Here is a 512762-nt window from a genome sequence, read left to right as displayed (position 1 = left end):
TCTGGGCCCCAAGCTCTTCAACTGTAAAATGAAGAGACCAAATGGAATGTGCCCTGAGGTCCCATGCACGTCATTAATATCCTGTGACTTACATACTGGGGTGGAAAGAGACATAATCCTAGCTCACCTTGGTTGCCATTTCAGTTTCTTTGCTCTGCACCAAATGTGCTCAGTTGTGGTCCTGGGCAGTGGTTTGTGGGTGTCTGGGAACTTCTGCTACAGTACTTGGGAATGGGCTGTAATTTACCTTTTAGCTCTCATGTTTAATGGCACGTCTCATGTGTCAGCTCCTGTTCTTAGTCCTTTCCATACATTGACTCACTTAATCCTCATAATCGCACTAGGGACCATTGTTATTTTCATTTTACAGATGAGGTGTAGGAAGCCTAAGTAACTCTCCCAGTTTTTCACAGCTGGGAAATGGCAGAGCTGGGATTTGTACCCAGGCAAACGAGTTTTCAAACACTTATTTTTAACCTTAGGCAACACTGCCCATACGATAATATTTTACTTGTTTAGACTTTGTTTATTTCCAGAAAGTATTTAAGGCAGTACACAAGGATATGTATGTAAAGTCTGGTAAAGTAACAGGAAACTGAAAGAGGAAAAAAAAAAAAAAAAAAAACCCAAAAATCTTAAGGCTGCTGTTCTTCATATTGGCCACAAGAGAGCAGTATAACATCATAGAGAGCCTAGGCTGATAAAAATGGCTAACTTGTTATATATTTGGGTACCAAGTTTTAGAAGTTACAAAGTGGCGTTAGATTTAGAATTACTTGCAAATGCAGCCTATTTTTTAAGTATATTTTATTAATTATGTTGTTACAGTAGTTCCAATTTTTTCACCCTTTGTTTCCCTCCACCCAGTACTCTCCTTCCCTCCAGCAATCCCATCCTCCTTAGTTCAATGTCCATGGGTCGTGCATATAAGTTCTTTGGCTTCAACCTTTCCTATATTATTCTTAACTTCCCCCTGTCTATTTTGTACCAACCGATTATACTTCTTAATCCCTGTACCATTTTCACATTTCTCCCCCTCACCGTCCCAGCTGATAACCCTCCAAATGATCCCCATACCTATGATTCTCTTGCTGTTCTGGTTTGCTTAATTGGATTTTGTTTTTATTTTTTAGATTTAGTTGTTGATAGTTGTGAGTTTGTTGTCATTTTACTGTTCATAGTTTTGATCTTTTTCTTAAATAAGTCCTCTTAACATTTCATATAATAATGGCTTGGTGATGGTGAACTCTTAGCTTTACCTTGTCTGGGAAGCACTTCATCTGCCCTTCCATTCTAAATGATAGCTTTGCTGGATAGAGTAATCTTGGTTGTAGGTCCTTGCTTATCATCACATTGAATACTGTTTGCCAGTCCATTCTTGTCTGCAAAGTTTCTTTTGAGAAATCAGCTTATAGTCTTATAGGCATCCCTTTGTAGGTAACTCCCCACTTTTCTCTTGCTGCTTTTAAGATTCTCTCTCTATTTTTCACCTTTGGCATTTTAACGATGATGTGTCTTGGTGTGGTCCTCTTTGGGTCTAGCTTGTTTGGGACTTTGTGCTTCCTGGATTTGTATGTCTATTTCCTTCGCCAAATTGGGAAGTTTTCCTCCATTATTTTTTCACATAAGTTTTCAATTTCTTGCTCTTCCTCTTCCCCTTCTGGCACCCCTATGATTCGAATGTTGGCACATTTAAAGTTGTCCCTGAGGTTCCGAAGCCTCTTCTCATTTTTTTTAATTCTTGTTTTCTCATTCTATACTGGTTGACTGTTTTTTTCTTCCTTATGTTCCAAACCATTGATTTGAACCCCAGTTTTCTCCCTTCACCATTGGTTTTGTGTGGATTTTCCTTTGCTTCATTTAGCATAGCCTTCACTTCTTCTCTTATGTGTTTGCCATACTTAAGCATATCTGTCAAGCCTGTGAGCATCTTTATCACCAGTGTTTTAAATTCTGCATCTGTTAGGTTGGCTATCTCCTCGTCCCTTAGTTCTCCCACTGGAACCTTGATCTTTTCCCTCTTTTGGGCCATACTTCTCTGTCTCCTCATCTTGACAGGCTCTTGTGTTTGTTTACCTCTGTGTCTTAGGTAGAGCTGTTACTCCTGTTACGTTGTAAGGGGTGGAGCCTTAGGTATTCATCAGTACAGGGCGACCTGTTCCACCACATTGTGGCGCTGTATGTGGGGGAGGGGTCTGAGAGAGAACAATGCCACTTGCCCAGCACTCGCCCCTTTTCCAGGCACTTCTCCCAGTTCTGTATAGGACTGGCATCTCTTTAGCTGTTGCCCTGGCTGTTGTTCCCAGAGTGGGTGGGTCTGCGGACATTCTAGGACTGTGAGGGCCCTTTAAACAAGCAGACTCTGCTGAGAGACCGGCAGTTTCTTCCTCTGCCACAACCCCCACTGGTTTGCACAGTCAGAAGCAATGAGGCTTGATTTTCCCCGGTGCTGGGACCGTGATCTGTGAGGTTTGGTGAGGAGCTGGGAATGTTCCCCAGGTGTTCCTCCCAACTTTTTAAAATGTGTAACTGAGCTTTCTGCTGTCCTGCTGCTGCTGCTGCAAAAGCAGCCTGTTTTTAATGACATTCATGGATTATAAATGGCCGTGTCCTTGACTGATCTCAGATTACTCATGTCAGACCAGTTCAACTCTTTTCCCAACAAATACTAAATATTTTATACAATTCAATGGTAAAAGCAAAGGATAGTGTTGCTTAATTGTTAAACTTAAAGATTGCAGTGAGGTTCTCATAAGTTCTCCAGTTTGAATACAGTTCTTTATTTCACTTTTCCTGGGGAAAAACACTGGCTTATTATGAATAATAGGACTACAGTTTTTCCTTCTATCCCAGTAAAGGCTGGTGTATTAAAGTGGGGGATTTTAAAAATTAGTTATACCATAACATATACATGAAAATATCTGTTTTCAAAGATGTTGCAATTGTTTAAAAGATCGCTGTCCCATCATTTCTTCTTTTCATGTTAGCCCAACAGCTTTCTGCAGCTGAGATAAGCCATGCTGAAAGTTAATTAGGAGAGGGATAGTAGCACTTTCAGACCCATTTGCTGGGGCATGGAATTTTGGTGCAGCTCAGGAGGGTGCTCTGAGTGGGACAGCACTTTCTGTCCTGTGATGTTTGAAGCTTTGACTAAACCTTTGCCTGGTTACCATCACTAAGGACCCTTGAGTTCACCCCACAAGTTTGGGTTTTTAGCCTTGAGCTCAACAGCTGGTAGCGAGGAGGCCTGTGCTCTCACCAACACTCCTCCCTGGAAAGCAGACCATGTGTTCTTCATGGTCCTGCTGCCTGCCACCAATAATGATGAGAAGCAATCAATCATAATAGCTAAATCCATTGAGTGTTTAACTTGTGCTAGCCACTGCACTAGGCACTGTACAAACATTAGTTTGTTCAGTCATACTCCTTTTTTTACAGGTGAGGAAACTGAGGGAGAGCGGTTAAGTACCTAAGCCAGGACTCAGACTCTGGGTTCCAGAGTCCGAGTTCTTGACTTGTAAGCCAACGCTTCCCAAAGGATGCCACTCGCACCTCATCGGACTGCCAAAGGCAGCATGCAGCTTCTTCTCCCCAACGTGCCACGGGGCCCAGCTCTGTGCCTTGACACGTGCTGTTTCCACCATGTGGCAATCCTACTCATCCCGCAAGGCACAGTTAAAAGATGTTTTTTCTCAGAAGCCCTTTCTGCTTTTCCCTCCCTGCCCAACCCCTCCAGTAGGTATGACCATTTCCCACTTTGCTTCGCGTGAAAGAGTGCATTTCTCTGCTGCTGCATTTATTGCAGTTGTAATTGCTTTCCAGTCTGTCTCTCCCTAATCTATTGGGCTGTTTTGAACAATTAAGCTGGGTGTTATTTATCTCATTTTCAAACAAAAATCCAAACAAACAACAATCACAGACCTCGTGAGCACTTGGCTGTGTTAAGAATGATGCTAAGTACATTAGCCCCCTCTTATCTGCATCTTCAAGGACAAGACCCTCAGTGGATGCCTGAAACCACAGAGAGTGCCAAACCCTGTATATACTATGTATTTTCCTATGCACGCACACCTATGATACAATTTAACTTAGAAATTAGGTAGGAGATTAAGCAATAATTAATAACAAATACTGTAATGAAGTTATGTGACTGTGGTCTCTTTCTCAAAATATCTTACTCTGTTGTACTCATCCTTCTTGTGGTGGTGGGAGGTGATAAAATGCCTTAACTCAAGGACTTTCACCTTTTCACTTGAAGCAGTTCATAGCTTCTTTCGCATATTGGAACGCACAACGATTTAGAACTTAAGCATTGTTTATTTCTGGAATTTTCTGTTTAATATTTTTGGACTGTGGTTGACTGAAGGTAACTGAAACGACAGCAGAGTATTCCTACACATCCTTGGCATGTGACAATTAAATTTTTGCTTTTAAGAACTTCCTGGGATTTGTTTTGTCTGCATTTTTTTGATCTGCCATTGGTTGACTCTGAAATCTACAAATATGGAGGGTCGACTTTTTGGATTATCTCATTTAATCACAACTATTCAAGGAAGATATTTTTATCCTAATTTTACAGATGGAGAAAATGGAACTCACAGAACTCCACTAGCTTGTCTAAGGTCAATTGCTACTAAGGGAAAGAGCTGGGGTCGAACCCACAAATGTCTGACTTTAAAGCATGCACATGTGACTATTATCTTCTACGTCATTTGTGGACAAATGTGATAGAAGATAGACTTGATATAAACTTATGTAGTTAAAACTACAGTTATTATTATTATAACAGACTTTATCCAAAAGCATAAAAAATAATGCAAGTTAATTGCTCAAATTTATATAGCTAGAAGGTTTCAGAGCTGGGATTAAAACCAGGGCTGTTGAGGCCTATGTTTGGAGAGAAAGAGCTCCCAAGGCCAGGCCAACTTGGCTAGATCCTTTAGGTTGGAACCATCACTGCCTGCCTAAACCATCCACGGAATGGTGAGGCCTTTGGCCTAGTTCACACTCCTGACCACATTGTGGACCCCAGTTGAGCAGGTCTCTGCCTGGCCCGGATTTTACCTCCCTTCTGCTAGCTCTGGGTCCCAGCAGATGAAAAATGACTTCAAGAGTAACTATTTCTCATTTGAAGATAAACTTATTTCCAGAAATAGCCAAATAAATGCCAAGTCTGACGAATGAGCGGATGATCAATCTGGATGATATCACGATCGGTCACAAATGAAGTGTGACTTGAAAGTAGCTCACGTGGTTTCCTTGCAAAGATTATAATATGGCTCTGAAGGTCTTTCTGGTTCCAAAAATATTTTGAGCAATGGCTACATCAGGTGCATTGCCCAGGATGACTTTTAGAAGGACAATATTCATTTTAAATGTAGAATTTCTGGAAAAGTGTCAGTAAATCAGTCATAAAACCTTAAATCATCAATATGTTTTATGATTTATATTACCTGGTTAGGTGTTTGGAGCCAAGATTTAAAAAGTTTTAATAGATGATAGAGTAAAATTTTGGTTGCAGATCAAAATATTCTTGTCTAAGTCAAAAGCAGGTTAGCTTTGACCAAAATTACTGAACTCTTGTGTCATAAATACATGCTTTCCTATATTTTTAAAAGATATATGGGATTATTATACCTATTTGCTATTCTCTACTTGAACTATTATGACCAAATTTAGTCATTAAAAAAGTAGGTGAAAGGTAAAATATCACAGGTGTTAATTTCTTTTCTTTTCATGGTGTATATGTCTGCTGCTAGGAATCCCTGACTCATAAATTGTTGACAGTGGGAACAATCAGTTTGAAGTGAATGAAAACACTATTTTGTTGCGTTCTACCACTCTTTGAGCATTTCACCTAGTCTATGCTGTGTTGAGCATTTGTTTCATAGTTTTGAGTTTTATTTTGTAAGAATTCGAGCATTAGCTTCTTTCAACCCAATTTCAGATCTAGACTTTTAGAAAAGCATATGAAAATGGGCTCCTGTGTGTTCTGTTAAATTGTTCATCTCTTTTACCTCCGTCCAGAGTGACAGTGAGAAGCTGTGACAAATAGGAAGAGCAGAGATGGGGCACTGGGAGACTGGAGAACTAGTCACTGCTGTGATCCTAATTTTTTAAAAAAAGTTTTTTCTTTTTATTATTTTTTATTTTACTTATTTGTTTTTAGAGAGAGGGGAAAGAAGAAAGGGAGAGAAACATCAGTGTGTGGTTGTCTCTCATATTCCCCCAACTGGGGACCTGGCCCGTAATCCAGGCATGTGCCCTGACTGGGAATTGAACTGGCGACCCTTTGGTTCACAGGCTGGCACTCAGTCCACTGAGCCACACCAGCCAGGGCTAAGATGTATGTTTTTAAAGGCCTATCACTCAACCTATTATAGCAGAAAAAACAACTAAGTATATTGACCCTATTTTGTTGTATAGACAAGTCCAAGATGACATTTTCATTCTTTGATTTATTTTATTTGGAGGCCCGAAACATTTTCTCTTACTCAAGCAATCCATTGCACATCAATGATCCCTTAAGAGCGAGGAGCCATGAAACATTTCTACCTCACAGTCACGCCTGTAAGGTTGTAGTCACACTGGTTTGTTCTGGGTGGAAAGTGGCAGGTGCGGGAGGTGGACATGAAGTTCTGTATTTTTGCTTTTATTAATTCAGTTGTGGGTTTGATCCAAGCTCTTTCACTTGGTGACAACTGATCTTAGACAAGCTACTAGTGTGTAGGCAGAGGGGACTCTTCAGCAAGCATTAGAAGGGCTGTCCAACATTGTCAGGATCTAGAGCCAGCTGGCCTGCTTTCACTGACCCTGGGCCATGATTTAACTTGTTGGTCCTCATTTTTCTCACAGGGCAACAAACAAATCACAGGTCTCACTTCCCAGAGTTGTTATGAGTTAATTCATACAAAGCTCTTAAAACCATGCATGGATAACTGCTTCATACATGTGAGCTGTTCTCACCATCAACATCATCAACATCATTGTCACCATCACCATCATCTCATATTACAGGACTGCAGGGTAGGCTCTGCAGCCTGGGTAGGTCCTTTGTGTTCAGGTAGCATCTCAGGTCACTGGATTTCAGTTAGGATTGACATTTGTAAGGAGTACTCACTCTGTTGCCCTGTATAAGCTGCCACTGATTAGCTGTCAAAATTTGAGACTTCCTTGGGCTTATGCTGTTTCCTCTCTCTGGGCTGGAGTTCTCCTCTGCCTCTTAGTAAGATCCCAGCTGTATGGATAGTTCCAGATGTGCGTGCATGCATGTGTGGTCAGGCCTGGATTGATTGCAGTTGTCTGCCTAGTTCTCTGCACTGTCCATTCTTAGTTCCAGTTGCAGAGACTTTGCCAGTGAACTGCCACCTGCAAACAAGTGGAGGGAAGGGAGGAGCAGGTGTCCCCACTAACTGACTAATTGGCCTGGCTCTAGACCTCATTTTCCATGTTCTGAAAGGGTTTTGGCAGCGGTAATAACTCCCAAAGTTGGTTGAATGCTGCCTGTGTGTAACACTGTTTGTTGCTGTCAGGACTTAAGCAAAATGTCTTCTCCTAAAGGGGATAACAATTTTCAGCCTTACAAAGGAAACAAAAGCATTATTTGCAAAAGAATTTCTTTTCCTAAAGAGAACAACCATTTTTAGCATTACAAAGGAGCAAAAGCCTTATTTGCAAATTAACACACAGTCCCGGGTCCTATAAATAAAACTGAAGTAGCAAGTGCTGACCAGGAGAGCACGGTCAGTCCTCTTTCCACTGGAGACTGGGGCTGAGTTCACTGTGTTCTCGTTATGGTGTCATCGGCAACACTGCTCTCTCAGAACCCTGGGCTTCAGTTGGTAGTTTCTGTTTATGTCCTTTTTGCAAAGTCAGTGCGGGCGTTTGAAGCAGTCAGATGTTCTAGAAGCTGTGTACTTGTTACAGATATCCTGCCGAGTGTTCTGTGAAGTCCAGACAGTTCAGAGGGCTGCCTTTAGCCAAAGGGGCCTTTTCCATAGCTCTCAATCACTCTCCCTGCCTGAGCTCACGTCTGCTCCAGGAGACTCCAGGAGACGGAGTGGGCCCGCTCTGTAGAGCTTTCCCTTCTCACACCTTCCTTTCCTTTTTCTTTTAAGGACTGGAGCTCAGTCTCCTTTGTCTGTGCTCATCTCTGACATGTGTACGAGATGGAAGCAGTACGTTTCCAACTGAATGAGTTACACAGGTATTTCTGGGTGGCACAAAGCTGATATGGGCTCCGTTTCATCTATTTCCCAACGATCTAAGTAGGATTGTTTTCGCGGTTTGCTTCTGGTTTCATGAGTCTTCATGAATGCGTTTATTTATTCCCATTGTAATACATATCTAAAATGCAATTTCAGAAATGTGTGCTAGTTTTAAGAGCAAACTAGTTGTCAGAACCCTTTGACTTTGTTGGTTTGCTCTTTGATTATTTGGTAAACATCAGAATGACCATTAATCTTGGGCAGGAAAAAAAGTTTACATGAGAAAATTTAAAAGACTACTAATTTTCTTAGAAGTTTTAAAAGTATTATAGAACAAGGGGTTCCTCACCGAGTGAGGACCTTTGTCACTCCAGGCCTGTGTCCCCTTTGCTATTGACAATAAAGGCTCATTTCATACTACTATTACGACTACTACAACTAATTTATATCAGTAAGCGCTCTACGGTTTGGGAAGCATTCTCATAGCAATGTCTCGTTTGTCTTACTAATTGTACTATGAAGTATTAGGTGGAACCATAATAATATATGGCCTTTTTATTTAAAAAAAAAATTAAAAAAAGGTACTTTCAAAAGGCTCAACTAAACAGAAAAGACGGGTACTAAAGACTAACTCCATTTCCGTCCTGCAACTCAGAAAGTTAAATGACGCACCAAAGCCAGGCAGGCAGTTAAGTGACAGAGCCCAGTCTGAACCCCAGGCCTTCTTCTGATGCCAGAGTCTCTGCTCCTCCAAGGGCTGCCAACCATCTAGGTCCTAGGAGGCTCCCAGGGCCAGGGACTTTAAATGTAACACGAGGACAGATCTGGGCCAACCAGGATGAGTCGGTGACCTTTCCATTCCTTGTCACCCAAGGGACACCGGGTGACTGAGGTTACCGGTCTTCTTGCAGGCTCTCTGTTGAGCACAATGCCTTCCTGACCCCATCTTCTCATGAACACAGGGCACTGAGTTCTAGTTTTGCAAGTCCTCCCATCCCTCCAGCAGTTCCTGTTTTCTCCTTTCCCAGAATCAGGCTCGAGCCAGAGAGGCACCTGTTATAGGAGAAAGAGCCTGAACTTGAAATTGGAAGTCTAGAGCCAGCTCCATATTTTACTCTCTGTGGGACTTTGGGCAAGTAATTTATTAATGTTGAGTCCCACTGTTATTGGTCATAAAATAGGGACAATAAGTCTTACCCCATCTACATGACAAGGTGATTTTGAGACTCCAGTGAAATAACATATGTGAAAGCAAACATATGAAGAAATACGAACTTACTCATTCACACTTGAAAATGAACTTTCTGCATGATTGGACTTCGGGCACCTGCCTGAGCTTTCTAGTCTCGCCTCTGTCTCTGTGGCTTTGCCTCCATACCTCTCAGGCCTTACCGATTTGCCAGATGCCTTGTGAGCTAGTCCTGCCGCAGGGATTAGCCACCTACTAGTCCCCCGCCATGACAGTGAAGCAGACATTTGTTCTATCCAGAGAACTCAGCTCAGTATTCGTCTTGGTACAGTATCTGAAATCTCATTACTAACTATGTCTAGTTTTCTTGATTATATGGTAATACATTACTTCTTTTACAACAATGTATTCATTAATATAAACTTTCTTCACAGAGAATTTGGATTTTCTCTGCTTGGCTCTTTCCTCTGCCCTCCTATCCCCTCCCCTAGTTTTCTGATCTCTATTCTAGACTCTGATTGGTGACCTGGCTATGTCATATCTGTGTCTAAGACTTCCCAGGCAACAAGGACTCCTAGAAGGCCATTGTTCCAGCTTCCCTACAATAACAAAAATAATCTTGATGTCTACCTTTTAGTAAGGCTGGCCACCAGTTACTTAACATTATTTCCCTCATTGCCCAAACACTCCAGTGGGACTTTGTCCTTTGACCATTGCTAAACATTCAAGGTGCAGCATAATTGAGACTGCTATGGCTTTTTGGCTGGCCCTATAGTCCTGCTCATTCTTATTTTTAGCTTCATCTGGCTGATGGCCTCGTCAGCTGAACAGGATGGCAAATTCGGCCTTTACTTATGGTAAGGCCATTTCCCACATTTTTGTGTATATTTCTAATTCTTTCTCCCTGTCAGTTTCATTTAGATTCTCCCTCAAAGTCAATACCAAGACTTTCATCCTCTGTGAAATCTTTTCTGCCCCAGACCAAGGCAAGAAATCTCTTTTCTGTGGAGTCCAGATTAAATGCCATCTTGCATGTCTGGTCTCCCAACCAGATGGTGAGCTCCTGGAAGCCAAGGATTATGTCTTATTTTTCATTGTCTATAGAACATTTCTTGAGGGTAGAGGTGGCAGGAGGGAGGGCAAGATAGTGAATGAGAGAAGGTTATAGATGTTGGAAGGGTTCAGATATATGAGAATCTTAGTGTTCCGAGTGAAGTAGTTGAATTTTCCACTGAAAGTACACAGGGGGAAGCATTAAATGATGCAAAAAGGTTAATTAGGTTAACATTTTAGAAAGACTACTAGGCCGACAGAGTGACTTGTAATATTTCAGATGTGGAATTAGAAAGCCTGAACAAAAGCTGTATATGAGAAATGGAGATAGGGGGATAAATATCTAGAAGGTAGAATCAATAGGGATGAGAGAGAAGGGGGAATTAGGGACAGTTTTCAGATTTATTTTGGTTTGGTTGACTAGGTGGATGGATGTCGTTGGTTATTTACTGTGATGGAAAACCAGAAGCTGATTTTGTGGAGAAAATGTGTTCTGTTTTGATATATTAAGCTATATCAGCAGTTTGGGTTTAGAGAAGACATGGTATTGATAACCATCATATAAATATATTGATAGTTTTTAAAGTCTTGCATTGGATGAGGTCACCAGGGACACTGTAGGGTAAAAGGGTCAGATGGCCAAGGATGGAGCCCCTGGGACACTGACATTTAGCAGGGGGTGGAAGACACAAAACCTTCAAGGGAGACTTAAGACTTGGGTGACCATCATCCCAGTTTGCCCTGGAGTGAGGGGCTTCTCAGTTCCAGAGAAGACCATGGCTTGGGAGCATTGACTGCAAAGTTATAACAGTAATCTTGCAATGCCTACCAGGGAAGCAAAAACATTTCTGAGGACACATGGGCCCATACTGAAATATGATCGAAAATATGCATCTGGTGACCCTCCTCCCTTGTACTCCGAGCAAGGTGAGAAGTCCAGGAGAGCATGTTTTCATGCTTTCTGTTCATAGGACCATTTAAACATTTAAAAACTTACCAAGCTCTTAGTATGTGACTGGTATTGTTCCAATTCATTTGATCCTCATAACAACCCTATGAGAGGTACTATTACTACTCCATTGATGTAACAGAGGCATAAAGAGATTAAGAAACCAGCCAAGGGATAAACAGCTAGTAAGTGGCCGAGCCAGAATTCCAGTTCAGGTGTCTGCCTGTAACCACTTCTCTATGCTGCCTCTCCATGAGTCCCAGTGGAGATTGCTGGCTTGATAGACAGCTCCTGGTTAATCATATTAGAGTTCGGGGTAGAGGAGGGGAAGAGTAACATCTCAAATGTTGAATTATTTTGGTTAAAAGTCTTCGAGAAGTTTTAGTAACCACCTAAACCAAATCAAGATCTATTTTTTTTTCTAAAGCTTTCTTGAACTAATCAGCATAACTTTCAGTGTACTGTGTTTCCATATAATGACTGCTGACTCAGGTCTCAATTCGCAAATTGTGCTCTGGTTGAAACAGGGGCTTGTCGTCTGGTAGGAGAATTACCGTATAACCCTCTTATTTCAAGAGAATATTGGATTACGTAGCTTGTGATTCTAGAAGTAGAAAGCCCTCTGTATATAATGTTAAAGAAGGTGTGGTTGCTTTTGAAAACCTTTACTGAACTCTCCGGAATTCTAAATTCAGATTCCAGGAGGGTTGGAGGCTTCTGGACAGCAAAGTCACTTACAGGGAGAAAGACATTTTTCTAGCAAGTTCTCAAATTCTAAGAATGCTCTCTTTCTTAGATTAAGTGTTAATAAGAAATAACTGTGCAGTGGGGATGCTGTTCTAGGTGAACTCTTTTTCTTCTTGTTCTCTGGCTTTTTGAGAGCCAACTCTGATCTAACGTAGAGGGCTTGAGGGCAGCCTCTTTTTCTAGCAGTTTTCTTGGTCTCATTTTCTCCTTGAACTGAGTGTAACCAGGCACAGGACTCTGAATTTAAGAGTAAAATCTTGATGTTCCTTAATTTGTACCTTACAAAGGAATTACATTCATCTCCAATGTTAATTGGAAGTAAGTATCAAAATAACTTATTTTTTAGTGCCCATTTTTGGTCTTTGCTGCTACATGATTTCTCCATCTTTAAAGAGTGGCCCATTTGGCTGGTCAAGGGTAGTTTCCTTTCCATTTTTCAAATTTATTATGCTTTTTCATTTTATCTAGAAAACTTGCGGTTCTGATGACTCTCCTTGCCACAGCAAGCTCTTGGGCTCTTCAGCTGACCCCTGGGGCACAATACAAAGGAAATTTGAGAAGTGTTAGCTGTAGACCTATTACTGCCTCTAGCCTGCACGCAGAGCCTATAACAGTGTTATTGCTGGGCTGAGAGTCCCAAAGAAAAAAGCAGAGCCAGTTATATGCCAAGATCTCCTAGTCATTACTGCTCCCTTAAAGAGCTTGTTCCCAGTACCACCTCCCAGAGCAAGCTCTTCGGGTTCAGTGCTGTAACCATTCTCTGGGTATCTGTGTGCAAGTTGTGATACAGAGATGTCAGATCAGATCACTGGGGAGGAGTCTGAAGGAGCTGTAGGAAGAAGTTGCCTGAAGCAAAGGTAAGCAGCCTAGGTTGAGCAGCTATCCACCTGGGGTGTGCATGGGATTATGGGCCAGAAGATTTAAAATAAAAAAAGCCAGAGACTGGCTCTGGGGCTCCCTTCCTCAAGGATGTCTGGATGATTGTGTTGCAGCTGCCTGCATTTCCCAAAGAACAGTATTTTGGTTGGGATAAGAAATTTCAGGCATAGCCTAGGATCGGGCTGGCCTGGCAGAGGGTGGCAGGGTTATTTTTTGGGTGTTCTAAAGGAGACAAGCTCTGAGGCAGAAGCCTGCCATTCTTTGAAAGTTGTGTATCTTTTGTATCTTATATTGTTTTAGTTCGTAAACTCACCCTATAGAAATAAGATAATTAAAGACTAACAGGGGGAATAATAGGGGATCTCAGGAATTAAAGAATTTAGCAAGGCTTAGAGGTGAATCTAAGAGGATTCTGTAAATTCCTGTCTCTTTCCAGCCACAGGTGGAATGTTGGGACTAATTCTCTGGGTAATCCAATGGCCGGCTTTATCAACCCTCTCTCACCCAGTTCAACACCTAAGACTAATGCTTCATTCACTTATCTTCTCCCAGAATATTCTGATCCAACCTTCTTTTGCCACAGTCGTCTTTTCTGACCCTTCTACTACGTTCTCTGAAGCTCCCAGACCAGGAGAAACACACTCTTACATCTCTTCTTTCTACATCAAACATTCTTTTATCTTTGATGTTTCAATCAAAAACTGTCCCTTAAGGACACTGCTTTCTGGAGGCTACTTGTTACCAACTGTGCTTGAGGTCTGTGTCAGGAAATGGGGTCAGTATCACCTGAAATCTTACTGTCACTTCGTCATTAGTTCTCCTCCCTTACTGAAGGATCAGAAACCTTAAAACTCTTCTTCTTGTGTTCTTGCCATGAGCACTACCACCTCCTTGTCTCTGTCGTCATTTGACCGTCCATGTTTTCTACTTCAGTTATTGGAGGGGCTCCAGGCTTCTTGCCCCAAGTTCTGCCATCATCCTGCAGGATGTGACTTTGTTAGGGATAAAGAAGCAAGCAAGTGACTCTCAAAGAAGTAGGAGATAATTAACAGATGAATCATGGAAAGCAGGTAAGGAAATAACATTCCGTAGCTCCTCACACATATCTCTGGGATCAAAAGGAGGAAGAAATTGTTGTCACCAAGCAGAGATAAATGGGAAGATGTAGCTAGATAACTTTGCAAATAAGTTGGAGCTAGACCTATAACTAGATTAGCTTTAGTAAATCACACCCTGAGTTAAGTAGTTAATTACATTAGATTGTGAACCCAGATTAACCAGTAATAGAGAAACTGGGAAGAAGGAGAGGGGAGGGGGAGTTAATCACATTAATATAAAACTAGTTTTCTTTGTCTGCTTCCCATGTACATGCCCCTGGCTGGTGGTGTGTCCGACTCTGCAGATTCTGAATAAATGCCTCACTTTGCAGCTGAAGTCCTGTGTCCCAGTGATTTATTATGAGTGTTTCTCACAACTTAGGCATGGAAGTAGATAGCTCATCTGCTATCAGGTCCTTTTTGTTCCTTATCTACAATAACTTTGTCCTTCACACGTCTGAAGCTACCAAATGCCATGGCCAAACTTCCTGGACCTGCTTGCACATCAAACTGCTTTGCTTCTGAAATAATGAATGAATGGATTGGGACATCTGGAACAATAATAACAATGAGATAGAGAGGAGGTTGAAATGTGGAACAAGATTCACGTCATCTCCAGATGGCTGAGGCCAATGGAATTTTGAAAATTTTTTCCTCCTGAGGCAGATCTGAATCAGTAAGGAAAGAATATAGAAGAAAGAAACAATGAAGTGCTCTTAACCCACCTTCCTTCTCCAGGCTTTACTTCCAAATATGCAAAATTATCCATATCTCAAACCTGAAGCAATCTGTCCCAATAGCCCCATCAGGGAGACCTGGAAGATGTGAAGGTTGTGGGTATGGATGCAAAACAAGATGGCGGAGGAGTAAGTGGAAGCTACATTAACCTCCTCCCAGGACCAATCGGGAATTACAACTTAATTGTGGAGAAATCACCTGGAATAACCAACTGAACACTAGCTGGAGAGAAGGCTTATAACCATGGAGAGACAGAAAAGGCCACTTCATCACAACGTGACTGGTAGGAAGTGAGGAGACATGAAAGAGCTGGCTGGGCTCCCATGGGTGGCAGCGGAAGGGACTGAGAAACAGCTCAGCAGCTGGTGGTTCTCCCTGAGAATGGCAGGGTCTAAACCCCAGCTGGGTTTCCCAGTCTATAGCAACAGAGTGGAAAGTAAAGTGCATCCAGCTGTGAAAGGTGAAAAGCCACAGGGTTTTTTGCTGGCCTGAAAGAAACAGCTGGAGACAAAGAGCTCTTAAACGGATCACGTACAAAAATATTTTGGCACCCACTTACCCTGGGCTCAAGCAGAGAGAGGGCAGAGAGGACTGGAGACACTTGGGGAGAATTTGGGGCAGTGGCTTTGAGGAGAGAACTGAGGGAGCAGTTGAATGGGTCCCAGTGCTGACTCATTCCCCATACTGTGGGCAGACCATTCCCCTCCAAGTGGTGTCAGTCTGAGGGGAAGCAAAAGCCCCGCCCATAAGGAATTAATCTGTCCCACCCTCGGAGCTTAAGCCTGATGGCTGATCACTGATTGAATAGATTAACAACTAAAGGAGACAGACAAAGGCAGTAGATCTCTGTTAGTCTCCAACAGGTTGCCTAGGCCCAGACTGGTAGATGATCTGATGCTACCAGAGGCAGATCCAGGAAGTGGAAATCAATCTAAAAAGCAGAAACAAACAAGAAGAGATACAAAAATGGGGATATGGAGAAACAACCCTCCATCAAAAGGAAAGGAGGAATCTCCAGAAAGAGTGCTAAATGATATAGAGGAAAGCAAACTATCAGACATGGAATTCAAAACATGGATTATAGGGAAGCTCAATGAACTCAGCAAGCTCAAAGAAAACTATAAAGAACTCCAGGGAAACTACAAGAAACTTACTGAGAATTACACCAACATGAAAAAGGACATTGAAGCTATCATAAGAGCCAGGAGTAAATGAAGAATACAGTTTCTGAATTGAAGAACACAGTAGAAGGAATTAAAAGCAGACTAGAGGAAGCAGAAGATTGGAGGACAATGTAGAAAAAAATTCCCAAACAGTGCAACAAAATGAAAAAAGACTGAAAAAGAATGAAGTGGTTTTAAGAGAGCTGCAGGACAACATGAAACATAATAATATCTGTATCATAGGAATACCAGAAGGAGAAGAGAAGCAAGGGTTAGAAAACCTGTTTGAAATAATGACAGAAATCTTTCCTAACTTGCTGAGAGAAAAAGTCATGCAACTCCAGGAAGCACAGAGGGCCCCAATGAAGATGAACCCCAACAGGCCCACTTCATAATTAAAATGGCAACACTGAAAGACAAAGAGAGAATCCTAAAAGCAGCAAGAGAGAAACAACTAATAACATACAAGGGAGCTCCAATAAGGCTATCATCAGATTTCTCTGCAGAAACACTACAAGCCAGAAGGGAATGGCAAAAAATATTCCAAGCAATGAAAAATAAAGGCCTACAACCAAGAATACTCTACCCAGCAAGGCTCTCATTCAAAATGGAAGGTGAAATAAGGAGCTTTCCAGACAAAAGAAGGCTAAAGAATACATCTCCACTAACCAGCATTGCAAGAGATGCTAAAGGGTCTGCTTTAAGAAGATGAAGAAACAGAGAGAGAGACAGAGAGGAACACAAGTACAAAGGGGAAAAATGACAATGAATAAGTACCTTTCAATGATAACCTTAAATGTAAAGAAAAGGGGGGGAGGAAAGGGGGTAAGAAGGGGAAGGTTCTAGAAAAGAACATGTATAAATGACCCATGGACATGGACAACAGGGTGGAAATTAACTGTGGGAGAAGGGGTGGGCAGGGTTGGGGGAAGCAATGGGGAAAAAAGTGGGACAACTGTAATAGAAAAACAAACAAAGATTTTCAGTGGGGGTGGGGAAGCAAATAAATAAATGAGCCAGCAAACGCACACCCCCCACCAAAGAAAAAAACAACAACAACAACAACAACAAAAAAAACAAGAAAAACAAAAAACTTCATATGTAGAAAAGTGAAGAAAAGAAAGTGTAAAATGTGTAAATGCAATTTTAGTGAATAGTAGAAGGACAAGGATTTTCCTTCACACTGTATATTTTTCTCCCTACCTGATCTCTCCAGAATTTGGCATTCTGAAGAAGTAAGTAATGACATAGGGTTCTTTGCATAAAACTAATAAGATGGGTTGTTAATAGAGGTTTTGTTAACCAAGACTTTGACTGGAATGTCATGCCTCAAGGAGACATGCCTGGGCTCTGGTTGTTACCAAAAAGCCCTGAAGAGCTGGGACTGACTTTTGAAGGTAATAAAAGCCCACGAGAAAAAAGGCCCGGTACCTTGGTTGGTTGTGCGGTTCTTTCCAGGGAAGCAAAGAAGGTTGCTTTCCTGAAAGATGGCTAGAAGGGACCTTAAGGCACAATAGAAAACCTGAAAGACTTGGAAAAAGCATGGGTTTTATAGGCAAGGCCAGATGGCACGTGTGTGGCTCAACTTCTGTGCTCTGGAGGGCAGACTGAAGGTCACCCTAAAAGTTCCTTGTGTAAGTTCCAGCAAAGCAGAACTAAAGATCATATATGATCATTTGCTGCTCTTGTTGTGTTTATGCAAATGAACAGGATAAATTAAAACTGGACTTAATGCACTCCCTTTAATGACAAGAAAGGTAATCTTAAGGAGAAAAATCGTGATTCAAGAAAAATCACAATGCTTGGTGGTAAACTACAAACTAGTTCAGCTGTCTTTAAAGTTTCTTTTCATTTAAAGTTTGTTTTCATTTGAAAGTTAAACTAGGTCTATGACAACATCAAAGATGCTTAATTTACAGGCAAGAAGAATGTCAGATGCCTTGCAACTGCATGTCTTCCCAATAAGACGGTCTTGCAGATATAGAGACTGGTTTTTGGGTTATGTTAGGAAAATTAGCATGTGTGTTCTGTTTTCATAGGGCATAAGCCTATGACCACATTACCCGAGTGATTGTCTGTACGTTTAGGCCTCACTTACTCCTGTCTGGATCGCTGCCTCCTGAGACTCAATGGTTTGGCTGAACTAAGTGGCTGGGTTGGTGAAATATGGGGCGGTCTGTGGGCTTTACTTTAAAACTGGTGTCTCTTTTCTGTCTTAATAGCTTGGACAGAAAGGGCCAGAGGTCTGAGAGGTGGCAAACCTAAAATATTCTCCTCAGCCCAAACTGAGTTTAGTGGGTAAAAGGGCTTTGGACAGGTGTGACATGACTTACACACCTTCCTCCCAAGAAGCCTTTCTTTCTCCTAATGTGGGACATTAAAAAATTAATCCCTGCCTTTTGTCATCTAGTGGTTATTGGCCTTTTAACACTGTTGCCAAATCTGTTGCCCCCAGAATACAACAAGGATACCAACTTGTTAAACCAAGCATGCTATTGCCTGGGGACAGCCAACTGACCTGGAGTCTGGAAGATCCTTCCCCATGTGGGAAAGCCACCCTCCCCTCCACACCCCCACTCTTATTAGGGAATTATGGACCCAACGGTAGGTAGGACGACGACCATGTCCAGCTTGAAGCAGCTAGAGGAGCTTGAGACCTTTGCCCATTGTCCTTTATGAGATTATAAATGGTCTTAAGTCTGAGAAAGAGGAATTGTTACAGAGCGGGGTCCCCCACAAAATAAAATAAAATTAAATTCAATTAAAAAAAAATAACCCATGGACATGGACAACGGGGTGGGGACTGACTATGAGAGAAGGGGTAGGTTGGGTGGGGGGGAGCGATGGGGGAAAAAGTGGGACAACTGTAATAGAAAAATAATAAAAATAAATTTAAAAAAAGATAAAAAATAAAAGGTCATGGGTATGGCTGTGTGTGTGGTGGGGACAATGGGAGGTGAAGCATGAGGTGGATAAGTTAAGAGTGTAAAGGTGTTCAGGGATGAATAGTGCTCCCTTCCCAATATTCACATCTACCCAGAACTTCAGAAATAAGGCCTTTGTAGATGTATTTAGTTAAAGTGAGATCAAACTGGATTAGGGTGGGCCCTAATCCCATGGCTAATTCCTTTATAAGAAGAGAAAACAGAAACACAGATACGCAGGGAAGAAGGCCATGTGAAGACACAGGTAGGTAGAGATGGGAGTTACGCTGTCACAACACAAGGAGCATCAGAGATTACTGGCAACCACCAGAAGCTAGAAGTGGCAAGAAAGGATTTTCCCCTAGAGCCTTGAGAGGGAGCTTGGTCCTGCTGATGCTTTAGTGTCTGACTCTTGACCTCCAGAACTGTGAGAGAATAGAATAAATTTTTGTTGTTTAAGCCACCCAGTTTGTGGTAATTTGTTATAGTAGCCTTAGGAAACTATGGGGAATAGTGATTTTGTATTATCTTGGTTGCTTTCCCTTAAATGTTTACTTTCCCTGTATGTTAATGAAAATCATTACTTCCCCTGTCATTTCTCCTCTTTGCCTCCTATCTCCATGGACAGTCTCATTTGAGTTAGAGGAAGAATTGAATAATCTCTTGCAGCAAATGGAACATAGGCAGCATTGCCATTGCTCTTGGCCAATAAAACCAACTGTTCACTAAGTGTCAGTAATATGCAAAACACTGCAAAGCGCTCTGCATACATTATTAGCTCTAGTCCTCACTACAAATTTTCAAGATAGGCTGTAGTATTACTGCTTCTGAAATAAAATTAAGCCTCATAGATCACTTCCTACAAGTTATTTGATATATTTGGTCAGTTTACTGACATCATTGACAACTGGTCAGAGCCTTTACCAACTACACATAAAATAAAATCTGAGAGACTTCTGGTCAAGATGGAGGCATAGACAGACACGCTGCATCTCCTCCACAACTAAGAAGGAATACAACTATGTCAAAACTAGAAACAACCAGAAGTTCCAGAAAATCAAAGTGCATAAGAGTCCAGCAAACAAAGATATTAAGAAGAAATACTCATCCAGCCAGGTAGGAGGGGTGGAGCCGGGTGGAGAGGACATGGTGTGGTGATGGCAGCAGCAGGCCAGCAGGAAGCGTAATCATGCATTTTAAAGTCAGGAGGGACACCTGGGGAGCATTCCCAGCTCTGCACTGGACCTAGCAGCTCATGATCCCAGCACCAGGGAAAATCAAGCCTCATTGCTTCTGACTGTGTAGACCACTGGGGGTTGGGGTGGAGGCAGAAACTGCCGGTCTCAGCAGAGTCTGCTTCTTTAAAGGGCATCCATGGTCCTAGAATGTCCGAAGACCCACCCACTCTAGGAACGACAGCCAGGGCAGCAGCGAGAGGGGCACCAGTACGGTGTGGAAGTGGAAGAGGTGCCTGGAAAAGGGGCGAGTGCTGGGCAGGTGTCATTGTTCCCTCTCAGACCTCTCCTCCACATATAGCGCCACAATGTGATGAAACCAGTCGCCCTGTAATGATGAATCCCTAAGGCTCTGCCCCTTACAATGTAACAGGAGCAACAGCTCTACCTGGGACGCAGAGGCAAACAAACACAGGAGCCTGTCAGAAGACAGAGAAGTATGGCCCAAAAGGGGAAACGGATCAAGGTTCCAGTGGGAGAACTAAGTGACAAGGAGATAGCCAACTTAACACATGAGGAGATAGACAACCTAACAGACGCAGAATTTAAAACACTGGTGATAAAGATGCTCACAGGCTTGACAGATATGCTTGAGTACAGCAAATGCATATGAGAAGAAGTGAAGGCTATGCTAAGTGAAACGAAGGAAAAGTCACACAAAACCAATGGTGAAGGGAAGGAAACTGGGGTTCAAATCAATGATTTGGAACATAAAGAAGAAAAAACAAACAAACAAACAAAAAAACAGTCAACCAGTGCAGAATGAGGAAACAAGAATTGAAAAGAATGAGGAAAACTTCCCAAATTTTGTGAAGGAGATGAACATACAGGTCCGGGAAGCACGGAGGGTCCTGGGCAAGCTGGACCCAGAGGGGACCACACCAGGACGCATCATGACTGAGATGCCAAAGGTGAAAGATAAAGAGAGAGTACTGGGGGCAGCAAGAGAGAGGCAGAGTTGCCTACAGGGGGGTGCCTGTAGGACTATCAGCTTCTTTCTCTAAGGATACTTTGCAGGCAGGAAGGGACTGGCAAGTAGTATTCAATGTGATGAAAAGCAACCGACAACCAAAATTACTCTATCCAGCAAAGCTATCATTTGGAATGGAAGGGCAGATGAAGTGCTTTCCAGAGAACATGAAGCTAAAGGAGTTCATCATCACCAAGACATTATTATATGAAATGTCAAAGGGACTTACCTAAGAAAAAGAAGATCAAAACTATGAACACTAAAATGACAACAAACTCACAACTATCAACAACTAAATCTAAAAAATAAAAACAAAACCCAATTAAGCAAACCAGAATAGGAACAGAATCATAGGTATGGGGATCATTTGGAGGGTTATCAGCTGGGAGGATGGAGGGGGAGAAATGGGGAAATGGTGCTAGGACTAAGAAGCATAATTGGTTGGTACGAAATAGACAGGAGGAAGTTAAAAATAATATAGGAAAGGGTGAAACCAAAGAACTTATATGCACGACCCATGGACATGAACTAAGGGGGATGGATTGCTGGGGGGAAAAGGGATACTGGGCAGAGGGGAGCAAAGGGGAAAAAAATTGGAACTACTGTAACAACATAATCAATAAAATATACTTAAAAAAAAATCTGAGTCCCTAGCACATTTAGCTTTGAATATGACAAAGTAGAATCATGCTCAGTAATTGCTTGCTCCATGACTTGTGTGCTAGCCCCAATAAAACTTTATTTACATGCAGTAGACATTTTAGCTATTCAATTCAGGTTTTTCTCCTCTCCACCCCAATCCTACAGCACTTTTCCATGACAGTTGTATGTACCCAAACTCTCAGAAAATGAGGCTTGGGCGCAGGGGCATTGTGCGGTGGTCCACCTGCCTCAGTGAAGTTTCTGCTCAGAGGTTGGCAGTGATGCCCCCAGACTTCAGTGTCTGTGCAATGATTGAACAAGTCAGTCAGGTTAACACTTAAAAATTTGTCTGCAATTGTAGAATATACTTTCCACTCTTGCTTGTATATGACACTATCGATATTCTGTTTTCATTTATAAGTTATTTTTCTTCAAATGAGGTGAAAGTCTATTGACATGTAAAGTCTGACTCCCCTGCTAGAAAGGGCCAAACAAAAATATAACACTGGGAAATAAGAAGTAAATACCTCCCTGCCCCACTGTCAACTGACCCTGCAGTTTGGTCCTTTGGGCCTTACTTTGCTGACAACTTTAAAAATACACATGCAATTGCTTCCTGGGAACCGAAGAGCAGGAGTCGGTGATATGTAATCTCAAGTTCTTGTAAACAAAATGAAACAGGAGGGTCATCTGCTGTGACCATATTTCTTTTTAAAGATGAGGATTGGAATTTGTTTCTCTCTTTTCTTGGATTGTGTATTAAATCGGGACTTTTATTGGTCCTTTAAAAGAAAGCAGTTAATGGTCCTTCTGTAGGCTTCTTCTCCAGTTGGATGGAAAAAAACTTAGATGTCTTTGGACATTAAATCCTTTGGGAGAATTATCTTTGTCCTCACCACTCAGAAGAGTAGGCTAATAAACTAGGAGGGGAAAACGTATTGTCTTCCTAAACCATGTTCCTAGAAACAATATAAGGCTACCAGAGAGAGATCAGCAAACTTGAAAAAAAACATCTGCATTCAAATTCTTGGAACTTTTATTGTTATAATTGGAACTTGTTTGGATTTAAATGCTAACATATTATTCTGATATGATTTTCAATTTATCAATCAAAAATACATTCTTTCATTTAAGTATTTATTTAGTAGCTTCTGTGCTACACTATGGAGACTATATTTTAAAAGGTTGTTATTTTTGGTAACAAGGAGCTCACAGATCAGGTTGGGAGTGGCTCTGCACAGGGAGGGAGAAGATGGCTTTTGCCAGCACTTATTGATCGACTTCTAAGTGTCAGACACCCTCCCAAGTTCTTTACATGCACAAACTTTTACTCTTCAGCAACTCTTTGAAATAGGTGATATTTTTATCATCATTTTACTAATGAAGACATGGAGGCACAAAATGGAAACTTGCCCAAGGTCAGGCACCTAGTAAGCGGTAAACTCAAGCCACAAATTCAGGCAAATTAACCACAATCATTAGAATGCCTCTCACCTTGGGTAGATCACACTAACCATCACTAACAACACTAACGCAAATGATAAATGGGAAGATAATACGATAAATAAAAAAATGGGGAAATCATTCTGGGTTGGTGTGGTCAAGGAAGCCTTGGTGGCACAAAACCACAATTAGGTCCCAGTCAACGACATCAGCCACATCACCTTGTTGGCACGGTCCCTGAGCACAAACAGGCTCTGAGAAGCCTCGGCTTCGATCTGTTGTTTCACAGACTCTTTGGGTACGACGCCCTCCCTTTTTTTTTTTTTTTCTAGGGAATACTTAAATATATTTTGGCGCAAACATTTTTAAGCCATTTTGAAAATGTTAGAAGACTGAAATAGATTTTAAGGTCATCTATTCACAGAGACTACACTGCATTTCTCTGCCTCTGCTGTCAGCGGACAGAAAGGATCTGAAGTTAGGAGAGGAAGGGCCACTGCTAACTGCTATGGATAGGATTTGTAAGATATGAGAGGAATTCATGATCATGAAGTTTTATTTATTAAGTAAACCTTCTCTCTAGCCAGGGTTGTATTATCCTGAATTCTAGGAAAGGCGTAGATTAAACAGGTTGGTTTGCTCTGGCTGACTATTTGCTTAAAAAAAAAGAAAAAAAGACAGTTCTTTATTTTCTCTGGTCTTATTTATGTATCTTTAGTTCCTCAAGAACATTGTCTTCTTCTATAATAAATTTTATAATATTTTGTTTATGTTCTAAGGGTTATTTTATGGTCAAGTTGGTCACCTGTAGGTATAATCATGCTTCATGTCTACTAATGGGTCTTGTGTTTCCTTTTGCCCCCAAATTATACAATTTAGAGGTAGTGAAAGACGAATCCCAACTCCCAGTTTGTAGATTTTTTCTTTAAAATATATTGGCATTTACATTTATTGAGTACCCCCTTTCTGCTAGAAACTTGCATGTTTTATGTATGTCCTATATGTTTTAGGCATGTGCTCGAATGTTGACCTTGCAACCACTCTGGGAAGCAAGTGTCATTCTCATTTTATACATGAGGAAGTGGAGGCTCGGAAAGATGAAATTAACCACGTAGGGTTAAACAGCAAGTGATAACAGTGATTTGAATTCTGCTCAGTCTGATTCCAAAGCCCACACTTTTAAAACTCTGCCACATGACTTCCTTAAAAGGGAAAGAATTACTGAAGAATAAATCAAGCCCTTGAAATACTAGAATTTAAAGCATTTCAGGCAATTGAATCAAAGATACATCGTTGCTTAGATGATTAAGACAAGGCAATCCTGTATTTTCAAATTATATCAGCTAAAACAAAAATTTTCCAATAAATTTTCTGACTTAATTGAACAACAACAATAACAAAAAGAAAAAGAAAAAGAAAAGAAAAGGCAAGCCCATCACGGACTGTTTCATAGCTCCTTGTTTAGTCATTATTCAGATGTTTGCTCATTACATTCCCGTGGAGGCAGGACTGAGTTTTCTCTCTTCTCCAACAGGATGTTGAGAAGTGCCTCTGCTTTTGGTCTTGGCCTAGGACGGACAGGAAGCAGTGGCTGAGAACATGTTGAAAACTAGGGTGTGAGCCATGTGCATCCTGGAGGCACCAGTCCAGCCTGCTTGCGCAGAGCCTGTGGAAGCCCAGACGAGTTTCCAGGCCTGACACAGAGGACCGGAGTCATCATCACCAGCCAGACTAGGGCTTTGGTGGCATAGATACAAGGGAGAGAAATGGTTCTCTTTTTTTAAGGCACCGTTTCCTTCCCAGAAATTTCTAACAGAACTGCAAGCAACAGGCACACTTTTTAACTAGAATATGGAGGATGAAACAGAAAAGTAGGCTATAGCAGAGGAAGAGCTTTCATTGGAGCAACAATATGAAAGGCTAATTCTTTTACCCTATCTTGCAAATAAATATGTAAATTACCCAATCTTTTTAAAAAATGTAAAAATGAGTTTGGTTTCCTAATGTAAAATTGCCAGGGTTTCTTTATGACATTTCTCCCCATATATTCTCCACATTCTTAGCCATGTGCAGACAGCTATTTGCTAAGCTTCTTGCAACTTAAGAGAACTTGCTTGTCTTGAAAGCCTACCATGTACCAAAGTGCTTGGTGCTTTTTGTACACACTCTTTTATTTGTCACAACAATATGATAAAGATATTATTGTCTGGAAATAATTTTATAATTTTAACTTTTGGGAAGTCACAGAATAAGTGACAGAATCAAGATGGAGACCAATTTCAGTCTCCAAAGCTTACCTGTGTTCTATTATGTTGTATTCCAGGGGGAGCTTTAGATGCAGCTGGGCCCTGAGAGAAGTTTTACGAATCCTATAAGAAGCATTTACTGGTCATGCCAGCCTCTGAACAAGTCTGAATGCTCCTGGAGCGGCTGAGTCTTTTTAGATCCCAAGTATCTAGCACAATTTCTGGCACATCATCGATCTTCAATCAATATTTATTGCATATTCTTACTGCTCACATAGATGTGGCTTGTTTGACAATGTTTCAGCTAAGTTCCCAGGTTCATTTGAAAGTCATGTCTGACCTTTACTTGGATAGCACTGGAATCTTAATTTTTAAAAAAGATTTTATTTATTTATTTTTAAAGAGATGGGAAGGGAAGGAGAAAGAGAGGGAAAGAAACATCAGCATGTGGTTGCTTCTCATATGACCCCAGCTGGGGACCTGGCCTACAATCGAGGCATGTGCCCTGACTGGGAATCAAACTAGTAACCTTTTGGTTTACAGGCCAGCATTCAATCCACTGAGCCACACCAATCAGGACTGGGATCTTACTTTTGATTTGGCTTTTGTGATGTAGAATGTACAAAAAAGGAAAAGGGGTGTTGCCTTCAGACATGAGAGTCAATAAGAAATCAGTGAGATTCTGAATACCAATCTTAATACAATGAATATGGGGTTATGAAAAGACAAGGGTGTTTCTGGGAAACAAGGTGGTGTTTTATTTTCCTCCTCTATTTCTAAATAAAGTTAGGATTCTCATTTGTCTTGCCTGTACTGTCCTGTTGCTCTTGGTGGCTTCCAATCTTGATATGCAAGACCATATTTTGAACACGTAATTCTTAAATTGAATCTGTATGTTTTCACAACCTAAAACATTGTACCTCATTCTTTTTCATATATGAGTTTTACAAATGTGAATTAGAAGAATATCAGGACTCAGGGGAAAGGTAGAACTGAACAGTGGCCCCTTTTCCCTAACTTGTGATGAACTGGCAAGCGATGCCTTTATGGACGTGGCTATTTCTGCAGCCCCCAGTGGAAGGAGTCACGTGGACCATGCCTACATCTGTGCTCTTTTTCTAGAAAGTTTCTCCTCCTTTTTGTTGAATCCAACTGGATAACTGATAACATGTTAAGTGGTGCAAATCAAGACATTTTCATATTGTTATATTTTAAAGAAATTGCCTTTATTTTAATTATCTATATAGACATGCCAATGGATATTTAGGCCACATTTTGAGCAAAAACTCACACGGTGTTTTTTTTTTCCCCCCAAACCTCACACGTGTACACAAAACAACACAATTTTAAGGGTTTTCTTAAAAGAACAAAGCATAAGAAGCAAAGTGAGATACAAGCTCATAACCAATTTTCAAATCAAGGAGCAGATCTGGTTCTACATGAGAAAAGGTTACAAAACAAATCTGTGTTTTGTAGGAAGCGCTATATGGCGACAGTGTTGTCGGATGCACTCCCTTTGTGGGAAGTCTTAAGCAGATGGCAACAGAGGGGGCTTTTACTTAGCCTTGCAGGGGGTTATGGGTAGGTTCTGACTACTCACAGATGCTTTTAAAAGGAAAAGCAGACTTTGCCTATCACATCTGGCAGTGTTATATATTTTCTTTCTCTAAATTAGATTTTAACTTTACCTTGCCTACTAAAAATAGCCCTTTGATTCTTTTCTTCTCAAGCTATGAAAGAATTAAACTCAATAAGTCAGCTATTGATGGTCCAAGGACTGGGGAAAGAAGAACACGAAGACAAAGTCCGTGGATGATCCACCAGCTGTGTCTCAACTAGTCACTGAACCCCTTCTATTGAAATATTGCAAGAGAGCCACTACTAGGCAAGAAAAAAACATGTTCACATTTTCTTTCTCTCTTCCTCTCTCTCTCTCTCTATTTTGCCTAAAAATAGGGAACTCAAGAAATCTCTAGATGGTTGAACAGAGGCCACAGTGCATCTAAATTATGCATCATGCCTCATTTTACTTCATATTTTTATGTACTAGTAGTTGCTTCATAGGCCTAACCATTGGATAAAATATTTGATAGTTTTCTTTGTGAGTTCTTCTTTAAAACCTAACTGTAACATAAACACTTTGCCCCATAAACTTGAAACTACTAAAAATGCCCCCAATATTATTTATTTAAGTTATAATATAAATATAAACAAAGTCCATTTTCTAAAGTCAAGGTAGAGCTAAAATAGCATTTTCTTCATTATTTCTATGGTATCGTCTCCAGTATTTGCTTTCCTTGATTTGATCTCATGTACATTAGAAACAGACGACTCCAAAGCCCTTTTGTGTCACCACACCAAAATGAGTGAGGTTTGGAAGCAGGAATACATTCAACATATTCTCTTTTGGGACCTTACCAAGCTGAGAGCTTCAGAGTATTAAAGCAATAAATAGTCATCTGATAGTTCTTAGCTATTACAGAAAAAAAATAAAGTTAGTGTTAAATTTTCACAACTTCCCTTCTTACCCCTACCAACAATTTCAACTTATCCATCCACTTCATGAAGTTGCACACTTTCTTTAGCACCATCTGACAATCTCTCATGTTTAATGAACCTATAACCAATGTTCCAAACTATCCCTTAATCCTCAACTCTGCAAGTCTCAGTCTCTCTGTGGGAACTTATTACAATCCAGTCAAGTTTCTAACATTTCATTTGTATGTTAGGAGAAAAAAAAAGCTGCACTTAGGAAATGAATTAGCTGTCATTCCAACAGCTCATGAAACAGCTTGACAGTGGCAGGAATGAGCACACCATCACCTTCACCACCACACGGTTTAAGGTTAAAAGAAAGCGACATTGCCAATTTTCATATAACATTAGCTATGCTAGAATTTCTAAAGAAAAGGTTCAATGCACAGATTAAGAATGCTGTTAACAAACTGATTTTACAGCCAGGTGTCTGCAGAAAAAGATGGAAACAGAATTCCCAGGCAATTCTGCTAGCTACAGCCATGAGTAAGCATAATGACCTGCCAGGAAGGTAAATTTCATCAGAAAACTAAAATATTTTCTTTAGTTAAATAATATTAATTTTAGCTAAACAGGTAGGTGGGTAGCTGTTCACATGAAATTAAAGAAAAAGAAAAATCCAGTTACTATTAACACCAAAGAAGTGCACGCCAACCATAAACCAAAAGTGCTTTGGTACTGTAGTCATAACAGATGGAAGTGTGGAAGGGGAGCAGGGAATTCCCTGATGGTTAGATGACAGGGTCACAGAAGGCTTGTGACACTTGCTATGTCTCCTGCAAGGCTGACACACTGCCATGTTCAATGACAAGGGTCACATAAACACAAGCTTATCAGCTGGCTTGATGAAACAGAATGTGCAACATCGCTGCAGTGAAAAGTGACTTCAGGCTTGCTGAAGGGCCTTGCTAATCTGAGGAAACAATGCTTAGTGCCATAGATGAAACACTATGGTCTCGGGTGGAATGCACGTGAAGTTTCCAAAATATTTCCTCAAAGACTTTATTCAGTTTTGGTTTGTGACCTTAGCTGGGAATGAAGTTCAGAAGGTCATCTCTGAGGATTTAAGTTGGGCAGCTTTCAGAAGATGAAAGATGTTTAAAGTTAAGGCCTTTATCTGCAAACAATAGTATATTAATAAACTCTATACTGTATTTACAAATGCATTCTCTTGTATTAAAACTAACAGGATTCTGTTCACAGTGCCATTGTTTATACAGGTAGCAATCCCATAATACTCATGTATTTTGGCATGGGAATCAGTAGCGCTTGGTATTTACAGAAAATGTATATGTGTGAATACAAATGTCATTGAAACTGAATTATTGATAAAAGACATATTGGTTAATGGTGCAAAGGAATGAACTGTACAGCCCCTTCCCCTCGGGTTGGATATGAAATGTGGTTTCTTAAATTTAGAAGATGCCAAATCTTTGACCCAGAGTGGCGTAAAGTCAGTAACAAAACAATGACCCCCCCTGTTCAAGTTTGGGTACACTGAGTAATCGTAGTCCCAAGTTTTAGATCCATTGTCTAGTGCATAAAATATAAATGTTAAAAATATTTATTATTATTTTGTAATAATAGTAATTATTAAAATAGAAGGTCCTTTCTCTCATGTCCTCTTTTGTGCTCTTGCACTTAAGACCAATATCCTTGGAGTTCCAAATATGCTGGTGTTTTCGTCATGCAGATCAGCAGTCAGATGGCAAATGCTAAAATGCTCTGGACTGAGGATCTGCTGCCTGTCACAGTGTGACCCAGGGCCCATGGGGGACATGGCAGAAGCACCTTTCTTTCTCTTCAGTGTTCTCCTCGAGGGGTAGGTCTGTCCCTGGATTCAGTTTCTGTATTACTGAATGGAGTTGCTCATTTTGGCAGCTGATGCTGAGGTGACAATGGCTTCTGTACACTTGGAAAAAAGAGGGGAGGCAGGTAAGTAGAAGGAAGGTAGCATTCCGAAGAACCCCAGGATGAAACCCAGAGAGTGGCTGGGTCTATGGGCAAGAGCCCGTGAGGGCTTCTACCCTCTCAGGAGGCCTCTGCTCAAGGCTGATCTCGGTGCGCAGAGCAGGGGACAGGCCTGGCTGGCATTACGGGGCGATGCCTTCGGTCACAGTCTGCTCCTTGTTCTCAGCCCCACGGTCGGTGTGGTCCGGGCTGTCTCTGCCACTGCCACCACCACCGCTTCTGTGTTGCTTGAGCAACAGGCTCTTCCACTGGGCTTTGTTGTGTGCAAGATGGCTCAGCATGTTCTCAGACAGGGTGCTGTTTCCGGTGAAATGGGCCCATTCCCGGAAGAGTGGCTCCACAATGTAGGTCATGAAACCTAAAACAAACAAGGCCAAACTCATCACCACAAGGGCAGGGAAACCGACTTCTTCCTTTCTCACAGACACGAGGGGGGCCCACCATGTACTTGGCCCAGGGATATGAAGGCAAACAAAGTGTGGTCCCTACCCTCAGCCAAGGAGCACAAGATGTCACCTTGGGCTCGACACTTGACTTCTCTGTGCCTCAGTTTCCTCATTTGTAAAAATGAACCAAGAAGGGTACTCAGCCCATAGGGTTGTTACGACAATGAAATGACTTAATGCATGTAAAATGCTTAGAAAGCTCCTGGCACTTAGTCAACACTCAGTAAATATTGGTTATTTCTTGAGGGGTGGGGGGAGAAAGACATATAAACAAACAAGTAAAGAAGGTCTAAGCTAGAATTCAGGAGGAAGGGTGAGGAAGGGCAGGAAAGGGAAAATCATATCAGGAAGGGGCACACCATTGATTTAGACCGTCTGAGGAATGCATACATTTAGCCTATTGAATATTTTTTTTAGGATTATAATTTCATAGTTTTGTCTTTCAATTATGTTAAATTAAGTGTAGGTAAATAAAACTTCATTCATCTTCAATGCAGATTTTTATCTGCATAAAAGTCTTGCCTTAACAACTAGATAAAATGGTTTGATATTAAACTTCTGTGTTTGCATGTCTGTTCTCAATTATTTTAGACTTTTGCTTTCTAATCTTATTTCACTTAAAAAAAGATTTTATTTATTTATTTTTAGAGAGAGGGGAAAGGAGGGAGAAAAAGAGAAAGGGATACATCAAGGTGAGAGAGAAGCATCAATCAGTTGCCTCTCTCATGCTCCCAACCCAGGACCTGGCCTGCAACCCAGGCATGTGTCCTGACCGGGAACTGAACCAACAACCTTCCCGTCTGCAGGCCCGTGCTCACTCCACTGAGCCACACCATTCAGGGCCGTATTTCACTCTTAATGTGCATTTCATATTAAATATGATTTTAAAAGCAAAGACGACTTTCCATCTAGGCTGGAATTATTAGAATCATCATAGACTTAGACATATTTAGGCTTTGTTGTAGTTCCTTGAAATGTAGGTGTAGAGAGAAAAGGCAAGTGTTTTCAGTATTACAACCTTCCACCAACTCACTCAATGTGTGTACAGCATGTGAATTATAAGGCTTAATTTCCTTGTCTCTTCATTGGACAAACAGTAGACATGTGAGATAATCCACATCTGAGGAGGAAAGTTAAGCCAGCAATTTTAGGTCTATAATTTGATAAGGTTATATAGGGAATCATATACATATCATATACATATTTTTCAGAGCATATTCCCTCAAAGTTGCCCTGGCTGGTTTAGCTCAGTGGATTGAGCGTCGGTCTGCGGGCGAAGTGTCGCTGGTTCGATCTTCCAGTCAGGGTACATCAGAGAAGGAAAACTCTGACTCCAAAAAACCTCCGCTGCCTTGCGGCATACCTCTTCAGGGGAAAGGCTAGGGGAGTAAACCCCGACAGAAAATCCGGAGCCGGAGTCCCTAAGGCGGTTTGACGTTGTAGTCAACACCGGCAACTCCTGCGGCGCACCTGAAGCCAAGCTGTATTGACTCCGTCTTTCCCTTGGACCCTTCAGCTGCGAAGAGAGGGGGGGTCTGCTGCATGGGCAACAGCGGACCCTCCATATTACCCTGCCCAGGCTCTGTAGCTTCAGCGTCATCGCAAGATGTCGATTCAACACGGGAGGAGACAGATACCGTGTCACTCCCGAGTCGGACTGCACAACCATTCTCGGCGGTGCAGATAGACTGTTAAGAAGCTACACCATCGTCTCTCGAGACGGACGGCTGCCGACGACGACGATAGGGAATCAGCAAATAAGGATTTCATTCTTGAATTTTTTTGTTTAATATTCTTTACCTCCTTCAAAACTTTCCATATCTAACATCTTTCAATTTAAGAGAGATTAGATATTAAATATCTAAAAAGATAGTTTGAAAACTATGAAGTTTAAGACGGATTATCTAATTTCTAATATCTTTCATCTTAAGAGAGGTTAGATATTAGATATATAAAAAGATAGTTTGAAAACTATACAGTTTAAGATGTAAATATTTATCAAATTTACCTTAAATATAAAAAAGTTACATATGCAGCATTTAAAAATCCAATATTTAAAAATCAACTCATTTTCTTTCTGAAGTTACTCTGGAATTACACCTCTGCATTTCTAATTGTCATATATGAAGACCACTTATAGGAGATAGAAAAGCCATTTCAAAGTCTGAGCAGACACTATGAGGCAGTTGTTCAAATGATGGAAGGCTTTCATTTCAAATCTGCCTGGTCAGGTTTGGGAACCTCCTTCTGCTACTCAAAGGCTGTAGTGACTCTGCTGGGATATTGTCCTCCTGAAGGGTGGGGGTGAGGGAAGGGAGAGATGGTAGCCTCCAAGTAAATAAGGTTTGAAGAAAAGCCTTTCTCCATCTTTCTATAGACTTCACCAATTAGACATTCATTCAATTTAATATCTTTTCAAAATGCAGACTTTGATGGAAAGAGGGGAGCAGTGGAGGTCGGGTAGGGTGTGGAGCTATGAAGTCCCAGTTCCCCTTGGGGGAATATGAATTACTTAATGAGAAAATCATGTCTAAACCTGAAACGGCACTCAGGAAATGCCCAGTGTGGACTGGGACAGGGAAGAGAGAGAGAGGGGACATTTTCAGTCCCAGGGGCACCAAGACAGAAGAAATTGCTAGTACCCACAGGAAAAATCTTTGTCTGGTGGCTGAATGCTGCAGCTCCCATTACACTCTTGTTTATCTGTTTGCATTTCTTCAGTTTGGCCTGATCTAGCCCTGCCCAACACACCTGTCAACCCAAGGCCTACACAGGGGCAGATGAGGAACAGAGACCAAGATTTACGTACTAAAAGTTGTTTTCTAATCACTTGCTTTTTCTCTGTGTAATTGGTGTGCTGGTGTAGCAACCAGGAAATTTTTCCTTGTCACTCAGTCCCTATCCCATTTTAAAAACAGGTATCTATGGTAACCGCATTTTCCTGAGCTGAAAATCAGGACATATGATCTGACAAAAAAGTGTGTTCTCATGACAACAGGATAGAATCTCTGAAATCAGGTTCGTTGTGAAAATCCAGGTTGTGTGCTTAACAATTGACTGTTTTTCTTTGGTGGTTTAGAATATCTTTAACAGGTGCCTGGCAAATTTCTTTCCAGCCAGAACTTAATCAAGTGGGCCCCAGGATTAAGATTTTTGTCAGGGTCTATTCCATTTATTTATTCCATTTATTTATTTATTTAGAAAAAATATTTTATTTATTTACTTTTAGAAAGGGAAGGGAGGGAGAAAGAGAGGGAGAGAAACATCAATGTGCAAGAAAAACATCGATCAGTTGCCTCTCTCATGCCCCCAACAAGGGACCTGGCCTGTAAACCAGGCATGTGCCCTGACTGGGAATTGAACCAACGACTTCTCAGTTCTCAGGCTGGCGCTCAATCCACTGAGCTACACCAGTCAGGGCTATTCCTTTTTTATCTATCACATTTGCAGAACCTCCACAACTAACGTAGCCCAACAGGAGGGAGCTGGATCCAGGGAGGCCAAGGTTGCATTTTGTTAATGTTGCCCCTCTCCCAACAATGCTATAGCTTCACCTGCCTGAGATTCTTCCTGGATTTAATTTTTTAAATAATACCTCCTTTCCTTTTTTCAGGTAGAGGAAAACTTCAAGTGTAAAAACAACAGAACAATATTAAGGGCAACTTTGAAAAAAAAAAAAAGGACAACCAATAATCTCATAATCCCAACATACCTATTTTCAAATTTGTAGATTACATTTGAATCTCTGTAACTAGATTAATTTTGTCCCTATTTCCTCAGGATGATGTCATCACACTTTGCGGGACTGTGGATCTGAGTTTACCCTCAGTGCTGGTAAGCATATCATTTTAACTTGCTCTGGTTTTCTTAATGTTAAGCTTATCTTTTCGGTGCCCCCTTCCCTCCAAGACATTTAACTTTGAACCTTGTAGAGGTCTGCTGTGCCACGAGTGCATTAAGCTGTTTGAGGTCTGTGGAAACTGGTGAAAAACATAAACTGGTACATGTCAGGGCCATAGCTTATAAGTAAAAGAGTAGAGTTCTGAGTGGTCTTAATTGGAGGGAGCTGTAAGGAGAAGAAAGACTTGCTTTATACATACATGGAATTGGTAGAGTGTTTAAGGAGTGATAGACATTCTTACTGGGTCAAAAATGTTTCCCCCACTAAAGTGCCTAAAATTTCCAATTTGATTTGCTTAATGGTTTTATAAATAACCTATTAAATTAATAATTATTTTAGACTTATTAACATCACAGTTTAAAAGTTTAGTGCAATTGACACTTTAGCATGTGGTCCTAAGAAAATGAGGCTGAAGGTAAGTTTTGAAGGAGAGCACAGAGACATGGGACCCCAGGCCACAAGGGATAGCATAGCTGGCAGTGCATGCGTCTGGGTCTGGGCTCTTGAGATTGAGTATTGGGGATGAAGCGTAGTTTTCCAAATTGGAAGGGTCCTAAAGGCCGATTCTGCTGACATCCCACTCCCTCAGTCCTAAAGAGAATGGGAGCTGGTCTGCTCTTTAGCAGTGAATAGTTGATTCTTACTACTTTCCTTCTACTCTTTTTGATTTTGATTTAATTCTTAAAGACAAAGTTCATAAATGTTAGTTAAGAGTCTATAACAAAACCTTACCCCATTTTTACCTAACTTCTCAATTGGTAATTACCTAGTAGATTAGTCATGATTAGGGTGCTTCTTTGTACTCCACCAGATAAGGGGCATTGAATAAATGTCCAGTTTGGGTTTTTCAGAAGCTGTGTGTAGAGCTTTTCTTTCTGATTCTTGACAGAGGTGCCAAAACATTCCTTTAAAATTAAAATTGAATTCAACTCACCAATTTGTATGCTAGGGATTGAATCTTTCTGTTGATTACAAAGAGGACTGATTTCCAGTTCAAATTTCTGTTCAAGGTCACCTAAGAAGAAAGAAGAAGAAACACATTGATAACCTAGAACTTATGAAAATGGGTGTTGATAGTTTTAACAACCTAGATGAAAGAAGTTATTCTGGAAATTACTGTTCTCTGCCTTGTTATCCTTAGGAAGCCTTTAGCTTCGATTTGCTCTGCCTTGCTCTGGTAACTTCTGTGAAAATTTAAAATATCAGAGTGTCAATGACCATTTGTAATAGGCTCGTGGTAAATAACTGTGCTCTGGGACTAAAATAAACTTTTGAACAAGCTCTATAAAAACAAGGACACAACTAATGGGCAATTTCCTAACATGAAATGCAAGTTCTGGCTTTAAGTTATAGGTTAATAAAACAGATTTTATGCTTCTTCCCTTCCTTCCACTCTTCCTGACCCTCGTCTGGTTTCACCTGAACAACCAGAAATAATAACAGGGCAGGAAATGGAGGCAAAGGACCAGATCTCATCTGAAGAGCATCCCAGTTGACAGCTGCAAAATTAATAAAAAATAAGGGTCTGATATCTTTCATTCTGACTCCTTAGAATTTTATCTAATGTAACTGAAGATTTAAAAAAGGATAAAGGTCAGAATGATATATTTTTTAATACCTAGGTCAGCGAGAAAACCAAAGGAGAAATGCATGATGCAAAGCTTTATCAAAATACTTTTATAAATCCTTCCTGAAGGTGAAAAATTGTGGGTAATTACGGCATTGGGAAAAACAATCTGGTTAATTAGTAGATAAGATGGTCCTCAGAGACATTAGCAGGGTTTACAGTTGTGAATGTCCTTCTGTAAACCAGGGGAGATAAAAACATAACATTTACATAGTGCTCACTTGTATGCCAGGCACTGTTCTAAGCATTTTACCTACGCAATTAATTATTTTTACCTATGTAATTAATTTTTTACATCCTCATACCAACCTCATTATAATCTCCATTTTACAGAGAAGAATATTGAGGTGAACAGAAAGGAAGTATGTTGACTCAGGGTCACACTGTTAGTAAAGCGGGGATCCTGCATTCCAACCTGGGAAGTCTGCACTTAACTACTGATGCAGAACCTAGAGAGGCCACATTTCCACCATATTCTCTGACTGTAGTCATGCCTCCCATGGCATCGTGTGCTCTGGTGATCTTCTGGAATGATGAGAGGAAATCCCTCTGGTTTAACCTGAGGAGTGGGTCAGGGAAGCCAGATGATCATAGCCTTCTGAGGGCAGGGCCTGACATTGTTTGATACTAAAATGAATACCCCAAAAGCCAGTTCTACTCCTCACCTTCATGTTTTTTGTTAATTGTGGTTTTTCAATCGATCTTGATACTTCAGAGGAATTGTCTTTGATTTTTCCCTTTCCTTCACCCTCCACACTGAAGCATCAAATCCTGTTTATTCCTCTCCTGGAATAGCTTTTCTTCCTTACTTACACTCTGCCTAACTCTAATTTGGTTTCTTGATAATCTGTTCTTAGTTTTTGCCCCTTAGTTAGTTTTTTTCCTTCAGTATTTCTTCTACTTCAATTACATATGTTGCCCTAAATGCGCTTGCTATGAGAAAGTGCCACACTCTGTTGCCCGGTGTATACTCCACACACTGGTGTATACTCCACCCATCCTCTCATATCCCACCCTCTATGAGACAAGCTGGTCTGCGAGGCAGGGATACGGCCCCACCTCAGTGCCTTCGTCTGTTTACAGTCCTCTCTGTGGAGACGAGTGCTGTCCAATTGGATTTTCTGCAATGATGGAAATGTTTGCACTGGCCACTACGGTAGCCTTTTGAAGTATAATTAAAAATACTGAGGAGCCGAATTTTTTACTTTATGTACTTCTAATTAATTTCAGTTTAACTAGTGACATGTGCCTTGTGACTATACTTTTGGAAAGTACAGTGTATGAGTTATCCTTCAATACCCAGCTCAGATTCTAGCTTCCTCTGCATTAGATCTCCTGAACTCAACCATTGGAGGTCTTCCAATTAGATCATTTATTCATTTACTTATTTGACATATATTTGTAAAGTACTATATATTTTAGACACTTTGTTAACCAATATAGAGAATCAAAAGAGGAAAATTGCATAGTTTCTTTCCTCCAAGAACTTTACTGCTTTTGGTATTTTGAAGTTATGAAACATGAACTACACTTCTTTGTATCATTCATGACATCATCCCCAGTGGGGCTTGGTATATAGGGAAAATCACAGTTTTACTGAGGATTAGACAAGGCTGGAAGCAGATGTTCAATAAAACTTTTGGGATCTTGGTTGATTGAGAAGATACCAATCTGTAGTTATAACAGGACAGAGATTCTACTTCCTTAAGGCATCAAAAGGAGGGATAGAATCCTAATCCGCATTTTCAGAATATCACACTGTTTTCCTTATTTATAGGATCTCATTTTCTTTCTCTCTCTGTCTTCAATCATTTTTCTAGGGGGTTTCCTTTGCTCAACATCGCAAATCATTAAAGATACTTTGTCTGGGACTGTTAGCAGTCTGTGGAAGCCCAAATCCTGAACTGAAAGCCAGAATAAGATTAATCAGAATGATAGCAGTCATGCATATAGAATTTTTAAAATATGAATTCAATATGGAGGACATGCAGTTTGGATGACCAGAGTCTGGTCTTCTCCTCTTAAAACAGGCTGAACTTTTACTAAACCATAATGCAATTAAATAACAAGGGCCTAACACTAGTCTTCTTTCTCTGTCAGGAGACATGCCAGAGCAAAGGGCATGGAAGCTCACCTTTCGTGATCAGAGTTACAAATGTTCCAGGTTGTTCCACCTTATGATGCTGCACATGCATATATTCTTAGAACCACAACCCGTTTTTTTACACAGAGATCTTACAGATTTTGTTTCCTGATTGACCCCATTTGTTCCACTTAGTTAGCAACTTTGATTTACCAACTGTGTGGCCATTATAACCTGCCCAAGTGACATGATTCCCAAGTTGCTCATAGTCCAAATAAGGGTGCAAGATAAGCAAATACAAGGGTTAAACTGTAATCAGTGCCAAGAGGAATGCATGACTGGATCAAAACCAAGAGGGAGAGAGTAGAATTCTTCCTCTGTCCTGCTGTTTGATATGCAAGGATGAAGAGCCTAACCTTTTTCACTGTGCTTTTAAAATATTTTCTATATCACACAGCAAAGAAAGTATTTATCTAATCTGAAACCTCTCTGCTCCAATTTCATCCCGTTTTCCTTTGGTTTTCCGTCAGTGGAGATTTTATATCATGGGCAACTAGAAACTGATCTTTTGATTTGTAACCACTTACACCCAATGGAGGTGAAATGACACAGAGTTGTGGGAGCTACGCGAGCACTTTTCCTCTGAGCGGAAGAGGTGGTGAGCAAGCCTTTTGTCCCCACATGAACCCAATCCGTTCTGCTTTGTCTTCTGTCTTTGGGACCATTACAATGTCACTGACACATCTTTCGATGGAGGCTTCTCCAAAAGGCTCACTGTTGCTACTTGACCTCCCCACAGAGCTGGTATGTGGGACACTTCAGGCTTTATTTGTTCTCAGCCTCTCAAACCTGATCCCGTCACTAACATCAGGGCGCTGTTGTGCCTGAACAAACATCCGGAGCCCTGAAACCCGGCCTGAGGAAACAAGGCTGCGTTTGAAGGCGGATATCCCACCCAACGTCAGGATCCTGCTCAAATTCATTGCCTTATTTCCAAATGAGGTTAATCTCTTAAAAATTATACCCTAACTTGGGGCCATTTGACTCTTCATGTGATGAACTCAATGCTTGGTCAGCTGTGCTCTATTTCATGATTAGCTTTATTTGAGAAAGTGAGGGGAAGAAACACAAAAGGAGTTAAGTCCTTCTGTCAGAGTGGAAAACTGACCACAAACGGCGTTTAGCCTTTAGGCTGCGCTCAGCTCATTAAAATGAAGGTCCGGGTAAAAATCAAACTGTCCCTCACATTTTTATGGAAAACCATTAAACCGAGGTACATATATCCCATTTTCACTCACTTTTATTGCACCTCATTATTACCTTTTTCCATAATAACTCAATGTTATTTATTTTAAAATTATTTCCAAAAAAGGGATGGATGGTTTGCAAGAGAGTGAAAGAGAAAGGTTAGGATAATAAGAGTCGATGAAAGAACAAATGCCGTAACAGAGTGGCTGTTTCCTGTTTTATTAGGACAAATGCCTGAGAGGGGGAGGGGCAGCACAAACGCAGCTGCGGGGCACAACTAACCTTGCCTGTAGAACTCTTCACAGACCTTCTCACTCCACCGCTTGCTCATCTCCCAGATTCTGCAAGGATTGCAAATGTCAGCACACTTCAAGGCAATCTGAGAAGTGACAGGGCAGGGAGAGACAGTCAGAGTGTGATTCTTCAGCAGCAAACGCACCCCAAGCCCAAGGGACGTCCCGCCCCCCAGCGTGCCTCATGGTACCAGGCCCATATCCACACAGGGCCCCTCTGACGTGTCTCTTCAGGAAATAGCACTTCTTCAGCACCACACAGACCCTTCATTCAGAACTCCCACTTTATAGCAGTGAGAAGGAGAGAAGAGCTACCGTCCAAGGACACGGAGCTTTCTGGAGGAGACTAGGGGTGGGCCGGCCAAGGAAAGCCATGGCTTGGTTCCTTCTGCTGCCCCACCTCTCACAGGTAGGGAGGCCGCAGGGGCCCCAGCCAGGCTCAAGTGAGATCATTTGGATCTCACTCTCATACAGGCCAAAATGGCCAACTAGATACATCATTTAAATTATGTGTGTCTGCATTTATGTGCCTCTGTGTGTGTGTGTGTGTATAAGCAGGCTCAGACTGCCAGCCAGGAGGCTAGGTCCTATCAAATTGAGGAGTGTTTTGTTTGCAGAACTAAATCAAGGACTCTTGGCTTGCCTCACACTTGCCTAGATCTGGGATGCCTGCTTTCTCTCAACTCTAGGAGGGTTACCTTGAATTCCAAGAGAAATGGATTCTGCCCCTTACTACCCACTGCAGAGACTGCTACCCAGGTGGGCTCTGGGGCTGTGCCTTGCCCACCAGCAAGGCCTATCTGCTTTGACCAGGTTCCCTGGATTGCAGAATTGCTAACAGTGCTGGGGTCTGGGAGATCCCGAGTCACGTTAAGTTGCAAATTTGGTTGTTTCTTTATTTCCTGGTTAATGGGGGCACCAGTCCATGCTGGAGTTGGTAAGGGGAAGAAGTCTTCTCCAAATTCTGCCCTTTGGGGATTCATTTGTGTCAGCAAGCTCTCCTTTTGAAATGCAAGTGTTTAGGGCAAATCTTTAAGCTACTCACTACTTGGCCGGAGTCTCTTAAATCAGACAGCAGGCTGATCTTGGTGGCAGTTAGGAAAGAGAAGACTAGTTTGGGAAGAAAGGAGGGAGCTACAGGGCTGCAGTGGGGAGGAGAGCATTTCCTGGGCAGGAGGCGGCACTTTGGACAACTAGAGGGCAGCATGGAGGCATGGAATGAAACAGACCGCCCAGTTCAGTGGGCCATGCCGCTCTGTCTCCCTGGTTAAAGCTGCTCTATTTAGCTGAGACCAGGGTCCATCCATGCAGTTGTTTGTGCCAAAAGGAAGACAAGAGAGAATGGAAGATCAAGAAAAAGGCTATGGTTTGTATACCACATTTGAGAAGGAGTATCTCCCAAGGTATGAGTTAGAGCAGTGACCTACTTTATTAAAAGCTTTGAAACACATGAAATTTTTCAGTGGTTTCCAAGCAAATGTGCTAAAATTATTGATCATGACCCTACGCATTTTTACCCAGCACGGATAATGGTTTTGTTGTTGTTATTTACCTGAAGTAGAAAGTGCCTGTCCTGTACATCTTCCAGCCTTAAGTCTTTATTTTGAAGGTGAGTTTTCAATCGAGTCAAAAATTCATTCTGCCTGTTGATGTCTGTTGCCAGGATCAAGGATCCCAACTGCTGTTCAATATCCTCTCTGTATCCACAAGAATGAAAGAGAAAACACACACATAGAGCAAATCCCTTTGAGGAGAGTGAGTGATTCTGTGATCATCAAGTGACTTGTAATCCCATTTGCACCTTTGATACTGCTGATTTTACAGAGTCCCAGTCCCTCACTGCATGAGTCATTCTCTGCCCCACCATCACTTCTGCCCTCAGACAGAAGGTACACCAAGAACTGCAGAGAATGACTGAAACCACAGATGAGCAAATCTGTGGTCATTCATACATTCCCCTGGTTCCTATGGGCGGAAAAACAGAAAGCCAACTAGAAATGTATGCTTTAAGGAGGACAAAAATATGTGCACAGGAGTTTGTGCTTTCATAGCATTCAAACCAGCTCAAACATTAAGACTTGTATGGGGAAAGAAAAGAGCATACTAACAGTAATAATAATGAAGACCATAGTAGTGACTGATACTGTGGGATGGAAAGATCGATCAACGGAAAAAGAAACAGGTAGTCTGGAAAGAGAGACTGGAACTTAAAAAGAATAGTGGTTGATTAAAGCACCATTACACACCAGTAAACAAGCAATATGTTAGTCAAAAATGGTATAGAGAAAATGGGATATTTTGGGAAAATAATACAAATTAGAACTTTACTTCACATATAAAAATAATCAATGGGAGGAAAGATGCATAACTATGTCTGAAAGTCATGTTTAAAAAGGACAAATATTTAAGTAGAGTGCATAGAGCATATATAGACAGTTTAATGAATCATTATAAACATCTTGTATTCATCACCCAGGTCAAGGACATTGTCTACCTGTGCCCCAGAAGGTCCCCATTGTGTCTCCTGTCACATCCTTCTGTCACATCCAACCCCTGAATCAACCACTCTCTTGATCTTTGTTTTAATAATTTCCTTGCTACTTTTAATACATTTACCACCTATACATACATGTCTAAATAATTTGGTTTAATTTTAACTGCTTTTGAATTTTAAGTTACACAATAAATAATAGTTTGTGACTTGTTTCTTTAGCTTAACATTATGTTTTTGAAAATCATCCATTTTCGTTGTCATATTTTATTCGAATGTAGTAATAGTCCACAATGTTTTTATCCATTCTACTTTTGATGGTCACTTGAGTTGTTTTTAATTTTTGACTACTAAGAAAAAATGTCACAATAAACACCCTTATATACCTCCAGTTGTATATGTGCAAAAAATGTTTCTCTAAAACAATTGTAATAGAATAAGATTCTCATTGCTTTATATTATTACTCTTTACATCTTTTTGTCAATTTGAAGAGTCTGTTATGCAATTGCTTTTCATTTTAATATAAATTTCCTTGATTATTAATGAGGTTGGACATATTTCATGCATTTATTGGCCATTGATATTTCCTCATCGGTGAAGTTTCTGTTCTAGTCTTTACCTATTATTCTCTTGAGTTGTCTCTCTTTTGCTTACTGATTCTATGTGTTGCAAATATCTTTTTCTATAATGTGGCTTATTTTTCTGCTTTCTTAATAATGTCTTTTGATAAAGGGAAGTCTTAATATTTAGTATAGCTTAATCTATAGTTTTAAAAATTTATGGGGAAGCTAATTCTTTTCTGAATTTTCCTTAGTTTGTGTACTTAACCTTTTTAATTTATTGATGAGGGAGAGAGAGAGAGATTGAGAGAGAGAGAGAGAGAGAGAGAGAGAGAGAGAGAGAGGGAGGGACAACAGTTCCACTTACTTATGCAGTCATTGGTTGCTTCTCGTATGTGCCCCGACCAGAGATTGAAATCGCAACCTCGTCGTGTCAGGGTGATGCTCTAACCAAATGAGCTACCTGGCCAGGGCTTAATCTTTACTTTTAAAATCAGAAAAATTATTTTCAGCATTTACATGAGGATAGAAGAAATAATTATGATGACTATGATAATGAAACTTCCATTACAAAGTTCTTTCACATATATTATTGCATAACACTTCTTTTAGCAAAAGCCATTTATAACATTATATCCCACAAAGACATGAAAAATATGGTACTTTTGTTTGGAATCCATAGGGATGAGCAGGAGTATCTTAGGAAATGAATACTAATTGAGCAACAAGCAGAATTAATGCAGGTATTATAGGGACAAGCCCGCTGTTTTCCCTTTTGCTATTTTTTCTTTCCTCATTTTCCTTCCCTTCTCCTTTCTTTCTTCAGCTGACTCTTCCACCAACCTCCTCTTTTCTTCTCCTTCTTACTTGATTTCTTGTTCTGGTTTTTAGTTCTTTTTACATTTCTTTTGATCTTTGCAATTTATTGTTTTAGTAAAAAGCACAAGTTTTCATTCTATGCATGAGGATTGGCTTTTAGTTCCTGGAAGTAAAAAGTTATCAGAACTGAATGAACTTCTTCCTGCAAATTCAACATTCCTCTGGCTGCTGGGAAACAGCATGGGATAGTATCAGGAGGCCAGGGATAAATGAATGAGCCCAAGGCATGGTGCCTGTTCTATGGAGGAACATAACTTGGCCACTGACCTTAAGCTACGTGCCCTTCAGAAAGAAGGGTACAGAGATCTATTTATTTACTTCTCTCCTAGCTACTTCAGGGTCTGTGCATTTTAATTAAACAGATCAGAATTTGTGTTGGCCTTGGTAGACAGTACAGCAGCTAATTTGGGGCTCTGTGGACAATGAGACAATGGCCTTGGATTTAGTAGGATTCGGCCTAAATCCCTGGGCTAACAAACAGCAGATCAGGAAACTAGTATTTCCCATTCTGTTTAAAACACAAGAGACATAGGTAAATTAACAGTAAAAAAATTGCTGGGGCCAATTCAGTTACTTAACAAAAGCATTTTAGAAAAAACTTCCTGACTTCTATTTCCACTGAGACTGGCAATTATTATACAGACTTCATGGAACTAGTCTTACGGCTAGCTTGAGAACTCCTGTGTTCTTTTCTGATGAATATTTATTATTTGGGCCTACACAGGAGGACAATTTTGTTAACATAAAAGACAGGAATTTGGCAAAGCAGAGTGTTGATGCTGAAGAGTGTGAAAGCAGAGAACTGTTTATGCTCCTTTTCCTGACGTTAGGTCATAGACGATCCAAGGCCCTTTCAAAGCTCACAGAGTCTGGTTTCTGGGTTGCAGTAATTGACACTGAATCTCTTCTGATAGACAATACGGAGTGTAGGCAGGAAGCACAGCAAGCTGGCTCCCTACCATCAACCCGGGGGGTCTCAAGCATACCTTAGAGAAAGTTGCTTATCTCTAATGTGTGGACATCAGTATATTTCATCTCTACACTACTTACGTCATTTCCTTTGGCAAGTGAGCAAGCAGCCTTGATTCTCGAAGCATGCCAATTGTAGATCGCCAGTGGTGATTCTCCAGCACTGACATGTTCTAGAAAGAAAATGAAAGTTGCAAATGAGAGAGAAGCTAGATACTGATCTTTTCATGCTGAACACAGTTTCACTGGGGCCAGTTTTTTCCCTCTTTGATGACAAAGAGGTAGACTGAAAAAGAAACACGAAATGAAACAACCACAGGGTCTATTCTGAAGGCTATACTGATGAAGGGATAGTGGCCCTTGCTGACCCTACAGTGGAGGACTGAATGGGGGTCTATTTCTAGTGTCTTTCACTCCTTGGCCCCTGTTTTTTTACTTTTTACATTTTATTTATCTATCTATCTATTTATTTATTTATTTTCAGAGAATGGGGAACGGAAGGAGAAAAAGAGGGAGAGAAACATCAATGTGAGAGAGAAACATTGATAGATTGCCTTCTGTACATGCCCTGACCAGGGAACAAACCCACAATTTAGGCATGTTCCCTGACTGGGAATGGAACCAGTGACCCTTCGCTTTGTGGGATGCTGCCCAATGAACTGAGGCACACCGGTCAGCGCTTGTCCCCTGTTTTTGATAGCTTGGTCAGGCAACAATCAATGTAGAAGAAAGAAAGGGAAGCAGATAGAAATAGGTAGTAATGGATACCATGGGGCTATGTGCATAAGATAAGCCAAGATTATACCAGTCAACAAAGCACAGGCAGGCCTCACAGCCCCTAGTCTGACCTACTGCACTGACCATTGTTTCTCAACACTCATAAGAAACCTCGGTAAACCACCTGGGCAGCTGATGATGCAGATTTCTGAGTCCCACTCAATAAATACAGTTTTGATTTGGTAGGTTTATGCTGATTAATTTTTATGGACACTAAAGTTTGAGAACCACAGAAGCAGCTCTGTCAATAACCTTGCTGACCTAGTATATTGGCATTTAGCCCAGTAGGTCTCAATTTGAATCTACAATTGCTTCCTTGTTCAATTATCTTGATATTTCTTTCCTTGTAGGAACCTCTACTATGTTCAGTCTCTCCTTTAACCTTACTGTTATCTTAAATATGCTATTTGTCTGAACATTAGCTATTTAGATAATGATTATTTCTTATAATCCAGTGTTTTTTCTAATTAGCAAACATGGCCTTACCACTGACTTGATACATATAGAATGAAATGCTTCTAGCTCCCTGGAAATTGTTTTACTCTATTTTCTTATTTGTTTATTGATCTTCCATTTTATTTCAAGAGTGGTTATAAACTTAGAAGAAAATACAGGAAGATAGCATTCATTAAAAGTGAGGAGAAAATACATGATTCTGCTTATATGAGGTACCCAGAGTAGTCAAATTCATGGAGATAGAAAGAATGGTGACTGCCAGGGGTTGGAGAGTTATTATTTAATGGTCACAGAGCTTCAGTTCTGCAAGACAAAAAGAATTCTAGAGAGGGATGGTGGTGGTAATTGCATAACAATGTAAATGTACACTTAAAATGATTAAGATGATAAATTTTATATTGTGTTATTGCACCACAATGAAATGAAAAGGCAAGGGGAAAGGAGCAAAGAAAACAATATGGAGACTACATGGAGCCTGGAGAGAGACTGAAAAATATTCCCTCAATATGCCCCACGTCTGTAACCGAGCCACCCATGCAATGCTTCGCTTTTTCAGGAAACGAGAAAAGAGAACCTCTGTGAGTAACACAATCAAGGATCTATTAGGAAAAAGCAAGGTTCAAGAATATTGCCGCTATTTTTGGTTCTAAATCCAGACAGCAATTTCTGTCCAGAACTTTGTAGAATTGAATTTCATGAGGCAAGAGTCTTATACTGACCCTCTGTATAGGCTGTTTTACTGCTATTCATTTCTCTCCTTGCCAAGGAGTCATTATTTGTTATTTATCACCTGACCATGTTGGAATTGGTGATGAGATTTTGCTACTTTTATCAACTGGTCTATTATCTCCTTTTGGGCATGAGCCACACACAATCAAAGAGAATGTTTATTAGGAATAACATCCTAGACTAATTTGTTTTGACCATAAAGAGTTATGAGCGCAGAGAGTGATAGGTTAGTGTGATGTAACAGATGTTCTGTCTTGTGATGACATTTAATTCAGTAACTCATGAGCGTTCGCTTGCAAGGCCAATTCAAGTAGATATGGAAATGAGTGTCTTCATGTGGGTTTTTCAAGGGGCTGAAAAACTGTAACAAGACCTAATGATAAATGACACCATCTCTCTGATGAGTGAAACAAAAGTGTCTGGAGGATTGCTTTAAGCATTGTTATTTATGTCAGCCTGATTTAAGATCTTCATTAATCATCTTCCCAAAGACAGAATAAAAGGGTACTTGGGAAATTTGCTGGTGGAACCATATTTGGAGATGAACACCAGGGAAATGGAAAGAAGCTGAGTGGGCCTGGAAGCTGGCACAGAATGAAAGACAATAGAGTACATGATTATAAACACAACCTTTCTGGGAGCAGTCTCTATAAATAAAAGTATGTTTTGGCTGGAACTCTGTTGGAAGTAGGGGTACTTCACTGGATTCCAGAGATTAAGAAGGAAGGGCTGCTTGGGGAGAAGGAACTAACATTTATTAAGCACCCAGTTTACATGGTCTCATTTGATCTTTACATAACTCTCCACTATTTTTATTATTAACTCATAGGTAATAAAGTTTCAGGTTTCTCTGAGAGGCCACATGGCTAGTGAGCGGCTGAGGAAGGCCTTAAACCCAGGTCTGCCAGTTGTCAAGGCTGACGCTTTGCATACGGCCCTTGCTGCCTCCCAAGAATTTCTTCTGTGCAGCCACATCCAAGCATTCAGATGCCTGACATTTATACACTGATGAATGTCTGTAGTGATGCTCACTTTTCTGAAGATTATGTATAGTTGCTGCTTTAAAAGTCTATGGTTGGTGGAACTTTCCAGAACACTTGGTGAGAAGTGGAAGAGCAGCGGCTTTTGAAGCTGCGTACAGTAACGCACTCTTTCCTGCTCCTCCACACCTGCCTCGGCCTGCTCAACGGCTGTCAAAAATGGTGAAAGAAACACTTACTGTGATATTTTGGGGGTTAGACCCAATACCACTCAGGAAGAATTGAAAAAGGCTTATAAGGAAGCTGGCCTTGAAGTATCACCTTGATAAGAATCCAAACAGATAGAAGTTTAAACAGATTTCTCAAGCTTACAAAGTACTCTCTGATGCAAAGAAAGGGGAATTATATGATAAAGGAGAAGAACAGGCAATTAAAGAAGGTGGAGCAGGTGGTGGTTTTGGCTCCTGCATGGACATCTTTGATATGTTTTTTGGAGGAGGAGGAAGGATGCAGAGGGAAAGGAGAGGTAAAAATGTTGTGCATCAGTTCTTGGTAACCTTCGAAGATTTATATAATGGTGCAACAAGAAAACTAGCTCTGAAAAAGAATGTGATTTGTGACAAATGTGAAAGCTGAGGTGGTAAGAAAGGAGCAGTAGAGTGCTGTCCCAACTACCAAGGTTCTGGGATGCAAGTAAGAATTCCTCAGATAGGACCTGGAGTGGTTTAGCAAATTCAGTCTGTGTGCGTGGAGTACCAGGGCCACAGGGAATGGATCGGTTCTAAAGATAGATGCAAAGGCTGCAGTGGAAGGAAGATAGTTTGAGAGAAGAAGATTCTAGAAGTTCATATTGACAAAGGCATGAAAGATGGCCAGGGGATAACATTCTGTGGTGAAGGAGACTAAGAACCAGGACTGGAGCCAGAAGATAGTATCATTGTTTTAGATCAGAAAGACCACACTGTTTTCACTCGGTGAGTGAAGACCTTTTCATGTGTATGGACTCACAGCTGGTTAAAGCATGTGTGGCTTTCAAAAACCAATAGCTGCTCTTGACAACTGAACCATAGTCATCACCTCTCATCCAGGTCAGATTGTCAGGCATGAAGATCTCAAGTGTGTGCTAAATGAAGGCATGCCAATTTATCATAGACCATATGAAAAGGGTCACCTAATCATTGAATTTAAGGTAAACTTTCCTGAAAATGGCTTTCTCTCTCCTGATAAACTCTCTTTGCTGGAAAAACTCCTACTTGAAGGGAAGAAAGGAGGATGAAATGGACCAGTTAGAATTGGTGGACTTTGATCCAAATCAAGAAAGATGGCACCATTATAATGGAGAAGCATATGAGGATGATGACCATCATCCTGAGGTGGTGTTCAGGGCCAGACCTCTTAATGGGCCAGTGAATAACGCTCACTGCTCACATTTTATATACAGTAGTGAATGTAGGCTCACTACTTACTATTGTTTTTGTTTTAATAGTCAACTACAATAGTGTTTCAAACACTAAATGAAGAATAAATTCAAAATATAAAAGCTCAAAAAAAGTCTATGGTTGATTGTTTTATTTAGATATTAGTTTCTACGCCCACTGTGGACCCCTTCCCTCCAAATTTGGTTTCATTGATATAAAATCACAAATTTCAATGGTAATAAAAGATGTAATATCTTGCATATTTATGAATATCATATTATAATATAAAGTCATTATAACATTTTTATGTATTACATGTATCTAATGACATTTAATGCCAATTTATCAGCTATTGGAAAAAAACATGAATATTCTCTAAGTTGGAAATTGTAAATTGATTCTTTTTCCTTTAGAACTTATATTTCCATTCTTTTTTCCTATAGAATATATAATGTAATATGTTTTATGTGTGAAATTCACACCCTATCACATTTCTCTGCAAGAAAAATAAGTACATACATTAAAATTTTAACTTAAATTTTCCTAACATTAGTCTCTAAGTAGTAAATGTTTTTCAAGCTTGAGTTTACAATGCAATGGTTATTAGCAACTAATTGATTAAAATACATGTATATTACAAATTTGAAAAAAATAATATGCTTAAGAATAAAAATTTATTGGAGATGCATCTATTTGTGAGATGTCTGGGAGAGACTGCCTTTAGTATTTCCTGTTGTTCCTTTGGTATTTTTTCACACTGAGGTCGCACATGATATTGGCACAACTGGTGCAATATGCAACATGCATAATGGGTGAGAGCTATGTCTTTCTTTTGTAAAGTGGGAACTGGGTGATTGTGAAAGAGGAGTGGAAAAGTCGAACTGGGTTGACTTCCCTGCAAGCACTTCCCAGGTCGGTCAGTTTAAGGGCCTGAAAACAGATTTGTTGGCACTATTCATGCCCATATTCCCTTTGGAAAGTCTTGGTGTGCCTCGTCTGAAAACTGCTGCCATGCATGACTGCCACTGAGAACAGGGAGTGTATCTTATTCATCTTTGTGCCCCAGCATGTGGCACAGAGCCACTTAAAAAGTAAATATTTGTTGAGTGGATACTGAATAATTAATTTCCGAAACCTAAACGTTCAGTAGCTGCAAAAGTTTAAGTAACTGCTAACAGAAAAAGACTCCTGTTGAGTTTTTGGTTAATAGCTGATAGAAGCCAAACTTGTGATCTTTTGGTATGAAATAATTGAAGTAATAAGCTCTCTTCTACTACTCATTCACAGATAACTTGGATCAGGTAAATGACTCGAGAAATAACATATATCAGATAGAACTTATCAATTACAAGATAAAAGGTAAGAAAATCATTATAATGAATTTTTAAATTAAGGCAATGTAGAGAGAATATATTCCATTAAAATAGGCAGAAGAAAGAGCATGTGGTTAAGGCCTGTTAGCAGGAGGGACACTATATCTTCTTTCCCAGTTTTCAGTCACTGAAAACGACCACTTTCTAATATATTACACATTTTACTTAGTGATTTTCTGTTTCCCCTAGTAGAAAGCAGGGTTTTTTTTTTACTTGTTTTGTTCATCTCCTACATTCCCAGCACCTGGCATGTATTAGGCACTCAGTGAATATTTGTTGAATGAATAAAGGAATGAGTGATAGGTTTGGGACTTGGAAAGTAGTTCGGACTGGATGATGCATATATGACATGTTGAGTAATGATGGGAAATGAAGCTGGAAAGTGTAGCAGGGTCAGATCATAACAGGATTTGTACAGTGTTAAGACATTTGGACTTAATCCTGAAGGCAGTGAGATTTTGAGCAGGCATCTACGGGACAGAGTTGAGCTTCAGCAGAAGAAGTGTTAGAGCTGGGCCAGCCTGAATGTAGACAAGACAAGGAAGATGTAGGTGCCCTGCACCAGGGGAGAGGCTGCGGCCAGTCAGCTGGAACCTACTGGTGTCTCATAGGGGACAGCCAGAGTTAACGGAGTGCCACTCCCAGGGAGGCAGCTCTGCTCCTACAGGCTCATCTGGCTTTCACAGTGGCTCAAAGGACAATATCAGTAAAAGGTAGATTTATAAAAAAGAAAAAAATCATCATGAATGCTCATGTATATCTGAACACAGTTGAGATGATACCATTTTACTATCTGTTGAAATCCCGGCATTGTTTTGGGACCCCACTTAGGCTACCACATCCATCTACCTTTAAGAGCATCAGCTCAGCAATTTCCCATTATCCTAATGACAATTTGTTCTAGTGTTGCAACCTCTTCAGGCTTGTAGTTTGAAGAATAATCTTTATCTTGAAGTTGAAAGAGTAAATATCCACTTTTGTGTCAAAAAACCTACTAGAATTTTAATTTGGAAAAAATAAAACCCTTAAACCCCTACTGCAAAATCTTTATTTTTCATTGTATCTGAATTATCAAGTACTATCCATGCTAAGAACAAAACAACCCGTTTGTTCCTGAATAACAACACATCTGGCATTCAATAGACCACCAACACAGGTTTTCAAATTAAATCAAGAGTCTATTTGTCAAAGAAAATCTGGCAGAGAAGATTTGCTATCATACAAGGCAGCTTTGAAAAGTTGGTTCCCCTCTCCCCCATTTAATGGACACTTTCTTTGATTAAAATATTCAGGATGATGTTGATCATCTAAGTCTGCTGTACAACAGGAGTCAGAGTTAATTAGTCTTTTAAACCAGAGGTTACAGGAAGAAAAACAACAGAAATAGAGTCTGTGTTCTCATTTTTAATTGCTCATGAAACAGAGGCAAGACTCTAGGAGATAGTGAAGTGGCTGAGTTCTTCCCTAACAAGCCAGGAGGTCTTCCTGGAAATGCTGCAAGAGTCCCAGCCCAGGAGGTCTCAGGGAAACTGAAGCTCCTTGAGTCCTAAACAAGACCTTGGCCTTTGAAGAAATTATAGCACTGCTATGTCTACCGCCTGTCTGAAGATCTCTCTTGTTGCATCTACACCTGCCCGTGTCACTGCTCTGAGAGCAAGGAGCCTGGGCATCAGTGGCTGTCCAAGGGGCAGGCCTGTGTTCAGATCAGGGTCACAGACATGCCACATACCAGCTACCTCACTGTCAACAGCAGAAACTTGATAAAGCAGAAAATCAAATTTGAGCCTTCTTTTTACAATTTTCACACTACTTGCCCAACACACCTTTCCTATAGCAGATATCATGAGGTTATATATAATCTTTGCAGTTGCTTGCTTGGGTAGAAGTCATAGGACCATGTGGAAGGAACATTTCTCCTGGCGCTGTCAACTTCATATTAATGATTCAGAGTCATTAGAAAAAAAAGTGGTTAAAAATGCTGACCTCCTCTAAGTGCTTGTGACAAGTGACTAAAAAAAAAAAAATTATAAACTACAAGACAGTATAAAATGTAATAAATATAATGTCTTACAGAGCAATTAATTATTAATTATTTTATTCATTAGGTTGCTCTGCTACTGGTTAAATATAGTTGGGCTTTGTCAAAATGAATTAAAATTTAAATTGAACTGAAAATTATTTCTTTTGCAACTGTTATAATGAATATTGTATCTGATTTAATGCTTAGTTTTCCCAATTGCTGATCCCATGTGGGAGGGGAGGCATTGCATGGTAGAGGGACAGAAGGTAAATTTGGGGTGCTATCTTTCACATGCTCTTGTCCCTCTCAGTCCACCATGGACACCTGGACTGTTTCTGGTCTGATGAGAGAGGAGCCAGGTGGAAGTGCCTTGATCGCCTTCATGTATATAGAACTTGGGTTGGCAGTTCAGCTAATGAGTCCAGCTCAGCCAATGATGGGAGAGAACCCCCTGACCCAGCCTTTACTCCAGCTGCCCTGGCTTTCCCTTTATCTCAGGGCAGAAGCACAGGCTGGGCATTACGCAATGATCTTATTTATCCAAACTGAAAGAACATAGCAAAGAAAAGGAGGGAGAGGAAGCCCTCTTCCATTTTATCTCATTTATAGTAAGTCAGGATTGTCACAGTAACGCACAGCGTATTCTCAAAGCCACATAATTCTCAGCACATCCCCTCTATTGTATTCTCGTTAACTAAATGTGTGCACATGTGCCTGTATAATTTTTTTTGTGTTTCTATATATATATTCATAATATATAGTGTAATATGTACAGTGTGTATATCGTAGGCAGCCGTCCGTCTGGAGAGACGATGGTGTGGCTTCTTAAGAGTCTATCTGCACTGCCGAGAATGGCTGTGCAGTCCAACTCGGGAGTGACACAGCATCTGTCTCCTCCCGTGTTGAATCGACATCTTGCGATGACGCTGGAGTGTCCTCTCCAGTGAAGCTGAAGCTACAGAGCCTGGGCAGGGTGATATGGAGGGTCTGCTGTTGCCCATGCAGCAGACCCCCCTTCTCTTCGCAGCTGAAGGGTCCAAGGGAAAGACGGAGTCAATACAGCTTGGCTTCAGGTGCGCCGCAGGAGTTGCCGGTGTTGACTACAACGTCAAACCGCCTTAGGGACTCCGGCTCCGGATTTTCTGTCGGGGTTTACTCCCTTAGCCTTTCCCCTGAAGAGGTATGCCGCAAGGCAGCGGAGGTTTTTTGGAGTCAGAGTTTTCCTTCTCTGATGTGCCCTGACTGGAAGATCGAACCAGCGACACTTAGCTCGCAGGCCGATGCTCAATCCACTGAGCCAAACCAGCCAGGGTGTACAGTGTGTATATATATATATATATATATATATATATATTTTCACTCATTACCATGGTTCTTAATATTTTATGAATGTATAACTCATTTTAAATTATGAGTCTAAGTGATGGATCCTTCCCCTAGGAAAATGTGCATAGGTCCATACTCAAAATCAGCACTTAACTTACTGAAAGTTCATTTATGTCTCAACCAACAGGTGTTTGGGAGGCTAAAGGGCTACATTTCCAAAAAATGTAAAATATATCACATGTTGTTAATGATCTTGCTCAGCTTATAGACTGTGCACCATGATTTTTCCCCTTGAAACTGAAAACCTGAGAAGTCATGCCAGTTCCTCATCTACAGCTTGATGCAGAGTGGGGATTTTCTGACCCAGGTCTCATAGCTAATCTGCAGTTTCTACAAAAGACAGAATATACACTAAATCATAATAGTCATTGTGTCGCAGCCACCGACCTGAGAGCAAGGTTTGCCCATGGCAGAACTATGCTCAGCTAGAGGTCATAGGGACAGTCCATTTTCAGTTCCTATGGACGCCAGCTTATGCTGCCTCTAGTGCTCTCCAAAGTGCTACTCATGCTTCAAGGCCTAGTTTACTCTGTTCTTCCTCCATGAGTTCTTTTTTCCTCTCAGAAACTTGTTTGCAGAAGCACTTCCTGTCTTCCCACCGTATTTTGTTTGTACAATAGTTATCTACTGCAGAGTACTCAGCTCATTCTCTCCCGCTTTAAGCAACTTGTCTCTAATCCTCTTGCCTTCCTCAAGGCAATAGGATGACCAGGGGGATAGTTCTTAGCTTCCCGCATACAGTAGGTGACTAATGTAAATTTTAGAGGCACTATGTATAGTGCTTAGGCAGTTCTGCTCTGGAGACAAGAGACTTGAGTTCCAGTCCCAGCTTTGCCACTAATTAGCTATTTATTTAAAAAAAAAAGAAAACACCAAAACTTCAACTTCCTAAGTATCAATTTTCATCTTCCTGTAAAATAGTCATAATAGTACCCACCTAACTGGGCTATTGCGAAGATTAAATAGTATAGTACATTAAAAGCATTTAGCACAGCATTAGAATCATAGTGAGTGCTGAATAGAGGTTAGTTACATAATTTGTTAAACTAAATTTTACAGGGAATTTATCTTTTTGGAGTTCCTTCAGAAGGTCAATAATGGTATGGCGCCAAATATTAAAGGCAGCATAAATTGTTGGGCAGAACTGAAATCTCATTTGGCTGATAAAAGCTTCGTTATTTTATCCTACCCAGCTCTAGGATATTGGAAGTAACTTTATGAGACTGCATGATACTGCTTTGCTTTCAACACTGTTCCCATAACAGAGAGACATGGATCTCTAGCCTCCAAGAGATCTAAGACCAGTTGAGCAGGGCACTGATGAAGACAGTATTTTGAATGTGGTTTTTGAGTCCTATGTCCTAGCTCCTCTCTAGTTATTATCAAAAGGGTCGTTTTCTTTCCTATCAGAGATTAGGCCATATAGATCAGATGTTGATAAATTCACTGCTAGAAAAGTTAATGGCTCACTGTATTGTAGTAATATTTTTGGATACAAAGAAGGGGCAAATGGTGGGGGGAAAGGGGACATCTGTAATAGTGTCAACAATTAAAAAACAAGAAGGTGAAGGGATTAGCCGAAGAACATATATGCATGACCAATGGACACAGGCAACAGTGTGGTGATGACCAGAGGGAAGGAGGTACAGGTGCTGGGTGGAGGTGGGCAAAGGGGGTAGGGGAATGGGGACATCTGTAATGGTATCAATAATAAAAATAAAGAAAAAACACAAAAGCTTTTTTAAGAGTTGTATCTATATGCATATCTTTAGCTGACTCCTCAAACCTTTTTCAAACTGGGATTAAGTTTTCTTGGCTTTTGGACATATGAGTGTGAACAAATGTTTGAGGGTAGAGATTATATTTTATTCATGCTTGTACTTCTAAATCCTAGTATATCATCCAAGAGATGAAATAAATAGTTTCTGATTAAAAATATACAAAACTATATGTTGCATTGAAAAAGCTATAGAATTTAGTTGTATTGGAATGTTTACTTTAAATAAAGACATTCAAACAAAAATTGTTAAAATATTTGTACTTCAAAAATTTGAGTAGGAATCCATTATTGAGAACATTTTTAGTATCTAAAGAAGATAGATTGGCGTGTCATACTTCTGAGAATCAATTTTTGTTAATTAGCAGTGAGTACTTAATTCTTCATTATTTATGTCTTTAACATCCGACATATTTCTTTCTGACTTCTGTCTAAATGTGAATTCGTTACGTGTTTTATATATACTACATGTTAAAGTACAGTTTTATGACCCTCATTTTTATGTGCACATCACCCAGTAGCAGTAGATACTTTCAAACTCCATTGACATGATTTATTTGATGATGAGAAATCAGGATTATGTAAGCATTTACATTATCTGGGAATAAATTAAGAAGCCGATTGTGTTGATTGATTTCCTTTGTACAATAAAAGGCTTTTGAAACAGTCAGAACTGACAGGAATAGAAAATTTACTTGGGGGTTTTGGGTGCAGCTGCTTAATTTGTTTTCCCCTCGTCACATACCTATGTTTTCCCCAAACAATACGTTTAGCTTCTGAGATGGCTTAGAAAGTTTACTTTTAGTTTTTCTTTTTTAGCCCATCACCAAAGACTTCCTTAGTTTTGTCATTCTGCCCCCACTATATGGCCATATCTATCCCAGCTCCAGGTGCTGGGCTGACAGCCAGGGGAGCCTAGTGCTGAAATACATACCAGGTTGAGCCATAAGCCTAGGAACAGCAGTTTTTACCTATGCCAAAAGGTAATCAACTGGATGAAGAAAGGCTTTTGAAAATGTTCCAGTTGTGCTTTATTGGAAAGAAATGCATTCTTAGTCTGCTGCATTTTGTGTAAGGCAGCTGTTCTATGGGGATCTGTCAGAATTCTTTCAGCACTAAATTTTTTCAAAATCTCTACTAAAATTGAGGTAAATAATTTTCTTGTATGTAAAGATTTTGTGCATGACAACCAAAGGTCTCTAAAGAATCCTGTTGAAAATTCTGGAAGTAACTCATTTATGACATAAGGTTTAATATCTGAAACAATATCCTGGGTGAAAGTTCTCCTGACCAATCTACTCATGCTGCTGAACTTTTTTTTTTTTTTTTTTTTTTTTAACAACAATGTCTATTGTCTTTGGTGATATACCTCTGACACACAGGCCCATAAAGTTCAGGAATGACCCAAGAGACATAAGTCTAAATTAGGTTTATACCTGAGTACTATCATTTATATATAATGGCCTCAGCAGGCCATTATATATGAGATTATTTCCAGGGAAACAGATATTCTCAGACCACCAGAAAGTAGTCTCAGAGATTCCACTTGACTTCAAATAGTTTCAAACCTTCTCTGGAGCAAATTAAGTTCCTTGGATATCCTTGTAAACCAATGTAATATTTCTTAGGGGATATCCAGGACCTATTTCAAATCCACGCTCTTTGGAGGTGGTCATCATTGAGGCTGACCCTGACTGAAACCATCTCTGAGACTGAGATTCAGGCTCCAGGACTAGGCCTAAGCAGTTGACCGTCTTGTGTCTGGCTTGATGTTTCACTCCCTTACCTGATATAGGTTGGCAAGGTGGTGGTTAGTTTTGATCAGAAATGGCTGGTTCACTCCTGGGTGGTCAACATCATGTGCTGCTGCAGCCAGCAGTCCAAGCATTATGTCCAGAGGTGTGAGGAAGCTGGCGAGCTGTTAAAAAAAGTCAAATTGGGAGGTCAGTGTTTGTGGCCTCACAAATAGGTTAGCATTTGTTTTGGCAAAATCAAATCGAATGAAGCATCACAATATTGTTCAGGCCTTTCATCTTCCAGACCTTTACCCTCTGAAGCAGTCAGTGAGGTGAAAGTCACATGGAATCGCAAGAAAAAAGAAAGGACTGTGTGGAGAGTAACTGAGCAAATCAAACTGTGTAGACCATTCAGCCACCCTCCCTTTCCTACTGCCGCTGTTTCCTTTTCTTGTTGTCGTGCTGATGCCTGTCGGTGGGTAGGGAGAAGGCAGAGCCTGAAAGCAGTCTTGTTCCTAGACAAAGCTGTAAATGAAGTAAAAAGTTAAAACCAAAGTCATGGACACATAACAAAAATCATTTGTATATTCCAACCATCCACTTTATCGCTGTCACTTCTTTGACTATGAAATCAAGAGTGGGCTGGATTGCAGAATGTGCATGTTTCTTCAATGTGTAGTAAATGAGGGATGTGAGAATCTTTTTTTGGGGGGGTGGTGTTAACTATGAAAACAGACAGGGCAATGAGAATCCAGTACTAATTTTAGATATATAACTTTCAGGCTCCCTAGAGATTTAAAAACAAAACCTTTAATGTCTCTGGGCTATTTTATATGGATCAGGCATATACTCAGTTTTATCTTGGGAATGCTTGTCTGGTGTCTGGATAGTCAGGGGTTGATGTTAAACTAATTGAACTAAACAGAGTCTTGGACTGGAATATTATTTTCAAAAACCTTAAGAAAAATTCACCTTACATGTTATACCAACTGTTATATAGCTAAGAAATGCCCTGGTTTTGAGTAACGAGCACTATTATCATGTTTTAAATATTGGATTGGTTTAGCACATTAGAGCAGGCTTGCTAAGAAGTCTTTGATGTTCACAAGTTTTCTTGGGCCTGAGTCCACTTGCCTTAAAAGAAAATGGAGCTGGAGGCTTAAGGAGTTTTGAATCTATTTGTCAATCAAAAGCCATGAAGGTAGGAGAATTTTCCCAGAAAGTTTCAGTGCTGGTTCCATTTGTAGCAAAGATTCAAGACAAAACAGCTAGTTCCTGAGACTGCTGAAGATATCTAAGACACAGATTGTCATGGGAAGGGTTATTTTTGTCCTAATGCAGACTTTCATACAAATTATGGAAGGAAACCTCAGAAAATCTGCATCTTCTTTCATGAGTTTTGCAGTTTTCAGGGCCGATGCTGGAACTTTAATAGAAACAATTGCATTCAGGTTGTGAATGACCCGTAACAGCTATTCTGATATGTGGGGTGATTTGGGACTCAACAGGTAGTTTACTTGGCATTTCCAGGTGGCTGAGGAGGCAGCTGGGTCTGGACTTACCTTTGGCTCCTTCAGGTAGCAGTGCATGGCCTGGGTGACATCGGCAGCATGGACAGCATTGTGATATGGGTTTTGGCTGTGGTAATCTTCTTGAACCATGACTAGGAAGCAAACAGATAACTTAATCAGCTAAAACCAAAACAGAAAGGGCATATGATCTCCGATTTACTGAGGGTTCCTTTTGCTTGAAATGTGCTCCCTGGGGATTCTTTAGAAATGAATGATTCTCAGAAGCTTGGCAGTTCTACTGAGTTGTTTTGAAGAGGAGGGGGGCGCAGATGGGAAAAAGGTTAAAAGGATTTGCGAGACCCTTGGGAATTCTCACCACCTTCATAAATCACCCCTTTCTGGCATTAATGAAGGCTTTCATTCACAGGTAAAATAAATATTTAGGAAAAGGACAACTTTATTTCACACTATAGTTTAATTATTTAAGTTTACTGCCATTTATGAATACTATGCCATAAAAGAGGTTTCTTTTTAAATAGCTCTAGTAGGTAGCATCAGACTCTTGATATCCAAAGATGGGTCTACCACTTGAGTAACAAATGCCAAAGCTAATCTAGGGCTTCTTCAGGCAGATTTTCAATTTACTATGTTGATCCAGCTGAGGATTCCGTGACTTTCTTTCTGTCTTATTAAGTAAGGTTAAGCTACCATCTTTCATGACCTTCTAATCTAAGGACCAGAGTGCTCTTGGAACCAAGTAGAGACATAAGCAAGGCAATTTTGGTTTGCTATTTACAGAAGCCACTAGCCTGCTTCAGCTAATAACCGAGGCAATGCTTAGAATGCAATATAATCAGTGTGTATAGGATGTCCAGATTTGCAAGTGTGGCCATATGTTGTCAGCCCCTGCTGTGAGTTTGGCTCTGGATTCTGGTGTTATTTTTGTCATCAAATTTTTGCATTCCTCACATGTACTCTGGGTGCATACACATGTCCAAAGTATCTACTCTCTCCCTCTTTGGGCAAATCAAAACTGTTGGCCTTAGTTATGGCCATTACTTTGCTCAAGCAATCTAAATTCAATTAACTTGAGGTTATTTGTGTTTCTGAAACTGAGTCATGTTGTGGCTGATTTCAAAAATTTCTGTTGTGCCATGTATACCTTTTACTCAGCAGGTTTATTTTACAATTACATTTGAATTCTGGCTCTATTATTTATAGTTTGTGTCGAGCAAGTTACCTAACCACGAGGATCCTCAGTTTCCTTCTCTATAAAATGAGGATAACAATACCTCCAGTCTCAAAGGGCTCTGGTAAGGATTTAATGTATTAATACGTGCAAGTACTTAGAATAGTTCCCAGCACCAAAAATGCCTGTTGTTGCTACTGTTGTTGCTGCCATTGTCACTGTAATTCTACTCCTGATGGCGTCAGCCAGCTTCCGAATTCAAGGCACAGCCATGGGGTAAGTCAAAGACGCCAGAAAAATGCTAAGTGACAGCAGAAAGTTATGTGATGAAAAATCGTCGTCGTCGTCGGCAGCCGTCCGTCTCGAGAGACGATGGTGTAGCTTCTTAAGAGTCTATCTGCACCGCCGAGAATGGTTGTGCAGTCCGACTCGGGAGTGACACGGTATCTGTCTCCTCCCGTGTTGAATCGACATCTTGCGATGACGCTGGAGTGTCCTCTCCAGTGAAGCTGAAGCTACAGAGCCTGGGCAGGGTGATATGGAGGGTCTGCTGTTGCCCATGCAGCAGACCCCCCCTCTCTTCGCAGCTGAAGGGTCCAAGGGAAAGACGGAGTCAATACAGCTTGGCTTCAGGTGCGCCGCAGGAGTTGCCGGTGTTGACTACAACATCAAACCGCCTTAGGGACTCCGGCTCCGGATTTTCTGTCGGGGTTTACTCCCTTAGCCTTTCCCCTGAAGAGGTATGCCGCAAGGCAGCGGAGGTTTTTTGGAATCAGAGTTTTCCTTCTCTGATGTGCCCTGACTGGAAGATCGAACCAGCGACACTTAGCTCGCAGGCCGACGCTCAATCCACTGAGCCAAATGGCTCAGTGATGAAAAATATGCCCTGGATAATTCATTCACTGGCAGATAAATAAAAATGTACATAAAGTCAGGTAAGAACTGGGGCTACTTTTGATAGCATGATGGTGGGGATAAGTGAAATGATGGTGGTCTTTCAAGTCAGAGACACCTGAGTTTGGATTGAAGGCTCTGCCAATTGTAAGCTGTTGACCTTGAGCAAGTTACAAAACCTCTTTGTGCCTCTCTTTAACTGTGGGCCAAATGGTGGTGGCAATGCCCAATCTGCAGGATTATTGAAATGATTAGAAATAACATACTGACAGCATTCAGCATATAGTGGGCACTACGTAAATGGTAGTTCTTCTTATTAAAAAAATCTGTTGAAGATATTCAACAACTCATGTCCAGATTGGGATTACTGGAGTTTTGTTGATATTTGAACAGATCAGTAACTTCTTTGACAGATACATGCTCTTATTGGTTTTCTTTGTAAAACTTTTATATACTGTAAACATAACTAATTAAATAAATGATATGTCCGTGATTTAGATGTGTAAACCATAGTTTAAAATTAAGATGAGACAATTTAAGGTTAATATGAAATCTTCATCCACCAAACTATGATCCCTGCCAGTTTATATTAAAGAATACTATGGACTGCCATTACTTATGGGAAAGGAGGTACAAATAGGAATGACAACCACAAAGACTTACCTAAAAACTTGTGTAAGGTCATCATATCTAACTTGAAATGGTGAATCAGTCCATGGATGTTGAAGAGATGGCACAACAGTGTTACCAGGCTGTTTCCTGAGGAAGAACAGTCACCAGTTTTAACTCATTTTTATTACCAATAAATTATCAAGATTGACAATAGGATCAAAAGTTTTTGTAATGGAAGACCTCTGATATTTTATTTTCTCCTTCAAATTTGAAATTATTCAAGTATAAAAGTTATTATTACCATGATCCAATCCTAGATTTTCTTTTATTGTACAAGTAAGATTAGTTCAGATCTTCTCTGTACACCAAAGGCAATGAGTTATTAGTAATATTAAAAGTTACAAGGAATTATAAGGAATCTGCCTATTTTGGTATCAACCACGATGAGACTTGACCATGAGATATTTTATAACTCAAGCTGGCTGGGATGCAAAATCGAAGCTACAATAACATGTAAACACTGAAGGAATATTGTTTATGAAATAATAATGATTCTGACTTTTAAAAGTATTTTAGAGTTTGTGGAAGACTGAAATGGACCAAGAACATGACTGTATGTCTTAAATGAAAAACAAGGTGTTGCCTAAGCATACTCTTCCAGGATGCCTGATTGTGTGTGTTGCTGTAACTTTCATTGTCTTTAAGCTATTTTACAACAATCGAAGTTGTAGATAACTGATAGTATTTCAAGTGACTCTTGTCCATATACATGCAACTAAAATTATGCAGATGGAAATACAAGTGATTTCCTTCTCCCAGTTTGACTCACTTAATAAAAGTGCACAAGTCAGAACAGATCAGATGAGCTTTTATGTTTCTAGTTTTCATTGACTAACAATGAACTTCCTCCTTTTGGATGTGGCCAAAGTACTCTGCAAGGACAGAATCTAATCTGTGATTCTCAAATTCCTTTGGGATCATCAAGGCCAGAAGGAAACTGTCTTAAGATTCTAAGGCCGAATTCTGTTCTTATTTTTCATTTCAATCAATTTTCCTTTGCCCTGGTCCTTCTTGAGTGGCTGTAGATGCATAAAAGTGGGAAAAGAAGGAAAGAGGAACGACAATGTTTAAAAAAATATATTGTTTTCATTAAATTAATCCCATTGTATGGTGCATATTTTAGCGTAAATTCTTTTGGGTGACTTACCATTTGTCAAGCGATCAAACAAGAAAATGTCAAAATCCCACGTTCCCACTTTGGAGAGCATATGCTGAAAGGCAAACAAAAAACCACTTAAATGAATCATATCGAAGACTCAAATATTCACTTTGAGACACGGTGAATTAAACAACTAAAAAGTTGAAAATACATTAGCATTCTACTATCTACGTACAACTCGTCTATAGCAAAATAAATTTTACTCTACTGACTAATAACAACAGAGTTAAAGGGATAGGCTCAGGGATCAGACTGCCTGATCCAATGTCACCCACATCTCTTACTGGCTGTGGTACTTTGGACAAGTTCCTTAACCTCTCTGTACCTCAGTTTCCTAATTTGAAAAATGTGGTTGATATTAATACTTCAGAGCGTTGTTGTGAGGATTAAATAAGGTAATACAAATTTAAGTAAACATAAATATAGGTAATATAAGTGCTTAGAACAGTGCTTGTACATAACAAGAACACACATGTTAGATATCTGTTAAAATTATGGTTCAGTGAAGTCTCTCCATTATAAACTGCTATTCACTTAAGGTAGTTTTACAACATATTTTAATTAAGTGAAGTCAAAATGATTGCTGAGTACATTACTCTGCTCAGTGTGGGGCTAAATATGAAATTAACTACTGGAACAGGAAACTGAAGAGTGAGCAATTGAAAATATTGGGTAATCTAAAGACCTACTTCTTCTTCTTAAAAATACTCCATACTTAAGATTAGATGGTGTTATCTCTCAGACACAAAGTTCCAGGTGCTGGTTCTATCCTTGCTATAGCTCCTGTGACTGGGACAGGGCCTTCCTCTCCTCTTACAGCCACTGCTCCAAAAGGACTTGCTCACTCTCCTTTACCTGCCCCAGAATGACATGTTTGTATTTTATGAAAAATCCAGAGGCCTCATCATGGCACACAAAGACTTTCATAACAGCATTAGAGAAATGAAGGATTAAGAGGTTATTTGTGAGCCTTTTACTCAAGTCATACAAATCTAAGGGCAGAGCCAGGACACTTTTACCTCATATAATCTTTGCATCAGCCCTATGAGGTGTGTATTTCTAAAAACGTCATTTGGTACTTGTGGAAAAAGTCCAGACATGTCGAGTTACTAGCTAGAGTCACAGAGCATCTCATGGTCAGAAGTAGGACTCAACCCTACTCCCAGAGGAGGCACATGTCTGGGTCACTGGCCTCTGTGAGGTGCAGAGGGTTGGCTAGCTCACTCACCCTTGCTTGTCCAAGGTAGTCTTCATCCAGCAGGTAGAGAGGGGCTTGTGGTATAATTCCACGAAGCAGCCTCGATGCATGGAAGTATCTCTGAAAGCTTAACAGTCTTTTCACCTTTTTCTTGGAGCCAATTTCCCCTGAGTTTGTTGTATCTGTGGAAAGTAATCAAATTCAGAAATTATGTATGTAAAAAACCCTACTTTCTCCACTACATAAAATGCAATATATTATAAGGGAGAGAAATTTAAAAGATGCTCTCAATGCTTTTTTTAAAGAATGTTTTATTGATTATGCTGTTAGAGTTGTCCCAATTTTTCTCCCTTTGCCCTGCTCCACCCAGCATCCCCTTTTCCTTCAGCAATCCCCCCTTTTAGTTCATGTTCATGGATTGTGCCTGTAAGTTCTTTGGCTTCACCCTTTCCTGTACTATTCTTAACATCCCCTTGTCTATTTTGTTTCTACCAATTATGCTGCTTAATCCCTGTGCCATTTCAAATCCCATTCTTCCCTTTCCTGCTCCAAGCTGATAGCCCTCTAAACAATCTCCATACCTATGATTCTGTTCCTGCTTTGGTTGTCTGCTTAGTTTGCTTTTGTTTTTTTAGATTCAGTTGTTGATAGTTGTTTGTTGTCATTTTAATGTTCATAGTTTTGATCTTCTTTTTCTTACAGAAGTCCTTTTAACATTTCATGTAATAATGGCTTGGTGATGATGAATTCCTTTAGCTTTACCTTGTCTGGGGAGCACTTTATCTGCCCTTCCATTCTAAATGATATTTCTGCTGGATAGAGCAATCTAGGTTGTAGGTCCTTGCTTTTCTTCACTTTGAATACTTCTTGCCAGCCCCTTCTAGCCTGGAAATTTTATTTTGAGAAATCAGCTGATAGTTTTATGGGAACTCCTTTGTAGGTAACTCTTCCTTTCTTTTGTTGCTTTTAAGATTCTCTCTTTATCTTTAACCTTTGGCATTTTAATTATGATGTGTGTTGGTGTGTTCCTCTTTGGGTCAAACTTGTTTCAGACTCTCTGTGCTTCCTGGACTAGAGTGTCTATTTACTTAGCCAAATTAGGAAAAGTTTTCTTTGATTATTTTTTCAAATAACATTTTAATTTCTTGCTCTTCCTTTTCTTCTGGCATCCCCATGATTTGGATGTTGGTATGTTTAAAGTTGTCCCAGAGGTTCCTAAGCCTCTCTTCATTTTTTTGCATTCTTGTTTCTTCTTTCTGTTCAGGTAGGATGTTTATTTCTTCCTGTTGTTCCAAATCATTGATTTGAATCCTGACTTCCTTCCCTGTTGGTTCCCTGTATATTTTTCTTTATTTCATGTTGTGTAACCTTCATTCATTTCTTCCTTTATCATTTTGCCATACTCGATGAGTTCTCTGAGCAACCTTATCACCAGTGTTTTGAACTCTTCATCTGATAGGTTGGCTATCTCCATTTCATTTATTTTTTTTTCTGGGGTTTTGTTCTGTTCTTTCATTTGGGCCATATTTCTTTATCTCCTCAATTTGGCAGCCTTCCTGTGTTTGTTCTGTGTATTAGGTAGAGCTGCTTTCACTCCCTGTCTTAGTAGCATGGCCTATGTAGCTAAGGCACCTGTAAATTTTGTGGGATGGAGCCTCAGGTAATTGCCAGGGTGGGGCCACCTGCTTCACCATTTTGTGGCTCTGTGGTGGGGGGCTCAGAGAGGGGACAATGCTGCTGCCTGGCTTCTGGTGATTTGCCCAGCACTCGCCCCATTTCCAGTCACTTTATCCACTTCCCATATGCTATTGGTACCCTTCCAGTTGCTGCCCTGGGGTTTGTGTATGTTCTAGACCATGCAGATTCTTTAGGCAGTAAAAATCTAACAGTTTCTTCTGCCACCCCAACTCCACTGGTTTTTACAGCTAGAGGTAATGGGGGTTTATCTTCCTGGTGCTGGAACTCCGGGCTGCGTGGCTGGTCTGGGGATGGGATTGCTTGCTCCAAGGGTATTCCTCCTGATTTTTATCCACCACTTGTGAATGTGGGACTGTCCATTCTTGCCTGAGCCATGCTGCCTCTCCTCCCCATCTCTGCAACTCTGCTCCTCCTACCCATCTGGATAAATGTGACTTCTTTAAAGCCTTGGTTGTTGGACTTCCATATAGCTCGATTTTTGATGGTTTTGGTTGTTATTTGTTTTTGAGATCTGGTTTTAAGTCTTTCTATGGTTGCACGAGGAGGTAAAGCATGTCTACTTATACCTCCATCTTGACCGGAAGTCTTTTTTCTTAATTATAGTCTATTTAATTCTATATCTGAAATTCTTTTAGAATAAATATAGTATTTCTTCTATATTACATTTGTTAAAATATTGAGATATTTTAAAATGTGATTTGGAAGATGAAGTATATGAATTAAAAACTACATTTTCTTATTAGGGGTGCTGATATGATTAGTAAGTGAAATCCACATGCTTCTGCATGTATTTAAAGGAACAATTAAGCTTTTTTCTGCTCCATTGGAACCAATGTTCCAAAATTTAGATCAGCTTCTCATCTTACACTCACTCTAGTCTGATCAAATTCTTCACCTGCATTAGAAGGGTTGAGCATACACTAGCTTAGACATGAGGAAATATTACCAAATATTCCAAGAACATCAGTGGCAAAGGAACCCATAATCTCAGCCTATAAGTGACCTACATTCCTCTGAGATGAAGCAGATAGGGTGTTTACTTTCTAATGGAGTATATTCTTGTCTGCTGGTGGCCACAAAAGTTTCACCCTGTCAGTAGAGATATTTTGATAATCATGTCATGTGTACCTTTCAAAACTCGACTGTTGACACCATGACAATTGTCCTAAAATACCCCACGTACATTATTTGAATGCTTGTCAAGGTATGTTTTGTCTTATCTGAAATTCCATGAATCACTGTAAGGCCACATAAGTGACATCTACTGCCAATTTTGGATCTGGAGTCAATTGAATAGTCTAGTAGGAAAGTATACTATTTATATATAAAGAAATGTTGGTGTCTCTTATGCCTCCTCCCATCTCCCCTTTTCTTCTGAATTCAAAATCTGAGTGGCTTCCAGAAGCAGAGGAAACAGTGGTCAGGGACCTCCTTAGCAATGTGGCACTCCCCAATGACAATGAGTGCGTGACTAACATCAGTTTGTTACTTAGGTTGTAGTATGCATGCAAAGGCATAATTCAGGGCAGACAAAAGCTGCTGTTCTCTGGAAATGCTGCCAGCTTTATATTAAAAAAAAAAAAAGAATTTAGATTTCATGTGTGGAAAGGGGCAAACAAGTATGTGTGGAGATAAGAGGAGTACAACAAAAGCTGGGTGTTTAGGTACATATCAGTATTAAGAATAAATATATGGACTCAATTCTACTAGGGGTTCTCACTCATTTGCATCAGTTTATCAAGTCAAAGTACAGGATAAAGTGGTTGATTCATTTATTTACAAAATATTTTGAGTGTTACTAAGGTACAGGCATTGTTCTGGATACTTGGTGAGATCCTTCAGTTCTAGATCCCCCAGTGAGCAAAACAGAGATCCCTGTCCTCATGTAACTAACATTCTAGCATAGAGAGACAGACAATAAAAGATAAACATAAAGAAGAAGTAATTTATAAAAATGTATTAGAATGTGCTAAGTGTAATGGGTAAAAAAAAAGGAAAGCAGGGAAAGAAGGATCAGAAATTCTGTGTTGGGGTACTTATGCTTGGTCTCATTAAACGGTATAATTCAATCAAAACTTGAAGTAGATGAGCTAGCCGGGCAGATATCTGGGAAGATGGTTTCCATACAAAGGGACCAGCACCATTAACCCTAGAGTGGGAAGCATCCTTAGCATTCTGGCATGCAGGAGGGAGGAGCAGCAGGGTCCCATGGGGACGGGGATGGGAGAGAAATGGGGGAGTAAGCGTTGAGGTCTTAGAGCAAAGGTGGGGGGCATGACAATTACGCAGGGCCCTGTAGGCCACTGCAACAGCTTGGGGTCTACTCTGAGTGAGACGTGGAACCACTTCAGAGTTTTGAGCAAAAGGGCGGTATGATCATACTTACATTTAAAATGGGTTATCCTGACTTCTGTGTTGAAAGCATGTTTTGATGTAATGAGACCTGTTATGAGGCCATTGAAATAATCCAGGCAAGAGAGCGTGGCTGGTCACACCATGGGGGAGCAGTGGAGAGGGCAGCAAAGGGATCCTGAATACATTTTGGGTACCTCCAAGTTTTTGGCTTGAATGACCAGAGATGGGAAAGGCTGCCAGTGGAGCAGGTATGAAATAAATTTCAGTGTTGTGTATGTTGAAACAAGCCTATCGGAAAATGTAGTAAAGATGACCAGTAGAAATAAGTGGCTATAAAATCCAGTGCTTGGGGAAGAAGGCTGGGTCAGAAACACAAATTTGGGAGTTGTCAGATGAGATTACCTAGGGAATGAGTGTAGATACAGATGAGAAAAGTATCCAAGTATGAATTCTGCAGTACTTCAACTTTAAAAGTTATGGAAAAGATCAAAAGAGATGGAGGAGTACCCAGGGGAATGGAGAAAAACCAAGAGAGTATCATTGCTTGGAAGCATAGTGAAGGCAATGTTGCAAGGAGGAAGAGGTGACCCTCAGTCTCCAATGCTGCTAACAGATTAAGTGCAACGAAGACTGAGCATTGACCATGGACATATAAATCTGTCAAAATTCATTGAACCATGCACTAAAAAGAGTACATTTTATTGTATGCTTAGAAGAAACAACATCCTCATAGACAAGCATATCTAGCACTCAGGTTTTGTTTTTTAAAATACAATTATCCACTAAATGAAACCAGACCATCTTGGAGAAATGGCTGAATCTGGGACTGGGGCAGGCAAAGAGCAAGATGAACTATAACTTCTTGTTATGGAGAACTCAAACAATGATGGGATCTCATTTAAAAATGACAGATAGGACAAGATGAAGGGCTCCCCCTGAGGAAATATGGGAAAATTGGAGAATCAAAATGAATAATGGAAGAATGGGTCATAAACCATTGACTATAAGAAGAGTCCATGAGTCCATACTGGTAGTAAGCAAGTAAATAAGTAAATAAAAGAGAAAGAAAAGTTCTTTCTTGCAGAGTGCCAATCAATTATGTAGATGAAATTCATAGATTTAGAAAATTATCATTTTGCAACCTTTGTGGTAATAATTGATTCAAACCAGAATTATCAATGGATACTGAAATTATTAAGTGAGAGTTTAAAAAGCAACAAGATAATTCCATTGTATCTAAGTATCTCCCCTACAGATGACATAGTCATTAGAAAGAAAAAAATGAGTAGCATTTTAGTGAACAGATGTATAGGGGCACCATTTTTACATCACCAATGATGGGAGAAACTGACATCACCTGCTTCCTGAGGGAATATAAACCTTTCCTCTGTAGTGATCCTGCACCAAATTAAAATCCAACCCCAATATAAAGGAAACTTTAGAAGGACCTTAGTTGAAAGATGCTCCATAAAACAATTGGCCTGTATTCTTAAAAAATGTCAGTGGCATGAAAGACAAAGACTCGGGTATTGTTTCATAATATTAGATACCAGATATATAGTGCATTAAATGCATAGCATAACCCTGAATTGGATCCTGGATCAAGATTAGTGTCCATAAATGACATTATTAGGACAATTTGTGAAACGTGGACATGGACTTAAATATGAGTTACATATTACATACCCACACACGTTACATACAGTAAATGTAAATGATCAGAAATTAGCAGTTTCTGTTCACTAAAATTATCATTTTGACTAAAATATTATGAACCTAATGATGCTATGAGCTAGAAGTTTAGATCCATTTTGTCCTTAAATCAAAGATGAAAACAGCAAGATTCCTTCTTTCTCTACATATTTTTTTCACTCTGTAACTAAACAGATAATAATCCACAAGCATGACAGAACATCAATCTCTTGATCTTGATTTAAATTTCTGATATTTCTTGGTCTTAATTTTTATTTTAAAACTATTGATATGATAAAATATTATATATGCTGATTACTGAGGCATTTGCCACCCTCTTAAATTTTGAGCCTGAGGCAAATGCTTAACCCCCTCACCCTAGTTCCAGCCCTATCACATCTTTGGAGTATAAGCTCAGATACAGTAAAATTAATTCAATAATAAAATACTGGTAAATCTAGACAATAAAACCACCTCCTAGTTAATTTTTAATGGTAGTCTGTATGTTAAAAAACATAACATATATTTACTATTTATACCAATATTTCCTAAACTACTTCTCTCTGGGTATTCCTTAATTGACAAAAAAGTAATTCATAAGTGATGCTAGATAGCCATTTATGAAATAAAGACTGCTTAATTTTCTTATTTGAGAACATACATAAAAAAATGAAAAAAATTTCCTCACGGTAGCTCTCTAAAGGGAAAGAACATTCAACAATGCAAATAAATTCATTTAAAACGATATTAATAACTTATTTATCAACTGTCACTTAGGGAGTACTTTATACCATATGAAATAATGAAAAACTAGCACATAAGAAGCTGAAGGTACAGTTGGGAGAAAAACATCCATATAGGAAACAACCTATGAATAATAGTCATAAGTACTGTCTTTTGAAGTGTTGAAATCTGTTATAAAATTACTGAATAAGATCTGATGCATTTGTTTCCAAAGAACTTTCAGTGAATAGTTAATATATTTACTTTTATTATTAGATATATCATAATATGTATTTCTGAATAAAATTTAAACGATTAGCTAAGCTAGATTTTATAGATAGATAGCTCAACTAAATTCAACTTGTAAAAATTCAGTCTTAACAATGTGTCTAATAACAAAATACTGAGTTTACTTAATGCCTTTATATAATTAAAAAATCATATTTAAAGGCATTCAAAATTATCCTAATGGTGCTTTTTATTTGTATTTTATTGTTTTATGGGCTATGGCTCCCCATATTCTCATTTGAAATATTTCTAAAGTGGTGTTTCAGAATGTTTCATTCCCTAACCTACGTGTGCATTGACCCTAAGTGTAACATTCATTTTCTGCTTACTTGTTCTTTTATGTATTTCACAAATATGTGCATATTAACACATTTCTGTACTAGTTAGACACTAATTTTAGGGTTATAAAGTTTTTGTTGGCATGGCCAGTATGTTAATTTAAAAATTCACAAGTTGGGGTTGGCTTAAATGCAAAAAATGCTAATAAAATTATTTTGAGTACCTTCTTTATGACATATTCTCTTTATAAGGGCTAATAAATTTCAACACTGGGAGAAACCTTAAACATAGAATAAATACCTGGGATAAAAAAAGCTGTAAGAACACCTATATGATGAGGCTATTTCTGTCGACTGTATACCTGGTTCCTTCAGCAAGGTCTGTGGTCTGTATCCATTGTTTCCAGAATTTGAATTATTAGTAATTGGTGCAGGAGTAGCTCAGGTGATACCGAGAACAAAGAAAACCTTTATATGTAAGTGTGCAGAACTAACCTCAAACAAACATGAAGACCCAACTCCATAAATGTAATATAAATACTTTCTGAGCCTTAATCCAACTGAATCTTTAAAATAATATGTTATTGATAAGTGCCCTACTCCAATAATTATTGCACTAGTAATTATTATAATACTTACATTATTATGTGTTATAATAATTATATGATAATTATAATAAAATTCCTTGCTTGGATTAGTGGTTATTCATATGCTTTATTTTCATAAAAATTTTTATATGTCTTGTACTATAGCTATTGGTATAAATAACTTATAAGTTCAAAAACCATCTTATCTGACTTTGTGACCCCTTATATCTAGTGCATAATTTTACACGTAATAAAATCTTCATATAAAATTTGTTAATTTAATTTGAATAAATTCTCTCAGTTTATAGAAATATCATAATCAAATATCATTTTAAAACAATATGCCAATTTATAAAGTACAAGATGGTAAAACTTATATGTTAGTTTTGAAATCATTTTCAAACTCCCAAATGGAGTTCCAGGGTGCAGGTCCTCCTGCCACCACCGTTTGCTTTGACTGACCCCCATTATAACACTCAGCTGTGCCTGTGTGATTGCAAACTCACTCTTATTTACACATTTGACTTTCCTATTAGGCTGTAAGTTCTTGGAGGCTAGATTCCTGCTAGTTTTCTTTGAATTTCCACAATATCCTGCAAGTTATAGGTGTTAAATGCATGATGACAGAATTAAATAACTTTTGTACATGTGTGCTCCAGTTCTAAGCTCAAGAATGATGAATCTTGGAGAAATCAGGATGAAATTCTAGTTTTAAAGATGAAGTTTTTACAAATATGTGAAAAATTAATTAGTTTGATTTTAGATGTAATGATTTAAGTGCTCAAATCTCCCCTTTCACGTGGTTTAACCTCTCTAGACATTCAAGTCTCCATTTATTCATAAAAATAGCCAGCTGCTAAAAAGCTCTTTAAAATATAGAAATGGTATTATGATATTGATACATGATGTTACTTACTTTTTTATGGCTTGACCAAGATTTTTTCTTTAAAAGTTATTTATTTATTTATTTATTTTTAGAGAGAGGGGAAGAGAGGGAGAGAGAGAGAGATATCAATCAATTGCTTCTCACATGTGCCTCAACCAGGAATTGAACCCCCAACCCAGGCATGTGCCCTGACCGGGAACCAAACCAGTGACCTTTTGCTTTGTGGGACTATGCTCAACTAACTGAGCCACACTGGTTAAGGCAATACATGATGTTATATATAGAAAGCCCTTTCCACTCTATTGAAAAACTGTTAGAACTAATAAGTTAGGTAAACAAGACACAAAATCAATACACAAGAATCTGTTGCATTTATACACACTAATAATGAACTATCAGAGGGAGAAATTAAGAAAACAATTTCATTTACAATTGCATCAAAAGAAAGACCTAGGAATACATTTAATCAAGGAGGTTAAAAACCTGTTTACTGAGAACTGTAAGACAGTAATGAAAGAAATTAAAGAACACACAGATAAATGTAAAGATAGTCTGTGCTCATGGATCGGAAAAAATAATATTGTTAAAATGTCCATGTCTATACTACCTAAAGCAATCTACAGAGTCAATGCAATCCCAATCAAAATTCTGATGGCATTTTTCATAGAAATAGAACAAACAATCCTAAAATTTGTATGGAACCACAAAAGATCCCAAATAGCCAAAGTGACCTGGAGAAACAGGAATAAAATGGGGACACATAAAATAAAGAGCCCAGAAATAAACCCACACATATATACTCAATTAAATTATGAAAAAGGAACTAAGAATATACAATGGAGAAAGGACAGTCTCTTCAATAAATGGTGTTGAGAACACTGGACACATAGAAAAGAATAAAATTGGACCGTTGTCTTACACTGTACATAGAATTTAATTCAAAATGGATTAAAGACTTAAACATAAGACCTGAAACCATAAACTCTTAGAAAAAAACACAGGTGGTAAGTTCCTTTAGGTCTTAGTGATGATTTTCTGAATCTGACACCAAATGCAAAGGTAAGAGAGACCAATATAAACAAGTAAGACTACGTCAAATTAAAAAGCTTCTCCACTGTAAAGGAAACTATCAGTAAAATGAAAAGGCCACCTATTGAATAGGAGAAAATATAAATCATTGATCTGATGAACTAAACGTATCTAAGAAGTTACGTTCTCTAAATTCAGGTATTAAATAAAGATGTATTAAATCCCCATGTCATTGGCTCTTCTATGTACAACACTCATGACTTCTTGATGGCTGTCACTGGAAGAAGAGTTTTACTTCAACACTGCCAAGGAGTGGGAGGAGGAGGAGGAAAAGGAAAGTCTTCTTTAAGGCACAGTACATTGTTTCTCTAGTTCTACTTTTTAACGTGTTTACTTTTTCAATTGACATTTCTCTTTTATGTTCTTGACAGTGAAGAGAAAACCAACATGGCTGATATGAGTCACAGAACAGAATGAACTCCTTCCTCAGTTCACTGTACCCACACCTGCTACATCAGCACTAAGAAATGTGCTCTGAAAAAAGTGTTCAAAAGGGTCAAGATCCTTGTCCTCTTCAACTACCCAATGCACTGCTTTTGGCAAAATGTGCTGTTTTAGCCTGTTGTTTTGCTTAACATAAAACCCATTCCAACTCATGGATTATGAATCTCTAAATTCTGGGGTTCAGGGAGGGTTGAAAAACTATTTCCTTTTTGTAAGGAGGGAAAAGGGCTTTAAAAAAATAAGCTCTTAAGACTTTTCTGGGCAATAGAGAGGTTTTTCAAAATCCCAGTTTGAATGAAATTTAAATGAATTAGTGAGAAGCAGATCAAATTTCCTCAGTCCTAAAGAAGAAATATATGCCAGGCATAGTGTGGTTTTATTGAACCCTTCGCTTTTCAGAGTTTGAAATGTTTAGCAAATCCTGAGTTTTGAGGGCAATGGTTTGCGGTGAGCAAATTGAGATGACCAAACTTTCAGTTGATTCTAAGTCTCCAGAGGTTAAAAACTGCTGCATTAACTCCCTAGTTCTCAGCATATATTTAAAAGAAGTGTGGTCTTTTATCTGGAGATATGTGTTTAGATTGTTATAGTTCACTACAAAAATTCCAGATGTGTGTTGTAATGTACAGGATCCCCTTTCACTCTGCTCATTCTCCACTCCCTCACCCCAGAATAATGGACTAACCCTTTGATTGCCTCCAGTTGTCCCCTCCAATCTATCTCATCTACCACTGACAGATTTATTCCTCTGCTCCAAATTCCTCAATGGCTCCCCAATGTCTACTTAGTTACATTTATATTATTAATTCTGGTATTCACAGCCCTCCACAATATGACGCCAACTTATTTTTCCATTTTTATCTCCCACCAGTTCCTTTGCAGATAAATAGGTCTCTGTTCTTGCAGGTTTTTCTCCTCACTTCCCCCGTGTTTTTCTTCTTCTGTACTGATTCCCATATTCCTTTTCAATTGGATACTGTCCTTACCTGTTGAAATGCCATCCATCCTTGAATAACCTACCTCAAGTATTTCCTCCTCACCTTCTAATCAGATCCTTCTGTGAGTCCTCTAACACTTTGTGATTGGTATCATAGTAACTGGTTTTCTCAGCTCTCCTACTATGCAGTGCACTTTTATATACCATGTTGGGGTAGGACCATTTTTACATAGTATAGTGCCTGCTTTAAAAGATACTTATTGTATTCAGGAATGAAGGTATGAGGTGATTACTGAATGAGATATAAGCTTTTTATTTTCCCTACCTACTGCAGCACATTACCTTTCTCCTGGTAGGTACTACCAGGGAATTATTGAATTGAATGAATTGTCCAGGACATGGAAGCTTCATTCATTTAACACAGTAGATAAGAAGAGCATCATTCCTTAGGGAGAAGAATTTGACTTTCTATTCATTTTCTAAATCTGATGGATTTTCTGAAATGATTATAAGTGCATCTTTAGCATGGGGTAGATTGGTACAAAGTTTATCCATTGGAAGAGGTATGGATAAAAACATGTATTTCCAAAAACATTCAGAAAGAATCCTTTATGTTTTATTTTTTGGAAAGGAAGTACATTGTAAGTGAATTCCTTTTTCTTTGTAGGTTACAAAGGCTACTTGAATTATATTTCACCTGAGCGAATCCTGTGATTTGATGGATTGGAATAAGCGGTTTGAGTATAATACATTAAATGCACTCCTTTAGCTTTACCTTGTCTGGGAAACACTTTATCTGCCCTTCCACAACATTACCAAGCCATTATCACATGAAATGTTAAAGGAACTTATTTAAGAAAAAGAAGATAAAAACTATGAACATTAAAATGACAACAAACTCACAACTATCAACAACTGAATCTAAACAACAAAAATAAACTAAGCAAACAATCAAAACAGGAACAGAATCATAGATATGGAGATCATTTGGAGGTGTATCAGCTGGGAAGGGGAAGAGGGAGAATGGGGGAAAAGGTATAGGGATTAAGAAGCATAATTGGTAGAAACAAAACAGACAGGGGGATGTTAAGAATAGTATAGGAAATGGAGAAGCCAAAGAATTTACACACACAACCCATGAACATGAACTAAGGGGCAGGGGATTCCTGGAGGGAAGAGGGGTACCAGGTGAAGGGAGGGGGGCAAAAGGAAAAAATTGGGACTACTGTAATAGCATAATCAGTAAAATATACTTAAAAATACTTAAAATGTAAATATCCATTCAAGTTCATCAGAGAACTTGAGATGTTTAATTGTACATTGAGGTTTGTCTCTATGGCCTATGTATCTGTATGGGTTATAGTGTCACCTTAGGTGTAATTACATCTACAGCTCTTGGAATAGGGCACTCTTGAGGAACAAGCTCCCATTAAGACTCATACAGTTAACAGGTCATGGAAAGCTATATATTTTCATGTTGAGTTAGATCATAGAGAGGAAAGAATTGTTTTAATGACTACAGCAGTGCCCACTTGAATGGGTACTTGAACTGCCACTGAAGATATAACTGATATACTTAATTTGGTACAAAAATAAGTGGCTTTCACGTCCACTTATTCCATCCATAGCAAGAATAGGGCTTGGAACTAAGGTAATAGAACTAAAAAATATTGAGGACCTGCTATGTATGTTTACATTTGTCATCCCGTTTAATTTTCATAAAAGTGGGTATTAGGAAGTTGGTACTAATAGGTACATTTTATAGATGAAGCAATGAATTTGAAAGGTTTAGTAAGTTATCCAAAATTACACAACTGATAAGTAGCAGAGCAGGGACTGGAACCCAGGTCTATGTGATGTTGAGATGATGCTCTGTTCATTATATCCTGTTCTTTACAGGAAAGGACAAAGAATAGGGGACATGTGAGAGTCCAAACAGAACCCTCTCTCCCTGGGGTACCATGATATATCAATACTCAAGTAATTTCAGATTCCCTTCCTTTAAAAAAGTATGGTAAAACTAAAACAATAAAAAGAAATTTTAATATAATTCATAAAGTGTTTTAAAATCAATAAAGTAAGCTTTAATTAGAAAAAAACCCAGAGAAATAAATTTTTAATAAAATTTGGAAGTGATTCTATGTATGTAACTCTCCTTTTACTCTCACTGAATGTACAAATGGAATATTAGGAGGTGAATAATAAATTGCTTGTGGGTTTTAAAATTGAAAACACATGTATTATTGACACTGACTTAATGTGATTTGATTATTATGTTATACAAAGACATTCGCAGACATTGGTTAGTACCTCAAGCTTTGGAAAAGACAACATTTTTGTTGTGTACATAGAGCAGAGCAGCAGTTTCTGAGGAAGGGAAAGAGTGGGAGGTACTTGGGCAAACAGGCTGCTCAAAATAAAACTGTGACAGGATGCACACAGGCCTTGTGTTTAACCATTTTGGAGCCAAGATTTCAAGTCACATAAAATTTTACCTGAAGGGCAACTGCCTGATGGAGATGTAGTCTGAGAGTAAAATCTTACCTAACGTAGGCATTCTTTTCTTTCTTTTTTCTCCCTCTTCCTTAAAGATAATCTCTCATTATCTTCATAATATTAAATAAGAGTCTCATTAGGAATGGTTATTTAATAAATATAAAATATTATTTGGTAGCTGTAAATGAATAAAACTGAAGTCCTTTTAGCATGACTTGGCTATTTGTTCTTTCTGAATCTCTCTTGGTACTTAGATCTAAGCAGTGTGGTAAATACCAGGCAGGTTCCACCTGCAAATATTCCTTGAGCACCTACTCTGTGCAAGGTCTGTGATACTTGAATACACAGAAGTTTTAAGACAGTGTTTCTGCCCTCAGCTATCTAGAGGAATGTAGTGAAAGGGACTCTATTGTATTTACTACTTTTGGTTCTACTTGGCCATGACAGGCATGGAATACTTTAGTACAAAAATGCCTAGAAATTATCATACAAAGTGGAAAAAGTGAGCAAGAGGAAGATTATTTGTCTAGTGGGCTCTACTCTCAAGAATGTGGTGAATCACTTTGTCTTGCCCTGATAGTGCCTGGCATGTCTGTGGAGGATGTGTCAGGGCGGAGAGGGTGAGAGGTAGGAGAAAGGAATGAAGAAGGGAAATCAAAGAGAAGGGACATGTAAGTGCCCATCAGAGATGATCTCTGTACCAATGAAAACCAATCTGAAAAAAAAAGTAAGACATTTTTTTGTACCACCCTCTGAATCACACATGGGTTTGAGATTTGCTATCAGCGAAGTTGTGTTCTTTCTGGTAATGGACCAGGTTCTACATGTCCTTCCAGATGAGGTGAAGCCTTGCTATGACAGCGGTAGAGTGGTCAGTTGGATATTTGTTCCTATTCTTAGGACTATGGAGACCATAGAGCACTAAAAACAAGCTTATAGAAGCCCATATTGGAAAATAACATGAATATACTCAAAATCTCCTAATGCCATGGAGAGACTTGCTCAAGTAGGAGCTGTGGAGATGCAAATGGAAGAGAGGGAAAGCAGGTAGCATAGAAATGCACAAAGAGTGTGTAAAGTATTTGTGTTAGCTTTCTCTTGCCTTCTTCATTCTAGATCACTAGCACTGGATTTCTCAGGATGAAGAGTTTACTTGCTGTGTCTGAAGCAGGTGGTAGAGTAGAAGGAAGGCAGAGATTTGGTAGCTATAGAATCAATTCAGCTAAGGACTTGTGGAACAACCAGAGGGTATTGCCCTCTATTATTTCAATAGCTCTTCTTTAGTTTCCCTTCTCCTCTCTTTCCTTTCCTTCTTCTTTCATTCTTTTCCTTCTCAAAATATTAACTAAGACCTTACTTTGATCCAGATGCTGGGCAGTGCTTGGAGGGCAAAGATGAGGAAGACTCGGCCCTCTTCCCTCAGAGAGTTCTCTGTCAAGATGGGAGCTCACTCCTGTTCCTCCAAGGCAGTAATAGCTGAAAACCGTGGTTCTGGATTGGGGGGTAGGATGTCTGAACTTCCTTGGGACTTCCAGCTTCCCTTCCAGCAGGCGGCTAATGTGGCTGGGTAACTGAGCAGTTCCCTCATTGGGTCTGGCTCTTCCGGAGCAGCTATGGCGCCATGATAGTGCTGCCATTCTCACAATCTTTCATACATCTCCACTTCAGGTGCACCATGGTTAGCATTATCCTATTCTTCCGCTTGGAGTCTCAGCCAATGGGGCCGTCTAACAGGCAGAGCCTACAGATGATGTGGTGTGATGGAGTAAAAAGTGTAATTCCAAGGAATGAGCCTTTAGTGTAGAACGAGATGACTAGGTTCATGTCTCGATTTTTCTATTCATCAGTTTTTTGGGTAAAAGAATTGAAATGAACCTACACAATACATGCTTAATAAAAATTGAGTGGAATATATAGAGACAGACCTAGTCAGAATATAACTATAATCTGGAAAAAACTGCTTGACAAATCAATGAATATCTTAGCTTGCAATTAGGTAGGCAATATGTGATAGATTCTGGTAGAAGGAAGCAGAAAGAATGGTCTAAAGCTTGGTGTTCTATCTCAGAATGGGGGAGGCTCTGCTTTGAGGAGAGCTGGAAGTTGGGGTGGAGAGGCAGAGAGAGAGAGAGAGAGAGAAAAAAAAAAAGGTGGTTGTCTGGAAGGTCTTCCGTGCCCTTCCCAGTGGTTACTGGTGCTGGGGCTCCAATAATAACCCTACCCCAACTTATATTCAACAAAGCAGTTATTCATGCAGATCAGAACTGTCATATTTACTTGTCTTTCTTACTCACTAAACCGTTAGTTTGCCTTATTTACCTTTTAACCCCTGGTGCTGATATTGTTTGCTGCACACAATAGAATTACTAATTAAAAAAACTAAGTTCTGTCTTGAGCTGAGACAAGTGTCTTCAACTTTTCATTTTTTGAAAATAAAGCTCTGTTAGTTATTTTCAATAATCAGCTTTGTAATAAGAATTAAAGAGACAGATGTCAAATCATCACTTGGTAATTTGTATAGGGCATATTTGATTCAAGCATACATGCTAAGCCAGCTTTCCAAAAGAATGGAAATTAGACTCTCAAAATGCCAAGCCCTAGCTTTTGGTAAAAAGCAAAATCTGTCCAGCTTCTTCAGTGTCCTAGAGAATATGCTTCTCAGTAATGACAAATCATGGTCTGCCCCCTTGATGACCTGATTGGGTTGACAGATTTCACACTGTTTAAGAATGAACAGTGAAGAGTGTTCTATTTGGAGAGTCTCCAGAACTATTCTTCAAAGTGTCAGAAAGATTACAACAGGGCATAAAGTTCAGAAGTTCAGTTAACTTTAAGGTCTTTTACCCTGGAAAGTTTCATTAATTTTTAAAAAAATTTTTCTTGTATACCCCAATAAATGCTGCAGTTGCAAATTTCTCAGCACAACTTGGTCAAAACCCACTCAAATTTAGGCCAAGAATATGCTTTTAAAGCTGTCAAAATTTGCAGCCCTGGGAGGCTTAGATAATTCAAAAAATATCTGATTTTTGGTAACCAGATTTCTAGTTATATTGAATTTCATATTCTTTCAGGAACCCCAACTCTGAAATATTTTTCTTAAAAGCAATAAAATTTTCTTAAATTTACTTTAAGGAATTATTATTATTATTATTATTATTACTACTACCACTACTATTTTTAAGCCAACAGAGGAACTTTACAGTTAATAAGCCGCAAACAATAAACTTCTATAATAATAATAAAATATAATATTATTAACATAGCTTTAGGGGCCATAGAGCTAATAATATTTTTTGTTTAAGATACTTTAGAACCCAAAGTTGTCACTGATAAGTGAAAAAGCCCACCGGGGATTAATAACTACACATTAGTAATGAGGGCCTTGAGAAACAAACAAGGCTAGAGTGTTATTGGATTTAGGAGATCAAATGTTGCGGGGCATTTTTGGTTGTCACAATGATGGAAAGGGTCTGAATGGAACTTAGTGGAAGAAATTCAGAGACGCTCTGTGTCTCTGAGTGTTTGGAATAATTCTACATATTAAACAGTTGTCTATAACTCATTCAACTTTTCAGTGATTGTTCAGGTATTCATGTAGGTGAAAACTCTGTTTACATAAACCTGCAACCTAAACATGTTTCCTGATTTTACATATAAACACAAAGTATTCTTTTGCACTGTTTTAATACTCTTTTTTTCAGGAATGTAACTACTGGGCAAATTAAGGGAGGAATACAATTTGGCAGGGAGGGGCAGTGGACCTGACTTTATCAGGAGTTGTTCTCCACTTTAGGAAATCACCGGTGGCAAGACTGCTTATGACATCAGGTTGTGTTACTGTCATTGCAGCCCTGTGCCAGTCTGCATTGCTTGCTGTAACTTTCACAGTGATTCTGCATGTAGCCGCAATAGACGACTTCATCATTATGCCTTCCAGGGTGGTTATGCCCAAGCATTTACATATTTAAGTCACAAATAGTTTTTCTTGTATTTCTGCTTTATAATATAGTTAGAAACTTATAATAATTTTTTGAGCTTATGTGAAAAAATAGGCTATGGATTTCCTTTCAAGATAGTAAAAGGAGAACATTAAAATTATGAGCTGTAAAAAGGAGGCATTGAGCCTGAGAGGATTAAAAGCCACTCTACTAGGTAAAAACTCAGCTGGTAAAGATGGTGAAGTAACCCACTCCAGTCTGCAGCATTGGAAGATCCTTACAAGGACACAGCATTTGAAAGTTGGGACTACTGTAACAACCTAACAATAAAATATACTTAAAAAAAAAAAAAAAAAGAACACAACATTTGCCTCATGGCTCTAAGCCGGGAACGAGCTCAGAGTTTCCCCAATTTCAATCATTCACATGCGATTATTACGGTGTTTAGCATATCTGCCCACACCACTATTTACTTAGTGTCTTTTTGAAAATAAAGTAAATCAATTTTTACTTAAATACATTTTATATAAATAAAAAACAGATTTGACCTGTTAGTTACATTTTCCCCAGTGTACACTAAAATGAATATGCAGCACAAAGTAAAAGCAAAAAGATTGTTCCTGTAACAATAAGGTCATCTTGTGGACCCGTCGGTGTGTGTACCCCATTTGGGGAAATGATGTTATATACTAACCAAAATTTCAGGCTTGGACAACACAATTTAAGGGCAAAGGCTGATAAAATCTCATGCTTTGATTTCCTTATAACACACACTCCTTTTCCTAAAATAGGTCCTAAATATTGATTTCAATTATTAATTCCTTATCATAAATGTAAATAATTTAAAAGTAGGATGGAATATATGTAATAAAGTATCTATTCCACATAGTTGATAATCTTCATGAAGACACTGTTTACTGAGCTCTGATGTGAAAAACTTTTAGTAACAGGGCAAACTCTCCAGCCACCATTGTCAGCATGTTATGTACAGTTTAACTTTAGAAAATGTAAAATATGCCATCCACAGCAATAAGTCTTTTTGAACAAACACCTTAAATAATTTATTTAACAAGTATTGTCAAGCCCCTACTATGTGAAAATTATTGTTCTGGGCACTAGGATATAGCAATGAATAAAACAAAGTTCCTCTTCTTGGGGAGCTTGTATTTCATTAACATAAGATGAGAATAAAAGCAAAATTTATTTATATTAGACCCAAGAAGGAAATAGATGGGGACATAGCAGACTCCATACCAATCCGACGACCTGAGGTTGGCATCAGGGTATGTTCACATGATACTGTCACTTAGCAACGTGATTTTAACATTCCTTTCTTTGTATAGCTTTTCTAACAGCATAATGTTTTGTTGATGCTTTGCACATATTTATCAGCCTCATTTAAAATTCTACTCTACAATTTGAGTGGAATTTAAAAATTTTCTAATACTTTAGCCCAAGTTTTCATTTTTATATGTAATTTAAATTGTCCTTAAATCACCTTGAGTCACCTTTTATGTTATTCATGCAATTGATGTCACTGGGTAAATGGTTACCAGAGCTTCTTAATGATCATTTAAAGGCATGCAAGTGTTTCTTCTCTTAATCTGCTTTATTAAAGTCAGTTAAAAATAATACCAAAGGGTGAGAGCTGTTAAATAGTGAGTTCAAAAATACTCTGAGAACATCCTGTCACAAGACTAAGGTGACATGACTTATTATTAATTTCCATATAGTGGGTGTTTCTTACTTATGTAGTTATTAATGTTAGATGAAATTAATCAATTATATTACACTATTAGTCATTTTCAAGCAACTGAAAGAAAAACCCATTATTTTAGATTAATTTCAAAGTATCAGGTGGCATCACTGGCCTTTATAGGTTCAGCAAATGGAAATTTTAAAAATAAAAGAGCTAAAGTCTTCTTTGGAAGTTGCAGTAAATAACTACTATTTAAAATGAGTGATTCTGAAGCATTTTAAGATTCTGAGACATCATGAGTCACTGATGAAAAACTAAGTTATGTCCCCAAAACTTCTGTTAGGAGTTTTTGGTTATATTATAATTTTTTCAAAACAAGTTATCCATATAGGGCAATTTCTAACTAAGAATGTTCATATGACTAGAACATGTTTATCTATCAATATATTACCTTTTGAGATAGTTCTCTCTGAGGTATTATAGCCTATTTTCCTATGAAAATTTTTACATGAATATTAAGATACTTTGGCAGGGGTCTCAAGAATAATGTTGACATTTTATAGACAAAATATTACCCCTTAAAGAATAATTATTGTTATAATCAAAGGAATAAATGTGCTGAAGAACACACTCTAAGAGAAGAGATCTTCCAGAAGAAGGAAGTTTACTTGTTTGTTTCCTTTCCACTGCTGGAACTAAGCAATTAGGACAGTGTCTTGCACATAGTAGGTGCTCAATAAATATCTATTGAGTAAATAAATGAATGAAAAAGAGTATCCAAGCAGCCTTAGTGTGTCTGGAGGCCTTCCTGAAAAGAATGCATCATCAGCAGGAGGGTGGCAGGAGGTCTTCCAGCAGAAGGGCATAGAGGATGAGCTGTGTGTGAACCACCATGTGGCTTTGCAATCTGGTCATGTCCCATGTGGCCTTCTCCATTCTCTCAGTGCCTGCAACATCTCTTGTGTCAATACAGGATAATAATAATTAACAGAACCTACCACATTGTTGAGAGGAATAAATAGGTTATAAGTATAAAGTGTTTAGCACATAGAACATTTTCAATAAATATCAGCTAATTTTAGAGTTACAGTTATAGATTGTATACTAATTTTAAATTGAAATCCTCAACTTTCTGTGTAACAAATTTGGACAAGAATTGAACACTGAGACTAGCATATGTTGTTTTTATAAATATATTGATCAAGAAGTCTTGATCATAGGTATAAAAGATTGGACTAAAGGTGTTGAAGTGACACAGAATGTATTTTCATCATACATCCAGGAATAACTGGCCATTTTTTTATAATTTTGTTTTAATATTTAGTAAAAACCACTTGGTATGCAAGATAGAAGGGAGAAAAATGTGTTTTTCTTTACTTATTAGCTTTCAGCAATTCTCCATTTTATGTTTTACAGACTAAATGACACTGGCAAGCACGATGGTCCCTGGCCTGATTCCAACCAATCCTCATAGTTTAGTAAAATTTCAGCCTAGTTTTACATCAATTCTGGTTACCTTCCCTCCAACCATGCAAACTGCACCTCTCAACACTACACATTCCCTCTAGGATCCCAACACACTCACCCTTTGAACAAACTCAGCATTTCTTCATGCCTGGTCTTTATTTTGAGTGCACTTAAAAAAAAAAAAAATCGCCACTTACAGAAAACCAGTTATGGTTCAAGTTCAATGCCAACTGCTGCAGGAGGTTCTTTGATAGACTGTCCCATGCTCTCACCCTTGGAGTCTCCCTGGTGCTTATCAATTTATCTGGTGTTGTCAAATCACCAGGTGTTTATCTAAATTGTGTACCAGGCTTTCTTGAAATGTTTTGTTTATCCTTTATCTTCCATAGCTGCTGGCACACAGTAGTTGATCAATAACTATAAATAGTTTAATCTAGGTTACTTTTTCTTCTTTAAAAAAGGAGTATTTAGCTCGGACTTCCAGTCAAGATAGAGGTGTAAATACACATGCTGCATCTCCTCACAACTAAGAAGGAATTTACAACCACTTCAAAACTAAAAAAAAACAAAAGAAACAAAAAGCCCAGAAAATTGAAACTACAGGGAAGTTCAGCAAAGAAATAATCAGCTAGAAAGGTGGGAGGGGCAGAGCCAGGACAGAGAAAAAGAGGAATGGAGTGGTGGCTGTGAGGGCGGTGCTTGGGGGCAGCATGGCTGGCAGGTGCGGCTAGCAGCACAGAGACCGTAGCTGTGGTGAAAAACACAGTCATACAGTTGAAACCCAAGAAGCGATCTCAGCCCCAAACCAGATGGATCCCAGTCCGAGCCCAGACTGCATAGCTTGCGGTACAGTGCTGGGGAAAACAAAGCCGCATTGCTTCTGACAGTGAAAGCCAGTGGGGGTTAGGGTGGAGGAAGAAGCTACCAGTCTCAAAAAGGAGGCAGCTTGCTTAGTACAGGAAGGGCAAGAAGTGTTTGGAAAAGTGGCAGCAGCCAGCACTGTTTCCTCTCAGACCCCTCCCCCACATACCACGCCAAAATGCGGTGAAAGGGTCGCTAGCACTAACAAATACCTAAGGCTCTGCCCCCTATAATGTAATAGGTGTGACAGCCCTACCAAAATCACAGTGGTAAACACAGAAAGCTGTCAATATGAGGAGACAGGGAAGTACAGCCCAGAAGGAGGAACAGATCAAGGTCCCAGTGACACAACTAAGCAACGAGCACATAGTGCACTGAACAGATGAGGAGATAGAGAACTTAACAGATGCACAATTTAAGGCATTGTTGATAAAGATGCTCACAGACTTGACAGAAAAGGTTAAACAAGATGGGGAAAGAATGAAGGCTATCCCGGCTGAAATGAAGAAAAATCCACATGAAACAAGTGGTGAAAGAAAGGAAACCAGGGTTCAAATCAACAAATTGGAACACAAGGAAGAAATAAATAGTCAATCAGTACAGAAGGAGGAAACAAGAATTGAAAAAAAAAATGGGGAGAGGCTTAGAAACCTCTGGGATAGCTTTAAACATGCCAACATCCAAATCATAGAGTTGCCAGAAGGTGAAGAGGGAGAACAAGAAATTGAAAAATTATGCAAAAAAATAATGAAGGAAAACTTCCTTAATTTGGGGAAGGAAATGGACATACGGGTCTAGGAGGCACAGAGAGTCCCAAACAAACTAGACCCAGGGAGGACCACACTGAGACATATCATAATCAAAATGCCAACGGTTAAGAATAAAGAGAGAACCTTAAAAGGAGCAAGAGAAGAGGAGAGTTACCTACAAAGGGGTACCTATAAGACTGTCAGCTGATTTCTCAAAAGAAACTTTGCAGGCAAGAAGGGACTGGCAGGAAATATTCAAAGTGATGAAAAGCAAGGACCTACAACCAAGATTACTCTATCCAGCAAAGCTATCATTCAGAATGGAAGGGCAGAGAAAGTTCTTCCCAGACAAGGTGAAGTTGAAGGAGTTCATCATCACCAAGCCATTATTATGTGAAATGTTAAAGGGACTCATTTAAGAAAAAGAAGATCAAAACTATGAACATTAAAGTGAAAACAGTATCAAAACTATCAACAACAGAAGCTAGGGAATGGAACAAAGGCAAACTAAGCAGACAACTGGAACTGGAATAGAATCATAGGTATGAGAAGCATGTGAAGGGGTGTCAGCTGGGAGGGGGAAGAGGGTAGAGGGAAGGAAATGGTGCAGGAATAAAGCATAGTAGGAGGGTGCAGAGTGGCCAGGGGGATGTTGAGAAGAGCTTCATGCACAACCCATGGACATGGACTAAGTGGGAGGGGACTGCTAGAGGGAGGGGGGCTGCTGGGTGGAGGGGAGCAAAGGGAAAAGAAATTGGGATAACTGTTAAAGCATAATCAATAAAACATACAAAAAAATGGGGGGATTTATTCCAGGTGTTCCAGGGAAATTTTTTTGGGGGGCGGGGAGAGGCATATTTTTAGCTTTCTGGTCTTCACTAAGAATTGTCTCCAAAATAGAAAATAAATGGACTGTGGTAAGGTACAAAATAAAAGACTGAGAAAAGAAGAGAGGAAATAGGGAATTTTCCTTCTTCACATGGCAAGGCTCATCCAAAATGGTGGATGGGAGAGGGGGGGATACCGGGACTTGTAGTATATGCTAAACTGAGCCGCACATTGTATATAACTAAATTCTGGCAACTTTTGGGAGGAAAGCTACTAGAAATCTTCGCATTGCCATAGCATCTGGAGCCACTGGGGTCAGGAGAGCAAGTAGGGAGCATCCCCCAGCCTCCGCCTAGAAATAAACTAGCAGCAGCCACAGCTGTCTTCATGGGATGGTAGCAGGGTGAGTGTGCAGAGCAGAGGCCCCAGAGACAGCAGTGAAATGTGTGTTTATGGCTGGACATTCCTCAGAGATTACATTACCCACAGAGCACAAATAAGCACGAGTGAGGAGATTTTGACATGAGGTTATCACTGTCTCTGTTTTTTCAGCTTGGTAATACTAGGGAGATGAGGGACTGTGGGGGAAGGGCTGGCATAGTGACAGGCTTATCTATAATGGACCACACTGTGGGAAAAAGAGAAAGCAATGGCATAGCCTTAGCTGACAAAGGGGGGGCCAGGTCACCATGTCACTGTCACACCTTTTAGTGGTGCCACACCTGTGACATGTCTGGTGCTGAGAACTGGTGGCAGGTGGAGCACAGAACTGTCTCTCTGGGTCACAAATACATGAGCAGCAAGCTCAGAAGGTGCTCCAGAGCCTGCCTTCATTACTCCCCACCTCACTTCCTGCTTCATGGAGAAAATGGAAGTCACTAGTGGGAACTTCCCTACTCTTCTCTCACAACACCTACAAAACTTCCTACTCTGTAGCCAGCCTTTCCTTCTTTCTATCTGCTCTATCAGAAGAGCGGCCTCCATTGCTAAGGCCAGTCTCCTTTCCACCTGTTCAGGGCACTTCATTATCAGTTATACCTTTTCTCTGCGGTGCAGTTCACTGCTCTTTCTCACTTAGATCGCTCTCACCATAATGTCAGCGTGCTTACATGTCTTGCAGAAACACTTTCCCTAATCCCACCTTCCCAGCTATCGTTTTTCTCTCCCATTTTATTTACAACTGTACTTTGGAAAGAGATGTATCTGAGGCAGAGCTCAATAAATATTTATTGAAAGAATGACTAAGTGAAAGAATAAGAGACTGAAAAAGGATAATGAAACACTCTCTTCAATAATTTAGTCAAGTGTGCTGTACTGCTATGTATTATACACTCTTCTCGTGGCACGTCCATGTACGGTCGTAGGGAAATGGGAATACAAATGACAGTAATAATGGAAACCCACATCTTTGGGAACTTATACTGTGATAGGTACTATGCTAACACCTTACCCACATTTATTCACTGCCTCTCACAATTACCCTGTGAGAATCATCCTTGTTCTCATCAATCCTTTTCCAGCCCAGAAACCTGAAGCGCAGGTCTGGGAAGCCTCTGCTGCTAGAATCAGGTCCAGGCAGCAGTGCTGCTGCCCCAGCCAGAGAAATCCTTGTCTTAGCTTTTCTCTCATTGCAAGTGCTAAATTTGTTTTATACCATTAAGGTAAAGTTTAAATAAGGAAGGCCATGCCGTTAAGGGGAAAAACAAAATGTCAAAAGATCTGAATCCTGGATCTTAATTCTTTCATTACCTTGCAGTGAGTCACTTGACTTCTCTGGTTTTATGTTTGCTTGTTTTTTTTTTTTTTTTTTTTTGTTTGTTTTTTGCTTGTTTCTTTCTTTCTTTTTTCTTGTAAGATTGAGAAATAGGGCTGAAGGAGGGACTTCATTTTAAAGCTTTGTCATGTAAAGTGTTGTTTTAATGTGAACTGCAATTTTGATTTCATGCTCTTTGGAATGAATTTCATCTTCAAGTGACAAGCCATCATTGTGAAGTCCCATAGAGAGCTTTGAAAAGTACTCAGCTTCACAATTTTCCAAACACTTTCCCAGGTTGGCCTAGTCAGTAAAATTTTTTTGTCCATGACTGCAACTTCATTTTCTGCATCTTTATACTACTTCCTTTAGAAAAAAAAATTCTATTTTTATTCAACACTGAATTTTTTAAAAATAAAATCTTATCTTTTGTGATTATAAGAGGAAAATATGCTTATGGTAAAAAAAAAGGAAGAGGGAAATAATAATCATCTAGAAAAAAATTCTTGTTGAAATGTTGGTATATTTTTAAAAGTGTAGCTGAGATCTTCTTTTAAGATATACAATTTTGTTTCCTGTTTCTTTTTACTTCATATACAGGGTGGGGCAAAAGTTGTTTGTATGGAAAAGAATACAATAATTGATAAATAATATAACAAGAAAAAATTGGTGTTTTGCGTACCGACAACTGTAAACCTGCTTTTGTCTCACCCTATATTATAAACACTTTGAGAAACTGTCTTTCAACAAAGCACAGTTTGCATGACAGGAAATAAGCAACTCCCGTTGAGAAAAATTAAAGCAACCGGTGGCAGCCCCGAATCTGATTTTAATTTGTCACCACAGTGATTCCATTTCCTCCTTTTGGGGAGATAGCTGACAAGTGTCCTGGGTTGTCACCACCACCTTTTTCTCTTTCTTGTCAAAAAACAACGTCAGTGATGAAGTGAGCAATTTGTCAATTGGCACATTGTTCCAGAGTAGGAGGAATAATAAATGTTTGAAAAGTTGCAAAATCTAGTATTTACATAGATGTATAATTACATATTTTCTAAATTAATTATAGACCTATTTGTTCAATGATAATGAACCATTTTTATGCTAAAGAGGAAATAGTCTAAGTATACTATAAAAGGAAAGTGACCATTATAATGTAAGAAAAATATTTAATGTATGTAATTGTCATATATGTCACATAAAAGGAATATATTGGTTACAGGTATTGATTTTGAACATTAAAATTCATATAGGAAGAAGAATGAAAATTTATTATAGGTAAGAGCTTATGCTCTGGCATTGTATTTTTGGGGTTTGAATTCTGGTTAACAAGTTTATTTTGGTATTTCTCCTCTTTGGGCTTCAGTTTACATAGTAGCGTCTACTTCATAGGGATCTTGTGGGGATTAAATGAGTCAATCTGTGCAAAGCACATAAAGCAGAGTCTAGAACCCAAGAGCTCCACACATATTAGCTATTATCATTGTTGTCTGATATGATATATATATGGCATAACTGATCTATATCAGTGATTTCCAGGTACTCATGGTCCCAAATACTCATGGAAGATCCAAGACCATGCTTGCTGCACCCGATCACCTCAGGGCACTTTGAAAAATAAACTATCCAGAGGTTCAAGTTCAGTGAGTTTGCAGTTACGATGTGATGGATGGTTTTTTTGGAGATGGGGTGGGAGCACAGAGCAGAGAATGACTACAAAAGGGTTGGAGAAGGCTTCACAAAGGTCTAATGCAGGCCAAGGCTTCCTAAGAGAAGAGGTAGGTGGTTGGGGAGGATGTACTCAGCATAGGAAGAAGGTATATCTAAAGTTCACTCCATTTATTGAAGTCCTGTCAGGAGCAAGACAAGTTGCTGGCTGCATTGATCTCATTTACATCTCACTCAACCCAGTGAGGTTGGTGTCACTTTCTCCTTCCACATCTGTGGACATTAAATATTTTGCCTGTCTTTTCCAAGCTCACGCAAACCCAGGTCTGACTTTAAAGCTCATCATCTTTCTGTCAGTTCCCTCTGCTGACCATGTTCTAGAGAGAGCACTGGGTGGCAGGAGATCAGTGTGCATGGAGCTCCCGGTGGGGTCACCACAGTAGACAAGGCAGAGAAGTAACATGTGCTTGGCTGTTAATGGCCTGTTATTTCCAATGTTCACAGCAGCTCTTCTGCGCTTCTAGACCTTCAGGAAATGACAGCCTTGGGGAGCCTTGCCTAGGAGGGATCCACAGCTGGGCTCCTGCGTCTTAAGCCTGGGATTAAGCACCTCTCATCTTAATACTGTTGTGGTGGCTGTTGTCAGGTGCAGTGACATGGGCCACCTTCCCCTTGGGACCTTCTGCCCTAATTGCTGCCACTTTCTTCAGGCATCTGTTCTACTCCTAAGGTTACTTAGAAATAATCAACCACCCAGGAGCCCCAAGGCAATTTGGCTTACTAGTTAGAGAGAAAACAAGATCTTAATCTTATGTATTCACCCTGAGATCTCAATTTGGAAACACACAAAAGATTCTAAGGATGGAAAACTCTTCCTCTATTTTTTTTCATGGCAAGTCATTCAAATCCGAAACTTTGAAAGTAAGATGGCAACAAAAGGACATAACTCCTCGTTTTGTTTATTAATGAAGTCATAAGAGAAATGCTGTGCCTGCTTCTGGTAGGTTGTCACTTTAATTTTATTTAACAAACAAGTCATTTTAACTCAGTGACTCATAGGGTAACTTTAGTCAAAAGAAAATTTACTCCTGCTTCTCTCTGTTTTATGGTCTCCAGAAATCCAAAGAAGTCACTATGAAAAGAAGCCACTAGAAATGCCTTTGAATTAGGGTTTTACTCAAGGAAGTGTTGCAATGGGAAATTGCCACTCATCTGTGCTGTATTCAGGTGAGTTAGCAAACCCACTGGGCCATGACATCAGCAGCCACGTTTGTGCCTAATAGAATCCACTATGGTGGTGATGGTGGGGAGGAAGGGTGTATCTAAATAGTTTCTCACAGAGGAAAATAAGTTTCTGGGGAAACTAACTTCTTTGTGGGTTTATCATCAACAGTTTTGTGTTTTGCTAAATCAAGCTTATTATAAACCAAAATTATAGGGACCCTTGAATAAAGTAGTTGATTTAGTGATACCTGTTCTGGCCATGGCTCATGGGTGATCGTCATTCCCAAGTAAAACTTCCAAATCAGGCCTCTCGTGCTTGCACAGCAGTCCCTTATTGCCAGCTGTCCCTTGGATATTTTCACTTGACTACTGCAAACAAATTGTCTCAACTGAGCTCACCAACTTTCCTCCAATTTCCCTTTCTACTTTCCTCATCATTGGCCTCATCTCCAATTTTTCAGGTGGTCAGACCAGTCCTTGGAACTTGCAGTATCATTGAGTTTTATTTCCTCTTATCATCTCTGGATTTATACTTTTATTTCTATTGCCACCATAGTCTTACATTTCTCTTGATTCATTGAGTCTGTCCTTCCTTCATATGGGTATTAGTTAATATTCTTAAACACTGATTTATTCTGACCATCTTTTTCTCAGTATTCTATAGTGATCCTTTTCATTTAATGAATCAAGCTTGAATGCTTTATCTTGGCATTCCAAGACTTTCATTTTCTCTCAAGTCAACATACTCTGTCACCCATATGTCAGCTCAGTCTCACTTCCAGGCCATTTGTTAACCAGTCAACACTCTATCTTATCTTTCAGAGTTCAACACAAGATCATAAGGCCCTCTTCTGCTCAGTGACCTCAGTAATCTCTGCCTTCTCTGGCCTCTGATTTACTGTTGGTGTCAATTATTTTAGAACTAGACAATTTATGCTCTTGTGTGGCTCCTAGTTTAGTGTGTTTTTGTCTTATCCATGTAATGAGGTTGTTAGGTCTTTGAGGCTAGAGGAATATCTGAAAGTTTCCTTTTGAGCACTCAGAATCTTCAGCCTAGGATAGGATGGAGTAGATACCACCTTGCTACTTCTAATCCTTGTTGATTAAAAAAAAAAAAGTGTTCAGATATTTGCATTTGTTGTCTCTGGAAAACTGCAGTCACACTGCTGCTTGAGACAGGAGCTAGCAGCCATCACATACAAAGTTATCTCAGTTCAGTGGTTATTAATGTAGCTCAGAGTACTTTGGCCTCCTCATGGCCTGTTGGTAACAGAGTGGGTGTTCTATTTATTGAATGAGTGAATGACAACCCAGAGGAAGTATTGGATTCTGATTCAATTTTCTATTTTTCATCATTCAGGTAAAAAAACATCTGTTAAATGATGTCAGCCAGGCTAACAGAAGGCAATGGTTATTTTCAGTTCTAGCTTTAGGTTAAAAATTGTGTTTGTGTGTGTGAATATGGTCTTTCCCAGACAGTTAGGTATATTGAATGCACTGAATGACTTCTTCTGACTTCTCTGGTCCCTACTTGAAAATTGCATCTTCCAACAGAATTTATATCCAATTGAATGAATTATTGACAACTCTTTCCTGGTTCCTTAGGTCTTGAAGCATATTTGAGAATGACCCTAAAAGTTGGCTTTAGCATGCAGCTGTCTTTCACTTTGTTGTAGCTTCAGGAACTACTTATATTTTATGCCTCCAGAAGGTCTTCCCCAATTTTTCAAGACAAAATTAATTATTTCCTTCCTCAAAATTCCCAAAGTTAATGATGCTCTCCTCTGAATCCTGCATACACATACATGTTTCTTATTTCTATGTACTCTTATTTTACATGCATGTGTTATTAGATGATCACATCATGTTAAAATACAATTGCTTACATCTCTGCAAATTTCTCAAAGACAGTGGCTAAGTCTCATTCATTTTTGTGTCTCCTGGAACACTGTCTACCCCAGGGAGTACTCTGTCAATGGTCACTGATGAGTAGTATGACATGGAATAAGTGAAGTGGTGAAGACCCATTAACTCTGTTTTCTGTGGTGGCATTTTGGTGGCTAACCATCCTACTGGTCTGGCATTTCCGCATCTGAAGTGCTGGGGAGGTTGCAGCCAGGAACCCTGAGTGCACATCATGAAATATGGTCCAGGTGAGTCAGGAGGTACCACAACCACAACCAGTGCCTGGTCCTTCCTTTAGAGGAAGGCAAATATTGAACTTTGAAGTTGTGGGGTATTACCCTGGCACTCATGAGGAGTCTCAGTCCCAACTGGCACCTACCTTGTCTGCTTGGGGAGCACAGGGCGGGAGGGGGAGGGTCAGGGCTTTGAGGAAGGTGGGATATGATCCCCTCAGGACAACTTCTTTCAAATCACCCTGTAATATGTTTTTAAAGAATGTTTTTATTTTATTTTTTCTTTCTCTTTTTACCTTTTTTATTGAGATATAGCTGACATACAACATTGTGTAAGTTTAAGGTGCAGGACATGTTGATTTGATACATTGATATATTGAACTATGATTACTACTGTAGCATTAGCTAACACCTCTCTCAGGTCATATAATTATCTTTTCATTTTTGTGGTGAAAACAAGTAAGATCTCTTAGCACCTTTGACGTTTATAATATGGCATTGTGGACTATAATCACTATGCAGTGTATTAGAGCTCCAGAGCTTATTTTTCTACGAGCTGCAAGTTTGTATCCTTAAACAACATCTCCTCCCATCACACTTTAGTTTAGGTGCTTCATATTTTGTGTGGTTCCCATAGGTAAAATGGAAAGTTATCTTTAAGAAGATTACTGAAAGGCCGTCATCATCTGCATAGAAGTCTCTCTTAGAAAACAAAGTTTATAACCAAATGCCTTTCCATCTTTAAGATGGGGCTCTCACTTTATCCCAGTAGATGGTAACCTACTGGGTGGTTTTTGGGTGACAGTCTTTTTGCAAATGTATTTTATATTTCTACAGAGTGTAATATGTTTTAAATGGCAGCTTTTTAAAAAGCATTTGAATCTCTGGGTCACTTATACCTTTCCTGAAGGAGAAGTAACCCAGTGACTTAAATGTGTGTGTGTGTGTGTGTGTGTGTGTGTGTGTGTGTTTGTAAATATTAGTTCTGTTTCAGAAATAATAAGCAAAGAAAAATATTTTTGTAGGTATACTAAAATTACCTCATGTTCACGTAGCTCAAGTGGCCCTGCCTAGACAGGCAGCTCTGGAGGACTGGAACTTTAAAAATCAAGATTAGGAAATTAACCCACAGGAAAAGCCAAATAGCCAATTAACCTATGATGTACTGCAAAGCCCAGGCCAGTCTGGAGCTTCGGGTTCTCTGTGGCAGCGGACTCTGGTGCCCTAAAACCTCTAGCTGAAGCTGCTTCCTTCCCTCCGGCTCTGCAGTCACTGGGGATATCGGCTTTGCATGTCACTTCCTTTGCTGAGCGAGTGTGGAAATCACATTGTGTTGGTCTGAGATGGTTGCCAAGGGAACATCTACACCTAGTCATTATCTACTCAGGCGACTGATTATATTAAACCAGGAGACAAAGATGTAGAAGGGGCCGCTGTAACCACCTCTTCTGCAGAGAACTGAAATTGCTTTTTGCCACATTCACCTCTGTGACCATGTCTCTCTCTGAACACTCTTCTCTACAGGTTCTCTTCTTTTGTCACCACACCCCCCTCAACAGAGCTAGTGAATAAAATAGATCTATAAGAAGTTGGCATTGGTTTAATGGAGTCATTATGTTTCCAGTTCTCCTGCCTTTCTCCAGTTCTCTCATATGGAATAAAAATAATTGTCACCCTTTTCTCTCACTCGTTCTTCCCTTCCATGCTTAGGTATAGTGGTACCTGTCCTTTTTAAAGGTCTATGGTTCCTATATCCCACACAATGGTGTTGAAACCACAATCTCCTGTTACTTATCTACAGATGCCCTTTTCTAAATGGTTTGAAATATACACAGGAAATGCAACTGGCTGTTAACAAATGACTTTATCTTACATGTTTATCAATAGACAAATGGATGGATCTGAATAGATTTCTTATTAGGAAGACTTTTTTCATCTTCATTTCTAGAATGCAGGTGACAGTTGAGATGTGTTGCCTCAAAGTACTTTTTTGAGGAAAAAAGCTATATTTTCCATTGGCCTTCTAATTTATTATTCAAACCAGGATATTTTGGGAGTGAAAGGTGGCATTATTAATAAGTAAGCTTGGACAACAGGTGCAAACTAGGACTATGTCAGGCAAACCAGGTATATATTGTCACCTGTTACATAGACAATAAGTACATGGGCATGGTAGTACTGTGCTTCAAAAATATGGGTAAAAGGACACTTCTTCCAGAAAATTTTTTTTTGAAATTAGAGATCATAATTGTGGAATCTAATATCTGGATCAGCAAGAGAAATGCCCTTTCTGTTTATACTTCTGTCTCATTTAAGACTCATTTCAAGAGTCCATTCTTGAAAGTAAAGAGATGGCACTAGAACTGAAAAGAAAAAAATGATATTAAAGAAGGAAAATAGATTGGACTGAATGTGCCTGTGGAGATGTCATAAAACATTTTAGTTCTGTTTAAAAATCTAAGTTAGGGATTGGTAACGTTTTTTCTGTACAGGGCCACACCATAAGTAATTTTGGCTTTGTGGGCTGTTTTGGTCTTTATTGTAATTACTCTGCCATTGTAGGGTGAAAGTAGCTATAGATCCTATGTAAACAAATGGGCATGGCTATGTTTCAATACAATCTTTTTTTCCCCCAGGTTTAAAATTTTTTAAATTGAATTTATTGGGGTGACATTGGTTAATAAAATCATACATGTTTCAAATCATCTGCATATTATTGTGCATTCACCATGCAAAGTCAAGTCTCCTTCTGTTATCATTTATCTCTCCTTTATCCTCTTCTACCTCCCTTTACCCTTTTTCCCTCTAATAATCATCATATTGTTGTCTGTGTCTGTTTGTTTTGTTCAATCCCTTCACCTTTTCCACCCAGCCCTCCAGCCCCTCCCCTCTGACAGCTGTCAGTCTGTTCTCTGTATCTATGAGTGTTTCTATTATGTGTATTAGTTTATGTTGTTCATTAGATTCCACATATGAGTGAAATCATATGGCATTTGTCTTTCTCTGTCTGGCTTATTTCGCTTAGCGTAATGTTCCCCAGGTCCATCCATGCTGTCACAAAAGGTAAGAATTCCTTCTTTTTTTATGGCTGAGTAGCATTCCACTGTCTAAATGTAACACAGCCTTTTTTATCCTCTCATCTACTGATGGGCACTTGGGCTGCTTCCATACCTTGGCTATTGTAAATAACGCTGCAATGAGAACTCTTTTTTTTCCTTTTTCTTTCTTCTTCATTTTTTTAAAAAACAATTTTATTTATTTATTTATTTATTTATTTATTTATTTATTTATTTATTTTTAGGAAGAGGGGAAAGGAGAAAGAGAGAGAGAGAAACATCACTGTGTGGTTGCCTCTCACACGCCCCCAACTGGGGACCTGACGTGCAACCTAGTCACGTGCCCTGACTGGGAATCGAACCAGCAACACTTGGTTCGCAGGCTGACGCTCAATCCCCTGAGCCACAGCAGCCAGGGCTACAATGAGAAATCTTATTTATTACACAGGTACAGATGGGGGCACAGATTTGGTGCGTTAACTGTTGTTTGCCCGTCTCTGACCTAGTTGTCTATTTTGAAGGAAAGTTATTTTAGATACTCATTCTTAGGTCTCCTGACCTTCTGTGACAAGTTGGGGCCATGGCTGTTGAGACCAATGAAATGTTCACTAGGCCTTACTATTTAATGCACATTTTTGTTGTGTGTATTCCAACTGTTCAAGGGATGTGTTGAGGTGTGTTATAGAGGGTAAACACCAGTAATACTTTGGGCAGGGAATGGAAGCCATGTGGGTTTCAGGGAGTATTTTAGAAGAAAGGCTGCAGAGAGAGAGACATAGGGAGTAGAGGCCATGGTGATTCAGTTTTGCTTATAAATAGTTTAGAAAATAAGTCCAACAAATGCTAGCAAAACTGAAAGCACTTGAGGAAAATGAAGTCTTGGGCCTCTACCTATACTTTAGAAGATGATGCACAATTATGGTAAATTATATTTTAAAACTTGCTCTAACTAGTTTGGTACTTACTGTGTAGAGTTGGAATCATGTTTTGTTAATAAAAATATAGTTTTAAGAGAAATTTTTCCTTAGGGATTTATTTTAAAATTTTTATAAAGTTAAGTTTAAAATGCCTTCCAATAGGCAGAAAGCACACATGAACAATTCAGGCAAATCACAAGAAGAACATGAATGGAGTGTACATTAAGTAGTAGGAGATATGACATTATCTCACTATGTGACTGTATATAACACAGATATCCACATAGCTTCTGCTACCTGGTGACAAGCTGTTTAATTGCAGATCAAGTTTAGGAAATTGTGGAGAGTGACCATAGTAATGTTATTGGTTCTAGTCTCACTTAAACCATATTTAGGGTGTTAGATAATAAAATGGATAATATCACAAAAAGGAAAAACCTCCGAGAGCTTCAGTCTTATCTGAATTGTTCAGCTACATGTAAGGAAAGATTGAATAATTTGTAATTGTTTAATATAATATTTTTGAGGGGATCCTCTAATTGATAAGTTAACAATAGTCATTGGGAACCCCATAACTGTAAAGAGAAGGTCTTTAAGGATTTTTCAAGTCTCTTTAGGGATGTGTTTTATACACTGAGGGAGAAAAAATTGAGACCATGTATAAAGCAAAATACAATAAAGGCAAATTAATTTTTCTTTGCATGTGTCACTGGTGAAGAGACATGAGTGAAAGAGTTCTTCAGAGTGGAGTGCTGAGCAGAGGAGAAAGGAGTTTCAGGATGGATAGAAAGCACTGTCACTTGGCAGGTAGAGGAGCATGAGCAATAGGTGGGATGGATGACGTTGGAGACAGAGAGCCTGCTGGGCTGGGGAAGGGGGCTGGGGTTGAGTCTAGGTTCTAACTAGGCAGTTCCTGAAGGATCTACAGTGGAGAGGTGACCGGATGGCACCTGCTTGTACATGATGCCTTAGATGGAGAATAACAGTGAAATATTATCTGCATTGAATTTGTGTTTATATTTTCCCATAGTTTTCCAGGTTTTTCAGCTTACACAAGTAAAACAAGCTAAATTGTAAAACATAAAGTCCAAGGTTCCAGAAACCTATGATGTAGAAGTAAAATATTCCATAATCCCATCAATAAACATAGCCACCATTAGCAATTGCTTATTAACACTAGGATAAAGAATTAAAAAAAGATTTTTGTCATTTGGAACCTTGGAATCACAAAAAGAAATATCTTCTATTTTTCTAATTTGTTTATATCTTACATTACAAAACATGATACAATATCTCATTTATTGAAAGAAGCTTTTTGGTTATTTTCTCTCTCTTACACTCAGTACGTGATGCCGTTGAGAATTCTGGTCTCTATAAGACAGTGAACAGGACCCCTTGCTCATTCATACCCTGCTTGGTGGAACTATATGCTTGGGACCTGCAAATTCATACAGTCTAGAGACTATCAAAGGAGTACCTTCAATATGTAGCTGGGACAGTCTATTCACGGTCATAGAAGTAAGGAGGAGCTGTCAGAACTCCCTGTGGGCTCTATTCAATATTGCATTGGTCAGTGACTCAGTTCTTCCAAAACGTGGGGTCTGGGTTGGGGAGGTTGTCTCTAGTATGGAAGGAATTACTCCAAGTCCTGTGTCCCCCAAAGGATGGAGAAACCAGATATTGCACATTGATATGGGAGGTTAACAAGCCAGAAATACAAACATGTCCATCTTCTGTTGGCCTTTCAAGTATCTAAGGATCAGAAACAGCCAGTTCTAATTTCTCCTAGTAATTTCAGGGGTCGAGGTAAATCAAATTACCTCTTTAGCTTGAACTTGTTTATGCCTAAGGAAAGTAATACTCTGTGGGTACAGCCCAGCACTTTGAAATCTATAGATTGGAAGTGATATGAGAACCAAACACTGAAAACCTTGGAGCAAATTGTGAGATTTATCCACTTTCTACCCCCACCCTCAAGGCCAAAGTGAAGGACGATTATAACAGGAGATACAAAATCTGCAGGGATGACTGGTCACTGGTTTGAATTTCCAAAGGAATTTGAGATTAATAGAATTATGAACCAGAAGTTGAGCAAAACTCCAAATGAGGAATGATAAATGAAGGGGAAAGGTAGAAATAAATGAACTTTAGAGGCAGTGATAGTGGAGGAAGCAGCAAGCTCAGACTAAAAGGACATTTTGTGGTGAAGAGTTTGTACCAGGAATGCAAGAACGGACCTCAGGGATTTAGGTTAGACAAGGAAGGGAGAAATCAATAATGGGTAGGTTACTAAGGGCAGCTCTTAAATAGGTTTCCCTGTGGGATTTTAAAAATAAAATAGAAATTTTCTAGTCTAATGGCTGAAGGTGAAGAGAATGTGCTGGATAATGAAAACAAGGGTTTCCTTATATAGGGCTTCAGTTTTAAGATTTATATTTTTAAAGTTGACATGATCTCATCTGATCCCCCTCTTCCCCAAATCTCTGAGGTCAGGGCCAGAATTACCTCACTAGTGAGGAAATCTGAAGACAAAGGGTTAAGTTGCACTTGAGGGGGAGAGATGGAGGAAGGAAGGCAGACCTCGGAGGGTTTTGAAATTCAGTGGGAAGTGAGATTTTCTTTTAAGAAAACATCTGTTCCTTTCCAGGTACTCTTGATTACTCACTGTTAAGTAGGCGGAAGTCGATGAATGGGTAGGAGCCGCGGCGTTCACCAGGAGCCCCCGTCTGACCCCTCAGTCGTGCATCTCCTAGAAAACAGAAGGTCCAAGTATTTGAAAATGTTGCCAAGTGTATTCACTTTTCCTCTGTGAGTCCTGTTTCCCACTTATGTCACTGGAACCAACACTAAATATCAGGAGAAAAATGATTTCCATTCACCTTTCACCTTCCTTCAGAAAGTGCCATGTAGCAGCATAGTGAACTTGGCAAAACTTGAAGAATGGAGCAGCATTCTCTTTTATATTTGCCTGGATGATGGGTCTGCAAAAATTTTAGTAATTACAAAGTTTCCATAGCCCTTTTATACTTTCGAGGGCCGTAAAGATGAAGCATCTAAATCTGGAAGGACGGATGGAGTGCTGGGATTATAGCTTTTATTTTCATTAGAAGTTTAATCACCCACAGGGACCTAGCATGGTTGTTCTCTGACTGAAGTCCACTTTCCCTGTTCCCCAGGCTGTATCATTGACCTGCTTCAGAATCCATGCAGAAGAAGGCCAGCCTAGCTCCAGGTACTGCAGACACTTAGCCTCCCTTGGACACAGTCTGTAGAGCTTCTACTATTTATTTGCAGGTTTGTTTTAATGTCTGTGTTCACTTTCTTTTTTGGTGTGTGACCTGCCTTCCAGATCAAGGGAAGTCATGAAATACAGTTGAGGGAGCCTGGACTTTCGAATAATGTAGGCCTTGAATAGCAGGTTCTGAGCCTCAGTTGCCTTACTTCAAGGTGTCATTGGTTGGAGAATGTAAAATAACATTTGATGCCTGGCAGTAAATGCTGCATTTACTTCCTTCTTCACTCCTGCAAAGCAGGGAACGTGCATATTACATGTTCTGCATTCCCCCAGAGTGCTTTGTGTGTTGTCTGGTACTTTGCTGATTCTAAGCGAATGTCCTCTGTGAACAAAAATAAATAGGAAGACCAAGTTCCCAATTAGTACATACAACATGAAATCAGAAGAGAGGTAAAAATGCGTAAGACCTAATGTATTTTTGGAACAGCTGAATCAGGAAAGGTTTCTTCCACAAGTAACGAGTCCACTCCAGACATGAGGTGTTACTGGGGCCTGAGCCTGGGTTAACTAGGGCCTGGGAGAGAGCCTCATCAGTGGTAACCCTTGCAATAGACTGTGTTTAAAATATACCTCGTAGATGGGTCTTGTGTGTATTTGGGCTTATAAACCACAAGCTCTGAGCCCTTGGGCTATTCTCAACTTTGGTTTTTATATTGGTGCCTTATTTAGTACTTGGTATAATCTGATATTGTAGTGACTTACTGATATTAAAGACTGTTACAATTTATGGAGTGTTATGAAGTGGGAGGAGGAGGGAAGAGATGGAAAAGTATATTTAAAATTTGAATATAAGCCCTAGCTGCTGTGGCTCAGTGACTGAGCGTTGGCCTGCGAGCCAAGTGTCACTGGTTCGATTCCCAGTCAGGGCACATGGCTAGGTTGCACATCAGGTCTCCAGTTGGGGGCGTGAGTGAGAGGCAACCACACAGTGATGTTTCTCTCCCTCTCTTTCTCCTTTCCCCTCACTCTAAAAACAAACAAATAAATAAATAATTTAAAAAATGATCTAAGTCTTTGTTTAAAAAAAAAAAAAGGAATATAATCTGACATCAGAGAAGGAAATGCTGTTAGCGTTTGATAAGTTTCTGGGGGGTGGATGGCCAATAGAGGAAAGCCCACTGGGAAGAACTGAAGGGAGTACCTCTCCTCAACAAGTTGTTTTGAGTACTGTCTGTATATAAATCTCTTAAGAATTTACAAAGCACATTCACAAACCTTACAATATACTTATTTTCTTGTTTATCTCATTAGATCCTTGCAATAGTCTTGTAAAGTCATTATTATTCTCCTTACTTTATAGGTGATAAAATAGAGGCTCAGAGAAGAAAGAGAAAGACCGCTATTCATCCTCCTAGCCCCAGCTCAGGGCTCTCAGGTCCCTTAAAGGCACCCAGTAGATGTCTACTGACTTTAATTGACTGCCTGAGTTTATGGTGCTTTAAACTTATGATTAGCAGAGCTAGTCCTTAAATCTAGGTTGTTAAACTTCATAGGCAGAGCTCTCTCCTCAATACCATTGGTTTCTAAACTTATAAAGTGTGCACAGATGGTTTTTAAAGTGAAAACAAAAATCACAGACCGCACATGATAGAAGATGTACTTTTAATAGCCAATGAGATAGTACATCATGTTAAAATGATATAACAAATTCAGTACTTCCATTAAGTCAATTTATATTTTATAAATGACAGTAAGTTAGACTTATACTTGAAAAGCTGTGTATAGATGAGACTATGCTAATTTGGTTTACAAAGCCTGCTGGGCTTGTGGATTTGCTGACGTATTGTGTAATCATTTGGGAGCTTCTCCTATGGGTTTTAGGCTCACCGACTGGGAATGATTTCCTCACTAGTATTGTTTTCTCAGCATTACCCAGGTGTTCCTCCTGGTTTTGTAGTCCTGAGGGCACTAGGATCCCAGTAAACTTCTGTGTAATATCAATGTAAGGTTTAAAGCCTCTGCCAGAATTTATTCCATTTGTCCATCTGAGAGTTTAAGGCAGAGGAAAGTCATCATCATGTAAGACTTTCGATTTAGAGAAACTGAGAGGAGACAGCACCCCATGGCAGAATGGATACAAAGAGAGTGATATGCTAGGAGTTGGGGAACTCCTGTTACTGAGAGGATCAGTATTTCACCATCTTGGGTGACCTTGAGAAAATTAATAACCAGTTTTCTAATATTTAAATTAGCATAATCACAGCAGTTTTGTTGACTCTGAGGGGTTGTTGTGAGGAAATTACCAGATGCATGAAAATAATAGGCTAGTTAACTTTTATTGAATATTTATTTACACTGTGCTCAGCATTTCACATGCATTTTCTTCTATCATCTACCTAACAACCCAATGAAGTAGGTATTATTACTAGACTGTTTTACAGGTGAGGAAACTCAAACCAATAGAAATTTGATCATTTGTCTGAGATCACAGAGCTAATAAGTAGAGGGCCTGAGTTCAAATTCAGTGTAGGTTCTAAACTCCCATGTTCTTACCCATTCTCCTGTATTATCAGGAAAAAAAAAATACAACCAGTTAAGTGTTAACTTTTTATTACCTAAATGTATCCTTTGGTTGTTATTTGCCAATAAACCAAATATATATTCATCATGATTCCTGAAAACTGAATATTGGGAGACTCTACCTTACTGATGAATACAAGACTCAGATAGACGTTTATTTGAATAGCAGTCCAGTGGAAATGGGGTTTAGAACAAGAAAACCAAGTCCTGTTCTGAATCAACAAGGCATCTATTACTTACAAATAAGAAATGGAAGGCAATTGTTAAACTACTATTCGGCAAATCTGAAACTACCTGGCAACTAATTTACTTAAGCTCTTAATTAAGTAGAATTTTCATGATGCAACATCAGTTTTGGGGAAAAAAAGACAAATAACAACAAAGCAAGATGATAGCAAAGATACTTATATAAACAAAGCAAAACAAATAAACAGCAGCAACAACTACAGAACCCATCCCTGAAAGTTTTCTTTCAGTGCTTATTCTGTCTATAACTACAATTACAGTCTTGAAGCAAATTACTCATAAACCTAATAATGGCCTTAGATGTAGTAAATAGTAGTTTTAGAAAAGGAGTAAATCAAGTTAAAAAATAGTAGAGGAGGAGGCATGACAGTTTTAAGTGGGCTAACAATGCATTTTAGAAATTTTCCAAGAAACCAAACATTCCATATCTTGAGCATTATGCTTAATTGAAGCTGTATTGTGGTAATTTATGTTTTAAGTATATATTTATAATATAGAATGATCATGCTCCTTCTCCTTGCTTCTGATACTAAATTGCTTCAATATGCTTGTGGGAAGAGAGAAATAATTCAGTAACAACAGTCCCCGGAGGAGCAGAGGCCACTGGCTGATGTCCGAAGAACAGAACAAGTGGCGTCCTGCTGAACTGCTTTTACTGGCCGTGGTCTCAGGCAATCATCTATTTACCTAAGTTCTTATATCCAAGCTAAACAATTATCTTGACTATTCATTAGGCCCTTGTTTAACTTCAGCAACGTTCTTTCTGGCAAATGAAAGGTGCCGTGAAAGCAGGGTAGGAAGCGTTGACAGCTCAGTCGTGTCCTTAGTCTGTTCTTATTGTGTTCCAAAATGAAACAAACAGCAGGGGAATTCTTATTTTGAAAGGGCTGCTTCTCGTTTGCCCCTTCAGGCTGAAAACATAACATGTCGTCCTTGAGTATTTAAGGCTGCAAACACAGTCAGAGAACTGAGCATCTTGGCTCCAGGAGTCAAGACCTGGAGACTGCCACTCACCCTCCCAGGGGACGTGGTTCCGGGATGGACCTCTTGCCCACTTGGCCTCTTGGTCTGTCTCTGTTTAATAAAAGCTTGTGCTAGGGGGCAGACGTTATGTGGCCTCTTATGTAACTGGCAAAGAGTGTGGAGACTCTGAAGGTGTTGACAACTTACAGTGGCTGAAACATGGGCCACATGACAAGAACCAGACTTTGGTCCCAATTGTGGTGCCAAGGTCACTTCAGGGTGGGGAAGAGGGAGAGGAAAGGGACAGAGCGGTAGCTTCTATGCACCTATTGCATCCGAGACAAATGAAGAGGGTGATGCTAATGGCCGCAGAGAACACGGCACAGACACTGATAGAGGGGGTGTCACGAGGAAGAAGAGCTGGTGGTAGTGTGAGAAAGATGCAGTCCTGGAGCAGCCCAAATATTGTAGGAGAGAAGAAACTCTCACAAAAGGTATCCCTTTGAACTTCTTAGACATTACTAATTCACGTCACTGCTGCGAACTCGCAAAACGAAGGCAGAGAGAACCCAGATCCCCAAATCTCAGACAAGAACTTTCACCATGCTGCACGGCCTCAGCCGGCAGCTTTGAACATTTCAGATGACTACGCGCAATTAGAAAAGTGAATTATTTCTCCTCAGATGTTTATCTAGTCTAACAGAGAGGAGGAAGTTTGTACAATTTAATCACTCCCTAGATTTATGGGATAGTACAGGCAGCCGGTAGAGATAACTCAGGCAGAGATGACTGTTCCCGGTGCCATGAGCTCACATGGGATCCAGGATGGCTGATTAGAACCAAATTTCTCATCTGGAGGTTCAAATCTGCTGTACCTTCTTGAGTGAGTCTGGGCCTGTCCGGTCACTAAGGGCTACGTGCTGACTTGGCTGAGTAGGAGGCTTCCTGTCTATTGATCTTTTGCACTAATTGTGTATTCCTGGGCTGTCCCAGAGAGAGCTTTGCCTGTCGGAAGAGAGACCAGGAGTTAGTTGTCCAGAAACCACAGTTTTGGCAAAGGAGACAAAATAAACTTTTCCGTGCATGTGAAATAAAGTTATTTCTTTCGTTTCTTTACAAAAACCTTGATCCTTGTATTAAAGTCAGAGAAATAGGAAATTTCATCAAGTCAGAGTCTCTAAACAATACTCTACTGCATTGCAACTTTAGCTTTTAATTATTAAATATTTGTAACAAATGTGCATTTTGGGACTTGAATGTTGTAAAAGTGAATATTAGATAGCAGTGCCTTTATTTTTAAAAGCAGGTAAGGAAGGTTTTACCTCAGACTAGACATTCTTTAGCTTGATGGTTTTACAGAGGAAAAATGAGAAAAAATGTTTCAACCACCTCAGACAGGAGTCTAATAAAAAAAGATATTGAACAAGAAGCAGCAGGAATGCCTAAAGAGAATTCTATGAAGCTGTCAAAGAACTTAACACAAAGAACATGTCTTCTTACAAAGACTGAGAAGAGGGGGAATAATCTGGGGAGCCATTTTAGAGAATATGTGATCTGGGTCTGCCTTAAGTAATGAAAATAGCCCTGTAAGCTTGTACATGACTCACTTATTTCTGGGATAGTGCTTTTTATTGCCAGGATTTTACCAAAGCAAAGTTTGTTGTTTTTTTATAAATGCATCACAGACACACACACACATATTGGTACACACACAATGCCTGGTACATTGTAGGCACTCAAAAAACCAGTAACTATTATTCATATTTTATTACTGTTCTTCTGAGATTCTTGCCTCTCCTCAACCTCCCCCACCCATGATAGTTGGTATTATTTAGGAGTATTTCTAAGTCAGGAACTGGTTTAAAGACTGTATATGTATAAGCTGGTTTAGTCTTCACAAAAATCTACCTGAGGCAGGTGCATGGATCAGCCCCATTGCACTGAGGAGTGCACAGAGCTTATAAGTGACTGAATTGGGGTCAGAAGCCAGGTGGCCTCAGGAGCCCTTGCTCTCAAAACCATTGCTGTACTGGGCCACTGTCTCCAGGCTCCACAATGGTGACGGAAAGATTGCTCATGATGTGATTCATTATTTCCTCAATCATCCCACACTGTGTTTCTCCTCTCTCTGCTGGGAAGCCCTGGGTTAACAGAAGTGATTACCAAATTTATGTCCCAAGGAAAGCTGAATGTGTATCCAAGGGCTTCTTCACAGCAGCATCATGAGCCCAATGGACAGGGGTGCAATGGACCATGGCTCAGGAATGAATGAGATCCCAATGGTGCAGGTTAGACCACAGGGAGTCTAGACTCTACTAGAGACATAGGTATCTTGCAGGTTGGTAGAACTTTTGGGTAAGTGGGTCAGCAAAGGAGCCAATTCTAGGGCAGGCTCAGAGTAGAGCCTAGATTAATTCAGTTCATTTAAATAATGCTCATGCAAAACATTATACAAAGTGTTGGAAAGTAGATGGGGAAAAGGGAAACATAAAATCCGTAAGATGTCTTGACACTTAGATAGTTAATGATCTAGAAGAAAATTGTAGAAATGAGTAAATATGATATAAGCTGGAAGGAGTCTAAGTTTTAATGATACTGAGATATTTGAGTTTGGGTCTCTCTCTCAGAAGCATTGTGAGGCTTTATCATTTTATTTGGATAAGTAACTTGGAGATTTCTGGATCTCAAATGGCTTCCTGGCAATTCTTTAAAATGTTTCTCTTAATATTGTGCACCTGAAACCTATATAATTTTAGTAACCAATGTCACTCTAATTAAATAGATTTAAAAATAAAATGTTCCACTTAGTGAAATTTCAAAAGAATCACTTAATGTTCAATTTTAAAATTTAATATAATTTAATATTTTAGAACTATGGTTGGTGTGAGCTTTAGACCCCCACATCAGGTCTCCAGTAAGCAAATTTCTGTAGATTTAGGCAAATGATTTAAATTAACAAGATTCTTTTTGGAAATCACTTTCTGTTAGGAAGAGATGTCCTTTGTATCTGATGAGTGTGTTAGCTTTCTGGAAAAATAACATATACAGCAGCAATTTGCCCTGAAAAGCCTTGATTTATGCCTGTTGTCTTGCCTGGTGTAATTAGCAATAGTGTCCCTTTCACACTCAAAAGTATTCTCGTTGTATCATACATTACATGATCACCCTGAGTACAGAAATTCAGGCAACAGGGGGCAAGGCCAAAGGTCCTGTGGTAAGAAGATGGCATCTATAAGGCACCACAACAAGACCAAGTGCATCATAGCCGAGATAACAAAGTGGATGTGCTGGACCATGGAGTAAAATTAAGTTGGAGAGGTAACAGGGTTTTGTAGGACAGGCCAAAGAATTTGACTTTATTCCAAGAGACGTTGGAAGCCACTGGGTGATTTTAAGGGGAAGATAACACTATCAGATTTGCATATTGAAAAACCAACTTTGGGTGTAGTATGGAGAATGGATTGGAGTGGGGGGCAAGGATGACTAGCTAGGAGATCACTCTAATAGTCTAGGTGAGAAAAGGTGGTAGCTTGGGATGGGTGATGGTACTGGTAGAGAAGGGAACAAATTTTAGAGACATTTAGTAGGTAGAAGTAACCTGTGGTTGGGAATTACCTATGAGGGCTGAGGGAGAAGGAAGGATCAAGGATAATTTCTAGATTTCTGGCTTGCATAACTGGATAATTGATTATCCTAATTACAGAAAAGGAAAATCTAGAAGAACCAGATTTTGAGGGGAAATGTGTGCACTCAACTTTGGCCACAACGAGTTTCAGTGTTATTGAGATTTCAAAGCAAAAATGTCAAGTAGGCAGTTGAGCAAATGGAACTGGGACCCTGAGGGAATGTCTGAGATGGAGATATAAATTTGTAAATCAAATAAAACTGTGAGCATGTATGAAGTTGCTGAGGAAATGAAGAAGTGAATAGGGCCTAGCCTCCTGCCCTGAGCAACTGAACCATTCAATGTCTTGCTGGAGGAGGAATCTATAAGGGAGAAAGGGCAGCCATGGAAGTAGGAGGAAACCCAGAAACTCTTTATGTCGTGGAAGAGAGTAATTTAAGAGGGAGGGAATGGTTTTCACACAGAGCTTGCTGAAAGGGTAAGTGAAATAATTGAAAAAAGTCCTTTGGATTTAGTTGAGCAACTGTAGTGGGGAATAGAAGCAGAGCCCTTCGGACATCATGCAGAGCTGGGGAATTGGGAAGGTTTTATTAAGGAGCTGATATTTAGATGGATCTTAAGTGATAGGTACATTTTTGAAAAGTAGTACTTTATAGTGCTGTTGGCTTCCAATCAATCCAACTATGGTCACTGAAATGAAGAAAAGGGATTTTTAGGAAAAAATTATGCTGATCTTCTGATCAATCATAATCCCTAAGAATGATATTACTAATAAAATATAATTTAAATATTGCACAGAGCATAAAGCAGTCCAGGTCATATAAATATCCATACATTTTTGCAAAATATAGTGATGCCTTGTCTAATCACTTCCTATACTTAAATATGTTAACACTTTAAGAAAAAAAGTCTAGTGGAAATCACTGCCCAAAGAAAGTTTTTCTTTGGGAAAAATATGGATGGTCATATCAATGAGAATAAATATAATTAACAAGATAAAATACCAACCAAGTCCCAATATCACTGAATAATTTTTGTGTGTTTTGAACTTTGAATAATTTGAGAGAAGCGTTTTAATGTATTGTTTGTTTTCATGTGCTTCTGAACTTCCTGATTCTGGCTGGGAACAAGGACAAACCTGCCAAAATACTGCAAGAAAATATGTTGCTGATCACGGGCAGGAAATACTCAAAGTCCCACGAGATAGCCTGTTCTTAGGAGACTTCCACACCAAGTCTGCTGACCTCAGAAGGAGCATCAGGCCACCTCACTCACTGCTGGAGCCTGCTCAGAGCCAGGAGTATTTGGGAGTTCTTTATTCCAGGAGTTTGTGCCAACATGGCACTTGGGGTTCCTTTAAGCTCTTAGTGTTGTGCATTTTTTATTTGTTTTTCAGGAGGGAAACAGATGGCAAAAACTGGGCTCAGTAGGGAAATGGTTGAATTGATTATATTATATCCATATACTCATATTTCTACAGTAATGACTAAGATTTATTGAATACTTAGTATGTGTTTGGTATTGTTGGAAGTACTTTTCATGAATTAACTCATGTAGTCCTCTCAATAACTCCCTTAGACCTAAGTACTGCTGTCTATATATACCTGAAAGATAAGAGGTGTTGAATTAACTTTTTCAAGATCACATGGCAGGTGAGCATGAAGGCACATTTGAAACCAGGGTGATTGGCTCCACAGCTTGTGCTCTTAACTAATATGGTACAGTCTCTGTTACAATATGTCTGGACTTGAAGTGAGAGCCATGGTATATTGTTAAGGGAGGGTAGATGTTACATATGTGGGTGGAAGGTAGGGAGTGGAGGGATTGAGCAAAAAGGAAAATAGACTCATGGACATGGACCACAGTGTGCTGATGATGGGTGGGGGTATAAGGGCACTAAATGGTAACGAAAAAAAATATAAAACACAACAAAGCACAACTGCTTCATCAAGTAAAGAAATCAATAGCCTGAGAAGCCATTTACTACCTCCATTCTGGGCTTCATTCCTTCTTCTGTTTTATTAAGTAGGGATAATGATATCTGCCTTGTCTACCTCAAAGAAAGGAGGAATCAAATGAAATCACATGGGTAAAAGTGCTTTGTCAATCACTTTTTAATAAAGCTTTATTATCAAGAATATTTTTACTGATATTGCTATATAAACATTAACATATATAATGTACTACTATGATATAAATTCTACATTGTATTATCCTTTATATATTATATAAATAGTATTGATATTGCTATATAAACTTAGGTTAATGTTAACGTGTATTCAAAGTGAGGAACATTATTGATATGTTGTTAGATATGTGAATTAAGGGTGTAGCCAAATGTTCTTGGGGAATAAGAGGTTTAAAAAGTTAAACTTAAAAAAAATTGCAAATTGTTAGCTAAACTGTATTTTCCCAATTCCCATCCCCTGCCCAAATTCATATGTTGAAGCCCTAACCTTCAGTACTTCAGAATGTAACTCTCTTTAGAGATAGGTCCTCTAAAGAGGGATTAAGCTAAAATGAAGCTGCTAGGGTGGGTCCTAATTGTGTCTGGATGGTGTTTTTATAAGAAGAAAAGATCTGGACACATGAATTGATGCCAGGGATGCACAAGCAGACAGGAAGACCATGTGAAGAAACAGCAAGAAAGTGGCCATCTGCAAGCCAAGGAGAGAGGCCTCAAAAGAAACCAAATATGTTGATATCTTGATCTTGGGTTTCTAACCTCTAGAACTGTGAGAAAACAAATTTCTGATGTTTAAGACACACCCAGTCTGCGGTATTTTCTAATGATAGGTGAAGAGTGTGCTTCTACTGGTGAGGAAGGCTCAACAGAATTTCGGGTCTCAGTATTCTCAGCTTCATCAGGGACTTCCTACGTGCTCTCATTCCAGTTTTCAGGATCCCATTTCTTCCAGTTAGTGTGCTCACTTTAACAGTAGACACCTTGCCATGTTGGGAATTCAATTTGTATTGTAATTCAGCCAGTAGCAGGATGAGATTCTGGGCCTGGTTTTCAAAAATTTTAGCTCTGCAGCTCTAGAAAATGAATCTCTTTCATGGCAGACATAGAAGCTTTGAGGGTATTTGTGCAGCACTTGAAATAGAAATGAGAATCCCTCAGTTCATACTTTTCTTTCCCTAATTTCTTCCACAACATTAGGAACCATCAGCCAATCTCATTATACTTGTTAGTTTGGCTAAAATGTTCAAAGGAAACACATGCAGGGTTCTTACACGTTTTTGATTAGGAATACCCAATGTTGATACTTTGTGTATCTCTATTGCCACATCACACCATAGACTGTCAGCTCTCTCTTTACTGTGGGGAATAGGGTAATTAGCATTTTAAAATCTAACCAGATTAAAGAGTCAATTATAGAAAACCTGAAACCTATTCAGAAAACTCATCTTTAAGATTCTGTTCCTCTAGAACCAGTCTTGGTACCAAAATCCCTGTATTAGTCAGCTGTTTATTTGGAGGACCCTGACTAATACATGTGGGATTTTTCAGATTCTTCAATATATTAATGTTCACTGTGAATATCAAAGAAGGTGAGATCATCTAGCCTTTTGCAAACACAGTTGTCCACAGAACATGTTTCTCAAGTATTTTCTAAGGTGACTGTTCTGGGAAAATAATTAAGCATATACTTCTCTACACGGAGAACTTGTGTAAGTGGGTGAGTATGAGTGTGTGTGTGTGTGTGTGTGTAATACATAGGTTGAAATCTTAGCACTGGAGGGAGCAAAGAGGTCCTCTACCTTCTCTTCTCTGGTACCATCACTCCTTGCATTCTTGTCTTATTTTACTAAGTTTACAGTTCCAGTTTGATTTCATTTTGGGGCTACAGACCAACTGGATATTTATCCATTTATTACTCAGATATGTGTCTGAATATCGACTATGCTCCAGGCCCTGTTCCTGGTTCTGGGAATACAGCAGTGAACAAAACAGACAAGAAGTGACTGCTCCGTGAGGCTCTGATTCTAGTGGGGAGAGAGACCGGAAACCAAATCAACATGTAAGTTGCCTATAGGAACATGATGTGGGTACTATAGGGTGAAATAAAGTGGGGAAGGTGTCAAGAAGGGCTGGGTGGGCCTGGTTGGGGATGGGACTGCAGTTTAAATAAAACAGGGTCTTTTACTTAAAGACCGCGCTAAGGTGACATGCAACAGATGGGAGTGAAATGTGGGAGGTGCCAAGAGACCATCTGGGAGGAGCATTTGAGGCTCAGGGAACAACAAGCACAGGACCACAAGAACAGGTGGGTACATTCTAGAAACAGCAGGGAGGCCATCATGCTGGAACAGAGAGAGTGTGGAGCAAGTGGGAGAGATAAGGACAGAGAGATGACAAATGGTGGCAATGGAGGGAAGTAGTGGATAGTTTAAGGATTTAGAGGGAAACAGGGAGTCATAGAAAGTTTTCAATGAGAGAGTGACATGATCTGACCAAAGGTTTTAAAGGGTCTCGCTCACTTCTTTGTTGAGAATAGAGTGTTGGGAAACTTCATATATTTACTAGATCCCAAAATGAACGTGGCATCTTTCCTATAACCCAGGTCCTGCCTTGCGTACTAGTTATGGTAAGTCTAGTCAGTCACCAAGGCCTGTTACTGTGCGACCCCCTGCCCCCACTTCCCTACAGGTGGTTTTATCACTCAGCAGGGTATGCACTCTCTTAGTGCCTGAGTGTGCAGGCCCCTCTCTAGGAAGGGTGCTAAGCCACAGTAAGTATTCTCCTGGCTTCACAGAGAAGACAGAAAATGGATCATGGCACATGGCCATATGGTTACTTTATTCTCCAAGTTAACATCAATTTTATGAGTACAGAAGATACAAAGACATGTATTTTGGGGAGAGGTGCATTTTGGAGTATTTAATTTTATCTGTAAAATCAATAAACTGGTTTTTGCAGGATACATACTTGGAGGAAAGACTTTGCAGGATATTGATGTGGAATAGGACTATTTAGGAAGCAGATAAAATATAAAACTGAAGATGCATTGGTAATAATAGAAACAGTCCCTGAAACCTGCACTTCTGTGACTGGCCCTCACTCATGATAGGGTCCCCTGGACCATTCAGAACTCCACTGTGTTCTGAATACCCACCTCCCATGTTTGTCTGCACAACCATCATAAATCAACTGAAGAGGAACTACTTTATAAACAGAGGTCATTTGATGTTTTTTTAACCAAATAAAATCCAGACAACTTTTGCCTTTTTCTAGTTTTCTGACACTCTTGTCCTCCACAATTATACCAGAGTTATTGACAGGAGTTTAGCAAACATATCTGCAAATAGTTGGGATTATAACTCACTAGACCCAGAAACTTGAATTTTTGCAAAATTGCCCTTATTTTTATTTTGTTTGTTTTTTTACTTTCTTTGGCTTTCATTCTAATCCTCCACACTGAACCTTTTTAAAAACAAAGCTGTAGCTCTTCTTTTAAATTCTTTTTTTTTCTTTTTGACAAGAAAAAAAGACAAAAAAATGGATACTGAGCATTTACTGCCTTCTCTTAATCTTCTGCTGCTTGTAATGTTTAGACCATGGGATCGTCCTTTCCCATCCTTGTTCTTTAAAGAGCATTTTAATAAATCCTTTAAAAATACTCTTTATTACTGGTTCACATCATGAACCCTCCTCTGTCTTTAGTCATGTATTAATATTTTTAAAATATTTGAACCTATCAGAGAACTTTTTGTGTACTTTCATTGGCTTCTCTAGGTGAACCTCTCTATTTTTGACTACTGAGATGTTTTGTGATCTTAATATAATATAATGTAATTTCTGTGTTTCTTATCTACAAACCCTGAAGTCCAAAAATGTGTCTTAACCATCATTGAAAAAATAAGGCCTGAATTAATACATCCTATAATAAATTTGTCCTTTTGAGTTTTGTCCTTATCAAGGCCTATCGCCTTTAAGAATCTATTTTGATGTCAACATAAATATCTCACTTTCTGAAATTAAAGTTTCCCCAGTCCAGAATTCCCTTTTTAGTAAATTGTACTATACCATTTGCCTCTTGTAATAATTAAACCCAAGGACGTAGTTCTTCATGTCCAAACCCAATTACATGACTTCAGTCTGAGAACTGGAACTTAAAAATTGATCCAAATGTATTGCAATAATTATTTTGGACATGGTAAATAAATAATAATCTTCCTTCTCAATGTTCACTGAGTACAAATTATAAGTCCATTACACATTATTATTATATTAAGTATTACTATCACTGTGAGCAATATAACATAATGACAATAATTTTTATGCTACCAGGTGATATCAGGACAAATTCTTTTAGTACAATTTGCTTAGTTTTTCACGCCTAGTATGCTGCTTATTGCTTTACTCCTCTAAGTATTATTGTAACTGATTGATTTATGTGTACTCTATAATTTCTCCTATACTGAGCACAAACTTATGCTTTGTATTGCTTATCATTTCAAACACTCAAGATTCTATCATCTTCATTTTTCCAGGACTTTCCCACTTTTTCACTTCATAACACACATTGAAAATAACATTTGTTTCCTGTTGGGCTAAATATATCTGGTTACTCCAGGCCAGAGTATTTTGAACTGGAATCTTGGTTGTCCCAGGCCTGCCTGGCTACCCCGGGGGTTGAAGGGAACCAATGTCTCAACACACTGAAAACCCATTCATGGGACATTGGTTGGGAAACTCTGATCAATAGAATGAAGATGACCTTACCTGAAAACAATCCTCAAACATAGCTAATCATATGTTTGAGGCCATAGAATCAATAGACTCATTAGAAGGGGCTGGGTAGGGTGGAATGTGGGCCATGGAAACTTAAGAGTACAGGAAGGGGACCATCATTTAGAGGAAATGTTTTAATTTCTCTGGACTGACATGATAATGTCCTGGAAAAAGATAAACTCTTGCTCACATTTAATCTTCTAGTTGTGATTCAGAATGACATGATCTCTTATTTTTTCCACTATATTTCCAGACGGGTCTGGATTTTCCCTCTTCATCCAAGGATTGAAAGGAAAATGAAATTAGATTAACATTCTACTCTGCTTTACAACTATCTAAGATCAGTTGTTTTCAATCTGATATTCTTGATTTAATAGGTCTGGAATGAGTCTGGGCTTGGGTATTTTTACAAAGATTCGCAGTGATTTCATTGGGGAGGATTGTTGAGAACCACTGATGGGTATCAGTAGGATAATGGGAACTTTATTACTGAGCATACATGTGAAAGGATACACCCCAAACCACAATTGTTCAGCAAAGTAGAGAGGAGAGAGGAGGTAAAAGTAAATAGTACAGAAAGCAAATATTTATAACATGCATCACCTTTGGCCATTTCTGAGTATGTCTCATTGGGATTTGGACACTTCAGTTAGGGGAGTGGATTAGTACTGCTTTGGTGAGTTAGAAGAAGCTTTTTGGAACAAATCAACTTGGATATACATTTTGAAAAGGAAAAAGTAGTAAAAATTGTGGAGTGTGAATTCAGCAAAAAAGAAAGACCAGAGCAGCAAGTGGAGAAATACATGGAGGCGTACTTTGTTTGGGGAAAGAGAAGTGTGTGTGTGTGTGTGTGTGTGTGTGTGTGTGTGTGTGTGTGTGTGTGTGTGTGTAGGAGGTGGGAACCAGAGAAGGGGAGATAAAGACTCTGGGCCCAATAAGAAACTTGGTCATTGAGAAAAAGTCAGGGCACTCTGCTTAAGGCCTGGCTCAAACTTAGAAGGGTAATTGGCACATTTTTTTCTTGGATTGGGCAATCAGAGCTGAGGTAGGTCTTTGTCAGCAACACCCTGTACTTGCATATCAAAGCAAATTATAACAAAAATAATACAATGTAGTGCCATTGAAAACTCTTTACTGACAAGACTAAGAGCACAATAAGATACAGGTACATTTTGTATTATTTAGAATATAGAATTCACAATTCAAATTCTGAAAAAAATACAAAGCCTGTTTTATGATGTGGCATCTGTGAAGCCATCTCTTATCCCTATGATCCCATAAACTAGAAGCACAATTCTCCTAATTTCTAAACAAGAAACTTTAGGTTTATTGCATACTTTTAGCAATAACGTATCACCAAGTTTACTGAGGACTTATTTCTGGGTCTTTTCTATAACTGTCATCACAGCTTTGTTCTCCAAACCGTGATGTTCCACACATGTTCTGACTTTATCTTAGCTACATGAAGAGACCCATATTACCTTGTGGATGGAAATATATTATCTCTGATGATACAAAATGAACAGTCATTTCTGGGTTGTTCAAGATTAACGTTATTATAGGACTCTTTGGGTTAGTTTAAAATTCTCATTTGGTGTCTTAGAGTATCTCAGACAACCTGCGCAATTGCTAATTATCACTGTATATATCACTAAGATAAGAGAGTTTGGACTGATGAATTGTTGCAGTGGGGATTATATGCTGGTGGTTGGGCAGAATACCTGTTAACTCTTAATAGCTAAAAGAGACTTTGGAGCACCAGAGGCAGAAAATAAGGAAGAGAGAAAAAGACACATGCAAATAAGTAAATGTTTAGAATGCAAGTCTTTGAGGGTAAGAGTTCTACATAAATGTGACAAATATGTCATAAATTTAAAATGTTCAATAACTATTTTGTTATTTTATTTTACCCAAGTACATTTTTTTTTCTACTTGGGAATATGCCCTATATAAAGATGCATAAAATGTTCACTTTGGTAAACTCATTTCCATTCATTTCTTGTTTTTCGGCATTCGGAAAATCTACAACGGTGTCAATATAACATTCTGATTATGTTTTTCAACTTCCCCATTCATTTACTTGGCTTTATACAAAAATAATATTCAAAAAATGGTCCCAAAGAAAATATGCTAGGTACCAGGGTCATCAAGTGAACAATTGCATCTTTCTCTGAGACGGGAGCTGAGGAAATGGACCAAATTGCAGGAGGTAGAAGCACATGTTTGTAGTCTTCTCTTTTCTCCATTTTTAATAGCATGGAACCATTTATTTATTGACTGCTTGAAATAAATTCAAATAGAAGAACTTTGTAAATGCTGTAGTCTCTGGTAAGACCAACCTGGTGCCAATCTTTTTTGTTATTTACGAGAGGGACTCAGACAGCTTAAATGTCTACTCTTCCTATCCAAGAGTTCATTTGTTATTAAGTAAAGCTCTTTTGTCTGGAAAAGAAGCTGAACAATAATTCACAAACTTGCAATTCTCCTAGGACTGAACTGGGATTCATCAAGCCTCACAATTAAGTGGGCTTCAAATGTGGTAGAAAGTGAGGCACCTGTGTTTTCTGAAGAGTTTTAGTTCTGTTTCATTGTTTCTAGGTTAGTAAGAATATTTCACGGCTCCTTCTGCTTGTTCTGTGGTAGATGGAAAAGGTGAGGCTGGGAGTTGGGGGCCTGAGGAAGAAGACCCCATTCTTGGAGTATTTATTGTTCCTTCCATTTACTTGGCTTTTCTTTACCAAAGAAATTTTTTATTATCTTACAGTTTTTAAATAACAGCTTTATTGAGAGATAATTTACATACAACACAACACAGTCATTTGAAATGTATAATTCATTAGTTTTTCGCACATTCACAGACATGTGCGGAACGTCACCACAGTCAACTTGAAGGTATTTTCATCGCCTCAGAAAGAAATCCAACACCTTTTAGTTATAACCCTTCTAGGCTTCCATCTCTACCCTGCTGGGCCCTAAACTGCCAACTAATCTACATTCTGTCTCCAAAGAGTTTCCTATTCTGGACATTTCACATAAACAGAATCATATAATGTATGGACTTTTGTTCACTTGGCTTTTAATCCCACTTTGCGTTAAGACATTTTTGATAATGTGGTCCTGCATTATGCTGCCTTTCTCCTCACATGGCCTCTGCCCTCCCTGAGCTGTGGACACCCAGCTTACTCTCAATTAGTGTTTGTGAATTTTTGAACCAATTTCTGTTTTTTTCTCCTAATGTCAATGAAGTTGTCTGTTATGTTTCTCTAAAAAGGGTCAGACTGCTTCCCTCCCACATTATGGAGCAGCCTTTTCTCTCTCTCTCTCTCACCACCAGTAATAACATGTTATAACATATATGGCACATGTATGGCATGGGCTATAACACATTAGAAACCCAGGCCTTCCTCTCCTGCCCTGAGTCTTTACTATATTTATCTCCACCTGTTCCTAGTGCTATTCTAATTTTTAGGAATGCTCCTTAGCAGCCTCCTTGCTTCCTGGTAAAAGAAGTCAGACCTACATTGGCTTGTGGGCACTGGAATACTTGCCCTGGCAGAGCTTGCCTCAAAGAATTGCCACCGATTGTCAGCTCTTCTGTATGCAATTTTGAGAAAGGCGTCTCCCATCAAGATGGACTTGTTGAAACCATGGAAAGACTCGTCATTTTGCTGATTTATTTACTTAAATTTATGGCATAGTTCTAAGAGCAAAAGATTTACCAATTTCAGATGTAAAACATCACTCTGCTTGCTACATGTCTACATTGCATTATAATCTCTAAACAAGCATATGAGAACAAATTGCCCTCAAGCTAGGAATAGGTATACATCAACAGGACTCTTTCATACTCCCTTTTGGTGAAGACTGTGCTGTTTAATTAGGAAGCATTGCCTGCCGTAGACATTGAAAAGTAGGGACATGAAATTACTGCTTTCAAATTGTCTAAGTTGATGCTTGAGGATCTGAAAAAACTGTTTACATTCAGCCAGAGTGACAGTTAACCAGGCCTCACTTTGACAGAATTGACTTAAATTCCAAGTCAGAATAAATCCTGGGGGAAGATGTCTTTTGCTCTTCCTACTTTGTGGTAAACAAACTTAGAAGAAAATGTATTTTCTCTCTACACTTGGAGGTAAAAATTTCTCTTAGGGAAATTGTGAAGTACTGTTTTTTGTAAGCCAAAATTTCTGGTTCCCAGTTAGGGAGCTTGAGAAAATGGACAGACCCATATGGGATGCTGCATTAGTCACCCTGTGAAATTCACTTGTATTTGTCTATGTCTGCATCGTTAATCAACAGAAGATGCCCAACCATGATATAATCCACATTTAAATTATAAAATTATTTGTTAGAACAATGTAAAATGAGAGAGAAATGTTTCCCTCCTCAATATCCTTTCTTTCTCATTCCAACCTATGAAGGGAGAATGGGAGGTTAAAGAGAGAAAAGTACCTAAGGAACCATGGATATAATTTTGACACATAAAAACAAGAGGCCCTTTTCTAGTTGGCATGTGAAGACGCTCTTTCCCCAAGAATCTGGCCCAGGCTCCCTGCAGTTTGGGTGGTGATTGGTACATTCCCGTGCCAATGGGAATAACAGCTGGCTTCTCAATATTCTTCCCAAGGAGCTGCTCCATCCACCTTGGCGCTGTTTGCTCACAGCTTTAGCTGCTGACATTCTCAAGCTGTTACTGAGTGTCTCTAATACCAGTACTTTCCTTTTTATGGTTTTTAATTCTGAGTAAAATATCAGCGTCTTTAATCCTTTGTCAATGCAATGAAAACACCCTAGGCTGAAATGCGCACTCATAGTCAGACTGGTGTCGAGGTTTTGTAGATGACTGTAGATGTGATGGTCGGGGAAAAAAGGAAGCTGGATTCCCACATATACCAATATTTTAATATCTGCCTTTTTGAAAAGCTTCCACATGGGGCCAAGATGGAATAAAAGAAGGAGAGTGAAGGAAAAAAAGCAGAAAGCATATGGGAATATTTAAAAGCCTTTAAGAAGTGAAGTAGGATACTGAAAGCATTAGTAGTATCATATGAAACCTGGAATGGAATACTAACATAAGAATAGATGTCAAAGAAAGGGACAGGCTAGTATTCACACTAGTGCATTGAACTACAATATTCCCAAAGCACGGGAGATATATCTCTAGTCACCCAGATTCACGCGCTGAACATACAAAACAAAATAATGGGAAAATTTCTCTTTTGACAAAGATGCATTGCACTGGGGCCTATTAGTAAGTGATGCAGAATAACTATCAGCTAGACAAATGTTAAAAATACCCATGTAAGAAAGAAGCAAGCATGGCCTGGCAGAAGAGTGTAAAACTTGGCCGATAAAGCTAAACTGTAAGGGTGCGATGGGCAAACATTCTGAGGACGAGTCATCCAAAAAACTCACAAAGCTGAGAGCTTAATAATCACCCGAAGGTGGCAGGAAATATGAAATAGTGCTGAGTTCATAGCGTGGCCTCTACAGCTCAATCACCCCCTGTCATCTCAATGTCGCCCAGTGAGATGGAGTACCGTGAAGCCAGGGATTCAGGTGGGGAAAGGACACGCAGTAAATCCAACGAGCTGTTCTCGGAAAGGAGTGAGAGCTTCATAAATTCTTTTTACTTTTTAATATTGACTTTTCTTTCCACTATTTTGCTTCAACTCTTTGCCTTTTACTGCCGCATCCCCTGGATAGTCAGTATCCTACTGGTGAAAGTCAAGATTTCCAAATCTGCCTGGAGATGTTAACTGATTCAATCAGCCAAAACTCAGCCAGGAAGGGAGCTATTTCTTTGAACAACCAGCCTCCCAGCGCATTACAAAAGCAAGACAAACTGGGCTACCAGCTCAGAAGCTTTTCTCTTTGCTTTTTACAAATCCCCATAAATTTCAAAACAAACTAGTACCAGGACAGCACTTTTGGCCTAAGTATTCAAAGTCGAGACACACACATACAAAAACAATTTCCTGACTCATTCTGTATATGTAGTTTCTATGAAAAGAAGAACTCTTTTTTTTTTTTTCTCTCCTGCTTCTGAGAAGTGAGTGAAACGGCACAAAAGAGTGCTAAAACTATTTTTTGTTTCCTGTTTCAGAACTGGGAAGCTAAGACAGACTGCAAAACAAAAGACTAACCAACAGAAAAGTCGTCTATCTTTGGTGCATCAGTTACCGCTCTAAAATGTGTCTAATGTAAGAATACATCTTAGGAAAAGATTTATTGTCAGACTCAACTGGGGTGGGAAAAACACCGGAACATTCATCTCCAGGATGTGCCCTGCCCATTCCACCCGGCTTTACTGCAAGTGCCAGAATCAAGCCATAGGGCCAGCCATGGCCCAGAGCTGAGACCCAGGAGGGGAAAGTGGGTGAAGAGAAAGGGTGGTGGTGATGGGTGCTTTGTAGAAAAAAAGAAGTCCTGGAGAATTTGTGGACTGGCTTTTTACCCTCTCCCCCCACATACTTATTTGGAACCAGTGCCACTGCTAAGCTTTGATTTATTTATTAAAGCAAAAAAGAAATTTCTCCCTAAAGGGAGAACATAAACACTTAAACATTTTAGATGACCTGGCCTACAACAAGATTCCCTTATCTGTTTGAAATGCAATAGTGTTTCACAGTTGTGAGGTGGTGTCTAGCAGTTACTTTTTACACCTACTACCTATAGCACACCTTATACTTATAAAATGTTCATTAACTAAGTCATAATTAATGTTTCTGTCAGAGTCTACTGGTATTTATCTTACATCACAGAAACATGAAATTGCCCCCAAATATATGGTTTATTGGCCAATGAGGTCATAGTATTGATCTGTCTTGACTGCTTTCAGTCTGTGTGAAATTTTTCTTCCCTGTTTTTTTTCCCCTTTCCTTCTTTCTGTTCCTTCTTGAGAGGCTATCCCTAAAGTTCAAGATGAAAATACATTTCTGGTACAATTGTCTAGATACTACAGATGCAAGTAGATTTTAATCCACATTAACTGAATAATTCCTCACAGTATCAATTGATTTGAGACAGCATAGATTTGGCCAGTAAACACTTCTGTGTCAGGGAAAATCACTCCATTTCACTGAAGTTTCATCTAACTTTAAAAGAACTTGGATATTTGGGTTTGGACCCCTTTTGCAGATGGTTGTGAGACTTCATGATTTTATATGAAAAAATAATTTGGAAATGTATAGATCTAAATGATTTCTTAAAACCCTATAAAATGCCCCAGTTAGTAGTTCTGAAAGAGGAATATTTTTATATTTAGTTTTTAAGTCAAATAAAATTATTGCATAGAAAAGTCCTTCACATGAAGAACTATGATTGAAGGTGTGATTCAGACTCTCACACCAGGTTTCCAGTAAGCACATTTTTGTGAGTACAGGCAAACAATTTAAATTAACAACTCTATTTTCAGAAACCATTTGCTATTTGGGAGCTGTGTCTGCTGTATCTGATGAGCTTATGGCTGTTTCAAAACAAAAACCAGATAGAGCATGAGGGAGGGGGGAGGAGAGAGTAAAAGAGGGGAAAAGGGGAAGGAGGAAGAAAGGAGAAGGCGGTGAGGAGGCTCCAAAGAAAATGGTTAGTGAAGGAGAGCCAATCATAATCCAGCTGTTCCAAGCCAACCAAAGCATCTGGTTTCTTTAATTTAGTATACTTCATACTAAAAGGCTAGTGTGTTTACACTGTATATTTTGAGTTATTTGAAATCTCTCTTCCAAACCATTGGGTTTCTGACTTCAGGGGAGGCTTTTCAAATGTGGCTGGAAAGTATCCCACGTCAGTATCACATGGCATGAATGATATGGAAAAAAGGGAGAAAAGTTACAGACATTTTAATAGTAGTTAGCTTGCCATTTCAGACTATTTTCTTATGCCTTTCTGAGAGGACTAAAAATGCTCCAAGTTCAACTTCTATACCATGCAAATTAAGTCATATTTTCTATACAGGTGGGCATATATGCAAGCAGATATATGCACGCCCTCAGGCACATGGGGTATGTCTTCAATGGTGATCCTATACTGTGTTCCAGAAATACTATTTTCATTTCAACCAAAACACTAACTGAAAATACACAAAAGTATCAAATCCAAGAACTTACTTGGAACCCTTCTGGAAGGACTGTTAGGGTTCAGTCCTCAAGCTTCTGACTATTCATTCATGGACCCTCTCTCAGTGAACTTATCACTGACAGGGATTTAGTTTTCACTTCTAAGTAGAGATGCCCTGATGCTATCCTTCAAGCCACTCTTCTCATCTGAACTCCAGTCATGGATTTCCAACTGTTTCAAAACACTCACTTTGCTGCCTTATGATCACCTGGATGTGCAAAACAAAACTCAACACTTCCTAAGCCAATCCTGCTTCTATCTCTATATTTATGTAACCAATGCCATCCTTCTACTGGTCCAAAGAGTTGGAAACCCTGGAGTGAATTTCAACTACCTCTTCTACTCCCTGTTGAAGAAGCCAAGTCTTTTACCATTTGCTTTATACGATTCTTTAAATTTCTCCCTTCTTTTCATTCCTGTTGCTCTCTTCACTTGACACCTGAATTACTCAATAATTTCCCTCTTGATTTTCCTGAATGTGAGACTAAAAATACACACCTGAAGGCAAAGACTGGAAGAACTCCTGAATATTATATTATAAATAAACAGAAAGGGCTTAACATCACCTAGAAAGAACCCACAATTTGAAATTGTTCATAAGAAAACAAATTTATAGCTGAGGTATGTAACAAGCCATTTATGTTCACCATGAGAGACAGGTTCTTACCCATTTATCTTTTTTGTGGTCCAGGCTAACTGCATGACTGGCCCTGAGCTGACCATCACAGCCTTTCCAGGGTCTGGTAATATTCGGCAAATCTCTCCACCTTCTCAAGGTGATGAGGGGATCAGCTTATTAATCTCTGACTTTTCAGTTCAGATAGGATAACAGAAGTTCAGACAAAAGAAAGTTTGCTCCCATTTCTCGAGTCTCTCCCTCTGGGACTGTTTGACCTTATCAGGAGCTGTAACTGCAGCAACACACAGACCCATAGCAACAGCAATGCCCGATGGGAAATACAGCTGGAAAACAGGAGGCCAGAGCTAGGTAGTGAGGGCTTGGTCATAAACACTTAAGGTCTCAGTGTGACACCTTTGTTGCCTGTATAATTCCCATTGACGTCAATTCCATGTTGTGGGTGCTTTAGGACCACAGGAAAGAACCTTACATTGCTTAACAGATCAGCGTTACGTTCATGCAAAGCTGTAAACTAGTAGTTCTCAGAGTCTGGCCTTCAGACCAGAAATATTGGCAGCAACTATACTATTGCTAGGAATGCAAATTCATGGGTCCTAACCCAACTGACCTACTGAATCATTATCTCTGGGATGAAGGCCCAGAAAACTAGTTTAACAAGCTCTCCAAATGATTCTTATTCATGAAACACTTTGAGGACCACTGCTCTACTTTATGAAGATAATAACTAGATATAAGCAAACAATAAAAGAATGCATAGATATGCAAATAAAAATGGGATAAAGTGCAATCTGAATAGAGGGTCATCTCTTCTTGTACTTGCAATACTTAGCACAGAATAAATCTCAGTAAACATTGTTGACCTAATGACCAGAAGGGTCTTTTTAGGTTGATGCCAAAATTCAAAATATTCCACATAGCAAATGATGTTTTAGATTTTTAGCTTATTTTCTAGATAGTCATTGAAGTCTAGAAAATAGAACACTAATCTGAGAGGCAAGCTTTTCTATGATAATGAGAATCAGCTGTGAGGTCCATAAGCCAGCCCAAAGGTGCTCTTCATTCTTTTCCTGTTTTAGGATTGTTTCACATATTTCATATTTCAGAGGTCAGGATAGATGCTTTGATAATAACCACCCCTTTCTCAAAATAAATCTTAAAAGGCTAGTTTATTTTTAATTGCTCAATTGTCTTTTAAACCCTTTGGCTCCCTTACATTTATCTAACCGGTTATTAGAGCCTCAAAATATTATATCCCAATATTTACTGAATTCATCTCATTGAGTACTTTCTAGATCTTCAGTACTCCCTTGGATTAATCAGTAATTTCTCAGTTGAAACCCTGTAGTCACCATCTATTTGGCATCTCTCTCTCTTTTCTCATGTATGTCCCCCTTTAGTCCATCCCCTGCAAATATGCCAAATTAATCTCTCTGAAATTATGAATCTCTCTAGCCATTGCCATGGTTAAAATCTTTCAATGGCTTTATGTCACCTTAGAATGAAAGAGAGAGCCTCTCATCTTCTGACCCTGCATAATTCTCCAGCCTTCATTGCCTGCCTGATTTATTGTACCAACGTCAGCAACTGATTTGCCCTTCTCTTATGCTGGGATATTCCTACCCACCTTTGTTGTGTGGCTGATTTGTAGCTCTCCTTTAAGACTTGGTTCAAGTAGCACTTCCTGGAGGAAGCTTTCTCAGACCACATCTCTCTCACGCATTTTGCAATGGGTACCTCTCCTCTGTGTAGCTCTTCCTCCCAACATTCATCACATCTTGCTTCTCATTCTGCATAGAGCTTCTTAAGGACAGGAACCATTTGTTATTAATGTTTGCAAAAATAACACTTGGCTCTTTCCCTAGTACATAGAAGCAGCTCAATAAATGTTTACTAAGCAAAGGAATGAATAAATGAATAGGTCAAGACAATAGTCCTTCCAAATGCTGTTCCTCAGAATTGAGAAAGAACTTTACATCAAATGGGTATCCAGTGGATAAAAAATGGCTCATAAGCAGAGATAAGACAGTTCATATCAAATGGCTGCAAGGCTCCTACAGACCCCAAACTGACCCACTTTGGGAGCTTATAGAAATTGGACATTTCTTTTGATGCTGTTATTTTCTTCTCATATTTCTATACTCCTACTAGGACTGGGGGAAGACATGTTGAAAGGAAACCCTGAAGGCTATTTTCAAGAAGTTAAAATTTAAGTGGAAAGAGGAAAGATAAGAAATCTTCTGTGAGAAAGTTCATTCTGATTGCCAAACTTTCAGCCTCCAGAGATTTAAATGGTGGGGTGGGGGAGGTGTTTTGTATGAGATTGGAGAGCATGTAACTTTAGGTGTTTCCTCAGACTGAGCATAAATTCTGAAAACTAGAAAGTTGATCTCAAATTATTGGGACAAGCCTCGAATTTAATTTTGTATTATGTTCTCTAGAGACACAGGGACCAAAAAGGGGGGAGGGGTTATTTTCTCAGCTTGACAACATGATATTGAACACACTTTTTTTCCCATTCCTTTTCTCATCATTGTAGCATATGATCTAGAGGAACTGCAGGTGGTTGGTTGGTTTGGAGCCAGTTCCCAGACCCTACTCCTCATTAATTGTCCTCGTTTTATTTATAGTCTGATATTTGGAGTGATTTTCCCACACTGAAGTAGAATGGAACCGAATATGCCAGGGAGCACCTACCCTCAAAATCTCACACTCATTCTGAGTGAGCAAGAACCATGATGTCTCAATGGAACTGAATGTTACAAACAGTGTCACTAGAACAGCCGGAAGCCATGATCTTTGAGAAATCATTGGAAATAGTGAAAAAGTCTTTCTTTTTACCTCGCCCAAATGGTTGATTGCTGAGTTGTGACTTCTGGCTTCTAAAGTTGGGGTTTAACTCTAAATTAAGTTGGCAAGAGTCAAAAGTCAAAGTGCTTGGAAAATTCAGGTGTATAAATAAAACCCCAGCCCTTAAGTGGTCTGTGTCTGAAGAACTTGAAGAACCTCTTCTTCCAATATAGAAAGTCCAAGAGAACTTTCTGCAAAAATGAAACTCTTCTGCCTTGTGCAATAGTGCAGCCACCAGCCATATGTGGCTACTGAGTCTTTGAAATGCACTTAGTAAAATTCAGAAACTAAATTTTTAATTTTACCCAATTTTCATTAATTTAAATTTAAATAGTCACACACGGTTATTGACTACTGTATTGGACAGCACATTTTTCAAGACTGGGTCTTAGTGTTTAAAACAAACATATGGAACATACAGATAAATGGTTTTTAAAGACCGAAAACAACACCAGGGTACTGCTATGCCTGATGACAATTTATCTACTTATTAAGAGTATATAAGTTTACAAGTTAGATGACACTACGAAGGGCATGATCCCATTCACATAATATTACATGTATGTCTATACAGAGATGTCTGGAAAGGTATTAACAAAATAGCTTTTCCCTGGGCAACAGGATTTAAGCTACTTTTTACTTTGTATTTTTCTGTTCTTTTTTTTAAATTTGTAATAAACATGTATAGGTTTTTAAAAATTATAAGACTCTTTTATGAGAGTGTATAGCATACATCTTACAACATTATTTAGTTTAAAGTGTATATGTACTTTTTAAACATAAATTCAGCTACCTCTTATGATATAATCTATACTGTCCCAAAGAAGCACATTTGGAAGTTACACACGAAGTTGCATGTGTCTTTTGCTAACAAAAGAATCCAAAGGAATTGTTTTTCCTTTGTTGTCTTTAGATACCAGTACTTCTTTAAGGGTATTTAAAGTGTTTTATCATCCTTGGCATTCTGAGGCACCCTTATGGTGTCATCACTCATCTGGAACAAGGATGCTCGGATATCCAAGATTACTATAACATTAGAGTTTTTCAGGAGATCAGTGGGTGTGGAGTAGAATGGATCTTGCAGGAGAAGGTGGGAAAGGGGCAATGTCTGTTTATCAAAGTGTTCAGGTGGCCACTCATCCATTTTTCTTAACTCAGATATGTTGTGAGGATGAATGCTTAGCTAAATGTTGGAAAGGCACTCCAAGAATACAGTTATCCATTAAACACTTATCCAAAGACAAGTAGCTTACATTCAGCTCTCATTGGCTTAGGTCCTCCGCTCCCCCCAAATGAGTTAGTCTTTGAAGGCTGCCTTTTATAGTGCAAAGCCATATTCTCTTTGTACTTGACCTGCAACTCTGCTTAATATTCTTGCAGAAGAGGACCATGTGCCTGTGCAAAAACATCATTCTCATGTGATCTCTCTTTCCTCAATTTATCACCTGGCACCCTGGAGCACTCAGCTCACATGTAGCTTGGCAGTAGGCTCACATTCAACTGAACTGAACATTCTATCCAATAGCTAACCTCAGTTCACCCTGGCATGAGATTAGAATCATGAAGTCTGCCCAGGTTTGAATTAGCAATGGATGACTCCATAGGATTTCAAGTAATCATGGAAAACAGACGAGACCTCCAAACACATTCATGTGCATTATCAAGTAGCTCAGCTTTCCAATAAACAACAAAATAAGCCAGATATTTGAAAAATAAAAAAATCCAGGACTGATGAAACAGCTTTCACAAGCATAACTGTAGGAATATCATACAGTACAATAATTGTATTTACATTTATAAAATTCCGCTTTTTGAAAGATTTATGAAAAGCCTTGAAGATTAATATTCATTAAAGTCCTTCTTCATTTAAAAATACACACTGAGATACTCATTTCATGTGGGCCAATTAACCCAGTATGTTAAATTTATTTTAAATTTTATATAAGTAGTAGCATACACAGTTTAAAAAGTCAACTAATACCATGAAGCTTACAATACCCAAAAGCACCACCCCAGTCCCCAATCACATACCCCATTGCTAGTTATTTTTAACAGTTTCACATTTTTTTATAGTATTTTCCTCCATATTTTAAATAACATTTATATTGCTATATCTTAATTTTCAGTTTTACACATCTAGAGAGGATTAGGAATTAGCACTCTTACATAATCTTCTTTTGTCCCCTCCCTCACTCCCACATCTTCATTCCCTATCATTCCTCTTTGGGTTAAATAGTATCTATTATTATAGTTTTAATATTTCACAGCTGAGCCACACTGGGTACTATGTTTATGTTTGTTTTATTGCATACCATTTTTAAAAGTTTGCTTAGTATTCTTTGTGTCCAAAAAATGGCAGAACACATTAATATTGTCCAGCACAACAGGTGTGAGATTGCTCTTATCTTGTTCATGCTGCTTGTAGACCTCCTTCCTGTTGTTATTTGTCACTGTCCTCCTCGACATTCTTTTTCCTTCCCTCTGTGTTGAATTCTCTATTTTTTCCTTTTCTCTTTCTTCCTTTGTTTATATCTATTCTCTTAAAGCTTTCTGACTCTTTGTAATTCCAGTACATCAGTAATAAATTATGTGATATTACAGCTGTCTGAGAACACCAAGATGCTTTTCTGATTCCTTTTCTCCTTTATAGTTTTGAACAATTCAGGTTTAAAAGAGTCTAAAATACACTATTATGGCTAAAGAAAAGTACTCAGGAGAGAAAGAGTTAAAGACACAAGTGAGACTGGGGCTTGAAAACACTTTATTAATTAATGAAAACTGTTGGCCAGTCTTTGATCTTGTGAAGTTGTTTCAGAACCTTTCCTTTATCAGAGTTAACAACTGAATGATCTCATGTAAAGGAGAAAAATGTAGTTTCCCCAAATTCCTTTCTGTTATAGGAATGGCGTGGGAATGAATTCTCCAACAAAGAATTAGATTTAATTCCCAACAAGAAGCTGTAGGAACTAAAATTTTTCATTTGGTTCAGATATGGGACTTAGGTGAAATTTCATTTTTATTCTTTATTTTCATATTGCCCTCATAACAAGTTTTATAAAGTATGTTGAGATTCTCAGCAGGGAAGGTACAAATTATCATCACCCATAGCCACTTATCCTCTCATACTCTGTGGTGATATGGTTCTAGATTTATACTATATATGGCTATCAAGGTGCTCCATAGGCTAAATTATATCCCACCCCAACCCCTAAGTGCATATGCTAAATTCTTAACCCCCACTCAGCATGTGACTATGTTTGGAGATAGGGTCTTAACAAGGTAATTTAAGTTAAAGTGTGGACAACAGGGTGGGCCCTTATCCAATATGATTGGTGTCTTATAAGAAGAGAAAATTTGGACACAGATAGGCTCAGAGGGAAGACCATGTGGAGCTACAGGGAGAAGACGGTTATCTATAAGCCAAGGAGAGAGGCCTCAGAGAAAACCACTTCTACTGACATCTTGATCTTGGACGTGCAGCCTCCAGAACTGTGAGAAAATAAACTCCTCTGGCTTAAGCCACCTAGTCTGTGGTCCTTTGTTATGGCAGCCCTAGAAAATTAATACAGTTGCCCTTCATTTTGTGACTTGGGAAAGAAAAATTTCACTTTATTTAACCTAATCACATTTTCTACACAAAAAGGAGGGTGTCTTTAATATACGTTGCCCTACAACGTAGCTCAGTGCCTGGCACATAGTGGACTTGCCTTAAGTCATTCAGTTGCAGGGCCTTGGCTGTGGCCTTAGTTGTGTGATACTGTGGTACAGAAATGGGGCAACCGTGACCTGGACTGTGAAACAGAAGGCAGATTTAAGTGCAGTCACCCCTGCTGACATTGCCACCTCAGATATTCCATCAACACACTTTAACCAGGAGAATGGGCCAAACGACGCAAGAACCAACCGTGTTCTCAGAGCCGACCAGCCACAAGCAACATTACGTGCTGGTGCTTCTCCAAAAAGAGAAGGGCGCGCTGAGTGACTCTTAGCTGTTCCTAACCGGAGTACAGGTGAGCCAATAAAAACCACATGACCAGCTTTTTCAAGAGCTGCTGACAAGCCTGAAAGATCCAAAATGGACACCTGACCCCTGTCTGTTGTCAAGACATTATCCGTCATGGCAACCAGGCCAGTTTCCATCATACATGCTGGTCTACAGCTCGATTAAAAAGGGTCAAGAGAGTCAGGATTCTAAATATCAACAGCATCACTCTGTCAAAACCTCTCCTGTGACCTTTTTCAGAAAAAGAAATTTAATGACAAGATAAAAGTTAGCCAGACTATCCAGGTTCAGAGAAGTCTTCAGTGGTATAGCCTCTGTCTAAAATACTCTCTGTCTTACAAGGGTCATAGTCTTTTCAAAGAGTAATGTGGCACTGTAAAACTTATTATGAAACGGATTAAAGTAAAATACAGTTACCAAAAGTTTTTTTTTCTTTCATAAGATCAATAGAAAAATGAGGAAACAAAATTCAAGCACCTATCTGATCAGATGCCCTCACCACTCTTTCCTATTGATGAAACTTGTTTTATTCCTTCACTGCACTGATGAAGTGTATGTCTATCCGTACCCTCCCTGATTTCCTCCCACCCTCCTTCCCTCCCTCCTTATTTATTTTCTGTTTTCCCCATTAGGTTGTAGTCTCCACAAGGGCAGGAACTATATCTGTAATATTTACCAAGGTAAATTCACCACTAATTAAAATGCTTGCCACATTTTATAATAAATATGGCAATAATAAATATGGCTGTTCAATAAATATTTGTTCAATGACTAAATTAATGTAAAATGTCAGCGGAAACCAAAGAAAGACACTAACATCCATTTTAGTTCTTACTGTGCTGTGCACCTTATAAGGTGCTGTCATAGGCTCATCTCGTTAAATTCCTAAAATATTAAATGATGTACTCTGAACACAAATTTTTAAATGAGGAAACTGAAGCCCAGAGAAGTATCATTTCTTGGTGTTTCAGCGATTATAGTGGGATGAAGTATGTCTTTCTTCTTTTCTTTAGCACTTAAAAAAAAATTCCCAATATTTTGAAATTCAACTTTTATATATTTTATTTTTCCTCGTGTCCAACATTTTGGACACTTTAGTGATTCCAGACTTTGAGCAATGCTGAGGTGAAGGTTGAGGTTGGCTGCAGAGACCATGGCAGCTCAGTTACAAGACAGTCTCTGTAATTTTGTTTTCATTGGTTATTTTCAATATATTTATTAGGTTGTTAAATTGAACCATATTGCCTGTCTCCAGCCAAGTTTCTTACAGTGCAAATGGCACATTAACTATGTAGCTATAGTGAAAGGAGTCAGTACTCTTAGGTGAGTGCCTAAACCCGAAAATACTGATGGGCAAGTCATGAGTGGGTCGAAGGTTCAACGTGATCTTTTCCAAACCTCTCTGGTTTGGAAATCTAACTAGAAACCTCCTGGGGTCAAGGCTTCTGATGAGATTCCTGGAGCTTCTTGGTCTGAAATACTTGGGAAACAGTCAACCACAGGGATCTCAGCACTCCTCATTCTGGCTCGGCTGCGAAGTGCTGAGCTCTATGAAAAGCAGTACGTTTGAGGGGGTTGTGGAGACTCTCAAACCTCAACAGGAATTTCAATTGTTCATTTTTGGGCAAGAGTTTGGGTTTGATTCCTATGTAAGCCCGAATAACCTTGTTTTCTATTAACTTTAGCTTTTTCATTCGAATTGTAGGTATTCAAGTAATATGATCATGTATGAAAATCAATCCATTATAATACTTTTCATTTGTTCATAATAAAAAGTTAATGTGGTGCAAATTAGCAAAAAATAGTCAAGGAGTGCCATTCTAACTGACCAGGGTGTGTGTGTTTTTAAATTTTAAAGTGTACAAATCTAGTGTTTTTTAAATTAAGCAAATTATGGCACAAATGAATGTCAAAAATGATATCATCCAAGTCTATTACTGATTTTTTAAAATAAAAAAGTAAACGAGAGTACACAAAGTTTTTTGTTTGAACAATATTGTCATTTATGCAGCCTGAGTGTGCCAATATTAATGTTTTGAGAGCCACATCATCACATAAATTGTGAAAACTATGTCTGAAGGCAAATTGAGAGGTATTTGTAGAGCTTAATAAATATTCTACTTGGCTACCATTGTGAAGTTATAAAAATTTGCCTTAATCTATTAATTCTAATCCAAAGGTATTGAAATGTGATAGACCTTTCCTCCTGTTCAACTGGAATTTAAAGACTCAATTCACTCCCAGTTAAACTTTTCTTGATGTCAAATCAAAATACATTATCAACTATTTTTGAGTTTGAGTAGCAGTTTCTTAAAACTGGTTTTAAATCTTCTGCTTTTTTTAAGGCTTTCATTCTCTAAAATACAGTACAATATATTCAGCCAATTGCCTGCAATTTAAACTTAATATGTACGCTGAAAAAGAGTTGAACAGTAGGAGGATTTAAAATTTTTGATATTTATCAGTTTAATATTCTTTAAATTTGGGGATTTTCTGTGTTCACTGTAGCTCAGAGTTGGTGTTTGAATAACCTTTTTTTCTTTAATGGCAACAGAGTAGAGAGAGAGATAAAGACATTGGCTCCCTCTTGAACTGAATCATTCAGCATATCATTCTGAATATATATTTTTAACATTTACTTCTGCGATATTTTTACAAGGCAAGTTGCCGCTGAGTTAGTTCTGATGAAGATATTGTGGTTTTAACAAAGTAACAAAAACTAAAAAGCAAACAAAAATTTAAGATCATTTTTCATATTTTATAATTATATATTGTAGCACTAAATTTTCAAAAATGCTGGAAATGACTCATTGAAAAGAACCAGTTTATTTTAATTGGCTAGATAGTAATTTAAAACATTTCAGATAGTCTATTACTAATTGCATTCTTGAATGCCTTCAACACTCTGCACATTTATATAATCAAATGCTTTTCAAAATACCAGTCTTGCATTTCTGAGACAGTTTGAAACTACTATTTCAAAGGCTACAGTTGAGGGGCAAAAATCATGAAATTTCTGTCTGAGGCCATGTTCACTGCTGATTTAGTGCGATGCAACATGACTTCACACGTCCATGTTTACACATGCAAATGCAGGCGCACACAGCCTTTCAAGTGGTTTTAAAGATCAATTCACTGCGTGCACAGAGCCTTTCCTCTCTCATGATTTGTTCCTGCCTGCTTACTGCTTCCAGCTCCTCTGCCTTTGAAATTTCATACAGAGGACATTTTCAAGTTATTTCAAAATTGTTTTTCCTTTGCTACGCAGATTAACTCTACATGGGCGGTTAACTATTGAACTGTTTTTAGGATTAAAACATAAAAGCACAAATTCTCCTTTTGGATTGCATTTCTACTTTTTCTTCTCCCAAAGAAAATCAAGAACCAGAAATTCAGTTCCTTCTAAATTAATTGGGAGATCATTGTTTGCTGCTTTTCCTCTTCCGGACCTTCTCTTCTCATTGACTCTGAAAGGGAAGTGTGTCACACTCATTTCAGAGGAATCCTTGTAATCTGGTGGCAGATTCTGCAAATTCCAATTAGGGATCCACAAGGTGTTTGAAAAACAGGGCCTAATGTGTGGGAAATGCTGGGCGGCTCACTTCCAGCAACTTGAAAAACACCTTCCTTGCTTAGATGTGAAGCCACGTCTATATCAACGTGCAATGCTGGTCAAAGTCACATCTACAATAGTTAAAATGGAAAACCAAACCAAACAGAAAAGTAAACATCTTAATTCCAGTTATGCTTTGTGCAGAGTTCTAACACTTTGCTACTCAAGTCTCAATTAGAATGTCCTATATAGTTTTAGTTTTTATCATTTAAACACTGTTTACTTTCCATGCATTCATTTCCATCAAAAATATTTATGCTGAGCTTTGGATGTACAGTTCTTCATAGAGCATGTAGTCTAGCATGGGTGGTGGTGAAAGTTAACAGTAGAAAACACATGTAAGATGGTCAGAGTTGAGAAAGAGAAATAAAGTTAATGCAGCCTCACTTAAAATCAAGATTATTTAGTCTAAATAGATTATTTAGTTACTGAGAAGATATTTGAAGCTAAACATTTTTATATGCATTCCTCATCATATCTAGAATGTTTATGTGAAAGAGGGAGAAAGACAGGTTATGTGTTTCTATCGTGTGCAGGAATTCCTATAGAGAAAAGATGTGGTTGTCCAGAGAAATACTCAAGGAGTCATTGACAAATATGCAACTAGAATTCATATTTCTCTATGATGTAACCCAACACTTTTTTCTTTTTAAAATTATATATATCATGGTACTTTAGGAAACAGAGTATACTGCTTACCTGACCACTAACAAAACAACAGCTCCCTTTTATTTTAGATATCTGTTCCCATAACTGGCTTGCATCTGCATAGTAATAGAGCTAAACAGCTCTTTCTGTTACCTGAGCCATGCCTATTGCATTAATTTGTCCAAAGAGTCACATTCTCTAAGGGCTTTGCATTTCTCTTAATTTATGGCTTTTCTAATAAGAAAATGATGGCTTTGTAAATGAGCATCAACAAGGTTTCATTTCTGTTCAAGATTTAGTTCAGAATCATCCCACCATGCTCTGACCATACCGTTGTCTTCTGGAAGGACCAAGTCAAACCCAAACAGCTGCAAGGAATTGAGGGTGCACCCTTGCTCTCAGGGCCCACTGCATCATCCTGGGTAAGCCCCATGTCTCTGCCTCATGGGCACAGTGCTCACACTGTTGTGCAATGGGGCCAGGGGATGACTGATAGTATTGCCTTGCAGGTACTTGCTTCTGGAGTGCATCTACAACTGACTAAAAATAAGCCACATGTGGACATGCCTGGATAAAATAAAAAAAAAAAAAAGTTCATGGAAACCATTGGAATGTGAGAAGCTTTGAAGAATCCTGTGGCAGTGGTAAAATTAATGACCTGGTTGTAAACTATTGGTTAAAACTGCAAATCATGGGGGGAAATGTTTTTTTCATATTATTATTAAGAACTGATAAAATAAAAAGCATAATTTAGTGCTTAAAATCTGAATGAACTGTTTAATGACAGTGGCTATGCTAGAAAATTGATCTTTTTGAAATCTACATCTAATCAGACATTTAAAAAAATCCAGAACACAATATTTAGATGAAACATCACATAACCACCATTCCTAATCAGATACATGAATTTTATAATTTCATAATTTATTGACTATACAATTGTGCACTCTGCATTCCTTGTTTGCGGTTTGGTTTGGTCCTTTTGAAAGGCAGGGTATGTAGAAGGGGCTGGAAGATTCTGAACAGAATCCTGCAATGCTTCCTTGGCTGGAGTTAAAGGAGCAATCCCAGGGATTCCTGGCACCCTGGGATTAAGTTAGGTGCTTGTTGAAGACCACTAGAGTATCATTAACTACAGTAGAGCAATGGATTTACAGAATTGTCAAATGAAGCCCCAAATCTCTTTTTAAATTAGCATGACACTCATAAGTATTAGCATGACTATGAACATAAGAGAAGAAAGATGACTTAGAAAATGTTTAGTTGGATAAGCTTATTTGTGAATAATTGTGTAGAAGAAATGGTTATTAACATGATTACATAACATCTTCGATGTAAAGTGAGAGAACCCTGCAAGCCCAGGTTTTAGCAGCATTCTCAGGTAGCTGCTGTTAAAAGTCCCAGTACCTAGATAAGTCCAAGCAGGTGTCTCCTCCACTGGCTTTTAGGCACATGTGTGTTCTGTAGTACCTGGGCTACAGGTTGCACACAAACACATGACACCCTTATAAGCCTACAAATCATTGGATTCTGTTACTTGCATCTGTTTATTCATTTTCACAACCTATCTATTCAGCATCTACCATGTGCCAGGCATAAAGCAGTGACAAATACTGTATTTTTTCATATGGGGCTTAGAGTGTATTGGGAAAAGGAAGAAATTAAGCAGATGATTATAAGTGTCATGAAAGAGGCAATAGGAGCATGTCATAGGGGCCTAACCTATCAGAGGCATCAGGAAAGGCTAAGACAATGAAAACAATGCATTATGGGCCATGAGGCTGACTCCCTTTAAGGAGGAAAGGAAATGAATGGAGTTGGTCATTCCACCTCCATTTTAAAATTTTTGGTGAAGGTTCCAGATGTGAAGGTGGAAACAACCATATGAGATAGTTGAGAAAGGGGATGAAACAGAACTCATCTTGCAACGCACAGAGCTTCAAGAGAAGAATGGTCTCCATCAAGGCCTCATGTCAAGGGAACTGCTTGTCTGTTGCTGTTTCCTTCTTTTGAGCCCCCTCATCCCAGCCTTGTACTCAATGAATTTGCCACCAGCAGAGAAGCAGGTGAGCAGGTTTTACATTAATCAGATAGAAAGCTGAAGTCTTTATCTACCTGCTGTTTGGTGATTGTTGGCTCCTCATGCACAGGCAAAATAATTTTAAGCAATTTGGTTTATTTTTCTTCTTTGCAAGCATTTGTTTGACCTGTTTGTGCCTTTTCTTTACAGCTGCAATGTTAATACAGCTGCACTTTCAGAAAAATCTTAGCTACTAATAGTCTTCTGTTTCACACTAAGATGAATCCCAGAATGAAAGATGTACAATTAGGAAGTTGTAAATATTTTGATAGTTTTATCACATGTTCATAGAATCCTAAATCAGATGCTATTCCACACATTGTATTAAAAACTATATTCTTCATTCAACATTATTAACTAATTAAGTGAGCTTTAATGAATGCCTACCCTGCCTTGGGCAAATGGATGTGTGTTGGAGGGAAATTTATTATGTATCCAGGGAGATGTGAAATACATAATAATAACTAGAGCACAAGCTAGAAGATGAAAAGATGTTATTGGTTACAATTGTGGGGGGTTGTTAATTCCTGACATATTAGGAAAGGCTACATAAGGGTGATGACTGGGATGATTCTTGAAAGATAAGGGTGTTTGGAAACTAGAGGGTTGGAGACCAGGTGTCAATGTCCAGGTGAGACAAGAGTAAATGTTCAGAGGCAGGAAATAACAGTGAGAAAGTGAAACATGGGCTGTCACGTTTTGTTGGCACCTAGCGAAAGTGAGGCAGAGAAGTGGAAAGTAAGGAGTGGGGCCAGCTCATGGTTTGCCTTGGATGCCAGGTTAGTGTGGAGGCTCTGGAAGATTTTGAGGAAGATGGCACAAGCACCTGGAAAGAGTAACTTGTGTTTGGGATGGATATGCCTTTAGGACATGTTGAAAGCAGGGAATTCAGGGGACTGTTGCAGCAGTCTAGGTATGCAATAAGGAGGCCCTGATTTCCCAGGGCGGTGGGAGAAATAGGCAGGAGGATATGGATGGTAAGGATATTAATGGGTATATATAGTTCCTTTGATACTGTGAGAAATTTCTGGCTTACTTTTAACCTCAAAATATCCAATTATGTTTTTAAAGTGGTATCTGTGAGATTTATCAGCTACTGAGCCAGATTCTCCACGTATCTAGGTTAATCATATGCTGTTAACTCAACCTCTGTTTACTCTTCCAGGCCACTGGCTTCAAATTTGCAAGTCCTCTCTTGCATTATTTATCCATATCTACTTGAAACACATTTTCATATATACTGTCCCTTACAGAACTTTGTTCTTAGAGGCAGTATAATTCATATTAGTCTCATTTTACTGAAAACCTGCCCAAGATCATAACAAATATTTGATTACAGGTTCTTCTCACTATTTTTTATTGTCTCTCAATGTTAAGGGTGTAAGCTTGTACTAAGGTATTGATAATCTAGAGCAGCAAGAGATCTAATCCAAAGTCAGGTCCCTGTGATCAGTTTCTGCTCCCTTTGTTTCCCCTCCCCATCCTCCCCGCCCTACGAGAATTCGTGATGGCTTAGTATCAACTGGTAGACTTAGTGCATTCCTAGGACTATCTCAGGCTTCATTCAGTTCAACCTGGTGCCTTGGGAAGGACTTCAGATCTACTCTGGAGAAGTATTTGGACTTTTAGGTTGGGCCACAGACTGTTAGAAGTGGTGAGGACATGGTGTCAGGGGGGAAAGGAAACTTTAGGACCCCAGAGCTTCTGTTCTTAGGCCTGAAATGTTCTCCTTCCATTTTGTTTCCTTGACAACTCTCTGATCTTCTGAAAAACCTCCATGGAAAAAGGCTGCGGGTTATCCTACTTAATAGTGTGAGTTCTGGACACCCCAAATGTGGAGTTCAAATTCTGTCACAATATCTGTGTGGTCCTAGACAACTATCTTAACCTTACAGTACCTTCATTCTTATACACAAAATAGGGTAAGAGGCTTTACCCCATGAGGATGATGCAAGGATTGCATGTGAAGCATTAGAACGTGGTTCGGTCCATACCCACTCTATACCCTCAGAGGTGGTTAGGCCTCCACTCCACCATGCTCTCCCAGACCTTGGCTCTACTCCATCATAACAAGCATGGCACAGTATTTTGTTGTTTCTATTTTTGTTTTGTCACAAGACTGTGAGTTTGTTGAGGGCTGCAACAGTCATGCTAAATATCCTACATTTGCAGCCTGACAATGTACTAGAACTGTGTTAACTTACAAGTGAGAAGACTGACGTCTAAGAGGTTAGTTTACCAAGAAACACAAATGCAGTAAAGCAACAGACCAGGCTTCAGAGCTGAGTATGTTACTTGCATTCTCAATCACTACCCTGCAGTATCTTAGTCTTAGTTATCATTGTACCCTCTGGGCCTGATGCAATGCCCAGCATAGGATTAGATGCTCATTTAATGCTTAAGGAATGGGTTTGATGGATTTTATCCTATGGGTGGTTGAGTTTGGACACATCTCATATGACCTGTGTGTGGCAGTGTTAAGCAGCTGAAAGGACTGAGAGATCCTGTTGTCCTCATTTTCACAACATCTCTTTGACTTCTAGATTTGGCAAGTAATGCTACCCTTTGTTCTTTTACGGGGGAGGGAGAGAGAAAGATGAGTCATTACAGAGGGAGAGAGAAAGATGAGTCATTACAGGTTAAGTTAATTGCCCAAGAATTCCTGACCCCAGGCTAGTTCTCAGGCCTCTCTACCCAAAACAACAATCCTTGAAATTGGGCAGAATTTCTTCAAATCTTTTGCTAGTCTCCTTCGTAAAGAATGCTTTTAACATCCATATTGATTTATTTGGAAATAAAGCTGTTTGTAGTGCTACTAGCTAATAACTGAATTCGAGTAAAATAAAACAAAAGGTCATTTACATTCACGCATTTAAGAAATCATTATTGAGCAGTGACTACACAGCAGCCGCCATGAACAGCCAGTGCTTTGGGAAATAGTACGGCAGTTCTCATGCTGGGGTTTGCCCTGAAAGAGCAACCAAAACAACTCAAAGGACTTTTCTTTTATAAAGAAGTGCGATGTATTAAAGGATGTGCATAAACTGGTAAGAACCCTAGACTTGAAATCAGAAGCCAGGATTACAATCTCAGCTGTCCAATAGTGCTATCACCTGGAGTTTACTGAGCACATCCTCAGTGGCAGGTATGGCACAAAGTTCTCATTACTATTATTATTATTTAAAAAAATTAAAACATCTTTATTAATATTCCATTGACATATAAAAATTGTATATATCTATTACGTACAAAATTTTTTGATACCTGTATACATTGTAAAAGAATTACCACGATCAAATTAACATATTAATTACCTCTACATAGTTATCATCTTGTGTGTGTGTGTTGAGAAGATTTAAGATCTATCCTCTTAGCAAATTACAAGTTTACTATATCGTATCTTTAACTATTATTGCCATACTGTGCATTAGCTCTCCAGATCTGAAACTTTGTGCCCTGACCAACATCAATCCATTTCCTCTTCTGCTATGGGTGACTGAGTTTGAACACAACTCATATGACCTGTGTGTGGTAGTGTTAAGTAACTAAAAGCACTGAGAGATCCTGTACTCAATCACCATCCTACTTTCTGCTTTTATGAACTTGCCTATTTTGAATTCCACGTACTGAGATCACACAATATTTTTCTTTTTGTGTCATGCTTGCTTTGCTTAGTTAGCATAATGCCCTCCAGTTTCATCCCTGTTGTCGTGAATGGCAGGCTTTCCTTTTTAAGATTGAATAATTTCATGTGTATGTATGTGGATGGGTACTGGTGTATCCATTTATTTGTCAAAGGATATTTTAGGTTCTTTTCAGATCCAAAGGCTTCTCATTTAATCATGTATTAGCTATGTTATCTGGGACAAGTCTTTTATGCAACCCAAGCCTCAGTTTCCATTTGTGAAGTGGAGTAATAATTCTGTATCGGTCTAGCTCACTGGATTTGTTGTAAGGATTAAAGGGGGTAGTATGAATGTGAAAGCTCCTCATCATAAACTTGTTTCTAGTATCACGAAGTAGATGTTCTTGTAATTTATACTTTTTCTCTAATTAATTGCATTTTTATTCTGCTAATAAAATGATTTTAGGTTCTTGTTTGTATGCTTCTTATTGCAAATCCAATATCTATATTGTTGGCAATTTATAATATGAACTTTAACAAATTAAGTTTTCTTAAAGCGGGTAGCTAAGAAAAGAGGGCAGAGGAAACAGCTGGGGAAGAAAACATAGGGAGAAGAAAAATGACATAAATCAAATGGAAGCAAAAAGAGTCAGTTCCCTTTTTCAAAGTCAGGGACAGTGAAGGTCTGGGATTATGACCCACATGTGGAAATAATACTTATTCAGAAAAAAAGCTCTACAAAATGATGTTTAGCTAAGGAAGAAGGAAAGATAAATTACTCACTTTTATCGACTAGATTTAAAATAATTACCCATTTTGATTCTGATGTATCTTAATTTTTCAGACTAATATTCTACATCAGAAAACAAGGGCTAGAGTTTTTACTTAATGTTTCATGCTTGATTCCAAACTGTAAATTCTCAAGAGGAGAGGTGGCAATTCATATCCCTCTCCAAGCTTGGCAGAGGTCTGAGTTCTGGTGGAAGGGGAATGATCAATTCATGGCAAGGACTTTGTGTAGAGTGAGGTTCAATGTTCCTAAAATCATCATCACTATCTTCTTAATTAAAAGTAGGATTATTAGCCTTTTATTTATGGAAGCAGTTTATTTCAACTGTGAGGAGGTAAGAGCTAAAATCTTAAATGTGAAATAAGTATGAAAACTGAATGCATGAGTTTGAAGAGATTAATCAAGTGAACTTTAGGACAGGATTCAAACAGCCACTATGTTCTTGGAGCCTGCATAATTAAAGCTTAGAAATTTATGCCCAGCATCTAGGCTTTTCCTGCTCAGATACAGGAAAGACACCACTCAGCCTTGCCAAAGTTGTCATTCTGAGCTTAAATCAAACGTGGGCTCTGTTTCAAGTGACTGTGCCTTCCTGGCCTGGTTCCACCACAGCTCAGATTTCCATGGCTCGCACTTTGGCTGGTGCAGAGAGAGGAAAGTTTACATCTGCATAGCAAGTAGGATCGTGTCTTTTGGTGCTATGTCCAGGGATTTGATTAATTCTGTATAATTGCAATGAGGGGCTATTGAGAGATCAGAGCCAGGGAATGGAGTCTGCATTATTCTTCCACCTGCTTCGGCCTAAGAAATTAGACACTTTTAATTCTTACTCTGTAAAGTTGCTATTAGACCACCTTGGTCCAAAGCACAGGTCAACTTTATGTGTCAGCACCGCTCTAGTTGAACACCTGCTCAGAGTGGCTCATTCATAATTCATGCATCTGAAAAGTGGATTATGTGTTTTCTAGGTTGCTGACTTCCCAATCCTATTTCTGATATTTTCAGAGTAGAATCTAAAGCCTTACATTATATTAGGCTATTTCTTAAATAAATTACTTTTTTTCTTTCACGTCAGCATCCTCAATGGAATTCCTGTAGTCTAGTAGCACAAATAAATGAACATGGTATAGTTTTTTTTCCTGAACTCTGTAAAATACCTCCTACGAAAATCTTCCTTCCCTCGGCCCTCCCTTCTATCTTTCCAAATCCATGTTTAACAGCATAATATGATACCAATCAGCACTTAAGTTAATAAGAATCAAGGTATGCAAGCTTCCTGCATCTGCCATTGTTTAAAACATTGGAATACCATAAACTGAGGCTGCTAATGACCAGTACATCCCAAAGTGGGATAATTTTTACAATCCTATTCTTCTAACATCAATTAACCAGATATTCTGCTTCTTAATTCCTTTTGATTGTTATTTCTACCTCTCTGGTGAGTTCCCAGGAGATAAGACTTCAGAAGAGTGATGGAGCTAAGGGGTGGAATAGACAGTCTTCGTTCAATAAACATGCCAGTTGTGCTGAATATTATCAGAATTTCTTTGGAGATTTTGGCATGAGCAGATGCTATACGCTCTCAGAGTGTGCTTTGTCTACAATTGAAGATCATCCAAACTCTGAAGTCTCATGAGGAAACATAATGGCTTTCCTAAACAAAACTAGGAGACATCGACCCCTACCAGAATCGTTAAGAAATGAAGCACTATATTGATTTCCTGACAAAACCCTTGGTTTTCTGAAAAGTTTCTCTCTCTGTGGTGCTTTGGAAAGCTCTTCTACTTGTCAAGAGTGATCAATCTTGATTCCTAAAAAGCTGTGGCTCGAATTCTAATGGCAATGCGTTGTGAATTGGCTTTTCACATTAATGTCTTAAGCAGATATTGTCCCAACAAATAGTAATCTAGAGACTAGATTCAAGTAAAAAACACTGTGATTACATAGGTTTTTGACATTAAATGACCATCCATACAATGACTACTCAAAAATGAGAACACAAGGGTCTTATATTTTTAGCTTATTCTAACTAGGTTTTAGTTGACAACCAAATACTGGCAAATTCAACATACTTTTCATGAACTTGACCCAACTCAAACTTAAACTACTTATCCACCCAAATCAATCAGAACGTTTTGGCAATTGTATGATTAGAGGTATTAGGCTTTCATTGTCCTTACTGACATATAATGGGTGAAAGTTTGATGAAAGGATACTTTCAAAATTGTACCACCAGAATTGCAAATATAATTACTATTATTAAGCCAAAATTTTGTTTATGACTTTTCTTCCTATTTTATTTATGATTCAGAGCAAAGAACCTTGGAAGAGTGAATGTGAATTGAGTAAATATTTCCTGCTATTCAAGGATAAGCTAAAAAGGCAACAATATTTCTGGGTAGTTATTAAAAAATTATAAAGAGGTGGGATAATAATCACTAGCATTTATAAGTGTTCTGGAAAGTGCTTACTATGTACCAGCAGTATGTTAGGTTCTTTATGTGGATTATCAGACTTACTCCTTACAGCAGCATCGTAACACAATTTCTGATTCAATTTTCATTTTACAGGTGAGGAAACTGAGGTCCAAAGAGTTTAGTAAGGATGCAAAGCAATCTGGCTCCAGAGCCCATCTTTTAACTATGACGATGAATTAAAGAGAAATGTCCCCAGTGATAGGGCTAAAAGTGGGGGGTGGGGTGTAGGGATGTAGGAGATTATTAAGTTTTTATAAAAATTTTTAAAAAGAACATAAACCAAAACCACAAACCCTATAAAAATGGTATCTATTTCCAAAGGAGCCACAAATTGAAGGATTCCTGAGAGTGCAGCTCTTTATATCCTTTGGCTCCTGCAGGGCAACAGCAAACAACAATGCCCATAGAAAGAACTCAGCAACCTCTAAGGTGGCCCCAGCAGCCCATAAAGCACATTAACCTGATTCAAAGTAATCTTATAACAGGGAGTATGCAGCCACACCTCTGTCAGAATGCATTGTGATTGGCTCTTAATTCAAGCTTGGTTTCCAGTTAAAGGGTGGGGTTATTCAAATTGGTCAGTGTGGTAAAGACTGATGATATAAATGTACAGCAACTGTTCATAGTTAAGGGCTCCCCTTGACCTTGGTTAGCTGTCAGGAGAGCAGCTCAGCTCTAAGAAGTTAGAAGCCACAGTATGTAACAAGTCTTTCTGATACATCCAGCCTCCTCCTCCTTTTACTCTGTTCCACTTGTGGCATTATCTAACTCAAGCTCCCCTTTCCTTTTTAAACTACATTGTTCTTTTTAGAATGTAGGTGTTACTTTGCCCAATTATGCTTCCTTTCATCTTTTAGTCTTCCACTCTTTCTTCCTTATTTTGCGAGATCATTGTCCAGTATATTACATTTAGACAAAGCAAGAAACTATTTTCTTTCTGATATTAATCTACTTTTTCAGCCTTTCATCTCTTCATACCCCCAACACTCATGCACTGGCAACACTCCTTGGTGAGTTTATTTGGAAGCGTTCTCAGAAAAGATGTCTTTTCTGCAGCTCTCAATACACTTAACACCCATCTGCTCATCACTTTTGTATTGAATAGGAATACATCGACGTGTTTGCATACTTACTGTACTTTCTTGAATATAATATTTATCTTTTAATCTAAACATATATGTTCTTTCCAATGTTCTGCATCCTTGGGAAACACTAAGAGTGTTTTTCACTGAGCAGAATGTTAGATGAAGTGTGGGAAATGGGTTCAAGTAAAATGGAAAATACATTCAGATATTATTTATGATGAACTTTTAATACAACATGTATTTTTTGAGTGCCTACATGTGTTCATACACTGACAGAACACCAATGAAGTGAAGGGCTTAGTTGTGGTGCTCAAGGTAAAGAGTGTCAGGTAAAAATGCAGGTAAAAGACTTAAGAGTCACCCATGAGTTAATTAGCACACCTTACCAAACGTCTGTCTGGCACAACCAAAGGCAAATAGAAAAACATTTCTACCATCTAAGAGGAAGCATTTGCTCCTTAATTTTTCTCTTTCCATCTTAAAGATATTATAATGGTAGGTATGCCCTTTATAAGATTAATGGAAGAGTGTGAGTTCGATGTTCCAGGAGCCCATAACTTCACTTCATACATTCACAAGAGCTGAACTCTTTGCTGAGGCTCACACTCCTCTCACAAGGCTACTGCACTCTTCGATTCTCACTTCCCATGGTTATGTACACGTTCTTGACTTATTCTTACGTCAAACCACTCAGAGACCCAAGCTGGAGCCACCTCACCTCTGGCTGCTCATTGAATGGTGTTTATGGAGCTATCTTTCCCTGAATGACTCTGTAAAACTCTCCCCAGGTAGAATACTTCTTCACAGCTGCTTAAACTCCTGGGAGGAACATGGCCCATTATCATACAGAGAGCCCTCATTAATGCTTCACATACCAAAGCCAGGAAAAACATTTTTCTTCCCAGCAAATCTTCCTGGAGATAATGAATGCTATACTCATCCTATTTCCCTTTTGGCCTGTCTGCTAGGTAGGCCAGATCTCAGTTTTGCTCAATTACTTCTCATAATTGTTCTCCATGCTTCCTACTTTACCATATGCTTTTGTCTTTCAGCCTGACAGAGTGGTTTTGTGTTTGAGTATTTATGTTTTATTTTAGTCTTCTAAGCTTACAAATCTTTTTGGATATAGGAAGACATTGTATAAAATTTTTATCCTCAACTTAAAAAAAATTTTAAATTTACATGTAATGTAATATTAATTTAAATTTTGATTTAAAGTTTTACCTCATCCTCTGACCAGCCCATACATGGGCCTTTGCTTATTATCTAATGGTTGAGTTCCACAGTTCTGGCTCTCAGATTATGAAAGCTTCTCAGAGGGAAGTGTACTCCCCATGTCATCGATACTTAACCAATGCATAAATACTTTATTGTGGTGGGCAATGGTCATGGTAGCCAAGCAAAGATGATAATAATGATGATTGGAGTTACTGAAGACTGTAATATACTTTGATATGTTAATGTACCTTTTTCACATATTACCCAAGACACGTCACGGCTATAGTTTAGTTGTCAAGATTGTAATAAACTTTAGGGAGCAAATTCCTTTTGACACAAGCCAGAGTTATTTTTCTTTGTCTTATTAACTGTCAGCTTCATCCATAGTTTATAATGGAGAAAGCAAGCAGAATTGGCTATAGGACCAATTTAGAGGCTCTGTGTAATATCTTTGAATACCTTAATGTTGACATGAAATCTATAATTCACAATTTCAGGATATGCTTCTTGGGGAAAGAGAGGAGGGCAGGGGCAAAATAACAATGTGAGAGTTCAAAAGGGTTGAAGATGCACTTGGGGGTATTTGGATTGGCACTCTGGAGCTCACGGATGCTTGTGATTGCTTATCTGACTTATCTAAACTGCTGACGTCAAAAGAATTAGGCTAGAAATCTTATGATTACAGCTTTTCTTGTGATCTTTTCTGGTATTTCCTGTTTCCTGTCAGGCCAAATATACTTCTAGGGAGGGTTATTTTATGGCATTTTACGGCTTCTGCCTCAGCTAGAGCCAGAGGTACAGGGAACATGAAGTAAAAATAATTAAGAACAACATCAGAAAGCCCTGTCCAACCCTATTCCTCCTCACAGTCACTGACATTTCTTTTTAAACATCAAAAAATGTTTCTGTAATAGTCCAGAGTAGGGTGTTATTTTTAATGGAACAAGGTCTATTGTTCATTAAAAAGAAGAAGCCACTTCGATTGTATTTCTAACTATTACCTTATTTGGGTGGTAATAAGCAGGCAGGCTGTGAATGGCATTGTGTAGGCAGCCAAGAAGGCTTCTGAGAGGAGGGACAGACAGTTTTGGAGGAAAAATAACCACCCAGGTTATACTTTTCCTTTGGGGACACAAAAGCCTTATTGAGGCAAAATATTTTTTAAAAGTGTGTGGGGATGAGCTTTATAAAATTTTGCCTAAATGTCATTAAATCTTCAACTTGCTTTCTGAGCTTAGCCCTGTTTGCAAAGAGAGCCTGAAGGATTGAGAGGTTAATTAATCCTTAATGGTTTATGGGCAAAAGTACTACAGATCCAAGCTGCCAACAGCCACCGGCACCGGCTCTGTCTGGCCTACTCTTCTGAACCTCTACCTCCAGGCAACAAGGCAGATAGAAACAGAGCTATTGAACAGGATCCTAGTAACATTTCGTTTATGATGGTTATAGCAACCAGCACCTACCATCTCCATTTGCCTTATAGACAACTTTCTTTAACCTCACAATCTTGTTTAAATTCTTACCTCTGTACATTATAGGAACTCTAGATAAGGAAATTCACAAAGAGCAGACTTGGGATTTTCCCAGCGCAAATTCTAATTTAAGTTTGAAAATAAGAGATGTAAGTGTACACATATAATTCTTGCTTGTGTAAGACAGACATCACATTCTCATATAATATAATCAGAGATGTTAGTGCTTGGGAGTGAAAAAGACAGAACATTAGATATAGAGAGATTATCATGTAGAGAGGGATTTTTGGAGTGGAGGCGCTTAAGGGTTTGACCATGGCAGACACCATGGCTGGGCATCAAGGGACTTCAAATTTTCTCCAAGGATGCCGCCTCTGTGGCGGTCTCAGTGTTCTCATCTAAAAAATGGAGTAGTTCACCTAGATGATCTTAAAGGCACCTCCCATTATGAAATGCAAAGACCTCTACTTCTCCACTTAAAATTCTTCAGTGGTTTTACAAAAGTTAAGATTTCTTGCCCATATTCAACCTGCTCCCATTAATGTTTTTCTCTCTGTTCCCCACTGTTCTTTATGCCAAACATCATAATAAGCTAACTTGACTAATCTCCATTTCTCAATCATTGCTTCTGTTTTTCTGCTTTTGTCCCTATATTCATGTTAATTCCTTCACTAAGAAGATCACCTTGTCACATCTTGATGAGATCTTAACCGTCTTAAAAATGTAGCTGCAATGACTAGTTCACCCAAAGTCTTCCTTGGTCACTCTAGAGAGGAGTGAGTGAATGCCCAGCCCTCAAGGGATATCTGTGACACTTGGTTTGTATTTGAGTATGTGGTTTTATCTAACTCATTACATTATAAACTATATAAAAATTGTGTTTTTTAATACATTTTCTCATCCATCCTGTAGCATCTAGCCTTGAAAGAATTGTCTGGTTAAATAAACACGGCAACCTGAAGACAGGAAGAAATATGACTTGGCAAACATAGACTGTTCTGAGGCTGAGGATAAATTGTGTCAGGGTGAATCTGGATAAGAGATGAGCATGGCTGAATGGGAGTTCTGGATGGAAGAACATCTAGAATATAAATCCTTCAGGACAGAGTGGTGTCAAGTGGTAAAGTGCTTTGGCTTGATGATCTGTGCTTCTCTCTATAACTCATTACAAGTTTCAGTACACCTATCTTTTGCCCTCATTACCTTCTTTAAATAATAGTTGATTTCCACACCACTTTTCTTGGATCAGCTCCTAATTCTATAGAACAAAAGAAAGATTTTCTTGTCAATTAAATTGGTTTATTAAGAACTGTGAATTCACCAGATTTATAAACTCTAAAGCAAATTATTTCTACCCTCTTTAGTCCTATTATCCTACTGTTTGTTTTGTCGATAACTGCATTGGAGAATATAAATAGACAAAACTGAACTAATGCAAATTTTGTTTTGAAAACAAAATTTTAAGTCTCTCAAACACTCCAAAATTAATATGAAACACTTTAGGAGGTTGCAGAGTGGAAAATGATGTTTTAATGTAACATACAAATATTGAGCATCTTCTACAACACAATATGTGTTAATTGGACAGGGATTTATTCCAAACTTAGAAATATAAGAAATTTAGACTTATATTTACTGGTTATTTAGTCAAGATAGTCAAAAAGAGAAATAAATACTGTACATGATTCAAATTTTTAGGTTTCTTTTCTGAAACAATTCAATTGAATAATTATCTTTTGAGTGTCTACTCAGAGCATAGCATTATGTTATGTACCTGGGAGGAAAATGGAGGAAAAGAGATTTTGACCCATTGGAAAAGATTCACTGATACCAAGGCAGAATGGCATATGTTTGAAGATACAATAGAAATAATGCTGTATAGAAACACTGAGGAAGGACCATGGCTATTTATCAACTAAGTTTATTTAATAATTATCATGTACCAGATACTGTCTGATTTCTTAGAAAATAAAAACCTATAAACCAAGGAAGTTGAGATAGATGAGTACAGATAGATAGATCGATGATAGATAGAGTGAGCAAGCTAGGTAAGTGATATGTTATATTAGAGGTACATATACAAAGTCTGTTCCAAAACACAAGGCAGTGGTTAATTCTGTCTATATGATAGGTGTTTAAGGAGTTTTCAGAGAGGAGATGAATTTTGAGGTTCATTTCAAGGTAAGTTACATTCCTTCTCCTGTGAAGAAGGATATGGCACAGGGTAAGGCCATCTGCTCATCTGCTCCTGAGACCCTGGGGAATTATGGGAAAGAGAGTCCAAGGCAGAACCCGATGGCCAGGTGAACATGCCTTTGCTTCCCATCTCCGGTTGGCCCTGTGTTGCATGTGACAGAAACATGTGTGGAGCCCAAGACACATATTCACCCAGATACCGCCTTGGAGAGAAGCAAGAGGAGGAAAGTATTTCTCCAAAAGAAGCAATTAAACCTGGAAGAGACCAACCACTATCTTGTTAATTAGCAAGTATATAGTTTCTTACAACCCGTTAGGGTGGGCTCAAGAGGAAGGTTTGATTAGTTGAAGAAGAAGAACAGGCTACATTTTATTGCACTTTTGAGTGTGGAAATTTGTGATCTGTTACAAATGTTTTCAACAGTGACTCCCTCATCATCTCTGTCTGTGTTTTGATTGCACTCCTTTCACTTGAACTCAGTTTATTTGTAGCGACCTCACCTCCTTTCTCCCTGTTGCTCTACACTTGGCTCTCTACCTGTCTCTTCCTCTTCTCTTTCTGAACCACCTTCTTCAGCAGGTTATATCTACTTTTTTTGAATGATTTTTTTTCATAGACCCTCTAAAGGAATGTCTTTGGGTTTTCAGAAGTGTCCTTCAAGTTTGTAGATTTATGTGAGATATTTGGGTGCCATCCAAAAAGAGGTGGAGAAGAAGGCAAAAATGATAATCTCAGACTTTGGCTTTTATTTCAGAGGTTTGCGGAACACCTGAGAATTCAATAGGAAAGGTTCTAATTATTGCATTATATGAGACTTATTAACCCTGGTTATTTAATTTTCCTTTTCAGTACCTTTATTAAAGCTTACATTCATTCTCGTCATATGTTTCACCTTGATTGTTATTTTACAATTTTCTGGCTTTTCCGCCTTTCAGTTTCTACTACCAAGTTCACACAACTGACTGCTACTCAATCTTCCTTGAAGTTTGTCTTTTGCTCTCTAGGGGTTTTATTTTTCTGCATTATTCTTGGCCCTTTGGACTCACTTTTAAGGCTATACACAACTAAACCCTGCTTTGTCTTTGTCACCTATGTCTTCTAATTGCACACAAGGCTAATTTTTAAGGTTTATCTTGTTCCTAACAATGAGGACCATGACCTTCAGGGTCTTCTTTAGTACCCTCTCAGCACTAGCATGAGATAGCTGGGGAAATAATAAAATATTCAGAACAGGGGCTTGACTTATAATCTATAAAATATCATGTCATGTTTTTTATGTGAGAAGAAGTACTCTGAAGAAAGGGTATCTGATAATTTTGTGATTTGAGAAAATTTGAGACAAATGTAAAGGTATAAAACTGATCTCCTGGGGTGGTCTCTTGGCATTTTAGAGAGTGAAGTCAATTTTAAGGAGAAATTTATAGTAATGCAGAGAGAGACAAATAGGAAAAGAAAAAAAGAAGGTTTACACTGTGTGTCATCTAGTCTGGAGCATTGTAATAAATCACAAGTGTTTTGAGCTTTGCTTATTATTTCAATATATTGTATGTACCTACCATGTACTACGATCTGTATTGATAATTAAAGAGTGAGAATAATGAAAAAGTAGAAAAGAGCACACACTTTCAGTGGCTTCTATGAGTTTAAAATAACTTGGAGCTTTTGGTCTTTTTACAATAAAAATTCTAATGTTTTCCTTTTAGAAATTAATCAGATGCAAAAGTCAATGCTTTGCTGTCCAGTTAAACAAGTCTTGCTTTAAAAAAAGAAGGAAAAAAGAAACTGTTTCCAGGCAAAGAGTAAAGGACATGGGAATAACATCCTCCATTCAGCTCCATCCCCTCAAAAGCTCACTTGTAGGACCGGGTAAACACACACCTTCCGCATTCTATTTTTGAAATTACATTGAGAAATATACAGACTGTTATCTGTAAAAGATGCAACTTTGGAAATTTCAGTTGATGTAAAATGTCTCAAGATGCATGAACAGAGCAATCAATTTAAAAATATAAAAGCAGGCATAATTTATATGCAATTTGCTCTAAAATTTTATAATTATTTGTAAATTGCAACTTATTTATATGAAGAGAGAACTGTCTCATATTAGTTTTGCACATACTTTAGATATTTTTAATAGTTCTGAAATTCACTCCTGTGTATTTTTTTTTAATTTTATTTTAAAAGCTATAATGAATAATCCTGATCTCTGGCATAAGTTTAAAAATAATTCCATTAAAAGGAAGAACTAGGATTCATATTTCTTGAGTGATCTGTGCCTAGAAAAAATGTTCATTCATGCGTTTAATGGTAACTTATAAGCTATTTTATTATTTTTGATAATTTCCCTTTTTCACTTATCAAAGTGTGTTGAGTAGCTGACATGTGAAAGATTTTAGAGAGAACACAAAGAGAACAGAATGTTCTCCAGAGTCTCAAAAAACTGAAAATACATATAGGAGGGGAGGAAGAAAACATACATTAATTATACTAGAGTGATTTGCCAGTGAAATAAGTACAAAGAAAGTTCTGTGAGACCTCAGAAGAGAAAGACACACTTTTCCTCTGTAATCTCAGGAAGGCTTTGTGCAGGGAAGGGCACATGAGTGGGGTTTTAGGAATAACAGAAGTTGGGGACATGGAGGGAAGTGAATACAGGCATTGGGAACAATGAGCAGATAGCAAGCAGGAAGCTGAGGGATGCTTGTCCTGCCTGGGTGGGATGTAAAGTGCTTAGAGGGCAGTAATGACAAATAAGGCAGGAAAAGTGAGCTTGTTCCACCCAGAGAGTGGAGAGCCTTCAATACAGGATAAAATAATTAAGATTTTCTCTGCAGACAATGAAGACTCATTAAAATTTTGAAGAGGGCGAGCTGTATTCTGATCTTCCTCTTGATGTTATTGATCTGAATCACAGAACAGAAAGAAGAGGGGTCGAGAGAGTACTATAGTTGGAGGCTACTCCAACATTATCGACAAAAGAATATGAGGTTGGATCAAGGGCCACATAAGCGAGTAGAAAGAAGGCACTAAGTATGAGATAAGCTGTTGAAAAATATAGCACCGATATCAATACTCATGGAAGTTATCATTTACTGCGACTATTGTAGGGTTTAGGCTCTTTTCTAGGTACTTATTTCTTGTATTATCTCATTTAATCCTCACTTTTTGTGAAGGTGTTATTGCTATTTCCTCTCTACACAAGGGAAAACTGAGGCAGAGAGAGATGAAGTGATTTGTTCAGGTGCACACAGTTCAGTAACAGAGAGGCAGGATTTAAAAAATTTAAAATCTCAACACTGCAGCAATACTCTAATACTCTTAACCAGTCTTTTGTGTTTAGAACCAGTGAGCTGGAGAGAGCAGCTGTGAACCTGGGCTTCTGCAGGGGAGATGTCATTTATGAAAACAAGAAAGTAAGGTGAAGAAAGAGGTTTGGCTCTAGGTGAGACATGCTACAGTTTTGACTCAATTTTGCATTTGCACTTAAAGGAAGGATTAAATCATCAATGATTATTATCAAGTAGAGTTATAGATTGAATGCAGGTTGACACCCATAAGAAGCGGTTTTAGACAAATGTTATGAATTTATGCCAACTTATCTACTGTTAAGACTGATTCTTTGATAATAAAAATTTGTCCTGCTTTGAATGAAATGATTAATAGCAATGAATATTTGAAAGTGTGTCTGAAATTTTACAAGTGTTTTTGTATTTTACCAGTATAGCCAATACTTTCAGTTGACATAGAGGTTTAAACTAGCAAGTGTTTTGTTTTCATACTGATGTTGTAGACAGAGTTCTGATTCATAAATTCAATAATTGTTCTTCTTTCATTAAACCTTCGATTCACCTCTGAATCCCTGGTATCCACTAAGCATCCAATAAGGACTCTTTGAATTAGAATGACCAAAGTGTTCTGCCTTCAACATATTTAATGTACATCATCCTTGATACTTGAGATATTTTAACACAGCATTTTAAATGTCAGTTTGAATTGTAGAGTGCTGGAATCAGAGAATTCTTTTGCAGATTTTCTCATCTGAAGTTGTTTGATTCTAAGGGCTGAGTATAAAGCAAATTTCTGATATTTATATTTTTGAAAGGTAGGACAAGTACAATACTTCTGGGGAAAATAATTTGTTTTTTTTAAAGAGTCATGTGTTTTTATATTTTTTGAAGTCAAAGGCTACTGAAATGAGAACAAGCTTAATAAATAACTAAAATGCAATGCAAAATTTAAACCAAGAATACCAAGATGATAGGTAAGCTCCATAGCTGCAGAGTTTGCAGTTATTTGGTTGAATTCCAAAATCAAATTATATTTTTAACTAAGAACAAGTCCTGCTAGGGGATGTCTAGTCTTACACAGATTGCTGGCTAGAATCAGAATTAGAATAATATTTGCACTAACAGCATTTGAGAAACCATGTATTTATTTCCCATCCTTCTTCTCTCTCCCCACTCTCCAACTTCTGAGCAAACTCTCACCATTGTTCTCTAAAGCTTACTTTTCTACTGATGATAGACAGAAATCTTTCTCTGGACCTTCCCAGTACTTGAAGCATGTATCTAAAACTAAAGCCTCCAAGATAAGTAGAAAAATCTAGAGGAGGTACAATCTTTTGACTTACTTTGTGTGGTAATATTATTTTTCCGGTTTGGCCAAGATTTATGAGTTCCAAGGTTTGCCCCTCTACATATAATCAATAAAGCTATATTTTGGCTTAAATTTTCATTGCCTAGAACATGGCCTCATCATGTAATGTTTGTGAACCAGATATGGGCAAATTGAGATCCAAATCTGGTTCTGTCATAGCGTCAATATGTGAACCTGGACAAGTCGTTTAGTCTCTGAACTATTCACTAGATAATTAGACCATCCTTCATTTTCTTCATAAGGGAGAATGATGTGATTATTAATAAAATTAAATAATTGGGTATGATTCAATGAGCCCAATTGATGCTCTGACTTAGGGCATGCCAATAGATAACCTCCAGAGTCTCTCTCTAGGGTGAATGGTGCATCAGCCAAGGCCCAGCTCTGGGGGCACACACAGATGCCCAAGTCTGATGTGTGAAGATGACTAGCTTCTCTTCCTCCTGTCACCCCATTTCCTCTAGCTTTTTGTTTTGAACTGTCACCAATAATCTCCAGTAAATGCCCATATGACGATGATAGGACGGTACACATGCATCACCTCCTCTCTAGCACTTCCTCACTCTCTTCAGGGGCCACTGCTCCCTTTGACCTTCTGTCACTCACAGTTCAGCGTATTTCATCTTAAAATCTCTCACAAATACATATTCATGCATTATTTTCCTACGAATCTCTTTGCTTTCCCTCTTTATTGCCTGAGTAAAATCTCAGAATACTTTCTTGTTTCATTTGGGAGAAACAAGGTTCCAGTCTTGTCTAGGAAGCAGGAGCAAAAATAACGATGCCCTTTACCAAGGAAAAGAAAAGTGGAAAACTTTAAGGTTACATCCAACTTATTAAGAAACAGTAACATGTCTCTAAAGTCCATATAGACTATTGATTCTATTCAGAATTTCTGCAATTTCATGGTTTTAAAAAATATAAACTCATTTATCCATTATGGACAGCAGTCAAAATATGCATAGAGTGTCACAGGATTTAATTTTCCTGTTTTTGGTTACTAACATGGCAAAAATAGTGTGTATTATAAACGTGATGTGTTAAATTCCCACAGGTAAAGGTAGTAAAGATATGGGAGGTGGGCAGGAGTGAAAATCAGGGAAGTCACTACTAAGAAAAGCACGTTTCAACTGCCTGAGCTGGACTTTGTAGTTTGAACAGAACACTTTCAGTTGGCTGAGTCAAAGAGAGACATCCCAAGCACAAGGCAGGGCTCAGAGGCAGGGAACCATGGGATGCATTTGAGGAAGAGCGAGCTGTTTAGTATTGTTGAAGGAAAAATTGTTTGAGGGCTCTGAGGCAAGGGTCAGGGGTGTGTGTGTGTGTGTGTGTGTGTGTGTGTGTATGAGAGAGAGAGAGAGAAAGAATGAATGAATGAGAAATTGAGAGTACCATTTGGTTTGGTGGTTGGTTTGTTTTTTCTACCATAAACCTCTGTACAAGAATGAAAAACAATTTAAACCATCACTTTCTAAAAATGGAAAAATGCCAGATCTGTGGGAATGCTTCACAAGTGTTCCTGCGTCCCTCACTAGCAGGCTACTATGGTGAAAATGGCTCAGCTGAAGAGCGTCTGATGGGAGGAGAGAGTGCGGCATTGGGAGCAAGGCGAGAGAGGGCGGAGGAGACACCACTGGAAAGCAAAGCGACTCGTCTTTGAGGGCTTCATCATTTGGCCCATGCTGCTAATATGGATGCTAAGGCTTTATGCTCATGATAGAAAGTGTGAGCCTTGAGTGTGAGAAGGCAGGTGAGGAAGAAGAGGCGAGGAAGTAGAGGAGGCAAGCAGACATTTTGGGGGGAAGTGTTGAAATGGAGCCTTCCTGGAAACCAATTCTGATTAAAGTGAGGCAGTGGTCAATGGCATATTAAGACTCAACGAGCTGATTTTTTTTAACATCCAGAAAAGTGTATCTTTTAAGTGATAAAAAGTAGTATTGCTTTTTCAGGAATTAGACACCCACTAACATATAACAAAATAATAATATATTCCTAGCCCTACAGACATGCTAACATTTGCCAGATTAAGCAGTTTTTATCAAAGGTGTAATCTGAAATTTGATCTTAACCATTTAATATACTGAAACAAACCAAGAGTGGTAATATTTGAAGTGTTATAGTTAACTTTTCTGCCCAGGTGGGTTTTTCCATTTTTCTTGTACTACTCACATGAAGTTTGGAATTCCCTTGCCTCATTTCTTCTGACCAAGGCCCATTTCTCTGCACATCCATCTCCTCATTGCCACATAAACCTCAGTCCTGTTGGTTTCCATCTCTTTCCTAATTGCTCATTGTTCACTAAAGACTAACACTGTTGTGTTTTTCTTCCTTCAAAATCTCTTTTTTCCCCAGAGCATTATGTTTTTTAGTATTTTTTTTAGATTATTAGATAATTTAAAACTTTTCTTTATAAATGATTAAAAACAAAATTCATTGAGTTTTGATTTCCTAGCCTCTTTCCATGAGAAGGAGAGAGGTAATTTTTGGTCTATCTTTTCCATCTAGTTGCCCATCCCTCCCCGCCAATGGTACATTGGGGTTAGCCAAGGCTTCAAATACACAAACACGTGCTCATATTCGTTCCTCTAAGGTGAACCACCACTTTGCAAATATCTACCAACATATTCCCTATGGAAGACGGCACCCTGCACACATTCTTAGCGTGTGGCATGGTCACAGCCTCTTGGGATCCTTCCCAGGGTTCCTAGGTAGCTTTGTGGCTGCAGCGCCCACTGTTAGGAACAGAGCAAAGTTCTCCACAACTGTCCCAAACACAGCATCTTCTTAGATTATGACAAAGCCCCAATGAATCATTTTCACATTTATGAGTGACTTAATTTTTCCTGACATCAACGAGGGGATTTGGGTTACTGCCACCTGTCAAAAGAGTAAACTGAGGCAAGGAAGTTTACTAACTTTCTCATGACATGAAAAGCTTCTAGGCCAGACTCAGTCCTGTGATCATTCACACCTGCTGCTGTTTCATAGTTAAAACACTAGAGAATACATTTTACTTTATATAAAGCTTTGTAAAAAGCAACCCAAGGAGAATAATCTCTCGGAGATAGCTCTGACTTGTCAACAAGAAATTGCAAAGGCAAAAATGAACATTAAAGAGCATCCGATTTCACCCCCTCCTTTCAGGCCCAGGTTTCTTGATCTTCAGGCTATTAATGCTCCTCCTACCACATCGCTCTTAATTTTAAGTTGCATTTCTACAACAGAGCAAACATTCATTAGTCACAGCCCTCGAACCCTCTGCTGCACAGTCTGTTTTCCTTCCTGTTCCCATTTTTTAAGGCTTGGGCTCTCCAAGGAAGGGACTGAAAGCAATCAGATTGGTCCTGCTACCTTTCACACCTCACAGTCCATTTACCTGGGAAGCTGTGGAGAGCATCTTCATTCTCCAGAATGCCTCTCTGTCTGGTTGCCTGAAGCTCACTTTTGGATTTCCAAACCAGCTTGACCATCCTGATCATCTCTGGCAAGTCCCAGGGCAGCGGCCCCTGCTGGCACCCCGGCCGGCTGCCCAGGGAGGAGGGCAGCGCACCTTCGGGGGCTGTCCACCGTCTGCCTAGCTCTGCCGAGTGGAAGTAGCGCTCCAGCACAGGCATTCTGCCCTGTTCCCCCGAACAGGAGGTAGGGCTGCTGCCGCGGCGGCTGCAGCTACCAGAGGGGAAATTCTTCCCCGGCACGGGAAGGAGAACCCCAGTGAAATCCTCTCCAGCTTTGGAAAGGCAAGCCTCCGCCAGCCTGGCACGGCCACCCTGTCCCTCCAGTCCCTCCACAAACACTGACAGCGACAGCGATTCACTTCCCAGGGTTTCTCACTGGTGAGAACTGATACTGTCCTTCCTTAGAGATAGAATGCATTTTTTCCCCCTTCTCTCCCCGGCACTGACTTCACAGCACTTAATTAATCCCAGGCTACAGCTGGAACGACAGCAGGGGAAAAGCCATCGAGGTTTTAGCATTTGCTTTTCCTCTTCTGATTTATTCGTTCTCCATCCTCTTTTGGTGCTTGTCAAAGTTTGTCGAGGGGCTTGTTTAGCGTTAAGGACTTCAGGCATAGGAGTGGGTTACCCTTTACCAGCTTCTGAGAGGGGTCCCCCGAGGCCAGTTATGTGGAGGTGTCAGGTAAGGAGTCACCCCTGCGGTGCAGGAAACTGCGAAGCTTCTGGCTCCAGCCCCGCCAACTTCAAGGAGCTCTCCCAACAGAGGAAGCTGAGCACCCGCAGAACCAATTTGCAGCTGCTTCTCTCTGGAAGGTCTGGCTGGGGGCCACCTGCCAGTCCACTACGGTCTGCACGGGGATGGGGTTTTCCAGAAGGCTCTTGGATTGATCCTCAGCACACCAGTTCACAGACGACTCCCCCTCCCCCACACCCCTCCCCCTTTGCTGTCTTTTGGTTCTCAGCAAACCTAACTGGGTTTTGGCCTATTAGTCAAATCCGTTTGTAACCTCAGCTGCCCTCCGTTGGAAGGGAAATAACATTGAATCACATTCCAAAGCTAACGCCGAAAGAAGTGAATTAGGGAAGCATCAAGATCCTCATGCAAACGTGCCGTGAGGTTGCATAGTCGGAACACATAGTTTGCGACTGTTAAAGATCCATTCTATGGGAAAGTGATGATCATTTAAAGGATATTCGTAGGGGGCATGAATGGCAGTGAAAAGAAAGGAAAGAGAGAGAGTGTTGAAGATTCACTTTCCAGAGACAGAGCAAGTGGACTTAATATCTGGGCCACTAACTGCTGTGCCCCCACTGAGAGTGGTTCAGTTGAGGACAATTATGGGTCCCGCGTCTTGGGTCCCTCCGCTCAGAGTTGGAGGCTCTAACCTTGGGAGTCAGAAGAATCTATACAACAAAGGAGACGCCCCCCGTAGCTTGTGTGAAAAGCCCTGGACATAAATGAAAGTGGAGTGGTATTGTATTTGGCACTTTTGCCAGCAAATTGGGTTTGTGGGGACAATTTGAACTTGAACATTCATGTGGATAGCTCCTGTTTTCTTGGAGGCCATTGCAACAATCTTGTTTTTCTCTGCATTGCAAAAGTACTTTATTTTGCTTGGCAGTTTATTTTGCTGATGTTACTTCGCTGATGTACAATCTGTCGCTTCTGCTCTATGTTTGTTGTGGCTGGTTTGTCACACAATCATCTGATGTTTTTTTATAGGAGGGAAGAGAAGACTTGGGGACGAGGAGGAAGGCTATCGTAAAGTGTATTTTATTTCCACTGCCCTCATCTCAGTTTTTAAAATTTGAAACCAGCAAAGGCTATTGTAATTTTCTTATTATTCTTCTTCTAAAGCCGTGGTTAATAATTTTAGTTTCCCACACAGAATTAAGTGGCTTTTCTTTTTTCTGGTTGGCAAAGTACACCAGCAAACTCACTGAAAGACAAAGAAGGATCAACATCCTTTGACGGTATAAAACAATTAAATGACATTGAAGATACTACTGCTTATGAATTTACTTATTAAAATATTAATCAGACAGCTCTTCCTATAACAACCAGATATTCATATAACCCAATTAGAGAATAATCAGTGATCCAGTTATAAGAAAGGTGTGCCTTTTAAAATTTCCCTCTTTGTTAAGAGATGGAAAGATTTAAGCATCTGTTTGACACTTCTATCACTTTTGACAACCCTTCCAGTTCTTATCTTACCTTTCCATCAGAGTGGGGGCATTAAGCCTCTCTAGAATCCAGACTGTTTTATTCAATAGGCACATGTAGGCTGTTGTACTCTATTAGCATATTTCCTGAATAATGTCTTAAACTCACTCCTCAGTCACAAACTTCCTTGACATAACAACTGAAGAGTTTCCTAAGTGTTTGACTATTTTTATTTTTGTTCAGCTTTTTTTTTTGCTATAGTACTTAGCATCAGGATATCCTGACCCTCAGAACAAAGGGGTTAAGAACAAAGAAAACAAATATATGATATAATATGTCACATGCACTAACATGAAGCATACAGCTCTTCATTACACATTGCTTCAAGAATAACATTTTTTTTAGAAAAATCCAAGGATATAAATCTCCCCTGTAGTCTCTATATTGTTTTGCATATGTCCTTGTAAAACTATCTTAGAGAAATTGCAGACTGTTGGATCATTGAACGTGAATATTTCCTAGTGGAGATGAGTGAGGGCCAGGCAAACACCACCTCAGATTTTCATTCCTGAGAAGGAAGTTCCTTCATTTGAAGGTTTGAAAATTGAAAATGTTGCACAATTAAAAAAAATTCTCCCCAATATGGGATTCTCTTTATCCCAGGGTAGAAGTGCAAAAATACCACAAGAAAGGTCATTCCCATGGTATTTCTGGCTCACATAGAAACAGGAAATACAGGAAATCTTGCGAGAAAGCTTGGCTCAGGAGATTTTTGGCCCAGCTGCAGGTTCAGGAGATTGGGACATACTTACAAGATGCTAGCATTTGTTTGACTAAAATCTACTGAACCACACAAATTCTCTAAAAGGCGATTTTGTTACATTTCATAGCTGGCATCTCATAACCTGTGAGCTCTTTTGTCATTCAGAGAGTTACTTCAGAAGGACATGCCTGTAAACCTATGACTTTAACCTTACTCAGTGGGCATCATTCACCTGGAGGAAGTATCTATTTGCAACCAGAAGTTTGAACGACTGGGGATGGGGAAAGAAGGCTGGGGAGGAGGTTCTGTAACCAGAGAGGTCATGGAGCAGAGAGGATTCATCTACACAGCATGTAATGGTTTTCACAAATCTTAATATCCACAATTGATGTGCTACAGATAAGAAATTTTAAGATAGACTCTCAAAGTAACCTCAGTTATTCCCAGGCATTGTGAGTCAACCTAACATCCCATTAAGAGGAAATAGATTAGTTCTTGTGTGAAAGAAACGTAATGAGAACTAACAAAGTCAAAACAGTTTGTTCCAATGGACACCTAATTCTATCAGAAATACTTTGCTGTGTGTTTGCAGCTATAAAGGAAAGAATTGATAACCACAATACTAAAGTATATGGTCAAGAAAAAAATAGTCAAAGACATACAGTAGTTCCTTGAATAATGTCATTTAGTTCAATGTCATTTCCTTGTAATATTGATAAGATTCCCTTAGGTCTTAAGTCTTGTTTATATCAATTAGCCTATGGTAAAAGTTGTTTTATTATATGTAATTTTGCTTAAAGTTGCAGAAACAACTGACATTAAGTAAGGATTTACTGTAATTGATTTAGAACCTGGATTATTTTGAAGAATTTCTAGTGTTCTGGGGGCTATGTAAAAATTATGTAGATTTATGGGTGTTCTAGTCACCAGGCAAACCCTGGCTGGTTTGGCTCAGTGGATTGAGCCTCGGCCTGCGAGCTAAGTGTCGCTGGTTCGATCTTCCAGTCAGGGCACATCAGAGAAGGAAAACTCTGACTCCAAAAAACCTCCGCTGCCTTGCGGCATACCTCTTCAGGGGAAAGGCTAAGGGAGTAAACCCCGACAGAAAATCCGGAACCGGAGTCCCTAAGGCGGTTCGACGTTGTAGTCAACACCGGCAACTCCTGCGGCACACCTGAAGTCAAGCTGTATTGACTCCATCTTTCCCTTGGATCCTTCAGCTGCGAAGAGAGGGGGGGTCTGCTGCATGGGCAACAGCAGACCCTCCATATCACCCTGCCCAGGCTCTGTAGCTTCAACTTCACTGGAGAGGACACTCCAGCGTAATCACAAGATGTCGATTCAACACGGGAGGAGACAGATACCGTGTCACTCCCGAGTTGGACTGCACAGCCATTCTCGGCGGTGCAGATAGACTCTTAAGAAGCTACACCATCGTCTCTCGAGACGGACGGCTGCCGACGACGACGACGACGAGTCACCAGGCAGATAAGCCCTTATCATGTGTGATTTAAGAATAAAATACCTACAATACTAAGCATTTCTAATAATTCTAGATAATTTACATTTAAAAATAGAAACTTAGAAACATATGCTCATTTCAATTTCCTATTATTTTGAGCCTATCAGTAGATTCTCACAAAACTTCATTTTAATGAAAGTCTCAACAAATATTTTGGAAGTACTTTATACTCTTATTAACTGACACCCCTTCTCTATCTTTAAAGAAAAATCTCAAACTATTGAAGGACTTTATTTATTTTGTCTTGGCCTTTCCTCTCCATCAGTTCAAATATGGATATGTAAACACACACACACTCACACACGGACTCATGACCACTCTGGTTTCACAACTGCAATGCAAATAAAATTCAAAATGAGCAAGAAAGGAAGAACAGGTCTTTCCACTTTGTTTAGTGTAGTCTAAGTAGAAGAAGCTGAAACAATTTACAGTGTCCTTCAGGAGAAATAGAAATGTAATAACTTTCGCCTTAACTAATCTCAGGGAAGAATGCCAGCAAGTAGGGAAAAGGACTTGGTCCTCAGACTGACCATACAAGGCAGCATTATCTCTACTGTCATGTGGCAAGGGAGGAGAGTGGGTGGGGCACGATGAAGGAAGATGAGGTGGAGGAAGTAGAAGGGGTTGAGCTGACAGATTCATAGTTTGATTTTACAACAAGTGTCTCAACTATAACCAATCATTCTCTTATTCATTCTCTAAGTATGTATTAATAGCGAGACCAGCAGCAGAAAGGAGAAGAACCTATTGTGTCAGTCCCTGGGTGCTTTTTCAGGCACTGGGGTCTGCCTGGCCTGTCCTGACCTTCAAATTCTGGTTTTAATTGTGAGTTACCACTTGTTTTACATTGTATGTTTAAGAAGAGACAGAGATCAGGGTTTTAGTTGGCATGAGACCTCTATCCTGGCTCTCACATATCTTAACTAATCCTAAATTTATTACCTTTGACAATTCACCTACAGCAAACAAGTCCAGTAAGACAGAGGTTGAGAAAAAAATGGCTGGATGGGTGAGTTTTCTCCCAGTTGCTCCTTCTCCCTGCTGATGAAAGCCCATACATAAAAAAGACTTTGTTGTATGGTAAAACAAAACAGAACAAAATGGAATCAACCAACCCACCAACCTGCCCTTCCCCCAACCCCTTGCCATTCCCTCTGTTACTGAACTCCTTCCTGATGCTTTGCTGTGTGATGATGGCATTCTCTGGCAAAAACTTTTCTTAGATTTCTGAATGTGAAAGATTGTAAATGGTGGTAGAGTATACTTTTCATAATCTCATATTCAGGTATGCCAACTTCTAAAAAAATAGCTATAACAATGAAATCTTCAAAGTAGCCCTCGAAAGATACTTATCTTAAGATTATAAAAACTATAAACTCACCACTGAGCTTTGCCTGAAATTTAGTGACTTGTTTATTAATGGGTATGGTGGCATTAACCACCTTGTTCATCATCTGGCATCTTGTAAGAATAATATAAGATTAAAATATGAGTTATTTATAAAACCATAATGTGCTTTAACATTTTTTAATGATTATTTTTAAGCTATAAGAAATCGTAATTGAAAACTTATCTAAACTCAAATTTTGGCTATACCTTTCGAGGATCTATTAGAAAGCTGAAAAGTCAAACCCCTCCACCCTTGAAATTTGTGGTCCCCATGAGGATGTATGAATAGAAGAAATCAGTGACAGGAATACTGGAGAGTGAGAGAGTATTGTAGAGTGGCAAATGGGTGAGATAATGAGGGATTTGATGGTACAAAGGTGGGGTAGGTAAGGTAGAAAAAATCATTGAAGTGTGAAGGAAGATAAACAAATAAGAACAAAGTATGTTCTAAAGAAGTGGCTCAACAGGATAAACATCTACCGTAACTGTGTTTCGGAGGTGTGGAAACAGACCATGAATTGTATCTAAGGTGTAAGTTTGCACGATCTTTACCATGGGTTATTTAGTACTTTGGTCAATACTGTATAGGTTCCCTTGATTGGGAATTTCAATTTCAGTTCACAATGACTAATGGGTTATACTTGATGTTCAGAGCTGAACAGTTCTGTGTCATATGCTGTGGTAGAGAACACGTGTCTGTCTTCAGCCTTCCCATCAGACTCATTTCCCTAGACAAACTTATGTGGGCCTCCATTTTTCTGCTTGGAATGGTCTGCATTCCTCAAACATTCTTACAAGTTTGAGTGCTAGTAGGTGATTTCCTACTTGATGTATTTTAAAAAGAAGTGTAGAATAACCAATTATAATGCTTAAAAAGTGGCCTAAACAAGGTTGCAATATGTTTCTACCGTTTTTGCAAGTGAGATGCATGAATTCTGGAAGTTCTCAAGAACTAGTCCTGGCAGAGAGGACCACATGGAGGCTGGTGGGGTGATGTCCAGACAATCTCAGCAAATGCCTGAGTGACACTGTATTGCTCTTACTATAATCAAAATAAACAAAACAACTAATTTATGTAGAAAGATTGTCAATAAACAACATAAAAGAAAAGTGGGAAGATGGTAAGGAATGAAGCCTTGTAAAATGATCTTTTTTTCCCCTTGGTATTCATTTTGTTTATGTTTATGGAATTCAAAGTCAAGTTGGAAGAAGAAAATTTTAACTGCTACATGTATAGTGAGTATAGCCTACTGCCTCTTCAATATATTCTTTATTTTTCTGTCTTTCTTTCACTTATTATCTTCTGGTGATTATAAATTACATGTCTATGCCTAAAGGTGTCTCTCAGACACTCAAAGAGATGCTTCTCAAATACTAGTGCACATACAAATCACCTGGGGAATTGCAGTCTGACTGGGCAGGTCTGGGCAAGGACCTGAGACTCTGCATTTATATCAGGTTCTCTGGGCTTGACAAGATTGGTGGTGGTGGATCATGCCTGAGTATCAAAGCTAGAGGGCTGTCATGTGGCAGATATATTCTGCCTTTCCATATTAGTTACTTATGAAATAAAATGCAGCAAAAGTCCTAATCTTTATAGATACACATTAGGATGATCAGTATTGGCTCAAGTCCAATACTCTTAACTGGAAATAATCAACCAAAATCACAAAATAAGAGCAAGGGCTGTGTCTTTTGAGCCATTGTTAGCCTTTAAACTTTGTTTCATTCATTTCTCTTCCCTTATGAATTAACTTTAAGATAAGGCTGCATAGCAAACATAAGCCACTGTGATAAATAATGTACATATCTATGATGGAGTCTTAACTTCAAAACCAAATGTCTATTTTTGAAAGTCTTTTCTCACCAAATATCAAGCAAAATTTACCTGAGCCAATTTTTCCATTTCTCCTTCTTTCCAGCATTTTGTAGTTGCTCCTTTTGCTAGTTTCAGAATGACTGGAATATAGGCAAGGCTCTGAGTCTTTGATCTCCATCATCAGGGATACTCTCACCAAGACCTGCTCCTTCATTTGATTTATTAAAGTTCTATGTAAAGAGGTTTTTGGATGGAGCCTGGTAATCTTTCCCACTGTACTATTCCAGGCCTGAATGAATGGTGACCAGATGATTGCACAAAGCGAAGATGGAAGAAAGAATATAGGCATTCATAATGCTGTAGCCACAGTGCTGCTGACTCACAGAAATGTAGTGCAATATCACCACCTCAGTGAAACACAAAATGAAACACAAAAGATAGGCTGCATGCACTCTTTACCAGGTATTACCTGGAATTTGTGCAGCTCCAAACATAGTATTTGTGGGAAAGGGTTGTCCCAAGCAAGAGGCACGTGACATCAACTGGAAGACAAGTGTAATCAAGAGCATGAGGCTAGAACACTACCACATTTATATGATTAAAAATTTGTACAGTTAACTAAATAGGAATGCTTACAATAAATGGAAGCATCTGCTGGTAATTGGAAACACAGTGTGCTGGTTTTTTTTTTTTTTTTTTCTATTGTGTTTCCTGGTTCTTTCTAAGGCTAAGTGCTTTGTTACGGTTACAGACATCTATATTTCTTGTCATGCTCTGGAGTAACTAAAAAAGATGAGAAAGCTGGAAACTATTGGATTTAAAATTAATAGAGCTCATGGTTATGACTTTAGATTAGAGCCTATTTTCCTCCGTGATGGCAGGAGACTCAAGGATGAAAAGTAAAGGTAAAGCCATTTAATAGATAGTGTGTAAACAATATACAAGACACGTTCAGTATAATATGGCACAGGGATTCCCACTGAAGCCCTCCCCCAATTTTTTTTTGATATGGAGTGTTTCTAGAAGAATAATAGCATACCCTGGTTTTACATGTTATTCTACCTGTGTGATCAGGGTGTTGTAAAAGCAGTGGTAACTTTGCTTGATTCACTGGTTGTAACTATATCTGGCCATATCATAAATATTTAAGTGGGGCAAATCAAAAGGAAAGAAAGAATAATTATGAATGCACAGCACCTAATTTTATAGCTCTTCTAGTCAGCTTTTCACTGCCACCATGGTCATGACTGTGACTACCACATTGGACTTTAGCTCTGTGCTACAACCTTCATCTAAGAAATGCTGAAGAGTCTTGCTCTCTCTGTATGACCAGAGAGAAATAACATGGCCATTAAAAAAAAAATCAGATAGATATCTGGTCTCTCTTCAGTAATGGGGTGGCTTCTCCAAATCAGACCCTACATTCCTAAAATAATTCTATTCCTTATGATAAGTGACTTCATTGACCCATACCATCACTTGTGAATAGAGCTATTCAGGGTAACGATGGAAGATTATCACAGTGGTTTCTGTTATTTAAACATACTTGCAGCAGAAATCTTCTGTCTCTGACCTAAATTTTTGGGTCTGAAGAGCCAGAGAATGATGACATGGAATTGGTGAATGAAGTCCACAAGATTTATTCAAGACATTGGACAGATATTTTCCTTTCAGAGCCATTCAGTGGGGCTGATTACAATATCACAATGCCAGCTGTAACTGTGTTTTCTAAACAGCTTGGCCAGAAATGGAAATAAAGAAGAGTCCTAAGTGTTTCTGAGTATTAAATAAATAACTTAGGTCACTATTTTCATTGACAGTATATGTGGGAATTTTAAACCTGCTCCCTAGCTGATTTCTGTCCTGGGGTAGCAGATCAGAGATGGAGCTGAGGACAGCCACATCTCCAAGGGACCAGGTATCTTCTGCTTTCTGCCTCTGTTCCTTTCTTTGGTTTTACCTCCTCAAGGTAAATTTGGTTACCTTGTCATTTATATTCACAGTTCTTCTACTAGAGAAAGGTAAACCTATACATCTCACATCTTTATTTAGCACCTTCTTTTTTTAAAGGTGTTGCTAAGTGACAGAAGGGCCTTGCTCTTCAGAAATGTCCCTAAGGAAAGGAAAGTACAAACCCTGGGCCAACAATCATTCTGACAGAAGCTCATCCAACCACTTTTGGTATTCTCCAATTCTTGTCCCCAGTGATAACTTACTAATAAACTCATTCACTTTTTTGAAATAACAGTTAACTATTCTAAATCTCTGCCTGACTAAATCCAATTAAGTCTAATTATTCCATTTGTCCCCTTACACATATTAGACACATAACTGATGCCTTGTTTTATTTAGCATTTGTCTCTAAGTTCTTCTTGCATGTAGATTCTATATTTCATTTTAATGGTATTATATAATAAGAATACAGGTATCTGTTTCTTTGATAGCTTTCTTAGAGTACCTCCCAATGTGGTCTAGATTACAGTGAATGCTGAAATGGCACTGTTTCTGCATTAAAACATGGAGAGAGTTCTGTGTGGGATAGCCACAGCACTTTTGGGAAACTGCAGAAGGGATAGTTGGCATTGCAAAATCAAGTATTCGTTTTGACCTAAACCATATACTGGTTTCCTTGAATTTACTGAAGGATTAGAACTTTTCCCCCATTAACATCGTTAGTAAAGTCATGTTTCCCACCCAAGAGTACAAACGTGCAAACAAAAGAGATTAGTTACCAAAATCTACCTGAGGTTTCACTTGGGATTTACCCAGTATTGCATCTTTCTTATCTCTCATCTATTGTTCAAATGTGCTTTACTTACATCTATTTTCATTAAGTTGACATTTCTGGGGGGAGTCCCTTCAGAAGTTTTAGAGACATTGTTTTCAGAAGCAAAACAAAACAATAAGCAAAACAACACAAAGTTTATGCCCCAGTAGAACCAGGATGTTAGAAAAATGAGACTGAGCGCTTGGGACAATTGAGAGGATTAAATGAGAGCATTCATGGAAAGTATACAGAAAAAGGCCGACACAGAGTAGGCATTCAGTAACACCCAGCTATTACTATCTCCTCCAAATTCTCTGCTCTCTTCTCCATGGAGCTGGCACCAATAACCCCTTTAGCCCTGGGTACCATCAGAACCATGATACATGGACGGAAACGATGAAAGATGTAAAAGTAAAAAAATAAGTAAATAAAACAAAGGGTATGGATTTAGTGTGGAGTGGTCAAGGAGAGAACCAAAAAGGTAGGCAAAGATTAAAAAAAAACTAAAGAGAAAAGTGTGGATTTTCACCAACAGTGATTTTTTCAAGGCTATTATGAGACCCTGCAGGTCATCAGCTGCTGGCCCCTGTACCTCAGTGTTGGCCTGCTGCCCCCTCTTTTCCTCATGTTCTAACTCCTAATGTGTTTCAGATGAACTGGAAGTTTCTCCAGATCCAATTCTAGAAAAAAACAACCCATCTGAATAAGTAGCTGTAAACATTGAATACTGCACTAGCTTCTCCCTAAATCTCTAGAAACACATTATAACACAATTGTTCCTATAGGAGAATTTTTTAAAATGCCATTCTTTCTTTGCATTCCATCAAAAGATGCAGTTCCTGAATTATCAAAGGTTTTCTTGGGAAGGCATTGTCACCTTCAGGGCAATCCCTTAGGACATTGCAAGAAACATGCTCCTGGCTGGGAAATAACTCCTGGCTGGCATATAAAACACTTTGGGAAACTCTTTTACCTCATCAGGTTTACAAACATCATTTAGGGCATCAAAGCAACAATTTTCTAAATGATATTCCCATGACGTGAAAAAAAGCAAAGCAACTTCAAGAAGTCTTTTTTTTTTTTTTCTGGCCATGGGATGGCTCCTATAAGAGAGAACTCAGAGGATTCTTGTGAGCATGTGAGCTGATTGTTATATTCAAAGAGGTGGTAGAAGCTGAAATGGTGTTAAAGTGAGAGGATGGCTTTTTTCTCCACCATCTGAGCCTGGGAATGGGGAAGGGAAAGTGCTCTGTTCAGGAGGCAGCTGGCGGCCATTCTTACGGAGCCAGGGTGAGACATCCATTCCTCAGCCCCTCTGTTGAAGATTGGAGAAGGGGTGTTGGTGAGGTTAGTGTGGTGTGGGATTGGGGTACAACTCAGGAGACTTGGTAGTCTCTGTCTTTCATTAAGGGGTTTGACACAGTGGTTCTAAGCATTGACTTCTCTTTAGGATTCTGCTCAGGACATACAGGCAAGATTCCAGGTTGGGAGTTATAAAATGTCTCTGAGCTTGTCAGACCCGGCAAGACCTGCTCATCCTGGTATCTTCTGCACTGGGAGAGGAGTCTGGACCAAGAGTGTCATACTACTAATACCACTGCTTACTATACCAGAGCAGATTATTCATCAGATGCCGGGGATACCTGTTCAATGAATGAGTGACCATGCACCCCCGAGTGGCCTCATAGGCATGTAAAAGCAGATCCATAATTAGGGGAAAAAAAGCAAGAGTCTCATAGTGGCCTGATGGAAACTCAGCCAGCGTGGAACTGGACTAGCAAATAGCTGGTTGGGTTCAAAGGTTTCAGAGTCCGTTGGCAGAGGTGTGAAATAGGTGAGTGAGCTGATTTGTTTTTGATACCACCCTGATTCTCTGTCTCTCCTTTTTGTCCTCTTTCTAGTTTCCATTTCTAATAACTTAGTTATTAAAAACTTAATAGAAATAGTACCTTGCAGTTTCTCTCACCCTCAGCCAGTACTTCCTCATGGGGCAAGTGAATCTGATCTCAGGAGCTCAATCACTCCCATCCACCCAAGGACTTAGGCAAACTCTGGGGGAAGGGTCACCATTTAGTAGGCAGCCCCCACCACAGTGCTGGGTCAAGGCAGGCAGGTCACCTCTTGTGATGCCTGAAGAGCGGTGGCTTCCACCTCCTGCACTGCGGGTATCACTGCACACGGTCAGGGCAATGGGACAAAAGGGATCACTCTGGCTTTTCAGGTGCCTAGATGAGGAAAATCAACATCAGGGCCCAAAGGATGAAACTGCTGGGGACAAAAGGTTACTATACATTAACATTTGGTCTTTGCAGAAACAATAAGTAGATACTTGAGCATGAAATAGAGATGAGATCTCTTGACTATAGAAGACAAATCTTTTTTGGGTAGTCTCAGAGACACAGGACTTCATTCTCCTTGCACTTGTCAATAGCCAAGGCAGGGAAATGAATTTAATAACACTAAGCAACATTTGTTAAGCATCTTCTGTGAGCCAGGTCCTCATCTAGGCACAAAGCACAGCTTTGAACAAGTCAGACTTTACATTCCCTTGAGGAGAGCCAGAAAGCAAACACATGAGTAAGCACACAAATACATCAACAGGAAAAATACTCAGCAGTTCTAAGTGCTGTAATAAACAAAAATAAATAAACAATTAATACAATTGTGGCTCTGGGGCTATTTTAATTGTATGGTCAGGAGAGGCCTCTTGAACTAAGTGATGTTCAAAATGAAAACTAATGACAAGAGGCCAGCTAGGTAGAGATCAGGGGAAGAGGATTCTGGGCAGAAGGAACAAATGAGGGAAAGACTCTAAAGCAAGAACTAGTTTGATGTGTCTGAGAAATGAAGAAGAGCAGAGTGATGGATTCAGTGAGCAAGGAAGAGTGTGGCATGAGATGAGATTCTGGGCAGACAATGTTGGGCTCCTGTGTAGACTAGAGATGATTTTGGATGCCTTCCAAGTGTAATGATAAGCCAGTAGAAGGTCTTCAGAAGAGTGACATGTCCTAATGTAGTTTTCATAAGATCACACTGGTAGCTCTGCAGGGAAGGGATTGTATAGGAGCAAGAATAGAAGCAGAAATTAACTAGCAGGCTAATAAAATACAAGAAAAGAATGATGACTTGGCTCAGACAGTAGCAGTGAGACCGAAGGAAAAATAAACAGTTTTACAAAATATTTTGGAGGTAGGATCTTTAGAACATACCTATGGATTGGCATATGTGAAAAAGAGAGAAGCTGGGTTCTAGTATCTTAATTATATATTTAGATGTGGTGCTAATCAAGCATTCATTTGGATATTGGAAGTTTCCGATGCCTTGCTGATATCCAAGTAAATGTCAAGTAGGTAGTCCGAATATGGTGTATAGGGGAAAAGTAGTTTTTAGATGTTAGTTTGAGAATTGTTGACATATAGAGGTACTTAAACAAAAGAAAACAAACATTGTGTCCCATTTAGTTCAATTGCATGCGTCCCAAATCAACACCTAGGGAACTAAGTATAGTAAAAACTAATAAGGATAAAGATATCACAAAGACAAAATCCCAGAGGGAGAGGCAGACCAAAATATTATTGTTTGAATGCAGTGGGAAAATGAAGGTAGGTGCAATTTTTTTTTTTTTAAACTGTATTATGGAATAAGTAATCATGCCTGGAATGATCAGGGACAGATTAGCCAAGAGATGATTTGAAAAACAGTCATTTGATAGGAACTATTTTCTTGTGAATACCTTGCTTTTAATATGGATGCTTACTTATTTAGAGACTAATGAAGTAGATAGGATTGATTGCAGAGGTTTTATATGGACAAATAAAAATTCCATTTTTAATGGCTGTTTGGTCTTGGAGAAGAAAATAGTCACTCTAGCACATAACATTCTCCTCTGTGAAAAGAGCCGACTGAGTTTGATCAGTAGTTTCCTGACTCAGAGAAATGGTAAGATTGGGAATCAAGAACCATAAGTTATTTTTCAATATGTTTAAAGGCTATATTATCATAGATATTTCAATATACAAAGTGGCTTAACATATACATATATAAATAGAAATATTTAGCCTTAGTAAGATTATGCAGATTGCCAAAAATGTCAAATTCTTAGTTTTAACTTTAGTTCTATCACCTTAGTGAGGTAAAATAGTTAATGCCTTATTGAGCCAAGTGCTATTTGATTGTGGTTAATAAAGAACGAAAGAAAAAACAAAATAATTATTGGCAAATTAATGCCGTTTCATAGACCAATTATTTCAAACCATGGCATACATTGGGGGAAATGATAAAAAGTATATTTGGTGGTGCATATTCTGTGCATTTCTGGCTGGATGAGTAATAGGGTTGGCGTCAGCTCTAATAGGTATGCTTCTACAAGTGGATGGCTTTTTCCTCCTCTTTTAGCTATCCTAGTTGCTCAACTTCTTTACTACTGATATTTACTTGTTGTAAAATTTTAAAAATGTGTTTTCTGGAAATTAATTTCTTATGAAATTCATTACAGGTTTTTTTTTTTTAACAATGCAATTCTTGCAAGTCACCCAGTAATTTACTAGAAGAACAATGCCTAAATAGCCGTGAAATATACTTAACTTTATTCATTTTACTTGGCTGAACCATTTATTCCTAGAGAGATTTATTAAAATCAGAAGCAAGTCAATTTTAAGAAAAGTATTTTCCCCTTCTGTAGTATTTATTTTCAGGATTGTATTTTAAAGAATCCACTCAGTAATGTCCATACTGACTCCATAAAGTGGATATAAGCAAAGACTACATTTTTATAAAAACAGAAGCTATGCTGGGTAGGCGGCCATGAGATATTCCTGGGTCTATGAGGGTTGGGGAACAAGGACACAGACATATACAAATGAAGGCTTGGCCACAAAAATCAGTTAATAAATAGGCTAAGTCTATGTTTAAGAGTTGAACAAAGAAGCACCACAAAAAATTTATAATGAGGACTTGTTTTTTATATATACATGTTAAAGTATGGAAATAAATTTCAAGAAATATCAGAACTATGTTGGACTTATTTAAGGTAACTTAAGATTTTACATTGTTTAGCTTGAAATTACTTATGGGGAGGAGGTGCCACCTTCTTTGCCTAGAGTTTTCAAAGGTTTTCATTTAGCTTAAACAGCATGATGGTCTGGGTTCATGCCAAGTGTTGGCTTCCTTTTTCTTTACTGGGTTGGCTTTACTATTATTTTTTGTGATGTTGGGAGTTGATTGCTTTTAGTCAGTTTGGCCATAATAGTCAAGTGCTTAGTCCATTATGTGATATTTCCATGTGTATCCAAGACCATGTAGAAGGACCAAAAGTCTTCAGGCGAAGAATATAGTCATGTAATGATCATGTGTTGATTTAATCTTCATGGGGCTACCATGAAATTGGGATGTATAATTAAGTCTGAGACAAACTGGAAATGTGCTGGAGTAATGCTCTAAAGAAATAAGTAGGTGAAATGAAGCAGCCTTCATTTATGGGCTTCCCAAGGACAATGGGGTGGGGGAGGTCTTCCTGAGTTATGCTGGATTCAGTAATCTTCAATCTGCGGCTGAATATATTCTATCCTGCCAATCACACTGAGATTGAGATTCTACTGGGGATCAAATGGTTCGTTCCAACATACATGAAATGCTACAGATAAAAGACAGATGACAGCTATGCCTTCTAAAATCTTAAGTCATTATTTAATACTGTTGAAATTTTCCCAGGTTACTTTATCTACTGCCATCATAGTCCCTAATTTGCCAGGACTATGAAACTAATGTGATAAAGGTATGTTGAAATATAACATGTTCAGTCCAATATGCATAAGGTAAGAATATTTCAGAGTTTGTTTTCCCAGAAAATGGTCATACTGTATGTTAAAATTTCTGTGGTAATTTAAAAGTTACCAACTTCTTAAATAATGAAAGAATCCATTTCTGATATTAGCCAGCATTATATGAATACTGCCTGATGTGAGTCTTGCCTTTGATCCAACTTTGATAACCCCACTCAAAAATTTATGTATAGTAGAACAATGTCTAGCAAAGCCAAAGATTAAAGTTTATGGGCTTAAGTTTTTAGGACTATTAATGAAAAAATTAATTTTGTCATAACCCCTTAGCTAATACTATCAACAGAGGAAAATATTTAAGCTATTTTTCTTTTTCAATGATACTTCCTATATAAGTCCCTGAGTTTTAAAAATGTAATGTTTGTGTGGAATTATGAAATGTGTAATACATTGCTGTTTTAACAGCTTAACAATTTAAATGACTTTATGATGAATATCAATTATACTTCAAGGAATATTTGGGTGCTTTCAGGTTATGTGCATCTATGCTAAATGGCTCCAGGCAACAATGGTTTTTAAGTTTTGGGCCAGAATTGGGCTGGTTTGCATAAGTCACTTTTACTGTTTCAGGGCAATTGGCTGTAGCAACCTTTCCCAACCTTCAATTGTATGGCTTTGAATCATCTAGAGGCTGTGAAACCATAGAACGAAGCTGGTTATATGTCCTTGAAGTGCATTATTCTTCTAGGCTTAGCGTTAGCTATGGGGAATTTCTCTTAGAATGCATAGGTGAGAATGCCAGCGACATTGTCTTTTATTTTCACAGGCCCTCTTAGCTTACTTCTGGTTTCCCCGCTCTGTTCTAGAGGACTGAATTCCCCCAGGGCTTGTCTGCCCAGTACTTTGGTGGGTGTGGCAAGGTGCAGTGGTTCAGTGTGGCCAGAAGCTCTGGAGCCATCTCAGCTGAAATTCTGGCTCTGTTCTCCTCTTGCTCTGTGACTTTGGGCAAGTGACTTGACCTCCCAAAACTTAGTTTCATCAACTACAAAATGAGAATGAAAGTTAACACTCTCCATAGCTATTGTGAGGATAAGATGAGGTGTGTGGTATGATACTAGCTAATATTTATAGAGCATTTATTAGGTGCCAGGTGGGTGGTTAGCACTCATTAGTGGTAACTCTTTTAGACATACCTGGCTTTGTGCCCTTCTTAGTTGGACTTTACACAGTTAATCCACTGAAGTCCTCACACACATATTTCAAATGCCACAGAAAATAACAAGGTAGAAAGGAATGAATCAGAAAGAATCTACTAATAAAAGCCACCAGTTCATTTAACTTATATCATCTAACCCTCTCAGCAAACCTTTGAAATAGGACCTATTTTCCTCATTGTACAAATGAGAAGATAAAGGCCCAGTGAGTCTGTTCTATACCTTTCTACACAGTATTAGAAAATGTAGAACTATAAATAAAACAAATATAATACAACTGAGAACTTAATTCTACAAGAGTAAACTATAACACTGACATTAATAATTGAATTCATTCTTTCTTGTTTATTAGGAAATTATCAATCATATATTTCTTTTACAGAGTTAAATAATATTGTATAAACAGTCTTCTCTACATATTAAAAATAGAGGTATCGAATGCACTTTATTCTGCTTAACTTAGATGTTCCTTGCACGAGTAAAATGCTAAATTACTTTATTTCAATCATAATACACACTGAGGCTTGTTTTTGCTGCCAAAACTGTTCTTTGGTTTAGAAAATTTCCCCTAGGTCATTTAGAAGTATTGCCAGAAAAGATGAAGATGCCAAAAACCTGGCATTTTTCAAGTTCTGGACCCATAATGGAAGGAATTCGGGAATCAAGAATGTATGGTCCCAAGGAGAACAGGGGCAATCCACATGCCAGGAACCCCGCTGCTGTCACTGTCGTTTCATAGCTGACAATTTCCTCCTCAGTCTTGTGCTTACTTCATGTATTGGGTGGCCAGCATCCTACCCACTTTTCTCTCATTTTCTATTTTATTACTTATTTTCAAGAGAAAAGGCACTTGAGAACATTTTTTTGGAGGGGGGAACTCTCCACTTTTTCAAAGGAAAGTGCCAATCAGATACAATAAATGTGTAATTCCCTTTCCATCTTTTAAAAAGAAGTATCATTGAGGCATTGGTCTGGTCTGTCACCTTGAATCAGAAAATAGTCTATCCTTTTTTACTTTTTATTTTTTGATAGCTCACACTTCAAAGGCAAAAGTTATATTTCCTTACAATTGTGCAAGCCTGCACAAGCCAAAAAAAAAATCCAAAAACAAAACAAAACAAAACAAACAACAACCAAAAAAACTAAAACCCTTCTCTGACACTGCAGGGATCAGTCTGTATATCCCGAGGCACCAAAGAGCTGATGACTCCTTGTTGTGGTTCGCTGACTCCCAGCAGGCTTGACTCTGCAGGCTTGACTCAGGAGAAAGAATCCCATCAACTTCAAGTGAAATTGTACCCAAGTAAGGGTTACAAATAAAAACATTGTGGAATTGGCTCTGGTGCTACTTTCAGTCTTAAAATTCTGTGTGTGGGTCTGTATGTTTGCACATGCACTCACTTATGTGTATCTTAATTTCAACATCCATATTCAACACAATCTTTTAGAATTCCTCACAGCTATGAAATAGTGTTTAAGCCTTCTGGCAAGATTCTGGCAGCAAGTTTTCATATGCAACTGGTTTAACTTTCCATTGACTTGCACAAAGGCTCCCCAAGGTCAGATTTGGTTCTTAACTCATGGCAAAATAACAGAGGGCCAGTATGCTTTATGCATTATCACTGCAAAGAGATGAGGCTTATGAATAGAAAGAGAAATCACCAATTTTTAATTTCATAACCTCGATTTATTTCTAGCCCTGCCTTGGTTATGCAACTGCTGCCTGCTTTAGATGCCCCATCTGCCAGATAGCGATAATAATTGCCACCTTCATCATTTCACAGCGGTGTTTTAAAACTAATGAACAGAGGCCTGTAAATTATTCTCAACAGGGATAAAGTTACCCTAAGTCTTGTTAAACTAGGTATAGTTTTATAAAAACTTACAAAATAAGAATGTACTCATAAATTATGTAACTGAAATTTTAAAATGAATGCAATATATACCATATGTATATGAGTACACAAAAAGAAGTACATGCAAACTGTTAAAAATTTATTATGAAATGCTTTTATAGAAAAAATCAGATAAAATATAATGACTCCTCTATACAAGTTAATGCCAGTATTGACAATGGTTATCAGAATTGGTGATATCATGGGTGATTTTATATTCTTCTATATAGCTTTCCTATGTATTCCAACTTTCTCCAAATGAATATGTCGTTCTTCCAAAGTCAGGAAAATAATCTCACTAAATATTTTAATAAAAGCTAATAGAACAGGGGGAAATAACTCTGATAGAATACAAATGTTAGAGCTTTAAAAAAATTTCTTTGAACTCTTCAAGAGTGAGTTTTGGATCAGACATGAATGAAATAAATGAGTTGGTCAAATTTCATGCCAGTCCTATAGTATTTGAATTTAAACCCAGTTAACAATAGGAAGAACAACTCAAGAGAAAACCTATCATTTAAGGAAAATATTCAAAGTCTTTGTTCATATCCAAAGTCTTTCTGTTTATCCACAAGATTGTATGGTGTGTTAGTTGTTAGACCTAGTTTTATCCATTCAGCCTAGCACACTACTAAGTGTCCATGACTTTAATGTAACAAAAGACAAAAGGAAGATTCTAATAGTAAGTTATCCTCAGTCCCCATCACTTTAGTCACACCGGATTTCTTTGGGTTCTTCTAACATGCTGCAAGCTCTCTCACCTCCAGGTCTCCTCACATCCTGTCTCATATTTCTGGAATATTATCCACTCTCCTTCACCAGGCTAATTCTTACACCTATTTTAGATAATTGTTTGGCCCTCAGAATTTCCACAAATCATATCTTGTTCCCCTGATGGCTTTCTGTGCACTCCTGTGACTGTCCAGTTCACTGCAAAGAGCACACTTGTCTTATCTACCAACTATGGTCTGAAAGCCATTTGAAGGCAGACTCCTTTGTGCCTCACACACAGTCAGTAAGTGTGACTCACTAGATAAGGACTGCCTTGACTTCCCCAGTTCAACAACAACTCCAGTCTACTGGATTTGGGTAGAAAGAGAAAGACCTTAGCCCATGGCCATTGTCATTATGCCTGTATTTTTGTCCCAGAAAAGAACTGATAAAAAGAGGAAGAAAAATTTTAAGATTTATTACAAGGACATTTTAACTTAACTTTGTTGCAAAATTTATTAAGTAAATTTGTTATTTGCAAAAAATACAATGGCCTGGTATAAGAAGAGTGACTACATGCAAAGAGGAATTTTAAAATAAAAAAGATGAAAAATATTTTCCCCTCTGACTGTTGTGGGTTTCAAAGGCAAACATTTGTGTTAGTTCAACACATGTTACATCAAAGATAATATGATTTGTACTTCTTCTTTGAAAAATATCCTACATCTGTAAGTCATTGGCTTTTGTTTGGCTCTTTTGTTATATAGGACGATATTATTGAATGTTTTGTGTCTTCATTTTTCTAACTGTAGAATGGGACTAATTTTATTCTCCATAGTGAAAACTAATGTTGGGAAAAAGTCCATGCTAGAATATAGATGTTAATTAGTTATTAAAGTGAAAAAAATTAGTTTCATTTTATATTTTAATACGAGAATACTCTTTTTAACAAAAGGAATTATCTTTATTTTAATTTTATCTTTAACTATATCTTTCTCTATATAGTCTTTTATACTTCCTTTCCTCAGTTTCCAGCTAAAATGATCAATTGCTGAAAACCATAGTATTGTTGTAAGATTGTTCCCATAAGCATAAGAAAATGGAACACATTAAACACACAACCCTCACTTGCTAACTTTTCCATATCACAACTATTTGTGAACAGACATGTTAATAAGATGTGTAACTTAGAATAAAGTAAGCAGTTACTTTAACCAATCTGGCCCCATCACTCTAGGCTCAGTCTGCATGTTGATCTCTGAAAGAATCTTGATTTCTCCCATTACTTAGACATTGGTGATAATGAGTAGGAGCTACAGCTTATAGTGTGAAGGCCATTACCAGATAAGAGAGAGCAAAGAGGGTTCTAGGAAAAGTGTGCCCCAAAGGCCTCATTTGCTGATAGCAGTCACTCCTGAGCAATCAGAAGGTGAAAAGGTGCCCTGTGGGCTGGAAAGGAAGTGGGCACCCTGTGGTGTGAGCGGAGTTAAGAGAGACATGGGAAATGGAATACTTATTTTATTTTCTAATTTTATTGAGACATGATTGACATATAACATTGTATAAGTTGAAGGTATACAACATAACTTGCTACATGTATATATTGTGCAATGGTTAACTCAGTAAGTATACTTAACATCCATCAACTCACATAAACAAGCTTCCAGTTATAAATAGATAAGCTCTGGAAATATAATGTACATTACAAGGAAGTGGCATATGTTAAGTCAAAACTGATGAAACAGGGAAGTCAAAGGGGTTGCTCAAATGCTTTTTTTTTTTTTCTGATTTTTTCTTTATTAAATTGTCACAAATGTGTCATTGGCTCAGAATTAGATCTGCCACATCATGAGAGAGACATACACAAAACAATGACTCAACTGAGGGAGACACATAACCATATTCTAAATCATTATCGTTTTCCAAGAAGTAGTTTAATTCCCCCAATCCAATAAAACCTACACTCTTAAAGGGCTGTTTTCTTCTTAAAGCAAGAATCTGATAAGAGATGCCTACACAGCCTATGATTTCAAGCCCAACCATCCTGGATCATGAAGACCTAACTGTGGCTATTTTATCAAGTTAGCCATGATCTAAAATCAGTCTTACTCTAAGAAGCAAGACGCTACATGTTTAATATTCACTCGAGAAGGTAGGTGACTAAATACTGGGGGCCATTGAGTATAGCCATCTGGATACAATAGCCTGATACTCTAGGAAAAATTCAACACATAGTTCTGCTGTAAAGAAAAGAAGGGAAAATAAAAACCTTTTGGTTGTTTCTTTTTTTTTTTTTGGCTTTAGAAATGAAAAATCACTATTAGGATGAATCTTTCTCCATCAACCATCTGAGAAAGGAAAACAAGCAGACAAACCTCAGCTTGTGAGTAGGTCTGAGATATAAGGAAAACATACATCTCCAAGGCTAAGGGTCTTGGTGATGTTAACATTTGGCTGGAAGGTAGGCTGTCTAGAACATGGCACGGGTTTAAATTCTGGTGAATGAATCTCCCTAGCAGGAAATCTGGGAGCTCACCAGGTCATTAGGTCTCGCCTCTTGGACATGTTTCTCTGGAGCCTGACCTTGTTTCAGCCCTGGAACCAAGACTGTGATGGTTTTCTGCCAGTCCTCACCCTGACCTCCTGTTTCTGTGATCGCAGTTATGGAATCTGATTCTCATTCCTGTGTTTATGACCTTATTTTCCTTTAACAGCTTCTTGCTCTCTTTGATTTGGCTTACAAACTAGAAAGTGACATCAAATCTTATTAACATCGTCAAAGTATCTGTTAAGCCTAAAATGTTTCTTCTAGGAGATAAAAAAAAAAGCTCCAATGTGAATTGAAAGACCAGGGTCTAGGAATGGGTCAGGTCCAATGCCTAGCCATGCTCCTGTAGGTTAAGAGTCCCTAAACTCTGGCATAGACTATTTAAGTGTTAACATCATAAGACAAACAAAGTTTCTATAGTTTATGAACCTGAAACTTTTTTTAATATATCACCAGATGGTTTCTGAAAGTTTGCAGAACTATCTCTCAGGATGTACATTATCTATGTCCTTCCCAAATTAGACTGAATCACAGGTGACTTATTGGACAAATTAATTCGATTCCTCATGGTCTGAGAAGCCTTCACTTCCTTAAGGGTGGTAGAAAAAAGGTGATATGTTCACCACTCTGCTTCCTTTTCCTCAGCATATAGGAAAATTATATTTCCCAACCTCCCTTGCAGTAAATTGGAGAGCTATATCTATGAGTACTTTCTATTTCTTCCTCCTTCCCTTCTTCCCTCCTTTTTAATTTCCTTCCCGCCCTCCTTCCTTCTTTCCTCTCTTCTACTGTTTGAGTCAGTGATAGGAAAGGAATGAGAATTGTAATGTCCTAGTATCATTTACAATTCTTAAAAATTATGGCTGTTAATTTTAAGGCAAGAGGGAAACAATATAAAAAAATCACACACAATTAAGAGAAATATTTTGCATTATACATTTGTTTATTTAGCCTACAGGAACTAGGTTTTCCACAGTCTACACAGTTTCCTTCATGCTGGTCAGAATTACAACTGATGGCAAGAGGAAAAATGGCAAAACTGTCCACTATGTAGGCTGACCTAGGAAAGCTACGAAAACTCCTCTTCGTCCACCTCTGAGAAATATTGGTATGTAATTACATGGGATTTTTTAATTAAAAAGTGATTTCAAGTGCATTATATCATTTCATTCTAGCACAGTCTTATGGGGTAAAATTGCCATAGTCTATAAATAAAGCATAGATTACAGACATGCCTAATGTCATACAATATACAATACTAGAAGAGCCCAGAAAATAAGTTTTCTGACTCCATTTCCAGTGGTTTGTATTTGTTTGTTTGTTTTGTAAAATATAATAATTTCCCTCATAGTAAGTGGGGAATAAAAAATATTATTAAAAAGAAAATTATCACATAAACCCCCCACCTACTCACTATTATAACATTTATTATTATCTTTCTAATCTTATCCTGATACATATGTTGCATATATTATATATTATGCATACATAATAGTTGATATATCATTTACACCATTTTTTTCCACTTAATATTATAAGAAAAACAGTTCTTGTCATGAATCCTTTTTGCAAACATAGCGTTTAATGACTGCATGATGTTTCAGCATATGCTTTGTGATAATTAAATTTATCTTATTTTTCTTAGACATGTAACTTGCTATTAAATTTTTAGTTCTTAGAAATAATGCTGCAGAAACAGCTCTGTACAAAAAGCTTTTTCTGTATTTTAGATTTTTTCTTAGGGTCAAGTCTTAGTAGTCGAATTACAGAAAAAGAACAAATGTATACATGTTTTCTTTACCATAGGAATGACTTTCTTAGCTTTTTGAAATTTTCATGTGGTCAGTAAATAACAACAACAGACTAGCTCAGAAATATACACGCAGGCTTGAAGGTAAAATGATTCCAGCTTCCTCCTGGGCTGGGCTGTTAAGAGTGCTAGTTCAGAGGAGTGGGTGAAGGCCTGAGTGTCTATCAGCCTTAGGAGTTGGCCACAGTATCTTATTTCCAAAGAACTTTAATTGACATTTAATGTGACTAAGCCTCCTAACACCCCTGTGCTTTAAGTAGGGATTGTTATTTCACAGAGAGGGAAACCCCCAAACAATATATTTACTGTACTCTGCCTTGGGCCCTTCAGAGTTGTTCACCCAAGTGCTGTGCTGGGAAAGAATTAGATAGGGTAACTACATGGATTTTTCTCCTTAGTATGGGATCAAAACAACCAGGACAAGATAAAGGCTACATTTTGGGTCAAATGGGTATATTTCTGCTGCTGAACATTCCACAATGGGACAGAGAATGAGTTAAAAAGAGGAGAGGACTATTCTCCTTTCTACAACAAAGCTAGATTGTTTAAATGGGTTAAATTGAGAAAGCTACAAAACACTCCTTCTTGTCCTATATTGATAACAATCTGCACTTTTGTCTCTATCATTTTCCTGTCCTTTGTCGTGGTAGAAAACTAATATGATATGACTTTCTTTCTTAGTTTTGGTGAGTCTATATAATACACAATTTAAAGGAAATATAAATTGTAAAATACCTGTTTGCTGGATCATTTAATAAATCAAGGGGCTTTTGAGTGAGGATAATTTTTGCTCAAAAATATTTATGACCTCAGTAAGAGCAAGTAGCATTGCTTGATTTATTTGAATAAATAAATCTAGAAAAATCACTTAGAAAGACATGTTTGTTTATAAATGAGACAATAATTACGCCAAAATGTAAAGTTGTGGTTTTGAAATTGAAAAATTCTATGCTATTATTCTCAATATATTTATTTAGGTTTGCATATAATCTATGTCCTCTTGGAAAGGTTTCCATATCTAAACGTATATCACCATCAAGTAGAAATGTCTTTCTTAGTTAAGGGTAAACTTTAAACTGGATTTAATTAACTTGGAGGAATTAAAAAAAAAAAAAGAAACTCTCTCTGTGTATGTATGTATCCCTTTAAAGAAAGCTGAGAAATTATGTTCATTAAGTAAATTAAAAGCAATTCCCACATAATAGGCTCTTAAAGAAAACAGACTTCTAGGTTTATTTTAACTGCTTTTCACTACTTTTTATTTTCTTGTATTCTGTTATACCCCTGACCAATATGTTAATTAGATTATCACTTACTCACTAAAATTATAACTCATTAAAATTGTGTAGTAAAAAGCCTTTACGGTATTCCCTCATTTATCACGGGTATTACGTTCTAGACCCCCCGCAAATAAGGAACCTTACATTTATTCTATACTCTTAAACCTATGTAACTTTAACAACATACATATACAGTACTGCAAAATCCCACGATATAGAGAAAAATCCACGAGAAATAATTAAATATAATATTTTTAAAAATCCTGCAATACAGTGAGGCCACGATAAGTGAACCGCAATATAGAGAGGGACTACTGTACATGCATTATACATGGCCACGGCTTTGAAACTGGTGTCCCAGGCTGGCAAAGTCATCTATCTCAGGCCAGTCAGCTAATCAGGACAGAAGGTACTTGTTTTGTGCATAACAGAGATTATAGGAATGTTAGTTACCTTTAAGAATTGTACCATGGCTGTCTTTAGCAGGGAATAATTTTCTCCTCAGAAATGACTGAATTTCCATTTGTACATATGCTTTCATTGTCCATAGTCACGCCTGAACTCGCTCATTAGCAGTATCTTTTCTGACTGATCAAGCAAGAGCTATAGATTAGTTCTGACCGCCACCCCCCATCCCCAATAAAACTATTTGTATCTCTTTTAGAAGTGAACCTTTAAAAAATCTAATTTACAATCTTTAGTACACATTTCTATTGATACCAACTACTTATTTACCTGGATTTGTCAAAGTTTCATGTTTTTGGCTGCACTTTGATGGCCAAGTAGGAACTGAGTAAATGGGAGTATGTGTGGGAGGGAGGGGTAAGGGAGAGGGTTAGCATTTGGGAAGTGGACTGGGACAGCCAGAGGACCCAGAGGCCTGAAGGATGGTGTGATCAAGGGCCAGGGCAGAATGGTTACAAAACGGTGTGAAGGGACTTGGTCCAACTGACGGCAGAGTACAGAGTTGGGGTGGACAGTAGGAACACAAAAAATCAGGATGGATGGGTCTAATTCTGAATACTCTTTGACTCTGGGGTGTGGAAGCTAGACCTGATTTGAGGGCAATATACAGCCAGTGTTTACTGCTGATGAAAGTGGTGTTTTATGACAATTTTTTAGAATAAGGAAAGGTTGAAACTGAACCCCATGGCTCCGACCAACTTTGTTTTATATCCTTTCAACTGTTGACAGTACTTGTTTTTATTCCACGTTTTCTTTCTTTTTTGTAATAGCTATATTTAATGAAAATTTTAATATATGCTGTCTAATATAATAACTCTATTATATTGAGTAGCATTCTCTACTCACTTAGCATGTGTTTTATAGTTATGAAGAGATACTATATTATCTTTTACTCTCAACAATGCCAAACTTATTAAAGATCTGCAAGAAGTACTTGTTGAATAAATGTGATTCTTTACTGTACTAATAGAATAAAGGCAAGTTCTTGACCTTAAAAAGTCACATCCAATTGCCTGTTTTGGGTGTACTGTGATTTCATTTGTACCCATGATTTTTATAAATTGTGGACATATTTCAATTGGCTTTGAGTGACTTAATGGTTTTCTCATTCTACATGTGTGTAGCTACAAAAGGTTAATAAGTTGATATCCCCTTACTCCAAGTAGGGTGGGGTAAATATATATTTGGTGAAATAGACACTTCAGATGCAAACTGAATACTTACCGTATTTATCCCTGTTAAGATACACTGTCTAATTTTTCCTCTAATGTATTACGTGGTACAATCATCTCATTTTTATATAAAATGCATTATTTATTACTAACTCATCCACTTTACCAATTTTATTAATTCTTAAGTGTTTCCTTAATGGTAGTCTCTCTCACACACACACACACACACACACACACACACACACACACACTCAGATCCAATACCAGGAGAGGGAACTTTAGATATTGATGTAATTTCTAGGACTTTCCTTGTGCAGGAGATTAAGGGAAGGGGTGTTTTAAGGACAGACCCTCGGTCCCTTTTAGATTTCTAGAAGTTGTTTTTCAGCCTGCTGTTTGCTATTTTGCTTACTCAAGTTAATTATAGCACTCCCCCTGTGTCTATCTGGATCGACCCAAGTTTTTACAAGGGTTGGTCCATCCACACTTGACTGGGAAAGGAAAGAAAGCATCCTTTTTATTACTACCAGTGCTTGTCTTGTGAGAGATAGGAAACTCAAAGTTAAACTTGAAATCTGTATCTTCACATTGGTCACTTTGTTAATCTGCCCAAATTTTGAGGTTCAATCTGCCTTAATGCTCACCATTAATTCAGCCCATCAGTTAACCAGAAGCCCTTTAATAATAGCCCACAGGAATTCCCTGGTAGACACAACTTTCTGGCTTGTTTGGAAATGATACAAGGCCTCCACATAGAAGTGGTGGGGCCTGTCAACAGACATGCTCTTTTTACCTGGTCTGTGGAGGAAAAAAGGCTGCTTCTGTGCCAGTTTCTAACAGTCTGGCTTCCATTTCAGCTGTATCAGTAGATCTCAGTTCTGGCTGCGAATTAGTCACCAGGGGAACTTTCAAAAATAGTAATTCTTGAGCACCATCTTCGATTCACAGGGAGTGAAGCTAAAGCACCTGAATTTTTAAAAATCAGGATTTTAAGGGTTAGCCAGGATTGAAAAGCACTGAGCTTAGGACTGAGATGACACACTCCTCTGAAAGGAGACATAGGCAATACCTGAAACTCTACTGTGTTGGGCCGAGATGATGACCAAGACCGGATTTTTTATCTCTACTTTTAAAGTCAGATATAGGATAGCTTCTACTTCCCTCCAACCAAGAGTCCACATTATCAGAGAGCTCTCTCCTTTCCTTTCATGCCACCTACTGAGATGTGACCTGGCCCAGCAGAGCACAGGCTCACCAGACTCAAGGGAGGGGCAGCGGGGAGGAGCTCAGCTCAAGAGGATGATGGAAGAGATAACTGAGCATGGGCGATGGAAGCATCTAGATCAATAAATAGTTCCACAACTCATTTTCCCAGACATTTTTTTTCCCAGCCAAGTAAATAAGAGGTAATAACCCCATGCCTACGTCACAGGGCTGTTGTGAGCATCACAGGAGACTGTGTATTTTAAAGCATTTTGTGAACTTTAAAGTTTCTCACTGCAAAGAATTTATTATTTCCACTTGTGTAACAGAGTTATTTAAAAGTGTCTTAAGTGTGTTCTTTAGAGGGACCAAACCCTGGGAAATAATATTTTAAATATTTATATATGAAACATAAATAGATATGGAGTTCATATATTGCATATTTTCCTTTATGTGTTATTATTTATCCTGATAGTAAACCATCCACAAAATTTAGCTACAGGGAACAATTAAGTAAAAAAGAAAGCTGATTTATTTATTCTAATATTTCCAAGCTAGAAATGAGACAACCTGGATCATCACAAATGCTATTAAATGTTTATTGTGCAATGCAGGCTTAATCTGAACTTTTAAGAAATTATAAACTAAAGACAAACTAAGCATCAAAATAAATGACACATCCTTGAAATCCAAAATGAACCAGAACTGCTGCTTAAGACAGAGTCCTTTGAGGTGGAATTGTTCTAAGAGACAGCTATGGTGAAAAATCTCTCCACTAATGTACGTGGGAAGGAAGTGGGGAGGCAGCCACCTTCAGTCTTTGATTTATTGCAGTGGTGATGAAGATGCATAAACTATGCATTATAGTGACACTGATTAACAAATTCTTTGACAAGGGTGCTCTTTTGTGGATTAAACAACAACAAAACAAAAACAAAATAAACCTTCAAGAATCACATGAAACAGAACAGTTTGATTTCATAGCTAAAGGGGAAAAGCTATGTTCATGAGTATCTTCTCAATGAATATGCATGCTGAAGGTGACTTAAGGCATGGTTGTAAGGTCTTGAAAGTTTATGGCCTCTCTTTTTGTATAGCTTCCTGATCATGCCCAGCACTGGAGCTTCTTCCCTTCTGCCTTCAGTTCGTGTTCTCTCGTCTGTCATCACACTTAGAAACAACTTGCTATGCATGACGAAAAGGTATTCACTGAAAATATTACCTCAACTAAGAGTAGTTTAACCTATTATTATAATACATAATATTATTAATATGTTGATAATATATTAACACAACAATAATAATCCAACTGTGGATACAAAGGCTTTTCTCCTAGCTGAAAGAATTTCAGATGTCAGCAAGCATGAAGTAAGTAGTCACTTGGGGACAAATTGCTTTCATTAGTGGATGTGAGTGTAGGGAGCTGGAAAGTGGGGTATAGGATCAGAGAAAAGAAGAAAAACCCTCAATTTCTTCCTGTTTAACCTCAACTCCAGGCCAGCTGGATGCCACCACCCAGGTTGGAGGCCTTGTCTTAGAGCTGTTGGTAGAAGGGAGGAACAGGCTTCTAAACCCTCACCACGGGATTCCAAGAAAACCCCAAATCTCATGGTTCTCAAAACTAAGTATATCAGAATCACAAGGAGCAATATCCAAACAGATTACTGGACCATAATTCCAGAGTTTCTGATTTAATAGGACCTGCTTTGGGTCAAAGAATTTCCATTTCTAACAAATTCTCAAGTGACGCTGAAGGAAAACACTTTGAAAACCATTGCATTAGACTTACCCTCTGTGGCTGCAGGTAAGTCTGTATTCTAGTCTACTGATGACTGAGCTGAGGTCTGGGATGCTAAGTGATGCCAAATACCCTGCTGAAAACCCAGGGTTCCTAATTCCAGGTCAGTGCTTTTTCTGATTTGATTCTCAAGTTTTACATAATGAAACTGTACATGTCTCTCACCTCAAAACATCCAAATATACATTATTTTGTTTCAACTTTTTTTCATACTGTGACCATAGTCTGCCATGCATTCTCTATATAATTCATATTTTCCACACTTTTGCTTTACACGACCTTTTTTTTCCCTGACCCATAAAGGTTTCATTGAAGCAAGCTTTTTTTTTTTTTTTTTTAATGGAATCTATTAATATAAATCTCTCCCCAAATCTAAAACTTTAATGACTGATTTATTTATTTATTTTTTCTAACGGAACTTTTTAGAAGTGGCATAACCAATATTCAAGTCTAATTTAAATTTCCTTCTTCTTAAACATCTGCTGCTCATGCAAACAGCAAAACAGCAACCGGAGGAGGAGGCTCAAAAGAAACCAGAGGCTCTGGATGATGTACAAGGTGGGTAGACAGCTCTTGAAAATCCAACATGGACCATTGTAACTGAAGCAACTCTCTAATGTGAAATTAATTGATGGGTTTTCATATATCTTATCAGTTGAATTATTAGATCTCCAGTGATAATTTTTCATTAATTTGATCAATTTTGATTGAGGACCTCCTGATGGGAAGCACCATGAGGGGCAAGAAGGAAGGTAGTGATGGATAAAATAGGCATTGTCCTGCCTTTATTGTCTAGAATTTTAGCAATTTTAGTTAATTGTTGGAACCACATGCATTTTACCAAGTTTTTCTAATTGAGATCCATTAGGTTGTTTGGATTTTCAGTTGGTTTAATTAAACAGGACTGAATTTTCCAGAAGAGAGAACAAATTAATTTGAAACATGTATCTCTGTTAGAAGAAAGTAAATTCTTATATAGTTCCAACTTTAAAGAAGAGACAGAAAACTTTATTCTAGAACTCTGACCATATAAATGTAGGCAAGGTTATATAAGGGATAAATTTCCTTAGTAATGGCAGATAACTGACAAGACAGGTCAATCTTGTTTTCAATTAACTGAGATTAATTTTTCTTGCAACAGGCTTAGTACTATTCATTAGGCCCCAAATCCACCAGTCTGTCTTTTTCATAAAAAATACACAGTTCATGAAATAGGAAAAGCATATACACTTAAACAAAATAAACAAAGCAACAATGACTACAAAACTCTTAGTATTCACTTGAGATAAAATTTTCCTAATTATCAACAAATTTTTAGGTTTATAATTCTTTTTACCCACTTAATCAGGACATTATATTTCCTTTGAATGTCCTAAGAGCATTCATAAGAAGAACAACATATTTTGGATCCCCTTCCTGGCCTTCATTTAACACAAGACATATTGTATTGATATTAATTTTATCCTTCCATTCTTTCTCTCATGAATCATTTCAAAGACTAATTATCATTAGAGGGTGAGCTCTTAAAACATAGATCTTCAAGTCAGAATGGACTATGGAGAGATCTGGCCCTAATTTTTGCCTATTTTGAACATTTCCAATAGAATACTCTGAAGTATTGGCCTGAATGAATTCAGTAGTAAAGACCTTACCACTCTCCTGTTTGGGGGCAGGTCTCTTCATTAGGAGGTTCTATCTTATCTTTTCCCCAAATCTACCTTCTGCTAATTTTCACTTATTCTGCACTCTGGGACTACAAAAAATTTAAGTCCTTCTTCAATATGCAAGTCTTTAAATATCTGAAAAAAATATCTGTGTGTTGTGTCCTCTCTTAGTTCTTTCTTCTCAATTTCAAAGAGCTCTGGTTCCTTCAACTTCAATACATCTTATAATAGGGTTTCTGAGACTTTGGCCAGTTAATTTCTTTCTCTAGTTCCTCTTTTCAATATCCCACATGGTCTCTGGTGCTTAGATTGGACATAATATTACAGGAAAATACTATCCCTTGAGACTTTGTGTAATTCACAAATGTGATGATATGCATTATGGACTGATTGAGTCCCCAGTCCAATTCACATACTGAAACACTAACCCCCAGGGTGATGGTATTTAGAGATGGGGCCCTTGGGAGGCAAGTGGGTTAGATGAGGTCCTGAGCCTGGGGCCTCCATGATGGAATGACTGTCCTTATAAGAAGAGATACCACAGAGCTTGTTCTTTCTCCTTCTCCTTCATGGCAAGAAGGTGGCCTTCTATAAGCGGGAGAACTTAACTGTAAGCAGGCCCGCAGCAGAACCTGTCCATGCAGACACCATGATCCTGACTTTCAGTTTCCAGAACAATGAGAAAATAAATCTCTGTTGTTTAAGCCACCCAGTCCATGGTATTTTGTTATGGTAGTCCGGACTAAGATAACATGCATGCAATTAGAAAACAAAGGGGAGTGGGAATGTAATTTTGAATGTTTGGTAAAATTGCTATGATTTATTCAACAGATTATTTAGATTTTAAAATACACAGATACCTTGAAGATCTACTTGCTTTATGATTTGTAGTTCTTACTTTTTAATATTATAAGACAAAATTGGAATTTTCTGTGAAAAACCACCAGTATCTTAGTAAAGCAAGAAATAATATGACTATGAAGATAGGCAGCTTTGATATATAGAGTTTCCTTCTTTTTTATCATTTACATAATAAATATATCTTCATATATATAGATATTTATATAGATATCAGTCTTTCTTGTTTGTTCCCAACTTAGCAAATGTTCACCTACTTACGTATTTATTAGCAAATCAAAGTAGAAAGATGAGTCACACTTTTTGGAGAAAGTTACCCTGTTTAGTAAGCATGTCTTATTCTTTCTTCTTTGGGAGAGGGAAGTGCGAGTAGTTTTTAAAACCAAGTTACTAGTTCTCATCAGTGTAATGGCAAACACACTCTATTTTTGGAGCAGATGAACATCCCCAATAATAAGTATGATCTGTCTTATGCAAATTATTTGAACTACCACTATCAGAAGGGCGATGAAGGAAAGCAGGCTCACATCCAGTCCATACATCACAGTCACAGACAGAATGCACTCACACTTAGTGTTTGAGTCTAATATTATCTGTACCGGGGAATCCCCTATTAATCAAATCCATGACCCACACCATTCATCTCACAAGTCAGAGGCCTGGGACCAGGGAAGTACTCACACTCAGCAGAGGCTCCAGAAGGATCATGTCCCAAATTCCTATAAATTGGCATTACATTATTATTGCTGTCAACTCAGAGGCACTCTCTACAATTTTGACCAACTTCCATCTGAGCTGAGCCTATGATCCTGCGTTGTTTAAATTCTATTCATTACTCTCTTCCTCTAGACATGTCATCCATTGTAGATCCAATACAAGGTTAAAGATCACTTTTTCTTTGGGGGCAGTTTCAGTTACATACTTGTAAATTCATTCTGGATAAACATACCACTACAAAGATATTAGGTCTACACATACCCGCCTTTAAAAATGTCGAGCAAAAAGTTTACAGGATTGTCTTTGCTCTCTCCTAGGAGAGAGAAGTCAAGAGTATTTGGAGGCAAATGTACTGACAATAATCATATTTCCTTCTGTTCCATGTGTAACAAGACTGTACCTAAGAATGGGGCCGGCCATACAATGGGAATATTTTAATCTCTTCTCACTAAAAGAGTGTGATTAACCTCATCAGATTCTTTGTCTAGGATAGATTGAAGCTTTGGGAGGAAAAAACAGATTATCCTAATAATTTGAACTTTTACAAATAATATATAACATCAATGACTGGAACATCAACAATCAGAATTTGTTTCCATAATACCCCTCTCTGAAAGAAGTTTCTTAAAAAAAGTGAGACTAATACTGTTTCATTACATAAAAGTGATTGAGAAAAAGGAAGCAGGTAAAGAATTGTGATTGTCTTAAGGAGAAAAATTGCAATTCAAGGAAAATCACAATGCTTAGTGGTAGACTATAAACTGGTGAATCTAACTGTCTTTAAAGTTTACTTTCATTTGAAAGTTAAACTAGGTCTGTGACATCGTCAAAGATGCTTAATTTACAGGCAAGAAGAATGTCAAATGTCTTGCAACTGAATGTCTTTCCAATAAGACAGTCTTACAGATTTAGAGACTGGTTTGTGGGTTATATTGTATAAACTAACATGTGTGTTCTTTTTTCATAGGGCATAAGCCTATGATCTCATCACCTGAGTGATTGTCTGTATGTATAGGCCTCAATTAATCCTGTCTGCCTTGCTGCCTCCTGAGACTCAATGGTTTGGCTGAACTAAGTGGCTGGGTTGGTGAAGTATGGGGTGGTCTGTGGGCTTCACTTTAAAACTGGTTTCTCTTTTCTATCCTAATGGCTTGGACAGAAAGGGCCCAGAGGTTTGAGAGAGGGGAAACCTAAAGTATTCCCCTTAGCCCAGACTAAATATAATGGGCAAAAGGGTTTTGGACAGGTGTGATGTGCCTTGCACACCTTCCTCCAAAGATCCTTTTTTTTCCCTCCTAATATGGGACATTGAAAAATTAATCCCTGCCTTTTGTCATCTAGTGGTTATGGAATGAATGATGCCTTTTAACCCAGTTGCCAAATCTGTTGCCCCCAGAATACAACGAGGATGCCAGCCTGTTAAACTAAGCATGCCGTTGCCCGTGGACAGCCAACTGACCTGGAGTCTGCATGATCCTTCCCCATGTGGGAAGGCCACCCATGTGGGATTTCTGGACCCAAGGGTAGGTAGGACGATGACAATGTCCAGCTTAAAGCAGATGGAGGAGCTTGAGACCTTTGCCCATTGTCCTTTATAAGATTATAAAGGGTCTTAAGTCTGAGAGGGGGGAATTGTTATTTTTTACTGTTATGAAAAATTAATTAATTAAAAAAAGAATAATATAGGGAAGAGTGAAGCCAAGGAACTTATATGCATGATCCATGGACATGAACTAAGGAGGGTGGGATTGCTGGGGGAAGGGGGGTACTGGGCAGAGGGGAGCAAAGGGGAAAAAATTGGAACTATTGTAACAACATAATCAATAAAATATACTTAAAAAAAAAGAATTGTGATTGTCAAGTCCTCTTTTCTCACTCCTGTCTTCTTCATTCCTAGCAAATAGAGTCATCTAGAACATATTTAGCATGAAAATGTGAATGGAGTACAGGCGTCATCTTGCCGTGAGCCATCAAGTTAGGACATCCACACACAACACGTGACCATAGTTTTATTTTCTAATCACTAGCCTATTCCTGTTCTTTAGTATCCAGTGTATAAAAAGCTTGCTTAAGTAGGTGGCTATTACACATTTCTAAATGCTTTCCTTTAAATAAACAATTTTACTACGTTGTTGTAATGTCCACCATTTGGCAAGGTTCAGGAAGAACATTTTTGTTTGTTTAGACACTTTCACACAATACACTCAGCAGATGGGGCTAAAAGGAAAATGTCATTGCCTCAGTTACAGAAATTACTCTCATTTCAAAGACATTTTGGTAAACAAGTTAAGGCAGCTCACAAGGCCATCAACCATGCTTTTCTGCGTGTATTAAAAAGGCTAGGTTTGTGTTCTTTACTGATTCAGTGATATGAATGCTCCAGTGAAAACAAGCAGACACTGAACAGAGCTTTGATTTTAGTGCCTCTGGTGAGCTGTGTAGGTACCTTCTACAAAACACAGGGCTGAGATCGCTGCTAGAGTGGTAACTGCATTATAATTGGATCCCAGGAGTTTTATTAGCAGCGGGGCGGGAGGGGAGTTGAGAGCGGCATCTGGGTGCCTGAGCAATGAGTCATACAAACACCCTGTTATATGGGATCTGGAGAGGGAAAACCTGTTCTCCAGGGCTTAGTGGCCCCTGCGTGCTGCCACTTTGATCAGGGCTATCAGAGCTAGTGCTTCTCTAAGTCATAGACTTCCAAGTGCATCAAGGAGTGTTCCAGTGTTTGTGAATGAAACATGCTTGACAGCAAGCCAGGCTTGAGCTGGCTAGAAGATAATTGGTTTTATTTTTCCTATACTCCAAATTCTTCCAGGGGATAGAAATACTTCTGGGTACTCCAAACTATGTTTATCTGTCTTAGCTTTTGCCTGTGTGCAAGGAATATACTTAGATGAACTAAAGTTATCCACAGCAGCTTTAGTTTTGATTTTTTTGTTTTGTTTGCTTTTCAGGTTTTTATTTTATTTTTTTATTGTTATTCAATTAAAGTTGTCCCAATTTTTCCACCCACCTACTGATTTTGATGCAGCAACTATGCCAAAGTGAAGTTTATGTCCAAAGAAACTGTTCCCTATTAAGATGAGAAAGATAATCTTTGGACTAATCTTCCTGCTCTTTCTCAACCCGTTTTCACCAAGTTTCATTTCTCCATCTAGCTAGAAAAAAATGGATCCTTCTAGACAAGTACCATTTCTGGGATGGTCCAAAAACTTCCAGTCATCTTGTCCTATCCAACCACAGAAAGCTGCAGCCCAAGGAACTTTGGGGCTCCCAACAGCTCGGCTCAGCTCAGCTTTGAGGGTGGGTGATACTACAGGGCAGTTGTGGCTGAAGAGAGGAAAGTGAGCTATTTGGAGAGTTTGATCTTTTCCCACTGGGGTTTTCCTCTGAATTTCTGGAAAACACAGTAACATGATACTTGCTTTTCTTTGGAGAACAGGTACAAAGAGATAAATGCAAATAATCGAAGTGTCAAGTCTGATGTTTAGACAGGGTTAGCCTGGTAGAAGAAAGGTAAGTCATAGGGGAGGTGGTGCCCAGGTGACTTACATAAGGCTTTATTTTCATTTTGTTACTTTTAAGGGGATGGCAATGGTTCTAGAAAGTTCTCCAAAGCTCCTCCCATGTAACCTTTTTTATTTTGTTTGTTTGTTTCTGTTCGCTTTTCCTTATGAGGAATGAAGGTTGGATGGAGCTGGGCAGGTGGGAGCAGAGATGCGCAGTACCAGCCTTACAGGCTCTGAGCTCCCCCAAGGGCAGACTCCATATGCGTCGCACACATGAACTCAGTGCACGCTCCCAGCGACGCTCCACAACCACAGCCCAGGAACCCAGAATGTGTCAAGGGAAGAGTTTTCGTTATCGGAATTCAAATCTGGTCCGATTCCAGAGCCAGGTTTGTAACTGCCGCCATAATGAATCATCTTCAGTCTTTTCATTTTTATCATGAAATCCCAGTCAAAACCTTATTTTCTATGTGAAAAAGTCAATTTTGTTTTTGGCCTGGAATAGCCCACCACTGGCCAGTTAACCAATTAACCCCTTTAATCGGCAAATTAAGTCAGTGTCGTCAACCAATTTCTGTAATTAAAGGAATTAAGTGCTCAGACTGAAAATGTCTCTGTCAGATTAGCTAAAAATATTTTGCAAGGTTAATAAATATATGGTTTGAGAGGTTCCAAGTTATCAGTAGCTAAGAGCTATCATTTCCAAATATGTGCTAGTATTAAATGACATTAGCCCCCTGCCTCTTTTTATTTTTTAAATTTGGAGACTACAGTTTACTTTCAGGTCCTCTGATGAATAACCTTGATGTCTTAGGCAGGGACTCCAACACATGTCATTCTTTATCTCAAGCTGACTGTTTTATCATCAACCCTGGCTGATAAAAACAATCTCCCTGCGATTGTATTTCTACTCAAAGTGTTCCTCTTTCACCCATTCCCACTGTTCTAACAGGGAGAGAAACAAACTGTCACAAACACACTGTAAGAGCCTCTGGGTCTGAAGAAAAATATACCAAGTTTACTTGCTTCATTCCTTATTCTTTCAGAATTTGTAGTATATTGAGAAAGTCTATTTGGCAAGAGATTACTAATGACGGAAGCAAATGTTCCTGGTCTGGTGTGCAAGCTCACACTTATGGGAAAGGAAGAAATCTGAATATAGAGACTTGCTAGCAGCAACTAACAACTTCCGAGATTTTCAGGCCCCTGGGTGCAAGAGGAAAAACTCCTGTAGAATTCTGCAATGGATCAATGTAAAAGATCAGTACATTTTTTATCTTTAGGAATCAATAAAATATTACACAGTCTTCAGAGAATCTCTTGCTTGGGAAGGCTTAGAGAAATGCCTAGGATATTTGAGAAGTGTTTTCATTCAAATGCTCAGATATGAGGCAAGAAAACAAAAGCAGTGTCTAGCTAGAAAACTTTAGTGCCATGACCCACTTACTTAAGTTTGGATTTTTCAAAAAGCTTGAACAGGTGAGGACAAATTCAATGATTGGTGAGGACACTTCATAAAGCCTGTACTGACTAAGAGTTCAGATGCACAGTATTGCCCCTCCTCAGTCTTCTGCTGGAGGAATGTTTATATAATGCAGGCAGTTTTCCGTATGAAACTGCTCACCTGACTATGCACACCAAAATGTAATTCTGAATGTAGAAGATAGATCCTGCATAAATTACCTAAATAATTTTAGCTGGCAGGTAGCCAGGTCTCTTTGGCCTCCACCAGAGTTCTGAAGCCAGTTCAGACCACCCCAGGTATTGCTGAGCCAGCAAGAGCCCAGTGTGCAGTCCGAATCCAGGGCTTTGTAGATGCCAGCTAAGCCATTTGCACTTTTATCTCTAATATTTTAAGACAATGGATAGCATTGTGCCGATCTTGTCTTAAAATTTTTCTTTACCTACTTGCCATAGTGATTGAAATTCCTCCATTAGAGATTCATTCCTTTAGAGATATAGCCTATTTTCTTAGAGAAAAAGGCAAATACACAAATATTTCATAAATATTTTTTGACTTAGTGAATACTTGCCAATTAAACTACCATTGATGGTGTGGATTTGCTCATCAGATCATTTTTCTTTCTGAAAACTAGCTGAGAACAAACACTTAGGAATGAGGAGTTTTAATAAGGTTAGTTGTTAGAGGAGTGTGAGAAAAATATTTAGAGGACATATAGGGTGATGAGCATTCAGGGGCCAGAAGAAGGGCATGAAAAGATATGTGCTGTATTTTGCACACGTGCACACACACACACACACACACACACACACACACACAAATAATGGCCTAACTGTATTGAGAATTGCTCTAAACCAAAACCAACTTCTATAACTTTTTACATGTGATTCATAGACCAGCAGCAGCTGTGTCATCAGAGACCTGCTAAAAATGCAGAATCTCAGGCCCCATTTTAGATTTAATGAGAATTTACATTTAAACAAGATGGCCATGTGATTCAGATGCACATTGTAAAGCACAGGTCTCTAAGACTGGATTCCTCTGACTAGTGGTGTAATACAAAAAGCATCCACTAGAGGCTTCTGATTGGACAAGAGATGCACGCTGGATCCAAGTTGGGCCAATCAGATTCCGTCTTTGTATTTGTAAGATGAGTCAGAGAGAAGAAAATGAAAGGGAGTGAGGGAGAGGAGAGAGGGACAGTGAGGGAGAGACAGGGAGCGTGAGGGAGAAAGAGACAGAGAGAGAGGGAGAGAAATATGAACTCCAGAGTCAGAAAAAGCCTCTCTAGAGAGAGAAAAAAATGAAGCAGGTGTTCAGAGAAGCAGACACAGACTCTCTAGTTCCTATTATCAGTTCCTTCCGAAGTCTGGCCAAGAAGTTTACTAAACCCAAGTTCTACAAAGCACCCTGGGTCCTTATTTAAAAAACCCTCCCTGCTTAGTGCTTAAGCAAGTTTGGGATCAAGAGTCCTAAAAAAATAGGTGTCATGAGTGTGAGATGGGTATAGAAAGGGAAGGCAGATAGGGGCCAAAATATAATGATAATTTTGTCTGAATCAGCCCAGGTAGGCCCAAGTGGTAATATACTCATTATGTGTGAACACTCCACAGACGTTCTGAACTAGTGAACCATGGCATTATTCTCAATCATTTAAAGGGCACCTTTATGCTAGTCTCATGCAATCCCACTTCAGAATGGAAGCACTTGGGAGATGGTTATCTGAGCTGGCCAGTGTTTTTTATAACACTCATCACTTCCTCTTGTTTTCCTGCCTTTCTTATCTCATCCTATTTCATTGCTCCTGTTATGACCTCACCAGCTCTTAGTGGTAATAAATTCGTCTCTGTTCTTACCTTGGTCCAAATGAGAGCTAAGTCTGTCAGGTAAGAAGACCCATTTATACTTTTGACTAGGGTCTGGGAGCGACTTTGCTGCTACCTTCTCTTTGGTGAGACAAGTCAGATCATAACTTTAGGGTCTGGGTGAATGCCAGGCAGCATCCTTAATACCAAGAGAAGCCAGCCTATTAGATGGGGTTGTTGCTTGTCTTTAGATCTTTGAGTCTATTCAAGTTTTCTGGGTGGAGATGGCACCCAATCTGAATTCCAGCAGATGACAAAAGGATCCTGGCCCCACATCAAATTCCTTCAAGCTCATTTCTTTAGAGTTGGGTGATGTGTCCACCCATCTTCACAGGATCAGGGCTGGATCCCAGACCTATGCTCCCATAGTTATCACTGAACCTATAGCTTCCCAGAAGTCCCTCTCCCATAATCCAGACTGTTCATTTGCCCTAATGGGTTGGTTATTGTCACTGAATTAACCAGAAAGCAGGATGGTTCTATCTCTTTGGATCAAATGATGTAGACTCTTGGCTTCTTGCTATAAGGAGCTTATCTTAGATCACTACATTAAACATAATATTGGTAGATGTGACAAGATGCCCTTAATCTCTCTTAGAGTACACAGATTTCAGGGGATGGATTTTCTTTCACCATATGTGGACATACTAGTAGAGGTCCAATGCTAAGAAAAGACACCAGTGCCCATTCTTTCTCTAGTGCTTACATGTGGGGCCCTCTAGGTAATGAGTGGGTGGGAAGTATGTGATTTCAGGACCTGATATAGTCTGCATGAACCAGCAAGGACAAACCAATGGAGTACTAAAGCTAAAAACTCCAAAGTCATTACCATGTAATTTGGGTATCACAGACTACTTGGGGATCACAAGAAATTTGACCACCAAAGCAAAAACAAACAAACAAATAAATTGGGGACAATAGCCCTAGGATGGAACTCCAAAGAGAGAAATCACATAGGACCTCTGGAACATTCTTGGCATTTGCTGCTATTTAAAAGATGAGATCGTCCCTATTTCACTATTTAAATTCTCTCAATGACTTTTTGTAGACTAAGCCAGAGAAATGTTTTAAAAAATGAATTCTAGAGACCCCTCCCTAAAAATAGAAAGGTTTCCTGCATCTTTGAGTTCTGCTGTTCTTGCACCCTCCCTGCCCTGCTAGCACATGCCTTATCACTGCAACGTCTCCCTGTGAGTGGCGTGGAAAACAATTCCCAGAAGTGGTTCCTGGGGAAACAGTAAAATGGGTTCTTGAGGGCCATTATGAAAGATGAAAGCTGACTGCGATGACTAGAGGACCCTCATTGCTCCCTCTGCTCCCTCTTCTCCCCCATGTGGCCCAGGAAAGCAAAAGCTGAGCTGTGGAGAACACGCATTGAGGAATAAAGAGTAAAAGTTCAGGAGGGATTCATTTTAAGTTTAATCATTCTTGATAAAAGTCACTCTAAGGGATTAAGTAGTTCCCTGCCTTCTATCAGTATGCAAAACTCATTTTTAAATAGATTGATTATCTAGGATCTAATAAAAGGTCAATTTCAGGGGCCCACTATAAATTGATTTCTCTGCTACCTGCTGAGGTCTGGATAATGGGACACCGTCATTTTTGGCTTCTCTCAGCCTTGCTTTTTCTGTAACCCATATAAAGGCTCCCAGAGTTACTAAATCCTTCTTTATGTTGTAATTCATTCTTTGGCCTGGTTAGAGACATCCTTTGTAAGCTCACTGTATTCTCACCACTGTGGGTAGATCGAATTCAGGTCCATTTCTTAACCCTTCTGGTCTTGACCATGGTGACATATTTGGTAACCACCTTGGGAACTATGCCTGTTCTCATGCTTTCATTGTTCTCTCTCTTCTCATAGCTCCTAAATCTATAATTTTTAGTTTTGCATCTCATTTAAAATATATCTTAAATCTCTTAAGCTGTTTTAGTTTGGAAGTCTTGCAGTTCCTTTGAACCCAATGCACTGAATTTAAAGACACCTTCTTTATTATATTGACTTCCTTGTCTCAGTGGGAAGGCCCTCAATGATCTGTAAGGCCTGTGAACACTGTAAGACTCTCCTTCCTTGTAGAAAATCAAACATGCACACATTCTTGTCTGTGATGGTGTAACATTACACATGACTCTGTCCAAAGGCCGGTGGAAGGGGTCGAATTTGATAGTGCAGGCTTTTCTTTGAAGGACATAATTTCCACACACCCCAAAGTTCATATCCTTCCCTGTAGAAAGGAGGTGCTGCTTGTGATGTCCCTCTGGGTATGAGAGGAAAAGCTGCTGAGGGGAGAGGGGTAGGAACATTTGGGCGCATCTCTATCACTGAGGTTGCAAAATGATAGCCCAGTGAACTTGGCTGCATTGTATTTAAAAGAACAAATTACATTGGCTGCCAACATTTGCAAAGCAGCTATTCGCACAGATAACTGAAATTTCCAGATTTTCTGGGAAAACTTGTGGCATCAGCTGCATGGAGCCTGGCTCTGCTCACGGCAGGTGTGGCAGGAGCTGAACAGCAGCTGCGTGCTTTAAGTGGGCACCTGTTCTCCAGGAGGCCTCAGTGCCAGCACTGTGCTTTGTATTGAACCCAGTCCGCTTCCCTCTTACACATGAACTGCCTGGCTCCTGGGGGCATCTGAGTGTGTGATCTCCAGAGGATCCCTGGAGAGGGGCCTTTGAAGGTTTGCAAATGAATTCACAGAATCACCAGCACCGTATCTTGGAAACAACAAGAACCTGACATATGCTTATTGAATTGATGTGACTTTGAATTTTTGGACTAGAAGAGGTTACACCAGGAGGACTCTTGACTTGCATGATAACAGTGATTGTAAGGATAGCTATAAACCTTGATTCAGTTCAAGTACAAGAAGTGTCTGTCACACATTCCTGACACATTGAGAATACACTTATTGGGATTTAAGTGCTTAGTTATTTTAACAGGTATGTTGTTAAGAAATGACACATGCTACACAGTCACCCAGTCTGCAGAAAAGAGCCAGAGAATTACACACACAGTGTTGACTATTTCCTGGTTTCTTCAGTATGGGCCATTTGGGAAGAAATTGTCTCCTTTCTTTGCTTTCATCTTAACCTGCTACATATAATCACATTTCATCTATGAATACAAATCACTATAGTTCTCAGCTGTGATTGCTTGGTAATCTCAGAGTCAGTATCAGGGAACATAGCAAACATCCATAAAATGAAAATAACAAAAGTCTAGCACTCTGAAGATAAAAAGGATGAAATAAAATATATGTACATTTGGTTAAATTTATGAGAGGAAATTGATAGCATTTAAAATGTTGTAGGGTTCTTTTGAGGATCAATGAAATAATGAATGGAAAGCACAGAGTATAGTGTGGCAGCTAAAAGTGTCCAGTAAATGTCAGCTATTAGTCAAAGATAATCATTTAATAGGTAGTGGATAGCAGGTGATTAGTGTTGCTCTAGGTAGCTGAAAAGAACATATGTTGAGCTCTATTACTAAAATGTGAGGGTAACTTAGTCTTGTCAATTGATAAGTGTCACTCTCCAGTTTGCAATTCTGAGTCTTGGCATGGGGGCCAAGATGCCTGGGACATGGAGACCAAATAGTTTTCCTGCTAGTGGAGCATGAGCAGCCAGGGCAACATAAGTAGCTGGTGGTGCCCCAGTTTGGTAATTGTTTCCCACAAGGCAACTAAACTGGACATCTTCCAATAAAACATATTTACTACAGAAAATAAAGGACCATATTAAATGGATTAAAATAAGGCCCACAATGCTGGGGGGTTGAATGGAGGTTTATTTTAAAGGTAGTTTCTGTACATTCCTCTGTCCATAGGCACTTCCATCCCATATTAACTGTGCCAAGAACATCATACTGCCGTCTGTCTCTTTGGGTTCCCTTTCCAATCCGTCTATCGCCAATGCTTGGGAAGACCTCTCAGTTCCTTTCAGTGAGCCGCACAGTTTGATGCAACAGTGATAGGGGCTCTCTTTCCGCTAACTGAGTACTGATTTATAGCCTGGACGTAGAACTTATTATTTTTAAAATAAAAATTCCTGCAAAAAATATTTCCCATCCAAACATTTCTGAGAAACGTAATGTGATTTGTCTTGTTTTGTTTTGTTTTGGGGGGTGGATTAACTAACACTGATAAACACACTGACTTCAAAGATTTCCCTCTTGTTTTCAAATAACCTAAATGAGATTAGATGACTTGTGATTTATGCTACCATGATCTTCCGTTGCTTCCCACGTTAAATAAAAATATGGCTATAATTAAAATCACATGAACTTGTATTTGTTAGTTTTTAGAAAATAAATGGATGACTTGATGGCTGCCAAGAGAGATTCTCAAACATTCTTGTTAACAACATCAAGGCTCAGGGTCCTTGAGCTGCAGGTCGGGGAGTAATTGTATCCATTCGCTATGGGATTCTAGCACATCCTCCATTAGGGTAGAAGCAATAACAACAGCAGCAGCAGCAACAAAACACCCGCCGCAACTGACACTGCCATAACGTTTGGCACTTTGTGAACTATTTTCACTTGTATTTTCATTCTATGTGGACCTCACAGCAACCTGGTGGGGTAGGTGTCATGGGTACTCTTATTTCTGCTTATTTATTTATTTGGACTCCGTTCTATTTTATTTTTAAATTTTATTTTCAATTAGAGTTTACATTCCATATTAGTTTGTATTAATTTCAAGTGTACAGCATAATGGTTGGACGATCATACACTTTACAGTGTTCCCCCCTGATATTTCCAGTACCCAGCTGGCCCCATAGAGAAACAGACTTATTTCCATTTATAGTGCAGGAACTAAGGCTCAGAGAGTTGAAGGGTCTTGCTCAACATCATGCAACTAATAAGTGGCGGAGTTAGGACTCACACCAATGTCTTTTGAATTCTAATCCAGTGACTTTTTACTCTGACACGCTAACTCAACAATATTACTACTTTCTAGGGTCCAAAATAAAATTTTGATTTTGACACCACCTGGTCCCATACCAGGCTCACATGCTGTCCTCTCTTCCTGGAATTCTCCTTCCCAAGCTCATTCAATGACTCCACAGAGAGAGTCTGTCTGAAAAAGCCCCTCCTCCCCTGTATTAGTTTGCTAGGGTTGCTGTAACAAAATGCCACAAACCAAGTGGCTTAAACAACAGAGATTTACTCTCTCACAATTCCGGGAGGCTGAAAGCTCCAAATCAATGGATTGCAGGCGTTGATTCCTTTGAGGGCTGGGAGGGAAGGACCTGTTTCAGATTTCTCCCCTTATTTCACAGAAGGTCATGTTCATGTTCACATGACATTCGCTCTCTCTGTGTGTATGTCCAAATTTCTTTTCTTTTCATAATGAGTCCAGTCATAGTGGATGAAGACCCAGTCTAATGATCTTACTTTAACTTGACTACTTCTGCAAAGACTTTATCTTCAAATAAGATCACATTCAGAAATACTGGGGGTTAGGACTTTAACATATGAATTTGGGGGAGACTCAATTCAATATTTAACACCTGCTCCCTCAAAGCCCTGTCACTCTCTACCCCCTATCTTCCTGTTCCCCATCTCAGTTGATGGCATTGCCATTTATCTAACTATTCATGATTCTCTCTTTTATTCTGTTTACTAAATCAAATTCATTGGGAAGTTTTATCAGCCCTGCCTTCAAAACATTCTCCAGTTTTAAACTTCTCACTAGCCCACTATAGCCTTTCTAGTCCAAACCACCAACCTCCTGCCTGGGCTAATGTCATCATTCATGCCCATGGCCCACATACCCACATAGAATCTACTTTTTTGCACAGAAGGAAGCCTGAACTCTTAAAAATATAAGTTATGTCATGCCATCCTCTCTTCAAAAACACTCTCTTTAGAGAAAAATGTGTACTTTTTAGTACGGTTTAAGAACTTGATTTAGTATGGTTTAAGAATTTGATATTTAAAACTTTTTTTAGGAGTCAGCAGTATCAGCATCATGTGGGGACTTGTTAGATATACAGAATCTTGGGCCCCATTGCAGAGTTACTGAATCTGAATCAGAGCCTTCTAGTATCTCCTCCCACTTGTGTCTTTGAATTCATCTCCTTCCTACCACTCTTCCAATTGTTCATCCCATGCCACACTCTGGCTTTTTTACTGTTCCTGTCACTTTGTGGCTGGAATGCCTTTGTAGGAACTACTCAATCTAAAAATACTGCCTGCGTTCCACCATGTCACTTGTACCCACCTTATTCTGCATTGTTTTCTGCACAGTCCTTATCACCCCCTGAAATTATCTAATTTTTTAAAATTGTCACCAATAATATATCAAGTTCATGAGATCAAAAATCTTATTCATTGCTATTTCTTCCAGGCAGAGAAGAGTGGCTGATCATAGTAGATGCTCAAAAAATATTTGCTGAAACAATAAATTTCTGGACTTTTGGTACAAGATAGGTCATTTTTCGCTACTGATTCAATTAATTATTTTCTCTAGTAAAATACTCTTAGGCTCCCGTTGATGATACCATGGTATTTTACTAATTCACCAATTTTTATAATTCCCCTATTTGGGTTACTTTTTCTTCTCTTATCATCTCATTTCCCTCCTTTCTCACTGGAACAGCCATGGTGTTTTTTTCCGTTATACTGACATTAAGAATGGCTGGGACTGATGTAACAGGCAGCTCTTATTAAACTCCAAACTCTCCAAAGCCACATAAAATAGTATAAGCTTAATAATGACTTTATTGGATGGTAGTTACAGAACTTGAATTTTTTGAAATCAAAGAAAAAATTTAAAACTGTACAACCTTACTATAAATTCTTGGCAGTAAGCTCAGCATACTTCGCTTACAAACTAGGAAACATGTCTCTTCATCTGTGACACCCTTTTGCTCTCTAATGAACCAAGGAAGATTCCGCAATATGACTAAGTGTCAATGAGCTCTGATTACTTCTTCATTACAGAGAAGTTTCTTTTCAAAGTATTCCTAGAAAAATACGTACAGGTTTGCATACATATATACTGTATATTAAGAAGCTATTTTAAATTGAGATATTGAGTCATTTGTTTGAACATAAATTTAAATCTGTTTCGGTGTGGTCAAAAGGCAGGCCTCTCTTCAGAAGCCATAGTCTCCCTGCCATGTCTTCTGAAGAGAATACTTCCTCAAGAGTCACTGACTTTCTCATTCTCAGCTACCTTGGTTTGGGGATTTGCAGTGTCCATGGGCCAAATGACACTGGCTCCCTTTTAGTTACCAGTTTTGTCCTTCATCCCATGACCTCTTGTTGCCTTCCTTTTATCTTACTTAGTCTTCACTTTGCCACAAGTTTCCCTACAAGGTCAGCACGTGATTTAGGGAATGAAGATAAGCCAAATCATTTAGTCTAATATAAAATTAAGCATCATTGGTTTTTTTAAAAAGAAAAATATAGACATAGACCTTAAAAACATAATTTAGGAAATTTATTCCAGGGATATTTTCCATGCAAGGCTTCTCTTGGCACCCAACAAGAGGCAGGTTGTTGCATCTGATTTTAGGTCACAGGTTTCAAGACTCCATCAGAGTATTATTCCAACTTTTTGAATATTGACATTTTGGTGATGACCATTTTGTTCAATTAATTATCTTTCACTAAAGGCAAACTAAAGCAAAAGTTAGTTCATTCAACCACTGTGGTTTCTAGATAAAGTGACCGAACTCCTCATTCACCTTACATTGGCCTAGACAATTGTTTTTATTCCCATGTACTTTACTTATACTGCCTTCTTTCGTCCTCACATGGATAAGCAATACAGTTGGAATAGGAGTTAGCTAGGGGGTTGTTGCATACGGTTGAAGGATGAAGTATCGGCAATGGAGAGAGACTGTGACACAGGTATTACGGGAAGAGGCAGGACATGAAACCAGGCCCCTAGAGTCTCAGTGGAGTCTACCCATTACAGAGTTTCCTGGTCCTATCAGTGTTGCCAGCAGGATTAGCATGTAACAACCCAGAGGGGGTGACCAGGTACCAGGGTGATGTGTGTATGTGAATATCCACAGATTTTTAAAGGAAATATGACTGTAGGGAGGGGACCAGTCATGTCCCGTTCTCTGCTACCATAGCTTTTGGCTTATAGAACTGAAGGGGCTGACTGTATAATGCTAGAAATGAGAACACTGAGGGATAGATTATCCCTATTAAAAAAAAAATTTCTACTACCATGGGCTAGGTCTAGGATTACAGTAGATGCTCACAATTGTTGGCTAAACTGAATGAATAATTACACATTGTGTCTTGGGACTCTTTTTTCACTGAGTTACCTTTTAATTTCTATACAGATTTGTCTTAAGAAATTCTCACACATTTTTTTTTTTCCTTTGAGGTGAAATTAAGGAGGATGGGAGAAGAAAGATGCTGGTATTCTCACTTTCTAACTAAGTCAAAGAAAGGGCATTTGGATCAGTCCATGGCTCTCAGACACAATGAGCTTCAGAAAAGCCAAACTTCAAGTCTCAGGACATCCTGCACCCCTGGTCCTCAGGGGCCCCATGTTGCAGCCCAGGGGGAGCCCTTCTAGTCTAGGTCAATGGCACAGTGGGGCTTGTGGGTACACAACCTTCAAAGAATCCAGTGTCCCTGCTCTTTGCCATAAGGAGACTCTCTGGTCCTCCTTAATTTTGTTAACATTTGCAAATACTTACTTTAAAAGATAATTTAAAAAAAAGAGAAATTTCCCTTCTGTTGGTTTTTAGTGAAACTAGTAGGTCATTTACTATGATTCAAAGCTATTATTTAGGAAAAAAGTGTAAGAGGGAAACATAGAAATAGAGATAAGCCCCATCATTTAAAAAAACAAATAAATAAAGGCTGCTCTAAAGATGAACCAAGTAAAGAAAGAACTCCCTAAGGAGCTAAAGTTTTCTAAAGATAAGTTTGCCAATCACCTTTCTTTTCTAAATCTCAAGCACTTTAAAATTGTACTTCCTCTAGTTGAACTTTTTAAGTTAGGTGAATATTAACCATATAATTTAGGTGGAACATACATAACATATGGCACTAAATCTGTTTCTTATTATTTCCCTAAACATATCTCTTGAGTACTTATTTCAGAACAATGGCTATACTTCTCCAAAGCCATATTGCAATCACTTTTTTCCTTATTTTGTTAACTTTTTAAAATCGTTGTTCTATTACAGTTGTCTCAATTTCCCCTATTGCTCTCTCTTATCCCAGCCACACCCCTCTCCCACAGTAAATCCCCACCCTTGATAAGACCCTTCCCCTTATTTCCTCCCTTACCCACCTCTGGTCACTATCAGTCTGTCCCTTGTTTCAATGGCTCTGGTTCTATTTTGCTCATTTGTTTATTTCGTTCATTATGTTCCCCTCATAGGTGAGATCATATGGTATTGGTCTTTTGCTGCCTGGTTTATTTCACTTAGCATAATGCTCTCCATATATTGCTAACTTTTTGTATCTACATAATATAGCCAGTATTTTAAAATGGAAGTTAGGTCACGTGACACCAGTACTCAAAAATTTCCGATGGTACCTTATCTTCAGCAGAATAAATCCAGAGTCCTCCCAATGCCTCATGTGATCTGGTTCCCAGGTCCTGGTTCTCATTCCTGGGCACAGTCACACCTGTGCCCTTGCTCCTTGTATTCTTGAGGCTCCCTCTGCTAAGGTCTCTGGTAAGTGCTGATCTTTCTACCTAGGATGCTCTATGCTCACCTCCTCAGGGAGAGCTTTGGCTGTTCTAGGAAAAATCTGCAGCACCACCTACACCCCTCCCATCATTATTTTCTCTCTTCCTGCTTTATTTCTTCCACAGAATTTCTATAATGTAGTATATGGTTTGTATTGATTACAACCTATTTCCCAACCCTCATGAATGATTTGAATCTAAGCTCCACTGAGGCAAGAATTTTGTCTGTTTTATTCACTGCTGTTTTCCTGGTGCCTAGAAGAATGTATATAGTTGGTAGGTACTCAAAACTCTTTTTGTTGTTGTTGGACAAATCAGCATTATTAAGTCACATAGCTATAGAATATTGTGTGATATGAGCTCTGGATTAACCAGGCTCAGACTATGAGCAAAATGTCATATAAAACAATATTTCCCCCTTACTATTTATTTATAATTATAGATTTGAAATCTTAGTAGAGTACTACTATTCGACACTGCTCTTTGCAATGACAATGGTAATGGGTGTAATTTGAAAGCTAGATATTTTAGGGAAGCCACTGAATTTCCTTCCAGCGGATAGTTTACTTTAAAAATGGACCCAGGAAAAACATTTTTATTTGAAAAACAGATGGATTGCTAAAAGGGTCACAGCACATTTTAATTTTCCTGTGAGAAAACAATAAACGAGATGCTAGCGACTGAACAAAGACTTGCCTGTCCCTTAGTTCTCAGAAAAGTTCTGCAGCCGGGTCCTGTCCCTGCACAACCTCCCAGAACTCCTCCAGAACTGACAGGACCACACTGCACACTGCCTTCAGCTTTTCCCTCATCTCTTTTTATCTCCCTTTCATTTTGTGTTGTTGCTACCAGCAGGACTTTGCTTATTTTTAAACAAATTGACTTCATTTTTTTTTAGAGCAGTGTTAGGTTCACAGCAAAATTGAACAGAATGTACAGCGAATTCCTATACAGCCCCTGCCAGGATGTATGCACAGCCTCCCTATTATCAACACTCTCTACTAGAGATGCATTTGTTACAAGCGATGAACCTACATTGACTCAGTGTTATCACCCACATTTGACTTTATATTAGGGTTCACTCATTGGTGTTGCACACTATGAGTTTGGACAAATTTATAATGACGCATATTCACTATTATAGTATCATACAGAGTAGTTTCACTTCCCTAAGGTCCTTTCATTTTTATGTTTATTTATTTATTTATTTATTTTTTCTTTTTATCATCTCCCTTTATGTTTATTATTCTACTATAAAAGTAATACATCCTGACCGTAGGAAAGCTTTACAATGCAGAAAAAAATATGATGAATCAAACAAGTTTATTTTTTTCCTATTGCTAAAAATTATATACATATATACAAACTTACATATTTGCAAAAACAGTATACATGGAGTTATTTATGTAGATTTACATCAGCAGTATCTCCCTATATTTGAGACAGACTTGAAGAGCCATTAAACATGTTTACCTGTTTGTTCTCTGAATACCAATGGTAAACTAACTGGTTGGGTAAAATACTTGCATGCATACCTCAGTTCTTTGACAAAAATTCTATTCTTATTAGATTCTAGTTAAGAAGAATGGAACAAAATAGAGATCTTGAACTTGGAAATGTGCAATTGTTATGTGTATGCATATGCACGTCTGCCTGTGTGGGTGCACATGTTTGTCTATGGGTACACACATTTGTTACATGTTACAATTTCGAAAACCTAAGGAAGTTTCACAGTGTTTTGTTTTATATTGTTTCATAGCATTTGCACAATTTCATAGACTATCTATCTGTCAACACGTCATACTTTTATCTATAACACGAGGCACAGGGTTGCTGGGATTATGTGCACTCTGCAACGGGCATGTCCAGTCTCAGCAAGTCCATTTGTTTCGGAGAAAGTGACATTGAGACAGAAAATTCAATAAAAGTCCTAACTCATTTCCCACATGTAGCAATGTGAAGTGCAATTTATACTCCAAGAACTTCTCCACTTCTCCAATTATGTCTAGTTTGCCACTGGAATAAGTTATCCAAGTTTTGGCACGTGTCAGGTGTAGGTTTTAGTAATGCAAACAAACAATAAGAAACAACCTTTGCATCCTCAGAAATCATAAAGTAACCTATAATCTCCCTTATTATGAAACAATTATATCTTTCTGTTGAACACTTGGAAAATATAGAGAAATAAACAAACAAACAAAAAAGGAAATAAAAATCATTTATGATTCCATCTTCCAAAAAGCCTGCCAGTCTTAAGATTGGAAAATTATAATCTTTTCACTAGATTTACTTCTGGTATTGGCTAATGGTAACCTTTTTAATCTCTACCTGGACATACCCGATACTGAAAGAAACTGATAAAAAGGCAAAATGAAAATACTTTGCTGCTTCATTCCTAGGGCAACTATGAATAAAATTCACAAAAACAGCATGTGAGGCTTAAAGTTAGAATCCCTATGCCATGTGATATCAGAGTAAGGAACTAGACTGTTGATTTTTCAGAATTAGATGTCTTAACTATAATTTTCAGATTATAAATTTATACATAGAACTTCAGTTCTGTAAATATTAGTAAATTGTGTATTTTGTAGTAAAAGAAAAAATGGAAATTAATTCTCTCAATAGTAAAGAGCTTTTATTCATGAACCAGTGTTTATAGTTCCACAGTGAGTGGGGAAGCACTTATTGGATCATTTGTAAGACATTTATTTCCAAGTGTTCAACAAAGAATAACTATTAATTTGGCTTACGCAACAAACCCCATCAACTCATTAATGTTTATTGATAATCAACAAATAAAATATACCTGTTTTATTACAACCATTGTCAACCCAATGATTTGTTTACATAAATAATAATCAGATCTTCATTAGAGGATATTATATAAAATGTTGTTTGTATTGAGTTAAATGATGAAACTTTTACTCAGAGATAATTATTGTGTTAAATAATTTATGGTACTTACATGCACAGCTGGCGAGAAGGTAAATTGGTATAGCCACTTTGGAAAACTATTTGACAGAATCAGTTGAAGGTGAATATATACATACCCTGTGCTCTTCAGTTGCAATTCTAGGTAAATACTCAAGAGAAAATGTGTAATTTTGTGCACGAAAAGATGTACAGGAATGTTCACACTAGTATTATTTTTAACAGTCCAAAACTAAATAGCCAAATGTTGATTACCACTAGAATTAATAAATAAATTGACATAAACACAAACAATGGAATACCCTATAGCAATGGTCAGCAATCTTTTTCTGTAATGTTAGGTTTTGGGTATCATATGGCCTCTGTCACAGCTCTCAACTCTGCCAATGTAGTGTGAGAACCACCATTTACTCACATATATGAATTGGCACATATATTCTAATAATTTATATGTTCTAATAAAATCTTATTTTATTTATGAAAACAGGAGACAGGTAAGATTCAGCCCATAGGCTGAATTATAATTATGTGCAACAGCATGGGTAAATCTCATAAAGAGTTAAAAAAGAGACAGAAAAAAGAATATTTTTTTATTCCATTTATATAAATTTTAAAATTAGGGAACAGTGATATAAGTCAGTGGGTCAGTATATATAGAATCTTTGGGAGCTAACGTCTGGGAGGCAGTGTGAAGGTAACTGTCTATATGGATCTCTGTGGTTTTACATGGATATGTTAACTTTGTAAGAATTCATTGAGCTGTACACATAAAAATTGGACACATCAGAACTTAAGCTATATTTCAATAAAAAGATAAGAAAAAATTTCTATCTAAATAGACTGATAGCAGGAGTATCAGATCTGTCCATGAACATGAAGAGTATGATTTCAATTGTTGAAGGATATTAGACTATTGATGAATATAAGCTTGGACATATTTGCATATTAGTTTATATTTACTAATGTTAAATTCACTAATTGAAAATTTGATCTTTTAAAAATGTAACATTTAAAACTGATCTTCCAAGAAGCTTTCCCTACAGAAAATGAAAGAAAACAGACATGCATAGTTACACTGTTGTTTTTTAATTGAGTATCTCTCCATTTTCAGCAGTACAATTGCTACAGGAAAAAAAATCTTTTATCTTTTGTAATGGCCTAAAAATTTACACAATTTTGTGTGGTCACATGTCTGAGACGTGACCCTGAATTTTAGAGTTCAGGTAAGTAGACTAGGCTGGGAGAAGTTCTTGTCTCCTTTTTCTTGACCGTCAAAGCTTCTTTCTACCTTGAAATCTTATTAAAGCAATTGAGACATTCTCATAAGACCCTGTGATGATGAAGTTCCTAATGTCTGCTAAATTATCCTAAATGTGATCACGGTCATTCATATACCATAACCCAGAGTCATTTTGGTATTTTATTAGTCAAACAGCTTGTAAACATAATCCATGAAAGAAGACTTTCCCTCATACAAAAGTGAAAGGACAGACAGAATAAGAAAAGTTTCACACAGACTGCCAAGTAGTTATTAACAAATCCATTCCGTAAAGAAAGTAGTAATTCAGGAATAAGATATTAAACTTTCCATGAGAAATGTGGAAAATATATTTTTAAATTCAATCTGTACTTCCAAAATGCCTAATTACTTTCCCCAAATATTTGATTTTCTAAAAGAACATAAAGTATTGAAATGCATTTTCTTGAGATTGCAATATAAATTTTAGAAAGCAGCTTGGCATGGTAACTCTTTTCATATTTATATATTGTAAAATTTCTCAGATTGTATTATATGATTATTACTGAACAATGAAGATACTGACATTCACCAAGCTTATAAAATTCTGTATTTTATTAATATGTCTGTATTTTTTTACATTTAGGAAAAGAGAGCTTGTTTCAAACAAAACCTCCATTTTTTTTGTGTACCACATAGAACAAGACCACCAGAATCCAGAATTTAGGTAAAGATAAACTGCACTAATATTGACCAGCTCAAGCTGCAAGTGGTAGAAGTTAAAAAATATTGACTGTGAATTAATGTATTAAATTCTATGTGGTTGACTACCTTAAAGTAGGCTGAAGCAAAGGCTTTGCATTTGCTTATTGTTATGTTTAACCTACTTTAAAACTTTACTTGAAGATCAGTAGTTTTTATAGTGTCCAAGTTAGCTTCACAGAAGTTAACATTTTTAGTTAATCAGCCACATGTGAAAATTTTGGGCTATGTAAACTGAGCTTTCTTTCTTAAATATATTTATATTCATTTATTTTTTCCTTTTTATTGAATTTATTGGGGTGATGGTGGTTAATAAATTATACAGGTTTCATGCACAATTCTACAACACATCATCTGTACACTGAGTTGTGCGTTTACAACCCCAGGTCAGAAACTAAGCTTTCTATTCAACCAGTTGGCTATCTCTTTGGAACTGATGTGGCAAGTTAATAAAATGTTTTTGCAATTAGATATGAAAAAATGTTATAGTTCACAGAGAACAATTGATATAATAAGAACAAATATTTATTTTAAAAATACTTTAAAGTTCTTTGTGTGTATCTTTTATAATATACATAACTTTGTCTCATCCTTTGAAAATGTCTATATTTTGTGAATGCTTATTTATAATCCACACATTACTGTATATACTTATAGAAAACATTATATACTTATAGCTGGCAAGGCAAGTGGCTTGAGACTGACAGGTTGAGACCTCTTAAGTCACCCTGAATAGCTCTCCTACATGAAAACTTTGTCTGTTAAAAGATATAAATTTACAAAAAAATATAATTTTAATCTGTATTCTTTCCAATAAAGAGCCTGATATTGTTTTGGGGTCAGAACAGAAATGACATAGTCTCTGGAATGTTGTAAAAAAATACAGTTTGATGTATATAAAAATCTCTAGGTGGACTCATTCTGAGAGCAAGGAGCCTTTGAATTAAATTTGTAAGAGGGGAACATGAACCAGAGGGGGAGCAGCTGAGGAGGAAGAGGTGGTTCTGACGTTATTGCTCAGGGGTTGGCCTAGCTCAGAAGACACTGGGACTGTCAAAGCTGAAATGACTTAGCATCTTTGGTCTCCCTGACAACTGGGAGGTGGATGGGGATGCACCCCCTTTTAGGTCAAGATTGGTCAGAAAAGAGCCTCTGTGGGACACTATGAGGGCAGAAATGAAGGTTAGGGGCAAAATATATAACCTTAAGCTTTTCTTATACTTGCATTAGGAATCTTTGTTTTTTGTGTGTGTTCCTTTGGAGTTTTAAGCCAATACTTCATGCTAGGGATACAAAGCTAAATAAATGGAATCCTACTCCATTGGAATATGCAGGTTAGATGGACAAATGGAAAAATACTCTAATATTCACAGTATGAGAGAGAGGAGATTCTGAATTAGGGTCAAGGAAGGCAGCCACGTCCAGGGACCTTAGCTGGCAATTGAAGAAGGAGAAGCAGATAGGAAAAAAGGGAAGGATGGGTATTTATGAACAGGGAGCAGTTACTTCTCTGAAATGTGCATTTGGAACACAGTTTGTGTTTTAAGTAATTTTACTTTTAACAAACGGGCATTGATATTTTGGTCCATAGGTTCTAACTACAGAACTGCTTCACAATAATATCCCTTTTCCTTTCTTATTGCCTACATGAACTTCAAACCTTTACCTCCTTATTTTTGACTCCACTACTGCTCTCTCTCATCAAAATATCATGTTTTCTTCTTAAAAAGAAAGGAAGCAATTAGATGGAAATCCTCTCAGTTTCTGACCCCCTCCACCCAGATGGATGCATCTCCATCCTTACTCTTCTTTGGCCAGCATCACCACCTTCTCTCAGTCACAGTGGGAAAGGGTTAAAGGCTCACAAGTACTTCCCCTGTTTTTATTTTTCAAAATGATCAACTACTTCCTCTGCCTTCTCTTTCTTTTCTGCATCAAAGCATTCTCAAATCTTTCCTATCTTAAGAACATCTTCCAGTCACTGCCATATTACCCATCTTCCTTTCTCAGACAAATCTCTTGATAGAGTAAGTGCACCTCCTTGGTTCTCCCCTATTTGGCTCCATGTTGCCCTCCCCACTTCACCCTTCCACCAATTATGCTCTTGCTGATATCACCCTCAGGTTGCTAGGTCTAATGAATCCTTTTAGGCTCGATATCATTTGGCCTCTACAGCATTTCACACCTGCATCATGACCTTCCTTTTGGTACTCTTCTGTTGGCTACAATGAATCCATCCTCTCTTGTTTTCCTTCTGTTTCTCTGTCCACTCATTCTTAACCTCCTACCTATTTAGGGATCTTCAGACTCTTCTTGAACCTGCCAACATTTCAGTGTGACACTTCTAAGTATTCTAGGATGCACCCTCATCTCACTCTTCACCTTCCCCTGGGTGATATCATTACCAATAGGTTGTTACCATTACCTACTTGCAGGTCACCCTTCTCTTCAGATTCCTTACAATATCTGAGAGTTCCTTGTGAATTTCAAATATCTTGTGTTCAAAATTTCACTCATCATCTATCCCAGTTGCAAATCTGATTCTCTTGTATTCTTCACTGAGGGTGAATGTGGGAGGGGGAACAGCATTTCTAATCTCTATTTAATTACATTTCCTATACTCACTCCATTGTAACATTCTATCACTGTCTCTCAAGGGTGACAGGTCTCATTTCCTCAAAATGTTCTGAATTTCATGCCTCTGTTTTTCCCCTGACATCGTTTCAGTTTGGGCAGGCCTCATCAGTTCTCACCTAATTGCTGTCATGTCATAAACTGGTCTGTCTTTCCCCTTTTTAGTCCTCCAGGGCATTCTCTACATTGTAGCGCCTCTGCTTAAACGCCCCTAAATGGTACTTTATCCTGCTATCAGGCCTTTTATAATCTTCCTCACCTTCCTCTCCACACTGATTATCTTATCATTTCTTTCCTCTTATTCTAGTCTCCAGGCATAACAATTTACAGTTTCTTTAATTGGTCACATAAGCTTCCTGCACCTGCAGCTCCTTTTGCTGAAAAATGCCACTGCCTTTCCTACTCAGCTGTCCTGTCCCCAGTTGATTCTCTTCGACACTCAGCTCCTGATGGCCACTTGCACAGGCCTTTCCTGACACCACTCCACTCTCCCCCTTCCTGTAAGACCCCAGCCCCTCCTTACTATGGTTTATCATGCTACATTGGCACTGTCCGTGTAGTTGTTCACCCCCCATGAGATTGGGAGATTCTTGTGGGCAGGAAGCAGAACTTTGATGGCTTTGCATCCTACCTGGCACAGGATGTGCCGCTATAACTCTTCGCTGATTGAACATATTTTCTGAAGTGCAGCATTGTATAAAGGGTGATAGGTCTCATCTCTTCTGCCTTCAGACAGAAAATGAAGCTAATACAAGACTGACAGTTCTATCACTTTTGGGTTTGACAGCTTCAGTTCTGATAGTTGGCTTTTGCTTGCATTGTTATTCTGCAACTAGCTCTTATCTGAGCCCTGGGTCCCAGCTGCATTCAAGTGTGGTGTTTTGTTGCTGTGGAAATGCTGCAACATTCCATGAAAGCAACCATAAGACTTGGAAACTTATATTCCTTATGCAAGGCAATATTTACTTCTCAATAAAAAATTTAAAGGCAGTTAAGATAATATAGAAAGCCTTTTAAATCATAAACCTCAGGGTAAAATAATTTTCTGTATATTTCTATAAACACAGAGAAGACAAAACAATGGGCCCCCTCCTGTTTTCTCAATACAATGTCCCATCTTTAGGAGAATAAACTCTGTGGCAATAAAGATTCTACCTTGCTCATTATTGCATCAACTTTCAGAGGACTGGACATACAGCAGTGCCTAAAAAATATATGTTAATCATCTGCTTCTGAGGACAGATTCTAATGGCTTATTTGTAGAGAATTACGTTATTTCTCATCCTGTAACCTAGAGTGATATACTTGGGAAACTGCCAATTAGTTCATGTAGGAGCAAATCCACCTCTTGGCTGAGTTGCCAGATGGTTTTAAATGCTATACCAATGAGTCTTTGACATATCAGGCCATGCCCTACAATGACTATGTTGTTCTCAAAAATTCATCAGCATGTATACATTCAGCAAATATTGAGTTCCTACTAGGGCCAGAGGCTCGACACTGTTCCAGATGCTGGACATTCAGCAGTGAATAAAACTAAGTCCTTGCTTTGTGATATTTACACTGTGTGTCTATAGATACATATCGATACACTCAAATTATATGACACCAATGAGCATGAAAGGGATCATACATGAAACAAAAACAGGGCTACTGAAAATTTCAAATTGGAAAATATCGAATCTTGATAAAGAATATGAAGAAAGTGAGCCAACAAAATATCATAAATTAGGCTAATTAAGGTTTACTGCTCACAAGAACTTCACTCTAAGACTAAGAAGAAAGAAGGAGTTGTAAGAGGCACCAAGTCTAATTAGAAATTTTGTTTTAAGTTTCTTCTCCCAGGATTTATCATTTCATAGAGGAAGTTAGCAAATAAACTAAGAAATGACTCAACATTGACCATTTTATGTAATTTCTTTATACTCTTGGCTCATTGTATCCAACCGTTTCATTATACTTGAGAAGTAAAATTCTTTTAGGAACTTGCCATATTTCATACATTAATTGTGTGACGAGAAATAATTTCTCTTCCACTGCCTTTTCCCCTTGGTATCAGTTCATTACACCTAATTAAGGTACAAGCCTTTCCATATATGGATATACCCTTTGACATAGTTAATATAAACTTCTGAGGTCAAGTTGGGCTTGAGAGAAATCTTATAGCTAAATTTAAAAAGAGGAGAGAGCTGGGGAGGTAGGAATTTTGAGTATATGCTCTAAAGGTGGTGTAAGGAGAAAAGCAATATTTATTACAATTTTGTGCTTAACTTGATTGTCCACATTCGCCCTCTTTGAGGTAATTTTTAGGTATAGAGAGTAAATACTCAGTGCAGCCAGCTCTGCAGTACATCTTTATTTACCGTCAGATCCAACACAAACCATTCCCCTGAACCATAAGACTCATATGTGACAGTAATTTTCACCCACTTAAAACGGCATTGAATTCAGCCCATTAGAATAACTCAAGGTAAGTTTTACTCTTATGTCTTATTTAATGTAATGAGCTAGAAGCATGACTTTGCTGAGGATGACTTATTGATGAAAACTGTGAATAAAAATTGTATTTTTCAGATCTATCTGGGGACACAGTTGTGGGAGAGAAGAAACCTGCAAATGGCTCTGGCTAGTGGCCTTTTTCCTGTTCCATCGCAACTGTGCCAGAACCAGAGCACAGCTGGGATCCAGCCAGACACCCAAACCTGAAGTGTGAGCGGCACAGCTGGGGGTCTCTCAAGGTGTGTGGGGCTGACCTAAGGGCTTGACAATTTAAAACTGTGGGCGTCTCAGTTTGGCTTCCACAAAGGGATCTCGCCACTGGGGTGGCATAATTTCAGAGGCGAGGTCTTAGAAATGCAGACTTTATATATTTGGTCTTTTTGCTTGGAGATTTTGATTTATTCAACATTATAATATTACCTGCAACAATGAAAACTACACTTAAAACTGGCAATTCTTAGACAACTTAATAGTCACTCAAAATACCAGAGAATCACTATCCTTTACTGTTGGAAATAGGAAGTTTTCTCAAGAATTTCCTTAGGAAGTCATAAGGGCACGATCCCAGGTTCCTCCCAAAGGTGGCAACAAGCTAATACTTCAAACGAGGGTGAAGTGGTGCTTTCCTGTTATGTTAATACAGATGCCCTTTCTTGAAGAAATTCAGGATGTTGTCTCAATTTTAATGCATTACATGTTCATAACTTGAATTTTTCTTGTTTGTTTCAAGGAACTAAACTATTAAACTTTACGTCTATTTTTGTTACCTTGCATAGCACATACTGCTGTGAAACAGTAGTCCTTGGACTTTAGGTGGGCACCTGCTCATGGTGGGTTGATCCAAGTGTATTGATATCCCTAATAATTTTATTTTGGTATTCTCTTTCATTTAAGATTTAAAAGGACTTTGTAAGCGGTTCAATTAAATTTTGTAATAATCTTCTAAAAAAGATAAGTAGGAAAAAGTCTAAGCTTCCAAGATGTGAGCTCCGTGAGGGCACAATTTTCACTGTATGAGTAACGTAAGCTCACTAGACAGAGTATTATCATTGACACCCACTAAATATTTACTTATTTTGAAAGATAAAATGTACGATTTTTTCCTATTTCATCTTTATTTTTCCCATGTCCTTAAACTAAAAAATATTCCATTTGTATGGTTCCTTTATATCATTTAGTTATATATCACTTAAAAAAATAGAAATCCAAATAACTAATGAAATGTACAAGCTTAATAATATACTGCCATTTTCCAGGATATCTATCTATATTTTAAAACAGAGGCTATGTCTTCAATTACATGGAATAAATTATCTAATTTTATAAAGTGCTTCAGATGGACTTCATCTGTCACATATTTAAGTGTTCAATTAATTAAAGTCAATATCACAGTAATAGTAATACAAAACTGATTTATATAAAATATATTTCTAATTTTGGAATGTTGTTCCATCTGGAAGATTCACCGGGGATGCATTTGGTTGCCAGAAATGTCTTATGGCAGCTGTATAAGCCATACGATACAATACAGAAGAGATAAAAAGATGATTGATCTTACTTTAAGTGAAGTCAAGCCTACAGATTGTAGTAAACAGTTTATTGCTGCCCTTGTCTTAGTAGCAAACTAATCAGTCAACTCACACTGGAGCCAGGAAAAGGTAAAATTTAGTCAGAATAAATGATGTGCTAATGTGCTTAAAAATTATCATGAATTAAAAATTGATTCCAGTTACTAGATCTGGTAGAAGCTATAATCCAGTGATATTTTAGTGATATTAAAGTATCCAAATACCCAATCACTTGCGTCAATATTGTTATCTGTAAATGAAGATAATAATAGCACCAATCTTATCTTGTTATTGTGAAAATTAAATGAGTCAATTAATAAATAGATCTGATATGGTTGTGAGATAGTTTCCTAGACAAAGGATATAACTAGACAAAGGAATTTTTCTCTGCTTGTCTATCTATCTAGCTACTATCATTTGTACCCTGAAAAAATAACACTTTTGTGGTATTTTCATGGTTAAGGAAAGAGAATCCTACATATTTGAAATGGGTATGTGGATGCTATGGTCATTGCTCATGTTTGTCCAATAAAATGCTCAATTTTCAACGAATATGTTGTAGCCACCATGCTAATTAAGAATAAAACATACAAGAATTGCAACTGAGAGCTTAAAACACTAGTACAAGAAAATAAGAAAGATCAGAAAGCAAAGAAAATATGGTGCCTTTTCTGTATTTAGTTTTTTTAAGTCATGTGCAACCTTTGATTATTTATTACTTGAATATTTTGAGTTGTAAATTACCAAGACCTTCCCTTGCCTCTAGTTATCTTGCTGTCTACTGTTTGAATCATTTCACTGATATGACTCAACATATGGCTGCCAACATAAGAAGTAGCCAGAGAAGATGGAAGAAGCTAAAGTGAATAATTTGTTCTCTGCTTATGAGTATGGTTCAAGGCTGGAATGGATGAGGGTAAATTTTGAGTGAAAGTTAAATTTAAAGATTATTTCTACTTATCCACATTACTAATTTATTCTATTACTATAATTAATTGAAAGTTCATTGGACAGAATTTAGTGGTTTAAATAAGATCTAAATGCTACACTTAAAATTTTACAATTTAGAAGCCTCCACATCTTAATCTAGACTGTTTCTCATTTTGAGGTTAAGTGTATCACTTGTATTTTCTGTATTAGTTTCTAACTTAAATAATGATGGAAAAAATACAACCTTAATTTCTTAAGAGAATATTATAACTTAACAGAGTTTGTGAAATGCATTAGTGATATATATTGTCCCACAAGTATAAATAATTACTCAGTACTGTGCTGCAATTTTATCACAAATGCATTGTGGGTAATTGTGCTGACTTCAGGTTAGTTTGAATACATATTTCTTCCAGGCATTGTAAGGGCTTTGTGGTGTGATGTAAATTCTTAATAGTTTACTTACCTAACTTATCATCTCTAGTTTAAGAATTACAGTATAATTCTTCCTTTCTTCATCACAGTCTCCTGAACACAAAGTACCCAATTCTATGTTATGCTAATGATTCAGGAAAAATTTTGAAAGACCCAGAAGCATGGTTCATGACTTATAAAATCAAAACTTTTTTTCACCAAGTTTCCCACATATAAATGTGTTATAGATGTCTTTAAACCTATAAAAAGCCAGTAAGCCTCTGAAATATTAAACAGGACTCAGTCAGTACGACAACAGAGCGACAAGTCACATGACATCAACATGCTTAATATACCTAAAATGAAAAAAGCCTTCTTACCTAGCATGCGAACACATTTGGCATTCTGTTCGGGGTTGTCAAACAAAAGTTCTCCACACCTCTGAAAGAAAAAGAAAAGCCACCATTATTTAAAAGTTCATACCAGGATTTCCAAGGAAACATGTTCATGCAACCTGACATTACCATGACATTATTCTACTCTTCATGTTTTCCTGGGTTATCCAGTCTAGGAACTCAGGTTATGAGCAGAGACTTCCCTGGTAGTAAAATATTTGATAGGTAGGTTTGGACAGATTTTTCCCTCATGCCTCATGCCTCTGCCTACAAGTGGTTTTATCTGCTCCTATTAGCAGTCATGGCCAGAGATGTTCTTGGTGTCTAATGGTTTCTATTTCACTAGAAGATATGTGGTCTATTCGTCGTCGGCAGCCGTCCGTCTCGAGAGACGATGGTGTAGCTTCTTAAGAGTCTATCTGCACCGCCGAGAATGGCTGTGCAGTCCAACTCGGGAGTGACACGGTATCTGTCTCCTCCCGTGTTGAATCGACATCTTGCGATGACGCTGGAGTGTCCTCTCCAGTGAAGCTGAAGCTACAGAGCCTGGGCAGGGTGATATGGAGGGTCTGCTGTTGCCCATGCAGCAGACCCCCCCCTCTCTTCGCAGCTGAAGGATCCAAGGGAAAGACGGAGTCAATACAGCTTGGCTTCAGGTGCGCCGCAGGAGTTGCCGGTGTTGACTACAACGTCAAACTGCCTTAGGGACTCCGGCTCCGGATTTTCTGTCGGGGTTTACTCCCTTAGCCTTTCCCCTGAAGAGGTATGCCGCAAGGCAGTGGAGGTTTTTTGGAGTCAGAGTTTTCCTTCTCTGATGTGCTCTGACTGGAAGATCGAACCAGCGACACTTAGCTCGCAGGCCGACGCTCAATCCACTGAGCCAAACCAGCCAGGGTATTATTAGGTCTATTAGACCTAATAATATGAGGTTAATCCTTCTCAAAACTGGTCCTTATATAGCACCAAAATTATTCTAAACTACCTAATCTGCAATCAAGCACAGAGATTATCAAGTACAAAGTTGGTAGCCTAAATTTAACTCTCTGAACTTGGGGAAGAAAAGCAAATAAGAAAATGATGAAGAAGAGACACTCATAAATGCTTCTCCTGAACCCAGAGATTCATGGAAATATCAACTTCCTTGTCTATGTCTTAGTTTAAATGTGATTATAAAAAAGTTTTGTATAAGGCAAACTCCAGCGATACATCAGTTATTTAAGAATAGACCACATTTATGTATGTTACTGACAAATGGCTTGTGTATGAATATATTTTTTAAATCCTTCAAATAAATAAGAAAATAACACATAGAAAAAGATAAAGGATATGAACAATCAGTTTGTGGAAGAGGACAACTGAATGGTCAATGAACACAATATATTTAATCAATTATAGTAATGATTAGGAATCAGCAAATTAAAGATAAAATGAAGCTTATTTTGAACTCATCACTGTGGCAAAACTTAGAAATTTGGAAATAACAAGTGTTATAATAAATGTACAGCAATGAACACTCTCACACATTGTAGGTTAGAATATGAAGTGATAGACCTATTTTGGAGAAAAAAATGGCAAAATGTTATTAGATTTCTACTTACTAATTACTAGATTTTAACCTAAGTTGAAATGTGCATACCGCACGACATAGCAAATCATCTTCTGATAACCAAAAAAAATTTCACCTATAACTTTAATGTCTAGCTACAAAATAGATAAATAATATATTATTCATACCTTGGAATACTACATGGTGGTTAAAAGGGAAAGAATTAGGACTACAAATACTGTAAGGATACACACACACACATACATATATATAGCATATATAAATATTTAAATTGTTTAATGTTCAAATCTTAGAAAATATATCTTTAAATCATAAAAATAAAATGTTAAGCAAAAACCTATCTTCATTTTTTATCTTATTGAAAATATCTAAACATAGTACATATTTTTATGGATAAATTAATTTACAGAAACATAAAAACAGTCAATGAATAGGGAACATCAAATTCTGGGAGAGGGAAGATATACAGAGTAGTGAATGCTAAAGAGCATTCATGGGTTATCAACTTCCTATGGAGTAGTCTTCCTTATCCATGGGGATGCATTTCAAGACCCCCACTGGATACCTGAAATAATAGGTAGTACTGAACCCAATATATGAATATATTATGTTTTTTTCTACACATGCTTACCTATGATGAAGTTTAATTTATAAATTAGGCACAGTAAGAGATTAACAATGACTAATAGAACAGAATAATTGCAACAATATACTGCAATAATAGTTATGTGAATGTGGTCTTTCTCTTTGTCTCTGTTTCAGCAAACTAGCATGAATTTCTTTTTCCTCTTCACAGTTTCACAGAGGGAAGATTCATTCTTATGGTACATCTTAGCAACCTCAGCACACAATTTTTATTCTTTCCTTAAGTAGAAAACTCTCACCTTTTTACTTAAAGGAAGCATTTTATGGCTTCTCTTTGCCATATCCGAACTGCCAGCATCACTGCTCTTGCAATTTGGGGCCATTATTAAGTAAAATATGGATTAGTTGAACACAAGCATGAGATACCACAATAGCCATCTAATCATCAAGATGGCTACGAAGTGACTGACTGGTGGGAGTGTATAAAGCATGAACATGTTGGACAATGGGATGATTTAAATCCCTGGTGAGAGGGCACAAGATTTCATCATGCTTACCCAGAACCACAGGCAATTTAAAATTTACAGTTACTTCAACTTCTGGTCAAGATGGGGGCATAGGCAGACATGGCTCACCTCTTTGCACAACCACATCAAAATTACAACTAAAATATAGAACAACTATCACTCAGAACCATCAGAAATCAAACTGAGTGGAAGTGGGACAAGTACGGAATTAAAGAAACCACATCCATGCAGACTGGTAGGAGGGGCGCAGACATGGAACAGGCTGGTCCCGCACCCACATGGGGTGGACAAAAACTTGGGAAGGATATCTCGGGAGCAAGGAGTCCCAGCCCTACACCAAACTCCACAGCCCAGGGTTGCAGTGCCAGTGAGATAAGTCCCCACAACTTCTGGCTGCAAAAACCAGCAAGGATTGAGTTGGTGGAAGAAAATGCAGGAGCTCCGAATAGATCCTCTTAAAGAACACACACATAAACTCACCTACTCAGATTCACTCCCTCTGAGCTCCAGCACTGGGGTAGCAGCTTGAAAGGCATCAGTGACATACAGAGAGGAACTGAAGTGTCTGGCATCATGGTGAACAGAGGCCACTGTCCCTTTTCTAAACCATACTCCCACAGAGCCACAAAGCCAACAAACTGGTGCCATATCTGAGCCTCCATCAGCTTGGCTAATATTGACCTGTCTTCGAGATCCTCAGAGACTCCACCCCACCCAAATTATGGACCCACCCAAGCTGATTTTCCATATGAATGGCTGGTCATGGCTCATGCTGCACAACTTCCTAATCCCTATCAAACAAGCAACAGCTGGCTTCAGTGAGCCCCAGGCTCTGCACTAGCAGCACCAGCCTAGTTTCACAACTTGGCTTCACCTGGGAATCTTCAAGTGCACCACAAGAAGCAATCATCTCAGATTGTTTTATAGCTCAGGCAGGGTGGCCCAGGCAAAACACATATGGGGCTGATCTTGCCCCTCACCACTCTGGAAACCCCAGGGCCAATGCACCCAGTGGAGAGCTACAGACCATGTTGGAGCACCACTGCCCTGCCCACAGAGGGTGGAGTTTGGTGGTAAGTGGCCAAGCCAATCCTTGCAACTGACTGGCCCAGGTAAATCCCTCCCATTGATGTGCCGACAGTAGGCAAGGCTCAACTACAAGAGGAGCGTGTACACAGTCCACATGAAGGGCACACCTTGAGTTCCCAGCTTGGGTGATAGGGAAGGCTATGCCACTGGACCCTAAAAGACACCTACTACATTAGGCCGCACTACCAAGACATGGAGTCAAAGCAACTCTACCTAATACATAGGAAAACACACAGGGAGGTTACCAAAACACGGAGACAAAGAAACATGGCCCAAATGAAAGAATAGATTAAAATTCCACAAAAAGAACTAAACAAAATAGAGATAAGCAATATATCAGATGCAGAGTTCAGAACACTGGTTATAAACATGCTCAGGGAACTTAGGACCTCAACAGCATAAAGAAGATCCAGTCAGAAATGAAGGGTACTCTAATTGAAATAAAGAACAATTTAAAGGAAAACAACAGTAGAGTGGATGAAGCTGAGAATCTAATCGATGATTTGGAACATAAGGAAGAAAAAAACAACCAATCAGAACAACAAGAGAAAAAAAAACTCCAAAAAAAAAATGAGGATAGTATAAGCAGCCTCTGGGACATCTTCAAGAGATTCAACATTCACATCATAGGGGTGCCAGAAGGACAAGAGGAAGAGCAAGAAATTGGAAATCTATTTGAAAAAATAATGAAAGAAAACTTCCCTGATTTGGTGAAGGAAATAGACATGCAAGTCCAGGAAGCACAGAGAGCCCCAAATAAGATGGTTGCAAAGAGGCCCACTCCAAGACACATCGTAATTAAAATGCCAAAAGTTAAAGATAAAGAGAGAATATTAAATGCAGCAAGAGAAAAGCAGTTGGTTACCTATAGTGTCATCCCCTTAAGACTGTCAGCTGATTTCTCAAAAGAAACTTTGCCAGCTAGAAGGGATTGCCAAGAAATATTCAAAGTCATGAAAAGCAAGGACCTACAGACAAAATTGCTCTACCCAGAAAATATATCATTTAGAATCAAAAGGCAGATAAAGAGCTTCCCAGACACACACACACACACAAACCTAAAGGAGTTCATCATCACCAAATGTAAAAGGGACTTATTTAAGAAAAAGAAGAAGGTCAAACTATGAACAAAAAAATGACAAAAATACATATCTATCAACAATTGAATCTAAAAGACAAACTAAGCAAAGTAGAACAGAGGCAGAATCATGAATATAGAGAGTGTTTTGATGGTTGCCAGATGGGAGGTGGGTGTGGGGAGTGGGTGAAGAGGTGAGGGGATTAGGAAGTACAAATAGGTAGTTACAGAATAGCCATGGGGATGTAAAGTACAGCATAGGAAATGGAGTAGCCAAAGAACTTATACACATGACCCATAGATATGAATAATGGCGGGGGAATTGCCTGAGGGAGTGAGGGTGCTGGGTGGAGAGGGAAAGACGGGAAAAATCAGTACAACTGTAATAGCATAATCAATAAAATATAATTTAAAAAATTAAACTTATAATTATTTATTTCTAGAATTTTCCATTTAATATTTTCAGACCACTGTTGATGGCGGGTAACCAAAACCACAGAAAGCAAAATTGTGGATGGGTAGGGTAGGGGAAGACCTACTGAAATGGTTTGTTCCTTAAATTATTCTCTAAACTGTGGTCTATGCTTGAAATATTTCACAGGAAAGAATCACTCCCATATGTAACATTCTGAGTATAAAAATGGCCCTTTGCACACTGCTTCTTGGCACCCACACCTGGCTTCCTTGGGCTTACAGAGGCCACTGAGGACCAGGATGAACTTATTCTTACTACTTATTACCTAGGAAGACTGAGGACATGCTACATTACCCATTTTCCTCTTTGTTCATAATTTGTTTAATTTCACTCCTGTGAATCCTTATTGCTTCAATCTGTGGTTGGAAATCCACTTATGCTCAGGACAGACTTGTTATATGCAGATTTTCAGCTGGGTGGGACATCAGCACCCCTAACGCCCACTTGGTCAAGGGTCAACTGTACCTACATTTCATGTATTATAAGACAAAGTAATTTCTGGAGAAAACAATTTCTGGATGTGAGACTCCATGTTCTTTACCCATAACTAAGAGAAATCTTCTGGTCCAAAGGTGCGCAGGTTGAGAGGGTAAAAGATGACTAAATTACATTCAAATCAACCATTTTTCTGGAATGACCTACATTGTGCACAAAGAGATGGGCAACTGGCTCTGGGCCATGAAAGGGGAGCACTGCATGGGTGAGTCAAGAGAATGGGCTGCAGAAGAGGAAGACTGGGTGAGCCCAAAGGTGGCAAGAGAGTATTAAGTATTAAATGAAGAGTATTGCTAGCTTTTCCCCCATTACTCTGCTGACCTAAGTATCAAGTGATATTTATCATGCCATTTAATCTCTTCATGTTTCATTTATTTGTAAGTAATATGGGACGCCACTATATGCCACAGTCAGCTCAGTAAGCAAATGTGATGATTAATGACCGTGGAGTCTGATTGGACTGTCAGTCTTTGTTTTGTCTGTGTTTTGGCAGAAATTAAACCCTTTCAAATTGCTAGCATCCATTTCCTGAATTACCTGCTTTTTAAAGTGTTATTTTTATGACCTGAAAGAGCTAATAGCTATTTTAAAATGAAAGATCAGAGATTTCTATAATGTTTTCAACTTCTTGGCAAAGCAAAGTGCTAACTAGCAAGTTCTATCAATTCATATTCTGGGTCCTATAAGGAAATAACTCTGGAGTGGTCCCTTACCCTTTGTTAATGACAAAGTGCTAGGACTGAAGAGCTTTCCTTGTTTTAGTTGCAGGGACTGGCAGCAAAAGATGGGCGGAGGTTGCATAACTTCCCACAGCTACCCAGAGCCCAAGGGCAGCCTTATTTATATATGTCCCTCAGTGGGTGTGGGTGAGGGTGATGCCATGGGGGTCTTTCTCTCTTTCCTGGACACAAACAGGACCAGGAGAAGTTTCTGAAACTCCCATGAAACATGCATTCTTTAACAGTCATGGTCTGCCAGGGTTCACTGACCACACAAACTAATGACCAAGCAGCAAGGCAGCCATGGTGGTCCTTCAGATGACCCTGAGGTGGTCCTCTTCCTGTCTTCATTTCTCTGGCTGTCTGGGAAATGCCTAAGGCCTTCTGACGAGTTCTTCAGTTGCCTGGCTTTGTAAAGTTACCAAATAATGGTAACAGAATTTAAAGCAATGCCTAGAAGGGAATCTGATTGTTCCATGATTTGGGAAAAAAACCATATTTTTCCAGTGTTTTTTTTTTTTTTTTTTTCATTGATACTAGTGTTTAAGGGACCTTGACTGCCAGCTGTCGGCTTGCTGTGAAAACAAGGGTGATGACCCAGTTTAGGAAGTTAATTGGGTTAAGCCATGGGTCTGAGTCTCAGAAAACTGTAGGATCTGCCATAAGGGAAGGTCTCAGGTCCTGCTGGATTCTCAGGTGCTGCAACCTTTCTCCCTCGCTGCTTTACTTGGTCATGCAGCTGCACCCCCAGCCCCATCCCAGCACTCTGTTGCAATGACCCTGACTTTGGTCTGGTTCTGGTCATCAGACTTCTACCTAATTCTCAGCTTCTCATCTCTCCATAGGATCGCCATCTTTGTTTTATCTGTGCCTGAAATACTGAGACCAACTCTTCTTGTTTATGCTCATTTGTCTCAGCCAACACTGTCTCCAAATAGTAGGGTATAGTTATCAAAATCCCTATGCAAGGGGCTAGAGCCCTGCCAAGGACAGATCCTCCTGGATCAAGCCCTCTTCTCGCTACAAATAGGATATGCTGCACACGAACTCATGTGTACAATGCCTATCACCCTCTTAGACCACAAAGCAGCAAACCACTTCTATTGCTCGTGTTGCTAATATGCTTCATTATTGCAGCTCTGGTGCCTTATAAATAGTAGATCCTTATTAAACACTTGTAGACTCTCTAACATATATTTAGCCTATACTTTGGGCTAAGCACTGTTGTAAGTGCCGTACATCTACCATCTCATACTCTCATTATACTCTTTTAAGAGAGCAGAAAATTAGGTGAGAGAATAAAAGCTGACAACTGACCTGATGCTTGAGCACTATACTTAGATTCCCAAATACTGGCTACTGTTGGCTTCCTCATTGCCTTGGCCAAGCGGACTCTGTCTATTTACACCCCCTACTCTCATTCATTAGTCAATAGCTGTTTGAATGAGTTGCCACCCATTAGAGTGTAGGCTTTGGATTAGATTGATCTAAGTTCAAATCCTGTTGCTGTCTCCACTTACCAATTATACTATCATGGACAATTTATTTAGTTTTGCAAAACTTGTTTTTTTGCTTGTAACACAAGGTAATATTACTCACATCACAGTATCATTGTAAGGTTAGTTTTTAATTCATTAAGAACAAGAATGCACTGATTTAAATTACTACAGATTCTAACACAAAAATACAAATTAATAACTAACTCATCTGTTAAAAATTTTAATTTCATACTATTATTTAGGATTGAAAATGAAGAAATACTTGTGATTTAAAAAGTCAGAATATTTTTCAATTGGTTGCTAATTATTATTTATTAAAAATTTTCTATATTAAATCTAAAATTTGCCTTTTAGTCAGGAAGAATAAAATGAATTTTATAAAATACTACATTTATCAGTGTTTTTCATTGAAAGTATTTAATTTGCATGAACTAAGTCATATGTTGCAGCAAAACATGCAATAAAATATATTTCTCTTAAATGAACTGTATTTTTCATTACTTTCATCATAAAATCAGTTGTGAACAATTGATATTATGGTAATTTTTAAAATAACACTAGTATTCAGCAAACCTCATTTTCTTAAAGAAAAATTATATCTTAAATGACAACAATATTCAAATAATAATAGTACCTGTAATACTTGAAAGAAGTTAAAAACAATAAGGACAGTGAGGTGTTCATACATTGTTTAGTTGGCAGTACGTCTAGATTTATTAAATCAGGTAATATTTTTTGCTGCTTCAAAAAAGCTTTCATAGTTTTTATTTTTAATATTTGCTATCACTTGCATGTATTAGTTTCTCAGGAGGCCTCCAGCAGCTAATCCTTTTAGGGCAAGTGTCTTGATATATTTGGATGGAAGGAAATATTAGCAAACCAAACCCAAAACAGAAATCCTGTTGCTTGGAGGTTTCCTCAGTATCAGCTGAGGCAATAAATATTTTCTGTAAGTAACATCAAATGTTATCAGCAAATAATTAATAGAGTGTAATTCTTTATTTCCTTCCTATCCAAATAGCTTCCTTTTAAAGCAGAAAAGAATTTAATACATGAAATGAGATGCTTATAAAATCATTGGAGGAGCAGGCTAAGGGATGGGCCTCCAGAAATGACTCTCAGAAAAAAATGCAAAATTGGCTTCAGAGGGAAGCTGTGCTGGGCCACAGTTGGGAAAGCGGAGAAGCAGGAGGCATCACTGAAGGCGTTGCCTTCAAGGACATGCCACCACGGCAGTGATCCAGGGATCGAAAAGCTATTGGCACAGTTGCCTCTTGACACCCCTGTTGCTAGTGACTAAATGTTAGATGTTCCAGCAGAAAGGCAGAAAAACCCCAGCACCTCCATGACTGTGCTTGAAAGAGCATTAAAACAAAACAAAACAAAAAGAGCCCCTGACATAGAGACTCATATTTTTTTTGGGGGGGGGGGGTTGAGTTTGCTAAGATGAAGAGGTGCCAACCATGGTCATTATTTGGTGGAAAATGAAGTGCATTTATTTCATCTCTGCCAGGAGCAACAGAGACAACCTGGAGCGAGCAAGGCTTCATTCAGTACAGGCTGCCTTCACTCCCACCCTCACTCCATCTCTAAGTCCCTAAATCCCGCAAGTTTGCCGTATAAGAATTTCTCTACAGAGGTTTTAGTAAACAAACAAATGCTTGTATGATGATGCACCTGTTTTATTTGAACACCCTTGAACCCCTAAGTATCTAGCATAACTACTAATGCATAATGGGCACTCCCAATGTTAATTAAATAAATGAATAAATAATTCTTTACTGTAATCCTGTGGGATACACTTGAGCTTTAAGATTATCGGGGTAGCATGAGAAGAGATTTATTTTTTGGAGATTTATGTATTACACCAGTAAATGCTGCCATTAGATGCAGCCATGTCATATGGAGCTGCAGTAGCATTCAGAAGACAGTTTAAAATATCTGAGTCGCCTCCCATCTCACATTTCCCCAACAAAGAATCGAATGATATTAATCAAAGCCAAACCTCCGGAAGATAGGCTTAGAGAGAAAATGGTTTAGGTCTGTAGATCAGAAAAAGAGCTTCTGTTAAGAGACCAAACTCCCTGAAGGGCCTGGAAGTTTGCAACTTCATTAATGTCTGTCAGATGAGTGAACGAATAAATAATCATTCAAAATTACATCATTATTGAGTACCTACTTGGTGCAGGCACTGCACCCTGAGTATAGATACAAAATCAAATGAGATTTAGGCTAGATACTGTCTTAAGGAGTTTATAGCCTGGCCTGAGGTCAGAACACAGAAGGCTACGGGCATCCCTAATGGTGGGCGTCCAACGCTGCCTACAGCTATCAGAGATGGCTTCTAAAAAGATATGACCATAGGCCTGTCTGAAGGATAGGAATGAGTGGGCTGGCAAAAGAGGGAGCCCATCCAGGCAGAGGCAGCTGCCTGTGCAAAGCCCAGAAACCCTTTTAGGGGCAAAGCTGTGGTGGGTCAGGGGAGAGGGCTTAATCAAAGCTGTAGTCGCAGTTAAGGTTGGAGGAAACTAGAGGCTAGTAGTGATTTAAAAAATTCTGAACCAGGGTAGAGAGGTTGGGTTTGCTTTTGAAGCATGGAGACACTTAATGAATTCTTTCAGCGTTGTAACAGATAAGTACAATACAATGGTACCCAATAGATCTCGTTAACACTATCGGCCACCATCATTTTGTCTGTTTCTACCTTAGCATGGGTAACAAGCCTGAGGTGTTCCTTATTCCTTCTTCTTGGATTATTATACAGAATGGCTATGAGCAAAAGAACGACCCCTAACCACACAGATGAAACCTCATGGGGGCTGACTTCTGCTACTGCAGAAGCCATTAGCACCTAGTGTTGAACACGTCACAATGTCCCCAGCTCCCAGAGGTGCGTTTTCAGGGTACCCTACTGTAATAGTGGACTGAGTCCGTCTACTGTGTGGGTGGCACAGTGAGTCCTTAATCTCTAAACACTGTGGCAGCCTTGGGCCCTCTGGAGCAAAAGGACAGCAAATTTGGAACTGGGGCTAATTTCAGCTCGAGCTCATGTTTTCCTTTCTAAGATTTTCCAGTGAAAGAGCAGATTTCCATCCCATTGCAGGCTGTTAAAACGTCAGACTAATAAGTTTTCAACAACCTGTCACTGCAGATCTCCAGCAACAACCTGGCCCTGCCTTTGCATCAGGCCCCATCACCCAACCCCATCTCAGCCAATCAAAATAAGGGGCACACCAGCAAGAGGAGAAAAAAAAAAAGATAATCACCTCGAGCTGAAATTCTTAACAAATCCATTGTTGCCCACAGTCAGCAGCACATCTATGGGCTAAATAACCTGAGGTGACCCTTCAGGAAGGGCCATCCCTGTAGGCCTCTAATTAGCTATGGTTAGGAGTGACTTGAAAGATATTAATTCTATTGCTACTGGAAATGAGCCTACCAGCTTTTAACAGCTTTGTTTTCTTCTTCAGTCAGAGAACAAAATGTTAGCTCAATGGCGTATGCTTTCTATTACAGAAGTGCCAGCAGCAGCAATCTCCAGAGAGTCTCTCCACATTTTATTACACACCCCTATTTTTAAGTGTTTAAAAACTACTTATTATGAACCAAAACTTGGAAAACCTGGTTTGAGCCCAAGAGTAAAATTTTTTTTTTTTTTTTTTTTTGAAGTTACTAAGCAAACGCCCAGAATGCACAACTTGGTTTTCTGTCATTTCGGGCCTGGACAGTAGAGGGCACTAGAAAGGCCATAGTACTATCAGTGTCCTCTGGACCCTCTCAAGGAGATGCTGGGGTCAGATGGTGCACAGGTTCAGAGTCACTGGGTTATGTTACATTTTCCAGTTCATGAAGCTATTCTTCATGCAACACTTTGACTTTCATTACACGCATTGAAACACACATTGAAAATCACATCTTTCATTGTGTAAAACAATGGCTATAGCCTCTGGGCAAGCACAATTTTAGTAGAATCCATGCCTGTGAAGGCTGATAGCATGTGGAATACAACTGGGATATTTTCCTAATGCACTCAGTTATCGGAACTGAGTAGGCATGTTGGTCCAAGACACTTTGGGAATAATTCTGGTATGGGCTCTGAGCCCTGCCTTTCAGCAGACGTAACAGAGGAAAAAAATTACGTCAAAATTTTGCAATACAATTTCATTCTTTATTTACCTTCTGAGAGCCCCTAGTGTTGATAACTAGCTTTAGCTAGTTTTCAGAGCAAAAGAGACATTTCTATAAAAACAAATAACTTTAGCCATAAGCATTTAGCTTATACAGCGTGAGTTTTTAAAGAGGAAATCTATAGCCACCTTTCTTTATAGAAAACAGGAAGCGGTACAGAAAGACAACAGATTGGTGCATAGAACAAAAAGAGCTGAGACTATCTGAGTTCTGACCCTCACTAGCTGTGGGATCTTGGGCATACTATTAGTTATCATTTTGAATTCACTTGTAGAGTGGATAGAGTAATAATGTTCACCCCTCTAGTGATATAATGTAATATATATGAAAGTATCTTGTGTACTCTGAAACCCACAATGGGACCTGGTGTGTGTGCTGTTTTGTGGAAGGAAGGAGGTGGAAGTAGGAGAGGCCCATCTGGCAGTACTGTGTACAAATTAGAAAATACAGTTCTACTGTGTAAGTCATGACATTTCATGAGGGGGACATTTTTGCTCCTCTCATGTTGGAGAGCACCAGTCCCTCCGAAGGCAACCTACAAAATCCAAGGTCCAAAGAGCAGAGGTTGGCAGGACAGGTTCAGGCAATAAGCTCAGAGTAGGATAGAGTAGTAGCCAGCCTTTAAGAGGGAGGGAGAGAGCCAAGTTTAATGCAAGGTACAGATCCAAAAGAATACAGGAAATGGAAGATGGACTATATAAGGATTTGCAGCATGGACAGAGCATCTCCAGCACCAGAAACTCGCACTGTTAATTTGGGAGGGATTTTGGAGACCACTGTGGCCAACTAAATCATTCACAGTTGTAGCATACAACTTGTCATGGATTTAGGAGACTTTCCATTCCACGGTTTTAAGATGAGTCCAATATGGGCTCTTGAGTTCAAATAAAGACTGTTGCATTTCCTAGATTTCTCACCTTGGGCAATTATCCAATAATTTATTGTCCTTATTTCTTTATCTGTAAAATGAAGATGATACTACTGCCTACTTCGTGGGTTTAACATGAAGATTAAATGAGGGCTAAAATATGTAAAGCACTATGTACTCAGTAAGTTATTATTTTTAAGAATATACAATTATTTGGAAAAAGAGAAGCCATGAAAACCATGTTTTTTTTTTTAGCTATACCCAGTGTTACTTCATGCTATCTCCTTAATCTGGATGTTGAGCCACTGCCGTGGGCAACCTCAAACCCCAAGGGAGAGAAGTCTGCAGCACCTGTTAGATGGAAGTGCCCAACAAATATTTGCTTAATGAAGGAATGAATGAATGGAAAATGAGAGGGCAAGAGCAGATGGAAAACTGGACCAATACTTACTAGACAAGTGTTTTCACTTCCTGCAAGGGAAAGTCTAAAGTAAAGTCTCACTTCCATTGACTCTTTCATTCAAAATATTAATTCAGCAGATCTTCACTGGGGGCTTTCCAATGCGGCAATGGTGCTGACATATCTGTGATTAGCTGCTTATGTTAAATTTATTAGTTAAGTTAAGCAGAAACCATCTCTATTTTGCTTGCATTATTCTCAAATCTTTTTTGTGTGTCTGAAGTACTAATTAGGGAGGATTAAGCTGACTTGTGTAGTGGAAATGTAGACTCTAGAAGGTTTCTATAGACCATTTGGTTACCACACTGAGGCCCAGGGACTCTCTAGACCTGCCTGGTACACAATTATTCCTGGAATTAAGGAAGGAGAGAGAACCCAGATGAGTTTGGGAAAGAGAAGGTTTCTCACAGTTGTTCACAAATACTGGTCACGTTCTTGATGGCTGTGGAAGAGTTTCTGGAAAACGTATTCTGATTGGATGGGGGAGAGAGGAACTAACAAGTCCTCAACTGGAACTGAAGACACGAGATAATGGTGTTTGTTCTTGGTGCTGTAGATGCAGAAGCCTAAACACAATTGACAAGAAAGTTAAAAATGACTAGAAGGAGGCGGGGTTTAGATAATGGGGAGAACTGGGGAGTAGAGAGATATAGGTTGGGAAAGTTGGCAGGTACCAGACCATACATGGCCTTGTGGGACTTCATTTAGTGATTGGACATGATCCTGGATTCCATGGGCCATGGATCTGAATAAAGTCACTGCAGGTCACGGGCCATCTGTTCAAAACAGCAGAAAAATCCCAAAAGTGTTTGGAAAGCTTTTATACTGGGAATACTGTGCAGCAGCCACATGTGCTAAGCCACGTAGCTTCTCCCCACACCTGGCAGTATCCTCAGGCAGGAAAAGGGTACTGCTGCATGAGGCACTACCTTATGATTGAGGGTTTAATGACACTTCCCATATTTTCCCTGATACTCAGAGTTTTGACCACCAGCGATGTTAGGGAATACCACCAGAAAGTTCATCCGTTTAGACTCTCCAGTATTAATCGCCTCACACAGAGAGTTCACAATCAGATACATTTCTTTGAGTTCAGTGCAATCCATATGATCTTGATGAGTAGTAGATTATTGAAATGAAAATGTGGCTTGTTAACTTCTTAAGTCTAGTATGAATATATTATGAAGAACATAGCTTTTCAAATCACATGTGGAGTGGAGACTGAGAACACACTGAAAGGAGTGGTGAGCAGTGAAGTCCCTATATTCCAGAAGATGGAGGCACTGGGGTTCTGAACAAAAGTCCTTCTCTGACACTTGAAAAGGAATCTCAGAAACTACTGGGAGAGCATGCTGTACTTCAATAAAATCATTCCTTTAGTTGACTGTCACTGTCAAGAGTGAAATTCGAACCTGCCCTTTAGCCCGATGTACCATGCAGCAATGCCTCAGCCTGTCCCCAAGCCGTCCCTGGGAGACACACACTGTGAGCGCTTGGAACAGCTGCTTTTTTTTTTTTCCTTCGGTTTGACCTGTGTTGCCAACAATATGTTCTCACAATTACTAAACTCTGACCATCTGGTCAAAGTGTCCAAGCTTTAGACATTGGCTTTCTCGATTTACACTGCAATTTCCAAGCTACTTTATATGACCCTATAGACAGCAAAAGTTTAATAGATAATATCAGCAAGATTTCCAAATCATTATACAGATGTCACAATTCAGAGATTCATGGGACCTCATCCAGCCTGTAACTGAATGAATATTTACTCAGGACAAAGGAGTACTTATAATGCACTCCTTCCAGCTCACTACAGTAATGCTCCTGTACATAAACCAACAATTAAATGTAATCCTATACACTTATAGTTTTAAAAGAAATTCAAACCACTCCTTGGAATTAAATAACCCCAGTGCAAGAGAAAATGACTTCCAGAACATCAAGCCTCACATGCAAACACAGGGCCTCTGAGCCACAAAAGAACAAACACTTTTCCACAGGGATAAGGGTTTGTTGTTGTATTACTACTTGTGAGGTCAAAGATCCAGATGTTCCCATAGACAACCAAAAAACTATGACTGGTCAGTATGTATTGACCATCTCCATATGGACAGCTCTGAGACACGGCCTTGCCCTCAGAAAGGAGGTTTCTGTAAATTCTGCTGGCAATCAATAGCAACCCCAGGTGAGAGCTGGAAAATTCAGTGTCTTAGAGAAATGATTGACAGGTTTCAGCAGCTGCAAGTGAAAATAAAAATTCATGAAAACAAGTGTATATTTTGCTAGTAGTTATATTCTGCTTCGGTGTAGCTTACTAAACACCACGACATATTTTGACAAGAGCTATATTTGAAAATCACCTCCTCTTGGGCTCTCTCATTTCATGAAAGCAGAAACCTTGTCTAGCTCATTGCTGTTCCCAGCACGCAGACCAACGTCTGTCCCATCACAGGTTCTCAATAAATACTGCTTGAAGCAGAGAATGAACGAATGGTGTGGGACAAAAATACATCTAATTCATTCATTGCTATATGGCAGCCATGTTAAAAATCTATGAGATGGTGAAAACTCAAATTAAAAGAGAAGACCAAGAGAATAAAATTATACTTAAAATTTAAGTAAGCTTAAATGATAAGTTTTATAGCTCTTACTTTCACAAGAACTTGGCATCTGAAGTTGTGCAGTGAATTGACTACAGATTTATACATTGAGTCCATAATTTTTCCTGGAAAGCAAGAATCGCCAGCTCTTTCCATGGACAAATATCAGTGAAATTAAACAAAGAAACAGACAAACAAAATTTGTTTTAAAATTTCTTGGTCAGAGTCCATACCAGGAAAATAGACGTAATACCTATATTCTGTTTCATTAGTATATTTTTAAAGGATTAAATCAGCAAAGTATTTCAAACGATTTAAAAAAATTGTATAAATGGTCACTTGGGGATTACTGGGGAGAAGTATACTGTGCATTGTCAATGGTATGTATAAGTCTCATTCTAATCACTCTATTTCCTCAACACCATCTGCAGTTTTCTGAGGAATAGGTTTAATATTTAATTCTTTTTAAAAAATATTTAATTCTTATTAGTGTCAGTGAAACTGAGGAATCCTGAAGATCATTCTTCATTAGCTTCCCAGTAAGTCTGCCTGTGTCACTGACATTGCAATATGACATATATTCATCAACTAATAATTCTCATTAATCACCGGATACTCAGCAAACTAGCAGATTTTTGCTTATATTGAATTTTTTAACCTAATGATATAAAACTATTTTCTTTATGTATTCTTAGCAAATCAAGAAAGAAATTGAAAATAATAATAGCAACCTAAAATAAAGTAATGCATATAGGCTAATTATATTAATTTACTAGCCTTAAATTTCAAAAAGCTAAGCTATTTGAAAATAAGGACTGTATCTAAGCTTTGAATCATGGTATCCAGCAGAATGTCTGGCATAAAACAAGTGTCCCCCCCTCATAAAAAGTGCCCCAAATGCTCTTAAATGCATGAACGAATGAAGAAAATATCATATGCCAAAAGATGCAATTATCAGTTAAATTCTACTCAACACAGACATGCCAACATAAGCATTTCTAGATTTCACTATTAGGTATGAAATGTGTTTGTGTGTTCATACATGTACGCACATACATATCCATATATATATCCATGCACATACAAAATGTACATCACATATCTGTGCTTAGTAATATCCTTTAGTTTAGTGGTTAATAGTCCTTGCTTTTGTCTAGCATATAATAACAGTGAGTTTGAATCCCAACTCCACCATTTTCTAGCTCCTTGACCTTGGAAATTGGCTTATTCCTTCTATCTAAGTCTCCATTTCCGTACCTAATAAAACTCAAGACAATATGGAGCTGTTATGAGATTAAACAAGATAACGTACATAAGGTTCTTAGCATAGTACCCTGTACAACAGGAAGTGAACATTATATGCCATCTATGACTGTAATACCCTTACACTCTGGCCTTCATTAGGTCAGATAAACAAAGACTGAAAAGCCTTACATTTCATTCTGGATGTTATAGCCTCCTGCCCTCCAATTGGAAAGTGAATCTTTGCTGGGCCCTGTTTGTACCACAAGCTTGTGTGGACAGATCTTTGAGGAAGTGTAAAGAAGTGGTGACAGAAAGCTTAGGCTTTGCAGTTCAATGTGGGGGGAATTAACCAGCCATGTGACCTCAGGGGAACTTCTGAAGTTGCTTCATCCTCTCTAAAATGTGATAAAACCTCTCTACTTCACAGGGCTGTCTGGAGGATGAGATGCGATCAGTCAAGTTCCTGGCTCAGTAGTCTGACACGTCTGTAGGCATCTATGTAGTTACCAATCTTTTTCTCTGTTTTTAACTTCAATGTCTATCTTCCCTCCTCCATATGTTCAAATTATCCCCATTATTCAAGGCCCAGATAAAATGGTGATCCTTTATCAAGCTTTCCTGATTTTTCTGAGCCTAAGTTAATCTTTTTCTTTCCTGAATTTACTATAATTCTTGTAGCCACTTTCCACTTCCTACTTCACGTTTTCATTCCTCTGTCTATTAGACCATGAAGTCTTTAAGGCCTGAATCCAGATCTACTTTACTTCTATATCCTATTCATCCTCTGGAATAGTATATAAACGCGTGTGTATGTGTGTGTTCATGTGTATCTTAATGAAAAGATATTACCCAGCATCTGTTTTTAAAATTTTGTTATGAATCTGCCTTATTCTACAAAGATTTTGAGGTAGGTGTACATTTCTCTTGTGTGCATATGTGCAGTGCATGTTTATACATAGATCACCCCCACAGACACAGCTATATATATATGCTATATATATCAAATATATAATATTTATTATGAAATCTATTTATTTTGAAGTTATTAAGAGAGGAGATAGAATATTGTAACACTTCCCGTAATATATTCTGTTAATATTATTCCAGGAAAATGTTTAACCATGTACTCATCTATTATTTATTGCAAATGAAAATATTAAAGTTTTGGAATCAAGGAAGTAATAATATTCAGTTGCTTTCTTGATCTGCCATTATTCATACCTTTCACTTAAAATTGCCAACATTATTTCAGAACCCTTTGTTATTGAAACATTTCTTCATCTAAATGCCAAGAGTAATTCTTTTCTGTTTTGAAAACTAATAATCTTGTTGGATAACATTCACAATGTCATTTCTATAAACAGGTCATCAGTAATTTGTATGCTATTAACCATATCAGATAATCAATCAAAGGATATCCTTTTAAGGAGACCATTTAGTTGAAATTTATAAATAAAGGAGTAAAATTATGGAATTTGGTTCAAAATAAACTTCTAAAATCAAAATCTGTCTTTGATTATCTTTAACTTAGCTATGTACTGAGCATATGTGTTAGTTATGTGAAATAATTACTAGTATTTATTTTATTTAAAAATTTTAGATCTGCATGTGGCTTTTACTCCCTAAGAAAGAGTAATGTGACCTTTAAATTTTAATGTTAGACAAATTTTAAGGGAGGTAAAATATCAGCCAACCTATTGGTAACTGATGTTTCAAATATGTGGTTAGATGAGTTCAGAAAAATGCTTCCTCATAAAGAAACTATATTTTGGTGATCAGAATAATAAAGCCAAATAGCTTTATTATTTAATAAATAAAATATAACAAAAACTTCCAGTTACACATATAACTCTAAGTAGCCTCAGAATAATAAAGTAAATGCATGTTAAAGTCTTGGTCATGCATGCACCACTAAAATATTTGGAAGCTGAATCCCTTGACAATAATTTTATAACTCTTTTATTTCTCCCTTATTTTCTAGCTCAGCTGCAAGCCAGAATCCTATGTCTTGCTTTTTATCCTTTATCTCACTGCTTCCCACACTTACCTCCCTCAGCCCCCAAACTAATGAACTGTCAAGTCCTTTTTCCTCTACTTCTCAAATTCATCTACCTTTCCCTGCCCCACTGCCAGTACCTCAGTTCCCACAACACTCTCATCCTGTGCTTAGATGACTTTTGTCCAGTTGCCCAGCAGATCCTCTTCTCCTCCGATCACCCCACTCCACTCTGTCATGTAGCCGCTGGAATGGTTTTCTACCACCTGAGTTGGTCACTTCCTTCCTCCAAAGCCTTCCATAGCTACCCCATCTCCTCAGAATAACCCAGAATTCTTAGTCTGGCACACAAGGCCCTTCGTTCCCTGCCTCTTGTGCCCCAGTTGTATACTGCTCCTGGCTCACTGAAGTACCTTTCCGAACCCTCACTCTTCTGCCTCACAGGTAGGCCCCCACACCTCCACCAAGATGTTCCTCCTCTAACATCCGGTGACAGCTTTTTCTGGAGGCCTTTTTCAACCTTCCAAGTTCTGCCAAATGCCTCTTCTGAATGCCTTGGGAGTGCCCAGGATAGACATCTATAGAAGCCTGAATCACAAAGATGTAATCTCCTAGAGTAAAAGTTAGATAAAGCCCCTAACTTATTTTCAGTCCTGGTGCTTTATACTGTGTCTCATACTCAACTGGCACTTAATAAATGTTTGTTAAATGAAGGAAGGAAGGAAGTAGCCATAGAAGGCATGTGATACTAATATACAAAAGAGAACACTCACAAAAGTCTACCTAGTGATCCAAGAGTAGTCAAACAGTGCTGTGTGTCCGAAGTGCTGGATTCAAAATAACAGCCAAACAAACAATAAAATCTCTGACACTCCTCTGAGACCAGAACTTTTGTCTTGCTGGAGAACAAAGGCTTCTGAGGCTGAGAGAGTAAAGTAAGCCAGATGCATCACATACTTATGGTTTGTTATTAGCATCAAAAAGTATCATTGGAAAAGAGCAGAATCTAATGTAGGGGGATTGGTTTTCGTCTTGGACTTCTACTCATCATGTAAATACAAAGACATAACTAGAATGCTTGTTTGGCATTTTGAAGTTTAGATTTACTTAAAAAAGAACCTCATGATCAAAAATTATAAGACACAATACCTTCTTTCTCTGTATCAGCCCACACTAATATATTTTGGGGCCAATATCATATATGAATAAACAGACAACTAAAAAATAGGAGAGTAATTAAAAATGTTTATGAAAGTCAAAGATCTGATCAGTCCAAGTTTTTTAATACTTATAATTATCATGTTAATTTTACAATTATCATGTTAATTTTATGGTTTTACCACTTTTAGTTTTTTAACTACCCTCTAATTTTTTGCTTACTCTCAACCCAAAAGAGACAAAACTTTATTTGTTCTTGAAAAATAAATGAAGAAAAACGCAGACTTTCTATTTGAGGCAACTTCATTTAAAATGGCTGAAATTTAACACCCAGATGAACTTTTAAGCAGCGGCAGTAGCCTTTCTAGGTGACCAAAACCAATAAACCATTGCATGTGAATAAATTCCACCTGCACACTGAAATCCAGCCTGAAGACCACCTTCCCTGTCTTCATTCCACCCGTCGTGTCACACTGCTACATGAGCCATATGTGACTTCTCCCTTCTCCAAATATTAGTGCCAGCTTTCATCTTTCTATGGTTTGCATTGTCTGCCTCATAAACAATATTTCTATGTTAGGATTCCTTACTATAATTTAGAGTTTAAGTTCTTTAAGGATGGAAATTATTTCTCCTCTTTGGATCCCTTCCATGACCTAGATAACAAATGGAAATAACCAACATGCATCTGTTTTTGTTAGTGTGTTTTTCATCTCATTACCCATAACACTTGTAAAATTCCAAGGTTTCTAGGAGCATGAAAACTTGGCAGTTAAACAACATTTATCACATGAGAATCCTTTTCTATGCAATCTTATTTTTCTTCACTTCTCAGAATGACTCCTAGATCTCACTAATAGAATATTCTACACATGGATACATGACTTATTCATATTTACTTCTGTGCATTCATCCAAGATGTACTCTTACTTCATGTAACCTCAATAATGTAGGCCCATCACACATTTCACCAGCTCATCTACCTTCCTCCAAGAAGGCTCTCATAATTAACCTTTCTTAATTTTGCTCAATTTTCCAAATTGCCTATCTCAATACATTTTATTTTATGTACTTTTTGTATATAAAGATAAAATTTTGCACTTTTCTTTAAAAATGTGATGTGTAAAATGCTTTGATTCTGACACTCTCAGCATAAAAGTTACATGATGTGGTTCTAAAATGGGTTCTCCTGGGCCCTACAATGAGAGAGAAAAACAACAGGACCCAAGAATTTAAGCATCTAAGAAGCACCCTGGTGATTCTGATGTTAGTATCCTTTGATGCCCCCTTAAGAAATGCTAGCAAGAACACATTTATTGAGAGCGGGGAGATCTGGGTTCTAGAACCAGCTCTGATCTTGGGAAAATTCCTTCATTTTTATGAGCTTCAGTTTCCTTGCTGGGAGAGCAAGGGAATTGGACTAGGTGTTTCTAAATTCCCTCTGATACTAATGTTCTTTTCTCCTTGGCTTTCTTTCAAACATAGTCTAGTAATGATCAAAGAGTTACCTTCAAACTGCCCCTAAATCTCAGGAACATAGGAAACCTGAGTCTCAGGTCCAGTTCTGTGACCTTAGAGAGGTTTCTTACCACTCATGATCTCTCAATCTCAAAAATTACTTGAATTTATTCAATAGTTCTTGTTTGTCTCATTTTATAGACTTAGCAACAAGCAAGATAAGGCAAGTACGAGGTCTGTCCAGAGAAAGTGTAGCCAATGTTAATATAATGAAAATAGTTTGCATGACATCCATGTTACCTGGCAGCCAAGGAGAGTGGACTGGAATGTGCATGTGTGAACAATGACAACTCATAAGGCCACATTTATGGGCAACTGGTAATTGGTAGTTTCATCACAACAGTGTGTCCACTCATGCATCACATCTCATGCAGAATTTTTTGGTGAACACTAAATCACCCAGATGACTCAGCTCCCCTTCAGCCCAGACTTGGCACCCTGCGACTTCTGACTTTTCCCAAAACTAAAATCACTTTTGAAAGGTTAAGAGCTTTTAGACCATTGATAAGATTCAGGAAAATACAATGGGGCAGCTAATGGCAGTTGGTAGAACTGTATGAAGTGCCAAGGTGCCTATCTTGAAGGGGACTGAGGCATCATTGTCCTATGTACAATGTTTCTTGTATCTTATATTCTTCAATAAATGTCTTTATTTTTCTTATTACATGGCTGGATACCTTCTGGACAGACATCGTATCATAAAGTTAGTCAGACTAGAAGGATACTCTTCTCTAAAGTGTAAGCCCATTAGTGACTACATATTCTGATTTTGTTTCAAAAGAATAATTCTTTATTCAAGAAAAATAATTAAATTAGTTAAGAAAGTGAATTTGATAATACACTGAAGCTACTTGATTAATAATCTGCAGGGTTCATATACCTTTAACAAAAAGGAATTTTCCCAGTATTCTGTGAAATATTACTCACCTTGTCAGCTTTCACACTTCAGAAAAATACTCAAAATATATTATCAACTAAAATTTTTCCTCCCAAGATCAGTATAAACAAACATAGCTAATCTTTTGGACCATTGGGATTACTGTACTTTATAAATGTGTTGAAAGGAGTTGTTTAAAAACATAATGTAACACATAGTAGCACACTGCATTACAGATTATAGCCTGGAGAAATAATCTAGAACTAAAACCTCATTCTAGCTATCAAGATAGAAACTTTTCAAAAATATACTCTATTTAAGATTGACGGACACACACAAACTACTGAAGTCAAGAAAAGCCTAAGTAAGGCCAAACTTCCCATCTGGATATAATATAATTCAATGGAATGATAACAAACTGTTGCTTTGGGTTTGTATTTGTGCGTGTTTTATGTGATATTTCACTGCCCTATGGGGACTCTTCTGTTATTTTATAAAGAAATACCCAATGTTGACATTTAATTTACTATTTCAAAAAACATCTTACTAATATTTTGCTTCTTTCAAATAGAAATATGCTTCTTCTGGCAATTTGGTTTTTAGTCATTGACAGAAGTTAAATGATACATAGCAATAGAATTTGGAAACCCCAGAAAGACAAAAAATTATTTTGACTTCATTTTTAAATAACCAGAACTTCTGTGCTTGTTAAACAATTTCTTGATTCCTAAGAAGCTGGTCTACATATATGGTAGACCAGCACTATTGACAAAGAATACACGTTCTGAAAACACACATACACACACACACACACACACACACACACACTCAACATATATATATACAGGGAAAAAGAGAAAAGGCAGTACTTTCTTCAATGACAGATATTGTTCTGCACATTTTATGCTTTATCACACAATGACTATATGTTTACGCATGCAGTAAGATTTATGATTTGTGCACTTAATTCCAAAATTCACAAGTAAATTGAAAAAAATCTACATAATTTATTCTAAACAGCAGCAAATAGGATGTCAGTTGCTATTTTTGTCATTATCATTGGCCATCATTTTTCAGACCCTGCCATTTATCTCAGATTCCAGCTTTATGACCTCAAAGGCAGAATTTCGAGATATTTAAGATGAACAAGACTTTGATTTCTATGGTGGTTGGTAACACTGTCCTTCAAAGGCTTCTTAATGGGTGGAGACTCATTCTGCCAGAGTGGGAGCATATTAACATTTCAGATCCCAGGGCCCTCCCCTCTCCCAATAGACCTGTTGAACCAGTCTCTATGTTGGTAATAAGTACCCAGTTCACTGTCATACACACAAGAGTCTGAGAACCACTAATCTAAGTCAAAGAGAGAGGGAACACAGCTGAATCAGATTGATACATATGTTTGACTAATAAACTATATGTGAAGATTCTTCTAAAAGCAGTAATTTTCAAACAGGGTTTGTGGAACCATGTGGACTTTCAGATGTGTTTTGTGGGAGAGTACCGAATATTTGATGAAAAATTTAATTAGAATATCTTAAGTACTTAAAAATATAATTTAAAAAGCATGCATAATTAAATGGATTTTTAACAATTTTGATTAAACACTGACCACTGTAGAGTTACTTGAGGGGTGAGGAACAGAGTGACTCCTGCTATCTCAGGCCTTGTATTTGAACTTCTCATGAATGTGTCCCTGACTGGAAAAATTCTGATTCTGTAGGTCTATGTGTGTCTGCGCATATGAAATTAATACAGCAAGCACATTACTACAACTTCTGTGTCCCTCACTCAATTAAATGCCAGGTAAATTCAAGCTCATTGGTACAATACATGCTCTTGGCATTGCAGAATAAATGAGTGAATATTAATTATATATCAGAAGCAAGGGTTGTCCATGATAAATGTAATGTGAACCACAAACATAATTTTAGTTTCTAATTGCCCCTTTATAAAGGAAACAAAAAAAGAAGCAGGAGAAAACAAAAACTGAAACAAACAAACAAAAAAAAGTGAAGTTAATATATTAATGTATTGCATTTAACCCACAATATCTCAAATATTATTTCAGCATTAAATTATGAGATATTTTACTTTTTTTGTACTAAATATTCAAAATCCACTTCATATTTTTACACACACAGCAAATGTCAATTTGGAATAGCTACATTTGAAGTGCTCAACAGCCATATGCAGACGGCATAATTACAGATAAACCTCTTACATAAACTACTAAGTGCCTTTTTGTCTTATTTATATTTCTCATAATCCTACTATAAATTTTAAGTACTTTTGAATCAACTTTTATATTTATAATTCTAAAAAATATAATGGAACAAGAACACCTAGGTTAGAAATAAATCACTTTTTAAAATCAGAAATTTGGGGAGGAAATGGATTGGACAGAACATAGAGATATAACAGTAACTTGATATATTGGTAAAATAATACATTTTTACAAGAAAAATTTTATGACAAAATGTAGGTGGTGCAAAACGAATGTTAGGGTGAAAAAAACAGCCAGTCTAGTGCCTTGTATAAAAGCTATTTCTGATTAGCTATTAATGTGCCATATGAGAACATAAGCTGCTAAGAAGATAATTCAAAGTAATGCTTTAAGATCATTCTAATTGTAAATGTTATTAAAACATTGCTTATAAATTGCAAAGTTTTTTTGTGTGGGGTCAATATATTCAATGTTAGTTTCAGAATTGATTTTTTCATACTAAAGTTCCTTGGGTGTTCTGTGACAATGTGCTGGTAAGAATTCATTAAAAATATTTCCTCTAGTGAGTTATTTCTCAAAAAATTAGTTTCACTGGTTTGCATACCTTGCTGAATTTTTTTTTTTTTGCAGTAAAAAGAACAAGCTCAATTTGACAATGCAAGATCACATCACACTTATGCTTAAAACTACAGAAAAAAATGTCATCAATGAAATAAATTTGATTGAAAACTCGTGTCAATATCCAGCTAAGGCAGAAAGTGAGATATTATTCCCTTACTGGATAATCTGAGGTGTTTACATTTTCTGTAGACTGAAATTCTTACGTTGAAACCCAAGCCCAAAATTCGTATGTTGAAACCTAATCCCAAAGTTGATGGTACTGAGAGGTGAGACTTTGAGAGATGTGCAGTTCATGAGGGGGGAGCCCTCATGAATGGGATTCATGCCCTTATAAGAGATCCCAAGAACTCTTGTGTTCTCTTCCGCTATTTGAGGATACAGCAAGAAGAAACACCAGGAAGTGGGATTTATGAGACTTCAAATCTGTGGGAACCTCAATCTTGGACCTTCCAGCTACCAGAACAGAGAAATAAATTTTTGTTGTTTAAGCTACCCAGTCTATGGCATTTTTATGATAGAAATCCATACATATTAAGACAATATTTACCAGGATTCATTGAAGATCTGAATTGAGCAAGGAATCTGTCATTGACTCTCTTCAAGTTGAATTCAACAATTAAGAAATATAATATTTCTTAGATATTTTTAATGATTTACCTTTTCGATAGAAGATTTTCTACAATTCCTTCAGTTTACATTTCAATTTAATTCAAACTAACCTAAGATTGTCATTTAAACTATTAAAATTGTTACCATTTGCAGTTACTTATTCAATTGGAACAGGATGTTCCCCCATATTACAGAAAAAAACAAAGCACAGAAATACATTGTATGCAGAATTTGATATAAAACTGTAACTACCATCCATCACCCAGACTTCAAATTTTATTATTAAAACAGCTTCATTCTTCTCACTGATTGACTTTATAATTTAAAGTTACACTTTGAAATAAGAAACTATATACTACCACAATGTTTTGATCTCTTTCACTTATTGAAAATTTTGCATAATATTTTGTCACTCAAAATGTTTGAAAACCACTGTTCTGAGTAAACATAATGTGGTGGAACAACTCTTGGTCCTGCAACTCAAGAAGACTTGAGTTTGATTTCAGATTTTCACCAAGTAGATAGGGTGACTTTGGGAAAGTCCCCTGACTGCTCCGGCTTTTATAATGCTTACTTACAAAGCATCTTTGGACCACACAGAAATGCTCTGAAGGTTGTCTCACATCACATTCTCTCCAGGGTCTCTCTGCTTCAGCTCCATTTTAGCTTCATCAGTTCTCCCAGCATGCAACGCATCTTCCTATCAGAGGGCTTTTACACATGCTGTTCCCTCCCCCTTGTATATTCTTCTCTTATATTTTCAGTTAACTCCTACTAATGCTTAAAACAGTCAGCTTAGTCATTGCCCCTTGAAATAAGGGTTTCTTCTCTTAGACTAGGTCAATCCCTCTAGAATTGACCTATACCTTATGAGTTATTGTCACTGCTACAATTTTACATTTATTTAGTAGATCCTTGATTAATAGCTCTCTCTCTCTTCAGCTTGTAAACTGTATGAGAATAGAGACCTTGTTTGTTCTAACAATGATTATCATAGGCAAGTTTTTAAGCAACTGTCTCAGTTTTTCACTCTTTAAATAAGGATATAAGTAGTACCCACCTCATAAGATTTTGGTGAGTTTTAAAAGAGATAAAGTACAGGGCTACTTATAGCCCATGGACCTCACAGACACAAGCACCTTTGGCTTTCAAAGCTAGATGTTTTGGGGGCTTGTCTCTCAGATGAAAAAATTCCTCAAAGGGAAATGTTTTGTTGATGTGGAAGAGGTGAGACAAAAAAGCAGCAGAATCACTAAGACGCATAAAAAAATAAATGAATTCAAAACTCTTCTGAGCAGTGGAAAAAAAGTCTTAATAGGTGTATTGCACCAAATGGAGAGTACTTTGAAGATAATTGAAGTTTAAACATATCCAAGATGGTGGAGGAGTAAGTGGAAGCTACACTAACCTCCTCCCAGGACCAATCTGAAATTACAACTGAATTGTAGAGAAATCATCCTGAATAACCAACTAGCTGGAGAGAAGCATTATAACCATGGACAGACAGAAGAAACCACTTCACCACAACAAGACAGGCCCAGCAGAGGGAACCAAACACTGTGGATCGCTGGTAGTTACAAACAGGTTGACCAGAGCCAGACACAAGCAGCATCTGACAAAGGCCTACACCAGAGTCTTTGCAGATCTACCTAATACATAGAGATAAATTCAAAGAAGCAGCCAAAATGGGGAGATAATAAAACAGAACCCAAATGAAAAACCAAGAGAATTCTCCAGGAGAAGAGCTAGATGAAATGGAGGCAAGCAATTTATCAGATAGTTTAGAGTGATGATTATAAGGATACTCAAAACATGAAGAAAGACATAGAAAGCATAAAAAAGGGCAGATAGAAATAGAGAATGCAATATCTGAAATACATAATACACTGGAAGGAATAAACAGTAGGTTGGGTGAAGCAGAGGATTGAATAAGTGATTTGGAAAGCAAAGTAGAAAAAAACACCCAGGCAGAGGAACAAAGAGAAAAAAAGAATTTTAAAAATGAGGAGAGCTTAAGAAACATTTTGGATAACATGAAGTGGAGCAACATCTGCATCATGGGAACACCAGAAGAGAGTAAGGAAGGGACTAAGTACCTATTTGAAGAAATAATGACTGAAAACTTCCCTAATCTGGATAAGAAAAAAGACACACAAGTCCAGGAAGCTCAGAGAGTCCCAAACAAGTTAGACCCAAACAGGCCTGCACTGAGATGCATCATAATTAAACTGGCAAGGCTTAAAGACAAGGAGAGAATCCTAAAAGCTGCAAGAGAAAAGCAGGTAGTTACATACAAGGGTGTACTAATTAGACTGTCATCTGATTTCTCAACAGAAACATTTCAGGCCAGAAGGAATGGCATGAAATATTCAAGGTGATGAAAAGCAAGAATGTACAACCAAAGCCACTTTACCCAGTGAGGCTATCATTTAAAATTGAAGGAGAAATAAAGATCTCCCCAGACAAGGAAAAGCTAAAGGAGTGTTAACACCAAACTAGTACTGCAACAAATATTAAAGTGCTTGCTTTATGAAGAAGAAGAAGAAGAAAAAGGGAAAGGAACAAAAGAGGAAAATCATCCAACAATAAAATGGCACTAAATACATATATATCAATAATCATGTTAAATGTAAATGGTTTAAATGCTCTAACCAAAAGACATACGGTAGCTGAATGGATAAGAAAACTATATATATATACTGCCTCCAAGTGACTCATCTCAGATCAAAAGATACACACAGAGTAAAAGTAAAAGGATGGGAAAAGATAATTCATGCAAATGGAAAGAAAAAAAAGCTGGGGCTGCATTACTTATATCTGAAAGAATATATATACTTTTCAAGTGCAAATGGAACATTTTCTAGGATAGACCACATGTTAAGACACAAAACAACACTTCAATAAATATAAGAAGACTGAAATCATGCCAAGCATCTTCTCTGTCCACAACGCTATGAAACTAGAAATTACTCACAAGAAGAGCAATGAAAAACAGACAAAGACGTGGAAGCTAAATAACATGTAGTTAAACAATGAATGGGTCAACAACAAGATCAAGGAAGAAATCAAAAGATACCTTGAAACAAATGAAAATGAGAACACAGCAATCCAAAATCTATGGCACAGAGGAAAAGCAGTCCTAAGAGAGAAAGTCATAGCATTGCAGGCCTATCTCAAAAAACAAGAAAAAGCTCAGAACAACCCAACTTTACACTTAAGGGAACTTGAAAAAGAACAAAGAAACAATGCTCAAAGTGAGTAGAAGGAAAGAAATAATAAAGATCAGAACAGAACTAAATGAAATAGAGTCTAAAAAATGATACAAAAAAATCAATGTGTCCAATAACTGGTTCTTTGAAAAGATAAACAAAATTGACAGATGTTTAACCAGACTCATCAAGAAAAAAAAGAGAGAGGACCCCAATAAATAATATCAGAAATGAAAGGGAGAAGTAAAAACTGACACCAAAGAAACACAAAGGATTATAAGAAAATATTATGAATAACTATATGCCAACAAACTGGACAACCTGGACGAAATGGATAAATTCCCAGAAACATACAATTTTCCAAAACTAAATCATAAAGAATCAGAGAATCTGAATAGACAGATTACATGTAGTGAAGTTGAAGCAGTAATCAAAAAACTCCCAACAAACAAAAGCCCTGGACTGGATGACTTCACAGGTGAATTTTATCAACTATTTCGAGGAAAACTAACACCTCTCCTTCACAAACTACTTCAAAAAATTCAAGTGGTGGAAAGGCTTCCAAACTCATTTTTACAAGGCCAGCGTTATCCTAATTCCAAAACCAGATAAAGACACTACAAAGAAAGAAAATTACAGGCCTATATCCCTTATGAACTACAGACATTAAAATGCTCAACACAATATTAGCAAACCAAATAAAGCAATGCATCAAAAAAATTATACCCCATGATCAGGTGGGATTAATGCTGGGAATGCAAGGTTGGTACAACATTCACAAATCAATACATGTGATTCACCACATAAACAAATGAAGGGTAAAAACCAACATGATCATATCAATAGATGCAGAAAAAGTGTTTGATAAAATCCAGCACCCATTTATGATCAAAGCTCTCAGAAAAGTGGGATTAGAGGGAACATAACTAAACATAATAAAGGCCATTTGTGGCAAACCCACTCCCATCATCATACTCAATGGGCAAAAATTACAAGTGTTCTCTTAAGATTGGGAACAAGACAGGGATGTCTGCTTTCATCTCCCTTATTCAACATAGTACTGGAAGTCTTAGCCACAGAAATCATACAAAAAGAAATAAAAGGCATCCAAATTTGGAACGGAAGAACTAAAACTGTCATTATTTGCAGATGACATCATACTGTACATAGAGAACCCCCAAAACTCCATCAAGAAACTACTAGAATTGATAAATGAATTCAGCAAAGTAGCAGGATACAGAATTAATATTCAGAAACCAGTTGCATTTTTATATAATATGGAACTAACAGAAAGGGAAATTAAGGAAACAACCCCATTCATAATTGCTACAAAAAGAATAAAATACCTAGGAATAAACCTAATCAAGGATGTAAAAGACCTGTACCCAGAAAATTATGGTACTGAAGAAACAAATTGAAAAAGACACAAATACATGAAAGCACATACCATGTTCATCGATAGGAAGAATTAACATCATTAAAAATGCCCATACTACCCACAGCAATCTATACATTCAATGTAATTCTATCAAGATTCCAATGAAGTATTTCACAGAACAAAAACAAATATTTCAAAAATTTATATGGAACCACAAAATGCCTGACATAGCAACAGCAATCCTGAGAAAGAAGAACAAAGTTCGAGGAATCACACTTCCTAATATCAAACTATACTCTAAGGGCATGGTACTGGCATAAAAGCATACACATAGATCAATGGAACAGAATAGAGAGTTCAGAAATAATCCCACACCTTTATACTCAACAATACTTGACAGAGGAAGCAAGGACATACAATGGGCTAATGATAGATTATTCAATAAATGGTGTTAGGAAAATTGGACAGAGACATGAAGAAAAATGAAACTAGGCCACCTTCTTACGCCATATACAAGAATAAATTCAAAATGAATCAAAGACTTAAATATTAGACAAAAACCATAAATCTCCTAGAAGAAAACACATGCAGCGAAGTCTAAGACATTGTTCATAGCAATATTTTATCGGATAGATCTCCTCAATCAAGGAAAACAAAAGAAAAAATAAATAAGTGAGATTACATCAAACTAAAAAGGTTTTTCACAGCAAAGGAAAGCATCAACAAAATAAGAAGACAACCCAGAGAATGGGAGAACATATTCACCAATACATATGATAAGGAGTTAATATCCAAAATTTATAAAGAACTTACAAAACTCAACACCAAAAAAAAAAAAAAGAATCCAATTAAAAAATGGACAAAGGACCTGAACAGACACGTTTCTAAGGAGGACACACAAATGGCCAAAAGACATATGAAAAGATGCTCAATGTCACCAATCGCCAGAGAAATGCAAATTAAAACGACAATGAGATGTCACCTCACACCTCTCAGAATGGCCATCATCAACAAATCAACAAACAACAAGTGCTGGTGAGAAAGTGGAGAAAGGGGAACCCCTTTTGCACTGCTGTTGGGAATGCAGACTGGTGCAGTAACTGTGAAAAGCAGTATGAAGATACCTCAAAAAATCAAAAATGAATCTTCCTTTTGACCTAGCTATCCCACTTCTGAGCATATATCCAAAGGAACTCAAAACACTAATTTGAAAGAACATAAGTGCCCCTATGTTCACTGCAGCATTATTTACAATCACCAAGATATGGAAGCAGCCCAGGTGTCCATCAATAATGAGTAGTTAAAACAACTATGGGACATTTAGACAACGGAATACTACTCAGCTGTAAATAGAAGAAAATCTTACTCTTTGTGACAGTATGGATGGACCTAGAGAACATTTTGCTTAGTGAAATAAGCCAGTCAGAGAAAGACAAATACCATTTGATTTCACTCATGTGGAATCAAATGAATTGGACTAACAAGGAAAATGGGGACAGATGCTAGATGGAGAGGTGACTCCTAGTGGGTGGGAGGTGAGGGGGTGGAGGGATCGAGCAAAGAGGAAAAAGGACTCATGGACATGGACAACAGGGTGGTGTTTGCAGGACTAAGGACAGTATAAGGGGACTAAATGGTAATGGAAAAAATACAATAAATATTAAATAAAAAAAAGACATAAAGTGCGTAAAACACTTAGGACATTGCCTGTCATGTAGTAAATATTTAATTAATTTTAACTGTTGAATGAATACCTGCATTTAAAACTATTGTTATTTTAGTGTTTCTAAAATTTTTTACTTATCAATCAATATCTTAAGAGCTTTCCCTCCGATCATTATTTTTTAAAATAATTCTAACTTTTGAATAGATTACAGTATAGTTATTTCTCAATAATAAAACAAGTTGTTTCCAATTTTTAAAATAATAAAGAACACTGCAATGAATATGTTTTCACATAAGTGTTTTATAATATTATCAGTTGTATGCTTTTTTAGAGCTGGCATAATTGGATCGAATAATAATACCATTTAATTTTTTTCTTAATATTTACTGTCAAAAAGTTTCCAGAAAATGTGTTGAATGAGGTTGCCTGTGCACCTTTGTAGCATTAATCATTATTATAGTAAATATTTGTTAATTTGATGGGTAAAAAATTATTTATTGTTGTTTTTATTGAACTTCTAAAATTACTAATGAAGTTTAACATATGTCCATACTCATCACTTCTTTGAATTTCTTTCACTAATGTTTCTAATAATCTCACCTGCTATTTTTCTACTGTATGGTGAGCAATATTAGTGGATTTCTATTGGTTTTTTTTATTATTAAGGATACTACTTTGTTGTCATATTTTGCAAGTATTTTATCAAGTTTGTCACTTGTGTTCTAATTTTACAAAATGTCTATACATAACTTCTATATTCTTACACTCTCAAATCTGGCATTCATTTCTCCTCCATGACTTATACCTAAAAATTCCTTCCCTAGCCTAGGATCATTACATTTATAGAATAACATTTCCTTCTACTTTATATGGTTTTTAATACAATTAACTTAATCTACTTTCTTTTGGTACTCTGTTTGAGCTCAATTTACATTTTTTTCCTAAAGAGTCAGTTTTCCCTGTAGTGAATGATCCATCACTTTTCCATTGCTTATCACATATTAATATTTCATCTATCATAAAGTCACCTAGCTTCAATCTTATATACTGTTAAGTATTTTACCAAATATGACATTATATAAATATTTCTACATATCTTACATATTAGTTTTAATTATGTGATTCACTTTTTAATGAAGTAATATTGGGTAACTCCTCCAGGACAGGCCACACATCTTGGTGTCTACCATGCCTGGTGCAAAATTTGACACATAGTAGGCACTCAACATACAGTTATGGAATTGTATGAACCTTCTTTATGAGAAATGTATTTTGTGCAATAAAAGAAGGAACACAAAGTAGGCTATGTAGACTCTTTCCTTTCTTCGATTTATTCTTTCTTTTTAAAATAAACACTAATAAAACAGGATTGATAGCTCTTAAAAGTTCTAGTAAAGTAAGGAGCTTTTCCAGAAGGTGGCTGCATCCCTTTATTAAAAGCATCTGTGTCATAGCCACTGGCAGGGACCCAAAAACTCTGAAGTGGTTGGCTCTGGGAAACCACAGTGATAGAATACAGCCAAGTTCTGAGATGGAACAACGTGTAAAATCATACCGCATATTAATTTGATGACCAACAGGGAAGAGCTTTCTGCCTCATCAAATCTCATAAAGCAAGGTGATTTATGATGTCCTCATTAGCTTAGCAGGTAACAAGAGAAATATATAATAATGCTATTTCATAGACTTGACATAAGACTCTGTTAAGACATTTTATAATTAATTTTCCCTTTAATTTTCTCTCTGTGTGATTGGTTTCACATTCAGTGCTTTATTAGATAGCCATCTGCTGTGAAACATTCTTAAAGAAGAAAAAGAAATCCCTTGGGAATATTATCTTAGTGAATATTCACAGTAATGAAGTTACATAACTCAATAGATGAAAAATGCCATATACTTCCTGTCTAATATGGTAAATCATTACTGAGAGTCAAATCTAGATGATCTACACAGTGGGGTGGTAGAGGGCATTTAAAATCACAGATGAACTCTGACCGATCTTTGTTTTGGAATAGTTCCTGTACTTATATATGAATAAGAGAGTGACTGATCCCCTTAGGAATTCAGAGTATATCAAACCAAATTAGGAAGCCAGGCAGCTGTGACCTGGTTTTGTAGGGGCCAAGCAAGCTATAGAGTTTCACTATTGAACCTCACAACTCAAAATGATTCCCTGGTTCCTATGCCATTCGGGACACAGGAGTACCTTACTGATTCATGTAAACACCACTCTAAGCTTGTGTTTTCTCTTACATTATCCAGAGTGGTATATAAGGAAATAGACTTTTGATTCAAGAGATCTTGAGAGTGGCAGGTAGCAGAAGAGAAAACGGAAACAGAAATAGAATGAACAATGTTAATCAGTGAAAAGTCGGATTCAAAATGTAACTTACATAAAACTATAATGAAAATAATCCTCATTAAGTGAATTCTAATGCTAATGCTCATTTCATGGACACTGAATGGTAGGAGGGAGAGCTCTATATTGGCTATGCTCAGTCTGACTCAGTATATTTTCTTTTCATTGCTTTGGGGATGCTTTTAGAAACAGTAGGAGAGGGAATAAGTATTGAAAATAGAGATTGGGATGGGAATATAAGGAGGATATTATTATTATTAGTAGTAGTAGTAGTAGCAGTAGTGGTAGTAGTAGTAGCAGTAGTGGTAGTAGTAGTAGTAGTGGTAGTAGTAACAGGAAGGGTTATAGAGAACAGGTTAGAACAAAACTCTGGTCATTGTTATTGGGGGTTTGATAATATTCCTGAAAATTCTGAAACCCTCACAACATACCAATAAATATGATTTGGAACCTAGTTTATCATTCTCTGAAGGCATTAGAATAAAATTGTGAGCTACATTTTATTTACTTATTTATACAGTATTCCCTAACTTATCGCAGGTATTATGTTCCAGACCCAACTCACCCCCCACGAAGTAGGAACTTTACATTTATTCTACACTCTTAAACCTACATAACTTTAACAACATATGTATACAGTACGGCAAAATCTTGCGATATAGTGAAAAGTCCAAGATAAATAATTAAATATAATATTTTTTAAAATCCCGTGATACAGTGAGGCCGTGATAAGTGAACCGCAATATAGCGAGGGACTACTGTATTGGCATATAGCCTTGATTCTTGAAGAAAATGAAAATCCTTTTCTACTAGCAGAATTACTTAAGTACTTTTCCTTGAAAAAATTAAAAAATAAAACCCCACAGATGACGAGATGTACCCTGCTATGAAAATTTTAACATAAGGGACCATATCATAATGAAAACAGCTTAAAAATCAGGGGAATTTTCATGGTCACTTCTGTAAAAGCTCTACTATTATTTTTATTCCTAGTTCGGTGACAAGCAATATGTTCCCTTGGCTTTCGTTCAGAAGTAGAGCCTGCAAACCCGCCGGTTGGGTTCCTTCATTGTTGTTGCTGCCACTGGAGGAACTTCCGCCACCAGTATGTCAGCCAGCCAGCCTCCCAAACATATACATTCATGTAAGAAGAGCATTAGTTTCACGATAACCTTTGCCATCTGGATTCTACCACAGAGAGTTAGGATGGGGCTGGAAATAGGAGACAAGTGGTGGTTAGTTGGAATTAGCTTATTTTCCAAGAAACTCCCATTTACTTACGCTGCATTCAAAAAGGAGTGGAACTAAACCAAAATGTGGTCCTTAGTGCTCACTGATTTTAATCGGTGGTCCTCCCTGGCATTTGACCATTCCCAGACTTTTTCTGTCTTACCTTCTGTTGCTCTTTAAACAAAGCTTGGAAATGAATAAAGAGCTTTACTGGCTCCTCCCAAGAGGAAAAGAATCCACCAGTGGCAACTACCAGCACCGCATTGTTTATCAGAACATAAAGTTCGGTAGAAATCCCACAGTGACATCATTCCCCAGCACTTGCTGATGAAGCTGGAGACATTTCCAAGACATTTTTAAACTGGAGTGGATACTGTTTGCAAGAAATGGTCAACCAGCTCTCCCTTCAGAGACCTTTCCTTTACTAGGTTGTGTTTAGCTCTTCAAAGAAATGGAAAGTAGCCTAAATCACAGACTCAGTCTAAGTACTTAAAAGGATTCCAGAAGAACTTTCTGTGCTGTGATTAGTTTTCTATGGGTTGATAAATTAACTATAATTACTGATATTTAGATGAATTTCCATCTGAAACATGGTTAGACCAGTGAAGCCTTGCTATGGGAATATAAAAATATTTGAAGAATCTATTATATGGATAACACACACTAAAAGTCCTACACAGACTGACTAGTCCTTCAAGAGGTCAAGCTACAAATGGTTTGAAAAGCAAATTGCCCACATTAGTAGAGGGGATTATGTGTACCTGGGTGTTAAACACTGGTACCAAAGAAATAACTTCCTAAAGGATTGAGACAAAAAAAAAAAAATAGAATGCCTTTCTGTAGAAGGAAAAGGGAGCATGGAGGGGAAGTGATATTATATGTGTCAGCCAAGGTACTATACCTTTAACATGTTTCTCATCTATTATAGTAAACAGGTCTGTATTCTAATTGTCAACAATATTATAGGGGACTAAACAGATACAGCCACATTTTCTGTTAGTAGAAAGATCATAATCTTGAACTCTCTTTTGTCAATGAAATTTTTGGATGACATCAAAAATATTCTTATGAAATTATTATTTAATTTAAGCAGATGACCAAGCTAAAGTTAGCAACATTTCATAGTCAACATTCTAAAGAGCAGACTGTTTTAATGTTACTACGAAAATTGAGACAAAAACCCAGGCCTTTAGAGTTAGAAGACCTATATCTAAATTTGATTTTCTTATTATAAAATGGGAATAACAATATTTACTTTAAAGATTTCTTGTGAAGATTAAATGAACTAACTAATTTTGAAGAGTTTTGTAAACAGTAATAATAATGATGAAGATGATAACAGAAAACGTTTACTGAGTACTTACAGTGTGCCAGACGCTCTTCCTTTCTTTACTCTTTAATTTTCACAACTCTCTTGTGAAACAAGTACTATCCTAATAACCATTAAGCATAATGTGAGTCATGGGAAGGTTAAATAATTTGTTCAAGGTCATTTAGCCATTAAGTGGCAGAGTGTGACTTTAAATTGGGTCTTCTGTTTCTGGAGTTACTTCCTACTGTAAAGTACATATTGAAATATCAGGAAAAACAAAATGCAGTGGGTTTTGCCTCAAGACCACCTATGTAATATGTGCTATTGTTCAAGGTGTGAAAAAAATTAACCTATACATTGTTGAAGGGAGTGATAGAGTAATTCACAACAAGGACATGATTACTTAAGTGTATAAATTATGCAAGTTTTAATGGCATTTTATTATGTAGCTGTATCTTAGGGTTTTTTTTTTTTTTCCCTTTGTTTTTTCTTAGTAAGATTCAGGAAATCACAATAAGCAGAGAGTTACAGTTGTAACATCTGGAAGACTGGACCCTTAGATGAGCCTCCTAAAAGGCTCCTTGTTAGGTCAAAAGGAACAAAGTGTTCATTTATCTGTTGCCCTTAATTGTCAATTGAAATTGAAGTAAGAGACTTTCAAAAATGGAGGCGTTCAGTAGCACAAGTGGAAGGATTGGCTCAGATTGTTACCTTCTCATATTATAGCCAGAAGAGTTCTTTTACTTTGAGAAGTTATTTTATTTTTATCTGTGATTCTTTCCACAAGCTAAACACACAATTACGTAGGAGAATGCATCCCATGTGCAGCTGACCTGAAAAAATGATATTACATCTCAATGCTTTCATATTTCACCCTATTAGGAATAATAATTTGGGGAGCGTATTAAATTAGCACACAGGTGGTTAGCTTTAAAAAGGTCCCATAGGACCATAGAAAAAATAAACATAATACAAAACAACCCATGTTAAAACATGCCAGCAGACTTATAGAAATGATCTGATTTAGAACATGCCATTCTTATAAAATGTATTTCAAACATTATAGGAATCTGTACTCACTCTCTGCCCAAGCAGAAATGGAATGCTTTAAATGATGTAGATACTGTATTTCTATCTTAAACACCTTTGTGGCATCTCTATAAATCATATACAGGAACTGTATATGATATAAAATTAAACTGGCTTCTAATAAAATTGAAATTTCAAATATTATTCAAAGGTCCCCTATAAAATACATCTGAACATAGAACCGCATCTTAGAAAAATGTAATACTTTAGTAGGACCTACATGGTCCTTTGCAGATACTTATACTCTGCCGCACAGCAGCATATATATTAGTAGCATTAAAGAAACAAAACTAGAATTCTGGTTTCAGAAATGACAAAAAATGTGAAAGATAAACTGTCTGAAGTTTAAGGCTTAATATACTTTTTTCCATTTTAATAAAAAAATGATAAGGGTAGCTTCCGTCACAGTAGTAACTGGTAATGATGGCCTTATCCATCCATCAACCATTGAAAAAATGGCAAAATATTTGATACAACTTCTTTCAGATATTGGAAGACACTTAACACAGTATCACGGGCTCTCAAAAACAGAAATCACACAAGAAGAGCTCCTTATTATCCCAGATCTCTGCCTAGGCACAGGGAGGAGGAGCCAAAGCAGTGCACAATACTCTTGCTGAGCTAAGGAGGCAGATGTTCAAGTTTGAGGCAGATGGAGTGGCTAGAATTTTGGAGCAAGCTCCTAGAAAATACTGGAAACTGCATAAAGGTCCCTTTAAGACTTGGCCAAATACTAACCTGTTCATGCCCTAGGCAAGACTATGAGGTACAGCAGAGCAGAGCTACTAGGGAGCTGGGAGTGGAATGGAGAAACCAGAGTGTGTAGAGCTGGGAGTTCCTGGGATTCTGGCCAGCCAGAGTTGGAGAGGCCTTACTGACATGCTGGGCATGCAACTGAGATTTGAAAATCACCGCCATCACACTTGCGGAGGAAGGCCACTCCAGTCGCAGAGTGAAGACTATACAAAACCTCCCTAACACATCTTAGTACCAATCCTTGAAAGAGTTCATTGGTTCATAAGTAAATTCACTTTTGGCCAGAACAAAATTTAACAATTGTGAATTTTTGAAAAGAAGACAACAAAATCCTGATTCTCAACCTGTTAGGATTCACAATACCCAGGACACGAAAACTTTACCAGATGTTCAAAGGAATAGAAAAAAATTTGAGCTGCAACCAGAGAAAAAGGTAACAGAGGTAGACCTGAAATGACAAAGATATTAGAAGAGCAGGCAAACTAAACCTGACACCTCTCTTTTGAACACCTAAATCTTACTCAGCCTTGACAGCTTTGGCTTTGAAGAGGTGGTCTGCACAATAAACCTTTTATTTGTACAGTAGTTTTATCCATTTAAATAAATAGTAAGCTTTTATATGCAGGGCCCCAAAGTGTCTTTCGCAAAAAGAAGACAATCTATTTCCAGTAGCCTGTTCAGTAAAAGGCAATCAGAGCCCAGAGTTAAACCTCTGCAGCATAACAGTTTACCAGGTTAAAAAGAGAGAGAGAGAGAGAGAGAGAGAGAGAGAGAGAGAGAAGAAAATAATAGAAGAGCTATTAATAACACATTTAAGGATTCAAAAGAAAAAGATCAATGTAATGAGTAAACAAAAAACCAATCTCAATGAAAAACTGGAAATTATAAACGACAGCCAAATGAAACTTATAGAAATAAAAAACACAATATCCAAAATTAAAAATTTGTTGGAAGGGCCAAAACAACAGATTTGACACAGAAGAAAAAAATAAGTGTCATTGAAAACTGGAAAATAAAAACTATATAAAAGTGAAGCACAACAAGAAACGGGGTTAAAAAAATCCTTGCACATGTATATGAAAATGCAAGAACCTAGAATAGTCAAAACAATCTTTTTAAAAATATATTTTATTTATTTTATTTTTAGAGAGAGAGAAAGGGAAGGGAGAAAGAGAGGGAGAGAAACATCAACGTGTGGTTGCCTCTGGTGCGCCCCCAACTGGTGACCCGGGAAACACTTCAGTTAGCAGGCCAGAGCTCAATCCACTGAACCACACCAGCCTGGGCCAAATCAATCTTGAAAAAGAACAACGTTGGAGGATTATTTGATTTTAAGATTTGCTATAAAGCTGCAATAATCATGATAGTGCAATATTATTATACTATGCACACACAAAAATAACCTTAGACCTAAATATAAAAGTGAAAACTATAAAGTTTCTGGAAGAGAACATAAAATATTTTTACATCCTTAGGGTAGGAAGAGATTTCTTACATAAAATACAGAAAGAATTAAAAATAAAAACATTTCGCCCTGGCTAGTGTGGCTCAGTGGATTCAGTCCTGGCCTGTGAACCAAAGGGTCCCCAGTTTGATTTTTAGTCAGGGCACATGCCTGGGTTATGGGCTGGGTCCCCAGTTGGGGCCCATGAGAGGCAACCACGCATTAATGTTCTCTCCCTCCGCTTCCCTGTCCCTTCCCCTCGCTCTAAAAATAAATAAATAGAATCTTTAAAAAAATAAAATTAAATTAAAATAAAAACATTTTATAAATTAGACTTCATCAAATTAAAGCGTTTTCTCATTAAACATATTTTGTATTGTATAAAATATATTTATTAAAATGTATCATAAATTAAATTAAATATACATTATAAGTACATTATGAAGTTATGTGTAATATATAATGTAGTATTATATTATATATATTTTATTATGCTTCTCCCAAGCCACACACAGAGATAAACATATATCTGACAAAAGAATTATATGCAAAGTCTGTTAAGAACTCACTTAGTTGACTACAGTTCAGTAATGAATAGATAACCCAGTATAAAAGGGCAAAAGACTTCAGCAGACACTTCACAAAGGAAGATACACAAATGGGCAATAATCACATTAGTCATCAGGGAAATACCATACCACCACAGGAGACAGCAACACAATGAGGTATCAACACACACCATGAGGTATCGACACACAGCTATTAGAACGGCTAAACTGGAAAACTTTGGCAGGGATATGAGACAACTGAAACTCATATTTTGCAAGTGGAAATGCAAAATGGGAAACCACTTTGGAAAATAGCTTGGCGACTTCTTATAAAGGTAATCATACACCTACTCGGTGACCCAGCACTTCCATTCCTAGCTATTCACTCAAGTAAAATAAAAACATTTCTTCACACACACAAAAAAAACCACATGAACAAAAATATTTATAGGAGCTTTATTCATAGTAGAAAAAAACTGGGAACAACTAAAAAGTCTATCAACAGGAGAAAGAATAAATAAACTGGTTTATCCATACAGTGGAACACTACTCAGCAGTAAACGGAATTGCCCAACAGATAGATGCTCAACTTGATTGACCTTAAAAACACATCAAGCTGGATGAAAGAATCCAGTCTCAAAAAGTACATTCTGTGTAATTCCATACGTAAGAAATTCTACAATAGGCAAAAGTAATCTATGGTGGGAAAAAATCACAACAGTGGTTGTTTGTGGTGGGAGGAGACTGACTAGACAGGGGCACAAGGGAATTTCTGAGAGGCTGGCAAAATCTGTACCTTGATCTGCTGTGGGTTCTATAATATAAGGGGTGTGCATCTGTCAAACTCTTCCAACTCTAACAAGTAAGATCATGGTACAGTATACAAATTACACCAGAAAAAGAGATCTATTAGTGGCATTTCCAGGGAAATGGAAATTAAAACCACGATGAGATACACCTACTAGACACACCTACAAGAATGGGTAAAATTAAAAAGACTGATGATACCAAGTTTTGGCAAGTATATGAAGCACCAAGAACCCTCAGATATTGCTAACAGGAATGCAAAGAGTTATAGCAACTTTGGAAAATAGTTTCGCAGTTTATTATAAAGGTAAACATACACCTACCCTATGATCACGCCTAGGTGTTTATCCAAGAGAAATGAAAACATACATTCCCACCAAAACCTGTACGCTGTTTATAGCAGCTTTTCTCATAACAGACAAAATCCTATGCAGTAGGAAATGGACAGTTAAATGTTGGAATAATAATCAGCAACAAAAGGAGCAAATGCTGATGTATGCAACAAGAAAGATGAACCTTAAAGGCAGTATACAAAATGAAAGAAGCCAATGCAAAAAGCTACCTGCTGCATGATTCTGTATCTCAGAAAGGCAGATCTACAGGGACAGAAAGCATCCTGTTCATGCCAGGGCTCCACGTGGGGAATGGGATGGACCACAAAGGAGCACCGGAAGTTTTTCTGAGTGATGAAAATATTCTATATTCTGATTGTGTTGTATGAGCAGCTGTATACATTTTTCAAAACCCAATGAATACAAAAGGGTGAATTTTAGGTTATGTAAATTATACCTCAATAAAAAGGTATCATAAATAACTCAAGCAGCAACATCAGTTTTTCCTTTTGAGGTAGTGCCTATATACCAGCACTGCTTAGGATGTGCAACTGTGGAAAGCTGAGGTATGAGACGCAACATGACTTAAACCCATAGGCAACAGAGAATCAAATAAACCCTCAGATCTCAGCCCTGACCAGTAAGATTCCTGGTTAATACTATATTCCACTAAATTCTACATTTCTGGGACACCTTCTGTATGTCAATAACTGGGCCAATGATGGGTGGGCTACAGAGAAAAGAAAGTGACACCATCATTGCCACCCAGGAATTTTCAGTCATAGGAAGTTGACAAGTTTTTACTCACATAATATGAATAGGATCATGAACTAAATTTGCACATCTGTTTTTATGCCTTAAATGGTTGCCAGTAAGTTTTGTTATATGTAAATAATGTACAAGGTCTGTCCAGAAAGAGTCCAGCCATTGTTAATATAATGAGAATGGTTTGGCCGACTCTCATGTAACCTGGCAGCCAAGGAGAGTAGACTGGAATGCGCGTGCATGAACAATGATGACTTCACTGTACTAGTCACTGGGGGTGGTAAACACTGTTGAGTGAGCATGTGTACTGTTGGTCATGGCATTCAAATTACCAAGTGAATAGAGCAACAAATCTGCATCAGATTTTGCTTTAAGCTTGAATATTCCCCTGTGCAGAAACTATTTGGAAGACTCAGAAGGCCACAGCTATGGGCAACTGGTAATTGGGAGCTTCATCACAACAATGTGCCTAAACATGCATCACATCTCATGCAGAATGTTTTGGTGAAACACTGAATAACCCAGGTGATGCAGCCCCTCTTCAGCCCAGATTTGACACCCTGACACTTCTGGGTTTTCCCAAAACTAAAATTACTTTTGAAAGGGAAGAGATTTCAGACCATTGATGAGATTCAGGAAAACATGGGGCAGCTGATGGCGATAAGAACTGTGTGAGGTTCCAAGTGGCTTCTTTGAAGGGGACTGAGGCGTTATTGTCCTATGTACAATATTTCTTGCATCTTGTATCTTTAATAAATGTCTGTTTTTCATATTACATTGTTGGATATCTTCTGGACAGACCTCATATTCTCTTAAGGAATTTTTATTTTTTTTAAAAGCAAACTATATCAGAGTAGGAGTTTACTAAAGCAAATGCAATTGCTTATAATTTTAAGGACAAGTTGTCTGACAAACCTTGCTGGTATGTGTCAAATGAGAAAAGGAATGTTTTAAATTTTGTTTTTAATTTCTAAGAACTCTTCTTGAACTAAGACACCCACTAAAAGGTGGAACAGGATTTCATTAAGAGGTTATTATAATGGAGATTGCCAGGATACAGCCAGGAGAGTGTTTTATGAAGTAGAGTAGCTGCAGTAGAAGTTGGGTATTGGAGATAAAAACCCATGGATTCCAGTTAAGCTGCATTTTCATACTAGCATGACTGAAAAATAAATGAGTGGGGCAGAAGAGCCAACAGAAACAATGGTCCTGAGAGACGATAGCTCAGAGCAGGGCCGCTTGGTGATGGGTAGCAACACGGGCCCTGGACCAGGAGGGCCTGAGTTTGAATCCAGACACTGACCAGCTGTGTGGCTGTGTGTAAGTTATGAATGATCTAGGAGACTTCAATTAAAAAAAAATCTGGACTATATGGATATAAAAATTAACAACTCATGGGATTGGTTTCAATTTTAAAAGATAATTAATCATGTGAGGTCCTTATTATGTTGTTCCAGGTACACAGAAAGTAGTCACTAAATGTCTGTCATTATTATTAATGCAAAGAGAAAGGGATTTAGAGTCAGAAAATATGGATTCAAGTGCAGGGTGACCAGCAGCTGTGGTTTGTCTAAGACACTCCTGCTTCTGTCACTCAAGGTCCTGTGTGCTGCTGGGAAACCCCAGTCCTGGGCAAACTGAGCCACTGGTCTCCCAAGTTCTGGTCCCACCAATAACTTAACTGTGATTTTGGGGAAGTTTCTTAAATTTGGGTCTCAATTCCTTATCTGTAAAATGGGAATGATACAAATATATTTCTATGATGGTAAAATTAAACAATGCCTAGAAGAGATCTTTATAAACTGAAAGTTGTTTAAAAATGTTAATTATTGTTATCAATGGCATACTTGTCATTATTTTCATAGGAACCTATGATTTTTTTTCCTTTCAGCTTTTACTCATTTTACCTTTCTTTCCCAGAATGTCCTCTAATGTCCCTTCTATTCTCTGCCAATGATCTCGCCTTCCTGTTCTCTCAATTTTTCTTTCATTTATATTCTTTCTCTAACCCCCCAGGTACATACTAATAGAACATTTAGCAATACTAACTAGAGATATTTCCAGTGAGGTCAAACTCCTTTATAATAGCTCTTCATTTATACCAATCACAGCTTTAGATGCACGGATATTTGTTAGCATCAGTGTGCGTGTGGTGGGAAGTGGGGTTATGTGGGAACATAGAAGCACTTTCCTATCATTCACTTTTGAAAATCTCTTCCAGCAAGGAAATTCTATAGCTCTGGGATCCCCAGTTTCTTTTCAAAATATTCCCAGGTGTGCTTTTGGCTCACAAGTCTTGGGCCACTTGTACTAGTACCATGCAATATAAATATTACATAGATTACAAATGTGAGCTCACATACGAAATTTTAAAATTTCTAGTAGCTAAATATTTGAAGTAGTCAATAAATTATCACTTCAACATATAATTGATAGAAAATTCTTTATGAACTATTTTACTTAAAAAAAATACCAACTCTTGATATATATGACTTATGGTGGACAAGGCCATCCAATCATCCACTGGAGAAAATTTAACACCCAGAAAAAATCAGGGCACAGGCTAGGTGTGCTTATATATTTCCCTGAACAGTGGTGGGTATGGAGATTTAATGGGCCACCTAGAGTTTTTTTGCCACAGTTAATTACTCATAGGGACAGCTTATGACTTAATTACAGTTATCCAACCTTCTCGCACATGAAGAGTATGTTTAATGAAATGTTCACTGTAATTACTGAATCCTTTTTCATAGTCAAATGTTTTCATTATTCCTTTTATTCTAACATTTCAAATATTTTCCTCCCATGAGAGATTTATATATATATACAGGGCAGAGCTTTGTGCTATCAACCATATAATTACTATTATGCAATTATATAATAACCTATTGGTTAATAACCTATTTTTAATTCTTTCTTGGTCATGCTTCTGACACCAGGATGTAGGTTAATTATACAAGGTAATGCTCTGATATGTTTTAAGATTATGAGGTCACCCTTGGAGAAATTGTGTTCATACCATGAAATAATATCCTCGGCTGTGTGGAAGTCATGTAATTAAACTTTAAAAATCCAGTTAGTGAGTATTCAGGTGCATCCGTAGGTGGTACCCATGTTTCTAAAGTAGTGACCATAATCTTGGTTAGTAGAGGAGTGGGACCCATGGGTGCCAAGATTGCCCCAACATCATCCAGCACGAGATAATGGCAGATGAGAAGCTGGATCCCTAATGGATGTTGCAGTAGGCCTCCTTCAGGGTTTTATGCTTCATATCCTCCCTGGTGGCCTCACCTGTAGTCCGTTGGACTATATGTTGGTAATATCTATGCATCAAGCACCATTCCTAAATCTCAAACTCACATTTTTTAATGGCCATTTTGAACATCCTCACCTGTTCCCACAGACACCTCAAAACCAATACGCTGAGGATAACAGAGTGCCAGTTTAGGGCTTTGCAGCCTAGAACCACTCCCAAGATCAGATCTACACGTTCATTGAGGACAGCAGCTGCGGCTGCTGGTCTTCAAACGCTGCACCTTGTAGTCTCTGGGTCCCAGCCTACTGCCGGGTCCTTGCTGCCCACACACTTCCACAGTAACTCCAGAGAGCAGTTTTAAAAAAAATCTATATAGATAAAATAAAAACATAAATATATAAAAATAATATATTATTGTGGTATCATACACAGAGAAAAGTGTATAAATATTGGTGCACAATTGAACAAATGTAACTAGAGCACTCATATAGCCATCATCAGCACAGGAAAGAGTACATCACAGCACCACACGTCTGAGATCCTTTGTTTCTTCCCACACACGCATCCCCTTCCATCCATCCAGCGGAAGCATCCATTCTGAAACCTATGGTATAATTATCTTCCTTTGTTCCTCACCAGACTCACCTACATAGGTACCCCCAAAACAATACATTACTTCATGTTGCCTGGGTTTGAGCTTTATGAAAATGGAAACAAATAGGATACTTGTTCTTCCTTCTTTCAAACTTATATTTTCAAGCCTCCACAATGTTGATAGATGGAGTTGTATTTTATTGATTTTTAATATGGTGTGGTAATCTAGTGCTGCAATGTATTTGCTTTGCTTCAGGTTCTGTTTGTTTGTTTCTACTGTTAGTAATGATAGGTTTATGAATATTTTTAAACATGGATGTGTAAAAGTCTCTCCAGGTAAATATCTGGAGTAAAATTGCTGGCATGTGAAATAGATGGTGACTTAATATTTTCTAAGGAAGCTGGACTGATTTACACTCCTAGAAGCAGTTGATAGACTTTCTTGTTTCTCCATAATAGTTGATAAATGGTTCTTAAAATTTTGCCAGTTTGGTAGATATTAAATAATGTCTCCTAGGCACTTAATTTTGCATATCCTGAATTTCCAGCGAAATTGAGCATCTTTTCAAATGTTAATGGACCATTTTCTATTTCCTTTGCTGTGACTTGCCTTTTCAATCTTTTGTCCATTTTCCCCCTACGGGGGGTGGAATTAATATTTTTTCATATTGAGTCTATCTGAGAACATGATACATATGTCTTTATTAAGATAATAATGAGAATCTTCCAAAAATTTTTATTCAGTAAGTTTTATAATTATCTTTGTAAAACTCTTGCACATCTTTTGTGGGATTAAGTGTTTTATATCCTTCTATGAAATTAAAAATATAAATTAACTTAAAATTACATTGTCTACTTGATTTTTCTGGGTGCATTAAAATACATTTGTATTTGTATGTTCAACTTTTAACCAGCATGTATTAATACTCTCTTATTAATCATAGTAATTCTTAACTTCAGGCCTGAGTATGGCAGAGTAGCTTGTATTGCATGAAACCTCCTTCTAGTAATAAGCTGGGTAAAACCTAAACAAGCAACTGACTGAAGACACCATACAGCAACCAACCCAAACAGAAAATGGAAGGTGAATGATCCTTGAAAGAAAGGTGAGCTCCATGTTCCTTTGGGGAGCTAGGAAAGAGGGCTCAGTGGAAAAGCACACTTTTACTGGCTTAGGGAACCAGGAACCAGAGTTCAGGGCTGCAAGAAGGGCTGAAAATAGAAAGCGACTCCAAAGAAGAGAATCCACAAAGGAAAAACCCTCAAATTTCTGCGCAGATTTCTCTTAAATTGTTGACTTTCTCCCAAAACATACACGTTTGGGTAAGGCCTCCAAGAATCCTACAGAAGCAGAAAGGCAGGAGCTAAATTACAACTGAGGAGATTTCAGTTGAGATTTCCTGGTATGGAGAGTTTGCAATTCACCAAGTATGAGCAGGCTGCATCAGTTATTTTCCCCTTATTTTACCTAGTCATTCCAGAGCTTTTCAGGAGCTAAGAACCGGTGGGAGAGTCAACTGATTGGGTTCAACTGGATTACCTTACCAAGTATAACATCCAAGTTTAAAACGCTTAAGTGAAGTCTTATTAGCCACATTTCCAAAATACCATCCTGGAAAAAGCCTGGATTTTTTTTAAGCCTTATTTAAATCTAAGTCAAAATAAGAAATATAAGTATTTATGCTAGTGAAAATATTTGTGTGTGAGGACATTGTATGTTCATGACATTTATTTCAGTATAAACTTGCAGATAAATTATACATAATCCAGAACATGATCTCTCATTTAAACTGAAGAATAAAATCCAACAAAAATAGCAAAATAAGGAAGACATTTCTCCCTCTTATAAGCTTTTATATATAATATCTATTCTTAGTAAAGAAAAGGAGTAAACAGGAGCTGTAAGATTTGGTGTCAGGAGGGGTCCTCCCAGGGGTTCTCCCCCCCGCCCCCGCTCCCCCACTGACAAGTTTGTAAAATTGTAGCCAATAGACCTGTAAATAGTGCTACAGGTAAAGATTTTGGTTACTATATTGTAAAGAATTTTGAAAAGACCTTTGATAAACTTTAAGATATCTTGAAAATATTATGGCTTTTTCTCTTACTGTTCTATACAAGAAGTTCCCTAAAGTGTTACTTGTTACAATCCTTCTGCTGTCCTCCTCAAGGCCTTATCCATAGACCCTTCCTAAAATGTCCTCTGAGCCTCCACCACCACCAGCCTAACTCATGCCGTTCTGAGCACACTTTTCTAAACAGTCTATTTCCAGGCACCCTGAAAGGGAGGGCTGCCCTTTTGAAACAACAGCATCCAATTGAGAAAACAGGGTTGAAGAATTCTGAATGTATGGGATTCCTCTTTCAAATCTAAACAAAGAAGAGGAGGAAAATTATAGGGCAACAGAAGGACGGAGAAGGAGCCTTGCCTTCTGCCCTTATTCTGCCACTCCTTGAACAATCCAGCAAAACGATGCCTGCTAACAGCACTCCAAGAAGTGACCGGCATGCATTCCAGCTGCTTGCCACACAATCAGTCCTTTCTGTCCACAAAAAGGCCTGGATTCATGCTGGTTTTTGCATAGTGCACTTAACGTCATGTTGACCCACTCCCCACGCCCTTGCACCCACTTGGAGAAAGAGAAACATGGTAGAACCGGTTGTGCTCACTGACTGTTACAAAGGCATCCAGTCCCTGGGCTTCCAAGCTGTTTGTCTGGCCATGTTCAATATCAACTCTCGTGACATTTTTGCGCATCTGTAATATTTTTATAAACAACAATAATTCAAAAATAAGAGCAGATTATGACTTCTCTGAAAAGGAGGCAATGTAATGAGTACAGTGAAAGGAGACAGTGTTGAATATTTTAACTGGTTAGTCACAATTACTTAAAAAGATTTTTCTTGCCTCACTTCCCTCTTGCTCTATTTACTTAGCAACTACTAAAAAAAAGTATTCATTGCCCAAAGACTGTATATCACATAGACATACATGGGTACATGTATCACATAATGCATTAGAGAATTAGATCAGTTTAAAAATTAGTATTTACAGAAACAAAGCCAAGCATACTTACTAAATGGAATGTCTAACTTAAAACCTTCAAGTGCATTAGTGGCACTTTGTTCAGTTTTTCATTCTAGTTCTTACACTTTATATCAACTTTTTATATTTGTTGCATACATTAACATTACAGCGTAGCCAGGAATGGCTACATAATTTGCAGATCCTAGAGTAAAATGAAAGGGTCAAGTCCCTTGTTTATTAAGGTGTTTAAGGATTAAGGCTTTCAAGATAATGACAACAAAGCATTAAACAGGGTGTGGGCACTTGGGAGGACAGGGCCCTGGACAATGGCACAGGTCAGCTGCTCATGAACCAGCTCTGAAAGTGACTTTCAGGAGGCTAAAAGTGCTGTAACCCAGATTTATGAAGATGAAATAAATTTTGCATCCACGGAAGATAAATGAACTCTATGAGGTTAATGAACAGTAGTGAGCCACATCTTAAGTTACATAGGATAGACAGGGTTGGCCAACTTTTGATCTTCGGAGTGTATACAGATCTCTTCCCAGGAAGGACAGAGAAGTTAAAAAAACACATTAAAGCTGTGATTAAAAGTAACATGACATCCCTACACAGGTCAAAGTTACTTTACATCAGAGCATTTAATGTAGTATTATTAGAATATCATAACATGGTTGGGAAGAACACTAATGGAGACCTTTTGGGATGAAGGTAGTTAGAAATGTTATCTCTTAGTGGAACATCCATTTAAATATGGAGCAAGTATGGACTGAGGTGACCCATCATTACCAAGTGTTTCTGGGTTTTTGAGAACTTGTGGAGGCCTGGAAGGTACTGAAATTTGCAACAGCAAGTACAAAAGTGATGTGGGCTGTGTGCAGGGAGGGAGATTCCCTGTGAGATTTGCCCTCTCAATATGTATAATCCAGTTGAGCCACCAACAGCGGACAGCTGTCACCAGGGTAATAGATGGTGCTCTGGGGTCTTGAGAGCATTTGTTTCCATTTCCAGGTGGAGACATTTACTTATCCGGCCTCACCACAAGGTCAGGTGCTTGCTCCACTTTGCAATAATTTGGTCTTTGGCAAAGCAAATATTCTGGCCTTAAAAGCCTTGAAAAAGTCCAGTTTAAACATACAATTTCTTGCCCATTCCCTGTGGTATTTAAATATAAATAAGACATTTGGTGTGATGTGAACAAACTCTGAAAGGAGGACAATTTAAACCCAAACTGCCCCTTTTAATTGGTATTTTTGAGGAGAAGTGTTCTATTTAAATGAAGAAGAACATAGTAAAATAACTTTTAAATTACATTATATTTTCATCCTGAAAAACTTAAAGTACTTTTTTACATATTTCTCGTGTATTTTCCCCTTTTTATATTTATAGATGAGACCCTCTAGGATATCATATATAGGATGCCAATTTTCATCTCTGCACATACTTATGAGAAACTACATATTCATTTGACATTTTTGTCTTAATCACTCTAAAAATACCAGAGTTTACACATAAAACATTGACTTCACTTAAAATTGCTTTAAAATGGAATTTTATGTTCTGATGCTATTTTCGGTCAAATATACACTAATAGTCAAATTCCGTGTTTTTGTCCAGGGACCTCTTTGGACCTAGGTTTGAATGCCATCTTCCCAACGCTGGGGCATACAGACTGCAATGAAGTAAAATAACAGAAGGTCTCAAATCTAGAAATTCCCTTTTGTCATCATCACCTCTAAAAATATTCTCAGACCTTCCCGAACATTGGGGGCAACTTCACGTGGCCCCTGTTCTAGCTAAGATGCTGAACTATGCACATCTTGTTCGCATGTGCTCAGGGAGGCAGTGTGTTCTGGTGAAGAAGGTGCAGGTGGGGAAACACAGACTTGGGTTAGGATTCAAGCCTTCACCAGCCCTGTGATCTTTGGCAAATGACAAAATCTCTAAAATTCAGTTTCATTATCAATAAAATGTCACCGATACAGCTTTGCTCATGCTGCTTTTGCAAAGATTAAGTAGACGTGAGTTGTTGATTATAGTGTCTGGTCCAGGGTGTAGGTGCAAAAGAAGTATGAATTTCCCTCCTCATCCATTTGCTTTGTTTCAACCTCATTATCCCACATTAGTTAGTGACAAACTATGCTCAGAATCTAGAATAGATGTTTTTGAATGCAAAAATGAATAGTTATTGCCTAGATAACATAGTGGTTAGATTTTGAAGCTAGACTGGTTTGGAATTCAAATGCCACTTGCTCAGCTGTGTGACCCTGGGCAAATTAGCTAACATCTCTGATCTTGTTTTCTAACCAGCAAAACCAGGAGACTAACACAAGGCTTACAGAATTTCTGTGAACACTGAAATATTAAGAGCTATATGACTATTACCTATTATTAATCTTATAATCATATTTATATTAGGTAGAATACAATGACCATTTAGAGCTGAGCTGAGAGCAAAACACACATTATATTTTTGTGTTGGGGAAGTCCTTTAAAATATTTATGAGGCTTCACAGCTAGCACTCAGTCCACTGAGCCACACCAACAATAAAAAAATGGGAAAAATAAAATAAAATTAAAAAATAATAAATAAATAAAATATTTCTGAGGGTTAAGCCATAAACCCAAGATACACAACATTGATAGCAGGATTGGAAATCAACTCTAAGATCAAAGTAAGAATAACTAGTTATGTGTTTTCAGTGTTCTGTCTGATGATGATTTATCAGTCTTTTATGTTGAAATTAGGAGGAGGCCACGGCAGGAGAAACATTGCTGAGAGAGTGCTCTAGAATTTTAAACATCCCACGTCTCACATAATTGTGTCCTGTTTTACTTGACGTGTAAAAAGGAGACTGTGCTTTATTTTCCACATTATGTCTACTGCTGACTCAGGGCACAAAGAAGAACAAATTGTGTAATTTGAGTTGAGAGAAATCATTTTTGCAGTTGTTCTTTAAAAAAAGAAAAGAAAAAAAAAAAAAACCCTCACATAATGAGCCAAAACTTGCCTAGAGATCTGCGTGCTCCGCTTCCATTGACGTCACTTGGAAGTCGTGTGGGCAGAAATTGGCTGACTTCCTCCAGCACGTCTTTTGAAAACTGAACATAGTGGGAAAAAAAATGCACCCTCTCAAACTACAGTAGGGAGAGGAGCATTATAAGCAATTTTCCTGTTTTCATCTAAACAAACACTTATCGGGCTCTGAGAGCCACATTCTCAGAATAAACCTTCTTATAATAAAGGGCACAATGTTACAGCCACAGTGTCTTTAGAGATGGTGTTGCCCAATTCTTCCATTTTTCAGATATGGAAACTGGAACTCGGAGAGATTGAGAAACGTTCCCAAGGTCAGACAGGGTCCAAGACAGGATTCAAACCCAAACAGTCTGCTTTCTAGTTTCCTGCCCATTTCAGGACAATTGGATGAGTAATAATCAATATTTCTCCACACACATCCCTTATTATATAAATCCCAAACCCTGAAGGGACTGTCCTTGACAACTTGAGGTTTTGTGTACTGCAGAAGTTACCAGCTGGTGAAATACAATAAACTGAGCATGGTCTGTTGGAATTGAATAGACTGTGGAGAAAATTGAAGGTTCATAAAATGTTGCTGCTGAGTACAGCTGCTCCGTGGGTGTGTTGCTGGGTATCAGTTTGGAGCTTCAGCCTTTCACCTGTGGCCTTCTCAGTTCCATGTACCCTAGTCCCACAGCTCAGAGAAGCTACCACTTGGAAACAAGAAGAAGAGAGTAGCTCCAGCTCCAACTAAGCTCCTCACCCCTTTCAGGTTTATTCTTCCAAAGATATGGTCTCCCATTCATTGAAAACTATTTATTGAACATCTACTATGAGCCAGGCTGTGAACTGTCAGCTACAGAAAACATTTACAAGTTCAAACTTTAAAGAATCACTTGACTAAAATGTATAATTACTATTCTTTCCACCAAATAAAAGATGTTATATAAACCACAATTTCAGCAATCATCTATAGTACATACATAGGAGAATATACAGATATCTTAGTCTACCTCCGAGTGTGGATTATTATTTATTATTTAGCTACCCTTTTACATTGTTTTTATTTTTTAAATTTCTTTTATTATTGTTCTATTACAGTTGTACCATTTTCCCCCATTGCTCTCCCCTGCCCCACCCAGCCCACCCCATACCCTCTCCCACAGTCAATCCCCACCCTGTTGTCCATGTCCATGGGTCATTTATACCAGTTCCTTAAGTAGACCCTTCCCCTTCTTCCCCTCCTTCTCCCCCTCCCCCTCCCCCTCTGGTCACTGTCAGTTTGTTCCTTATTTCCATGCCTCTGGTTCAATTTTGTTCGTTTGTTTATTTTGTGCATTAGGTCCCTGTATTAGGTTAAATTCACAGGGGAAGTTCTGTACAAATATAGATTTTTCCCATTTCTGCTTTGCCTCATCCTGCTACTTCCTAAAGAGAAGTATTCTTCATTGGAAGCAGGCCATTTCCTCTATTTGAAGACCTCAGCAATGACTAACACTTTAGTTTCTTTGATAAATGTCTTAGGTGATCAATTTCCTAGCAGTGAAGGTCCAAGGTCTTATTTTTCCCACTCTAGCTCTTGGTGCTATATGGACTGAGGCATCAAAAAATCTTTGAGGAAGAAGATTTGTAAAGCTTTTAGAAGGTCAAGGGCATTCAGATTCATCATGTCAAAGAACCAGATGTTGAGAATAGAAAATATTGCATCAATTTAATAAAAACACTCAGTTGAATGCTACCTAGACACAGAAATGGAGCTAAGGAAAAAATCTGCCACTATCATGAACATTGTGAGAAGGTCCAAGGTCAATTAAATGTCCTATCAATTGGAAAAATTGAATATGGAAGGCTATTCTATATATAAGGACTTTGAAAAAAATTATAGAATAAGGTGACTATCTTAAACATACATAATAAAAATAATGATTGTTACAACTCAAGGAAAATATTTTAAAAATTGGCTCCTAAAACAAATAACAAGTAGAGATGCTTTCTGTGGAATAGGAGCAGAAAGACATGAGGAGACAGAAAAGGTTAAAAAAAATCAGGATGAAAACCAAAGACAACAAGCTGAATTAAATAGATCTGGATGAAAAGGGTTGAATTGAAAGGAAACTGTAAATTCAATGGAAATATCTTAATTTTCATTGGAAAGAATAAAAATCAGAATCACTGCTGTAGAAAACTGAATCAGAGTTAGGAAAACATAAGAAACTCTAAGAATGTAGCTTAAAAAAACAAACAAACAAAAAAAAAAACAACAACAAACACCGAAGAGGTTTGAGAACAAAGATGGCAAATATATAGATGTGGAGGACAAAATCACAAATATCCAATCTAAAGTTTACCGATGTTCCTAAAGAAGAAATAAAAATGAGAATGATGAAGACACAGCTAAAGAAATATTTTTGTCCTAGAAAGATCCATTCAGATTTAACATGATTATTATGACTTCAGAAGTTAAATTTAAAAAAATAAGAGAAGCATTTATGTTAAAAACTAACCGGGAAGAGGTTTCCCCCTTGTTAAAAGATAAATAACATATTTTTATAAAATCCAGGGAACATGAGGGAAAAGTTAGCTACAAAGGAACAACCTTAGAATAACGTTAGATGGCTTGTGGGCAACATTAAATTCTCAAAGTCAATGGGGAAACGGCTGGAACTGGAGGTTTAAAGGTGTGTTAACAAAGAACTGTATGCGACATCAATTTCCGGGACTCGTGGAAGGAAAGAACTAGTTTTGAGGTGAAAAGGATGTTAGCAAAGCACCAGAGACCCAGAGGGTTGTCATTCACAGACATGAAAATGACAGGACTTTGTCCTACATGCAAATGATTCTGAAAATATACTACCCATCCCATTACTATTTCTTCAAAAATTTGCAACAGGCTTTTCCTTAACATGGAAAAGCGAGGAATCAAAGGTTACTATAAACAACATTAAAAGTTCAAATACGTTCACAGGTAGTTATATTCTTGCTCATAAGAATATTCTAAGAATTACTATTTATAATATAGAAAGAATTTTTATAGGTCAATATTGGAAAATGGCAAGGGTTATGAAAAGGAAATATGGAAAAAAATACGCACAAATTCTAATCAGCCATTTCAGATTGTGTTTACTTATACAGGTGTATCAAAGCAAGCCTGAGAAAAGCAATACTGTTAATATCAGTTTTTAACCTATTCAATTACAAAGTAGGTTTTACATGTCGGCAAGGGCATGTAAACTTGCTTTCCTGTTCGCTTTAGTACTGGGGCGCTGTAAGCCATGGACTTCTTCGAAAGGGTAACTTGGCTGTATGTAGTGAAAAATCTCGGAAATGTTTATAATGTTTCTCACCCGAGTTTTGCTTCTATGATTTGTTTCTCAAGGAAATAATTATAATGCACTCCCAGATATAGTTATAGTAATATTACTTCACTGACTCTTTATCATGGAAATAACCTAAATGTCCAATAATAGGAGAAGAGTTAAATGTTGTGCACATATTTCTGGCCATGACAAATGATATTTTGTAAGAAATTTTAGTCAAGATACATGGCTGCATTTCAATTTTTTAAAAAAGTTAATTCTCTCTTGTCAAAATGGCCACATTGATCTATGCTTTATGGATTGTATAGTTCAGTTAGGAGACCAGATATGTGTTTATTAATTCATTGGATAATTATGGATGTATGTCATATATTTCTCCTGGAGTTTCTATGGTACTTACTGACAAACAGTAAAAACTGCAATCTGCAACCAGTGTGAGCTGCCCATTCAATAATATTGCTTTTTTTTTTCCTTGTAAACAGAATGCCAGTCTTGCCCTGGGTAGCAATGTGTCTGTCACATTAGAACACACACTTTTAAAACTCTCTTCCTGCTAGAAGGGGCCATTCGACACAGTTCCGATCAATAAAACATAAGGAGACTTAAAGACTTTTGCTTTTCTCAATACAAGCAAAAATATGTTTGTTAAGTCTCCCTCCCTTCCTCCTGCTTTAAGCCTGGATGTGATGTCTATAACAGCAGCAGAAATCTGCAACCATCACAGGTGAGAAGCTGGAGGAAAAGACTGAGAGTCTTGCAGAATGCTGGTCCTGACACAATTCAGCTATTGAATCAAGGCTGGCAGCCACTTCAGACCTCCGTGAGAGGAATAAATTGTAAGCCAGGTTTTCTATTGTTGGTAGGCAAATGAATACATAAGCCATGGTACCGAATGGTTTCTGATTTTGTTTTAGTTGCCAGGAGGCATTGCTAAAGTAAGTGCCCAAATTAAACAGTTCAATATTTATTCTTAATTACCTAGCTTTCTATTGTTTAATTTGGTTGGAATCTTGAGTCCTTTAGCAAGTAGATGAGATACACATACTTAGTAAATGCTCAGTTTTTCCAGTTGCCATCTGTCCCCCCCCCCCCGCTGCCTTTCTCTTCTCTATAGTTTATCTTCATGCAACTATTCAACACTGACATGAAAACAGGGCCATTCATGCTGTTGTCTTCTGTAGGCAAGGAGGTTGGAAAGAGAACAATAATAAAAGTAGAAGACTGTCCCTACTCTTGCAAAACAAAATCAAGTTGGAAAGATTAAAACTCACAATTCTTCTTTTCTCTCTCTCTCTCTCTCTCTCTCTCTCTCTCTCTCTCTCTCTCTCTCTCACACACACACACACACACACACACACACACACACCAAAGGGAAAGCACTTCTAACATTTCAAATACATTTCATTCTACAAATATGGTCAGACTTTCTGCCTGTGCTGAGCTCTATGCTGGGTTTTGGAGATGTGAAGGTGAGAAAGATACTTTTCTTACATCATGAGTCTTACTGCATAGGTGAGAACACACCCAGAAAAGATTATTGTAATGGCACTTCACTGCAAGTGTTTCCAAAAGGATGGGCATAGGCTGCTGTACACATGAGGCGGTACCAGGGAGAGAGTCCTTAAGAGAACCCGCATCTAGAAAACCGGGGAGTGCTAAACTAGATTGGAGAACAGTATTCCAAGCACAGGAATGAGCATGAATATGTTCTAAAGAGGAGGGAGTGCTGGATGCTATCAGTATTTACCTACTCTTAGAATATGAAGTGGAAGGCGGGAGGGCCAGCGATGGAGCAGCAGAGCACGGGGGCCTTGGGGAAACATGCTCAGAAACTGCGGAATGGTGTGAACTCTGGTGCAATGAGCACTGACTTTGGAGCCAGACTTATCCTGATTTGATTCTCAGCTCTATCACCATTTTTGCACTCAGGCAAACCCTTCCATCTCTCTCTGTCTTCTTTTCTTCATCTGTAAGATGAGGACAGTGATACATGCTTTATAATCACAACAATCATAGTAGACATGTCACAAGGATTACAGTAGACATATGTAAAGCATTTAACAGATTTCCAGGCATATAGAGGATACCCAATGAATGGAAGCACTGAGCATCACTGATGCAGATTAAAGCAGATGGACTCGGAGAGACAGAACAGATACACAATTGAGAAGTTCGGGCTATGGATGTGAGTGCTAAAATTACAAGGGCTAAAAAAGTACTTAGAATGCTACTGGTTGGGCCAATTTTAGGGAGCAGTGGCTTAAAGTAGCTCTCCTGGGGTCCAAAAGAGGTTTTCCTGGCAGTGACCCAGGGGACTGGGTCCATCTATTCAGGTATGAGCAGGTTCACGTGAACCAAGGCCTTTATGTGTTAGCTCTGCCTCCAGCTCTCATCTACCCCACGGCGTGTGTCCTTCACCAAGTTGTGAATTCCTCAATGCAGAAGCAGTGAGCTGTCCTCTCCCCGCTTTCCCACATCTCTCTCACTTGGCACATTCGAGGCCCCACATCTCTAGAAATCGTCCCCCATTTGTTCAACTGTTAAACTTGTAAGTGGCACTAGTTTTGAATCTAGTCACAAAGAAATATATCGGATGCAGAGAAAGAAGTGTGGAAAGGGGTGAGACGTTCACAAGTTGTCTGTTTCACAGGAAATAGAAGGTAGGTACAAGTGATTCTAGAAAAAGGAGCCTGTGCGGCAGGCTCGGGAGCCCTCGGGTGAGATAGGCAAGGTGGTGGAGCAAGAGCTAGCTGCATGGAGTAGTTGAAGGAGAACGACATAAAAGGTTCTGTCTTCTCTGCCAAAATCCCCCTTGAAGTCTTTTTACTTTCTACCTCTACCCTGTGACCCCTCCAAAAGCACTAAAGCTAATGGCTTAGCAAGCCCTGGCAGTATGCAACAGAAGCCTTTATTGACAAGCAGAAAACTGCCTGGTCCTAGGGCTTTAAGTGTTTTCATACTGCTTTATTTTCACTCCCAGTTACAATGAGTGTACTTTTCAGTCAATACTCCCAATCTGTTCTTGCCCATAACAGCCCTGGAGGAGCCTGCAACCACACTGAATTCTGACCTTTGTTAAAACTCTTACCAGGCAGACCAGCGCTGAACTTAAGGTACATTGGATAAAGGACTTTGTTCTGGGTCAAGAATGGCCATACTAATTTAACTAAACTACCCATAGTCCCAGCAATGTTGGCAGCTATCAGAGAAAGGGCATAGGATGCCCAGTCTTTTTGTTTTCCACCTGCAGATCTTTCTCTCTCTGTTTCAGGTTATCACAGCATCTCACGCTTGGCAGGGACTTCATCATGTGTGTTAGAAGTAAACATGAGTTTATTTTCCAGGGCTTGATTAAACAGCGTCAACTTTGGACATGAAATCCTTGATTTTTACCACTCATTATCATTAGTAAGGGATTTCTAATCATTTATTAGTTTCTTTGTGTATGGTATAAAGTTTTTTATTGCATGTGTGCCTTCTAAAAGCTGAGGGGCAACCTTCATGCCATTAAGAGCCTAGATTTCCAAAAAAAATTTATATAATTCCTTTATTTTTATTTCATCATATGATCCCCTTTATTGAACAAGGAGGACTTATCTGCTTTATCTGATTTGACTGCTTACATACATTTTAATAAGAATTCATTAATACATTTTATTGTAATCCTATCTCAAATAGAAAGATATTAAATCAAATTATCTAATATTCAAAATTGAACTATAATTCTTTTTCTGAGAACATTTTCTTTAAAAACCCTCTAAAATCAATTGTTAGTTTTGCCAGCTAGATTGAAATTTTATTTCATAGAGTACAAATTATGATTGAGCCCACCTGGATAAACACGTTCACATATTCAGTGGGATCCATCTTCTACTGCTGTGTCTAAATGTTTCATTTTCAATTACATGACATGTTCAAGATACACTATACATTTTAACATAGCTGGGTGGAAAGTTCAATCTCTGCCACACAACCCCTTTGGACAGGTTATTGGTGCAGCACTCATTGGAATCATGCAGTTTGGGTAAGTGCGCTTTGGGTAAAGGGAATGTGGAAGGGGGTAAGTTGGGTCCTTGGGGTCTCCTCATTCCCTGCAGCCTATAATACACCTGCATGTATATTTAGTATCTTTCCTTTGTCAATACTGTGTTAGCCATCATTATTTATTCTAACTGGTATAGTCCCTTTTCTTATCTAAACAGATCCTTTCATGTGCTCTTATTTTTTTCTGGTGGGATCAAAGTTTAGGGGAGAATTCTTTTTTCTTAGGTCTATGCAATTAATCTTCAGTGAAATTATAAAGTAGTCAAAAGCAAGACAGTGTTATATCTCTAGCCCTTAGAACAAGGCTTTGCACAGTACAAATGCTCAGCAGATACAAATATTTATTAAGGGAAAGAAGGAAGGAAAAACAAAGAAGGAACTATCCCTTTAAAGTATTGCTATTGTCCCAATAGAAGTCCGTTTAAATGCAGAATAGACTGATGATAGCGAGATTGCACACCTGCACAATAGTTATTGTTCATTCAAAATTCTACAGTTGAAATAGTTTTGTTTCAACTATAATATAAGGATGCCTCACAATGTTCTTAAAAATATAATTATCTCACTATTTTTTTTAGCAAAGAGTCAGTTGTCAGATGATTGGAGTTGTTGACTTCCCTCATTGAAGTAAAGCTCCATTTTCATAGACTATGGCAGGGGGTGATGTTAGGGTAGGTTGCAAACTAGCAGTAAATGAAATTGAGTCAACTTGTATGGCTCACTCGAAAGTGATAGAACTCCCCACAGTAGCAGGGATTCTCCACTATAGGCTAAATTTTCACACATTATCAAAATGTGGCCTCATGCCTGTGAATTAAGAGGCCCACTGTATTTATTAATAGAGCAAGCATAATGTAATAACAGTTATGAGCAACAACTGATTTGACTCAGTTCTGTTTTTCCGTCTCACAGGTTTTCTCCAAGCCCATCGCTTGGTATCATGATGTAGACAGAATGTAGATTCTCTCTTTTAGTTTTAGACATCACATATGATTATTTAAATTCTATCTTGTTTTTTCAAACAATCTTTCTAGCAGTTAACTAATTCTCAAGCTGACCCCATCACCACCACCACCACATACCTTCAAAGCCTAATTTCTCGAAACAGGGTCCTTTACACCTAACAGCAACATTCTATATTTTCTATTTGTCACAGATGTTACCTCTGCAATGGTTGTCTTATTCTTCTGAATACTTATAAATATTTAAAGAGAATTGTTTATAAATGGATATAAGCACTGGTTTTCTGACAGGCTGATGAAGAAAAAAGTGATAGTTTAAATACTGGAGTGTGGAATGAACTGATGATGAAGGGACCAAAGCCTGGAAGACCATTATAAAGACATTTACCACCACACAGGTTCAGCTCTGGGCCAAAGTGGTGGCAGTGAGAAAAATAAAAAAGGAGATTCTCTGTGACACCTTGTGAATATTTGGCTCTAAGAATAGGGAGAAGTGAGAAACTGGGAGTTGTGAAATGGGAGTAACATCTAGGCTCTAAAGTAGAGAAAAATGAGAATATGACAGAACTAGAAAATCAAGAGGAGAGCTAGGGGAGGGGCTTCAGAAAATCCTGAATCAGGTTCTGTACAAGTTAAAGAGGCAGCATGGAAATCCCTCCGGCTTTTACACAAGTTGATGTGGGCTCTGCCACTGACTAGCTGCCAGATCTTAGGGAAGATACTCAATTTACTGGGTGTAATCTACTCATCTGTAAAACATTACTTGTGTTAACCAGTCACTACAGTGCTATATAACTGACAGTTTCTATAATTTTTACCAATTTGACTCTTAGGCAGAGAGCTCAGAGGAAGATTGTGAAAGACAAAGAAGGGATTTGAGTTTAGGGATCATTAAAAGAGAAGTAGAAGAAAACAACAACGAGAAAGATATGCATAAATAGAATCTCAGTGTCAATGACTATCTATTGACTAACCACAAAGATAGAAATATAGTGTCCATAAGAACCAGGAAGAAAGGGTTCAAGAAATACTACTGGCTGTCAACAGTATTAAATACCACAGTCAGTAAAAGAGAATAAAACCCACCCAGGCTTCTGAATTTGATGTGGAGGATGCTAATGACCTTAGAAAGTACTAGGACCAGGGTATAGATTTTGACATGAAATCTAAGATCTGTGGTTAAGGAGACATACAAGAAGGGTCCATTTTTTTGGGGGGGGGGTGAGGGCCCAGGATGACGGGAATTTTTGTGTGATATAGAATCAGAAACATTTTGATTATGAAAAGTCAATGCATATGCACTAAGTAGTTACTTGAAGGATCCAATTTCTGTAGTGAATTTGAAATATGTTATCACATCTACTGTTTAAGTAAAATAAGAGGCTAGTGCGGACCCAGATACAGATATTCCTGTACTTATTCCACATGGACAGTATTGGCACCCAAATTATATAACTGTGTGAAATGTGAGCTGCTAAGATTCAAAGTGGGTCAGAATTTATTCATATATACTATGACCAGCTATTATTTTATGTAACACATTTATAAATAATATTCTGTGTATTAAATGACTTCTTCCTACCAAATACAAAGTAAAACCATTCTGATGGGAAAATCAACCATGCAGATTTAGTCATGTCCATTCAACTTCATGAGGCTGGGCAGAACCTGATGAAAAACTAGCTCCTTTCTTGGTGATCTGAGCATATCAGATTGCAGGACCCTAGTGGGAGGGGCCTCAGCACAGTCAGAGAGGCCCTGAAGCAAATGCCCTGGGTTTCAGTGGAGAACATTTGGTCACTTGGGACTATGTGGACTTGTTTATTTTGACCCATATTTAAAGCCCTAAAGGAGTCTGGACAAAGGGCCAGGAAGTCAACCTAGCTCAATGGCTGACACGTGTGAGCACTTTGATGACAGTTCTCATTGATAATTGCCCCATTGACTAAAGCACTGTCTATTACAGGCTCATATTTTCAATCAGTCAACATCAGATTTTGCAGACACAATTAGAGATCACTTTTCAAAGAAATTTTATTTTCCTATAACATAATGCCCTAGGAGTATTATTACCCAGCTTTGCTGGGTAGCTTTTAAGGCCTCCTTGTGTGGACTGAGTGTCACCCTTCAGCAGAGCTCTTAGGATGCCTAGTATGTGTGCAACTGATGTAGTAGCTTCTTTAGCTGACAGTGACCCATGTTCTTAGGCCATGTGTTTAACAGGTTCTTAGGGGAAAATGTGTCATTTTTAGGATACACATTAATATTTTAATGAATGTCATGAATTTTGTATGACCGATTCATTCCCCCAAATCAATGACAAGAGTTAAAGAGGACACCTGACAAATGAGAGTGTATCAGTTAAAGGAAAGTGTGAACACAAGGGGCCTGGACTCCTGACATTTGAGAAATGCCTGGGGTCACTGAGGATGAATTGTGGGAGATTTGTCTTCCAATGTGTGAATATCTGTCTGTGAAAGGGAGAACACATTTGTTATGTTACACTAACAGTGAAACACAGACATGGATTTAAGTTCAGGACACTGGAAAACTTTATACTGATTAGAAACATCAAACTACTGGGCCTCTTGTGACATGTGGGGGTCTCCATCACTCACTGAAAGTTTCAAACAGGGCTGGAGGATAATCTTCATTCTCGCTATAGAACAGATCTAAGTTACAAAATAAAATTCAAGAGTGGTAAAAAGCCTTCCTCCTGAAGTTGCATGGCACACACAATGCAAAAACTGCTTAAAAAACCTGCACAGACATTGCAAAAATTGAACATTTTTATCATCATTATCATCATGACTATTATTTTGTTTGAGAATTGAAACTTGCTGCATAAGGAAATCTTAAGGAAAAAATCCTGTAACCCATCTGTTCGGTCTGTGAAGTATACTTATTATTGAATAAAGTTTAAATTGAGGAAATAAGGGAGAGTAGTAGGAGATGGATGAATGAAAAGGGAGAAACTGAGAATATTCAAACTGAAAGACACAATGTGGAACATGATTTGATATTGAAGGGAAACTAACAAAAAAAGGAGCCAGAAAGCAGGAGAAACAGAGAGGGAAATAAAGTTTCAAAATTTTTTTCCTCAGCTAAAGACTTTTTTTTTTTTACATGAAGTACATAGAACATTTTAGTACCGAGGAACTCAAGGAAGCAGAAGATAATTTCACAAAAGTCTCTGTTTCCAGGTAGTCACACTGCATACTAATAAACAAGAACTTGGTGTGCTGTGCCTATTCAACGGGAGAACTAGCCACAGGTCTTACACTTAACAGGCTTTTGAGTGATTTCCCCAGACAAATCAGGCCACCTGCGCCTGCTGGCTTTACTTCTTATCCCAAATCTAATCACTTGCAAATTTAAATCTGACTCGAGGAATGGTACCAAAGCATATAATTAAACACACAGCAAAAGAATTTTACCTCTACATAATAAAGAGTGCACTCATTCTATACCTGATCTAAAATTAAAGCGTGTGGGAGGACGGGAGAGGTTAAGGTAGACAAGTCTTCCTGAAGTTTTCAACAAATTTTCAAACTTTTTAAACTACGCTTAACAAAAAGACCATAATGCAATTATTACAACTGGATTCTTCTAGAACTTTTTGAGTTCCTCTAAAGTAATATCCCATATAACATAGAGAAAGAGAAGGAAAATAGTGACTTGCAAAACAGATTTGATTTCACTGTCTGCACAAGTTGTCTTATTCACAGTGAACTTTGGCTTTATTAGTTTATAGCCTCATGGCTGCTGAAGATTTACAGGTCATTGTAAATGGCATTTGTTATAAAAAACATATTGCAGGATATTAGCACACGGACTCCAGCACTGAACTTAACTCTTTTATATGACACTGTGATTCCAACACAGACTCTTTCGAAGATAATGCCCCCCCCCCCCACCTCCCATGTAGCCTGACAAAACAGCACAGGCCACTTGCATGTTCCAAAACCTAAATGCAATAAAAGTGAAGATGCATCTTCTGCCTGCGGGGCCTCCGAAATACACTGAGGGAAATGTACAGACACCAAACCAGGTCTGAGATTTACCCTGAGATAACTTTTGCCTAGAAAAATAAAGTTTCCTTTTCAGCCTCTCTGATTGGAACTATTAGCAAACTTAAAGTTTTGTTTATTCGTGTGCTGAGCTCTCGTATTATCCAGATTCAGAGAAAGCATCCAGACAACTGCCTTCTTCCTGCCTGCCCCTTTCCCTGAATGTGAATCTCCCTCTCCTCATCAGCCCCAAATGGAAATTATCCAACTAAAATCTTTGAAATCCCTTTGCTGAAGGATTTCTTTTTTTGTAGGAATCTTGGCTTTAACTCCCTCTGCCTTCCTCACCTTGAGGGCCCAGTGGAAGATCTGCTCCATACTCCTTTCCTTAATTCCAGGACAGAAGAATAAAGACAAAACTACATCTTCACACTCATCATGGTGCTCTCAAACACCGCTTTCAATCCTGTTTTACTTTCATTTTTCTCACTGCCAATCTGAAGCCTCTTCCTAGCAACCAGACTATGTATGTCTGCAGTGTGTTTTCTTGGTTTGACATTCAACTCATTACCCCAATTTATCTCAATCTTGCCTGAGGATTTCCTTTCTTAACTGGTTAAAAATTGACTCAACTCTATCCATCTAAACATATGGTGCTTGCCTGTAGTATGCATCAATAAGTGTTTGTTAGATGAATAAACTCATCAGACCTTCAATTATACACCAACATTTCTGCTTTCAAAGTCTGTGGTCCAGATTATCTGCAATTCACTATTTTCTCCTTTTGATCTTTCCTCTGAATCTGATTCTGGTGACAGGAAACTCAAGCCAAAGAGAGTCAAGTTGGCATGTACAGGAGGGGTGAGTGTCAGCAATGTTAGTATGTGAATTGTGTGGTGAAGTTCTATTATGTATATGAAAACAAAGGTAAGTGGTTTTTCTAAAGCATCTGCCTTCATGATTTTCTCACTGTTCTGGAAAACTACATTAATATAAAAAATCAAGACTTTTGGGTCTTATTTCTTTAATATTTGGGTAGTTCTGTTCTCATATATTTTTGAACATATAGAATTTTTTTTGTATCTATATCTTCCCCACTTTCCAAAAGTCCTTTATGTCAAAAGATGTTGATATGATCTGCAAAGTTATGGCCTAAAGCATCTCTACATTGAGTTAGTGTGAATACTTACTGATTGTCCCAGGACCAATGAGTGCTCTTTTCCTAAGCTGTAGGTGTGTGTATACATGCAGGACCTGTCCTGCACGATTTGCCTTCACATTATTCTTTGTTTCATGAATGCATATTTTGCCTCTCCAACTATATTTCCTTAAAGGAAGAGATTGTGTCTTAAACGGTATTCTCTTGCATCAACATTTAGCAAAATCTGGTTATTATAGTAGGTGTCTAAAAACGCTACTGTGATGAGTTTTAGTTAAATATTTTAAAAGCGCATTAAAAAAACCCTCGTTTTGTAGATCCTGCAGAACTTACCTCAGCTAATAAAGAAGTGGCACTGTTTGACAGTCTCACAGTAACAGAATGTAAACAGACCTCGAGTTCTAGGCCTGGTTTTCTTGCTGATCAGTTCTAAATATTATTATTTACTATATGTGTTGATGTTTTGACTGGTTTAAGTTTTTCTTTAAAAAAAGATACACCAGTTTGGAGAATTGTTATCTGTTCCCTTGTTTGTTTGTAGAGGGAAAGGTCTATTTACTTCATTCCTTCTACAGAACAAAATATTTTATATTTAATATGATATGTGTTGAAGCAATAAAAGGCTTCTTATTCATCTTTGTCCCTTTCCCTCATGCTTTGGTATGCCCAGTTCATAGTAAGCATTCAATAACTGCTTAAATTTTTCTATAATTAATAATTATAGAAGGCTTTTTAAAAGCATGATATGAAAATGAGAAACCACAAAGTCAAAAATGGGTAAAATTGGTTACATAAAATTTTACATGGGTAATAAAACAGAATAAACAAATTCAAAATAAGAAATATAAACTTCAAAAAATATACTCAAGATATATAACAAAGGGCTAGTGTTCATAACATAAAAAAGCCTTTATGAATTAAATTTAAAAAATAAGTAGGCCAATAAAAATAGCAAAAGTCATACCACTAAATATCAATGACCAGGGCATATAAAATTATTTGTCTTCAATAATAATGAAAATAAAACAAATTAAGCAAACTATCACTTTTCACTTATCAGATCATCAAATAATCAAATGACTGCTATTATACATTTTATTAAGGGTATGTGGAAAAGATACCCTCATTTGCTATGGGTGAGAATAACAATATTTAAAAAACTTTAGGTGCATTAGGTAATATATTTTTAAATTAATGGTGCTAAAAATCTTGATACATAAATTCTAGTACTCAGGATTTATTCCAGAGACATACTAACATTAAGTATTTAAGAATATAGGTGAAATAATTGCCCTGGCTGGTTTAGCTCAGTGGATTGAGCGTCGGCCTGCGAGCTAAGTGTCGCTGGTTCGATCTTCCAGTCAGGGTACATCAGAGAAGGAAAACTCTGACTCCAAAAAACCTCCGCTGCCTTGCGGCATACCTCTTCAGGGGAAGGGCTAAGGGAGTAAACCCCGACAGAAAATCCGGAGCCGGAGTCCCTAAGGCGGTTTGACGTTGTAGTCAACACCGGCAACTCCTGCGGCGCACCTGAAGCCAAGCTGTATCGACTCCGTCTTTCCCTTGGACCCTTCAGCTGCGAAGAGAGGGGGGGTCTGCTGCATGGGCAACAGCAGACCCTCCATATTACCCTGCCCAGGCTCTGTAGCTTCAGCGTCATCGCAAGATGTCGATTCAACACGGGAGGAGACAGATACCATGTCACTCCCGAGTCGGACTGCACAGCCATTCTTGGCGGTGCAGATAGACTCTGAAGAAGCTACACCATCGTCTCTCGAGACGGACGGCTGCCGACGAGGTGAAATAATGTCTATTGCAGTCTTTGTAATAGTGGCATCTGGTAAACAAATATCCATCTATAAGAATTTGGAGAAATGCATTTAAAAAAATGAAGTAGACCTACTTACATGTTTGGTTATGGAAGAAATTTCAAATTTTATTATAAGAACAAGTTATAGTGGAATATTTAGTATTATTTTGTAAAATTAAAGTGTGCATTAAAATATCTTGGAATAATACTAAGTGAAACAAAGAAAAATCCACATGAAACCAATGGTGAAGGGAAGGAAGCTGGGGTTCAAATCCACAATTTGGAACATAAGAAAGAAATAAACAGTCAACCAGTATAGAATAAAGTAACAAGAATTGGAAAAAACAAACAAACAAACAACAACAACAACAACAAAAAAAAAAAAAAAAAAAACAAGGAGAGGCTTAGGAACCTCTGGGACAACTTTCAAGGTACCAACATCCAAATTATAGGGGTTCCAGAAAGAGACGAGGAAGAAAGGAAATTGAAAGCTTATGTGAAAAAAATAATGAAGGAAAACTTCCCAGGATCTGTTTCTCTGTAACTTAGGGTTTTCTTTCCCCAGTACTCTGGAAGGCTGCTCTGATTGCACAGTGGCATGCTGGAAATGTCAGAGACTAAGGAAACAGACATACAAGTTGGGAAAGCACAGAGAGTCCCAAACAAGCTAGACCCAAAGAGGACCACACCAAGACACATCAAAATTAAAATGTTAAAGATAAAGAGAGAATCTTAAAATCAGTAAGAGAAGAGAGTTATCTACAAAGAGGTTCCAATAAAACTATTGTCTGCTTTCTCAAAAGAAACTTTGCAGGCAAAAAGGGACTGGCAAGAAGAATTCAAAGTGATGAAAAGCAAGAACCTACAACCAAGATTACTCTATTTAGCAAAGTTATCATTTAGAATGGGAGGGCAGATAAAGTGCTTCCCAAAGTAAAACTAAAGGGGTTCATCATCACCAAACCATTACTATTATGAAATGTTAAAGGGACTTATTTAAGAAAAAGAAGATAAAAACTATGAACATTAAAATACCAACAAACTTACACCTATCAACAAAAGAATCTAAAAAATAAAAACAAAAACAAGCTAAGCAAACAACTGGAATAGGAACAGAATCATAGGTATGGGGATCATTTGGAGGGTTATCAGCTGGGAAGGGGAAGGGGGAGAAATGGAGAAATGGTGAAGGGGTTAAGAAGCATAATTAGTAGATACAAAATAGGGAATGTTAAGAAGAGTATAGGAAATGGAGGAGCCAAAGAACTTATATGCACAACCCATGGGCATGAACTAAGGGGGGTGGAATTGCTGGAGAGAAGGGGGACGCTGGGCAGAGGGGAGCAAAGGGAAAAAATTGGGACAATTATAACAGTATAATCAATAAAATATACTTTAAAAATATCTTGGAATACTGGTTCCAGCAGTAGGAAGACTGATCTAGGTAGACCTCTTTCCAATAATAGACACATTAAGAATAAATGTTTAAGAAAGTACATGTAAAAAGTTGCAAATATTTTGTTAAACATAGAACAAAGAAAAGAAAGTACCTAAGAGCTGGAGTGAAGAAGGAATTAGAATCCAGGTGTTTTGATCATGAGATAACTGTGGCAACCAGTGGGATGTTGTAGCAGATGCTGAGAGTTCCCTGTCCATAGTCCTTGGTCCTTTTAGGGTGCTCCTGCTGCTTTTCAGTGGTCAGGATCTGCTTTTCTGTAGCTTAGGGCTTTCTTTCCCCAGAACTCTGGAAGGCTGCTCTGCACAGTGGCATGTTGGAAATGTCAGAGAATGATATCTCTTCCTCCTGAGCCCTAGTAACCTTCAACCAATGGGTCCTCAGATATGGTATATAAATAAAGCAGCTCTTTCACCCTTTGTGGTGGGTTCATTATGAGGATCAATGACTTTAAAGACCCAGGGTAATTAACCCCTTATCATCGGTGTAATGTTCTCCCATGAAGTAGGTTGTCTTTTCATTTTGTTAATGGTTTCCTTTGCTGTAAAAAAAGCTTTTTAGTTTGATGTAGTCCCATTTGTTTATTTTTTCTGTTGTTTCTCTTGCCTGAGGAGATATATTGGCAAAAATGTTGCTAGGAGTGATGTCGGAGATTTTACTCCCTATGTTTTCTTCTAGGATTTTTATGGTATTGCAACTTACATTTAAGTTTTTTATCCATTTTAAGTTCATTCTTGTGTATAGTGTTTAAGTCAGCAGAATATATAAAAAACTTATAAAATTCAACACCAAGAAGACAAACAACCCATTAAAAAATGAGCAAAGGATCTCGATAGACACTTCTTCAAAGAGGATGTACTGATGGCTAATGAACATTTGAAAAAATGCTCAATGTCACTAATCATAACAGAGATGAAAATTGAAACCACAATGAGATACCACCTCATTCCTGTCAGAAGGGCTATTATCAATAAACCGACAACAAGTGCTGGTGAGATGTGGAGAAAAGGGAACCCTGGTGCACTGTTAGTGGGAATGCAGACTGGTATAGCCACTGTGGAAAACAACATGGAGTTTCCTCAAAAATTTAAAAATGGAACTGCCTTATGACTCAGTGATCCCACTCCTGAGTATAGAGCCAAAGAAACCCAAAACACTAATTAAAAAAAATTAATATACCCTTATGTTCTCTGCAGTGTTATTTACAATAGCCAAGATCTGGAAACAGCCCAAGTGTCCATCATCAGTAGATGAGTGGATAAAATAGCTGTGGGACATTTACACAATGGAGTACTACTAGGCCATAAAAAAGGAGAAAATCTTACCTTTTGCTACAGCATAGATAGACCTGGAGATTATTATGCTAAGTGAAATAAGCCAGTTGGTGAAAACAAATATCAAATGATTTCAATTATATGTGTAATCTAATCAACAAAATAATTTAACAACCAACATAGAAACAGAAGCATAGATACATGCACCTTGTCATTTCTGGCTTTTCCCAAAACTAAAATCACCTTTGAAAGGGAAGAGATTTTAGACCATCAATGGGGTTTAGGAAAATATGATGGGGTAGCTGATGGCGACTGTAAGAACTGTGTGAGGTCCCAAGGTGCCTACTTTGAAGGGGACTGAAGTGTCATTGTCCTATGTACAATGTTTCTTGTGTCTTGTATCTTCTTCCATAAATGTCTCTATTGTTCATATTACATGGCTGGATACCTTCTGAACAGACCTCATGTATATATGTAGGTATGTGTATACATATATATATATACATATATATATATATGTATACACATATATATATGTGATATATAGACAATAGACTACAGTATTGTTTTATTAACCAATGCCACTCCAATAAATTCAATAAAATAAAAAAATGAAGACCTAGGTTATAGGATTGAGGTTTTAATGTGCATTCGGAAGCCAAAGTGAAGAAATCAAACCAAGAGCCTCATATTAACATGACCCTGGGATGCCTTCAGGGAAATAAAAAATAAAGGTCTTTGTTCATCATTTCAGGGAAATGAGAAGTCAGTTTCTCTTTCTGTTATACAGAGGAAAACAAAAACAAAAACAATCTTACATGGGAAATTAAAAACTAAGACTCAGCTTACCATTTGATTTATAGAGGGATGTGAATTATAAAATATGAATGTGTGAACAATGGTTCTAGAATGGAAAAATTCCTAGGACACTATTCAGAAAAAAACACAAAACATGTAAGAAATGAAAAAAAGTAAATCTCTGCTTAATATAAGCTAACTAAGAAATACAATGATAAAAGCAAATTCATCAAGAACGAGTCAGTGGACAAGAGAATTAGAACACAAGTTAATAGAACAATTTGAAGGAATCCACAAAATAAGTAAGCTAAAAATTATTAGAGAAAAATGAGAAAGGGCCAAAGTTATAGAGATAAGGAAGAAATAGGACACTGACACAGGAATAGGCACATTTAAAAAATAAATGTTTCATGTAGAAATGAAATAAGATAATCAAAGATGAAAACTCAACTGTGGATCAAACTCCTTTTAGACATAGCTCAAAAGATTATGTAGCTGAAAAAGACATCTAATAAGAATTTTCTCAATTAAGTGTAGCAAAATAAAGATATGGGAAATATGGAAGAATGTTTAAGAACAAAGGATAAGGGAACACGAATAACAGACATATACAAGAGGGGAACCAAAATAAACCTGTAATTATCTCCTGGAGGGTGGGCCCCTTGTAGTACAGGTTCCCCCTGTTAGGTGAGTGTTCTAGGAACCCATTTGTATCATGATTCTGTACCAACTGGTGTTGTTGTGTGAGGCTGTGTTCAGCTTCAATGAATTTTTTTTTTAAGTCTCAACATGTTTGCCCATTTCATGATGGGTGATTTACAAGTGTACTTGCCCACTCCGTGCTAAGTGTTCAGCAGTTTTTGCCTAAAAACGGCAAGACTCCCATGCCCCACCCTCCCTATTCACCCAATCTCACTCAGAGCAACTTATTTTGTTTTCCCAGATAAAAAAAAGTCTTCATAGGGAAATGTTTTGCCAGTGTGGAAGAGGTGAAACAAAAAACAGCGGAAGCACTAAAATGCATCAAAATCGACAAGTTCAAAAACTGTTTTGAGCAGTGGGAAAAACGTCTTGATAGGTGTATTAAATCAAATGGAGAATATTTTGAAGGTGACTGAATTTTAAACAGGTAAGAATAAATACAATTTTTTATAAGTAAATTTTGGGGTTTTTTGAGTCTCCCTTTGTATGCGTAGTAGATGTTCAAGGAAGTGAGAAAGGGTCATAGGTGCAATTTTCAAAGAAAGTGTGGCTGAAATTGTACCAAATTTGATTTAATGTCTGAAACATCAGATAGAAAAACTATAAGACTGTAAAGGAAGATAAATAAAAGTGAAGCTAGATATTTCTGTGAGCCTGCGGAACATGATAGACAGAGCGTGGCAGCCCTCATGTCTTGTCAAGAGAGAATCTGTTGCAAGAGGTGCAGTTGCCGTGAATAATGCTGCAGTGAACACAGGGGTGCATATAGCTTTGAGACTATATGTTCTCAAATTTCTCAGGTAGATACCCAGAAGAAGGATTGCTGGGTCCTATGGTAACTCTATTCTTAATTTTGTGAGGAACCTCTATACTGTTTTCCACAGTGGCTGTACCAGTTTATATTCCCACCAGCAGTGAATGATAAAAATCATATGATCATATCAACAGATGCAGAAAATGCTTTTGACAAAATCCAGCACCCATTTATGAAAAAACAAAAACCTGTCAGCGAAGTGGAAATAGGGGAAACATACCTCTACATAATAAAAGCCATATATGACAAAACTACAGCCAACACCACACTCAATGGGCAAAACCCTAAAACGTTTCCCTTATGATCAAGAATAACTTAAGCTACAGAAGAAGCCTTAAAAATATCTAAGAATCACTTTACATAAGCAGCACTCCCTGAACACAAGCATCAAATTTAGAAATCAGTAAGAAAAGAGCACAATCTTCTTTTCACCTCCCACACTTAGAAACTTAAAATAACCACTTCTGAGTAAATTACTGAATAGAAAAAAAAATTATGGAATTTACAAAATATTTAGAAATGAAACACAATGAATATACCATGTTTCAAAGATTATAATGTTCAGCTAAAAAGGTACTGGGAGAGAAATTTATAGTTTGAAATATACAAATTAGAAAGGGAAAAAAAAAAAACCCTCAGCATTGAAGTAACCCAAAATTCAGTAGGAAAAAGAAAACCATTGGATTAAGAAGAGAAATTAATGAGGCAGAAAACAGAGGTAACAGAGAGGCTCCACCCACCAGGCACACTCCCACCTCTGGGCATTTGCACTTGCTGTGCCCTCTGCCTTGGACATTATTTTCCCAAATATCTGCAATATTCACTTTCTCAACTCCTTCAGGTCTTTTTTAGAAAGTCATCTGTTCAGTGAGGCCTCCCAAGCACCCTGTTTAAAATTTCATGCCTGCCCCACAACAGCCCTTGACCATCTTCTCTGCTTTCCCTTATCATATAGCAATTATTACTATCATCTTCTATACATGCATTTAATTTATTGTCTCCATACCAATATCTATTTTGCTCACTGCTGAGTGTGCAGATGCCTGGAACAATGTCTAGCTTAGCCATTTTCAAATATTTGTTGAATGAATGATTTTATAACTATCAAGGAATTGGGTACACAGATTTGATGATATTTCCTCTAGTTCTCTGTATATTTGAAATATTTGCAATTAAAAATGTAAACTTTTAATAGAAGAAAAAGTATTTATACCAATTTTTACATTTTAATATTTTCCAATAATGAAAAACATAAATGTTTTTGTTTTAAATACTGCTTTTCTAATCATAACAAAGACAAAAATAATCATATATGTCTAGTTCATATATTCAGAAAATCCTACTATTGTTTTAAAAATAAATTCTTTTCTAGCATTAGTGAAATTCCAAGAACTATATCATACTAAAAATCACTGAAGAATCTTCCAAAAACAATTTTGGGGGGAAAAACGTTCATAATAAAAATACTCTTAGGACACTGTATTATTTCAGTGAGAAGAAAAACAAAACTGAGAATGTTCTTGGATTTAAATATTGAGCCTAAAACACCTGGAGACAAGGGAACTTGAAAGTATAACCCCGTTCTTAGTTATTTTTGTCTATCATGTCATTTTGTGTTTGTGGATGGTTCAGGAATTCAGGTGCGTTTTGGACAGGTGAGATTCAGAAGTTTGTAGTAGAGAAGAGTGAAGTAAGTTAAACAAGAGTTGCCATTTATTGACAGATCACTAGATCAGTTTTGTTCTCAGCTGTGTCTCTCTTTCATAACCAGATACTTTCATCTTAAAAAGAGATTATGTACATGAATGTTCCAAGAATAAATGTTTTTCATGATTGTACAATTAAGTCACTAATACAACAATGATCATAGAAAATTAATTGAAGTGAAATGATCACAACACTAATGCACTAGACAAAACACTAAGGCACAAAAATCATTCCGTTACATGAATCTTTTCTAGTTATAGAATAAAATATAAACTGAGAAAATCCCCACTAAGTCCAAGATAATTGTAATATGCTGGTGATAAGGTTTTCAAAAACAGAATTCAAGTGAAAGATTTATGTATGAAGAAATGAGAAATACAACACATTCACTCAATAATAACATATAAATTTATAGTATTAATTCAAGTTATGTTTTCCAAAGTTCATGTACTGAATGCAATTGATCATGTATTAACTAATTAAAAAGTTGATTAAGTGGGTATAAAAGTGAAATTTCAGGTGAATCTACTGAGATAGATTTTAATTAATGTGTTTACACAGTTCTTGGCAGTCTTTATACAACTGACCCCACTTCAAATATAGAATGAATTTGCCTGTGAGACTTTGTCAGGTAGGATGGATCCACAAATTTGGGTTTCCTTCCTTGTGTTTTCTTGAAGAAGAGAGCTTTCTTTAGTCAGATAGAATATAAAGGAAACCTCTAAATTCTAACCATTTTTTAATGTTCTATGGACACTTCCACTGGACAGATTGCATTCATCAGAGAAGCTATACAAATTGGATGGCATATTTTTCTCTGTATAATTTTTGTTTGGCAATTTCTTGTGTGAAATTAAAAGTATTCTTAAAAAGACAACAGCAGTGTATGATGTGGAAAATACTACACGAGAAAAATGTGAGTGATGTCATTGTTGGGAAGTCATTGAAAAAAATTACAAAATCTTAAACAGGAATTCACCCTGGCTCAGCCTACGGAGCAGCACTAAAATAGTAAATAACCATTTGTAATAAAATTCTAGACTGCTTTCTGACAGTAAATTTTAAGAATGCTTACTGATTGTATTAAAATGTATGGCAATTGAACTCTTCTCTGCAAGGACTTAAGCCCTTTAAAAAGCTGGAATTAGATCATTTTGACAACTCACTGAGGCACCTTTTAGGAAAAACATGAAGAGCTAATGAGCTGACATAATCACAATGTTATTATGAATATAACTTATTCTGAATTGTTTGAATTAGTTGTTTCCTTTCAAATTCCATTTGTTATTATTGCCCTACATAATTAAATTCTAGCCATTCATATCTTCCTAAGGATCATTCATTAAAATAAAAATCAAAGAGATGGCATGAGCCTAGGAGACAATACTAATGATGAACAGTAGTTAACAGCTACTTAGATCTTTCCGTCATCCCCACTGCTGCACAGGAACACATATTTTGCACACACGTATATAGCAACGTGATATGTGTATATATGTATGTGTACAACCTTTTCTTAAAATAACACTGAGAGGGCTTATTATAGCCAATATAAAGTAAGTGGCAACTGAGGCACAGAAGAGTAGTGACTTCATTGGGATCAGAGAATAGGTGAATGTTAAAGCCAAGACTAGATTTCTAGTTTCCTGTCTTTCCTCAGGATTCTTTTCCTCAGTTCACATACCTATGCTTTTTGCAGACACTGACTACCTTGTATAGAAGTGACCATGACCACAGGAGCATCTTTCTCTGCCTCCTACCACCCTACCCAATAGGCAATTCTCTAGCCTTGCTTTGCCAGGCCCAAATAAGAGGAGAATAAAATATGTTCCTGGTATCTTAAGATGTTGAAGCAAATATTTCCATAAACCCTGCTCCTTTATGCTATGTATTCTTGGCTCTTGGATTTCACATTCTGGGTTATGTAGGCTTTTGGACTGACTGGATATCAAACTGTCACAATAATATAATGTTTATGGGATAATTCTTATACAGTTCTAGACTTTTGTTTCAAAACAAAAATCTTTCTAAACTGTGTCTCTGTAAATTGAAGATGCTTGTTTTTTAGAGTGAAGGAAAATATACAATAATGTCACAATTTAAAGCAACTGAGCTCTTATTAGGGGCCAAATATAACTATGATTATGCTAATAACACCTAAAAGTAAATATGGAGCAGCATATTTATACCACACTTTCTTTGTACTACTCTTCAAGTATGTTTGGAAAATTCCTGTCGTCAGGATCCAAGCCGGAAGCCTCAGCCCCTCACCACCAGGAATGTATAAAAAGGCTTTCATGTCTACAGAGTCTTCTGAAGCACAAGCTCTGGCAATACTCCAATAATATAGGCAGCACCATGTACAAACCAGATGCATGTGCGTTTAAATAATTTCCTGGCTTTTCTTCCTCTCCTGACCTCTGGAAGCTGGTGGAAGGCTGAGTCCTCCACCCTCTTCCTATTTACGTTGTCTTCCTAGGTGACCTCATCCGGTGCCAAGGCTTTAAATAGCATATACATTGATAAATCGAGGTTCAGACCTCATCTCTTCCCTGAACCCTGCCTCCTAAAGTTAATGTGTTCTAAACAGAGCCCTAACTTCCTCCTGCATCTCCCTTCTGCATCTTCATCCTTCCTCCCTCATATTCCCCATAACACCAGTGATGACCTGCGGTGATGATAGCCACAAAATTTGAAATTCGTCAGTTGTCCTCCAATTTATTTTATTCAACTGACACATATGCAATACACTACTGAACCAAGTCCTAAGTGTACGTGCATGTGTGTGTGTGTGTGTGTGTGCATGTGCAAAGTGAAAAGTGAAAAGAAGCCAGATGTATCTAGCTTCTTTATCTTTATCTCTCTGCAGTTCATGGACTTCAGTGATGATCTCAGCATGATGACATCTCATAAATAACACTTTACCTCTGCCTTCTAAGACTGCAGCTTTACGATTTATTACCTGCCGATACATTCCCACATGTGTATTTGTATACACACATATATACATGTATACAGATATATATGTATATACATAATTGAACCCTAAGAAGTTACTGATACTTGTTTTGAGCTAAAAAATTGCTCATTTCAGTGACTTGGCTTGACCTAACATTTATAGCTACCTACTTATCTATCTATATCCATATTTATGTCTATTATATCTATATCTGTATCTGTAACTGTACCTGTCTATTTATGAGGACACACATGTGTATTCAACCTTGTGAGGCAGGGAAAACAGAATCATCTGATTATTTCTCTCAGGCAGATTGAGCCAGCATACTCAAGATATTGAAGCTACATTAAACAATGGAAAATATAAAATATTGAGGTAAAATTCAATTTCAATTAAGCATTTGTAAGAATTCACTTGGATCACATACTGAGCACAGCTGTGATACTGCCTGGGCAGCGTGGAGAGAGTCAGAGAAGCCACACCATATTACGGTACAATTCTGGGTATCTGCATCAGTGCCTACAAGTGATATTCTTTTAAAATTGTTTCTATATATTGAATTGTCAGACGATTCTCTTGATAAAATATAAGCACCAAAAGGGGTGAAAATCAAAATATTTAACCACTAGCTTGACCAGAGGCAAATGGTCAGTATGGCTAAGCCAACATCAGGCAGCGGAACAATGGCCCAGGTCAAGGTCAACGGTCAGAGAACCCTCAGCTATGAGGAATTTGAAACTCATCTTTGCTGGACTTAGCCTGAAACCCTAACTCAGGTAATGACATCAGATTTCTTTGGAGATGGCTGACATAATTTTAGGCCCTTTTCACAGTTAGAAAATAATTGAAGTCATCCTGCTTACTTTAGAACTCATGAATGAATTAAAGGTGAGCCAAAATTACTAGGTTTGTAAATTTTTAAAAATTTAAATCAGCTTAAAAATTCATCTATGGACTCCTCTGAGCATTTCTTTAAGAAGGAAACACTAAATATCTGTTGTGTTAAAAATAGATAACAATTCATGTAACTTTCTTTAAGAACTTGAGGAAGTGGCAATTAAAAAATGTGCATAACTGCTATTTAGTTACTAAATAGTTTGTAAAAACTCTTTGCTATTACTCAATAAGGTGCAAAAGCTAAAAATGTCTACTTAGTTTAAAAATGCACCTTAGGACCTTCTGGTCAAGATGGAGGTGTAGACAGACATGCTGTGTCTCCCTCCATAACTAAGAAGGAATATAACTACCTCAAAACTAGAGACAACCAGAAGTTCCAGAAAAATCAAGCTGCATGAAAGTACAACAAACAAAGATATAAAGAAGAAATACTCATCCAGACAGGTAGGAGGGGCAGAGCTGGGGCAGAAAGGATGCAGTGTGGTGGTGGCAGCAGTGGTGGCAGGGGCATGCCAGTGGAAAGCATAGTCACACATTTTAAAAAGTCAGGAGGGACACCTGGGGAGCATTCCCAGCTCCTCACCAGACTGCGCAGCCAGGGAAAATAAAGTCTCATTGCTTCTGACTGTGCAAACCAGTGGGGGCTGGGGCAGAGGCAGAAACTGCAGTTACTCAGCAGAGTCTGTTTGTTTAAAGGGCCCCCATGGTCCTAGAACATCCACTGACCCACCCACTCTGGGAACGATGGGCAGGGCAACAGCTGGAGGGGTGTCAGTCCCATACAGAAGTGGGAGAAGTGCTGGAAAGGGGGGCAAGTGCTGGGCTAGTGGCATTGTCCCTCTCAGAACCCTCCCGCACATACAGTGCCACAACGTGGTGAAACAGGTCACCTTGTACTGACGAGTCCCTAAGGCTCCGTCCCTTACAATGTAGGAGCGACAGCTCTGCTTAAGACACAGAGGCAAACAAACACAGGAGCCTGTCAAGATGAGGAGATAGAGAAGTATGGCCCAAAAAAGGGGGAACAGATCAAGGTTCCAATGGGAGAACTAAGCAATGAGGAGATAGCCAACCTAACAGATGAGGAGATAGCCAACCTAACAGACACAGAATTCTAAACACTGGTGATAAAGATGCTCACAGGCTTGACAGATATGGTTTAGTATGGCAAATGCATAAGGGAAGAAGTGAAGGCTATGCTAAATGAAATGAAGGAAAATCCACACAAAACCAATGGTGAAGGGAAGGAAACCAGGGTTCAAATCAATGATTTGGAACATAAGGTGAAAGAAAGCAGTCAACCAGTGCAGAATAAGGAAATAAGAATTGAAAAAAAATGAGGAGAGGCTTGGGAACCTCTGGGACAACTTTAAACATGCCAACATCCAAATCATGGGGGTGCCAGAAAGAGAAGAGGAAGAGCAAGAAATTGAAAAATAATGAGAAAAAATAATGGAGGAAAACTTCCCAAATTTTGTGAAGGAAATAGATGTACAAATCCAGGAAGAACGAAGAGTCCTGGGTGAGCTGGACCCAGAGGGGACCACACCAAAACACATCATGATTAAAATGCCAAAGGTGAAAGATAAAAAGAGAATCCTAAAAGCAGCAAGAGAGATATGGAAAGTTGCCTGCAAAGGGGTGCTTATAAGACTATCAGCTGACTTAGCAAAAGACACTTTGCAGGCAAGAAGGGACTGGCAAGCAGTATTCAATGTGATGAAAAGCAAGAACCTACAACCAAGATGACTCTATCCAGCAAAGCTATCATTTAGAATGGAAGGGCAGATGAAGTGCTTCCCAGACTAGGTAAAGCTAAAAGAGTTCATTATCACCAAGCCATTATTATATGAAATGTTAAAGGGACTTACTTAAGAAAAAGAAGATCGAAAGTATGAACACTAAAATGACAACAAACTCACAACTATCAACAACTGAATCTAAAAAATGAAAACAAAATCCACCTAAGCAAAGCATAATAGGAACAGAATCATAGGTATGGGGATTATTTGGAGGGTTATCAGTTGGGAGGGGGAAGAGGGAGAAATAGAGAAATGGTGCAGGGATTAAGAAGCATAATCGACTGGTACAAAATAGACAGAGGAAAGTTAAGAATACTATAGGAAAAGTTGAAGCCAAAGAACTTATATGCACAACCCATGGACATGAACTAAGAGGGGTGGGAATGCTGGAGGGAAGCAGGGTAGAGACAAGCAAAGAGGAAAAAAATTGGAACTACTGTAACAACATAATCAATAAAATATACTTAAAAAATGCATGGAGTAACACATAAAACTTAGTGTTTTGGCTTAAATATTAAGCCAAGATTATTTTAATACCTGTAAGGTATATTATCAATTGAAAATAGAAATATTTTATAAAACCACTTAATATGTTTTTAATTTAACATGCTTTAGTATATATTTAGTAATATATTTAAACATTATTTAGCACTGGTTCTTTTTAAATTCTAATTTTTAAATTTCTAGTTTGAAAAGAAAAAAGATCACAATATATGAAAACTAAAAATTAATAGAGCAGTATTATCAAACACATTTTTCTTAACTATTTAATATTTCTCCTCTAAAAATATATGTTGAAGCTTCTTGTATATTGTTCATAAGTAGTAATTAGACTCTAAGTTAAAGACAGCCTATCTTGCATTTATTATCTAAGACTTCATGTTCATCTGTGTTTCAAAGATACCCCAGCACCAAAAAAACCTGAATAAAGTATTAAGAAAACAAAAAACCACAAGAAAGCCACACAATTTCCAGAGGCAACAGATAAATACAGAAGATCAAAAACCTGGTTTTACATAACTAGACCAGAATTTGACTATAGCATAGCTCAGCTTATGACCAGGTGTATTTTGTTTACACCTACATAAAATACATGTAATTAATTTTTCTCATTTCAAACGACACAGTTACTATATTGAAAATAAAAAATCTTTGAGTGTCTACCACACACAGAGACTACCATTTTCATTCAGAGACATTAGATTTGCTTGTATGGAACTATATACTGTGAAGCAATGTGGAAAGTTGCTAACAGCTCATCATAGCTAATATATATTAGCTACTGTATAAGACAATGTTAGCTTCCATGCAGAAAAGCTATTTATCAAGAATCAAATGATACATTCCAGTAGCTATCCTAATGTGAGGTGCAAATGAAAATTTGTTTATTTCAAGTAGTTCTTTTGACTCAAGATTTCTTTATGTATTAGCAATCTCCAAAATGATACTGTTTGTTAAAGTACTATTGGCAAATAATAATTACAAAATAAGTAATTATACTGATGACATCGTAATTATTTTTTAAATTTTACACAATGGTTATAATGGCCAGAGTGATATATGAAAGGTGAACATATATTTATTTTTATCTACCTATTACATGATTTTGATAAATACAACTTCCCTTTTTTAAGTTTATTTCAGATATAAAAGACAAAGTGAAAAAAACGAGAATTTACTTTTGGTGCATACTAGAGGTTTTTAATCCCATATATGTTATTATTAATACTTTTCTCCCTTTTTCTCTTTTCACATCTCTTAAAAAATGCAATGAAAGAAAAAATAGAGAGTTGTATAGTACTTATTAAATGTTAGTCACTGTTTTAAGCACATCATATACATTCATATTTTGTGTTGACAAAATCAGACTAAAACAATTAGGATTATTATTACCACTGGCAATATAGCAGAAGCAAATATAAATCCTATCTGGAGAAAGACAATACCACACTAAGCCTCAAGCTACTTCCGTATTTTTTATGTGCAATGTCTATTGTTCCATCAAAAGTAACCAGGTGTCATGAGAAAAAAACAAAAATGTACAAACACATGAGGCTAAATAACATGTTACTAAACAATGAACGGATTAACAATGAGATCAAGGAGGATATCAAAAGATACCTTGAAACAGATGAAAATGAGAACACAACAACCAAAAATTTATGGGACACATCGAAAGCAGTCCTAAGAAGGAAATTCATAGTATTACAGGCCTATCTCAAGAAACAAACAAACAAAAATCTCAAACAATCTAACTTTACATTTAAAGGAAGTAGGTTGCAGGTTCAATCCCTGGTCAGGACACATACAGGAGGCATCCGATAGATGTTTCTCTCTCACATCAATGTTTCTCTCTCTCTCTCTCCCTGTCTGTCCCCTTTCCTCCCACTCTAAGATCAATAAACATATCCTTGTGTGATGATTAAAAAGAAGAAAGAGAGGGGACCCAATTAAATAAAATCAGAATGAAAGAGGAGAGGTAACAACTGACACCACAGAAATACAAAGAATTATCAGGAAATATTATGAAAAAGATATGCCAACAAATTGGAAAATATCAACAAAATGGATAAATTTTGAGAAAAATACAAAAGTTTTGGACTGGATGTCTTCACAGGTGAATTTTACCAAACATTCAAAGAAGAACTAACACCTGTCCTTTTAAATTATTGCGAAAAAAAAATCAAGAGGACAGAAGACTCCTAAGCTCATTTTACGAGGCCAGGGTTTTCCTAATTTCCAAACCAGACACTCTAAAGGAAGAAAATTATAGGCCAATATTCCTGATGAACATAGATGCTAAAATCCTCAACAAAATATTAGAAAACAGAATCCAGTAATAAAAGATCATACACCATGATCAAGTGGGATTTATTCCAGTGAAGCAAGGTTGGTATGATATCTGTAAATCAATTAACATAATACACCCCATAAACAAATTGAAGGGTGAAAATCGTATGATTACATCAATACATGCAGAAAAACCTTTGACAAAATCCTGCACCCATTTGTGAAAAAATCTTTCAGCACAGTAGAAGTAGAGGGAACATACCTTAACACAATAAAGGCCATATATGACAAAACTATAGCCAACATCATACTCAATGGGCAAAAACTAAAAGTGTTTCTCTTAAGATCAGAAACAAGACAGGGATGTCCACTTTCACCACTCTCATTAAACATAGTGCTGGAAGTCCTAGCTACAACAATCAGGCAAGAAGAAGAAATAAAAGCCATCCAAACTGGGTAGAAAGAATTAAAACTCATTATTTGCAGATGACATGATACTGTATGTATATGTATAGAGAACCCTACAGATTCCTCCAGAAAACTACTGGAACTGATAAATGAATTCAGTAAAGTAGCACATTACAAAATAAATATTCCAAAATCAGCTGTTTTCTATACACCAATAATGAACTATCAGAAAAAGAAACTAGGAAAACAATCCATTTTGCAATCTCATCAGAAAAATAAAATACCTTGGAACAAATTTAACCAAAGATTAAGAGACCTGTACTTGGAAAGTTATGACACTGATGAAAGAAACTGAAGAAGATACAAATAAGTGGAAGTGTATACTGTGTTCATGAACAGGAAGAATTAACATCATTTAAAATGTTCATACCACCTACAGCAATCTATAGATTCAATGCAATTTCTATCAAGATGCCAATGGCATATTTCACTGAACTGAAACAAATATTCCTAAAATATATATGAAAACATAAAAGACTCTGAATAGCCACAACAACCTTGAGAAAGAACAAATTTGGAGGAATCGTGCTACCTGATATCAAACTATACTATAAGGCGTAGTAATAAAAACACATGGTACTGGCATAAAAACAGACATGTACATCAATGAAACAGAACAGATAGCCCAGAAATAAACCCACACCGTCAATTAATATTTGACAAAAGAAGCAAGAGCATACAATGGGGATAAAGACAGTCTGTTCAATAAATGGTGCTGGGAAAATTGAACAGATACATGCCAAAAATAAAACTAGACCACCTTCTTACACCATACACAAGAATAAACTCAAAATACACTAAAGACTTAAATGTAAGACACAAAACCATAAAAATTCTAGAAGAAAGCATAGGCAGTAAATCTCGAACATTTCTCATAGCAATATTTTATCTGATGTGTTTCCTTGGACAAGGGAAACAGAAGAAAAAATAAACAAATGGGACTATATCAAACAAAAAATTTTTATTATTTTATTTTATTTTAAAAATATTTTACTTATTTCTTTTTAGAGGGGAAAGGAGACAGAGAAAGAGGAAGAGAAACATCGGTGCGTAGCGTGCGAGAGAAACATCAGCGCGTGGTGTGCAAGAGAAACATCGCTCAGTTGGCTCTCATACGCCCCCAACTGGGGATTCAGGCATGTGCCCTGACCGGGAATCGAACTGGCAACCTTTCAGTCTGCAGGCCAGCGCTCAATCCACTGAGCCACACCAGCCAGGTCCAGTACATGGATTTATATAAATTCTCCCAGAGTGGAACTTTGATAAGATTGTTACCAGGAAAGATAATTTTATGCTAACCTTTATTAATCAACATAGTTTCAAAATCCTAAAAAATATTAACGATCCAGAAGCAAAGTAATGAGTGATTTAAAAATATCATGACCAAATTGGGATTAGTCAGGACTTCAAGTTTAACATTGTAAAATCAATCACCGCTACAAGAGAATTAGAGAAAAATCATGATGAATATCAGAAAGAACACATGATGAATCAAATATTCACTCATGTTAAAAACTCTTACCAAACTAAGAATAAAACTTCCAAATATTATAGTGAATATAATACTGAATGGTAAAATGTTGAGAGCTTTCCTTCTGAGACGGAAAACCGTACAGTGTAACCCACTATTACCTCTTCAAATCGGCACTGATACCCTTAGCCAGTACAAAAAGACAAAGTCATCCGTACTGAAAAAGAACATATGTAACTGCCACTATTCTTGGATAGCATGATTACCTATGTAGAAAATAAAAAAAGATTCTATAGGTAAAATATTAGAATTCATAAATGATTTTAGCAAGGTTCCTAACAACAAATCAATTTACAAAAAATTGTTTTTCTGTGTATCACTACCAAAAGTTAAAATTGATCCAAATAGATGCCCCTCAGAATAGCAAAAAACATAGAGTGCTTAATAATATATCTAGCAAGAAATGTGTAAGATGGCAACGAGGCAAGCTAGAAGATATTAGTGAGAGAAATTAACAAAAACCTAACATAAGCCACAATAAGCTATCACTACACACCTACCAGAAATGCTAATATCTAAGGTTAATTGCTGGTGGAGTGTACATTATTTTAACCACTTTGAGCAATTTTGAATTTTCTACTAAAGTTGAACATAAACATTCCCTGTGGCCCAGCAGTTTATTCCGAGGTATACCCTCAACAGAAATATACCTACATCTGTACCAAAAAACAGGTACAAGAATACTCAGGGCAGCATTATTCATAATATTAAAAACTAGACACAATTCAAATGTTTTTTCCACAGTAGAATGGGCGAGTAAATCGTTGCATGTTTAAATAATTAAACACTAAGTAATAATAAAAAGAATATACAGCCATACCTCGGTACTCATTGTCTTCAGACCCGGTCAAACCCTGTCCTCAGCGTTTGCGATCAGCAAAAAATGTTTCAGTACTGGGCGCTTGCTCGGGACTTGTCGCGCCTGCTTTAACTTGTCTGAGTCGCCGCCCCTCAAGAGAAAATGCTTCCTCATTGGCTGGTTTCGACAGTCGTCACGAATTCCAGAACGAATTAACGAATGAATACCAAGGTACCACTGTACTGCCTTGTGCAACAACCTAATGAGTCTAATGATGTAATGGTGAGTGAAGGAACGGAGGAGGTATGCTGGGATTTCAGTGGTGGCAATAATGTAATAACAGTATTTTTTTGTCTTGGGTAACAGCTACATAGAGATTCACTTACAATAAGTGAACCATTCTGTACAATTGTATATTGGGTATTTTTGTGTGTGTGTGCTATAGTTTAATACATACAGTTAAAATAAATTTAAAAACTGTATTTCACTTAAATGTTTAAAGCACCCAACACTATACAAAATATAGTTACAACTCTATGAAATAATTTTTGTAATTTGTAAGCAAAGACTACTAGATGATGCACACACAGTGTTTACTATCTTTCATACACAGTTCTAAGCACTTTACAAATAAAACTCATTTGACCTTCTCAACAGTCTTATGAGGGAGATACTATAAGCACCTTCATCTTATAAATAAGCAGAGTGAGCCCCAGAAAGATTAAGCAACTTGCTTAGGATCATAGAGCAGTTAAGTGAACCACAATGAAGAGTGCCAGATTCTACAGTGTTCACCATTACACCCTTCTGCCTCTTCAGAGCAAAACTTCAGTTTAAAGAGTCAGATTTATCCACGGTAAACGCATTTAAAAGGAAATACTGTTGTTCCTCTGTATATTGGAACCTCCTGTGTACACATATCAACTAGATTGCTTTAACATTTTGAAGTTGATATTTTTATATTTTATATAAAAAATTAAAAATGTAGCCCTGGCTGGTGTGGCTCAGTGAATTGAGCAATGGCCTGCGAACTAAAAGGTCGCCAGTTAAATTTCCAGTCAGGACACATGCCTGGTTTGCAGGCCAGATCCCCAGCTGGGGGCGCGCAAGAGCCTACTGATTGATGTTTCTCTCTTTCTTCTTCCATTTTCCTCCCTTTAAAAGCAAGTAAATAAATAATCTGAAAATAAAAGGAAATATTTTTTCTAACTCATGTTTAGAGTAATTAAATATGAATTCTAACACAATGCATTTTAAACACAAAAACAAAAAAATGTTAAAAACCTGGGATTAAATACCAATTTTTTTCTTTTTTATTATTATTTTTATTGGTACTCTATTACCATTGTCCCAATTTTTCCCCTTTGCCCTCCTCAGGCCCCACCCCCACCCCTGCTCCCACAGTCAATTCCCACACTGTTGTCCACATCCATGGGCCATTCATACATGAATACCAGTTCTAATAACCTCTATAAGGCGCAATTTCCTTGCCATTCAAATGGGCATAATGTGTCTTTTCCAATCAGGAAAGCTCTGAGAATGAAGTGACTTGATATTTGTGCTATGCTCTAAGTAACTAATTACATCTAAAACCAGTCCATCTGTGCAGTAAGTAAATCCTAGAAATTTTAGAAAGGAAAGATACCTCACTTTATATATACATTTTACAGACTTGAAGGTGAAAAATGCTACATAACTTGGTGAAAGTATTACTCGTAGTAAGACTAACATGGGAAACTTGAATTTGGGGCTTTTGCCTACAAGTTCATTGCTCCTTCAAAAGTGCGTTCAAGAATGCATCTGATTTATTTTAAATAGGCTATGTTCTCAAACTTACTTTTTTTTTTTTTTTTTTTTTTGACGTGAATACCACATAAAAGGCTTGCATATAGATTGGTCTTCAAGTCTAAGAAGGACCCTGCCCCAGTCTCTCTCTTACGCACCCATACATGGTAACCTGAGAGCAAAGCATTAACGAAAAAGAGGACAATATTTCTCAATTATTTTATTTATAAGCCATTGCTTTATTTGTAAATGACTAATGACTTTTGGATAATTAAAAGAGATTTATAAAGAAAAGTAGAATGTTAGTTCTGGTCATTCAAAACTGCTATTTCACAAATTCCTCTGTTTTATCTTTACCCCCTTTGTTTTATTTTAACTTAAAGATTAGTCTTTACTCCAAACACAATAATAAAGGTCTAGAAAAATATAAAATAAAAATTACTAGGTAACTAAAACGACTACGATGTTTTCCAAATCAAACTACAAACCAAATTGAAAACAGTTTTCATTTAATTGAAAAAGCAAGAATACTAGTCTCAAAGACATGGAAAAATACCATATTTCGATTACACGGAAAACACTTTTTTAAAAAAAATGTAATGACCTTTTCTAAATCAAGGCATTCTTTAGAGCTCTGTATTACTGTAGCATCCTCTTTTATGAAAATGCGTCTACACTTTTGTGAATGACTGAGTTCTTTCATCTGACTGGACACAGCTGGCAAGTGGTATAATGAGAAGGGGAAATGAAAGTCGTTTTCCCCCCTTCTAAAAAACCAAGGAATGAATAAACCATATCAAAATGAAGCATTGGTTGCCTGTATTACCGCACAACTACACATCTTAATACAAATAGTGTTTCCTACTGTTTTGTGAATAACTGATAGCACAGTACATTTTAATCCTGAAAGTCTATCTGTGAGGTGTGGTTTCCCTGGGCACTATTTGGATAATTAAAAATTTTGCATATTTAATTAATTAAAAATTAAATCAAACTGACCAATTCTTAAGCCGAAAACATAGTTAAAAAGTTCTAACCAATAAGATATGTACATTCCGTTTATGGAGAAAGGTCTCTATTAGTTGGGCATAAAACAGGCCCAAAGTTGCCTTAGACACATATAAAAACTGAAAGGAACTTTGAGCTTGATTAAATCCCTCATTTTGTGCATGAAAACATATGTTTTTACTTTTTCTCTAAAGACACCAGAATTGGAGTTGAGAAGATAAGTGAAATAATATAGAAAATCTAGGACAGTGATTGGCACTGAAGAAGAAGACCCTGTGTAATACTCAAGACCCCAGAAACAATGAACACAGGGATGTCCCTTTACTGTCTAAAGGAAGTGCCAGCACCATGGAGGAAGAAGCACGTCAGCCTTCCCAGAGAGAAATGGGGCAAGAATAGGTGACCTTTGCTGGGGCGCAAGAGTTCCTCTGGGGAGAAATTCCCCCAAACTCAGGGCCTTGTTTAGTTTTTGTTTGGAAATGAGAGTATTATGGAGGTAGAATTATGTAAATTTGGACACCTGGGTAAAGGCAAACTATGAAGGAAAGTGGTGGAAATAAAGAATGGAAGAGGATGCTGAATAAAAACAAATTAATGCAATATGTCACCATTAATCTTGCCAGGGAAAAGCACAGAAATTGGAAAGGAGAAAGGCATCTTAGAAGTATGCGAACAGTATTTATATTAAAGGTAAGGGAACGGAGGGCTCCGAAGTTTAAGAAATTTGCCTTAATTCACACAGGGCGTCTCTGGAAGTTCTGAGCCATTCTGTGAGGTTTCCTGACATTGAGGGTATTTTCCAGGACACCACCTGGAATCAGTGTTCAAGCCTGTCACAGCTGTGAACCTCGCTAGCTTGTACCCAATGGCTGCTTGCAGATGGGACTGCTGTCAGAGTTTTTGAAGGACTCCTGCTTTTTACAATTCCGAGTGGTTTCAAGTTCTCTGTTTTAATTCACCATGCCTGTACAGTGTCTTAATCAACTGGCGAGAAAACTTTTGCTCTCCTTACTGTTATATTTGTTAAGGACACGATGACAAATATATTATTTCAGAAAAATAACAATGTCTTCAATTGATAATATTAAAGATCACAATAATAGAAATAAGAATATATATAGATATAAATATTATTTTTCTTGAACTTCAATTTGTATAGTCACCTCTTTCGTTTCATTTTATTTCTTCATCACTACATCACTCCCAAACTCTTTTTTGTTCTTCCTTTTCTCTGCACAGACTCCACTATTTGTTTATATGTTCAACTAGAATATATGTTTTCTAAAGACACAAACCATTGTTTACTTCTCTATTCTATTCACTTCACCTCAATAGGCACAGCTCTTGACATGTTGAAAGCATGCAATCATGTTTTTTGAATAAAGGTTTGACATTTGCACATTTATTTATACATGGAATTTTTAAAGAACTCCAGGCTGAAAGTAAGAATACCATAAAAATTTTTACATAAAAAGGATTGTTGGAAATAACCCAATACAACCGGTTTCTTTTATAGATGATGAAACTGAGGTCAAGAGTAAGTAAGTGGCTCAGTCACCCAACTAGTGAGAGCCTGAATGAAAATGTCTCCCTTGTCCTTGGTCTCTGATGGCTGTGCTCTTTAGTGCAGGGCCTGCAGTTCCTCTCTAAGTACACATTAAATCATTTAGATACCTACATGATTCTGGGGAAAGTGTAAAGGGCTTGATGACACACTAGTATGTGGACACATTTCACTCTTTGCATTTAAATCTCTAACACTACTTGGTACATAGTAGATATTCAGTCAGTTTGGGTTTTTCATCCATTTTCCCCTTCTCACTGCCAAATTTCCTTATCAACCACTTTAAAGACTGCTAATCTACCAAGTACACAACATCTCTAGAATCAAAGTTAGCATGTTGATAAAGACACCTGGGATGCTTGTAGAAGCCACTGGTGCTGACCCCAAGGCTGTTTCCATACAATAGACGGAAGTGCTCCCCACAGTGCATTCTTAGGTAAAATGGGGAAACCACCATAAGGAGGCACTGAGAGAGAGGGTCCCATCACATTTTCAAAAGCCAAATCCCTTCTTCCTCAGCTCAGTATGTCTCTCAGAAGAGAGATTCCTACTTGTCTGTAGACCTCTTGGGATATATGAGCTAAATCCATAGGACGACAGATTCTTTGAAAAAGAATTTCTGTACATTGAGGGTCTCTCAGTAAGTTACTCCTCAAAAGTCATTGTGACTTAGCATACTTGTTAGCTTGTACATTTAGATGTTCTGAAGTCTATTCTGATTCTTAATTTTGACAGTTCTCTTTAATATAATAAAGTCCTTTTAGTCTTGCTTGGGATTAATTTACCACTTAATAAATTTCTTCCAACACTATGTTCTGCGAGTCAACAAGCAACTCCCCTGTGATTTGAGCCTGGCTAAGAACAAACCAGACTTTAGAAAATTAATTACTGGACAGAAGCATTTTTCAAATGGTACATTCCCACTTTGAGGAAACTTGGTCATTGTACTTTTGTGTCTGTTTGGAGCAAGATATCTTGTGGCTGAAAATAACATAGGTCAACATTGGGAATGCTCTCCTCCTCTGTACCATTGATATGTGGATGCCTAGTTTATACTTTAGGCTGGGCTAACATTAAAAACATTTTTCAAAGACAATTGAAAATGCCATATTTGATTCAATAATTTACCCTATACGAAGGATAGTAAATTCTCAGCAAACATTGTAATGAGGTATTTACTGAGAACTGACCATGGGTAGCTTTGTGCTGAGCACCATTTAAGGCATTAAAAGATATACTGGTGCAATTATTTTCCCTAAGTTATATCTGTTCCTGATACAGTTTGGATTTTTCTACCCTTGCCTTAAGTAATTTAATTCAAAAGAGAGTTTCTCTCAGTTAATTTGCTGGCCTATAGTCAGCAGTGATTTTTGTCTCATGTTGTTCAGCTGAGCCAGTGCACTCTGAAATGGGACAGCTTACAGTGTCAGGTAAATATCCTTGTAAAGAGGGTACAGGCTTTGGAATTGTAACTAGTTAACTTTGGGCTTCCACTAGAGACAAAAAGCAACTTTATTTTATTAGAGAAAATGTCAATCAAGACTTGACTACTGACACCCGTCTTTGTTTCACCAGCCAGTAATAAAAGATAAAGTAGAGGAAATGGAGGAGCTGCAGTTAGGCATTTGCAACACACAAAGTCCTTGTTTTCCCACTAGGCGCTGCATAAAAGCAATTGTCCATTCACAGCACATCCTCTGCATTTCAGAGCTAATATTTTTGCAGCTCTTAATTTGGTACATTACAGTCTTATGTGGTTAATGTTGTTAACCCTTTGAAATGTACTGTGCATTTGATACCTTGCTTGATATGACTGCTAACATGACCCAGTTTTAAAAATTTCTGTTTCTCAATGTTGAGAATAGGAACCTTAAAAAAAAAAAAATCAAGTGACAAATTTCGGAAACAGAGTAATGGTTTCACATAATCCTGTCTTACTTGCTATTGCATAACTTTGAGAAGGGTAATAAGGAAATCCATGTTAACCATATATTACTTGAATTGCTTTTGCAAAAATTGACCCTGGGTAGGAATGTTTTTTAGCAGGGGTTCCCCTCGACACATAATAATAACGTGCTATTGAAAACAACATTAGCTCTATGTTTCATTGCGCTGCTTCCTGCAGCATTTAGTGTGTTTATTGTATATAAATGCATATATGCCTGCCTTCCAGTGCATAGAGATTTACTCTAATGTTTTAATAGTCAGTCTGGCTACAGCGCATGCATCTATAAATGATTAAAAAGTCCCCAAGCGCAATCACTTAAAGTCCCTAATTAAATATCTCACTCTGATTTCAACTGTTGTAGAGAAAAAGATAATCAACAAATCTGTCATGCTAATAAAGAAGTTTTTATTTTCCTTTGTAAATAATCAGTCCTGAATCATTGATCATATAACTCGGTGCCTGCATCTCCACTATTGACTTCTAATTCAGAACATTTTTTTTTAATGCAACAAGGTGGTAAAGTGCATTTTCCTCAAGAATTCATTTTTCTGGCGCATCTTCTATAGATTTTTCTACCTTCAGTCTCATTACCAGCTTCTTTCTCTCTTCCTACTAATTTCATCTTGAAGACTGCTATCAACCAACACGACAAACTCAAGAAAAACACTGATTTGCTTTTTCCTGTTCTGCAAACCCCACTAATCTCTTTACCAATATTTTCCAGTAATGTCCCACCAAAAAGAAAAAATGACCCAACTCTAAGATTTACATGGGAAAAGAAATATTGCATTCATTAAAAAAAAAAAAAAAGAATAGAAAGGAAAGGAAAGAAAAGAAAAGAAAAAGAGAAGCAGCCCTCCTCAGTGGGGACTCAAAGTACAGTGAAAATGCCTGAGTCTGTCATTAAGCTGGTTGGAATGAAACAGTTAATTCAGGGTAAGTGATATTGTTTAGTCAGTTCGCCTAGAAAAGGGAAGGAAATTCAAAAGCTGATTATTGTAGTAACAATCACAGACCAAAAAAAATATATATGTACAGGTTCACTTTAAATAAACTCCTGCCATCTCTCTGTGATTCTGCTCTCTCAAAGAAAAATGAGCTTGCCGCTTAAATTTGTTGTACCTACCTCAACCATTAAACAAGACATTTAACCATAGTGGCAGTTCTGTGACCTTTGAATGCCGTGAAATCGCTGAGCAGTGCTGCTTGTTCATGAAGACTTGTGCTGCAGAATCCAGCAACTTCATCCACGATTAGGAATATAATTAAGTAAAAAAAAAAAAAAAAAGAAAGAAAGAAAGAAAGAAAAGAAAAGAAAAAAACACACAGAGAGATCCACAGAGAGGTGGAAGGAGAGATACTTTTCTCCCAGACAAGTGCTGGGACACAGCCGAGCCTGCAGCAGTGCCAGACCCACCGACTTGCTGGGGGAGCAGGCAGCCGGCCTGCAAGGCTGGGAGGTGCTGTCAGTTGCCACAGGCTAGAAAGGCAGAGACCAATCGGCTTCAACTCTGGCAGCTTACTGGAGTGGAGCCTTTTCTGTTTATGTTTCCTCATTTCAAGAGTGACGTCAAAGGGTTTAGTTTTTCCTCTGCATGTGCTATTAATTTTAAAGTACTGTACTATGGGAAGAATGTGTGTGTGCCCATGGTGAGCCAGGCGCTCCACTCTCAGGAGAACCCAAGAAACAGTTTCTATATTCAGGAATACATTTAAAAGATTTTAAATGCCTTGTAATGAGGTGTATCAAAAACACAAAAATAAAAGCAAAAAATAGACAAAACCCCCTGAGCCAAACAATTGCAGCAAGGTTTATATTTCTTCCAAATGTGAGTGTAGGTACATATGCCCACTTCACACGGTTGCTTATTTTTGAACTAATTCATTTTCCCCCTTACCAAAAAATGAGTTGTAACTTAATCTTTATAGCCATGGGTGCAGAATTGCACACACGAGCTGATGAACAATATTACATGTGGTGAAAAGCAGAAACAATGTTTATGCTGCTGCTGATCCCTGCTTTTCTCTTCCCTCCAGTTTATGTGGTGCAGCGTCAGGATTATTCATGCTAGGGAGATCCCTCCTGCACTCCCCACAGGGAGTCATTCAAGAAGCAGGGCACAATAATGCCATACAGGCACGCCTGGGGTGTCAGCATGTACTCCCAAAGGGTGTGAAGGTACAGTTATTTAAGGCTACTTTCCCTACCAGGGACCCCAGCTTCCCCTTGTCATTCTCTTCCCACTCTGGAAAGGCTCAGTGATGGCCATCTGTTGTTTCTGCCTCCCCCATAGCCTCTCCCTTCTCCCCCCGCCTCATTCTGCTAAAAGAGCCTCATTTTTTTTTTTCTTCTGGAAACTTTCCTTCCTCTATCTATGGATTGCATAGCCTTCTCCACAACCCCCACCTCCCACAATAGACCTGTAAGGGGCACATGACCCAGAGTGGCCAATGAGATTTCTCCTTTGCTTTAGACACAGAAAATATTTTAGGGGTAGGCACAAAACTCAAACAACAACAACAACAAAAAACAAAAAACCGGAGTCCTTTTTCAAATATTAGTACTGATTCTTGGAGAAAGAAGGTACTTATATCTCTCTAAGATCTTATATGCTAGGGTTAAACAAGCCTGTAGTTGTGGGAGTTCATCTTTGATGGTGAGCAAAAGAGATAGCATCTGCTGTTATGTAGTTTATATTTTCGGCAAGGGGGGAGACAGGCAATAAAATTAAGTAAATATGCAATGTCAGTTGGCAATAAGGGGTTCAAAATAAAAAAGAGCACACAGTAGAGCATGTGTGTGTCTATGTGAGAGTATGTGTGTGTTTGCTGTCTGAGGTATGATGATGAGAGAAGCACTCTGATAAAGTAACTTTGAGCAGGTCAGGTGAATCTCTGAATTCCATACAGAGACAGTAGCATAAAGGCCTAAGACAGGTGAATGTTCGGCGTATTCAAGGAGCAATAAGGGAAATAAAGGAGCTGGAAGAGAATGAACAAAGGGAAGAAATGGATTCAAGGAGATATGTCTGGGACAATATCAGGAAGTATCTTAAAGGCCATATAAAGGCTTTAGACTTTATTCTGAGGTGAAAGCCCCCTCAGTGTTTTGAACTAAGAAATGCCTATGATTTGACGTAAATTATAAAGAGAGTTCTTCTCTCTTCAGTGTGTAAAATAGACTCTAGGGCAGCAAGACTAGAAGCAGGGGGACCAATAATGAGGCCACTGAAATAATAACTTGAAGTTGGGTGAAAGCAGTGGAGGAGGTAAGGCCAGATTCTGGATGTATGTGTGCATACATACAGAGTGAGCAGGATTTCAATATGTGAGGTTTGAGAGAAAGGGAGGAATCAAAAATAATTCCCAGGGTCCTGGCTTGAGTCAGCCAGAAGAGAGTTGCCACTTATTGCTCTGGCCAAGATGGGGAGAAGAACCTGGTTTTGAGGTGAAATAAAGGGTGAATCTGGACCTTCATTCAACAGCAACAAACACTTATTGATTGCCTATTGCCTACTCCATACCAGGTGCTGTTCTAAGTGCTGGAAACAAAGCAGTGAAAAGAAAAATACATGTGCCCTTGTGAAATTCTGATACTTCTGAGGGGAGAAAGACCATAAGAATAAATTAAAAATTTATATAGAATATTTAATAATTATACTACAGTGGAGAATAAAATAACACAGGGAAGGGTTACTGGTTAGATTGGAGCTTGCAATTTGAAATTGAGTATCCAGGGAATGTCTCACTGAGAAGGTAATATGTGAACAAGACTGAAAGCAGATGGGGAAGGAAGCAAGGAAGAGCATCACAGGCTGATCATCAAGAACATCAAGTACAAAGGTTCTGAGGTAGGTGGCTGGTAAGCAGTAGGGAATGGCAATGGGTATAGAGGAGCAGAAGATATAGAGCTTTTGTTCTGATATAAATAGGGTATTAAAGCAGAGAGAGAGAGGATTTGACTATATTTTAACAAGATCACTGTGTGGAGGCTGGAGTGGAAGAAAGGGGACTAATACTGCAATAAAACAAGCCAGAGGTCACGGTGGTGTTGACAAGGATGGTTTTGGTGGAGGTGGCTAGAAGTGATTAGCTTCTGATTATATTTTGGTGTTAGAAATAATAGGATTTGTTAAATGGATTGGATGCTAGGTATAAGGGAGGGAGATTAAGGAGAGGAGCCAATAATATTTCCGAAATTTTGGGTTCCATCAAACACAAGAATGGAGCTTGGATCGACCAAGAGACAGTGGGAGGAACAGGTTTTATGGGGAAGATAAAGAGTTTGACAGTGGACATGTTACCTTTGCCTATAAGATATCTACATGGAGATGTTGAGTAGGTAGTTGATTATACAACCTGGAGTGCAAGGGACAGTTTTGGACTATGGATATAAATTTGAAGTCACTGTATATGCATTGTATTTAAAGCCATGAGACTGAATGAGATTATCAAAGGAATGAATACAGCTGGAAAAGCCCCAGGCAGGCCAAGATTAAGTAGTCACAAATATGAGGAAAAACCAGTGACGGAGACTGAGAGAGAGCCTCCAAGAGGTAAGAAAAAACAAGTGGGTAGTATCTTGGAAGCTAAATAAAATTCTCAATGATTAGCTTTGTAAAATGAAAGTTAGATGAAGACTGATAATTGACTCCTGAATTTAGAATGTACAATTATTCATGTCCAAATCAGGTTTGGTATAGTAAAAAGGGTGGAAAATCAACTAAGGATGAAAGGAGAAGAATTGGGAACAGGTAGTATCGGCAATTCTTCCAAGGTGTTTTTCCCCCAAAGAAATGGGACACTAATTGGAAGGAGAGTGGAGTCAAGGGAGCATTTTTAACATGGAGAAATATCAGTATTTTGTACATTAATAGTTAGAGAAATAATTAGTGATGCAGAAGAGAGAGGAGAAAATTGTTGGAGCACAAATGGAGTATGTGATAGGCAGCATGACCCTCCAAAGATGTCCATATTCTAATCTGTGGAATCTGAATTTATTATATGACTTGGCAAAAGGAAGTAAGCAGATATAATTGAGGTTATGTATCTAAAGTGGGGGAGATTGTCTTGGATTATCTGCGTGTGCTCAAACTAATCATATGAGCCTTTTAAAGCAGAGCTTTCTCTGGTGGGAAGCAGAAGAGAGATGCAGCAGCAGCAAAAGTTAAGAGAAATTTTAAATATCAGAAGCATGCAACACACTGTGTCTGTCTCTGAGATGCAGAACCCATGCACAAGAACCAGAGAGAGGCCTCTAGTAGCTAAAGGCTAAAGGCTGTCCCCAGCCAGAAAAGAAACAGGCACCTTAGTCTTACAGCTTGCAAGGTATTGGATTCTGCCAACAACCTGAATGAACTTGGAAACGGATTCTTCCCCAGAGCCTCAAGAAAGGAACACAGCCCTGCTGACACCTTGTTTTCAGTCTTGTGAGACTGTAGGCAGAATACCTAGCCCCGCCCACCTACAGATCCATGAACTGATAAAAGTTTGTGTTAATTTCTTACAGCAGTAATGGAACAGTACTATATAGTGATGGGCTTTAGAATTGAGCATGGCTGATTCATCCATAGAGACAGAAGTGAAGGCAGAGTAAATTCTAGAGATACTATTAGGTGGGTTGTGATGGTGGTGCAGGATGGTGAAAGTTCTCTGTAACTTCCAATTTAGGAAGTATTGGTTAAGAGAGAGGAGAGGAGAAACAATGGAGGTATGAGAAGAGAAGATATAAAATAGTTATCCAAGACAGTAAAGAGCAGGAATTATCAGAGAAGTATAATAAGACAGCCAAGAGTACTAAAGACCTATTTGAGTTTAGTCATCATGAATTAGAGTCATATCAGACAATAAGTTCCTTCTACAATATTAATGAGACATCCAAATACAAATATCAATCTGTACAGTTTGAATACAATTCTGGATGACCAAGGGCCGATGAAATGGTATTGGAGACCATGAGAGGGCATGAAATCAGTTGGGGAATGAGAATTGGCTTGAGGTCTAAACTCTGGAATCTTACAAAGTTTAAATATTGAGAAATACAGGATAATCCAGCAAAGGTGACCAAAAAGGAGCAGCTGCAGAGAGGTAGGTGCAGGACCAAGATGGTAGTCTCTCAGAAATCAAGTTCCAGTAGTCAGTGCTATGAACTGAATTGTGCTTCCCCAATTCCTAGGTTGAAGCCCTAATGCCCCATGGGACTGTATTTGGCGAAGGAGCCCACAATGAGGTAATTAAGGGTTAAATGAGGTCTTAAAGGTAGTACCCTAACTTGATAGGTCTGTGTTCTTCCAAGAAGAGGAAGAGATACCAAAACGCTCCCCATCATGGGAAGATATAGCCAAAGGGTGACTTTTGCAAGCCAGAAGAGAGTTCTCACCACACACCCACTCTGCTGAAACTTGGATCTTGGACTTCCACTCTCCAGAAGTGTGAGAAAACAATCTCTATTGTTTATGTACCCAGACTATGATATTTTGTTATACAACCCAAGTGAACATTCAGTTATATGAGTTAATGAATGATCTCTATTGTGTATGGTCATTTAAGTTGGCTTTCTGTTACTTATAAAAGTCTTAACAAATTCAATACACAGTGTCAATGTTTCCTGGAGGTAACTGTCAACTCTTCTCTCTCTGATCTAAAACCTTACCACTTGCAGCTTGACAAAACTTTAAGGATCTATATATGTCTACATCTACATCTATATCTATGTAATCATTTCCACAAAACTCAGTAATTTTCATCTAAAATGACTTTAAAATACTAACTGGTTTTCTGAGGCATCATTATTTAATGCATTCTTTGGAATGTTCTTTGAAAAAGAACATTTGAAGTGACCACATTTTCTGTAATATATTAGTTACAAGAATAATCTAAAAGGAGCTACCTTATTTCAGACTCCTCATTTTCTTCCCAAATCCTCTTCTTAAATAGCCCAACTCATGGAAATGACCACTCTTAGTCATTTTCTTTCCTTTACAATTCAATTGTCTATTTTCTCTATGAATGGAATAAAAATATCATTCTTTTTCTTGTATCTCTAGGAAGACAAACTTCTTAGTGACCTTACAGATATTACATTTGTTGAAGAAATACTTATCAAATATATATTATTGGCAGAATCCAGTAGTATATGTTCAACATACTTTTGGGGTTGACAGAAATCAATAAGATGTGATCTCTTTCTTGAAAAGTTATATACTTGGTTTCAAGTGTAAGACTCACGTTCTTATATAGTAATAAGAGGCAAGATGCAACAAGGTCTCTAAAGGTAAAAAGGATATAACAGAAATTCAAAGAAAGGTAAGATTACTTTCACAAGGAGAAATTTGGGAGGACTTCGCATAAAGTCTGAGATTTCATAACCAGGTAGACATATGTTATGTTGAGGCACTAACCTGTAGTTAAGTATAATGGGAGTATAGGATATGAAAAAGGAATACCATATTATGAACCCAACAGAGCAGATTAGAGTAAAATTATACAAAATTAAATCTGGAATTTGAACTTTACTCATTAACGAATGAGGGATTATTAAAAGTTTGTGAGTAGGAAATTAAAATAGCAGTAGTATATTTTTATTGGCAAAATGGTCTAGTACTGAATATAAACAATGAAAAAATGAAAAATGTGATTACAATACAATGGAATGAGTAATGTGATGAAGAAGTCAGGGTAATTTGGGCATATACAGGAGAGAAATTAACACCAAATTTTTAACTCAGTTAAGATTCCTCTCTGAAGATAATTACAACTGAGATGAGGTGTTAAGAATAAGAGGTGCTCTGATAAAAAGGAGGGATACCTGTGATGAGCAGGAGATACTCTAATAAAAGGAGGGAGCACAGGGGGTGCAAACTGTTGCATGCCGAGATGTTAGCACCTACACAGACAGACGGGTGAAAATAAGCATAAATCATTCCAGGGACCAAAGCAAATTCAACTGGTTTGCAGTGATAAAGAGTAAAGACAGTACAGGGTCTTTTAATCATAGTAAGGAATTTGGACTTTGTTCCAAGAGAAATGGAAATACATTGGAGAGTTTTAAATAATAAGGGACATGATCGAATTTGTATTTTGAAACATTATTTTGACAGTTGTGTAGAGACCAGAAGAGGAAAGTCTAGAGTCGGAAGGACCAGGAACGAAAGGATGGTGTTTTGGAAGAAGGTGAGGGTAATGAGAAAAGGTATGAGCAGGTTTAAAAGTTTAGGAAACGTCAGTAGGATTTGATGATGTACTGGAGGTAAAACTGAGAGATTTCCTGTGAGGTGATAATAAAGAATGGATAGTCAAGGATGACACAATTTTCAGGCATGACAAATGTATGCCACTTATTAAGTGAAGTCTGGCGGGGAAGAGGACGAGTCCGGTTTTGAATTTAACATCAAGGTGGAGATGGATATGTTGCTATCTAACTGAGAGAAAAACCTAGGCTAACAGTTTTGAGTAACATTATTTTGGTGAAATTAGCCATATGAGCTATGAGATCATTCAGGAAGTGTGCCTGGCGTGGGCATAGCAGACAATCTGGGGAAACAAAAGGAACCCCAATATTTAAGGGCTAGACAAAGGAAGAGAAGCTTATAAAAATATGGACACAGAGTGGCAACCTAAGAAGTGAGAAAGTGAGTATGGTGTCACAGAATCTTAAAGAAAATCATTTTTCAGGGTGTCAAATTTGCTGAGAGGGAAATAGAACATCTTTTATAGCTATTAAATAGCTATAAAACTAAAACATTATGGTGTTGCTGTAGGTGTAACTAGAAAAATAAATCAATAGAATGGACTAAAGTTTAAAAGTGAATCAACGTATATACCAAAACTTCACATATGATAAAGGTGCTGTTTTAAACGAATGGAAAAAGAGTTGACAACTTAGTTAATGACGCTGAAACAAGGCAAGCTATTTGCAAAATACAACATCCAAACAAGTTAAACTTAGATTCATTCCAAAGTCCATTTAAAAATATAAACTGCAGTTATATAAAAGCCTTAAACATGAAATACAAAACTTCAAAAGTGTTCAAAACTATATGATCGGGTATATGTGATCCTAAAGTAGAGAAGAACTTCCTAAAAAAGGCTACAAGTGCAAAGGCCACAAAGAAAGTTGATAAAGTATCTTATACCAAAATCAAAGTCTTCTGTATGATCAAAGACATTATAAATAAACTAAAAGGACAAGGGATAGATAAGAAGATATTTTAGCCTATATAAAATATAGAATATACATTATAACAAAAAAAGATAATTATTATACATTAATAAATCTCTACCAGATCCATAAACAAGAAGAAGGTCTGATAAAACACCAAAAGGAACAGCAATATTTAAGGGCAAGGCAAAGGAAGAGAAGCCTATAAAAATAAGGAGAAAAACTGGCAATACATTTAAGAAGAAAAAAAAAAAAGAATGTTGCTGTCATAGATAGAACCCATGAAAATTGTTTTTGAAAACGGTAAAACAGCCAGGGTTTCAAAATCCAGAAATTTTAACACTTTTAAAAGGCAAGACAGGTATGTATAACTGCTAACACCCTCAGTGGGGTCTGGGCAGCTAGCTTATTACCCTCTCTCGGCTCCTTTCCACTGGTACAGAACCCACAAGGGCAGTGCTTGCCCCCCCCCAGGTCCTGAACCGGACCCTTCTGGAGCATGCCACCCTTCCAAATCTCTTTATCTACTTGCAATTTCTGTCAATTGATGCTATATTTTTATATCAACTTATCCTTTCTGTTTCATTATAACCGTACCTGCTGATCCGAATCTTCCTCCTTGTTGAAGAGTGATACAGAGAAAGCACATGCCTTTGAAAATGGAATTTTTACTTCCGTACAGGAAAGTTATTAGTAAGCATAACGTAAGTACTATTTAAAATTACTTATTGGGTGCCTACTATGAGCCAGAACTTATATCATCAGCAACAAAATATATTAAGAATGAATTATTAAAATTTGATTGGAGAGAAATATTGACCCTCCTACCAAATTTTCCTTCTATGCATTTAAAATGCTTTGCATTTCAAATTATCTACTCTTTCCTTCTACCACTACTGTTCTTTCACCCATCAACAGACTATCTTTGGAGACTGTGCCTCCAAGGGGCTAATTTAACTCAGAAACAAGGCAAAAATATCAACTAGAAAGGACAATAGGAAAGCAAGAAGCAAAAACCTTCTGAACTCTGGTTTAATGTTTAATGTTTATCATCAACCATTCTCCATCAGGGCAAATTTGTAAGTCACAATATAGCTTTGGTTAAGCTCTCCCTCATCGGTACTTGGACTCCCTCTCAGCCTGAAAGCAACAGGAGCCGCTTTCTGCAGCCCCCACCCTTCCAACTCCATCTTGCTCCCTGTGATCACACCTTGGCGAAGGCAGCCCATTTGCAGCATTTTCTTCCACTCATTTCCACCCATTTTCTGTGTCCATTTTCCATCCCTCTGCTCTCTGCTGTCCAAGGTAGGAGCTGTTAATATATTATCAACAGCTTTTTAGGAAGTGCCTATTCTGAACATAGCAGTTATCTGATAAACTAATCCACACTGAAGTTTTTATAGGAGAGGGAAAAAATAAAAAAGATTGTGTCATGGCACTCCCATAGCTATTTAGTTTCAAAACAAAAATTTTAAATCTAGGGACGTGTTATGGGCTAAATTGTGTCCCCCAAATCTATATGTTGAAGCTCTAATCCTGAGTATCTCAGAATGTGGCGGTATTTGGAGATAGGACCTTTAAAAAGGTAATTAAGTTAAAATGAGGTCATAAGAATGGGTCCCTAATCCAATATGGATAGTGTCCTTATAAAAAAGAGAAGATTAGGACACAGATAAATACAGAAAGAAGAAAATGTGAATAAAGGGAGAGGACATCCATCTATGAGCCAAAAAGAAAGGCCTCAGAATAAAACTAACCCTGCTGACAGACATCTTGATCTTGGACTCCTGGTCTCCAGAACTGTGAGGACATACATTTCCTTTGTGTAAGCCACCCAGCCTGTGGTGTTCTGTTATGGCAACTGTAGCAAACTAATACATGCCAGAATGTAGGTCCTAAGGCCAAGACTTCGGAAAAAGTTGCTTCTTGAGAACACAAGAATTTAGTAAAGCTTCCTGGGTATTAATGAAACTGCTTTTGTTTCTCTTCGTTATATTAACATATATTTTCCCATATTTTACCTTTTGTTTTTCTTATCAATTAAATTTTTTATATTGCTAAAAGTTTTACTTTCCACAATATAGAAATTGAAGTCTTAATATTTTAAACACAAATTAATTGTTAATTACTTTCTTAGTAATATTATATCAGGATTCCTTTAAATAGCAATTACTCTGAGCGCATTTAAAACAGAGAGCCCATAGGTTTACTTTTTGTGCATTTTTAAAAAGGTTTGCATTTTTGAGCTTTTATAAAAGTAATCAACATTAAGAAAATTATCATTGCCAAAGTTCAAATTCATAATAAAAATTAAAATTTGGTTATTAACTTACATGATTCCCCCAAATAGCAAGCTGCATGAGGGCATTCAATTCCATTTAACAAAAGTTTAACTTACATGTATTTTTTAGGAGTCTTCTAGTGGGTATAAAATCATTTTAGCTCTATTTTAGGAAAGCACACACACTCCATTCTTTAGTATTTAGTAATATACCCCCATTAGGCAGTAAGCTTTATGAGGTCATTGGATCAAGTCTAACTAGTTGTGTAATGTGAGCTCAGTACCGAGCACAGTATCTGACATTTAGGAGGCCATCAATACATAGCTGTTTAATAACTGAATTGATGAACAAAGGAGAGTGGGTGGAGAAATTGTATATAAATCAAAGGATATAATTCAAAGAGATTGAAAAGAAGTCCTTATAACAGCGTACCCACTAAGACTGGAGCAGTTTAAAAGTCCAGACCATGTGAACCCAGGGAACAGAAATGAATACTTTACTGAAGATCAAGATACGGGGCTCTTATTTAGTAGGAAGACAAAGATTGTGATGGGCAGGCACAGTAGAACCCATATTCCACGTAGCATTAAAGAAAAGCTACATATAAGAAATGATCTCTCAGGGACAGTTGCAAGCAGCATGAAACTCCACCATTATGTTTATTTGGGGGACCTCAGAAGAACAATAGAAATGCGTGCAAAACTGGTATAATGTGAGTGTACACAGTAAAATGAGAAGTAGATCTAATGATATATCCTGAGAGACAGATCCTTACCTTAAAGGAGAGGACAATTTATTCACATCAGGTCTCTTGTCTCGATGTCATTAAATGGTTTTAACCAATCACTTAAGAAACAGAACAAGTGAATGCATCTTGGAGCATCATGACCAAGAGATGACCAACTTCTAATATTTTCAGATCCTCCTGGATGAGGTTAAGTCTATTCCACATATACTGTAGAATTCCTCTGTAAAAGACCCCAGAGATAGTTGATGACTTTCTTTAGATTTACAATCACACTGTGGAGACATTGAACATTCATCTGAAAAGAGAGGCAAGTGAAGTGCCTGAGTACAGTGTGGATCTGCCCTGTTGTCTGTAACTATTATGTAAATTTAAAACAATGTTTACATCGAATTATGTTAAATAAATCACATGTAAAATTAATTTTGTGATTTAAAAACGATTTAAAATGCTTAGTATGTAAATATACAGACATATACATGTATTATATATAGGGTGGGGCAAAAGTAGGTTTACAGTTGTTCTTATGGAAAGTACAATAATTAATAAATAATAATAATACAAGAATGAACTGTTTCATTTACTCAAAACTGTAAACCTAGCTGTGCCCCACCCTGTATATAGAATTTTAAGTGCCTAGGATGGCATTGCCACCTTACTTACTGAGGCAGACATGTGCCAACAAGAAAATTGCTGATTCTCAGATTAAGGAATAGCTGGGGACATGTTCCAGAAAGAAATTGAAAGCATGGATGCATGTTTCTCTAGAGTGGTCAGTATTTGTCCCCTGTTATCTCCCACGCCAGCTTGTTGCCATGGCACACACCAACCCCACATTTTCTGTGCTGAATGATCTTAAATCAGTACTGACTTGACCACCTTCTTCATGTTTGCTGGAGGTTAAAGGAACACCCATATCACACACGTGGACTGACCAATGAATAAGCAGCAGGGGCCAGTAACTTTCTAGTTTCTTAAAAAGCTATGAAATTGATCCGAATATATAATTCTCTGAGTCTAATTCAAACAATGTTAAGCTTTTAATTCTCCGATTCTCATCATTCTCTAGAGACGTAGGCTTATTCCCCAAAGCTATGCCAAAACTCTCATCCAACTCCACTGATAGTTAAGAAAGCAAAGTTCTTCATAGCTGGTCTAGCTAGGATTTACCCTAGTGCAGGCAGAATTGGAGCCCAGTGAATTCCTGTTATCTCAAGGGGTGCTTCTCCCCTGACTCTCACAGAAATCTCCACCAACTTCCTGTCCCTGGTCATAACCTACCTCAACTTCCTTGAATGGGTTCTTGTTTCCAGCTGTTCCCTGTACTCTCTTCTTCTGAACGCTTTCTTTTCTTCTTGCAGTGATGGCTCTCTCACCCCTGATTAAATCATCATGCTGTTGAACGCTCGCCTCCCTGTTATTTCCCTTTCCCCAGATTTGCCTGCCGGGCTGCTATGATCTTATTCAATTTTAAGGAATCCTTGTTTTCTTGTTTATCATTCAATTATAAAATAAGTCTCACGAATATTTCATCTTATATTTGACAACACTTTGCTTTCTCCCAAAGCAGGGAATAAAATGTAAATTCATGACTGGAACATTTTCTCATATTTTCACAGGTAATATTATGGATTTAGGAAAAGCCAGGATGCTAAATGTTGCCAAGATTCCTACATGGAAATAAATGGCTCCATATTTATCATCATTTGTTGCATATTTTGTAACTTCATTGTGCAATCATGGTTCCCTGCACCTGGTAGGTACTCAATTAATTATTTAACACATTTTTCAAATGCTTTCCCTCCGCTACTCCTAAATGTAGCATCAGATTGGAGAGCTAGCCTGTCGTATCTGCAGAGAATATGTAACCTTAGCATTCACTGCACTCGTCTCCATGGATACCAAATTTCTGTGAATGGCACTTAGAGTGGAAACAATCTATAGGGGAGAAGCTAAATTTTGCACATTCTCTTAGTTCAGATTTTTTTCTTCCTGATCCTTTCATTGACTACATATTCTATCCCAGGCAATGTATGGTAAGGATCCTAGCACAGTTCATACAATAGATAACCTTGTATTAGGGGCACAGGGCTCCATGTTTGTATCCTTTGGATGGCTCTATAAGCATCAACCTGTGGAAACTGAAGCTGCTGCAGGAAATGGGGTAGTAAAAGCTTAAGTCTATTTTTGACAGACTCGAACCAGGGATCCCCAGCTTGAGGATCCCAGAAAGCTGGGAGTCAGTAAGAACAGTAACTGCAGAGGGACAGGAATGCTAAAGCAGTTTTTACATCTTGAAAAAGCTAAATCACAGCCCAACATAATTGTCAAAGTTCATTCTTTGTTGGAACATTATTAACTTAGTTAGAAAATCCTCCCCACCACCTTGAGCTGCTTAAGGCTCTGGTGGATTGTTACTTTTATCCTTAAATAAATAAAAATGGAAGATATTTATTACTATAGTAAAAGGAGATATAATTATGAGATATTAAGAGAAACCTGAGTAGGAAGTCAAACTTAATAAAGTAAGCAGTCTGTTTTGGAGATGAAATATGTCAAAATCATAGTATCCATAGACAAACAAGCAAACAAAAATAATCCTTGATGATGAAAAAATGAGAATAACTGTTCTACCTAATGCATATCTTATCTGTTGGGTTGCATATTCCATTAGATATTTTTCTTCAATTACAGTTGACATTGCGTGTTCCGTTTTAATGCCTACACCTCCTTAAGAGTAGAAGACACACTAAATTTAATTTCTGACATGCTTTCATTTTGGCTATTTGCTTATTCTGAACTTAAGAAAGGAAAGGAAATCTCAGACTATTAGGTAAGACATCAGATATGACTGCCCTTGCTCAAAGACTCCATGGCAAGAAACCGAGGTGCTGGAGTACGGGCACCCAAGCGACTAAAGCTGAAGACGGCAAGGTTATGGGTGCTCCACAGAGGTCAATGGAATTGTTCACAGTTGTGAGCCTGGCACAGAGGCTATTCTTCAGCCCCCACGCCCAAGTGCAGCCAGTTGGGACTTCCTGGAAAGACTCTGCTGGCTTTCTAGGAATGAAGGGCAACCTGCCGGGGACTGAGTGTTCTTTAGGGGTCAGTTGGGACTGTACCAGAGTCAAGAACAGGGTTCAAAACCAATGACAGCCTTAATGATCAGATTTCATTCTTTTCCACATGCTAAGTTTAGCATATATAGAATTTCTCCCCATTTAAAAAAACACAAAATGATCTCTATATCCACAAATGATGCTACCAACAGTGACAGGTAACTACAGGTGAGAATAGCTAAAAATTCCTCTCTGCAGACAGATGTCAGAATCAAGCTCCCTCCCACTTTGTAGAAATGGTAAATAGAGCAGAAAGGAATTCTGGGAAACAATGCTTATGCATTTCTCTTCAACATTCTAAAGCAAGTCTAATAAGTATCTCTTCCTCCTTCCAAGTCAGGCAAAAACAGAGGTCCAATATGTTCTTATTCAGTAGTAGATTAGAATCAGATACACCTGAGAGAGATAAATGCTTCGTTCCTCATTGGAATTTAAAGCTGGGAAAGAGATATTCTTAAAAGACAGCAAACATGTATAAAGGGAACTGCAGAAGCCATCACTCTGGGTACATCCTGGCTTCAATATTAACAGACCCAATAAGTGTAAAGCAACACAATGCTACTCACCACAATGATGGGAAACATGTCTTGAAGAGGAAGCATTTATGACTTGGATGATGTCAACTAATTATATCCTGGAAAACGTCTGTCAGCCCAAAGAAGAACAATTCAAAGAAACACCAGAAAAAAATGGACGGGGACAAACAGCAAAATATTATTCACTTCAGTGAAAACTTCAGAGTATGTTCCACAAACCGAAGGTTAACCTAGCTTTGCTTTGACTCTTCACAACCAGAAAGTAATGCCACAATTTTTCTCTGGTGTATAATTACAGACTAATTGGCTCTATGATTATTACTTTTTGAACAAGTTCTTCATTTTTGCATCAATAAATTTTTTAAAAATATAACAAAAACACATTTTTCTCTTTGTTTTTACCTTCCCCCAACACACACACACTCTTTAGTCTACTTCTCCCTTCTCTCCACAGTTGGAAAACAGATGGACTGAGGTGAAGAGAGTGGATCAGTTAGTTCCTCAGAGGAGGGGTCATATCTTACTTACATTTCTTTGCAAAGCCCATTGCTTCATACCATGTTTGGCAGATTTAGGTACTCAGAGAGTGTCTGTTAAAAGGTTGAATGGATAGGCTGAGGAATGCATGAGTGGGTAAATAAAATCATGTTATCCTCCTACTGTAACTTAAGGGAAAGAATATATGGTCTCAATGTTTATTATAATTCTTTTGTTAACACCTGTAGAGGACAAGTCAATTGGGCCACATAAATATGAAAGGAAGGGAATGGCATTTACTACACACTCAGAATATGTCTGTCCTGTGCTGGTGTTTTCATAGGTGATCACAGTCAATCCCCATGAAGACTCTGTGAAAAGTGTCATTATATGCCTTTCACAGATAAATAGATAGCATCTCAAAGAGAATACTCACCTGTCCAAATCTGCATGGCTAGGAGCTACTTTCTCCAAATAGCTTATCTTTTCCTTTCTAAACACAAAAGCAAAGTATACAGATTAAATTACTAACATATCAGGTTGTAAGGCTATTTAAAATCCTTGGCACTTTTAAGTGGTTCCTACCAACTTATTAATTATTTACTGAGCACTTTTTGTGTCCAAATATAAAGGGGCACATGAAGATGTATCTCTACTGCCTTTTACTACTGGCAGCTAAGGCCTGATGTCAATGATCCTGATAATACAATATTCCAAGTGTACAAGAAACTATAAAGATTAAGGAACTTCAAACATCTGTTAAAGTAGTCAAAAATAATCTATACTGAAATGAATGGTAATTTTTCTCTTATTAGTATCAACTAGATGTAGTGCTAAAATATTATCTTTATAAGCATAATAATCATCAGGCTAATATTATAACTAAATAATCTTTTCATGCTAAATTTGTCATCAAAATTGATTAACTTTTTTGAAAAGATTGTAAGAGTTTACTGGATAAAAGTCTCCCCAGACACTAGAGATGCTTGGATGCGGATGTTTACCAGCACCCGTCTTATTTGGAATCCAATTGGAGACAATCAGGAACAGAGAATTTTGAGAATTAGTGTCCTATTAGCTGGTTGCTCCAGTTTGAGCACGGAATAGCCATAGAAGGATGCTAGATCACAGAATCAGGATGATTTCTTAGAATACAACCCCCAAGAATGTTTGGACATGTATGAAGGGGGCATATTTGTCAGGAATCCTATCTGAGAGACAAAATACTCATCTAAATAAACAGCAGTTCTGGAAGAGAACTTTGCCCTGAATCTCTGCCTTATCGCTTCCTTTCTGTTCTGAGGGTAACCTCGAGTTCCCCCTTCTCCGTCTGGATGGGAACAGGCTTCAGGTTGTTTGGCAGCTAAGCTTCCAAGCCGAACTCTAGTTGATGACAGAGCCTTCCTGCTCACCTCGGTTGGGTGGGTCCACAGGCACACACAGGGGTCACACACTCTCAGTTCTGAGGGAAGCACCCCAGCTGGATAGACACTGGTCAGCGGAAACAGACAGGGGTAGGTCATCCCGCCCTCCTGGGCCGCGCAGGTCCTGGGGGCCCGACGGATGGCACTCCGCAGATGCTCCCCATCTGGAATGCACTCCCCATCACCGGGATCACCCAGGCCTCCGGCTAGGCTTGGGTGCTGCTCAGCCACGGGTAATGAGAAATGGAAGTGCCTCGGGGAGCCAACGGCGCTTTCTCCGCCGATATTCACCTGGGTGACAGACAGCCCAGGCCAGGCTGGGGAGCAGAGGGAGAAAGTCCATTCCCGACCCTTACTGGGCCACCAGCTCAGAAGGCTATGTGCCAAGCGACTAATTGCCAGGGCCTGGCCTCCCTTCCCGACAGGGCTCGCACACGGCAGACACTGTCTTCAGTTAGACCTCACCTCAGAAGAGCACATTCTACAGCAGAGCTGTGGCCAGACTCGCTGCCTCGTCTGAGATGCCATGTTGCTGTATGTGTCCTCCCTGTACCTGGGGAATCTTACCTTTCTCTCAATCCTGTCAAGAAAAAGTCCCAGCACAATAGCAAAGGTACTGTTTCCTGGCTGTGAGTGAGAAGATGTCATCTCATCTACCTCCTGGAACTGAAAGAAATTGTTCCAGGAAGTTTTCTCATGAAAAATCCTAAGGGAAACAGAAGGAAAACTTCAATTTTTCATGATTTATGCTTAAATCTTAGTGTTTCACAAACATACATTATTTTGCAACATTAATAAAAAGGACGACCTAGAAAAAATAAATTAACTTCACCATTTTGCGTAAAATCATTATTATAAATGAGTTTAAAGATCTTAAATATAATGCATGTGTTTTATTGAGTGGCGAGGGAAGTGGTACCATTTAATTGAGGATTTCCTGTGCTGTCTGGAGCTGAGAATAAGGGGTTGTATTGTGGCCTCCCTGCCCATGCTTCCCCTTTCCCCCAGAGCCTAATATATCAATCACATAAAATTAGTGTAATTAGGACATTGACTAAAGACAGAGAGCCTCTTCCTTGCAAATTTTTCAAATGAAAACCCAAGTGCCATTATAAATCAAAAAATTTATCTATTCACTGACACTAAATGAATATGGTCATTGTAACTTTAAGGAACTCAGATAATTTGGAATTCAGATCATTCAAAATACAAAAGAATTTCCAGAGAAGGAACGTAGGCTTTGATTACCTATGATCTGTTTCCTTCCGAGTGGTACCTATGTGACTCCCCGGCATGTGTCCTGTGTCTTTCTGATGATGCCTGTTCCCATCCTGGAGCTCAGTCCAACTCTCCCTGCTCCCTACCTCTGAGGGAGGGGTAGGGGTCGTGGTAATGGTGTGACCACTGGCTAGGCTTGCAGAAAGCTGTTCCTTTAACCTCAGCCCAGGAGAAGGTGGAACACTACAGGGGCTGTTAGAAGCTTCCCTCTCTCAAGTTTGCAGTAACCTCCAAGCAGAGAGCAATTTGAAGAGCGTGGCAGCATTACAGAAGGTTGAGTGGTAAATGGGAGTGGAAGAGCTGGATTGTCAGATGGGCCAAATACTCTTGGCTGCCGAGGAGAGAGAGCAGGAGCAGCTTGAGGGGGATGCTAAGTCATAATCGGGTTACTTCAGGTTTGGACGAATTTGGTATGTTTATAGCCGGAGGAAAACAGCCAGGGAAGATGAGGAGTTGTAGTTTTACGTTCCTCCCGAATTTCCACTGAGTTCCTTCAGAGTACAAAACATTTGATCTGTTATTTATGTAAGTTTATTTTTAAGAAGCAAAAATCTCTTTTAAGTGAGAGAAGGAATCCAGCAGATGGGAGCTCCACACACCCCACTACCAAGACTGCAGGTGCTGGGATCTCTAAGGGCCAAATAAGAAGACAAACTCTGGCCGTAATCAGTGGTAGAAACACCAGAAAACTTAGCTGTGGCTTGTAACATCGTTTATAGTGTTTAAAAATAATAATGGACTTTCCCCCTTTCACTACTGCCTGCATGTAAGGTACTTTCAAAAATGTTTATGTTTTTCTTAGAACATTACTCAGCATCCTTTCCTGAAATAAATAAAACAACATGAAGTTTCTTTACAAGTCTTAATTTCTTTTTGTTTCCAAACACTGCTCTAAACAGACTACCAGTATGAAATACTTAATTGTGGAAGAATTAGAGGATAGTAACGGCCTAACTGTATATTGATAGTACTAATTTTAAGAGAGCTTGTAATTAATGCTAACCAGCTGCTGAGGGATTTCCAATCTACAATGCCAGCTGGTTCATGTTCGTTAATGAGAAATGGCTAGGTGTCCCTGCAAGAGATATTAGCTAATAGGAATTAAGTCCTTGCTCTGCAGCAAAGTGCTTTATCTTACTCCATTCTGTGAAGTGAGCATCACCAGGCCCATTTTATGAAGCAGAAACCAGAGACATAGTAGCTAGAAAGCTCACACAAATTACATGCCTGGCTGCTAAGTGCCAGAGCAGGACTCCAGTCCAGGCCTGGCCGGCCACAGAGCGGGTACCCTTGCCCATTAGGATGTACGTCTTGCTTTCTTAAGGAGGGAAATTTAAGTTAAAGCACCGAAGGTCATGCTATACAATAGCACAAATGGGCCTGTTCTAACAGGTCCCCTTTTGAATAATAATTCTGTACCAGTACATCTAAGGGCAGTCTCATCGAGCCTGGCTGGGACTACTTGGATCTGCTGAAACCTGCTCTTCATGTAACCTGGTTGCTGAAGTTCTTTTTCTTTTCCTCTAAAGTTTCACCTCATATGCATCCAAATGCTCCTAACCCAGAAAGATGAGATCTATGTTCTTTCTTGCATCTGATTGTTTCACTCTATTACTTCAAAATCTTTGTAATCTTCCTAAGTCCTATTTCATATCCTGGATGGCTAACATCCAGGTTACCTAACTGATATAATAAAATGTATCCTGCTTGTTCTTTCAGATTCAAATTAATGGTGGAATTAGAATTGGATAGGCTTCATTATGTTTCTACACTGTGGTTATTTGATAAAAATTTAGATCTGGGGATGTAATGTACAGCATGGTGACTATAGTTAACAATACCACATTGTATATTGGAAGTTGCTAGGAAACCAGATCTTAAAGGTTGTCATCACAAAAAAAATGTAACTATGTGTGGTGATAAATGTTAACTAAATTTATTGTGGTAATCACTGTGCAACAAATACATATATTAAATCATTATATTGTACACCTAAATGTAGTCAATTATATCACTATGAAAAAAAATTGTATCTGCCTCTTTAAGTTAACCATGGCTATCCTCTTCAATGAGAGTTTAATAAAGATTTGCTGAATGAATGAACAAAGGTGTATTAGGTAAGCTTTGATACAACAGCATACTTCAACTGAAGTGACGCTCTAAAACAATTGTGCACTGATAAATGCCAGCACTTGGCAAAATCTAAATTTTCCATTAGAGAAAAACAGAGGCATCAATGGCCTTAAATCATTTTTAACTTCATAAAATAGATAAAGACAAGAAACTTTTGCATATTCTGACAGAGCAGTGAAAATGCAGTTTTTTGACGTTTGCTACCAGACCGGCTTTTGCTGAAAATGTTTTCAGCCTCCAGTCTTCATTTGTGCTTCTTTGTGCTGTCAAGCAGGGAACAGCTTACCCATGAAAACATAAAGCACTTCCCAAGGGATGTTCTCAGAAATTCTAAAGAACTTTAAAGGAGCATCCTAAACCCTAATGTTCTGATGGTTTCACAACTCTTACACTGCTTCCAAGTTCCCCCTGTCCCTAATTTGTTCTGGGGAGTCTTTGTTTGTTTTCACTCAGAGGGTTTCTCGACTGGGCTCTACAGCTCATGTCAGCAAAGACAGAGTCAAAAATATTTTTACTGAGTGCCAAGAAAGCGGTAACCACACACACACAAAATAGAACTGTTCTAACGGCTTTTAACTCCACAGACAGCAAGGCGAATTACTTGCAGGCAAGCTTCAGAACTTATAAAATAATTCCATTCTAGGTAGGAAAAGTATTAGTTCAGTTATCTTGTCTTACCTATATTAGCAAAGAGAGACAGAAACAAAATAGGACTTGGTGGGTTTCACTGCTGGCAGCTCCAGGTTGTTTATGTGGAACATGTCTTACGAAAGTAGCATTGGCAAAAACGTGCCCACAAATGTGTTTTGAGAAATAAGCTATAGAGCATGTACACAATATGACACATAATTACTATGTAGGGAAGTCAAACTGCCACGGAGAATGTTTTGGATTTACAATGTCAGTGACTGGCCTTGCATCTCTGCCCTCTACTGCGGGGACTGCAGTAATTCCCTCAGGGTCCTCCCCCTGCTTAACTCCTTCATTCTGGCAATGTTTTAATGGAATCCACCCACCAATCAGACCAGTAAAAACTAGTCATATGATTCAATCTTACACTGATTCGTCGACTACTTATTGAACAATTACCACTTGTAATACTGCCTAATGCTATTGTCCCTGAGAATAAGACCCTGTGTGAGTGTGCTCAGGTACCTTGCAAACCTAAAAGGAAAAATCCAAGCAGAGCATGGTGCATGCAGGAATGGATGCCTGGCAGAGTGCAGGGAGCCCTTTCTCAGTCACAAAGTAGGAAAACTGAATTTAGACCATGACTGTTATTATATCTCTCTGTGTTTCTGTTGTTTGCTTCTCATTTCTTCTCAATAATTAACATTAAAGAAACATTTTTTAAAAAAGTAAAAAGAGAGACATTGACTTGCCCTCAGAGCAGCAATGCTGGGGATCTGACCAAGTTTTATTCTGCAGTCAGATGTGAAGACAGTCAGTCAGACTTCACATCTGGCTTCAGACATAAAAAGGTCTGTTTATATATCTGACAACTGAGCTTTACTTATGAGTATTCAAAATGATCATTTATAAAGATTTTTTTTCCTTTTTGAACTAACTATATGTCTTAGAGAATGTGCCTTTAATTTTTGAGTCAGTTATTGAAAATTGTTGAAGAAGAGGAAACTTCTTTTCGTATATTGAAATCAATCAACATACCATTTATACAATGTCAGGCACTATATTAGACATAAAGGAATTGAGTAATGCATAGTTGCATAGTTCGTGCCCTCTAGTAGTTGACATTCAAGATGAGGAGACAGGTTAGTAGCCGATATATATATATATATATATATATATATATATATATATATATATATATATGTGTGTGTGTGTGTGTGTGTGTGTGTGTGTGTGTGTGTATACCTGACTTTATCCATGATTTAACTCTGATTTATTCATTTTTCTGTTCTGAATAGTTCTTAAGTTCAGATTTTCAATACAAATTCCTTTGTCATAAGGAAAAAAAGAATGTTTTCTTTAACAGATAGATATAGTTATATTTTGCACATTTCTTGAATTATCATTTTTTTCTGAGAAATTAATGATCAAATTCTCAAATTTTCTTCATGTGGGGCATGGTGGAGAAGTATCATTCATTTTAGAAGTTTTGTCTGCTAAAATTTAAGAACCTTCACACTGGCTTCTTGGCTCATGGCTGTAGCTTTTGAAGAGCGACATGAGCTGGACACATTAATTTGCATGGGGAAAAACCATTTGGCGCAGCAGGCAGATAAGAAGAACTCAAGTGCTCTGGAACAAATAGGACCTAGTAAAAGAGAAGACAGAACAGGATAAGTTGATATAACACCTTTTTATGAAATGAATGAAATGTAATGAATCTCAAACTGAGATTCCCGTAACACATGAGTAAATTATTCACAGATATGGCATTAGGACTCATTTCTTTTTTCTTATGTTATTTATGTTCTTCTGCTATGTTTTCTACTGTTAAAAGGTCAACATTTGGGAAAGCTGTGTTAAGGATACACCAGATCTCTTTCAATAGTTCTTACAACATTTTAATAAGCCTAAAATTACCCTGAAATAAAACCCCCAAGACATGAAAAAGTAGTAAGTTCAAACAGAAGTTAGTGAAGCCAAGATTTAAATCCAAATATGTTTGAGCTGAAAACTCTGCATTTTGACCTATATTATTCTATCTCCCTATCTTTATACTGGGTGATTCTATTACCACCAGTTCTTTGCCAATTATGTTCATTGTCTGTGACTCTAAATCAAGGGAAGCAGACTTCTAAATCCTGACCTCCAGTTCTTTTCATGCCTGTGTTGCCTATTTTGGGATCTCCTGCCTTCACTTATTACTGACGCTGATTTACTAACCTCTTCAGAATAATTCCATACAACCTTGGACATAGTATTAGTTTTCTATTACTATGTAACAAATTTCCCATATATGTAGTGGGTTAAAATAATAATAAACATTCTATTCTTTCTGTGGGTCAGGAATTCAAGAATGGCTTAGCTGGGTGGTTCTAGCTCAGGGTCTCCCATGAAGCTATGGTCAATATATTGACCTGAGCTGCAGTTATCTGAGAGTTAAACTGGGCCCAAAGGACTCACTGTCAAGATGGCTTACTTCCAGGCTGAAAGGTAGCACTGGTTGTGGGCAGCAGGCCTCAGTTCCTTGCCATGTGGGCCTCTCCCAAGGCTGCTTGAGTGTCTGCATGATGTGGAGGTTTTTAACCTTCTGCATCTCATGCCGTACATAAACTAAGTACTGAAATTCTGAAGCACAACAAAAAAAAATCTGTTACATTTTTTGCCGATCTGACCCCCAAAATGTATAATTTTGATTTATTCACACCAGACGGTTATTGTTGTGTTGGCTGTTGTCCTTTTTTCATTTGACAGTATAATGGAAAAGAGGTCAGTGCCCATGACTAAATCATCAGATATTGCATGTCTTAAAAATTCTTGTGGCACACCATTGAAAATCTCTGTCCCAGAGGAAGTGATTCATGAAGAGAAAGCTAGGTGGAAACTATCCATATTAAGACCTAGTTTCAGAAATCATATATTACTTCTGCCATATTTTATTTGTTAGAAGAAAGTCACTAAGTCAGATGCATATTCAAAGAGAGGAAAAATTATACCCCACTTTATGAAGAGAAGGAGTAATGTCAAAGAATTGACAACATATTTTAAAACCACGATATGTGGGTTGTGGCCACTGGTTCATATCCCATCTATACTTCATGCTCTAGATACATCTGGTTGTGGATTAATATTTCTAATTCCTGAAATGATCTGCTTCAAGATTTCTTCCATATCCATGCCTAAGCTCAGACAAATCCTCTGAATAGAATTCTTTACTAAATAACTAATAACCTAAGCAAATCCACTTAGAACAATAAATGCCACTTAAGGCATTTATTGGCTTGGGCAACCCAAGGAAGTGCTGAACTAACCAAATCCCAGGATAGGCAGTGATCCAGAAAAGTAAGTGGAAGCAGGACTTGAATACTAACAGGACTACCCCTCCATGCCCTGTTTTCGCTCTTCTTGGAGTGTCAATACCGATTTTTCTCACTTTAGAGAAAATTTTCATACATGGATACCTACACCTTTCAAAATTGCGTGCCATGGCTTCTGCCATGAAAGCGGGTCTTCCTCATACACCAGAGAAGAATCTGGCTGGCCCACCTTAGGCCCAAAGGAGGGGCAGAAGCTTATAACTTGGGAGCCTCCATGGTCACCACAAGGTGGTCATGGAGAAACAAATGGTCAGCTTTCAGAGGAAAAGGTACTCTGGAGCAATCAGGTGGAAGTAGTAGGGAGAGTGATGAGGAGACAAACACAGCACTCCTTCACAGAGTTTCTAGAAAAAGTATTCGTACTGATAAGGATTAATGCTGAAGTTAAAAATAGCATTTTAGTTTTGTTTCTATTCTGCATATCTTATTTAAAATAAAAAAAAGTGACATAAAAAGCATTTGTGTAAGTCCATATACTCTTTCTTTTGCTAAGGCTCATTTGTGTGGATACCCACAATCACGTTGGCGTTAATGTCAATATATTTTAATAAGAGCAGCATGATCAATGAGCATGTTCTAAGTTTTAATTTGAACCCCCAAGCACGCATTTAAGAACTGCTTCTAATCCTTTGTCAGTTATAAAACACACTCTCTGCACCCCCTGGGGCCTTTAGCAATGTAAGAGACACTCTGCTATTATTTTCATCAATGGCAACTGGACCACATTTCCCAGAAGAGGAATGAACAAACTGGTAATACCCAACTTCCAGGAAGTAAACAGTGTCTATCTTTTACAAAACAATAATTCTGCTACTAGTCGTGTGTGTGTAATCAAGGAAGAGAATACTTAGAATACACACCAATATACCCATTTCCATCTGAATTCTAAATAGTCAAATATGATCAGTCAGATTGTTTGAGTGCTAGTTGTAGAAATGATAGTTTTCAAAGAAACAAACACACCACATATTTTACACTTTCTTTATAAAATTATATTTACTTCTGACATTTGACTTTGGGGCAGACACTTTTTTCAGCTCTTGTTATGGCCAGGTTCAAAAGCATTGTCCCTCTGAGATAGTTATTGGTCACTCTTGAAACGGGGAGCAGCTGTTTTTAGAAATCTCCATTATGTCAGTTCATCAGAACAATCAACTTTTTCTTACTCCTGTCTCTCAAACGAGCTCCCCAACACCTCTTCTTTCATTCTCACCACTCTACAGATCCTCCACTGATTCCATTCACATACGAATGCTACTCTGGGTTTATTTCACTTTGCATTGACATTTCAGCTTCCATTTCTGGTCAATGCTTCTTGTAAAGCAATAGTTCTCCCTTAAACATTTCTTCTCAGCAAACCTGGCTTCTTTGACAGCCCACACCCCCAAGCTGCCTACTTCCTGGCTCCCTCCTCAGACTAACTGATGTGTACAGGACAGAATCTCATTCAGCACTTCCCATTCCATTCTGTGGTCCAGCTCCAGCCAACCCCCCAAGGGATCTTATAGCTGCTGTTTGCTCTTCCTTCCCTCTCACAAAGTTTACATTCCTGCCTTCCCCCACCTCAACGAGAGCCTGAAATAGTAAAGCCATTCATTGATCTGCAAACTTGGAAATAATAGACTAAAAGGGGAGGAACATTAACACATAGCAGAAATATCCTGAATGTCCCCAGACTCCTCAGAGAGGTGGCTTTTAGCCACTGGACTACATGTCAATGTTTTAGTCCTTGGCATAGGAGAAAAAAGTCCACTTTAAGAATAAAATCAGGGGGCCATAGATCTAGCTCTTCAATTTCCTTTGTCTTACCTTCAGCTACACTGCCTTATAGAACCTTTGAAACCATTCAAGGGCTCTTTTTTTTTTTTCTTTCTTTTTTTAAGTATATTTTATTGATTATGCTATTACAGTTGTCCCAATTTTTTTTTCTTTGTCCCTCTTTGCCCGGTACCCCCTTCCCTCCAGCAGTCCCCTCTTTAGTTCATGTCCATGGGTCATGCATATAAATTCTTGGCTTCTTCATTTCCTATTACTATTCTTGACACCCCCCTGTCTATTTTATACCTACCGTTTTTTTCTTAATCCCTGCATCTTTTCCCTCATTCTTCCCTTCTCCCTCCCAGCTGACAACTCTCCATATGATCTCCATATCTTTGATTCTGCTCCCATCCTAGTTGTTTGCTTATTTTGTTTTTGTTCTTGTTTTTAGGATTCAGTTGTTGATAGTTGTGAGTTTGTTGTCACTTTACTGTTCATAGTTTTGATCTTCTTTTTCTTAAGTCCCATTAACATTTCATATAAGTAATTAAAACGCCAAAGGTTAATGATAGAATCTTATAAGCATCAAGAGAAGAGAAAAGAGTTACTTACAAAGGAATTCCCATAAGACTGTCAGCTGATTTCTCAAAAGAAACTTTGCAGGCAAGAAGGGGATGGCAAGAAGTATCCAAAGTAATGAAAAGCAAGGACCTACAACCAACATTACTCTATCCAGCAAAGCTATCATTTAAAATGGAAGGGCAGATGAAGTGCTTTCCAGAAAAGGTAAAGCTAAAGGAGTTCATCACCATCAAGCTCTTATTATATGAAATGTTCAAGGCCTCTTTTATCACTCTTCACTGAGACTGTCTTTCTTCAAACAGCCCAAGGCAAATCTGTAGCAGTTGTGCACCAGGGGTGATACCCTGAGAACACTGGCCCACCAGCCAGAAGAGAAGACTCCTATCTTCAGGACTTTGCCCTTCATCTCACTAAGGAAAAGCTTTGATTCTGCCTGGGATCAAACCCCCAAATGGCAACACTCCCGACCAAGTTGTCCCTCGGGTGTATTTTCATGGGCAAGATGGCAAAGCCCTGCCCCTATGGTAGCTCACATTCAGCTGCATCCAGGGCGTTAGCTGCTGGCTTTCCCACCGACTGCCTAAGGCAGGGGGTTTTAATTAACTGCTTCACAAAACTGGCCTTGATCTGGTTAAGGTATGGGGTGGGAGGGAACTTTGGTGGTGACTCCCTGTAACTGTTGGTCAAACTCACAGAGATACCTGAAGACCCTGAACAGTGGGAGGTTGCTGACTGGCTGATCCAGAAGCTTCTCTTCAGGTCTGACTCAGGAACAAAGCCTTAAGTCTTGGTCAGATATTTAAAATAAATGAAATTTCTCATTCAGCCATTAGTGTTTTTTTATTGTTGTTGTTTGTTTGTTTTAATGCATTAAATGAATACCAGGTATTCTGCATGGTGCTTACAGATGAGCTCCAGGAAGGCTTAATCACTGAGGTCAGACCAGACCTCCGGGGTGGAGGGAACTCTCCTTGTAACTCTCATTTCTTCCACCAATTCTTTCAGATCAAGGGCTCCCTACGTGCTTCTTCTGCTCAGGGACTGGGGTCTCCGCACTGGCAGCCCATCATGATGGCAGCAAAGTGCAGTGTTTAAAGACAGTTTGAGGGGGAAATAAAACAAAAATAATTTTAAAATGGCAAAGAGAAGTCCCCTTCAAAAATTATTTTTGATCAGGTCATATACCAAACAGGCTTACTTCCCACTCAAATGATGAACCTGACCCTTATGCTCCCCCTACTCAACAAACCTAGGATACAGACCTATCTCTTTGGATATTGTGGAAACTTGATTGACTTGGGAAGAACCATAAGGAAATATAAGCCCATGTCTTCCCAAAGCTAGTCCTGGGTGGTAAAAGCCTTTCTGTGGCCCCATCAAATATGAAAGTTTTAAAAATGTAGGACTTTTTTCACACAGTGATGTTTTAGTGAGGTCATTCAAAGTCAGCCTCATTCATTTACCCTTCAGGTTTAAGCACCCCATGCTAATAATATGGAAAAGTTCTCTTTCTGAAGCCACCAAATAATACACATCAGAGAGACAGTTTAATAGAAAACATGTTCATAGTTACTATCAACAATTCCATTTATGGAACTGCCCAAGACACTTAGATGAAATGAATCAAAGAAAAAATGTGTTTTCATGATTTCAAGGAGGTTAAACCGCTAGACTGAAAACACTCACAAGGACATACAACTGTTTGGTGCTCTCTCTGAAGGGGTCCTCAGGGTTTGGGCTAAGAGCGTGGAATAAGGTCGGTGAAATCCTCCTATAGCTGTGAAGACTGAGAATAGCTAGAATGTTGAACCTGGGCCAGAGTCCCCAGAGAGTTCCAGAAGATGGGACCTACCTGTTGATCAATCAATTAAATGGTCATATCCTCTTTTGCCCAAGGTGTTACTTCAGTGTAGTTTTGATGACTATTAATAATGATGGGTGGAATTTATAGATTACAGATCATACCTGTGAGACGCTGTTTTACTTGTTTTCCATGTATAAATGATACAAGCATGAAGATGGTGTCAGGGAGCTTCGGTGGTCAGAAGCCATGGGACAGAACCTAGAGTACTTACGGGACCTGAAACTTTTGGAAATAGATATAAAAAGGAGACACTCAGCAAGCAGGAAATTATTTTGCTGTTATTCTTGCTTCATTTGTTTTTGTTGTTTAGGGTATGTTCCACTTAATGTCACAACAAGATTTTGGCTTTCACGAGGCTGCAGGGTGACCCTGGTGGTGTGACGAGCAGTGAAATACCTGAAGCCTGTGAAATGACCGAGGACAGGTCTGAACTCTTCTGTGAATTGATTCCTGGCATTGATAAAATCGAAGGCTGGACACTGATTTGGTGGTCAGGACCCAGCAATACTGTTTTTGCACTAGCTCACAAATCCTCTTTAAAACGAAGGGACTGATACATACACAAAAAGAGAATGTACATAATTGGCAACATAACTGTGTTGCAGGTGATACTAGAAGGTCTGTTTTCCTCAGTGGTTTTGTAAGTTTCACGTGCATAAGAACCCCCTGGGGAATGGAGGGGTGCTTATTTGAAATGCATATTTGTAAGTCTCTCTTCCAAAGAGTGTGATTCTGTTGGCAGTGAGTAGGGGGTGGGAACCAGGAAGATTTTGAACAGACACACAAGTGGCTCAGATGCACAAGTTTTGATAAAGATCACACTTCGAGAAATACTTTGAAAGTCTCAGAAAAAAACATGATAGAGAAAATAGTCAACAAAAAACCTAGACGGAAGAAAGAAAGAAGAAACACAGGATCCAAAGTCAATAGGAGCTCATATAGAAATTATATTACAAAATCACACGATCAGTGACAGTTGTTGTTTATTCTATTTTCATTAAAATGTCTAGAAAGGAAAAAGTTATATGTATAATCTTTTGGTAGAATAAAATATATTGTCTATTTTGAGAGAAGGTATCTGAGGCAAGGGGAAGGGGTGATGGAAAATATATCACCCATTGCCTCGTATGCATGCCACACGCTTTGTAGGACTCCAGAGCCTATTTCAATTGCTTATTTATAAGTCTGCATTCCTGAACAATTTCATGGCTACCAGGGGCCTGGGGTTTATCTCAGGTGTGCGAATCTGACTGGGTCAAGTGTGGCAGTAAGAAACATACAAGGAAATGCATCAGTATGAACTGATAAAACTTGTCTGAGGAGAAGGAAGGTAATAAAGAATTAACTTCTAAAGAATGTAAATAAGAGGATTTCTGTTTTAAAGGTTTTATTGCTGAAAATGTTAGATCCAATAATTAAATTTAGTACTCTATAAACTAAAAAGAGTTATAAGCTGTTTTTAAAAAATCAAGTAGTGGTAAAAAGAATGGCATAATTACTTAATCACAATTAACTTTTTTTTCAAGGTGCCTATAGCCTTTCAAGCACTGAATTAAATGCATAATGAGATTCATTCACTGCACAGAGGAGCATGTAAAATGAATATAAATGACTGACTAATATGAACAAAGGTTACAAGATAATATACTTAATATATGCTAAGCAAAACCTATTATTACTTACATTTTAATAAACTTTTTAAAATTAACATTTTAAGTATCTGCTCTATCACATGTTCAGAGAAAAAAGCTGTGGCTATACAATATATTTTTCAGTAGCGTCTTCCTGGATTCTTTCACCAAGACTTACCGTACAATGAAGTTCCTTAAGAAGTGCAACAAACCATACTTGATTGAAATGAAGGACAAACTGTATGAAAATATCTTATAGTGAAAAAAAAAAAAAAAAGGACGTCAGTAAACTGTTGCCTTTTTAAGCATCAGTTCTCCCTGTAATTCAAAATTCCTTTTCTTTTTTCTGACCCATGGGCCACTGAGCTGCCAGCAAGAGCCATAATCATGGACAACACAAGCCAGACAAAGGTCAGGGCAAGCATACGGCCAGCACTGGCTGATGAAGAGCTGGGCCTTCTCCTCCCTGGAAGAGTGGCTCCCTCTGCTCTGCAAATTAATAGAGATTTTATTTGATAGCCATTTATGTGTGAAAGAGAAGCAGATGTGAAGGGTAAAGCTCAAAGGAACGTGGAAATAGCGATCATTGCTATCATCCTTTTAAATAGTAAATGCTCAAAAAAGTAGAAACAGCACAATACCACCAACAGAATGAACATGATGAGAAAGTCCAAGATGGCCTGTGTCTTGGGTCAAACTATTGTTTTAGGAACTATTTTCTGTAAATAAAATAATGAAAGTGCCTGGATTGAGAATACTAGACACACACCGTTTCTGATAGAACAGAGTAAAGTTGTGTGGGAGTTAAATACACCAAAACTTGCCCACCACTGATTTGAAATAACCAAGCGGAAGGGTTGGCCATGGTTTTGGGGTACAGAGAATAGTACTCCAGGGTCCACTTACCCTCAACCTATTTTCAAAACCTGCTATTAGTGGCAAGGGACAGGGGCAGGGGGTGGACTGGAACGATGTGAAGACTTTTCCCTTAACAGTATATTGGCAACTAATGTTACATAATTTCCTCTTACTGACCACAGAATAGCTGATTATTATAGCTTTTAGGCACTATGCATTGTTGTTGTCATGTAATATCATACACAATAGAGTTTGCCACATATATTGCAGTGAAACTTTAAACGGTAAAAACCTAGGAAAATAACTATCATTTGTAGAGCAATAGTTCAACAGGAAGAAAATGTGTGACTTTCTGTGGGCATTTACGATAAGTGGGGGAGCATAAAGATGATTAAGGGTACTTGAAGTGTGTCTTTGTGTAGAAAATTTTTAAATAAAGAATAATAAATAAAAATACCATACATTAACATTTTAAACCACTTTATGCAAAAGTACTTATTTATACGAATAATTTAACTTTGTTTTTACAATTCTGGGTACAAGTGTGAATTATGCGAGGGACTTCTTTCATATTTTCCGTCTTCCTTTTCTCCCTTAACTTGTCAAATATCCAGGTTATATGAACTTCAGTGTACTGCCCTCAATACATACACATTAAAATTTCTCTTCTGAAAAGGGATCTAAAAAGTTATCCCACTCTAAGGTTGACTGTTACCAATCTTGATATCCAACTTATTTCAAAATATTGTCAATTTAAGTTTTAGAAAGCTTAAATCAAAAGATTGAATAAAAATATTCTATAATGCAAAGAATTCCTGGATGGTTTCTCCTTAAGCTCCAGATGCATTCCCTATTGTTTTCTCCTTGATGCTTCGATATAATCATTTATAGTTATACTTTCTCATTTTTCCTTATTAAAATGCCAACATACTTGGGAATGAACTTATTTTGCCTTATTAACCAATAATCCACAAGATGAGTTTATATGATCTTTCCTTCTCTGAAACTTAATCTAAAGTGTGTTTGTTAGGAAACAAGATGGTGAGATAGATTCCAAGGGGAAGAGGAGAGGAGGTCACTTACTGAGATTATTACCTGCCAAGCACAATCATCTATGTATATAGCACTATGCTATATACATTATTTCATTTGGTCCTCACTTAAGTCACATGATGGAGGTAGTTACTCCATTTTATAAATGAGAAAGTTGATTCAGAGAGGTAAATTTAAGAGTTGAAGCTTGTGAGTGATACAGATTTGATCCAAAAGATGTGTGAAGTCACAGGCCTTACTTTTTTAAAGAGTATGGAAATCTGACGGTTGGAGGTGTACAAGCCCCACTGGAGTCCAAAAAGCAGGCCCTGCCAGTCATCCTCAGAAATGAACCAGAAGCAAATCTCCGATTTCCTGACTCAGGCCGCGTATTCCCTCCATGAGACCACACAGAAGGCTGTTACGCAACAATCAGGCTCGGGCCTCAGTGCTTTTGCCCAGCTGCCTAAGCCAATCTCCAGGAGTCAAGCCAGAACTTTTATACTGGTCTGGGGAACCAGAGATAAGAGCCATCCTGTGCAATGCTTCTTCTGGAAATGGTAGAGAAGGGGAGTAACAGGAATTTGGCTCCCTCCTTAAACACCCTTTAAAAAGAGCCAATTAATCCTTCAAGGCAATTGTTTTCATATGTGATGTTGAGACAGAGGGACATGTGCTGCCCTTGTCATCATCAGTCATGGAGTCACCGTCCTGGAAAGGACTGTAGTTGATAAGACCATAAACTCTCACCAAAAGCTGGGGGAAGGACGATTAGGGCTAAAATATTTTAAACAAGCCATTGCACATAAGTTAGAACAGCATGAAAGTCTAGAAATTTCCACTTTTTATTTATTGATGTGAAAATATTCTTTGAAATATACTCCCACCAATCAATTTCTTTTACCCATCCAGTGTGACCAAACCATCTAATCAAGTTCAGCTTTCGTGAAATACAAATGCAGGGTAAACAAACAGGAGGCCTTCTTCTCTAACTGAACAATTTCCAGTATTGCCTTGAAGTCAACCCTCTATTCTAGTTCAGGTGATTGGTGGAGCTCCAGCCAACTGTAACTTTTCCTTTAACTTCATATTCCCAGGAATTCTACACAAATTTCTATTATATTAAGTAACCTGTACTTCTTTCATCCTTCTGATACCTTCATCATTTTTTTTCTACTAGGATCTTAGATTGCTCTTATCCATTTGTACAAGCACATTGTACTAACCATTATATGTTATGTAGGTGTGGGATTCTTTCTCAATTCATTATATTTAACATTGCTGATTTTAATGTAGCCAATACAGTGCTGTTCTATAAATTCTCCAATGCTTTCTAAGCTAAGACAGTCCTTCCTAACCAGAGAGAAACTAAATATTTATCTGAAGATGTTTATAGCTGGATCTATAGATTATCTGTATTTTTTTGTTCATTTTCTTAATTTTATTTAAAAATCCTATTGAAATTTATTTTGCATTTGGAGTAAAGAAATGATATACAGTGATTCTTAAATAAATAAACAACATTTATTAATGGTGTTTACTGAATAATTGACTCAACTTCCACAATGATTTATGATGACAATTTTTATCATATCATATCATATATATATGTATATACATATATACATCTATTTTGGGACTACATATATTTTTCCATTGATTTGTCTGAAACCTCTTGTATACTGAGACAAAAATATGAATATTTTTATGTATGAAAAACAAAGTTAACCTTTATTACTTTTTTCTAAGACCTTTAAAGATATATACATATATATCTTTATATATACAGTAAGTCCTCACTTAGTGTCATTGATAGGCTCTGTGACTTAAAGTGAAACATCATAAAAGAAATCCAGTTTTACCATAGGCTAATTGATATACACAGACTTAAGTTCTTATAGCATCTCATGAACATTATAAGAAAACAATGTTGAACAAAACATTATTTGAGGACCTACTGCATATCTGTATATATCTGTATATACATTATACATTCTCATAATAAAGTCATATATATATATACATATATATGTGTGCGTGTGTGTGTGTGTGTGTACATATATATATATCATGGGGGTTCAGTTTTTCTTTACAAATATAAAATATTTATGCAGGGGTTGGGAAAAAGTCAATTTAGTTTTTTTTAAAGTAAGGGAATTTTACTTTATTTTTTAAAGTACATCTTATTGATTATGCTGTTATAGTTGTCCCAATTTCTTTTGCCTTTGCTCCTCTCTGTCCTGCACACCCCTTCTCTCCAGCAATTCCACCCCCCTTAGTTCAGGTCCATGGATCATGCATATAAGTTCTTTGTCTTCACCCTTTTCTACATTATTCTTAACTTCTCTCTATTTTGTACCAACCAATTATGCTTCTTAATCTCCGTACCATTTCTTCATTTCTCCCCCTTCCCGCTCCCAGCTGATAACCCTCCAAATGATCCCCAGACCTATGATTCTGTTCCTATTCTGGTTTGCTTAGTTGGATTTTATTTTTTAGATTCAGTTGTTGATAGTTGTGAGTTCATTGTCATTTCAATGTTCATAATTTTGATCTTTTTCTTAAGTAAGTCCCTTTGACATTTCATATAATAATGGCTTGGTGATGATGAACTCCTTTAGCTTTACCTTCTCTGGAAAGCACTTCATCTGCCCTTCCATTCCAAATGATAGATTTGCTCGATAGAGTAATCTTGGTTGTAGGTCCTTGTTTTTCATCACCTTGAATACTTCTTGCCTGTCCGTTCTTGCCTACAAAGTTTCTTTTGAGAAATCAGCTGATAATCTTATAACACCCTTTTGTAGGTAACTCTCTGCTTTTCTCTTGCTGCTTTCAATATCCTCTCTTTATCTTTAACCTTGGCATTTTAATTATGATGTGTCTTGGTGTGGTCCTTCTTGAGTCTAGCTTGTCTGGGACTCTTTGTGTTTTGTGGACTTGTATGTCTATTTCCTTTGTCAAATTTGGGAAGTTTTCCTTCATTATTTTTTCACTTAAGCTTTCAATTTCTTGCTCTTCCTCTTCTCCTTCTGGCACCCCTATGTTTCAAATGTTGGTATGTTTAAAGTTGTCCCAGAGGTTCCTAAGTCTCTCCTCATTTTTTTCAATTCTTGTTTCTTCATTCTGTACTGGTTGACTGTATTTTTCTTCCTTATGTTCCAAATCATTGATTTGAACCTTGGTTTCCCTCCCTTCACCATTGGTTTTGTGTGGATTTTCCTTCATTTTATTTATCATAGCCTTCACTTCTTCCCTTATGCGTCTGCCATACTTAAGCATGTCTTTCAAGGCTGTGAGCATCTTTATCACCAGTGTTTTGAATTCTGTAACTCTTAGGTTGGTTATCTCCTTGCTTGTTAAGTTGGCTATTTCCTCGTTGTTTAGTTCTTCCAGTGGAACCTTGATCCGTTCCATTTTTTGGGCTATACTTCTCTGTCATCTTGACAGGCTCCTGTGTTTGTTTGCCTCTGTGTCTTAGGTAGAGCTGTCACATCTGTTATGTTGTAAGGGGTGGAGCCTTAGGGATTCATCAGTACAAGACAACCCATTTCACCACATTGTGACACTGTGTGGCAGGGGGAGTCTGAAGGAAAAATGCTGCTTGCTCAGCACTCGCCCCTTTTCCAGGAACTTCTCCTACTTCCTTATGGGACTGGCACCCCTCTAGTTGTTGCCTTGGTCGTTGTTCCCAGGGTGAGTGGGTCAGCGAATGTTCTGAACCGTGGGCCCCTTTAAAGAAGTGGACTCTGCTGAGAGACTGGCAGTTTCTTCCTCTGCCCTAACCCCCACTGGTTTGCACAGTCAAAAGCAATGAGGCTTTATTTTTCCCAATGCTGGAACCATGAGCTGCACAATCTGGTCTGGTGCTGGGAGGGCTTCCCAGGTGTCCCTTTCTATTTTTTAAAAAAGGTGTGACTGCGTTTTCTGTCAGCTGGCCATAGCCACCGTTGCTGCTGCCAAAGCCACTGCCGCCTCCACACCGAATCTTCTCCACCCTGGCTCTGCCCCTCCTACCTTTCCGGATGAGTATTTCTTCTTTATTTCTTTGTTCGTTGGACTTCCATGCAGCTCGATTTTCTGGAACTTCTGGTTGTCTCTAGTTTTAAAGTAGTTGCATTCCTTCTTAGTTGTGGAGGGAGATGCAGCATGTCTCTCTAAGCCTCCATCTGACTGGAAGTCCATTTAGTTTCTTTTCCATAAAATAAAAGACAGCTTTTCCATTTTCATTAATAACTTTATTAAATTTGGATATTTTGAGTATGTCAGCTTTCTCCTGCTCTCAGTTTCTAGTGGGTAGAGGTCAAGGGTGCTGCTAAACATCATCCAATGCATCAGACAGTCCCATAGTAAAGAACTATTTTGCCAAAGTGTCAATAGTACAAGAAACTCCGAAAACCACTTTTGACATGTTCAAGCACTCTCAGCACCTTCTCCATACACTGCACAAATCTTTTTCTGCATTTCAGTTGCATTCTTTCCTTTCTTGAAATAATAAAGCATAATATGTCAAAAATGTTGCATATTTTCTTCCATCTTCAATATTAAAATGGCTGCATAAAAATTCACCAATTTTGATAAATTTTTAAAAATGCATGCTGATATGACAGCTGTGCCAATACAATCTAACAAAGTTGTTTTGAATGGAGTTCAAGACAACTAAGCACTACTAGAGCCATCGTACAGGAAAAACAAAACAAACTTTTGACCAACCTAATATCACTTTATTTTTCATACAATATTTTAAAACAGTAAGTTTTGTAAATTAATACAATACTAACAATACATAACTAAAATTCATTGAGAGTTTGCACATGTCAGACAGTACTCAAAATGCTTTATATAATGGAATGGTTAATTTTATGTGTCAGCTTGGCTGGGCCATAGTGATCACATATGCTGTCAAACATTACTCTAAATGTTTCTGAAAGGGAGTTTTTTGATGAGATTAACATTTAAATTCATGGACTTTGAGTAAAGCAGATTTCTCTTCATAGTGTGGGTGGGTCTCATCCAATCAGTGAAGGTCTGACTAAAACAAAAGACTGACCTCCCTTCAGTAAGAGGAAACCCAGCCATCTGATGACCTTTGCACTTGCTCTGCAACACTGGCTCTTTCTTGGGTCTCTAGCCTGCTGGTTCACCCTACAGATTTTAAATTTTCCAGTCTCCATTATCATGTGAACCAATTCCTTAAAATAAAATGTTCACTTCTCCCTCCCTCTTCCTGTCTGTCTGTCTGTCTGTCTCCCTCTCTCTTCATATCTATATACACATATGTATATAAAAAATATTTTGTAATATGTATATCATTTATATATTAATAGTATTTATGTGTGTGTATACATATACATTCTATTAGTTCTATTTCTCTGAGGCATTGTGATTAATACATATGTATAAATTCATTTGTTCATTACAACAACCCCATGAGTAGGTATTTTTACCATCTTTATTTTACAGAGAAGGAAAACTCTGACTCCAAAAAACCTCCGCTGCCTTGCGGCATACCTCTTCAGGGGAAAGGCTAAGGGAGTAAACCCCGACAGAAAATCCGGAGCCGGAGTCCCTAAGGCGGTTTGACGTTGTAGTCAACACCGGCAACTCCTGCGGCGCACCTGAAGCCAAGCTGTATTGACTCCGTCTTTCCCTTGGACCCTTCAGCTGCGAAGAGAGGGGGTGTCTGCTGCATGGGCAACAGCAGACCCTCCATATCACCCTGCCCAGGCTCTGTAGCTTCAGCTTCACTGGAGAGGACACTCCAGCGTCATCGCAAGATGTCGATTCAACACGGGAGGAGACAGATACCGTGTCACTCCCGAGTCGGACTGCACAGCCATTCTCGGCGGTGCAGATAGACTTTTAAGAAGCTACACCATCGTCTCTCGAGACGGACGGCTGCCGACGACGACGATTTTACAGGTGAGAATACTGAGTCTGGGAAGCTTAAATAACTTGTCCAACATCACTCACTAAGTAAGCAGCAGGATGGGGATTCAAGCTCATTGCCTGCCATGTGAACAATGCAAATATACTTTGACAGATCAGTAAAACTAATTTTCTTTAAAAAACAAAATACACTGTAGTTGCATATATGGATTTGATACTTTTTTAGGGAGATAAGAATATTTTGAGTGCAAGTTCTCAAGTGGTTATCAAAAAGCAAATACCAAGAAGTTATTTGCTTTTCTCGTTTTCATTCCCACGTGAATGTTCAGTTGAGGCTTTCAGTAGTTATATGACATGTGATGATACTGCTCAGATGTTGACAGGTCACGGGTTTATTTTCGTTAGTTTTGAATGAATTAATAAGTAAATATTTTAAAAACTTATCAGGTTTAATTTTTAATACAGTAAATATTTATTGATATAATTTTCATAAACTAAAGCCCTTTGAGGTCCTAAATAATTTATTAATTTAAAGAGGTTCTGAGACCATGAAATTTGAGAACTGCTGTTTTAGAGACATTACAAAAATTAAAACATTTTTGTTAAGTGAATACTGTTATTTGCCAGTTTAGTCTCTTTTATAGCTTTTTACAGAATTCTTTAATTCTTCCCATAGTCAAATCTAGGTAAGAGAGAAGGACCTAAAATGTTCTTCACAAATACCTTAAATACTATTTTCATATTTTTACTTGGGCCGTCAGAATAATTTTAGGCCCTGGGTCTATCTATATTCCATTCCTAATTTCTACCGATTTCATCCAATTCCAATTGGAGAAATGTTATCTTACCTTCTTTCTAACGGTGAATAAAAGCGTAACAAAACATCTTTTCAAATGTCTCAAGTGTTAAGTACTGGACATTTATGTATAAGACAGCTCACTGAAAATGTATGTGGTGGAGAAAAGACCTGTGTGCTGGCGCTTGGGTGCACAGTGACGCTGCACTTTCTGGTCCAGCTTCCTGTGGGCTGCCTGGGGGCGGTCCACATCCCCTGGGCATTCTCCCAAGGGTGAGGCAACAGCATTAACAGCTTCGCATCGCTTTTGCTGAGCATTTCAGAGGAGCAGCAGCAAAAGCGGAGGCAGACTGAAGTGAGCCTCCCGGCTCTTCTTAGGTCAGTAATCGCCTCTGGAGAGGCAGCTGGGCTCACCTCCAGGGCAGACACCGGAGGAAGTTCAGGAGGCTCATCCTCCCCTTCATATTTGGCAAATGTGTTTTCACCCAGGCTACCAGGGGAAATGCAACAGAGCTGTTCCCTCAATATTATTCGATTAATCAATGAGATAAAATGAAGGAATCCCAGGCTTACTCCTCTCATTCACCACTGTGTAGTATTATCATGTTAAAATTAACATTACCTTCATTCCTTACATTTGTACTGACTGTCACTATCTTTAAAGCATTTTCACATTCATTATCTCTCAAGGACACTGTGATGTAAACCAGGCAGGCATTGTTATCCTTATTCTGTATATCATAAAACTGAGAATCCTGAGGGTCGAGCAATTTACTCAGGCTCCCAGGTAGCCAGAGCCTTCCAGTCCTGGCAGGTCCAGTAACTACACAGATGGCACATATGGCAGGCTTCCTCATTATCTCTCAAACTATCTAACCACAAGAGCGTTTTTCACACAAGTGTATTGTAAAGGAAGGTAGAGAGGCAAAAAGAAAAAGGTAGAAATTGAAAAGGAGAAAAAATAACCAGGGGGAAATGTACATCCTTTTATAATATTTATGGGTACTCTCATTTCTTTACTAATGATGCATAAAAAGTCAGAGGTCATCGTTGTCAACTTCCAGTCATCATTTGGAATAGTATAAGACCTGTTGATTCCAGTTTTTCTTTGTGGGTGTCAGTGGCCAAAATGAATTGGGGCACTAAGGAGATTCCAAGACTGGAACAGACATCCTTCGGCATTCACCAGCATGCTCTCCCTCAGTCTCTCTCTCTCTTTAATGAAAACACACACACACACACACACACACACACACACACACACACACACACACACACACGAGATTTACTATAAGGAATTGGCTCATGTGATTATGGAGGCAAGCAAGTCCCAAGATCTGCAGAGCGAGTCAGCAAGCTGGAGACTCAAGAGAGCTCATGCTATCATTCCCAGCTGAAGACTGGCAGGCTCAAGATGCAGATAAGCCAGTGTTTCAATTCAAGTTCAAAAGCAGGAAGAAAGCTGATAGCCCAGTTTGAAGGCCATCAGGCAGTAGGAATTCTCCCTTATGAGGGGACAGTCAGTGTTTTTGTTCTACTCAGACCTTCAACTGATTGGATGAGGCCCACTGGCATTAGGCAGGACAAACTAGTTTACTTAGTCTAGCATTTAAGTGTTAATCTCATACAAAACACTCTCATTGAAACCCCTGAATAATGTCTGACCATACATAGGGGCATCCCATGGCCCAGTCAAGTTGACACATAGAATTAACTATCACAAATGAGCATGCTTTCTTGGGGTTCGTTGGCATGTAAGGGCAGCAGCGCTGGTTCCACAGATTGTGCTGAATGAAGAATGGCCTTCTGCAGGGCAAGCGCTCGAGTTTCTTTAACCATTAATTACTTTTACAGCTGCTGCCCTAAAAACAGAAGGGATAAAAATTGCACTGTTTGTTCCAGTAAAAATGCAAAGAGGACCAGCAAAACGAAATCCACAGACTGCCTTGCAAATGAATCAAACCTTTCCTTCAGTGTCTGTTTGCTTATTTGAAAATAACTTACAAAAGAGAGGTAACAAATAACAAAACATAAACATAAAAAAAAAAAAAGTTCAATATATTAGGTAGGAAGCGCAAGGCTGATTGCCCAGTGAGAGTGAGGCCAGCAATCAGCCTCCAGCTCCTGCAGAACGTCTAGGTACAGTGTCTGGAGCGCTCTTTTCACTCAGGCACATGACCATGCCTTGGTCTTGGTAGAATGAGAGCTCATAATAGATATTAAAAGGTACTTGAAAGAAAAGCAAAAAATACATTTCATTCTCACTTTATTTTACAAGGTGAGACTGGTACCTGCTACGCACACCACGATTTGAATATCCACCCTGAACACCACTGCAACCACACCGTCACCTCTGCCAGTTATTTCTACCTTAACTCCCATTCTCTGTCTTCTAGTCTCTTTTTTTCTAGTCAGCACCAGCGTTTCACAGCTGCAGTTTTAGGGCAAATCTCTCATTCTTCCCTCAGAGGGACATTTATTTACATAATCACTGCAACTCCCGATCACTCCACAGACTAAGCGCCACTTAGAACCCTCACAGGCATGTTGTTGATGCTGTTCCAAAGTAGTGGCAACTTAGAATGCCAGATTTTAAAAGATGTGTTTGAACCCAGGGAAGGCATTTTTGAAGAAATTAAATGTAAACATCTACTCTTCCAACAATTTCCTAGTGTGGGTTTTTCAAATGAAGAGTTGATTAATGATAGGATGAAAATCATTAACCAAAGCAATCAACATAATTTTGAGATGATGTCTAAATTAGTGACCTCTATATACTCTGATTTCTGATATACATGCTTTTTAAACCTCTTCTTTCTTTAATTGAGCATATAATAATTGTTTTATACAGTCAGACCTGTTTATGGGGTATGCCATAGCACATTGACCATTCTGCTCATGAGTTTACACCTTGAAACTACTTTATGTTTATAGCTGAGTTAAAAAAAATAAATTATTGGATGGGGTCCAAGATTTTCTAAATCATATCAAATTCTCTTTCATAGAAAGTATGTTACACCCAAGTTCTAGTGCATTAACATGTACTGATCATCTTCCTCACATACAAGTCTGAAATAAAACCACAGCAACATTCTTACTTGACATGTCAATTATAGCAATAAATAAGTCATTATATGAAAGAGATGGTCCAACTTTTCCTCATTTCTCCTCTCACATATTTTTCCAAATGAATTAATAATCAATTATCATATCTCGTCATCAATAGTGGTTAAAAGTATGGGCCCTGAAGGAGACAGACAGGAGATATCATATTGGCCTCACCATTTGTGGCTCTTTGACCTTAAGGAAGTTATACACTCCTCTAAGCCTCAGCCTCTCCCCTATAAAATGGAATAACAGTAGTATCTAACTCATAGGGTTGCTGTGGGCATTACACAGATAATATATATAAGAAGCTCAGCATAGAGATAGGTACATAATAAGAGTTCAATAAAAAAGAGCCCCTATTCAAAAAATCATTTTTAAAAAATCTCCAGAATCCCTTTCTATGCTTCCCCTTACAGAAAGGTGGCAGAGTACAAGCACACTAATTCTGCCCATTAATAACATTACATATGCATATATATTTGGGAAATGAGAGGTGGGAAAAACAGTAACATCAGAATCATTTAGTCTGAAGTGTAAACAGCTAATGGGGATTTAAACAGCAATGTTTAAGCTGAATTTAACATAAGAGAGGACATTTAAATCGAGGAACATAAAATTTAGGTTCATATTAAATAACTTATTAACTATAACATCTTGGTTACTCAAGGGGATTTTGTTGTTTGCTTTTTTGTCTGTTTGTTTTAACTATTCTCCTTCTTATCCATCTTAAAAATCAGAGTCATTATTCTTACTTTCCACTCCAATAAGGCCATGTGACTGTTTCCTAGCTCACATCCATCAGTTCCTTTTAATTCCCATATTACCTCCCAGGCCGAGTTCCCGTCCTGTTACCCCTAGATTAGTAGTATCTCATCTTTTAAAATCTTCCTCGTCCTGTTAAATTCTGCATTCTGCCATCAGATTCATTTTCCTCAAAAACTAATTTTTTTATCTCTGATTTCTGACTCCCTACATGGTAAGATTCTAATTCCTTGGTTTAGTTTTCAAGACTCTATATAACTTTAACCTACTGTTCTAGCATCCTTCCCACCCTCCATTCCTTCTAATCCACGCGTGTTCGAGGGAAGTGCTGTAGCATGAGAATAAGAAAGTGGACCCCAGAGCAGGCTGCCTAGGAGTGAACTCCAGCCCCAGCCCCACCAAGCAGTTTTAAACTCCACTTTCAGATATTCTGAATTGGGCAACAAGTATTACACGTATGTGGACAGGTGGGCCTCACTCAATAGTAAGGGTCCAATTTCAATCTGCAGAATGGGAACTAACTTAATTTACATGTTTACAGTAGTCATCGCGGTGAAGATAGCAATTGTTCCAACTCTAGAAACATACAGAGAATGGCTGGCAGCCAAAGGATTTAGGGCATCAGCAATGTTACCTGCTGGGAGTCCGTTAGCCACACCCAGGAAATATAGCATGTCAGTGGAGGAGCGGTGCAGGGATGGAGACGGGGCGGGGAGAGTGTTGTGAGTGTATGCTTGTGTCTGCCCTGCTGTATGAGTTTGGTCTTTCCTGTAGAGTTTCTGAGAAAGTTTGCAACTTTCCTATGGTCAGGCTAACTATTATAAAATTTTAAATAAATTGTGTTAAACGACATATAAGCAGTACTAGTGAATATTCTTAAAGACTGTACTTGATTAGTTTCATTTATTTTTATGACTTTTTTTGTCAGGGAAGATGAGACCTTTTAACATATGACATTCTTACAATGTAATTTGGTTAATAATGACAGTATAGGACTTTATTTTTTACTTCAAGAACTGAGAGTTGAATGCTGGATCAAATCACTAACGACTTTTCTGTGGCTCTCATTTCTCCAGCTCTACCTAACCAAAGCTTTGCTTAGGAAACAACAGCAACAACCAAAAGCCAGACACTGGCCCTGTGAGTTTTATCAGACTAGCAATCTTAAGTCATAGAAGCATCTCATCATGGGTTTCAGTAAAAAAAATTTTTTAAATCTTCATACCATTTGCCTATTAGAAAATATTTTATCAGCGAGCAAATGTCTCATTTTTTAAACTCAAGTTTAATGCCTTTATCCTCGTGTTTTATGTCCCTTCAATGCCTACATGGTCCACCTAGCTGATGTGGCCCTGAGCCAATGTGCACTGTAACACCCACTTTACAGTGCCTTTACTGATGTTCTGCTTGGCAGGCAGTGTTCTCCTCCGCTTCCCTTTTATCTTTTCTGGTTCCCACTTTCCCAGGAGAGTTACAGGGCTCTGTGTAAAATGCCCAGATACAGAACAGAACTACACATAGAACGTGCACCCGTACAAATGGGTGAGGGGTTCCCCCCACCCCAGGGCTGAGATATCTTTCTTTGTAAAACCTAAGGACAACTGGCCTCGTGGTTGAAAAACATTAGAACTCGCGCTAAAAACCAGGCAGTGATCCAGCTGTACCCAGTTGCTCTCTCTCTCTCTCTCTCTCTCTCTCTCTCTCTCTCTCTCTCTCTCTCTCTCTCTCTTTTGTAGCCATTCTAAGAAGTTATCATTTTCATGAAAATGAGGTGCTTATTTCACCACAGGAATTTTAACTTTGGAAAGCATCTCTTTGTAGTTCTAATTTCTTCGAGGACAGTATTTTTCAGGCTTGTTTTTGTCTTTCATGTTCGGATGTCTGAATTCTAACTTTTTGAGGTTTATGATTCCTCAGTATTCTAACCTATTGTAGCTATGCCAGCACCCTGTAGCTAAAGTTAACAGTTGAAATAATTAGGAAGCTAATTCACACTAAAACTTATTTTTTCTCATTTAACAAGGTTTCATGTGTTATATCTGTAAAATTGCTTCAAATCACTACATCATTTTTGAAATGCTAATTTTTCTACACAGTGATACATTTTCTCATTTTTCCTGCAGAACAGTGAGTGATGTCTATAACAATATGACTTATTGCTACCACATCATTATACCTCCTTTAATAATTCCTAATATATATGTATTGCACAAAAGGTACTAAAATATCTTTTTATATCTGTTAACAAAATAAGTTTCTGTTGATAGGTTATCCCAATATTTGGTTTGTATCATTTTTAGATAACATCTTGAACATAAAATTATTTCTGCTGATCCAATGGCCTGCATTGCTGATGAGAAACCAAGTCTTGATAATCAGAGGTTGGTTCACTTCCGTTGAGTAATGTCCTGATTTTAGAGTTAACCCAAATCAATATTTCCATGACTGTTTTGTACAAAACGTTTGTGTCTCTCCAAAATCATAACCTGCAGTGGACAGAGAAGCTGAATAGACACTTCTCCAAAGAAGACATATACATGACCAACAAACACAAGAAAAGATGTTCAACATCACTAATCAGCAGGGAAATACAGATTAAGACCACAATAAGTTATCACCTCACACCTGTCAGAATGGCTACTATCAAAAAGACAGCAAAGAATAAACGTTGGCAAGGATGTGGAGAAAAAGGAACCCTTGTGCACTGTCAGTGGGATTGTAAACTGGTGCAACCACTATGGAAAACTGTAGGGAGATTCCCTAAAAAATTAAAAGTAGAACTACAATAATAATCCAGCAATTCCACATTTAAATACTTATTAGACAAAAACAAAAACACTAATTTAAAAAGAGATATGTACCTCATGCTCATTGCAGCATTATTTACAATAGCCAAGATATGGAAGCAACCTAAGTATCCACGAATAGAAGAACTGATATGAAGATGTGAGTTATCTATATCTATATTGATATCAATAGAGATACAGATATGTAATGAAATATTATTCACACATAAAAAGAATAAAATCTTTCCATGTGTGGCAATATGGATGGACCTAGAGGGTATTATGCTAAGTTAAATAAGTTAGACGAAGACAAAAACCATATGATTTCACTTACATGTGGAATCTAAAAGACAAAACAAACAAAAAATAACACAGAAACAAACTCATAGATACAGAGAACAAACTGATGGTTGCAGGGAGTGGAGAGGATGGACAGAAAAACATGAAAGGAATTAAGCACAAATGGTCAGTTATAAAATAAGTAATGGGATGTAATGTACAGCATAGGGAATAGAGTCAATAACATTGTAATAACTATGCTTAGTGACAAATGATTATAGACTTCTTGTGATCAGATCACTTTTTAAGATATATAAATGGTAAATCATTATATTGTAAATTTAAAACTAATGTGTATTATATGTCAACTATAATTAAAAATTTAAAAATTAACAAAAAATGAATAAACACAATTTTAATAAGGTCACAAAATTCTATTTTTCAAAAATTAACACTTTAATAATTATGTATTTTACTTGTGGATGTTTTTTGATTCAAAAAAGAAGCATTACTTTTGTGTGCGGCGCACCTGAAGCCAAGCTGTATTGACTCCGTCTTTCCCTTGGACCCTTCAGCTGCGAAGAGAGGGGGGTTCTGCTGCATGGGCAACAGCAGACCCTCCATATCACCCTGCCCAGGCTCTGTAGCTTCAGCTTCACTGGAGAGGACACTCCAGCGTTATCACAAGATGTCGATTCAACACGGGAGGAGACAGATACTGTGTCACTCTCGAGTTGGACTGCACAGCCATTCTTGGCGGTGCAGATAGACTCTTAAGAAGCTACACCATCGTCTCTCGAGACGGACGGCTGCCGACGACGACGACTTTTGTATTTAATTACTGGGGAAACAAACTTAGAAATGCCAGATAAAATTTAAAATCAAGTTATAATTATTATCCAGACAATGTAAACTACAACATTTCCATATTGGGCAAAAGTGTCAAATCAATGTAATACTTATCCAACACTAGCAGAAAGATTAGGGCCCAACTGACTAAAAAATGAAAAAGCTGCCTCGAAGTAACTAGAAATAGTATACCAACAAATTTTAAACTAATTTCTGGTACAAGAAGAGATCTTGATTAATTGACATTTCCATCCCTAACCACCTTAATTTGTACTATAAGACACTGTCAGGCAAACCTTTGCTTTTTCTTCATGACATTTATCCTATTTGCAATTAAGTAATCGTTTGTATAATTCCTTGTGTGAGAAGACCCTCTAAGCTCCACTGGGTAGGGCTACATATCTGTTCACAGCTGTCCACCAGTGCTTACAACACTCACAATTTGTCAGATTAATGTCCAAATCAAAGCTATGAGTATTATAGCTTAGTGGATCTATAAATGAATGCAATACTACCAAAGTTGTAAGAGTGAAAGATCAAAACAGAAAGAATACCACACCTCAGGGTCATTTGTATATCTTGAAAGTGCAAAAAACCTGAGGATCTTTGAAAAATGATTCATCCCATTTCCTAAAGGAAAACTCCCGCCTAGAAAACTCAATCTCTTATTTAAAAATAGCAAATGCAAAGTCATAATAAGGTTTGATCAGTAATAATATTCCCCATGTTTACTGTATGAAGTGGCTCCAGGATATATATAAAAATTCCAAACTAATTTACATGGACGAATCAAGAATTTTTGAAAACTCACAACTGTAGCCACCAAAAATCATGGTGTACTTAAGGGAAATAAATCTGTGATTTCAATATATTCTTAATCACCAGATTATTAAGAAACTTCACCCTTTGCAGAAAGATCTGTTGTTACTAAGAGTATTTTCTGAATGAAAACACTCAAAAAATGGAAATATTGCTTGGAAGATTTAAGTTGTTTCAGTGTAGATAACAGAGATATGTACTTTAAAGAAAATTCAGTGCAACTATTCAAAGATATCCTGTCATAAGAGAGATCAAGGGGGTATGTGCTTCACAATGTGTGTGTGTGCATATTTTTGCTCTCGTCTTGCTTCTCTTTATTTTTTATTTGCTTTTTTTGTTTCTCTTTACTTTTTTTTGTTGTTATTTGTTCTTTTAAGTTTTTGGCTTTGTTTGTTTATTTCACCCTTTTACTGAAGAATTCTGGTTTATGTTCATTGTCCTAGGAACTGATTTGTCCATTGATTACGAATGACAAGGTCATTCAGCAGACATTATTGGCCCCTGGGGGCAGCATCAGTGAAGAGGTTTGACAGCAATAACAATTCCTCAAGGACGAGTGATTTTTTTTTAAGTATATTTTATTGATTATATTGTTACAGTAGTTCCAATTTTTTCCCCTTTGCTCCCCTCTGCCCAGTCAGTACCCACCTTCTCTCCAGCAATCCCAGCCCCCTTAGTTCATGTCCATGGGTCATGCGTATAAGTTCTTTGGCTTCACTCTTTCCTATATTATTCTTAACTTCCCCCTGTCTATTTTGTACCAACCAATTATGCTTCTTAACCCCTGCACCATTTCCCCATTTCTTCCCCCCACCCCTCCCAGCTGATAACCCTCCAAATGATCCCTATACCTATGATTCTGTTCCTATTCTGGTTTGCTTAGTTGGATTTTGTTTTTATTTTTTTGATTCAATTGTTGATAGTTGTGAGTTTGTTGTCATTTCAGTGTTCATAGTTTTGATCTTCTTTTTCATAAATGTCCCTTTAACATTTCATATAATAATGGCTTGGTGATAATGAACTCTTTTAGCTTTACTTTGTTTGGGAAGCACTTCATTTGCCCTTCTGTTCTAAATGATAGCTTTGCTGGATAGAGTCATCTTGGTTGTAGGTCCTTGATTTTCATTACATTGAATACTTCTTGCCAGTCCCTTCTTGTATGCAAAGTTTCTTTTGAGAAATCAGCTGATAGACTTATAGGCACCCCTTTGTAGGTAACTCTCTGCTTTTCTCTTGTTACTTTTAAGATTCTTTATCTTTAATCTTGGCATTTTAATTATGATGTGTCTTGATGTGGTCCTTTTTGGGTCTAGCTTGTTTGGGACTCTCTGTGCTTTCTGAACTTGTATGTCTATATCTTTTGTCAAATATTTGGAGTTTTCCTTCATAATTTTCTCACATAAGTTTTCAATTCTTGCTCTTTCTCTTCTCCTTCTGGCACCCCTTTGGTTTGGATGTTGGCATGTTTAAAGTTGTCCCAGAAATTTCTAAGCTTCTCCTCATTTTTTCAATTCTTGTTTCCTCATTCTGTACTGGTTGACTGTTGTTTTCCTCCTTATGTTCCAAATTGTTGATTTGAACCCTGGTTTCCTTCCCTTCATCATTGGTATTGTGTGGGTTTTCCTTCCTTTCATTTAGCATAACCTTCACTTCTTCCCTTATGCGTTTGCCATACTTAAGCATATCTGTCAAGCTTGTGAGCATCTTTACCACCAGTGTTTTGAACTCTGTGTCTGTTAGATTGGCTATCTCCTCATTGCTTAGTTCTCCCACTGGAACCTTGATCCATTCCCCCTTTTGGGCCATGCCTCTCTAGCTCCTCATCTTGACAGGCTTCTGTCTTTGTTTGCCTTTGTGTCTTAGGTAGAGCTGTCACTCCTGTTATGTTGTAAGGGGCGGAGCTCTAGGTTTTCTTATCAGTAGAGGGCAACCTGCTTTACCACATTATGGCGCTGTATGTTGGGGAGAGGGGTCTGAGAAGGAATAATGTTGCTTGCTCAGCACTCGCCCCTTTTCCAGGAACTTCTCCCACTCGTATGGGACTGATGCCTCTTTAGTTGTTGCCCTGGGTGTTGTTCTCAGAGTGGGTGGGTCTGAAGATATTCTAGGACTGTGGAGGCCCTTTAAACAAGCAGACTCTGCTGAGAGACTGGCTGTTTCTTCCTCCACCCCAACTCCCACTGGTTTGCACAGTCAGAAGCAGTAAGGCTTTATTTTCCCCGGTGCTGGGACAGTAAGCTGCGTGGTCTGGCCTGGTACTGGGAGTGCTCCCCAGGTGTCCCTCCTGACTTTTTAAAAATTGTGACTGAGCTTTCTGGGGGCCTACTGCTACCACCACTGCTGCCACCACCACACCACGTCCTTTTCGCCACAGCTCTGCCCCTCCTACCTGTCTGGATGAGTATTTCTTCTTTATAATTTTGTTTGTCGGACTTCTCTGCAGTTCGATTTTCTGGAACTTCTAGTTGTCTCTAGTTGGAGGTAGTTGTATTCCTTCTTAGTTGTGGAGGGAGACACAGCATGTCTGTCTAGGTCTCCATCTTGGCTGGAAGTCCTTTCCTGGACCAGTTACTGTTGATTGTAGGCTACAGAAGCAACATAGGAAGTGGGGCTCTGAGTCCATTTCTGGATGGCAAATACACAACCATAGCAAGAGGACTCCTACTACAGTAAAAGCTGTCCTACTGATAAGGATTAATACTACTTTATCCCCCAGATTTGCTTAGCTTTTTGCAAATAATTTTTTTTGCTAAGTGTGAAATTCAGCCTGCTAGTGGACAGTTTAGCCTGGTGAACAGGTGAGTCTGGGTTTTTGTTTGTCTTTTTGTTTGTTTTTGAGCTTCTTTGATCTTTTTCAAAGTATGCCATACATTACTGACTCTGTACTATTATTTTCAACTGCTTTTCCCCCTATCTTCTATTTGGATAATTTCCATTGGTCTATGTTCAAATTTACTGACAGTTTCTTCTGTACTATCTATTCTGTTCATAGATTTGTTCAGTGAGTTTTGATTTTTGATATTGTATTTTTATCTCTATTATTTCCTTTTTTATAGTATTCATTTTTATACTGAGACTTTTTATTTTTATTTCATCTTTTTAAAAAAATCCTCGAGTATTTCTATAATTGCTCTTGTAAGACATGGTCTTCTAATTTTATCATTTGTGTGATTTTGGGGTCTGTTTTTATGGAATAGCTTTTATTCTGGTTATGGTTTACATTTTCCTGCTTCTTCTTGTGTGTAATGATTTTTAAAAATTATAGTCTGGACATTATAAATGCTTCATTGCTGATGGTCAGGATTTTATTGTCTTCCTTATTAGAGTTTTTTCACCCATAGACAATCAATTTGCTTGTAGTAGAACTTGAGACATTCAAGACTTTAGGTAAGGGAGGTCAAGAGTTACCTATTCTGTAGGACTTGATCAGCCCTTCTCCTAAGATATGACCATTCTGGAATTTCTACTGAATCTGCACTGTTCATAAGGTTTTTTCACCTTTGCAAGTCAGAAAACTGGTGCCTTCCTTTTCTGTCTAGTTCTGGGAGTTCAAATCTCAGCTCTTCTGTTATTTCGTAGTACTATATACTTTGTCTGGCCCTGGCTGGTTTAGCTCAGTGGATTGAGCGTTGGCCTGCGAGCTAAGTGTCGCTGGTTCGATCTTCCAGTCAGGGTACATCAGAGAAGGAAACTCTGACTCCAAAAAACCTCCGCTGCCTTGCGGCATACCTCTTCAGGGGAAAGGCTAAGGGAGTAAACCCTGACAGAAAATCCGGAGCCGGAGTCCCTAAGGCGGTTTGACGTTGTAGTCAACACCGGCAACTCCTGCGGCGCACCTGAAGCCAAGCTGTATTGACTCCGTCTTTCCCTTGGACCCTTCAGCTGCGAAGAGAGGGGGGGTCTGCTGCATGGGCAACAGCAGACTCTCCATATCACCCTGCCCAGGCTCTGTAGCTTCAGTGTCATCGCAAGATGTCGATTCAACACGGGAGGAGACAGATACGATGTCACTCCCGAGTCGGACTGCACAGCCATTCTCGGCGGTGCAGATAGACTCTTAAGAAGCTACACCATCGTCTCTCGAGACGGACGGCTGCCGACGACGACAACGATATACTTTGTCACATCTCACATATACACTGCTTAGTATTCAGCCAAGGACTCAAGGAATCCTTCTACTGATTTCTAGTACTCCTCTGCACAGCCTTCTTCCCTTCAAAATCTTGCCATACCAATTCCAGCCACCTCACTGGCTCTGAATTCTGACCTCTGTCCCCTCAGCTCAGGGAGAATGCTGTGCTCTGTTTGGGGTCTCTCCCCTAGCCACAGTCTACAAAGTGACATGCAGCAGAAACCCAATACAATTTCCAGGGCTCCGCTCATTTTTTTTTTCTTTTTTTTTTTTTTTTTGCCCTTCTTTCAGGGACCAGTCTTGTGCTGTCCTTTGTTCAATGTCTAAAAGCAGTGATTTCATCTTTCCCCCCATTTTACAGTTGTTTATGATGGGCAGCCTACTGTGATAATAGCTCCTGTATTTGGGGTGGAAGTAGAATATATTTGCTTTCTCTTGTTTAATCTTGACAACAAACAAACCTATGTACATATATTATATTTTTAGAGGTTTAACATTAAACCAAATGCAAAAAACTCCACAGGAAGCAGAATCACTTACAATTCTTCTCTCACCCCCTAGACTACTCAGGATTTGAGACTCTTAAAAGCAGAATCATTTAAATGTCCAGACATTTGCATGTAAATTTTAATTTTGTTCCTTTTGTTCAGCTCAGGGGTTGTCAAAATTACTGTGTGTAAAATAACTATACAAGTCAATGATTCTCTACCTCATCAGATATTTAAAGATTATACTAAGATAGTTTTGGCTATAATGTATTCAAGTTAAATTTTAGCCCCAATGTAAAATAGAAATCTATTAGATTTTTCTTAGATGTTAGTGTTATTTGATGGCATTCTGATTTGTTTATCTCATGAAAACTTTCAAGGACAACTCAGTCCTGTGAATAGAAAATGGAGTGAAGTCAATTTGTGTAAAGCGTACCTAGAGATTAAAAAAAAAATTTACAGGCAGAAGAGTAGAATTGAGATAGTAGGCCTCAGATAGGAAGGAAAATAGATACTAGATGTGTCATAATTTTTCTTCCAATCTAGATTGTAAAGAATATATATCTAAAGGGTGCAGCAGAAAAGTTGTGTTAAAAGAATCCTACATGTGGAGGAGAAATGAATGAAAATCTTTGTCTTGTATGTGCCATTTCAAATATCTCCGTATCTTTGGTATTTGTTTTCCTGTTGTTCATTAACACCTTTTTGATTATGTGAGCTTTGAAGCATCTTTTGATTACTATTTTCGTTTTTAAAAATTAGCTTAAAATTAATAATTTTAGACTTACAGAAAAATTACATAAGTAATACAAAGAATTCTTCCATATTGAAAGTATTCAGACTCCCTAAGTTAATATTTTATCATATTTGCTTTCTCTGTGTATATATAATTTTCTGTGTATGTATACTTTTTATGATTATTTTAAAAATACCTTAAATAAATAATAACCATTTGCTCTTAAATACTTCCAGTTATTTCTTAAAAACAAGCACATTCTTTTATATAATCACTATATATATGATCTAGGATCCAATCCAGAATCACAATTTTCATTTAGTTGTTCTAAGTCTTTAATCTCCTTAAATCCAGTACAGTTCTTTAGTCTTTTTTGACTCTAATGTCTTGATGATTTTGAAAAGTATAGGTCACTTATAAAATATCCTTCCATTTGGTTTTGTCTGATGTTTTCTCATATTAGATTCAGGTTATCCATTTTTAGCAGGAACATTGCACAAAAGTGACCTCGGTGCATCACATCAAGAGGCTGCCAAATGGTGACTTTCTTCAATTGACTTTTATAAAAGAAGATCCTTGTTACAATTTACATGGTACTACATGATCGGACTTCTGCTTACCTGTAGACTTTGCTCACTATATTATCCCCTCTTGTTCTGTGATTCAACTCTGAACATTACTTAAAGGAAAATATTTCTGGAAAAAAACAATGTCTACCATTTTACAACCTCTAATAAAATCTGACATATGGTGAAATTATGTTTTTGTTTGGCACAAAGCATGCTCAATGATGGTTATTCTAGTACAAGAAATGGAGAAGAAATCTCTGGACACAGAGCAATGATACCTCCTTTTGTTGTACAGTATATTCTTAAGTCATTTTCTGTGAATGTGCTCAGATAGAGTTGTTTTCGGACTTTTTTTTTTTTTTTCTTTTGGTCTCTTTTGGTAGGTTAGGAGTCCACTAAAGCCATAAGAAGATAATGTGATATGCGTGTCTAGAATGTATACTATTTTGTCTTTTTTTTTTTTGCAAGAAGAGCTGAACTATTTTTGATAACATGAGTAAATGATGGACCGTGCTAAAAAAGTCTCTTGAAAATGTCATTTTGTCTAAGATCCCTTGTACCTATCATCTAACTGAGTCACTATACTCTTCCCCAGCTTCCTCTACTTCACTTGGCCAACTGCATCATATGCTAGTTCTCTCTACCCTGAAATAATTTTCCTGCTTTTATTTCCCCTACCAGCCCTAATCCTGTCAAACCATTTGACATTTTAAATTACTCATTTTATGTGCTTCTTCCCTAGTAAACTCTAAACTCCTTAAAGAAGTAATACTGATATATTTTTAGCACCTAAAATCCTAGTACACTACTTGGCACATAGAACACTTTCAATATAATTCTGAGTAAATTTGTTTTAGGGTGGAATTCTTGGGGAAGTCCGGGAAAAGAAAGTTCAAGTGTAAAAATTAAAACAGGTATTGAGTTAAAGTATAGCCTTTTGTACCCAGTTCTGCCACTAGTTAGCTCAGTCACCTTGGGCAACTTCATTAATTTTCACAGACATTTTTAATCTGGGAAAGTGAAAATGGTAACTTTTATTTAATATTAAATGAGTCAAAGTATGTCAAGTACTCAGCACAAATGCAGGTAATTCTAATGGTGCTCCATAGATGGTGTTGATATGATACTTGTTATAATAGGAGGTCACTGTGGACACATGGTGTGACAAGTGAAGTAAAAACCTGAGACTACAGTGGGGGAAGCAGCTTCTCACAGCCATAAACCTTAAGAAGAAAGCCACCTCAGGGAGACAGATCAATCCCAAGGGCAGCATTTCTGTCCTTGCTTAGATGTTCTCTTGCTAAAGACAACTTTGATGCTCTAGCTTTTGTTTGTTGAAATTTAAGGAAGCCATGTGATAAATGCCAACTCTAGGAACAGGGATGATTAAGCAAAGGACAAAATGATTGCTGTGATAAAGGCCACTCAATCTACTTTATGACATCTTGGTAGAGGGGCCACTCCCTGAGTAATACACAGGATGGGGCAAAATTAGGTTCACAGTTGTGACTACAAGAAACATAGAGTTTATTCTTGCATTGTTACTTATTAATTATTGCATTATCTCCCTGACGAACAACTATAAGCCTACTTCAGCCCCACTCTGTGTGCCTGACCTAATGCTAGGATTATCTGGTTGGAAACTATTCTCTGCATCAGAATGTGCATGTACCTGAGATTATATTCCATAACAGTGATTTAAAGTATGGCTCAGGAGTCAAAATGTCTTTGAAACTTTGGCCATATAATGTAACATCAAGTGTGCTGCAATTTTTTTTGGTGGGGGGAGGTCTCTGAAATGGGGATCAGGATATTTCCAGCTTTATAGTATTGTGAGAATTAAATGAGTTAGTCAATATAAATCACTTAGCTTACACAGAGTAAGAACTCAAAAATGTTCGCTCTTATTATTCAGTACTTAAGTATATTTGAGTTTGTATGTGTGCAATTATAGTCTCTCGAGTTTTTAATGATGCTGCATCATCATTCATAGATGACATTTCTTTCCAGTTTTATAGTAAAGTCGTGGTCTAATGGTTTAACATCAATGTGTAGATTGCATGTTCAAGAATATGCTCATTTGGGTATTTAACATCCTTCAGCAGAGAAGCACTATGTTTTCATATGCTCTCTCTTGGATATAGTACAGGCATCTGATTGGAAATATGCCAAATTTTCTGTCATAGGCCTAAAATCAGCATCTGGCATTCTTGACTAAATATTTGTGGTAATATTAATCTGAAGTCTCTTACTGTTTGATAAACAAATAAAGAGACAAATTTAACTTATGGATGTGGAATTTTCTAAATAATAATAAAAATATTTAAAAATTACTTCTTGAAATACCCACTCCCCCTTTAGTTGACACATGGTATACCTGTGTTTGTAGAATGTAGCTTTATTTCATTCTTCTCATCTGGAAAGAAATCATTCAGATATGCTAATTCCTGTGCTTTTGGGAAAACATTTGTCTTCAACTCCTCCAAGATCAGAACTTTTACATCTAATAATTGTAATCTTGGCTCGTTTTATTTGCTTATTATTTCTGGGGGAAAAGTAATGCTATTTTTAAAAGGTTTAGTAGAACCATTTTTGTATACACAATGTTTTCTCATACTGTTTTTAAAAAGAATAATGCACTTTTTACAATTCCCAAAACTCAACTGCTGTAAAATACTATGTGCTGAAAGAGAAAAAACAAAGCACGTAAAGAGGTTTGCATACATTCACTAATATATTCATTTTAAGGGAAATTGTCCCACATGGTTTTGAAATATTTAAAAAGCAATTAAATCACCATATAGAAAAAAAGCTCTTTGTCTTCCTATCATACTCATGATTCTGGTTGAAAAGAGAAACAGAAGACCAAGTTTCTAAAGCAAATCTCTCACCTTTGTGCTTGCAGAAGTCTGCGGCCCTCAGCGCTTGTTCTGCATGCTCAACAGAGGTTTACAGCATCTGGTATAATTTTAGAATTCACTGTTTTTATTATGTCCAAAATGTAAGGATGTGTTAATGCAAACATTTGGTGGAGTTTCATAGTCTGAGTTATTAGGCCATATACTTTTATTGCCTTCAAATGCAAATACAAAAATTCAGGTTATACAGAATTTTCCATTAATGAATAATTGAGCACTAGCTAGCAGATGATAGGTGTTCTTCAAAATGTTATTTTGAAGAAATAAGTAGGTAGGTAAAAACATTTTACTATGATTCTATTCACTATAATTCAGCACAGCTAACCAAAATTCAACTTTCTGGCTATAAATCTTATATCTAAATAATAAAATACTGATTTTTAAAATTTGTTACCTTAGTAACTCTCCTGTAAATACATATCTATGAGTGTATTTTGAAAAAAATTTACCATAGATTAAATTTCTGTCTTATGAAATAGAATTACAGTATTTTGTCCATTTTTCTAGCCAGACATAAAAACAAATACATACTATAGCATATGACCTAATGAGCCAGGCAACCTATTTAAAATTAAGAAGTATGCTAATCATAAATTTAATTTTTCTGTGATAACAATGCATTGTCCAGAAACCCTATTTGTTAGTGAAATAGATAATACTCCTTGAATACATAAGCTTCAGAGCCTAGTACAGATTTTCAAAACTGACAGAACTGATTCATGGAGATTATTATTTCAAACTGTGGAACTGGTTTGACAGTATGAATAAGCTCTGTTTTTTGATAAGATTCAAAATGGGGGTAGTCAAAAATAACTAAGCTTCTATATCTTTAACTGTAGTTGAAACAGGTCAATTTTGAAAACATATGATAAACAAAAGGCAAGTTGAAAACATCAGGATTAAATTTATCTGCTTCGTTTTTTAAATGAAGGGATTTGCAAAGGACCTCAATAAACACATTTCCAAAGAGATCATACAGATAGCCAATACGTATAAAAAAATGCTCAACATCACTAATCATCAGAGAGATGCAAATTAAAACCACAATGAGATATCACCTAACTCTGTCAGAACAGCTATCATCAATAAATCAACAAACAACAAGTGCTGGCGAGGATGTGAAGAAAAGGGAACCCTCGTACATTGTGGGCGGGAATGCAGACTGGTGCAGCCACTGTGGAAAACAGTATGAAGGTTCCTTAAATAAATAAAAATGGAACTGCCTTATGACCCAGTGATTCCACTTCTGAGTATATAGCTGAGGAAACCCAAAACACCAAGTCAGAAGAATATATCCACCCCTACGTTCACTGCAATATTATTTACAATAGCCAAGCTATGGAAGCAACCCAAGTGCCTATCAATAAACAAGTGAATAAAGCAAGCTGTGGTACATATAATGGAATATTACTTGGTGATCAAAAAAGAACTAAATCTTACCACTTGTGACAGCATGGATAGACCTAGAGAGTATTATGCTAAGTGAAATAAGTCAGACAAAGACAAATACTATATTATTTCACTTACATGTGGAATTTAAAGAATATAAATGAACAAATAAAACAGAAACAGACTCATAGATACTGAGAACAGAGTGGTGGTTGCCAGAGGGGAGGGGGTTGAGGGACTGGGTGCAGAAGGTGAAGGGATTGAGAAGTACAGATTGGTAGTTGCAAAATAGTTATGGGGATGTAAAGTACAGCAGAGTGAATATAGTTAATAATATTGTAATAATTATGTACAGGGCCAACTGGGTACTGGAAATATCAGGGGGAACACTTTGTAAAGTATATGATTGTCTAACTTGCACACCTGAAACTAATACCAAATAATATTGAATATCAAATGTAACTGAAAAATAAAATTTAAATAAATAAAATGAAGGGGTTTATGAAATGTGATAATTATTTGCCACTCTCCCTGTGAAATTGTATTAAAAATGTATGTTGCAGTACCTAACATTTGATAATTTACATTTTTCAAGTGTTTAAAAATATGTAATTACACTTGACTTTTATCACCGCCTTTTGAGTGAAGCAGAATAGATAATGTTAGCCCAGTTTTATAGATGACTAAAGCACTCTGGATGTCCATATAATTTTCCTCTCTAACAGATGTGTGTGTTTGTATACAATACACATATGAATGGCAATGTTTGTGCTACTGTATAAATAACTTGAATTATATGAAAAGCAATCCTGGATTCTCCAAATTCCACCAACATTAAAAACAATGATTTCACCACATAACTTTGAGATTAAACATTTATTCTACAAACTTTTATTATTGAGAGGTCAAAAGTACTTCTGTTTATATCTAGTGGGAATAAATAAAAAAGAGCCATCAAAATCCTAACACTTATAAAAGTAAGTAAATCTTTTGGAATCTTTAGAAAAAAATCCATGCATGAAAACATGATTATCATCTATTCACATAGTCAACAAATATGTTTTGAACACCAACTGTGTGCCAGAAAGTATTCTAGGCACCAGACACATAACAAAACAGACAGAATTCCTGGCAGTCAAGGACCTTGCATTGTTTCCTGATCAAAGTTGGCCAAAGTGACTTTCTGGAAAGTGTGTCCACATAAAAGATCAATGTAAAAAAGGCTTACATCATGATTCCTACATTCTCCAACTGGTAGATTCTCTAGCAGCCCCCTAGGAAGCAAATACATAGGAGGAAAGAAATAAACCAGATTTCACCTCATCTATGCAGCTTGATTCTTAAATAGGTAACAGAAGTGGCAGTATATCAGAAATGTCACTCCAAACATAAATCTAAACACTAACAACTGATAAATGGTATTGAAGAAATGTTTTATTCTTTCTATACGTAGACACATGTTAGATGCACGCATTTGTGAATAGTCCATCACTCAGAAACACCAGAATGCAAGAGGTCTAATCTAAGTCCCATTTCCAGATGCTGGAGCAGGTTAAATCTTGCCTCAATAAAAAGATAATAAACATGGACAGTCTGCAAGAAACTCAGTTGGACACAGAAATGGAACACTGGACGATCAAGATCTTTCCAACTGACTCTATTATTTGGCTCAATATTGGGGAATATTTTAAAGGTCCTTTTCCAGGAGACTCCCTCTACAAAGAAAATAAATTTGATTTAAAACACGGAATGAACAGACATTGAAGATATATCTAGTTTGCTTAGAAATTATTTCTAATCACAGAGGACAAAAAATAAAAAAAAAAGAAAGGAGACCACTTCTCTATGATGTTTACTATTTGGCCTGCTTTGGGGGCTTAAATCTCTGGTACTTGTACTGCCCCTCTTCTCTTCAGCTTATCCTACTGTCATCTTATGGTAAGAAGTTGAAAAGTCAGAGGGAGCTAAGGAAGTGATGTAGTCTAAACACAGCCACCCAAGCTCCTAGAGAAAGATAAGAATCCAGCTTATATATCAAGATCTTCAACAAAAAGCCACATAAACTTGTCTTTGCAACCTATGGTAATATTTAAAAATTCATTAAACTGGGAAAGTAAGCTTTATATTTAAGCTAAATCTCCAATTTTGTTTATGGGGGCAGGAAATAGCTGATTCTCAAGGTTTTTCGTAAAAACTAAATCACTTTTCTAGTTTCAAGTGGAATAACCTTGCTTTCGTTAAACTTTATTATGAAATATTTCAGAAATGCCCAAAGTTAAAAGAATACTATAATAAAAGCCTAGCATTTTGTGTAAAAAAATTTGAACATTACCAATATAATTAAATATTTTGTGTCTTCCTCTCTCTGGATACTATTCTCTTTTCTCCTTCCCCCAGTATAAACATTAATCTTCTTTCAAGTTGATTATTTATATGTATGTTTTTATTCTTATATTCATATGTACCCAGAAAAATAAAAAGATAAAATTTTGAATGTTTTCCAACCATAAAAATACTATACCAAGTGTATCACTCTGCAACTTTTTTTTTTCTCAATACAACGTTTGGGAGATACTTGTTACAAAGCCAAATTGTTCTCCAAAGTAGTGGAACCATTTATACAATTACATCATTCTTTATGTATTTAAAATTTTTTTCCAGTTATTTAATACTGTTCATATTACATGGCAAAGGATATGGACTCAGAACTGAAAAATAATGAATCCTCTTTGCCTTTTATCTTTTCTTACTTGATTTAACTTATTGGGAGAGAGAGATGGAAAAAAGGTAATGAGAGAGTGATACCATTCCTATAGATGACTACATTTCCTGTCCATTTGGTGCTTAAATTCCTTATGATTTGGTGTCAGTATTGAAACAAAACAAAATCAAACAATGATAATGACCAAGAATCTCATCATTGAAAGTGACCCTGACATGTCATCTGGCTCATTATTCCATATTTAGAGTACATCTTAGGATAATAAAATAATGATATTTGTGTCCACTATACCTGACTAATTGCATCACCACCGCATATTAGTGATGTAAAGATGAAGGTCAAACAGGTTATAGGACAACATAGTGATGTCCATTGGGACAAGCACTTGAGCCATCACAACAATACAAATGATAAACACTTATTCCCAATTCCACATTAAACAATCAGCATTCTCATAATTTCTGATGTACATATATCTTAATTCCTTTGTTCAATAGCTCTTATACTTATTTTGATAGGTTGCCATTTGAATCAGTCTAGATTCAAAATATGGTGAAATATATACTTATTTCTAACATATTGTTCATTATGTGTTCATTGAATAGTTCATTTTAGATGTCTTTATAGTACCACCTTCCTTACATGAAAGAACATCATTACCACACTCTATTTTTAAAGAGGGTTTTTGACCTGATACTTTTATGATGATTTAGAATTTTCACAAGAAAGGGTTAATCTAGCCTTGGAAATTTTTATTCCTAGTATAGGAACAGAATGAAATCAAAGTAGCTTTGGGTAAACTTGTACATTTTGAAGCACTTAGCTATTTTTCTTAAATCTTAAACTTGGAGGCTGACATATTTCTAATTTTTGGCTTCTTTGGCTTTGCAACCTCCATGAAAATGGCCCTGTCCCACCACTCACCATGAGAAGCATTATTTTCTAATGTTTATATTGTATTTGGGTTGCTTCTGAGCTACTCATCAAAACCTTGACTTTGTGGTTTTAATATAATTTTCATAGAAACATTAAAAACAGATGCATGAGCCAATCAAGAGGCAGAAAATATGTAAATGTGGTATTTAAGTCAGCATAAATAAAAGAATAATCTGCATTTTTTCTGATTATCACAAAGCAACATAAGATTATTACTTACTCATTGGTATAGAAATATGTTCTGAAATAAAAATAAAAGTAACATGCCTATATTTTTACAATACTAAATAATTCAATAATATTAATTGAAATTATTATAACAACTATATGCTAACTTTTTTTCTTAAGTATAATCAGTATCAACTTATTTAACATATACTTCAATATGAAAATGATTCAATTTCATAGATCACATTTCAGATGTTAAAATTATATATATTTTAGTGTCTGAGTATAATTTGTTTAGATAATATAATAAGTACTCTAAGTAACTTTGCATCAAATGTGCACATTAGAAAATATTTTTGGATGATCAGTAAGGAGACATTACTTTTGATATTACTTTTCTTTTGCTCTCCCTCACAATCACATATGGTTTAAGAATTTTAAAAGTGAAAGAGCCCTTCAAGCTTAAGATTAGCTACCTATTTCAGAGATCTCACAGACAGTTGCAGTTAGCTGAGAAAGGAAAAATCAGATTTTAGTTAAGTGACCTCTGGTTTTTTGGTACCTCTTACTTAGGACCTGTGAAAGGGAACAAAATAACATTCCAAGGATTCAGCTTTGCTTTTTGATCATAAGCATAATAGCTTATTTCTTTGGCAGTAGGGAGAGAAGTTACCATGATAAGTTACACTTCCCTATTATTATCAAGTATGAATTCATTCACTGCTTCACTTTCTATGTTTCCTGTTGGTATAGATAAGAGGAATGAAGTGAAATGTCAAGACTCAGTGGCTCATAAGTACAAAGGACAGAAATAAGAAATACTTGTAAACAGGTCTGTCATCATCATCAGCAAACTCTGTTTAATTCCAGAAAGTCACACGTAAACCAAATAATGTTGTTGTTTTTTTAATTTGCTTTCAAACTAAACATGGGCAGCCTCTTGATACCTGACTAATTCGTGACATCCGTCTTATTTCAAACTCAGCTGCCAAATAATTTTAATACTTATTCTATACCATGAATCTGATCAGACATCTCAAGAAGTAAAATTTTAGCAAATTTCATTACCATTTCTCCATTGTAAGTAGTCTGTGAAGGTTTTGTTCACTGCAAGTTAAGCAATTGTAACTACAACTTCTTTATACCATATATGTGTATAACTCTCACTATTTGAGACATTTGGGGAAATTTATAAGTTCATTTATAACTAACATGGAGCCTTGAAAGGTGTCTGTTAATTTATTAATTGGTATTTTGGTGAGCGAGTACTGGAGAAGAAGAAATTAAAGGGACCTCAGATAAATGTCCAGTTCTTTCAGATTGGCAGTTTGTGATTCAAAAAGTGAGTAATATCCACAAATATAGAATATTAGTTTATATATACCTTCATTATTGAATTTAAGCTGCTGCATTATGATTTTCCTTTTTCAAAATCAAATTTATTGAGGTGTAATTTACATAAATTAAACGTGTCCATCTTATGTGTACAATGTGATGAATTTGACAGATGCAAGCATTTGTGTAACATGACTCAAATCAAGTTAGAGAAGGTTTCCATCACACCACCAGGTTCCCTCCTGCTCCTTTCCAATATCAGCCCCGTCCCCCATTTCAGCCCAAGGTCACTACTGATATACTTCCTGTTATAGATAAGGTTTGCTTGCTGTAGAATTATATTTAAGTAGAAGACACACTCAGAGTCTAGCTTCTTTTGCTCATTGTAATGTTTCTGAGATCCATCCACTTGTTTCATGTAACAATACAGTAGTCCCTCTCTATATTGTGGTTTACTTATCACGGCCTCACTGTATCGCGGGATTTAAAAAAATATTATATTTAATTATTTATCGCGGATTTTTCGCTATGTTGCAGGATTTTGTGGTACTGAATACATATGTTGTTAAAGTTACATAGGTATAAGAGTGCAGAATATGTTTAAGAACATAAGTAGTGTTTATAAAAGTGGAAAAGGTTAATAAGGGAGTGGGAAAGGTTAATAGGGATGATGTACGCTCTAAGGCAGATATGGAAATATTCCCAAAGAGAACCCAAACTTCACACCCTTGAAGTGTGGCTCCTTTTCTACCTCAACTGGAGGCTGGGGCAAGTTCCTATTTTGTATAAATTCCACAAACAGCAATAGTTCTACTCCTCGGACACTGACTTATTCATTTACCAAAATGTCTTGTCCCCGAAAAGACACTTCTTATCAGGTGTAAATATGCATATTTACATGTATGTTTGTTGGTACTTGTCCCCTTTCCAAAAATAATTTAAGACAACTAACAATGAAAGATAGATTTGTAGAGTAGAAACAGAAATAAAAATTATGTCCAAGGAGAAGTGCTTAACATTAAAATATAATCAGTGTGCATAGGTGAAAAATTAGCTTTGAAGCAATAAATTGCTTCTTCCCAGTCCTCCATGTAATTTCCTCTAAACCGGCTGCTGCAGTAAGGGGACCAGTGAAATTTTAAATTCAAAAACTTGGAAATGAGCTAAAGGATTCTCAGACTTTATACTTTTGCTATGTAAAGTTATGGTAAGTGAAATAAGCCAGTCTGAGAAAGACAAATACAACATGATCTCACTTACATGTGGAATTTAGTGAAAAAATAAACTCATGAACAAAATAGAAACAGAGACATAGAATCATGGAACAGACTGACAGCTGTTAGAGGGGCGGAGGGAAGAGGAGACTGGATGAAAGAAGTTGAAGGGATTAGCCAAAGAAATACATGCATGACCCATGGACACAGACAACAGTGTGGTGATGGCCAGAGGGAAGGGGGGCATGGGCAAGGGGCAGAGAGTGGGCAAAGAGGGGATAATGGAGGCATCTGTAATAGTGTCAACAATAAAAATCGTCGGCAGCCGTCCATCTCGAGAGACGATGGTGTAGCTTCTTAAGAGTCTATCTGCACCGCCGAGAATGGCTGTGCAGTCCGACTCGGGAGTGACACGGTATCTGTCTCCTCCTGTGTTGAATCGACAACTTGTGATGACGCTGGAGTGTCCTCTCCAGTGAAGCTGAAGCTACAGAGCCTGGGCAGGGTGATATGGAGGGTCTGCTGTTGCCCATGCAGCAGACCCCCCCTCTCTTCGCAGCCGAAGGGTCCAAGGGAAAGACGGAGTCAATACAGCTTGGCTTCAGGTGCGCCGCAGGAGTTGCCGGTGTTGACTACAACGTCAAACCGCCTTAGGGACTCCGGCTCCGGATTTTCTGTCGGGGTTTACTCCCTCAGCCTTTCCCCTGAAGAGGTATGCCGCAAGGCAGCGGAGGTTTTTTGGAGTCAGAGTTTTCCTTCTCTGATGTACCCTGACTGGAAGATCCAACCAGCGACACTTAGCTCGCAGGCCGACGCTCAATCCACTGAGCTAAACCAGCCAGGTTTTATTTTTATAAAAATAAAGCAAGATAAATAAGTAAATAAACACAAGATATCAATAAAATTTTAAAAAATCTAAAGTTCCACAACTGCTTTATATTTTTTCAAAATTTCCTCAGGTTTCTTAACCTATTATGTATCAAGAGATAAAGTATAATCTTAAACTAACCTGTCTAACCCATATTTGAATAAATGCCACTAGAAAGATGATTTGGAGAGGAATTCAAACTAGAGAAAGACACAGAGAGGTGGTTACTTAAAGGCCAATTGATGGATCAAGTTCCCAAGTTTTAAATATACTGAGCACAGTGGGTGGGAAGTTAAATATAGAAATAATAGTCCCATTAAGTTAATAGACTTAGTGCCAACTTTTCATATATTAATAATTTTTTAAGAACTGAAGCTCCTAGTATGTTACTCAGTTATCTGATAATGAGGCATATTAACTATATTTTCTTATTTTCTGTATTCTTGATATTATGGCATCTTGGGTCTTGTTGACTGGATTGAGACTATCCCTTCCAGGATTAACCAACTTTTAGAGATAATAAATGTCAGCCTACCTTTGATACAAAAGCCAACCAATGCCAAGTCCATACCCCAACCTGCTTTCTTTTATCCGGCTCCTTCAGTCTAGGCATTGTTCCTTCTGTTATAAATCACCCTAGGCATGGACTAGCCATGAGGGACCACCCTCTATTTCAGATCAGCCAAAATTAACCCAGTGAGCCAATCCTAAACCTACTCAGCTTGTTTGCCCTGCCTTGCCCATTCCTTCCTGCAAAGACCACAACGAAAGCTCTCATTCACACTTTCCTTTCCTCTGTCTCCTGACAGATCCTGGAGCTTCCCTCCCCACAGTGGCTCTGCATGGTGTGGTGTGTCCATTCTTTTTGGGAACTGTGAGTAACAGACTATCTTTTCAATGGCAGTCTTGTCTGACACAGTTCCTTTCCCATACTGGGTTTCCAACAAATTCAAAGACAAATCAGAAAAACCTGCAGAAGTCAGGTAGGAAATTCATAATTATTTGACACATGCTCAGGGCTATTTTAGTATTAGCTGGCTGTGTGCTATATAGTCCCTTGTCATATAAATCAAGAATGGGTAGGCAGCCATGAAACTAATTTTTTTAAAGGTTAATGTTATAAAACTGTTGCTTTTTCACAGTTGTCATCATAATTGACATAGCTTTGTCATCCTTCACGGGAGGAATATTATCAGCCAGAATCCCTCTTGAAACACTGTGTTCACTGTATTTTTAGTGGCAAGATTTCCCTTGACTCAGTTGAACCGAGTTTAGACCTTTCAGTCCACATGAACCCTCAACACAAGAACTGAAGAAAAATAAGCTGGAAAAGATCCTGAGAGTTATGACAAATCTGCTCATAGTTAGGTCAAACATCCCACCAGAGAGGTTTAATTCCATTCAAAGGTAGAGCCATAAAATAGGTACACAGAGAGTCACGCCAAACTCTAGGTCTTCAAGAATATTTGTGTAAGGCATAAAATTGCTTTGTGTTTTGCAAATGTAGAATGACTCTTGATTGTATAATAAAAGGCACTGTAACATTTCTCTTTTTATTTGATCTGGTATGATGATTTCTATCTACAACATTGAATCCAAAGTACTTCCCACATTCATTCCACATAAAGATTATTCTTTAGGCAAAGTTGGGGTAATTACTCATATTTGTAACTCTACCTCTTCCCCCATTTTTTTTTCTTGCCATCTGCTGTCCAGTCTCAAAACCTAAAGCTATTGATGTGTTTTTCTTTAAAAGGCTTTGTTAGGCAAACCTGTGGGATTCTGGTCCCCATCCGTAGGCGCTCCATGTCTGTTTGTGAATGGACTGACTGAGTGACAGAGCATGGTCAGTGTAGAACTGCTGGTCTGCCATCCTCTGTGCTCTGGGCTTGGTCTCCCCAGCAGGGTGACGTAACAGAAAACCTCACTGCTGCAATGATGGAGACATGCCCCAGAAATTCTCTGCTGGGCAACCCGCCTTGAGATTTGGCACTAAGATCTGCGTGTATATGATGATGGAATCTGTTGTACAAAATCTCATCAAATCTTCTTGAGGCATCTAGCAGCCAAAGTTATTGGTCTGTCAATATCAGGTTTAACATTTCCCTGCTTACACCAAGTAACATGTAAGAAAAGAGTTCTACTTTGAACCCGTCAAACAACATCCACTTTTTTCTGGCACATCACATGAAACATTTCTGAAAACACTGATTTGCAGTGCATATTTTTCTTCTTGCTTTCAAATTATATGTCAGAGTAGCTGAAATATTCCTTTAATTGCCTTTTTCTGGTGTTCACACATATTCCCTGTAATATTTTAATATGGATGAGCAATGATTTACAAAGACTGACTATATCTGAGATGCATGTAAATCTGGAATCATAGAAAGCTTCTTGAGTGAATTTGAAACTGTCCTGTGGAAATAATTGGCATTGAATTGGATTTCATTTGACCAAGTGGCCCTCCTCTAATAACTCCTTCTCCTCTTCTATTTCAACCCCCTCTTTTTGGTGCTCCTATCACCTGGCTCACCAACCTAAGGTTTTTGCAGATGTAAGAACATTCGAGTATGCATCCCAAGCTTCTGCATCTGGCCCCATCTCTGAAATTCAGTTTGATACTCCCTCAACTTCTTTCCTTGATCCAAACATCCACAACCACAGGAGAGAGGCAATTACATGGGCCTGTTTAATCTAGCCTCTCCATCTGGGGCAGGGAAGCCGACCAACACATCCTTATTTATATATAGAAAATCATTATTGGCTGCAGAGATTTGGGGCACTGAAGATAAATGGCTTACCTAATACTATCACACAGTCAAAGGAAGCATTTTCGTGGTCAGTTGAGTGTATGAATAAATGGAGATCAGGAAGAAGTTCTGAGAACCCTCTAAAAGCAATTTTATTCATAACTCAGGGTACTTCCAATAGCTGAGTTTATCTATCTTTCCAAGAGGGGTGCCTTTTAGATCAAGTACTGGTATAGCAGATGACATCTTTATCCTATCATTTATTTTAATGGAAATATAGCTAATGTTTCACAAGTAGGAAACATGTTTTCTGATAGTCTTCCAGATGTTTATGATGTTTTCTTCTTTATTAGTTTTCTAAGAGCTTTTATTAAGTCAAGAATAGTTATTGACTTGGACTTCCGGCCAAGATGGAGGCTTAGACGGACACGCTAGGTCTCCCTCTACAACTATACAGGAATACAACTACTTCAAAACAAAGGATAACTAGAAATTCCAGAAAATAAAACTACACGGAAGTCCAACATATGAAGTTATAAACCAACGGTGCCATTTGGGCAGGTAAGAGTTAAAGTGGGCAGTGCTGTTTGCGGTCGCACCCGGAGCGGCGGGCGGCGAGGAGTCCCGGTGGCCAAGCCCCTGGCCTGTCGGTGCGCGACCCGGCGAGGAGTCCCGGTGGCCAAGTCCCTGGCCTGTCGGTGCGCGACCCCGGCGAGGAGTCCCGGTGGCCAAGTCCCGGGGGGTGCGCGACTCCGGAGCTGGGGAGAGCGGCTACGCAAGCCCCTGGCGGTGCGCGACCCCGGCGAGGAGTCCCGGAGGCCAAGTCCCTGGCGGTGCGCGACCCCGGCGAGGAGTCCCGGTGGCCAAGTCCCGGGGGGTGCGCGACTCCGGAGCTGGGGAGAGCGGCTACGCAAGCCCCTGGCGGTGCGCGACCCCGGCGAGGAGTCCCGGAGGCCAAGTCCCGGGCGGTGCGCGACTCCGGAGCTGGGGAGAGCGGCCGCCGCATCGCCTTGAACAGTGAGGCCCAGGGGGGCGGGAGGACGGATCCCGGTCTCCTAGCTGAATAACTGTGTGAATCCATCTTGGACCCCCGCCCCCACAGAAAGCACCACAGGGCTACGAAATAGGTCGCGGACAAGCAGGCGCCGGTCGCTAATTTGTGACGCGCACGCAGGCACTGCCCCCACAGCCAGCCCAAGAAAACAAAAAGCATCTGTCAAAATGAGGCAGGCAACTTTAGAAATACCGGTAACACAACTCACCAGGCAGCAGATAGAGAACCTGACAGATGAACAGATAAGTAACCTGTCAGAGGCTCAGTTCTGGGCCATTGTTATCAGGTGGCTTACAGAATTCACAAAAGAGCAGGAAAAAGATATGAAAGAAGCGAAAAACTTTCATAACGAAAGGAACAAAACCGCATACGAGATAGAAGGAAAGGAAATAAAATCCAGAGTTCATTTCAACAAACTGGAATTTGGAGAAGAAACAAGCAGTCAACCAATGCAGAGAGAGGAAATGGGAAGCAACAACGAAAGGATCAGAAACCTCTGGGACAGCTATAAAAGGCCCAACATAAGAATCATTGGTTTGCCAGAGAATGAGGAAGATGAACTAGAACTTGAAAAATTGAGTGAAAATATAATAAAGGAGAACTTCCCAGACTTGGGAAAGGGAATAGACCTGCAGGTCCAGGAAGCAAGGAGAGTTCCCAAGAGACTGGACCCAGGGAGAACCACTCCAAGACACATTATAATCAAAATGTCAAAAATTAAAGATAAAGAGAGAATCTTAAAAGCAGCAAGAGAGAAGAAAAGAATTATGTACAAAGGGGTCCCAATTAGACTATCAGCTGACTTCTCAAGGGAAACCCTACAGGCAAGAAGAAACTGGCAAGAAATATTCAAAGTAATGAAAATCCAAAACCTACAACCACGAATACTCTATCCAGCGAAATTGTCATTCAGAATAGAAGGACAGAGAAAGTGTTTCCAGGACAAAATAAAACTGAAAGAGTTCATTAGATCCAAACCACTGTTATATGAGATGTTAAAGGGACTGGTTTAAAAAAAAAAAAAAACAGAAGCTAGGGAGATGAAACAAAGGCAAAATAAATAGGCAACGAGAGGGAAAGAGGAACTGTGGGTACGGGAAGCACATTGGGGGGAGGTCAACAGGGAGGGGGAATGGGGAAAGGGAGGGAGATGATATAGGAATTGGGGATCAAGGTAGGAGGGAATGGAATAGACGGAGAGAGGTTGGGAGGAACTGTATGCACAACTAATGGACATAATCTAAAAGGGGGGGACAACTGGAGGGAGGGGGGCCACCGGGTGGAGGGGAGCAGAGGGAAGGGAAATTGGCACAAATATAATAATTTAATCAATAAAACACATTAAAAAAAAAAAAAAAAAGAATAGTTATTGACTTATTAAATGTTTCATGCTCGTTGACATGTCTTGAAATCAACACACAGTTTGGTAGTGGTAGTACTAGATATAAGGACAGATATAAAAGCTATTTTAAAAATAAAAAATCAGGATTTATGAGTAATTGGGATAAAGCAGATATGAGGATGGGGAGAGGGGTGCTGATGATATTATTCAACATGTTCTTTTAATAGAAAAACTGAAAAAAATTATTCAACAATACAGGATTGGTTTAATGTATCATGGGACAAATAAGTCGCTTCATAAGGTTATGGATAAGTTTAGCATCTCACTTATGGTCACATGGCTAGTTAGTGGAAGAACAGTAATTTAAACCCAGGAAATTTTGTCCTGGATACTATACCCTTAACCACTATATTATACTACCATCCATCAAGAGAAGAGTATTCAACCGGTAAAGATGCAAGTATATATTCACTGTTAAACAGAATAAATAATTTCTTTAACTTATAATTATTTAAGTATTATATCATTTAATAAAATACACAGATATTTATATGGTAAATATGTAGGAAAAAGTTTATAACTGTCTACACAAATGAAGGATAACAGCAATGCAGACAGTTATTTGGGTTAGTCAATTTAAAGTAAATATGGTGCAATTACCAAATAATTCCGAAATCTCAGTAACACACAAGAACACAGGTTTATATGGCACTCAGTTATACAATTACAGATTGACTGTGGCACTCAGTTATATGATTACAGATTGACCAAGGTTCTGCTCCAAGCATACTTTATCTTGAGACTGAAACTGAGGGTGCAGCCCCTCTCTACCATGTGCCGTTCTAGAGGAAAGATGATAAAAATGTTGATAGAAGCAGGCAGTGATTCTTAAGGATTCAGCTTGAAAGTGCAGTATGTTATTTACACCTACATTTCACTGGCCTAAACAAGGTATGCTGCCAAGCCTGAAGTCAATGGGGCAGGGTGGATAATTTTCGGACTCAGAGAAGGGCCAGGTTAGAGAAAGACCCAGTAAGAAAAAGCAGCACATTACTTTAGAAACAATTGCCAGGATCATCTGACTCATTTCCTGGACGGTGTCCCTTTGTCTTGGATTTAGTTCTGATAGGTTGGACACACAAAGATAGATAATATCTTAAAGAACATTAAAATTATTAAACTTTTACTAAATAACTTATTGAAGGTTAACTGGCAAAAATATATTCGACACATTATAAAGACTTCATAATTGTTATAAACTACATATATAAACATTATAAACACTTATGAAAAAACTTAAAATCATGATGGGAAGAAATAAACTCTTTACAAAATATCTGAAAAAATTATGTCACAATTTTAAATAGTGAAAAATATACCCTATAATGGGTGTGCCACCTCTTTAAAAGATGTTGAAAAGGCTGGGTCAGATCTTGAAAAGTTCCAAGATCAACAATGGTTTAAATGTGATTAAGAGTACAAAAACATACAGACATACATGTAGAAATAGGATCCACTGAAATACTTGAGTAGCGTGTTGCTAGTATAATCAAAAAAGCTATTCGTCAGAAAGTACTTAGTCCTGAAGCTGCCAAGTTTTTGATCTAATACCGTATAATATATGACACATACAAAACTGCTCCAAGATCTTCCACAAGAACAATGTGAAAGAAAAATACCATGATTTTATATCTAAAAAACCTTCTTTTTATTAGAATGTTACCACACTTTAAAGTCACTCAACTATTGATTCTACTTACCAATCAGTTCAAATTTATACCGATGTTTGACAACAATATTTACTTATATTTTAGAAATAATAGCATGACCAATAAAAATAGTGAGAGATGACCTGGATCACCATAGTTTTCCAATACACTGATGAGGAGATTTACATGTAAACTAGGCCGTCCACACTCCAATACACATATACATGACAGGAAATTATATAATATAAACAAGAACAGTACTGTTATATATTATATATTTCTCATGGTATATATTTAATATATAGAGCATAATGTATATAATAAGGAGAGAGCCAAACTGTGTGGAGATGATCATTACAATTGAAAAGTAGAAGAGTATTATAGGCTACACTTTTTTACAAAAAAAAACAATCTTCTTTCAAATGTCCTTTCCTCCTGTGTCTGCCGCTCCCACTAACAGGGGCACATTCTCCTCTGCTCAGAACACAAAACGTGAGGCCCTCTCCTGTTTCTCCTTCCCATTTGTTCCCACAGCAAACCATTGTAAAAGCTTGTGGGTTCTATTTCTGAGATATTTTCTCTTTGGTAAAAGGCTCCCCACTTGTATCCTAACTGTTTTTCTTTCCCCAGCTAGGTCCCTCTCTCAATTAATCCCATACTTTGCTGATAGAGATAACATCCTAAAATTTATCTGATTGTGTAACCCATGTCCTTAAAAATCTTGACTAGGTCCAGGCTGCATATAGAGTAATCCAAATCTTCTCAGTTTAGCATTCAAGGCTCTCTACAATCTGGCTACAGCCTGTGTAACTAAATTTACCTCTTTCTAATCCTGCTGTCTTCCTACAGCCTCAGCTTCAGCCATGTGGGGAATCTCACCTCTTGCCTTCCACAGGCTCCTGCTGGACGCCCCTGCTTACACTATACTATGTGAATGCTTGTCCTGGTCTTTCTCAAACTGCAAAGAGCAATTCAAATGTTCTCTCCTTCAAATTCTTTGCAAGATTTACCATCAAATTATTTCCTCCCATTAAATACAATGAAAAAAATTTTAATTAAAAAGTTAAAATACATAGTCATCATGGTCATGCTTATCTTTTCAATACTTTGTTGGCTGATAGCACTCTTAGTGTACATAATATAGCATTTTGCACATATCATGTTCTCAGTGAGTGTTTCCCAGGGTGAAAATGAGGGAAATAAGGCTGCAGACTTGACAGACAGAGCACCTGGGTTCAAACTCAGTTCTACCACTTAACAGCAGTGTGACTTCATGCCCCAGTTTCTTATCTTTCAAATTGGCATGACAATAACAGTACCTGTATCATAGACTATTATGAGAATTAAATGAGTTCATATATTTAAAACACTTATAACAGTCCTTGGAACATAGTGTTATAGATATTGTTATAAAATAGCAAATGTTTCAACAAGATAGACGGGTAGTTCCTCATTTATTTTATCTTTCTAAGCTTCAGTTACCTCTGCTAAGTATAAAACTCAGCAACAATAGGCCTGTTTATATATAGGGTTTGAGGAGGATCAAATGTATATGAAAGTCCATTTTAAATGGCAAACTGTGATACAAATGCAAATTTTCGTTATTACTTCTATATTAAATAAAAAGAAAACAGATAGTATGGTTAAGAAGAAATATGGGAATTAGCATCAAATCACTAGCTATTTGATCAGGACAATTCAAAGCTATAAGTGCCTTGATAAGACAGTTCCATAAGCTAACAAAATTTGAGTTTAAAATGAAGTGAGATATGGCATTGCTTAATATAAATGGTGGCAGGTCCTGTATTGTGACCGATGATGAGTTCTGTGAAGTGGACATGATTTGAGATGTAATTAGTTTGAAGGGAAACTGCTGCATACACAAGTACAATCTCCTAGCATATAAAAAGGGCCACTACAACAGTGGGAGAAAAGTTTAAGGCAATAATAACAAAGACTTCTGGTCAAGGTGGTGGAGAAGGCAGACATGGCTCGCCTCTTTGCACAACCACATCAAAATTACAACTAAAATATAGAACTACTATTACTCAGAACCACCAAAAATCAAATTGAATGGAAGTCTGACAACAACAGAATTAAACCACATTCATCCAGACTGGTAGGAGGGGCGGAGATGCGGAACAGGCTGGCTCCACGCCCATATGTGGTGGGTAAAAATTTGGGAGGGATATCTCGCGAGTGAGAAGTCCCAGCCCCACACCAGGCACCCCATCCCAGGGTTCCGGTGCCAAGAAGATAAGACCCCAAACTTCTGGCTGTAGAAACCAGTGGGGATTGAGTCGGTGGGAGAAACTGCTAGATCCCCAAGCAGTTCTTAACGAACCCACACACACACTCACCTACTCAGGCTCCCCCCCTTTGAGCTCCAGCACTGGCGTAGCAGTTTGAAAGGCACCGGTGGCATCTGGGGAGAAACTGAGGTGCCTGGCACCACAGCAAGCAGAAACCATGGTCCCTTTTCTAAGCCCTCCGCCCACAGAGCCAGCAAGCTGGTACCATGTCTGAGACTTCATCAATCTGGCTAACACTGTTTGATCAGCCTTGGCAATACCAAGAGACTCTGCCCCACCAACTTATAGGCACACCCACCCAAGCTGCTTCTCCATATGAATGCCTGTCTTGGCTCATGCTTCACAACTTCCTAAATCCTCTCAAAAAAACAACAGCTGGCCTCAGTGAGCCCTAGGACTGGCACTAGCAGCAGCCAGCCTAGATTCACAGCTTGGCTTTGCCTGGGAATCTCCAAGCCAGTCCAAATAGCAGCCATCTCAATTGCTTTATAGCTCATGCAGGGGGGCCCCAGGCAGAGCATAGGTTGGGACTGACCTTGGCCTGCACCACCTGGGGAATCCCAAAGCCTGCACCCCTAGAGAACAACTACAGACAATGTTGGAGCACCACCACCCTGCCCCTGCACAGCTGAATCTCCATGGAGGGCGGAGGTTAGTGGTCAGTGGTCACAGCCAATCCTTGTAGCTAACTGGCTTGGGTAAATCCCTCCCATTGACCTACCAAGAGCAACCAAGGCTCAACTACAAGAGAAGGGTATACTCAGCTCACACAAAGGACAAACCTCCAGTACGCAGCTTGTGTGCTAGGGGAGGCTGTGCGACTGGACCCTACAGGAAAGACATCTACTATTAGGTCACACTACCAAGACACGGAATCATAGCAGCTCTACCTAATACAAAGAAACAAACACAGGGGGCTGCCAAACAAGGAGACAAAGAAACATGGCCCAAATGAAAAAACAGATCAAAACTCCAGAAAAAGAACTAAATAAAATGGAGATAAACAATATATCAGATGCAGAGTTCAAAACACTGGTTATAAGGATATTCAAGGAACTTAGTGAGGATCTCAACAACATAAAAAAGATCCAGTCAGAAATGAAGGATACTCTAATTGAAATAAAGAACCATTTATAGGGAAACAGTAGAGTGGATAAAGTCAAGAATCAAATCAATGATTTGGAACATAAGAAAGCAATAAACAACCAATTGGAACAACAAAAAGACAAATAATAATAATTAAAAAATGAGGATAGTATAAGCAGCCTCTGGGACAATTTCCACTGTCCAATATTCACGTCATAGGGGTGCCAGAAGGAGAAGAGAAAGAGCAAGAAATTGGAAACCTGTTTGAAAAAATAATGAATGAAAAATTCCCTAATTTGGTGAAGGAAATAGACATGCAAGTCCTGGAAGCACAGAGTCCTGAACAAGATGTATGCAAAGAGGCCCACTCCAAGACACATCATAATTAAAATGCCAAAGGTTAAAGGTAAAGAGAGAATCTAAAAAGCAGTGAGAAAAAAGAAATAGTTACCTATGGGGAGTTCCCATAAGAATGCCAGCTGATTTCTCAAGAGAAACTTGCAGGCTAGAAGACATTGGCAAGAAATATTCAGAGGCATGAAAAGCAGGGACCTACAGCCAAGATTGCTCTACCTAGCAAAGCTACCATTTAAAATTGAAAGGCAGATCAAGAGCTTCTCAGATAAGAAAAAAATAAAAGAATTCATGATCACCAAATTATTATATGAAATGTTAAAAGGACTTATTCAAGAAAAAGAAGAAGATCAAAACTATGAACAATAAAATGGCAAAAATACAAACCTATCAATAACTGAATCTACAAAACAAACTAAGCAAACAAGAACAGAGACAGAATCATGGAGATGGAGAGTGCTTTGATGGTTGCCAGATGGGACAGGAGTGTGGCAGAATGGGTGAAGAGGTGAGGGGATTAAGAAGCACAGATAGGTAGTTAGAGAATAGCCATGGGGATGTAAAGTACAGTATAGGAAATGGAGTAGCCAAAGAACTTGCATGTATGACCCAAGGACATGAACAACGGTGTGGGGATTGCCTGAGTAAGTGAGCAGTGCTGGGTAGAGGGAGACAAAGGGGAAAAATCAGGACAACTGTAATAGCATAATCAATAAAATATAATTAAAAAAATAAAGCAACAATAACAAGTCACAAAATGTACACACTAAATGCCTAATACACACTAACTTTAAGAGACAAATATGAATGCCAAGGTCACTGAGTTCTTAGATAGACCAGAGTATTCAGATTTCCTAAGCCTCATTCAGCATGTGCTGAATTATACTGCCCCATGGAAAAAACACAGGCCCACAAATCCATCTGTAGTACTCATTTTGAGATAGTAATTGATATTACTAAAATGTGGTATAGATCCTGTTGAAGTTCATTCACCTTTAAAAATACAATTATGCATTACTCATTGGGTCAATTGAAAGAATAAGCATATCACTTGAAAAGAATAAGAGAGGAGTCATTTTATTCTCTTAAGCTAATAAAATAATAACTCTGGTGTGCCTTGCATAAGCATTAGGAGACTCCTTGATTTTTTAATAGCAGAATAAACAGAAAACTTTTTTAAAAGCCATGTGTACATAAAGAAAATAAGGAAATAGTAGTTCTCCTGCTTGAAGATGTTATTCAAGGACAAAGAGAAACTAAAGCCACTCAACTTTGATTTTTTTCTTTCTTCTTTTACTAAGGCAGTTGATCTTCAAATTGAAAAGGGAGAACAAATGCAGTGAGAAAGGATTTGAAGCACATCAGAGTCAAAGCTACAGTAAAAAAAGTATGATTGCTTCAGAGCATGTACAGTTTCAGGGAGGTGGATGTCAATTAAAGGAAGGGAAAGTGTCTAACAATTAGAACTATCTAAAACTGATATGGACTACCTCTTTTTAGGATACATGTGCCCTATCTACATAAATATTCACGTGTAGGATGACAACTAGAAAAACCACATCCTATCAGATGTGGAGCATGAGTTCTTGCTTTAAGAGATATGTTGAAATAAATGACCCCTAAGGTTCTTTATATTTAAAATTCTACAGTTTTATGTAGGAAGATAAAATAATTAGCATAGTGCTGCTTGACAAGTTCCATGTGGCTTTTGTTAATAAGTTCTTTTCCTTAATTTCCTTATCCAAACCAAGCACAGATACTATAATTAAATAAGACACTTTGGCTTGTTCTAGCTTTCTTTTGTCTGCTTTGATCCAGTCCCATAGCATAGCTCTCAAAAGAACATCCAAGTTCCAACTGGGTTCAGTTCCACTTTCGCTGTAGCCTTGAGAAAGTCAGTCACTTGGGGCCTCCAAGTTCTCTGTTATTTTCACCTATAGGATTTTATATGGAACAAATAAAGTAATGCAAAATAGACTGTTATATAAACTGTGTCCAATAAAAAATGGCCTTCTTATTGCTAAATTCTTAACCTAATTATTGTTTCATGGCATCAATATAGTGAAGACAATCCTACTTTGGTCACTTGGATGTTTTAGAAGGAAATCCTACAAATTATCAGGGAAGAATGATGATGCCTGGTTCCAATAGTAAACCAAAAATATACTGAAGTAAGTAACATCAAAGTTAACCTAATTGTACTTATAAGAGAATGTTTTCAAGGAAGGGTGGTGCATCATCTGAAATTAGATATCTGTTGCACTTTGGTACTCATCTTGACATAGTTCCATTAATAAGTGGAGGCTAGGCTTATATGACAAATAGACTCTAAAATATATAATACTTCATACATTATGAAAAAATATTTATTCCTCTGATTAATGATCTGGCTTCTTCAACATATGGCTTCCAAAGTTTTTGTACTTGTTTATATTAAGATTTCTTTCCTATAAAAAGATACTTGTCCAAAGAGTTTCATATCATAATGAGTTAAAGCTCTCTATATATGAATATTTTAAAAGGTATAATCATGAATAAAGGGTAAGTCATGCTCTAAGTAAGACCAGTCATAGTAAAAGGAGAATCTAACAGCTAAAAGATGTTTTTTGGGCTAAAGCTTAAGATTTCCTAAGATGAAAGCAGATGCCTGCATCATATTTTATCAAAAAATAATTTTAACCTAAGACCATAAAAATAATCTTCTTTATTATACAGTTTAAATTACCAAGTTTCTTCCCAACATACAGTTCCTTGTTTTTTTCATTTATTTTATATACATGTTTTTGAATCCCAACTATTTATGAAATTTAGAGATAATTTTCCTGACTTTAAAGAAATCTGTATTGTTACTGACAATAGTATTTTATCCTGTAGTTCTATGAAAGTTCTATTCATTAACTGTTAATAGGCTAATCTTTGACAACCTCACATATATTTTATGAACTATTATGTAAAATATGGTTCCAATGGAAAAATTTTAATGCACATACAAAACTATTTTCTTCTATAGTAAAGAGAAAACAAAAAAGCTTACTCAAATTTCTATTTCTAATATCCTCTAAAATATTAGCACACGCTAATTCTCCTTCTGCTCTTGATCCTAGAGTTAGACTGTAATTTCACCCTCTTAAAATATAATTTCATTTAGAAATAAATTATTACTGTTCAAGATGCCAGGATTTTACATTTTCCTTCTTGTTGCCAGATTTACTCAGCCAATGTGTTACAACATTAATTGTTGTGTTTTTAAGGTATTTGTTACATAGACTTTGAAAAGCATGCAAAAAAGAAAACAAAATATTCCCTCTTCTGAATAATCCAAAAATTAAAAACTAGAAGATAATATATGGCCTTCAGGAAGTTAGTCAATTTCTTAAAAACCAAAGAAGGCTATAATAACCACAAGATTATCAGATATCTGAAACTGGAGAAAGAACTCCCCAGAAAAAATAAATAGAGGGTCTTCAACACGTGTTTTATTAAATATGAAGTCTTAAAGAACACAAAGACAGTAAGAATAATTCAAAAAATAGCTTAGAAGCCAGTTAAAAGAAAGAAGATAGTTCTAGGTACAAACATGATGCCAGCATTTTGTCTCCTAGGCTTTTCTTCGTCCTACTTTCTTTAGCTTCTTTTTTGCCAAGTAACATGTGTCATGATCTAATTCTCTCTTTTCTGTCTTATTTTCCTTGCCAAAAACTGAAGTGGAAAGTTCCCTCCAGAAGTGTCAGTTTCCATATGCTCCACAAAGTCACGGTTAAGATTCTGAACCTCTTTGTACCAACCATAAACTTTGCCTGAAAACATAACCTTGACAGGGTTCGTGCCAGGAGAGAAAGACGCCCACAAACTTTATCTGGTGTCGTTCGCACAAAGTTAATGACTTGAGCAGAAAAAAGTCCATCATTCTTATACACCTAGAAAAGTAAAGGAATGAGGAAACAAAGTGCAGAATTATCTTAGGGAAAATAACCTTCCACAAACAGGGAGGAACAAGGAAGCTCTTTTCGGGGAGATGACAGTGAAATCGACAGGTTCACCCAAAGTTTCAATGAACATGACATATATTTAAAAGTCCACAGAATGCTGCCAAGTAGCTTCTCTGAGTGTGTTGAGCAATATTTTTATTGTCTCATTTTATTTCCTATGTGTACATTGTGTGCTTTTGATTCCAAAATGCATTCACATCATTGAAATTCCAGTAAAAGACACAATTTTAAATTGAGAAACTATCTCCATGGCTAAAGTTTTTATACGCTAAATAATTACGGAATATTTACCAGCACACACTTCCCTTGTTAGTTGGCCCACCCTGCCACATGGGGATGTTCTGACTATAAAATGAATGAGCTCATCTTTTCTGCTTGCTCAGTGAACAACTATTTAAATCAGATTATGGGCAGCTGACTTCCTCAGTAGGTGCCTCCTCCAGTTAAAATGGTCTCTGTAACCATGTGACTGATTTAGAAATCAATTTGTTGTAAAATGCTTCCTATGTGTTTATTGTTGAGATTTGTAAAGGCATCTTTTTTTCAAATATGGGTAGCATAAAAGCCAGGCAGCCTGCAAAAATCAATGAACCTATAATGTAGCTTAAATGTCTTTCTTGTTAAAGTAAGCTTAGTTCAAATGTCCTCTTCCAAGAAAGATACTTGTGCTGAGTTAGGTAGAAAGGGGTGCAGATAGAGTAGAAAGCAAAGAGCAAGAAGAGATAAAAGTTGGACTTCCATCTTTTTTTTTTTTAGAAGATTTTATTTTTTTATCTTTAGAGAGAGGGGAAGGGAAGGAGAAAGAGAGGGAGAGAAACATCCTTGTGCGAGAGATCCAGGAATCGGCTGACCCTCGAATGCCCGCAACTAGGGACCTGGCTTGTAACCCAGGTATGTGCCCTGACTGGGAATTGAACTAGGGACCTTTTGGTTTGCAGGGCAGCACTCAATCCACTGAGCCACAGCAGCCAGGGTTGAACGTTTGTTTTAATCAAACCCATGTAAGACAACATTGTGAAACAAGAGGCTGGTCTGACACTATCTCATGTCTTTTTCTATACCCCAGTCCCAGTTTGTTATGTTTCCCTAAGACCGTCACACCGGTGTCTTTTTATTATCCCATCCTCTAGATTCTTTTCTCTCTCAAATTAAACAACTTAGTCTTTCACTGGATGATCACAAGCAGGAATTTCTAATACACCAATTGCTTAAAATAATTTATACTGAGTTAAAATGATTTATTAAGATACCTAATACTTGACTGATGATATTTGCAATTTTAAAAGAAGATGCCGATTAGTCTAAAGTTCACTAATTTGAGAAGTTTTAACTGATAAAATAAAATAGAAACTTCTAAATTTATAAGCTTTTTCAAGAAGACATCAATTCTCATTTTTGAACTGAAAAGAAAGCCTCTGGCAGGATGAGGCTGGGAACAGAATGGGGAAAACTCAGTAGTGGTCTTTTGAAAGTTCAGTTGACCCTGGAACAACCTGAGTTTTTACTGCAGAGATCTACTTATATGCAGATTTTTTTCAATATATGAGGTCTGTCCAGAAGGTATCCATCCATATAATATGAAAAATAGAGACATTTATTGAAGATACAATAAACTTTGTACATAGGACAATGACACCTCAGTCCCCTTAAAAGTAGGCACCTTGGGATCTCACACAGTTCTCCCAATCGCCATCGGCTGCCCCATTATATTTTCTCGAATCTCATCAATGGTCTGAAATCTCTTTCATGTCAAAGGTGACTTTAATTTTGGGAAAAGCCAGAAGTTGCAGGGTGCCACATCTGGGCTGTTGAGGGGCTGAGTCACCTGGATGATTTGATGTTTCACCAAAAAACTGCAGGAGATGTGATGTATGAGTGGGCACATTGTTGTGATGAAGCTGCCAATCACCAGGTGCCCAAAGCTGCGGCCTTCTGAGTCATCCAAATAGTTTCCATCGAGGAATGTTCAAGCTTAATGCAAAGTTTGATGCAGATCCATTGCTCTACTCGCTCAGTCATTTTGAACGTGACCACACAGTACACATGCTCTCTCAGTGGCATCTACCACCCCCACTGACCAGTACAGTGAAGTTGTCATTGTTCATGCATGAGTATTCCAGACCACTCTCCTTGGCTGCCAGGTTATATTCTCATTATATTAACAATGGCTGGATTTTTTCCAGACAGATCTCATACACCTGTACTGTTTTCAGTCTGCAGTTAGGAGTTCAAAAATGCAGAGAGCTAATTGTATGCATTGATCTATGACATTTTAAATAGGTGACCTTAATATCCATGGGGTTCCTAGAACCAATCCCTTACGGATGCCAAGGGACAATTTAAGTTTCTGGAGAGTCAAAACTTATACACAGATTTTTTATTGCATATGGGTCAGTGCCCCTAACCCCATTATTGTTCAAGGGTCAACTGTATATGGAGTTTAAAGTAAATAAGAGCTTATTGTCACATTAACAGAAATACCTATGTTCAACATTGATCATAAGCATACATAACTATAATTATGGTCTAGTTTATTCAAATTTTAAGCTATAAGTTCATGCTTTAGGGTATCTATTTCTGCACTTTACTCCAATAAGAGGAAAATTTATATTAAATAATAAATACGTGTTATCTTTTTAGGGAGATGTGTATTTTAATAGAAAACAAAGTAATCAATTGAAGTGATAAATTCCTAACTGCCATTTTAGAACTCATGGTGTTTGACCCACTCATGGGGGTGGTGGCACCTGAAATCACCCCACCTACTAGGAGAACATCCAAGCTTCTGTATTGATCACTTATGTATATATATTTGAATCATTTATCAATAATGCACTTCACAGATTCACTACACTCTTTTCCAGAGCCTTTACAGTATTAACTACTTTAAACTTAATTGACCCTTAGTTGGTATCAGTAATATCCTTTCATAATGATACTCTTGCAGTGAAAGAACAATAAAAGTTATTCAACAGGAAAGTTTTCTTTACCTCTGTAGTTTGTTTTCAAATGTCCCTTTCCCTAAACCTAATGTTGGATCTAATTATTCTTAACAATATAACCCATCATTGGTATATTCATTTTATTTGTATCTTTAAATGATAAATCTGGCATTTTTTTAAAAATTCAATTTGTAATTGCAAAGTCTAATGGGTGCTAGAAACCTCATTCAGGCATTTCTGTCTGCTGCCACAAAAACTTCCCATTCTGGTAGCATATACTTTCAATTTTTGTATTAGAAATTAACCATTCTTCTTTTTACATTTTTCTACTCTTAGTAGAGTCTTTTCTCAAATAACTTAGATTTCATAGATGTCTGAATCAGCAACAGAACGTAAATACCATGATATCTGCCATCAAAGTTTAATATAAGTTTACTACACCTCACTGATTTGCTTACTTTAGTAATTCAGGGCAAAGTTCTGAAAACAGCATTTATCTAATACGGAGAAAGGAGAAGAAAAGTACCGCCATCTTTTTACAGGAAATTATTTCATGAAACATTGAATTACAATTGCTGCATCTTACCATTATGATTTTCTTTTCCTCCTAGGGATTCCATTTCTTATGGAACAGAAGTAGAAATGCATTTTAAACCTTAACTAGTTCAAGTCAATTTCATAAAAATGGAGCACCTATTATGGCAAAGCACCATGAAATACCCAACAAGGGATTCAAAGATAAATAAGACAAAACCCCTGCAGCCAAGGAATTTACCATCTACCCAAGAGGATAAGAAAGGCACAAAAACAATAAAATGCAAGGCTGAGAAGAGTTATTTAACTGAATATAAAAAAAGCATAGAGTTTATACCCAACACATCTGCTTTCAAATTTGGCTGATATTTAGTAACAGTGTGACTCTGCACAAAATATATTAAAAAATTTAGCAAAATTTTTCTCTTCATCAAAATAAGGATGTCAGTAATTGTCTGAAAATCTCATTGCAAGACTTCTGGGGGAGCAGGAAATACACAGTGCCCACCAACAGTAGATGTTCCAGCTCAGTTTCCCTGAAAAGGAGACTCTGAAATGGAAAATTCCACCCAGGAAATTTATTATGGTGTGCTCTCAGAACTGACAGCTGTGGGGGTGTGGAGGAAGCAGGACTGAACGCAGAGGGAAGGTGAGCTACCAAGCAGTTTTTGACAGAGACGTCAGCTAACTGCACAGGGAGCTCTGGAGCTGGATGGTCCCGTAGCATTCTCTCAAATTGGGGCAAGAAAGTGAGGGCTTCAGAGCCTTAGAACTATAGTCACTGGATGCGGACTACAGCTGGGAGGGGCCAGCCTTCAGCACCTCCAGCCGCAGGGGAACCAGGGCTTAGGTCCTAATAGAGGAGGTAGTGGGGAGAGAGGAAGAAGAATCTGGGTGGCTTACCCCGCAAACCGTTTTAAATGTTAGCATCAATGTTTCTGTCACTTAAAAACGATTCTAAACAGAATGCATGTACAAAAATTCTTGGAAATTTTAAAGTATCTGTGTCTACTACAATCCCACAACACCATTATTAACAGTTTGGTATAAGCCTAACATTTTCTAAGCATATATGTTTTCTTCTGAAATAACAGAAAAATTGGTTTTTGATCTGCTTTTTTCATATTTTGAATATTTTCTCATATAAACATTCTTTTACAAGATTATTTTGTTTTATTGCCTTCTATTATACAGATGTTCCAAAATTTACTGAAAACTGTATTACTGAACGCTTTGGTTTTCACAATTTACTTTTACCAAAAAAAAAAAAAAAAAATGCTATAATGAACAGTACTACACATATATTTCTATTTCCTTAGGAAAAATTTGGAGAAATGGTAACTGTTGTGCCATATACTATTTGCATTTTTTCTCTTTTTAAATTTTATTAAACTTATTGGGGTTAAATTGGTTAATAAGACTATATAATTTTTAAGTGTACAATTCTATGATACATCATCTGTCACCTTTTATCACCCCTTTATCCTTTTCTCCCTGTTCCCGATTCCTCCTTCCCTCTGATAACCACCATACTGTTGTCCTTGAGTTTTTGTTTGCTTTTTTTATTTGTTGCTTTCTGTTTTATATCCAATACATATCTGCTTTTTTAAGGTTTTGATACATTTTGCGAAAGTATCCTTTGAAAATTCCCACCATGTTTGAGACTTCCTCTTCCCACACCCTTACCAAGACTGGAAATGATCATTCCTCTTAATTTATGCTAGTTTTAAAGACACATTTTATCATTAACATATACAAACACAAGAAGAGTGGCAGAAATCAAAGTGGAAGAAATTATATAAAATCAGGGGAAGTGAGAACCAAGAAAAGGAAATGGATGATATGGGCCTAAAGTAACAGAGAGGGTTTCTAACGGAACAGGTTCCTGAGAGAGAAAACAAACAAGATTAGAAAATAGTGAATACCCCAGTTTGATTAGAATGTAAGAGAGAAGTAAGTAGAGTAAGACCATATGTGGCACAAAAACAGTAAGTAGAGTTCAAATTTGTCTGACATTAATTATCTGACACTGGTGTTAATAACAATTTGGAAACTATGATGAGAGAGTCACTCGTTTGTTCAAGACGCCTTTATTCATCACCTACAATATGCCAAGGGCTTACGTCATTGATGAAAGCACGCAGAAACCCTGCTGTTCTGGAGCACACAGGCAGAAAACACATAGAAAAGAGCAGAGCATAAAAAGAATAATACATTTACAAAATGGGAGAATAAAGAGGCAAAGGGAGTATAATTAAAAGGAAGACCAGGAGACTCAAATGCCGTGCACATCAATGGAGGGATAGTGACAAAGACGTGGAGATCAATGGAGAGGAATTGAGGATGATAAAAACAGAAAAAATTATTGGATTTGGCAATTCAGGGATAATTAGTAACATTTTACAGAGTAGATTTTTACACTGATGGTAAAAGAAGCGAGATTGCATGGAAATAAAATAAATGGTGTGGAAATGGGGGAAATTAGACTCTCCAAACTGGTCATTTAAAAAAAATGGACCGTTTAGGGAATTATTGTAGCAGGATGAGAAAAGCGGAGAGGAGGACCAATGTTAAAGGAAAGGCTTTTTCAATTAAATTCCAAATATCTAAAAATAAAATTTTAAATATCAACCAAAAAGTGTTAAAATTTTTGTGAAGTCAATTACATAACCATCCTGATGAGCATGAAAAAAGACCTGAGCAGGTGTAGAGATTACCATGCGCATGAATGAGAAACACCACTAATTGGGGGAGGGGGTGGTGAAGGGTGGAGGTGAAAGAGGGCATGGGGGGATAAATGATGATGTAAAAAAATCATATAAATTAAATACATAAACAAAATAAAAAGTGTTTTCTCTGAACTAACACATTTATTCAATGCAATACCAAACAAAAACCCAAGATTTTCCATGCCTCTTCACAAGTCAATTCTAAAAGTCACACAATGAAGGGAGTGGTGGAGGTAGAAGAAGGTACAGGGGGATAAATGGTAATGGAAAAAATACAATAGAAATAATGTGATAAATAAACAAACACACTATAAGCACAAAGATGCTCTTAGCAGTATTGTTTATCAAACTTAAATATGAGGTATTCTAAATGTTTATCAATGGGAGGTTACTTAGATAAATTATGGTGTAACACCTGAGTAAAATAATATGTAGCCATTAAAACGATGCTATAAACATAAAGGAGGTTCAAGAGACTATGTCACAACATGGGGCAATCTTAAAATGTTAACTAATTATAAAGTAAGATACTAAACTGTATGGACACTATTATTCTAACTAGAGGAAACATGTGTCTAAAAGAAATAAATTAATGATTGCATTTAAAAAAATCACACAACGAGTAAATTGCAAGAAAACACAAATTTTTTGAGAAACAAGTAAATGAAAGGACTTGTTCATATAAGCAATAGTGTGGTATTGGTGCAATATCAGATAAAATGGCCAAACAATAAACTCATACATACATATAATTATAATTAGAATTGTTATATGAAAGGGGTAGCATTTCAAGTAAATAGTGAAAGATAGACTCTTAATAAAGGTAAAATTAAAGTTAGATATATAATTATATCAAAAACTTAATTTCAAAAAGTATAAAGACAATAAAACTTTTAAAACATTTAAAAGCACTAATAGAAGATTTAGTAGTATCAGCTAATGATGTCAGGGTAGTAAAGACCTTATAAAATAGGACACAGAATCTAAAAATGGCAGTGTAAAATATGTATAACCTTGATTACATTAAAATGTAAAAAGACAACATATACATAATTGAAACACAAGTAATAGACTGTAATGGAAATTGTTCTATAAAATAAAAAATTAAGAATTAGCACTATAATGTGTAAAAATCACTGTCCATCACTGAGAAAAAGACAAATAGCAATGAGATTAATAGTCAATTCACATAAATAAAAGATAACCAATAAGCACAAAAATATGATCATATACACTGGTAATGATAGGGAAAAATAATATACCAATTGAAAAAGTGATATATCAGTGTTTACCCAATAGATTACCCAAAATTTAAATGAATTTAAAATTCCAGAAATTGATGAGATCAAATCTGAGCTTAGGCCTCTTTGATTCCAAAGATCCTATTCTTAACTGCATATTTCTCTAATAGAATAAAAGTTTTTTACTGAAACACAACAATGGGTAAGAGTGGCACTCCAGACCAACAACATCAGTATCATTTGGAACTTATTAGAGCTGAACTGTTTTTTTTTTGTTTTTTTTTTCAGAGAGAGAGGAATTGAGAGAGAGAGAGAGAGAGACAGACAGACATTGATTTGTTGTTCCACTTATTTATGAATTCATTGGTTGTTTGTTGTATGTGTTCTGGCCAGATATTGAACCCACATCCTTGGCATATCAGGATGACACTCTAACCAACTGAGCTACCCAGCCAGGGCTTAGAACTGAATTCTTAGTCCTAATGAGCTAAAGAGGTATAATGAAAATATGGTAGATCCTGGTCAATCACCACCTGGAAGCAAGAAATGACTGTGTCGTACAGAAAAGTAGCACCATCCTCTCTCATCAGTGGGTTAGTGATGGGGACACCTCAATGTGCAGAAGTTCACAAAATGTCAGCATTTTAGGCAAAATTCTTTACAGTCCAAATGGGCTTCTGTGGATTTGTAAAGAATTTTTTCAAAAGCGGAACCACCACACACCCTCTTCCCCCAAAGACTATGGAGCGTCCAACATTCACCAAGAAATAGTGTGCATAAAGACTGCAAGATCAACCCTGGAATTAAAAAGCAAATAAACAAAACACTCTACAGGGTCAATCTCAAAAGGGCTGTACTGTTCTCTGGACAGAAATGAGCCTGCAGGCTGGTATTCCAAAAGAGCTGCAAATTCTCTATCTGTCTCAAATGGGAAATAGTAATTTTACTGAATAATAAATTAAAAAAGAATCCACTTCTTTCTCCTTATAACTTAGTAAGTACTTATGATGTGGTCTTTGTAACCAGAGTACAATTCTTCAGTTAATGCATTAGAAAAGTGTGTGTGAATCTGTGTGTACAATGATCTAAAATGAAAGTATAAAAACAACATGAAAAACTACTTCAAGAAATTTAATTTTTGAATAAAAAAAAAACTAATGTCCTCTAGGGTTTCAAATCTGTTGGTGGTATTGGCATTGCCCCCATAAGATTTTAGTCTACATGAGCAAAGCAGCTCAGGGTAGCTTTGTGTTACCTCTCTATCTCCATTCACAAGAGGAAAACAGAAATACATTTATAGAGATCAATTTAATATTTCATTACTTTCAGCCAAAGGCCATTTGAAGACTTATAAAGAATCAATGTCACATGATTATTTAAATAAGGATCAAGAGGGAGCATAGTTGAATGCTTTGTTTGGAGGCAATGCTTAAAATGTATTTTAGAACAAGGATTTATCACAGAAACAAGTAATTATAAAATTTGCCTGTCATATGAAATTTTAATTCTTATTTTTAAAGGAGTTAGGATGTATTAGGGTTTTAATAGTAAGACATAGTTCTTCTCACACAATAAATAACTTATTTTTTCTGTTTTAGTTTTGAGTGGATGCTAATTTTATTTACTCTCGTGAATATTCTGCGTTCCAAATATGGGTAGAAGACTAAAATCCAATATGAAAGGTCCACTTATGCAAAGACTTCGTATATTCCCAATACTTAAAATGAGGAGTCTAGATTCACCTTCATTGAATTGTCATCTATGAAGGGTTTAGAACAAGGTAGTTTTTCTGGGGCTCTGGAATAATTTACGATGGTAAACTTGTCTATTTTTCTTTGAAATTGTCAAGCTTGATTTGGGATTTTTGACTGTATGTGGTTAGGTGTATAAAAGTTTGAAAAGATCATATATTTCTTTGAATTATACTTTTTAAATCAATATGTAGTAATCTTCTTTGTACCTAGAAATATTTTTATCTTCAGGTGTTTGATCTGATTTTATACAACTACTACACCCGCAACATTCTTTATTAGTACTTTCTAAGTATATTTTTTTCTATAATTTTACTCTCATTCTGTTTTTATAATAATTTAGGTATATCACTGGTAAGTAGCAATAGCCAAACTTGGATTTTTCACTCAATTTGACAAACACTAGATTGGGACATGAGAGAAAGCCAGAAAAGGGAGAGAGTCATTTATTCTTTTAAAATATTGAAATTAATTATGATACAAAAATTTGACCGCAAAAAAACAAATTTGCAGTGATAGCCTGGAGGTGGGTAGGGAAAAATCTCTATTACATATGCCACACAGCCAGGCTGCACTCCAAATGCTATTTTTGTTCCTTTCTCACATAGAAATTCGATCTTTATTCCACATACACACAAAAACACACACATTCATATGAAAGACATATGTAAGTAAACCACAACCTCTGTGCCTTGTGCTTGGACGGGTTTTTTGCTTCAGTGACAGAGCTCTGTTTTCCAATACAGTCTATAAAACAATTGTCAGCATTTTTTAAGCTGAACCAGAAAATGGGCAGGCATTTGTTAAGGAACAAGAGTATCTCAACTCACTGGAACTTAAGCCATTGACGTCAGCACACATTAGCCAAAATATTTTCCCCTCCTCCATAGCCCCAAACTGTAAACACCCAGAACTGTCCACGTCTACCTGGTGCACAGCATGTAGCAGAGAGAAAAACATAAACAATACAATTTTGAACAGGAACCAAAAATCCAGTACAAACTGAAGAATGCCTTTTCTTTATGAATAAGCATAATTCATTCATTTCAATGTTTTTGTATTTTTAATACCCTTTTTGATTTCTCATTTTAGTCCTAAAAGATGAATATATTTTATTGCTCCTATGAAGCCTGATCATGATAATTTATTTCTTACAGAATTTTAATTCACAGCTTTGCCTTTCTATAGGGAATCCACAGTGGGAAATTCTTGGTTTGCCATTTCTTACAGTACAACACAGATAACAATAAAACTTGCAGATAAACCTACAAAAGAATGGAGCATGGGAACCAAAACTGAAATGAGCTGCTAGAAATCTCAAGGTATTACCCAGAAATGATGAAGATCTCAACCCCTTTCCAGGGAGCTTTCTTCCCCACAGCCAAGGTGTACTTTCTACAGCCACCTGCACTGTTGGGAATAGACCCAAACCTAGCCAGCATGGGAAGAGAAGTAGGAAGTAGGCAAAGAGAGAAGCTTACTGCTGGGACATTTTATTTAATACCAGGCTCCTAAAAACATACAATGTTTCTTCTTCCTTCCATATGAGGAGAGGAAGCATCTTGAATATTTTCCATTTTTCTCCCTGTCATCATCAAAACGCAAATCTCAAAGAATTTACCAGGGCCATGAGAATCGGGCATGAAATTCTAGCACCATCTCACAACTCAAAATCCTCAACAGCACAACAGAACAGTAACGATACAGCAATGACATGCTAAGCAATGTTGGAACTTGCTGGAAACAGATATAAAACTCTTTTTATGAAATATGCCAGGACCAAACCTAATACACATAGTCAGAACAATGGACAAAGGATCAGAACATTATTATCTACGTTATTCTGAAAGGCTAACAATCTCTGGAATTAGAACTGTGTTGGAATTCCACCTCTGACTCTCACTGTTAAGACCTCAGACAAACTACAGACCTGCTCTGTTATTCAACTTCTATTTTAAAAATTGGAGTAATGGCCCCTAGGAGCCTTAAAGTGCAGATATAGAAAATTGCATGTTAATATCTGGTATATAGTATTTTCAAAATGAATGGTAGATTATATTGTTATGTCACATATCAAGTGTCAATAAATCACTCAATGTTTTGGATTTTTGGATATCTGAACCATATCTCTACTACACAAGGGTTATTGAACACTTGGAGAGTTTATAAAAGCAAGCCATATTCCTAATGTTCATCTTTGAAATTCTTCACTTATTATTTTTTAATTTTTATTGATGAGAGGAGAGAGAGAGAGAGAGACAGACAGACATCAGTTTGTTGTTCCACTTATGCATTCATTGCTTGATTCTTGTATGTGTCCCAACTGGGGATTAAACCTGCAACCTTGGCGTATCGCTCTAACCAAATGAGCTACCTGGCCAGGCTTTAGAGATTCTAAGTTTTTATTCTAGGGTGGAGGCCACGAGTCTGGACCCTTTGCTAAGTTCAAAATTGTATCTACTGATTAGCTTGGTTTTGGAACACCAGAATAAGGAATCAATGTGAAAACCAAGATGCAAAATTTGGTTTTCAGACAGGTGTGGAGTTCTAGCTAGTGATCTGGGGGTTATATGTTAGATTTAAAACTTGATTAATTCAGTGAGAAAGGTAATTATATTAATCAAAGTGACTTAATTCCTCTCAAAATGCCCATTTCTATTTAAGTCCTTATCCATTAATACAATTATATTTCTTAATTGTGATGGCCTTAAGACTAGTATATATGCCTCACACTCACATCATGAAAACTAAAGTCAACCTTTAAAGTTTCTGGGAGAATGGCATGTACCCCCAAGCCCATCACTAGTACTATATTACTAGTGTTTTGCATGATTTTCAAGTATTATTATGACAAATGATAATGTGAATTTAAAAATGTTATTAGCTCTCATTAGAACTTCTGGGCCTACTATGCCAGGGATCATGTCAGATCCAGATCTCTGTTTATATTCTCTATGTTTCTACTTTTCATCATCTTCCTCATCTCTCCTTGGTTAAAAGGCTTTTTGAATTCTATTCCTTGGTTTTCCCAATTGCCATTTCCATTTAAGAGATCCCCGTCATACTCACAAATCTGGAATTAATAAACTTCTTTTATTCTGAATATCTCAAAGTGCTCTGTAGACATTAACATTCACAATACTCTAAATATGGTAAGTGATAAAGGAATAAGATAATCACTCACTAGGAGTGGGTTCAGGTTGTCATTTCAGGTCAAAAGTTCCAAGATGGGATGTAAGATCCAAGCAGGTCATATTTATCAAAATTATCAAATGCGACCATGTATACATCTACATGAGATGTTAAGTAATTACAATAAAAAAATTAGTTCAATGCATAAAAGAAAACATGTTTATTTTAAATATCTAATTTCACCAAGTTCTTAAAATTTGGAAGAGCATTTTTGGTCCAAACATTTATGTTTCTAATTCCTGGTCTTTTTCCAATAAAGAATTGTTTTGGAAAATATGAGTAAGATCTATTTTGCAGCTTTCAAATATACAGTGAGCCAAAACAAAAAAAGGGAACATGGAATGTAATAGAATGATTCAAAGCATATTTTTAAAAATGACATTTTGAGTGAAGATTCTTTTTCACAGGGGAATACTTTTTCATGAAGAGCAGAGGATTTTTTTAAGGTGAGATTTTTAAGAGAGAAAACTCACATCTGAAAGCACAATATACGAAGCAGAATAATAAGGCTCCTCTTATTCTAAATGGGCATTCAAGAAGATATAAAGTTTTTTTTTCCATCCAGAACTATTAGCATAATGGCCATTTACTACCAAAAACATATTGCTCTCTATTTAAAATATTAATATTATCAGCAGTAGATTGATTATTGTATCCAATAGAAAATTCCAGGAAGATTAACAGAAAATTTAAAAATGTACCAGATTTATACTTGAACAATTTACACGTAATAAAAAGCTTGGATCACTTCTTGCACAGAGAGTTCAAAGTTTTTAATTTGAAGAAGCAACACACACACAAAGCCACATACCCAAATATAAGGTCTACTTGACAATCATATGTAAACATCCAAAGATACTTAAGTGCTTCTTTTGGCTTTAATTCTCATTCATGATAAATGCCATATGATGTGAATTGCATGGGAAGACCAGTGGATTTGAGTTCCTTCCAAGTTGGTGCTATCACAGTTGATCAAGGGTTAGGAAAACAATTAGATGTGATACTTAAAAAAAAAACTTTATCCCAAGAGATTACATTTTAACAGATTGTAATGCATTATAAATTACAAGAAACACACACACACACACACACACACACACACACACACAAGGTCTGTCCAGAGAAAGTCCCTTTGAAAGGGAAGATTTCAAACTGTCCATGAGATTCAGGAAAATATGACAGGGCAACTGATGGTGACTGGGAGAACTGTGTGAGGTCCCAAGGTGCCTGCTTTGAAGGGGACTGAAGTGACATTGTCCTATATACAATCTTGTATCTTGTATCTTCTTCAATAAATGTCTCCATTTTTCATATTACATGGCTCGGTACTTTCTGCTACCAAATGAAGTATATAGGAAAGAGACCTAAGCCAAAGAAAGACTAGAGAAGCTACTGCTAGTTTTCTTTTTTCTTTTTAAGAATAATCAGTATATTTAAATAATGACTGAAAAGTACAATACATAATTTTAAAATCCATGTTTTCATCAATAATTAAAAATTGATAACATTTTCTCATATATGCTTTTATCCTTCCAACAAATACTACACATAAGGTTGAAGTCCTATTTGACCACTACCCTTCCCCCTCCCTTTCTCTAGAGGCAACCACTAGCCTGAGTTTAATGGGCCACAGTCTGGCCCTCTGGGTTTCATGGCTCCAAACTTGGCCTTAAATTAGAGCCTTGGAAATCCGCCTCCATACAAATTGTGAAATTTTAGACCCAATAAAAGGGATGTGGGCCAGGTTCCTATCCTTCATGGTGATTCTTCCTCATTGTTGGGTGGAACTAATTGAGTCCCCACTCTCTATAAGGTTCCACCCCCAGCTTTCCCTGCTGGTCTTCCTCTGGTCTTCTACCTTAGTCAACACACCTTCAACTCTTCCTGAGAAGACACTGAAATCCCAGCGCCTTTTGCTTTAATTAGTCCTGGCTTGCCATCAGGCATGCAACTTTAGCCTCCATTCTGAAGTACTTTCTCTCCCTTTTCTAGCTCCTGGCCATTTTCTTCCTTTTCTTGTTAGCAGAAAAGGTTCGTTTTGGGGCATTTGTAAAACTAATTCTCTATTACTTTTTTGTTTTTGATATGTGGCAGGTGATTTTAATACACTTTCCCACCAAATTCTTGACCTATATGCCTCATGTTATCTAAAAAATTAAAATGAATTTAAAAAGAAATAAGTTTAAAAAGAAACAAAACATCTTAATTTTTTAAAAAGAATAATATATTATACAACAACTATAGATACCACCATTCATTCATCAAATAAACATTTATGGAGCATCTATGATGTGCCAAGGACTTAGCAATGAATAAAACAAACAAAAAGGGGGGATCTCATTACTTTCTTAGTGAAGAAATATAGAAGACAGATATTAATTTATAGGTAGATAAAATATGTAAAAAATAAATAAAGTTGAAAAGGAAATTGGAAAGTGCTGGGGTTGGAGAGAGCTTTACAATTTTCAGATAATTGGTCAGGAAAGCCTAATTCTGAGCAAGGAGAATGAGCAAGCCTGGCACCCACCCGATGGAAACTAGTTCAGACATAAGAAAAAGCAAGTGCTAAAGCCCTCAGACAGGAGCTTGACTGATGTGTTAGAAAAATAATAAGTGGTTATGTGACTGAAGTAGGGAGACCTAGTAAGAAAATAATGGGAGATAAAATCCAAGAGTTAGTATGGACAGACCCTCCCAAGCATTTTAGGCCACTATAAAAACTTCAACTTTCACTGTGAATGAGATGGGAAACCAGTATAGAATTTTGGGCAGGAAAGACATATACAGTTTGTCTCCATGATCACTCTCGCTGCTCTTTTGAGAACAGACAATAGGAGGACAAGTACCAAAGCAGGAGACTGATTGTGTGCTTATGGCATATCTGGGCAAGACATGATGCTAGACCACCTGGAAACAATAGAGATGATTAAAAAGGTAGATTACAATGTATTTTGAAACTACAACCAACAACATTTACTGGTAGGTTACATGCCAGATATAAGAAAAAGACAGATCAAGAATAAATTTTTTTTTTACCTCAGCACCTAAAAAAATAGCCTTGGCATTTAGTAAGTTGGCGAGATGGCAACAGGATGAAACGAGGTGAAGGAAATGGGGAATTCAATTTAAAATGTATTAATTTTGAAATGACAAACCACCAAGTGGAGATCTTAAGTAGCTGGATATAAGAGTTGGAGGTTGGAGACAAGGTTTGGTCTAGAGATTATAAAAAGAGAGTTAGTTTTTCAATAGCATTTAAAGTCAGGACTCTAGATGAGATTACCAAGGGTAATGTAGATCAAAAAAGCAGCACTATAAAGATGGAGCCTTGGGGCATTAGAGCATTCAGAAGTCAGATATGAGGAGCAACAAGCAAAGGAGTCTGGGGAGGAGAGGCCAGAAATATAGGAGAAATCCAAAGAAAGTGGTGTCTGAGAAGCCAAGTAATAGTGTTTATAAAAATGGGAAGTGATCAGCTTTGTAAAACCTTACTGATAAATAGGATGACAGCTGGAACTCTATCATTAGATTTAACATCATGTTATTCATTAGTGACCTTGATAAAAAGAAATTTTAGTAAGGGTTAAGGTCAGAAGCCTGGTTGGAAAGAGTTTAAGGGAGAACAGGAGAAGTGGAGTGAATAAAAAGAAGAAAGAGTATGAAAATCAGTTTTAGAATGTTAACCTATAAAAAGAAGTATATAAATGAGGAGGCAGCTGATGAGTAAAATTAAGGTCAAGAGAGGTTTTCTTTTGTAATCTGGAGACTATGAAAGTTCTCTTCTAATTGATCTCACAATGGGAAAAGATGGAAGGTCACCTGCTGAGAGTGAGGGTTGGGGAGAAAATATTTTTTTTAAGTTTAGGAAAAGGATGAGGAATGTTGACTAGGAACAATGAATGAACCAAAAGTGAGACCAGCCAACATGATTTTAGTTACTCTATGGCTGTGTAGGTACAGAACAGCCAAAGAGTTGAATTTTTCCAGGGTAGGGTTTTACCAAATGAATAATGTATTTTGAGAGCAGGGGAAACTTGACAGTGTGTGCAAGGATTGATTATAATGATGACCCATGGGATCTAAGCTATATAAGGAATGGGAAATAAAAGAATGAGTTATAATATTAGAGGTGGTAGTTGGAGAACAGGACAGTGAAGGCTGGCTGATATGGGCAGGTGATTGTTGGTAATGATAAGGGCTAAGATATGGTCATGGGGGTAGGGACTGAGGTGGAAAAAAGGACAAGATCTTTGGAGAAAAGGTTAAGGAGTCAATAGCCAATATATGAAAAAAATCATCTAGGTAGATACTGAAAATGAGCCTGGGGGGCTACCTTATGGAAGGGGAGTGAGTGACCTATGGATGAGTGACAAGGTTCGAGCACTGTGTGGCATAGGCTGATGACGTAAGACTCAAAGGTAGGGGTGTGGGAGAGGAAACTGAAAGAATGGTCTAGAATAGTGCTTCCCATCCAGCTTTGTTCATTAATGGAAATGTACCTCATCTGCACATCCCAGGACAGTAACCACTAGCCACAAGTGGCCGTTGAGCACTTGAAATGTAGCAAGACTGAATTTTTAATATTATTTAATTTTTTCCTTAAAATTAAAAAATTTTATTGTATTTTTTTTCATTACCATTTAGTCCCCTTTCACCCCTCTTCCCCTGCAATCACCACACTGCTGTCCATGTCCGTGAGTCCTTTTTCCTTTTTGCTCAATCCCTCTACCCGCTAACATCCCTCTGCTTAGCTGTCATCTGCTCCCTGTCTATGAGTCTGTCTCTGTTTTGCTTGTTAGTTCAGTTTGTTCATTAGATTCCACATATGAGTGAAATCATACCGTATTTGTCTTTCTCTGACTGGCTTATTTCACTTAGCAATCTGTTCTGCAGGTCCATCCATACTGTCACGAAGGGTAAAATTTTCTTTTTTAGTGAGTAGTATTCCATTGTGTAAATGTCCCATAGCTATTTTATCCACTTATCCACTGGTGGACACTTAGGTTGCTTCCATATCTTGGCAATTGTAAATAACACTGCAAAACATTAATTCAAAAGAGCATAATCACTCCTGTGTTCATTGCAATATTATTTAATTTTAATGAATTTACATTTCAATTGCCACATGTGGCTAGTGGCTACTGCACAGTGCAGCAATTAAAAGCAAGGAGGACATCTACCTGAGCATTAAGCTAATGGACCAGGGATAGGGAGAAGAAAACGTTAGTTCTTGGGAATCTGTGCAGGAAGCAGTGTCAGAAGAGAGCTAGGTTTCAGTTAGAAAAAGACTGACGATATAGAAAATGCTTTTTTATGAGTGAATGAATTCCAGAGGGCAGGGTAAAAGAATTTCAGGCATTTGGGAAGGAGGATAAATAAGTATAGAAAAAGAGATATATTTATCATTCTTTCTATGTGCATTAAATATGATTATTACGGTCTTTCTATCTTTTGAGGACAAGGTTCATCTTTCATTTATTTATTGTCCCTTAGAAAACCACTACAATGCCTTGCACAATGTTGGCATTTAATTAGTAAATTTAAAAAGTATTAAATCTCTAGCAGATAAGGGTATTGATAGCCTCTAAAATATAGAGTCTGGACAATATTTATATTACACACTGTACTGATTGCCTAAGTGACAAATGATAGATAGGCTCTCAAATGTTCATCTAAGTTCACCTCTGTCAACACTTTCTATGTGCCAGTTACTGTTTTACAGATATTATTTCATTTAATCCTCCTAGTAATCCAATGATAGGCATTAATATCCACATGTTACATGGGAGCTTAACAGTGTAGCCATCCTACATAAAATCATATAGCTAGTTAAGTATTGTTTAAGAGCTAAGATTAAAATGTAGGTTTTCTATTTCACATGACTGCCTAACGTTTCATAGATAAATAACTTGATGTTCCTATTTTTGTATATTCTGTGGTCAGAGGAAAATGATAGAGTAAAGAAATAAATGAAGAAGATAATTTTTGTTCTGACTGTAGTTGGCCTTTACAATCATAGTAATGATGAAATACAAATAAATACATATTGTTTTTGTTGGGTGTAGGAAAAGTTAAAACAGGTTCAGTGATTTAGACAAATGAATCAAATACAGTCGTTTCCAATAACAGAAGGATAAGTATCACTATATTAACACAAATAACTGAGTAATAATATTTGAAAGAAATTAAATGTCAGATTAAATTTATGTTTGGTAAAAATCATTACCTGAACAGATCAGATCTTGTAATTCCATTTTGCAAACACTTCTAGGTGCATATTTTCTTTTTGTAATAAAATTTAAAATTACAAAGAAAAATTAAAAGTAAACATTAAGTATCTACTATATGTTCCTAACATTGGGCTGATGATTTTTGTCACAATTTTCCCCTAGAAAATGAAACTCAGCAACTTTTCCCAAGTCAGAATTTGGTCTCAGAGTCTGAACTGAAACTCAAAATATATAATTCTAAAGTCACTTCAATTAAAATACTATTTAAAAAATCTTAATGAAGAAGGATAAAGAAAAAGCATGTTCACGTGCAAGGACACCTCAGCGCGAGCGCGAAAACACCTCGGCCTGGTTACAATAGGCGCCAATCTCGGGACAAGCTCTCGGGCCGCACCGGGCGCACCGGGTGCACAGGGGGGCGCGTGCAAGGACACCTCAGCTGGCTCCAGCGGGCAGCAAGGGAGCGTGCCCTGCCGGCCACCGCGGGTGCACAACATTGCTGCAAGGAACAAGAACCTCTGAACCGCCACACTAGACCAGCTGCGGATGCAGAAAAAGATGACACACCAAGGCTGAACTGAGTAAAAACATTTTCTTTTTTTCCCTTCCTTAAAAAAAAGGGAAAGGGAGGAGAGGAGAGGAGGGGAGGGAGAAGAAAGGAAAAAGGAAGGGGGAAAAAAAAACACTATATCTCTAATGTGTTCTATATAATTCTTCTTTTCCTCCTTCCTTTTTAATCGTTGTTTATTTGTTTGTGTGTCTAGTTTAGCCCTCCTTTCACTCTAAATAAACAGAATATAATTACTATATAAACCGAATACAATACAATCCTATTTTCTTACTACATTATGCATTCTTCCATTCTTTTCTTCTATTTTTATTAACACATAATGTAAATATTACCTACTGGCTTGCATAGTCTCAACTATTATTAATCTGTCATCCCCTCTATCAAAAATCTTATTTTTCCTCCCTAAAAACAACTCTTATTTTTCTTATAGTATAAAAGCTCTAATCTCTATATTTATATTAATACTGGCTCATTGGCTGACAATAGCGGGATAGAGGGTAGGGAATATTTTTAAGGGTGTGGGTCTCCTGCCTGGGCTGTGTGTTTATGTTTTTAACAGCATCTCCACAAAAGAACTCAAGACAAAGTGGATAGAGTGACTCTCAATCAACTAGCCAGAAGGAAGATCCTAACAAAGAACATTTGAAATATAACCAGACAGCATAAACAAACGACATAAAGGGTAAACCAAGAACATCAGGCTCAGGAGATCAAAGAGACTGCACCACTGAAACCCCCAGATCTCCTATAAAGAATCTCACACCACAAAGATGGGAAGTCAAAGCAGACCATCCCCCCCAAAATAAAAACAAACAAGAAGAATCCAACATGGTAAGGCACAAAAATAACCCCTCAATGAAAAGAAAAGAAGAATCCTCAGAAAGAGAGATAGATGAAATAGACATAGCCCAAATGTCAGACACAGAATTCAAAACAATGGTGGTAAAGAAGCTCAATATACTCGACAACCTTAAAAACAACTATGACAACCTCCAAGGAAGTTACCAGCAGCTCCAAGAAAATTACAGGGAACTTGCAGAGAACTACACCAGCATAAAAAAAGACATAGAAACTATTAACAAGAACCAGGAAGAAATGAAGAATTCAATCTCTGAACTGAAAAACACAGTAAAATCAGTCAAAAGCAGCCTAAACGAAGCAGATGATTGGATTAGTGAGTTAGAAGACAATGTAGAGAAAAACTCCCAGACAATACAGCAAAATGAAAAAAAAATTGAAAAAATATGAACAAGATGTAAGGGAATTACAGGATAGCATGATAAGAAATAATATCAGGATCATCGGAATTAGGGAGAAGAAAAGGAGCATGGAATTGAAAAATTGATAGGAGAAATAGTGACAGAAAATTTTCCGAACCTGATGAGAGAAAAAGTTATACAAGTTCAGGAAGCACAGAGAGTTCCAATGAAGAGGAACCCCCAAAAACCCACTCCACGGCACATCATAATTAAAATGGCAACATTCCAAGACAAAGAGAGAATCCTAAAAGCAGCAAGAGAAAAACAGCAAATAACATACAAGGGAGCTCCGATAAGGCTATCAACTGATTTCTCAACAGAAACATTACAAGCCAGAAGGGAATGGTCAAAAATATTTCAAGCAATGAAAAACAAAGGCCTATAACCAAGGATACTCTACCCAGCAAGGCTCTCATTCAAAATAGAAGGTGAAATAAGGAGTTTCTCAAAGGAAGACTAAAAGAATACATCTCCAGCAAACCAGCATTGCAAGAGATGCTAAAGGGAGTGTTCTAAGAAAAAAGAAGAAAAAAAAAAAAAAAGAGGAGAGGAACAGAGGTACAAAGGGAAATGAATAAATACACGTCAATAATAACCTTAAATGTAAATGGATTAAATGCTCCCATTAAAAGACATAGGGTAATGGAATGGATAAGAAAACAGGACCCACATATTTGCTGTCTACAAGAAACACACCTCAAAACAAAAGATTTACACAGACTGAAAGTAAAGGGATATAAAAAAATATTCCAAGCAAACGGACTGGAAAAAAAAGCCAGGGTAGCAATCCTCATATCAGACAAAACGGATGTCAAAGCAAGGGCAATAAAAAGAGACAAAGAAGGACATTTCATAATACTTAAAGGAACAATCCACCAAGAAGATATAACATTGATAAACATATATGCACCCAACATAGGAGCACCCAAATACATAAAGCAAATACTAGAAGACCACAAGAAGGATATCACCAACAACACACTCATAGTAGGGGACTTCAACACTCCTTTATCAACAATAGACAGATCATCAAAGCAAAGAGACACCAAGGATATACAGGCATTGAACAACACACTAAACCACATGGACCTAACTGATATATATAGAACTTTCCACCCTAAAGAAGCAAAATATACATTCTTTTCAAATGCACATGGGACATTTTCAAAGATAGGCCACATGATAGGACACAAAACAAGCCTCAACAAATTCAAGAAAATTGAAATCATATCAAGCATCTTTTCAGATCACAATGCCTTGAAACTAAAAATCAACCTCAGAGAAAAAAATCAAAGACACCCAAACTCATGGAGATTGAATAACATGCTATTAAATAATGAATGGGTTAACAATGACATCAAAGAAGAAATCAAGAAATTTCTAGAAACTAATGACAATGAACACACAACAGCCCAAAACCTGTGGGACACAGCAAAAGCAGTCCTGAGAGGGAAGTTCATAGCAATACAGGCATATCTGAAAAGGATAGAAGAATCTCAAATAAAAAACCTAACCATAAAGCTACAAGAACTAGAACAACAACAACAAACAAAGCCTAGGGCAAGAAGAAGGAACGAAATCATCAAGATCAGAGCAGAACTAAATGACATAGAGACTAAACAAATAATCCAAAAGATCAACAAAACTAGGAGCTGGTTCTTCGAAAAAATAAACAAAATCGACAAGCCTCTCTAGCCAGTCCAATCAAGAAAAAAAGAGAGAAGACACAAATAAACAAAATCAGAAATGAAAGAGGAGAAATCACGACTGGTACCTCAGAAATACAAATGATAGTTAGAAATTACTACAGACAACTGTATGGCAAGAAATTTGACAATCTAGAAGAAATGGACAAATTTCTAGAAACATACAACCTTCCAAAACTGAATCAAGAAGAAGTGGAAAGTCTCAACAGACCAATAACAAAGAAGGAAATTGAAACAGTAATCCAAAATCTCCCTGCACACAAAAGCCATGGACCGGATGGCTTCACAGGCGAATTCTACAAAACATTTAGGGAAGAACTAACTCCTATCCTCCTCAAACTATTCCGAAAAATCCAAGAAGAAGGCAAAATCCCAAACTCTTTCTATGAAGCCGGTATTATCCTAATCCCCAAACCAGGTCAAGACACAACAAAGAAAGAAAACTACAGGCCAATATCACTGATGAACATAGATGCTAAAATCCTCAATAAAATATTGGCAAGCAGGATCCAGCAATACACCAAAAAGATCATACATCACAATCAAGTGGGATTCATCCCAGGGATACAAGGATGGTTTAATATTCGCAAATCAATAAATATAATACATGACCTAAACAAAATGAAAGACAAAAATCACATGATCATATCAATAGATGCAGAAAAAGCATTTGATAAAGTACAACACCCATTTATGGTGAAAACACTCAGCAAAATTGGAATAGAGGGAGCATACCTTAACATAATCAAGGCTATATATGAGAAGCCTGAGGCGAACATCATACTCAATGGACAAAAACTAAAAGCATTCCCCCTGAATTCAGGAACTAGACAAGGTTGTCTACTCTCTCCACTCCTATTCAACAGTGTTGGAAGTCCTAGCCACAGCAATCAGACAAGAAAAAGAAATAAAAGGCATCCAAATTGGGAAAGAAGAAGTAAAACTATCAGTATATGCAGATGACATGATAGTATACCTAGAAAACCCTATAAACTCCACTAAAAGACTACTCGATATAATAAGTGAATTTGGCAAAATAGCAGGGTACAAAATAAATATACAGAAATCTAAGGCATTTCTGTACACCAGCAATAAAATATCAGAGACAGAGACAAAAAAGAAAATGCCATTTACTATAGCAACAAGAAAAATAAAGTACCTAGGAGTAAACTTAACCAAAGAGATAAAAGACCTGTACTCTGAAAATTACATAACATTGAAGAAAGAAATTAAGGAAGATACAAATAAATGGAAGCAAATACCATGTTCTTAGATGGGAAGAATCAACATCATCAAAATGGCCATACTACCCAAAGCAATTGACAGATTCAATGCAATTCCTATTAAAATACCAATGACATATTTCACAGACCTAGAACAAATACTCCATAAATTCATATGGAACCAAAAAAGACCCCGAATAGCAAAAGCAATTGTGAGACAGAAGAACACAGCAGGAGGAATCACAAGACCAGATATCAAACAATACTACAAAGCCACTGTGATCAAAACAGTCTGGTACTGGCATAAGAACAGACATATAGATCAGTGGAACAGAATAGAGTCCAGAAATAAACCCAGGCCTCTATGGTCAACTAATATTTGATAAAGAAGGAAGGAACATAAAATGGGGTGAAAAGAGCCTCTTTAACAAATGGTGCTGGGAGAACTGGATAGGGACTTGCAAAAAAATGAAACTAGACCACCAACTTACACCACACACGAGAATAAACTCAAGATGGATCAAAGACTTAAATGTAAGCCGTGACACCATGAAAGTCCTGGAGGAAAGCATAGGCAGGAAAATTTCAGATATTCCACATAACAATATCTTCACAGATACATCTCCTAAGGCAAGAGGAATAAAGGAAAAAATAAACAAATGGGACTACATCAAACTAAAGAGTTTCTGCTCAGCAAAAGAAAACATCAGCAAGATGAAAATGAAACCAACCAACCATATGGGAAAACATATTTGCCAATGATACCTCAGACAAGGGACTGATCTCTAAAATATATAAAGAGCTTATACGACTCAACATCAAGAAAACAGACAACCCAATTAAAAAATGGGCAAAAGACCTGAACAAACATGTCTCCGAAGAGGACATACAGAAAGTCCATAGACACATGAAAAAATGCTCAACATCACTAGCCATCAGGGAGATGCAAATAAAAACCACAATGAGATACCACCTCACACCAGTCAGAATGGCCATCATCAACAAATCAACAAACAACAAGTGCTGGCGAGGATGTGGAGAAACGGGAACCATACTGCACTGTTGGCGGGAGTGCAGACTGGTGCAGCCACTATGGAAAACAGTATAGAATTACCTCAAAAGATTAAAAATGGAACTGCCATTTGAACCAGTGATTCCACTGCTAGGATTATACCCAAAAAATCCTGAAACACCAATTCAAAAGAACTTATGCACCCCTATGTTCATTGCAGCACTGTTTACAATAGCTAAGTGCTGGAAACAACCTAAGTGCCCATCTGTAGATGAGTGGATCAAAAAACTGGTACATTTACACAATGGAATACTATGTAGCAGAAAGAAAGAAGGAACTCCTGCCATTTGTGGCAACATGGATAGAACTAGAGAGAATTATGCTTAGTGAAATAAGCCAGGCAAAGAAAGAAAAATACCATATGATATCAACTAATACAGGAAACTAAAGAACAACACAAACAAAGGAACTAAATAGAACAAAGAGAGCAGAATAGCAGTCAATAGGGGGGAAGGGGGAGGGAGAGAAGGGGGATAAGTAAGGGAAGGGTTTAGTCAAAGAACGTGTATAAGTGTCTCATGGATACGGACAACGGGGAGGGATAGGATTGCGGGAGAGGGGGTGGGCTGGGTGGGGGAGAGAAATGGGGGGAAAATGGGACAATTGTAATTGAAAAACCAAAAATTAAAAAAAAAAAAGCATGTTCAAGGACTTGTCAATTTGACATTTTCAATAAATGCCTACTGCGTTTGAGAGGTTATGAATTATACTCTTCCACTGAAACATTTTTTGGAAATCTACAAAGTTGTAGGGAATGAGACAGCGACTTCCTGCAAAAATCTTGTTACTCTTCAGGGTACCCTGAAGCTAGTACAGTGCCTGGCACATAAAAAGCACCAAATCATCAAATGGATGAGAAAATTGGAAAGATCCTAGTCATTGGGTTTGGTGATATGAAAGCAAGGGTCCTGTTCTTATTCTGCCAATTACCTTTTCAAACTTTCTGTTATTTCTTTTCATTTCATCTTCTGCAAAATAAGGGTGACATAGACAGATGGTCCTTTCCAGTTCCAAAGTCCTATGACTTTAAGTACCACCTTTAATTCTACACGCTGGCTGGATAATTAAGAAATTTACAGAACCTCAACCTGGATTTCAAAGATACAGAAGATGAAGACTGATTTGGTTGGAGAGTTATTGACACAAAAATCTCACTTATAACAGAAATTAAATCCAACATTCTGAGTTTAATTTGCAATCAGGATGTTTACCTGAAGTGACTATTTGGGGGAATCTTAGAAAACTGGGTTTTGTTTTGTTTTGCTTTTTTCTATTTTAAGTTTCAACCCTAGTCAAAAAATGAGGGTAAAGTGAGAGATATGAACATATAAAACCTAAAAATGACTAAAATTTGATTCTGAAGTAATTTATTTCTAAAGGAGTTATAGTTTTTCTCCCTACTGTGCTGTTCTTGTGATGTGTGTAATTTCCTTAGCTTCCAACTATGGAATAGTTTCATTTCATAGCAATTATTATTATTTTTAATCCTCACCCAAGGACATTTTTTTTTCATTGCTTTCGGAGAGAAAGGAAGGGAGAGAGGAAAAGAAACGATGATGAGAGAGAGAAATATCCATCGGTCACTCTCTTGCATGTGCCTGGATGGGGAATTGTATGCACTCAAACCAGGAAACAAACCTGCAACGCAGGTATGTGCCCCAACCAGGAATCAAACCCCCATCCTTTTGGTTATAAGATGATGCTCCAGCCAACTGAGTCACACCAGCCAAGACAACAATTATTTTGACTCATTACTGTAATGCTTCTCTACCTACCCCACCCCCAGAAAGGCCAGCTGGCCACACATGTAGGTGTGTTCTAGTCACTCATGATTATTTATTCTTTCCTTCATTAAGCACTATTTTTTTATTTACGTTTATTGTTTTTCTTGCCTCTCCCTTCACTAGAATAAAGCCTGCCAAAGCTCAAAGTCTCTGCGTGCTTGTATTCCCTGCTGCGTTTCCACCACTAAGATAAGCACCTGCCCATTATTAGGTCTAAATAAATATTTTATTGAGTGAATGAGTGAATGAATTTCTCAAGAGAAGCAACTTTATTTATCTTTGGATTCTGGTGCCAAAAATAGTAACATGACACATGACACATGGAAGGTACCCAATAAATGTTTGTCACCTAGAAGTTCCATAATAGGAAATAATACTGAGTAATTCTGGATAAAGATAAGGATATAAGTTCACCAAATAAATACCAAATGTTATTTTGAATGTTTAAAAATTCTTTTCTTAAAAAACAATGGATTTTTATTGAACCAAAATATGAGGGGGGATCCACCCAAAATGGAATTTATATATAAAATATTGTGTATTTATTCTTCATGTTTAAACTTCAGTAACCTTCAAAGTATTCTCCCTCTGATGCAATACACCTAAGAGATGTTTTTTCCCACTGCTCAAAACAGTTTTGAACTCATTGATTTTGATGCCTTTTAAGTGCTTCTGCCATATTTTTTTCACCTCTTCTACAATGGCAAAACGTTTCCCTTTGAGGTCTTTTTTCATCTGGGGAAACAAAATAAGTCACTCAGGGTAAGAACGAGTGAACAGGAAAGGTGGGGCATGGGTTTCATGACATTTTTGGTCAAAAACTGCTGAACACTCAGTGCGATGTGGGCAGGTGCACTTGTAAATCACCCATCATAAAATGGGCAAATGTGTTGAAAGTCTTCAAAAAAATATTCACTGAAGCTGAATGCAGCTTCTCACATTGCCAGCTGGTACACTGATACAGATGGTTCCCAGAACACTCACTTAGTGGAGGGTCCCCCTTGTACTTTTGAAGCGAGGAAGAACTAAGAGAAAAAAGTTAAGTCCACGTTATCTTTGCAATATAAACAATTTTGCATGTAGTAAAATACAAATTCTATTTACAGCTTTTATTGAGTGTCACTCTTCTAGCTTTTGTTATAATAACAACTTTTATTTATTGAGCACAAGATATGTGCTAGATACCACTAGGCACTTTGCAAACATTATATAGGACTATATAATTTAATTATAAAAACTCTTCAGGATGGGTATAATTAATCTCAATATGTAGCTCAAAGAAGTAACGTGGTCAAGGTCACAGAAATAGGGTGAACTTGGTTTCCAACTCGGGTCCCCACATGCCACATGGTCGTTCACAAACATGAAGTTCGTGCTTCAGAGAGTCCAATCCTAGAGTTCTATACACCTCACATAACCTGATTTTTGCAGTTTTTCTCAAAAAGTGCCATTTGATCTCACTACCACTAAGTAGATGAATGGCTGAATTGGGCATAAAGCAATCTAAAGGGGGAAATTCCAAGGGAGCACAGAGCCAGTTTTTATTTGGCAATCACTGCTGCTTCCTCTTCTGTATACTGTTTAAAGTTCAGTGTATTCAAGGACTGGACCCCCTCCTTAGCTTCTAAAGGTCTTTCTGAACAATCACCCTTTGTCACAATTCCAACTGCTCCCTATGTGTTACCAGTGACCCCCAGGCCCCAGCCTCCACACCACATAGCCAAAATCCTATTCCAACTTTATAAGCCTCAAAGACATGCTCAAAGTGAGCTTGACACCCTTGCCTACCACAGTCCCTATTTTTCATACTTTGGCCCATGGCATCACTGTACAATCAATCATTGAAGCTAAAACCTTAGTTTTGGCCTTTTCTTATCCTTATAACATCCATTCCACTTCCTAGATGTTCTACTTATTGACTCAGAAACATAACACATTTATGGAGAACTCACTCTGTGTCCAAGGTGCTGCCCTGGTCATTTCTGTCTGCCCTGCGCTTTGTCCCCCAGCTACCCCTGCTCAGATCAAGGCTTTCATCACCACTTCTTTCAATCCATAAGATACCATCCTCGCTTGCCTGCGAGATTCCAGGTTCCTGACACACCCCATGCATATTTTCCACTGTCACAAGAATTATCTTTCTAAAACACAAATCTGGTATTTTAACTATTGGCTTGAAAGCATTCCTTTCTTCCCTAGAGTCCATAAAGGTTATATCTTTGAACATCATTCAAAGTCCATTTACGTTGGTTCTAACCTTCTTTCCTGGCTCATCTTCTATCACCCACCTGCCTATGTTCAAGCTCCTCTAAAAGGTCACTGTTTCCCAGAAAAATACCACGCACTTGTCTGTGTGTTTCTTTGAAAATGTTGTAATCTCTAGTAGCAATTTCTTTTCCTCTTCCCTTTGCCTTAAACTTCATGATTCATTTCAAATATTGTCTTCACTGTGAAGCCTTCTCAGATGTCTGTCCCCAGGAAGATTAGATCACTCTCTTTATTATACTGTCAAAATGAAGGGTGCATCACTATATCATTTATTACTGAAGGAGTGAATATATAAACTGTGCATAAGAATAAAACTTTGCCCTGCAACCTGGCCAGAAAACCAGCCCCCTTATCTACATTAAGTGGCCCAGGAAGCCAGCTGGCTATACATCAGACTTGTACGACATCAGACTGCCATCTCCAATAAAAACCCAGAAAACAAAACAATTACTTCTCTAACAACCAACCTAAAATGGCCCCAGGTCTTGATTAATAACTGACAGCTTCCTTTATTTTTGTTCACACTTCCAACTTAGGACCAACCAGAGGACGCTTACAGTGTCCCCATGCCAATAACCTCCAACCAGGACATACCTGAAGACTTCTCTCTTTTCCACTAAAAATGCCTTCTCACTTTTCTGCCTGTCTGTGAGTCTTTTCCAAAATGCGATTTACCTCTTTCATATATAGCAAGCTCTGAATAGCCTTTGCTTTTCTTATTTGATGGGTCTTCATTTGTTTCTCACTTGCCTAGTCAAGACCTGCCACATAAAATTACTCAATAAGTTATTTGGGTTTGTTGTTGCTGTTGTTGTTACAGTGGCTCTTGTTTGAAAGCTATTGTCTCCACTGGATGCTTTCCACAATGATCCAACTTTATCACCACAGATTTTTTAGTAATATTTCCTTATAATCCAGTTAGAGCCTGTAGGATCTGTAGTGATGCCCCATCTTTAATTCCTCACAATGGTAATTTGTGTCTTCCCTCTTTTAGCTAGAAATTTATCTAGCTTCCATCAACTTAGCTAGATATTTATCAATTTTATTGATGTTGGTAAGAATCCAGCTTTAAGTTTCATGAATTTTCTCATGTTTTGTTTTTAATTTCTGCTCTTGTCTTTTTTCCTCCTTTTTCTCCCATTTACTTTAGGTTTAATTTTTCTTTTTTTCTAGCTTCTTATGGTGGAGACTCTAGGAAACTTAGATCACTTATTGTTGACATTTATTTTTTCCTAATGTATGTATTTAGATCATTTGGAGGCTTATTTTTAAGTTTTGTTTGGGAATGTCTAGAAGAGCTTTTGCTCCAAGAATAATTTAGCTTGCTTGTAACGTGTAGCCCTTCTGGAGTCTTTATGGCATTCTCTAAGTGACAGTGAGGGACCTCCATGTTTTCTGGTGGTAATGCAAATTATTTCCAGGCTTGTGTGAGTTGTGAAAACTTCTTCAGCTCACAGCTTCCTAGTTGTTCTTTGCTGAACCTTACAGATTTTTCACCTTATCCATGGATGTCTTAATATTTTTCAAAGACTCTTAGGGTCCCCTAAGCCTATTTCTGGAGCTCTTTTTTTGTTTAGCTCCCTGCTGTGAAGAACTCTGCACCACCATTTACAGACACCTCAGACATCCGAAACGTCAAGGTCTACCTCCTTGATTGTGTAAGACAGCCTGTCGTTGCCTGCAATCTCCCTCCTTGCTCCACAGTATGGAATGTGCCTCTAGAAGGAAATACTATGCAATTGTAAGGATCACCTCATTTGTTTCCTTTCCCTCAGGAAACTTCTAAAGTCTGAAAAGAGTTGCTTTTACATGTTTTGTCCAATTTTACAACCGATTAAGGCAGGAATGGTAAATTCAGTCCCTTTTACCCACTGGCTGTAAACACTGCCTTCACACTTGACCCAATCAACTGCATCTCCCAGGCTGCTTCCAGAAGGATCATTCTAAAATGCAAATTTAAGCATCTCACTTTACCACTTAAACTTCTCAATAGTCCCATAGCCTGGCAATATTTTATAATCTTGGATAAATGCCAATATTTTAATATGACATGTGAGATATTTATGTTTCAAACCCTGCTTTATCTCACACCATGCAATCACCTCGCCTCTTCTCTCAGACCTTAAACTTCAACCACGTTTGTAGTTCCTCAAATTCTCATACTTCTTCTTGTGTTGGGGCCTTTATACTTATTTGCTGCTCCATTTACCTAGAATACCTTATACCCATTCTTAAACTAAAATTTTGAAAATTATCTCAGCTACCAATTCTTTCAGGAAGACATATCTGACCCCTGAATGCTACATTCAAGGTCCCTTCTATGTGCTTCCATAGAACCATGTGGTATGAAAGTAGAGCACCTGCCACACTGTCTCATAATTACCAGAGCTTTCTTACACTTCCTTATAGGACTGTAAGTTTCTGGATGCAATGTCCTTATCTCATTTATTTTTCTAGACCACGCACCTGTACAAATGCCTCACACATACCAGGTACTCAATAAATGTCGGCTCAGTAAATGAAAAAGTGAAAACTCAGTCAGTTAAAACAGGCACTTGGTGTTCAGAAGGTAGGCTAGTGTGATATTTTATAGAAGGAAAAGTGGCTCTAGAGCAGTTAGCAAACATATTCTGCAAAGGTCCAGATATAAGTACTATAGAACTGAAGGTTACATATAGTCTCTTTCCCATTTTTTAACAACTCTTTAAAAGTTTAAAAACCATTCTTGATTTGCTAACCCCCATTCTATAGTTACACAGACCTGACTTTGAATCTTGACTCAATCTTATCAGCAGTGCAAAATGTGGCCACTTACCAAACTTCTCTCATCTGCCATATGAGAAAACTAATAATACATAAACTCCAGTAATATTAGAAGGATTAAATATATCAATACCTATGTATCTTAAAGGTAAAACAGTGCTTATAGTGGTAATAATATCTAATATCTACTGAACACTTGTTATGTGTTAAGTACTGTCTCAAGATTTTTATATCATTAAATCATTTAGTTATCATGACAAGTCTGAGATTGACACAATAATTATTTCCATTTTATTTATGAAAAACAAAGGCAAAAATTAACTGGCACAGTGATAATTAATACATTGTAAGAATGGCATACAAAACTAATTTATTTTATCTTCTAACCCTTTGGTAATCAATCATCAATGTAAGTAAATATTATTTTTGGAAATCTCTTATACCTTATATCTCATGATTATATATGCCAGGACTTTCAGTTCCTATCCCCTTCCTTCAAAGTTTCCTCTAGTTACTTAATGACAGGAAGAAGCAGCATGGTTTAGTAGAATGATGACTGGCTACGTACTCAAGAAGGCTCCTTAGAGCTATGTGCTGAGGAAAAAAAAGAAAAAGGAAAAGACATACCTCTTAAATTCTACACTGAAGACATAATTTCTCTAGCTATCCTATTTAAGACACCTGCCAACTATTATGAAATTACTTCCCCCTGATACAAACATAAATATGTATTCTCCTGATCAGAATGTCCTTCCTGGAGCCCACAGTTCTCCCCAATGCCCCCATGTAGGCAGACAAGAAAGAGTTTGAATTTTTTTTCCTTATTATAGACAAGCTATCTTGTAATCCAGGTCGGTTTTAGTTCTCCCATTGGGACAGAGAACATAATCTTTGAGTGAAGGTTTCTAACTAATGAGGAAGAAAATCCTGGCTTAGCTTTCAGTCTGGAAAATGGTCTCTTTCCACCAAAAGTCAAGAATGGCACTCAGTAGTACTTATTATCCCTATTTCATACATGAGAAGTCTAAGAAGAAAATAGAAATACTGAAGCTGAAACAAAATGGGTACAAACAGTGCCTCACACCATGTATATACTTCAGTCTAGTATAAAGCATTAAAACAACCAATTCAATCACAATTAAAATGCAAAAAGAATCAAACCATAACAGTACTAAAGAAAACCATAGGAGAATTCTTAATAACTTTAGAGTGGCTAGACCATCTAAGAATGACAAACTCAGAAGCTATAAGAGAAAAAAAAAACCTGATGAATATGATCATATAAAGATATGTTTTTAAATTACTATATGGAAGTAAAAGAGAAAAAACATTATAAAGTCAAAAAACAAATGACACACTAGGAATAAATATGTGCTGCTCACATTCCAGAAAAGAGCCAATTTCTTTAATCTGTAAAGAACTGCTAATTAATGAGGAATGGGGAAAAGAAAATCCCAGAATAAAAGTGGGCAAGAATTAAAAACAAATAGTTGATAGTAAAGTAAATGCAGATGATTTTAAGCAGATAAAGAGAACCTCAACTTCATTCACAATAAGAGAAATAGAATTGTACAATTGCGAACCATTTGTACCTACAAAATTGGCAAATATAAAAGAGTGGATCATCAATTGTATTGCCAAGGGTTTGGAGAAGCAGATACTCGTCCTCTTGTAGTGGGAGCAATTAGTAAAACCCTTTTGGAGGGGAATCGGTCAGTATCTATCAATGTTTAAAATGTACAGCAATTCTAACCCAGGTGAGAAACGATGAACATGCAGAGGCATTCATTGCAGTTTTGCCTGTAGTAACAAGGGACAGGAAACAACACAGGCAGATAACTGCTTAAATAAATATAATGTACTACTAAGCAGCCACTTAAAAATGAAACAGGTCTATATGTGCTACTATAGAAGTCCTTGAAGAAATACTGTTAATTGAAAAGAAGCAAAGTTCAGAACAATGCATATGGTACTTCATTATTTGTGCAGGAGAAAAAAAAAGTGTCCATATCTGTTTTTAAATATATACAATCTCTTTGGGAGATTACGTTAAGAAACCAGTAAGTATAATTTCATTCTAAGAATCACCAAGAAAACAGGAAAAGGGGGCAATCTTGTTTTCAACCATAAACTTTTGTACCTTTAAAATTTTGTACCAGGAGTGTGTATTAACAATCTTCTCTGTTATGAGCAGAAGTATCTGAATCCTGCAGGACACACAATTTGTAACTATTATCCCTGGGGCCTAGAGTAAATAGACAAGTGAAGTAACATCCTTGATGAGCTGTCTCAAACAACCCCTTTTTTTTATTTGGCTGTGATGACCCATGAATGCTAAGGCTTTTATTATAGATGCGGCTACTGTTTACAGAATGAGACATCCATAACTTTGCCCCAGTCCCAGGTCTACACCTTGTGAAGTTGGCCTATATCTTTTGGGGTAGTTTTAAAGCATGCCCGTACATTCTTTATAGCCTGTCTTTAAAGAGGTAGAGCTTAATTCAAGTGTGGGCTGGACTTAATGGCTTATTTCTAATGAAGAGAATGGTGGGAATGAGAGCATGTCACTTCCAAGATCAGGTCATAATCAACATTGCAGTCTCTGTCCTTCTCTTTTGTGTCATTTGCTGTGAGGAGAGTTCCATGGGGTGAGGAACTGAGGTCCCCAGCACATAGTCCTATGGAGGCCATCTTACAAATGGAGCCTCCAACCCAGTGAGTCTTCAAATGATTGCAGCCGCAATAGACACCTATACTGCAACTCCATAAGAGACCCTGAGTCAGAACTGCCCAACCAAGCCATTCTTGGATTCCTGACTCTCGGAAATTGTGTGAGGTAATAAATGTTTGTTATTTTAAGGTGCTAAATTTTGGTATGACTTATTCTGCAGCCATGGATAGATAACAGACCTATCATTTGTCCCCCCATCCCACTTCGCACCTGCCCCCATGTGTCTTTAAGCTCACCACACAGGTAATGCTTGCTCTTCTGCTTGATCTATCTCCAGGGACAATGAACTAGGTAGCCTCCACAGCAACCAGTGAGAGAAAAGGAAGAGGTCAAGAGAGGTGATAATAATCGCTATAGGTTCTGGCAGAAAAGAGAGAAAAACATGTCAGAACATTCCTCATATAATTCTCAAATGACTACATAATAACTTCTCTCAAAACCTGCTGGCTTGAACAGATGTAGCTGGTTTCTTTCAGGATACTTCCCACCATTTACTTCCCCAATTTCATTTTCATCTTCTTTCTCCCAACCCAGGTGGTCCACACTCTGGCTTTTAGATAAGAGCTGAAAATACGGAAGGATTTGGGGTTTATATAACGCTGAAACATCAACAAAGGAAAAAGATGCTAACATAACTAGCTATTTTTTTTCCCTAAACTGCATGCTCTTTAAATATATGTAAATTTTGTCCCAGTAAATTTGATCATGCAGATGTTGGGGTTCCACAGTCAACCAAGTATGTAGCCTTCTTAACCCTCTCTCTCTTCTCTCTCTCCCTCTCCTCATCCTAACCCCAAGATTTGGTAGTATTACTTCTGAAAATTTATTAGTCTCAATGGAACTATACTTGAACAGAAGTTTTTTCAAAGGTCAAGACTGAGCTTCATTTCACACTAACGGCCATTCTTAAACACACATGAAAGCATGGAACTTTAAAATCATTTTCTTTGACATGCATACATCTCTGCTCTAGTTTTTTGTTTGTTTACTACTAGAAAAACACTTTCCAGGCATTGTATCTGCTGAGATACATCATCGTTTTTTCCTTTGGCCTGGTTGCTATTTCACTTGACAGAGGAAGGAAACTATTGCAACCTCATCCTTACCTTCTAGCAACATCTGAAATCACACCTTCCTTCCAGTAGAGCTCATATCCAGAGGGCCAGAGGCTCTATTCATACAGCCACCAAGCTGCTGCTGCCCTTCATCCACCACGTTTATTGAGCTCTCACCTAGATTCTGGGTCTAACATACTATGTTACTACCAAGACCATCAATCTTGCTTTGAACCCTTACCTGCATGGTTGGGGACTGCTGACCATACCTTCTTATGCATATCTGGCATTCCTCTCCTGGACATTTCTTCTTCCTATCAGGCTGGTTCTAATGCTCATGCTTATTATGCTCTTTGGACATCCTTCTTTGAGCTGCAACATAATAGAAGCCCAGGTTCTGATGGTAATCCAGGGTTGCCAGCTCTTGAGCCTTGAAGTCTGGCTTTCTCCCCACTCATCTTCCCTATCTACAATGGCTCTGTGAATGAGGTCCCAGAATGCTCTGTACCTAGCATCACTCCCATTACATCGATATCCTCCCAAACTCATGCAAGGTCTGGGCACAAAAAACTTACTACTTTTGCCCTATTGATATAGCAGGAAATAAGTACCAATTCTTCAGAAGTTTTGATAAATAAAGAAGGGATCATTGAAACAGAGGAAGAAAAAAAGGAGAATAAAGATGAATATGACTAATAGACATTCTCCTTTAACAAAATTGTTGAACAGTGAAACAAGAGCCCTCCATTACCAACCCCCCCAAAATATCTATGTTAGGGAGAAGTCAAAGCATGTCTGCTTGTGAGTTGATTAATGTTTCTCATATGTATGTCTAAATACAATCAAGAGGAATAAGAAAGAAATTATGCATATCTACAATAATTAATAACGCCTCTGTGGTAGTTCATGTCATATCAGCAGAACAGTGATGTGTATGCATCTGCTCACCAAGTTTCCACTGCCCACCACACTGCTCAAAGGACAAAAGTCAGATGCCTCTGCATGTGTCCTAAGGCCTTTGACAGCTTCTGACTCATCTTTCTTCCCATGTACACCCTCCCATTCCCACTAGACCCCATACCCTTATCTACAGATGATTTGTAATTCTCCAAGGTGTCATACTCTTCTCTGTCTCTTGGGCTTTGCACACGCTGTACTTTCTGAAACTCATCCTCACCACCTCCCCCACACCTCAACTTCTTCATCCTGGGAACTCTCACTCATTCTTCCAGGCTCAACTCACAAACCATGTCCTTGGCTACAGCTTTCCTGACACTTCACACTCTGTCTGGGAAGAGCTGCACATTCCTTTCATATCACTTCTGTGCCTGGTGTGTGCCTTTAAATACATATGTGCTTCCATTTTAGACAGTGAGACTGTTTCCTGAGTCAAAGCTCACATCTTAATTCTTGTTTGTAGCTCTACTTAGCAGATATAGTGCCGGCACATAAAAGGTGCTCAATAGGCATTTAGTAAGAGATGAATGGATGGATGGATGATGAAGAGTAAGAATTTGTCAAGTTTTCCTAAAGTAGTAGATACTGTGTTAGGTTCTATATAAATGCCTTTTACATACATATTCTCAGCAAGAAGATAAGAAAAGCTGAGGCTCAGAGAGGTATAGCAACACGTCCAAGTTCACACATTAGTAAGTAGTGATGCAGGAATAATTTAGATCTGGGTGTGTTTGGCTACAAAGCCTATGTATGGTCTTTTCCTGGCATGGTAATTTTTAATTCTACTATATAGTATAACCATGACAATAATGTATGTAACAGGATCTTTTTAAACAGAAATGTGCTAGGAAAACCATTTTAAGGAGCTACCATAACTTAAAGGAAATGGTTGATATTTAAATAACTCTGCTTTGCATCTATTTACACCAATAACCTACTAAACTACAAAGTGCCCTCATGAAGGACTTACCAGTTGGGAGGTCACGCCTGAAAATAACTGGCATCCATCTTATCTCTCACTACAAATTAGTATGGACCTGGCAGCTAAGTACACACAGGTGACTAGTTTTTAAATCAGGTTTGCTTGTTTTAACCCGTGATGGTCTAGGTACAGGGATCTCAACTCTGTATGAACTGTGAACAGGATGATGCGGAAGAAAGAGCTGCCTCATTTTCAAGCCTGAGGGCTATGGATTACACTCTGGATCTGTAGTTCCCCGGAAGCCAGGTCCGAGCAGGAAGCCAATGGGTACCACTCACTTTCAGATGCGCAAACCTTTTAGCTATGACAAGCTGGGAGGCCGTGAAGCAGCAGTCAGCTGCACTGCAATTTGTTTCTGAGATGACAAAGAACAGAAAGGACACACCAGGCAAGGTTGGAGACCTCAGTCAGAGGCGCTGGTGTTGCCGGGAGCCTGAACTGGGCCGTGTAACTTCTTTGCTTGAAAGCCCTCAATCAGGCAGGACCTCTGAGGCCTACAACTGTAATTTCAAACCACAAAAGAAAACAGAACCCTCTCAAACTTTTATTTTGCTGAGGAAGCAGATGATTTAAATAAGTCTGTTTGACACATGCCTATCTGACTTCCCAGTTCCCTTAGGTTTCCTGCAACTCAGCCATAAAGCTATTCCCCACTTGTTCTGACAGGATTTATGCATTCTACATCTGGTATTCAGCAAGCATATTTTTCTTCCTTTTTCATTGAACTTCTGCCCATACACACATACAGGGTCTCATTTTAATAGCGGGATTATTCCCTGTGTATTTAAATACACAGGAAACAGGAAATCATCTAAAAGAACACAGTGATCTCATGGTTATATCACTTTTCCCCACAAGCCCATTAGAGACAAAGACAAGATTCTGAAGCTTATAGCTTAAGAGTTTCTCAACCTGAGACTCTGATTGACCTTAAGTTCCCTCTTCTGGTTCTTAACATGGTACAAATTAAGAAAACGAAATAGCATATTTATTCCAAGACACAGGAAAGAAAATGATTTTTTTTTTTCAAAATAAATCTGTATTTGGCTCTCAGAAATGTAAGAAGGCACTCTCACATTTGGGTGGTTGACTAAAGAAGGAGCCGGAGGGTCCAGGGAAAGTCTTTGCTGGGACTTACAGTTGGCCATGGGTTCTCTCAAAGATGTATTTGGAATGTAGACTCCTGTATTTAATAAGTTTTAACTTGTCTTAACCATGTTTCATTCAATTCTCACAGAAACCATATGAGTTAAGTATTATTAGCCCCATCTTACAGATGAGGAAACCAAGTTTGGACTCAGTGTATTAAAAGGGAGAGCGTTTCTCCCAGTTAGAAATTTCTCCATGGATTGGGATTTCCTAGGGGCTCTCACACTGCAGCCTTGGGGAAAGACTTGTGAACACACTCTTTTTTACAGACACTGGGAATGGAACTTCCCAGGTTCCATCCTGACTCTACTAAAATAGAGAGCAGAGGTGCTCAAAGTGATGGGTCTGAGAAATGGCAGCTGTTGAAGTCCTTTCTCCATCAAAAATAAATAAATAAGGTTCCGTATGCCTCAATGTATTCAATTACTTTGAAAATTGCCAGCTCTCTCTGGTACATAGGTCAGCTCCTATTAACTTGAATCGATCACTCTGATTATTGTATTCCCCAAGCATGACAGAGATTAAGCATTTGTAAAAACAGTAGTTCTTCGTCTGGCCCCTGGAACAAATCCCCTACTCCCAACTCTTCAGTCACACGGAGGTTTTCCATCATTTTGCTTGCATTAGACATTTTCCTAGTTCCTACTCCACGCCCTTTTCTATGAATGTTCTTTTCCACGCATCTAAAACCATCACTATCAAAATCTGGTTTAAATCTTGCCCAAAAGGCTCCATTATTGACCCCATGTGAATTTTTAACTCCTGACAGGTGCCCTCCAATCCCGTCGATGGAACCTTGGAACTATGTTACTTTGTACCTGTGCTCCACACGTTGTCACTAATTTGTAGTCCTTTCCCTATAACAGTCTTTGTCTCTCTAATCTTATTAAAATTCCTTGCAGAGTGGAAAAGCATCACTCACTGCCCTGAACCTTGAAGAAAAAGTGTGCATGTAGGCATGGAGACCCAGCGGCGTGCTGAGCTGGGCCGTAACTATTCTGTTGTGCTGTGCATCTCCCCCAACTCAGCTCACGGGCCTCATGATGGGAGCCTGGCCTTGACGACGGTGGGAGTATTTATATTATGAATATTAGCAAAGGCTACAAATCGAGACTCTGTTTTCCTCCTTTAGAGACCTACTGTACCAGCACAGTGTCCTTGCTACTCAAAGAGGAGTTCACAGACTAGCAGCATCAACATCACCTGGGAGCTTGTTAGAAATAGTCCAGCATCTCACCTCATGCCTCCTGAATCAGGTTTCTAAATTTTTAAACAAGAGCCTTGGGTGATTTGTTTCCATCACGTTCAAATGTGAAACAAAGAACTTCTAAAATCGCCTCTTAAAATCTAGAATTGATGCGTTTTATAAAGACTATGCTCATTAAGTGCTACATTGACTGAAATCCACAATGTGAAAGGGTTTCAATTCTCAAGGCTGCTTGCCAAAGGGCTGAGATGTATTTGTCCTATTTACATAGTTATTGCTGTAAAACTCTAAATAATTTGTTTTTAAAAGTCTGACATGGGACAATGGCCAATAACTGAAAGAAATCTGGATTTTCAATACTAAATTAAGGACACACAAAACTAATAAAAGGGAATTTAAAAGATTTTCATACACGCCAAAGTGGCAAAGCTTTGCAAAGATGCATGGGAGTTTTTTTTTCTTTTTATGTGCAGCTTTGATAGCCTTATGAGTATCTAATTTGCACAAATCAAAGAAATTTTGAAACCATGAACTAATATTAAGAAAAGAGCTGTAGCATCTCTTTATTAATGGCTTATCCAGTGTATAATATTAGTAGAGCAAAATTTCCTGGGTAAAATTCTGGGTAAGATGTTAAGAGTAAGCCCAGAAATACACATGATTTGCAATACTAAATTCCAATCTGCAGTATCTGCACTAAAAGAAGTTTCTTAAAAAGTTGCACATTTGCAGAAGAATGCTAGATTATGAGAACATGCACCTTAGGTTCAAATTGCTTGAGTTCAAATCCCAGCCCTACTACTTACCAGCTGTATGATCCTAGGAAAGTTCATCTGCACCTCAGTTCCTTACCTACGTCATTGCATCTCGTGGTTGTAACAACCGCACACTCTGTTCACCTGTGGCTAAGTATACTGACTCCGGAGCCAAATTGTCGCATTTGAATCTTGGCCCTAACACTAAGTGTGTGGCCTTGGACAAGTTCCCTAATTGTGAAACGGCAACAGAGTAAATAAATCAGTCAGAGCCTCTGGTCCAAAGTAAGGGTTCTGTGAGTGTATTACCAAGGAGTTTGACTTAAACAATAAAAAAAAAAAAGGAATTTCTGGTCAAGATAGCAATGTAAGTAAAAGGAGTACTCAGAACCTCCCACAACCACATCAGAATTACAACTAATCTGCAGAAGTCATGATTCAGAACCACCCAAAATGTAACTGAACAGAAGTCCTAGAATAAAGATACAAAGAAGCAACCACCTCCACTCTGGTAAGTGGAGTGGAGACAGGGAAGGGCTGGTCCCACATCCTCCTATGGTGGATAAAAATCAGGAGGGATATCTCACATGAAGGTCAGACCTGAGGAGTGAGGGGTCCCAGCCCCACATCAGACTCCCCAGTTGTAGTGCTGGAAAGAGAAGTCTCCATTACTTCTAGATGTGAAAACCAGTGGAAATTGTGGCTGAGAGAGATGGAGGCTTCTGGAGCCCTGGGCATACCTGTTAAAGGGTCTGCACATGAACTCACTCAGACTCCCTGGCTCTGAACTCCAGCACTGGGGTAGCAGATTGGAAGGTGCCAGGGACATATGAGGAAAAACTCAATTGTCTGGCTTCAGGAGCTGGAGGGGGGGAGGGGGAGGCAGCAGCTTCTCCCAGATAAAAGTACTGGCAGAGGTCATTGTTCCTTTGCTGAGCCCACTTCTCACAAAGCTGGCAGGTGGGTGCCATGTCCGAGTCTCCATCAACCTGGTTAACACTATTGGCTCCACCTTTGGGATTCCCTGAGATCCCATCCCACCCAATTTGTGGGCCCATCTAAGCCATTTCCAGTGGTTTTTATAAAAAAATGGACTCTCTTGGCTCATTTTGGACTTTCTCAAACAAGCAGCATCTGGCCTCTGTATACCCCACACTTCTTCCTAAGTAGCCGCAGGCTTGTCACTAGAGGCAGCTGTCCTTTGTTTGCAGCCTGGCCTCTCCTGGACACCTCCAGGCCCAGCACAATTATCAGCCATCTTCAGATCCCTCTGTAGCTCATGCTGGATGGTCCTGGAAGGGCACAGGCAGTGGCAGACCTTTGCCTGCACTTCCCAGGAAGCCCCAGAGCCAGTGCACCCAGTGGACAACTACAGACTACGCTGGATTACAACCCAACCACCTCCACAAGTGACACACTCAAGGGGAAAACTCAATAGTCACCAAAGCCCCGCTAAAGTGAGTTCTGCTCAGGAGGGTCAGACCCTGCACAGCAGCTCCTCCCCTGTTGTAGCCAATAGGCCCGGGGGTCAATCCCTCCCAGCAACATGCCAACAGCAATCAAAGCTCAGCTACAACAGGAGGGTGCACACAGCCCACAGAGGGGGGCGTACCTGGAGGGCCTGACTCAGGTGACTGGGGAAGCTGTGCCCCTGGGCCACACAGGACACCTACTACATAAGGCAGTCTAAGCCTGGGAGACATAGCAGCTCTTCCTAACACATGGAAACAAATACAGGGAAGCGGCAAAAATGAAGAAACAAACAACAGGTCCCAAGTGAAAGAACAGGAGAATTCTCCAGAAAAAGAACTAAGTAAAATGTAGGCAAGAAACTACCAAATACAGAGTTCAAAACAATGGTTATAAGGATTCTCAAGGAACTTAGAACTTCAAAAACATAAAAATGGACATGGAAACCATAAAAAAGAACCAATCAGAAATGAAGAATATACTAACTGAAACGAAGAGTACATTACAGGGAATCAACAGTAGAGAAGATAAAGCTGAGGATCAAATCAGAAATTTGGAAGATAAGAAACCAAAAATACCCAATCAGAACAGCAAAAAGAAAAAAGAATCCAAAGAAAATGAGAATAGTGTAAAGAGCCTCTGGGACAATGTCAACCCTGCCAACATTTGCATCATGCGGTGCTGGAAGGAGAAGAAAGTGAGCAAAAAATTGAAAACCTATGTGAAAACATAATGATGGAAACTTCCTTAACCTGGTGAAGGAAATAGACATACAAGTCCAGAAAGTGCAAAAAAGTTCCAAACAAAATGAACACAGAGAGGCCCACACCAGGCCATATCATAATTAAAATGGCAAAGGTTAAAGACAGAGATCTTAAAAGCAGCAAGAAAAAAACAGTTAAGTTATCTACAAGGGATTGTCAGCTGATTTCTCAACAGAAACTTTGCAAGCCAGAGGGATTGGCACAAAATATTCAAAGTGATGAAGAGCAAGGATCTACAACCAAGATTACTCTACCCAGCAAAGCTACCATTTAGGATAGAAGAATAAAGAGCTTCTCAGACAAGAAAAAGCTAAAGGAGTTCATCACCACCAAGCCAGTATTACAAGAAATGTTAAGGGTCTTCTTTAAGAAGAAAAAGAAAGAAAGAAAAAAAAAAGATAAAAAATATGAATAATGGCAATAAATACATATCTATCAATGATTACTTTAAATGCAATTGGATCAAGTGCTCTAATCAAAAGACACACAGAAACTGAAAGTAAAGAAATGTAAAAAGATATTTCATAAAAATGGAAACAAAACAAAACAAAATAAAGCTGGGGTAGTAACACTTATACCAGAGAAAATAGACTTTAAAAAAAAGGCTATATCAAGAGACAAAATGTACCCAGCAACTCCACTTCTGGGTATTTATCTGAAGAAAACCAAAATACTAAATTGAAAAGCTATATATACATCCATATGTTTATTGTAGCATTAGTTACAATAGCCTATGGAAGCAACCTAAGTGCATCAATAATAGATGAATGGGTAAAGAGGAGTGGTGCATATAAATAATGGAATATGATTCAGCCAGAAAAAAGAATGAACTCTTGCCACCTACAACATGGATGGACCTAGAGGTGAATAAAGTCAATCAAAGAAAGACAAATGCCATATTATTTCACTTATAAGTGGGAATCTAAAAAACATAATACACAAACAAACAGAACAGAAACAAACTCATAGATAAAGAGAACATTTTGACAGTTGCCAGATGGGAGGGGGGTTGGCAGTATGGGTGAAAAAGGTGAAGAGATTGAGAAGTACAAACTGGTAGTTACAGAATAGTCACGGGATGTAAAGTAGAGCACAGGGAATACAGTCAATAATATTGTAATTAGGTACGGTGTCAGATTGGTACTAGATGTATCAGGGTGATCACTTTGTAAGTTATATAAATGTCTCACCATGGGGTTGTACACCTAAAACTAATATTATATTGTATGTCAACTATAATTTTAAAGTAAAATAAATTAAAAGCATTTTTTTTAGATTTCCAATAATATCCATCTGTCATTAATCAAATCAGCTTGAGTTCAAGTAATGAAAAAGATATATATATGTCCACAACTCTGCAGCTCCAGAACATCAGCTTTAAAAGAAAATCCAGATTCAGGAATGTTTTCAGTAACTATGTAGGAGTATTACAGTCAAATACAATGGTTCTCAATGTCTTCTGGAGAACTTTTAAAAAACACTGATGACTGGATCGCATCCCCCCACCGCCCAAGATTCTGATGAAACTGGTCTGTGGTGTGGTGGTGCGGCCCAGGCACCAGGAATCCTGAAATCTCCCAGGTGATTTTAATGTGTGGCTAGGATTGAGAGCCCCTGGCCCAAAGGCATGATTAAGCAAATGTGAGAAACCAAGCATGTAGTAATTTGGGGTAAGCAGACTGACAAACTGGAATAACCTTTATGTGGCTGTGACTTTTCTTGTTTCTAGGGTTGGTCACTAGCTCTGTAGATCTGGAATCTTGATGAGGGTTTGCTTGGGCAAGACCTGTCAGCTGGGGAGTGGGGGTGGGGTACAGAGAGGAGGAGGTCACTTACCACAAAGACTGATTTGACTAGAAAGTCAAGTAATCATTTACAAGAAGTATGATCACTTTCCAGAAGAAATATCTACTGTGGAAAACCAAGTCAACATCCCAACTACATGACAAAACTATGAAATCGGAAAGAGACCTAGAAGCCTGGGAGAATGGCATGACCCCGAAGCAGTAATAAATTAAGACACTAGATTCGAGACTAATGGTTCTAAAACTTTGCTACATATTAATTAGCATCACTTAGCCTGGGCCCTACTGCAGACCTGGGGCTGGACCCAGGCATCAGTACTTCTTTGAAACTATCCAAATGATTCCGAAGGGCAGACAAGTTTGAGAACTCACGAGATTATTATTCCCACAAGGTTCCCAACATCCTCTTCTCTATGCTTCAGTTCATTTGATAACGCTTACATTTACATTAAGAGCAATTGATGGTAGGAAATACGTTAATATGCTCTAACCCTAACCCCACACAAAAATCTACAAGCTTACTTTTCAATCAGGTTATTTTAAGTAATGAGAACAGAATTAATTATTGAATTCTTATAACCATTAAGCATGATCAGTATTCCAAATATCAGAGTTGTGGGAAGAACTGGTTCATGTCTGATTTTTAAAGGACAGGAGTTATTAATTTGAGTTAATTTGCATTTATAGTATATCTCTTATGTAACTACAGAGGAAAAGTGAAGTCACAGGTTTGTGACTCTGTTCATAACACCATATTGCAGCTACAGATCATCAGTGAATTGGCAGAACAACTAGTAGTACATCTTGTCACCTAATTGTAACAGAAAGGCTCTCTGCCTTTAAAGAATTGGTAATGCAGAGAGCTTCTGCATCTCTTTCTTGTTCATGACCAAGTGCACTAAATAGTAAATAATATGTACTTAGTAATGCTTTTAGAATTAAATTGCCTCAAAACTTTCCTTCTAAGTTGAATTTAGATTGCAACAAGGTAGTGATAAGGTAAATAATGCTGTCATTTTTCTCTCCGATATCAAAAATATATAAATTCTCTAAAAAGACCCTGAACAAATATGTCTTCTAAGGTAGGAACATGAATAGGAGGCCAGCAGGAATTTTACAGTTCTGTAAAACAACTTTGTGACTTGGGTAGATTAATTAACTCTTCTGTATCCCAGGATTCTCCATCTGCAAATGAGAGATAATAGTAGTGACATCATAGGGTTATTTAGGTATTAAATGAGATATTTGTGAAGTATAAGAATATAGCTTATCATAAGGCAATTATATAATAAGTGTTAGGTATTATTTTTATTAATATAATATCATCCAATAGGTTACAAAAATCTAGCTGGAATTAATACATTGCACCATGTGTTATATCCACAAAGTATGTGGGACGAGGGTTTGGGAAATGCCCAAGTATTTGAACTTAGAGTTGAAGGTCATTTACATACACTTATGACTGGAAAGGACTTAACCTTACCTGCATTTTATTTCCTTTATAGGCTCTGTTACTATAAAAAGACATCCCTTAAATTTCAACGAAATTACACAACCAGGCTTCTTTAGAACAGTGTGTTTATTTTTAATTTGAAAGTGCCCTTGGGTGTCCCCATGTTCACAGGCAAAGCCAAGACCCCAGAAGTGTTCAAGACTTGATTGGCCAGTTTGTGTTGGAATGTAATTTGCATCCCATACCTTCCTGAGCTCCCATGAACTGGAACTCAAACATCTCCCTTTGTAAGTAGCTCTGAGAATCAGCTGTTAGTTAATTTACTCAAGAACAAATTAGGCTAAGCAGACAACCACAAAACGAGCTAATTCCCCCTATTGGTTAAAGAAGCTTCTTTTGTTGGCACAAACACATTCCCTTAAGATTCTATCTATCATTAATTCTATACTGCCTCTCCACTAGGACCTTGTATAAAAACTCTCTAACCTTATAACTTCATGAGTATTGAATAAAATAATTAAGCACAATACAAAGGAAAACAAAATTTAAACAAATTCTGTTTTCCTGGGTGCTTGGATCCTTTTAACTCAAATCTAAAATACTATATAATTACTCTAATTCTAATGTGTCTTTTATTTCAGTCATTCTTCCATTAGGACATACTTATTTGAATGCCCAGTTTTGTGTATATCTCATGGAGAAATCCAAGAAGCTTAAAAAATGGCCGCAAATCTAAAAAATTTTATAATTTCACAAGAAGACAAATAATAGAAAGTAATTATAACAAAATATGATTACCAAAGGGATTTCAAAGGACTTCAGATAATAAGGAGTTAATTGAGTCCCTGAAGGGAAAAAAGCATGAGCTTACCTCATCAAAACCTCAAACCCTGTAAGGTTAGAATACATTTCCAACTTGCGAGATTATTCAAAATGGAGAGGACAACAGAAACCAAGGACTACACATTTAAACAAAGAATAGTAGGCAGTTTTCCAGGTAAGATCAATTGAATGCAACATTTCCAAACATATAGAAATAAACACAACAAATATTATTAGATAGTAAATAAACACCAGAACTCAAAAGCAAAAAGGGAAATCTCTACATAAAAGAAATGTAACAAACAACATGAACAGGAGAGTTTACAGGTCTCAAAGTCTAAGGTTTTCATGGCCATGCAAGGCCAGAATCTGGCCCAGGAAAACATGAGCCCAGCAGGAATCCAAACTGGACTTCCTGTACAAAATGAGGAGAATCCCTGAAAACACTGCACAAATGATAAAGGAAGCAGACACCTGAATGCCTGAGGTAACCATTGGAAATAATCCAAAAGCCCTACCCTGCAGGTAAAGAAGTCTTCTAGGGATATTAGAACCCTAAGACTGAGCTGGATGTGGGAGAGGGAACTGAATTCTCATTACCAATGCACTTGGAGATTACCAGGCTGAAAAACTAACGCAAAAAATAAATCAGAGTCAGTAAGTCTTGGAGGTACTGATACATGCAGCAGTGGAAATCACCCCAGGGTAGTTACCTGGATCTCCACTAGACATCACCCCCTCTGAAGAAGTAGCACAACCTAAAACGAAATAGGACGCTCAATATGAGAAACAGGCACAGGACACAAGGAGCTAGCAATAACAGAACAATACAAAAGGGAGTTCAGAACACGTATGTTTACAGTGTTTGAAATATAAAAGAACTTGCATCTGTAAAATAAAAAACAGGGAGGTATTAAACAAGTTCTAAAAAGCCAAGTAAAAGTACAGTCATTAATTTTTTTTAAATTTCAGCACACTGGTTATCCAGAAGACAAGTCATACTTGAAGATAAATGAGAAGAAAGAACTGACATCTTTGTATGTTGCTTGCTGAAGACAGATAAAGCAATGGAGGATGTATCTCGTATTGTAGGTTCACATAAGATTTCATTTGTGAAAAAGAGCTCCACACCACAACCAAAGCAAACAAACAAACACACCTTTGCCTTACATCTATAATGTCAAGAAGCCTCAGTTGAGGCTTTTATTGTTTTTTGCTTAGATTACTGCATTCTTCTTCCCACTGGTCTCCCTCCCTCATCTTCACCATTTGTTATCCACCCTCCACATAGCTCCCAAAGTGATCATTCTCAAACACAAATCCAGTCCTGATGTTTGCTTCCACAGGGCATATATTGACCTCCTATCACCTTTAGTATAAAGTTAAACTTTATAGGATGGTACTAAGATAACACTTCATAATTGACCCCTATTTATGTCTCTCCTGCTCCATTTTCAAGATTTCTCTATTTGTTCTGTGCGCATCTGCCGTAACAAATGACTTCCACTTACTGTGTGTCCTGAGGTCAAGAATGCCTTCAGCTTAGCTATTTCAGTTTTTCAGATGCAGCCTCACTACCACCTCCTCTTAGAAGTCCCCCCAATCTCCACTAGTTATGTCCTCCTCTGAGGCTCCCACAGCGATGAAATGCATACTTCACTGACGGCACATAACCTACACTACTGTAGTAACGAACGCTTTGGCTGTCTCCCCACAAGACTGTGAGCAAGTGTGTTGGGGAAAAGGACTGGCTCACTAACCCAGCTCCCTCAGACATTGGCCTGTACTGGTCCCTCAACCTTGTTAACAAGCACATGAGTGAATGTCTCCCTTTCTGGAGATCAATAAAAGCAATAGATTTTTATCTGTTCAATTCATTTGACAAAGTTTGGTCAATGAATATCGACTAAGTCATTTCTTAAGGTTTTACTTGTATTGCCTTGATTTTTTTTTTTTTTTTTTTTACATCTTTAGAATTTTATAGCCCTTGTAAATGTAATATTGGAAGTACTGTTTCAGAATATTAGGAAAGACTTTGACTTAAATTATAAAATACAGTAGTCCCTGGCTATATCACAGTTCACTTATCGCGGCCTCACTGTATTGCGGGATTTTAAAAAATATTATTATATTTAATTATTTATCGCGTATTTTTCGCTATATCATGGGATTTTGTGGTACTGTATACGTATGTTGTTAAAGTTACATAGGTTTAAGAGTGCAGAATAAATATAAGGTTCCTACTTTGGGGGGGGGGCTGGAACGTAATACCTGCGATAAGAGAGGGAATACTGTATAGAAAATATACAACAAGAATTTGGATAGGAGGCTCTTCTTTCACAGAAAGTACCTCTGCTGTCTTCCTGTTCCAGATGCCTTAAAGCATTATTATTTTTGTAATGGCCAATAGATTTGTTAACAGTACCCATCTTCTATAGATAAACTCCTTAGCATGGTGTCCAAAGCTTCTGTAATCTGATCCCAAATGACTTTCTCAACCATATTACTCACTAATCTTTGATTCAAAAAATTTTTTTGTTTCACTTAGATCTTTCCTCTCACATTCCTACTTATTCTACTTGACTCTCAGTGAATATTTCCAGTCTGAGGGCTTATATCTTCTAATTATTGCATCTTAGAATATTGTCCTACCACATTTTGTTCACATCTCTGGAACTTTGTGAGACAGTTATTAGAGTGTCTGTGATTCTTATAAAACAAGTAACTGCAGAGCTGATGGAGGTGGAGGAAGATATGAGTCACTGCATCCTCTTCCCCTTGCATCCTGCAGCCCCTCCTGAGGTCTCTCTGAGAAACACAATTTGAAAACCACTGCACTAGAGAGAGATGTTTAAGAAGTAGAATCAGAGTTTCCACCCACTTTATTTAATTAACTCTTCTAGTGTCCAATAATCAGTAGTGTCGAGTTATTCTCCACTAAAGGAAATCTCTGCAAGAGTTCGTAAGAGGCCTTGCTTTGTTTCTTTAGGCATCAAATAAATATTGCACTCAATAAATCTCTCAGTGTGTCTCTAGCCTCTGCAACCGTACATCAAAACCCAGTTAATTACAGTCTTGGGGCAGCAGACATTCTGTTCCTCTACTTCCTGAATCAATCTGGGTCTGATGACTTTGGATCCAGTGAGTAAACAATCCAACATTTTCAGATCTCACCTATTCTCATTCTACATCATCTCCTTTAGAACCATCCACCTGCATGTTTTCAATCTCTAGCTATATCTGCATGACTGTGTACAAATATCAATAGCTAGCCCTGACTCTGTTTTGAGCTCCAGACTTACAGTTACTACTGAACATATTTCATTAGGTTCTGCAGACACCAGCACTGGACAAAATGAACCTTATCACTCTCTACCCCAAACTCACGCCTCTTCCAGTTTTAGTCACTAACCTGAGTACACTGGCACCACTTAATATTTACCCAATAATTATCCTTTTTGCTCCTCTCTCATTCCCCACCAAATTACCTTGGTCATTTGTTGTTTCTACCACTTTAAGAACACTCAAGGCTGGCTGCCCCCTCTCCAGCCCCATAGCAGCTTCCTTCTAGTTATCTGAACTTATTGTGACAGAGACTGTGATGTGCAGCAAGAGTTCCACCTGCTTTCTCCCATTTTCCAGCTTCCTGTGGTTAGGCAGAGCCATGTAACTGGTTGTGACTGCAGAAAGAAATGGCATGTGTGGCTTTCATGCCCATGCATAAAAGAGCCAGTGCACAGCCCTGTAGTTGCCTCTTTCCCTGCTGTGGTGACCAAAAAAGACATGTGTTTCAGATGATGCAGCCAAAACATGGTGGATCCTGAGTCCCTGAGTGATGTTGTGGAATAGAGCCCCTAATGACCTGTGTAGGGCATACGGAAAGAGTAGGAAATATCTTCTAGTTGCACTAAGCCACTAAGATTTAAGCATTGGTTGTTACCACATCAGAACCTAGCTTATGCTGACTAACACTTACTGATTGGTCTGATCTTCAGGACAGCCCTGCTTCAATCCTCTACACAATCTCTAAAGTGATATTTCTAAAATGAGTGTATTATCATGTCATCAACACATCACCCCTATGTCCTACAGAAAACTCTCCAGTGGCTTTTACTATCACCTACACCATATATTACAATGTCTCTGGCACAGTCTGTGAAGGCTTTGTCTGCCACAACTTGCCTTACAGTTTCAACTTCCAACGGCGCTGAATACTCTCATTGAGCCCAGCTGCCTTCATATCCTAAGGTAAACTTGTTCACACACTTCTGGGACTTGAAGAGTGCTGCTGACTACATGTAACATCCTCCCCATCCTCACCCTAGTCTGCCTAGCAAACACTCCTATTCCATACTCAGGACTCATCTCAGACACATTTTCTCTGGGATCCCATTTCTGACTCCAAGAGGCAGAGGTAAGCCCACAACACTCTGTACTGAGCTCCAAAACACATCACACAGAAGCATGGTTCTGTTTTTCTTCTTTGTTCCCTTTGTTCCCTATCCCCTTTCTTTGGTCTATTCCATCTTACCACTAATTCCCAGTTACACAAAATTCCTCATAATGAAAACCAGAAAAACAACCAACCAAAAAATAAATTAAACACAAAAATCAGGACTAAAGCTTTCCTAAGTTTACAAAAGAATGCAACAGGTTGCTTTCCTTTCTTTCCAACTCAATTTATTGAAAATAGAGAATGTAGATACCATAGTTACTCTACATACATTTAGATATTTAGTTCATTTGTTTTTAATCACAGGCATAATTATATAGAAAAGGACCTGAGGAAAAGAGGAATTCAGTTGATGTCTAATTTTACCTATCTGACTATATTTGGCTACTCATGGTCTGGCAAAGCCCAGGCAATTACCATTACCTGCATCTAAAATGAATGGACTTGTAGCTTTCATAACAATGTTTTTGGCTTGGTGTAATGTGGAATATTTGCTTTTTAAAAACTTGAATGTTTTCTATTCTCTTAGTGATTATGATTGTGTTTATTAAAGAAATAAGTTCGTTTAAAATATTTACATTAATCAATTTTGATCCATTATTAAAATGTTTTATGTTTTTTAATGAATATGAACAGAAACTTCGTCTTGGGAAAACTACAAGAAATTGATTTTGTCTTATTTCTGATCACCAGTTATAGAACCTATATCCAAGAAATTACTTTTTCTTCTTTAATTTTATGTCCAGGCACTTCTAAGAGTTTCTTATTTAGTGATCCTTAAAGTCACACGCGTTCAGCTGCAAAATGAGAAAGTCTCTGAAACTAAAGATGTCTTGAAAAATGTCTAAAGACTCAAAGAGCTATGATTTTTAATATTCTTTGTTGTTTGACTCCAAAGCAACTGTATAAAACTTTGAAACACTGAAGAAAAAAGGGAAAGACTAATTTAGAAATTAAAATCAGTTGATATATATTAATCAGTCAAGAAATCAACTGACAAAATGTTAGAACTAGTTAAAATTAAATAATATCAGAATGTGTGTAAAATTCTAAATTTAATATAATTTTCCCTATGTGGTGATGAGGCAAGGTAGGAACTAAGCTCAAATATAAAATTATCCTTATTTCTCACTTCTATGGTTTGATATTTGTTCATCTATTTATTTTTGCATATTCCTTCATTCCTTCATGAAGAGGCTATTTATGGACCAATTATATTGAACAAAACACTGTAATATTTTTCTTAGCTTAAATAACACTTGACCTAGTTCCTGATTAAAATTTATAGGAATTCTTAAAACATTAATACATCAAGGCTTAAATTCTCAAATACCTCAACAAAGATCACACAGAAGAAATGCCAGGGAATGAGCCAAGTGTCCCGGTTATTCCATTTGTGGACTCTCCCTGTCCTCCACATCTCATCCATTTAACTGTAATTTACAAACCTTCTCATTAGCTTGGACTATTTTGGCAAGGATTTGATTTGGCAGTTTAATGTATAGCCTTTTTCTGCCCTTGAAATGTAATATAGTACTCTGTAGCCATAATACATAACCACCTTTCATGACCCATATGAAATACACGCGTACAAATGTAAAAAAGTTGGAAGGAGATGGAAGGGAAAGGGAGTGGATATTGGAGAAGGACGTATCCACATCTCCTCCCGTTCTGAAGTCCAGCACATGAAAGAGCATCGGGCAGGTTGGTGCCAGCTGGCCAGCGGCACTTGGGACCACGGAGGCAGAGGCCACGCCACAGGTCTGCATCCTCTTTAATCCCACAGCTCATTATGCAGTTGCCTCACTTGGCCTTCCTTATTCTCTGTTTTCCTCATTTCAGTACAGAGGAAACCAACACTAAAAATATTTTCTGTGTATCACGTTAACTTTATTTCATCCTGATTTACACTTCTCTCTCTCGGAGGAAAATGAAATGTGGTTTGGTTCTCTGATTTGTCTCCATTAAACTCTGTTCTCTGTCAAATCACTTAATCCCAGAAAGGTGCATGGTAGGTGTATCTGTACTGCTTCACGTTACTCTGTACCCTGTCACTTTCACTTCCTTTTTGAATCAGGTTTTGTTGGTTTGACTTCAAATTATGAAATGGATTGCTCCCCAGATGACATGACATCATGCATTTTTAATGGATATGACATGAAATTAAATGTTTTTAAACTCTTCTGAAACAGTAGTAAGATGGATCTGTTACCACACTCATTCCATTTCTAGTAGAATATCTAATTCCAAAATTTATAATAACATGTCAGTAAATGGCAGGCTTCCAGCTGGCACTTGTGGAAACCACCTTCTGGGGGGAAAAAGTATAGATACAGGTGCTCTTGTCAACCAGATTACCCTTTTGTTGTATATGACATACAATGGCTCCTGAAGGACAGAAAACCACCTTTTTCCTTTCTGTAACTCCAACATCGGGCTCAGGATCTAGGGTCGAGTGGATGCCTAATGAATGTTGATTTAAAGAATGAAATAAATGTTGACTTAAAAATGAATAAATGATGGAACATATAAACTTGAGTACTTGCTGTAGGTGGTAGAAATGATGAAGAATCTCTTTTTTTTATCTTTTTGAGGTAAACACCTTAATATAATAAAAGGATTTTTCTCTTCAAAAACAAAAAACAAAAAAAAAAACAAGAATACACAGTTGAATAGCTTCCATCTCTAAACTTTCTGGATAAAGTGTCCTTTGGCTACCACTCTGGCCTAATTCCCTACTGCTCCAACCCCAACCCACAATTGGTTCCAGACCCCTAGCCTCTTTGCTGGTACCCGCAAACATGCCAAGGACACAGACACCTCAGTGCCTTTGTTCTTCCTGTTCCCCTGTCTGGGACGCCCTTCCTTCCTGGCACACTTCCTAACTTCATTCTGGTCCCTCATCAAGGGTAACCTCAGAGATGTCATCCCTAATCACCTTACTTCAAAAGCACAACTTTCCAATCACTTTCTCTCCAGAACTCACTGCCATGTGACATCATATCTATTAATTTATTATCTGTCTCCCCCACTAGGACATAAACTCCTTTAGAGCAAAAGCTTGTGTATTTTGCTCACTGTATGTCTTTAGTGTCCAGAATAGTGCCTGTCATTAAACGTTTGGTGGATGAATAAATAAATGTAGGGCTTTGCAGTTAGCAAGATGTTTAATAAAGAGGTAGCACCTATGGTAGAAAGAAAACTGGTTTGGGGTGAGAATAATTCAGTTCTACCATTTACTAATCAAGACCTTGAACAAATTATTTAACTTCACTGGGTCCCAGATTTCCTCTCAATAAAAAAGATGTAACAGTTTATGTACTGAGAGAATATAAGAGAACAGCAGTTTCAGGGAGGACGGAGACAGAAATGGACATGTTTTCCAGAACATGAAGTCAAGCCTAAACTGGATTTAAGGAATACTAGTTAGGAGTGGAGTGCAATTTCTAAAACTCTTAATCTTAGCTAACATTTTGAAGCTTATTTCTCAGTTTTCTGTATAGCAATTAATTATTATAACAAATTAATTCAATTTAATAATCATTTTTTAATTTTTTTGGTTTAATTTGTATTGTATTTTTTCCATTACCATTTAGTCCCTTATACTCTTATTCCCCTCACCCCCCACCAATCCCCACACCGGTGTCCATGCCCATGAGTCCTTTTTCCTTTTTGCTCAATCCCTCCACCCCCTAACCTCCCTTCCACCTTAGCAATCAGCCTGCTAAATATGAGTCTGTCTCTATGTTGCTTGTTAGTTCAGTTTGTTCATTAAACTCTGTATATGAGTGAAATCATATGGTATTTGTCTTTCCCTGACTGGCTTATTTCACTTAACATAATGTTCTCCAGGTCCATCCATACTGTCAAAGGATAAAGCTTTCTTCTTTTTTACAGCCAAGTACTATTCCATTATGTAAATATCCCATAATTGTTTTATTCACTCGTCTACTGATGAACACTTAGGCTGCTTCCATATCTTGGTGATTGTAAATAACACTGCAATGAACATAGGGGCGCTTAGGTTCTTTTGAATTAGTATTTTGGGTTCCTTCAGATATGTTCCCAAAAGTGGGATTGCTGGGTCAAAAGGCAGATCCATTTTTAATTTTTTGAGGTGTCTCCGTACTTCTTTCCACAGTGGCTACACCAATCTGCATTCCCACCAACAGTGCAGAAGAGTTCCTCTTTCTCCACGTCCTTACCAGCAACCCTTTGTTGATTTATTGATGATAGCCATTTTGACAGGTGTGAAATGGCATCTCATTGTGGCTTTACTTTACATTTCTCTAATCATTAGTGACATAGTCTTTTCATATGTCTGTTGGCCATCTGTATGTCCTCTCTGGAAAAGTGTCTATTCAGCTCCTTTGCCCATTTCTTAATTGGGTTGTTCTTTTGGTGTTGAATTTTGTTATGTTCTTTATAAATTTTGGATATTAACCCCTTACCAGATGTATCAGTGAATATGTTCACCCATTCTGTGGGTTGTCTTTTTATTTTGTTGATGACTTACTTTGTTGTGCAAAAAGTTTTTAGTTTGACTTAGTCCTGTTTATTTTTTCTTTTGTTTCCCTTGCCTGTAGAGATATATCCAATTAAATATTGCTACAAGCAATGTCTGAGATTTTGTTGCTTATGTTTCCTTCTATGATTTTCATGACTTTGGGTCTAACACTTAAGTCTTTAACCCATTTTGAATTTATTCTTGCGTGCAGTGTAAGCAGGTGATCTAGTTTCATTTTTATGCACATATCTGTCCAATTTTCCCAACACCATTTATTGAATAGACTGTCTTTATCCTGTTGTATGTGCTTGCTTCCTCTGTTGAATATTAATTGACTATAAAGTTGTGGGTTTGTTTCTGGGCCCTCAATCCTTAAGTGTTCCCCTTAAAATTGAGAACAAGACAGAGGTGTCCGCTTTCAACTCTCTTATTCAACATAGTACCAGAAGTCCTAGCCACAGCAAACAGACAAGAAGAAGAAATAAAAGGCATCCAAATTGGAAAAGAAGAAGTAAAACTATCAGTATATGCAGATGACATGATAGTATACTTAGAAAACCCTATAAACTCCACTAAAAGACTACTCGATATAATAACTGAATTTGGCAAAGCAGAGTACAAAATAAATATACAGAAGTCTAAGGCATTTCTGTACACCAATAATAAAATATCAGAGACAGAGACAAAAAAGAAAATACCATTTACTATAGCAACAAGAAAAATAAAGTACCTAGGAGTAAACTTAACCAGAGAGATAAAAGACCTGTACTCTGAAAATTACATAACATTGAAGAAAGAAATTAAGGAAGATACAAATAAATGGAAGCAAATACCATGTTCTTGGATGGGAAGAATCAACATCATCAAAATGGCCATACTACCCAAAGCAATTGACAGATTCAATGCAATCCCTATTAAAATACCAATGACATATTTCACAGACCTAGAAAAAATACTCCAAAAATTCATATGGAACCAAAAAAGACCCTGAATAGCCAAAGCAATCTTGAGACAGAAGAACACAGCAGGAGGAATCACAACACCAGATATCAAACAATACTACAAAGCCACTGTGATCAAAACAGTCTGGTACTGACATAACTGTTTACTTTTAAACTAGACATTAAAGATATGTGTAAAATTATGTCAAACAATGTCTCTCTTTTCAAATTATAAATATTTTCCATAAAAGATATGTTATTTACACTAACATGAAATGGATTTATAGTTATTTTCAAATGAATAATAAATACATATTTTTTAAATTGCTTGGTTTTAACTTCGAATCTGATAAATACTGACAAATATCACCCATATAAATAAAATATATTTGAGGTCTCAGTAATTTTCTAAAGTATAATAGGCCTCTGAGACCAAAAGTTTGAGAGCTGCTTTAATAAATGAACCAGGTGAAAATACACTCAGGTAAAATTTATAATAACTGGATATTACACAATTTTGCTATCAAATCTAAACTCAATATATTTTTTACACATAAAAGTTTTCTGTGACAATCCTCAGAAAGAAGGCCTTATTTATTAAAAGGGATATATTACATGACTATGTTGATTTTAAACTGTATTCATGAGAAATCATTGATTTTCTATGGAATGCTATTATCTTTAGCATACCTGTACTCATTAAAAAAATAGTACTTTTACAGATGAAGAGATTAGGCCTTTTAACACTATTATCTAAAGAAGGTGCTGGCAAATTTTTGTGTGAAAAAGGCCCAGTTGTAAATATATTCATCTTTGCAGGATATGTGACTTTTGTCTCAGCTGCTCCACTCTATCGCTGTGGCATGAAAGCAGCCATAGGTAACACAAATGAGCACAGCTGTGTTCCAACAAACCTTTACTGAGGAACACAAATTTGAATTTCACATAATTTTCACATCATGAATTACTATTCTTCTTTGGTTTTTAACTACTTATAAAATATAATATCTAAAAACTATTCTTAGCTTATGGGTAGTACAAAAACAGGTGGTGAGTTGAATTATTGTAGAGCTTATAGTTTGCCAACCCCTGTTCAAAAGTACACTCTTCAGAATTGGAATCCTTTGAGATCCTTTGTGACAAAGGGTTCCGTGATACAATCAGAGAGGCAATACTTATGCTTTTGATTTTGCCATGATATAGCTAATTTTGTATGATTTTCAGGATGTAATCCAAACTTGAATATACAAACAAAATACCCGATATCTTGTTAAAATGAGGATCCTGACTCAGTAAATCTGGGTGGTACCCCAAAATTGCATTTCTTACAAACTCTAGGTAATATTGGCAATCCCCGGGTTTAGGGTTCAGGAAGGGACTTCCTGCTTTGCACAAATTCAATAAATTCAATGACCACTGAACAGAAGAATGCATACTCAAATCTGAGCAGCACTGCTCTAGAGCCAATTTGCATGAACACATATTCTCAGTGCATTGGAAAGTCAGTCCAACTGTACTAAATAATCTCTGTCAACAGTGAAATACAGTCTGAGTGTCTTTGAATAAGAAAAGGAGAAGAGAAGATATTCTTCCCTTCTAAGACTGTTAAGGGAGCATTGCTCTGCCTTAAAAAGTCAGAAATGACTTAGGGGATAACCCTGGCCTAAAATCTACTAATGAATCCACATTCATCTCCTGGAACAAGAGCTCAGAGGTCAGCTGTAAAAACTTCTGATATCAGGGGATGGCAAAAAGTACTACACAATAGAGCCACAAAATATCATTTCAAGAATGCTAAAAGTTTTGCTGAAAATATTGTCATTAATGAAAACTGGCAAAAACACAAGTAGTGAGTAATCAATAAAGAAGCCACACATCATCTGGGGAGCCAGCATGAGGTGGTTATCAAAAGCTTAGTGCTCTCTCTCCCAACTAAAGATCACAGAATAGGGACGCATACCCTGAATGGTTTACAGTTATTATAGAAGGCACATGTACATAGAACAGAAACTATTATGGTTACTTGATAAATATGTGTTGACTGATATCAAAACTATCAGACTTCTGTTCTGAATAAAAGAGTTGTCATTTATGTGATTGTTGTCCTCACAGATAATTTATTTGGGCCATGGGTTACTCAGAAATGTGTTGACTAATTTCCAAATATTGGATATTTTCTGGTTAATTTCTATTATTGGTTTTTACTTTAATACAGTTTGGTCAGAAAAAAATATCCTGTATGACTTCAATATTTGATATTTATTGAGACTTGTATTATGACCCAGCATATGTTGATTTTGATGAATGTTCCGTATGTACTTCAAAGAATTTATATCTGCATTTGTTGATTAGGTTAAGTTGGTTAACAGTGTTTTGTTACACTAGTAACTGACAAGTGATGTTAACATTAACAACTTTAATATCCAGGTTTCTCCAGAGAAATAGAACCACTAAGAGATGAGTTACCTTAAGGATTTGGCTCCTGTAATTGTAGGAAGTGGCAAGTCAGAATGGTAAGACAAGCCAGCAGGATGAAACTCTGGTATGAGCTAATGTTGTCTTGAGGAAGAATTCTTCACTGGAAATCCTGTTTCTGTATTCACAGTCTTCAACCACAGCATGAGGTCCAACCAACATTATCAGGAGCGACCCCCTTTATTTAAAGTCAACTGACTGTAGATGTTACCTACACCTACAAAATACCTTCACAACACCTCAGTTAGTGTTTGATTAAGCAATTGAATACAGTAGCCTGGCCAAATTTACATATAAAACTAACTCACATCAACTATGAATGGAAATTTGTCTACTTCTCTCTTTGTCCTATTAAGTTTTGCTTCATGCATTTTGAAACTCTGTCATTAGGTATATACTTTTGATTGATGATTATGGCTTGTTGATATGTTGATTCATTTATCATTAGGAAATGCCTTTATCTCTGATAAGACTCTTGTCTTGAAGTCTCCTTTGTCTGATATTTATGTAACCACATCAGCTTTAAAAAGCTTAGTTTTGTTCATGGCATGTTTTTTCCACCCTTTGCTTTCAATTTGCTGGTGTCTTTTTATCTAAAAGTATTTTTTCTAAAGAGTATATAGATAGGTTTTTCTTTTTATACACTCTGATTATTTCTGCCTTTAGTGGGAGTATTTAATACATTTATATTTAATGTAATTATTTATCTGGTTGTATTTTTTTAATGTATTTTATTGATTATATTGTTACAATAGTTCCAATTTTCTCCCCTTTACTCCCCTCCATCCAGCATCTCCCTCCCCCAGCAATTCCCCCCAAGTCCATACTTATGGTTTGTACATACAAACTTTCCCACTTCACCCTCTCATATATTCTTCTTCTTTTTTTTTTCTTTAGTAAATATGTGATTAATTATTTTAACAATAAAAAAAATAACAATCCCTCCCTCTCAGACATTAAGACCCTTTGTAATCTTATAAAGGACTAATCTCCTATCTTGTTTGCTATATTTGATTTTTATTCCATTCGTCTTTTCCTGCCTTACATTTGATGAATAAAGTAATCTTAGTATTCAATTTATTCCTATCTATTGATAATTTTGATATGCTGTTTGGTTTTTTCACAGATTTCTCAGTTTAGAAATAATATCTTTAAATTGTCATAATTTACCTTCAAATAATATGCCTCTTCACAAACAATGTAAGAAGCTTATAACTGTAAGGTTATAACTAACATTTATCCCCTTTTTTTTGGCCATTAGGCTACTATTTTACTTCTATATTGTGATAAGCCCAATATACTTTTGAAAAAACTAAAATATATAGGTATTCATATATTAAAAACAAATACACTAAAACAGCCTTTAATATTTAATCAAATAGTTATCTTTTCTGGTGTTCTTCATTGCTTTCTGCAGAGCTGTTTCCATCTGGTATCCTTTCCTTCAGCCTAAAACTTTTCTCTCCAGAATTTTGTATAATGCAGATTTACTGAAGGCTAATGTTCTCAGGTTTTGTCTATCAGAAAACGTTTTTGTTATTTTTGTCTTCAACTTTTAGGGTATTTTTGTTAGAAATAGAATTCTAATTTTCTTTTTCTCTCAATACTTGAAAGATACTATTTGACAGTCTTCTGGCCTGCAAAGTTGGCCATCATTCATTGTTTCTCTATGTAAAGTATCTTTTTTCCTCTGGTTATTTTTTAAATTTGTTCTTTATTTTTGGTTTTCTACTGTGTAAGTATGATGTACTTAGAAGTGGTTTCCTTTATATTTGTCCTGCTTGGGGTTTGCATGAGTAATAGGTAGAGTTCTAGGAAATGCCTTGCACAATATTATATACATTAAATGAAAAGGACAAAGCCAGCGCCATTTGCCTAGCAGGCCTATGACCTTATTAAACGTGACTGCCATTTTACTCCTCTGAACTTACATCCGCAAGACTGCAAATTACTGGAAAGCAAGAACAGAACATGACTAACCTCTCCCTATAGCCACAGGCAGAAGATAACATTGGAACAAACCTTGTGTTACAACTCTCCAACAGCCCAGGAGCCAAACTATAGCAACCCCGCCACCCCACCCTTTTTAATCCAATTATAATCCAGTAAAAGATCAAAGCCTCCACCCCTCAATGCTGGTGTATGTCTCCACACCATGCCCCTCTCCTCTCCTGGAGAGTGAATAAAATCTTTATTACTCTCTACATTTTCTTCTCTTTGTGAATTGTTTCACAGCCTGAGTCACTGACACCCTAGCATTAAATAGGAGGTAGAGTAGAAGATTTTCTGGTCCAGACAATCTACAAATCTAAGCTTATTTTATTAGAGGGTAAAAGACTCTTATGCTCAATAAGCCTGTGATTGCCCTAGGCTTATTTAATCATGATGGCTGGTAAACTTCTGGCAAACAAATTGCCATTTGGGAACAGACCAAACTTTAAAATTGTGTTATTTCTTGTATTACCCCATCCAGAAATGTGAGGTCAGACAAGTAATTTATATAAATAATTTGCATAACTGACATTGTTCGGAGGATTTTGTTTGTTTTGTTTATCACATGTTCATCCCTTGGAGATGATAAGTACAAAACATAAAATCTCCCACAACCCTAATAGGTTGTTCTAGTCAAAATATCCAACAGGGGCGGGGGCGGGGCACGCAAAAAAAAAAAAAATATCCAACAACTGGTATAGTCATGTCCATGCAAACAGCAGGGAGTTGGCTACCAGCAGTGGACAGTCATAGTAGTGCATCAGCCTAGATGTGTAGTATGTGGAAAGAAAGAAGAGACTCAATAGGGAAAGAAAAGACCTTAAAAGGCATATCATTTTCCACTTCTGATTTTACATTCCTCTCTGATAAACACCTACACTGGTTTTCAAAAATATAATGGGGAAAAACTCATAGACCACATCAGAAGATTTAATTTTTAACCTTAGTGCTTTAAATAACTATTGATCAAATCTTAACAACTTCTCTTTTGAGATCACTAGTCAAGCTAAGTGATTTCAACCTGAGATAGCAGTATTCTTTAATTTTTCCAGAACTGCTAATTAATTTTTTTTAAGTCTTGACATGGATTCGGTCCGGTAAGGACTGAAGCCAAAGTGAACATCCTGTGAACTTGAGATGAACGCTTCATTTACATCTGGATGTTCTTTTTTTTTTTTTTACCATAACTTTATTTTTTAAATATATATTATTTTATTTTATTGTTGCTTCATTACAGTTGTCCCAACCTTTCCCCATTGCTCTCCTCTGCCCCACCAGCCCTCTGATCCACAGTCAATCCCCACCCTGTTGTCCATGCCCATGGGTCATTTATACTAGTTCCCTGACTAGGCCCTGCCCCTTCTTTCCCCATTATCCTCCTCCCCTCTGGTCATCGTCAGTTTGTTCCTTATTTCCATGTATTTGGTTCTATTTTGCTAGTTTGTTTGTTTTGTTCATTAGGTCCTACTTATAGGTGAGATGATATGGTATTTTTCTTTTGTCACCTGGCTTATGCAGCAATAATTTTGACAATATATGTCCTAGGGCAAGGGATATAAAAGAAAGAATAAACAAATGGAACTACATCAAATTTAAAAGCTTCTGCATGGCTAAAGAAAACATCAGCATAATGAAAAGAGAACCAACTGTATGAAAAGAAAACCAACTGTATGAAAAGAAATATTTGCCAGATACCTCTGATAAGCATCTGATCTCCAAAATATATAAAGAATTCATATGACTCAACACCAGGAAGATAAACAATCCAATTAAAAAATGGGCAAAGGACCTGAACAGACACTTTTCCAAGGAGAACATACAGAGGGCCCAAAGACCTATGAAAGGATGCTCAACATCACTAGCCATCAGAGAGATGCAAATAAAAACCACAATAAGATACCACCTCACACCAGTCAGAATGGCCATCATTAATAAATCAACGAACAACAAGTGCTGGCGAATATGGAGAAAAAGAAACCCTACTGCACTGTTGGTGGGAATGCAGACTGGTGCAGCCACTGTGGACAACAATATGGAATTTCCTCAAAAAACTGAAAATGGGATTGCTTTTCGATCCAGTGATCCCACGGCTGGGATTATACCCGAAGAATCCTGAAACACCAATTCAAAAGATCCTGTGCACTCCAATGTTCATAGCAGCACTATTTACAATACCCAAATGCTGGAAACAGCCTAAGTGCCCAACAGTAAATGAATGGATCAAAAAACCTGTGGTACATTTACACAATGAAGTACTAGGCAGCAGAAAGAAAGAAGGAACTCCTACCCTTCACGACAGTGTAGATGGAAATAGAGAGAAGTATGCTAAGTGAAATACACCTGGATGCCCTAATTGAATTTGAATAGTATGTTCTTATATCCCAGGAGAAAAGAGCTAAGTTCATGTCTATGCTGGTTTGTATACAAATATAAATATATATATAATAAAAGTTTGGCATATAAATTTATTAAAATTATATTTTTAGATATTTTTCTTTATAGGAAGTACTAATTTCAAAATATCATTTTCTAAATAATAGCAAAAATGTAGAATTATAAAATTGTCTTTGTTTTTCTTTTTTTTCTTCTACATTTTAAAACTATGCCCTGTAATAATTAATAAGCACTGAATTACTCATCATCTGCAGTGCTAATCTCAAATCAATATTCACATTTGCTCTTAAAAATAAATGGGATGATTTTATCCCAATAAATCCATGTCACTGATCATTATTATTATAACAAAATTTCATGTTGTTTGTTACTTTGCTGTGTATAGAAGCTATATTTTATCACATAAAACTTACAACACACATAAGATGGTAGGGTAGGCATCATTTTTTAACAAGTGTTTCAAATGTTAAGAATTTTGCTTTCTGTAAAAAAATTAATTAAAAAATAAAGTAGAAATTTGAATTTCTTTTATGTAATTATTATGGTAACTACTCAAAATTGAGAGCTCTAGCAAGAAAGAAGCAAAGTATTGAATGTGAGCATTTATTCATTTACTCACTTATCCCACCAATTGTTTTTTTTTTTTTTTTTTATCATGTTTTAATGCTGGTGATGAGGTGGTAAACACAACAAATACATCATGTGCCTTCCAGGAGCTATCAGAGTTGCTTTAGGAATAGATGGTAACCAACAAATTCTGAAATTAACTGTTTACTCAGAATTATGATACATGGAAATAGGCAAAAGAAGGACACAGTACACAGTACTAAGAAACTTCCACCTTCTCTGGGGAAATGACATTTCAACTCAGATCTAAAGGATGAGTTGGAGTGAGATGAAAGGAATGGAAGGTACATTAGGGAACAGTGCAGAGATTACAAGGAGCCTCCTAGGATATGGGATTTACAGGTCTGCATGGATGGAATGCAATGAGGGAAGGGCAAATGTCAGAGATGAGGCTTGTGAGGCTATCAAGGGCCAGATCACACACGTCACTGTCTCATGGGGGATTTTGGTCTTCATCTAAAAAACAACGCATTTCTAGTTAGTAAGGAATCTCAGGCAGGGAGAGGAGATTACATGATTTTGCATTTTAAAAATCATCCAGTTGCAACATAGTGAGCATTGTATTGGGATGGCTAATAGTAGATCAGGGAGACTACCTAAGAGTCTTTTCTAGAATTTCGTCCCAAAACAGGGGTGGTGGGGATAAATAGTAATATTTAGGAAGTAGAATCAACAGGAATTGGAGACTGATTAAAATGGGTGGTGAGGAGATTGGGGAAAGAATGATGTCCAGGTTGCTGGTGTGTGCCATTAGTAGACATTGGTGAATTGGCTGAGGTGGGTAAAACTAGAAGTGGCTCACAATGCTCTTTTTTGAGTGGTGGGGGAAGAAGAGACAAAACATAAATTTAGGTTTAGCCTAACAAGTTTGATGTACCTATGAAACATTCAAGTGGAGAAAGTAAGAAATTTTATATGCCCAGAAAGAATAAGAGACATAAATTTGAAAGAAGTGGACCCCTGAGATTAAGCAAAATAGTCTCTGCAGAGATTCTTAGTAGAAATTCTGTGGAATCCTGAGGCCTGTGAGATATCACCAGAGCTTCTATTTGAAAGAATGATTGAAAAAAAAAATTATAACATTAATTTTTGAACTTTGTGTGTGGAAAGCAACGACCAGTAAAATGGCATAAAGTATAAAAAACAAAGTGGAGTCACTCATGTCAACCAAGATGGCTGCCAGTCAGCCATGACACTTTGGTCCAAGAGGGAAACTACCTAAGTCAGAGCAGACACATCTGGCAAGGAGACACACATAAGATATCTGCACATGTGGCCGGAGCAGACACATCTGGCAAGGAGACACAACTAAGATATCTGCACGTGTGATTGGAATAGCCATGTCTATAGAGCAGGACCATCCATAGAAAGTGGGGAAATTCCACACTTGCCATCAGGGGTGCCAAGACATTTATCAAAAAGACCCAGAAGGCATAATACACCACTTTCAAGGTATAACTGAGGCAGGCTCCAGACCACTGCTGAGACAGCCAAGCTCCACACACCAGAGTGCTGCTCCATGCCACACTGATCTTCCTGGGCATTGGCCATGGGAGGCACTGCCCTGCTGGACTGAGGATTTCGTCTGCCCTGCTGCCCACCTAGCTCCGGCGAGCCTTCCTTGCAAGATGCTGACAACTCCCTTGCCCACTGTGCTGTCTCCTGGACCTGCACACTGAGACTCTGGAACTCAGGTTCATTATCCCCCATTGATTGCTGTGTGTGTGTGTGTGCATGTGTGTTATAATTCTTTTAGATTGTTAGAGTGTGAGTAGAATATTAATGCATGTTGATGTTCTACTTTGAGTGAATCTGCACTCAATGAAAGCTGAGTGAATAGTGTAGTTACTGTGTGTGACTCTTGTCTATTCCTTAGTGCTGGGCTGCTCAGCAGGCAGTGAGCTGAGCAGTTGCCTGGCTGACTTATAGGAAAGGCTATATCACAAACATACACTGGTGACAATGTGCTGTACGATGTGATGGGCTGTGATTGAGCATTCCCATTAGCAATCTGTTAAAGGATTTTTGGCCCCATACAGCAGTGAACGGCAGGACAATGTTCCCTGGGATGAGTCCATTCTCACGTTTGCATGCTGGGGTTTGGGGGGGGAGTGCTTTGATGTCTCATGAGTGCTGTCGCTGCACAAATCAGAGGAAGGTAGGTGAATGATGTCACCCTCTCCCTCTCAAATTACCTTCCCTGCCTCCCTTCATTCACAGCCAGCTGACTTAAGGAAGCAAATAAGCTTTACTGATATAATAGAAAATCAGAATAAATTTTTCATACTAAAGAAGACATTTAGACAATAGTAATCTGTCCCCTGCCACTGTTCTAGTAAATGATGCAAATGTGGATTACGTAGATTAAAAGTAAATTGTATTGTGAGGTTTTCACATTTCTTGAGATTTTTCTCAGTTATTGTGTCTTTCTGTTTTATATTTTACTTGCATTTGTGTTTCACAAATATGTCTGATGGTCAAGTATGGTGATTTCTGAGGATGAGGTATGAGGGAAAATGAGGATTCTGGAGTTAGGCCTACGACCAGTTTTGATAAAAGAGTGGCTATAATGTTCTGAGTCAATTCACTGTACTAGTGGAGCAAGGGACCCAAGGAAGTTCACCTTTTACAACAAAGCTACTAAATGAGTTTTGTGTCCCAGCTGTCCCATCCAGTGTGTACGATCAGTGGCAAACAACTAAAAAGGCAGCAGTAACTCTAGCAAAATTGAAAAGACACCTACAAATTGTAGTCATTAAACAAGGAAAGATGCCAACCATTTTAAAAAGAAATTTGAATCTCAAGCAGGAATTATAGGTAGTAGAATGTGAAGGTGGGATTCTGTACAAGAAATTAAAAAATTTCCACTCAGCCAGTATGCTACGTTGACATACTAATGATAAACAGTATAACATTCATTAAGAGGTTTTGCATAATAAACTGGAAAATAACAGCATCTCTCTTCAGCTTGAAGAATAAACAAATTTCACCACTAATCCTCATGCTATAGAGCTGAAGGATTTGTAGATGACAGTGAAACTTAAGAAAATGTTTTCTGCCACAACATGCTGCTCAAAACCAGGAAAAAACAAAATGCATTTGATGTTTATGTTCATATCTGAAACTGAAGTTCTATTTTGGAAACACTACCTTGACATCATGTTGATGGTGCCCCAAGAATATTTGTATCCACACTGATATCACAATACACTGTTTTTTTCTAGAGTACTATTAGTATCAACAATTTCTGAATACAAAATATTTTTTTAAATGTCTCGATGATACTATAAAAACTGTTAAATAGAGATCAGTTCATTGAAGATAGTTTCAAGACAGTATGAAAATCTGGAAAAGGAGTGCCTACACCTTTTACATACAGAATTCCAGTAGCTTAACAGACACTCAGTTCTCCACTAAGTGTTTGAGCTGAAAAAGAATTATAAGAGCACGTTCCAGATAATTAATTATCAGGCCAGATTTTGCTAAATGTTTTGAAGATGAAGACTGTCTGCGGAAACTAGCCTAACATTTCTCATCACATTATCTAGTTGAACAAGACTTTGTAAGAGCCAGAAAAACTTTACTTCAAGTGACAAGATTCTTGAATTTAAAATAAATCAAATATTTTTAAAAAGTATATTGTGAAAGAAAAATTTAACATATTTCAACTGCTACTTGGGTTTGAGAGGGAACAAGTATCAAGCTAGACCTAAAACCTTATATGAGAATTTCAGAGTAAGACTAAAAACGTTTTCACTTTTCATCCAAGTGCACAGCTGTATGAGGTACTCTATCTGTTTATTTCTTTCTCAGCATGAGAACTTAACTTTGAGAGAAAAGAAATAACTTTGGGCTGAAGTTTACTTATACAATCAAGATGACAATCAGCGCTCTACCCCTCCATGGACTTCTGCATTTCTGGGGGAGCACAGCATTCTGCCACTTTTAGAAAAGCAGTGAACATCTTGCTGTGATTTCAGCTTCTTTTGTTTATGAGTGTTTCTTATTTAACCAGCATCAAAAACAAGGTCAGAAATTATCTGATTACAATTAAAAATGAAATTCATGTATGCTTATGTCATATATTTGACCCAGAATTGTATATTTTTGCAGCAAAAAAGATAAGCACAGGTTTCACATTACACTGTAAATTTCATTCTTTCTTTTTTGTGCAAACAATTTTTTAATCCAAATATAGGCCTATAAATGAGACCTAGAAACCAAAACATTTAGATAATAATATTGTAACTGCTAGGCCTATATTTGAGCCTAATCAAGTCTCCCAGTAAGAAAATATTTTGTCAAAGTCATATAAATGACTGGCATATATATCCTAAGTTATATTTTTATTATATTGCTTTGGCTTATGATTTTAAAAGGTTTATTATTCAGCACTGAAAAGTCTTTGTGTTGTAAATAACAATTAAAAGCAATTTACAACTTTAAATTATATTGATCAAGTCTACTATTAAAAAAAGTAAATCTCCTTTTGCCTTAAACCAGTTATTTTTTAGAAATTTATTCTGTTTGCCTTATAAGTTTAAAAAAAATTTTTAAGCTAAAACCAACCAATTTTTAAAAGTAAGCTAAGCTTAATTACCATTCCTTTTTTCAATAAAGGTACACTTAAATAGTCATTTTTAGTCATAAGTAGGAGAGAAACTATACAGTATACATCATATACCACATCTCATTAGAGTCTTGTATAGTAGAAATTTGTGATAAATATTTTAGGTCTTCCTGGATGTGGTTTAAAAAAATCAAGTAGGAAACTTAAAAAAGAAAAAAAAAGAAAAAACCAAAGTTTCCTTTATTACATTCAAGATGATATCCTTAGTGAAATGGGGAACCACATAAAAGAAGTAGGCTGATAAGCTGGCCAAAATAAACATATCCATAGAAAACTATCATTCTCTCCTCAAAAGGGCAATAACATTATTATTGGTTTATTATATCTACAACTTACTGGTCATGTTAACATACCATGAGCCATAGAAATAATAATTTTTATGTAGGAATTCTCTATGACCAGAAAACTAGTAAATAAGGTTGGTCTAGGGAAAAAAAGAAGAGGCCTAGGCTTGAAAAATGAAGAAGCTCAAAGCTTACGGACTGGATGGAAGAGGATTCACTGGTAAAGGAGAAAGAACAATTGGAGAGTTAGTCAAAAATCTAAGAGAATTTAGTATCATGGGAACCAAGGCAGAATAACTTTCCACTGGTATTATAACAATCAGCTTTATATACTTTGGTAAGTGCTCAAATGATATGCAATCTTAATAATGTGTGTATTGGATGTAACATCAATTGGACAGTGATTTTAGTATACCCTTTCACAGGAAGGCTAATTAGTCAATGTGAGCTAAGGAAATGGAACCACTGAGTAAAGACAAATTTCTTTCTATGCTACTTCCTGTGTGCAGGTAAAGAAAGATTTAGGGTGGTAACTGCAAGGAATGAACAAAATTTTTAAATTACAAAAAAAAAACTGTAAATGCTTAACTGCTGATAGGAAGGATCCATTATAAAGAGGGAAGGTGAAGGCACAGAAGAAGGAAAAGGAGGAGGTGGGGATGGGTGAGGGGCGAAAGAGGGAGAGGAGAAGGAGGAAAAGAGAGGGGAAGAAGGAAATGGAATTCTGAGCATGGTGGAGGATTGGCCCTGTGACAAGAAGGGTCACCTCTCCTACTGCAATGGGAAAAGGAGGAAACAATGGGTACTGAGACGTGTAGGCTTGTAATGGGGAAGGGGTACTGGGCTTAGCAGACTGGAACCCCATCTTTTTAACTTTTAATTTGTGCTCACTCCATTACATAACAATGCCTAAGTGTAAACCAAAACAAAACTTTCAAGTTTAAAATAATGGCATTTCACAATATTTATATCCCTCTCCTTGCTTTCCCTCATTGCTCCCTCCCACAATCCTCCTCTGCTCCCCTTGCCTACAAGAGACCAAGAAAAACAAACTTTTAAGAATGCTATAGGGTCAACAATTCAAAGTCCTTTTATGGATTTCTGTAGTACTGAATATATTTGCCCTATATAAATCATAACCACAATCAAGCTTTGAATAACAAAATCCATATGCCACTACTCTTCTCAGGCATTAAATCAAAAGGAGGAGGAAGGTCTAAACTCAAGTACATACATGTTGCTCCCTGTTCTACCACCATTCTGATTTTCCTGTTTCATGGCTGTGTATATTGTGAATGCTTTGGGATTTAGGAAGTTTCTGGTAAGAGAGATTCTTTGTGCTTTTGTAAGAAGGTTGGTAGGAAAATAGGAAGTTAAAGATTAATTACTTCTTCCAAGCAGGAACAAAACCTGGGCTACTATTCAACTCCTCGCTTTAATTTTAATTCTAAACTAGCTTTTAAAATCATAACAAAGTGAACAAATAAGTAGTTCTTTTTGGTACAGTATAAGGATTACCAAATCATTTGTAACTCTAGGATGCTTAGTATAGAAAACAAATTCATCTGAATGTGACAGTGTATCAGGGAAACAGTTTTGTTATACAGAAATATTTTTGACCTACAGAATTTTAGATTTCAATCACTATAAAATTTCTAATTAGGCATAAATAAAACTTTCAAAGGCACTCACTTTCTATATATCTAAAACTTTATATTCAATTGAAAGCTCTTTACTGGAGAACTTGTTTTTTAATAAGTCGAACCATATCAAATCCTTTATTTTTCAGGCTAACAAGGATGGAGTATCAGCAGTTGTATAGGATCCAACTTACCAACACAAACACTTGGCACATGATAGGCATTTGATGGATTCTTACTAAATAAATGGATGGACCTGAGAATTCAGGCACGTATCCCTCTCTATCTGGGAAATGCATGATAGGAAAAAAGTCATCAACAAATCACCATCAAATACTCGACAAAATAGTGTATGATTGCAAATCAACTAGTGTCCAAATGCAAAAACTTATCATCATGGAAAGAGTTCTTGACAGTTTCTGATAGTGTTAACAGAAGTCAACTGGGGAGAATCCAGAATAATCACTTTGCTGGCATTCTAGAAATGCTAGGGTTACAGAAGTCAATGAAACATTAGCCAAAGGGAGAAAAATACACACTTAAGATCTACCTTCAATTACTGAAAGTAACTTTGGAGTTTTTTTTCTTCCTAGTTTCATTTTTCAACCTGAATGAAAATAGAACACCAGGGGAAGTCTGTGAACCCTAAGTAAACAAATTTAACTCTCCCCAATGAAATGTTGAAATTAAATTTGAATATTATTATACACCTTTTGACAATTTGTAAGTTAGACATACTTAATAGGAATTGCAGTTTTCAAGCAGTTTTGGAATTTAGACCTTGCACTAGCTCCCAATCTAAATTACAGAGCACCACCCCTAACTACACACACAGCCCACTCACTATCACATCACCTTACTTTTTTTACAGCATATACCACTATTCAAAATAAATGTGCATGGACTAAATAGGTGGAGTTATTTATTTTAAAAATATTTATTAAGCCCCTATCATGTAGAAATACTTAATTATCTCTGTTTCTAAATTATAAAACCTTCTTAGTAGATGCTAGCTCTAATTAATGATCCAGAAAATTTTTTCATCCTTTTGATCTCACATATTGAAAAGACAAACTGCATTATATAATAAAAGCCAATTATATCAATCATGTATTTTGATAAAGCCAAAGTAAATTACTAATTTTTAACCAAAATTTTGAAAAGCCTTATGTGCCCAAGCAAGCAAGACTGTGCCGAGGTACCTCAGTAACTTCCCTACTCAGTCACTTTTGAATTTGGGCTCCCATGAAGCACTCCAGGCCCAGCGCTCAGCACTGTACATGCCACACCTCATGTGATCCACACAGAAATCCTTGGGATGCATACTGTTATTTAGCCCATATAACTCACGAGGAAACTGAAGCTCAGAAAGATTAACTTTCTCAAGGTGATACGACAAACAGGTGACAGAGCTGTACTATAATTCATACCCACGCTGTATCCCAACCCCATGCCTTTAATCTTTATAGTATATGGCTTCTCGCTCAGGAATAAAGGCTCCTTCCTTTTTCAAAAACTGAATGTTGTCCTATCCTCACAAGAGACCTTCAGCACCAGGAGAAGTGGCAGGCCAGCTCAGGGAGGCCACAGAATTCATGACCTTCTTCCCTTCCCCTAAGAGAAACATGTTTAAATATACAGTGGGGGTACGGTGTGGGGTGGGGAAGCCTAACACATGGTGATTCAAGATGGTTTGACTTTGGGTGGTGGTCACACAGTGCAACATACAGATCTTGTTTCATAGAAATGTGTACCTGAAACCTATATGATCCTATTACCCAATGTCACTCCAATAAATTCAATTTTTTTAAGAAAAGCAAATAAGTAAATAAATAAATTTCCCTATAGACTCACTCTACTTCTTGAAATATAGGCTTTTATACTACACTTAAGAACTTTAAAGGTTTACCCAAGCTTCTGGCCCCCATTCACAAATCATCCTCTGCCTTGGAGCTGTGTCCTTAACTAGAATGACTATGCTCTTCTCTCCATCAAAAACATCACTTTGTGCCTTTACTACTCAGCTCCCCTCAGGACTCTCCTTCCCACTGAAGTGATTCCTGAATGGCCTTACCTCATTACAGGGCAGAACTGTTTGCTTATCACTACAGAGAGCACTGCCAAGCGCCCAGGCTGCTAAGGCTGAGTCTCTGTTTCTTGCCCCGGTGGGAGTTGGTGTTTGTCTTCTCTACATTATTAAACTGGAGCGCTGAAAGCAAAGGTTCTGCAGTGAGTGTGTTCCCAGTAGTTACTGAGTCCAGACTGATATTTGACAAGTGATTGTGTCATTCTGCTGAAAAGCAAAACTCAGTTGACAAGGTCACCAAATCTTTTCCCACCTTGGGTGTTTGCTTTTACTGGCTGCCCCACAGCCCTGTGCCACCTTCAAAATCAGGAAGCACATGGTGTTTCCTGTCCCTCCTGCTACCTTGCAGGAAATGCCTGGCTTTGGGTCATCCGGGATGTATCAGCTGGAAACGCGCACGCAGAAGAGACAGAGGAGGAGCTAATACCAAACCCAGACAGTGGAGGAACTTTTGCCTGGCCGGGTCACTTCCTTCACTTCTCCCCGCAATTCCTCCGCAAAGTCATGTCTGCACATTAATAGTGACCTTATAACACACCAGTATACATTTTACTACTCCATTTAGATGTGAAGTCTAATATTAAGTGATAGTAAATCCTTCCACGTAAAATATTCATTTCTTTAAAAAAAATTCAATTTTAAATTACTATCCTAAAATAATGAATTATTTTAGAACAGAAAGATTATTTTCATTTTTCTATTAGAAAACAGAAACAAATTAATGTGGAGCTATAGAGAAAAGAGTAAAAGAGCTAAAATTTAAACAAAATAGTTAATATTTATCATATGTTTATTACTGTGTCAGTTCAGACCCTCCAATAAGCAAATGCCAAGGCGGGATTAGGTGGGAGAGAGAGGTGCTGAGAAAAGCCCCCGTGAAGGGTAAGGGGGCAGAGGAGTTGGTGAGAACTTACCTCATTTAGACCTACATGGATTTGTCTGGGTTTTGACAACTTCTTATTTTGTTTCTAATTATTTTATTTTTGATTTATCAAAAAAAAAGCTACTTAATTTGCCATAAAAATTAGTCTTATCAGACGTTAGTACATGAATTTGTTTTTATCATAATTTCAAAACTTTGGCCCTCAGAAAATCATAGGATGGAAGCAACTTTGAGTGCTTGGGACCCTCAGGGTCACCAAATCCAGCTTTCCACAAAGAGGCGGTTGTCCCACTTCTCCATGAAGGTGATCCTTGTGAGGTAAATAGCATCATCATAAAGCACCCAGTTTATTTACTAGCAAACTTTCATTAGAAAATTCTTATTTTTTTTTTACTTTACTATCATCTTTAGGAAAATCTTCCATAATCTTCCCCTAGAGCTTCAAGAACAGATATTAGAAGAAAGTTTTGGGGCGACTCTTCTCCTTTTGCCAAGGATAATGAACCCTAGCTCATCTTACCATTTCTTCTTTAACATGTTTCCAGAATCAAACCATCCTCCTCCTGATATCCTATTCAATTTCCAATATTCTTCCAAATATGTAACCGTAAGAACTTGATAGTCCAGCCCAATACCAAAGGAGGTTGACTACCAGAGGATGGTCTAGTCCTGTATTTCTCTTAATGTATTAAGATTTTGGACATCATAGATCACAGCATTGCTTCATGTTGAATTTGTACTTAATGAAAATGCCTAAACTACGGAACTATAAAATGAAACCCAGATAGAATCTCAAAGATATTATACCAATATCCTCTTTCTCAGATAAGAAAATTGTGAATCTAAAAGATTTTGTGCCCAAAGTCACTCAGTTAATTTGTGTGGCAGAATCAAGATTTAAAAAGGATCAAAAGTCCTAATGCAATACTTGATTTCATTTCATTTTTAAAAATTTATTCCCATTCAAAGTGCTATTAGGCTTCCTCGTCCTCCATTGAAGTAATCAGTCTGTTAGCTAAGTGCAAAAGTTTACATTTATCTTTTTGCATGTGATATTTATGGCTTTGTGAACTCCGTGAAATCTACAGTCAGTAGTCTTTTCTAAGATGATGTGAAGAAAATTGGAGAGTGATCCAGTGAAAAGTCCTGAATTGTTGCATTACATTTTTTTTCTGGTTCAAAATGCTGTTTAGTCCCACTCATCTTACAAGGGCAGCCCCTGTACACTGCTCCACCTGGGCCAGTCTTTTTTTGCCTTATCTAATTTCTTGATCCAATAACAAAACACCCGACCTGAACACTTTTCACCCACATCTTATACACTGACCATCCTTGTCTTCATTCAAGGCCAACATGCCACCTTAAAATACTTTGCTTCTGTTAATTTCTGAGTCCTTAAGCATTTCCCTACATATTCACTCCAACTGGGATCTCAGTCTATATTGTGACAAACAGCCTCTCCTAGCAATGACTGCTCTTGCCATTTTACTTGTTTACTCTTCCTTCCCAGAGGGGTGAGGCTCAAGGATGCCCAACCACCACCACCCTAATAGAATCTGAGACCGTGGCACCATCAGTTCATCTGTTCATCTACACCTACTCACATTCATCTAGATGTTTTCAATTATTTGTAGCGTGTCTACAATATGTAAAGCACATATGAGCTATCACCTATTCATTCAGTGCCTGTGGGCTATTTAAACGTATTGTTAAAGCCTACCAATTTCTTCCAATGAATATATAAGTGTACATTAAATCAAAGAAAACCAATGCCCTTAAGACAACCATGTATACAAAGGGGGACCCCCCCAAAGCAGAGTTTATTTATAGAAAACTGTATTTATTCTTACATGTTTAAACTTCAGTCACCTGCAAAGTACTCTCCATCTGATGTAACACACTTATCAAACAGTTTTTGAACTCTTCTATTTTGATGCCTTTTAGTGCTCCTGCCATTTTTTGTTTTACCTCTTCCAAACTGGTAAAATGTTTCCCTTTGGGGACTTTTTCATCCAGGAAAACAAAGTCGCTCGGCGTGAGATTGGGTGAATAGGGAGGGTGGGGAATGGGGTTCCTGCTGTTTTTGGTCAAAAACTGCTGAACACTCAATGCGGTGTGGGCAGGTGTGCTCTTAAATCGTCCATCATGAAATGGACAAATGTACTGAAAGAGTCTTCAAAAAAAAAACCACTTGGGTCAAACTCAGCTTCTCACAACATGACAGCTAGTGCACTGATACAGATGGGTTCCTAGAACACTCACCTAGCGGGGGAAGCCTGTACTACAAGGGACCCACCCTCCAGATGACAATTCCAGTTTTTCTTGGGTCCCTCCCTTGTACATCTTGAATGTACAAATTACAGGTCTTTTGCATTCTACTGTATGTAATGCTTTGAAAGCGTTTAACGGTACTCTTGCTATATACATAGTCCTCTCTATATCGCGGTTCACTTATCGCGGCCTCACTGTATCGCGGGGCTTTAAAAAATATTACATTTAATTATTTATCACAAATTTTTTCGCTGTATCACAGGATTTTGTGGTACTGTATACGTATGTTGTTAATGTAGGTTTAAGAGTGTAGAATAAATGTAAGGTTCCTACTTCAAGGGGTGTCTAGAACGTAATACCCATGATAAGTGAGGGAATACTGTAGTTCCTTACTCTTAAGATACTGACTGGAACCACCCTACAGTAACATGGCCAACACAGTCTATATTTTAAGCTGTCATTATTCAATTGCTAACTCAGAAATTTTACTTTACCTTCTGTGTACTGCTGTTGTTCTATCAATAGTTCCTGTTCCTCTTTATATTCCTGCCTCCCCACCAAAAATAATATGAAGAATAAATTGTTTCATATTCTTTGACTGTGGTCAAGAGAAAAAGGAAAACTACATGTATGGCACTCCCTGGCACTACAGTTCTTCTTCCCTACCTGTTTAAGATTAGAAGGGGACAATGCTTTGAAAGAAGAGGAAAACATTTAAAGCTCACCATTACTCCCCAGAAAAAACAATAAACCATGGCAAGTTAAAATCTTATATACTTTAGTTCTCTTTCTTTCGCTTATCCATTCAGCCATCTATCCATTCAAAAGAAAATAAGCAAACATATTTTGGGAGCCCCTTCTATGAGCTCAGCAATTTTGGTCTAGTTAATTCAAGGAAATATGAAGGTAACAGAACCTCTGAATGTACTGAAATTTAGCATAAATCCACACGAGAGTATGTGAGAATACTGTGCTTGATTTCAGAAAAGATGATTCCTAGGTAAACTTTGAATTACTGAAGCCTGGTACAGTAATCACAGCTCAAAGAACTCTGCATTTGGTTGGCATTAGTTGGTATACTCCGATATACCCTGATATGCTCTGTGTGACCCCCTCATCTTGGCTTAGCCGATCCCCTAGATAGAAGCTTTGCTACCCCAAATTAGTGCCCCCCAGGAATCATGAAATAGTGTACAACCAGTTTGGGGGATGTCAATCAAACATACAGGAATAACAGAGGCACTTGCCACTAAACTAATTCTGAAATCATTTTATTATTCATTCTTTGCAACAACTCAAGGCTGTCCAGGCAAAAGGCTACGCTGCCAGCATTCAAATCCTGGCTCTGCCACTTACAAGTTGTGTAATTATGTACAAGTTTCTTAACATTTCTGTTTCAATTTCAATATCTAAAAGAAAGGATGGTGCAAGCCACAACAGTTAAAAACAAGGATATCAGAAAAGTTTAGATAGTATCTATGTTTCTGAAAAAGGAACAGCTCAGTGGGCTGATGAATAAAATCTAAGTTATCCAGCTATGAAAAATGCAAGATGCCAAATGAGTCCTCAGACGTATTTGTGATATTTTAATGATGCAATAAAAGCCATGTATTAAAAACAAAAACAAAACAAAACAAAAAGGATGGTACTAATACCTAATTATCAAGAAACTTAATGACTTAGTACATGTAGAAAACTTAAATAACACATGGTATCAGGTGTTAGTTATTATTGGAATTTAACTTAAACCTTCTAATCATAAAAATAATAATAATTCATTATGTTTAAATTCCATACCTTGTGAATCCTGAATACTGATAGACTGTCCATATTTCTTTGCTTTACAATTCCTTGCTCTATCTGATTCAAACCATTCCCAATGTGACAAACTGAAGGATATTCCCGTCAGTTAAACTCTGCTGTCAAGTGAATGAAGCCATAAAATTACTGAAGCTACTGTTACACGAAAACAATGTTTATTACTATGTGTAAACATATAGGCATATAAATGTCTCTTCTTTTGGGGCTCAAGTTTCCAATTCCAGTGCTAAATGGGAAACTGAGGCAATCATATAAACTTGGCAGAATAGTGAAGGGCAGATGAGAATAGTGAGAACACTGTTTTAATTAGCCTATTAATTCTTTCAATATTTTTCCTCATTTGAGCTTGGAGGCCATTCTGCAGGCTTAACCAAACATTCACATACTCATAATAGCAATTAAGAGAAAACATTTTAAATATCTTGGATTAAAATAAAAATCTAAAAACAAAACAAAATCCCAACCACTACCTTGAACCTACAGGTATTATTTCATCCGTCAGGCTTCCAAGTGAAAAATAAATTTAAAGCAGAGAGCTCACAAGAAGTACAACAGAAAGGAAACAGCTTGTTAGGAGCTGCACAGTAACAGCATAGGCCAGTCTTCATGAAAATGAAAAATAGCACATTCAATTAGAGCCTATAAGCTCAACTTTTCATCCCTAGTTACTTCATGGCTAAACAGAAAGAAAGGTTCTCCCATGTTTTATTTTATTCACATTTGGGCCCAATCCTGCAGACCTACATTAAAGGCAAAAAGAAAAAAAAAAAAAAAGAAAGAAAAAGACATGAATCTCAGGCAAGTTATCTGCTTTCTAAATCTATTTTTGTGTGTTTGTTCATTCATTCATTCATTTATTTATTGTTGTTCTATTACAGTTGTCCCATTTCCCCCCCATTGCTGTCCGCGTCCATGGGTCATTTATACTAGTTCCTTGACTAGACCCTCCCTTTTCTCCCCCTCCTCCCTCCCCTCTGGGCACTCTCAGTCTGCCTAAATTCAAAACTCATATTCATTCAAAGTAAATATGCACAGCATATCATAAGCATGTTTTGTTCAAGGAACTCAAAGAAAGCATGTTAATTATAACTTGTATTGACATAGCACCTCACTTAGGAGGAGTTCAAAGCAAACGCACGTGTGGAAAACATCAAACCTACCAGCCAAACAGGAAAGCTGTGGAGCTTCTTTTCCATTCCAAGTCCACCATGTAAGGTGGGGTTTCCTTTTATGTTTAAGTTTAGACATCATCAGAAAAGTCAAACCACACAGAATGATGAAAGTTGTGCTAAAATGTGGTTGACATTTATGTCTTCTCTGCCCAGCACAACCCTTTGGTGGAAAGTCTGAATCAGCTCTTCCAAGAACTTTCTTTATTATGTCATATAATTAGAAGCTTTAATTGCTAATAAATAAATAAATAATAAAAATGTAGGACTCTTGATAAAGCTCAGATTGATAACTAAATGGCCAACTAAATCACTAGTATGATCTAAAAGGCTATTAATGACAACTTTTAAAATCTTGAAACCGCCAACTAGAATAATAAGTTTGAATCTACTCTTATGTCTTTCTTATAAGGGACAGTAATAATATAAAAGCATGAGTTTAAACAAAATTATTAATTAAGCATTGAAGTTTTCTATGCCCTTTTTGGATCAAAATGGTGAATCTCAAAATTCAAGAAACTCTCAAGATATAGTAGGAAGATATAGTTTGTATAACCAGAATACAAATTTAAAATACTATGTGAGTTTACCAAAAAAAAAAAAAAAAAAAGCTTTGGTTCTGTAGTGGGAGGGATCTTTAGCCTTGATGGGCAATTGTTATTTAACAGAGATGAGGAAGAGAATTGGAAAAAACATTCAAGAAAAGTAGAATGACAGTAAGATAAGACCACAAAGTAGAAAAAGTGTGGCACGAAAAGGGAACAGTGCGTCATACAATGTTATATGTACTTATGTCTTAATAAAGCTGGGAATAGAGAGTAGTGATTGGCCCAGTATAGTTAAAGATGGGTTAGGGTCAGAAAAATGACAGAGTGTAGTATCGAACTTGGAAGTGAGAATGTGAATCCTATCTCTATCACTTACCAATCTTGTGACATTGAATAAGTTGTATAAACTCATCAAGCCTGTTCCCTCTTCAGTAAAATGGAGTTAATAATAATATGTATCTCATTTGATTTCTGTGAAAATTAAGTGAGACAATTCCTGTGATGTTCAAAAAGGCAGAAAATATGTTGTATTCATCTTTATATGACCAGAAGCAAGCACAATCCTTGAAACATAGTAAGTGCTCAATAAATGTTACCCTCCATAATTAAAATGAATTTTTAGGCCATACAACAAAGAAAAATCCAGAGGAACAGGGCCTTTATTATCCAATAAAGGGGTTTGGAGTATATATAGTGAGAAATGGGGAGATACTGGTAGGTTTTGTGATCATAATATTGCTTAAGTTAACCTAGAAAACAAATTGTAAGGAGACTAGAGTTAGGATTATCACTAAAGAAGCTGACGAGAGTTAAACCTAGACAGGTGGCTGTAAGCATAGAAAAGGAGAAAGATAGGAGAGATGTCTCAGAGGACTCAGGAGCAAAACTGTAAGAAAGCCATAGAATATTTTCTGTACCTACTTAAAAACAAACAAAAGGGCTGAATTCAGAAATGACAAACTCACATTAGACTGACCACTGGGATAATAAAACAAACTCTAAAACTTTAATATCCTTAAGATACTAGTTCCAGCTCAAAATTAGACATTTAGGGCAGGAAGCTGACATCTTCAAGTCAAGAAAACAAACTATTTCTCTGACTTAGATTTCAATCTAAGTCTTAGGGCGGATATTTATTTAATAAAGGAGTTAAGAGTACTGACTGGTTAGCCAAACTGCCAAGGTTCAATCCCAGTCACACCACTGTCTAGTTGTGCAATAAGTTACTTAACTTACATGCCTCAGTATGCTGTATCTGTAAGATACCGATACCTAACTGATGTCTAATTAATACCAGTACCTATTTCAGAAGGCTTTGGGATGATTAATGACTTAATAAAACCTTGAACACTTAGAACTGTGCCTGATACATAATTAGCCACTGATAAGTGTGATTATACTTACTTAATTCCTGAGGTATTCCTATTTGATCTGGGAAGAGATTTATTGGTGGCATATGGATCAATGCCAAACGTTATGCCACTTGACTGTAACTTGCACCACTACTCCAATAAAACTGGTTAATTTTCCACCTCTCCTCACCTGTCACATACCAGAGATACAAGGTTCGATCATTTTACATACAATATAAAATATTATTCTTCCTTGCATTCATTATGCATGTCCACATATAGTGGAAAGGCTCTGGGAACCAACAATTATGCCTTCAGATAACTGAGAATAAACTTACTAAAACAAATATCTTATTTGGGTTCAAAAATCTCAAATATTTTCAACACTTCTATGATTTTAAAAAGTAATGCTTTCAAGTGTGTTACAGAAATAATCACTATTGAATGTTCACCCTGTATAGGGATTTAAAGAAAATGAACCAACTTCAAGTTATCCAACTTCTTTGATAATGAGTTTAAAAATAATACAAAGTATCTTACGTTCATCATCACACAGTAGGCAGTTACTACATAACCACTGCATAAAAATATAAAATATACAAGCTCATAAATAATGAAATATTATACTATTTTTCACCATGTAATTACTATTTAAAATATGAAAAATATATTCTCAAGTATTTTATATTATCATTCTCATATACTTTCCATTGCTTGTTATGAGCCTTTGCAAGCATTTGGTGATGAATTACTATTTAATTATGAACCAGTCATTCCAAACAATTCCCTAGATTAAAACTGTTCTCTGGATTAATTCAGCATCTGCTGAAATTTTAACTACCCTGAATTATAAAGTTAGTGTCATCATAGACATACTAAATAACTTAATTCCTTCACTCACTATTGGGCATAAGCTAAGTGCGTTGGAAATCCCTATTTCTTGATACCTGAAGACAAAAAGAAGGAAGAATGAACTACAGGTTTTAAAAAGAGCTACAGAAGGCTAAAGAGTGAATTGTTGCAGGTAGCTACAACTCTATAATTTCAAGGCAACTACCTTATTCCACTAACATTTTGCCTGAAAGCAAAATGGAGTAACATATCTCAACCTATACCACACTAATCTGGAAGTGAAAATCATAAATGCCCAAAGAGATCCACTGGAAGTCTAACTGACCTTTCCAGACAGTAAACTCTAGTTTGGTGCATAATTATGCTTCAAGTCAACCCAAATGACTATTCATGATTACTTTATAAACCACATCTGTCTAGATAAAGCAAGCCACGTTTTCATGTCTCTCTATAATAATAAGAAACATGACTAAGTGTTCATATCTGTTACCCTCTTGTTTTCTCTTTTATCAGCAAATAAAAAGAAAACACAAAAGAAGTGAATTGATCTTTAACCAAAGGAAAAAATAAAATACTCCACCTTTTGCTTATCAATACTGGCAAACACATTGCCAAGCTCTAGACTCGAGAGGACTTAACAATTGCCTGAAGACTAAGATAGAATAACAACATTCAAATTTCTCCCAACAGAGCTTCTCAAATGCAATGTATCTCATTACCTCCCGGAAACAGGGTGCATATGCTAGGTTTGCAGTGTCGATTCAATCATCCTAGTTCTTCAAAGTAGGGTATAAGCAGAAAGCATTAGCGTCATGGATAAGAACTCTGAGGACTCAAGCTGGCAGTTAGAATGCCCGTAAGTTTGGATCCCAGCAGCCCTACTTACTAAATGGATGACACTGGAAGAGCTACTTTTCCAAACCTCAGCTCTTTCATCTATAAAATAGATGCATGTAAAGGTTTTAGCCCACACTCTGGTATAACACCAGCCTTCAGCTAAGAGTAAACAGTAAGTTCATCATTACAACTTATTTCCCTGGGTTAAAAGAGAAATATAGCCTTATTCATTGTGCATGGTCAAGAGTGGCAAATGCATTCAGCAGCAAAGACATGAATGATGAGTATGTTTGTGTGAGAGGATAAGGGCCATTGGGTTAGTTACTTTCAGTTCATTAGAAGAGACAGCGGTAGAGACGTAAGCATAGCCAGGATTCAATTTTTAGGAGTGTAGAATAAGCCGTATGGTTAGTGAGCAGCCACTTTTTTTTTTTTTAATCAACCAAGTGAATGATCAAAATAATTCTAGCAGTAGGTTAGAGGATGAAGACGGTATTGAGTCCTGGTGCTCAATTTGTACATGTCTGGCACATAATTTATTAAATTATTCTGAAATTTTTCATCTTTTGATGCTATTATAAACAGCATTTTTAAATTATTTCGCAATTGTTTCTTGTTAGTAAGAGGGTATGCAAATAACTTTTATATAGTGACTTTATATTCTGCTGCCCTGATAAATTTACTTATTAATTCTAGTAGGTTTTTGTAGATTCCTTACCATTTTCTGTGTTCATTACCATGTCACTTATGTACAAACACATTTTCATTTTATACAAATTAATATACTGAGATAAGATTTTCATCAATAATGTTAGTAAAATAAAGTATAATTTCATATAAGTAAAATTTGGCAGTGCAAGGATTATTTTAAATTTGTGAAATTGTAAATTAGTGCAATAATATCACTTATAGGAGTCTCTCATGGAAATTATGAAAGATGTGTGCAAAGATACACATACTAAAATGCTCATTTCAATACTATTTTAAAAAATAGCAAAATTCAGAAACATCTTAAGTCTCTTAAATGTTTACTAAAAAAGGATAATTAAATAAAATCTAGTATGTATATGTATATGAATATAATAGGGTCTTTATTATTTAATTTTTATATTTTTTTGGACATGATAAGATCCTCACAAAATAAATTTTGAATGAGGACTCCTTTCTTAAAATGTGAGTTTTTCCATAGACTTCCTGACCTTTGAAGGTCCAATGAAGTTTTTTAGGCATGTCTCAGTCTACAGGGAAAACATACACCATAGGGAAGCCTCAACTACATGTTTCCCCACTCACTTCACCCACTCGTAAGAGCAGTAACTAAAATAAGAAAATGTGATTAATGAACATATAGAATGTACAGGAATTTAGTTCACCTGAAAGGAATAAATACACGACACAAAGACCAATTAAAAATTAAATATTAAGAATATCATTAAGATATATTGTGAAAATAAAGAACTTTTATGCCTGCAATGCTACGGTGTTCAAATTATGTCTTTAACATAACTTTTAAAGTTACAAATATACCATTTATTAAAACCTGCTATAGAGGAAAAACACATAAAGCAATTTGCACACACTCGCACCCCACACCAATCTTATAAAAATACTATGTAAAACTTCCATACTATTCTGAGTACTTATTGGTTAGAGTTTGTTATTATTGGATGTATTCAGACACAGGAATGCTGTTTTCAGATCAGTCATTTCTAATAATAGCACCTTTGATGGAAGTCTTTTAAAATACTATGAATTCTGTGCTACACCTTCCCTGGACTGAGCGTGCACACACTTAGAGGTGGATGGTGGAGAAGAGGCAACCTGGTCAGACAGAAAGTGCTTTGGAGAAGGAATAGGAAGAACAGACGTGGAGACAGGCATTCTATCTACCTCTTAGATAGGTTGTTAAGACCGTCTGAGTGTCAATTTCTTCATCTGGCAAAGAGTGGTACTGATAATCTACTTAATGTTGGTGACATGATTAGTGTGATGGCCAAATGTGACAGTATGTAAAAACATTTTGTGCAATCACACCTATAAGATGTTAATAATTACCGTATTTTTTGCTCAAGTCACACTTTGTTTTTCCCCCAAAGGGGGAAACGTCTGTGCGTCTTATGGAGCAAATACTGTGTCACAGACCATGATGTGCATTACCTGGCCTGGGGTCCCCAGAAAACTAGAAGAGTACTTGAACCTTAAAGTCTCTCCTCATTTGTTAATGACAGTGATAATGGTTCTTAATACTGCTGTTGACTGCTGTTCACTTTACATGTTGAAATACTATCCTGTTATATTTTACTATTTTATTTTAGTATAACATTTGGTTCAGAATATGTTTTTTCTTGTTTTTCTCCTCTAAACCTAGATGTGTCTTACAGTCAGGTGCGTCTTATAGTGTGAAAAATACAGTACTGAACTACAGTGGAAGCTTATCTGAATCTGTTTCTTTGTCAATACACTATGGAGATGGAACAAATAAAGGTTTTTTGAAATTATTTTTGCAATGGAACTTATTTTTTAGGTCAAATCTCAAACAGAACTTTGAAATGCAGAACCTATGGAACACTGTCTCAAACCTGCAAAATATGTGACTTAAGTTATAAATCTTTCAATAAAAGTAATTCTACATTATTTGCATGCCAGTCCCACCCCAACAGTCTCTCATAGCTTCAAAAAATAAAATAGAATTACCTGCTGTGGTTTTTCTCTAAAAAAATATTATGGCTAGTTAAAAACTCTAAATTAATTTTCTTGCTTTGTACTCAAAATGCAGAAAATATTCAGTGGATTCTTAAAGTGTATAATAAACAAAATGATTCTTATGAGTTTTATTTTTAACTAGTATTCATTAATTTAGTTTAGTTCACTAAATGTCTACATTAAAAAGGAAATGTTCTACATACCTTTGGTTGATTAATGACACTCCTACTAAGAGGAGGGTCCTTCATCAAAGTCATGTGACAAATGAAAAGTATAATGAGAAACATGAATGCTCTCTGACTTCTAACAATGTTCCATTCATCAGATCAGACTCATTTTTTATTAAGCATGAAAGAAAGCATGACAAATGTGGAATCCTTTCCAAACCAGCCTTCTCTACCTCCAAAATGACTTTACCATAAAACCTAAAATATTTCCTCTTTTTACAGAACCAAGAAAGCACTATTTTTATGAAAACCATGGCTGGGTGTACATGTGTATATAACAGTATAAAAGTATCCATGACTCCTTACTAACGTTCTACTTTCTATACATTTGAATGTCTCCTATTAATTTTATTGAGCCAGGTCCCTTTGCTTGACAGGGAACAAGCTATCATTTGTGATGTGATTGGACAAGTCGTTCCTTTAAAAACTGTAGCTATTTTCCATGGAATGTTTGGATTTCACAACATAAAGTATTATTACCCATATATTTTCCCTCAAGCTAATTATAATGAAATCCTCAATATCACTTTTTAAAAATAGGAATAGATTTTTAGTCTTTTTATGGTTATAAAAATACCCATTAATGCATGAAACTACAAATAAAATATATTTTAAAACAGCAAGAAAATAAAATCACCCACAGTCCTCCACTTAGAAATAGCTTGATAAATACCTTTTGACATATGTAATGAACATACAACTATATGTATTATTAAAACAGGCCCCTACTTTTCACTTGGTCAGTAGAGAATGGATTTCTTTCATAATAATAAATATAAGCATCACTATCTTAATGGTTTTCTGGTAACCAATCATGTGGACATACCAACATATATTTTTACCAATTTTACACCAAAGGAATTTAGAACATTTCCAAGTATTTATTATTAAACAATTTAGTGATTAATATCCTCATACTCAGAGATGATATTAAAAATAAATAACAGGCCCAAGCATCACAAGCATCAACCAATCAAAAGTGATGCTAACTAAAAATATGTGTGTGTGTGTATATATATATATATATATAGCCTTACATGTACAACTGGCTTTATGTTAGCCTGATTTATACTTATACAACTTTCCATGTTTGACTAATTATTTTCTTGCAGCATTTTTTTTTTTAATGGTACTGTTGGGTTAAAAAAACCTTTAGAAAAGATTTTGAAATATACTCTCAAATGTCCCTCTAAATAGCTTATCATCCATTTTCACTCCCACCAGCAGCAGTGCATGAGTAACCCTTTTCTAACACTATTGACAGAACCGAATATTGTAAGCTGTGTAAAGAATGTTTACTAACAAATGTGCAATAAGTGATATCTGGTAGTTATATTAATGACCCCAAACATTGTTCCTGATTGCATCCATGTCCTTTATCATGTGACTTTGCAATCTTTGCCCCCGACTCCAAGTCTGGTCATGTCATTTGCTTTGTTCAATGATATGCTGGCATACAGGACACAAGCAGAGGCTTGCTTGACAAACACTGGCCCAGCTGGCCTTATTGCTTGTGTACTTTCGCCACTGCCACAATGAGGACACGCTGGGCTACCCCATTTGTACTAAGAAAAGGATGAGAAATATATGGAGTTTTAGCAGCATATGGAAAACACATGGAGAAAAACTGTCCCAGCTAAATTAACCCAGGCAAATCCTGCCTAGAGACATGCCACAGCTATACACAGAAACAAAGCAGGTCTAGCAAAAATCATCAAAAGCAGGCAACCCCTAGCAAACTCCCAAATGTGTGAGTTATGATAACGAGTCGTTGTTTCAGCTAAGTTTGGAGAATGTTACACAAAAATGGCTCAGTGATACAGTATCTTCTTTAATTTCAACTGATTTAATTGATTTTTACATTTGTCGTGCCTGTACCATTCTTACTTTATGGTCTCTCTGCTCATGTCACTCATCACTTTGGCCAGGATAGTTACATTTTTATTAGTTATTTGTAATAGCTCCTTAAATATTAACGGTATATCTCATCTATTATAAATACTGTAATGTTTTCTTAGCTTATGATTCATCTTTTATCCTTCCATATATGCTGGTTTTAGCATACAAAAATTACAAATTCATGCAGTTAAATCTATCAATATTTTCCTTTATTAATTTTACCTTTGGTGACCTACTTGGAGAGATCACCACACTTTTCAGAATGGCTATCATTAATAGATCAACAAATAACAAGTGTTGGCAAGGATGTAGAGAAAAGGGAATCTTTGTGCACTGTTGGTGGGAATACAGATCGGTGTGGCCACTGTAGAAAATACTATGGAGTTTCCTCAAAAAATTAAAAATGGAACTACCTTATGATCCAGTGATTCCACTTCTGGGACTATATCCGAAGAAACTTGAAACACTGATTCAAAAGAATAAATGCACCCCGATATTCACTGCAGCTCAATTTACAGGCAGCCCAAGTACCTATCTGTAGATGAGTGGATAAAAAAGCTGTGGTACATTTACACAGTGGAATACTACTTGGCAGTTAAAAAAAAAAAAAGGAAATTTACCTTTTGTGACAGTATGAATGGACCTGGAGAGTATTAATGTTATGTGAAATAAGCCAGTCATAGAAAGACAAATACCATATAATTTCACTTACATGTGGAATCTAATGAATAAAAGAAATACACAAACAAAATAGAGAGAGACTTATAGATATAGAGAACAGACTGACAGCTGTCAGAGGGGAGGAGGGCTGGGGGATCTGGGTGAAACAGGTGGAGGGATTAAGCAAAAAAAAAAAAAAAAGAAAGAAAGAAAGAAAAAAAATCCTCATAGACGCAGACAACAGTATGGTGATAACCAGAGGGACAGGGAAATGGGGGGCAGATAGAAAAGGATAAAGCGGGGATAAATGTGATGGAAGGAGACTTGACTTTGGGTGTTGAACACACAATGCAACATAAAGATGATGTATCGTAGAATTGTACACTTTAAACCAATATAATTTTATTAATCGACGTAATGCCAATAAATTCAATAAAAATATTTTTAAATAAAAGGCATGATGACTAAAAAACCTGAGAATATTCTCATACATTTTCTTTTTATACCTGATTCTATTTTTAGTTAAATATTGTTATCTATAATATATTTCATTGTAAAGGTATAAAGTAAAGAATACAACAATTTTTAAAAGACAGTTGTTTCAATACCATTTACTAAATAATTTATCTTTATTCCATCAATTCGAAAGAAATGTGGATCATGTATTAAATTTTCCCAAAATGCCTGGGTTTATTCCTAGATGTTCTATTTCATTGATTTTATCAATGTAGTTCTATTAAAGTACCTCACTGATTTTTTTTAATCAGCTTTATACAATTTAAAATCTTGGTGAGAAAGTCCACATCTATTACTCCTTTTACCTCAAAAAATTTGTGTAGGTTATTTTAAACACTTATTTTTCCAAATTAATTTTTAATGTATTTGTTCAAGTTTTCGAAGATATTTTCAGTTGGATGTGGTTAATTTACAGAAAATGGTTATTTTATAATATTATGTCTTCTAATTTAGAGGCATAACATGTATTTTAAATTATTCAGGTATAAGCATACCTCAGTTTACTGCACTTAGCAGATACTGTGTTTGTTACAAATTGAAAGTTTGTGGTTAGCTTGCATGGAACAAGTCTGTTGGTGTCATTTTCCAACAGTGTATGCTCACCACATGTCTCTGTGACACATTTTTTATAATTCTCTCAATATTTAAAACTTTTTCATTATTATGATATTTGTTATGGTGGTTTGTGATCAGTGATCTTTGATGTTACTAGAACAAGACTCTCCACCAACAGAAATATGATGACTCACTGAAGTCTCAGACGATGGCAGTATTTTTTAGCAATAAATGATTTTTTAAATTAAGGTATGAACATTGTTTTTTAGATATACTTCTATTGTACACTTAATAGACTACAATATAATTTGAACATAACTCTTATAGGCACTGAAAGCCAAAAAAAATTGTGTGTCTCACACAATTACGATACCCGCTTTAATGTGGTGGTCTGAAACCAAACTCAAAATATCTCTAAGGTATGCCTGTATTATTAAATCTCGTTATTAATATTTTGGAGTTTTTCATCATATAGATCCTTTATATCGCTACTTAAATTTGTTCTTAAGCATTCTGTAATTCTGGTTGCTACTACAGAAGGACTCTTTTTCACTAGAATTTCTGTCTATTCCTTATATAAAAAAGATACAAACTTTGTAACTAGCCATTTTATTGAACTGTTCCCTTCAGTATATTTTCAACTGATTCTCTTGAGTTGACAACAATATCATATTTGAGGAACTCCTATATGATAAATAACATTATAAATAGATCAGAAAAGGAATATTTTGTATTAAAATATGAAATTCTTTATTTCGTACTGTAGATATTCTTCAAACTTTTTATTCTGAAACCGAAGGCAGATATTAAATCAAGGATTTTCAGCACCTCCTTAGTTATAAATTTTCAAAATACTATTCATGACTTTTTACCTATTCAGATTAACACAATTTTCTATTTACAAAGTAGATAAAGCTTTTGGTGAAAAAATTTTACAAATCATTATAATTCTATTTTAGATATTAAAACCTGATGAATACTGAAAAACTCTCCTTGAAAGCCATGATAGTTCTGCCCTCTCAATAAAGAGCTTTTAGTCTGTATTCTGGTCAGATTCTTCCTGTAGGTGCTAATAGACAACTGCAAAAATTCAGATCTACTCAACTGTCCCTAACTAATATTCAAAAGAGGGCAGGGTCCAGATTGCAGGAAGAATGTAAGTAAATGTGTAAAATATCTTTTAGGTGGTATTTTTTATCTGGTTCTAGTTGTTATAGTTTATAAATTAAGAAATACAGTTGTACACATATTTCAACTATTATTATTTAACAAATGCTAAGAATTTGCAGCTGTAAAATTAAACTTTAGACCTCTAACTAAATTCAAATAATGAAATAGAACAGAATAGAGATTTACTTTACTGACTTAAGAGAGAATTTACTATCAAGAGACAAAAGAAGAAAGAGGAAGTTCCCGTAAGGGGGGTATTTCTCACTGAAATCTTAATTTCTCTTAAAATATTAAAAGGAGACTTTAAGGTTGGAAACAACTAATTTGCTACATCTACTAGGCTACTTCCTTAAGTTTATCAGGAGATATTTCTAAAAATTCTTGAATTACCAATGATTTACCACCTGGATCACTTAGCCTTGCTGAGTTACAAGGACTGAATTATCTTTCTCTTTTTTTCCACCAGTTACTATGAATTAAAGACCTATAGCATATTATATTATCCTTTCTTCCATCAAAAATAGCATAAAATCTTCTCATGCTTTAGGAAAAGCACAACTGAGAAATACTATAAGAAGAGATGATAGGAGCAAGAGGTATAAATAAGGGATTATGTGTATGAGTGTGTTTTCTCCATAAGCTCATTAGTATTATCGTGGGCTAATGATCCCTGATTTTGTTTTTAAGTTTTCTGTTTGTTTGTTCTTTGTTTTTACTCACAGAAAGGCAAACTGAACTCACAAGATTCCTCTGCTGAGCACCAGCATGTCAAAAGAATTTTACTTTATTCTATTACCTGGAAAGACAAACTGACCTACGGCCTTTTGTACTGTCTGTAACTCTCCAGAACCTGGAAGAAAACCACAGAAAAAAACATATTTACGCACATCAGCATCATAATAAAACCACATGCGCTACAAGGTGGAAATAACAGGCTGTGATCAGTGCCACTGGAATGTACTCGTGATGGAAACCTTCAGAAGAGTGGCAGTCCAAATAAAGCCCCATGAACGCAAACAGCATTTTAACCTGTGCGTTAGGTAGCATGTTTTCTTGACAACAACTGATAACAAAAAGCCAGGCTTCCAGTCACCTTTAATGTATTTTTTCTCCTTCTGGGTTTAATAGAGGATTAACTATGAATTGTTACCTGAAATTAATAGAATTAACCTATTAACTACCAAACTGGCCATATCTATATATTACTAAGCTTCTCCAGGTCACCCATAGACTCATCTTCTGTTCACTATGCAAGTGCCAATTCTGGTGTTTCTGCCGTCTTTGTGAGTAATTAGTAAAAATCAGTGTTTCCAAGCAGTGTGTAGTTGACCTATAAGTGAAGATGGAATTGGGGCCTAACCCGAAGGGACATTTCCTGATTACTTTGCCAAGATGAAACAATCTGTGTTTTGTACAATCTCTTGAACAACCCACTTCTTGATTCCTGGCTGGCAGATCTGTCAGTTCCCTTGCCTGGGATCCTCTCACTGATTCTGCTTTAAGTGGTTGTTGCTGGCCATTTGGGGCTTCCCTTACTGCCTGCTCCAAAGGAGCCCGTTGGCCATCCCTATCATAGGACTCGGCTTTATTTCCTTCAAAGCACACATCACTGTCATACATATATATAATTCTGATTACTAGCTAGCTTTCCACATGAGAGTGTTTGCAACAAATGGGCAGGAACCTTGTCTGTCTGGTGACTAACTGCATTCTTTTCTTTTCTTTTTTTTTTGGTTTTTCAATTACAGTTGTCCCATTTTTCCCCCATTTCTCTCCCCCACCCAGCCCACCCCCCTCTCCCGCAATCATATCCCTCCCCGTTGTCCGTATCCATGAGTCATTTATACATTAGAATCAAAAGAGAGCTTGGCCCATCAGAAGTTTTGAATGATTATTCAAAGAATGAGCCATGATAGATAAAGGAACAAAATGTTAGGAATATTTAATAATATCATGTGTCAAGTATCAATATTAACCTGCAACAAGAAAGCTGTGGTCAGGTAGAATAAGTTGTTTAAAATTAAAACCTAGGCATTTATAAAATCTGCTTCATTAGAACAGGTTTATTTATTTGTTTTATTGTTCTTTTTCATCTGTTTCTCACAGGAGGAAAAGAGAGTCTCAGCCCCAACTATCAAAACTTGACTCTGTGGCTCTTACGCTTCAGGCCAAGTCAGGAAGGAATATAACAATTAAAAATGCTGGAGATGCTCCTGTTCTTGCAAAATGCAGGGATGGGGAAAAAGTAGGTTTACAGTCATTTGTAGAGAACAAGACAAGCAGGTTATGATTATGACAATAGCTTTATTAATTCAAAAGAATGTCACTCACAACTATAAACCTATTTTTGCCCATCCATAGTTACTCACTAATTTCCAAATAATTTTTCAAATGAAATTTTAAAAAGCATTCTTGTGTTCTGACGAGTATGGCTCAGTTCATTGGGCGTCGTCCTGCAAAGCAAAGGGTCACCAGTTTGATTCCCCATGAGGGCACATTGCCTGGGTTGTGGGTTCCAACCCCGGTCGGGGTGTGTGTGAGAGGCAACTGATTGATGTTTCTCTTTCACATATATGTTTCTCTCTCTCCTTTCCACTCACTCTAAAAATATATAAATACTTCATAAATAAAGCATCCTCATATTTTGATTGCTTACTTTATTGTCTTATAATCCTCTATAAGTGCACCTATTTTCAAATTTAAGTGATACTTACTTGATTCCAAAACAAATTTATTCACTACCCAACTGTCATCTGTTACAAGTATCTGCCATAGCATTTTATGCTGCGTAAATGTGAAATGTAGCCTCCCCAGACGAAATGAGCCTTGCTACGACAGAATTCTGCCTCAATTACCTTTCCTGCTCAGTCTAGGCTACCAGAACCTCTCACTTGATACAGTCCAGATGATCCAGCTATCCACATATCAGTACTTGAAAGTATTCTATACCTGATACCTTGCAAGTCACAACAGCAACAAAAGTCTGTGACAAGATGCTGAATCCACACTCTAAAAGTTTCTCTACCTAGTCATACTCTCCAAACCCCAAGGAAAGTACTATAGGTTTAATGAGTTTCTAGTTGCTCCCCACAGAAGACTTGATGATCGCCTTCAGTCAGTTTGGAAAGACTGTTTCTGTAGTGATTAAGAATGCAGATTTCAGAGTCAGACATCTGGATCTGAATCCAGCCCTGCCAACAGTTTGCTGTGAAACTATAAATGGATTGCTTTGTCCTTCTGAACAATCAGTTCTCCAAGTGAGATAAATAACAGTACTTATCTCAAGTGTTGTTGTGAGAATTAAAGGTACTGAGGCATATAAACTTCTTAGCACAATACCAGGCACGTAGTCAAAAGAAAGGTTAGCTGTTTTGTGACCAATATTCTCCCCAACTTGCAGTTTTAGCTTTTTAAGCGTATTGATTATAATAGTAATAAACTGAAATTTTCATTTTGTGTCATCAAATCTATACGTGTACTTCACAATTACTCAGTATGAGTGTTTTCCAGATAACTATTAGTACCACTTGAAGGCTTAGTACTGATGTCACTTGAGTCCGTTCTGAGCACCTACCCCTTGTTACTCTTGCCCCACTCCAATGTACTGTCTCAAAATCTCTGTGTTTTTTCCATTTAAGTTTTTTGATTATTCATTTTCTGAATCATTAAGTAGTGAGTATGTATTAGCAATTACCAAGGAAGTTCTTAAATGCTGCCTATATGTTCTCCACCCAATACTAATGCTCAGTATCTCCTCATGACCAATCTGTCCTCTCACAGTGGACAGGACCCAACATGAAACTTGCTTTTCATATACTGTGGAAATAAAAAGGGAGTTTGGTAGAACGAGACTTCTTTTAGTAGAAACTGGCATTTCCTGGTTGAAGTTAAGAGCTGAAAACAGATTCTCCCTGCCCCCACTACCTACAAAAGCGAATTAGTTGTAACATTTCCTGTATGACCCATTTAAGTATCTATCTATCTGTCCCCAATAACTTAGGATATTGCTGGCAAATCTCTACTTGCTTCATGTAATGTGACCTATTTGATTACAAATAAGCACAGGGTCATCAGTAGCTTACACAACTATTGATGATATACACGTATATAGCCAAAAGACAGAATTATGTTTCTTATTTTTGGGTGTTTGTAAAAGGACGAAAAACACTCTGTTTTATAGTACAAGTTGATATTATTAGCTGAGAAAATATCAACAAGACTAATTTAAGAGTTTTACTTGAATAAAACTGCTATTAGAATAAATTTAATAATAATAACTGTATAGTACAAGTCAATACAAGTCATTAGTGCTCAGTATTGACCTTCCAGTACTATATTTGCCTTGCTGATATTCCTCTTAAGTAATGCTTATATTTTTCTGATTATGAAATACATATTGCTGTAGAAAAAAAAATTTAAACATGCGAAAATGTACAGATAATAAAATTTAAATAACCTGTGTTTCTTCTTCAGTCCCTCTTAGACTAAACTCCCATTTAGCCACTGTCAGTACTTCTAACAATAAATCTGAATGATCAAGCCACAAATCCGGGAGTAGACATTTTTTTATTTTCTTCATCACTGAACCTATTTTCTGTCTCAAGCCTTTTTAGTGGTAGAAATATAGTTTTACCCAATACATAAAACACTTGGTTCATTCTAATTTTGCCTCATAAAGTCAGAATTTTTCTACCTACCTTCTTTTTTTCAGGATTATAGCCGTCAGTCACTGCGCTCCAGGACGGATCTGAACATGAGCAATGCTGGTGCTGCGTCCCTGGCACCATTCTCTTCACATGGCAGCCACAGAAAACTGCTCCGGCCCCAAACGAAAATGTTACAGTTCACCGTGAACAATGCAAGGGCTAGGCACGCAGACTTCCCACCAGTTGAAAATCCGGTGTAACTTGTGACTCTACGTGCTCGGCGTTGCGGCGCATTCGCTGGATTCAACCAATCGCATTTGAAAACAGTGCTTTCATCTAGTTGGGAATCTGCAGCTGCCAAACTGTGGATGGGAATATGAAAATAGTTTTCAGTCTGCAGTTGGTGGATTCAACCGCTGTAAAACCTGCAGATAGGAGAGGCAGATCATATTTATTGGGGAATAAAAGACATCCGTGTATTAGTGGACCTGCGCAGCTCAAATTCGTGTTAAGGGTCCACTGTATTTAGAATATATTTTCCTAAAAGTTTCTTGGCTTGAGTTACCGTGCCTGAAGAAGGATGAGGGTACAGGCCGGGATAAAATTAGATGAGCTGGTTTTTGTCCCAAGGAGTACAAGTGAGGGACCAGGAAGAATGAGGGAAGAATAAAAAGTCAATATAAACAGGTGTTACTGAGATCGTTGCTGTGAACAGTGGCTCTTGGGAGAAAAAGAAAGGGGAGGGGAGGGGTGAGGAGGAGGAAGGGAAGAAGGAAGGGTGTAGGGGAGCAGATGGGAGAAAATGGGGGAGATAGAAGGGGAAAGGGGGAGCGGGGAGAGAGAACTGGAGGGAAGCGCGCAGGGGGAGGAGCTACGAAACAGGGAGGGGCTACGGGAGAAGGGAGCGGAGGGGAGGGGAGGGAAGGAAGGAACAGCCCCTAACAGGATTGGCCTGGAACCATTAGCTGGACTTTGGTTTTGCAAAGAGCTGGGTTGGCGCTCACGGGTAAGGCTCCATGTTCTCCTCTTGGACAGGAATAATTTTACAGAACATCAACATAAGGCAGTGGCACTCTGTGACTATAATGGATTAGGACAAAAAACATCACTTCATAATTATATCTGAAAAAAAGATAAAAACATGAACATTGTCCAAGCCATGAAAATGACCAAGCATCTTCCCAAACTCGCTAAAAATGAGTGACTACTAACTTCTTTACCAGTTTTGGATATAGCCTCGCTTTATTCCTCCAACCTTATTTAGAGATAATATTTAAGATACCCAATCACAATTATTCTCACTTCCTATCAGCATCCATTCTAGATCAAAGCCCCACTGTCTTGAACTCTACCTAAAATGCCTAACACAGCCCAAAATCCTCTAATTCCTTTCTGATTGCCTCTTATAGAGATGTCTCACAGTTCCCCAGGTGATACATTCCTTGTCCACAAGCCTTAAATCCAACTTGCTCAACTACAGATGTGTTTCAGGTAACCTTTGGCAATATGGTTTTGACAGTCTGTTCTTCTGGAACTCCTGATGAGTTGACAGAACGCCTCCCAAACTAGTCCATTTGTGCATGGACTCAGACCAACCAAGTTTCTGCCAGATTCCTTGGTGATGGAGGAGTGGCGAGGCAGAAAGTGAAGTCAGCAGAATTTCAGTCCCAGCTACCTCTCAAATCAAAAGTATGAGTCTCCTTTGCAATTCTCTTAACAGTACGTGCCACATATGCTGATCTTTCATAGACACTTTAAGTAATGTGGGACTCCCCTGTACATAACAGCCAAGTCACTGGGCTGCTGGCATTGCATCCTAGGCCACCTGGAGGCCTTCTCTTGCTCTGGGCCTTAGTCAAAGCTGGCAACTCTTTAGGTCATCCAGTACTCTCATATGTGGAATAAATTGTTTCCAAAATTGAAACAAGTATACTAAATGTTACTGAGTTCAACAACTCATTGTTTGTAAAGACATTTATATCTTTTCATGCCCAAGACTCTTGGATTCCAAAAAATTTACTAAGGTGTCAGATCCCTGTATGTCCAGAACATGTACTGTAAGGTACCTAGCACATAATCAGATTTCCTTGTCCTATCAGCATGATGTCATTAATGTGATAAATGAGTATGATATCCCATGGCAGTGCCTCAGAAACCAACTGACTCAATTAGGGAAAAACTAATTCTTTTGGTATCTTCTATATTTTCACATAGAAAAAAGGAAAACACTTGTAAGATCCTAATACAGAAGCCATAAATGGAACAGTTGCTGTAAAATGACAACTTGATTAATCTGCCATCTTTCACTGTGGCCAAACTACAGAATTAAATGGGGATGTGAGAAGAAACTTTATATTTATATCTTTCATGATGATACTAGTCACTGTGATTGTTTTTTACTTTCTTTTTTGAGAAGAGGGAATCATTTTAACAGATTTTGTCTATGACATGTGCACTAAAAATTACAAGCATCCTTAGAAAAATAAATGATGTACATAAATAAGTTATACATGTTTACGAAACCCAAACTTTAAATTATTTAAATATCAATTCTACCCAAATTGGCATGTAGAATTAATGCAATTCCAATCAATATTCTAACATGCATTTTGGTATAAATTTTTAAGCTGATTCTAAAATTTGTGTAGAATTGCAAAGGATCCAGAAAACTAGAAATAACATTGAAAGACAACACTAGCTGATCTCAAAACTTACTATTAAGACTGTAATCAAAAGAGTGGGGTATAAACATAAACATAAATATATAGATCAATGGAATCAAACTGAAAATCCAGAAATAATATCCACACATACATAACCAACTGGTTTTCAACAAAAGTGTCAAGATACTTCAGTAGGGACAAAGATAATTTCGACAAATGATACTATACAATTGGATATACATATGGGAAAAAAATGGAGTTTAATTCTTGTATCTTTTACAAAATAAACTCAAAATGAATTATAAATGTTAGCATAAATGCTAAAATGATAAAGCTTCTAAAATGGCTACAAATTTTCAAAACTGGCAATAGCAAGTATATCTTTCCTATATTGACGACGAGACTATAAAATGACATAATCATTTTGGCAAACAGTTTGGTAGTCTCCTCAATAGTTACTATCATAATAAAATAGCAAATATGAGTATATTCTGTAGGATAATAGTAAAATATACGAAGTTACTCACATTACATTAGAGGTAGCGATTCTTTTTTTTTTTCATTTTTGAAATGAAGGGATAGAGAAATAGAAAAAAAGATTCAAAAATATTTTTGAATATGAAAAAGATCACTACTAGAGTCAGACATAAGATACACATATGCCTTCCAATTCAGTAAGCAATACAGAGCAAACAAAATGTGGTGCATTTAACAATAGCAATACGCATGCATGTTCATAAACCAACTAATATTGCCTAAAACTAAGAATACACACTAGTCTAGATACTGCTGTGAAGGTGTGTTGTAGATGTGATTAACATGTAAGATCTTATGACTTTAAATAAAAGGGATTACCCTTCTTAATTCAGGTGGGTGGGGGGTATAAAGGTTCATCTAATCAGTTGAATGCTTCAAGAACAATAACTGAGGTTTCCCAGAGAAGATGTAGGAGAAAACTTTCAGAAAGTTGTAGGGTGGGAATGAGCTGCCTGGCCATATACCAGTAAACCAGTAAGACCCCAGGCTCACTGAGCAGTTGCAACAGAGACTGGACTTTAAAGGGGAGAGAAAAAGAGAGGTTCATTGAAGTCTGCCTAAGGTATATGGGGTCCACTAACGCCCTTCATTCTTTTCCCCATTCCCCTACCTTATGTCTGTGCACTGTGCCAAAATTTTACTTGAGAACAAACTACTGGGGGCTCTTTTTCTATAAGGAAATTAATTTTTTTAAGAAAAGAATACAAAAATACTGGCATAGAAAATAAGCCTCAGAAAATACAAAGTAAAATGACAGGAGGAAGACTCAATATATTTGTTATAACTATGAATTCGAATTGCCTGAAATTTAACTCAGAAAAAGGCAAATACTCCATAATAACTTATAAAGCAGCATGCAAACTATCCTTTTATGGAAATGGTATGCCTTAATAAATCTATTAGACATACTATAAATAAAAAAGATGAGAGCAACTAATTTTGGCAAAAATAAAGTAAAATAAGTAAACATGGCAATATTGATTTCAGATCAAATAAATTTCATGGTAAATACATTAGATTAAAAGAAGAATGTCAACATTTATAAAGAGGCATAATCAATAAGAAAAATATAACAGATATAAACCTTCTCCCTGAAGAATTTCAGGAATAACAATTATTTCAAAGAGATTTAACATGAGCAATCCTGCCCTAATTATATTTTCTTCTCCTAAAAAGAGTAAGAGATTTCTAGGAAGTCACTTTTGTTCCTTCTTCCTCAAGAAATCAATTAACTGTTCCACCATGACAAAAGAAAAGTCATTAACATAATGTTGCTATGTCCTGTCTAGTTTCCAGGGCTCCTTTCATGTTAAAATTGCTTTCAAAAAACATTGCATAATTTCTGCCTCTTTTAACTAGACTGGTTATTTCATACTTGTGAATTACCCAAATTTAGACCCAGAGACTCTTAAGTGCCTACATATTCCCATGGAGTCATTAATCTCCCCAGCATTTGCTCATAGTAGCTCATCCTTCTTGCCAAGCCCTTGATGAGTAATTCACTCTGCTGATCCATGTCTATATTCATTCAAAGATAAGAGTTGTTTTGAGAGGTGCTCAGCTGTATAAATCTGTTGGACAAAATAGTGCCACAGCTGATGCTTTAGTAGTAACCACCATGGCATAGCACTAGCCCTGTTGGACTTATGTTGCTTTTTAGTATGGTTTTAAATGTGCTTAGCATTTCATTTTCCCACAGAAATCCCCAGTGCACAAGATGGCTAATAAGCTTTGTTCCTTTCCGATTGCAACCAATAGAAAAATAAAAGACTTCTTGCTACTCAAAAATAAAAATTAGATGTGAACATGTGAACAAGAAAAATGGCATGGATTACCAAAAACAAAGCTCAGCATAATGGAAATCCTAAATCACAATTTTTTAAAAGAAATTGAGTAGTATAATCATAATAGTTTTTTACAAGTAAATATCATTTTAATGTGCTTTGGTAAATGACTAAAGTCATTAACAAAGAAATACGCATCAATAGAATAGCTTGCTTTAAAAAATGAGTTAAATACAACCACCATCACTCCTCAAACTCAGAAGCTTACCTCTAACTTCATGTAAATTATTACACTGATTATCAAATTATTTCTTCAAAGTGAGTATCAATGTAAACTTCAACCAAACTGAGATAACTTAAATTATGAATTATTAGTAGCCTTACTACAAGAGTTTTTAAATCCTTGAGGATGTTGCTTTTTTAAATATACAGAAAGAAATTACATTAAAAAGTAAGCTATACATCCTTCTTTCTAATTACAATAAAAAAAATCAATAAGCCAGCCAGAGAAAGACAAATACCATATGATTTTACTCATATGTGGAATCTAATGAACAAACTGAACTAACAAGCAAAATAGAGACAGACTCATAGAGAGCAGGATGACAGCTATGTCGTGGGAAGAAGTGCGGAGGGATCGAGAAAAAAGAAAAGGGACTCATGAACATGAACAACAGGGTGGTGATTTGGGGGTGGGGTGGGAGGAGGGGGATATAAAGAGGACAAATGGTAATGGAAAGAAATAGAATTTTAAAAAGAGAGAAAAATAGAAGGAAATCATTTTGGAGTTGATCTTTCAGACTTATCATTGGTAATTTGAATGTATTCAAAATACTTTATTTGCCCATGTTGTATAAAGCAATTGCTCTCTGTTTCATAAGAATAGATGAAATGAGTAGAAGGCCCACAGGACAAACATGTTTGCATTGTTGGGCTATTTTTATTGACCTACTACAAAGTGACTGAATTTTAAAACCAGACAGTCCTTGGTTTGCATTACTGATATCGATTTACTTACTATGCTGAGAATGATATGTGGCATGTCATTAGAGCAAAGAAAATACATGTAAAATAGGTAAAGGAATGAACTAGGAAATTGACATACTACCCCTTTCCCATTAAATAGAGGCAATATTAACTAATACTCAGAGTAAATATGATAGGTTATAAATATTGGAAAGAATGCCTGAAACAAATCTGATCCAATACCTGACACTATTAATACTCAAAAATGGTTTGTAAAACCCACGTATTTTTGAACAAGTATCTAACACCTACTATAATCCCATAATTACCTGTCTCTTTTCTCACCACTCATTACCAAGTACCCCTTACTCTAAGCAGACAGACTTACTTCAAACTTTAAATAGAAAATAGAGGCTTTTAGATAGGAATGCTGTGACCATTTGCATCCAAAATTATAAACATAAGTATAGGCACACCCATCCTTTGACTCTTCCCTCCAATCTCAACAGAAATGTTTGTCCTTTCTCCTGACTATTCCTCCAGTGGGGTCCAATTTCCTCCTATCTTCTTGGGGACCATAATCTATCAACCCCTCATCTTCCCACTCTCTTATATGTTTTCAAAACATCTCTCCCACTCTATGTTCTTTTAAATATGTTTTCTCACATAAAATAAAATAAACAGCTATTCCTTGACAACACATTCTTTACTGGTTGCTCTCTTCTCTTTTATTGCCAGTATAGCTACACTTCTTGAAAGATCTACTTCTTCATGCATGCTCAGAGAGCTGTCCCTGAATGGTTTCAATGGGCCTCTCTTCTTGATAGGACCTCTCTCTGAAGAGAGAGGTTCATAGGATAAACTACAATTGTCATCCTTGTAGTTGTTCTCAGATATACAACTGACACCCCCTCCCATCTCCATTGTCCATTGAAGATTCCATTCACCATCTGCTGTCACCTCAGAAAGCCTTGAGACTGATCTAGTGGTTTGACCCAAACCTTCATTCCTGAAGGGCCCCGGCTCTTTATAATCATAGTCTTCTCGGGTTAGAGTTGCTATATGTATCCATTCAGTTAAAGTTAGACAATGGATTGCTCAGTAAATCACCAGGTTCTATATGTGTCTCTCTCTGCTCCTATTGTGAAAGAGCTGCCTTACTTTCTCCTATTGATTGCCCTTTCAAGATGATGTCTCCTCATCTCACTGTCTGCTCCCTGGACACAGGGAACCCAAAGTATTCTAGCAGTAGCCATAGCTTATAATTTAGTAAGACTTTTAACTGATTCCCTAGCAAGAGTGTACCCTCTTTAGGGACACAGATTTTGTGATGATTAATTGTAAGTGTCAACTTGACTGGGCCAAGGAGTGCTCAGGTATTTGGTTAAACGTGTATCTGAGTGTTGTCAGTGAGGGTGTTTCTGGAGGAGCTAAACATTTGGGTTGGTAGACTGGGTAAAGCAGATGGCCTTTCCCCAGTGTAAGTGGGCCTCATTCGATCCATTTAAGAACTGAACAGCTCAAGAAGGCAGAGTATGGGAGAATTTCCTCTCTCTGCCTGATTGTCATCAAGCTGGGACTTCAATCGTCTCCTACTTTCAGATTCGGACTTTAACTGGAGCTTACACCATTGGCTTTCTTGGTGCTCAGGCCTTCAGACTAGGACTGAAACTCTACCATTGCTCTCCTGGGTCTCCAGCTTGCCAACTTCATGTCATAGGACTAAGAAAGACTTACGAAGTTGCAGGACAGGAAGCACAAAGGCCCCCAGTGGGTAGCTGGGAGTGGAGCCACTGCCAGTACTATCTTTGGTACCTACAACCATGTTGGGATCATATGGAGTACTCTGAATTAATGCATATACTGTACTGCCTTCTGAAGGTTGGTACTCCATTCTAATAGAGTATTACATCCAAACTGACACTACCACAATACCTTTAGAAGGTCATTCTAACACTCTATGGAGCCACAGCTTCTGGATAGTGCAGAAAGTGATACATTCAGCAGGCCTCATTGTCATAGTCTCACCCCCACACTTTCATCACTGTGACTTGGGTTCCCTGTCATACCGTGCTATGTAGGGTTACATACCTGTGGATTAGGTATTCTATAAGCCCCTGGAAAGTAGTGCAGGCCAGGTCTCTGTGAACACGAAAGCAAACTCACACCCAGAACAGGTACCTACCTCTGAGTGGACAAACCTCTGGCCCTTCAGGAGGTAATAGGCCTAATACGATTGACTTGACACCAAGTAGTTATTCGGGGTCCTAAATAAAATGCCATATCAGGGGCTTATCATTGGTCTTAATCACTGACAAACTGGACATTCAGAGGAAGCAGTAGATAGAGAGGCCTTAGTAAATGGGAGTCCCTGCTCTGGGGACGATCTATATCCTCCATCTCTGCCACCATGGCTACTGTGTTCATATTTCAGTGTGTTCATATCCTTATCCTGTCTGTTCTAGGTGACTGATCATAAAGACTGGATAATGCCAAATGACCATGTCTTTTGATTATATTGTGGTTTAGTGCTCTTCCATGGTGTATGTTTTCCAGTAGGCATTAGCATTTAATAAAAAACTTCACTCTTTTTGAAGTCCCATTTCCCTTAGTCTTTCTATTCCTTCCTCTGCTGTCTGCCATTTCCACTTCACTCAGACAATTCTCTAGCAAGGTTTCTAAGATCCACCCAATCATAAGTTTGTTCCATTGCCTGGGATCCTTGCCAGAGTGTTAAATCCTATGCTCCGGGAGAGCACCCCAAGTCAATGAGTGTTGGTTTTGTTTTTTTTTTTTCCATTTTTTCTACAGGCTTACTTCTGGGCCACCTTGATTAAGCCTTGTCAAAATCCAATCACAAGTCTCCTCTCCGGGGCTCCTACCAGTACAAGCTAAGGAATTCTTGCCACTCCTTAAGTGTGTTATTTCTTTTCTCTCTTATCAGATTCCAGCATTTCCCCCAGTAGGGGTTGTTTTGGGATTTAACCTTAGTTACCAACTTGACAACCTGGAGATAAGGTGGCCACATTCCTGAAGAGAACACTTGTTGCCCAGGGGAAAGGCATTTGCAGTATCACATAGCAATGACAAGTGATAGTCCTAGATGTGGAGAATGGAGCAACTTCTGTAGGTTCTGAGCATTCTGAGAACCTACAGAGCCCAAATCTCTAGGGACGTTGTCCCAGATATCTCCATTCCACGTAGCAGGGCCCCAGGACCTGCTTTGACTGAGCATTGAAACACCTCTAAGGCTCTGTGGTTTCCCAAAACCTTGTGTCTGCACCTTGGCTGGGTATGTTCTTTCACTGTAAAAGATAATGGCTTATTTGTAAGCTGTCAAAAAAAACCCTCTGGTGCTCAGTCCTTGGCTGGGAGCAACAGGCAGAAGCAGGGTGGAAGCATTTACAGGAACAGCAACTGAACATGATCCACATGCTCCCTATAGCAGGTTTTCTCAAAGGAGATCAGAGCAGTGCATGTCTGTGGCTCTCACACTTGTGTCTGAACATCCTAAGAGAGGAGAGGAGATCTGCGGTCCTGTTGCGGAGTTTGGGGATAAATTTATGTCACATTTAGTTTTCTAAATGTGACAGAGATAATTAGTAGGGGGAATGAAAAGCTGTACAAGAAAGAAATATGATCATAATTCACTATGGTTCAGTGGTGAATTATATCTGAATAATCATAATAAGAATGGGATTTAATCAAGAAAAATGTACCAAAATTATTTAATCAAATGGGAGAACATAAACAAAGAAGCGGGGAATGGAAGAGATTAAAATTCATATCTTCTATATAGGAAGTCACTAGACAATTTCTAGGAATGAAAAATTAAGAAATAACAGTATAAGCAGTTACTTTAAAATATTAAAGTACATAATAAGAGTAACAATTGAAATGTTTGAAAGTGGTACTCCAGGGAGCAGGAATCTATGATGAAAAGAGGTTTAGCAGAGGACTGCTGTTTTTCTTCTTTTCTCCCCTTTGCTGTTTTTCCTTTTAAGCCTGTGATATTATTTCACTTATTTTTAACTCTCTCAATGTTTAGCTGTGATTCAAATATTAAAATTAAATTTTAAAAGGAAAATAGAGACTTCTAGTACTTAATTGTAATTCTAATAAATGATTCATACATTTCTCAGATATTCTACTATTGAAAAGTACATTCATACTTATGTTGTACACATAGCTCATTCATTAAAGGGACATAGTTTTATTTTAATTTTGTATTTCACTAGAAGTGTTTTATAATGCAAAATTTAAAATATTGTCTACCGTGTTGTTAAGTGATTTTAAAAAATGTTTTAAAATCAGGCAGTGGGGAGTTTTATGGGGTTTTTAGCTCCTTTTCTGATAATACATACTTGGCTTAAGATCCACATGCGTCAGCTGTTATCAGCTGCCTGTGTGCGTCACTGAGTTCGCTTTGTGGTATTATCTGTAGCCAAAGGAAACACAAAGGAAATCATCACAGCAGATCCACACATTTTAATCAGTTAAAAAAAAAAAAATCTTCTCCCTCACTGGTATTTTCACACAGCAAGTTTATAATAGCAAATTTTAAAAATGCAAAACAAAAAGTTGTATATGGATTCTGATAGCTGCTAATTCAGCCTTAAGAAGAAAATTTGTATGAAGTCAATAATTCTGAAAAACCCTCTAGTCCCATAATTTGCATTGACATTTTCTACAATAGGTCACTTAGGGACACTTGCTCAGAATCATCCACGATCTTGCTCTTTCTTTCACACTTGATTCAGGGAAAGCCTCATTGTTCAATAGGCAAAATCAAAATCCCTCTTCTCTCCAAAACACAGGTTTTGCAAAAATCAATTTTGAACGGAAATGATAAGCAATATTCATCATTATATGTGCCGTGTATAAATTGCTCCATAACATAAGGTGCTGAAATTGTTTAATTTATCCTCTATATCAAATTATTCCTAGATCTGAACCCTCACCAACCTAGGTAGGGAAGCAGCTGATCAATATCACTCATTACTATATTTTCCCATTCCTTTCAAGGGACTAAAGAAAGACCCCAGGACTGACAGGTAAGAAGAAATGAGGAGGACCCATGTTCTTATTCCATGGTCGCCATCTTAGTGTTCTTTCTTTGAGCATAGCATCCTGCCATGCCTCACTTCTCTGGACCCATCATTGGGGACTGCTGAAGGAACAGCCTATAGAGATGAGAAAGATGTTCCTTCCTGAGCCCCTCAGTGGGCATCACCTCAGTCACAGGAACTCTGATGGCTGTCCACAAGGCTGCAGCTCCTAAGATTTCACCTTTACAAATGTCCTCATGACAGTCTCCCATGGAACCAATCAGCTTCTATTTGGTTTTCTTTCTTTTTTCTTTTTTGGTGGGAGTAGTTATGCCTGCTCCACTAGGGCAGGAAAGAGGTGGGGCATGAAGGAAATTGCTCCATTAAATTATTAATACCTTGTCCTGCCACAGTTATTAAAATTTTTCAGTTACTTGTCCAATTTTCCTTAAGGTAATAACAAGTGTGTGTATAAATACTTATGTTCATACTTGAAATAATTACAGTAATGCCTTGCCAACCATGCTCGTGAAAAGTTCTGGGACTGTCAAAATGATTGGCAATACTTTTTTATTAAAAAATAAAAGGTAGGACAGAAAAAAGTTTAAAAGGCTAAATATATATAATATTTAAAAGCAGAGTAAAATAAAGTCTTGTCCAAAACAAATCATATTTGTCATTAAAAACATGTTCTGGTAGAAAATCTTCCATGAGTGCCTCTTACAGTTGTTCTAGAACCACTGCTGTCCTGTGATCTTTTGAGGTATTTGTACTTATAAGCCAGTTAGAAAGATTGAGAACCATCACCTACTTCCTTGAAATTTAATTTCTTACATTTGTAATTTTCCCAGAGGCCCTGCTCTATACGGATATGAAAGGCAATTGAGAGAAGAAACCACATACATGAATATACCTTGGAGGTATTAGAACGGTCACTTTTTTTTTCCTTGTTGAAACAGTGCCTGACTGAACCCCCACTCACCAAGGATGGCAGTAATTTCTATATTAGTTATTATTGGTGATCACTCATTCCCTTTTACTGAATGCTTGTGTCTTTTTAGAAGTTATAAAGATGATTAAGAAGTATTATCTTCCCAGATTAGTCTTCCATACATTTGTTGAAAGAATAAAATGTAAAAGATCTTTTCTCTCTGCATAAACCCATAGAACTACATATCTGAAAGAGAAGAGAGAATTCTGAGGATTTAGTTTTTTTTTTTCCTGCATAAGTATCATTGAAGGACCTCTTGAAATACTCATTTTCCACTGCAATCCCTAGAGATTATGATTCAATGGGTCTGGGGCAAAGCCCAGAAATTTTTATTTTTTGTATTTATAATGTTTAATAAACAATTTTGATATTCAGGTTTGGGAATATGTATAAAGGACTGAACTAAACCTTACATATGTGAAAGATCTCAGATATTAAAAATTTGTTATAAAAATTGAAATCACTGTAAGTATACCCTAGAGTTTCAAAAACTGCGGTTGGCAAGAAATTACGATAATTTATATATATATATATATATATATATATATATATATATATATATATATCCTTTTGTTTTTTGTTATTGTGGTAAAATATACTAACAAAGTTTATCATTTTAACAGTTTTTAAGTATGTAGTTCAGGGTTATTAGGTGCATTCTCATTGCTGTGTGGCATCCCCACTGTTTCCTGGGTTTTTCATTTTCCCCAACTGAAACTCTTTAAGCATTAAACACTAACTCTCCATTGTCCCCTTCCCTCCAGCCCCTGGCAACCACTATTCTACATGCTGTTTCTATGAATTTTACTACCCTAGGTGCCTCAAAAAGGTGGAATCATATAGTATCTGTCCTTTTGTGACTGGCTTATTTCACTCAGCATTATGTCCTCAAAGTTCATTCACGTTGTAGCACATGTCGGAATTTCCTTCCTTTTTAAAGCAGGGTAATATTCCATTGTACATATGTACCACATTTGCTTATCTATTAATCCATTGATGGACACGTGGGTTGCTTCTACCTTCTGACTATTATAAATAACACTGCCAGGCACAGGGGTGCACAAATAACTGTTCAAATTCCTGCTTCTAATTCTTTCGGATGTACAGTCAGAAGTGAAATTGCTCTAATTCTTACAATACTCTTAAGATAAAGGAATGCCTGCATAGATTTTATCTGAACATTCCTGATATATAAATTTAATGCTGATTTTCTAATGTGACAATAATAAGACTGACCTCCCATTTGTGGTTCTTCTTTACTGGCCTTCCGGGTCTCTATTTCTAGGTTTGTTTTTATTTTTTCCATCTTCAACATGCTCTCCCATGACAAGTTCCCCATTCCTGTTACTGAAGCTATTTTCTCTTGCTCATAGTTTCCAAATTCACCATCAGGCCCTGGACTATCTCCTCCAGTTTCTGTTGCCTGGTGAGCCATATCTCTGTGAAAGAATAAGCTATGTCCCAGGAGCATTGTTCCATTAGTCATTCTCTCTCTCTCCTGGATCTTCGACCTCTCTGGTTCTATCAGCTCTTTCCCCAGAGGCTGTCATTCTGCTTAAAAACAGAGAGTCCTGCTATCTTTGAAAACAAAAAACACTGAAGCCCGTGTTTCTTTTCCTGGTCCACCAACCCTATTTCTAATGCTAAACATAGGCCCCTGCCTGCATGCACAAACACACACGTACACACACAGAGACTTGGCAGTTGCTCTAATTAATGAGTTGGGCGGTGTATTCACCTTACATTTTGCCCTAATTAGTAGACCCAAAAACCAGGGAAACGGTCCTAGTTTGCAACTGAGACAGAAAATAAGAGGTCTTTCAGCTGAAGATTAAAAACAGGGCTGTGTTATTTCCTTCAGCCCTATATTACTTAGATAACAAGTATACTTCCAAACAAATGCTTCCCTTGTCAGTGGATACACACATGCATATATACACGCACACCAACACACACCTTTCAAAGAAGCAGCCTGTCGCAGACTTTCACTCATGTCTGAAGTACGAGGCCCCGGCCAGGCCCCTGTGTCCAGCCTGCTGCCCATTGCAGAAGCAGTTGAATCACTTGTTCAAACTGACCAAGAGCCAAATGGCCTGAGGCTGTTTGAAATCTCAGGCCTTTCAAGTACCAAAATGTATAAAACATATTTCAAAAAAATCCACTGGAGTCTCCAAAGTCAGACGCCAGACTTTCAATTCAAAAGTTGTCTCCTCGCCACACAGTGCTTACAAATCACTTGCTAGACTCCCCTCGGCTACAGAGGTGTGGCAGTGGAAGCATATGGGTGGATCCAGGTTGAGCTTCAAGTGAGACCCTATCTTCAGCTATTGCACACAAAGCGGTGTTTGTGGATGAAAGGAATAAATCTTTCATTAAAATGGCGGGTGGTAGAGGTTGTTTCTTTACTTCCAACAAAATCATAGTAAGAGAATAGAAGAACAAGCCAAATTTTAAAATGCAGATCCAAAATGTAGGGGAGAAAAACCTGGGTTTTTGAATTAGAAACCCTTCCACACTTCACTCTGCACCCCGCTGAACGACTTTATGTCACACTCTGCTTACCTTTACTGCGAGACTCCAGCCAAGCTCTTGTTCCACTCTGTCTAAGCACAACTGTATTTCCAGACAGCACTGGAGCTATTCTGCCAAGGCCATTAATCTAAAACGAAACAGAAAAATGCTATTAAATGTATTAACCTCGTCTGTTTAATAAATTATATTTTGGGGATGGTTCAGTGAAACTGGCAATTTCATACCTTGCTAATTGGACTCTAAAAGTGTGTAATTATCTCCTAAAGCTATTTGGTTATGTGTGTCAATAATGATCAAAAAGTTACATATTCTAACTTAGTAATTATGCCTCCTAATAACATAACCCAAAATGGGTAACAAGTGAATACATATATATACATATATAAATATATATTTACAGTGGTAATATTTTAATAAAAATGAAAGACTAACAAATGAGCCATGTTTAAGTAAATTGCAATACAAATATTTGAACTATTACTATGTCTATTATTATAAGTAAGGTTGTAAAAACACAGTAAATGTGAAAATGCACTTGGTAGAGAACTAAATTCAGATAAATAAAACTATAACCAAGTAAAAAACATGTGTAAGACAAAACCTGTGAAGATGGATAGCAAAATCTGCACAATGGTGTGTTAAGGTAGCAGCACTGTGCTTTTGCTGAATTTTGAGTAGTTTTTAACATTTTTGCATTATTTTTATAATAAAAAGTGTCTGGCATTTTAAAATGCTTAGCATCATACAGCCATATAAAATCATTATTAAAACAACTTTACAGTGATTACGAATACATATTCTCTAATACGTAGTAATTGTAGATGCTTTTCAATGCATATGGATTATTTTTCTAATTTGGAATTGATCTGAGATGATTCCAACCAATCTAAAAACCTAGCGCTTTTACTCCATTTAGTCTGTTAAACCAGCTATTTTATAGTCTATTGCCCAAATGGATGTCTCAATGTGTGCAAATACAATGGGTTTTCAAGCTCATTCAATTTCTAACCATATATCCAGAATGAGGCTTCAAGTTTCTATTCTTTTAGCTCAGGTACTAATGAAATGGTTCTGACTGCGTAATTTTCAACAAGACCAAATAAAATCTTCACAAATTCTGTGGCTGTGATGCTTTATCACTATGGATGTGTGAGACTAAGTACCAAATAGCAGTAGAAAATATGAAAAAATAAAAGGACCCTAGAGCAGAGGCAAGAGATTTTGTTCCACTGATTATGTTCTGGATGAAGAAATGGGAAAGATGCAAATTGGCTAAGAAGCACTTTCATTTTATTTAATGGTAATAGAAGAGTTAGTATCACATCAGAACAAATGCATGCAATGTCTCATTCCTTTTTGCAGATAATGCTAATGAAAAGTGCATCCTGACCATAGTACAACATAGGACCATATAGATAAAATGAAGAGAAGTTGTGTGGGGTGGCAAATTAGGAAGAAGGAGAAAGAGTTGCAAAAGCAGGAAACCCCGTTTTATCACCCACTCCTTCCCCATCTCCTGCCTGAGCTATAGAGTGAGAGAGTTCTTCATAGACTCCTCCATGAGTTTCAGAGTTCTATAGTTAACTTCTATATTTTGTAAATGAGTTGTCACTCTCAGAACAAACACCACAAGAAAATGTTTGTATTCAAAACACATTACAGGGGGAGTTTCCTCTTTGCCTGTGAAAAACTGGTGGAAACCAGTTTGATGTTTCTAGGCCTCTTGATGTCCTATCTGCCATTCAAACAACCATTGGATGGCCAGACCACAGCTAAAACGAGGACATGTCATTCCCTTCCTCCATGTCCTCTGAGCAGCAGTCAATTTGAATTATTATAGGATTTCAATCTGTATTTCTTAGGGTTTTAAGATACTTAGTCTCATGGTTTTATCTGATATTTCTGCTGTTGGTGGTTACCTCCCATTACATCAGGTCAAAACTGATCAACACACAGTTGAGAGGGGCTTAGCATATACTTAGTAAAAGGCTAAAATTTTTGTGGATAACAAGTCTGGAATCCAAAGAAATCAAGCAAAGGTCTTAATTTCTGTAACTATAACATTAATATGTCTGTAATCTGCATCTGGTTTGCTATTTCTTTCATCTGTGCTACCCTGCACGCTATTCTCACTTCACATTAGTCTCTGTTCTAACTTAGTAGAATCTGAGAGTTATAATTATCTTCAGATTAATCAATCTGATCACATAAAATTTTTTAAATTTCTGTGGGGCAAACACAAAATTCCATAGACAAAATCAAAAGGCAAACTACCTTAGAGAAATAATCGGTAACATGACAAAGTGTTTATTTTCTTAAGTTTTTCAAGTCAAGAAAAAGAACAATAGCTCAGTAGAAAAGTGGGCAAAATGTTTAATTCAGCAGCTTGTCATCACACTAGGAATTCCCTTTTCTGCTTTTCTGCGATAGATCTCAGATTTCCTATATACTCTTTCTTGGTTTATTTCTTTCATTTCAAGGAGCATATCTTCCACTGGTTCTTGAGGAAGGATCAAAAGAGGTAAATATTTTGAGACTGTGGAGGCCTGAAAACACCATATTCTAAGTTTAATTAATGCATAGGTCACTATGCTTGAAAAAATACACATAAATTGAAATAAATATGTTTTATTTCATTCTCAATTATCCACAATTACTAATGGAATGTATTTGATATTGGGCACTGCACACTTCTCAAACCTTATAATCATAGGGATCACTGTCGCTCTTGTTCTCTGTCTCGCATTAGTTTTCATAGAGTACTTGCATTCAACTGCACCAACCCAGCTTTGTGAATGACCTCTATCTAGTAGGTCACAAGGTATTCAGTATATATCATTATCATGGCATTTCCCTCAAGATTAAAAAAATTCTCATGACACCCTCTGAGTTAGTTATAGTGCCCTGAGGTACTTCAGTGTACAGTTGGAAACCTCAGGGATAATCATTGGGAAAAAATTAAGTAAGATTTCTTTATTATGTTTGTATAGTATGAGTATATTTTTTCTGTGTGTGTATACACTTGATATACATATAATGTATATGGATACACACACACATATACACATACACAAATGTGTACCTTTTTTCTTTGTGTGTATGTACACTATACATACCAACATATATATGCCATATAAATGTAATGCTTTGAAAATCATAAACAGATATACTAAATGATGATGATTATATCTAGGTGGTGAAATTATGAGTGATTCTTACTTTCTCCTTTATGCTTCCTATGTTGTTCTATATTTCATATGAGGGTCTATTTTATAACCAGTGAAGACAGTTAAGATCCATTCTGAACAAAAGAGATTAAATTAAAAACTAAATAATGGTTTGGTGATCATGAACTTCTTGTCTGGGACGTTCTTTATCTGCCATTCAATTCTAAATGATACCTTTGCTGGGTAGAGAAACCTTGGCTATAGGTCCCTGCTTTTAATGACTTTGGAATTCCTCGCCAATCCCTTCTAGCCTGCAAAGTTTCTTGTGTAAGATCAGCTGACAGTCTTAAAAAACTAAAGGGGTTCATCATCACCAAACCATTATTATATGAAATGTTAAAGGGATTCATTTAAGAAAAAGAAGATCAAAACTATGAACAATAAAATGGTAATAAATATCAACAACTGAATCTAAAAAACAAACTAAGCAAAGAACAAGAACAAAGACAGAGTCATGGATATGAAGAACGTTTTGATGGTTGCCAGATGGGAGGGGTATATGGGGGAATGGGTGAAGAGGTGCGGGGATTAAGAAGTATAAGTATGTAGTTACAGAATAGCCATGGGGATGTAAAGTACAGTATAGGAAATAGAGTAGTCAAAGAACTCATATGCATGAGCCATGGACATGAACAATGGTGTGGGGATTGCTTGGGGGGTGGTACTGGGTGGAGGGGGGCAAAGGGGGAAAAATTAGGACAACTGTAATAACATAATCAATACAATATAAGTAAAAAAAAAAAAAAAGAAACAACCAATGAATGCATAGGTAGGTAGAACTACAAATTGATCTCTCTCTCTCTCCCTTCTTCTCTCTGAAATCAATCAGTCAAGCAATAATTTTTAAGTTGTATGTGAACTTCACATATAAAATTATAAAACTTATAATATAAGTAAAAACATTAAAGAAAACCTAAATTAATGGAGAGACACACCATCTTCGTGTTAGGAGAACGGAATAAAGCTTGTTTTCATTCTCACCCACACCCAAAGAAAGACCACCTAAAAAAAAAAAAAACACACAAGTTCCACCCAGCATCTTTTTTTAATGAGAAAAGCAAGCTTAGAGCTCATTCATCAAAAGGATTTCCCTGTTGAGAATGGATTTGAACTATTGTAAATAATCATATTAGAGACAGACTGGGGTAAAAGTAGTACCACTCTGTTGTTCAACTAATTACTGAGAAGAATTTCCCTCCTTCATAGATTAGTCATACATTTGTTTGTTTTTTTTTAAAGGAACAAGCATTGGATTGAAAGAAAAACACTCTAAGAAGAATGTAGGAAAGAGATGTGACAAAAAAAAAAAAATACACAAGTCCACAACACACACCTCAAATATATTGCCACGGGGCTGATAAAGACTTTAGACAGTCCTCCTGGATATCAGAGAACTTAATTAACTATGGCATTCATAAATACTGAAAGAGATGGGGGGATGGGAGGGAAAAATAAGGCCATCACAAAAATAAAAGGTACATTTGGAAGCAACAGAAAGGAGGGTAGAAAAACAAAATCAAGTTCATAAAGGGCAAGCTTGAGAACACTGAGCAAAACCAAAAAAATTTAAAAGAACTAAAGCGAAAATAAATGCTATAGAAGAAAGAGAAAAATCACATGTAGACTTACTTGGTGTCTTTGCAAAAAGAAAGCAATAAGAGATTATTAAAGTAATTGCACTGTCTAGGCACAAAGAGACCATTTCAAACGTGGATGAATTTAGGAACTGTAGTGCCCTGAGTATTTCCTAAAGAAACAAACTTCAGCCAATCAGTAAAAGGAAGGACAAGCTGTGGCAAAAGCGATAGCAGTGAACAGTGAATCCCCTTGAATGTAGAACTTAGGTTGAACTACTGTGGCAATGGTGGTCATAGATTAGCTGTGGACTTGACTAACAATGCTGATGTATAAGGTGCTATGATCCATCTAAGTAGGAAAGTTGTGAGAGAGGGTGAGGGGTCAAGCGTATAAATTGATAAATGTTGTTCAAAATAAATGATTCATCCTGGCTGCTGTGGCTCAGTGGATTGAGCATTGGCCTGCGAGCCAAGTGTTGCTGGTTCAATTCCCAGATAGGGTACATGACTAGGTTGCACATCAGGTTCCCAGTTGGGGGTGTGAGTGAGAGGCAACCACACAGTGAAGTTTCTCTCCTTTTCTTTCTCTTTCCCCCTCTATCTAAAAATAAATAAACAAACAAACAAACAAATAATTTAAAAATAAAAAATAAAAAAATAAATGATTCATGTACAGTCTAAATAATATACTGTGTGTATTACTTTACGGTATAAAAAGACTCACTAGAAACCTAAGAATATGCATCCTTTAGAGAAAATAATGAAAAGCAATAAAAGAAAAAGAATCAGATGGAATCTCATAGTAAGGCATGGTGTACTAAAGCTAAGTTTGAAACAAAGTGACTGTACAACTGGAAGTAAAAGCATCAACAAGGACTTAGCTGGCAAATACAGACCAGAGGTAGTCAGGGTCATGATAAGCAGTATTAGACAATGTTATATACAAGTCAAAAAGCACCAGATATGGCACAGGCACTTTAAAACAATGCCTATAATCAACAGCATAGACCAAATACTCATGTATATTAATGTACCAAATAATAGCAAAATGTCCTTTAAAAAACAAACAAGAAATACAAAGAAACACACAAAAATGAAAAAACATATGAAAGACTAGTTCATCTCTCTCAATGATAAATTAAGCGAAAGGAAAATATTTATGATCCAACTTAGAAGCAATCCTTGGAGACAATAGTAGAGTTTTGTTTTAGGAAGTGCTCTATCATCTCTCGGATGGCACAGAAAAGAGTGTTATATAGAAAAACATGTCATTGATGCCTCAAAAAGTAAATCAAAATAGTCAGACATTGGATGTGAAGTTTTGTGAAATGTCCCCAGAGCCTATATCCTTTCCCATGTCTCCAGTTTGTTTGGTTCTGTTTTCAAGTTCCTGATGTGGTAATGGTAACATGCCTCCCAGGACAAGAACCCAAACTGCTTCTTTATTCCTCTGCCTCCAACTCTACAGCCTTGCTCTGAGATTCGGCCCTGGGATAGGCACTCTATATCCTGTGACTAGACCCCAGAAACTGAATGCCAGACCTCAGGATTTGCAAGTCTTGCCAGTCCCTGTGTCTCCATGGTTGAGCTCCACTCCGCTGGTGGAATAGCCTAATACGAATTTAATGTCCACATATGAAATTGTTTTGCATGACTGGGGATGACAGTAACCTTGAGTAACAGCCCTAGCCAGATCTCCTCCAGGACCTGACTCTTCATTATCACACAAGACTATATTCACTAAAAGCCCACATAATTCTTGGCTCCAGCAAAACAAAATACTAGGAAGAAGTTCACACTTGGCTGAGAAAAAGCCCCAGGAAAAAATATAAAAACTATTTGAGTTTTCAAGGGCCTATCTGCTGATACTTAGGGATAATGCATTTTAAGGAATTATAAAATATATATTTTTATTCACTTTAAGAAGTTGAAACTAAAGTAGTGGGTTCTAAGAGCTGTAATTTTGATGGTAAACATTCACACAGATGAAAAAACTGAACATTTTGACAGCGATGTAATTAGCATTCAATGACAAACTTCATTCTGGGAGGAGGCCCAAAAGCTCTACAAAAGACAAATATGTATTAATAAAGCAGTGGTAACTTATTTTATTAATATAAGAATCATTTAAAAATATATCAATATATCTATTTCCTTTGTTTTCTATGTAGGGATTACTAATCTGATTCCTGTATTTTTAGTGGGAAAAATTTTGATACAATGTTTTTACATGGCAAGGAATAATTTATAATTTAAAGTGGCTATACCCATTGCCTTTGGCTCAATAATTCTACCTATAGAAATATATTCAGCAAGAAACACTTGCAGCAGTGTACAAAGATGCATATTCAATGACTTCACTGTAGCATTTCTTACAAAACTAAAAATATGGATATAACCCAAATGGTCCTCAATAAGTATTGGTTAAACAAGTATGGCATACTCATTCAGTGGAATACTAGGTAATCAATACAAAAGAATTAGTAGCTCTTTATGTTCTGATATAAAAAGATGTCCAAAATGTACTTCAAAAATGAGAAAAGAAAAAAAAAAATGAGAGAACAGTATATAGAGTATGATTTCTATTATATTAAAAATACATATTCCTATATAGATATTTAAATAAAGATATACTTATTACTGCTAAAATAGGTTCTTTATGTGGAGCAATATAATAAGAATTCTGCTTTCTGTGTTTTGCAGTGTTGTAGTTTTTTTTTACATTTATATTATCCCTACAATAAGAAAAAGAAAAAAAAAGTACAAAAACAATCCAGGAACTATCACTCCTCTATTCAAACCTCCTATTAAGCATTATCGAAGTCCTGATCCCTAGTACCACAGAATGTGCACTTATTTGGAAATAGGGTTATTGCAGATATAATTAGTTAAGTTAATCTGAGGTCTTTAGGGTGGGCTCTAATTCCATATGACTGGTATCCTTATAAAAAGGGGAAATTTGGACGCAGACACACAGACACACACACACAGAGTGCATTCAAACTCCATTACCCACCACTGAAGACCTTTCTTACATGGCCCAGGACCACCTTTTTCCCTGCCATTCATTGGCCTATATAATCTAACCAGACGGAAATATTTCATGTTTTTTCACCTCCATATTTTTGATTATACAATATCTCCAATCAGTACATAAAAATATTACTGTATAGCAGGTAAAGTTAGCAAGACAAATCGTAAAACATAATTATGGTCTTCTTGTTGTTCTTTTAATAGACATAATACTGATTTCACGGGGTCTTATTCTTTCCTTAAAAAGCTGGTAACAACACACTTTGTTAAGACAATCTCCCTTTAAAATTTGCCTCAAATACAAAAGGATTGCTCAACTCTTCGGGTACTTTCCTGTTTTTTTCCTCCATTTTCAACAAATGTCCACATGTCTCTTCTCAATCTTTAAAAACCCTGCCCATCCCCTTACCTTTCCTTAATATGAAGGTTTCTCAACCTTGGTAATATAATTGACATTTTGGGCCAGATAATTATTTGTTGGGGGGTGGTGTTGGTGAAGATGCTCCTCTGCATTCTAAGATGTTTAGCAACATATCTGGCCTCTTCCCACTAGATTCCAGTAGCATACCTATCCTCTTCTCCCACCCCACCAGTTATGACAGCCAAAATGTTTCCAGGAATTTCTGAATATCCCCTAGTGTGCAAAGTAGTCCCTGGTTGAGAACAACTGACTCGAATGGCACTCACACCTTCCCTTGGGCCATAACTTCAAGGGCCTCATTCTCTGTTACCAGTGAAGAGCTGTTATCGTAGTTCACTTTCTCTATTATCCCACCTTGCTTTTTCCCCACATGAAGGATGAGAAAAACATCCTTCTAAAATGGAGAAATAGAATAATTATATTGCACTTTGTTTGGTTGAAGGAGAATTACTCAGCACAGTTGTTATGTTATGTTAATATTTCCACAGAATTTGCTATGTACCAGTATTAGAAGAGGGAAACAGCTATAAAAGATAAATGTGTTCCTGTTGTATTATTTCATTGGTTGTACGTTAAAGAAAATTAAAATCTCTCTCAAGGGCTTCCTTGTGAAACCCAGTGATTCACCATTTCTCAAGAATAGACTTCATAATCAAATGAAGAAAAAGCAGTTCTTCCAAATGAGCAACAACGCATTGCAATGAGGTAAGACCTAGTGACATGAAATAAATAACCTGTTCTAATAGTTGCCTGCTGTTGGCTGCTGGTGTGCAGTCAAAATTTAGCTGTCTCACTTGGAATGACTGAGGAGTGAAGTCAACTCCTGATTTTCCACACTAATGGAGACAAATATATCTGACCTTGAAGGTCATAAGTCTCCATCTATAAACTCAAGTGTGTGAGAAATTTATTTTTATGACTCAACCTAATTTCTATGTCAAGCCCTGCTGCTGCTGCATGGGCAAGAGGTTGTGCAAATTCTATTCAGTGAATTTAGGACTCTCCTCTCTCCCAACACTGTCCAGGAATTTTGCCACGTCCCTGGGAGAAAGGGAGGATACAAACGCAGGCCTGGGGCTGCACCCTGTCTCCTCTCCCAGCAACCTCAACCGGGAGCCTTCGTCAGCT

The 512762-nt window shown here is 37.6% G+C and overlaps 1 protein-coding gene, 1 long non-coding RNA gene and 1 pseudogene across 3 annotated transcripts; 2 read left to right on the top strand and 1 right to left on the bottom strand.

Moving 5' to 3' along the window:
• Positions 1-26689: 26689 nt before the first annotated feature.
• On the bottom strand, positions 26690-315312 carry PDE7B (phosphodiesterase 7B). 2 transcript variants are annotated; one of them, XM_090279881.1, is made up of 13 exons: positions 315187-315312; positions 221249-221309; positions 100195-100278; positions 63792-63943; positions 62552-62615; positions 61396-61491; positions 58701-58801; positions 57189-57320; positions 44568-44659; positions 41139-41283; positions 39576-39672; positions 35270-35350; positions 26690-30346 (listed from the first exon to the last, which is right to left on the bottom strand). In XM_090279881.1, the coding sequence occupies exons 1-13, from the start codon at positions 315205-315207 to the stop codon at positions 30111-30113; spliced, it is 1362 nt and encodes a 453-aa protein (XP_090136007.1). In that variant the 5' UTR covers positions 315208-315312; the 3' UTR covers positions 26690-30110. The 2 variants fall into 2 exon arrangements, with proteins under 2 accessions (XP_090136007.1, XP_090136008.1); XM_090279882.1 differs by lacking the exons at positions 221249-221309; positions 315187-315312 and adding an exon at positions 157760-158202.
• On the top strand, positions 47645-48827 carry LOC150007825 (dnaJ homolog subfamily A member 1 pseudogene; annotated as a pseudogene).
• LOC150007824 (uncharacterized) lies at positions 104898-121646 on the top strand. Its single transcript, XR_016511847.1, has 3 exons — positions 104898-105047; positions 112095-112203; positions 121024-121646. It is a non-coding gene; the product is annotated as an uncharacterized LOC150007824 (long non-coding RNA).
• Positions 315313-512762: the final 197450 nt, after the last annotated feature.

This window comes from Furipterus horrens, unplaced genomic scaffold (assembly GCF_987537825.1).
Source record: "Furipterus horrens unplaced genomic scaffold, mFurHor1.1.pri manual_scaffold_6, whole genome shotgun sequence".
NCBI lineage: Eukaryota > Metazoa > Chordata > Mammalia > Chiroptera > Furipteridae > Furipterus > Furipterus horrens.
Note: the sequence above shows the minus strand (reverse complement) of the source record. Positions and strands in the feature narration are given on the sequence as shown.

What these genes read in the sequence shown, in the direction of transcription:
- PDE7B (XM_090279882.1), bottom strand. Translation starts at nt 157,997, where the DNA reads ATGCCTGTGCTGGAGCGCTACTTCCACTCGGCAGAGCTAGGCAGACGG. An exon ending in CACTTGCCAAAGGAAATGAC is followed by an intron (nt 41,284 to 44,567) that starts GTAAGTAGTGTA and finishes TTGTGGATACAG; the next exon opens with AGAGGATATTGAACAGCAGT. An exon ending in TGAAGAGTTCTACAGGCAAG is followed by an intron (nt 35,351 to 39,575) that starts GTTAGTTGTGCC and finishes CTTTCTTCTTAG; the next exon opens with GTGACCTTGAACAGAAATTT.